At 43.0% G+C, this 551,414-nt stretch overlaps 26 protein-coding genes and 1 long non-coding RNA gene across 53 annotated transcripts in view; 11 read left to right on the top strand and 16 right to left on the bottom strand.

Moving 5' to 3' along the window:
* The window catches only part of zbtb16a (zinc finger and BTB domain containing 16a), a 134,171-nt gene extending 76,702 nt beyond the window's left edge, over positions 1-57,469 (top strand). For both annotated transcript variants that reach the window (XM_064351023.1, XM_064351024.1), the window contains exons 4-7: positions 6,645-6,731; positions 43,115-43,285; positions 49,210-49,377; positions 51,771-57,469. In XM_064351023.1, coding sequence (XP_064207093.1) covers positions 6,645-6,731; positions 43,115-43,285; positions 49,210-49,377; positions 51,771-52,000 — 656 coding nt within the window. In that variant the 3' untranslated portion in view covers positions 52,001-57,469. The remainder of the gene's footprint in view (positions 1-6,644; positions 6,732-43,114; positions 43,286-49,209; positions 49,378-51,770) is intronic.
* A 6,821-nt stretch (positions 57,470-64,290) lies between these two features.
* On the bottom strand, positions 64,291-69,941 carry htr3a (5-hydroxytryptamine (serotonin) receptor 3A). The gene is made up of 9 exons (XM_064351018.1): positions 69,510-69,941; positions 68,929-69,088; positions 68,698-68,742; positions 68,350-68,459; positions 67,863-68,032; positions 67,237-67,397; positions 66,488-66,698; positions 65,284-65,517; positions 64,291-64,686 (listed from the first exon to the last, which is right to left on the bottom strand). The coding sequence occupies exons 1-9, from the start codon at positions 69,593-69,595 to the stop codon at positions 64,403-64,405; spliced, it is 1,461 nt and encodes a 486-aa protein (XP_064207088.1). The 5' UTR covers positions 69,596-69,941; the 3' UTR covers positions 64,291-64,402.
* Positions 69,942-73,704: 3,763 nt separating this feature from the next.
* htr3b (5-hydroxytryptamine (serotonin) receptor 3B) lies at positions 73,705-80,419 on the bottom strand. The gene is made up of 9 exons (XM_064351022.1): positions 79,794-80,419; positions 79,058-79,221; positions 78,834-78,878; positions 78,615-78,724; positions 77,310-77,479; positions 76,703-76,860; positions 75,736-75,946; positions 75,185-75,394; positions 73,705-74,415 (listed from the first exon to the last, which is right to left on the bottom strand). Exons 1-9 carry the CDS (start codon positions 80,083-80,085, stop codon positions 74,150-74,152), a joined length of 1,626 nt encoding a protein of 541 aa, XP_064207092.1. The 5' UTR covers positions 80,086-80,419; the 3' UTR covers positions 73,705-74,149.
* A 168-nt stretch (positions 80,420-80,587) lies between these two features.
* usp28 (ubiquitin specific peptidase 28) lies at positions 80,588-106,961 on the top strand. Its single transcript, XM_064351021.1, has 26 exons — positions 80,588-80,771; positions 82,666-82,740; positions 83,456-83,576; positions 83,923-84,031; positions 84,537-84,699; positions 87,057-87,143; positions 87,830-87,967; positions 89,405-89,475; positions 90,147-90,223; positions 90,476-90,624; positions 90,851-90,978; positions 91,230-91,325; positions 93,122-93,307; positions 93,788-94,002; positions 94,466-94,536; positions 94,971-95,199; positions 96,929-97,135; positions 97,443-97,597; positions 100,522-100,893; positions 101,577-101,672; positions 102,231-102,409; positions 102,963-103,041; positions 103,634-103,713; positions 103,921-104,044; positions 105,636-105,831; positions 106,236-106,961. The coding sequence occupies exons 1-26, from the start codon at positions 80,724-80,726 to the stop codon at positions 106,409-106,411; spliced, it is 3,627 nt and encodes a 1,208-aa protein (XP_064207091.1). The 5' UTR covers positions 80,588-80,723; the 3' UTR covers positions 106,412-106,961.
* A 3,124-nt stretch (positions 106,962-110,085) lies between these two features.
* LOC135263254 (G protein-activated inward rectifier potassium channel 4-like) lies at positions 110,086-112,327 on the top strand. Its single transcript, XM_064351019.1, has 2 exons — positions 110,086-110,877; positions 111,417-112,327. The coding sequence occupies exons 1-2, from the start codon at positions 110,223-110,225 to the stop codon at positions 111,608-111,610; spliced, it is 849 nt and encodes a 282-aa protein (XP_064207089.1). The 5' UTR covers positions 110,086-110,222; the 3' UTR covers positions 111,611-112,327.
* A 1,853-nt stretch (positions 112,328-114,180) lies between these two features.
* On the top strand, positions 114,181-123,095 carry zw10 (zw10 kinetochore protein). Its single transcript, XM_064351007.1, has 16 exons — positions 114,181-114,420; positions 115,492-115,626; positions 115,879-115,980; positions 116,613-116,690; positions 117,153-117,312; positions 117,787-117,945; positions 118,147-118,341; positions 118,869-119,005; positions 119,190-119,372; positions 119,881-120,128; positions 120,841-120,912; positions 121,220-121,389; positions 121,801-121,931; positions 122,040-122,171; positions 122,284-122,486; positions 122,824-123,095. Exons 1-16 carry the CDS (start codon positions 114,316-114,318, stop codon positions 122,942-122,944), a joined length of 2,331 nt encoding a protein of 776 aa, XP_064207077.1. The 5' UTR covers positions 114,181-114,315; the 3' UTR covers positions 122,945-123,095.
* A 900-nt stretch (positions 123,096-123,995) lies between these two features.
* Positions 123,996-135,563, bottom strand: dlat (dihydrolipoamide S-acetyltransferase (E2 component of pyruvate dehydrogenase complex)). 2 transcript variants are annotated; one of them, XM_064351017.1, is made up of 14 exons: positions 134,837-135,563; positions 132,743-132,844; positions 132,363-132,487; positions 131,967-132,120; positions 131,565-131,691; positions 131,091-131,272; positions 129,268-129,409; positions 127,868-127,939; positions 127,340-127,467; positions 127,090-127,197; positions 126,699-126,817; positions 126,074-126,236; positions 125,725-125,861; positions 123,996-125,548 (listed from the first exon to the last, which is right to left on the bottom strand). In XM_064351017.1, exons 1-14 carry the CDS (start codon positions 135,098-135,100, stop codon positions 125,419-125,421), a joined length of 1,953 nt encoding a protein of 650 aa, XP_064207087.1. In that variant the 5' UTR covers positions 135,101-135,563; the 3' UTR covers positions 123,996-125,418. The 2 variants fall into 2 exon arrangements, with proteins under 2 accessions (XP_064207087.1, XP_064207086.1); XM_064351016.1 differs by having other exon boundaries at positions 127,340-127,489; positions 127,872-127,939; positions 134,837-135,546.
* A 709-nt stretch (positions 135,564-136,272) lies between these two features.
* On the bottom strand, positions 136,273-173,121 carry dixdc1b (DIX domain containing 1b). Of its 7 annotated transcripts, none has more exons than XM_064351012.1 (22): positions 172,966-173,121; positions 171,733-171,828; positions 165,124-165,253; positions 164,448-164,573; positions 163,757-164,015; positions 162,180-162,299; positions 147,390-147,502; positions 147,114-147,268; positions 146,303-146,392; positions 145,758-145,811; positions 144,870-144,920; positions 144,661-144,765; positions 144,457-144,510; positions 143,782-143,873; positions 142,929-143,016; positions 142,632-142,694; positions 141,972-142,133; positions 141,485-141,554; positions 140,112-140,220; positions 139,361-139,469; positions 139,016-139,095; positions 136,273-138,582 (listed from the first exon to the last, which is right to left on the bottom strand). In XM_064351012.1, exons 2-22 carry the CDS (start codon positions 171,775-171,777, stop codon positions 138,576-138,578), a joined length of 2,082 nt encoding a protein of 693 aa, XP_064207082.1. In that variant the 5' UTR covers positions 171,778-171,828; positions 172,966-173,121; the 3' UTR covers positions 136,273-138,575. The 7 variants fall into 7 exon arrangements, with proteins under 7 accessions (XP_064207082.1, XP_064207084.1, XP_064207081.1 ...); XM_064351014.1 differs by having other exon boundaries at positions 165,124-165,250; XM_064351011.1 differs by lacking the exons at positions 171,733-171,828; positions 172,966-173,121 and adding an exon at positions 169,273-169,497 and having other exon boundaries at positions 141,485-141,551.
* A 235-nt stretch (positions 173,122-173,356) lies between these two features.
* Positions 173,357-179,101, bottom strand: zgc:193711 (uncharacterized protein LOC569781 homolog). Its single transcript, XM_064351006.1, has 4 exons — positions 178,934-179,101; positions 177,726-177,775; positions 175,944-175,969; positions 173,357-175,113 (listed from the first exon to the last, which is right to left on the bottom strand). Exons 1-4 carry the CDS (start codon positions 178,963-178,965, stop codon positions 174,757-174,759), a joined length of 465 nt encoding a protein of 154 aa, XP_064207076.1. The 5' UTR covers positions 178,966-179,101; the 3' UTR covers positions 173,357-174,756.
* A 1,340-nt stretch (positions 179,102-180,441) lies between these two features.
* On the bottom strand, positions 180,442-182,926 carry hspb2 (heat shock protein, alpha-crystallin-related, b2). The gene is made up of 2 exons (XM_064351005.1): positions 182,561-182,926; positions 180,442-181,160 (listed from the first exon to the last, which is right to left on the bottom strand). Exons 1-2 carry the CDS (start codon positions 182,652-182,654, stop codon positions 180,745-180,747), a joined length of 510 nt encoding a protein of 169 aa, XP_064207075.1. The 5' UTR covers positions 182,655-182,926; the 3' UTR covers positions 180,442-180,744.
* Positions 182,927-184,613: 1,687 nt separating this feature from the next.
* Positions 184,614-189,989, top strand: cryabb (crystallin, alpha B, b). The gene is made up of 3 exons (XM_064350996.1): positions 184,614-184,951; positions 186,917-187,039; positions 187,552-189,989. The coding sequence occupies exons 1-3, from the start codon at positions 184,760-184,762 to the stop codon at positions 187,753-187,755; spliced, it is 519 nt and encodes a 172-aa protein (XP_064207066.1). The 5' UTR covers positions 184,614-184,759; the 3' UTR covers positions 187,756-189,989.
* Positions 189,990-190,646: 657 nt separating this feature from the next.
* Positions 190,647-193,330, bottom strand: cfap68 (cilia and flagella associated protein 68). The gene is made up of 4 exons (XM_064350993.1): positions 192,967-193,330; positions 192,176-192,398; positions 191,986-192,058; positions 190,647-191,858 (listed from the first exon to the last, which is right to left on the bottom strand). The coding sequence occupies exons 1-4, from the start codon at positions 193,095-193,097 to the stop codon at positions 191,701-191,703; spliced, it is 585 nt and encodes a 194-aa protein (XP_064207063.1). The 5' UTR covers positions 193,098-193,330; the 3' UTR covers positions 190,647-191,700.
* A 73-nt stretch (positions 193,331-193,403) lies between these two features.
* mia (MIA SH3 domain containing) lies at positions 193,404-196,953 on the bottom strand. Its single transcript, XM_064351003.1, has 5 exons — positions 196,920-196,953; positions 195,129-195,185; positions 194,459-194,592; positions 193,946-194,056; positions 193,404-193,809 (listed from the first exon to the last, which is right to left on the bottom strand). Exons 1-5 carry the CDS (start codon positions 196,951-196,953, stop codon positions 193,786-193,788), a joined length of 360 nt encoding a protein of 119 aa, XP_064207073.1. The 3' UTR covers positions 193,404-193,785.
* A 94-nt stretch (positions 196,954-197,047) lies between these two features.
* On the top strand, positions 197,048-206,587 carry bicdl2 (BICD family like cargo adaptor 2). Of its 3 annotated transcripts, XM_064350982.1 has the most exons (11): positions 197,052-197,253; positions 198,415-198,571; positions 198,749-198,928; positions 201,319-201,534; positions 202,956-203,072; positions 203,290-203,436; positions 203,956-204,102; positions 204,458-204,532; positions 204,619-204,701; positions 204,938-205,052; positions 205,851-206,587. In XM_064350982.1, the coding sequence occupies exons 3-11, from the start codon at positions 198,764-198,766 to the stop codon at positions 206,019-206,021; spliced, it is 1,236 nt and encodes a 411-aa protein (XP_064207052.1). In that variant the 5' UTR covers positions 197,052-197,253; positions 198,415-198,571; positions 198,749-198,763; the 3' UTR covers positions 206,022-206,587. The 3 variants fall into 3 exon arrangements, with proteins under 3 accessions (XP_064207054.1, XP_064207051.1, XP_064207052.1); XM_064350981.1 differs by having other exon boundaries at positions 197,051-197,253; positions 198,415-198,928; XM_064350984.1 differs by lacking the exon at positions 203,956-204,102 and having other exon boundaries at positions 197,048-197,253; positions 198,415-198,928.
* A 67-nt stretch (positions 206,588-206,654) lies between these two features.
* On the bottom strand, positions 206,655-213,867 carry crfb12 (cytokine receptor family member B12). Of its 4 annotated transcripts, XM_064350978.1 has the most exons (9): positions 213,501-213,867; positions 212,281-212,363; positions 211,981-212,119; positions 210,820-210,943; positions 210,294-210,472; positions 209,672-209,820; positions 209,205-209,367; positions 208,659-208,780; positions 206,655-208,107 (listed from the first exon to the last, which is right to left on the bottom strand). In XM_064350978.1, the coding sequence occupies exons 3-9, from the start codon at positions 212,039-212,041 to the stop codon at positions 207,439-207,441; spliced, it is 1,467 nt and encodes a 488-aa protein (XP_064207048.1). In that variant the 5' UTR covers positions 212,042-212,119; positions 212,281-212,363; positions 213,501-213,867; the 3' UTR covers positions 206,655-207,438. The 4 variants fall into 4 exon arrangements, with proteins under 4 accessions (XP_064207048.1, XP_064207047.1, XP_064207046.1 ...); XM_064350977.1 differs by having other exon boundaries at positions 212,281-213,867; XM_064350976.1 differs by lacking the exon at positions 212,281-212,363 and having other exon boundaries at positions 213,501-213,866.
* A 703-nt stretch (positions 213,868-214,570) lies between these two features.
* Positions 214,571-222,742, bottom strand: si:dkey-71l1.1 (uncharacterized protein LOC569883 homolog). Of its 2 annotated transcripts, none has more exons than XM_064350989.1 (10): positions 222,579-222,742; positions 221,774-221,990; positions 221,364-221,431; positions 220,858-220,950; positions 220,654-220,755; positions 220,177-220,282; positions 219,781-219,903; positions 219,498-219,574; positions 218,082-218,184; positions 214,571-217,819 (listed from the first exon to the last, which is right to left on the bottom strand). In XM_064350989.1, exons 2-10 carry the CDS (start codon positions 221,916-221,918, stop codon positions 217,680-217,682), a joined length of 957 nt encoding a protein of 318 aa, XP_064207059.1. In that variant the 5' UTR covers positions 221,919-221,990; positions 222,579-222,742; the 3' UTR covers positions 214,571-217,679. The 2 variants fall into 2 exon arrangements, with proteins under 2 accessions (XP_064207059.1, XP_064207058.1); XM_064350988.1 differs by having other exon boundaries at positions 221,774-221,974.
* Positions 222,743-222,873: 131 nt separating this feature from the next.
* Positions 222,874-225,804, top strand: ufc1 (ubiquitin-fold modifier conjugating enzyme 1). 2 transcript variants are annotated; one of them, XM_064350994.1, is made up of 6 exons: positions 222,874-223,109; positions 223,552-223,619; positions 223,798-223,861; positions 223,952-224,046; positions 224,708-224,798; positions 224,901-225,804. In XM_064350994.1, the coding sequence occupies exons 1-6, from the start codon at positions 222,987-222,989 to the stop codon at positions 224,982-224,984; spliced, it is 525 nt and encodes a 174-aa protein (XP_064207064.1). In that variant the 5' UTR covers positions 222,874-222,986; the 3' UTR covers positions 224,985-225,804. The 2 variants fall into 2 exon arrangements, with proteins under 2 accessions (XP_064207064.1, XP_064207065.1); XM_064350995.1 differs by having other exon boundaries at positions 222,936-223,109; positions 223,970-224,046.
* On the bottom strand, positions 225,718-229,664 carry gig2p (grass carp reovirus (GCRV)-induced gene 2p). Of its 2 annotated transcripts, XM_064350991.1 has the most exons (3): positions 229,580-229,664; positions 228,452-228,527; positions 225,718-227,597 (listed from the first exon to the last, which is right to left on the bottom strand). In XM_064350991.1, exon 3 carries the CDS (start codon positions 227,560-227,562, stop codon positions 226,912-226,914), a length of 651 nt encoding a protein of 216 aa, XP_064207061.1. In that variant the 5' UTR covers positions 227,563-227,597; positions 228,452-228,527; positions 229,580-229,664; the 3' UTR covers positions 225,718-226,911. The 2 variants fall into 2 exon arrangements, with proteins under 2 accessions (XP_064207061.1, XP_064207060.1); XM_064350990.1 differs by lacking the exon at positions 229,580-229,664 and having other exon boundaries at positions 228,452-229,152.
* Positions 229,541-239,194, top strand: fdxacb1 (ferredoxin-fold anticodon binding domain containing 1). 5 transcript variants are annotated; one of them, XM_064350975.1, is made up of 7 exons: positions 229,541-229,615; positions 230,207-230,270; positions 230,363-230,545; positions 230,805-230,961; positions 231,312-231,515; positions 233,261-233,419; positions 235,591-239,194. In XM_064350975.1, the coding sequence occupies exons 3-7, from the start codon at positions 230,371-230,373 to the stop codon at positions 236,660-236,662; spliced, it is 1,767 nt and encodes a 588-aa protein (XP_064207045.1). In that variant the 5' UTR covers positions 229,541-229,615; positions 230,207-230,270; positions 230,363-230,370; the 3' UTR covers positions 236,663-239,194. The 5 variants fall into 5 exon arrangements, with proteins under 5 accessions (XP_064207045.1, XP_064207042.1, XP_064207043.1 ...); XM_064350973.1 differs by lacking the exon at positions 229,541-229,615 and adding an exon at positions 229,759-230,000 and having other exon boundaries at positions 230,211-230,270; XM_064350974.1 differs by lacking the exon at positions 229,541-229,615 and adding an exon at positions 229,759-230,000.
* A 1,133-nt stretch (positions 239,195-240,327) lies between these two features.
* alg9 (ALG9 alpha-1,2-mannosyltransferase) lies at positions 240,328-254,879 on the top strand. Of its 2 annotated transcripts, none has more exons than XM_064350968.1 (15): positions 240,328-240,534; positions 241,444-241,633; positions 241,991-242,125; positions 242,453-242,523; positions 242,793-242,881; positions 243,016-243,151; positions 243,775-243,862; positions 244,079-244,184; positions 244,553-244,675; positions 246,465-246,619; positions 246,963-247,092; positions 247,906-248,053; positions 248,201-248,330; positions 248,511-248,641; positions 253,309-254,879. In XM_064350968.1, the coding sequence occupies exons 1-15, from the start codon at positions 240,389-240,391 to the stop codon at positions 253,430-253,432; spliced, it is 1,902 nt and encodes a 633-aa protein (XP_064207038.1). In that variant the 5' UTR covers positions 240,328-240,388; the 3' UTR covers positions 253,433-254,879. The 2 variants fall into 2 exon arrangements, with proteins under 2 accessions (XP_064207038.1, XP_064207040.1); XM_064350970.1 differs by having other exon boundaries at positions 240,333-240,534; positions 241,498-241,633.
* A 7,711-nt stretch (positions 254,880-262,590) lies between these two features.
* Positions 262,591-283,380, top strand: ppp2r1ba (protein phosphatase 2, regulatory subunit A, beta a). The gene is made up of 15 exons (XM_064350980.1): positions 262,591-262,772; positions 266,973-267,063; positions 267,335-267,435; positions 268,692-268,924; positions 269,620-269,767; positions 269,918-270,073; positions 271,575-271,689; positions 271,784-271,854; positions 273,753-273,887; positions 277,163-277,336; positions 278,251-278,311; positions 280,320-280,474; positions 280,592-280,734; positions 281,032-281,123; positions 281,609-283,380. The coding sequence occupies exons 1-15, from the start codon at positions 262,695-262,697 to the stop codon at positions 281,623-281,625; spliced, it is 1,770 nt and encodes a 589-aa protein (XP_064207050.1). The 5' UTR covers positions 262,591-262,694; the 3' UTR covers positions 281,626-283,380.
* A 6,693-nt stretch (positions 283,381-290,073) lies between these two features.
* LOC135263228 (serine/threonine-protein kinase SIK2-like) lies at positions 290,074-333,359 on the bottom strand. Its single transcript, XM_064350967.1, has 15 exons — positions 332,861-333,359; positions 323,137-323,253; positions 319,425-319,488; positions 312,123-312,284; positions 303,973-304,097; positions 303,345-303,468; positions 300,456-300,694; positions 299,948-300,109; positions 299,496-299,645; positions 296,696-296,933; positions 295,973-296,257; positions 294,953-295,113; positions 293,962-294,075; positions 293,123-293,214; positions 290,074-292,594 (listed from the first exon to the last, which is right to left on the bottom strand). The coding sequence occupies exons 1-15, from the start codon at positions 332,996-332,998 to the stop codon at positions 292,060-292,062; spliced, it is 2,706 nt and encodes a 901-aa protein (XP_064207037.1). The 5' UTR covers positions 332,999-333,359; the 3' UTR covers positions 290,074-292,059.
* A 1,295-nt stretch (positions 333,360-334,654) lies between these two features.
* Positions 334,655-342,172, bottom strand: layna (layilin a). 2 transcript variants are annotated; one of them, XM_064350986.1, is made up of 8 exons: positions 341,761-342,172; positions 341,028-341,048; positions 339,799-340,096; positions 339,024-339,181; positions 338,846-338,890; positions 338,057-338,143; positions 337,090-337,192; positions 334,655-337,004 (listed from the first exon to the last, which is right to left on the bottom strand). In XM_064350986.1, the coding sequence occupies exons 1-8, from the start codon at positions 341,834-341,836 to the stop codon at positions 336,656-336,658; spliced, it is 1,137 nt and encodes a 378-aa protein (XP_064207056.1). In that variant the 5' UTR covers positions 341,837-342,172; the 3' UTR covers positions 334,655-336,655. The 2 variants fall into 2 exon arrangements, with proteins under 2 accessions (XP_064207056.1, XP_064207057.1); XM_064350987.1 differs by lacking the exon at positions 341,028-341,048.
* A 137-nt stretch (positions 342,173-342,309) lies between these two features.
* On the bottom strand, positions 342,310-357,573 carry hoatz (HOATZ cilia and flagella associated protein). Of its 5 annotated transcripts, XM_064350999.1 has the most exons (9): positions 357,367-357,561; positions 356,440-356,570; positions 354,391-354,431; positions 354,131-354,253; positions 352,707-352,745; positions 352,530-352,600; positions 347,784-347,843; positions 345,824-345,876; positions 342,310-343,482 (listed from the first exon to the last, which is right to left on the bottom strand). In XM_064350999.1, exons 3-9 carry the CDS (start codon positions 354,410-354,412, stop codon positions 343,416-343,418), a joined length of 435 nt encoding a protein of 144 aa, XP_064207069.1. In that variant the 5' UTR covers positions 354,413-354,431; positions 356,440-356,570; positions 357,367-357,561; the 3' UTR covers positions 342,310-343,415. The 5 variants fall into 5 exon arrangements, with proteins under 5 accessions (XP_064207069.1, XP_064207067.1, XP_064207070.1 ...); XM_064350997.1 differs by having other exon boundaries at positions 354,131-354,431; positions 357,367-357,559; XM_064351000.1 differs by lacking the exons at positions 356,440-356,570; positions 357,367-357,561 and adding an exon at positions 355,766-355,893.
* A 6,736-nt stretch (positions 357,574-364,309) lies between these two features.
* Positions 364,310-372,264, top strand: LOC135263245 (zona pellucida-like domain-containing protein 1). Its single transcript, XM_064351004.1, has 10 exons — positions 364,310-364,406; positions 364,649-364,875; positions 366,150-366,337; positions 366,604-366,676; positions 367,349-367,446; positions 367,590-367,673; positions 368,014-368,185; positions 368,333-368,435; positions 369,158-369,190; positions 370,987-372,264. The coding sequence occupies exons 1-10, from the start codon at positions 364,313-364,315 to the stop codon at positions 371,142-371,144; spliced, it is 1,230 nt and encodes a 409-aa protein (XP_064207074.1). The 5' UTR covers positions 364,310-364,312; the 3' UTR covers positions 371,145-372,264.
* Positions 372,265-373,260: 996 nt separating this feature from the next.
* LOC135263246 (uncharacterized) lies at positions 373,261-374,044 on the bottom strand. Its single transcript, XR_010332418.1, has 2 exons — positions 373,887-374,044; positions 373,261-373,420 (listed from the first exon to the last, which is right to left on the bottom strand). It is a non-coding gene; the product is annotated as an uncharacterized LOC135263246 (long non-coding RNA).
* A 65,987-nt stretch (positions 374,045-440,031) lies between these two features.
* drd2b (dopamine receptor D2b) lies at positions 440,032-479,037 on the bottom strand. The gene is made up of 8 exons (XM_064350985.1): positions 478,504-479,037; positions 454,798-455,119; positions 449,345-449,454; positions 444,546-444,682; positions 442,837-443,030; positions 441,644-441,730; positions 440,678-441,029; positions 440,032-440,411 (listed from the first exon to the last, which is right to left on the bottom strand). Exons 2-8 carry the CDS (start codon positions 455,074-455,076, stop codon positions 440,215-440,217), a joined length of 1,356 nt encoding a protein of 451 aa, XP_064207055.1. The 5' UTR covers positions 455,077-455,119; positions 478,504-479,037; the 3' UTR covers positions 440,032-440,214.
* Between the last annotated feature and the right edge of the window lie 72,377 nt (positions 479,038-551,414).

Genomic DNA, 551,414 nt, shown 5'->3' with positions numbered 1-551,414 from the left:
GTGCAGTCCCGGGCGCTGCACACTCAGACTGGGTTAAACTGACGGAGGGCCCTCGCCGACAGCGTGTCACGAGCCCGAGCGTGGACTCACATGCCCCCCGATCTGCCCCAGGCGTGAGCCGGTAAACAGCTCCATTGTGCAGGGGGGAGGGGGGGGGGGGGAGAAAAAATAAACTTGGGTCTGTCTGACCTGCCAGAGAGACAAATTAGTTAGTAGGCAAAATGGATTAAGAGACAGTGAAACCAGAAAAAAAAACAGGAGCAAGTGATTGAGTTCTTGTGTGTTCATTTCAAGAATTTAACTGATAAAAATGTCTCCCATTTACCAGAAAGTGTTTTCGCTGAGGTAATGTTTGTGTGTGTGTGCGTGTGCGTGTGCTTGTGTACTTGTATGTGTGCGCGTGTTTGACCCTCTGAAATCCATTTCTGCTAAGTATCAGGCCCACAATCTTCAGAAAGGAAGTCCGAATATATCTTTTCCAGTCAGAAGGCAATTGTGTGCATTTTTTACGCCCTGATAACAGTCAGTGTGAATTTGTTTTTCCTAGTGTCTGTTGGCTGATTGTCTGGAACGAGTGGTGGAGTTGGGGGGAGGGGGGGGCAGAAATTTGACCTCATGATCTACTGTACTGCACATACTGTATTTGCATACGAAATCAATGCAGTTCAATGTTCAACAAGCGTGCCGGCCAGAGGAGAGTCTTGGCAGAGGCCCAGGATTTTTGTCTTGGTTACTAAAAAAAAAAAAAAAAAAAAAAAAAAAACGCTGCCAGCAGTGCACATCTATGAGAGAGAGAGAGAGAGCGAGAGAGCGAGACGGAGAGAGGGAGAACACAGAGTTCTGCGCTGTCTGCTTAGCGTTGTGTGACTGATAAGAAGGTACAGTAAATATAACTATGGGGCACAGCTCGTTACTGCCAGAGGAGGGAAGGGAGAGAGCGTGGTGTCTGTACTCATTGTTCTGATGACACTGGCGGTTCTTTATGGATTTATTTATTTTTTTGCTGTTTTTGGGTACTGTGTGTACCGTCTTATGCAAGCGCACGTTTGTGTTGTCTCAGCGAGTGATCAGACACATCTGTGTGTGCGGTTGTCTGCGCCCCCACCCCACCCCTGAGAACGGAACGCGACCACAGAGCCGCTCTTGGGGATTTATGCTGAGATGTAATATCATGTGAGCGCTGGAGGTTTTGTATTTTCGCTGCTCACTTTGATTCTTACAGGAGAAGGGTGCCCTCGCTCCAAACACGGCAGGAAGCAGGGCAACGAAAACCAGAATCTAGCCTTCTGCATTTCCCACTGGAGGGTAATGTGACCCTATATATCACCCTTCTGACCCCCCCCTCCACCCACCCCACTCCTCTGGAGCTCCATGTCTCTGCAGGCTCAAATTTCTCAGTATAAATTTTTTTTTGTTGAGGCAAAAGCCGTTCATCTCAAAGCAGGGCAGTGATAAACAAGGTGTTCTTTTTGAGAAGCAGCCCCCCCCCCCCCCAGCTGCAATTGTGCAACAGTTTCAGAGAGAAGGGAGGAAGTGAAAGGAGAACTCCTCTGGAAGGGCACGTGGCACGTCTTCTCCTGCTTATTCATTTGATGGTTGTGCAAGTCTTATGTCAGTGAGCACGACGGGTTGAAAGGTGTGTGTGTGCGTGTATGTGTGTGTTTCTAGGTTTGTGTGTGTGTGTGTGTAGGTTTGTGTGTGTGTGAGTGTGTGCCTGTGTGTTGGTTTGTGAATGTGAGTGTGTGTCGGTTTGTGTGTGTGTGTGTGGGTTTGTAGGTTTGTGTGTGTGTGCGTGTGTCTGTGGGTTTGTATGTGTGAGTGTGTTTGTAGGTTTGTGTGTGTGTGAGTGTGTGCCTGTGTGTTGGTTTGTGAATGTGAGTGTGTGTAGGTTTGTGTGTGTGTGTGGGTTTGTAGGTTTGTGTGTGTGTGTGGGTTTGTAGGTTTGTGTGTGTGTGCGTGTGTGTGTGGGTTTGTATGTGTGAGTGTGTTCGTAGGTTTGTGTGTGTGTGTGGGTTTGTAGGTTTGTGTGTGTGGGTTTGTATGTGTGAGTGTGTTTGTAGGTTTGTGTGTGTGTGTGTGTGTGTGCCTGTGTGTTGGTTTGTGAATGTGAGTGTGTGTAGGTTTGTGAGTGTGTGTAGGTTTGTGTGTGTGTGTGGGTTTGTAGGTTTGTGTGTGTGTGTGTGTGTGGGTTTGTATGTGTGAGTGGGTTTGTAGGTTTGTGTGTGTGTGTGTGTGGGTTTGTATGTGTGAGTGTGTTTGTAGGTTTGTGTGTGTGTGCCTGCATGGGTGTGCACTGCGTGTGTGTGTGAGAGATTTTAAGTTGTTATAGTTGCATCAATTAGGCTGTATTATTCCCAGCATGTTTTTTTCCCTTGTAAAAAATCTCCCCAGGAGCTGTGCTCAGTTTGTGGGTGGGGTGGGGGTGGGGGGGGGGGGGTGTGCTGTTAGTAGCAGAATCTAAAAGAGGTGTTTGTCCTTTACCTTTTTTTCCCTCCATTTTTCCCCCCTCGACTAACAAGACAGCAGCCGTTGATCAAAGCGCAGGAGCTGAAATTTATGGCTTTAATTTCATTACTTTTGCCGGGGCTGAAGCGCGCGGCCCGGCCGCTGTCACAGATGCGAGATAATGACCCGGGAACGAGGCGGAGTTTATGTTCCATGTGGTTAAAAATAAAAGAAGGACCAGGCGCTTAATTCGCAAATTTACTGCCTCGCGCCGTCCCACCGCGGGGTTGTTTAGTACCTGCTTCACACGCAGCTTTCCTGAGGCGGGGTCAGGGGCCGTACGTGTGGGCCCTTTGCGCCCAACACCGGGGTTCAGGCGCTCCCACATGTACACCCACACGTACGCACACATACACACACTCACACACACACACACACTCACACTCACACACTCACACACACTCACACTCACACACACTCACACATACACGCACACACGCGCACACACACACACACACACATACACACGCGCGCACACACACACTTGAACGTACACACACACACCTTCTCTGTCCCCAGAAAAACCCTTGGATTCTGGTCTCTCTTACCACTCACCCCAGACCTGGAAATGGTGAAATGATTGAACTCTTGTTACTTATTTGCATGTTTGCGTATCTTGAGTTGAGTTTCTTCACTTTGGTTTTGAGTTATTGATTGGATCTGTGAGATGCCTTTTTAGATAGTACAGCCTTTTCAGACTGCACAAGGCTGGATTTAATTAGTGATCATTTAGTTGTGTTTTATTGTAATTTGGTGGAATCTCTCAATATTAGAGGCCAGTTAGTAAAATTCAGAAAATGATTTCTGGTGTTGTGTTGTAATCGCGTGCTCCACAGCCATTTCCAAATGTGGCCCTCGCCCCCACAGGGAAGCGCCTCCTCGGTTGGAGGGTCGGCCAGGGTGGCTGGAGTTCGGTCTGTCTCTGTGGCATCTAGAGCGGCCCCTCAGGGTAGCTGGGTTTCAGTCTGTCTCTGTGGCATCTAGAGCGGCCCCTCAGTGGCAGGGTTTCAGTCTGTCTCTGTGGCATCTAGAGCAGCCCCTCGGTGGCAGGGTTTCAGTCAGCAGGGCTGTATCTGTGGCATCTAGAGCGGTGCTTCAGGTAGCAGTGCACAGACGGGAAGTCATTCTTAACCGCACCAACAAACTTTGGGGCGGGCGAAATTTGACAAGTGGATGGGGGAGGGTGCAGACTGTGCTGGGGAAGGGCATGTGTGCAAAAGGATCATTGACTGGGGGTTATAACTTTTCCACTCTCTCAGTAACCTCCTGCATCTATTTGTATTTTGCGGGGGTATTTCAGGTTGTTCAAGATTATCTTGCACCTGTCCTACACGTATCTCTGGAATTTTGGAGGGGGGGGGGCATTGTTCAAACCCCATAAGCTATTTCTCTGAGTGTACTCCCCAATGTAATGACTGTGGAGCTCAGGTGGTGTCTGAGGAAAGTGAGAATGAGAGATGAAAATAGATAGATAGTTTTATTACACTGCACTGTTACCGAATTGATAAATAAAAATGTCTTTGTGTTTTGGACATAATGCGTAATTCTTCTGAGCATTAATTTTATGGTAAAATTATGCAAGCCCCTCTGCTTGTTTTCCTCCGGCAAATAATCATTATGAAAATATGAACCGGTAAACTTCTATAATGAATGCATGAAGGAACTGTCATTGTGCTCTTCAGCTTTGTTTGAGTTTCGTAATCCGACAGTCGCTGTTCGCTGTTTGTGATGATCTCAGTGTTCTCTCAGAACAATGACTTCCTGTTTTGCTTGCCCAGTACTGTCGTAACCTTTGGAGACAATACTGAGAATCCAGCAGGTTTGCTCTTCATGGAACAAAAAGTCCATTTGCAGCGAGTGTCCCGGTTTAATATCCAGAGACTTTTATTTTCGAGCTTCTGCTGGTGATACGTTTCCAGGAGAAGATGATACTCGCGCTTGGCACAAAAGGAAACGTTCTTTACTAACGGTATATTTTTGGGAATTATAAAGGCCTGACAGTATTTGGCTAATTGGCTAATTGGATCCGTCAAGGCGAGCGGGAACAGAAAGCAAACGCGCACTGTAGCGCCGCCCTCCTGGAGCTGGGCCTTTTGACGCCCCGTCATTAAGCCGTCGCCCCGGCCCCGCAGGCCCGCGGGTCGCCCGGAGGCGCGGCTCTCTGTCACCTGGCGCGCGTCCCGCGTCCCGAATCTCCCCTCCGGGCGGACGCCTTACAGCTCTCGCCAAAACAGCGCGAGCCCATATCGGACCCCCGTCACGTCGATGCATCGGACGCAATTACCGCCGCGTTCCGCTCTCCCCCCCGCCCCGGCGCAAGAAGTCCTGGTTTTTCGGCTGGCGTACCCCCCGTCTCCGCCACCGCCACCGTCGCCATCGTCGTCTTTGGCTCTCGCCTCGTCTTTTTTTTGTTTTTTTTTTAATTGCGTCCTCCTGTTGCCGCAGATCATGGCGTTCGGGCCTGCCTGCGGTGACGGCTGGTAATTATATCTGCCTGCCAGTCACCCCCCCCCCCCCCCCCCGCTCGCTGGAAGCGGCTCTGTGGCAGTCTCATTGTGAAGAGACGGCACGCGCGGAGAAAAAAAAAATCTCATTTGACTGATAACTGTTTTCCTTGCTCAGGTGGTCCGGCGTCGCGATATTACGAGAATCCCTTCCCCGTGAATATCAGCCAGCGTGCGGAGTGCCGTCTCCTTTCTGCCGTTTTTTCTTTCTTCATTCGTTCACTATTTCTTTATATTTGGATGAGTGAAAGCTGCTATCTTTTTTTTTTAATACCTGTGTGTTGGCACAGATTTCACCGGTTGAGTGGTGTTAGACGGAGAGAACTCTCCGCTTAATAATAACCAGACAGAACAAGGATGGATTTATTGTGATAGGATTTATTTCTGCAGAAAAAGTCAGGCGCTTACACACAAGAAGGTGGACACGCCCGAACTGAAGGGCGGGGGCTGTCCCTGCTTCGTCTCATTGAAAAGTACAAGGACATGATTGGTTTCCTAATAGCATGCATAATTCTAAATCTGATTGGCAAACGGTTAATACATAAGCATATAGTGAAATTTGGCAAAGTAAATGATTGGCTATGCCTCGCATATATCATGAATACTGAATAAGCCCCCATCGACCTCTGACCTTCAACTGTAAATCAGAAATAATCATTTAGCCTTTATCTAATGTACGTTTTTACAGTCCTAGGCAACATGGTGTCAGACTCGGTTCCTCCCCCTGGTATAGGAGGGAGAAGGATAAAGGGAGGATAAGTTCATCCGTCTGGACTCCTGGAAATGTATAAGAATGAGAGAGAAAAGCGCACACACACGCACACACACGTACAGGAAGCTTCTCATTGTCCTTGGGAAGTTCGGTGCCTGGGGCTAGAGGCCCCCATGGAAGGCCTGAGAATTTAATACTGTGCATAATTTTATTTTTTCATAATAAAGATGCTCTCCACCCTACACCTTGAACTACACATTTCTTAGAGCACTGTTTGATCCTTCATTGCTGATTGTTTTTGGCCATAGGGGAAAAATGTATTTGTGCTGTTAACTTTTCACGTTATCTGCTCATACAGTGAATGAAGGCGGTCCTTGAAATCGCCACAACTGAGGATTTTACTTGTGAAAGATTTCTTTGAACATCTTTTGACATACAGATGCTTGGTATGATACACAAGACTCTTTTTGTGGATGATAAGATGACATTGACTTTATTCTTTCATTGTCATACAGCATGAAGGTATTCGCATGCTGTATGACAACAGCATGCGAATACCACACCACACTGAAAGACTTGCATGCATGGTATCAGTTCGTCTTGCATGCAAATGCGCACACAGATGCCAGAGCACGGCATTGGAATCTGAGTACAGTCATAGGTCATAGCAATAGCTATCTCTCATTCAGTGGTGAGACGCTGGATGACTCATCAATTTTGAGCCTTGTTTTGACTAGCGGTGCCCAACACCTCGTGACCTGATGACAGTACTGTAACTCATACAGTCGCAGGTGGCGTGTAGCACCGTTGGTTATGACGCTGGCTTTCTCAGTAGCGTGTGACTGGAAGGTTGGCGTGATGCTGAAAGCCCGTCAGTCTCGGCGAGCCGTGTGAATGACAGCCCGCCGCTCTCTGTGTTGCAGCTGACGCCAAGTCCATCGTCTGCGACCAGTGTGGCGCTCAGTTCCCCAAGGAGGACGCCCTGGAGGCCCACAGGCAGATACACACAGGTAAGGCACCCCCCCGCTCCCCCTGCCCCTCTGCCCGCATCCCGAGACCAGGGCACCAGCTGCTACCCACCGCAAACCGGGAAAGAGATGTACGGGCTACTGTGATACCAGCGCTTTTCGCTTTGAGTGTGTGCCTTGCTTAGTCTCGGAGGATGTCCCTTTCTCAGGCATTGACGTGGCACGTTCACCAGCGCCCATTTTCTTTGCCAAGCAGCTCCGAAGGCACAGACACGATTTACAGTCGTTCGGGTGTCAGCATTAATTGCGTCTCCGTGCCGACAGACGGACCCGTTCACCTGAAGAGTGCGATTGCTTCAATTCACGCGGGAAGGTTAAGCAAGACATTAATATCTGATCTTAATTAGCATCGTTTCTGCAGCGCTGCTCGTACCAGACAGCCTGCGCTCAATGACTGTACAGTTGTACGCTGTAGTAATACTATAACGTTTTATTAGCGTTCAGAATGGCGTAGGTGGTAAATTGTGACAGGATATAATTTTGTTTAATGCAGCACTGGAAAATGGGGTGGAATGGGGGAGGGGGGGGGTGCTAGCCTCACTGTTAATGGGAGAGAGGTTTCTTGAAGGGTGGATCTGTCAACCGCCATCAGCATTACGCACTTACAAATGGCTCTTATTCTGTGCCTGCGTAAGTGCGCATGATGGTGATGATTTTACTGACCTCGTGATCTAGGGATAGTCATAAAACAAGCACGGAACCATCCAGACCCGCGGCGCAACTCACTTCCGCAGACACATTTTAGCTGGCACCACCTGCGCACGCGTGCGTCCTACTAAACGAAGCACCACTTGCGCATGCATCCGACTAAACGTCCATGAGTGAGTGAGTGAGTGACCACAATTTTCCGCGCATAGCCCGCGGCGGCAGTCCTGTCTGTGCTCCGTGGGAAAAGTAGTGCAGTGGTGGATTTTGTACTTTGTATGCAATACATTCATTTATTGATTTAAAAAAATGATTTGCTATTCAAATCTTTCTGCTACTACTGCCATGACTTGCTAAATGTGTCTGAAATGTGTGATGGATCACACAGTTACACAGTTAGAATATAGCACTTGCTCTGGAGGGGGATATACAATATAGTACGTTTTGGAAGGACCAGCCCGCAATAAGAGGGACGTTTCAGCCAGATCACCCCAGTTAACTGCTACCAGATTACAGCAAATTGTATTTTATCCGTTGTTCCCATTTTTTTTTACAGACCGAGCGTATTACGGGCTAATTGGAATCATGTTCTCTCGTACACCCCGTGCCTTTGTTTGTTTGCCTGGTTTGCACACACTGCCCTGTCTCTGCACAGATCCTCTACCCTCGTTCCCCCCGCTCACCCATCTGCTGAACGTTATATTTGAATTTGCTGACAAAGTTCTCAGGAAAAGCTTGGATGCTAAACTGGAATTGCCTCTGTTCAGTGTGCATTTTTCACAGTGTGCTTGCCCCCCCTCCCCCTTCCCCCATCCCCCCTCCCGCCACATTGTTCATGTTGATTCGTCTGATGCAACTACAAAAATGCAAAAACCCAGCAAATATGTTTATAATGTAAAGGTGAGGTCAGACCGGGTGAAATCCCGGGTGGGGGGGGGGGAGAGATGGGCCCAATTGTTCCTTAAGAGCGGAAGCGGGAGACAGGAAGTGAGAGAGAGCGTGCGGGAGCGGCCCAGCGCCGTCTGTCATGGCGAACATAACAAGGTGGACCCTGAATGGCTGGAATGCGCTGATTGCGCCCAGCGGCTCGTCACCCCGCCGTAAAAAAAGCAGAAAGAAATGAATAAAAATAAGACGGTAATGAGTACCGTGGAATCCGCTTGGCCCAGCCGGCTTGTTTATCAGCGCTTCCAGGAAGATAATGATGACCAAATGAAACCTCTGGCAGATATTTAGACAGGGACGTGCGCAAAACCTCGCCTCTTAATTTAGGACGGGAACGAGAAGGGGCCCGCTCCGATTTCACGCGCTGACGTCTCCCGTTTCCCAGCTGGAGCGTTCTGGCGTCTCGCGCACGCATCTGTGTTTGCACATGTGTTTGTGTGCGTGCGCGTTTGCCCGTCCGTGACATACGATACTCTGTTGTTGTTGTTTTTTGTGTATGTGTATGCGCGCGTGTGTGTGTGTGTGTGTGTGTGTGTGTGTGTGTGTGTGTGTATGCGCGTGTGTGTGTGTGTGTGTGTGTGTGTGTGTGTGTGTGTGTGAGTGTGTGTGTTTGTGTGTGTGTGTGTATGTGTTTGCGCGTGTGTGTGTGTGTGTGTGTGTGTGTATGTGTTTGCGCGTGTGTGTGAGTGAGTGAGTGAGTGTGTGTGTTTATGTGTGTGTGTGTGTGTGTGTATGCGCGTGGGTGTGTGTGTGTGTGTGTGTGAGTGAGTGAGTGTGTGTGTTTATGTGTGTGTGTGTGTGTGTGTGTGTGATGCGCGTGGGTGTGTGTGTGTGTGTGTGTGTGAGTGAGTGAGTGTGTGTTTGTGTGTGTGTGTGTGTGTGTGTGTGTGTGTGTGTGTATGTGTTTGCGCGTGGGTGTGTGTGTGTGTGTGTGTGTGTGTGTGAGTGAGTGAGTGAGTGTGTTTATGTGTGTGTGTGTGTGTGTGTGTGTGTGTGTGTGTGATGTGTTTGCGCGTGGGTGTGTGTGTGTGTGTGTGTGTGTGTTTCTGTGTCTGTGTTCCATCCTGATTTGTGACTCAGCCCTTTTTAGTTAAATAAATGAGCTGCCCTCTGAAAACATAAGTGGACTAATTGACCAAATTTAAAATTTCTGGGGAAAAAAAAAAACATTTTATTTCTTAGTCAAACCATGCAGCATAACTCCAGTAATGTTTCCCCAAGTGATGTAAGAGCAAATCAGACTAATTTGTTCTACTTCATTACCTTTACGCCTAGACATGCTTGTCGGGGTTGGCTGTGATCATTGGAAGCCCTGAGGAAGTGCTCTTTCTCACTGTTTTAGTCACAAAAGTAAGACCCTCTGACCTCACACAAGATTTTTCAGCTGTGTTGCATTGTGGCGACGGAGGATCCCAGTGTAAATTGGATAATGCAAAGATAATATCATGTCTGCCAAGCTTTACACTGTATTCTTAGATTTCTGTCTCAACACTGTTGAGGTCGAAGTTACTTGGCAGGAACTCCTTCGGTGAAACAATTTGACTGGCAATCAAAAATCCTTCGGCAGAAGAGGAAGGAAAGCTGAGCGTGTCATCCCCCTGGGGAGGAACTGTCTCTGGCAGCAGTTTGATTATCATTATCGGTTTATATTATTGATTTTGGGGGGAAGGCTGGGCTTGCAATTTCTTCTGTGTTAGCATATCTACAGCACTTAGGTGAAACTCCTGTAACTTATAAATGGTTGGCTTTGAGAAGCCTGCATTCGTACGGAGGACCATGCGCACGCACAGCTACGGTAACAGCATCTCACAGCATCACATGAGTCTGGATGGAACGCGCGCCTGTTTGCGAAAGGTGATCCCCCAGCGGAGGGGGTGCGAGCGGGGAAGGTCCAGCTCGCCACAGGTCCGGGGGGGGGGGGGAATCGAGGCTCGCGGGGGCCGAGGGGTTAAGCGGGGCTAACGACCCGCGGCTCGCACCCGAGCGGTAGAGGGGCTCTAATTTTAGCGTCGGGTTCCGGAGCAGGAACGGGAAGCAGGACTTGTCCCGCCGCCAGGCGTTTGAGCGGCGGAGAGCTGGGGCTCCCCCCCCCCCCGCACGGGGCCGCCCCCCCGCACGGGGCCGCCGCTCTCGTGTTCTTAGAAACGCGCCCTTACGCGAGGCCACTTCCTCAGCGCGCTCGCCCGCACGGTTCACTTCTCCAGCCAGCATGTGCCGAAGCAGTTTCTAGCGTGCGTGCACACGCATGCGTTTGTGTGCAGTGTGCGTGCGCCCTGCTGTGTTAGCGTGTGTGACCGTAAGTACAGGCGCGGCGCGGCGCGTTCCCCGCCGCGCAGGAGCGTGTTTGCTGAGGTCCTTTCGGTAGCGCTGCTCTGGTGTGGAGAGCAGCTCTTGTTTGCCCGGCTTGCCTCCCTGACACGTTTCGCCATGGCTTCCTCCGGCCAGCTTTGTGTGCCTGCGTAAGGCTACCCACCTGTCTGTAACATGCCGAGTTAAAGCTGTAGCATGCTGATCGTGCTCCTGATCGCTCGGCACTCTTATAGGGGCAACATAGCTCAGGAGGTAAGACCGATTGTCTGGCAGTCGAAGGGTTGCCGGTTCAAACCCCGCCCTGGGTGCGTCGAAGTGTCCTTGAGCAAGACACCTAACCCCTAACCACTAAATACTCTGGGGAATGAGAGGCATCAATTGTAAAGCGCTTTGGATAAAAGCGCTATATAAATGCAGTCCATTTACCATTTATATAAATGCAGTCCATATCATATGTGCAAGCGTTATATCAGCACAGAGTACGGTTTTCATCAGGTGAGCTGCAAGGCCTGGCGCAAGGATTCTAAGTAAGGCTACTTACCGCCTGACATGGACGTCCTATAGACGTGTTCTATAAGCAGGAACCCACGTCCAGGTCAGCTGCCATAGCTCACGCTCTGAATATTATCCATTTATATACTGTAGCTAGCAGCTCCATGCCATAGCAGTTCAGGTTAAGTACACTTCCCACAGGCATCACTGAAATGACACCTCATCCAGGAGTTTCTCTCAGCCACTTGCTCCTGGGGAGGGGCCAGAGAATAATTTCCCTATAACCCCCCCCCCTTTCAAAAGAATACTAATAATTGGCTCAGGATTTTATTGTTTTTCGGTTCCCTCTGGCAAACTGTGCTCCGAATAGAGTTTTGTAACAACATAATTGTAAAATAATTGCACCTCAGGAGAACATGGTTTGATTGATAGCCTAATTGAGCCTTCCAGGTCTCCAATTATGTCCCCTCGCCTCCCCTAACGCTGCGCTGCCAACCTGCGCTGCGTCTACTACAGCGTGGAACTGTGCGGCCAGCCGGTCAACAGCCACTGATGTCCCCCGTTTCCTTTCCTCGTGCTGTCTGTAGGGGGACTGCAGTCTCTTCTGACTCACTTTGAGTACTTATTTCTTTTTTCTTTCCTGATTAAATTATTTACGTGGTTTAATGAAGAGGTGATGGTGCTGTTGGGAGTGGCTGTACTGCTTTGGGGGAAGGGAAAGGTGATAGGGCCTGGGGGGGGCGGGCGGTGCAGCCGGGTGGAACCTCGCAGTGCGTGTGCGACCCGCACGCTTCATGAATAGCTAATACGCGTGTCGACAGGGAGGACGGTGCCGTTTGGGATGGCAAGAAATTTTCGGCCTGGTCTCCCTAACGAGTAAACACCCAGCTCGGTTTCAAACTGGCAGCACGCTGCGCGGTGGGCTACTCGAGGGCGGACGGCGAGGTCACTTCCTCTCCGTTCCCGGCTAACGGGAGTCTTGCTCACTGCCGCGCTAGTGTTAAACAGCCCTCCGTGCCCCCTGCGAATTCACAGAGCCCGCGCTTTCTAACGCAGAAGAAAATGAAGCTTCTTAAATGAACATTTTCAGATCAGGTTCCCGTTGCTATTGTTGCTGTTTTTGTTGCTAGTGTATTGTACAGCAGTTGCTCTTTTTCAAATTGATTCACATTGATTTACAGTAGCTACAGTTTTCGTCTACAGGTGCTAGCTTGCCAAGCTATTCTTTCTGAGGCTTCTGGATGTTGAAGGAAAATCTTTCAAAGAAATAAGATGGACATTTCAAAATGATATGATAATATATAGGGGGGTAGGAGGTGGGGATATTTGGGGGAGTGGCGGTGTGTGCATTTTTGCCCAGTTGTGTGCTTTATGCTTTTTTTCTGGGTAATAGTGTTACCTGAATGGATTCTGCTGTAGCTGTGTTTTTGGTGTTCTGACATCTGAGAAATCAGGTGCTTGTCTGACTATTAAAGGCTGAGTTTAGGAGTGACACCTAATACAGCCCCCCAATGCGTGCTCACACACACACACACACACACACACACACACACACACACACACACACACACTTGTACTCTCTCTCTCACACACATGCACACATACACACACATGCACACACACTCTCCCCTCTATGCACTTGTTCTGTTGTAATTCTTAACACTGTCTCGGCCCTCTGCCAAAACCTAGACATTCAGATTATTATTGTTATTATTAATAATGTAATGATATCACAGTCATTATTGATATTATGATGATTATAATTATTATTATCACATTGTGTCGGTCACAGTATTTCTAACCGGGCTGTTTCTCTTCTCACACTACTAATAACAATATTTTTTTCCTCCTTGGGAGGGAGGCACTAGTGTTTTTTTTTTTGGAGGGGGGTGGGGCTCTGTAGAATGAGTTAAGGTGAGCTACGTGCGTGTAGACTCGCTGCTGGGGGTGGAGGGAAGATGTGGGAGGAAGATGCGGGGGAGGGAGGGTTAGGATCGTGTCATTTTTCGGGGGCGGGGGACGCGGGTAGTGTTGGGTGCCAGGACTCGGAGGAAAACAACATCATGCGCCTCTGTTTACACTGTGCCATGCCAGTGTCGCCGGCTCTGACCTACTTTCCCAGGGCGGCCCGAACAAAAACTGCACAAACCCACGCTGATAATGAAAGTGATCTATCGGCTGCTTCAGCCAGTCATGAGAACGCTGCTCACTCGATAAGCGCCGTGGCGGTTTTCACGCGTATCGCTTATGAGCCCACAAAGTATGACAAGGCTGTAAGATTGACAGCCTCCACCTCCTGTGCCTTAAAACCCCTGAATTTACATCACACTGCGTGCGCGCGCGATGTCTACTTTCTGTTATCAAGCCGGGTTTCAGAGAACAGGCAGCGCTTTGCTCGTTCTTTAGCGCTGGGGAGGGATTGGGCGGGTGAGTGTCAGAACGTTCGGAACGTTCCGGCCTTTCTGCGCGGTGGGGCTGCCCCTGTTTCGGGGCCGCTATGAATTGTGTGTGAAATCACTGTTGACAATGCTGTAATGACATGGGGGACACAGGGCTAACTGGCGAAGCCTGCAGGAAATAGACCTTCATCAAAGGTGTGAAGGCCTCCAGAGAAGCATTCTGAAATATCTAATATTAGTCATCTTGTCAGAACTATATTTGACTGGTAAAAAAAAAAAAGAAAGAAAGCGGAATAAAGTTGTGTGCGTCAAAGGATATGAAAGAACCGTAAGAGCTTAAAGGGTTGGCTGGAACAGAGAAATTGGGGAGAAAAAAGACGAAGAAAATGAAACCTGTATGAATCTGGGAATAATGGATGTGGCTGTGTCTCTTTCGCTCTCATTCTCTCTTGCTCTCTTTCACGCACTCCCCCACCCTTCCCCTTTCACCCTCTCCCTTGCTCCTCTCCCCCTCTTTTTTAAAGCTGGTGTGAGCAGGGGAAATATGCAGTCGGTTTTTGGAGACGGAACAGTGGCTTTGCTCGGCGGGAACACAGAGTGACTCTAGCGAAATGGGCCACAGAGTAAACAGCCTCTTTCTGGGGCCAGAAATAGTTCTGACAGAGAGAGAGAGAGAGAGAAAGAGAGAAAGAAGGGAGGACAACACCACACTGTTGTGCAGGAAAGCCAGCCCGGGGGGCTTCTCTCCCCACATCTGAAAATATTCACAACCCAAGAGGGCAGCATTCAACCACCCCCCCCCCCCCCATACTCCATGTTTCTCAAATTACGCCAGCGCCACTGGTAAACAGAGGTCATGTCAAATGTGTCGATTATCTCAATCACATTATCTAAAATGAGGCCGTCTGTTTTGCGTTTAGTTAATCGCAACGATATTAAGTTGTCAGAGAGCATTAGGGGCAGCTGTTGACAATGAGTACTGTGCACCAGTACAGAGCACTCATTTATTTATTTTTCTAGGACGGAATTTTTTATTTTATTGTATTGTTTTTTGTACTTCGCCGTTGCCTCTAGTCAGGAGATTGTGCAGCACAATGCGGTACATTTATCTCATCTCCGGGCCATAAAAAGAGAGACAAAGGTTGATGAAGGAGTGACAGTATCACTTCCTCCAGGACAAAACAAGGAAACCAGATCCGCCCACGTAGTGTTAAATAATGTAGGTTTCGCAAAAAAACAAAATGATCTTTTACTTCTTTGGAGGTGGAAAAATTAGCCAAGTTAGAATTTTTAAGAGATCCTTCATTTGTTCCATTCGTTTGGATGCGGGGAGGCAAACAGTTCAGCGGTTCCTCACCCTCTATCGGAGGTGACTGCTGGGTAACTGTCCTCAGAGCTCTGGAATGCAAAATGGCCGCTGCGGCCCCAGCCGAAGTGTTTAAGCGATGATTATTTAGCGCGGCTAAAGGCGAGCGGCCCGTCTCTGGCTGCATTAATAATTGAGCAGGCTGTCCTTCTCTGCGCCGGATTACCCAACCGCGCGCGCTCTTTTTCTATTTTTTTAAACCGCTGAAGGGCTGTGAATGGTTGCCCCTGAGCTCAGGTCACCTGAGGTGCTGCGTAGGTGTGTACCTCCCTGCGGTTCTGTGTGAGGCGGTGAAACGTGATCACGGAGGTGGGGGGGGTCGGCGCGGGTCACCCCAGGTGATGTACCGGCGCGGCCCCTCCTGCAGGTTAATGTAACACGGCGGGACATGCGATCGAGGTGCAGGGGGACGCGGGGCGGGGCGGGGCTGGGCTGGGCTGGGGGGGCGGGGTCGTGTGAGGTACCGCGCCGGTGCGTCCGCCTGCGAAGGCCTCCGTGACAGCAGAGCCGTCTCCCAGCGGATACCCCACCCAGCCGCCCGGCCGACGCCCGCTCTGAAGTGGAACGGCCTGTCGGCAGGGCAGACAGCAGCGCCGCGCACGCAAAGCGCACATCTCCCGCATGCTCAGCAACGGGGGGGAGGCAGTGGGGGGGGTCAAGACTCGGACCCCACAGGTCAGCGTCCAGCACTGGCCGGGCTCTCTCCGATGCCAGATGGTACAGACTTTACGCCGGTCAGCGTGGAGGGAAACTCGAACCCTGGGCGGGCCTAAAGGTCACATTCTGCAGCGCTGTTACAGCCCGTTTTATGACCTCTGAGAAATTTACAGTTTTCCCTGGCGAAAATGTGCTGTTAGAAATACTGCATTTACTCTGCCACTGTATAGAGCTGTAAATTGCCTACCGATGCTGTACTGTAGTAAATTGGATTTAATTAATGTCCTGAAGGAGGTTTTTATTTAAGAGCTGTAAATAGCGATGCTTCATTGTAACTGTTTAATCTAATTTTAGGCCTAGTTCTGCATTCTTAAAAAAACTGTGCTATTAATCTGGCGAACTGCAGTATCTTGGCACAAATTTATGAAATTTTGGTATATTAAAAAAAAGGTGTTATTCTGTGTGGCTATTTCAGTAGGGACTGTGTATTTTTCTTTTAAATGCCTGTTTATCTTGCTCCTCCTCTACCCTCCACTGTCCCATTTAAGAGCCCTGAGCCTAGCTCTGTTTGCCATTGCGTATCATGAAGTCAGTTTCAGGCAGCCGGCAATTCTCTGTCCACATTTAGATTGTTTCTCATGTTATTATTATTTTTTGCTTTGGTTTTCTGTAGGCCAGAGGTAGACCTCAAGTGGCCCGATGCTGACCGATATATTTCTCTCCGTCTCAGCTATTTTTCCCCCTCGTTTGATTTTTTTTCTCCCTTCTCCTTTTCAGTAATCAAAAAGACGAGTTTAAGTGACTGAAGTCAGCATCGGCGGGCAAATTAAATAAAAGGCAGGCTCGACTTCTCTTTTTTTTCTTTCCGGGGGATTATTTTTGTACAGATAGGATCTAAATGAGTTTCTCAGACGCGGAGCGGGCCGGGCGGCTGATAAATACCACGCGCCAGCGTGCGGCCGACGCCCGGGAGTAATCTCCCGCTCCCCGGGAGCGCTGGGCTATCCGGCCCAGCGTAAATTCCCACACAGGGAGCTGTCCTCCATTGACTCTGCGCGGCGGTGTTTGTGGGGCGCTCGGCGTGCGCTCTTCGATTGGAGCGGCTCTGTTTCGGAGCGCCCGCGGCCGCGCGGGTCAATAGGGAGACTAATTAGGCGGCCGGGCGTTCCGCGCGTTTTTCTTTTACGACGGCGGTGGCGGCGGCTTGGCGGGAGCCGGCAGGCGGCGCGGCTCTTTCGCATCGCCGCGGCTCAGACGCCATCGCCGCCGATTGTTCGCGGGGTCGGGGGGGTCCCTTCCCCTCCCCCTAAACCGCGAGCGCCGCAGGTTGCGGAGTCCCAAATCCGTCCGGCCGAAACGCCGGCGAGGGACCCTTCGGCGGGGTGCGGGGGCCTTTGAAGCGCCGCCGTGCGTGGGGGCGGCGGGGCGCGTCCCGGGAAGCGGAGGCGGGGCGGAGTTTTGTCAGGAGATTACAGCCTCCCGTAGGCCCCCGCGATTCACTCCCCTCTAAAGAAGCCAGCGGGAAATTCGGGAGCTCGGCGTGGGACGCCCCTCGCGAACGGGAGCCTCTGGGCCACCCAGCCCACGTTCAGCGAGCGCTAGCCCTCACATTCAGGGCGGAAACGGGTGCAGTCGTCAAGTCCCGGTGCACGAACGTGCTGGGGGCGGGCTCAGGGGTAGGAGAGGGGAGTGACTTTCAGGCCCCACGCCTTGCACCAGGTGGAAGGCAGATCACGCTCTTCCTCATTTCGGCCTCCCGCCTTAAAAAGCTCCTTTTTTATGCCTTTGGGGTGAGAGGGATGGATAAGAGAGGCCTCTTCCCCTTGGGGGGGGGGTTGCTGGAGAGCACTACAATGGGAGAGGCCCTTTTGTCCAGGAGAGGCTGGAGTAAATCACACGCAGTAATTAGATTTGAGCCTGTTTGCCTACATCTTGGGCAGGGATTTGTATAAACCGTAGATTGCGGGAAACCATTTGTTTAACTTACAGTGCAAACACTGTCTGTTTTGTAGTGAGAGAAATCTATCTTTCTTTTTGTAATAGAAAATAAAATTATATATATATGTATATATATCGTAGTGTTACTTAATTGTGAATGCTGAAGATTAGCTGTAACACCTAAAACCTTTCACCACCCCCCCCCCATCTCAAACAAAAGACTTGACCAGATCTAGTTGCCTAGCGATGTGACTCTCACACAGGCCAATTTAGCGGATTCGCTAACCCGGCTCTCGCTGAGTGTGGTCGATTAATGGACGTCTTGCATAATCTCACAGACCGCGAGGTTTTATTAATGCGGTAAGACAAATAAGCCGGCCAGCGTACTGTCCTCCCGCCATCGCTTATGAGGAGAGAAACATTGTGACGCTATTGGCCAGCCGTCTCCCGGGCCGCTTACCCGTTAGCCGTTTACAAAGCTGGATATTTACTGGAGCAGTTGAGGTTAAGTATCTGACTCCGGGGTACAGTGGCAATCTGTGGATCGAAGCTGCTGTAATGAATAATCACGGTGACCGATCGCGTCTTCTCTGGCGTCGGGTAGAAATACTCGCCTCGCGGCGTCGAGCGCTGTCCGTCGCCGGACCCTCAACGAGCGCGACAGCAGTAACAGAGTGAAGTGATGGTCATGTGGTCAAACGCTCCCCCCCCCCCCCCCACAAACAAAAAGAAAAAACGAGGAATGCGACAGTCAATCAGAAATCATTGATGAGAGACTTTTGGTGAGAAGTGCAGAAACATTATGATATGCTGCATATTTACATACTAAATAAAATAACTAAAACCCACGGACTAAATTGTTGGTTGTGGGATTATATATATGCATAAATGAATTGGGGAGGATTCATGTTAATACAATCTATTATCATTGTGTATTTAGGAATGGGATTTACATTTTATTTGAACTTTATGTTAAACAAGCTATAATAAGTAACAGGTAGGTAAAAAGTAAATGCTGAAACATTTGGATGTGCAAAGAAATTTTAAATTGGTATAGTCTTTGTTAGGCATCTGTATCTACATAATGTGTATGAGTTGCCTTTGCTAATGCCAGCTGTATTGTGTACATTTCTTGGGAAACAAATTTTTAGGGGAAATAGTTTCAAGTGTCTTCTAAGTAAATGTAAAATAGCACTAAAGAGATACAATGATAGTTACTCAAAGAAAGCATTACTGCATGCTGTTATAGTACTACTATCTTCCAAGGATGAATGGCTTCAGTGAAATTGGATGAAAGATGCTCTCCTCTTCTGAGCAGTTTTTTTTTTTTGGTTTTTTTTGGGGGGGGGGGGGGCAGGCTGGCAATTCTTGCTGAAACTCATCTCTTCTTTTCTATCTGCGGGGGTGCCCAGCAGTTTGTCAGTTGTCACTTAAATGGCTCAGTCTGTGTATCCATGCAAAAAATTCACGATTGTTTAACCCCTTTCTTATAACTCATTAATATATTGCCACTTATTTTACTGGACGAAGTCTAGATTTTTTTTCCGTAAGTATGGGTCATGAAAGAACCTGGTTTGCCATTTTGGACTAAAATAAAAGTTTGCTTTGTCTAGCCATTAACGTCCGCTGTGGCTACCAGGCAACTTTGGTGCAGTTTGTGCAATACTCCATTTTGAGCGGGGGCAGGGGGTAGCAGGAGGCACCCATCCACCCTCGAGGACGGGCCGGCCTCTCTCCCTGGCAGCTAATGACAGAAAGAGCCCCAAACTCAGGTGGGACCCATTACAGGGAAGAGTCCTTCCCTTATCAGTTAATAGCGGCCTTCCAAGGTCCCGCATTGTTTTGATAGATGGCACCTGCTGACTCGCGAGTCATAAAAAAGAGAAATAAGAGGGAGGCATCGCTGCTGATAAGCTATCACATGAACACACATCTACAGATACTGTATGCATTGAAACAAGGGGATTTGGGGAGGGAGCCAGAGTTAATTTTTCTCCTTTGAGTTGACCGTGGTCTCCATTGAAGCATGCCTGAACGTGGCCTGGTGTTTGGCCACCTGAAGCTCTCTGATAGCGCTCTGTGTATTTGTACAGGTGTTTCTGCCCCTCTCGCATACCAGGCAGACAACCGGAGAGACAAAGCTCTTTAACAAGCCCTTGTTGGAGGTTTATCTCTCTTAAATCATCAGCACAGTTACTTCTCTCGTAGTTTGTCGGTCAGTCTTTTGTGAAAGAATTTTTGATATTTGTTTGCTTTATGTTTTATTTTAGAGCCAAAACCAGTGTCTATGCGACCAATCCTCATGATGAATTGAAAATGAAATTCCTGCATAAGAGGGAGGTTTTATTTGATCTGTTTTGGTAGATTTGCTGTTGAAGTTCTCAGGGAGAGGTGCCAAAAAGAAAAATTTGGGTGTATGTCCAGTTTGCCCCAAAGTAAAAAAGGTTTCCCAACCCCCTCTGGAATGCTGCAGAGACCCCCCCCCCCCCCACTTTAAGAGGTGTCAGCTTACAGAGCCTCTCTCTAAGAGCCAGCCGTACGGCCTCACTGACCAGCCCCTCTGGAATGTGATTGATTATGTGGTATTTATGCCACCAATGACCTTTCACCGGCTGGGGGGTCACGGGGTCACCTGAGCCGCAAATCCGCTTCCTTTTGTACAGTGAGAGCCTGGAGTGGAGCAGGGGCACACAAAAACCAGCTTTTACTCTCTGCCCTGGGAAAACCGGGGGAGGGGGCCTTCTATTAAAACAGCTTCTTTCTTCTTATTATTTGTCAAAGTTGGTGGGGGGACTTTTTTAATGGGTGTTTTTACTGTAAAGTTAAAAGGGAATAAAAAAGTTTTCACAGAACTCCAAACATTTACATGGGAAAAGGGGGCAAGAGAGTAAGAAAATAAGAGATTTAGGGTTGGGGGGGGGGGGGGGGGGGCAGGGTAGGCTCGCACATGCTTTTGATAGCCATGACTAAAACTTGCGAATGGACGGGGTCAGCTGAGGTAAAGTAGGAAATCATACTACCAACACATAATCCCATCCCATATTTAACGGGTTCTCAGCACATAAAAATGGGACAAATGTGAAATAATGGGTAAATATCTACACGTATGGATTAGGTGTATAAAATCTTTACTGGTGTGGCACATAAAAGTGTCCATTAAAGCTTCATTTCCGGCATTTTTCACTGGAGAAGTGCCAAAGACACAAGGACCATGCACATTGACCACAGAGACACACTACAACAGACACTACTTCAGGTTTGTAGTTCTTCATTAAATATTTATTATATTACAGAGCAGGCCGTATTTTACAGGTGGGGGAAATATCAGCCCTCGTCTATCAAAGCCGGCGTGTTTAGCCTCTTGTTTACTTCATTCGGAGCAGAAGAGAAGAGAAGGTTAATGAATTGGGGCGATGCGTTCGCACCGCCCGTTCAGCCTCGCTGCACAGGCAAAGTGAATCCAGCTCTGGACATTCTGTCCTTTGATGTGTGACCAGTCAGGACTCAAGGTGACAGTGCAATTCAGAGTATGTGCCAGCTCTTGCCCCTTGGGGCAGACTGTTTGTAGTCATAGGGCTGGGATTAGACTTTAACCCCAGGGTGGTTCTTAGGACGGGGTGAATGGGCATTTGTCTTACTTCAAAAAAAAAAAAAAAATTTAAGTTGGGTTTTTTTTCCCCCCAACTTTCCTCAGGTTTTAATTCACAGCTTTGCATTGCTTGCTGCTTTTGTATGTGGAATATCTACCAGCACTAAGCTCTGAATTCAGTCAACATTTTTAATTCTGATTAAGGAGAATAAGCTGCATTTAATTAATTTAGCAGGCACCTTTATCGAGACTGTACTGTTAGTACTATATTTTTCATTTGTTTCAATAGAAACTGAATTTGCAAAAGCAGCGCTAGCATGTCATGGTCAAGAGCTGCGGAAACATTTTTGATTGTATCCAGGGTTTTAATCGATTGGAAGTTAACTGCAACACCTTTTATTTTATCTGTTTTCAAAATGTCTTAATTGAAAGGTTCATAGGACATTTTGTCATTCAATGAGTCGCAGCTTAACTTGCTGATGTTGTGTGTGGATGTCTGTGTGTGTGTCTTTGTGGGTGTCTGTATGTGTGTGTGTCTGTATGTGTGTGTGTGTGTGTGTGTGCGTGTGTGTGTGTGTATGTTTGTGTGTGTGTGTCTGTGTGTGTGTGTGTGTGTGTCTTTGTGGTGTGTTGTGTGTGTGTGTGTGTATGTTTGTGTGTGTGTGTGTGTGTGTGTGTGTGTGTGTGTGTGTGTGTGTGTGTGTATGTTTGTGTGTGTGTGTGTGTGTGTGTGTATATGTTTGTGTGTGTGTGTGTGTGTGTGTGTGTGTGCATTGACCGCAAGAAAAGGAAACAAGCAGACACCAGAGTGTAACAATTTATAGCGCACTTGGTCCTGTGATAGCAGGCTCCCTCTTGGCGCTGTAATTTCCTGGGCTCTGTCGGGGTTGATATATGGCGGAGGGAGAGGAAGAGTGAGAGCGAAAGAGAGGGGGAGCGGGAGAGGCGCAGGAAGCCGGGAGCGCAGATAACGGGGAGACCGCACGGGCTCTGAGCGCCAGCTCGGCCTGCGAGTCGGAGCGCTCTTCCTACGCGTCCCCGAGCGCGTCGCGGCCGGACAGAAACCCAGCGCACTTTTCCCTCGCTTATTCACTCATTTCATTTTTATAATTACTTCATTCAAGCGGCGCCATTTATCCACTTGACAATGTGCTCTTTATTCACAGCAGCGCGGAAGGCTAACTTGGCGTAAAGCATAAAAACACAAGTCACAGGAGCCACACTAACAGCAGTCACATAGGACTGGAATGAGCTAATTACTGTTGGCGTCAAGTTGGGAAAAATTAATTAAATAATGTCAAATGAAAGACCGTAATTAACAATCATCTGTATCATTGTGCGTAGTACTAAACTCAACATAAAACATAATGATGATTATATATGTGATTGTTTGTGCATGCATGTGCACAGTAGTACCTGAAAACATAGTGTTTACGTTCCAAACAATGACCCATAAGGCAAGGGATTTTTATACTCTTTTTACTGAGTATAGTGACTAACAATGAAAAAGCAGTATTGTGCAGGGGAGTTCATTTAAGTCTTTAATAAGTGAAATCTGACTGGCCTTAGTCCATAATTTACATGGTGCAAAACATCAATTTTAGAAATAAACCATTTGACTGAAAGACCACCTCCGGTAGAGCAGTGAAGAGTCTGCAGTCATCCGGCAGCACAATTACCTTCCTGTTTGCCAGCAGTTGGTCAAAGTTGACACTCCTCATTTGCATGGATTTGTAGGTCATTTTGACTGCCAGAACATTTTCCACGCTGACCTAAAAGGTATACTAATGGGACTTATTATAGCTGGAGGTCGTTTGAGGTCTGCGCCGTCCTCACTGATTTCAGGCTCGCAATATTCCTACTCCAGCACCTGACACAGACCGGTTCTCACACACCAGGAGAGCTCCCCCTGCTGTTGGTTGCAGAAGGCAGCGTGGTATCGAGAGCAAAGAGTGCAGTCTTATTCTTTGGAAATCCTCGTGTTGCTTTTATCACACATTCAAGCACAGAACAGATGCAATCAGTACAAGAAGCTAAGCCTCTGGCTATCGACTCAGCGCTCTGAGCTTTTCACCTTCTGAATGCATTGAAATGCAGAAATGGGAATGTTCAACATCTTATTTTCATGATGATTTCTCGATAATGATAATTGAATAATCCTTCTCAAGTCAGTATTACATGCACACAAATACAGACACACACACACACACAGACATATGGTTATGTAAATAGTTTAAATAATAAATGGCTGCTTTGTTCCTGAACTTTGTAGAGGGCTTGTGTTGGTGGTTACTTGCGTTCTGTCACCCCATAGCAGTGCTGGTGGTGAGGTGGCTGTTCGGCGCTACCTGTTTCCCTCTGCCGTCTAGTAAAGCGGTAATGCGCACCTCTTGTGGAACAGCATCTGTGTTTGCTTCTCACCCTGTGGTGTGAAGCCGCCTGGCTGAGGTTGGTGGCTTTGGGTTCACCTGCTTTGATTTCCCTTTGGTGCACATCTCTGTACTTCCCTGCGCCTCACTCACCCACTCAGTGTTACTAATGAAACTGCGTGCAGAACCGAAAGTAGCAGACTGCTACAGGTTGTTGAGAGAACACCTCCATGTTGTAGACTAAAAATTGTCACAAATACATTGCAGCTTCTAGCACACATTCTAGCTTATAAGGTCTAGGTTCCGCTTTGGGCTTCAGATGATCAGGCGCTTTAACGCTTGTACTGAACCGGCGAAGCTTACTGAACCCCGTAATGGGTGGCACTACTCCTGTCAATCACACTATGAACCAGTCAAAAAGACTCGTTCTCCGCGGAAGGAATTTCACGGTGGGCGCAGATCAGTTAATCGGCCATAACGCTCGATGGTTCCGCCCACATGTTGTGGCGTTTGATTCACATGCTTTAATCCGAATGGGATTTCCTGGAGTGACGGTCCCGGTGGAGGAACGGCAGCGCTTGTGCTTTCCTTTTGTGGCGTTAGCCGTTAGCGGCAGCTCTCACCCCCCTCCCTGTTTCTGTCGGGCCCCCTGTTGAAATGTGGCCTCACACGTCATCCGTCCGCACATAGGGGGGGATAAGCTTGAGCAAACTGTGGCTAATATCTATTGTTCCAAACTGTACGTGACGCGGCTCACATTGTAGAGAAGAATCCGGAAGGCCGAATAGAGCACAAAAAAAAGGACCCGCACACGCTCGCACATAGGCCCGGGGAAAGGGGGAGGCGGTGGTGGTGTGGCGTTTGTTTGGAAAATGTGAATTAAGACACTTCATCACGAAATCCGCTGATTTTGAAACTGTCTTCTTCTGACGGCTTAAACGCAATTGCAATCCGCCATGCGCCTGCCCGAGTGGCCAGCTAATGACATCCAGGCTCTTTAATGGATCTCATCTCCTTATCTGCGCGGAACATGACAAGTCGCTCGCGACATTGATTTAGGGTTTACATGAATTATAAATCACAGCTCACAGCAATCATAGCGAGCCTCTTTGATGAAATATTTTGTGATGCGTGCCCAAAGCGAAATAGACATAAGCAAAATAAGCTGACTTACAGAATAAATATACTAAACAAAAAGAGAACATCTTAGGAGGGAGGAAGGAAGTTTAGATATTTTTGCCCTCCAAAAAGAAATAATCATGAAGCAGTTTAGTGTTGTCGAAATTATGTTTTCTGTATGTTTACTACTCAGAAGACTCAGGTTTCTTGCAGTTCTACTTCATCAAGGAGTACGTTGATGATGTACGAATTATTTCAGAAAATTAATTCCCATGCGCTGTACCAGGTGGAAGGAAAGAGGCTGCTTCCCGGTGAATCGCTCCGGCAAACAAACATGAAAAGGGGGAGAGCTCTCTGGGTGGAACTCATTTTGACTGCGTGTGCACTTAACGCGAGCGAGAGCGAAGGCTCCTCTTCTCCCGTACAGGCACGGCTGAGCTGCTCACAAGAGACACGAAAGACAGAGGTAGACGTGAACCAAACGAATGCGTGTGCCAATACCCCTCTCTCCAAAGAGCACCTCTCTTTGAAAGTGTTCTAGTCAAAGCAGGCTCTCCTTTCTGTGTTGTTTATTCATTAAAGAAGTTGCTTTTGGTTTTTTTGGTTATTGATTGTAGACAGTAGGAGACGTACACTTCTTTTAAACTAATGCGAGAAGCAAATTCGCAAAATTGAGTAAACAGGAGTTCTGTGAAAAAGTGAAAATGAAAAATTGAGTTGTCTGAGAGGTAGTGTCAAGAAGGAATCGGTGCAACAGAAGTTCATTTCCAAATTTTAATAGGGTTGAAATTACTTTGCAGTGTCCACTTATTTTGCAGTGTACATTTTTTATAAAAATCCTCACAGTTTGTGCATCAGGATAGACTTTTTAAAGGGAAGGTGCTCGTTTTTCTTTACCCTTATCATTCAAAATAAATGAATTTCAGAATGTCTTGTGGAATAAGCACATCTTCATTCCCATTGCAGATGTTTTCATTTTTATGATTCCGTTACGTTCAGCCATTTTGGATATCTGCCCACGCCTCTTTATGTGCGTACCTGCGGCGCTGGTGCTAAATCAATCCCCTCTTTCTAATGAAATATAAAGGGGATGGAGAGAGTAACCGAGGAGGGTCAGAGCGTTAGCAGCTCCCGGTAGCGTACCCTTGGGCTCCTGTTCCTGGGTTCCGACTGATGTCGTGATTGACAGCTGCCTGATCTAAAAATAGTGGCCTTTTCTTTTCCTTTTCATCCCTAATAATGACTTTGAGTTTCTACTGTTTGCCTTCAAGGTCACAAGCTGACCCGTTTCTAAATATACATGCATTAAAGACCCTCAGCAAAACGACAGTTAAATTGAGACTGTTGACTTCTGTCAACTGTTTGGGCGGGGCGGGGCGGGGTGGGGCAAGGGGCGGGGGGGGGGGGGGCTGTTTATGCTCTCAGTGCTTCCCTCTGTCACTCTTTCTTCTTTCTGTCTCTCCATCGCTCTCTTTTGAAAAAAAAAGAAACTGTACTCTGTTGGAGTGCTCGTGCCTACAGGTTTAACTTCTGTTGCTGTTTGTAGGCTCTAATAAAACGTTACTGTAGATTGGCTTAAACGAAGGAGAAATTATGTTGAATGTTCAACCGCTATGTAAATCTAAACAAAATAAAACTGTACTGAGTTATGTTGCGTGTGGTTACAATTAAGCTATTTTGCGTTTGTGACACTGATACTAAGATGTATTTCTCAGGGTTCAATGCTCCTAATGACCAACGTTGCATTAAAAAACACTTGAGTTCAGTTTTACCCACAAATTCTTGAGACATGTAATGACAAAATTACTCTCCTCCTGCCTCTCTCAACCAATTATTTTTGACATTTTATCATTTTGTTTACTTTCGAAAACATGCGGAGAGGGAACAGACTATTCCACTGTAAACTTTCAGGCTCCCAACCAATTTGCTGGGGTATGTTGATTGCCATTAATTATGCCTTTAAAAAAAAAAAAAAAAAAAGAAAAAGATCATTTTCCTATCGCTGATGCAGCTCCTGCGCTGTTCCTTAGTTGTCCCGGAGAGCAACCTTTCCCGAATTCAGAATCCGAAGCATGCATCTCCCCAGCCTGCCGCAACAAAAGCGGAGTTATCCCGGTGTATAGAAAAGCGATTGTGCCGACTGCCGGCTGGTTCCCCCCCCCCCCACCCCCGTTTCCTCTAATAGCCCCACAAAAGCTTACATTAAGCTGGAAAAAAGCATGCCGTTCCTATTATACGTAATACCTTTATTTCTCCTTAATTTGGCCATGCTTTTTCTTAATGCATTCAGATATGATTAGCTTTACTTTTTTAATACTTTTTTTCCTCCACACTGGGGATCAAGCCCGTTTTTTGTGGCTGGGGGTAGCTTTAGAATCTCTTCTCTTTTCCCCCCCAGTCATAGAACACAAAACAAACCCCACTCCCCCAGCAGCTACCCCCCTCACCCCCATCCTCCTTTACACCCCATGTCCTGTCAGATGGGACTGGGGGGCGAGGGTGGGGGGGGGCGGGGGCAGCAGAGAGAGGCGAAGAAAGCCTTTTGTCCGACGGGAAAACCCGTGTCAGCACAGAGTGAGAAAGGGCCGCGGTCATTTGGACGCAGTAAAAGACCAGAAGTGTAAAGATTAGGGGACGTAAGGGATCCAGGGTGAGAGCCTATGACTAATGCGGCCGGTCATTCACAGCCTAGGCCCACATTGTCTGCTCACTGCCCAGATGGCCACACGAATAAATCACGGCAAAGGAGCACAATGAACTCCAGAGCAAGGGGCTATAGCCAGATTATCATGTCCCCCCCCCCCCCCCAAAAAAACTAAACCGCTAGTGAATTTGAATTCCATCAGAGGGTTTATACCCACTGGAACTTTGGGGATTGAGACCACCTCCCCCCCCCAATCCTCCATCAGACTAAGGGTCAGAGGTACAACACCATGCATGTTTTATCTCATGATCTTCTGCGGTGACTCTTGCTGCCATTCTAGAAATTTCCCCGACCACACGGCGCAGGTAGCTGTGAAATCCCCACGCGTTTCAGACTTCCGCTTCACCTACTAGAAAGGGAGATTTTACAAACTGGTGAAAAACATGAACTGCTGGAGGTTTTACTTTCACTTAAAAATGTAATCATTCAAATGAAATTTGTTTTTATTGGAGCCTGTAAAAAACATTGCAGCCATTACGGAGGGCCCATCCAAACCTCTGAGGCATACAGAAGGAATAAAGTATTCGCAGGGAAGTAGGTGTGTATATCAGAAGATATATCAGAAAAAAACTGCATGGTAATAAAAGGGATGGTTTCGAGGGAAGTCGGGAATAGACTGTTTGAGCTACACTGGACTGTAGAATGAGTCATGATGCACCTTGTGTCATTTTTCTTTAGTCCGCCCTAGAAAGTGTCAGGAGTGGACACCATTTCCCAGGGATTGTAGCATGGAACTGGGACATCCATGTAGAAAAAAATGAGGATGAAGAGGGTTGGGTTTGGGCATTATCTGCCTGTGAGCTAAAGGAGGTCAGTGCAGGTGGAGTGAAGGGACTGTCTTGGAGGGGGTGGGGGGGTGCACACACGCATACAAACACACACACACACACACGCACACACACACACACAGACACATACTGTACAGTGCGCACACACACACACCACACACACACACACACACACGCACACACACGCTTGCACACACACACACACACACACACAGACACATACTGTACAGTGCGCACACACACACACGCTTGCACACACACACACATACTGTACAGTGCGCACACACACTTGTGCACACACACTTTACAGTGCGCACACACACACACACACACCCCGGGTGAGCTCACTCCAGCGCTGGGAAGCGGAGTGGTAAATATGTCACCTGCCATTAGGAATGCGATTTCTCCCCCCCCCCCCCCCGCCCCCTCCAAGGGCACAATGGACAGGTCTGCGTGCAGCGGTCCCTCCGCGTGACCCTGCACCCCTTTCCCTGTCCGTCAGCCTGCCATTTCACGCACCCCAGAAACCCACAAGCCCTAAAACCACAGGGGTGCTGATCATGGAGCACAACAGCCATTCAAATCCTGCCTGCAAAAAAGACACTGCTATCGAATTGTGTGAGGAATTGCTTTTTTCAAGCTCCTTATATATCATTAATGACAGGCTCGTGTTCCTTCTCAGTCTCTCTCTATATCTTTTCATTCTGCCATATTTGTTTGGTGGCCGAATGTGTATTTATGTATATTTTTGTTTTGTTTTTAGAGAGATAGCTTTTGAATGCGCAAAAAATAAGCAAATGTGCTGTGCACCACAATTCTAGACATTTCTATGCGAGTAAGATCAACGCTGTAGCTATTCACATTCATTAAACAGGTCTGCCGAGAAAGACTGCGTAAGAAAAGATTAACTGTCTGCCGTAAATAATGATATATATAGAAAAGATCAAATTCAAAGCAGCGTTGTCTGTAAACAAACAATGCTGCCTCTCGAATGAGAATTTGCGGCTCAGCAAATGACTTTTCCCTCGCAGAGCTGTTTTACCGTGAGGATATGGGGGAATAATAATTTTCAATATTGTGAGTCATCCCATCCCCGCAGTTATTTCCAAACAAGAATAAAATATCATACGCAAAAGCAACTCCGGCACTCAGCTAACACCCATATACCACATTGAGCAAATGAATGTTTTCATCACCCTTTTGATTAGCAGAGACTGGATTGGCTTTAATTCCCCTTATGGAAATGTGGAGATAATATACGTTAGACAAGGATTTGGTTTTCTGGTCAGAATATGCACCAAATAGAGTTATGTGTTCAGTTTGTTCATGTGGGCTATGTGGTAGGAAGTGGCAGTTATTTATTAGATCGCTTATGTGTGTGGCGTGTATTACTTATTTTTTCCTAAATATAAATATTCCTGCATTTTATTTGATGTTTTTATGGCCAGTATATTCTTGCCCAGCAAGGATGCATGCTGAAATCATAAAATCCCACAAGATTGTAGCACAGTGCAATGTATGTAAAGCTGGGGGCTTTTGCATAGCAACACTGACCCTCTCACTGCTGCATATTGTATAATTAATTTTGCATCCTGACCCTATGTATGTACACACACACACGCACACACACACACATACACAAACATGCGCGCACACACACACACACACACACACACGCAGACGCCCACAAAGCCTGTGCTGAATTTGCCTTTGACGCTGCTTGGCGTTTTGGATCACAGCTCCCCCTACTGGACTGAATCCCGCATCCCTCGTGCTGGAGGCGTGGGATATGACCAATTAAGAGGTCCTTTTAAAAAAGAAGGGGAAAAAAAACATTCTTGGCAACCCTTGGCAACCGCTCATCCCAGGTTGTCATGGCCGAGCGGGCGACTCGGAAGCTGGCTGTACCGTGAGGGGGGGGGGAGATGTTCCCTCAAATTTGCGCTTCATTCGTCTTCCCTCTCCTGCACCCTCCATGTGCCATGTGTGCCGGTAACCCCCCCAGCCCCCCCACTCCATCTCCATCACGCACGATCAAGTATGGAAACCTGAACCAGCAGGTCCTCTGAGCTCGCGCCGCTCGTGCCAGCCTCTCAGAGCGGGCACTGTGGGATGTGCGGGGCTTGGCGAGGGTGGCTTTAGTGTGCCCGGCGCTCAGGTGCCCGTTGGCGACTGTCTGAGCGGCGCGTGGACAAGCTTTCTGGCGGGATCTCACCGCCACTGCGAGCGCACGCGTGTGTGGTCCCTTCTGTGAATGGCTCACAGTGTGTGGAAATATTTCTGCCTAGGGTGTGTGTTGATCTGAGAGAGAGAGGGAGGGAGGGAGAGAGAGCGGGAGAAGGAGGGAGATAGCAAGAGAGGGAGGGAGAGAGGGAGGGAGTGTGTGTGTGTGTGAGAGAGAGAATGAAAGAGGAGGAGAGAGAGAATGAGAGAGGGAAAGGGAATGTGAGAGGGAGAAAGGAAAGCCTTATAGATGTGTCATTCTATGACCTGTTGACATGTTGATATCATAAACAAGAAAGTAAAGTTATAAAACGCAGCAATATTAAAAAATATCTCAGATAATTTGACATTTGTTGCATGAAGTGATCAACGTTACAACAAAACACATGTGTGCATACAAAAGTACAACTACAACACATGCATCCATCTCACAGAGCACAAACGACACATAATGCTGCACTGATGACACTTGACGCATATGGTGCAAGGAAGCTAGAAAGTGCATGCATGTCACAAGGCACACACAACACACACACACATCAATTCACACACACACACACACACAAGCACTCACACACCCACACACACACTCACACACATCCACAAACCAACACATCCACACAACCACACACAACAAACACAGCACACACACACACACACACACACACACTGCACACACACACGCACACAAACCACATACACACACACACACACACACACAACACAACACACACACACACACACACACACACACACACAACACGCAAACACACACACACACACACACAACACATGCACACCACACACACACACAAACACATGCACCACACACACAACACAAACACACACACACCACACACACACACACACACACACACACACACACACACACACACCACACAAACACACACACACACACACACACACACACACACACACACACACACACACACACACACACACACACACACACACACACACACACACACACGCAAAGCGAGGCGAAGGAGAATTATATTCCAATCCGAGCCCTGGAAACTGTAAACTTGCCTGAGCACCAGACACGGCCCAGACAGTTGCCTCTTTGGTATGAATCCGCCGTACCTCATTCCCCGCACTAATTCCAATTTAATTGCCTGAGGGCCTGAAGCCTCTTCAATAGGAGTAACAAATGGTTTGATTTTGTAGACTTCATCAGACCGCATTTTAAATGCGACACAGTAACCCCCTCGCTCGAATGCCAATGAAGCCGAGGAGGAGCTCTCTGTTTACTAATTATCCTCTTTCTTACTTCCAGCCACACTGCGAGAGTTGTCTGATTAAATCGGATTTGTGGGACAGGGAGCAGAAAGCTGGGGTTCTCTCCCATTGTAAACGATCCTCAGCCGAGCAGCGGCGGGGCCGGCTGTGCACTGTAAACGATATTCCCTTAAAGCCACAGCGCCTCGCCTGCCATGTCCTTCCACTGATGATAACATATAGGTTTACAAACACACATATATGTATATGTATGTGTGTATGTGTGTGTATATATATATTATATATAAGTGTGTGTGTGTGTGTGTATAAATATATATATATATAATATGTATATGACATTTATATTTGTTTAATTGGTCCATCTGTCAGTGTACTGTAGTTGCGTCCAAAAGGCAGTGGGGTTTTAAATGTTCAAATGGCCTCCTCCTCCAAATCCCACAGAGAGCGATGTGCCCTTTTGTTTGGTGTCACTGTACTGAAGAAGGAAGATATTAGTCAGTGAAAAAGAAAGGAAGCCATCTATCAGTTTGATTATCTGTTTTTGACTCGTCTGATACGTACGTGTGCGATATATATATATATATTTTTTTCCCTTTTTAAAAAAAAATTAACACATGTAATTGACATCTGTAGCTGTATGCAATTAAGTTCTCCCTGGGCCTTAAGTGTGAACCCTACAGTGGGGAACCATATGGCAGCATTGCATCATCCAGGAGTCATTGATATTGTATCTACAGTAGCATCTGGCAGCATTAATCTGACAGGGACGACTACGTCTAGCTCGATTCGGATCACAATGAGGGAGCGAGGTTTAATTTTGCATTAGGACTTATCTGGAGCTATTATTTACTCTGGGACATTATTGCAAATAAAAGTGTTTATTTCGTCATCATTATATTTGTGCCTCGCCAGACAGGCTCAGTCTCTTGGTACACGATGTTTGGACGTGGGTGTATTATTGATTATTTCGCTTGTTCAAATGTTATTTGTGTATTTATTTGGTCAAGTGATTTACATAATCAATACCAGACGACACATCTTTGCAACCGCAGTCAGACGAGAGAAAAGAGAATTATGGTAATCGGCCTGTGTCCTTGTTTTGAAGGCAAGGAGAAAGCAGAGCATACTCGTTTTTTTATTATCTTTTATTTTCAGAATAAGTCAAGTCTGTTATATGTACTGTAGTGTGTTTATATTGGTTTATATTGATGCTATGATGTGTGGGGTAGCAGAGATGGGATTCTTTAATATGAAAGGGTGGAGCTTTTTAAACCCAGCCCTTAAAGTTGTGAATAGTTTTTTTTGGCTGTGAAAATGGGCAGTTATTTTCCTTTCCTCAGTTTTCTAGAATATTCATTTGTAATCGGTCCCCTTCTTCCTTTCTTCCTCTTATTTACTTTTTTCCTCCCTTTCCCCTCTCTACGTTTCTATCTGTCCCTCTCCTTCCCCCTCTATCCCTCTCTCCCTGTCTCTATCCCTTCTATCCTACTGCTCTCTCTCTCTCTTTCTCTCTCCGAGTGTGTCTCTTTCCTTCTCTTAGTTAGATCGATAAACAATGCATCAGGGCTGTTTTTTAAACTTCGATCTCGGCTTTTTAGCCCAGAGCCAGTGCTCAGTTTTGACTGAACAAACGGCAGGCACCAGGCTCTGCACCCCCGTGTTCAGTATTCTGGGGCAGAACCCAGAGGACAGAGACCTATCAGCCGGGAGGTGCCCGGCACGTGCACTGAGAACCACGGCCTCGCCGTCCTGGCCATCAAACGGGCCGAGAGCGAAGGTTTGCACGCGAGTGCTCCTAAAGTGTAACGACAGGCCCAGCGCCGGGCTTTGACCACTCCCCTGCTAGCCGCGTGAGGCTAACACCACACCCAATCGCAAAGCTGAGCCCCGGTGTTCGCTCATGCCCCCTGCTGTAAAGAGGAAGTGTAGAGCCGCGTGCAGTAGGGCTGCTGTAAAGAGGAAGTGTAGAGCCGCGTGCAGTAGGGCTGCTGAAGGATGTAGGCAGCTGCAGTGGCTGCTGTAAAGAGGAAGTGTAGAGCCGCGTGCAGTAGGGCTGCTGTAAAGAGGAAGTGTAGAGCCGCGTGCAGTAGGGCTGCTGTAAAGAGGAAGTGTAGAGCCGCGTGCAGTAGGGCTGCTGTAAAGAGGAAGTGTAGAGCAGCGTGCAGTAGGGCTGCTGTAAAGAGGAAGTGTAGAGCAGCGTGCAGTAGGGCTGCTGTAAAGAGGAAGTGTAGAGCAGCGTGCAGTAGGGCTGCTGTAAAGAGGAAGTGTAGAGCAGCGTGCAGTAGGGCTGCTGTAAGGAGGAAGTGCAGAGCAGCGTGCAGTAGGCTGCTGTAAGAGGAAGTGTAGAGCGCGTGCGTAGGGCTGTGTAAAGAGGAAGTGTAGAGAGCGTGCAGTAGGGCTGCTGTAAGGAGGAAGTGCAGAGCAGCGTGCAGTAGGGCTGCTGTAAAGAGGAAGTGTAGAGCAGCGTGCAGTAGGGCTGCTGTAAAGAGGAAGTGTAGAGCAGCGGCAGTAGCTCAAAGAAAGTAGAGGCTGCTCAGTAGCTGAAAGAGGAAGTGTAGAGCAGCTCAGTAGGGCTGCTGTAAAGAGGAAGTGTAGAGCAGCGTGCAGTAGGCTGCTGTAAAGAGGAAGTGTAGAGCAGCGTGCAGTAGGCTGCTGTAAAGAGGAAGTGTAGAGCAGCGTGCAGTAGGGCTGCTGTAAAGAGGAAGTGTAGAGCAGCGTGGAGGGCCAAGGGTAGAGAGCTGCAGTGGCTGCTGTAAAGAGGAAGTGTAGAGCAGCGTGCAGTAGGGCTGCTGTAAAGAGGAAGTGTAGAGCAGCTCAGTATGGCCGTAAGGAATAGACAGCGTGCAGTAGGGCTGCTTAAAGAGGAAGTGTAGAGCAGCGTGCAGTAGGGCTGCTGTAAAGAGGAAGTGTAGAGCAGCGTGCAGTAGGGCTGCTGTAAAGAGGAAGTGTAGAGCAGCGTGCAGTAGGGCTGCTGTAAAGAGGAAGTGTAGAGCAGCGTGCAGTAGGGCTGCTGTAAAGAGTAAGTGTAGAGCAGCGTGCAGTAGGGCAGTTCTGTGACCCCCTCCCTTTGCCCGTCTCCCCTCAGCCCTCGTGTCAGGTACAAATCCCCCCCCTCCCAGCTGCACCCCTCCCACCCTTAGTCTTGCCTTCCTCCTGCACAACCCCCACTCTCATGTCACAGTTAGCATTTTCCGCCGACTTCAAAAAGATTTTTTTTTTTTCGTGAGGTTACAATACGAGCGAGACGCTTCCTTTTAGCTTCTTCTGTGGGAGTGAATGAGCCGCGCGGCTTTGGCGCCTTTCCACTCCGAAACGTCCCTGAAGCCTCAGCAGAGAAGCGGGAGGGCGCGGCCCTGGGGAACCTTTCTGAAAACATCGGCGTTGTGTCATTCAGACGCTTTCACCGACAGCTCGTTTCAGGAAGGCCTCCTGGATACGTGCTTGTGAATTTTTACTAGGGGCATCTGTTCAAAAAATTTTTGTTGAATACGTTTGTTTTGGGGAAAAGCACAGATGAGTGTGTTTGCGCGTGCGTGCGTGCGTGCATGCGCGTGTGTGTTATATCAAATTACATTCATTTACCAGATTCTTATCTAGAGTGACTCGCGATGAAAGAGAACATAAGTGCATCTACCAAAGTTGCGTGAACTACAATGTTGCTTATCTTTCGTGAATGTTTTGTCTGTTAATCAGATTTTTATTTTGTGTGTGTGTGTGTGTGTGTGTGTGTGTGTGCACGCATGCATGCATGCATGCGTGTGTGTGTGCGCGTGCTTGTGTGCATGTGTGTCTGCATGTGCATGTGCGTCTGTGTGCGTATGTGTGTGTTAATTTTTTCTACATGCACTCGTACTTGTAGCACTGTAGGTTTCCAAGCCATTCAGCCAGAGGGGGGTATGAAGAGGCCCGTCCAGTTTTGGCACCAGAGAGGACTGCATTGTTTCACCTCTCTGAGCCCCTGCTTGCACCCATTGTCCTCCGGCTCAGCAGGGTTGCCAAGGCCCTGCCCCCCCTCACAAACCCCATCCCCCCTGAGACCCCCCCCTCCACCCCCCTACCCCCCCGACCTCTCACCCCCTCCTGTGGTCAGCCGCAGCCTCTCAAACAGCAGAGCTACAGAGCTCACCACAGCATCGGCCTCTCACACAGTCTCCATCTTGTATCTTATGTCTTACACATACACACGCGCGCACACACACATACTGTTATAACCGTGACTCAAAAGGACCATAACATAAGGGAGTCAAACACACCATGGGATTGATTAAAAATGGGTTTATTCATTTGGATGTATCACAATCCAAAGAATAAAGAAAAAAGGGAACAAGTGGTGGTTAGCAAGACCCTGCTCTTTCAGTGTTGAGAGAGACCAGAGTGGTGCAGGTCAGGCTCTTATAGAGCTCCCACCAGGTGTTTCTGAGCACCCATCACAGGTGATTGGCCACACCCACATAGGCACACCTGAAACCTGAAACTCAGCAGATGGAGCAAGACAAGCCTGTCAAGGACATATCACCACCCCCCTTAAGACAAATGCCCATCGAGGCAACCACAGCAATTGCAGGAATAAAATTCAAGAACTGTACAACAAAACACAACTTACGACCATGAGAGGGCATCTGCAAGTATGTTGCCTCTCCCACATATGTGACGGATGTCACACACACACACACACACGCATACACGTGTATACACATACACACGCATGCTCACACACATACATGCATGGTTGGCAGCCATCCAGTGGATAAAAAAATGTAACTTTTTTTTTAAAATCTTGCAAACGGGGATGTGCATGGTAGTGGTCTTTAATCGTGTCTGATTTTACCGCCTGTTTTCATCTCAGTGAGTTCTCCTGCCTCATTAACCCTTTGCTTGCTTAGCTTTGCATGTCAGAGAGGCAGTCCTGACTCAGGCTATCGACAGCAGTCTGATGAATATTTCTCATCCTACCCGAGAATGATTAACACTTTCCTGCTGATCTGACGTTGAAAGAGAGAGACCTTGTAGCAGTAGTGGGGTCTGTTGGCGGACGTTTTTCAAAAAGTGTCTTTTCATATCGTAAATGATTACCTTGCCGCTGTACTGTATGTTACAGTATGTTATTATTATACCCAATAGCAGGCACTTGGTAAACATGCTTTTTGTCATCAAACTGTTCAGAACACGCACCTTCAACCTGCTGACCTGAGCACATAATACAGAGGCTGCTACCTTTAAGCATTATTGTCAATCATGCTCTTTATGGCTGGGTTTTTCAGAAGCAGTCAGCGCCGACACTATGAGAGCTCTGCTGGATGCCATCAATTATATAATTTTTCCTCTTTTTTTCCCCCCAACGCGAAGGAGCCACAGGTCATGAAGCCAGCCGCCTCTATTGTCGCTACAGCCGGTGCAGTAATATGTATTTTCATTACGGCTGTCATTGTGTCGGCCGCGATGATATCGCGGCTGTTATTCTTAGCGACGGTGCGGTTGTTATAATTACAGCTCGCGCGGACGCGGGTCGGACGGCGCACAGCGGCGGGAGCGGCGGGCTCGGTGCCAGGGGCCGCCGCTCCGCACCGTATCGGGGCTGGCATCCTTTTGTCTTTGCGCGCGTTAAACGAGATGGAAAGATCCGCACGAACGCGACCTTATGCGCTCACTCGCACACACAGCGAGGAATACACACACATGCACGCACACACACACATACACATACACACACACACACACACACGCTCACACACACACACACACACACACACAGTGAGGAATACACCCACATGCACGCACGCGCACACACACACACACACATACACACACACACACACATACACACACACACAGCGAGGAATACACACACATGCACGCACACACACACACACACACACACACACACACACACACACACACGCACATGCGCACACACATGCACGCACACACACACACACACACGCTCACACACACACACGCTCGCGCGCGCACACACACAAGCACACACACACACACACACACGCACACGCTCACACACACTCACGCGTACCCACACACACGCCATATATACACACCACATGCACACGCCCACAGATATCCATTACTCGTTCACGCACACATTGCGGTGTTTCAAAAGTGCTGGAGAGTTTTATCAGTTGTAAAATTGAAAGGACCTACAGGTGAAGGCCCTGGTTTTCTGTTCTGTGAGTGAGAGACCGAGACAGCGAGAGAGAAAAGTGAAGGGTTTTCCCACCAGGAGGGACAGTATTGATAAATATACTGTGTGAGCCCGTCATTTATCATGCATCTGCTGCTGAAAGCAGTGCAGCTCTTGTCTGACCGTTAGCATCTTACGGTGCTCGGTGTCGGCATCCAGAGTAGCCCAAGGCCAACGTTAGCGGTGTTTCGGATTTTAACCGCTTTTCACTCCCCCGTTTCTCTCGTTCCCCAAATTCAGAAAGCTTAGTTGGGGCGGCAGGGCCGTCCCGTCGCACGAACGCGCTCCATCGATCCGCGAGCCCCACTCCCGAGGGCGCGCGTCCTCTGAGACGTGCGCAGCCAGCTGCGCTGCGCATGCATTTCAGCTCTGCAGACTTGATGCAGCCGGCAGGCAGACCGCAGCTGCTGCATCACCCGGAGGGAGTCACATGATCAGGCTGGAGATCCCCCTCCTACTTAATCCCTCCCCTTTTAGGGTTCAATGGAAAGTGTTAGCATTGCAAAAAACGCATGGCCGGTTCCTAGCAGGATGAAACAGCAGCGTACTAACGTACGTTTCCACAGCCGCGTAACCCGACCTTCTGGCTGCGCGGTGGCTTTCCTCCCCCCCCCCCCCCCCCCCCCCCACCCCCTGTTGTACTGCAGAGTTCATATCTGGTCGCTCACATGAAATCACACGGTGGAATGAGAGTGATGAATGGCTATTTGCTGAAATTGATGGGTTCTGTTCTAATAATATTTCGCCGGCTCCACTTCAGTCCCGCGCCGCGGCGGCGAGATTTTCGGTTCGCGGTCGCGGATGCCACCGACGCGCCACGGGGGCTGTGTTTTTGCGAGGGTTTTTTTTTCCGGAGGCTCGCGCCCGGCGGCATCGCCCGCCAACCCCGCCAGGGTGCCGGACGTACAGGCGAGGCCCCCCCCCCCCAGAACAGGCCCTACGTGTGGTGACACCTCCTATCTGGAAGCATCCCTCTCCATTAGCAGGCCCTATTCAGCATGGTTAAATACCGCTGACCACCTCTTCAGCTCCATTAAGTTAATGTTTTAGAAGGGAAAGTGGATGGGAGGGCCCCCCTCCTCCCTCAGTAGTGGCCGCCAGCATTATAAATAGATTGGGGGGGGGGGGGTGGGAGAGAGGTAAATTATGCCGAAACACAGGAGCGGGTGGCGGTGTTCTTGTGTCACCCTGCCTGACTCCATTTTATAACATAATGGCTTCCCAGGTCAGCTGCTTTATTTCTTCCCTCCGCTTCTCCCACCCCTTTCATTCTTAAAAGTCTCGCTATGCTCCGGCATTTCCAGGAAGTCATTCAGCCACAGTTCGCTTGATGCTGTGTTCTCCTGCTCCTAATTCCTCTGGCTGCGATCTGAAGGCGCGAAGCTGTAGAGTGCACATCCTGGTGTTAACCAGGGGTGTTAGGACACCCTGTTCTGAGACATTCCAACACGCTCGGCGCCAGACCTGAACTCCAGTTGGCTGCACGCAACTGCTCTTCTTCTGGCACCGGGGTCATTAGAATGGGGTTCAGCTAACCTGTGATGTACCCACTTACTGGCAGTGGCCCTATTATTATTGTACATGGCTTCTTCACTTTCTGGTTTGACATGAATGAGTGAACATACCGCCATCTGTTTGCGCCCTGTTTTAGTCACGCTGGACGTTGGCGGCGTGTTCGTTGACCCCGTCGCGCTGTCCCCGTTAGCCGGCCGTAGCAGCGTCCAGGGAGGGAGGGTTTGGAAGGGTTGGGGTGCCCCCCCGCCCCGGTCGCGCCGTATCGATCGGTCGGGCGCCCGTGATGTCGCCCCCGCCAGCTGCCTGAGCCACGCGGGCGTCCAGGTCAGCGACCGCGCGGCTCTGCCGGTCGGCCGCGGAGAGAGAAAGGACTTCAGAGGACCCCGGCGCCGGTGCGGCCCCGCCCCAAACCAACAAAGAAAGTTGCGCTCCGACTAATGCGAGCGTAAAAGAGAGAATCGGATTGAAACAACAAGCAAGAATAGATGGACGTTTTTCTGAGAGAAGACGAGCCTCGTTTTGTAACAGCTCGGTACAGCCGAACAGACGCTTTCGTCAGCACGGCCGCGAGGTACAGCAGGTGCTTTCCGCGCGTTAAGCTGTCGTCGGGGGGGGGGGGAACAATTTGCTCTACGGTGCCATTATTAGCAAACAATCGTACTTTCTGAAGCTTAATGGTTGTACGTGGCGACACCGTTCTTGTGCCTTTTCTTGATGCGTGCCGTCAGACGTACTGTTCCGGATCGTTCCATTCGAAGCTCAGGTACAGACAAAATTTGAAAGGTCTTTTGGCACCGTTTCTGCTCCGCGTGCAGGAAAGATGCCACTTGGCTGCTGCTGGCCTTTTCTGGAAAACGAGTCTCTAAAAAGTCAAGACGTCTAAAATCATAAAAGCTGAGCGGCCAGGTGGCTCATTCGGCTAAGGCCCTGGGTTTCAGCGCGGCGATGCGTGTCACGGCGTAGTGCGTAATCTGGCTGTGTTAGGGTGCAGTCAGCCACAGGGAGGGAGGGAGGGAGGGAGGGAGGGAGGGTGTAAATGCGTGTCTCTCACAAACAGACGGGGGGCTTTGCAGCGATGAATCAAGCTCATGACTGCTTAACCGCTCCAAAATTGTGAGGGGAAAATAAGGGATAAAACACTGCTCGTTGTCATGACGCCGCGTAGAAGATGTCAGGTCCGCCGGAGGTCTTTGTGGATGCGGGCGCCGATTCTCCTGAGGCGATCTGCGCTCCTCGGGCGCCTGCGTAATCCCGCGCGCGGAAAACAGGAACGAATCTGGATTATTGTATTTACTGAGGAATTACAGGACGCGCCAAGGTAGCGGAGGTGAAAGGGCAGGGCTGCCTCATCTGGGCGGGGAGACGCACCCGCCCGCGTCCCCGGCACGTGCCGCCGGCCACGAGGCCCTGCTTACGCGAGGTTATACCGGTCACCCCTGGCTCAGCGGCCGTGCCCAAGGCTGCTGCCTCATGGGTAGGAAACCCGGGAAAGGTGTTGAGCTGGATGCTCCGTGCATCACTGCGGGTGTCCAACTGAACATTTCCCCCAGGGCGTCTCTTTAATCATTTGTGACAGCAGTTGACGCATTAGGAGCCCATCATCCCATTTCCTGCTTACTGTATTGCATTGCTCTGGGGATTCAGGTTCGGCCATGCGGTCAAGCTGAAGCTAGTCCTTCAGTGAAGGGTTTTTTTTTTTTTTTTTTTTTGCTGCTGTGCATATGACTTGTGTTCTATTGAGGCGGTTGGTTCTCAAAATGCAGAAAGGACATTAGTGGAACGTTTGTGGGGGGACCTAAGGAGGTTTAGGTCATTTGAAGAACCGCAACGTGTCAATGTTTTTATCCTCAGTAATATTCTAGCATGTACAGATGTCCAATCGTACCTTACTATTTACAAATGAATTACAATTCAAGTGGGCTTCTGGTTTTCCTACCAGAGTACAGTATGTCCAGTCAGTCTCCCATTTCCTTTTTATCTCCTTTCTCTCCTCTTCCTTTCTCTCGATTCTTCTTTCTTCCTTCTTTGTGAGAAGCCATCGCGTAACCGTTACTTTGAAACCGTCACCCATGCATTAAAGACACACGCCTGTCACTCACACCCGCTTCAATGCCTCCCCCCCCAACCCTGTCAAACGCCCCTTCCCAATCAATGGCTGTCTTTCATTGGTGAAGTGGGGGGAAAAGAAAAAGAAGTGCTCATTGAAAGCTACATGCGCAGGCAGAACTCTGGAAATGTTTGACTGTTGCTAGCTTGTGTACTGTGCTGAACTGGACTTCCTGATACACGGCGTTACATTAAAGCAGAGGACCCACTGTTCCTGTATTCCTGCTTTTTTTAGTTGTTTTGTTTTCTCTGCTCTGTGCAGAGGCTGGTCCTGATTGATTTGGGAGGGATGGCTGGCTCTTTGCCTCTCTCTCTCGCTCCCTCTCTCCCCCGCTCGCGTTTATGAGCATGTGGCCCTGGGTTCTCATGGATTTTTAAATTAGCGGCAGCTTTGCTGGAAAGATGCGCTATTGACCGATGAAATAGAAGCTGAGCTCTAAACACTCGCTTTCCCCCCCTGAGTTTTCAGGAGCTGGGTAATTGAAAAAGTGCGAATTTGCATGCATGCGTGCGTGTGCGCGTGCGTGCGTGAGCTGGTGTGTTCATGGTGTGAAAATGGAACCAAAGAAAACGGCTGGCATAGCTCAGTTCACCGAGAGCTGTGCTTGATTGTAATTAAATTATTATGTGTTGGGGAGATGAATCTTGTTTCCCAGACTCTGTTATAAAAGGCCTGTTTGCCTGTGCACTCCGAGTAACCACCGTAATTGGTGTTGTATTGGTGCTGCCCTCTTGTGGACAGAGATCTAACTGATTAGTTTTGCTCACTTGATGTGTACTATCCACATTAGTTATAGGAGAGGACTTTGTGTTGTGTATAGTGTCAGGAGAACATGATACTTAACACATTTGTGTTTTATGATGTGTAAGGTAGTCAAATTGAACAAAATCTATTTTTATTCCAGGCCTGTCATAAGTGTAATTTCTTTTTTGATGATGAATTGCTCCTTTGGAATTTATTTTCTCATTGAGGCCTTTTTTGAAGGACCATTGAAGCAGTCTCCTGTTGGAGGCTCCCACATCAACGCTCGCGTTGGAGCTGTGAGTGAAGTGGAATGTGCCATTTTGCAGTGCAGACAAAACACTTGTGCTGTGTCAGCTGACACTGAGTGATTTCAGAAGCATGCATAACCTTCCCTCCAAATGTTGAAAAGGCGGTTGCCACTCAGGTTGTATTGTGTGCTCTCTCTCACCAGTTCAGATGTGACCATCTGCTTGTATATTAATGTTGGTTACTCTCTGATTCGGAAATTAGTGCGAGCGTATATGTGTGTGTTACATGTGTAATCGTACTGTACGTGCTCTCATAGGTTCAGTGTGTGTGTGTGTGTGTGTATGTATTCATACTGTATGTGTTCTCTCTCTCAGGTTCAGACATGGCTGTGAGTGTGTGAGTGTGTATGTATGTATGTGAGTATTCATATGGTACATGTTGTCTCTCTCAGGTTCAGACATGGCTGTGAGTGTGTGTGTGAGTGTGTATGTATGTATGTGTGTATTCATGCTGTACATGTTCTCTCTCACAGGTTCAGACATGGCTATCTTCTGTGTCGTGTGTGTATTCGCAGGCAGTCTCTCTCTGCGTCAGACATGGCTGTGACGCGGGTGCAGTGTCGTCATGTATGTATGTGAGTATTCATACGGTACATGTTCTCTCTCACAGGTTCAGACATGGCTGTGAGTGTGTGTGTGAGTGTGTGTGTACGTATGTGTGTATTCATGCTGTGCATGTTCTCTCTCTCAGGTTCAGACATGGCTATCTTCTGCCTGCTGTGTGGTAAGCGCTTCCAGACGCAGACGGCTCTGCAGCAGCACATGGAGGTCCACGCCGGCGTGCGCAGCTACATCTGCAGCGAGTGCAACCGCACCTTCCCCAGCCACACCGCCCTCAAGCGCCACCTCCGCTCCCACACGGGTGAGTAAAGACCCGCCTCTTTTCAACAGGCCCCGCCCTCTCCCATCTCAGCTCCCACACAGGTGAGTACAGACCCAGCCCCTTTTCAGCAACCTCAGCTCCCAAAAAACCTTTTGTTTACTACCCAGCGCAAAGCTGAGACTAACTAAACCGTTGGGGTGTACACCTTCAGAAAAAAGCTAAATGAATCAGAACTGGATTGACTTGAAAAAAATACTGTCTGAGATCCCAATATTTTAAGCTTTTACAAAGCTACCCACCCCCCATCAAATCTGCTGGTTCTGGAAAACATTGTCTTCTGGCTTTTATTTTGGATACACATTGGCTGGAATTCAAAGATAGGGGAGGGGTCAAGTCAGCAATTAATTGCAGTGATCCCTCCTCATCTCTCTCATTGATACTTTGAGGGGGGGGGAATTTGCGGTCTGGATGGTGGGACACAATCGGGCCTTTCTGGCTTTGGCAGAGGTCCAGGGTTGGAAACCGTTAGGGGACGGGGTCAGGCCCCGCTGTTTTCCTGAGGAAATAATCCCAGCGCACTCTCTCTCTCTCTCCCCCCTGGCACCGCGCCAGACCGCGTGGCTCCTCTCGCTGCCCGCTCAGCCTCTCTATGGTCCGCGCGTCCACAGGAAACCGGCAGGCGCGCCCTGGAAACGCGCCGGGTCGCTGTGCACCTGTGCCGAGTGCAGGGAGCTCCCCCTCCAGCAGGGGGCGCAGACTAGCCTGACTGATTGAAGGGCTGAAATATAGGGACTACATCGCGCATTAATCACTGCTGTCCTGGAGCTTTGGTGGTAGGGGCGCGCTAATGGAAGGTGTTGGCATCTGATATCTTGTTGGGAGAATGTTTAACCCAATCACTGAGGCCAGGAGCAGGAGATGACCACACAGCCGTCTCATTGGACAAATGTGCGAGATGTGGGCGGAGTTAGCGTAGTAGCATTGCAGAAGTCATCTTAGTCACATTTACTACGTGTATTGTACAGATGAGGGACAAGTTGTTGTCCAGGAAAGAACACAGCTGGGATGCGCATGGAAATGCTGAACACCGCCAGGGTGCATAATAGGACACCTGGGGAAGGAGAGTTTTCATTGATAGGATACTCCTGTAGCGAGTATCCTGTAGTGATTCCTCTGATTCCTCAGGTAGCTGAAGCGTCGCCGCGTTCGCTGCGGAGGCAGGCAGACCCCAGGCGTCGCGACTGAAAGCGGCATTAAAAGATGCTTTTTTTAAAAAAGAAGACAAAATGGTTGATAATTATCTGCTAACTGCTTACGCTGTGAATTCCACCTTGACAGCTCTGGCAGGCGGCCTGAGGCGCTCCCGCAATGTTACTGAGATGAAACGCGCTAGCTAATTTGTTTACGGGAAGCAAGCGGCAGGTACGGGGAGCGGGCGAGCCAGGAGGAGATTCCCTCGTCATTTTTGTTCTCAGATGCAATTTAAGTTTAAAACAAAAATGAGGAAAGTGCGAATCGCCTTTTGCGAATAGACATTTGCTCTTTTTGTTCTGTGCAGTGCTGAAATAGCTGTACCCCCCCCTCCCCATCGAGTGTTTGGTTCCCCCAGTATAACTGTAGTACCTCGATTTCACCTCTAGATGGCGCAAAAGGCGGGGCCCCTCCCGTTTTGTGCGGCACTTGTTCCCGCTCTCATATTCATCGTCTGTGACCTTAAATAACTGTCAGGCCCGCAGAGCCGGTTGAGATCCAGACTCCAAAATAAATATTTGAAAGGGAGGAGGGGGAGGGGGGGGGGGAGACGTGACGAGCGGTCTCTCTGCAGCCCAGACAGCCACCATTACCGCGCGTGTGGCGGGGAGGTGCAGCGGGGACGGGGCGAGCCTCGCGCCTCGTCACGCCTGTGAGCGGGACATCAGAGAGGACGCCCGGGCCGCCCGCGTAAAAAACGCCGGCGGGCGCTGACTGGTCAGATGGGGCGTCGCGCTTCTTCGAACCCCGGCCCTACGGCAGGCGTGCGTCACATCGCAATGAGCTGAGCGAGCGGCGGCGGGAGGGGGGGGGGCTTTTGTCAAGGGATTTTAAAAAACGGCGACTATCCGAAAATAAGCTCAGTTTGCGTCAGAGTCATTCGGCGCCGTTTTATTATTTTTTTCCTTTTTTCCGTTTAACACCACTTTCACTGTTTTTTTATTTATTTATTTTTTAAATATTTATTTACCAGTCTCAGGACAGATCGGCGTTTTTTCTCCCCTGATCCGTGCCACGCCAGCCCCCCTATTTCTCGTCCCGCCGTAAACGGATCTCTGATACCGGAACGCGTTCGCGCCGTCCGCGCTGTGCTCTGGGGTGGCGGCGGAGGTCTCCGCTTGTTGCTGCTGAAGGGAGATTAAGAACAAAAACGCTCCCTTCTCCCAGGCAAAATGACAGCGCCGAACTGGGCCACCAGATAATATTACTCGCCCATAATCTGATCTCTCTGCTCGCTTATGTGGCACAGCTCTTAGCCACAATCGCTCCGCAGTACCATTTCTTCAGCGCCTGAATATGACCCATTTAAATGGCATGGACTCCATATATTTTAAATCCCTAGATTTATGTGGAGACTTGATAGATATCTCCTTTTATAAAATGGGGGGGTGGGGGGGTGGCTTTGTGAGGAGAAGACGCCTAATGCCGGCGTGTTTACGAATGAGGCTCCCTCTCTTTGCTCTGGAAAGTCGTTTTACTGATATGTGCCAGCGCTGGTATCAGACAAAACTGCCTGAGCCCTGTGCACAGACGCAACGTGCCTGTTTAGACAAAACAAAATAAGAGAGAGCAGTGATTCATCTTCTGCAGCACTGTCTGGCACAATAACACACACACACACACATGCAGGCTTGCTCACACACACTTGCTCACTTGCGTATGCGCATGTACACACACTCGCACATACAGAGATACGCACAAGAACACACACACGTACGCACACACACATGCACATGTAGAACACACACACAAAGCACTACACGCACACACAGACACGCAACACACACACACAAGCACACACATGACACACAGAACACAACAACACACACACAACACGGACAACACACGCACACACACAACACCGACCCGCAGAACACGGCCCGCGCACGCACACGGACAGAGGAGCAGGGAAGAGAGCGCTGGCATACATTATGGGCTGATAATCAGCGCAGCCAGCCAGCCGCTCCCCTCCGCTCCCCTCCCCTCCCCGCTCCCCCCGCTCCCCGCTCCGCAGAGGCGGCCCGGCCTCCTTAATATTCCGCTGTTGTCCCCCGCCTGCGTTTCACTCGCAGCCCATTTTCCGTCTGCGAGGGCTGTTTTGTGTTCGCAGCTGTGTTTGATAGCGCAGGCCAGCCCTGGGCCCTGGCATTGATGGATCCCTGATTTGCGCTGCTTATCGCATAATGAACCCCCGCCCCCCCCCGCCCCCTTCCCCGCGTGCTGGAGGCGTCCCTCAACCCCACCCGCCGACGGGCACGTGGCCGAGCCGGGGGCCGGTGCAGCGGGCACGCCCTGCCTGCCGGCCCTGGGCATGGTGGTGGGGTGGGGGGGGGAGGGGGTGTTTGGGGTTTGGGGCTGGGGGAGAGGCGACGCAGGTGGAAGTCCCCTGACGCTCTTACAGCCCCCCACGCAAAATGTCACTGCATCTCGCTGCGCCCTGCCACCATTAACACCACCCAGCTGAGGCTGTTTTTCCTCTTAGGAGAGAGAGGGGGAGCGGGAGAGGTGCTCGCTGTCTGAATGGTGTCACTGCTCTGATTTATGATACTGTATCTTTATTGCATTAGGGTATAATGTATTCCCAGTAAGATTATGCTTCCCCTCTCCTTTGCATATCAGTGTGAAATTTAATTACAGGGTACTCTTTACATTTGTAAAAGTCAAACTTTGCATTTGAATAAAGAAAGGGAAGGTGTTGTGCGCAGTTAATGTTAATATGACTTTTTTTTTTTTTTTTTACGGTGCTCTAATAAATTCTCTCCTTCCGTGATGCTGTAAACTACAGAGAATGTCAGAATGTCAAATCTCACGGTCGGCTAAGCGATAGAAATTGTCTGACATGACAAACACCGCCGACCAGAATTTATGTGCGAATTCTCGCCGACATATCATACTCCTTACGCTCCGACATAAACGCGCTTGTTTGTTTTTTTGGCGCTTTAAAAGAGCTCGTTATTGCAGCGCTTGGCGAGCCCTAATTGAAGTCAGGTGAACGTGGCGGGATTGTTATTCCCGCCGCGTGCGGGCGGCTGGGCCCGCTCGGTGATGGATTGTGATCCCCGCGGTGGTTGAAATGGTGGAGGGAGCACAGTGTCTTACAGCAGGAGCCCCTGATAACTTCATGCAGACAAATATGGACTGTCACTTTCATTGATTCGCCCGCCCGAACCACACACACACACACACACACGCGCGCGCACACACACGTCTACTCTGGTTCCCCCCCCCGTTTTCCTCACTTTCCTTTCTGTCCTTTCCGCCAGTGCAGGTGTAATGGTGGTCACGGCTGGAACGCAGACAGACGCTCGCTCGCGCGCGCGGACGTGAATAGCATTTAGGCGCTCCCGAGCGCGCGCCTGAGGAAATTGACACTGTCTCCTTTTTTTTACGCGGCGAGCGGGGGAGCTTGAGCATGACAGTACATAACGAGAAACGCAATTTATTCCCCGGCACGGACGGCGCTTTGGACAGCCAGATAATGAAACGCGTAGGTCATTGCTGATGACTTAAACCTTCGGCGGCGGAGCGAAATGCATTAAATATCGAGAAACGTTTCACGCCTGGCAGCGTCCCGCGTCCGTACAGGGAGTAAATGATATACGGCCGTCTGCTACTCACACACAGGAAAGCAATTAGTGCCAGGCAGGAGAGAGAGAGAGAGAGAGAGAGAGAGCCTCAACGTATCATCCTATCGCTGATTATTGACATCTGAATATCCATTAGAGGTGTGCCCTGTCTGAGGGTACAGTGCTCTTGACCTCCGAGAGAGAAAGAAACCGATGCATAATTATGGTCTAAAGACGTATTGTTGCCCCCTTGTCAGTTATCTGTTAGCCGCGCTGTTGCTGTGGGGGTTGGCAGAGCGGCGTGAAAGCTATCCGTATCGGCTGTCGGGCGCGATCGCTGCACCACACCGTAAATCGCCGCTTTTTTGTCGCCTCGCAGAGAAAAGAGAGGAGAGGCATTTGTGGCATTTTTAGGTTAGAGTATTTATCTATCTCTCCCTCTCTCCTCCATTCTCTCTCTCACCCTCTCTCTCTCTCTGTTTACTTGCTTGTTTTTACGATCGTGCGAACTATCTGGACGGTTTTCTTTTCTGAGCGATTAAGCAGGGCTGCGGGCTGTTACCTGGGGTATGAAAGACCTGTGGAGGTTACCAGCTGCTTCCCCTGCACGTCGTCTTTGAAAAGAAAGCACTTGTCACAAACGTGTTTCCACACGAGTTTTTCTCATTAGATTATACATTATTGTGCAATTGTACCTATGCTTGTTACGCCTTTGATGTTTGTGTGACAATGTGCAATTGTAAACAAGACTTAAAGAAGGAACGCTTTTTTTGGAGGAAAAATCACGGAAGGAGTTTTTCACATAACAGCTAAATTATTTTTTACCAAACTTACAATGACCAGACAAATAAGAATGTCTTATTGTGTGTACATACTCCATATGATAAAACTATTTCATACAACACTGAAGTGATATGCAAATATTATGGAAATTGTCACTAGCTGATGGCATTAAATATCATATCCATATAGCCTATACACATTTGACAAGTCACTGAACAATGTTGGAGATGCCGTCATTCGGTGTAGTCTGCCATCATAACCCTTCCATATTATACCTAATGTCATTCACTTTTTTCAGACCCATGTCAGGGTTTTTGGTGTTCTGTCATTCAGTGATGTCACGACCGGGTCATGTGCTCGCAGGTGACCACCCGTTCGAGTGCGAGTTCTGCGGGAGCTGTTTCCGCGACGAGAGCACGCTGAAGGGCCACAAGCGCATCCACACCGGGGAGAAGCCCTACGAGTGCAACGGCTGCGGCAAGAAGTTCAGCCTCAAGCACCAGCTGGAGACGCACTACCGCGTGCACACAGGTCAGTGCAGCTTCCCCCCGACACCAGGCAGGGTACAGCATAGCACTGACATTACACCAGGCAGGGTACAGCATAGCACCGACATTACACTCGGTAGAGTTCAGTATAGCACTGACGTTACACTCGGTAGAGTTCAGTATAGCACTGACGTTACACTCGACAGAGTTCAGTATAACACTGACGTTACACTCGGTAGAGTTCAGTATGACACTGACGTTACACTCGGTAGAGTTCAGTATAACACTGACATTACACTCGGTAGAGTTCAGTATGACACTGACATTACACCAGGCAGCGTACAGTATAGCACTGACATTACACCAGGCAGCGTACAGTATAGCACTGACATTACACCAGGCAGCGTACAGTATAGCACTGACATTACACCAGGCAGCGTACAGTATAGCACTGACGTTACACTCGGTAGAGTTCAGTATAGCACTGACGTTACGCTCGACAGAGTTCAGTATAACACTGATGTTACACTCGACAGAGTTCAGTATGACACTGACGTTACACTCGGTAGAGTTCAGTATGACACTGATGTTACACTCGGTAGAGTTCAGTATGACACTGACGTTACACTCGGTAGAGTTCAGTATGACACTGACGTTACACTCGGTAGAGTTCAGTATGACACTGACGTTACACTCGGTAGAGTTCAGTATAGCACTGACGTTACACTCGACAGAGTTCAGTATAACACTGACGTTACACTGGCAAGAGTACAATATAACACTGACATTACGCTCGACAGAGTTCAGTATAACACTGACGTTACACTCGGTAGAGTTCAGTATAGCACTGACGTTACGCTCGACAGAGTTCAGTATAACACTGACGTTACACTCGGTAGAGTTCAGTATAGCACTGACGATACACTGGCAAGAGTACAATATTACACTGGCAAAGTGCTGGAGTAAGTGTGAGTGGAGTGAAATACTGCAATGAAAAATGCAATGGTACAGGAGGAAGAGGACAGTATTATGCTTGAGAGCACAGTGATACACTGGGTAGAATATTACACTGGGATTACACCAATGGCAGAGCATGACATTTTGTCATGAGGCAGAGAAGGGGGGCTAGATGGGTAAGGAGAAGGGTGATGTGGGGGTGGGAGGGGCGGTGAACTGCACTGTCCAGGCCATTCAGGGTGAAGTGTAGCGAGGGTAGATCCCCCCCCCCCTCGCCCCCCCCCGGTCCCTCCCCCATTCAGCAAGACAGCTGTTAAGTTGCGCTATCGAGGAAAGCCGTCGGATGATTGGCTCCTCATTGTCAGGATGGCGGGGGGAGGGGAGGGGGGCTTTTCCGGCGAGCCGAGCGCCAGCTCAGATAACGAGAGCGCTGAATAGCCCGCGGTCAAAGGCCGGCGCCCGCGGAAGGGAACCCGGGGCGGGTGACTCATCGGCATCGGCAGGCCGCTGTCCATGCCCGATCGATGATTGGGCCGCACGTGCAATTCATTCAGGGCCCCCCCCCCTTACGACCCCCCCCCCCCCTCCCGTTTACAGTGAGGTGACCGGAGCTGCCCCGCACGCGCTCAGTCGGGGCCCCTTTCGCGTAGAAAGTCGAACCGCTTTCCGCCGTGGTCACCCTGGAGACGGAAGCCCGGCTCGGTCTCAGATCAGTTCGCGGCACATTAATGCAGCGAGACGCACCCCGACGAGCGGCGAGCGTCCCCCGCTCATGGTCTGTTTTTCTTTTGGCCGGGGGGCCGGAGGGCCGGCTGTACACAGTGAACCCGGATACTCCTGTTATTTTCCTGTCCTTTTGAAAAGGTCAGCAGTTCAGTGTCTTGGTTTCCAGAAGTCTCATTTTAAGGTGCCAGGCGGCCCGTTTCTGGCTTGGTAATTAGATGAAAGCTGTGCTTTTTTACATTAGTGAGAGCTTCTGCTCATGTAACAGTACAAATGTTCAGAGAAGCTTGATTAGGCTTACATTACGCCAAGCTGCTTGGGATTTCCAAATCACATTTTTAACATTGATAAATTGCTATAAAACATTTCTTTTGTATTTTTATATCACAGGAATAGCTCTTATGTGTTCATTTTAAAAGGAGAGTGTACGGTCTGCCCTCCCGATGTGTTTTTCCTCTTTATTCAGGCGGGGGGAAGTGGAGAGGGGTACAGACAGAGATGTGATCACAGTACAGAGTGGCATGGCAGGGGACTGACACAGTCTGCCCTTAATATGTCCCCTTCTAATGATTTTCAAACAGTTCATTCCAAAACCTGTTACCTATGCGGCCTTCGCTAAAGTGGCGATTATTGTAAAAATACACACGGCCAAATCACATTCAGGATGAGGAAAGTCCTGCCTGATATACTTTTTTCGTAGTTTTCGAGGGCGGTTTGAGGGCAGGTTTGATGAGCGTGTGGCTGTGTGTCGCGCAGGAGAGAAGCCCTTCGAGTGCAAGCTGTGCCACCAGCGGTCGCGGGACTACTCGGCCATGATCAAGCACCTGCGCACCCACAACGGGGCCTCGCCCTACCAGTGCACCATCTGCCTGGAGTACTGCCCCAGCCTGTCGGCCATGCAGAAGCACATGAAGGGCCACAAGCCCGAGGACATCCCGCCCGACTGGAGGATAGAGAAGACCTACCTGTACCTGTGCTACGTCTGAGCGGGGGGCGGGGGGCGGGGCGGGGCGGGCGGGGCGCCGTGGGAAAGCGGGGACACGGAAGGGCACGAACCAGGAGGGAAAAAAAAAACGGGAATCCGCGAGAAAAGAGAAACAGAGAAACGGTACCAGGAAGAACAGCCCCTTCAGATACAGGAAAGGAGGAAGAGAGGAGGTGTGGTTGCTGAAGGGCTGGGCAAGGCAAAGAGAGGGAGGGAGGGAGGATGAGTAGAGAAGGCAGTGGGAGAGGAGGTGCTTTTGGGGGGGGGGGGGACCCTGTAATGTTTTATACTCTATGGGGTATGTCTGCATTAGACTGGAATCAGACCTGAATCCCTCCCTCACCACCACAGTCCTTTGAAGAGGTGTTGTTGTCGAATCCCTCGTTCTGTGCAGTGGTGAAACCGAGGGGCCGGGGGGCGCTATGGGGGCCGATTCTAATCTTCCAAGTGTTAGATTCTGGGAGACCAGAGACCGCCTCTTCCTGATTGGTGATTTCCTCCCCCTCTCCCCCTTTCTCCGTGGTACCTTCTAGAAACCCATCAAAGGCTCCATTTTCCCTGAACACACGCCCCCTCTCGCAGATTAAATGTTAAACGTACACTCCCCCCTCAGGTGCAGCCTGACGAGGGTGCACAGAGCACTTAGAGCCGTTGCAAATGGCCTGGGCCAAGATGTTCTCACAGAAACAAAAGAAAAAGAAAAAAAAGCATCCTTCATTTGGCTTGGCTCTACGTAGCCAGGCGCGCCACTGAGTACGTTTTGGAATAGGGGCAAGACCGGATATCTTCAGTGGCGATTTCTAGTGGCCAACCATGTGAGCGCATGGGGGTCGAAGGTCGGATGCCTGTTAATTGACAAAAAAGAAAACTGACTAAAGAAGATAAAGTTTAGTGTTCAGGAAGGAGACCCTAAGAACCCTGAGTGAAATAAAGGATAGCTCTGTTTTGATATTAATCATATTCCTGCCTAACAAGTGAACAGGGATATGGAGATATCGCTCTCTCTTTATATGTGCGTGTGTGTGTCTATACATATATATATATACACGCACACGCACACACGCATACATACGTACATGCTCACTTACAGAATGATCTATTAACTATATCTTCAAATCTCACAACTTCCACATACTGTACACCTTACCACGGAGGACATGTTTTTTTTGACACTTGACAAGGGCTTATCTGGAAAACGGAGTCGCCCCTAGGGGGGGGAATTGTGATTTCAGACAAGGAGTCCACACTGCAGTATGTCATTTCTTTCTTTCCATCTTTTCTGGTGTATCATAGTAAAGTATATTATCATGGATCATTGCACAGTATACACATATAACGTTGACAGTCTCTGTTTGGTGTTTCTGTCTGAAGCTGTCGGGTAGCTCACCGCTACCTTCTTTTTAAAGAGGACGTCTCGTACGTAGATTTTGAAGTTTCCGGTTTTTGCATTTTTCCCCATATTGCGCGTAGTCTGCTATTCATTTGAATTTCCGTCATTGCTTACTGGGGTTTAATCTATATCAGTGATAGTGATATACATGAATTATGCCAATAAGTCAGAGACCAAAATGGCTACAATTGCCATATCATGTTTGCTCTGAAACATTGTGACACTTGACAATGTGTAAGAAGTATTTGTAACCACATATCTACATGGTAAGTGTTTCAGACGTGTTTGATTGACAGCGCAAGGTATTTGTCTGCCCAGCCCCTCCCCCGCCTGGTGGTCAGAGACGCATGAAGAAGCAAACTCTTCATAATTTCGTTTTCTTCCGTTGCTTTGTGTGCATTTCTTATTTTAAGACACGTTGTACTTGAATTACCTCTTTTTTGTGACCTCATGGGCTTATTTTTATTTTCCTTTATTGTTAATCTTTTATTTCCTTTTTAATTTGCGCATTTGAAAGCTGTGTTTGCAAGAGGGTGAGGTGGAAAGTTGATATATACTGGGGAATTAAGGAGTTAAGTGCCACAGTGAGAATAGCATTCTTTTGTTTGTTTTTTTTTTTTTCATCATTGTATATTTTGTGCGTTATTCTTACCAAATTTGGTATTTTTTAATTAACCCTGCTTTTTAAAGAGCCAGGGTATTGGTCATTGTTGTAAAAGCTACCTCTAAGTTTTTTTTGTTTTTTTGGGTTTTTTTTTGTATGGAAAAGCACATTTTGTTTAATTTGTGTTTTGCATTGTGTCATTATGGCAACTTCATCTCATGCTTTATCTTTGTGTTGTTTTTTTCCTGCATTTTTTTTGTGTCTGTTAACGATGTTATAAAGGGTCAGGAAAGGTAGTGGTTGGTAAGGAAAAAAGGAAAATCGTTTTTTTTTCTTTCCGTGTATTGGCCCCTCCTTCCCTTTTAACTTAACGGTGGAAAAGATTTTGAAGCCTTAAAGCGCGGGACGGGGTTGACCTGGGAGGCATTTGGGACGGGGTTGACCTGGGAGGCATTTGTTGAAGTAAAAGTCTCGTACTTTGAAGAGAGTTGGGAAAAAAAAAATGTTAAACTTGAAAAATATGTGAATAGAGTTGTAGTTTTGTAATGTGAAAAAAAAGGTTTATTAATACTGAACCACCAAGAGCAGGTCATATATGCAGTGATGATGAGTGCGTTGGACAATTGGGACTGCAAGTGGTAATTAAAGAAAAACAAAAAGAATAAAAGAAAGATGCTGTTGGTCAATAGTGTTTTCTGGACATCAGCATATTCCCGGACAGGAGCCCACAGAGGCAGTTTGATATATAAAATTGTGATATTTTTGTATTAGGTGTCAGTCCCCTTCCATTTGTCGAGTTTTGAGCAGGGCAAAGTTTGTATCTTTTTTTTTTTTTTTTTTTTTTTTAAACTTGTTTGACTTTGTTTGCCCTGTGCCTCCTTTTGTAATGTTGGGACATAAATGTGTGTTAAGATGTAGTGCTAAGTGTTGCTTTTCTGGATGTCAATGCATTGTAGGCGAAGGACTAAATCTATCATGCCACAAAATCCATGTGTTAACGAAAATTCAGTTAGGAGAAGGGTGCCGCCAGCGATCAATTATATTTTTACAAACAACTTTTCAATCAAATGTATTGCAAACATCTTTTACTTGAAATGAATTATAAAAAAAAAGAAAACAAGGGATAATGAGAAACAGGCGCAGTGAGCGCTTGTCTCATCTCTTAACTTGGTATTCTGAACACTGAAAACACTGTGAATTGAGGGTTTCCCTCTGGAGATGTTAATCAAATGCAAATAACTAATTCTGGAAGACAGAAAAGTTTCTCTTTTTTTATTTACTAATATGAGTTGCAGATGAAAGCCAGAGGATTCTTTATTTTTTTAAATCAAATCACACTAAAGACAGACTATGAGAGGGATTCTGTCGGCAGGATTTATTTATTTTTTTTCCCGGAGTGTTCGTTCAGAAACGCTCGCTCGCTGCGCTTACTGCTTTTGTGTCATTGATTTTGCGTGCTTGTGCCGAGCAGTGTGTGTAAGTTGCGTGCGTACCCCTTTGTGCGTGTCGCTGTTTGTGCTTACGTGTGTGTGTGTGTGTGTGTGTGCGCGCGCGCGTGTTTGAGACAAATGCACTAATTAGATACAAAAGGAAATAGCGTTCTATGCCACTTTTCTCTGGACGCGCTACGGCTTACATTGGCATTGATATAGTTCTTCCCACAATGCTCCTCTGATGTATCTGTACTCTCTTTGTGCCTAAAATGAAAATGTTCTACAAAAAATGTCCATTTATATCTACTTAGTTTCTGTATTTTCAAAGAAAATAAATGGTTGTCACCAGACTGCCAGGGATGTCTTGATGGCCTGACGAGGTTTAGGCAACTTTTGTTTTTATTTTTTGTTTTGTTTTTTTTTTTGTTTTTTTAAATGAACTGATTTAAGGAAGCATTCCTACTGTATTTCGTTAAGAAAGGATGAGTATTTTATAATGATTGAGGGGAATGGAATAGTTTATTGGGTAAACCTTCCATTATGACTGTGATTTGCTTTCTCACGTAATGAGTTTCCCCAGGTCATCGCTGTGAAGGACAAAACCGGTTCTTTCAGGTGATCTCCCTGGTTAAATAAAACTTAAATTTGTAGTGACTAACAACCCAAAGAAAAGTCAAATGACATCTCTAAAATGTATGCTCTAGTATGCATAAATACCTTTTTTAAAAGTAGAGAGAAGAAAAAAGGTACATTAATTGTCCGACAATAGATACAGTTAACATTCCTGACCATGAAAGAGGTATGCATTTCTATCGATAAATGGGTTGTTTGAAACACTTTGTGCATTTGACAAAACACTGAGAAATTTTTGTTGATGTTACTGTCAGCATCAGGTTTGTTGACAAACAAAATGGAGAGGAAAAAAACCACTCATTTTCCGGAGAAATCCATATTTTTTCATATTTTTTTTGCAGGGTTTAGGGCGCGACATGCCGCTACTGGTTGGTACCCACACTTGTGTGTGCAAGTTGCTTGTGTCGTGACTGTGTGTTCAATGGAAAATGAAAAAAAATAAAAATAAGCGACAGCAGTGTGGTTTGTGTCGTCATGGCATCCCTGCAGCTGGACCACTGTGCTCCCATGTGGTGTTCTAGAACGAGTAGCCATTTCATGCAGTGTTGACATGCATGTGCCATCGAGGTCTATAACTAAACTGTTTTTTGAGTAACAAAGCACCAAGACATTCTGTCTTTTTTATATCAGCACTGAGGACCAATTGCCCTGTCGGACCAAGTATAACAAGCTTTTTATTGTAACAAAGCTTTTCTCATTTTTGTCGTTTGATTTTTATTTTTTATTTTTTTTGGCTTGTCCGTGATTTTTTTTTTTTTTTTTCCTTGTTGTGACAGCACAAGTGCCAGTCCAGTTGCTCTGTATTAAGAATATAGTGTTTTATTATTATTTGAATTGTTATAGTTACGTCTACCTCAGCACCTGTTCTTAGCCTAATCTTAGAAGGTGCCCAATTATAATTTTTTTCTTCTTTTTTGTCATTTGTATAAACTTAATTTGCATTAGAGCTTTTTTTTATTTTTATTTTATTATTATTTTTTTTTTGCAAGGTCCTTTGTCTTTTCCGGCACAGAAGCGATGTGTGGGGTTTTGCAGCGCTGCTCTTACTGTACCAGGGCTGCAAATTCCAGCATCAGATTCTCGGTTTTGATTTAGAATTTTTTTTTTTCCCTTTTTCAGTGTAGGATCAGACACATCTCTTTGTAACATTTCAGTGTTCTCTGATGGAGTGTGAAAAAAAATAAATAAAAGAGATTTAATGCTGCAGGTTTTCTTCTCCATGTTGTCACTAAGTGAAGTTTGTGCCTTCAATAGCGGAAAAAATATTTTTTACATCCTACTAACAGTAGATTGTTTTGTAGTGAACATTTTTTTTTTTGTATTTTTATTTATAAGTCTCATAAGAAAATAACAATGTTCAGTTGTATACCTGAAATCTGCAGTTAGAAAAAAAATAAAAAATGAACTCCAGTTTGTCTGACTGTTCTCTAATGTGTTTTCCATTTTTATTGATGTGTATATTTTATGGTGTAGCCTGGCGAGACATTGGGGTTTCAAGCAGAAAGCGAACCTTTTCAGCATCGTAATATTTTATCAGCATCTTTTTTTAATCACCTCTACATCTAGTCTCTTAATCCTCTTTAATACCATCTTGGCTGAAGCTATCACCTTCAATTAAGTGAAAAAAGAAAGAAAGAAAAAACGCCTAATTGATCCTTGTGTAAAAAAACTGCCAGTATTTTGTGTGTGAGTGTGTGCACGGGTTTGCGTGTGTGTGTGTGTGTGTGTGTGTGTGTGTTGCGTGCGCGTGTATGTGCGCGTGTGTGTGTGTGCGCATATGTGTGTGCACACAAGCATGACGGGGGTGGACTTTTGCCCTGATGCTTTGAAGTAGTTGGTTCCTGTGGCGATTTGGCTTTGGAAATACAATTAACAGTTATGAAGTTGTTTAGAGGTAACGTGGTGACATGGCTAAATACGATACATGGTGCACCTCATTGTGTCACCAGTGGTTTTTTTTTAAACTTACACTATAATTAAGAATTGTAAAGTAAAAGTATTGATTTTCAGGCTTTGAAATAATTTGCCACTGCCCATCCACCCCCCTCAGACTTGCAGTACATGTTGATATCTTTCACCATGTTACAAAAACATTTCACAATTAATAATGCTTGTGCCCACAGCTCACGCCCTTCACAGAAACCAAGTGAATTTAAATGTTATATTATTTGATGCCATGAATACAGATGTACACACACAAACACACAAAAATGTGCTCTTGTCAGAGTGCATTTGAGTCTGACCCGCTGCTCTGACCTGGCGTTGCATTCCTCTCTCATTTCCGCGGTGATAAAGAGCATCATTAGATATGCAGGGCTCAGATGCGCGCGACGCGATTACCATTCCCCGGGAAACAAAGGCAGCTCGGCTTGTGGTGATCAGAGGGAGGGGCTGGGCGATGAGGGAGGCATACAAAACGCTCCCAGTTTTGTTCATTTCTGTGTGCTCGGTTTTTTTTCTCTTTCTGTTGTCTTTTAACCTCCGTGTTCCAGAACTTCCTTAACTCAGGTAGTGCAGGCGCATGGAAAATGTTGATGAAATAAAAATGGTGGGGATGTTATGGCAGGGAATTGAACCTAAACTGGGCTCCAGGGACCCCCTTGTAAGGAAGCTCCAGCAGATCCTCAGAAAAATATTTTTCCACTTTAAATAGTATATATACGTTTCCAGAATTACAATTATGACCAATCACATACTTATATAATACTGTTTATATGATTTAAGTCTTAGATTTTTAAAAAGTCGTTTTTTGGCCATGGCCTACTTACAATTTAGTACATATGTTGTACAGAATAGCTGTACTGTATGTCTTACGATAGTTCTGTGATTTAACTGCATCTCGAATAAAACATGCTTTAATGTATTAGTACATTAAATCGTCACTGCATTGCAGCCTGTAGTGGATATTGGATAAATGTGTCTGGGTGAGAGTTGGGGGTGGTAACACTCAGTATACTGCAGTTATTTTAAAGGCCCTGCGATGCCTTAGCTTAAAGATGGCCTCTAGTTCTCCTTCAGCTTTGGGGCAGTGACCATAATCCTGAAATAAACTCGAACAATATACCTGAGGGTGGATTTATCGCGGTATGAGACATACATATGAGCAGTCCAGAAAGAAGCCAGACTCGTGATTAATACGACAGATTCAGTATGACATACTTTGTGTTTGAGCGCCCAGAAAGTAACCGCGAAGAATTCTAAGAGCAAGTTCAAAGATGGGCATCATCGACGCGATTGCTCCGAGCAGCTCTGACAGGGTTAATGAAGACATGAGGGGCTCTGCCTTCTGCTCAGTGTGTAAAGAGAGGAGCCAGGGGACCCGCCAATTCCCACAATGCTCAGAAGAATGGGCCCCAAAAGCACACGTCCTGACCCCAGAATTCGTCTTTGGCGTGAGAAAGCAACAAGTACACTTATTCTGTGGTGGACCCTATAGAGGTTTCGATTCTAGAATGGTTAACAAAGAAAGTCTATGTTCTTACCAGGGAGTTGTTGGAGCTGGTCCATAAAGTGGCGGTTTGCAATAAAATAAGTACACGTCCTCGGTTCCTGACAATGAGTGGGCCCTGTTTGATCAAAAAAAAAAACATTAAGACTCTTGATTTCACAGGTTGCATGTCTTTATAAGCTCCTAATCAGACCATTTCTGAAGTCCACCTCACTCTCTATTCCCTACTTAACTTTGCCGTGTGTCTGTGTGTGCGTGTGTGATGGGGGGTGGGTGTTGGTGTCCTCTTTTATATTCTTTAATTTTGATTCTGTTACAAAAGTTCATAAATAAATAAAAGCATCAGATGGCATCCCCAGCTGGTATGGACCACGTGACTGCGAGGCACCAGTTGTAAGGAGGTGAATGCCGTTCAATAGCTTTTTTTATGCCGTTCAATAGCTTTTGTGCGACAGTGACGGAGGTCACGTCATCGACGTGCTCTTTGACCCAGATATGATCTCGTGGATGGGAAAGGATTCAGCGGCACAGTGAATTGGGATAGGTCTTTTCCAAAACCCCGCAATTGTATTCGCTGTTCACCCAGGGCTGCGGGAGGTTATGCCGGCCGTAACTCTGCCCTGAACCAATATGGCTGTGTTTCCGCACGCTAAAGCTAACCTTCTTTCAAACGATTCTTTCATTTGCATGTTAACTTCTACGTCACTCAGGAAACACTTTCTGCTCGCACCGATAGTGCATAATGGATAATATCGTGTATCATAATTTCTCAAACATGCATGAACATTTTAGTGTGGAGTTGTTCACAGAAAAAATCTGACCCTAACAGTTTCTAAACAAACGGTTGCGTATAAATGAGAATAAATGTACAGTAAATCTCGAATATGTTGTTGAAAGGACCAAAAGAAGCTGTAAGAACTCTTTAACAAGCTCCAAACAAATATGTTGTCTGCCTCCAATTTGCTTTCCAAAACAGGTTTGGAGGAAAAAGCAATCTTGGTGACTGTAGCTTTTCCCTATCATGCTTTAAATGAAAGAAGGATTCAACTGTTCCAGATCCATTAACTTTAAACATCATTATAATTATTTTACCCGCTATAATTTTGTTGCACTACATGGACACCACCTCTCTCTTTTGTTCATGTAGTGTGACAAAATGTCGCTACTGTGTGAGTGAATGGTAACCTATAACCAAAAAGATTACTAGACATGATAGCTGATGAATTATGTTAATTTTTAAAAATATTTTTAATAGCATGGCATTTCATTTGCATGGTTAGGATTGATTCTATACCAAATGAAAGACATATTTGAATATCTATAGTATATGCCCTAATTAGACAGAGGGAAGGTGTGTTTAAGATTTTTTTAAAATCTGTTCTTCAGAAAGTGTCACAGAGCAATTGTTATTATTGTTGTTGTTGTTGTTGTTGTTGTAGCAGTATTTACTGAGAGGCATTAATAATGACGAATAATCCAACGGGCAAAGAAGAGTCTGTGAACTGTAGTAATGGGGCCCCCTTGTGGATATATTTGGAAAGTAATTCAGTAATATGTTCTTTCATTTTCACATTCAACAGCTGCGCTGTTAACTGGAACCGCCTCATCATTGCTAAATATAAATCAGTTCAGGTTGTCCGTAAACCGCTTCAAAGACTGCTTCTTATATTTAAAAAACGTTTTTTTCTTCCTGTGAGTTAGCCACGTGGGTTCTCTATAAATTTAAGTTTAATTAAGATCCCACGACCCTTTCTTATTTATTTCAAGCTGGCGTCAGTGAGGATAACGAGAGATCATAGCATACATTAAAGAATCGCCGTTCTCTTCCCAGTGAGTTCATAATAGAGGAGAGAGCAGTAGTGAGCCAAAGCGTTTCAAAGCGCAGCCTGATGTTGGCTCTTATCTCAGAGAGACGCTGTTGGCACGGACACAGAGCACTTTGCGTCTTTTATCTCAAGGATGAAGATTCATGTCTGAAATGAGAACACTCTTAATTAGATCTTCTCTGCAGCTTTATGAATTGATACATTTCAAAAACGTGTAGCTGGAAGCAGGATGTAGGATTAGAAGAGCGCACAGAATTTCAGGCTAGCAATCCGCAATGTGTTTGCATAAACACATTATATGGTCGACTGCATTAAAACTAATATACGGTTAATTTGCGCTTGTTATGAACACATTGACAACAAAAAAAACCCTTTCTTTTTTTGTTTTAAACCGCCCAAGTAAGTTGATTTTGTTTTACTTTTTTCTACTTTAGTAACATTTTATCTGACAGCTCTGTGTCTTCATTGTAAACATATTTATGGGTAATTTGGATTTTTTAAATACTTGCGTGAGTAGCTGTTACACACTATTGTAGCCTTATTGAGAGCTCTCAATAAGAAAAATTATCAGGTATTTTCTTGCAAAAGACAACCTCGTAGATCCTGGGTGTCTCATGGTGGTTAGCCTGGGTCCCTGGATCAGCAACGGTTGGTAACCCCTGCTTTAGGGGAAAGGTAGTATTAAAAAATACATTATTCAACGTGTTTTAAAAACTGCATATTTTTAACAGTAGTATATATTTAAAATAAATTCTGTGATGTGTTTGAAAATATGTACCCTAAAATTAAAGTAGCCTACATATTTTACTACATGTCAACATATAACACAAGCACTTCTTTGTTGGGAGCGTTAAAATTCCTTGAGAGACGTGAATCAAAGCCGGTTTTGAGTCTTGTCACAGCCTGCTAAGGAAAATCTGTCTGTGGTTATTAGCAGCCTTTCAGATGGGGACCGCGGTGCTGCATCGATTGCACTGGGATCAATGGTCCCATTTACTGTCTAACTGATTTTTGCTTTAATTATGTACGGTGTCAATGGCATTTATTCAATCACCGCGCACCTGCTGAGTGCTTTTTCAGCATGGAAAAATCTTTACAATTAGTACATTAGTGTCAGTGAGGAGGCAGGAATAATTATGGCCGTGATAAATGATAAATACAGTATATGCTGTATCCCCATCCCATGATTCCCTGGTGCATCTCCACCACTCCAAAGATGATTGCAAGACCTGGTAAGTCTGATCTTGGTCTGGATCTCGGTCTTGAGGGGTATGGTTTTGATTACAACTTTGCCATTATTTTTCCATTATGTATTTTGCTCTTGTATTTTGTTCCCTGTCTAATTTCAGTGTTCTGATGTACACTCAGGAGTGTGTTTAACTGAGGTTTTTCACAGTTATCACAGTGTTTTTTTAAAGGGGTGCTGGTAAAGACAGAACATACTATACACACAGGAGGACCAAGAGAACAACATTGTTTTATTTAGGTAAAAATGTAAAAACAGATACTGCTACATATCAGCAATAACATGAAATGTGAGGCGGTCAACAAAATAACATGGGTGCAGTGATTAAGGTCAAGGTTCCCCTGATACTAACACAAGGGCTGGCAAACCTTACAGCCCTTCTCGTGACCCACTTCCACTGAAATCTAGTTTAACGTGCTCAACTGCAGACTGCAGACACACATTGCTCATGCCCCACGCACTGGGTCTGGACATACATTTTGAAAACCCTGCTCCAAGTTTTCATTGACATCCTGTGTCATGAGACAGGTGAGAGGACAGCTATTTCTTCCCCAAGACTGTAAATGATTCAGGCCAGTGAATGATCATCTGAACATATGTTATACTGCTGATTTTTTGGATTGTGGTAGATGAGTGATTTAAGCATTATATGTGGATCTTAAATGAAAGAGGGACACTGTAGCATCGTGATTACAATGCTCAGCTTTCAACCTAAAGGTTACCAGTTCAATGTGCACACCCCCTCTATACACAAGACCAAGTGTAAAATAAACAAAATACAATAATAATAAATAACGATCTTGGATAAGGTACCCTGGGCAGAACTGTCTGCCAAGCAAAGACGTTTAAATAAATAGTCTTGTCGGTGATTGCTGAATGTTTTTTATTCTCTGACTTAATTAAAACTGCCATTAAAACCAGAGATATGTAATGATACTGTAAAGAGAATGTATACCTTATGAGTGCTTTTATACTGGAGGTTACGTGTACTTCAGATATATACAGTAAAAATGATAGGATTCTGATATATAGTTTTAGTTAAATAATTTATTAAATACAATAGTGAAAGAGTAGCTTTCACTGTAAAGAGACAGGGCATTGTGTGTGTTGAAAAATGTGTGTTGGTGTGGATACATGTTGTAAGGATATATTCATTTCATTTACAAAACTTCTGCAGAATAATATTTATTTACCATTTTCTTGAACTGTGGCACCATGTTTGGCTGTGGTTCAAATTTGGTTTTCCTTCTCATCAAGAATACTGCAGCCTTAATGGGGCCTTCTTTTTTGCAACTAGGGTTGGGCAGTATGGTAGCAAGCTTTTAGACTAATTGTTACTAACATGCACAAGCAATCTGATGTAAAGGTCCTGGCAATATACAGTCTTGCGGCCTGCTTCACTAGCTTATTTGTAAACAAATTTTGTATAGATTTCAGGTCGTTTTAAACCTTTCAGTTGTCCAAAGAATCAGTCTGCATAGTGACAGCAATCTGACAGTCATGTAGGTTTGCTCTGATAATACATAACAAGGAATACAAAAATGAGGTGTGTGTATGTGTGTGAGTGTTCTGTTAGTTATGCTCTACTGAAATGAATTAACTGCAGTTTATTTAAATCTACACCTTATTCATAACACCACTGGCTTGACTTTTTCTTCCAGTACAAGCATTAACGCATTTTATATAGTGGATTAATTGAATTGTCAAATTGTCAACCATCCATCTTGCACGAATGATCACCGCTTACCGTTCTTACAGCATAGAGTGCAAATGCGGTTATTGCAAGTTATTTTAGCGTTGGGGGGGGGGCAGGTGTCAGCCTATCAGGAGTTCTGCCACACGGACCACAGGGTCCCCAGGGTGATGCTGTACGCCAGCACGGCCACCAGGTAGACGCGGAACAGCAGCACGTCCAGGACGTAGCCCACCTGCAGCCACTCCCTGGCGATGGCCCGGCACTCGTCCCGCCTGTCCAGGAACTGGCGGATGGAGGAGATCTCCCGCAGGATGCTGTCCAGGACGGGGACGCCGTCCCGGCCGGAGAGGCCCATGCCCAGCCCCCTCTCCGTGTCCTTTGTGCTTTCACAGCTGCGGTGATTGCATCTGACTAGGAGGAGGGGGGTGGCATAGAAGGACACACAAGAAAGAAGAGAGGCTTTGGCCTTTGTGTTCAAAAATCATCATCATGGTAATTATGAATTTAATTTATATAGCGCCTTTCCAACCACCTATGAAATGTAGCACCCACTTGGCCAATGCATGGCAGTGATTTTGCATCAGAACCTCCTACAGTACAGTGTCCCTGTCATTGCACTGGGGGATTGGTTTTATTGCTTGGCCCAGAGGGAAAAATACCCAAGACCAAGGCCAAGTTAGATTCTGCTGCTGGCACACAGTCATATGCAATGTTTGGACCCCAGTCTCACTCAATGACATGGTTCCACATCAGTGTTTCCATTCAAAATCAATGTAAGTTAAGCACTTAGAGCTGATCGGTAGGAATGGAAGGAGCAAACTACAACAGATCATCTATCACATGACTGGAACCCAGTAGCAACCGGATTATATGTCACTGCACTGCCTTGGCAGGATGAGCCATTTAGCAGGCCCGATAGCATCGTGCTCTTAACAGTAAGGAAGTCCATAGCTGAACAGGAACTGAGCCACAATGTGCTGAAATGATTTATTTTAACCCCATACTCACCCATATTCATGTTGTTCTCCCTAAAGTGGGGCAGGTCAGATCCTCGGGACAGGACGGGACAGAACTGGCGCCGGCTCCGGATGCAGAGGAAGGCCGTGGCCCTCTCCAGAACCAGGTATTTGACCCACTCCGGGACCCGCGGCTGGAGGTCCTGCTTGTGAACCAGGCGGACGATCAGCACCGTCTCCGTCAAGCTGATCACCAGCAGGGCCATGCACACTACGAAGTAGACACCTGCAGCCAGAGCAGAGACAGCACAGATGGAGCGTTACAGCACCCTCTATGGGCAGGGACATGCAACTGACCCACGGTTCGTAAAATAACATTCAGTGAGCATATTCCAAACACACCACACTAAAGGGTTAGTTCTTGCCTGTGGCAGCTCAGGAGTTTGTTTGATAAAATATTGATAGGGTGGAAGAGACTGATTTATTTATTTATTTATTTATTTATTTATTTATTTATTTATTTATGCAGTACTGTAACCAGTTTTCAGCTGGGAATTCCCAATCAGTGCAACAGCTAAACATGTGACAGCTTACACAAGCTGAACGTCGGCAGGCAGATCAGCACAGACATGATCGATAATAGACCGCGGCGTACATCGCTACACTGGAGCCCAATAAGTTAGCAGGATGAGCTACCTGGCTGCCTATTTCTCCTCTTTTCTAATGGCCTGAGCTTGAGATGGATTTGACACAGTTAATGAGCCGTTCATGGCAGGCAGTACAATGGCATTCAATGAGCACATTAAGCACACACAAAACAGGATGATCTCGAGCCACAGTGAAGGCATGCCTATATGACCAATACCGTCTCACAATAAGAAGGTTGTTTTGGGAGCATCAACAGTGCTACTGCTGTCTGTGGGCCTTGAGAGGCCGATGAGACAGTCCAGAAGCCAGAAATATCTCTTTCTACCCAAAATGAGGTCAAATGTAAAATCTGATAATACCTTTGTGTCATTATTTCTAATGCGAGCGTGAGATGAGATCACAGACAATGTGATTCGAAAGGATAAGCCGCTGAAAGGAAATCTTTTGCTGCCACACAATTTTAATAGGAATCCGTTTTAAATGCCGCGATTGTGTCGCCGTGAATAAAGTCCCAATAACCCGGAACTTCAAAAGAGTGAGACCGAGCGAGATCAGAATTGGCTATTTTACAGTGTGAATGGTAAAGTAGCAAATTCTTCGGGCTTTACCGATGAGCGGGGTGCCGATGGCGGTGGCTGGCAGTGTGTCGGACACGATGATGAGGAAGACCGAGTAGCCCAGGAGCAGAGTGATCTTAAAGGAGACCCTCTCTCCACTGTCTGGGGGCAGGTAGAAACCCACTATGTCCATCACCATAAGGAATATGCTGGGCAGGAGGAGGTTGACTGTGTAGAACAAAGGTCTCCGTCGAATCACAACCTGGAAAACACATGTTAATGCTAATTATGTCCATTAATCGTTATATAGACATATACTCTGCTCTATGTTTGTCTGTGTGTATGAAAAAACTCTCATTAAGTGTGTGGCTACATTTGCTGACACACTCAAAAGGGACATAAGATATCAGCATCCAGACCAGCCTGTATTTAAATCCTTTTGTGTAATTATATATTTCAGAGTATTCTATTGAGTGAGTGCTTGTGTGTCTGTGAGTGAGTGTGTGTGTGTGTGTGTGTGTGTGTGTTCGATTTTAGCAGTCAACATAAAACATAAAATGAATATCAGTAATATCAAAGATGCAGCAAAAGTTATGAAAAGAACGTAGATTTGCTTTTTGAGCCTTGAAAAATGCAAAGGATACAGATTTTTGGGCATTTGAGGCAAAGTTGAACCTTCTTCTACAGCTCTCATTTTCATAGCGCTCATATCGGAGTTTTAACTGATGTGCGTTTGCTTATCTATTCCCCCGAAAGCGAGACGGAATCAGATGTTCGCCGAAGGGCTCGGAGGCGCTTACGTGGAACTTCATTTCCGCGTAGTGGTCGTTCCCGTCGACGCTGAAGGACTTGTACTTTGTCAGGACGTGCAACAGCTCCCACTCTCCCTGGTTCATGAAGACGCTCTTGTCCACCCGCACATCCTCTGGTGTTCTCATTAGGGAGATGTTAATGTCATTAACTACAGGGCAGGAGACAGAGGAGATCCATTACTGCACATTCATCACTGCGCACACAGGGGGTTTCAACTCCGCTTCGCCTCGGCCAGTTCCTACTCTTCACTAGCCTCTCAGAAACTCTGAGATTTTCACATCATAATATGATGCTTATTATTATTATTGTCGTTGTTCTGGTTATTATTACAGTATTGTTAAGTACCACTGTTAATAATAACATTATAATAATTATAATATCCACACAAAATGTAAAACCAGAAACATCTTCATAATCATCATTATATAATTATCCAAATGACAATACTAACATTAAATATCTAACTAAATGAAAATTTGTCAAGTGGAAAATATACTCCATAAACACAACCAACGTTCCCACAGAAAAGGTCGAAGTGCTCCCAGGAGTTAGGCTGAAGGACAGAAGGGGTTTGTGTGCCGGCGAGGGGGCAGTGCAATGGGACTGGCCTTACTGGTGTGCAGCCAGCTCTGGAAGGTGAGGCTGCAGTTCTGGACGTCGAAGGGGAAGTTGTAGATGTTCAGGCTGCAGGCCGTCACCACCTGGATGGGCTTGTAGTTCCGCACCAGCCCCCTGTTCCCCACGTACACATAGGGAATGTCCGGGGACTTCCCCACATCCACGCTGCAGAGAGCGCAGCAGTTAGAGATGCTAATGAAACGCATGGACTGTTCATATGTTCCATGGCTCAGTACTGCCATGTCAGTGTACTGTGTTAGCAGGTATAGTGTGAAACAGATAGTTGAGCTTTTGGAAGGCCAGGCTATGCCTCCCACATTTCCTATTGGTCCAGAGTTCTGGTGATGAAACTTCCTGTTAATCAATGGATATATCTTTCAGAGTATCTACACTAGCTTCCAGCATATTAGCTGCACACTAATGGAGTACATTACATTACTAATGTGGGTTGTTGTGATAAAAACATGGCACACGGTACTTACAATTCATTGATGAGTATATCTGGCACCCAGATGTTGGCGGTAGGGATGGACACTTGCTTGACATCATCAAAGTCTTCAGGGTTCCAGACAAGGAATTCATCAACCCATTGCTTTAATGGAAAATCCACATAAGTAACGAGTGTGCAGAAAAAATACAGAAAAAAATATATAATTTAAAAAATAATTTCCCTAGAAATACACAATTAAATGTATAATAATAATAATAATAATAATAATAATAATAAGATGTTTCGGAGCTGATAGAGGAAGCTTTTACTCCTGTTACATTGGATAAAATGAGGTCTGCTACTGATGCCTTGCAAAGCTGGAGTAGGTTTACTGACTTACCTGCCTGTACCACACATATGTAGTCAGAACCTGGTTCTTCTCATCCTGTATAAGAACAGAAGGAAAGGAGGAAAGTGCAACATGTACTTCCCAGTATCAGCGTAAATTCATGTTTAGCATTCATAGTCCTACAATACTGAATCTGAATTATGATCTGCCATGAAGGTAAATCAGATAATTAAATGACCAGCGTTCATTTGTTTTAGAATCAAATGTTTCTAGACTACGCACCACATTCAGAATGGAATACACCATAAGATCGATGGCCACCATGGTTGATTGTCGCCAGTCTCGTACGGGACGCACACCTTTCTTGTACCCAGCACTCAAATACTCAGCAAGGCGAACCAAAGTGGCATTGGCAAAACGTCCGGTGGGGTTTCCCATTTTCCTCACTAAAACACACACACACACACACACACAATGATATTTACTCAAGTAAGGTTGCTAATATTTTTCCAAAGACTGGAAATTATATAATGTAAGTACTACTGACTCAGCTAATAATTACATTTATTGTTATAATCATTGCTGTTGTTGCTGCTGCTGTTCGTCTCGTTATTAGTATAAGAAGTAATGATAAAGTTAAAAACTTGTGATATAATCAACGAAATACTCAATAGTCAGCCAAACAAAAAGTTAATCACATAAACACTAATGATACCCTTTTAACTGTTACCTGAATGTCTACAAGCACAGTGTTAGCTTGGTTACGTTCAAATAAATTTTCGCATCCAAAAACATCAGTTAGTGGAAACGTCGGTCTTACAGGCGAGTTTTTCTTCCCAGCACACATGATAGGACAGCGTTACTTGCCTGGATTGCAGCTACCCAAGCAGCCTCGCTCTGTGTCTACCAGAAGTAGACAGAGAACTGTCCAAAGTCCTGAAAACTTCATTTTGTGAAGAAAAAAAAACTCTTCTCAACGGCTCCCCGTAGTCAGTATTGGCGTGCTCTGTTGAGTATCTACATCGGACACCTCGTGCTTCATAAGAAAAGCAACAGATTCCAGTCTCTGGGCACAGCTGCATAAATTAATAAATTAAATAGCCCAGGCTTCTTGGCATGAAGCTTCTGTCTAAGAGCTGATGTCACCATGGTAGTGAAGGGTGTGTCCAAGGCGAGCGCGCTGAGTTAACGCACTTCAACGACATTGCCTCAAATCAAATCGTAATACCTGAATAGGTTACGAAACAAAGAAAAAAAAATTGCGATAGAAAAATGGTTTAAAAAAAAAATCTTTCGTTTCACGATAGTAAGACAATTCGCTCTAAAAATCCAAACCAATAAACAAGGGGGAAGCAAGGTTGGGGCGTATGAATGATGACGTATGAAATAAAGATGATGTATTGTAAAAGACACAGTTCTGGGAATCGCTTACGAAATAATGAGTTCTGAAGATCCGCTCACAATTTTCCTTGGATGCTGTTTGCTTTTTCCTTCACCGAAGTGCAGTGGGCCACTTGTCTGAGTATGATTAAACAATAGTAAAATATTTCTGTTACTGTATATAAAATGACCCTTACGATGGTATCAGATGAAGAGTTTCTATAAAATTAGTATTTTTTCCAAAACATTTGACATATTATTACTATATGTTTTATAGTATGTTATTTGCATTGAATGTTGACTTTTAATGAAAACTCTTTAAAATAATTACATTTTTAAGAGAATGACATTCTCAGAATTATGTAAGCATCGCACATCTGTGTGTGTAGGCTATTTGCTCAAAGCAGTAATATTTTATCTAGCTATGATACCTTAAAAGCAACAGTAAAGCGATACACACAACTCGTCATCAAACTGTTTAATTCGATATGCATTTAAAATACCACAGAAAATTAAGTCAATATTTTCCCCTTCTTTTTTGCAGCAATATAGACAAGTAATTAGGTTAAGAGTTTCCATCTGATAAGTGGGTGCATGAAAGACATATTTATCACATTTTACCATGACCCTTCAATACAATATCTGTCATGAATGTGTGCAGACGCATTTGAGATGGCAATAATATCTGAAGCCCAGCTCGCCCCACATTATCTCTAATTTCATTAAACTGAGATATAATACAGTGTGGTCAGAGGGTGGGAGTTGGTTAGGCTCTTGATTAACTCAGTCGATGCCTCTGACGTTTTTGTCAGGAAAATGTAACTGGAAATTGTTACGGAATTTAATTCCGTTTGTTTATTTCCTGACAGGGCATCTGCTTGTATGTAACAGAGACGCAGTCACCTGCTGAAAAGGTTCGAGTTATCTTACAGGATGTGATGTCTGTAATCTGATATTCTATTGCAAACCCCTGAAACGTCTGCATGAATGTGTTAATAGACATTAAAACATAGCATTCATTAGGCCTACTACACCTTTGCTGCCAAACTAAAACTAGTACTGTGCTTAAACTCGTGCTACAAACCAAGAACAACAGTATGTGGAGCATTAACATTGTTATGTAATTTTAATTACTTCGAATGAAAATAAATTATATGCATTTTCTGGTGCGCTTATTTCAGCTGCAATGTTTTTGTACATGAGTGAGTGACTGACGGTTTGTGGCATATCACTAGAGCTCCAAGTGTCAAATCACTATCCAAAATGTATTTATGCATTTAAATTCAGGCCAACTGTCCAATCCAATGATTAGTTATCAAGATGTGTGACAAAATGAAAAAAAAAAAAATCATACTCCATTTGAAATTAAATAAACACGAGCAAATTCTTGGAGTAATTTATGATGTAATATCACAAAGCAGTCATTCATAAAATAGACAGTGAGCTGCAGTACTGTCTCTATGTGCATCAGTGTAATGTGTTCCGGTATTATTATGAGCTAAAAATGAAAACAAAATTGTTACATGCAGTGCACAAAAGATGGAGGCAACTTGATGGGGCATTGGGACAGAGGGCCACCGTGCGTGACCAATATGAAAGAGGAATATAACACCAGGGGCAGCTAACTCGGTTCTTGGATATGCTGATGCCAGTACCTTGTACATCAGCATATCCAAGAGCTTCCCAGTGCAAATGCAGAACAGGTTATGTTTCTAGACAACAAACGGTTTCACAACTCAGTTCATGGTTGCTTCAGTCTTATTGGTGCAGGTTTTTTAAAAATTATTTTAGCATTTCAACCATTTAGATTGTTGCCACCATTTCATTTTAATTGTAATTTGGGGATTGTTCCATAATGTAATCAAAAACAGAAACCTAAGTAAAGATGAAATTACAGCACTTTTTGCACTTTAGCTTTGTCAAATATGCAGAAATATGTGCAGTCAAATAGACAGTGCTTGCCAAAAAAGTTTGAGTTCAGAATGAAATTGCATTATATTTCATCCTAGGGAACTGCACAGGAAATTTTTGAGATTCTGTAATACAGTCAGGTTCAGTTAAAGAGCACTGCTTGAATAAAAGATGCAATGCATTTAAACCAAAAATAAATAGTTTCTTGCAATGTAAAGATATAGTTACTCCTTGATGTTAAACTGGTAATGAATATTATAAAATGTGGGTTTTTCAATGTATAAAAACAAGGAGATTAATTCAGTTGGACAAGAAACTTTCCACAAGAACCAGGGCTAGCTAAATCTGGATAACAAAACTTTTAATTAGTTTATTGTGCCGGAACAGATAAGCTTGGAAATAAATGTTTATAATCCCTGAACCTTAATTCCATGAGAATGAGATAAGATTGTAAAGCCTTTGTCTGGCTTTTGTCAGTAGCCGAGGCATAAAGATCTACAATAATGGGAATTAAAGTAAGCTGTAAGAGAAAGTAATCGGTTTGATTAAGGTCTGAACCACGGCTCTTCAAAGAAAACTGGAGTGGCGATAAGGTCAAAAATCAAGCTTTCAAGATACAGTCAAAGGGATCCAGACTGAAGAAAGCGACCCGGTTTGCATGCAAAGCAGAGGAACTGCCTGCAGGTGTATATTTTCAACCGCTGGCCGGCAAAACCGAGCTTTTTCTTTCAAATGAAAACAATCCAGATGTGTTAGTGCCTGTTTTGTTCTTTTAACAGGTTGTTATCAGCAACTTTCTGAAGTCTGTGTGTGTGTATGTGTGTGTGTGTGTGTGTGTGTGAGTGCCTGTGTGTCTGTATGTGTGGGTGTGTGTGCGCCTATGTTTGTGTGTGTGTGCTTGTGTGTCTGTGTGTGTATATGTGTGCATAAGCTCAATGCATTGCTCATTTTGAGTGCCTTAACTCGTTCCTAGACTACTGTGCTCGCATTTAAAATCTGCTTTTTTGACACAGTTCCCTGATGGAGCTAAATGGCCAGCTGAAACAAGATCAGCAAACATCAGCCGCATTCAGGGAAAAAGCACATTTATATTGATTGTTTCCAGTGAGATGCATCTTTGACGGACCTGAATACTTTATTTTTTTTCAGCGGTACGGGAGAATCAATTTATCTGCACCAATTTGGCCTTCCAAGTGCTCGTTCGGCTACATCAAAGTGAAGAAAGGATCTTATTATACTATGGAATTGCAAACACAAAAACAATCTTGAATTTCACTGCCGAACCCATACAGTAAGTGCTGCACACATTTCCAAACGCCCTTGGAAATGCGGTGCATAAAGGAACAGAATGTTCCGTGTAGCGCTTTGACTTTGTAGCTGATGCAATTTCAGGCAATGTGTAATTTCTGAAGACAGAAACGCAGCTGGTGTGTTTGAGGGCTGGTCTAGCTCTGGTCCAAGAGGGATTAAGCACATGCATTTTCCAGCAAACTCAACCATGTTGAAACAAAAAGATTCCTCTATACAATAAAAAAAAACATATTCCATCCATCCATTATCTATACCCGCTAATCCTGGGCAGGGTCGCGGGCTACAAATTTTTTTTTTTATTTATTTGATGGTATGTACCCTGTGATTGATATGTTTACCATTACCTCTTTGAAGTGAAGTCCACACATGAAATAACTCTCACACTAAATAAGAGTCTAATATGCATTTGCTTAAAACATTTAAACATTTATTTCTACTGTAATAAATAGTGTACGAGTACCTTAAGCAAAGGCAGAGAAGTAATAAGGTGTAAGGCTTAATGAAACGGCAAACTGCTTTTTAGTTGGCACCCCTTAATCATTTCGCGTTATGAAAATCAATTCACAGTGTAAATTACAAAACCTTTTATCCTGCCTTTTTATTACAAAGATAAAAGCACTGCAAAGCAATAATTTCTCGCAAGCAATGGCACAAATGTTTAATTTCACTCTACATTATGTTTTCTATGCCAAGTTGTAGAACACATTATTCCTTACAGGAGTAAAGCATCTGCGACCCATAGTTATGTGGTTTCAATTTTCTCAGTAAAACCCATTGAATACTCAGACTTCTGTAATCTTATTTTTCCCCTTGCTACACACTGTGCTTGTGAGGACACTTCCCGCTGTGGTCTGTAGAATGTCATTGCAGACACTGTGAAATGTTGCCCGTGCCTGCAGTTTTAGGCTGAGCCCCAGTAGATCCACAGGGACAGCAGGGTGGTGGTGTAGACGAGCAGGATAAGCAGGTAGAGGCGGAAGAGGAGCTTGTCCACCTTGTAGCAGAGGGCCACCCAGTCCGACTGGGTGGAGCTGTCGCTCTCCTCCTGGAGCAGGTAGTACCTGAGGGACACCATTTCCTGGAGCACCTTCTCCAGCTGCAGGGTGCTTTCCTGGGGCTCGCAGAGAGAGAGGAAGTCCTCCTCTGGGGAGAAGTCCAGCTCAATGCCTGTAAACACAGGAAACAGGCAGGTCTGGAATGTTGGATCAACGAGTGAAATGTTTGTTCTACTTAAAATTCTTCAAAATTATTCTTCAACTGATCACATCTTCAAAAAAATCTTAATTTCACTCAACTAAGTTAAACTGAATTAAAGGAACCTATCGGTTTTTATTAAATTTGATTAAAATTAGTTGAGTCAAATAAAAATTTGTAGTGTAATGTGACCAGTTGAAGAAAAGTTATGAAGAATTTTAAGTTGATCCAACATTTCACTTTTTTCAGTATGAGAGAATGAAAGTCAGGGATCATGGGATGTTGCTTGGACAGAGCAAGCATTTATTTATTTGCTTAACAGATTCTTTTTCTCCTGACGTGGAGTGTCTTATCTACACCAATACAGGACAGAGAAGACAAGCAGACGCTCTCCACTGATGCACATCCCCTGGTGTGCAGGTGCTCCACAGTCCACCAGCTGTGCTGTCGTTGTGTTGGAACAGCTGGCAGGCTGCAGGTGTTCGACTGACAGACTGATGGGTGATGCTGTGCCCCGGTGGTATGTTCAGGATTCAACAGCACGCCACAGCGCACATCAGCACAACGGAACACTGTTTTATTGGGATGAGTTACCAAGCAGCCCACGCCAAGTTTATATTTCAGTCCTATACCGACAAAGCACTTACGGCAAAGCTGCTCTTAGCTTTCGGGGAGTCTACACACTCGACACATGAACAATTCGTTTTTTTTTTTTTTTTTTTCCATAAAGCATGTTTCTCACCGCCATACTGATCCATGTCTTCCAGAGTTTTGACAGAGGTGAAGGAGCTCTCGTTGAAGCTGTGGCTGGAGGAGCCGTATTTGTCCAGCAGACAGGCAGACACGGACATCTCCTTCACCGCCTCCTCGTTATGGTGCAGCAGCTTCACCACCAGGATCGACTTGGCCAGGCTGAGGATCAGGAGTGCCATGCAGACGGCAAAAAAAACGCCTAGGAGGACAATGACCAAAGGACAGTTCAGTCTGAATCGCAATGCTCAACGCTCTCTATCCTTTACACTGACGTATGGATTTCCCATTCACTCCGAATCACCATGTGTTTCCCATGAGCTATAAATCAAGCAAGAGTGACTTTCTTCTCTGTTTATGCCATATTTGTATGACATCTATATGACATGATATTTCTGTCTTAAGTGATGGGTGGAGGCTAAAATATTTTCAAACTACACACACACACATACACATGTAGGCACACACACACAGACTGTTTGCTTTTTGTCTAAAGGGTACCAGTGAAGCAGGTACTTCATTAAAATTCTGGAGCTGGCACACCAATAAGTGGAGTTTTTATGGCCGTTGCTGGGAGCTCGTCGGTCATGTTGACTCTGAAGACGGTGTAGCCCAGCAGGATGCTGGTCTTGAAGGTGATGCGGGTGCCGCTGTTCGGGGGCAGGTAGAAGCTAATCACGTCCACCACCATGAGGAAGATGCTGGGGATCAGCAGGCTCACCACGTACAGCAGGGGGCGGCGGCGAATCACCACCTAGGAGTCGAGAAAGAGACGCCTGAATAGACTTGTGGTTGCAAGTATGCTGTTATGTTTTTGCTATTGTTGTTTTTCTTGCTACTTATGTTAAATTGTTAATTGTTCTCCCTTTCTGGAATTGGGGCATTTGTTAATGTCAAGTCACTGTTGAACCACCCTCATTTGTTCAAGCCACACTGTAGATGAGGAGGTGTGTATACTTCCCTGAAAGACTTTCCGTGAACCAGGGATTACTCTAAACCATATGGACTTCACAGTAGTTCAGAGAAGTGAGGCCAATTAGAGGAAAGGTGTATGTCACTGACTGGTATAACTGGCAGACAGTGGGTACTGGGCACCTTGTGAATCAAAGGTAGACCCAAAGAATTCTGGCTGACTAAAACCTCACAATATCTCTGGTGGGACAAGTACATACATGAGGCACATCCTGTACTCATCCAAGAGATGAGTCAAGAACACCGCAGGGGTATCAAGGACAGCTGGCAAAATGTGTCAAGCATAACTGCAGCTTGATCCGGGTGTATAACATGGCATTACATGAGCTAATAGAGTTAGCTCTCAAATTACATGAAAAGCAAAAAAACCACCTTCTTTATCTTGTGAAATTAAAAATCTTAAATTGATACGCACAAAGAACAAATTCTTCAGTAGAGTGTGCCTCTTTGGAGCGCATTATACAATATGATATGCGTTTGTCCACGGCTGCGCCCCCCCACCCAATCTCCCTGTCATAAGGAGTGCTGTGTTACGCACGTTAAACTGGATCTGGGCGTAGTCCCCGCCCCCCAGGTGCAGCTGCTCGTATCGGGAGGGCACAGACAGAAGCTCCCACTCGCCGTCGTCCATGAACTCTCTCTTATCGCTGGAGATCTTTTCTGCGCTCCTCCACAAGGCCAAGTCCACCTCCTTAACTGGATGGGGTATTGGGATGGGGAGAGCAGAGGGGAGGGAGGAGGACAACGCAGTGTCAAAACACAGGTTTCTGTGGGTGTTTTTATCAGCACGTGTGTGTGCGCGTATGTGGATGCACGCGCATGATTCCATATGCGTGTGCATGAGTGTGTGTGCGTTTGCATATCTGTGGCCATTACGTAATGCACATGTGTCTCATTTCATGTGATGTGTGTGTGTGTGTGTGTCTGCATGTGCGTGCATGTCTGCCTAAATATGTGTGGAATTTTTGGCATGCAGATGTGCTTCAAAGTGTGTGTGTTTGTGTGTGTGTGTGTGCGTGTGTGTGTGCGTGCGTGTGTGTGTGTGTGCGGTGTGTGTGTGTGTGGTGTGTGTGTGTGTGTGTGTGTGTGTGGTGTGTTGTGTGTGTGTGTGCGTGTGTGCGTGCGTGTGTGTGTGCAGTATTCACCTGTGTGCAGCCAGCTGCGGAACGTGAGGGTGCAGTTTTGCCGGTCGAAGGGGAAGGCGTAGATCTCCAGGTCACAGGCTGACACCACCTGAATGGGCTTGTAGTTCTTCACTGTCCCAGAGGAGTTCACATAAATGTAAGGGATGTGTGGCGATCGGCCAACGTCCACGCTGAGGGGGGAGTCAGCAGAGAGCACCAGTCACACCCCTACTCCCACAGCCTTTCATTTTCTACTTTTCTTCTCTGCCGCAATTTCGAATGGCCAGTGGTAATGGTACGCCTGTCCCGTTACTGTACTGTCATATTAAATGTTACAACAAAAAACCCTAGCACAGGGGCTCTCCAACTTGATCCTTGGGACCCAATGTGTACGCTGCTTATTGTTCCTACCACAATTGCAACCTCTGTTAATTGTTCTCTTCCAGGCATGTTATTTTTCTGGCATAATGTGTCCCCTTTTAAAGTTGCATTATGTGAAGAAAAGAAATGCAACACGTGAATAATACGTTCCATATTAATACCCCAGGCACTTTTAATAAGTCTGATGCTTTCATTTCCTGGGTTGTGCTATATGACCAAGGATTACATTAGAAAGAAGATAAAATATTAAAGTGATTAAATAGGCTGATAGGTGACTAATCTGTGGGATTCTACTTGCTGAAAGTATGGACCTCTGGTCACTGAAACAAAACTATTTGTGAAAAATTAGTTACATGATAGCAAATTAGTCTTAAATTGTATTAGTACCTAGTACTAATCACATTTTCAACAGCCTTAATTAATCAAGAAATTGGCTGTAACAAAAACAAGCACCAGTGTGGGTCCCCAAGATCTCTGATCCTCTGAATTTCCAGCCAGGAGCCACTGCTTAACGCTGCATTAGTCCAGCCTAGCTGCACAGGTCTTGCACTAGAGACTTGTGCAACAGATCAGAAGTGCCTGAATAACCAATTATGTGATCAGGCTAGGAATACCCTGCCAATGAATACCCTTCTTATCTGGGCAATGCAATTAAAAAATAATGTGTTGTCCTGTGGAACTGCCATTCATAGTTAGTACTGGCATGGACAGAACTTACAACTGTGGGGCATATCACTGTATTAATGACAAGAGCCTCAGATGGAGTCCCATCAACCAGCCGTTTGACTGGCATGGGCACACCATCGGCACTCTCTCTTTAGTCACTAGGTTCGACAGCCGTGATTAAGGCACTGCTTGAAAAGGGCACTATGGTGCATGAGTGGTTTTATCATGTTTCACCCCAAGTGCATAATGTAAACATCAATTATAAAATGGAAGGCTCACAATTCGCTGATGACAATGTCGGGCACCCAGATGGCATCAGATGAGAGGGAGATCTCATTAATCCCATCGAACTCAGCCGGGTCCCAAACCAGAAACTCGTCTTTCCAGATCTGAAAATGAACCATACACGCGTGATGTGGCAGCCTGGTACTTAAATCTCACCATGAGACACACGGAGAGAGCAACCGAAACACAAAAATAAAATTAATATTCACCAACCTGGCGATACCACATACTTGTTGTCACTTTCTGTGTCTGCCCATCCTGTAAGAAAAGCCACAAGTTTTCAGGCAAAGTTTTCTTCAGCCATTAAGAATAACAATTCCCAAATATTTTAGCGTAGGGTATCCAAAGCAGTAAAGAAAAATATGCTATCTTGTAATGTGTTTTTGCAGCAATCAATTGTGTAATGTAGCCCAAAGACCCCCACAGATTATCTTTACCACTTCAAGCACGGACTGGAGGATCAAATCAATGTAGACCACTGTTGGGTCGGTCCAGTTCCAAACGGGCCGGACCCCGCAGTTGTAGTGACGGAGAAGAGTTCTAGTGAGCTGGTTCAGAGCAGATCTCCGGGGCTTTTCTGGAAAAAGCTCCACTTGAGGAACTAAAGTAGAGCACACGCAGAATTGTACAGGACTCACATTAAAGTCAACTTTTGGATTGTATACCATTCATAGATGACAAACAACCAACATTGGGATTAACAATTAGTACTGTCACAAATACAGATTTACATATTTCAAATGAATTATTATTATTATTATTTTGCAGCTGCAGTTGTAGTATGCCACTTAATAGACATCCTTATCCAGTGTTCCCCTGTATGTAAGAAGGCATGAGATAATGGGAGCACACCCAAAACAACGTTATATTCCATGCACAGTGGCCAATTTACACTTAAATGGATGTTACATCTGCACAGCTGAATACAACAATAACACAGTACCCACATTATGGCATTAGGAGAAAGAAAGAAAGCTTGCAAGATTAGCTTGTGTACATCTTGCTATATCAGCAAGAAACAGCCACCAATTGATAATTGATTTTTCTGTCTTTGAAATCAATTCCTCCCATTTGGTAGCGAAAACAACAAGTCAGTGAACAAGGCCACGAACCCGGTTAAGTTTTAAGTGGATGACTGTCCCAAGGGTGCACTACAGGTGGGCAGAGACTTACCTGAAAGGAGAAGAAGAAGAAGAGGGGAAAGAGAGGTCACTACTAACATGCTGAGGAAGACTGTTCCAGTTCTTGAATAAACTCTGGTATGTCCTGAACGCTGCTTTAACCAGAGAGGTGCTTCTGTTCGGTGTACTTTTTTAAAAACTGATATTATTTTATCTGCGTAAATGGTGATGTAGCAATCCTTTCCATCTTCTGCGAGGGTTAGGGGAAGTAGGCTTGTCTCTCTGGCGAGCGTAGAGTGATCTGCAGCGCTGAACTGTGGTGTCCTCCTGTATCGACTTTCCATTATGATGGTAAAATGATATTAGCCCGAAATGGGAAATGGATTGTGCCAATGGAGCATATTGTTGTTTGTTCTTTCCCTAATACGATAAACAAGCATTTGATGGTGGGGCGTTTATCTGTTCTCAAGAAACATAATGCTACAGGAAGGAGAACATAAATACAAATAATATATAATTTCCACCTTCACATATTAGCCTATATTTGATCCCCATTTGATTCCATATAAACACTGTTAGAGTTGAATTAACACTGAACATATGTTGGTATTAAATAAGAAGTGTAGGCCATTTTAGACCCTAACAGAGGTTCTCTGAGTAACTACTCAGAAAATACCGCTCAAGCGCACTGTTAGCCGACAGCTGTGTAAACGCAACGTTAGTCACAGTGCAGTTAGTGGCCTATTGCGTCCTTGGTTATTTCACACCACCTCACCGGTTTATACCGTTATGGAAGGGATCGCGCTCGCCACAAGCATCTGTGTAGGTAGGCGAACGCGCTTTCTGCGTGCGTGAGACCGTAGCGTGTGCGCGCTTGCCGCGTGTGTGTTTGTGGTGTGTGAGACGGATGAGCGGCGCAGGCGTGACTCCGAAGTAGGTGGAGGTTTTTGGGGAAAAAGACGAAAGAATCTGCTCCGGAGCTATGAGAGTTGAACAACATTGCGGGCATGGGGATACCTCGGCAAATCCGGTGAGCAAATGAACAGATGCGGGTTCCTTGACCACTGAAAAGTTTTAAACCGAGTGTTAAAGACAAACGGGGCTTTTCCATGTGTCAGCTGTAAATACATGCACCAGCTGTTTGATATGCGAAAACCATAAAATTGGAAGTTTAAACGGATACTCGAAGTGTCGAAATTGTTATCCATAGTTTCCATATGTAAATGTTAATTATATATTTAGTTACTGGACTGTGATATAATCTATAATAATCATTTGCTACCAACGTTGATAGCACTGTAAAACATTGAATTTTGGTTAAACCGTCAAGGCATCGTCGTGATTATTAAGGTCGTTGTTGCCGCTGAATTACTTGTTGCTTCGTACTGTAGCCTACTGTATCTTAGCGCGTTCACCCACAACTGCGCCCCAAATGCCAAACCGAGTTCACCTGTCACAGCAAAGCGGCCACATGCACGGCCCGATTATTTATGGTTACTGAATGGTTTACCATTACAAACTGTCAAGTGTTAGCCAGAGAAACTTTGTACTGGTGGACAGACGAGACTCTGGTGGAATATTTTCTGTTTTTTATTGTCATTTATTTTGCCATCCAATTACAGTTTTTGTGATTTACATGATGTAAATATTAAGCAGAGCTAAGTAAAGGGAATCTATATTATTTGATCAAATGGCATACCAAAGGATAGCAAAAGTGCACAATGAGTATTTTCCCCAAGTACAGGCAATGATTATTAATTTAATTATTAGTTGATAATTTGTTATATGCTTTATAGCATTTCAATAAATGTAACGTCTTCATGAATGCATTTTTATTCCTTATTTTTTATCATTTGGATTTGAGAGACCACAATTAGTTTCTATATCAAAGTAGCCCTTTGACTTTATAATTAGAGTCTGCAATTAAGCAACATTTCCATTCTCCTAACTTGTGCCAAAGAGAGACCGCAGATTTTGTTTTCTGAGTTCCCTTGTGCTTGTGTCAGTCAGAGCCCTGCTGCATGGTGAGTGGAATGATAAACACAGGAGTTATCTGTGTCAGGGGCCAAAAATAGGCCTTGACCAGAGTGCCATGGCCCTTTCAGCTCTCCATATATGTCTCATGCCTTCCAAGCTACTGTGTCGAACTGTCTTCAGGCCCAGTGGCTGTGACATTTCCACCTGCCTTGCCCTAGGCTTTATATAGCCTCATACGTGCCTACTTGCTTCTCTTAATCTTAATTGGTCCACATAGTTGTAGGGTTTTTATTTTTTTTAATTTTTGTTAATGTGAGTCGTCATGGATGCAAGTTCCCGTTTCAATACAGCTGCGACAGAGTGGCCGCAGTGGTCAGTCTGTTTACAAATATGCCATGCGTTTGATGTTTCAGCTGGGGCCTGTTTCAGCTGTTACTTGTAGTCAGGAGTTGCGTTCATATTACAGGTCTAGAGGTTTTTAGTTACATTCATGTGGTGTAGCCATTGAGGAGACGGCGAGAGAGGTTGCGAGTTTGATTCCCAGGCAAGATACTGTTATTGTACCCTTGCAAGGTAATGAATTGCTTCAGAAAATGTCTAGCTGTGTCATATGGATAAAATGTTAAAGAGATATTTATGCCACTATGGATAAGATTTTATGATTATAAATAATAAAATAATAAAGGTAATCAAAGAAACACAAAAAGTATTTTCCCTGTTCTAGGGCATCAGCAATACAAAAGATGTAAACGTTCTGAGGTCATTGTATTTGAACAAAGTCACAATTTGAACTGTGGAATTCAATTGTGAAATATAAAGCTATGATTTTAAATGTTTTCTTATTGTGTTTTATTCAGCTCCACACAAATCATGAACATTTTGTAGAGTCCAGCTAACTAGTGTTCAGTGAGACATTATTATGCTGATTTGGAATGTTTTGTCTTTAGAGCCAGTTGGTGATCAACCAGCTGAGAGAAATAACTGGCATCCAGGATGTGCAGGTTATATGGGCAGCTTTGAAGGTACATTTGATTTATTTCAGCCTACTTTAAAAAAAAACAAAAAACTTGTTTAATTTGTTATTCAGCTTTTAAATGTTATTTTGTCAATGGTAATGTTTGTTTAAGTAACAAGAAAAAAACTTAAAATCATAATATAATAATATAATTAGTAAACTGCAATGTAGGTAAAATGGAATCATGGACTGTGTTCAGTCTGCAGCTACAAGTGGCCCATATTTGATTTTTTCCTCATATGTGACACAGTTCTGATTTTTTTTAGAATAGTGTGAACAGCGAAAAAAACACATGGAAACGTTTCAGTTCTGATTTGTGCCACATCTGTATGTGGAAATAAATTGGAGCCACACAGTTTGCATGTGACTCGTTTGGATGCTCAAATTGGAATTGTTCAGTCCATACATGTTTAGGGCAATGGTGCGGGTCCATTTGGCACAGAATGGAATTCCCCACCTGACCACAGGTACCCAGGTGAAGTGATTTTTATGTCACGTTCCAGTAACAGGATAATAATGTTGCAATCCTGCACTGGCCATACTCTTGGGTTCCTTTACAAAGTGAATAAAAACAGTCAGTCTAAAAAATCCGATCTGAAGAAAAAATGGCAGTTGAGCTTTGAGGTCTGCAGCCTGAATGCAGCCCTGGATTTTAGCATCTGTCGGCCTGCCTGTGTCTTGTGTTGGTGTTCATGTGGTGAGGTCTTCTCTTGGTGAACCAGGCCAGCCAAGGTGACGTGAGCAGGACCATCAGCCTGCTGACTGCACAGTCCGAGGGAGGGCCCATGGCGGAGGAGCGCTCCGCTGCAGACGGCACGGGGGGCGTCTGGCTCACACAGAAACGTAGGTTGGAGAAATGCGGCCTTCCAGCAGGACCAATCAGAAGATGCCTTTGTCCACTTATATAATCGAGGAAGGAAGTGGCACTGGTGTTGGCACCATGCTGTTTATTTCTTTAGTTTTTTTTCCTGAACCATAGCTTACTGGGAAATGTAGTATATCAATTATTTTGCAGTACTACTGTGTACATATTATGCATATTGCTATGGTTGCGACAGCTTATACATGTGAGCTGATTCTCTGTAACTTCAAAGTCTCTCATTAGTGGAGTACTGAAATGGTATATGAAACTGCTTCATTAAAGAGGGAACTGGTTGTTTTCATTAATATTACGTTTGTAATGTTTCAGAGGTTGTTGACATGACCCCAGGTGGGGCTAAAGATGAACTTCAGACGGCAATAGAGCTCAGCTTGCAAGAGTCTCAAAACGCTCAGGCAGAAGAAATAGAGTTTATCAGGTATAAACGGTCTTTGTGTGTGTAGCTAGCCTCCAGAAAGTCGTGTGAGTGATGCCAGGAATGTTAAATATGCATTTTAATGCATACATCCAGAAGACAGCACTGCTGAAAAATATTCCACAGTTTAATGCACCAAAGTGAAATTTATGTGCAGTGTGACAAAGATAACATTTCCCACATTGTCATGTGACAACGACCTACCTAATGACCCATGGCGGTTAAAATATGCATGCAGCTAGGAAATTTCACTTTAAATGTATCATTAAACTCTTTGTAGGGTGTTTTTCCTTGCATGATTTGTGTTTGAATTCTACTATGTATGGTGCTGCTGTTTTCCAGATGAAAGAGTAGCCTGTGTCCCTAATTAGGAGTATGGGCCTCTTCAGGGTTAACTCATCTGCGTGGATGTTCCTCTCAGTGTATGAGCCCACACCCCCACGCCCTCACCTGTCGTTTCTCTCCTCTTCTCCCTGTGCATCGCGGCCCTTACCCCGGCTGGCCCCAGGGCGCTGGAGGTCAGCGCGGAGGAGAACGCCGCTCGGATGAAGAGGAGGAGGTGCGAGGCCTCGGGGGAGACCTCCAGCCCGGCCGACTGGATCCGGCAGGAAGACTGGCCCGTGGGAATGCGCAACGTGGGCAACACCTGCTGGTTCAGCGCCGTCATACAGGTGTGAGCGCGGCTCCCCTCGTTAACGTGTGATGACTCATGCCGCCAATTTGCCCCTTTTTCGCTAATTTTTTATTTTGGTTTCTTGTGAATTTTTCCACTTGCGTTTACAAAGGCACGGTTAGAGTTAAAAAAGCAAGATGAGCTTGACCCTGAGCAGAAATGACCAAACTTGTGTTTTCATCGCTCTCTTTTTTTTGTAAAGGGCCAGATGGCAGCTTGGTCTTTTCTTGGCTTTTTCCACAGTGAACAGGTGTTGAAGACACTGACTTTTATTTCCCCTGCAACGTAATGGTTTTGGCTGCTTTGGCAGACAGATCAAGTTCCGTTGAGATTTTGATATGAACCTGGCAATGCTGAAGATGGCGTTAGACATTGCCTTGGTATGAAGGGAGGTGGCATGCACATTTACAAAGATCTTAGCCCCATGACCTGCCATCTTGAGCTATAGAAACATGCTCAGTATGTATAACCTGCTATCCAAAATACTATTACACACTGGTCATGTGAATGCGATCTAAAACTGTAGTAACATACTGAGTATGTGTGCCCTGCTAAACAAAACTGTTGAAACATACTTAACGTGTTCATGACAGCTACACAATATATAGTAACACATTCAGCACATATATAATCTGTCATCCAGAACTGTAATAGCATACTCATCATGTACACAACCTGTAGCCATGTGAAATGTTCTCATCATGAGTTTGCCTGGGAGGGATTTTAATATTTTACACTTTTGAAGAGTTGTACAAATCAGCTTGGGTTTTAGCCATATGAAAAAGACTCTCGTGGTGTAGAATGTAAATCATCCTTGACCAGGGTGAGTTCATTGCATTGCTATGATGGTAGCGATGGGGAGTCTGCTGTGCTTTTTGTGACTTTTTTCCATGTCTGTCTCATTATCTGGCTGTCACGCTGGCTCTCAGTGAACCTGCCCTTTTTTGTTCACTCAGAGCAGTGCGTAGGTTATACTTTATGTTCACTTTGCTCCTTGAAACTGTTGGGAACTGAGAATGGCAAGACGTAACACTTACCTCACAAGGCCGTGTACTTCAGGGAGTCTGTGAAATGGTAACAAAGATGTAAGCACCAGAAAGCAAAAAAAAAATGTTTCTTTGTGTAGAAAAAACAAAAGACCATGTCTGTCTTTTACCAATTTTTCAACACAGACAGTGATTTTAAGTAATTTTGGTGAACAATGAGCTTGTCGATTTGCTTTTGTCAAGATAAAACTAATGCTTGCATTTTAATGTGAGACAAAGGATGACAGTTGATGGAATCCAGGCCTGTGTTATATCAAACATCAAATTAGCACTGTGCTAACAGGAGCACGTATTACCTTACCTGAAATGTAGAGCACTTAACCTTTCCTGTCTAGCTATTGTGATAAAAATGAAGCGTATATTGTATAAACAGTTATGACAGTGGGACGAGATAGATTATTTTTTTCCTAACTGGCTCTCAGCACACTAATTCTGTTAAGGCTGTTCCAGCTCGATTCTAGTGGAGAGTATCAGTTTGCTCTTGTCGTAATTCAAACTCTCATTGGTATTGATAGAGTGCAGGAGTAATTAAATACTGCGGTGTTTTGAGGATATGGAGAGTCGTGAACTTTGGTGGCTGAATTTGGATTATGGCGGAAAGTTAGAAAAACAGAGAACGCTTATCTTGCTGTATTTCATCCAGATTGGTGCCGTATTGACCTGCAGGGCCTTGTTAGCGGGTCCATTAATGGGAGCAGGCGATTTGGGGTGGGGGGGATGCTTACACATTTATGGAATTCATAAGAGTTTATTGGTCTGTCAAAACATTCAGTCATATATTCTGTAGCAAACTCCTCCTTCGACTTAACCATCTCTTTTCCTATGGCAACCAGTCGCTTTAACTACAGAAATGAATTACCTGATACAGCAATGAAACACGTATATTCCGTTCAATTTTTTTAACCCTTTGTCTGTTTCGTATTGTATGATTATTTGATAAGGATGTCGTTGATTTTGTTGCAGTGCTGAAATTTTTTGACGTTTCAGTTTCACTTTCAGTATTGATTGTGAGGTGCAGGTTCTATAAAACATAATTGAAATATTGAAATATTGTTTATTCACTTATGTGTAACTTTATTTTGCAGGCATAAAATCACTGCTTGTTAATCATGTGAAATTGGCAAAAGGCACATGGCTCTCCATGTTTTTCATCGGTTGTAGTGCCATTGACAATGACCTGAAATGACTGATCTATGACTGTGACCTCAAATGAACTGACTCCTGTAAAAGCTTCATGCTTTTACAGCAGCTGGTCTTCACGCCTTTGAAATGTAAAGCATGTCTCTTTTGTTCCCTGTGTGCATTGCAGTCTCTGTTCCACCTGCCAGTGTTCCGCAGACTGGTCCTCAACTACTGTCTCACAGAGAGCCTACTGCAGAAGTGCAGGAGCCACTCGGTTAGTGGGGGCCTAGCCTGCACGCGGTGTGTGTGTGTGTTTACATGTATCGCATTCATTTGGCAGACACTCCCATTCCGACTTACTTACAGCATCAAATAAGGTTAAATGAGCCCAAGACGAGGCCTGCTGAGGCCACACACACACACACACAGCCTTCGCCATTCACACACCTCACCAAGAGATAAGATTAGCTCACCAAGCCATGAAGTGCAAGGTCTCCATCCAAGGAACCTAATCTTCAGGCAACTGCGCTGACTTTATGGTGTGACGGACGACACTCTGTCTACCAGCGTGACGAACGACGCTGTGTCCAGCAGACACTCAGATGATCACTCACATTACTGGGGAAGAGGCAGAGTAGGCGTGTAAGGTATATCAAACATACCAAATCAGCGGTAAGAAGATATCAGCATTTCAATCATTCTGCCCGCTGTGAATGTGAGTGTAGGTGCTGGCAAATTTTCATTAGCGGTGAGCCCTTCACCTCTATACCTTAATTATAACTACCTACTGTATGACCTTACCTACATCTTTGTACCAGAAAACCATTTAAAGCCAAAACAAGTAAAAGCGCATCTCTTGATTCCCCTGGGAAAAGTCATGCTGCAAATAACTGGAAATAGCAGATTGGGGGAAACAATGCAGGTGGCAAGAACTGAGGGGCGTGCGTGTGTGTTTCGTAGGAGAAGAGGAACATCGCTTTCATGCAGGAGCTGCGGTGTCTGTTCGCCCTCATGGTGGGCTCCACCCGCAGGTTCGTGGACCCCTCTGCCGCTGTGGAGCTCCTGAAGGACGCCTTCCGCACCAGCGAGGCCCAGCAGGTACAGCATTCCCACGCCCACGTGCCTGAGCGCATGCTTGCGTTCTGCTCTCACCACATAAGGCCTACATGGTGGTTGTTCATGTTTCAGTGGCAGTTATTCCTGCTAGCTGTGGTTGTCTTATTGTTGTGGCTGCTGTTACGTTTGCCACTTTAGTTGTTTTTGTTTCCACTGGTGGTCCTGATGCTGAGATAGAAACTGACTTGTTTGACTCAAAAATATGAGACTCAAAATATTGGTACCCAGGAATACAGCAAAAACATGTTGAGCAAACAGGCAAAACAATCCTAAATCAATTCAGGTCAGTGTTCTCGATGGTAAGCTGGGAGTATTCATTTCATTCCTTGGTGTGGTCTTCTTTAGTTGACAGATGGTCGGCAAAGAGAGAAGACCTAACTGCGGGGACAGTTTATAGCAGTTTATGTTTTTTAGTTACGATCAGGATGAACTTTGCAGTTGTATGCAAGATGCAGGATTAGCCCCTGAAGATTTGTGATATCCCTTGTGTCTGGTGTGAGTCAAATTGACCCATTTTAAATGTTTAGTAAAATAATGCTGCTTTTGAGAGATGCATTGCATAACCAGTGACTAAACTGACTGACTAAATTTGGTTTTTGTTTTCTATTTCTATTTTTGTTCATCATCAGGATTTGCAGTGTCTTTTTGCCTGGTTTCTTTGAATATAATCAGATAAAGAGGAAGACGAATTGAGAATGTCAAACACTGAAACAATGAATACCAATAATCTAGTGCATGAAAACCATGTTTCATTTAAATTTGTCGCTGATAAACATGATTTATGGCCCCTTTGCCTTCATTATAGAAGATTTTTTGTGTAAATCACAACTTTATCACAAACAAATGACACTTTCATTGTTAAAGGTAGTCTAGCAGAGGTAAATGGAGACCATTAACAATTTATACATTATATTGTTCGTATTGTTTGGAATTAAGATAAAGATAATATATGGAGTATTTTTGCATACATTTTATTTCCGTATTACTTTAAAATCCCAATAACATCCTGGGTATATGTGACTCAGGCCCGCCATTTCACAGGTGCTAATAAGTAATCAGAACACGGGGGATATATGGTTCAAATCTACATGCCTCATTTACGCAAGCATGCATATGGCACAGAGCTTTCTCATTGTGCTGGGAGAGTGAGGGCTCATAAACCCACCATGGGTGGGGCTTCCACGTGCTGTGAATCGCTGACATAACCAAACCTGTCTAAGTAACGTTCTTCACGTGGCAATACGATATGATTTCTATTCAGTGTGATCCCTGATACATTCTCAGAGCTCAGCCTGTTTCTGTTCGTAATGTCTGACAAGAAAATGTCACAAGAAGACCAGGCTTCACATCTGACAGAGTCAAAAAACCACATTGTTTGTGATGCAGTTGTTTTATAAGTTTCTTTTTTCTTTCTGCCAGGATGTAAGCGAATTCACCCACAAGCTCCTTGACTGGCTGGAGGATGCATTTCAACTTGCAGCTAATGGAAAGTAAGTCGTCGCCTTTATTTAAATCCAGTTAGGGACTAATGTTAGCATCACGATGTCTTTGCTCTCAGTCGAGCTGAGCTGCCGGTGATGTCACTAACCATGCATTGTGAATTTGTGCATAGCCACAAGAAAAACCTATTGTTTAAATTAAATTTGCATGACAAATAACTCTTTTGGACATATCAGTAAATATTGTAGGAATTGTTTATGCCGTACATTTTAGTATGCTTCCAAAGATTAATGTTTTTTTTGCCTCCCGTGCCCTCAGGATGTCCATGCCTCAGAATGTCTAACTCTGATTCAGTTGTTCTCTAACTGTCTAAGGCCAGGGCCCATTTAAGAGTACATGTTTCTTTTATGACTCGGCCTATATTGGAATGCAGCCAAGCATATGGAATTCAAATATTTGTAAGATATGTCAAAGCAACTGCATAACTGTAACTAGCGCACTGCTAACTGTAACGCATGCAGGATTTTACTGGGCCCGATGAGAATGCATGTGTGGAATGCACTGTGTGCTGTTTTTTGCGATTGATCTCTGCTGTCATGACCATCTAGAGAGTCCCGACCCACAGTTTGAAAATGACTCTTCTACTACTACTCTGATGAGTCCAGTTTGTGCCTGATTTGAGACTAAGATGGTGTTCCTCTCTGCTGTATCCAATCCTTAGCAATCCTGATGATAAGCAAAAGAATCCAATGGTTCAACTGTTCTATGGCACATTTGTGGCAGAGAGAATGCATGAAGGTAAGAAGAAATTTTAGCCCCTATTCAGTCTAACTATAATGTACTTTGTCATTAACTGTAAGTTCCAAATGCAGAAACTATGTCCTGACATGATATTCTTAGATTGGCAGTTGTATGAAGGAAAGGAATATGACCCATAAAATGCAAAATAGTAACAAACATAAGTGCATTTATCAAAATTTATGCCAAAGCGCATTTTGTCCAATACGTAGCCAATACACATCTTTTTTTTTTTTTTTTCCTAATTTCAAGGAAAAACCCTCTCCAATATTGAACAGTTTGGTCAGTACCCTTTGCAAGTGAATGGATTCAACAATTTGGACGAGTGTCTGGAAGGCGCCATGGTGGAGGGGGAGATCGAAGCTCTGCACTCGGATCAAACCATTCCCTCAGGGCGAGAGGTGAGCCTTAGGATTTTTAAAGATATTGTATCTTAAGCAACATCTTTTACCAACTAACAGGGAATTCACACTTGCAAGAAAAAAATCCACTGGAAATTCTGTTTTGTGTTGCATATGGACACCCACTGACTCTAACAGAATGCAGAATAAAAATCTCACAAATTAAAATATGCTGTGCTACTTTTCATCTGATCTGAAAATTAACACAAATTCTATCTGCTTGCAGCGATGGTTTTCAAAGTTGCCACCAGTGCTGACCTTTGAACTGTCCCGGTTTGAGTTCAATCAGTCTTTGGGACGTCCAGAGAAAATACATAAAAAACTGGAGTTCCCACAAATTATATACATGGACAGGTGAGCTGTGTGCGCGTGATATTCACATTGTGTTGTTGTGTGTATACGTATGCATAAGGCATCATAGAAAGAAAAACATTAAATCACAATGCTATGTATAGAATTGGCATGTCATGCATGTATATATAGTATGTTCAGATGGAGCCTCGCGTTATGTAATGGGCAGTTGTTGAAATGGCTCCTCTGACACTGAAGTGGGCTACAGAGGTAAAAATGGAGAAACTCGGGAAGTTGCTGCTCTGTGTGCACAGGTACCTCCATAAGAACATTGGCCAGATGCAGAGCAGGAGGGAGGAGGTGAAGAGGCTGAAGGAGCAGCTGGTGGTACTGCAGCAGAAGCTGGAGAGGTGAGTGGAGTGGATGGGAGGAGGGGTGCGAGGGACAGCCTGCCATCATCCAAAACAACCGAACACATAACAGGGTCCCAAACTCCTTCCAGTTCTTTAAAAAAAGTAAAGTCCAGGCATTTGCCTCATTAGTGGGCCTCATTTGTTATATATTATCTTGGAATTCATCCTGAATGCGATTGGTGATTATTTTCTAAAATGTTCCTATGAAAAATTTATAAAGTCTCCATACCCACAAATAAATGCTTCCACGCACAATTTGTTTATAAATCAGAAATCATCGTAAAATTGTGTGCAAGTGAACAAGCTTATCAATTCCACCCTCAAATATCCTTATATGCTCCCTACAAAGCCATTGTCACATGATATAAAATTGATATATAGCCATTTTACGTCTTTCTTTTTCTTTACGTTTTGATAGCTTACAGCAATATTAATGTTATACATTTTAGTATTGCATAGCTCAATATTTGTTACAATTAATTTTTATTTATTTTTAATTGTCAGCTCTCAATACAAGCCTTCTTTTGCTCACTCTCAATTGTATAATGTTTTTGTATGTCAATCGTCATAATGCATATTTTTAAAAAGTAAAATATGCACACATCTTCTACATCAATTTTCACATGACATCAAATATTGAATTTAGATCAAATTTGTGTGTATGAACATTTTTTAAATAAGGTCCCTGGACTATAAATTTCTTGAAGGTAATGTTATGGCAGATGCACTTGAACTTAAATTTGATTAGATTTTTTGCAAGACTCTGGTGACCATCAAGAAAAGATTCATGTTTGTGTTTTATATATGCCTTAGAAATGGATCAGAAATCACTCGGTACTCAAAAAGTACCATTCTGAGATATTATACTTTCTCATACAATCTCATGTATTTAATGTTAGCATGGCCACAAAGACATTTCCTGCATTCCGCCTTTTGCATTGTAGAAGGCCAGAACAAATTGCATTCTTACTGTGTTGATAACACATTTTGACAAAAATACCGAGTGAGAACCCGGTAATTCTCCAGCTCTCAGGTTTTCCATTCAAATGTACACATTATGCAGAATCTGTTGTACTGCATGTGCATGATGATGAATGTACTGCACAAAGTGCCAATTTACACATTCTGAAATGTGCCTCACTGCATGCTGTGTATTCTGATGGATAGTGGTCGAAAATACACTAAAATGTATTGTGTTGCTAAGTACTTCCCCAAATAAATGTATCAACAGTTAAAATTAGGGGGGAGGGTATAAGCTGCAGAGAATAAGGGACACGTATGATGCTTAGTGGGTGGCAGAGAGGTATAAATCATGCAGAGAAAGAGAAACCACTTTTACATGCATTATAAAATACAGACATATGTGCCAATATCCTCCTAAAACTCAGCAATTAATTTTTTTTTTAAACCAGGGGACATGTCTCCCTGGTTTTAATCTCAGGAACCATATATTCTACTATTCTGTTGTTTTGTGTAGAGGGTATAAAAATGTACATGTTTGAATATATTTTCACCGCAACATGTTTTTGTCATTCAATATACTTGTATTATGTAAAAAAAAAAATACTGTCTGCTGTGTCTCAGGAGGATATATATTTAAAATGTATGTATTTGAAATACCAGCCATCCCTTAGATTCATACCATTACATTACCTTGCATATCAGTTTCAGTTTCTTTTCATTGGGGCTACTCAGGGTTTGGAGGTGCTTGTGTGACATATGACTGGTGTGAATACATATTTATAGTAAATATTTGCTGCCCAGGTAGAGTTGAGCATTTCCCTTCTCCACAGCTATAAGAATTATGGCTCGGGGCCCATCAAATACCCCCTGGCAGACATGTTGCAGTATGTGCTGGAGTTTGCCACCACCAAGCCTACGAGCATTTCGCCCATCGAGGACCTGAGGACCGCGCCCTCACCTGCCCCAGCCTCCTCCGACACCCCCCTGCACACAGACCCCGCCCATGAAGGCTCCAGGCAAGGAACCGCCCAGCTTTCACTGCTGCTGATTGGTAGCGATGGCTTTTGTGAACAAATGGAGTGGTTTTTTTTATTCATGTGCTACTGTCTGAACTCAATTAACTTGACACTATATGGCAAGTTAATTTTGGTTACTACTGTCTTTCATACGTGATGCACAGTTAAGGAAATGTTTATTAACTCCAGGCCTATTTTGGTGTTCTAAAAGCCTTGCTTTCGCTCACCGCAACCGTTTCGCATCCAAAATATTTCCACCAGGCTCATTCCATATAAAACATATGCTTTTTTATATGGCTTTCACAGATTCTCTCAAAGGTTGGCATGTACTTATTTTCATGTTAATTTTTCAGTTTTACTCTTGCCATATGCTGCATTGTACCTAAATTATTTAAGTAGTACCAAGCTGTAATTGCATGTTAAAGCACTTTGTGCTCCCCTTATTCCAGCGTGAGGTTAAGAGATTGTTTTGGTCCCTAGTCCGTCAGACCCAGGAGATGCAGGCCCATCTGATGGTTCCAGCTGCCCACAACTCACAACACAGAGAACCCCCATATACAAGCCTTTCACCCAATGCAGACCCCCCGCGGATACCCCCATGCACCCAGCCCCCCACGGTGTCACGGAGGAGGAGCTGCACTTTGTCAAGGGCTGTCTGCAGCGCTGGAGGACAGAGGTGGAGAACGACATTAACGGTACACCTGTTGCCATGGCCACCACCTCCCCATTAGCTCGCATTCAGCTCGCCCGTGTGAAGGGAAGTCAGAGTGTTTGGAATTAGCGGTAATGTTATAGTCACTCAGCAGCAAACTGCATTGGGGTGATACCTGCTGCAGGGGTCTGGGTTGAAATGTCAGTGATTTGCATGTTGTGCTCTGTGTGGGTTCTCTGAGGGTTTTCAGTTACGTGTGCCCTCCTTCGACTGGGCGTGGTCCCTCCGTGCGGTCCGTGCTCAGGCTCACCACCGCCCTCTACTGGATGGTGTGGTTACTGAATCTAAATTAATGGGTGTATTTTCTCACAATTTCTTTTTATCATGGAATGGGCGTTTTAGTTGGTGTACAGTGCATATGTTGTATGCAGTTTTGAATGTCTCTTTGCCAGCCCCCACTCACGATTTTCCTGTGACCGATGTATATTCCTCCTTCCTGTGTGTAGAGCTGAAGAGCAGCATCGAAAGGGCCAGCCAGACTCTGGAGGGAATGTACGCTGACCGTAGCTTATGCCAGGTAACCTGTCCGCCTCAGGTGTGTCGTCCTGTATCGACAAATGCCCAATGAGCAGGCTAGCAGCACGAATGCGGGTTTGCACATACTACTCCCTATAGCCAGAGGTTTCTTCTTGGGTCTGTTTGCGTGATTCTTCATCCTCCTGGCGGTTTTTTACCCTCGCTTTACATGCACTTTTTGGGGGTTCAGGCCCAGTCCTTCCTGTTTTTCCCATTTCCTCGTAAAGCATCTTTGTGACGGTAAAAAGCCCCACAGAAATAAAATTGAACCGAATTGGATATCGTTGATTTTATTTCTGGCGCACAGGGAGACATTTTTATCAACAAGTGGTTTTTGTCAGGGATGGCTTTTCTCACCACAGATGCACAGTAAACAGATCTGATTGCACACAGAACACTTAAATTGCCTGAAAGTGAAGGAACGGTTCGTTGCAGGTGCCCTACCGGCTTCATGCAGTGCTAGTCCACGAGGGCCAGGCCTCAGCGGGCCACTACTGGGCCTACATCTTCGACCACTCCCGCAAGCGCTGGCTCAAGTACAACGACATCTCGGTGACCGAGTCGTCCTGGGAGGAGCTGCAGAGGGACTCGTACGGCGGCATGACGAACGCCAGCGCCTACTGCCTCATGTACATCGACGACAAGATGCCCCACCTCATCGCCGGTAACGTCTGTCTACCGCTCCTCTGCACCCGCCTCTGTCTCCAAAAAGGCAGTCCTTCTCAAAGCCGTTTCATTTGGGGGCGATGCTGGGTGGCTTATCCAGCTAAGACGCTGTGTCCACTGTGTTTCCAGTGTCGTAAGTGACCCCCAGATTGGGTTTGAGTCTTGCGGCCTGATTTTTGGTTGCTCCCCTGGCCCAGCCTGGTTCACTGCTCATACCCTGCAGCTCAGCTGGTGGACTGCAGAGAGAGGAGGGCCATTATCATGCTCTTTGGAAGAGAGCACATGTTTTATCTCTCCTGAATTGACTATGGATCTGGCAGCGATGAAACTGCCCCAGAACTGGGGATTCTGTTGGTTGAAAAAAACTAGGTGCTGAAATTGATTGAAAAGGATAATATTCTTGCTGCCTTTCATATTATTATATTTATCATATATATTACATATATAGAGTTACATAAATGCAAAAGTATTGGGACAATTAAACATTTTCTGTTGTTTTGGCTCTGTACTACAGCATATTGGATTTGAAATAAAATAATGAATGTGAGGTTAATATGCTGGGTGCCAGCTTTAATTTGAGGGTATTTATATCCATATCCGGTGATTCATACATAATCCCCCCGTTTTCGGGGAGCGAAATTAAATGGGTAATTGGCTGCTCAGCTGTGTCTTGGTCAGCTGTGTGTCTATGCGTCAATAGTTCACACAGAAGTCCACACTTTAACCTCATATTCATTGTTGTATTTGAAATCCAGTGTGCTGGAGCACAGAGCCAAAACAACAAAAATGGTGTCGCTGTCCCACTACTTTTGCCTTTAACTGTATATAAAATATATCAAAAGGAACCTCAAATGTTCCCTGAAAAATACAATTGTGGTAGTTTATGATACTGTTTTCATGTAAACCACCAGACCTTGAAATTAATTTGAACCACAAGCCGTGGGAGAATTAACCCTAGGGAAGGGGGGAAAAAACAGTAAACCAGGCCTGACAAGGCACGTTAGTAAATGCTTGGTTTATCCATCCCAAGACTTTCCCTGGTGATTTATTTTCTCATATTACTCCCCAAGGTGCCTTTTAGAAATAGTGCTTTTGAATATTACTTTATATTAAGGTGCCATTATTTAACCATTACATAGACATTAGTTAGAACATTATAGCCATGTATTGCAATGGCATCACTCAGAAACTCCATGAATGTGACTCTAGGGCAGGCATAGTGCTTTCTGCTTTGACTGCTCTTTTTAGCTTAAACACTAAGCATTCAAGTCATTTATAGAGTGCACATTATAGAGTGCAATTAGTGGCTAGTTTAGGACAGCACTGAAACATCAATATTAACATATTAGTAGAATATTTTATATAGAATATTTTTAAAATATATAATTTTAATGTAACTAATATTTTATTTGTTGATGGTCAAATAACAGGTAAATTCTTGTGGTCATAATTTTATATATATTTATAAATATCTTAGTAAAGGAGAAAAAGGTAGTAAAGGAGATTCCTGTTACGATGATGATTATTACGCAAATGTTGATATGATTATAAGAATATTAATAATAATATTATTCATCACCATCACCATACTCATGTAATAATAATAATGATGTACCCAAGCTAAAAATGTTGCAGTGTTCCCCACTGTTGTGACCATGAGTAGATATGAATGATATGAGTGATTCAGATACACATAGCTGTAACTTAGTCCCCTCCGTGCCACCCAGAGGACACAGACGACGAGACAGGGCAAGTCCTGCAAGGCACGGACTCCCTGCCCCGGATCCTCCGACACTACGTGCGGGAGGACAACCGCTGGTTCCAGCAGGAGCTGCGCGAGTGGGAAGAACAGTTCTGCAAGGTCCCGCAAGAGGAACCGGCCGCTCCCCCAACAGAGAACACAGAGAATCCGGAGCCAGGACCAGCCGCAGAAGGTCAGAACCTGCTAGAGAACGGCAAATACAGACAACGTACTGTGGACTGAGGTTCTAGAGAATGGTTATGGATCCAACTGCATGATTTAAGGGGCTGTGTGTTCTTCAACACCTTGTGGTTGGGCTTATGGGAACTGTAGTCCAAAGCTGGAGGTACTGCAAGTCTCGATCTTGGACTTAACCTCACACCTCTTCAGTATGAAACAGTGGACACACTGAAATTCAGTGCCTCACTGAAATTATCAGGTGTTTTTGTTTGAGAAATCCTCAGAGCAGTCCTCCTTTCTAATTGGCTGTGTCCTCTCAGAGCCTGCCCCAAGACAGCCGACGCCCACTTCGCTGCCAGCAGAGGAAGCTGGTCTCACTGAAGTAGAATCGGCTCCAGTCATCAGTGATGCCCCAGACGAGGTGCAAGAGGCGCCCACTTACCCCGTTAACAAGGTGCAAGAGGCACCCACTCAGGTAAACGAAGGGAAGACAGCAATCACCTGAGAGCCCAGAGTAGTAAAGGTCCGGTTGCTACTTCATCAGTACAGGCAGTCACAGGGTATGCAAGACCTACCCAGTAACTGACGTATTTACTAATATGTTTCCTGGCTTCCCCTGGTGACATTGAACATGATGTTTGCAAATTGAATATTTAGTTGAAGTAGTTCAGGTTAACTGTTTAACTGGACCCAGGAGTGCAAGTGCTCCACCTGTGATTTAGTACTTCTGAAGCCCGTTGGTCTATTTTAATATGTTGAGTTCTTGTAAGTGAGAACTAGTAAAATTGACAAGAAAAATGGTTTTAAAAAAAAATATATACATTTTGTTTATGTGATATACAAATGCCCTTATTCAGATTGACTGACAATGTATTCAAATTGACCCATTTGCACAAGTACATATTTACCTGGGTATTTCAGATTGATAATATCTTGCTAAAGGAGACAACAGATGTACCCCAACCTGGGATTTCAGCCTGAAAGATTCAGCCATTTGCTAGCTATGCTGCTGTCAAGTATTATACCGTGTAGACACATTATAGACTGTATAGACGTCGTTTGGGCTACTGGGCAGAGTTGGCTTGCCCTGCTGGAATTATGAGCTACAGCGGAACAATGTGTCTATATCCCCCTACCCCAGCCTATCAGCAGTAAGACACTAGACACCTCTGCCCTCTGGAACATTCCAGGCATTCCCTGATTGACGGCGGTGGGTGTCAGGGATAGGAGCTGTTATGAGTGACGAGTCAGGTTTTATATAGAACCTGAGTCCCTTATTCCTCATGTTACAAGAAGAGAGAGGTCGCTCAGGAATGGGTCAGTGACTCATCTGACTAAGAAAACAGTGGATTTTCTGGCGTGTGTCCTACATGCCTAGTTTAGTCATGGGAATCTGAAAGCAATTATGACCAAAGATGTTCAAGTCAAGAGGAAAGGTGAGTGGTAAAAAAATACAGCAGAACAATGGCGAGCTGGAAGGCCAGTCCAGCTAAAGTTCTGGTTCAGTCCATTCAAACCTGAAACTACCGAAACCGATTAATTATCTGGTTTAATGAATTCAGATGACCGTGTGGTGGAGTTTCTCGAATACCAGTTGGCCCAGATAGTTCTTGTGTGTGATGAAGGATATTTAATGTATTTAGAGAATTTTCTGATGGCTTGCCAGCTTTGCAATTGCAGTTCTCGGGGATTCAGGGGTTTGTGGTCTAAAGTAACTGCAAGTAACTCCAAAGCAACTTGTACAGTTAATTTATGGTTCCAGAGGTTGTACATATGTTTATTGCCCTACTGTTCTTCAGATAAGCACATTTAATTTTATTTTTGACCGAAACTATTTTCTATGACACATGAACCTAAGAATGTTACGGTCAAAGAAACAAGTATTGCTGCAATATAAAAACTGATATTTATGTTTTTAATTGTGAATAAATGCTATGAAATTAATTAATATGGGCCTCCAACATGATGACACTTACAACTGCTTCAGCGTTACTTGAATTAAATAAAGAAAATCAAGGCCATCAAGTCACCAGAAATGCCTCTAGCCATCCTTCACTGCATACAAAATCTGTCTGTACCAAAAACATACACTAAAACTAAAATTCCATAAGAGAACTGTAGCTTTAATAATCAATTAAACTCCTGTGATCAAGCATTGGATGGAACAAAAAACCAGAAACATCGCTGGCGCCCCTGAACCAGGGTTGCCTTCGCCTGCCCCCTGTTTGTAATCCTTGGTGCGGTGATGTGATCCACGCTTTAGAATCCAATGCTGCCTGTGCCAGTGTCAGCTGTGGCTGGGGGTCCCATGTGTACACTTTTCTGAGATGGGGAGGGGGAGGGGGAGGGGGAGGGGGGGGGGTTCAGTTGGCAGGGTTTCATCTTCATTGTGAAAGGGTCTCTCCTCTGATCGATTTGGCGCCCGCAGTCTGCCTGCGCCAGCTGCGCATTAAGTGTAGTTGTCTGACACAATGAGTGCCGGGCTCTGCTGGTGGACTGCAGAGTGAGGGAAGCAGCGGCTGCCATCACATGCTTCAGAGAACGCGAGCGCTCCAGCCTGTGCTCTCCTGAATTGACGCAGGATGAGACAGGCATACAAATTGAAAAACCTTCATTGTGAGATGGGGAGGAAAGAAAACACGGAGGGATAAAAATGACTTTTTAAATCTAATTTTAAAAAAACCTAAAACATCTAATTTCATGTTTCTGTCTGGGAAAGTATGTGTTTTCTCATTGATGACATTCAAATAACATTTTTACAACGACGACAAAATATCTTTGTTTACCATTATACCGTAGCTGAAGAGAAGGTTCCCTCTGGTGGTGGAACGGTTTGTCGTGTTTTGCTGTTTCAGTTCTGTACAATGTTTTCCTTTTCCTTTAAGAAAGAGTCAGAATATTGGATTCTTTGTGGCGAGATGTTCCTGTGGAGTGTTTTTATCCACTTAAACATAACTGGTGCTGAAGTGGCTCCATTCACCCAGGATAAAAAAGAAAGGAAACACAGCGGGCGGCCTTGAAAGGCTGTTCGCTATCTGCAGCTATTTTAGTATGTGGTACATAATGGTAACATATTCAGCTCCTGTCACATCAACTTCTGTGACCCCTCCCCCCCCCCCCATACTCAAATATAGTCCTGAATTTCCCTCCTAAATAGCAGGCCAGTGAGGAGGGCTTGAATCCAAACTATGCTTGAACCAGAAGGCTTTAACTTCATATCTCAGGTGGGACACTGCAGTTGTGCCCTTGAGGAAGCTCATCCTGAATTGTTTCCATAAATTATCAGCTTTGTAAATGTATTGTGTGCAAACTTAAGCTTTTCTCCAAACACGGGTGGCCATGCAGAAAATAAATCCTGCTATTTTGTGGTTCCACCTATCTCTCTCTTTCACACTTTAGGTGTCCCAGGTAGCCCAGACAGAGCAGGAGCCAGAGCCGAAACCAGAGCCGAAATCTGAGCCAGGGTCTGAACCAGAGCCAGTGGCAAAGCCCGAGCCTGTGGCAAAGCCCGAGCCGGACATACAGGTGGAGGCAGAGGTGGAGGTGGAGAATGAGGTGGAAGCCAAGGGCAGTGGCATGGAGACTGAACCTAAGGAGGAGGAGGAGGCGGAGCCAGAACCTGAGCCAGAGGCCTCGGATTCGCCTGCAGAATCTACAGACACGCCCCCCGAGGAGAGTGAAAGGCAGCCTGAGAACCAGGTGTCTGAGGTGGAAATCCCCAACGTGGGTAGAATTCTGGTCCGCTCTGATGCAGATGGATACAACGAAGAGGTACGTACTGACTTTGTACTGGAGAGTACTTCCCCTAGAGAGAAATGGTCATATTGTGCATATACTGCATTGTTAATGAAATAATATATACACAATATAGGATGATTCTTGTCTGATTCTGAGTATTGGACTGCTGGTTTTGATACCTCAGAAAAACTTATATTAGAGGGTTATTACACCCAAATATTCAAAATTTATATGATATTCTACGTTCATATTCGCTTTTCATATACTCTGTATGTTCCAATGTCCAGTGAGAGCATTTGTCCAAATAGATGGGAGACAAAATAACAAATTAACTGCACACTCAGATTTCGCAGACTTCATCAACTTTTGTTACCTTATAATTTACAGGGTTAAACAATATGAAAGTTAATGTTAATGTTAATCTGTAGTTTTGACCTTTGGATTCCATTGTATTTGCTCTGATTTAAGGCTTATGTTGAAACTTAACTTGGGGACAAAAAAGGGGTGGATTACTAGCACTCAACCTAGTAAAATCCAGAAATTTAGATTTTGAGTGGAATATCCAACATATAGAACAGGACAGGGCAGCAACTGAATGTTCTCAGTCTGGAAACTGCATTTTACACATTGCGTTTGCTATGTAGTCTGACATGCCACCAACTCTGTTTCTGGCTTTTGCTTTTATGTCTGTGCTGCATTGCTCCCCCTTGTGGCAGATGATGCTCACACCAGCCATGCAGGGAATTATCATGGCCATTGCCAAAGCCAGGCAGGTTTTCGACAAAGATGGGCCCGAGGCTGGACTCATAAAGGTACTTCAACACCCATAACACACCTGCTACAACAGTCTGTCTATGGCAGCATCACATAAGCATGCAAACATTGCTGGACTTAGTTGTTTTGGGCGAAAATTCCAAGGAAAGTGTCTGAGTGGATGTGCCTTGGAAAAAAATCTTATAAAGAATGAGGGTCAGCAGGTCCAGTGAATAACTTTTCCTTGGGTTAATTTTCAATACTTTGTCATTTTCCTCCAGAAACTGAATAATAATTCCAGCAAAAAATGCATTTTAAACTACAGCAGTAAGGTATATAAATGATCATTATTCAAATAACTGCCATACTGTAATAATAGAAATGCGTAATTCAGTCATGATATTGGCAATGATTTAATAAACAAATGTTGTAAACTGATTAGTTAATGACACTGGACAAAAACTGGAGTGTATGTGCCTGCTTCTCCCTGTGGTTTCTATAGGTCTGTAGCTTCCCTTCCTCGCTCTCTCCTTCTTCCATGTCTTCTCTCTCTCACTCACTCACTCACTCTCTCTCTCTCTCTCTCTCTCTCTCTCTCTCTCTCTCTCTCTCACCAGGCTTTCCACGAGGAGTACTCCCGCCTGCACGAGCTGTCCCTGGAAGAGACCACGCCCCAGCAGGACCCCCGTCTACAGCATGTGCTGGTCTACTTCTTCCAGAATGACGCTCCTAACCGCGTGATAGAGAGGACTCTGCTGGAGCAGTTCACAGACCGCAACCTCAGCTTTGATGAAAGGCACGCGCCCTCTTCCGCACTAGCCCATTTCTCTGACTAGCATTCCTTAATTAGTATTGCAGTAGGAAATGATGATACAGTAATACAATTTACTTCATCTGTTGCTTGTAACATAAAAGTCCATTAAATCAGTCTGTTAAAAAGTTATTGGGGACTTGTGAAAGTATTTTATAGTAATTTGACTAAAACAGTGATAGAAAAAAATAATCTTTCTAAATCTCACATATGCCTATTATGCCCTGAGTAATACTGAGTGCTCTTCACTCAGTTTATACATCCCATTATACAAATCTGCACATGAATCAATAATATTATATTGGTTCCTTCTCAAAATGTAGTTGTGTTTTGGTCGGCAAAAAAAAAATCTCCTTTCCTCATATCCGCATCGCACAGTACAGTATTTGCGGAGTTTCAACAATGAAATAACCATAACCCTAACCGTAACCCTTATGAATGCTGCGGGTTTCCTGTAGTCTTAAAGACAATGTACGGCCGTGGTGTCCTGCTGGTGACACGATAAACATCGATCGTATTTTTCTCCGTGATATTCCAGGTCGATCAGCATCATGAGGGAGGCTCGGGCGAAACTGCGGCTGATCAGGCCAGAGGACATGGACATGGAGGAGTACACGGTGAGGCCTCAGAGAGCAGCTCCGCGCCATTATTAGTCCTAATTCATTTTGTAATAATGACTAAGTATGCTAATGTAATTGCTAATGTAGTGCAGTAAAATTAATTAGCAGTGCCATATAACAATTATTGTACTTATGATAATTGTTATACGATGCATTTTTCTCATTTATTATGTTGTGTAATGATGCATTATTGCTTTGTAATCTGTTGCTTTCTGAGGAGAATTGCTGAACTGCTACTATTAAGTCTGGGAGGTGTCAGCTGAGTAAAAAGCATCTTAAATCCGGTCAGTTAGTAGGAAAAATCAGGTGATCAGACGCTAGGTCAGAGTGAAAGGCCCCAGTGTGGCAGTGTGGCCTCTCTGGGACCTGGTGATACACAGGGTCCAGAATAAGACGTATGGCTGAAACGCACCCTTTGGTTCCCTCTGAACATGGTGTGGGGTTAAAGTCATACATTTCGGATAGTGCTTTCCGTTTGCTACATTTAATGCAGGAGAGGGCCCAGGCTGTGCAGGTGAACATGCTGAAATGTGCACTGCTGTTTGAGGTTGCCTTTGACTGAGTCTTGTGCTTCTTTTGGGGGCTGTAGAAATGGCACGAGGATTACAGCCTGTTTCGGACCGTGTTCTTGTACCTGCTGACGGGCCTGGAGCTCTACCAGAACGGAAAGTATGCAAGAACCTCTGGACATGTCAGCTATGACATCCCCCCCAATCCCCACCAACCGCCATTTCCCCCACCTCCCCCAACCATTTCCCTAAGTGAAACACCCTCCCACCCCCATGAAACACCACCCGTTACCCACCCACCCCCATAAACCCTCCAATCTCCTCAGACGTACGGCCTGTCCTTCAGCGTGCTCTCGTCTGTTTGCAGGATAAGAGAGGCGCTGAACTACCTGGCGTACACCTATCAGAATAACATGGAGCTGCTGAGGCGTGGGGAGAGGAGGGGCGTGGAGCAGTCACTTATTGCACTTTACAGGAGGAAATGTCTGGTGGTGAGTACGCCCGTGCCACAAACGCGCCTATTTAAAAGCTGTGTGACCCATCGCTTGCACAGAATTCCCACGAGCCATGACAATCCTAGAACATTCTTGAAAAGTAATCTTTCAAAACAATTTTTGTCCTGGAAAATACTGTGGAAAAAATCCCATATGGCAGTCAAATAGTTCCAAAATGCAAGAACAATTGTCCTGAATGAGTAAGTGCTCATAGGCCAAACAATTATTGCTATGAAGTAAAAATATTTTTGAGGCATATATCTTTCAAGTTTGGGCAGCTTGTATCCTATATGTACTATAATGGCAATAATTATTAGAATCATCCAGATAAAATTGGATGAAAAAATGTGTCAAATTCTGGTAGGTGTGATTTTCTCAGATTATTATTTTAATACACTGTCAGTATTTACAGACTTTTATTACTAATGTTGGTAGTGTGAGGGGGAAGTAAAATCTTGGTTGGTGCAATTTTGAAGTTGCCAATATTTGACTCCCTTCCTATATTAAAAAAAGGCAAAGCCTGACAATCACCAAATTCATAATGAAAAATCATGTACTGTTTGCAATTACAACTTTTTGTGACCAGTAATGACAGGGGAGGGTGTGGGGGGGGAGTCCAATTCTAATAGAGGCAGTTTTACACCTGCAAAAATCAGACTCCCCACCTATATTAAGAATGCAGTCTGACAATCATCAAAGTCGCCATGCATGATTATCTCTTTGTATGCTGTCAACTTTTACAACCATTTGTTCCCAGTAGTGTCAGGGGAAGGTTTAAGGGGATGAAGTCAAATATTGGTAGGTGCAATTCTTAAGCTGCCAAGATTGGACTCCCCTCTTATATTAAAAATGCAAAGCCTGGTTATCACCAAATTCACCAGTCATAATCATCTCTTAATAAGCTTTCAGTATTTACAACCTTTTATTACTGGTAGTGACAGGGGAGGGTATGGGGGGGTGGTGTGGGGGGTGGAGTCAAATTCTGGTACATGCAATTCTGAAGGTGACAAAATCTGACTCCCTCCTATATAAAAAAAAAAATCAAAAGTCGGGCCATTACCAAATTAATGTTTATTCCATTTCTGTTTTTAAAAAAGTTTAGTTCACAGCACAGTGGTTAGATTTCACTGTAGTTTGTGCATTTTATAGAAAAGCCTCAATTTCAATGTCTATGATGCGATTTTTAGTAGGGCCCTAATTATGATGGTATGAAGCAGAATTCTCCATTAATGCCTTGTACCCTAATATGGCTAACCGAAATGTTCCAGTCTGTGGGCAATCATGGGCCATCCTGCATGGCTGCCAACTGCAGTTGGCACACACAAAGTAAGGATTTAATAGCAGACAATGTGGCGCACCACTACCCCAGAACCCAGTGTATTAGCAGATCGAGCTACCAAACAACTGCTCAAACATGGCTGCTCTGTACATTTGCGGTTGGTGAGCGCTTCTCTTGATGGCCTTGATTGCACCCTGCACTCTGAAAGTTGTGTGCACACCCCTGAGTGCCTTTGCTAGCGATTGGGGTGGAGCTGTTTACCTGTGGTTTGTCATGTGCCCTACGAGTCATGTGCCGCCTTCGCTGCAGGAGCTGAACGAGAACGCGGCGACGCTGTTCCGGAGCGGAGAGGAGAGCGACGTGGAGGAGGGCGTGGGCATCATGAACGACGCGGTGATCCCCTGCATGCACCTCATGGTCCGCGACAACATCAGCCCGGACGACCTGGACGCCATCGAGGTGATGAGGAGCCGCTGGTGCTCCTACTTGGGCCAGGACATGGATGGTGAGCTGACCTCACACTTGTCCCTGTGGGATGTCCTTTGTGAGATGCTTAGGAATTCAGCATCATATGCAGAACACTAGTGCAAAATCTTGTACCTAAACAATCGGCAGTACCTAAATTTAGTTTAGCACCTATGTAATTAGCTGCATTCAGGTATTAGCAGAAAATGTTCAGTATAATTATGTTGTATATATAATATGTACACTCTGCTGCCCTGAATAAGGGAACGGACTAAACAATAAGAATTATGGAAAATGCATAATGCTTGCTGCTTATGATTTGGCATGTGAAAAACTAAGAATGAAAAATGTACCAAACACATGAACAAATCTACAAACATGCAAATGCGCATTTCTCTGTCTTTTCCTGTAACTGTTCACCACCTTGCGGTTTGGGCACTGAAGACATCCTGCAGGAGAAGCTGAGCGAGTTCCTGCCCAGAATCTTGGACTGTTCCGCAGAGATGGTCATCCTGAAAGAGCCTCCCAGGGTCCGGCCCAAGTCGCTGCATGAGCTGTGCAGCAGACTAGCCGCAGTCATGGAGTCCATTCACAACGCCTCCGTCGTCACGGTCAAGTAAGACAGATCCACTCATTTGACCTCTCACACCGCGTGGACGCCACCTGTCGGGCAACCTTCCTCTCAGGAAGGTTTCCCGAATCTCACTGGATTATTCCAGTGTTCAAGCACCTGTTTTAATCTTGTATTTTTTTGCTGGTTTATTTTCTTTTATAAGTCTGTGCATTGTGGAATTAAATCAGGTGTAAACTTCCTGAGGCTCACATTGCTAAATCATGCTCAAAGTAGTTAAAGAGCTGAGGTACTGTTTTTTACTGTTTCTTGTTGTTTTGGGTACTGAAGAGATTAAACTGGGAGTAGCCAAAGTGCCTCAGGATGAAAGTCAAACCACGAGTTTATTTTTATCTTTTATTTCACCTTCCATAGCCATTCACCAATGATATAAAATTAGGTCTGAATTTAAATGTGACTATAGAGATTCAAAGTCACAGCAATCTTCACGTTTGTTAATTCAAAATTTGTTCATTCAAATTTGTAAAATTGTTTCACTGTTCTACAGTGGAATCTGCCCATGACCTAAAACATCAATAAACGTTCACCCTTTTCTTTCAGTTCTTGTCTTTTCTTTCTTTCTGCTTCTGGTCCTTTCATTCTTTGTCTACATTCTTTTCTCTTTTAGTTTCTTTTCTCAGCATTTCAATTTTTACAGTGAATAAAATACCTGTAGCATTTCCTTTCTTTTGCCCAGCATGTAATTAAACATTTGTTGTTGGTTTGTAGTTAAGACTTTATTTTCTGGATTGCTGAGATTTAATCCTTCTTCAGGGCACACACATGCAAGAACATTGCATGTGTGTATTCTCCCTCTCTCTCTTTCTCCCTCTCTCTCATACACACACACATACACACACACACGCGTGCGCACACACACGCATGCACACACACTCCTACACAATCCTGATTCTAACACAAACATGAGGGAAGGCAGAATGTGTTCATCTGAGCCGGTCCCGTGTTATCTGTCTATCCATCACATCTGCTCAGCAATCCCTCCAGAAAGACCCCACTTTCTCGGTCCCATATTGACCGTTGGAGACACAGGGGCCGGATTAGTGGCAGACCCTTGCTTCCGTGGGATTGGAGCAGATGAAGACAGCCCTGTTGTCCACAGCAACGCTCCCAGGTCCACGCCTGTTCTCTCACCCTGGAGAGGTCGGAGTGCACGCCAAGCTCACGGCACACCCTCCACTCACCCATCACTCATCTGAGCGCAAAGGCAACTGACAGCCACAGGTACAGGAGGTTCTCTGTTCTGGTTGGTTAATTCTTAATATTTACTGCCCCTATATGTGCTTACTTCATAGGTGTGGGCTTGTCTTTTGCTTTTTATATTTCATCAGTAATGCTAGATAATAGTAATGGCAGCGTAGGTGTTTTAGTGAAGTGCTTCTTAATTTAATTAACGTAGTCTTTAATTATATTTATTTTGAGATTTTTGTTGTTGTTTTTTCTTTTGGTCAATTTTTCCTGGAATTGTTATACTGTAAATATCAAAGTGATCCTTACTGAACTTATTTGCGTGAGAATGTGAAATGTAAAAGGTACGCTCATATTTCAAATGACGCTGTCTCAGTTGCAGTATTATGAAGAAAATCAGTATGTTTCTGCCACATGAATTGCTTTATAGCTCTAGATTTACTACAGTTCCTTTTGGCAAAAAGCCGCAAAACCTTGTGGAATCCTTTTGCCTGGCACTCCTGGGAGTGAGAGATTGTTTTTTTTGCCAGCTGTGAAATTCAGAAACTGTAGATTTGTTTCTGTTCTGTGAATCAGTTTGATGAGGTGAGACACCATTCCTTTGCAAATGTGCATAAATATAAATTGCAACATGCAGAATTCTTCAGCAGCACTGGGACAGTAATGAGGAACTTGTACGTCTGCCAAACTGTTGTGTACGACAAACTGTACAGCAAAATGAGAGCGACAACGACCGTGCGTTGTGGATGAGAAACAGAAGATGATAGATTTATTTACTTACATCTGCGCAAAATAATTATCCCAAACCCTTGTAGAACCATAATCTCTGCAAATCCATCAGCATGCTGTGCAGGATCCAAACGTGTATGTTTGTGTGTGTGCGTGTGTGTGTGTGTGTGCGTGTGTATGTGTGTGTGTGTGTGTGTGTGTGTGTGTTTTTTTTTCAGATTAATTTTGGATGGCAGCCTAATCTCTTGAGTTTAATTAGACCCAGCATGCTTTAGGGAAATGCGATGATATCACAGGAAATGAGATGTCCTGGATGGTGATGATGTCACAAAGCACAGAGAGGCCTGATAAGGACTAGGGTGAAATAATAGCCATCTGCTGCAGCACCTTCCTGTCTGTCAGACAGCTGTTCGTTAGCCATCCATCCTCATCAGGATTCAGCCCCAAACTAAGCCATGCACTAGGAATACTGCATTCTTTGCGTTTCCCAGTTTACATTTGCCTGTATAACAGTCTATTTCCTATGGGATTGGAGGTGCCATTATTACCTTTTACTAGCCTTAGAATGACAATGGACTGTTTTCTTCTAGCCTATAAAAAATGACTTTGATATTTATTGTGGGAGTGAAACTGTGCCTTCTTACAGATGTATAAGCTGCTGTGTTTGACCCTGATGTTAAAAATTAAAAAGTTAAAAGTTCAAATTTAATACGTTTATTACTGCATTGTTATTGTGGGAGTGAGACTGTGCTATCCAGTAGATGATTGAGTAACTGTCTATGACTGTTTTCTGTGGTTCAGTCTGGTGGTCTACAGGGTCCTTAACTGGTGGTCCTGTTTGCCCATCGAACCCTCCTCCCCACGCTAAGAAGATTTGGTGATGAGCACCACTGCGATCTGCAGCAGAGTGGTGCTGCGTAAGACCTACGTGCAGCGCAGGAGTCCTGTCGGGCGAGACCCTCGGAGGAACTCCATCCCGCCAGTGCAGACACTCATCGCCAAGCACCTCCTGGCCTACCTCCCTAGGCCACCCCCAGACTCACCCCGGTACACCCCCAACCCAAGGAAGGTACTGTCTCTCTCTCCCTGTCCCAAGAATGTGCGTGCACTGATTTCAGTCAATTTGACATTTTTCTTGTCAGGAAAATATGTTTGTTTGATAACAAATAAAACCATGTACACATGAAAGAATTTGGGAGACATATTCTAGTACCAGCATTGCACACACTCACACAGATGTGCAAAAAACACTGAGGTACAGTGGCCCAAAATGAAGCTTAAAACCGAGTTTGACTCCCTTACTCCATTTTTGGTCATACATAGTCAACTGTTTTGGTTGCGATGTCTAGGCAGGAGCCAATGCCATCATGGCGGTGGCGGTGATGAACTCCAGAAGGGTTTCCACCATTTCCAGCAAGAGCGGCGAGTGCGACGGCGGGCCCCTCCCCCCTCCCCCACTCAGAGCGACCCCCATTCAGCGGCAGAGCGCGCAGGAGCGCCTGAGCGACCCGGAGCTGGGCCCCATTCCACGCGCCCAGGACCACAGCCCAGAGCCGCCGAAGCGCTGCCGCTCTAACTGAGGGCGTCACCTGAAACGCCTCAGCTCCAAGTGGTACCCCGGGAATTTCGGCACCGAACGTAAGAGGGCTGGTGCTCCGGGGTCTCCTCCCCCGACGTCCGAAAAGGGCAAGAGGCAGAGGTGCAAGCTGATAGGGGACGAAGCGCAGGCCTGCTTCGCTTCCGGCAAGCAGCGGCAGCGCTACGTCACCAAGGACGGCAAGTGCCGGGTCAACCTGGGCCACATCCAGGACAAGAGCCGCTTCCTCTCCGACATCTTCACCACCCTGGTGGACCTCAAGTACCGGTGGTTCCTGTTCGTTTTCACCATGTGCTACATCGTGACGTGGGTGGCCTTCGCCGAGATCTACTTCCTGGACGCCTGGCTGCGGGACGACGTGGCCCACGTCCACGATCCGGAGTGGCGGCCCTGCTTCGAGAACGTGGACGGCTTCCTGGCCGCCCTCCTCCTCTCCGTGGAGAGCCAGAGGACCATCGGCTACGGTTCCCGGATGGTGACGGCCAACTGCATGGAGGGGGTGGTCCTGATCATGGCGCAGTCCATCGTCGGCTCCATCATCGACGCGCTCATGGTCGGCTGCATGTTTGTGAAGATCTCCCGGCCCCAGAAGAGGGCGCAGACCCTAATTTTCAGCAAGCACTGCGTGATCTCAGAGCGGGACGAGCAGCTGTGCCTGCTCTTCCGTATCGGAGACCTGCGGGAGAGCCACATGGTGGACGCCAAGATCCGGGCCAAGCTCATAAAGTCCAGGCAGACCAAGGAAGGGGAGTTCATCCCGCTGGAGCAGTCGGAGATAAACTTGGGGTACGACACGGGTGGAGATAGGCTCTTCCTGGTGGAGCCCCAGACCATCACCCACATCATCAATGAGAGCAGCCCCTTCTGGGATATCGGGGCGATGGCCCTGAAGAGGGAGAGGTTCGAGATCATCGTCATCCTGGAGGGAATAGTTGAGGCATCAGGTTTGTGTGTCTTGAGTGTTCATTGTGTTTCACATTGGAATTCACCCCTTTTGAATTTCTCCTTGAGCCCACCCACAAAAATATAGAAAGTACATTAAAAAATCTGAATCAATTTCAGATTTTCATAATTTGCAGCTTAATTTCCCAGTTTTCCAGAAAAATTAAAAAAAGTTTCTATTGTAATATTGTTATTTTTATGATTGAGATATATGGAAATTGTGTGTATTTGTGTGTATTTGTTTGGACATGATCCCCATGTTAGCATTAATGAGTGAAATTCAGTGTTTTTGCAATGACTGCACTGCTCTGCTGGTGGGCTGCAGAAGGAGAAGCAGTGACTGACAGCATGTGTTTCAAAGCAGAGCCACTGCCTGCCTGCACTCTAACAAGTGGATTGGGAATGTTTTCATTATGAGTCCAGCCTACAAATACAATAAGATGTTCCACATGGAGATAAAAGTAAAAATTGTGGGATACAAATGTATTTTAAAGCGGTATAAACATGTGAAATGTTAAATGTTGCTTTACCTCTGAGACAGGAATGACATGCCAGGCCAGGACCTCGTACACGGAGGACGAGATCCTGTGGGGACACCGCTTCGAGTCCTGCATGTCCCTGGAAAAGGGAGCTTTTCGGGTGGACTACAGTGCGTTTGACAAGACCTTTGAAGTCCAGACCTCGGCCCTCAGTGCGAAAGAAAAGAGTGAAGGAAAGGTTCAAGAGCTTTTTTAGCTGGCACCTGTACCTATTGGATGTAACCCTTTCCTCCTGCCACCTGGTGCCAGTGATGTGAGAGAGCACCAAATTGTTGAGAGCAATGACATTAAGTGATTTTAGAGACTATATTCATTTCTAGGCTTGCTAGGTCTGCTTTCAAAAATGGATTAATTGATTGTGTTAACTGTGGCGGACAATTGTACAGGGCTACACACAATTTTGCTGTAGCAATGCCCAGAGATCATTTTTATCATTTTTACAGGATTCCCCTGTGGCATTGTCTGCCTGTGTGAACTTATCCAGTTATCCAGTCACAGAGGGTTGGGTTTAGGCAGGCATGGAGTCACATCTGGATATCTGGGAGAAAACAAGGAGGGAAGTTAAAGAAATTCATTAATTTCCCGGAAATACATTTTGAAGTGTAGATATTCAGGAGCTTCTCTCATGTACACCTCACCCATTTTTTTTATTCTGCATCCAGCCAGCAGTCAAAAGGAACTGTGTGATTAGAGAGGATCGGTGTTAATTCCATGACCTTGCCACCTGCTGTGATGACAACCAAAACAGTTTTGCTTTAGCTCCCCCTGCTGGAAGAATTTTGAGGATTTCTACATGGATTGTGGGAGACTTATTACAGAAACATTCAGTTATCTATGTTGGTGAAGTCAGTTCAATGTTTAAAAAGAGTGTAATAAAGTGTATGTATTCAAAATTAAATAAATAAAACAGTTACATGTGTTGCAATGATGTGTTTTACCTATCTGTAAGTGTCACAATAGTGTCATTTATGGTGTCTTAGGGTATTTATGTTACTTGAGTATAGCCCTGTAACCATGTGTGCCTTATAAAGCTGACAAGATTTGTGGAAAATATATTGAGATAGTTGCTCCTGGTCAGATAAATAAAAGTTGTGCAGATGTCACACTGAATCAGACATTTTTGATGTCTTAATCAATATTCTCCATACTTGGAATGCTGAATCCTCAATGGCCTGCAGTCATGCCTTTGTACAGTTAAATTTGAAGCACCACATTGCGTTCTATGGTTTTTGCCTGCATTAAACTGAATTTAAAGGTTGCAGTGTTTTTGAAAGTTATATGTAACTAATTCAAGTAAATGCTACATATTGTTCTAGTAAATTCTGAGTCAGTGTGGTGTAGTTTTAACCTTAGAAAGGCCTTTGATCTTTTGTGAACAACCATGGACTTTTATCTGATATTTCAGGAACATTGATCTTATTTACTGTATTACTTATTTATTTACTTACTTATTTACTGTATTACTTATTTACTGTATTACTGTAACTGTGTTTGCGACAGCAAATATTGCTTGAATTGTAGGCCATTATAACACAGTTTATTTTAAATAAAAAGCCCACTGAAGGATGAATATTTGATAAATAGTATAATTCAGTTCAGCATTATATCTTACATTACATTACATTACATTACATTACATTACATTACAGGCATTTGGCAGACGCTCTTATCCAGAGCGACGTACAACAAAGTGTATAGCCATAACCAGGAACAAGTATGACGAAACCCCTAGAGAGAAGTACCGGTCCAAGTACAGGGAACAACCGCATAGTTCAACTTGGACCCTGATGGTTAAACTGATTAACACTAACAACAAGAACGGCAACAACGCAATCTATGGAAAAATAAAAATAAATAAAAATACAAGTAGTCGTTAAGACAGGCGCATCAACTAAGTAACCTATGAAACAGCTGCCTAGTTACAATCCTAAGTTTAGTCATTTACAGGGGGGAAGGGAGGGATGGAGAGAGGTGCAGCCTGAAGAGGTGGGTCTTCAGTCGTCGTTTGAAATTGTTCACAGTCTCAGCTGTTCTGACCTCCACAGGGAGGTCATTCCACCATCGTGGGGCCAGAACAGACAGGAGACGTGTTCTGGAAGTGCAGGTGCGAAGAGGGGGAGGCGTCCTGAGGTAGCAGGCGTCCTGAGGTAGCAGAACGGAGGGATCTGGCTGGCATGTAGGGTTTGAATATCTTGTGAAGGTATGCTGGGGCTGATCCCTTGACTGCCTGGTATGCTAGGACCAATGTTTTGAATTTGATGCGAGCTATAACAGGCAGCCAGTGGAGGGTAGTGAGCAGGGGAGTTACGTGGGAGTGTCTGGGGAGGTTGAAGACCAGACGAGCCGCAGCATTCTGAATGAGCTGCAGGGGTCTGGTGGCAGATGCTGGTAGTCCAGCCAGAAGAGAGTTCTCGTTGGTCTCGTTTACACCAGAAAACTGCTGCAATGCTGTTTACTATCTAACAGTTTTGATTTCAGTTTCGTGTTCCTTGAAGGCAATTTCTACTTTTCTTGAAAGGTATGAAGTGAAGGTTTGAGAGCGAAATGGTCTGCAAAATTATGTACGGATTCACTAATATTTATATCCTTTCATGCAACGTGGCCACTATACTCGCATATCTCCTTCGATAAATATTTGATAGATCTGCTATTCTGCTTGGTCAGAAGTCTTCGTTTGACGCGCTTACAGTGAAGTTGTGATAAAGTGATACTGATTCCCCAGCAAACAACAAATCCCATGATCCAAGCAGGACACACCCCGTTTGTCACAGGAAGTAGTCGTTCGTGCTCTGTCAGATTTGAAAGCGGGCGAAAGGAGGGGGCTATATTATTTCATGTAGATATTGGCGGGGATTGCACAGAAGCACATATATTCTTGGGGAGGAAAATTAAAACCAGAATATGGCTTCCTTCGTAACAGAGGTGCTTGCAACCTCTGGAAAGTTGGAAAAAGAAGATCTCAGTGGTAAAATCAGCAAGTTGTCACGGAAAGTGGAAGAGACTAAGGTAGGTCGCTGGCCATATCGCAATATTGCAATCTAGCCACCAGTAGTCAGCTAGCCGTGACGAAGTTTGGTAGCAAGCTAGCTGAGTGTCCTAGGGGCAGTTGTCTGACTAGTTTACTGTTGTAGCTACTTGATACGTTAGTTAGTTGCCTTAAACTTGACGTCTGGCTTGATCGTAGACTTCGGACTAGTAAATTTTGTATCAAGCAGTTGTCTTGAGCGTGACTAGCTAGCTAGCGGTGGAAATGACGTGTCATAGAGTGGTTTTATGTTTGAGTTGTTTGTCTGCTGCAGCTAGCACCTAGCTAGATAAGTTTCTTAGAAATTTTAAAATAGCGGTGGAATGTGAAATATTTTACTTTTTAAACTTAGAGCCATTATGTTATGTTTCCTCACGGACTAAGCGAGCTTTTTTGCTAGCTAATGTAATTTTCTTAAAACTGATGTTACTCTAACCATAACCCTAGCTAATGTAATTTTCTTAAAACTGAGGTTATTCTGTTTCAGCTTGCTTGCACTAACTTTACAAGTGCCACATTAGGGGAATACGTTGTCAGCTAGATTGCAATTAGCAAACTGATTAACTGTGTACGTTAGATGTTATTTATTACTACTATTAGCTGATTCTAAAAATAACTAAATAAATAAGAGTGGTTTGACAGCTATAAAAGCCTTTGTAGCTTGCAGTGTAGGGCAGACGGCTAATGCTAGTTCATTACCACACTTTTTTCACGTGCTTGGACTGAACTGGGATCAGGTGCACAGTGTTAATTTACCAAATATGCTTGTGGCTATAAAAACAGGTACTATCCAATCTGTGGGCTTGGTTTTACTCTCGAATAGTTACCCTTTAAGTGGATCTATCTGAGTTTCATGCCCCTTCCCTCATGACTCTGCAATCCCATAAATATACCGTACAGAACTTCGTGATTATGATACCCATGAAAACATTCGCTATGTGTGATTCGTTGTCATCTCCAACAGCAAGGCTTTATTTAAGGATGGAATCCGTGACTGGAAAATGCTGCATTTTCTACATTTTTTATGACCAATCTGGCATTCCTTCCCACAGGAAGAGGTATGCAACATGATCAATAAGAGGTACAGCGAATTCCTGCCCAGCATGCAGGGGGCGGAGGAGCTCATGGGACAGGTTGAGGATGTGTCCAAAGATATCAACATCCTTACAAACTGCATCGAGAAGGAGGTGCGTATCGGTTACAGGGGGAGAAACCCTTTTCTTCTTTGGGCCCCCAACATGCCCTGGACTAGCAAACCGTAGTATCAGTTTTGACCTGTGTCAGTTTTTGCCATCACAACTATACACCTACGTACTGTACGTATTTATTAATTTACTGTGTGTTTAGGAGTGTTGGACTAGGTGGAAAGAATTACTGATCGACACCACAGCTGTGACCTTAACCCAGTGCTAATGTCAATGATCCTCTCTGCTCTCTAGGTTCAGCAGAACCTGCACGTGGCTGTGACTGAATATACTGAGCTGAAGCAGCAGCTAGAGAAGAACACTACTATAATTGGGGTGCTCCGGAGGTTGCAGGAGGTATAGAAACATTCACTTCTGCGGTTGCAAATGTTATATCTTGCAGTGGCCACTTACATCACACAAGTGCTGTATAAAAAATGGTTAAAATGCTTTTAACACTTGGGCTCTTTAACTTCTCTGGGTGGGAACACTTTTAGAATTTTGTGTTCTTGGAGTTACACACGATTGTGGAGGAAATTGGCGAACCCTTCAATGGAGGCAGCTTCTCTAACCAATCAAGGTGCTTTACCCCTGTATAGAGAAACACTGATTGGTTCAAATCAGCAAGATTTGGAGTATGTAAGAGCTCTACCCTTTTTGTATTGAAGAAATTTCCCATCCATTTCAATTTCTGCACTGTTGTCACATGTTGTCTTCGGAGAATTGAGTGAAGTTTCTGGTTATAGAATGAAATAGCTGGCTGGATTTCTGGTGTCTCAATAAAAGAGCACCTTTAAAAAATAATGTAATATTTGTGCAGGCTGTGCTATTTTATTGCCCATATTTACAGCACTCTACTCTGCTTTCTCAGAAAACACATGTACTTTTTCTCCTTGAACACTGTTATTGGATGTACTGTAAATGATAATTAATGTGTATGTGTATTTGTTAATCTCTGCTTTTCTCTCTGTATTTTGCTGTGGGTTTAGTTTGACACTGCCATGGAAGAATATCACAGAGCCCTACTGGAAAAGAAGTACACCGTTGCAGCCACTCAACTTGAAAAGGTGCAAGGAGCTTGAAAAATGGTCATCCCCCTCGGTTCACACAGTAGTGATCACAACAGCAAGAGGAAAACCTTCACAAAACTGAAACAGATGTCAGAATGTCAAGTACCCAAGAAAATAAATCACAAATAAAAGAACAAGTATTAATAGAACTGGTTCAAACATTACTTGTTAGCTCTTGAGACAACACCATAGGTACCACTGCAAAACTGAGATGATTAGATTATGAGACATTCCAGATTTTACAGTAAGTTAGTATACCACAAACAAGCAGTTTCCACTCAACAGTTAGCTCCTGTCACAACCTGGGATAAGTACTGTGCCTTAGGCTTGTTGGTTCCATCCCTGGCTTTTGTTGTTGCACACTAAAGAGGGGAAGGTGAGGATTCTGCAGCGGTTTGAGTGGCACATGGGGGTGGGAGGTGATTAAATAATTAAGCTGTTCTCTTGCTCCCCCTGCAGGCTCGGGGGAGCGTGGACGCGCTGAAGGCCTGGAAAGGTTGTGAACTCCAGCTCCTGCGGGCTCTGAGCGCGGAACTGACCATCCAGAGGGAGAACCTCATCTACCACCTCAGCGAGGAGTGGCAGAGGCTGGCCGTCTGGAAACTACCCCCCGCCAAAGGTGAGACCCCTCCCTCAGAATGGGAAATGTCAAAGTAATGGAATAAAACTAAAGGGGAAAAAGTGAAAAATGTTTGTTAGGTAAGGCATTCGGTGGCTTTATGGTGTGCTAGTCAGTGGTATTTACAGTAAGCGTGGTAATAGAAGTCATATGGTACTGTAGCTGGTGCAGCAGACCCCTGGCTTCACTGCCATAGGCTGTTGGTAATCTCTTCTTTTCACGGTACTATCTTTGTATTCGTTCCTTAGAGGAATGTACCGAGGCTATATGCCAGCACATTCCAGATAAACCCACTCAGCTGTCTGCATGCCTTGAGTTCAGGTCAACAGCTAAATACTGCCATTGTGGCAAATATTGATGACATAGCAGCAGATAATGTGTGTGTGCAGTGGTTATGTCTATCTCTCTGTTTGTCTGTCTGTGCAGTAAGGGTTTTGTGTGTGTGTGTGTGTGTGTGTGTGTGTGTATCCACAGAGCTGACCAGTGTAGAGGCCTTCCTGAAGACAGAGCTCCACCTGAACAGCAGGGGGCAGAAGGAGGAGGCTGAGGAGGGTGGAACCCTCCCGCTGTTGGCCAACGTCCTGCAGGCCCTCGCCATCCAGGGGCAACTCCAGAACAGAATTAAACTCTTCGGTGTGGAAGCCCCTCCCTACCGCCTCTCTCTCTCTGCCTTTTTGCCTGTCTTTCTGAGGGTAGATAAAAATTTAGGAGTTAATACAGGCTATGAGTTGAGTTTGTCTGATTCAGAAGCACAGAGCGCATGTGACTGTCATTTGAGCTGTGTGTGTTAGAGAACGACGCAGACTGAGCCTACCACTTCCTCCCTGGCTCCAGGTCAGGCCCTCCTGAAGTACATCCTGAAACCCCTGATAACCTACCCCTCCCTGCACGTGGATCTGACGGACGTCCCAGGACAGGGCACCGTGCTCTCCTTCCTGAGCGCGCAGACCTCAGCAGAGCACCCGTCCCCCTCCCAGGTCTACACCAAAGTTCTGACCGTCCTGAAGGCCCTGCACGCCCACCTGCTCGGTAGGCCCCGCCTCCAGTTATGACAGAACAGTCACATTGGTGCTAGTGCTGACCTGGTGGATGGTGGATGGTTGAGGGTTGAAGGTTGAAGTTGGAAGGGAGTTGCCTACAGATTGTGGTTCCAAAACTGAGATCCAGGGACCCCTGTGGGTAAATAGTTTTCTGGCAGCCCACAGGAAAATGGGGAATAAAATATTCAGCTTTTTCCATATTTCATAAATTACATAGTTTACACTTGCAGATAAAATAAATCTTTTTCTCATCCTTGGCAATATTGTAATCATTGTAATAGTTAACATTCATTAAATAGCCAGTTACATGTTTGCATCAAGGTCTAGACAAGATTACATGTGCCATTATGTTAATGATAAACTATTGTAGCCTGTAGTGCCTTTTGGATGAAGGTATCAAAAGTTTAAATGCTTTATTGGGGTTGAGAGTCAAACCATAGTTGTCATGTCATTTTAAGAGATTAAATAGGTTGGGAACCCCTGGCTCACAAGGTCTTCTTCAATCCTGTTCTACAGATGTTTCAGTGGGCGAGAAGAAGGTTTCCCTTATTCTGGGGGACATGATGTGGGAGGAAATGTCAGACTGCATTATTCGCGAGTGCTTGTTGCACTCAGTACCAGCCAACAGCAGCCAGCTTGAACAGTACAGTGTGGTAAGTGTGGGGCGTTTACTCTACAAATACCCAACACAAAACCATGATTCTTTCTGGGACTGCTCCGTGGTTAATTCTGTTAATTCAGAGTGTGGCCTGTTGCTCCACAAGGGAGAAAAGGGAGGAGGGAAGCAAAAATTAAAAATTGGGGTTTAAAAAAAAAAACTGGTTGTTTGTCCTGAAGGTGATTAAGGAGACAGAAGCATTTGAGAAGACTCTAAGAGACATGCAGTACCTCACAGGCGACTCCACGGACCTCCTGAAGTACGCCAGGAACGTCAACTGCCACTTCGCCAGCAAAAAATGCCAAGACGTGATCGTAGCGGCTCGGAACCTCATGACCTCAGAGATCCACAATACCGTGAAGGTGAGGCCTTCAGTCAGCGCACAGAGGGTGGACAACTTACGAAACTCATTGCATCCTTTTTATTTTTCAGACATCGTTATATGAGCTTTTCCTAGTTACTTTAACTAGGCCTCACCACAGACTTGTACATGGGAAGGCAACCTTGCTTATGAAATGTGGGGGCGACATAGCTCAGGAGGTAAGACCGATTGTCTGGCAGTCGGAGGGTTGCCGGTTCAAACCCCGCCCTGGGCGTGTCGAAGTGTCCTGAGCAAGCACCAACCTAATGCTTGGTGAATGAAGGCATCATGTAGGTTTGGATAAGGCTATACATCTGTCCATTTACCATTTACCATGTGGAAGAGGTTTCTCTAATAGTGTATACAAAGACAAATGGGTCGAGAAGGGCGTGGCCAGAACCAAAGCCTGCGGACAGCGCTGCCTCATGGGACCAGGGCGGAGTCGACTTCCTCTGGCTGCGTCCCCGGACTGGAGGTGCATTAACGCCACTCTCGCTTTACCCTCGCAGATTTCGCCCGACTCCAAACTGACCCTCCCCAAGCTCCCGAACCCGGCGGCGGACAGGACCGCCCAGCAGCAGGAGGCGGGCGTGCGCAAGGCGTCCCGCTCGGAGGCCCCGGCCACCCTGGAGAACGAGAAGAACCTGGGCCGCCGCACGCTCTGCCTGCCCGTCTGCCGCATCAGCCGCTCGGTGGAGCAGCTGATGGAGCTGGCCCTGCAGACGCTGTCCGAGGCTGTGGGAAGCTCCAACCAATGGTAGGCCCCCCTATGGCAACGCCCTGCTGCTAGGCGACAGGGAAACAGATTGTCCTGCGCTCAGGTCTCAGGGCAAGCACAGGCACTGAACCGCAAAAAATACTCTGCAGTTGAAGAAACGAAAAACAACATTAATCAAATAAATGGTGCCAGCTTAAGGGTAAATTTGGCCTGTTCAGTGCTGCATCAAGTAAAAGGCTTTCACCAGGCTGTTCTACAGACCAGCCAAACACATTCCCTAGGATTTATTTCATTTTTTATGGAGCCACCCTACGTTATGTTTTACAAGAGCCATGTAGGTAAATTTGGACCAATTGCCTATTAATTTGTGCTTTCTTGAACAATTCAGTTCTAAATGTATAGAAATAAGTTACATACCTCTGCCGTTAATCCCATTCTGTGAATTAGCTGTTCTTCGTCTAGTTGTTTTAATTTTGGGGATGGTTGGCTTATTGATACACAGCAGGAAGAATTGCTGGAGTAATGAAACCGGTTGACAATGATAGAAAAATGAAGCACCATCAGCCCCACTATGGGTGGAGCCACTGTGGCCTGTCAATCAAAGATTTGTTGAAACAAATTGGTCCTCATGAATGAATAGCTGATTACCCTTGATGGCTCCCCCCATTTTGGAACCCTCTCTCCTGACACTTATGAACTTTCAGTGGTTAAAGTTAAATATTGTAAATACATGGTCTGTTTTCCTTTTCAGTGCCACCCAACTTTTCTACACAGTGCGAAATATTTTCCAGCTGTTCTATGATGTCGTACCAACATATCACAAGTAAGTCCTTCCTTTTAAGTTTTACAGCAACATTATGCATTTTATTTTATCAAACACTTTTTAAGGCCAAGTGCTTTGTCTGCAGGCAAAAAAAATTTCAGGCAAAAATTTTTTGCCAACAATATTACACTATTTGGAAAAATTTCCAAGTATAACATGTACCAAATTCCCCCCGTCTATCTATGAAGTTGAATAATTTCCATGAAGAAGACCTGATGTATAAGTGAGGGGAAAAAACGGAAAACGATGGACTTTGCATCTCATAGCAATGATTAGCTCGGGCTGATATCAGTCTTTCTTCACCTAGAGAAAATCTGCTCAAGTTCCCTCACCTGGCGGCCATCCACCATAACAACTGCATGTTCATCGCCCACCACCTCCTCACTCTGGGCCACCAGTTCAGACACCACCTGCCGAAGCCGCTTAGCGACGGAACCGCTACCTTCGTCGACCTGGTGCCTGGCTTCCGGAGGCTAGGTACGGGCTGCTGGAGACAGAACAGATAAAAGTGAACGTGGCTCTGCTTTTTCTGGGATGGAAATGGCGTTCCTGGGGTGTAGCAGCGTGAACCGTTCTAGGTCTTAAGAGAATCAGGTTGGTGCAGTGAGTGTAATCCACCAGCAGGTGGCATCCACACAGAAGACTTCTGCATTCAAGTAAAACCTGGAATGGCTCATGTTGCTATTGGTTGGCAGTTCCATACTAGTAATTTATTTGTTGCAGTTATTCTTAAAACGACCAGCTGGCTGACATAATATCAAGAATAATATTTATAAAACCCAGAAAGTGAGCCACTTTTTGAGCCACTAACTCTATCTTGTGGTGAGGTGGATGCAAGCTGTGTTGGACACAGTCCCCGCTCACTGACTCTGTGGGTGTGTCTCCCAGGCACTGAGTGTTTTCTGGCCCAGATGAGGGCCCAGAAAGCAGAGATGCTGGAAAGGTTGTCCACCGCCAGGAACTTCGCCAACCTGGACGTGGAGGAGAACTACTCGGCGGCCAGCAAGGCCGTGAGACAGGCGAGTGGCGGAGGGGAGGCCTGGGGCTCTCTGGTCTTTGCATGCGTTTTGGTGAAATTGGACGAGCCTCGTAGGTTATTTACTGGGTCCGGTTTCTTTCTTTTTCAGGTCATACATCAGCTGAAGAGGTTGGGCACGGTTTGGCAAGATGTACTGCCAGTCAACATATACTGCAAAGCAATGGGGACCCTATTAAACACTGCCATTTCTGAGATCATCACCAAAATCATGATGTTGGAGGTAGGCTCAAATTTGTGTTACAATAAAAAAATGTTATAACTGTTCAAACGGTCTAATAGGTTTATGTAGTTGCTAGGGAGATTTCCCTAATGTCCATGGTCTCTTTCTTCAGGACATCTCAACAGAGGATGGTGACCACCTGCACACGCTCTGTCAGACCGTCATTGATGAAGGACCCCTGGTGTTCATTCCTCTGCCTGAGGAAAATAAGAATAGGAAGTACCAGGAAGAGGTGCCCGTCTACGTCAGGAAGTGGATGACCTTTAAGGAGCTGTCAGTTGTGCTGCAGGCTAATCTTCAGGATATAGTGGACAGGTAACCTGCACCGTTATAATATTATTTAAGGTTTTATCTGACTTATTTTTTTCAGTTATTATTTTATTATATGTTCACTGACAGAACACAGTGTTCCTCACACAAAGTGAAGTTGTGCTTTTAAAATCCTGAGTGGTTGTTTTATTTTAGAAAACTATAGTTTTATGGAAAAATATGAACTGTATCTGGAAAATTTTGAACAGGTTTTTGCACCATGATTGCAGAACGGTGTGCCTGTTGCAGATTTATGCAAATCTATAGTGCCTGGAAACAACCAGGAACAGGCTATTTGTGATCTGGTTCTTGGTTTTGATTGGTTGTTTTGGTTTCCATGCAGGTGGGCGGATGGTAAGGGGCCCCTGGCGCTAGAGTTCTCCACCAATGAAGTGAAGAGTCTAATCCGAGCCTTGTTTCAGAACACAGAGAGGAGGGCGATTGCCCTCACCAAAATAAAATGAAACCTCATGAAATACACTATTTATGTACAGAGCTCTTTCTCAGAAACGGAAGAGCAACATTCATATATACTTCGGTTCAGTTTGTTCAAGCCTATTTTTCTTATGCAGTATTCTAAAAAAAATAAATAAAATAAACCCTTTTCATTTCGCATCGATTTTGTATTGTTTTTTTTTTTGATTTCATGTTTTCCTCACAAATGAGCTTGCCTCCCACCACCAGAGGGAGCCTTCCTTGACATTACAGGACGCTGAATACAAAGGCAGATACAATTGAGCTGTGAATGGATGAATTAATTACTTGTACATTCAGTTTCATAGTAATTATGCAATATGACAGGTGGACTGCCATACAGTAAATGGTGTCGTGATTATCAAACCCATGCCATTGATGCTGTTAAAATAACCACAGGGCTGCATGTGTGGACCAAAATAAATATTGCTTCTTTATTAAGAACACACTGTGCGTTTTAAAGTGCACAAAACAGAACTTTGGCTGAATAACGGGTGATGAGAGGCTGTGTCTGAGACGGGGCGTTAACCGAAAAGAAAGGAAGGACGTCCACGTAAAAATGGGTCTGTTGCCTTTTTTCAGCTTTACGTTCAGGTTCACAGCTGGGTGACTGAGCAAGGTGACAAGCAGGCAGACTTAATATAAGCTGTGCTATTCCAGACCAAACCCAGAGCTACAATATCCTGTGTGCTGAACTGAGCCTAAACTATATTCTCAAACCAGTTTTGAGCACATGCTCTACGCATATATAATATAGAGCTCAGGGGTCCCTCTACCAAAAAAGGAGGGGAAAAAAACTGAATTTGCGTGCATACAAGCTGCAAAATAGTTGAATGTCCCTCCTGCTTTGAATCAATCCTGAACCCTTGAGGGATGGTAATGTAAGCACCAGACATTCTTCAGCTCTATGTCCGTGTAAAATTCCTTTTTCCACTACAGAGCTATTGATTACAAATTCAAACCACACTTTTGCTTGACATGTGTAGAGATCAGTCCAAAAAAAATCGAAAACATTAAAAGGATCAGACCATTTTCAAAAGGTACTGGAGAAAATATCAAATAATTTATTTAGTTTTCTGACATGTCTGCCTTTAAACTAATACATACAGTATACTATGGCTTGGAAGTGCTATGTCTTTTCTGTAGATCAAAGTACATCATTTTACAGATGAGCATTCCAATAAGACCTAAGTTTTGGGGTGTAAAGAGAGAACTTGGAGCCTGGACATGTTCACTTCATCAAACAGTCTAAAACTCTCATACGCCTCCTACCTCTCATTCAAAAACCAACATATGAGGTCAGCTGTGGGACAAATGCACTTAAGGCTAAGCAACATACATATATAGAACATTCCTTGCTTTTTTCAGTCCCACTTGTAACAAACTAGTACATATTTGCAAATGCTTGTGAAGTTTTCTGTCATGTACAGAATGTCATACATTTTGTTCATATCATAATTACACCTCCCTTAAGGTAAAATATATTTATTACCAGTCCTGCTACTTGTAATAGCCATCTTTTCAGAATTCCTACCAACAGGAAGTACTGACCAGGGACTTCCTGTTTGTCTGTAGTGGAACACCTCTCTGACAAACACGCAAAGTTTCCCTAGTTTTTAAAGCCCATTCCCTCAGTTCTGTGACAGTTCCTTAATGAAGGCTCCCCGCAGGCCTATTTGTTATGTATCTTTGACATTAAAGACATAAATCCTTTTTCTTTTTTGAAAACTCCCCACTTCCCATTAGAAAATAAAGAACAGTCATGCAAATAATTGTCAGGAGTGAAAGTTAACCAAGATAAATAAATAAACCGTGTTCTTGTATTCAAGTACAGTACATTTAATAGACACCATGTTTGAAGGCCCCGTAACACAACTCATCATGTGTCCATGGAAACAGCAACAGAGAGAGTCACACCTGTCTGACGGTTTTGGAGGAACGGTAACGACCAGAGGTAGAGAAGGTCCCCGAAATGTGCCAAGACGACTTTCACAGAGGACCCCTGATGGTTTGGCACACAAGTCCCTGTCCTGTGACCATTTAAATGCTAATGCCTCACAAAACTGAGGCGATGGAAATGATAGCTTTGCTTGTCAATGACCTACCTGGCCCTGTCCTCACTACAACAAACATCTGCTTCATATCTCAGAGCCAGGCAGACTACTGCAGAAGAAACTACGACAGACCTGGAACATAAAGCACAACACTGACTGTGGAGCCTCTGCTTGTCCCATCCTGGAGTTTTCAAAACCTCAACAGATGGGAGAACCCCTAAACATAGCCTCGGCATGGTTGAAATGAAACTTCATGTAGTCGCATGTGAGAGTGTGAGACAGAGAAAGACAGGGAGAAAAGAGAGAGGTGGGTATATTTTTGGGGGTTTTGGGGCTGGAGTGTGAATCTTGGGAGTAGGTTGCCCTGATCGGAGTATTTTGGGAATGGGGGGGGTGGTTGCCCGGAGCGATCACAGCAGCATGGTGACGGGCTTCTCCAGGAACTTGCGGAACTCTGCCAGCCACTGGGCCCCCACTGCCCCGTCAACCACCCGGTGGTCACAGCTCAGGGTGACGGACATGATGTTGGCCACATCGAACCTGCGCAAGAAAGGGGGCGGAGACAAAAGCTTCAGGAAGGGGACAAATAACCATCCTCATTCTGTCTTTGCTCACTCCTTTCTCTCACTCATCCTCATCCAGCCTTCCTCTTCTCCCTCATCTCTTTCATCCCCCTTTCCCCTCTCTCCCTCCACACTCCTCCCTCCCTCTCTCACCCTTTCTCGTTGTCTGCGGGCAGTAGTCTCCTCTCTGAGCCCCCCACAGCCAGAATGCAGGCCTGTGGAGGGTTGATGATGGCTGAGAAGTTCTTGATGCCGAACATGCCCAGGTTGGAGATGGTGAAGGTGCCGCCCTGAGAACACAGAACACAGCACTGAGCAACCGCCGCTGGGACCCTGAACACAGTGCCGACTACAGACGCAGCCGCGTTAACACAGCACGCGTCAACACAGCACGCGCCTGCGTTACGAACACACAAGCCTGGTATGAAACACATCGCACGCTAAAAGCATGGAGCATGCACACAAGAGTTGTAACTTGGGTTTTTCGGGTGCGGTCACTCACCTGGAATTCGTGCGGCTGCAGCTTGCCTTCGCGCGCCTTGGCGGCCAGCGAACTCACGTCTTTGCAGATGGCCGCCAGGCCCTTGACGTGGGCGTTGAACACGATGGGCGTGATCAGGCCGTTGTCGGTGCTGACTGCAACGCTGACGTCAACCACGTGGTTCCTGCAGGAAGGAGGGAAAAGAGTGCATATAAAATATCAAAGCACGGTCCCCTACATTAAAAAAACAAACAAATAATGACAGCCATGTATAACATACCCTTAACAAACATTTCAAAATCAAAGTACAAGTCTGGGATTTATGTCAAAGTTGCACGGAGCCTTTTAATTATGCTAAATTTAGCGGTTTAAATTTAAACAGCCGATTTCATAGCGATATAAGCACTAAAAGCACACATTTGATTTGACGTCAAATGAAAAATACTGGACATAACATAAATCTAAATATACATTACTGGACTTACAATGGATACCAGTGATAGCCAGCATGCAATACCTCTGACGTGTTGGCTATTACTGGACTTAACATAGCCCAAATGTACCTAGCTGGATTTACAATGCATACCAGTACACATAAAAGCTATTGCATGACTGACTGTTATTAAGCCCACTGAGTGTGACTTACTGGCGGATCACGGTGTCCATCCAGGAGGAGTTTGCCTCAGGGACCTTCAGACAGGCCAGGGCCGAGGCTTTGATGATAAAGTCATTCACCGAGAGCTTGATGTTGTCTACTTTTACCTCCTTAAAGAGGGGGAGAAAGAGAGAGAGCACATACAAATTGTAGGATGAGTGACACTGAAAAAAAGAATAAAGAAAAAAAAAAAATCACATCAAGTAATACTGTCAAATACATGTTCTAGTGCTGTGTGTGTGTGTGTGTGTGTGTGAGGCTGGAAAGTGAACGAGTGAGGTGTGCGTATGTCAATTCTGCAGGTAAGTGAGGTGTGTGTTGGCGTTAACCAAGCATCATACATACATTCATTCATTCATTCATTCATTCAGTGGATCCTCACCTGATTGAGTTCCTTCCTCAGTTCCAGAACTTGGTCCATATTAACATCCACAGAGAGGTAATAGTGAGGGATCGTCTGTTTGGACTGCATCAACCTCTGTGCTATTATCTGCAAGAGAAGGGGGGAAGAGGAAGGAGAGAGACAGACAGGGAGTTAGGGAGGGAGGAGAGAAGAGTGAAACTACACCAGACTGGACTCGGAACAGAGGTGACAAATGGGGTCTGTGAAACCACAGGACCACTGCACTCACCCTGCGAACGTTGCTGATGGGGATGTCTGTGAAGGTGCCCGTGGGCACGGCGGCCACTGCAGGGACGGGCGTGGGGGCAGGGGCAGAAGGGGCGGCGGCGGCAGGGGCAGCAGGGGCGGCAGGGGCAGCTGCGGGTGCCGCAGGTGGGACCTGGAGGAACAGAGGGAGGGCAGCACAGTCAAACCCAGTACAGGGTTTCCATTCACTTCTAACACCAACACAGCAGAATACCTCACAGACAGAACGTCTGTGGTGACATCCATACACCACATAAAAAAGCTAGTCAAAGGTTTCAGGTTCAATTTCCTGGTGGCTACACTGTTATCATCCTTTTAGCAAGGCATATACCCTAATGTATCTTGTTACAAAATAGTGAAAACGCAGATAAACGCATCTATAAAGTACAGTCAAAATGGCGGGGGTGTGGGTTGCTTCGCAGGTGACACAAATCATAAACTCATAAATCATAAGATTTCACACAATTTTTGTAACGAAACGACAGTTATTTGGCTTGAGGCAGATGGAGACCTACGGGTGCAGCCTTGGGTGGGACAAAGCTCTCGATGTCCTTCCGGGTGACCCTTCCGTCTGGGCCCGTCCCTGTGGGAAGCGGAAAGGAAGGATCATTCTCACCTACTGGCCAATCAGCTTCTGCCTTCTTGGAACATGCTGCTTGAAAGCAGTATCTCTAAAAGAACACCTCTACAGGGGCCTATTGGCCTTGAAAGAGGATGTTTTTCCACAGCAGGTACAATAAAACTGAAAAAATAGGGCAGTACAGGTTATGGCACAGAAGCAGAGGACAACCCAACAACAGAACAACAACCAACAATCGCGGTGACAACCCAAGCTCCCTAGCCATTCGTTTCTTTATACAGACTGTTTATGGCTACTGAGATAGCAGCGGAACCTACTGTCTGACCCCCGAGTCACTTCACACATTTTCTCTTTATCTGTTCAGACATTACAAGCTGTACTGCTTTAGACTGATAAGAACAAATTAAACCATGCCCTTAAACAGCACAGCGTGTCATTAATTACCTAATTACCCCAATAAAGAGCTAAAACGTCCTGCAATATAAAAAGTCAGAGTCACTGATGGGGAGGGTGTTTTTTTCCCCGCTACCACATATACAGAAATCCTCATCCTGTGTAAACATTGATATGTAGATTCAGGCTCAAGTAAACCGTTTCAGAACAAATTGAAAAATCAATAAGGAGGCAGGGAAACGTCACCACAAGGTGGCGCAGGATACTGCAAGATCAGTGGGATTGCTTGAAGTGACACCCAACACTTACGCACAGTATACTGTAATAATATGTAATAATATTAGTTCAAAATATGGGGAACAGTAAAGTATGTGCATAACTTAAATTTCCATATTGTTCTGTGAGTTCATCAAGCAATTATTATTATTTCAACAGTAAAATTATTTGTAGAATAGTGTTTTTTGTACCCTGAAAATATTGCGTTGCGAATGCTGTAATTTCTTCTAAACAAAAATGTCTTTAGTTATGCAATAATTTTCAAGTTACATGTAAAGTGACCTTTGCACAACTTGGGGACTTGCTCTAGAAGTATTTCATCATTCTAAGGTCTGTACTAAGTCAACTTTTATTGGAGGTTGACTTTTTTACCTATTTTTATGTCGTCATTTAGAGGAAATGTCTTAAATTAAAATGACAATTTTTCCAGAAATGTGTGCCACATAATTTTCTATTACTACAATAAGAAAGGACGCATGAAAATAAAATTTAAACACTTATTTAAAGTCTAATCCTGAGAAGTATGGGGTGGAGGTGGCCAAAACCAAAAAAATTAAAAATAACAAATTAATATCGACTTCTTTGAATAATAATGAAATTACGAGCTTTGTCCCCTTGAGCAATACATATTCCAATTCCAGAACGTATCTGCCTCTACCTACCCTTGACCTGAGCGAGGCTGATGCCCTTCTCAGCAGCCAGCTTCTTTGCCAGAGGGCTGGCGAACACCCTGTCCTTAGGGGCCGCCGCGGGGGGCGCACCAGGGGCCGCGGCGGGAGCAGGGGGGGGAGTGGGGGCTGCTACCTGAAACACGAAGCAAAGGGATTCAGGTGGCACAACCTCACAACCAGCATCGCATTCCTGGTGCTGCTCGACTCCAGCATGACCCTGCAACAGAGTCATGCTGATGTCAGAGCATCCTCGTATCACTTGTGTTTGCTCTGCTATACCAGCTAGCGACCATCTGCACTTTATTATGCCATGAATGTTTAATATATATTATGCGAAATGACTGAAAAATATTAGGATTTTTAGAAGACAAGGTATGTGTACACGACCCCTAGGTTAAGCATTCTAACTTAATCAAACAGCATTCTAGGCTGTTCTGAACATTCAACCTTAGATCTTGAAAAGCTTTTTTTTTTTTTTTAGACCAGTCAATCCCTTTTCCTTTTTTTCCCATGGCGTTTTTTTTTATACCCCAGAAGAGATTAAAGCTTGCTGAATTTGATGTTTCTGACTGCACTGTGCTGTACTGCAAAATCACAGGCACCACAGACAGAATAGATAGAGGCACCACAGACAGAAGCATATCACTTATCTGCCGCAAAGATATGGACTATCCACAAAACTGCTTGTTACAGACATTTTTTTTTTTTTTTTAAACATGCTGCCTGAAATGCTGTCCCTGTAGAGCAGTGGTGTCAAACTCGTGCCATGGAGGGCCGTGTGTATGCAGGTTTTCATTCCAACCAATTAATGCTGCCTTAATTGAGTCCAATTACTCATTCAGCCATATGCGTTTAACTGCATTGAAGCACAGAATATAAGAAAATTTTTATTTAGACAATGCGGGTCACCATAGACGTCGGGTCACCATTGTGCACAAACCTGCATCCCTAATTCAGCAAATAATTTAACTAATTATATAATCAAGATCTGAGGCTGGAATGAAAACCTGCATACACACGGCCCTCCATGGCACGAGTTTGACACCACTGCTGTAGAGCATCTTGTACCTGATTTTGTAATTAAATACAAATTAAATGTACAAATATAATAAGCAACAATTCAATTTCTACTAATTTGAGAATTTATGTGCACAAATTGTCATAATCATATCGGAAGGTAAAACGCACCTGCTGCTTCTACATGGTGCTCACACATGATGGTGGCTAGCCAATCAAATTATCACACATGAAAATCCACCTTAATCTTAGATCAACAAGACATCATAACCTATCCAGCCAAAGCGACCTGTTCATGTGCACCCCCAGGGTCGCAGTCAGTTACCTTTCAAATCAGTCAATTCAGGAAATTATTTGTTTAGTTCATGAATTGAAAATGGCCACAATATTCTATGGGGGAATGGAACATGAATGAATATGAATTGATTTGCAGTACATTTCCTGAACGGACTCAACCGGAATGGAACTGACCCCAGCCCTGGTTGCCCTCAGTCACCACTGGCAGAAGGAAAACTATTCCCTTTTACAGCTGGCTACAATTACACATGACAGTGACATCACACTGCCACTTAGAAAAAACACTTTTAAACAGCTGGAACATCTTCTCTATGTTGAAACACCCATGGATTGAATATACACTGCCTGTACTTCGCAAAACTTTTGTCCCTTTAAGCAAAAAATGCTCACAACACCCTGTTAAACTGTGGCCAGTCTCTGGTTTACAGTCAATTCCCTAGCGAGCAGGGGAAGCAGAATCCCGTTTTCAGAGATAAGAGACGGGGGGAGGGTAGGCCTACCGGGGCTGGTGGGGGAGGAGGAGTCATGATCTCTGCCACGCCCGTCTCCACGTAATCCGCGAAGGCCTTGATGTCGGCCTCCTTCTCCACGATGATGCAGAGCGGAGTTCCCAGGGGGACATCCCGGGTGCCCTCAGCGATCATGATCTTGGCCAGGTAGCCCTCCTCTTGCACCTCAAACCCTGGCGGCGCACACCAGCACACAATGGGGTCAGAGGTGCGAGGGGGAACCGCAAAGTCCCATTCCACACAGCTGCCACTCCATCATCACAACTTGCATTACATCAGCTGTTGATTTGATTAAAAACGGCCTTACCCAGAGCGATTTAGTCATTTTGCACTTCGTACACGGTCTGTTAAAATGGCTGGATGCTTACTGGAGCAATTGTGCTAAATTACATTCTCAAAGGGTTCAATCCTCTCGTGGGAATTTGAACCGGCGACCGTCTGGTTATCAGGGGGCCCAGGACTCACCGATTGTGGCCTTATCGGTCTCGATCTCGGCCAGCAGGTCTCCCTCGCTCAACTTCTCGCCCACCTTCTTCTCCCAGCGCTGCACAGTGCCCATGGTCATGGTGGGCGAGAGCGCGGGCAGCAAGATCTGATGAGGGCACACAGCATTTATTTATTCATAGTGTGGCTTGTCCTTGAATTTTCAACGTGTACTCTGAGAGCCAAAGACTATATCCATGTTAAAACCAAGTGAACAATAAAGTTCAATTGAACTGAATTGAACTGGATTTAATTCAACTGAATTGACAGGCTGCTGAGAATCAGAGAAGAATCCAGCCAACGGCTGGATCAAGTTTAAGATTGGGAATGAACTCTAATCCCTTTGATACAGCACAGTCCATCTTCACGCACTGCAACACCTACCTTCATGTGAGAGGGGTACGAGCTGCCTGGGGCCTGCGGGGGGGCTGCGGCAGGAGTGGGCGGGGGAGGGGGAGGGGTCGCAGCAGCGGCTGGGGCGGAGGAAGCGGTAGCCATTTCCAGAGAGTAATCCTTAAATGCAGGGATGAGGTCGGGGCTAAGAGAAAGCAGCAGTTACGACCAAGATCCACAAAAGCACATCTCCACAATCAACTTTAATTCCTCCATTAAATTACTGAATGCTTATCTGTGGTGCTGAGTGGTATTAGAACAAGGAATCAAGAAGACAACAAACTTCTACTGTAATGCTCTTTGTAGCTTCTTGTGAATCTGTCCTTCCAGTGAGATAACAATCGTTTTAGGCAATGGGAGCGCTCCAAACTGCACCAATAAGCTGACCTGTCCACCGTGATACAGATGACCGAACCGATGGGCACATCCCTCGTTCCCTCGGCAACCAGGATCTTGGCCAGGTAGCACTCATCCATCATCTCAAATCCCACGGTCGCTTTGTCCGTCTCCACCTGGATACAGTAACCACGGCAGTCTCAGTTCATGGCAACATGGCGGAATGCGGGATGTTATATGAACAAAAGTGAAAAAAGTAGGCAATCTCATTTATACTCATAGGTTTACATACAATATCTTTATTATCTCATTTATATTATCTAATTTATGCAAGTCTTTGTTGAGGAAAAGGGCTAACTTAACTTCAGCTGTCTAGGGGGGTGATGTGGGAACATGATTCATCAGAGGGGCAATGGCAGGTGGCTCCTCACCTCTGCAATCAGGTCTCCTTCTGCAATCTTCTCCCCTTCTTTCTTCTCCCAACGAGCAATGGTGCCCGTTTGCATTGTGGGGGACAGAGCGGGTAGCTGCACCTGTTAGAACACAGAATCAGCAAAATGCTCCTAATGATGCGAGTTTGTCTCCAGTTGATTTTTAGGAGATATAAGGGAAGGCTACTAAAGCAGCCATAAGGATCTTGGTATTCCCAGTCAACTTTTTCTAAACTTTCCCTCTTCAACATCCACCATCAAATGTGGCCATTAACTATGCACCAGTCACTTCATAAGACACAGCACAGCAAATGCATCAATTGCAATCACTGACAGTCAATGCACAAAGCAATCATGATGAAACACAATCACACACATAGCAGTAATCCAGTGGTCCTAGCGAAACAGTACAGCACAAACTACACAGCAGATGTACAGTGGCAAAGCACACAGCAGACATGTCCCTATACACTGTAGACTACAGCATGAACAGCGTGGAAATAAAACTTTTAAAAGCCTTTTTTAAACAGAGATTTTCGTCTGAAGTACAAACCCTCCATCATGGTCGACTACATATACACACACAGCTATACTATAATATACTACTATGGTAGCCTATAGCCGACATTATTGTAATTCTGAGATTGGCCATGTTACATTTCAAGGTGGCCTCAACAACCCCTACTGTTTCCTTATGTCCAGCTGAACTCAGAACCTCCACAGTAAACACTAAGGTAGGAAACACCCAGAGAAGAGATTATGGAAAAACAGCGACTGCACAGGCTAGCATATCTCCCTGCACAAGGTTAGCGTAATCTGCACAACAGCATGCACCAACTGGTTTATATATGAAAGTGGCCCCTGCTGCTATCTGTCAGATGACCAGGTAGGACTAAAGATTTCCCCAAACTCAAAGCTGGCAGCAACAGGGGCTACTGTTACCCATGAGCCTGGAATTTCTAATTTGTGCCAATGGTAATGTAATTTAAAAACCCCTAAATGCCATTTCTTTAATTTTATTTATTACTGTAATTTAGGTATTACTGAATTAGTTGTATGCCAGATACTTCACATGAAGTTCCCGCTGGGACAAATTATAAATTATTCTATTCTATTCCATTAGGGAACTGGGTGGGACCAAGGAAGCCCGTCCGCCAAATTGTTCAGCATTGTTGTAAACTACACAGTAATGTCATTAATTACTTGCCTACAACAAAACCACATGCTAGGGGAACCCAAAATAAGATACAAGTGTTACCAATCAATTTTGAAATATATTCTAAATTAATACATTAAAACTAGATTTGGACATACAGAGAAGGAAATACTTTGTGTAATGCATAGAAGTTCAACTATTTCTCGTTTTAGTATAAGCAGGTCAGCATATCACCAACAAATGGATTTCAGTGTCCCTACCAGCGCCAGATAAACAATTTAACTGGCTCTGAAACGTGCTCTACATTAGGGCTGTTATTTACATCGATACACCCATCTCCTCCATTTCCTTTTGAAAACACTGACATGAGTGCATTTAGAACTACAGCATAATAAGGGAATGTATAATATGATTTATGCTGCAACTAGCTTGTTAGGGACCTTCAAATACGACATATTTCATAATGCAAACATCCAGCAGCTCTACGATATCACTCCGTGCAAATCAATCACTCTGGGCAAGACAGTGAACAGGTCTCGTGCAGGCCGAAAACGCCTACTTGTGCTGGGGGTATGCAACGCGTGCAAGAAACAACTGAACCGACTGGAGAAGCCTGTCAGTGACAGTCGTGTGTACAAAAATATCTTTCTGTTGTACTCAATTCTGTGCCATATTGAAGGTGACATCTACCAAACCGAGACCAATAGACCAGCTCGAATACTAACAGCAGGTTCGAAAAAGCAGAACAGCAGAGATAGTCGTCGCTAATTTTATTCGGTTGGTCGGAACTAACAGTACTCACTGTTCTGCCAGTAGCAATGACCTGCTCACTACACAATGCTGTTAATTACTATTTTTGCATCAATGTTGCTGCTAGCATAATAAAGTCAAGTGCAACCAGCTTGTCAGACTCTGCGAATCATTCAAGCAATCATTACCTTTTGATGAGGCGGTATACTGTAGTACCGTTGGCTCTGGTGGATACTTGCAATCTGACCGCGTGGCACGAAACCATTTCTGTTGGTAAAGTTGCTGAATTTCGTGACATGAGACAAAGGTCTAATCCTACAGTAGCCACCAGTGTGGTACCGATTCAGGTGTCTGGTGCCCGGTTCGGCTCGCGAGCTCAGAGTAGGGCCCGAGTGCAGACCGGACCGTTTGAGACATGCAGACTGTCTCAACCGCACCACCAAACGTAGCATCCTGACTACCTGGCAATTTCTAAACAAAGCGTAGTTGCAATAGGATCTATACGGGAAGCGATCCTGTACTAAAAACGGGCGATTTCCAGTTTTCTTTTTATCAGTAGCTAACTATGTGAAGCTACCGCAAATCTATCCCCCCGTGTTGATCAAGGACCCTCACTTTCCAATGACCTCCCTGCCACTTTACGGCTCTCCTTCCACTCGCCCTCCAAGCCGTTTGCTAGGTTGCCAGATTTCCACAATCCGACTTCATCATTACGGTCGAGTCGAGCTACAGGCGCAGTTTGTTCTAAAGGCTCGGTGTGTTTAAGCGCTTATTGATGTTCGCTATATTGGTTAACGGATGCACACATTTTGGGATTGCAAAAGAAAAATTGGTTGCTCATTGTTCCATTGTTCCTAGGTCAAGGAGTGGAGTCTGACACCCCTGATTTAGGGGAAGTGGTTGTGGATGTGGCAGTTTAGTAACTGAACCTCGGACAGTTGACACGCAAGAAATATATTCTTGGCAGCCTAGTTACAATTAAACAACAAGAATTCCGATTAACATTTACCAACTTAATTAACTTAGCTGGCAACCTCAACAATAAGGCAACGCCCACTGTCGTAAAACATGATCGTAAAACAAGCTCGCGCTGCAGCTCTTGAATGGGCTGGCAGACTGAAGTCTCGTCTTTAACTGAAGTGGCAGACGTCAGCGTGTAAATATTAGCAGCTGTAAAATGTTCTCATAACGTTTAGTATTAGCTAAGTCTTGGCTAATAACATGCGACACTATGCCGACATTTCTTATGCTTGCTACCTATTTAGTAATTCCACGTTTGCGTTTTAAATGGCCACTGGCTGCATGGTTTAAGCAGCTTGTCTAGCTAACCTGCTGTAGCTAGCATGTATTTGAAGTCGTTCGATAGCTCCAGTGGATACTGAAGCAACCTGTCACGCTTCCTATTTGTTGTGAAGCCATTTCCGCCGGTCACTTGATAATTCTTCAGTGTGTCATTGTGGTCCAATCCGTTGATTTAGGAAAACGACAGCTAAAGTAAAAGTGTTATGTGTTCTGTGGATCCGAATGATTATCATTACTTCCTGTCTAAATTAAGATGAACATCTAAAATTAAACGCACAACTGAAAATCTTTTACATAATAATGCACACAAAAACATTAACAATAGCCAGTAACCATCGTTTAATGGGAAAGATAATTCAGGAATAAAACACGTTTTTAAACGTGAGACAATCTATTAAACGGCTCGAATACATACTGTAAAAAAACAACAGTTAAATGCATCAAATGTCCATAGGAAACAGTACATTTTAAAGTATGGCAGTCAGCCTATGAACACCGCACAGGTTCAAAATAAATTGGTCCCACTTCCCCCAGCTATCATGCAACTCTTGGTCTCTTCCTCTCTGAGGGACATAAAATACTGGGCCCTGGGTATTTGGCTATGTGAGCCTTTTGCCACCAGCAGGGTGGGAAGCTGTATTTCGTCATCACACTCCATTTGTTGCTGAACAAGAAACTCTCTCTGTCCTGTGTGTTTCTCCCAGCTGTGATTCCAGTCACAGTCTCGCTTTCAGACAGGGGTATGTGGAATCTAGCCACCATGTGTATTGGTCCCTTGGGTTTTTAATCAAGCACCTACATTGGAATACAACTGCAGTACGAAAAAGACTGTATAGCATGGCTGGGGTATTGATCCCTTGTAGTTAAATACCCAATAATGTAATTTCCTCATTAAAAGTATTGTGAGGATAACAATGTACCAGCTTAAACATTCAAAATAAAAAGGAAACACCATGCCTCTCTTTTTAACAATATACAGTATAAACCTTATTTACAGTAATAGACAAAAACGTCAGTCACAAATTTGATATGAAACACTGGTGACTTGTGGGGAGGAAATGCTCAGCAGAGTACATGCCTTTGAAAAGTAAACTCTCCCACTGCACCTCTCTTCCTCTACTGCAGTCACACTCCTGATAGAATTGCACACACAGAAACCACAGCAAACACTCTATGAACGTGGCAGGTTAACATGGCAATTTTCTGTCACTTGATTACTTCACAGTTGTGTGAAGACTCACAATTGAAGATGTGTGCAAATAAACCTTTAAAACATCCTTTAAAAATAAATAAAAACATTCAACAGTTCAGACATTCTTGAAGGTGACCTGTTCCACCGTAGTACTTCAGAGTACCCATTGGAATGTTGGAACTTAACCCATGTGACTTTTTGGGCTGGCTGTACAGCAGTGCATTATGGGAGTGTGTTCTTCTTAGAGGGCAGTACAGTATTATACCTGTTCTTCACTGTAAGTGCTGGGGTTCATTTCTCCATTTTATACAGAGTGATACAGCGGCTCTTCAGTTACCTTGCGTCAGGTGTTAATGCCATTTTGTGTTTTGGCTACAAAGTTGGGGTCAGTTCTGTGTTTCAACATAACCCTTTGTTCGGTTTTTCAAGTTCTTGGGCTTCGTATCTAGCTCCATTGGGATTGTAAAACCATCAGTTAAACAACAACAAAAAAGAATCAACCCTGAACTGAGTGCTTTAACTCACCATACTTCATTGCATTCGAGTACATTCATTTATACTGAAATTTTTTTTTTCAATTGTCGTTTAGAACTAACCCCAGCCCTGTTTGGCATATAAGCACTGTTCTTGGTTAGATAATGATCACTGTTCTTGGTTAGATAATGATCTTTGTGGATTTCTTCCCGTCTCACTAAGCCTCTCTACATGAACACTGTGGCAGAGCTGGGTTTATGTCTGTCAGACAGATCTTTGTTGCTTACCCAAAGCCTGTGCTTTACCACTTATGGAGTTATACTTATATGGCCATCTGCAATGATAGTTTGAAGTCAGTTCACATCTGTTTGGTCAAAAGTGCCCATAGGCTTCAGTGGAGGAGTGATGATACAGTTTAAAGACATTCTGAAAGTGGTCGTCGCTGATATGTGAGGTGAAGCTCATCACAAAAAATACGTTCACGTAATCAGGAGCTACGAAAATAAAAAACATTTCGTCACCACAACATACAGTAAGACCGATGGACCTTGCTGGAATAGAATGGGCTGTGAGTAGCTTTACAAGATTTGGCACAATCTCAGAAAATGAGAGCACGTTATTTTCTCTTGTTCTCCGTGTTTTTCCTTCATTGTAAAGCCAGGTCCTCCAGGAGGTGATGTAACTGCGCACGGGCGGACAGGAAGTCCTCCGGTATCCTGACCGCGAGCGCTCTCCCCTGGTTGGTGCGGACGGAGGGGCGGGGCCTGAGGTGCCCGGTGTGGGCAAAGCTGGGGGAAAGGCGCTGCCCCGGTGCGGGTCAAGCCGAAGGCAGGCAGCTCCGCGGCAGCACAGTGTACTGTCTGCGCACTGAGCACCGCCCTGTCCACGGCCTCTGCTCCTCCTCTCCCCTCTCGCTGCTGTCTCGTGTGACTGGAGGCAGGCCCTTCCAAAGCCTGGGCCTAGGTCCTGTGGAGAGGGGACAGAGCTGTGAGTCTGCGCGCGTGTGTGTGTGTGTGTGTGTGCGTCTGTATTTTTGTGTATGTGTGTTTGTGATTTGTGAGTGTGTGTTTTTGTTCAGTGTGTGATTGCTGAACAATATGAAAAGTCTTGCAGTTCTTTTCATTAATGAATTTAAAAACCTCAAACCACATCGCATATCCCCCATTAGTCTCCTTCTGCTGTGCCTAGATTGAAGGAATTATGTTCGGATCACCTCGTGTACAGGTTATAGGTCATTACATACTGTGAATCAACTTGGTGCTAAACAACATACTCTGGGCAAGATGTGTTAAGCTGGAACACTGCAGCACTCTACACAGCAATATGTAGCATTTTGCTAGTCTGTGGCATAATAAATGGTATCCATCATTGTGTGCGTGTGTGGTCTCTCTGTGTGTACCTGCCATCTCCATGGTCTTCCTCCACCCAGGCAACAATCTTTCCCTCCCAGCCTGGTACTACCGCATCATCCTGAAACACCTGGAAAACCCACCACAAACACACAGAGATCAGCTCATGACATCATACCACACAGGTCACCAGAGATCAGCTCATGACATCATACTGCACACATCATGGAAAGATGCTCTGCTCCCTTCATGATATCACACAAATACATAACATCACATTCTTATTAATCTTTCATGAACCTCCAGATGTGAGAAGAATAAGATGAGCTCTATGGTCACTGCCTCTGCGACTGATCTCAGGGTGTGTGCACTGAAGCCCAGCCCCTCACACCCACCTCCTCCTTCACTGTGCCGAACTCTGGGTCCAGGGCTTTGAAGTGGTACCTGAAGCTGCCCTCTCTGTCCACCGCCACTTTGAAGTCTCTCAGCGTCACCTCACCCAACCTGCCAAAGGAGCACAGTCCATCACACAGCCAGGCTCAATAACAAATGCACTTACACACGCACACACACACACACACACACACACACACAGAGTCCATCACACAGCCAGGCTCAATAACAAATGCACTTACACACACACGCACACACACACACACAGTCCATCACACAGCCAGGCTCAATAACAAATGCACTTACACACACACACACACACACACACACAGAGTCCATCACACAGCCAGGCTCAATAACAAATGCACTTACACACACACACACACACACACACACACACACAGAGTCCATCACACAGCCAGGCTCAATAACAAATGCACTTACGCACACACACACACACACACACAGAGTCCACGTCAACCGGCCAGGGGTGAAGGTTAACAAATGCCTTTACACACGCCACGAGCTCCATCATCACACACAGCCAAAGCACAGTCCATCACACAGCCAGGCTCAATAACAAATGCACTTACACACACACACATACACACACACACACAGTCCATTACACAGCCAGGGGCAATAACAAATACACTTACACACACACAGAGTCCACAAGCATATGCATACTGTACACCCATGCACACCCACGCCACATATGCATACACTCACACACACCGCGACAGGGCTGACCTCTTGGGGATGTTGACCATGAAGGGTGTGAGCGAGCGGTCAGTGAAGTAGAGCACTTTGGTGGAGGCTGAGGCATTCAGCAGCGGGCTGCTCTGGGAATGAGCCATTTCTGTAAGGGAGGGGCGAGGGGTTGGGGGGCGCAGATCATATTACTGACTGCAGCAAGAGTTAACATATACCACTTCACTATACACCATTTCGCTATATTACCATCTGTCTACATATCAGCCTGAAAATTATTCTATTAAAAGTCTTTACCCACAGTTTATACTGTATCATTGCATCTAGTTATGTCTGGGCCATCAGTATCCAAGCATAAAGAAAGTATGTATATATAAGATAGTATATGTGGCTCTTTCTGAATTTAACATCCACAAATTCTGCTGGGTACTCTCTATAGGTGGGCCTCCTACTCATACTACTCCTACTACCAGGTTTTTAAGAGAAGCATCAGGTTTTTCCCGCAATTATATCTGTCCTTCAATGAACACGTAAATCACGAACATTTTAGGCTAATTATAACTACTTTTGACCTGAGGCACAGTTTTAGTGTTATGATCATAATCGTAACATTCACTATTTTCAATTACAAAAAATAAACTTAATTTCAAAAAGCAGAGCAGCCAAAATTACGATTAATTATTTTTTAAAAGAGAGGGCTATATTTTCAATTTCGCTGAGAAACATTTGCTTGAAAGTCACTGTCAGGTGGGAATTAGACTTCTAAAGTATCCCTATTCATGGGGCATGTTATGGAATGATGCTGACAACTTGAAATAAATCTCCCACAATGCAGGCAATTGTCTGTCCTAGGAGAGAAATCACGCTGAACCTCGAGTCCTGCAGACTTAACATTAATAATAATAAAACTCACATAGGCAACAGAATCGAGCAGTTTGAAATAAAGAAGAAGATAAAACTCAATTGAACCAAACAACTTGTCACACGGGTGCAGCAGGATTATCGTTCATGTTTGCACAGTGCATTTTTTGAAACACAAATGTGACAATATTGCCACACTTTACAGCCCTGCTTAGGCTGAGTCTGAGGTTTTACTGATTTCTTTCCTTATGTTTGCGGAGTTGCTTGTGAATTCAGCAAAGGCGTCGTACCACCACCGTTACCAAACCGTATTGTCTTTTCCAGACATTAAAAAAGATGGACACGTCAAATAGTAATTGTACATCAGACTACTGATCTGATTACGTTATAACCCAACATAAAACACCTCCAATTACTGTGGAAGCTGAAAGCCCTTCCACAGCCTTAAATTAGCCACTGAAACGCCTGCACTTCTAATGCTCAGGCCCAGTGGGAGGTCCTCACTATGGAGTAAGTGGAGACAGAGAGACAGGGCTCAGTAAGGCACTCACTGGTGCTGGGGGGCCACGAGTCCCGGTCTGTGTGTGTGGCTTTGCGTCCTGGCGATTTCCCCCGACCCTGCTGAGGGACAGATGCATGTTAATGTTAATGTTAACTTGTGCTGCACCTGCGTGTATTCTGTGTGTTTTGTGTGCTGTGGTGTGCGTGTGTGTGTGTGTTGTGCCTGTGTGGTGTGTGTGGTGTGTGTGTTGTCTGTGTGTATTGTGTGTGTTGTGTTATGTATGTTGTGTGTCATGTATGTGTTTAGTGTATGTATGTATGTATGCGTGTGTATGGTGTATGTGTGGTGTGTGTATGTATGTGTGTGTGTGTGTTTGTATGTATGTGTGTGTGTGTGTGTGTGTTTGTATGTATGTATGTGTGTGTGTGTGTGTGTGTTGTGTGTGTGTGTGTGTGTGTTTGTTGTATGTGTGTGTGTGTGTGTGTGTGTTGTGTGTTTGTATGTATGTGTGGAACACAGAGTGACCAGTGCTGTACCCGTCTGTCTTGCCGCCGTCGTGCGTCCATGGCGTGGAGGCGGTCCATGAGGCTGGCCACGCCCTGCTCCAGCGTGTCCAGCGTGTGATGCTGGGGGTCGTGACCGCTGAAGCTGTTCCTCAGACTGCGCAGGGCGTCCCGCACCAGCTGCAGCTCCTCTGCCTGAGCACACGCAGCACAGCTAGCGCTCCACTTACCATAGGGGGGACATTACTACACCTGCCTTACATCTGACTTTAATTCTGTATTTCTTCCTATTCTCATGCTGTCTGACTCTTCTGTGTACTGAAACTATCAGCTTATATTTGTGAATGAACACTAATGGCTGTACATGCTCCAGGTTAATTCAAATTTGGGACTGTGCCCTGTGCAGTCTGTGTATGGTCTAATGCAGTGGTAACCAACCCTGTTCCTGGAGATCTACCGTCCTGTAGGTTTTCAGTCCGACCCTACCAAAGCACACCTCATTCAACAGCCAGAGATCTTGTTGAGCTGCTAATTAGCAGAGACAGGTGTGCCAAATTAGGGTTGAAATGACAACAGGATGGTAGATCTCCAGGAACAGGGTTGGTTGCTACTTGTGTAATGTATCTAATCGTATTGGTAAATTTGTAAAGCGGCACGCGTCTGTAGCATCCACTGGGGTCGTGACTGACTCACCCCTTTGTGTGGGGGGGCGGGAGCAGCCATGTGAGAATAGCCGTTATTCTGAGGACCGGATACCTGTGACAGAGAGTGACACGCTGTAACACTCGATATTCTCTCATTACCGCACACACACACACCTCGCTAGCTGACTGAATGGCTCAGATAAAATGACCTAAAACTGTAGCAAATGCTCTACAAAATGTAACATTCTCCTGACACGTCGCACAGAGAAACTACACATGAAACAAGGAGGAATAGTATAGTATAATGCCTCCAAGCAAAAATGAATCTTCAGTAACGTGAGCTTACCTCATCCAACTCATGGTTCATCAGGTCCTGAAGGAGGCTTTCTTTGTGATCTAGCTCCCTCTGCAGGCCAGCCTGACAATGCCATGACCAAAATAAACACAAGGTGCAATGAATACATAATACAAAATGTTTCAAGACAAGGGATTTGTAATGACTGTGCTAAAAACTGTGAATGCCCAAAAAATCTTCTTCAAAATGATGTAGCATGTATATAACCACATTACAAAATTTCAAAGTTTATTCCAAACTGCCAAAAAAGCAGACAGATTTTCCAAGACAGATCAGCAAGCAACCAAGCTTTTAAAAGGAAATAGGTCTTTAGATCTTTGGTCATGAATTTATGAGCTTATTTTCTGGTATTTGTCTGTTTTTTTTACACAAGCCTTTCATCACTCCTACTGACCCAGATTCTTGGGCATAATATTTGATCAAAGTATATGAAATGTATTTGAAATAGTTTTTAAAATATCAGCAGTGTTTTAAGGCAGTACTTGAAATATGTCAAAAACAATCAGGTCTCTTCAGATGACTGTGTATGTGCGTGTGTGTGTGAGTGTGCATGTGTCTATGTGTGTGTGTGCGCGTGTGTGTGTGTGTGTCTGTCTATGTGCGTGTGAGTGTATGTGTGTGTGCGTTTGTGTGGGTGTGTGTGTGTGTGTGTGTGTGTGTGTGTGTGTGTGTGTGTGTGTGTGTGTGTGTGTGTGTGCTTTGTGTGTGTGTGTGTGTGTGGTGTGTGTTTGCGTGTGTGTGTGTGTGTGTGTGTGTTTGCGCGCGTTTGTGTGTGGGTGTGTGTATGTGTGTGTGTGTGTGTGGGTGTGTGTGCGTTTGTGTGTGTGTGGGTGTGTATAATACCTTGTGATGGCTACTCTCTGCCAGTTTGCGCAGGGCTTCGTCCAGCTTGAGCTGCTGTTGCTGCAGCAGCCTGTCTTTCTGCCCCAGATCCTTCTGCAGAAAGCAAAACAGCCACATGCAGGCAGAGCTCAGGTCACACTGAGCGCAGGTCTATACAGCACAATGACACAGACTACACAACAGTACACAAACACAGCCCACCTGAGAGGGACACACCCCGCCTTAGGCTGAGAAGGACATAGCCTACTTCAGTATGAGAAAAACACAGCCCACCTCAGAGTGAGAGGGACACAGCCCACCGCAGTGTGAGAGGGACACAGCCCACCGCAGTGTGAGAGGGACACAGCCCACCGCAGTGTGAGAGGGACACAGCCCACCGCAGTGTGAGAGGGACACAGCCCACCTCAGTGTGAGAGGGACACAGCCCACCTGCGTGTGAGAGGGACACAGCCCACCTGCGTGTGAGTGGAACAGCCCACGCATGTGAGTGGCACACCCCACCGCAGTGTAGAGGGACACAGCCACGCAGTTCGTGAGAGGGACACAGCCACCTCAGAGCTGAGGGGACACACACCGTCATTAGAGACCACAGCCACACACCAGTGAGGGGACACAGCCCACATTATCCCTTCAGTGAAAATGCAGGGTTCATCTGTTCTAGATCAGCTGCTCTTACCTTATAGTCACTCAGCTGCCTGCTTCTGTCTTCCAACTTCCTCTGCAGCTCCACCTGGGTACACATACACTGTTCATATAATATCCCGACACACACACAGGCATGCACACACACACACATACACGCACACACACACACACACTCACACTCACACACACACACACACACACACACACAGGTGAGTACTGCGCGTGTGAAACGTACGTTCTGCCCTGTCAGCTCCTCCCGGGCCATGCTGGAGCGCAGCAGCTCCTGTTTCAGCTGCAGCACCGAGGCCTCCTGCGCCGCCAAGCGCTGCTGCAGCGCGTCCTGCAGGGGAGGGAGCACAGGGGCATCACAGAGAGGCGGGGTTAAGGGCACAGAGAGGCGGGGCGTAAGACAGAGAGAGGCGGGGCCTGGGGCTCTAGGCTCACCTTAACTCCCTGCAGGTTCCGGGACTCCTGCTTGTACCTGAGAAGCTCCTTCTGCAAGACAGACAGAAATACTTATGGATAAGCAGACAGAGGAGCAGCAAGCGGAGATCTCAGTGAACATTGCCTTATTTGGACCTACAGTTGCACAATTCCAGGAATTTTCAAAATGGGAAATGATTTCCATGGAAATAATGGGAATTTCCGGAAAATCATGGGAATTAACAGGAATATTATGGGTTACGAAGCTTTTCAGCCACTGGGTGCTTTCTCCCTCAGACCGTTTTTTATTTTTATTTTTTGCCATGAACTGATATATACATAAAAACAGGCTTTAACACTTGAGCTGAATAGCAGTTGCAGGTATATATTTGGAAGCTTCTGTTTTGGCAGTGTGCATGTGAAAAAAGCATGATTTGTGCACTGATGTTCTTCTCTGTTATAGGGAACCCAACTGCTTATCTGAGATGCCAGATCTCAGGGACTCACATGTATTAAATATCAAGAATCGTTGTATTAAGATATAATGATTGAGCGTTTAGGAAATTCTTTGAAGATTACACATCCAATGTTTTAGTATCAATTATTTAAATGTATTTAAACAGACACCTACCACACATTATGTTTCAATTAGAAAATTAGCAGCAGCAGCTGACCTATTCAACTGGTTTAACATTGTTAGATGCATTCTGACAACCTCAAAATAATGGCCTCAAAAATAAATAAAATCCCCTTAATATTCCTTTCCATCCCTTGCTGGCACAATGGTATAATGCATGGGCTTTCTCATTGCCATCCTCCTCTCTTTTCTTCATCTCCTGCCGCACCCCCCCCCCCTCTTCACCCCCCCAAATTCAGTCAACCAAGGGTAACCAAGTTTTGTCTGTTTACCTTCAGGTTCTGGGACTCCTCCATGCTCTGGTCCAGTCGACTGCGAATCACCACCTACACAGACAGACAGAAAGAAGTACCTAATGCACCACTATACACAGTATAACAGATCATTTTAACTTCAGAGTAAACAACCCTAAAAAAGCGCACAGAGAAAATACCCCTATACTCTGCAGCCGGACCATTACATGGCTGAACGCTGTCTCTTAGAAAAGCACGACAGAGAGGAGAAGGGAGAGGGGCAGAGAGTGAATGAGAGAGAGAGGAGGAGCAGGGCAGGCTCACAGAAAGCCAGAGAGAAATTGATACCCTCTTTCTCAACAACAGACAAAGCAGCAGGTCAGAGGAGGGAGAAAGAGAAACACAATCCTCCTTACTAAAACTGAACAGGGGGCGCTAAAAAGCCAAAGAGAAATAAAATAAAATTCCACAGTACAGGACTCTAAAGAACTCTGCAGTATATGCTCTACGTAGAAAAATATTAACTAGGAGAGAGAGAGAGAGAGAGAGAGAGAGAGAGACAGAGAGTACAGACTGTACAGTACCAGCTGCTGCTCTGGGTTTTCCGCACTCTCTCCCAGGCTGAGAGAGACCTCCTGTTCGTCTTCAGGTAAGGAGCCGTGCAGCAACAAGGCCTGGATAATGAACACAAGCACACAGGCACACACGCACACACACACACACGCACAGTCCTCAGTCTCCTGCCGCCAGTCTGTCCAGCCTGAACACTCCTACGTTAGCAAACATTATTGTAACAAGTGTGTAGCACACAAACACGCACTCGGAATCACATTCAGTCATGTGACAGTGTCTCCAGGGGCGATCAGATTAATCCCCACTGCCGTCTTAAAGCTATACCTCCCTGTTTTTACCTGCCAATTTCTTCTCTACCCTCGTCTATTTTCTCGAATTCTCCTTATTCCCTCCACTCTCAATAGTCCACTTCAAATAAAGTTAGCTTGTACTACACTGTATGTAAGTTAACCTCTGGTGTAAAATGCACATTTCAGTCCACGGTAGCTGTGTCACGGTTAATAGCAAAACAGTGTGACAGCATGGCAGACAATCAATTAGCCCATAATCTGGACAACAGCAGGTAAGAAATTAATTTATATGTCTGTGTGTGTGTGTGTGTGAGATTGTATGTTCAATTTAATTTTTGAGGGCCCCTATCAGTCAGACCCCTTGGAATCATCCTAACTTCCTCTTCATAAGTGTCGCTGTGGGTGTGTGCACGTGTGTGTGTGTGTGTGTGTGTGTGTGTGTGCGTGTGTGTGCACGCATGTGTGTGTGTGTGTGTGTGTGTGCGGGTTTATGCACGCGTGTGTGTACAAGTGGTCATGTGTGTGCAGTTACCTGCAGGCTGGACACCATCCTCCTGGCCTCCTGCATTTCTCTCTCCAGCTGCTCCTGTTGCTCGTACAACTGATCCTCCCAAGAGCGACGCCCCACTGGCCCAGAATGCACTGCAGCAGCCCCTGGACCACATGGAGCAGACTTTGCCACGTCATCTGGAGGCCAAGACAACAAGAGGGTTGTTGTGAAATCACACAGGGCAGAGACAACAGTGACAATGACTGGAGGTTGAAAAAAATGTGTAGCTCCCTGGCTGATCCACAACAAGCACCACACCTGATTTATTGGGTGATTCATCTAATTGGCCATCCACAAGCTCCCCTTTGTTCTCTGATTGGCTGCCAATGGTCTCTGCTTTGGGCGTGTGCGTAGGACTGGGGGAGCTGAGACTGGAGGGATAGGGGTGGAGAGGGAAAGAGACATTGCAGCTGTCAGTCATCCACGGTCCAATAGAGAAACACCAATAATACAAATACGTACAAACCACATTAAACCAATAATAAACCAATACTTCGCCATTATTACTTAGTAGGTTAGCATACAGCCCTCATACAGGTTTACTTCCACAGCTTAAACTGTATTTACATTAATCCATTGTTATAGTAATTTCATTTAAACAATTAAGGTTAAGTGCCTATTTCAAAGGTACAATGGCCCAAGCTGATTTGAACAGTTCTTCTTCTTCTGGTAACCGGTATGTCTAATAGTGGACCATACATTTTAACAGGATCATCACATCATCCCAATACACTGTTATGAGGTACTCTGATCTGCACTTACGGAGGTCAGGTCTGAAGTACATTTGGTGATGTCTCCTTCTGAGATGAAAGCTTGTCAAAATGTAAATATTTACACAAGAGTACAGAAACATGATGCACAGCAGCAGCTAAGTCTGCTGGCTAACCAGTGCCCAAGACACAACCATGGTCTCAAATAATAAAACACTTTGGAGTTCAATCTAAATGCATTGTGGTTCATCTGTTGATTCCCAATAACCAGGAAAGCACTAGTTAGGTCTACTTCTTTTCCCTCTAATCATGTGCTCTACAAATGCGGTGCACAATAATGATTTACAACAGTTATCCAAATTTAAGACCAAACCACAATGCGGCAGACTGAATTCCAGTTCAATTTGTGGCCACACTGCCCCCATTATGGGTGGATGACACAGAGGACTGAGGAATATTCCTTAAAGCTGAACTACACCCGGACAGAGAAATGCCCTCAGGATGTACAGGAGGCCCACCAGATACCGCTCACGCTGTTTCCTTGTAATAGGAATTCAGATATAATACCATCAGGAATTGTTGGGATTCATACTCAGGAGTTTGAGGGTCACAGAAGTTAAATAGATGTTCAAAGACTACTACAAAGGGAAGACTAAACCAGCATAACCACAGAGGGTTCACCACAAGATGCAAACCACTGGTAAGTCTCAAGAACAGAATGGCAAGGTCAGAGTTTGCTAAAAAGAAAAAGAAGTATATAAACTAAAGTTCTGGAACAAAGTCTTGTGGACAGATGAGATGAGTATTGGTCTGCACCAAAGTGATGAGAAGAGGAAAGTGTGGAGAAAGAAAGGAACTGCTCATGATCCAAAGCCTACCACCATGTGAAACAGAGTGAAGGTAGTGTTACGGGCATGTATGGCTGCCACTGGAACTGGCTCAATTGTCTTTATTGATGACGTGACTGCTGATGGCAGCAGGACAAATTCTTATACAGAAACAGAAAAGTATACAGAAACATCTGCTCAGATCCTGCCAAATGCCTCAGAACTCATTGGATGGCACTTCACATTGCAGCAGAACAATGACCCCAAACATACTGCTAAAGCAACCAAGGAGTTTTTCAGCAACAAAAAGTGGAATGTTCTTGGCTGGCCAAGTCAATTACCCAAACTGAATCCAACAGAACAAGTGTTTCACTCGACAAGAAGACAAAACTGAAAGCAAAAAGGCCCTGAAACAAGCAGGACCTGAAGATGGATGCAGTACAAGCCTGGTAGAGCATCACCGGGATCTGGTGATATCCACGGACTGCACACTTCAGTCAGCATTTGCAACCAAGTACTAAATATGACAAACCTATATAAATAAGATCATGTTTATTTGCCCATTTACTTTCAGTTGCCTAAAATGGGGGGCTATGTATAAAAAGGGCTGCAATTCCTACACAGATCACCTGATATGTATGCAAATACTCTCCAAAGCTGACAGTATCCATTTTACCCTCATATTGATTGTTTCATTCCAAGTCCAACACGCTGGAGTAGAGCAAAAACAGCAAGAATTGTATTCCTGTCCAAATACTTATGAACCGCACTGTATAAATATATATCTGCGTATTGCAAAATTAAGGAGAAAAGGAGTAAGCATAAAAAAGAAATGGAAAAAAGCAAGAGGCTTCAGATCCACTGAGCTGTGCCATTAGATCTGGGAGACGATCAATAATGCACAAATGACCCACTTCAAGGACCGCAGCCTCGTCGTGAACTGCTGCCGTCTTCTTTGATTACTGAATTATTGAAAGCCCTGTTATTCCAAAAGGGCTAAAGAAACACACAATCCTCCCTCCAGCACTCCACAGCCCCACCAGTATACACAAATATGGTGTCTCTAGCCTCTAATGACCTGGTCACACCAGCAAGCACACGGATCCTTTCTCTGACCACACGCCGAAGGCCAGAATGCATGAAGAGAGTAAGGTGAGTACGAGTCACGTTTTTTAATGGACCAATTTTCATCCCTACTTTTTTCCTTCCTGCCAATTCAGTGTCCAATCAAATTTGTAAGCCCATCTTATCTCTGCAGCAACAGGGACAGCGTAGGGAAGCAAAGCAGCTTATTTTCACCCCACGGTCTGCCAGCGGAACTGTGCAGTCGACGCACTGGAGGAGCAGGCTCAGGCAGTGCGGGCTGACTGCAGGTATCCCATCAGCCACAGCGGTCACCACCCTGACAACCGAAACCCTTCCTCCAAGAGTGACACTCCAGCCAGTTATGCCTTGCCCAAGCCAGCAAGGCGTTTTCACATGCAGATGGACTCGCACTGCGCTCAGTTACAGCAGCGCTGGACACTATCGCTGTGAGAGGCTCCAAACAGCATTAATTATTTACTGTGCACCCCCGAGATCAGAGAGTACACCAGGATCAGGAGGCAGGTGCTCCTAACAGCTCCAGGTGAGACACTCTTTAAACTATTTTCTCTTTTTTGTGATCTTTCCCTCACTGGCATCCTGGGCTGAAGGGCAGCTGCACCCGTCTTTGCGATCCAGGGAGGACGCCCAACGCGAGCACCCACAGCAGGGTGGCACATTCAGACCGCGGGTGGATGGGCCGCCCGTGAGCGCAAAGCTTCATCTGTATTACCCCAGTAAACACGCAATTACACGATAAAGGCACCAGCTATCACAATGCATTACAACAATGTGCAGACTGTAAGCCAAAGGTACCGTGAAAGATGGATTCTGTAGGTGAGAGGGAGGGTCTGCCCATGCCTACAGAACAGACTGGCTCTGTGTCTCACACCCTGTTAGGCTGCTAAAAGGCTCAGAGGCTGTGAGCTCTACAGTGTACTGCATCTATACACAATCCACACACCAATCAAGAGAGGTGTTCTACTCATACCTAATCAGAGAGAGATGCTCTACCCAACATCCAATCAGAAAGAGGCACTCCAGCCACACCTAATCTGAAAGAGGCATGACTCTCAAGCCCCCATTTTCACCTTCATTTCATCTCAACCCCCTTATGCGTGGCTGTGACTCGTGTCACGTGACTCACGCACCACTGGGGACCAGGTGTGTCTCTCTGAGCTGAGCTTCTCAAAACTGTTTCCATGGCAACCAGGAAGCTGTGGCCTTCGAGACCCGGCATGCGCTGAAAGGACGGGGGGGGCGCATGTGCGTCCCAGAATGTGCCTGCGTGTGTATATCTACATGCGCTTGTCTGAGAGTGTTATACATCTGCATGAATACATCTGCATGTATGTATAAATATATATGTGTGCGTGTGTGTGGGTCTGTCAATGCGTGTGTTTGTGTGTGTATGTCTGCAGCAGTGTCTGAATGTGTTTGTGTGTGCATATACATATGCTTACGTGTGTGTGTACACGTGCGTGTGTGTGTATGTGCATGTGTGTGCGTGTGTATGAGCATGTGCATATGTGCGTGTGTGTATGTGTGTGTATGTGCGTGTGTGTGTGCATGTGTGTTTGTGTGTGGGGGAGTGCATGTGTGTGTGTGAATGAGAGACACAGTAGGGGGAGGGTAAGTGGTGCAGATCAGAACTCCCTAATGAATTTTTTCCTTTGTTTTTTTTTTTCTTTCATGAAGCAACAATGCTGCCCATCAAAGAGACTATGGGGGATGCTGTCCTTGTTATTGTGTGTGAAAAAGAGGGGTGTATGCCACAGAGCTTGTCTGCTTGTGTGTATATGAGTGTGTGTATGAAAGCGAGCGAGAGAGAGAGATAAAATGAGAGAGAGAGAGAGAGAGAGGGGTAGGGAAAGATAGCCCTGGAGTGTTCTGGCTCCATTGTCTGCTCTGTGCTCTGAATAGGCCTGCAGCTCCCATACTCAGAGGACTGAATATGAGTGCCCCCCACTCTCTCTCTCTTTTTTGTTTTTCATTTTCTGATGTCTTTCGAGCACCGCCTGTTTGAAACACCAGCAAACCCTCAGCTCCTGCTCCCCCTCATGCTTTGATCTGATCACACTCCAAACTTTTCCTTTCCTCTTTTCTCGGTTTGTACGTTTCAAACCTAACTAAATCTGAGTCATCGCTGTCCGCCTTGGCAAAAGAAAGAGGGAGAGAGAGAAAACAGAGAGGAAGGGGGAGAGAGGGAGGGAGAGGGCCAGAGGAAGAGAGAGGGGAAAGGGGAGAGGGACAGAGAAGGGTGGTGGTGTGGGTGTGAGAAAGAGAAGAGGGGGGAAATGTATTATCAGCAGGAAAGAATGAAAGAGGGGGAGACAGAGAAAAAAAAAAAGAGAGTGAGTGTGAGAGGGAGAAGGAGAGCATGCTGGGCCCAGGCCAGTAGGCCGTCCTGCGGGACTGAATACAGCCCCATTCACGTCCACAGGGCTCATGTGCGCTGAACAGAGGTGAAGCATTAATCACCTACCGAACCAAAAATAACTTCTGCTGGGAAAACAACAGCACCACACAAAGGAGCGAGCATCGTCTGCGAGAGCACTTCTCACACAGCCCGCAGATAAAATTCCAAGCGTGCCCTTCGGTAAATTGCCGGTGGCCCACATGCGGCGTGGGGGGCGAGGAGGCGCGCGGTTTGAAGGGACGGCGCGGTTGCGCAACAGCGACATCCGAAACGGGGAGGCTGGGAGCCGGGGTGGAGGGGGGGGGGGGGATTGGGGGAACGCAGAGGGAATGTTTGGGAAAGCTTCTTTTTTTTACTGGGTTTTTTTTTTTAAAGAAGCAGTCGAAGGCAAAGAGAAAAGGAAATGATAATGCAAACTCCGTCTCTGAGGAGGCGCGCAGAGCGGAAAGCCTCATTCCCGCACGTCGGCCTGATGTAACAAACAGCTTCCACTGTGTTCTACATTCCACTACGCTGAATGTCATAGAAATGAGCTCTAAAAAGGACACAAGGCTGATGAAAATTCACAGTAGACACACCTAGCAACATTAATAACAAAAATAACAAATTCCCACCTGGATAAGTTCAAAAAAGACTAATCAGAAGAATGAGGTGAGCAGGAACATAGAGCTTCAGAGCTATTTTGCACATTTAATGTCCAGAACAGACTGCGGAAACACCGACATTTCGGCACAGACAGCTGGCAGAACTGTTGCTCCCTCGCGCTCCACAATCGCAAGCAGCTTCACCAGCAGCTTCTCTCACATTATATTCTGTACTGTATGGTGTTAAGTCATCCGGCTAAGGCGAGCACGGTACTCATGGTCCGATGTAGACCTCCATTTTGCTGCGATTGGATCCGGAGGACATAGTTACAAGATGCCTTCAGACTAAATGAGACATTAAGGCACTAATTAGGGATCAACAATGAAGGTCTGTGCAATCTCAGACAACGTGCTGTATTCGCTCGATGTAATAAACATCCCATTCTGGCCGCTCCGTCCACCCCGTTGCCTTTTCCTGTCGGACGGGTCCCCGCCTTCCCGACCGCCCTGCCAAAACCACACAGGAGGGGCAAACACCACAGGACAGGCCACAGAGCTGAAGGCATTCTGTCCCCAACGCAGGGAACCAGAGAGGGACGCTCAGGGTTTCATTTACAGTCACCTGCTGCGTCCACACAGGGCTCAGGGTGAGCGCTATGATCCTCAGCAAGTGTATGACACGCATCCCTGGGGTGACCAGTTGCACATTCTCTATCACTGCCCTCAGGGTGCATATAAACACACGTAGCTCCAGCAGTAGTATTCCAGAGCCACCATCTAGATCACGCAGCTGTGAAAATGCGCTGTTATGGTTGCTATAGCTACCGCATTGTATTGTACGCCTAGACCAAAATCGTGCAGCACAAAAAGCCATTGGGTGGGACTGCAAAAGGTACAGACAGACTTCCCACCCCAGCAGGGCACCGCCAGCAGACGACCAATCAAAGGGGTACAAATCGAACAAATCTGGGCACTCGAGCAGAAGGGGAGAAAGTCATGTGGTAGAGCGGGGGTGGGGGGGTGGGGGGGGGGGCGAAGACGCCGTGGGTAATATTGGAATGCAGCGTTTTTAAAAACCCAGCAGAAAAGCGGCCCGTTGGGAGCGGAGGGCATGCCCCTCTCACATGACCGCCATAGAAAAACAAAAGTGCGTTTCCTGTTCGGGACTGGGAGGGATCCTGTGCTCCGCAGCAGAGCGAGCCGCTAACCCAGAAGGCCCGGCGAGAGGAGACGCTGGCCGGCCGCACCACAGCGAGTTTGTTCCGCCATTAGATTTAAAATCTCCGCTCTGGCTCGGCTCCCAGGCATTTGCTGTTTTTGAACATAAAGCTGGAAACCATGCCAACTATTCCCAGAGTAGGACCATAATGCCTCTCTCAAGGGCTCAGAAGGGGGGTGGGGGGGTTTAAGGGAAGCGAGCCATATCGCTTATTAAAAGGATTTTTTTTTTCCTCTGTGAACGGCTGTCAAAGTATATCCCATATTACCCTTGTATTACTGTTTTATAGGGAGCGTTAAATCTCTGTTCCACAGAGCTCTTCTCCCACATACACCATGTTCTCCTAAATCTTACGCCCTAGCTTCCCATGGCCTGGTCTTTCTGGAATATTTGCGGCCTAAAAGTAAAAAAAAAAAACCTGGACCGGACTGCAAACCTCAGGCGGTAATGGCAGACCGTGAAAGGGAATTATTTCTGCAACCGACAGTTGCACGTCCGCCCAACACCACAGCATGTAGGCTACAGCACGGTCAAGCACGCAGGCTACATAACACTATTATTAAAGCTATAACGGCACACAACTTTATTATGTAAAGGAACACTTTCAATTTACTCCTATACAGACCTTTTAAAACAGGACGCGTGCACCAATGCCAGTGATTACACGCCATTATAGGTGACTAATGCAAACCTATTTCAATGCAAAACATTTATTGACAGATAACAGATCAACCAAAGTAATCTGTAAATCACAGCATTGAAGTCTGTTCAGAGCATTCAGTTCTGATCTGGGGGGCAGAGGTGGCAAGATCGAGAAGACCTGAGTGTCATTATGCTTATCATGATGTCACGCACGCCAAAGCACCTGTAAGGTGATAAGTACCGTATCAGGAGGAATGTACTGACACAAACAGCCCTGATGGTCACATAATAACACATGCTTGTTCAACCCAAGCCCATATGGATACTGCCCATTGCTGCCAAAGATAAAAGATATAAAATCTGCTATAGAAACAAACACATGTTCCAGTGTCCACACAGAAACATAATGTATGCACTACTCTGACACACTCAAACATACACAACAGTCATGCAACTAATACTGCACACTAGAACATATGGACCGCTATCCATACAGAATATATATGCAACTGTCACACAGTAGATAATATAGCTACCTTGAAAAACATATGACACTGCATTAAACCAGAAAATATTCAGTACTGCCACACAATGATATACTTAGGCCCACAAAGCTTTGGTTCACTGATGCCATACGCTGGAATATGTAAGCATACCACCACTGCACAGAATAAGTGTTAATTTCATCGACTACATTCTTGACAAAAATATTCTACAAAGAAGATGTACAATTTAATGCACATTGAGGAAGGCATGACAAAAACGCAAAACTACGACGAAATGGAAATAAACCGCACGTTCATGCCCTGATCTTCCAACCAGGTTTTCCTTTTGGTGACCGCTACAAACTGGCAGACAAAATACGCAAGCAACAGCTGGTCTGCTTAGCATTACAGCCTGAAGCATTTGGTCGGAAATTTTTTGCGCCTTTTCAATAACATGTTTACAGGGGACCGCTGAAGATAAACAGCTAAGAGGTCCTCAAGGTGGCGAGGTGGGATGTGTGCAACTGCTGAACATAACATATTGGTAAAGACAAAATTTATCTGGAACAGATACTGGAAGCTTAAGACTAAAAAAAAGTAAAATCTGACATTTATTCCTGAAAATCAAATATAGTGATAATTAAAACAGGGTTTTTTTTACAGTTTTTGCATAACTACATATGACAAGAGAAGGCATGGTCATATTTTGAGCAGGCACCATAGTGGCAGCATTCACATTTGCACATGGTCAATATAGAAACGTGTATCGAATCTAATGTAGGATTCTTCTATAACCTATTTTCTGGTATAATTTTGATGAATAAATATCCACCTATCCATCTTTTGTTTGGAGATGACAGACATATCATTTCTGTGACTAAAATAATAAAACTAACAAGACATTTAGTTGATTTATGATAGTCATTAGGTATATATGACAACAACGTCACTGAATGTCAAATTATTTTCATCAAGACTTAAGCCAAAAACAATCTGAATATAATTAACAGTGAATAGAACATGTACTCCCATGCAGTAAACTGGTGCACATAAACTATCTGCACACACTGACACATAAAGCACTTCTGTACAGTTTTATAGATAGTGCATTCACTCAAATATACACCCCTGTCACACCACCTCCTGTTGGGCTCAGCTGTAAAAGAATTACTGATCTGAGGAGATCAATATCTGCAGACTGAAAAACACATCCACAAATCACCCATCTGTGAGAACGCGCTGCCAGCACACTGACAATGGCCACTGAGTGAAAAACACGCTCCACGTTTCTGGACGTTACAGACAGACGGACAGACAGATGGAGCGATGGGGTGAAGCTTCGCCGTGCACGAGGTGCAGCGGAGAAGAGTTACCATGGCGACTGAGGGTAGCAGCGATGGGACGGTGAGACAGAGACGGTACCAGACCGCCGCGGTGTCGCGTGTATTTTCCGCGCTCTTACCATTTCATCTGCTTGGCTCCCATCCTGGCGTCCTACCTCCGGGCGCCCGCGTCCCGTCCCCCGACGCTGCCCCCCCCCGCCCCCACCCCCCTACCCTCCTGTGCAGCTCCTGTCGAGCCCCGGGAGAACGTCCCCGTCCCCGCTCCGGAACATCGCCCCAAAACGCACGGGGAGTGGAGTCAAAATGTCCGGACCGGGAGGAATAATAAACAAAAGGTGGAGAAGCCTTCTCTTGCGGAGCCCACCGCCACGACCGTTCTGCTCTCCCCCCCCACCCCGCCCCCCACCCCCGGCTCCTCCGGCAGGGGCGGACCGCGCCCCGTTAGCGGTCTCACGGGCGCTCGCCGTCCTCGGCCGCCGCCGCCTGTGGCGGGAGCCCGACCCGCCTCACGCGCGTTTCCGTAGAGACCGTCTGAGAAGCGTGCGGCGACTCTGCCCTGCGCTCTCCCTCATCACCGCCGCCGCCGCCTCCTCCAGCGCCCCGCTGCTCTTCTGCAGGAAAACAGCCAGGCTCTCGCTCCCTCGCTCGCTCGCTCTCTCCCCCCAGACCCTCCCTCACTGAACCATATGGAAATCCTGTCTGCCTCTGCCTCAGACAGATGAAAAGGGATTGGTATTCTATCACAGAGGCAGCTGCATCCTGCCCCTCTCTCTCTCTCTCTCTCTCTCTCTCTTATTCAGCTTCTGCCTGTGTCTTAAGGGCTAATTATTTCCCCATTCAAGCACGCATTGTTAGTCAGCAGATTCTTGCCTCAATAAATGTCTTTTTCCTTCCTTCTGAGGAAGATTGTCAGATTCCGATTCCCCCCTCCCTCCCTCGCTCTCCGCCTCGCTCTCTCTCTCTCTCTTTTTCTGTGTGGAGATGTCAGACATGGCCCAGCCCTCCAGTGTTTACCCTCCCCCCTCCTCCCTCCCTCCCTCCCTCCCTCCCTCCCTCTCGCTCTCTCACTTACACAGGGGATCATTGCATTGTTGGGGGGGGTGAGGTGGGGGTCTCTGCAGGAGACTGGCTCATTCAGGCACACAAAATGGGGAGGATTCTGACAGCCAGCTCCCGTACTGGAAGGGAACTTTAAAGCCGTGCGGTTAAACCACTTGATGTAAAATATCTCTGGGGTGCACTTGAAGGAGAAAGACAGACCCTCTCTCTCCCCTTCATACACAGGCACTGGATCACACACACACAAAGACACATATGTACACACACACAGACACACACACACTTCCAGACAAAGATATAGGGAAGAAAGAGGCAGATATCAGCAGACTTGGGGGCTTCATGCATTCACACACTGAGAAACACAACACAGAAAGAACACAGCAAAACACCCATGTATCCTACACAGTCACAGCACAAACTAAAACACAGCAGTGTGTTCAGGCACACCCTCCACACCATAACACCAAACCGTGGTATGGGTCTGCTTCACAGGCCCTGACATGTGTGATGTATGTATCGTATCCCAAAATGCACTGCACAGAAATGAGGACAGACAACAAGGGAAGCAGGGCCATGATGACCTGAGGATCAACAGCGAAACGCTCCGAAATCGGACTTTCAAATCCAGCCGATCCTTCAAACGGCGGTTTCAGGAGAAGACAAAGCGCCGTCAGATCGCGCTCGATGGTGTAACTGTGACAACAGGAACTGGAACCAGCGGATTTTTTTCTCGCTAATCTTTTATATAATTACCGCCCTCGGGAAGCGCGTTAACATTTGGCAGGTCTGAATCGCCCCACTCTTTCCTGGTTACGAAACAAACTTCTCCCACTCCAGCTCCCGGACACCGGCAGGGTTGCGTGCCATGTGACAAACAACAAGAGAAGCCAAATAAACTACTGGAATACAGTTTAGTTCCCCTCCACTGCACAAGGAAGTAAATACATGTATATGCGAAAGCTATGTACAGTTAATGGGATGGAGACTCGTGCTTGAGCCCGGCGACAGATTGGCGGTCTGTCCAGGGTGTATTCTTGCCTCTCGCCAGTCATGCTGGGTGCTCTAGCACCTCGACCCTGCAGATAAGCGGTAGATAGGACCTGCTCAATAGCGTATAGATACTGTATGACCCTGCTCAGGATAAGCAGGTATAGATAATGGATGGATGGATGGACTCGTGCTTGACTAAACTGGGGCTATAACAATGAAAGCATGCTTGCATACTGAAATTCTCTCACTTCAATTACTCCTCTACATTAGAAAACAAACCTCACAGGCAACAAACAAAGATGTTACGTTTCATTTACTTATTTATTAAACGTCCTTCCTCTTTCAGGGTGACTTGAAAAGCTAGTGTGCCGTCCATTTCGTTACGGCTGGATATTTTTTACTCAAGCAATTCAGGGTAAGTATTCAGAAAGGAATTGCTATTCGCGCCTGCAATCTCTCCTGCAAGCTTAGCTTCTAAAAAACGACACAACATGAACGCGCAGCAGCAGTTACCGTTTCCAGAAAAATGCCTCTATAGCTTTGAGGGAAATATTACACAGTGCCCGGCAAGGCAAACCCGCGGTATCTGCATAGGCACTCGGAACAGGGAAACCACAGAAAAAAAAGAAGAATGCGCATTCGTAAGATCAAATGTCCGGATGAAATATGTACACCTGCAGCAGATTCAATCCTTCTATGCCGTTTCAAAGCGAGCGAGAGAGCGCAAGACTTGAGCAAATAAAAGATAGAGGGGATGTGCTGATAAGAGGCGGCTGGGGGTTACATCACAGGCTGGATTACACACGGCAGGCAGGGAGGCAGGGAGGGAGGGGGGGGATTGTGTAACTGGTGTTTTACAGCAGGGCTGCTCTGCTCTGTTCTGCTCTGCGCGGCTGTGCTCTGTTCTGCTCTGCTCTGCTCTGCGCGGCTGTGCTCTGCTCTGCTCTGCTCTGCTCTGCGCGGCTGTGCTCTGCTCTGCGCGGCTGTGCTCTGCGCGGCTGTGCTGCTCTGCTCTGCTCTGCTCTGCTCTGCTCTGCGCGGCTGTGCTGTGCTGTGCTGTGCTGTGCTGTGCTCTGCTCTGCGCCTGTGCTTGCTGGCGTGCGTCTGTGCCTGCGCGCCTCGCCGTTACTCTGCTCTGCTCCTGCGCGGGTGCTCGCTCTCTCTGCCTGCCTGCTCTGCGCGACTGCCTCTCTCCTCTGCCTGCTCTGCTCTGCACTCTCCTGGGGCTGTGCATCACAGCCTGATCATGCACTACGCGTGCAGGCAGGCGGTGTGCTCATGGCAGGGAGGGCAGGCGGATTGTCTGCTGTTTCAGCGTCTGCTCTGCTCTGCTGTGCTCTGCTCTGCTCTGCTCTGCTCTGCTCTGCTCTGCGCGGCTGAGCGCTCTGCTGTCTCGGCCCTGGCCCGAGGGCTGACCGCAGTCCCCCAGCGCGGCGCTGACGAGCGACCGCTGTCGACCGTGACCTCACGAGAGCGACCCGTCCTGGGGCGACGGGGACTGTCTGACGGCCTGACACCTCCCCCCCTCCCCCCAACCGCCAATCCCGTATACCTACACTGTCTCACACACGCACAAGCACAGCCTCACATGCGCCCATATGCACAGACATGCACACTTCCACACACATACGCCCATAAGCAAGAACACTACACTATACACACATGCATGTGCACACAAACACAAATAAACATGCACATACATGCACACACATATCCACATAAACAACATCCTCTACATACACATCCACACACATAAACAGACATGTATCTAATCACACACGTGCGCACACAAACACACACACATAAACAGCATCTTCTACACACACATCCAGGCATATCTAATCACGCGCGCACACACACACCCACACAAACAATACCTACTACACACACATCCACACACATAAACCCTCATGAATCTAATCACACACACACGTACACACACACGCACACATATTTAAAACCCATTACATACACACACTCCAGCAGCTGCTCCACGCAGGTCAGGTCAGTCCCCATCCATCTCCCTAAATGTGCTCAGATTCCCCAGCTGCTGGGCTTCACCTGTCCTGTCCCTCTCCCTCTCCCTCTCCCTCTCCCGCTCACACCGTAAACAGCACAGGGCACTGCAGCCACCCCACACACCTTCTCCATTTCAGCCTATCAAGCGTTAATCGTGTTTTCCCCACCCAGAGAAGGAATAAAGCCATTGGCTCTCTCAGATACTTCAGGCAGACAACTGGACAGACCTTCTCAAAGCAGGACCCCATAACGAGCCCTGGAGTCCCCAATATCTGTAATATTTCCTCCTTTAGCTCATGAGCTTTGATATTAGAGCTGCTCCACTGAATGAAGACAGAAGAGAGTCAAGCATGACTGAAATGTCAACCATTCCTTTACAATAAATAAGTCCATTCTTCTACAATCTCTGCATTCCTGATCTTTTTGGAGGGCTTCCCTGTTGTGCCAAGCGGTATTTGTCCAAGTCCTTTTCCCTGTTTCAAATGAATAGGGCTACAACAAGCAGCAGCGCCGTTGCCATGGAGCCATCCGTCGTAGCCAAGCGATGCGTCATAACCTCGAGGTCGAGGTTTCAATCGAATCAATATAATCGCATTACGCCGGGCCCGTAAGATGCGTGGAGCGCTCCGTGGATCAACTGTACGGCTCTACAGGGAAAAGCCATCTTCTGCCGTGATGCGCCGTGAAGTGCCACAGGTTAGGCGCGTCAAACGCTCGCCCGTAATAAAGCTGCTGAGTGAGATGTATCGACCGGTTCATCTCTTCATGATATACAGTAAGACTACGTGTCCGCTCACAAAGGTGCACACCAGGGCGTCATACCCAACGGCCGCAGAGCACTCAATCAAAACCTCGTTTTACGCTCAATTCCACTCTGATAATGGCCGACGTCTTCCTTGCCGGAGCGAGTTTCGCAGAGTAAGGCTCGCAGAACCTATGAAAATGCTGCGCAAAAACCATAAATGCTATAACGAAATGTCCTAAAAATGCATAATCATTTTGAGAGTTAACTGTAGACAGATCCAAAAGTCAGTGGGTCATTAACACCCCATAATGCACGCACACGACCCTAAAGAAAAAAGGCTAGGAATATTAATGCGCCTTCTGCCTTTAGTTCACATAGTTTAGCACGGTTAACGCGGCGTGGGCCAAGGTGGTGTAATGGTTCAGTAAAAGGGTGCATCAGGGGGTTACAGGTTTTATTCCCAGTAAGGGGTACCACATAATGTCTTTTAGGAAGCTACTTCCATATATACCTAAAATCAACAGCCCACATTATACTGTAATGCTGCACGCTTTTGATTGCATTCCAGGAACAGGAAAGGACAGTGTGTAATAGAACTGAGTCTGACTGGCTCACAGAGAACAGCAGCAGCCATTAGACTTGATTTCAACAGAAGCTGCGCCTCAGTGCAGCTGTGATCACAGCCCAGCACAACCATCATCACACATCAAAGCCCCAAAAAACCATGATCACAGCTCAGCACAGACAGGATCACAGCTACGCATCTCCACAGCTCTGGAGAGGTCAGGTGCAAGACAGAGATGGTATAACTCAGCAGAACGTCCAGTCCCCTGCTCAGCTCTCTCAAAAAACTGGCACCAATATAAAACAACAGGAGCTGAATACACATAGCACTCCCGTGGATGTGTTGGCAGGGGTCTTACTCTGAGGCCACTGTCTCCACGCTGTCTTCTCGCCCGTCCCGCTGGCACTCGTACTGCTGCACCAGCGCCCGCACGCTCCAGCACGGGCTCTCCGTCTCATCATCCACGCTGGCACTGCGACTGCGGGCACAGAAAACACGCCAACCGTGAGAGGCCAAGCACAGGTGCAGCACACTCCTGCGGCCACCAGAGGGCGATACCCGAAGAGCCAGCAGCAGCTAATGGATCCTTTCAAAGCGAGAATGTGAGTGTGTTCCCTCCGTCAGCTAATCCTGTTAAACACAGAGCCGACAGCTTGATTCCGTTCGCCAGCTGAAGCCCCTGCTCGCTTTTTAGAACATTAAGGCCAAGGCGGGGGGCTCACAGACAGGAGGATAAAGATTCCCATGTGTTCCAAAGGACTAAGCAACAGAAGAGTTTGTTCTACAAAGCAAAAACTATGATTTGTTCAAATCAGTGTAGCTGAAAACACAAGGAACCTCCACTCATTTTGGGGCCCATTCAGACAGTACTATAAACCATAATTTTACCAGGGAGTCTGAAATAAAATAAAACAATTTCCTTTGAAAGTGAGATTTAGCACAGTCAGGAAAAGTTCAGCAGAACAGCAAAACACCAAGTAAAAATATCACAGCCAAACAAAACAATCATATTGACTGCATTAGTGTCATGATACCACAACACTCAGTTCAGCACCAATATCAGCCAAAAGTATCAGGAGTCAAAAACCAAAATGATACTGTGTCAAAAAGAAAAATATCATAATAGGCGGTAACATGCCTGGAACACATGGGGCATAACGCTCGCAGTGCTGTTGTTCACCATCAGACTGAACTGGAATGAGAAGATTATGGCACAACAGATAGAAGGACTCTCACTGGAAGTGCTTCACTTTGCCTCACAGGTGAACAGACAGCGATAACTCTTTACCACTATTTTTATTTCTTTATTTTGTATTTCGTTGTGAAGCACTTTTGTGATCTTCGCTCTAGAAAGGTGCTATATAAATAAACTTGACTTTATCACTCACATCAGACTGACCTGCTAACCTGACTGTTAAAACTACGTGCAGAGGGTGAGATGTCGATTACTTAAATCCTTGGATCGGATGTATTTGTGGTGTCTGTGAATTCGCACTTAATTCACACTTATTTCATAAGCAACGTTAGTGCCGAATTGAGCTTCTGACTCCCATTTTGTGCAGGAGCAGGTATTTCTAAAATGTGCGGCCGCCTTGCTGGTGTGAGTGTTCTTTCTCCCCTCACGTTCATGTCTCCTGTTACTTCTTTCCCCACCACACATGCACTGCATAGTACACGCACACACCGTTACAGTACCAGTGCTGCCTCTTGTGAAGACACGTGTAAGTGTCCATATTCCACTCAGAAAATACAGCATGAGATAAACCAGTACTACACAAATCTTATATCATACCGAATGGTATCACTATAGCTTCAAATAAAGGTATAGTGCTACCATTAAAAAACTGCTTCACCGTACAAAAATACAATGCATAAAATATCAGGCGAAAGTAACCGTATGCAGTTCAAGCCCATTTTTAGGGCGTGGCCTCTCACCTGTGCCACTCCTGCCTCAGGCTGAAGACACCGTGCCCCGAGCGGCAGGCGTCTTGCCGAGCCGCTGCCAGGGTTGCCACGGCGTTCTGTGCCATCGCCATGGTGGAGTTGGGCCGGTGACTGGCCGAGGAGGGCGGCGGCTGGCTCCGCCCTGCGGCGGCAGCTGCTGCTCTGTGACTGGCTGAGGCCGAGGGTTTGAAGTGGGCAGCCAAGGCCAGGATGAGCCTCATTGCAGACTTCAGGTTCCCCTCTACGATGTCTGGAGAAGACAGAAGGAGGCGGTACAATGACACAATGATACAACCTCCTGTAGACCAGGTGTTTCAAAGCTTTCCATGCCCACAAGCCACTTACTGAGGGAAATTCATGAGGACAGGAAATTAATCCCAATTAGTGATTACAGGAATAAATAATAAAAAAATAATATCATATTTACTAAATAAATATACCAAAAAATTTCAATCCTTACCTCATGCAAGTGAATAAAATTATACAAACCAGTGACCCCTTATTCAAATATAGCCACAAATACGTGAGTGCAAAGTAATTAGTGTGAAAGTTTGTGGAAGAGTTGTGATGCTTGTTTCGTGTGCTGAAACAGCTGAACTCTTCTCACAACCCTTCAGTGTGTCCTGTGCTACAGTTTGGGAAGCAGTGCTTCAGAGGGACAGCCTGTGGGAGTGGCTCTTACCGCGGGCAGAGGTCTGGGGCATGCGGATGCGTTTGGAGGAGACAAACTGCAGGACCTTCTCCACGTTCTCCCTGCTCTCCTGTCCATCGCGCGGTTCATAGTGAATACCCTCCAGGAGCTCACCAGCTGGGGGCCACACACACGCACACACACACACACACACACACACACACACAGACACACATGCTCACACACACACGCACACACACACACACACACAGACAGACACACATGCGTGCACACACACACACACACACACACACACACAGACAGACACACATGCGTGCACACACACACACAGCTGTAATGAATGCCTACCCCACTGATCTCCAGGGCACATCAGAGTCTTGAGGTCACAGGAATTGTTGCTACAAAGTCCCTCCTGTATCTGAGCACCTGTCTGAAGGACCACTTCATACAGCTTATATTCTGCATTGGAGGGCTTTTACTGGAGGGCTATTTTACTTCACATTTTATTATACAGGTTTGTCTCAAAGCAATGCGCACACCTTAACCTTTCCTCCCTGCATTTCCCATCCCATTATACAACAAGTAGGATTCAGGAGCGCCACTACTCAACATGCACCTGACCCTCACGTTATACAGAAGCCTGACGGGTGCGACACACGTAACCATCGCCTGTGACGTCACGTCGCCGCCGGCCGCGCGCGCTCACCTACGATCTCGATGAGGTGTGCGAGCACCACGCCGTCGCGCAGGTCCTGCCGCAGGTCCCTCACCAGCGGCACCCCGGGCTTCTTCCTCAGCTGCGCGTTCACCCACGACACGTACGCCGCCAGCTGCTGCTGAAACGCGCGGGCCACACGAGGTCAGCCAGACCGCCCCGCCCCTTTTCCGGCTCCGGAGGACGACCGGAGGACGCAAGCCCAGCGAGTCTCGTGCCTCTTTCACCGACACAGTTGCACAGGGATTCGTTTTCATTTGACTCGCTGACTCAGTCGCGTTAAGGATTCGGTTCCTTAATGGCTCACTCACTCTGTGACTCACCCTCATTCATTAACCAGTAACACGTTCACTTACCGACTCACTCAGAAGTTCACTTGCTCAGTGACTCACTGACTCACTGACGCACAATCAATTATTAAATCATACACACTCAGAAAGCAGCTCCCTCAACACCATTTTTTTTTACACTAGTGGGAAAAAAAGACCACCAAAAAAGGTCACTTGGACAAAAGGAAAGGCCTGCAATCGCAAATGGGAACTCAAAATTTGGAGAGACTAAGTGGTTTAAAGACAGCTTGTGGGATGAGCTGAGGGTCCAGAGGGGCAGACAGTGAGGACTCAGCACAATCCCATTAGCTGCACCCCCCCCCCTCCAAACCCCACCCTTTCCCACAGCTCAGGGTCAGCGGTCCGGATCTGACTGGGGGGTGGGTGTCCCCCCCGCTAGCCTGCGCAGTGCCATCCAAACGGCTGACAAAGAGGCTTTACTGATCACAGCTCCGGGCTCAGCCTCCCTGACAGCGCAAATCCCCGTCCATTCACCCGGCCCCGGGCGCGTCCCACCGGATCCGGCACTTTCCCCACATCAGCGCTGCCGCAGGGCTCTCACGCCCGCAAGGGCCAGGAGCCCCAGACACACGCACGTCTGCACACCTAATGCACCACACAGCCGTACCCCCAATACGTTAGACCACTGAGGTCTCTGACACCTTCAGCATATTAAACCGCTACACATTGGCCCCTAAGCCACCCCCTACACATTACACTGTTACACAGTGGGGCCTCAAACACCTCCTACACATTACACTGTTACACAGTGGGGCCTCAAACACCTCCTATACATTTAACTGCTACACAGTGGGGCCTCAAAAAGTGAGGACTCAAACCCCTATACCTGCACATACCACACATGAATAAAAAGCACAAAACACAACAAAGAAGGGCTCAGATGGGTCCGTAATGGTGTGACGTGCATTTTTCTGCCATGTTTCGGTGCACAAATATCAAATGTGATTATTATTATTATTATTATTATGAATAATAATAATAATAATGCTGTAGACAGATATTGCCCATTGCACAAACAAACTTAGTTTTACACAGCATCTTACGCCCCAAATCTACAGCATCAAACAGCCTGTATAACTAATGGTGCTGGAGCTGTATGTACAGAGCACTTTGTCCTCTTTGATGCTGGCTCTTTGTGGCTGTCTGGGGCCTCAGGTTGAGCAGCAGTGTGCTAGCCTGATACCATCAGCCAACACAGGGCCCATTGAGGCCGCAGCGTGTGCAGGCCCAGGGAAGAATACGCTTGCCGTCCTGTGGGAACACGGGGGCTGCTCCTGTGTGGTGGGCCCAATGAATCAGACTACTGTCTGCTCCCAGAGCCTGGAGACCTGCCAGACCACAAAAACCACACACACACGCACACATGCACACACACACACACACACACACACACAAACATACACGCACACATGCACACACACACACACACACACACACACACACACACACACACAAACATACACGCACACACGCACACACACACTCACATACACACACACACACACATGCACGCACATGCACACACGCACGCACACACACACACACACACACATACATACACACACACATGCATACACACACACACGCACGCACACACACACACATGCACACACACACACACAAACATACATACACACACGCACACACACACTCACATACACACGCACACACACATGCGCGCACACATGAACACACACACACACGCACAAACACGCACGCACTCACACAGGCACACACACATGAACATACACACACACAGGCACACACACACACACGCATGCACACAGGCACACACACAAACACACACACGCACAAACATATATACACACACACACACAGGCACACACACACACATGCAGGCATGCACGCAGACACAAACATATACATACACACACACACAAACAAACACACACCCAAGTGTGTATGTAATCCTAACTTTACTATTCATCAATGACTGATATCTCTATGTGCTTCAGGTTTAAAGGTCATTAAAGACTCTGACAGAGAACCAAAGCACCTGCAGGGCAATCAATGGACAGACAGAGCAGGTGATGCTGGGGGATGGGGATGAGGACTGTGGCTGATAGGCTCTACCACCTGTGCGGCAAGACACAGCTGCAGGCAGAAACAGAGCGGACAGATACACAATCACGGGGAATATAGAACCAACAACAGATTATTCCTCTAACTCCTCAAACCGCCACTCAAACGTATCGCTGAACATTTTCTTCTGGTCCCCTCAACAACGCATTACCTCTCAACAAATACCGGTTGCGTTTAACTATGCGTTTTTAGTTGCGCTTGTTCCCCTTCAGACCCCCCTGTTCCCGTGTAGCTCACCGTCCTGGAAGTCAGTAGACACCTCTAAATGGGCAACCGCGTTCATGTGATGTCTGACGCACGTCATTTAAAAAGTGTGTGAACTTAACACTTTCACCCCTCTACCTGGGACAGAATGGAACACTTAGCAGGAAATCTAGAAGGTATGACCGGGGATAGTGTGATGTCTGCTATCACAAACAACACAGCCACACACTGACAGACCTGAAACCCTAAAGAGTCATGTCTGTGCTGCTGAGCTCACAGCAACGGTGACATCATTCATCATGCCAGCAGCCCACCGTGTAGCCCATGGGTTTAGATCAGAGGGCAGACATAACCCTTGGGCAAATGCAATGAGGCATTGAAACTTCAGGGGTGTGCATTTGAAACGATTTAATTAGGGAGTGGGATAAACCGTTGAGGTCTGGAACTGTAAACCCCACATCTCAAATACTATTTGCTAAGGCAGCGTTGAGACCTATGAAACGGCATTATTGATGGCTGTTCGCCGCGCTCTTGATTGAAGCCCTTAATTGCGGCTGGGACCCGCAAATTACTCCCCCACCCCTCTCTGTGTGACGCTCCGTTTTTCTCAGCCACAACGAACTATGGTGATCTTTGTTCTCTGTGCCTCCCGTGGTTTTTATAAACTTGCTCCGGCTACCAATACTGTGTACCCTAGTTAGCTTGCGAACATCATCCGTCATATCGTTACCCTGAGAAATTCTGACCCATGTAAAATGATGCTTCTAGCTATATGCAGTATTCAGACTTCACTAGATAATAATTAAGTAATGTTACCATATTCCAATATATTCATTTGCAATTTACTAAGCGCTCGCTAGCAGCGGTGCAGTGACAGACGTTCTTACCAGCAAGCAAACCACCTATTTACAGACAGTTTATCTGAGTTTTTACCCTGCGTAGTAGCTATAGTCTGGGCTATATTTCAAAATCGAAGGAGCTGCAAGCTAATCGGGCTAGCGGCAATTACATCAACTATCAACTATAATAGCTGGCTAAAATAGAGAATTCATTATTACTAAACGACTGTTGAGTTTGCCAGCTTATAAACTTGGATAAGTTACCAAAGGCTGACATGCAAGACTTGAATTGTATGCTGTCCACCTAGCGAGTGATGTTTTTCAGCAATATGACAGCCAAATCCGCGCTGCGGCGTTCTGACAATATGACGTAACCTTAGTTGGCTAATCTAGTTTTGATAAACAAAATAAACCACGTGTGGTAGAAAATATAGACATCACAGACCACTGACTTGTTATCATTTCCAACCATGTAAAACCAGATAAGCTTTCCATTAAAGTCATCTTTGTGGACATTTGTGTTTAAATTAAACAGAATATACAGCATTCAGGCAAACAAAAAAGTGACATCCTGATAAAAGCCGATACCCAACCATACATTAATGCAAGCGAACTAGCCAACAGAGCTAACGTTAGCAAGATACCTCATTGAAACCCTCCTGGAGTACGTCTAGAAGGTTTCCTTTTGATAGAGATGCGATCATTCTTCCACCTTCTAATACGGCATGGACAGGAAGGCAGCGGAGGGGATGATGTACAGTATGAAATGACTGACTAGCGTTAAAATATATGTGAAGTCAGCACACAAAGGAGGGTACAGCCAGCATCCTAGTCACTTGGAATGGCCATATGCGCGAGCCCGTTAACTAGTTAAATGAAACAGGATACAAGACGAACTGGGCGAGGGGGGCAGCATTGCGCATGCCCTCCAATCGGCTTCGCTCCATTGTCGTCATGGCGACGCCTCAGCTTACAGTATCCGACAGGCGAGTGAAGCAGGGCGGATGGAGTTATGACTATCCCACAAAGACAACAATCTCTAAAACTGCAGGATATTTCTCCCAAAGATTTTGGTATATAATTAAGTCAAATCGACTGAACATTATGAACAAGCACATTAAAATGTTGAATGTTTAGAATACTGATGTTTCTTAAATTGCCAAAAAATGAGAAATCCCATCATCTCGCCCCACTTCAATAATTCACACTCTATAGTACTATATGTGTTTTATCTTCAATAATACCTTTACATATATGTGTAAAAAATGTATGTGTAAAAAACTCACAATTTCCATGCTAATAAAAGTTAAGGATATACTTAGATCTAACCCATCAGACAAATTAAGCTTCAATAATAAATACAGTGCGCACATACTGACATTTGCATACAGAGCAGTATAAGCATGTACCACATCAAAACAAAAAAAAAAACACATGCCCCCGCAGTATGTTTCGGGAACACATGGCAAGTGAGTGTTCAGACCAGGCCTAACCTGGCAGAGGGACTAGGGATGGCTGTTCTTGCCCTGTGTGTATAGGCCTAGTTACTTCAGCTATAATCAAATTTCCATTACATTGTTATTTATTTTTCATTGTTAGTATTCATTTTTATTTGTTACTACTTTTAATATCACATGTTTTAAGTAAAAATCTACCACACAACCCCCAGCAACCTGCCTAATGTAAAAAGACTAACTCAATCAGGCTCCTGATAACAAAAGCCTTTCCTCCCTCTGTAAATCATTTTAGTCTGCAACTTGTGCTGGGCTTTGGCACTGAGACATACAGTATGGGCAGTAGTTTTAAGAGATATCCCACATCAGAGTTTTGTAACAGACAAACAAACATGACAATAAAGTGCTCCTGTAAAGGCCTGCAAGAAAAATTCCCTGAAAATAATGTATACCCTAAAAACCCCCACAAAAAAACCAGGTCGCTGGAACAATACTGCAGTTACACTACATTACATTACAGGCATTCGGCAGACGCTCTTATCCAGAGCAACGTACAACAAAGTGTAAAACCATAACCAGGAACAAGTATGTCGAAAACCCTAGAGAGAAGTACCGGTCCAAGTGCAGGGAACAACCGCATAGTTCAACTTGGACCCTGAAGGTTAAACTGATTAACACTAACACAGTTGAATGAGGAGTTGCATTGCCATAGCTCTTTAATGTCACTATTTCAATTAACATAACAGCAAAATGCTGAGGGATGGATGCTATGTATTGGATTTGGTCAACAACACAACAGTTCAACAATGGTTTTTGCCATTTAAAATTGTATTTGTGCCATTTGCTGAAACCTAATATCTGTGGCCTGACAACTGTTACTTGCTGTGACCATCTTCTAATGGATTCAGGCAACGATCCTGAGGTAATTTTGTACTCATTTACGGCACTGATGAGCGTTCTCTAATTCTGGATTAGATGTAATCTCTGAGACAGAAAACAGCAATAAAGCTGTATAACAGGAAACATAAAAGCATAAGCAATGAAAATGAGGTAGTAGCTTAATGCTACTTGTGTATTAAGTGCATGCAGCCAAAATGAAAGGACATAGAAATATGTACTTCAATGCCAAGATTAGCAAGAGAGAGAGACCTATGTGCAAACAACACCAAACCACATCCTTCCTCTCCTTCTATAATTCAACTTCCTGCATCAACCTGCTATGTTGTGTTACGTTATGCTGCAATCCATCCCAGTTCATTGTTCATCTCAAAACCCGAAAAAACCTAGTAAATAGTGGTACAAAAATAGTACAAAAACTTCCAGATAGTACGGTATGAAAATAAAGTAAAACATCATTATATAATTCTGCCACAATCTTGAGATTGATAAACGTACCGTTAGACAGTTTGTAGATTGTATTTTCATTGTACAAGAAGATTCTCAAGTGGTTGATTTTGTGGTGTTTAGTGCCCCCTTGTGGCCATGCTTGTACATACTTGGCCAAATATATGCTAAATTAATAATATCAAAATATTACATTTAAATCAAATATATCATAAAACATCAGTCTATTAGTAACCAGTGCAGGAGTCAAGATGTCCAATAAAAATACCCAAGAAGATGTGGTGAAATATTTGTTAAAGCACTCACATGTCCTTCTGGCACTGGTGTCTTGCAATGTGTAGTGCAAGCCATGCTTGTTCCGATGGTGACGTGATGTCATACAAGACACATTTTCCAAAGAACCTGTAAAACACACTGGTCTGAATGTCATAACACAGAGGAACATCAACATGAGATGCACCATGTTACTGTGTAAGCTGGGGCCAGCAGAGGTACAGAGTTGAAACATGGGCCCTAATATTAAATTGCTTTCATCTAGAGGTTAGAGTGTTTAATGGTGTCGTTAGGGCATAGACTGCATTAATATGTGAGTGGGTCTCCCATGATTTATAAAGAATTATACATTATAATCAATGCATAGACCTTACAGATGTCTTGCACGGCATCAGTTGGATAGATGACTCTTATTCGAATGTAATGCATTTCGATTTGCAAGTCAATTATTTAAAAAACAGAAACAATTGCAAACTTAAGAATGCAAATTTCCTCTTAAGTTTTTGATTTCATGAACATCTGGTAAATTCCATTTAGTTGTCCCACTATGGTCGATAATGGACAATGCACGCTTATAACGGCATCCCCGTTTTGCGATGTGATCAGTTGTTCAATGGTTACGTTAAATTAAGCGTTTTGGCATTAACAGCTAACACTCGTTCATTTCTATCAAATTTGAAATATTCAAAAGAATATTTCGTCTCATGATATAGTTGGAATCCGTTTTAATAAAGCGGAAGATATGCGTAATATCTTGCTACGCATTAGCTACAATTCTAGCCAAACTAGTTCGAACAGGCTGTTTGCCAAACATATTTAGTCTATATAGGTATCAACATTCTTTAGTGTTTACCTAAATGACTCACTGGCAAAAATCGAATCCATCACGAAAATAATTAAAACCAATCTCTTTTTGTGTCGTTTGCTTAGACATTTATCAAACAAAATATTGCAGTGAAATACAATTCTGCAAGTTAGCAGAGTAGGCGATTACTATTCGCAAAAGCGATGACTAACAGCCCTCGTCAATGCTTATGCTTGCAATATAACTAGCTAGCTAGCTAGAATATTTTTTAGCGTCCGAATACAGTTCATCTGGATTTATTTTGCTAGGCAAAACAGCTGTACGAACATTTGATTGAATTCTCTGCTGTGAAAATACTTATTTTGCCAACAGATCCACAAGAAACAAAGCAGTGGAAGGATGCGTTATAACGTTAGATTAGATGGCTAACTTTATACGTTTTCAATACATATTTTACTCACCGAGTCAGAGGTTCCCTTTGCAACAATTCATTTCATGTTAGTAGCTCAATTTACAAATTAAAAACGGATCATTCGAACAGCGAAACTTCTTACTCGCCTCCTTGTAACATTTCAATCTCTAAATCACTTCAACAAAGTGCTGCAGGTTTCTATGGTTACAATGTAGCAACACCACGTGTGCCATTTCTGCGGCAAACTGCAGAGACCGCACGGTAGGGGCGTAGTGGTTTCTTCTCATTTGAAGAATGATTCCTGATTCATTGCCATATTTTCAGAGAACATTCAAACTATCATACGTTCTTTTTAAAAAACTTCAATAGTTTGAAAAATGTAGCCGTACACAAAATATCACTGCATAATGTTTTAAAACAGAATGACATACAACTTGAAATGCTTTAATGTTTCATGATTTATTTATTTTGTGCATATACAATTAAAACGCCGTTTATACAGTTGTCCTTAAATAAACTAGCAATCCAAATATCGAGAAACAATTATTCCAGAATTACACAATAACAGGTGTCTGCTTACAAAACTGGAAAATCTGACAATCACCAATTTAAGATGATAAAATAAATTGGGCACCTTAAGATGTACTGTATTTACTGTAAAAATATATTGTATTTGTTTGGGAACAGCAAAGAATGAAACAAGGTACTACTGACCTTACAGAAACGGAACATGCTGATGCATATTGTAAATATGTGGACCATTTGGAAAATATATTAAAAATTGTCGTAATATATTACAATGTCTCAAAGTTGCATTTCCATAAGGAAGAATGTTCTTTGTAAGTGATATTCTTTGCGAACCTTTGCAATAAATCACATACAAATCACGTACAAATATAACATAAATCTCTAAAGTACCATAACAAGTTCAACCATCCAAATCATAGAAATCATATTCACTTGCATGCACCCGCTCATGTGCACGTTCGCATACAGACTTTTTACATTTTGAAAAGATAACATTTACTTTATTCTAAAATCAACACAAACAGCATCCAGCACAATGTGCACCCAGCAAACATTATTATAACTCTGAAGGTGAAACATTACTAAAGAAATTTAAACAGCAATGCTTAGGAATGTAATGATTTGGGACAGTAGCACTTCCAGCTGGAATGGCTGTTTGAACTTGATTTGTCAACATAGGGTTCTTGGAAGAGAACAGGACGTAATACACCACAATTGCATATTCAATGTAGAATTATGAAATGTCATCAAGACTCCTTGAGCCTTCTGTTTGTGAATCCTTGATATATGCAAAGAATGTGAGTGTAACTATTTTTGGTTGTAAAAGTTAAATGATAAAAAATTCCAATAAAGAGAACCCCTAAGCCAATCATATATACAAGTACCGATGATGTGTATTAGGGTGGGGGTACCATTCAAACTTCTGCACTGGGAGGCAAACAGCAGGACACACAGTAATGGTGTAGATGTGCATTCACCTCATAAGGAAGCAGAACCGGACTTGACTGACAAAGTGCATTCGTTAAAGAACATAATGCAAAATTTATGTTATTCAAAGGATATTACAAAGTCTAGAACCTGGCAAGAACCACCTAATGTTGCATTAATCTGCTGATCAAAAAGGAAAGGGCAACATTGACACGATATTAAAAATTAACCCTTCATTTTTTATTCATGTAGACCAGAGGACCCACTGAGACTGTGTATGGTGAAAGAATATGTCAGTCCTGAATGACAGACCTGCTAAAATGAAAATTTGTCCTGACAAACAGACAGTCGAATCTCCTGTAGTTGTCTTGGAGTAAAACTAGCCTTAGACAACCACTGCCTTCTTGGATGACCCCTTCCTCACTGCATTGGGAATGGGTCTTTGTAGGTCGCCGGGGGGGATGAGGATATCCGCTGGTTTGGAGGAAATGGATGGTCTGAGGCTGCTGCCTTGGGTGGTGGCTGAGGGAGGAGGGGGCTGACCCTTGAAGTCTATTGTAGCGTACTCTGTGGTGCTGTCACTTTCAGGATATGGCCTCTGGCCCCCCCTGCTGGATCCCGAGTGCGACTGCAGGACCTGGACCTCCGCATAATGCACCTCCTCCTGTCGCTGCTTTTTCTTGTTCACCACCGAGTAGACTGGCATGTCCGGCACCGCATCGTACAAATGGGCCTCTGGTGGCTGGAAGAGGAAATACAGCGTGAAAACTGGAAAACTCACATATTAGTGGCTTCATGAGTCCCCAAATGGATGGACGCATCGGTTTGTTGTCAGTCACTTAGTTATCAATTTGAATGAATAACTCAACTACTCAGAGCAAATCCTCCTAATTGGTTCATTTATTGGAGTCTGTGATTGACGGCATATGGTACTCCCATTATGGGGTTCATGAAACCGACTCCCATTACTACATATTATCAATGCAGTAATAACAAATAAATACAGTTTAAATAGTAGCTTGTACTAGTAACAACACTTGATAAATTACAGTATTTATTTAAAAGTCATGTCTACAGAGCTGAAAAAACAATCTGATTAGCCTGTTCTCTGCATTAGGGAAGAAGTTATACACAGCGCTTAAGTGAATCAAAGGCAGTCAAGGAACTGAGCATTTAGCACATAAGTTGCCAGTTCAAATCCTAGGAGGGGCACCGCTGGTATATCACTGAATGTACCTAACCTGAGCACGTTCAGGAAAGCAGTGGAAGTGGAAATAAATTACCAAAGAAAATTCAAGTGGTGCAGTTCAATCAAAATAAGCATGACAGCTAAGCAAATTAATAAGGCAATGTTGTATTTTTTCTTAACCTTAAGGGTGGAGGTAGATTTAGCTTGTGAGACAAGCTGTGTTTTATCACGCTTTAACCAATTTATCCATGCCTGTCTCTGCCTGTGTAAATATCGGTTTCCGTGCAGATGTAAAGAGAGTTTGACACCCGTGCAGCATTTCTCTGTAATGAATGTGGAAGCAACAGGTGAGAGGCCAGTGAACATGCACTGTTGTGTCATACCTGATGGGGCGGGCGAGCTGGTGCATCTGAAAGAACAAACATACAGAACACACTGAATCCCTGTACTGGAACAACACCAAATCAGCCAGGCTGTTGTAACATGCTACTTTTAAAAAGACTGCTTTAAGTCCAGCTACAGTGAAATAGGACACAAAATCCGAAAGATTATTTTTAGAAATATTTTTTTCAGATTTCCACTGGTTTGTGTAGTAGTTCACCCTAAGGGTAGTGCATTGGAACTAAGTTTGACTAAGTACCTGTCAGTCTCTTTGTGAATACCGCATGTAAATGAATGCCCTGTCTCAGGTGAAATTTTCAGGAAGGCGAGAAAGTTCATGCAGTGTAGTGACAGATAAACACCTGTTCAACTTGCTTCTACATCTGATAAATTAACACCATGGGATGGCAAAGACTTTGATGGCTATGCACGTCAGTGTTACTGAATGACAAGGGGAATTTTGTGGAGAGTTTAATCAAAGTGGCTATAATTTACAATGTCCAGATGTCTCCTGAACTTGCAGCCATGTAAAAATCCACTTCCAGTCTTGCTGCCTTGTAAAGTGAAGTAAAGGGAATCAATTATTATTATTTTTTTAAATTTGCATTATGGTCCAAAATAGGAAGATTATCTGATTTTGTCAGTTAAAAAATCTGTAACAAGATGTCTAAGGAATGTTTTTTAATGCCCAAAAAGAACTCAAACAAATGAGGTAAATGTGGAATGCAAAATCTTTGTGCAATACCCAACTATGCCACAAAACTGAAATATTCAATGACAACCAGTCACACACACACACACATACACACACACAGAGACATATATGTTCTTAAATCATGTAGAGTATTCTATAGTCTTCCTCTCATAAGCTCTGATCAAATGCAGATGTCACCATTGTGCCATTTCTATGATAAGCTCCTGACCTCTCCCCCAGGCCCTTCTGCTTCCATAGCAACATTAGACATTCCATTCACAGATGTGTGCAAGAAAGGACAGGGAATGCTGGGAGTTGATCAAAACTACAAGGGCTGCAGCAGAGTACCCACTCAACAGGTGAGACAAACCATATACTGTAGCTCTCACAGGCAAATACAGAAGTCCCAGAATTCCTTGGCAAATCGAACCACATTTTCTATGGAAGCCCACTAAGGTTCAAGAGCACCAAGGACTGTTCTGTGAAATATGTTCTCCATAGCACATCTCAAATGACCCTTTGGCAAGGTGGACCTGTAAGAGGTTCTTATTCTCAGTGGGTTCAAAAAGACATTCCGTCTACCGTAATAATCAGGGAATGCTGATCATGAATTAAAAAATAATATCAAATTGTGTCTACCTTCTCTCAAAATGCAGTTTGTTACTTTCCTTTGGGGGTGAAGCAAATATCTCATCTGTTCATTTGGTTTGGATATCTTTGCCTTTCCTGGGGGCAACCATTTAACGACCAAATCTAATTGAAACCTCTTAAAACAATTTATAACTTAAAATTTCTAGAAGACGAACAGTTGGTATTTTAAAATGAAACTCCAAGAAAAGTTATATTGCCACATCAAGTACATGGTCAAAGTCCTTTTAAGACTGATTAGTAAGGCCGACATAAGACCAGGGTGTCCAACCAAAGCCTATCCCTGAATAAGGCTTTCACAACAGAACAATTCCAAGCGAATTGTAATGTAAACAAATTGTCTTCAGTTAATTCTGCATAAAACTATTTAGACGAATACTAATAATCAGAATGCAGAAAGTAGTTACAGTGTTTACAACAGTGACTGCATCTATACACTTACCCTTCGCCCTCCTGCTTTTGCTTGAAAATTTCCGAGGGTTGAGACCCCACCTGAAGGAGAAATTATTTTTCTGTTATTATTGTTGAAGACTTCTGTACACATTTATATAAACAAGGACATTCAGCTGTATTCATTTTTGTTTCCCAAACCAGTGTATGCTAGCTCTGAAATGGCAATATTACATATGCATGATGTGTGTTTACACTGGTCGCCATGAGACACCCAGAACTTTTCATGACTGTAGTATCTGTACACAACTTCACAGCTCCTTCTCCAGGTAAATGCCATGGTGTTGTTGCACACTCTTTTAAGCCTCAAGGTCTCTGTTACTCTCCATCAACATTCGACTTGTGTTTTAATAGACAATAAACTAACAGAGGAGGGCTGGAAAATGCAAATGTGTTGCTTCAGGAAATAACAATGAGATGTGAGCATTCTATATTCTACTGTCTGTACTCTCATGCATGGTTGAATCTTGGGTTTCCCCCACACCTGTTTCACTTAATTTCCCTTCCAAGCCAGACTATCACAATACTCTACTATACAACGGGACACAAGTGCTTTATATGCAAGCTTAAGGACAATTCCAAATTCTCTTTTCCTTTGAATTAATGTGTGATCTCATGCATGGTCAATCCTGTGTGGTTCAGTTTCATATCCCCACAATGTATGTTATTCATTTCCCGATCACTTCTGTGTTGCTTCTTGAAACTGCAAATTACTTTTTATTTTTATTTATTTATTTATTTTACATTTGCCTTTGAGGGATACAGCATTATACCACTAGCCTAACTACATATACAATATGAACTGTTGTCGTAGCAGCAGCAGAAATTGTAACGGGGAAAAACAAATGGGATATGTTCCGTCACGTGACAGACACTGGCTCTCACATCTTAGGCTACCGGTAACCACGCTATTGCGGTGTTATAAATGACACGTTATCGCATTTAAATTCCCACTTTAGCTTTAACGCGTACAACCAACAATATCACGCCAGTAACATTTCTTTCGACGAATAGCTTAACATCATTGTCGCAGCATTATTTTCTTAGCTTTAGCGTGTAATGCGAATAGCCTATACTGCTACTTCTAAGTTCAAGGTAAAACTTGAGTCTGGAAAAGGCACGTAAGCCTATCAGTGAGGCTCCTTTTTTCATTTAAATATAGGCTACAGCAAGCTAGTACTTAAAATAAATGTCACTTACTTATCGATAGCTTTAGTAAGGTTGTTTCCCATGGCGATGCATTTTTGTGAGGCGCGCACTCGCTTCGGACGGTATTTGCTTTCTGGTGTCTTATTTCCTTGTTCATGGACTAGGAACAGCCCTTCAGGTGCGGAGGGGGCACACCGTAGGCTATTTTCCGTGAGAGAAACGCTCCCCACGGTTGAAGTTAAACAATATTGCGTCTTTGTCCGACCTTGAATTCATAAATGTTTAACTGTCAGTGGACACTGAAAAAACCCCCTTTTATTTTTAGAGCTTGGGGCAAAGCCAAGTTTCACTTGATAGTAGATACAACAGAAGAGGGGGAAACAAAATAGGAAGTGTCTGAGAACATACATTGTCAATAGCTTTTTTAAATACTTATTTTCATTTTCGTCAGCGTAATAGGTTACTAACTAAAGAATATGTTACTTATATAGGTTTACTTATTTTTAATCAGTCTGAATTCAGAGCTTAAATTTTGTACTGTCATACTACTACTGTTTTGATTTGTTTTCCACCACCCTTCATTAATTCCTCTTAAGTTTAGATCTTTTGCACACGGCTGACCCCCAAATCTGTACATTTGGAATTAAACACAGGAGGGAGGTAGGCCTATTGACAATTGGAATCTTGCGCCGTTTTTATACGAACGTGTTTTATTTAAATCTGTTTTTAAAGACCAAAATAGCCAGTTCAGGCGACCTACTAGGCAGCATTAATACTGTGATACTTACACTGTAGCATATATGCACGCATATTGAAAAACAATAATACAGATTACTTGGAGCAAAATTTTTACATATAAATGTAGCGAATCAAGAATATATATGTAAACATTTTTGCATTAATTTTAATGTTAGTTATGATAGCAGTGCTTCAGCCTATGCAATGACAACATTTACATTGTTACATAATGTCAATTTATGAATGCGTATTGCTGTTTATCTTATACAGTGTATACTAATCTGTACATCACTGTGCATAAGAGCACATGTTGAATGAATAAATCTAAATGTAAATAAAAGTGGAAAACGTCCATTAAAAATCTATTTAGTGCAAATAGAAGGTGTGTTCTAATGAGAAAAGTACCAATGAAGCTAAACAAATAAATCTAAATGTCAATAAAAGAGAAAAAGGCATTTAAAAATAATTTAGTGCTAGGGAAAGACCATTCAAATGTGAAAATGACTAATGACTTCAAAAAATATTAATAAAATAATAATAATACAGATGCAGCAAATCATCTAGAGCAGTAAATTAGATCTGTGGCACAATTACAGCAACTGCAAGAGAGCAAAAGGTGAAAACTGGAGTGTAGTACTGCAACGCAACCTTCATGTATATGTTTGTGTTTTATGTATACCTACTGAGGCCCAGAAGCCTATGACTAAGAGTAAATAAATTAACAGTGAGCGTTCTCCATTCTGTGAATTGACTTGCAGAGTGTATTTTCTGTGGACAGAGTGCATACGGTATGTTACCTGTGCAAAAGTCAAGTAGTGTGGTTTCTTTACATGACAAAATATTTATTGGCACATTGTTCATACACAGTTCCCAGAGGGCGCAGTAATAATGACTGGTTTGCGGTTTGATTTCAATATAATAATTCCTTCTGTGGGGTTCAATACCAAAACCTTCTGTATTGAAGCCCAAGTACGCTCCAAATAACTATTATTTAGGAACTAGGGCCAATGTGTACTTTAAAAAACAAATTGACAAAAAACCCCCCAATTGCATCACTCCAGTCTCTAAATCTCAGCAATAATGCAAAGCCTGGTGTTTATGACTCGCTGTCCCCACCGTGCTCCTCAGGAGCTTTTGGCTCCTTTCTTGTCCACGTTGATCTTCAGCTGGTTGATGGCGGGCTCCAGGTCGTCGCTCTTGCGCGGGGCCTGTATGCGGAGGATGCTGTCGTGCGAGAGGGTGACCTGCACCAGGAGCGGGTCCACGCCCAGCGGGAGGATGTAGGTGCGCGTGAACTCCCGGCTGACGAAGCCGTGCTGGTCGATCCGCTGGGCGTGTCGCCCGCTCACCTCCAGCAGGTTGTCCACGGTGCGCACGCTCAGCTCGTCCGGCATGAACTGGCAGACGTCCAGCTGGACGCGGTACCAGTCGTCCTCGTTGTCCACCTGCGAGAAGCCCCTCTCCAGCTGCTTGTTGATGCGCGGGCGGATGTAGTAGCCGTGGAATAGCGTGGGCGCAAGGATGTCCTGGGGGGAGAGGGCTGGGAAGTGGAAGAAAGATGGAAAAGATTCAGATCAGTAGAAGTTTAATGACAACTTGCATTTTATAATATCCTCCCTAACCCAAGAAAAGCATCATATTAGTCATAGAATATTACATACAGAAATACAAACTTTTAATTAAGAATAAGTGCAAAGTAAACTACTAACCACTTTTCAAGCCTCAGGGAAACAAATGTTTAATTTTCTTAGCTATTTATCAATTTCTTACAAGATTAGCTAGGAAATGGATGAAATATACCTCAATGAGTTTACTTTTGTTTGTTATTATGCTGTAATAGAAGGGAACGTTTTCCACATACCCTGTGCTATTTCCTTTTATGATTTGTGTGTGATTACACTAGACTGGAGTAGATATGTATGTAACACGTGCCCAGTTACACAACACGCTACTTGGGATTACTCCCCCAATGTTGTTGGAATCATCACTCTAGATCAATTACAGGCGTCTTTGCTTTAGAGTTATGGCTGGTGATTTACCCATGCAACAGTGGGGCAGCCAAGGCTTTTAATGGACAGCTTGATTTCAATCCATCTCTGACAGGGTGTTTGGTTTATTTTTGAACAGGGACTTTCTTACAGTTATGGTATCCAAATGAATACCCCCTGCGGCTTCGTGTAGCACTGAAATTCGATTTTGTGCTGTGTCACTCATAGGACTATGAAAGCAAACCCGGCTGTTCAGCTGTTTGGCTTTTTTAAAACCTCTGCAGAGACATTCTTTCTAGTCTGATGTATTGTATTAAATGTTATATATATATAAATATCTATATATATGTATATATATAATATAAAATATTATTAGGTATGATCTGACTGTAATGGAAAAGTAATGCAATGCCAGCTAACTATATCAGGCGACAGTGGTTTTAAAATTCCAAAACCTGACAGTCATTGCAGAACTGGTCTCTGGAATGAAGCCCTCAGCCTTTGACTGTTCTTTGTCCTCTGTCCCGTTTTGAAACTTGAGAACACAAGGAGAAATGCGTAGCTTACTCAAATATATCATCGGTCGTTAGCGGTCAAATGATAACAGGCAGACGTATTAATGGCATTTTACAATGTTCAGCCATCTTTGGACGATGCATTTTGTTCTAAGTGCAAGTGCATGGCCTTGACAAGTCCTGTTCATCCTTATTCATTTTCTATTTTTCTGCTGAGCATCTTTGAGACAGTGCCTCTGTAAAAAGTTCTATAGGAAAAAAATGAAATTTAATTAAATCATCGTCACCAAATCAACAAAGAAACAAACAAAAAGTGTGTTTTGATGGGTTACACATCCAACACATCACAAACATGCCCTCAGTCCGGTCTTGTTTTTAGGCAGCAGCCGATGGTGTTGGTGCAGCTTTCCTCACCGGGACTGGAGAGTCTCCCTTACCTTCTGCAAAGTTCTGGTCGTAGATGCGGCAGGGGGTGCTCATCTCATAGTCCATGCTCATTGGGTAGGCGTGGGGAATGGTGCGCTCTGCCATGCTGACCCAGGGAGTCCCGAGAGATGAAGAGGGGAGACAGTGTCCAGGGGTGGGGGCCGGGAAGGAGCTGGACTGGAGAGACGGAGGTCTGCTGCTCTGCAGAGAGATCCAGAGAGCTGCTGGAGCAATGGCAGGGAGAGAAAGAAGGAGGGAGCGAAAGAGAGGGGAAAGAGAGAGTGCGTGCTCGTGTCTCTGTGCTGAGAGTGATAACCCCGGTCCAGAAATAGCTCACGGCGCACACTCCAGTGCGGAGCCTCCCCACCCCCACCCCCACATGTACACATGAAGAGATACCCCGCTGAGGGGGCTGAGGAACGTCGGGGCTAATGAGGGTAATGTGTCCCAGGGGCTCGGCGGTCACACGGCCTGCTCTCTCACACAGGAAGCCCGGCGCCCAGCAGCTGACGGTGTGCCATAGCGAAGGTGGGCACGTCAGAATCTACAGCAGAGCGAGACACACTAAAGAGGCTGCAGCATGTACAGTATGTGCATGTGTGTGCGCGTGTGTGAGCGTGTGCTGTGGTCTCTTCGGTACTGGAATAGCATTTAAAGAGTTCAGTTACAATTGCTTCTACCGTCTGAACCTACTGAATGCAGAAAGTAAACAGAGGGCAATTAGGGACATATTCCTGTTTCTTCCTATTTCCTGTTTATGTCACTGAGACACTGAGACTAGCCCCTCTGCCATGTTCCAGTGAGCCATACTGTATGACTCAGGACATTGTACACAAATTCCACCGCTGACCCCTCTACCCCTGCCTTTTACAGATCACATGATTTCAGTTTCAATTCCACTTAAAACCCACCTTTCCCTTGTGCTGGTGTGGACCAAACATCTCCTTTTTGCATTAAATCATTTCCCTACAAAACCCCCAAAATTGTAACCAGACATACAGAATTCTGTCTGCTCAGTTTGCATAATTTCAAAGCACACAGGATGATTCCATTTTCCAAAAAAATATCAGGGAAATCATTTATGAGCTATATATTAAATGATAGTCAACCATCAATTAGATTGACCATCAATGATAATAATAAAACAGTGATAAAACAAGACAAATGAGTGAAAGAGGTCATCTGCACCTTTCAGTGACACTGTTTGCCTGTTCAGGTGGGTCACATTTAAACTGGCCATAAGCCAGACTACAGCTAGGGCAACAGTGTAGTATAATGAGTAAGGAACTGGTCTTGTAGTCATAAGATCACTGCCATTTTACCCTTGAGCAAGTTACCTAACCAGTATATATCCAGCTGTATAAACGGATGCAATGTAAATGCTATGTAAAGGCTGTGTAAGTCGCTCTGGATAAGAGCGTCTGCTAAATGTCGGTAATGTAATGTACAGCTAAAGAAGTGACTCATAGACAAGGCATCCAGCAGAGGAACAGAGGAACCCCCCACCCGCCATGAATTGTGGGATGCTTGCACTGTGATGCAGGTGTCCCTGAAACAGGACTTTTTATGGGGATTGATTCTGCAAAGAGCTCAGTCCCTGGCAATGCCCAGTGGACAACCCCCACACCCCGCATTTCATCCCAGCATGGCTACAAGCCCACAGTCCCTGCAGACAAAGCTTGGGGGAGTGAGACGACCGGAGAGGGTGGGTGGCACATTGGAGAGGGAGTGACATAAATGCCTTGGCACAGGGGTCAGCCAGAGTTCTAGGCCAAGTTTCAGGAGTGGATGCCAAATTCAAGAACTGAGAGCCTGCAGCTTTGATACGGGCTTGTCCCGTTCCACAGACTCAAATAAAAAACAGGTTTCCAGTGGCGAGAAGAGTCTAATCAGCACTATTCAAACCCCTGAAAATAATTCAGAGGTCTCTGACTCGATGACATCATACCACCAGCTTACACACATACACAGGAGCAAAAAGAGAGCAGGGGGAAGGGGGAGTGGGGGGAGAGGGAGGGAGGGACAAAAGGATGGCGAGAGACTGAAAAAAACTGTTTACATCACTGTTCCAGAAAGATCAGTAGGAGCGTGTCTGGTTGGCGCAGACTGACAGAGAGGTGGGTATATAACAGAGAACTCGGTGGACAGGCGGTACTCTCCCCCCGCAGGGCAACAGTGCAGCCTCCGGTCCTCCATTTGGGTCAGCCGCCATGGACATCGCCATCCAGCACCCCTGGTTCCGCCGCTCCATGTTTCCCTCGTACTTCACCCCCCGGATCTTCGACCAGCACTTTGGGGAGCCCATATCGGACACCGAGCTGTACGCACCCTTTCCCTCCTTCTACTACCCCCGGCTGCCCCTCCCCCGCCTGCCCAGCTGGGTGGAGAGCGGGCACTCAGAGGTGAGGAACAGACACGCATGTGCACATGCACACGCACGCACAGGCACTAACTCCTTCCATGTTGCCATGTTCTAATAGAACAGGACAAGAAAAGGTTGTGTCTTTTGTGTGGCCATTGTTTTGGTGTGACAAATTTAGATTACCATGTGATTTAGGGGCTGCAAAGGCTTAGATTAGGCTCCCCCATACAGACTGCAATGCTGTCATTGGTCACTAATAGCATGGTATGGTACTGTAACCATGGTATCAGGGTAGGCAAAGCTGCACTCCCATAGTGAACCCATGATCATCATGGCTCAACATCAGTCATGCTAAACTGGAGAAAGTAATTAGCATTATCCTTACATTCACACCTATTGTCTTTCTTTTCCTGAAAAATGTAACACTTACAGATGTCCTATCAATGCTAGAAGGCCATTCTGTGTTTTAGAGCTAACAGGCTTCCAGGATTTTTAAAATTCTTTGTTCAAAGTCACACTGAGTGACTGACACAAAGCAAGGTGCAGCTGTTTCAATTATTTAAACTCTGGACACAGTAATCCCTGGTTATTTTTAACTTGTGCTGTTACTGATACTACTAATGTCACTAGCGACTCACCCTGCAACATGATGCAATGAGAAAAATATTCAAGAGAAGGCTCACCAGAACACCCGGTTTGGGCGTCCGGTTAAAGCACAAGCGCTCAGGATGGTGAGTCTGGATCGAATCCTGTGGTTGCCAGTTCTATGTTCTATGGTTGCCCCAGCTGTCTATGTGCCCCAGGGATGTAGAGTAAGAGTCTGCCAGACCTAGTCAGCAGCAAGTATGGTGCTTTTGCCAGCCGTGTAAGTCCTGCAGTTTTGCGGCTGGTGAAGGAGTGCAGAGAAGGGATGACTGGCTTTACTTGTTTTGCAGGACGGGGGGGGGGGTGCTCCAACCTTAAATTTGGCCTTCACAAATTATGGGATAAAATTCATTTAGATTAAAATGTATGAATCTCCTATTAGGGATAGCAGAAACTGTACAGAAATCCACACCAGAGTCATTTTACCATTTAGTATGCACATTTTGCTAAATGCTCATTAAAGTGACACTAGCTGTTTGCCATCTAATAAATCACATTTTTATGAATGTCACGGATGTTACACTGACTCTTATAAAGCCCATGCATTTGTTACAATCAGTTAATTAAAACAGCATTTATGAACCACAACCCTCTTTTCTAGCATTATCCTTACACTTAAGATACTAAATAGGTTGTCAGATTAGTTGAATATGTTTCTCAGGACAGTTGACAATGTTTACAGTACAGCTGACTATAGTGCTTCCTGCAACACTGGCTCTTTTACTTATCCTTTCCCGTAGTACTGCTGCCCTTACTTAACCTGTCTGAATTAGCTGCCTTGCTTCGTTTGTGAGTCAAACTGGATAAGGCTGCCCGCTGAAGGAACACAATGTGATGGTGTGAGGCAGAAGTGCAGTCAGCGAGACAGGCTGTTTATAGAAAAGGATGAATAACACCACTCCGCGTCAGGTCTGACAGCAGGCACAAACAAGCTGCCGTGCGATTGTGACTGCCCCGTAGCTCATCCTGCTAAAACACTGGCTTTCAGAGTTTTATGTGCCCCGTGGCCTCCTCCTCGCGTCTCATCACGCATGACTGACTTCTCCAGTGCCCTGCTGCTGGAAGCCTGCTGCCTCTCTCTGCCAGCAACGCATGAGCTGCAGTCCCTCCAGGGTAGGCCCTCCAGGGGCACGGAGAACAGGGCAGTCCATGTTGGTGTCGTTGAAACCATATATGGTCGCATACTGGATCCACTCACTGGGATAGGCTTCTGGATAATTCTGGAATGAGTCAATGCCCGCAATCAGGCGGATTTCTTAAAAATAACCTGCCTTTCGACCACTATGCTTGTTGTCACTTTTAGACAACGGGAAAAGCTTTGACCTCTCTGACCCGGTCCCTCTTGTTTGTGCTCTGTTAGATGCGGATGGATAAGGATCAGTACACCATCAACCTGGATGTCAAACATTTTTCCCCTGAGGAGCTGACGGTCAAGATCAACGGGGAGTTCATTGAGATTCATGGAAAGCACGAGGACCGCCAGGTAAGCACTCCCATTCCCACGTCAATCACTTAATCTGTGAATCATCATTCAACCAAATTCATTTTTCTCGTTCTTAATAAAACCATTTTCTTAGAGTGCTTCATGGATTATGTCAGCAAATAGCAATTCACAGTTCTATACAACATGAAGATGGCTAGGTAGAACAGAAAACAATCATGTATATCCTCAAATTGATTAATTAGAGGCAATCTCATATTTTTGTTTTACGGTACTGTATTATATTTAAATTTAATATGAAATACTGGATGATGATTAATGACATCACACCCCTGGCCATGACATTGTTTTGTATTGCATGTGTGTAAGGTTTATGTATGCAGCTCATTTTTGGCAAAAAAAAATGCTAGAGAGTACCCTACCCTAAGGTCTGAAGATCCTGCTCTCAATCACTGTGAAATGCTGATGCAAGGTGCCAGCGGAGTGCGGAGCAGGTCAGTGGCGATGCAAGGCTCAGTAGAGCACCCTGTTGTGATGTTCTCTGGTCTTCGCAGGATACCCACGGCTTTGTGTCTCGGGAGTTCCTCAGGAAGTACAAGCTGCCAGCAGGGGTGGATCCGGGCACGGTCACTTCCTCCCTGTCCTCTGACAGCATGCTGACCGTCATCGCGCCTCACAAGCTGGCGAACGTCCCAGAACGCATCATCCCTATCACCCGCGACAACAAGCCTGCTGTATCAGCAGCCCAGAAAGAGTAGCGCTACTGGCCCCGCCCCTAACCTAACCCCCAACAACATACATGCTGGCACCTGGCAACCCTGGCCCTTATACCGCTGTCCCTGTCCCCACAACCCGTCTTCACTCTCACATCGAACATAATTGTCAGTACCCGGAAACCAGTGATATTTTCAGCAGACATGGTGTCATTAAATGTTTCACAGAGATTGAGATAGGATAAGATGAAGTTCAGAGGTCAGGTCTGTTTGACTAACTTGGAACTTCAAGTCCTTTCATGTCCTTATCATACTGGCACAAATATCCCCTTTACAGCTTCCTGTGGAACGCAGCCCAGCACAGACTCATTGACACCATCTAATCAAATTTTCCAGTCTAACTCAACCTGGTGTGTCCTACGGCAATGTGAGGAATTTGACCACGTAAGGCAACCACAATCAGCTCTTTGTCCAGGAACTGACCCTGAGAGCCGAAGCTGAGCTGTTGCACATTGAAACCTATGAAAAGGTTCTCTGTGTGAACCCATCCCTGTCAAGCCAAGAAAGGTTTTTAGACAAGAGACACAAGACAAGAATACATGATCTTACAGAAATAAAATATACTGCAATACATTGTAAATACACTGCACAGTGAAAAAAAGTTTTGAATACTCAAACTTTCAAGGAAACGTGCTTCACTAATTATTTTTTTATTTATTTATTTTTTAGCTTAACTAAGATTCTAAAATTTTGAGTCCAAGTAATGCAACTAACATTCATCAGCTCAGAAAACTTGCATTTCATTGTTAGAAAAACTCAATTTTAAGTTTTTCTAACAATGAAATTAAAGTTTTCCGAACAAAACAACTATTGAATTTTAGTTAGCATAACAACTTTAAAATCTAAGCTAAGCAAGTTGACTTGAAATATTGAGTATTCTGAACTTTTTTTGCAGTGCATGCGGGCTTGTTGGGTAATATAATGCGGAGGTAACTGCAATATTTGCCCATGTATTATTAAATGTTGCATCTTTTCTGATCTTGATCCTATATTGTATTTCTGTATATTACAGTACATTCCATTTCTGTAAGAACTGACTTTCTCATGGTTCCACATCTAATAACGGAGCTATAAATACCAGCTCCCTTTCATCTTTGTCTGTAGTATGAACACTGTATTTGGAACAACACGTTTGCATTGCAAATGACTGTGGATAAGCGACTGAAGGGCAGTAATGCAAATTACAATAACGTAAACACAGCAGGAGACAGACGAGAGACTTGTTTTGCAGGTTTAAATCCTAATGTTGACTTGGAGGTGTCTATGAAACTATTTTTGTGCACATATGATTGCGTCAACAATTCAGATATTTTGAAATATATGCTGCATATTCGCACAGTTTATGCAAAAAAAAAATGTGTACAAAATGAATTACTAGCATTATGTATTTCGCATATAACCACATATATTCATGTAGAGTATCCTACTTTTTCATGCCCATTCACCTGCATCAAACACAATACCTCATACCATATTAATTGAATGTGTGCGTAAACTGGTGCAAAATAAGAGATAAAATGGAGGTTGCACAGTCAACAATATATGCCATCCAGGGCAAGGGAAAGAATTTGAAAAACCCATTCAAAGATTTTATCAACCAATTTTTGACAGAGACCTGTAATCACAAATCATTCATGTGGAGAAAAAAAATACAATATATATATCCCTGTCAGTCACACGTGAAAATGGTTCCATGTGTAGAAATAGCATTAATTGCACTCTAAGTGGACTCTAGAGAGGTTAATATTTCTGTGGAACAAGGGCAAGTCCTTAAACATCTATTCAACACACACACACTAGGCCAGGGGCAAAAGGATAAACAGTCTGCTGACTGTTTTGCCATGTAGTTCCAGCTCTAAGTAGCGCAAGTGTTGTTTATGACTACTTCCAAGAGCCAATGATTTGATTGCACTGCATATGAAGGCCACAATTCAACACCCTTCCAAACAAACCTTAACACTATGACTACCCCACCTCCACCCACCCCCTCCCCACCCCACCCATCCACAAACAAGAAAAACAGAGGAGAGATGTTTGCAGTGGCCAAAAACCATTTTTCCAGTTCCTAGCTTCTGTGTTTGTGCTGTTACTCATCACTTTATAATCATACATTCCTGACAAGCAGTAGCAGTAAGAGCTGTATTAACACAATGCTTTACTAAATTTGTAATGATGATGATATTAATGAATAAATAAAAAACAATGAGATGATCCACTAATAGGACAGCTGTGTCTTTTTCAGTGTGTTTTGTCTTTTTGGAAAAGTAATTCTCATTTAAAAAAAAGGATTGTGGTGAAAAGTTTCTTCCAGTGAAGAAATCGCATTTACAATCGCAATGCAGAGAAGAGTTAAAAAACTGTTTATGAACATGATTCATTGTGTACATCCAGAAAACACAAAAGCAAAAGCAATCAATGAGAAAACCTATTGAAAATACTGTTTTGTGCCAAACATCTAACAGCTAACAAGTAACATGTCAAGAGCATATGGGTTACATTACGTTTGTTGTGAGATAATGTGAACATTCCCACATATTCTCATATTTGTTGCACAAAAATGTCATTTCAAGGTCACATAAAACTGTTGCATGTTGCATAAAATCTAACTGGTAACATCCCCTGACGGCTATTATTTAGGTGTGAAAAAAGTGTGTGCATGCATATATGTGAGCGTATGTGCATGCATGCAAGTGTGGGTGTATTGGAACATTCCAAATGCGGACATTACCGAAAAGAGTTTGTTGGGGATGTTTCCTATTACCTACTGGAAGTTTCCAGGAAGTGCCTGCTGGGTTCTCCCCCTCCTAGTCCCCTCCTTGTTGTTATCAATAACAAATCTTGTAATTGATAACAATAAGAAAAAATAGCCGAAGAGGTTATGTTCATGTGGCAGTAGTTTTACTGTTTTATTTACAGATGGGACCCATAAATACAGCATTTAATTATTTACGCGTACTGACCGTGTTTATAACGGCAAGACTGGAGTCCTAGCTGTTCAAATCAGCTTTATTTTATTAGCATTGCGTGTGCATAGAGTACAGTATGCCGTGCTCACATAGATTACAGGCCAGTGTAGAAGTCCAGGTGTGCAGAGATAAGAGTATCATAAAATTAATTATCCAGGCCTCCTCTCTTGGCCAAGTGAACCAGTGTACTGGAACCAAGACTTCTGAAAAATGTATCCTCTTTGCTTTAAAATGTTAATTCAACTATAACACAATTTACATAGTCAAATAGGGATAAATTGTATTCAAATAGATTTTAACACAGTAGTATTTTTGCTGTGTTGATACAAATGGTGTGTCTGCAACTTAATTCTACCTTCCTTCAGGGTAATACAAGAACATGGAATGCAGTTGTAATTTTAAAATGGCTAATTTATTGGAAGTGTGGCAAGAGCTAGTAATGTTTAAAGAGATTTGATGTCTTTGGTGTCTGTAATTTTTACTATTTTTACCAGCAAATTTAAATAAAATAAATCAATGAGTTTGAGCTGAACTGTAATGTCCACTCCAAATGCATTCACCACATGCAGCCATTGTGTGTGCCATGGTAATTTCACTCTTCATTTGGACAGTCCAGCGTGGGTTTTGCGAGTGAAAAGTTTCGAATTTAAGGCACGGGAAATCAGCTTAACAATCCTGAGTTTACACAACGAGAGAGTGCAGTTCGAAATGTAGCCATGACACAGCTTGATCGCTTTGAAAGATGGAGTTAGGCCCAAAGCCAATCCGGCAACAACCAGGATAGAAAATTCATTCAAACTGAATAAAACAATATGAGAGGGTCATTCATCTAGTCTCGCTCTGCTCATACAGCCAGTGGCTCTCCGAGGCTGTGACGTGATAGCACGCCACCGCAGGCTGATTATTACCCAAAAGTAAAGAATGAACTCAGAGGGGTGTTTTTCGGACCCTTTGCATTCCCCACCTAGTGAGTCTGAGGGGCAGCCTGTGGCCCTTTGCGGCCCTTCGATGCCATGTGATCTCTGAAGTCCACTCTGTAGCTGGAGCTGGGAACACACCGGACGTGCGGGGGATCCAGTTCAGGCTGGTGCCCAGGGAAAGCATGAGCTTCTCTGTTAAAGCCTGCAGTGAAAAACAGAGGCCTAGACAAGTTACAAATTACACACATGCATATGCAGAAGAAATTCAGCTTAATAATTGCTAGAGAACAGTGAGGACAACTCATTCATAATTATTGGAGGCAACGTACCAGTGGTGTGCAAGGAGTGCTTCTCGTCTCTCTTGTAGGAAGAAGAATATGTTGTTTCAAAATAGTGGGAGAACTGAGAAAGGTGAAAATTTAAAGATCAGGAAAAAATACATTTAAACAAGCATGCCATTTACATTACACAAGATCACCCCGTCAGTGCAAAATTCAAGACCAGGTCAACAATACCCACCTGAGACGGTAGAGGGCGACGTTGAGATGCATGGCGGATATCGAAGCGCTCTTCTGACCAGTTGCCGATGAGGGTGCCCGTGGAGTAGGAGTCTTCGCCGGTGGAGCAGCGCCAGCCGTACTGGTCAAATTTGGAGTCTTCGCCTTGCCACACTTCACCCTGTCCAGAGGCTCGTACCATATAGTGGAAAGAGGGGCTTCTGTCCTCCAAAGGAAATTCCATGCTAAAAAGGTTGTTGTTGTTGTTGTCATTACTATCATCATTATTATTACTACATTTAGCGCAACTTCCATCGCAATTAGGCTACAATCTTTTTAAAAACAATCCTTTTCAAAAAATATTTGAAATTACTAGCAAAATATGAATTATCCACATTAAAGTAGTTTCAAACAATGCACAACTCACAAATTCAAATACAGTAAAATAATAATAAAATGCAAAACGCTATATGCATATGTATACATATAGTCCTACAATTGAATTACTATTAATATAGCCAGCAATTTATAAAATAATAACCAGGCGTGTTGGTGCAAGCAACTGTAAACCATAATCGCAAAACAGATCGATAGGTCAACAGTTCAAAATATCTATGCTTTAATATGTAAATTATACACATATTTGTATAAAATATGTATGCTTACAGCTTATCGCGTAGCCTACTCTCCGAGTAATTAATTCGACAGTTTAAGCCACATAGAAATTTTTAACTGCATTGTAACATTGCAAGTTTATTATAACCTTGCCATGTCTTATGGTATTATTTTCTTCTAACGTAGCAAGAAACTTACCTTGTAATGTTTAAACACGCGCTCGGATGCGGTTGCCAAATATCACATTCTAACATGACCACCTTGTTGTCGCGCGTTACCTTGGTTACGGTGCGCCTATGTTGAAGGCAGTCCATTCGTAGATACGACATTTGTAGGGCACATTACTGAATTTCCAAATGCTTATATGTAGTGTTTCTAAATTAAAAAGTAAATTAAAGTCCTCTTTAAAAATCATTGTGTAAACTGCGCAGAACAATGCTGATATTGTTAATGTAATAATTTACACCAGTAGCCTATTAAAACTGATACTCCAACGTTTCAGTCATGGCAATATCAGGTTCAGCAAAGCAGATAGTCTACGATGAACTTCAGGAGATAGTTTTCAGATCATCTGACAAATGGCTGCAGTCCTGTTAAATAAACATTTGATTATTATAAAAAGAGACGCTTACACATTTCAGAGCAGCTTTGTTTACGTTTATTCCATTCAAAATGCAATAATATTGATGTTGCTAAAGTGGTCCGCTTGCTATTAGCTACAGAGGAAAGATATTTCCTACTAGCCGTGCGTAGGGTACGGTATTTTCATATCCAAGGTTAAAGTTGTTTTGTCTGATGTGTTCACACTGGATATTTTATTTTTTACAAAATACACACTGCACACCCAGTCACTACCCAGTCTACGTTCCGTTTACATGTTGGCACGGTAAAAGCGCAAGCTTGGCTAGTCAGAAACCGCTTGCACTACTGCATAGGCTTCACTGGTCCATTTAAATGCGTAGGAATTCAGTCGTAGATCTGTGAACTTCGAAGCTTGTGGTGATTCCAAAATCGCATTCAGTTGCAGTAAAAGTCCCATTTCTGTTAAGAAATTGACAGTGTCAGCACATAACTTCAGGGAAATCTAGTTTCAATCTTTATTTAAAGTCGTGACGTCTTCATAAAGACTTTACATGATAGATAGGTAGATAGATAGATCTACTCCCAATATACATACATCAGTTTTGACCTCCTCTGTGGCTGGCATAAGCGCATGGGTTTCCTCTACTACGCTGCTCGGGAAATGCCCAAGACGCGCCTCCTGCTCGCCATAATAGGAACCTTGAACCTGCAGGCATAACAACAAGATTCTTTTAAGGGGCGGGGTAGCCAATAGTAAGCAAAACTGTACACATTTGCCATGTTTCACCATCTATGCCCATGGAAATATCTAGATCGCAACCATTCTCCTAGCCCAAGACAGTTACAACAGAAAACAAAAAGGTTACTACATTAATTCAACTAGAAAAGCTATTCAAATCTGTGAAATGACGATTACCTGTTCCAGTCGTAATAATAATAATAATAATAATAATATTATTATTATTATTATTATTATTATTATTATTATTATTATTATTATTATATCCTCGGTTTTACTTTGGACAGCACTAATTCTTTACTGGACAGTATGTAGTGTATTATTAGAGCACCCCACTCCCCCATTGGTGTCCCTTGGTGTGAGACTCACACTGCCTGCCCAGAAGAGATTACCACGGTCCTTGAGCATGGCATACACATAGATGACCTGACCCTTGCGCATGGGGATGAAGCGACAGTCTTGGGGGTAGAAATCCTCTAGGGCACGAGCAATGAGTATTGGATCTGAACACAGAGAGACATGGTCACCTGACACTACAGGCACCTGTAAGGTTTGTATGTTACAGTAATTATATAACAATGAATAAGTGGGTATTAGGGTTTAAGCAGAGAGAGACCCTGATTCATCAACTATCATTCATCATAATTTTATAAAATTTTAATCTCTGACTTGTTTAAATCACAGAGGTTTTAAAACATGCAAATCATGCCATAGGAAATTTATGTTTAAAAAAGAAAAAAAAACTTGGGACAAAATACTATAATCTTGCAAATTGCATAGCCTGTTGAAACAAATACTGCATGTTTTTGCAGATATGCCTTTATAAAATACATTTACTGTGTTGTGTTTCATTCATTTTGTACTGCACAGTATTCAAGTTAATTAAAGTGTTGAAATGAAACAGAAAAATGCTGCAAAAATCAAGAAAACACCAGATCTGGTTTACAAGAAATTCAGAAGTGCATGCATATAGATGAGGTGCATTATGTGTGCACAGTCTGCCTTAATGGTTGCATGAGTGCCAGGAGACGTTACTTACGGCTGCATTCTGAATCTGCACACAGCTTCTTGTCAGAGAGTTTGGGCATCTGTCTGCCTGCACGCACGGCGAGTGGTAACAGACAGCACAGTGTCAGACAAAACAACGAAAACACGCGGCACTCCATCTTCTGTCTTTCAGTCTGTGTCCTATGTGATGAATCTCTCTCTCTATTTCTCTCTCTCTCTTTCTCACTCACTCACTCTAAAATACACCGAAAAAAAAAAAAAGAAAAACACTCCCGCCCAACATCTGATTCCAAAGGAGGGACTTAAAACTGAGATCAGCCAGGAGAAGTCTGTGTGAGAAGCCTCTTTCACTTTTCTCTCTAATACACACACACACACACACACACACACACAGTTGCTGATTCTTGTCTTCTGCCAGGTTTTTGAGTCCACAATCTCTCAGATACACTCTAGATGGTGTGTGCTGTGAAGTGGCTGCCAGCTCATTTGGGCTGGCTGGATGGAATGGGAACGTAGGCGTTCACCCATAAAATCCTCTGTGAAAATCTGTGTACAAAGGGATTTTTTGTGCCCCATCTCATTTATTTCAGAAGGATCTCAAGCATGCCCTATCTAGTACATGTAACAGCAGCCTGCCCATCCACAAGACGGCACATTGAGGCCAGAGCCAAGCAGAGGGGTCGTTCCATAAGTTCCAAATAACCCCATTCAGGTACTGGAAAAGCATGCCGTGTAGAAAACAGGAAGCAGTGGCTTAGATGGGGGTCAGCTGCTGACAGGCTCTTGCTTGTGTGGAGTTGGGCTGCCCCCCGCCCCCAGCCTGCCCTAGGCTGACCTCACTGGCCCGATACACTCAAGGCTCTGTCAGGCACTGGGAGGACTGCCAGCCCACAGCTCCCCTGGGGCCTGAGCAGAGGGGCCAAGCACCTTGTCCCTGGAGCCAAACAAGGTATTCATTCAGAGGAACTCACCTGCCAAGGAAAATACACTTTATCACGCAAATTACTGCAGTCACTCCATCTCAAATCCAACCTCCCCTTCCTTTGGATTTTTAGTTAACATGTTTTTGAGCCTGATATTCTGACACACTGTGGTCTATATCTTGTTTTCTTCCGGTAGATTTTCTGTTGTTTCTGCCTTGTCTCACCCAAGCCTGCCCGTGTGATCCAGCAATCAGGGTCAGGGGTCAGCTATATGTGTCATATCCTGGTTCAGACCTGTCTCACTCATGTAACATCAAAGGGACACCACTGTGCCCTACTGCATGTATTGTTTGGATGCAAAAACATTAATAGATCGACATTGCATTGTCTATTTGCCAGGGAGTTTCACCAAATTCAAGATCAAGGTCTACATTTCTTTACTTTGGCATATCATTAATTTAAAAGGCTGGATATTTACTGAAAGAAATTCACGTTTACGTGTTTACAACAGCAGTGTGTCAACACTGAGCCGAACCAGAAACCTTCTTCAAACAAATCCTATTTCTTCTTTTCCGTGTCAAAGGTATTCACTTGATTTATGTGAGCTATAGCACAAGACCTGGCTAACACCAGATCAGCTAGCAATGCAACACCACTAAAGCACGAGAAAGTTAACCGAGCTAACCAAGAACCTACAAATCCTGAATACAAGTAAATACCATCCGTAAACCTAAAATACGCTTTGTTCCACTTGAATATTTTATTTTCAGATGACAGGGTTTCGCATGTTGTAGTTTCAACTTTTAAGCAGTAAGTGGCACTGTGGCTCACTGTGATGTAAATCGAGCAGGTAATCGCAAACTTTTTAGATGACGCAGTTATTCAGTTTCTTACTGTACCTCCATACCTCCTCTTCATTTGCAACTTGCACATACGTGCGCCCGTTCTCCCCCAATCCCTGCCTTCTGTGTACTGCGGCCCCACCCTCCTGAGTAGGCACGCAATGTGCCGGCGGGGCCTGACAGACCGGCAGGCGCACCTGTGAATCACCTGTTCTGTAGAAGTGCATCTATTCCCCAGACACTCCCTGACGCGAAACCGGGATTGAGAGAATTCCTCCCGGAGAGGGCGGGACCTGCGCAACGGGCTGACAACCAGCCGCTGGTAGAGCAGCTAGCAGAATATCGCCGTCAGTAGGCTACACACACAAGAGCTGCCCCCGGAACTGCTCAGGTAAGGAAAACTCCACAGGTGGAAAAATAGAGGAGCAGTGTGAAATATGTAATTCAGGCTTCTGCATCAGTTTAAATGTCTTGTCTTGCTTTTTCTTTTTTTTTTTTTTACTGTAACAACCCATATTATATGAAGCTAAAAACAACGCAGCATACAGCATGAGCTTTATAATTTAAGGTCTCTTAAATTATTCAACATATAGCTCTTTTAAGGGTACAGCTGGGAGAAATGGAGCAGCTTGCCTAAGTCGTAAATAAAATGTTTTCTTAAAAGTGAAAACTGTTCTAAATATAAGTCATATGGTTTATGTGAGGGTACATGAAACATATGTGGGTGTGATAATATGCAAAGCCAGTTTCGCTCATATCATTACTGTGTACATGTACTCAACAAAGACTTCCGATACAGGGAGAAAAAATACTGACAGTACAGAAAAAACAGATAAGGTTAAATAACCTAGGCAAAGTATAATCTCTTTTGTGAGTTTCAGTTAGGTTGAGATGCCGCATACGAAAAAAAACTGTAGAAATGTAAAGGTGGGAAAGTTCGCCACCTCACAGTCACCCCCACCCCCCCGCTCCCACCCCCCCGCCCACTTCTAAAAACCTGTCTAGCAGATCCTACGAGGTAAAGTGGCGCCCCATTAAGACAGTCTGAATGACTGCAGGAATGCGTGGAGTACACTGTCCTGTCTTCCGCACAGGGCAACACACAAAGAGCACAATAGGGCCCGTCTTCAGGCCTCAGATTACGTTACCTCTGTTTCTTAAGTTTTTTGTTGCACTGTACACTGGTATGGCAAGAAAGACACTTTATTTCAGACTGCAGATGCTTGTTTTAAAGGGGAATAACTTAAACCGGGTCATTGGATCGTTGGTTATACAGTTTTTTTCCCCAATCATTTTAATGTTAAAGGGAGGCAGGGGGTAGGGGGGTTTGGGGTTCAGTGGGCTAAATAAATTCTGTTTGTCTGTTTGAGGTATGAGGGATGTGTTTGCCATAAAAGTGTTGCCCCAAACTCTGTGTTGGATTAAATCGAAGGAGGAGAGAATTACAGGCACTGAAGCGTTTTGGAGAGTTTTGGGGGGTTCTTTTCTGAATTATGACCACTAAATGATTCATGTAGTGAATTGAATGGCTAACCTCATGCATTTCCTATAGGGTGGACCTCAGCAGTGAAATTCACATGTCACGCTCACCCAAGGTGCACCTAAGGAACCCCCTACTATTGCTTTTGCTTGGACACCTGGGCACCAAGGCTGCTGAATAAATCTTGGGCAGCAAACAGAAGAGCAGCTTGTCAATCACAGAAGGATTGGTGAGTGGGTGGGGCTTGGAGGAGTGGGGAGGGGCCGCAGGATGTGCCATGTCCTCAGATATGTGGAGAAGCTCAGACACAGGAAGTGACATTGGGGAGATGATTTCCCCCAGGAAGGACAGCCTCCCCTCCCCAAACCTGGAGGACTCCTTCTTCCCTTTTTCCACGTCCTCCCAGCAAAGGGGACCCCGGATGTCCCCCGTGGCCGAGACGGACCCCTCGGACGGGCCCCAGGATGACTCCAGCTCCCTGCTGCTGGAGCAGGACTTGATCCTGGCCGCCGAGCTGGGCCGAGCCCTCCTGGAGCGGAACGAGGAGCTGACAGCGCAGCTGGAGAAGAAGGACAAAGACAGTGAGGTGAGGCGGGAGCATGAAGAGAAATGGGAATTGGGGTGGGTGAGCTTAAAAGGAAACTCAAGCCAGAGAAGTTCCATTTGTTCTGCCTAGGCCCCGCCTTTTTGTAAAGTCGGCATCATTTTTATGATTTCCATTTTGTTGCTCAACAGAGATTGAATGGCCTGTTTTTTTACCTATCTCCACAAAAATCGCTTGCTGGCTGTACACCTTCTAGGGTTATGCACAGGTCACAGCAACATGATTCATGGTGTATTAGTTGCAGCCAATGGTCTGTGGAGCAGTGGGGTGTCTGGTACATAGGTGGGAGGATGCTTTTGAAACCCTTCCGCTTCAACGGAATCCTTTCAGCATAAATACAGCTCCATAAATGTATGGGTAATTACTCAATTCAAAAATATAAAAGGCTTCAAAGGGTCGCATGAGTAGTTTTGAACAATCCTTCTCTGAATAATCATTCCTAATATGCAGCTTCAAAATCATCCAGAAAACACTTTTAAATAATTACGGGTTAGGTTGAATTAAGGCTTTTAAGAAATTAGGAATTATGTCAAGGAATGTAATTATGTAAGATTTCCATTAGAAAAATGAAATTTTCACTCTTTTTTAAATGTCATTATCTAGCAATTAGAAACATTATACATTTACGGCTATCAAACACAATATAAGGCTCTCAACACTGACAGTTTGTAAGAATTCAGATTACAGAATTGTTTTGTTCTGTATATTGTAACTTACTTCACTAAAAATGTAAGTGATAATGATAAAGCCTGGCACCAATTCTAAACAACATATCCAAGCATTTAAAGACATACTATGAGTATGTTTATAAAATATCTATCTTTCACTATATTTGCATACTACATTTGAGGTTGCATACTGCTGTTTACAACCTTGATGTAAACAACTTGTTCATTTTCATCCACTGCGCTGCACCTTGTCCTTATGTTGTGCATTCTTTCTCTATTTGATTTGTGCTTTTAAAATGGCATACTTAATTAGTAGGCTGTAATTTACTTTCCAATGGCTCCTAAGCAGACTAAATAGACCAAGTGGACTTGATGAGAACTGGGTGAATTGGTGTGTTCAGTTTCTCACTGATATTTCTATCGCGCTCCATAGAAATAAGGAACAGAGACCAGTTGTGTAACACACAGTGGGTGAACATTTAGCGCAACGCTAGGTGGCAGGTGGAGAGTGATACAGGACTCTCTTGTTGCTCGGACCCAATAGACAGAGGTTTGGTTGTAAGTACTCTCACAGGCAAGCAATTAGACCATAGATCTGGGCTCACTGAGGAATACCTCTTCCAGAGGAATACCACTCTGGTGCGTGCATCTGGAGTGTAGATGTTGTGTTCTCTCTTTCAACATTGAGTATGCATTTTTTTATTGTTTCATTTCATGCTGTGCTTCCTTGTGATGATTACCCTGTGCAAGATTTCTGTTCCTTATTTTATGAAATAAGCTTTTCTTTAAAGAAAACAAAGTTAGCAGGTAATAAACAGGTAATCTACTTCCAATTTAAGAGGTATGCTGAAATCATTCTGAAGTGGTTGTATTAAACACATACCACTGTTATGTTCTGGTATCTACAATTTACATTTAAATCAAGTGTCTATTATACAGTATAATGTAGATTCCATCCCTGGGCAAAGGTTTGCAGCATACCAACTATCAAATCTCTTTTAGTGGTTTGCATTATAATAAAGCCCAATGACTGTGCATTAAGCTTTTTTGAAAAATGTCCAGTGTCTATACATTTTGAACTTATAATAAAGTGCAGTGTCTGTGTGTTGGTCCTTATAATACAGTGCAGTGCCTGTGTGTTGGTCCTTATAATACAGTGCAGTGTCTGTGTGTTGGTCCTTATAATACAGTCCAGTGTCTGTTTATTGGTCCTTATAATACAGTGCAGTGTCTGTGTGTTGGTCCTTATAATAGAGTGCAGTGTCTGTGTGTTGGTCCTTATAATAAAGTGCAGTGTCTGTGTGTTGGTCCTTACAATACAGTGCGGTGTCTGTGTGTTGGTATTTATAATACAGTGCGGTGTCTGTGTGTTGGTCCTTATAATAGAGTGCAGTGCCTGTGTGTTGGTCCTTATAATAAAGTGCAGTGCCTGTGTGTTGGTCCTTATAATAAAGTGCAGTGCCTGTGTGTTGGTCCTTATAATAAAGTGCAGTGCCTGTGTGTTGGTCCTTACAATACAGTGTGGTGTCTGTGTGTTGGTATTTATAATACAGTGCGGTGTCTGTGTGTTGGTCCTTATAATAGAGTGCAGTGCCTGTGTGTTGGTCCTTATAATACAGTGCAGTGTCTGTGTGTTGGTCCTTATAATAAAGTGCAGTGCCTGTGTGTTGGTCCTTATAATAAAGTGCAGTGCCTGTGTGTTAGGTCCTGGAGCAGGAGAAGCACGTTCTGCAGCGGAAGCTGGAGGTGAGGGAGCTGGAAAGCGGTCAGCGGGAGGCAGAACTACAGGCCGACATCACCGCGCTCCGAGAGCAGCTGGATAAACAGCGCAACCAGGGCCGGGATCGCAGGCGGGAGGAGAGCGAGCAGCTAACCCAGCTGTCCAATCACAACCAAAAGCTGGTGGAGCAGCTGGCTGAGGTGACCAATCAGATGCCATTTTTCTCTCTCCCTTCTTAACTTTCCTTTACTTGTCCATGTGTAACCTGCACATACACAGCACACAAGATCGGAGATTCTCCTAAATTCTCTGCTGTTTCTCCTGCAGTAGGACTGACTACATTTTCTACCCAATTTTAAGATAAGTGCAATGTAATGACAGTAATAAGATAAAAATAAAACAGTCATTCGTTTAAAGCATCACGCTGTGGTGCATGGATTAGCCAAAATTATTAGGTCAAATCCAGACCATGCCAGACCCGACTGGCTGGTGGCAATAGGGCGATGCACAATTGGCAAGGGTTCAGTCAGTTAGGGGCCGGTGTTTCATTGCTTTCTGGCAATACTTGCTGGTCAATCACGTGCCTGTGGGCTGCATGCTAAAGCTGCTCATGAAAGGTCCAGGTTCCTTCATCTCCACTCTGTGCGAAATTACTTGTAGCCTGTTGTGTGAAAAGAAGCAGCTCGCAGCACAACATGTTTTGGAGGAGAACCGTGGATGTCTACACTCCCCTGAATTGAGAGTGGGGTTCCAAATATCAGTAGGAATTGTTCAGCCCTATATTGGGCACAAAATATTTTTTGAAAAAATGAAACAATATGAGGGTGACAGGCCTGTGTGTGTATATATGGAGACATCTGTGTATCTGAGGAATTAAGCAGTGAATACTGAATTGTTTCGATGTTCAGTTTCCAAATTAGAAGACACTGATAGAACAGGAAGCAGTGGTCTAAGGGAACACAAGAGAACCGCTTATTGAGCTCAGGAACTTTCCTTACTGCAGCCCTAAATTTCTCTGTTGCTCTTTCCCTCTCTCTCTCTCACACATACGCACACATGCACACACATGTGCGCACACACACAATGTTATAGACACTTTACCCATTGTCCTCACCATCCCTGTCTGTCTCCGTCTTTGTCTTTGTCTCTGTCTTGCTGCTTCACCTGACCTGTGGAATGTGGCTAAGCAGCTTGGGGTCGTTCTCTGGCTTCATACATCAGACAGAAACCTCCTTCCTTCTCCTGAGGCAACTCCTTCCCTCACTCTTCAACCTCTCCTTTATTCCTGCTCTTTAACACCCTCTTTCCCTTCTCTCTCTCCATTCTCTCCCTTCTACTTCTAATACCTTCTCTCAATCTTTCTTTCCCCCCTCTCATCTGCTTTCCCTCCTGAATAAAAAAAGCCATTTAAACAAATAAAAATGATAGAAACAGGTGAAACAAATGGAAAACAACCCTCCCGTCTCACCTTCTAAAGCAGAACTGCCCCCATCTCCTCAGAATCAATGATTATATACAGTATAAGCGGTAAATATATATGTCAGTATATGTATATTAGCACACCTGTGTATGTATGCCCAGGTGTTTATGGATTTATCATAATATTTCCTCTCTGTCTCAGGCAGTGGCTCTGGAGCACACTCTCCGCTCAGAGTTGCGCACTCTCAGGGAAGATATGGACGACAGGAGCCTCAGCAACTCCATCAGCTCCGCCAGAATGGAGAGTCTAATGGCAGAGGTATGCACACATAGGCACACACACACTTATATATTCACACACAAACACACACACACGCATGCACGCACGCACGTACGCACACACACGCCCATACAAGCTTGTGTTGTTCTCAGGCCTAAAGATGTTTACAACCTCCCTTCAGGTGAACGCCCGCACGAATAGCCTCTCTCACAACTTGCACACTTCTCTCTTGCCTCCTCGCTCTCTCGCTCCACAGAACAGACTGCTTCAGGAACGATACGGACGTGCTGAGGAGCGGCTGAGGTCTGCGCAGGAGGACGGCTCCAGGCTGCGGGCAGAGAGGGATGGGCTGAGGCAGAGAGTGACAGAGCTGCAGACCAATCTGGAGGAGAGAGAAGGAGAGGTCAGTTTGGGAGGGTGGCGCTAACATCCATGAAGGCGGTGCTTACAGTGATTGACATTGCTGATCTGCTGAAGGTGGCAGAGGTTTGGGGAGGGTGGGAATTAGAACTGAGGTGGAAGGGGCTGAGGGAGAGAGACACAAGGCTATAGACAAGGGGCAGCCCTGGTGCTGGAGTGCCAGTGATGTTTCTGGTTTTTGTTCCGTCCAAGCTTAATCACAAGAGTTTCATCGATTATTAAGAGCCTGAGCCTGAAGGCTCGGTTGCCTAATTCAACTACACAGCTTTGGCGAAAAAAAACAGGAAAATCTCTGGCTCTCTATGCTGAGGGTTGCCTACACCTGCTATAGATCAATCTGCAAAAGAGGGAGGCAGAGGTGAGCAATCGAGCTTTGCTAGCGCAAACGAGCAGGGCAGTTAGCCTTCGCTTTTAGCCGAGAGAAGAAGAAGAAAAGAGCGCAGGCGTGAGAGGTGGAGTGGGGGAACGTCTAAGCGAGCGGCTGGGTCTGCGGCCTCCACAGCTGGACCAGGAGCGCAGCACGGTGTTCCAGCTGCGTACGCTCACCCACTCTCTGAAGCAGAGGGTCCAGGCCCTGGGGGAGGAGGCCAGCCTGAGTGAGACCACCTGCTTCCCGCTGTCCCTGCAGTGTGAGATTCAGCAGACCCAGGTACCCCCCCACCCTCCCTCCACCCCCGCCTCGGTGCCCACGGCTCACTTTGCACTCACCGCGCCCATGAATCCTGCTCGCCAGGCAAAAAAATGCCCCAGCCAGCGTCTGATGAACAGATGTGTGTGAATGGGTGTGGCTTAAAAAAACCCTTCATGAGTTTTGTGCGAAGTCCCATTTTCAAACATGACACTTTGCATATTTAAATACTAACTGCCCCCGTCTCCCTCCTTGCCTCAGTGCACCTCAGAGAAAGCCCAAGAATAGGTGTAGTCGAGCATTTTTGAATGCCTTGCTGCTTTATCTTGTTCTAAAGAGCCCCCCCAAAGTAATAAAAACTATGTACTTTTTTCAGGCAAAGGAGGCTATTCAAGTTCATTCCGAACTCCTACAAGAGAAGGAGAGTGAAATTCAGAAGCTCAAGGAAGAGGTCTGTTTCTAATGGGATATTCTAATTCCAATTTTAATTTACGGGTCTGATTTTAAGCCAGTGTTCTCAAATGTCGTCTTCTACAGCTTCAGTCCCGAGAAGGGGAGCTGCAGTCTTTAAAAGAAGATTTGCAGGCTTTCAGGCACTCTCCTGGACAGCCCAGCTACAGGTGAGGACCTCAAAATCCCTGGAATCAATCCATTTGTGTGCGATATGACGGCCAAATCAATGTATGCTGAGTAAGCTAAATTTGGTGTTGTTCCTTGTGCTTTCACCACGGTCACAGCTTCTGTGCCCATCAAGGAAGTAAATTGTTTTGGTGGCAAAAATAATAGGCTCTGTGTAAGAAAAGGTGTGTACTTCTGAACTGTTTGGGTCAAGGAGTTGTTGTTCTCCGCTACCTAGCTTCCTGGAGGCGGAGCTGGCGAAGGTGCGTCAGGAACGCGATTCACTCACCCAACAGCTCATGAACACTATCAAACACAAGGTGGCACTGTCTCAGGAGGTGGATGCCTGGCAGGTGAGTGCACTTTAGTTCTAGGTCTGTGCTAATAAAATCTGAACAATAGGTCGCTATGAGCATGAGAAGGATGTGATATAGCAGGCTTGCTGGCTGCCTACTTAACAATCATATGTGTTTCATTTTATTTGGCAGCTGATAAATCTAGCCAAAAAAAAGTTAAAAATAAAAAATAAAAAAAATAAATAAATAAATAAATAAATAAATAAATAAAAGAAGTTAATGTATAACCTTGACGTTAATGGTGGGCGTGAGCTACAAAGGCTGGAAGGTTTTGCTTATTAGCTATATTTAGAAAGAGCAAGTCGTTAGTGACATTGAAAAACAAGCTAAGTGATGCAGTTCCTGCATTAGTACAACTGTGGCCTGTTCGGAAATGATTGAGAGCGTTCTGGAGAATTCTGACATTCTGATTCTGCACCTGCAGCCTTGACATTATTTATTACCACTTTCGTGTCAGAAAATATTTGCCTGTGAACAGATCCCGACAGACGCTCCTAAGGCCAAATTGCTTTCATATTTTGCAGACAGATATCGCCCACTCCCTTCTCATCTTTGCCTCCAGGACTTTCTCCTTCCTTGCCTTACTCTCTCACCCTCCCCATCTCACTCTCTCTCTCTATCTCCATCTGTAAGAAAGTGCACTCTTCTTCTTCCTCTCATTTTCTGCCGCCGAGTACAGTGCGTTTCTCTTTCCATGCCTTTCTCTTGCAGTCTTTATTTCACACAGTCTCTCTCTCTCTCTCTCTCTCTCTCTCTCTCTCTCTCTCTCTCTCTCTCTCTCTCGCTCTCGCTCAGGAGGACATGAGGCTAGTGATCTGCCAGCAGGTGGAGGAGAGGGAGAAAGAGCGAGTGAGGAAGACCACTCTGCAGCGGGGCACTGTCACCAGCCGTTCGCTGCGCATGCGAGGAGAGGAAGAAAGGCCAAGGAAAGGGGGATTCTTCTCCTCCTTCTTCAGCAAGGAATGACGCGCTGCTGTAATGGGGCTAATGCAACTGCTAAGGCTAAAGTCTAAAACTAAGGATAAAGCCTGGATTCTAGCCATTAAACTATTGCACTTTGTCCATATCCCTCCAGCTAAGCCATTGTTACTGTATATATATATATATATATATAAATATATATATATTCTGTTACTTAAACAAACGTGGAACTTTGGCAGCTGCTGAAGTTCAGAAAGACATTGTTGCATAGCTGACTAATTAAAATGGCATATTTGCTTTAATGTGGTATTTGAAGCTAAGCATAACTGAAGTGCCAGAAGAACATGCACTTCCTGCCCAGGATGAGTTGGGGTTTTTTGGAGATCTACCCCCTCCACTCTCCTCCTTTCCCATGCCAACCTTGACCCACCCACCAACACCGGCAGCTTTTGTACAATGTCAAAACAACGTTTGCTTACCAAGAATTGTAAATAGTCAAATAAATTAAAGGTATAAGAGAGAGTTATGAAATTATATTACATTTTGTACATGTAAAAATCCTGGTGGTCTGGCAAACCTGGAAGTCAAACAATTAAATCATTTTTATGATATTTGTGCACTTATTTTTTTCTGTCTTGGTACAACCACTTTTATGTATAATATGTGGTACGCAATGTGAAAAATAGACAAGCTTCTGTCCCTTTAATGTGAACACATTTATTTTGCTTTATATTTAGCAATATGTTTATAATATTATATATTTTCAAGTATATTTAGGTGTAAACAGTATTATATATTCCATATCATAAAATATATCTTCATTTTTTGTACAGTCTAGAAAACAGCACCCTAATTCTGTCCATCTCAGCACTGCGTAATGAATTTTACCAGTTAGCCACAGGTCTCTCGGTAACAAATGCAATGCAAATAATAGCAGTCTCAATCGCAGGCCTTAGGCAAGGAGCCATGTGTAAACATAAATAATTTGTATGCACACACACACACACATTCGCACACATACACACGCACATATGCACACACATACATACACGCACGCACGCACTCACACACACACACACACACACACACGGAGGCAGATCATTAAAATCACATTTTCAATCAGGAACCACAATGCAACATCTTCTCATTCATTATATCTCCTCAGAAATAATTGGATGACATTGCATGTCTTTCAGAAGATTAGGTAAATAAAGGTACTGTAGACTGGCTTCATCAAATGGCTTCCAGGTAAACATTTCCAGTGCAATATGTCACAGCAGTTTTGATACTGATCTTCTGATGTACTAATCCAACAAGTAATTCCACTTTCCAAAGTTCCCCTCGCTTTATAATTTACTTCTGCTAAGAGCATCAATGCAATTTATGTAATGGCACTAAACCCAACTTAAATTGGCCTCCTTCCACAGTCCTCTAAATCCTTCCACTGGTGATGTTTCTCTGGTCACCTCTTTAAATACAACACTGACTGTCCAAACGTAGGTGAGGGGGAGCAGGCAGAGGAGTTGGGTTCACACGAGGTTGGACTGAAGTGGGGCTCATACCCAGTGGGGTAGATGGAGCTAGGGTCAGGCTCAGCAAGGGTCTCCAGTGAACTGGACAGGTCCCCAGCAGAATTCCTCTGGGACTGACCCAGAAGCTTCGCTCCTACGTCCGTCTCCTCTCCTTCTGTGCTGATACTGTCACTCTCTCCACAGCTTTCCCATGGTTCTCCAGAGTCCAGACACAAGCTCAGGCTAGTCATTGGCACATCCAGGCAAGAGGGACCCCGGTCTAGCTGCCAGTCCCTTTCTCCCGAAAGCAGCCTTGCGCTGTGAGTCTCCCCCTCCAAAATGTCATTCCCCTGTACTTCCTCATCCAACGTCCCAGCATACGGGCAGGGTGAGAGATGTTGCTCTTCCAGTTCCTCCTCATCTGCCGCAGGCAGGGGAAAATCAGCGGTTTGCACCGAGCAGGAAATGGGAACCCTGCATTCGTAACCGCAGTTGCAGGATGACGGGTACTCTTGCAATGTCATGCCACTCCTGAGGGAAGGGGTGATGACACGCACCAAGGGGGACGGAGCTTCAGCTGGAATGGCCATCAAGATCCTGCTAGCTCCGCCAACTACTTTCTGTTCAAGAGAGACACAGCAGTTCCATCAGTGTTGGCACTTCTGGCCGTTTCAGCTAAACTGGCAATTGTCACCGATTTCGCACTGACATGTTTGATTGAAAATATCACTATATCACTGCCATTTTTGCTTTTATGAACATAATAGGAACTCACAAGTAATTGTCTATTCGATAGGCAGATTATTTCACATTAGATAGGATTTTCTGGCAACCCCAATAGTATCTGTAACTCTGTGAGCTATTGGCCTAAGAATTAAAAAGTAGCAGAGGTCATGAGCATTGATATTTTTTTTTCATTTTTTCATAAAGTCATTGGATGCATCAAGAATATGCAATAAATAAATAAATAAATAAATAATTTTAAAAATATTCATGCAGTTCAAAGAAAAAACAATGAGATTGTGGACTGTTAGAAAGATATACGTGATGTAAGGGCTTTAACCACTTAATTGAGATCTATGTCTTCATGCAAGCCATGTGTGCTAACAGGCTAATCATGGCTGCTGGATGATGATGGTCAGTATGGTAATGTGCACGGTGTTATACCTACCAGTGAACTGGGTGTGAGATCTGATGCCTTCGGCTTCATGTAAATGTACATGGGTGTTATGATGACGCCAATTATGACCAGCAGCAATGCTAAGGTTGCCATACCTATATGCTTCAGTATATCTATGGAACAAGACGAGAGTAAACTTCAGACACGCTTCCCCTTCCATGCTCCAAGTCACTCTCCTTAATTAAAGTTTTAAATGAAAAGTTTCAATAATTAAACTTAATTCTGAAATTGCTGTTCACAAGTGACTGTTCAGACTGTAACAGGTGGCCTATAAATCTAGGTCCACTTGAATTATATGCCTGCTGTCTCAACAAGCTAAATTGTTGCTTATTGTTCAAAACAAAGGTTTTGGAGCTCCATTGTAGTTTTGTTTTAAAACTTTTCCTCCATTAAATGTCATTTTTGCACACTCTACTAATTCATACATTTGCTAAATCTCTTCAGGATTCTCAGTTGCTTTGACTAGGCTTCACTTTTCAGCATTTAATGGATATCCTGACACAACATTATGACAGTATGCGTTGAGGCAGCACAAACCTTTTCGCAAACCTGTGGTATTGTCAGGCACGTCCACACACTTCACTGAGGAGAGGTGTGGTTTAGTCTGCTGCTGTCTGTGGATGGCGGAGGCCCTGACACAGTACCGCTGGCCCAGGCTCAGGATTTTGCACACATAGGAGGACTCTCTGAGCATCTCACACTGCACATGTAAAGTCAAGTAAGGCCATTTTCTTACACACTCAAGCATCAACTTCAAAATCACTTAATAGCATCTGCATTTTTTTTAACGCATTTTTACGCACTTTGATAACGCAAAGCTGTTCAAACTTATTTAGGTCCACTGTGAATCATATCAGTGCACTGCTGACTTTAAGTTTCAGAAAAAACCGTGATTCTAGATATATTAGGTATATTATCTTAATCTGAAAGCAGCGCATCTGAGATGCCTTGCCAGGATGCCTTACAGATCTCATAAACTTGTCAATGGGCACGGCGAAGTTAACCTTTTCGTCATCTCCACTGGCTCCCTCAGAGACCCGGACCTTGTATCTCAGTTTGGGCAGCACAGAGAGAACAAGCTGGGGCATGCGGATGTGCACAAATATATCTGTCTCCTGGACAGACAAATTCAGGGTCGGGGCACTCAGCAGAGCTGTTAGGACAGAGTTAGGGCTGAAATCAGATTCAGATTCAGAGTCACACCATAATCAAAAGCATTCACTCCCTCTCAGAGGGCTCCCCATATAGACTTCTCTGAGGAAAAAAGAAACTAACTGGGACAGTTTGGCTGGAGGTGTATAGTATGCTTATTAATAAGCTTTCACATAAGCCATTACGTTATAGCTTTCTTAGTGTAATAGGCAAAAATATCCTCAAATTAAAGTTAACAGTCTGCACTTCAACCAATGCGCTGGAGTACAGAACCAAAACAAGAAAAACTGACTTACTGTCCAAAATCTTACAGTCTGCACTATACATGTAAAATAACATGTGGACATGTACATAGCAATTACAGATGCCCTATAGACATATACTGTATAGAGAGAACAGAAAACAGCAAGGCTGTGTGAAGAATTGTTTCACATTGACAATGGGTTTTCTAATGAAAACGGGCATGAAACTCACTGTTCCCATATGGCTGGACGGTGTCCAGGCCGAACCAGCTGGAGCTGTTCCCTCCCCATGAGGCTTTGACCCGGATGTAATAGGAGTCCAACAGGTCATTCATAGTCAGGTTAAAGATGAGATGGCATGTGGTGGATTCTATGTCAGTGCACGTCTCCAATCGACTCCAACTCTTGCTTCTGTGAAAAAACAGAGAAGGCAATAAAACACTTGTCACACATCTGTACTGTGCTATGGTGCCACTTTGACTATTTCAAAAGTGTAAGGCTGGGCCACAGTCACTGGATAATTGGTATCTGTCTCTGTTGCTCAAAGGGTTTGCGCATGTGTGTGTGTGTGTATGCAGAGAAGTGGGTGCCAAGGCATCCAATATCTGTCACTCACAGACTATACAATGTATATTTGCCTTTGTGCTTATGTGTGACATGACTGCAATTGATTACTAGTGGGGAGTGTGGCACAGTGGCTACTTACACACATACCTATAATCAGGTCATAACCAGTGTACTGAAGCTTTCAGACTAACCCAATAGGCAGCATTTCCACAGTGTATGTGGTTCCTGGTGGGTTTCCTATACCAGGGGACCAGTTCACCTCACCCCTGAAATCCAGAAATGTCACGCTCAGGTTCTGTGGGGGAGACACCCTGCCTGCAGACAATACAAACACAGATATGACAGTGGGAGGGTGAGAGGTTATTCCATTCAAATACTCTGCAGCACAAAATAGTCCACAAAACAGCATAGCGCTTGGAAAAATGAAAAGACTAATTGTATATTTTAGTTAATTGTTCCTCATTGAGAGGAACAAGAAACAAAGAGCAAAGAAATGGTTATTCTGAGATGAATGATATCATATATATATATATCCTTTATTTAACCAGGTTAAAGTCTCATTGAGATTAAAATCTCTTTTTCAAGAGTGACCTGGCCAAGAAGGCAGCATAAACATTGTTACAACAATAAACACAAGAATACAAACAGACAAGTACAAATCATGCAAATGGTTGCTGCTTTCTTGCTTTATATGTAGGTATCTTGTTAGAAATATATTCTCTTTGGTTTGAGTGAGTTGTTTTGGGGGAGAAAAAGCTTAGTTTGCAGATGCTGGTTTTTAATGTCACAGCACAATAGCTTTAAATTTAAGGAGTAGTGACATAGCCGCATCACCAAAGGTCCACGGGCCTGTGTTAGGAAGCAGGATTACTGAGTTAGCTGGATAACTGCACCGTGTAAAACCAAGAACACTTCCAAACCTGAAATATGGGTTGAAGATGGGTTGCACAGTGGGTAAGGAACTGGGCTTGTAACCGAAAGGTCGCAGGTTCGATTCCCGGGTAAGGACACTGTACCCTTGAGCAAGGTACTTAACCGGAATTGCTTCAGTATATATCCAGCTGCATAAATGGATACAATGTAAAATGCTATGTAAAAAGTTGTGTAAGTCGCTCTGGACAAGAGCGTCTGCTAAATGCCTGTAATGTAATGTAATGTAAGTAAAAAGAGCTGTTCCAGGTTTTACTCAGTTATCCTGCTTCCTGACCCAGGCCCCTGCTCTCTTGAAATGATAGAATGCCCTGCTACAAGGTTCATCAGCAACATTGACTAAACATCTCCAGGAAGAGTGCAAACGGGTCATTTGCTCAAATGCAGTTCATGGAAAACACCTCCCGGAGGGAGGGGCTTACCAGCTGACAACACAACGCAGCACAGCAGGCAGGTGAGACCAGTGATGGAGGACCAGCTCATTGGATCAGGGAGTCCAGCTGCCTGCTGTTCCCTGACATCAGCCCAGCCAATGGAGTGTCATGGCAAATGGCTCTCCAGCTTCATGAACAGACAAACAATAGGTATTTTCTTTCAAAAGATAAACACATTACAACATAGATTCAACAAACTTGCATGGTTTTTAATTAAAATGTTCTTTCCCAAATGTCCCGCATTTCTGCTTTTTCTGTTTCTCCATGACTTGGAATCAGCAATTGTACCTCTGGAATCAATGCGACCTGAGCAAGCAGCACTGCAGCTGACATCTGCATGCTCACCTGCGAACCAGTAAGGCAAAGACACCCTACGGTCAACACAGTCATGCAGAAAAGAGCGGAAAAGAAAAAGCATCAATCTAAGGTCAGGTGTATGTCTCACCGATGACAGCTTGTAGCCTACGGGTGTCTCTTATGGCTGTGGGAGAAACCTGTTCTGTGGAAACACAAGCAACGCTTGGACAACTGAACCCCACCCTGCCCCTGGTGGGACAAAAGTGACAAGGCTGTGCTTATGGTGAGCACTTCAGTTCGGGGAGTACTTTCTAGAACATTTTGCCCGACAATGTTTGGTGACATTCTTGTCCAAGTGTCATAGCTGACACCTCAGCCTGATACCTGTATAATTTAATTAGCTTGTGGAGAAATTTAAAGTCAAAGCAGAATACGTAGTCGTGGTATCCAAAGCACTTAGTTGACGCAATCATTTAGCAATAATGACCAGTGTCAATCTGACTGCTGTGATTACAGTGCATATTTTCACAGGTAATTAATGCAGTTTAATAACCGGTGATGGGGAATGTCATGGAAAAAAGCCAGCGAGCTGATTAACACAGGTAACTCAAATTAACACAGGTATTTGTATTCACTGTCATATCACCCACACGCCACATGGGTGGCAAGTCTAACACCAAAAATATTTGGAAATAATGCATGCACTGCCAAAGCACTGTTAGCTTTGCTTTGTTTTACTTTACTGGCATTTAACGAGTACTCTCATCCAGAGTGAGTTACAATACAGTTTTTACACTTTTTGAAATTTTTGATAAATTACGACCACTGATATCAAAAGTAACAAAAACCACTCTCCTGTATTGCTTTGTTTGGAGTGTACAGTTAGATGCAAAAGTATAGTTTGCCCAATACTGATGCAAATACCCTTAAATTAAAGCTGACAGTCCGCACGTGAGTCTCATATTCATTGTTTAATTTCAAATCCAATGTGCTGGAGTACAGAGCCAAAACAACAAATCCCAATACCAGTCCCAATACCTTTGCATTTAACTGTATGCAGAGACAATGTTCCTGAGCGTTAAAAGCTTTTTGACAGACAACATAAAAGATCAAAGGAGGCTGCCAGGAGAAGAGAAACGGAGGAAATCTCTCCGGAGTGGATGCAGAAGTGGAGCCCCTCGGGGGGAGGGGGGGGGGGGCGTTAAACTCACCTGGCTTCGCAGGCTGGGTTTCGCACCGCTCCGGCCGACGTGCTGCTGTGTTTGCCTTCCGATCGCGTCTGTCACGGGGGCCGGACCGCGCATTCCATAGAAACTGTTTGTAGAGTCAATGTGAAGGAGTGGGAGGGGCAACAGAAAATTTGCATGTGGGTTGGCCGTCTCGGGCACGACAGCTCAGAGTCATCCCTTGCCCTGGGGGGTGGAATGGTACCGGAGAGCGTCACCTGCCCGGTATCGGCAGTCATCAGCACGCGGCTTGCGCAGCGGGCTGGGCGCAGGGCCCACGGGCAAACGCAGGCGTGCAGCGTGCGCTGAGGCTCCTCGAGCAGGACACGTCAGGTTAGGGCGTGGGTGTTGTTGTGTGATTCACCGCAGATAGTTTTTGCGCTCCTTTCAGGCTTATTTTTACACCCGTGCGAGCAGGCTATGAGCGTGTGGTTCCTAAGGAACCAAAGCCCCGATGAGACACACGCAGACACACACAAACGCCTCCCCCACTTGCTCCCCATCCATGGGGCCGTACACACCGCTTCTTATATGCTACCTTTTTCCATGCACAAGGATGGAATCAAGAACTTCCTGTTTCCCAGGTTAGACAACCCCTCCGAGCAGCCAATGATGTGGGACTACTAAGGCAAATGTCACCTGTTGCGCCTCGCTTTGTCTGATGTACTATTTTTGAGCTTCAGCTGTTTCATGCCTTTTGAATCGCATGCCCAGCGGGCAAGGAACCAACAAAGCAAGAAAGGCAGCAAAAGAATAATCTGGTGAGCTCTCTGTCACAGATTACCTTTATTGTATGTACACATACAAAAGACACACTACTGAAAATGAATGCTCCAGATCCATACAGATCATTATGTCCCCTAAATACAGCGGGTGGAGGAAAGAGGGTGTATGAAGTTAACTCAACGTGTAAGCACACCAGACATAATATTTCCTGCATCTACAGTCGGCAAATTTGAGATAATTTTATTTACTGTTGCGCACATACAGTAGCGCATATTTATTTTCTATGTTCCATGGACTACTACTGCCAGAGCAAAAAGACACACACCATATCCAAATAAATAACTTTCATTTATTAGTTTAAAATATTTACACGTCCATCACAAATCATTAGTTAAACCTTAAGTGTGGCCACACATTCAAGTTGTGGTGCAAATGCTGAAAACTGGCCCACTAAACATCCATCCAGACAACCAACTGAAACTTAAGGTGTCTTAAAATTAATAATAAAATTTATTTGGATGGGGGGGGGGGGGGTGACTCAACCATTTAAAATGTGTTTACAGGGATTCAATCTTCGTGTACTGAATCGGTCCGCCTTTCTCAAGAAGGGTTCAGTCAGCAATGGAGCTCGCCACAAGCGCTGAGACATGCCAGGTTCGGTAGGGCTTCGGTTTGGTATGCTTCCTCACATTAGCACCGCAGCACTGTGTTCTGCTGCTCCCACCGATGCACCAGACCCTCACAGGGGACCGGCTGACATCAGCGAGAGGTATGTCTCTCTTCCCTACAGCGCAAGCTCTGTTGTAGTACTGCGTGGCTGGTAGAGCAAAATGGTCGTTGGTTGGGGGAATGTGGAACAATAACATTAGACCGAATGGCAGGTTTAAATATTAAAGCATCACACAGGCATGAATAAATAGAACACAACACCACTTTCCTAATTTTCCTGATAAATTTGCTTTGCTAATATATCATTATGTAATCTATTAAGTTTCATGATTCTGTTGACAACTATTGTTATGGGTATTTTTATTTGTTTTTTTTTTTTACAGTATTTACCTAAAAGCCTGTAGGAATAATTGATTAGGTTCTAGTCTTTTTAAGTAATTAAAACTCTACCAATGTGGTGTTCCTTTCGTATGAACGGTCATTATGCAATCGATTGATTTGATTAGTTGATGAATAGACCACTTCAAAGACCGGCCATATATATATATATATATATATATATATATATATACATACCACTTGTTTGTAAATCACACTAAAACCGCCTTTTTATTGCGGGAGAACCAAAACATGTTGACTTCAAACAATAAACATAGGCTATGTACCAATAAGTCTGATTTAAAATAAATTGAATATACTGTATACTGGTTAGTGGGATTATATTAGATATCTTGTATGTATGGAGTACCTCAAAATGTAGTTTTACACTGTAATATTTTTAAAGTAAAATACATAAATAAACCGATGGGCTAAACTGTACTTAACTTAATGTTTTTGTTTCCAGAATGAGCAACATAAGCCAAAATAAGTTGCAAATGCAGCAATGAGTCCGTTCTCAGAAACACAACTGGTGCTTATGCATTCAAATTTCCATGTTACCATAAGCAACTTTTTATTCCCATTTTTCTTTTCTCCCTAATCCCTTAAACTGGCACCGAGGACCTATCTTGTCACTGACATGAGTGCAGCAAGCGGCATCCAATCAAGCAGAAGCCGAGTAATAATGTGAGAAGTGCGGAGCCAAAGGGAACCCTCTCTGAGCAATGACACGGCAAATCACACGCTGCCCCATGACAGTCCTGGCACAGGTTCACTCAAATTCATACCCAGTCACTGAAACCGCCTCAGCTGGATTCGCTACTTGAAAACCTCATTATCATTTAAGATGTCGCTTTAACATGCAATCAACTTGAAATGTACGTATTCTGGAGGACAATACCATGACGTATTACATTGTCAGATACCAGTTGAGGGTTTTGCCAGTCATGCCAAATTGCACTCGGACACAGTGTACGCAGGTTTACAAACAATCAATGTGGATGATAAAGCTGGGATGCTGAACAGATCCAGGAGTCACCAACAACTGCCCCCCCTCGCTTTTCCACACTCAATAGCCCATTACAAACATGGTACTAATTAAATTGTCAAGTCTTATTGAGCTAAAACATATCCAGTGCTTATTTGATCCCTGTTGATCCTTTATATGCAAGGTCTGGCAACCTGACATCATAAATAATTATTGCACTAATTTATCCTATTCTACAGCCAGACATTTTCAAAAACATTTCCCCACATGGCCTGGAAAATAATAGAAGTTCTGGTAAATTACAAAAGCAAAAAAAAAAGCAGCAGGGTGTAAACCACAAATTTGCTGTAGGCCTTAGCAAATAGGTGGGTGGGACCATAACACAACAATCCATTTCAGATTGATAGAGAGGCTAGATGGTTGTTTACCCTCAGGAACACATAACCACACGAATAAACACTCTCGTGTTTCCTTGAAGCTAAAGTTACACCAAACCCTATAGGTTACCTGAAACCCCTTTCAATGCTCTTTCACACAATACGTATTGAAGTAAACACAAGAAGCTGGAACCATTTAAAATACCTACTTTGTTAGGCACATACATCCTTACAACAATTTGCATGGATTCTGCATGAACTGCGGGGAATTCGTCCTAGGGTCCACCTTTTAACTTTCAGAGGACCATGTGCACTTCACGGTCCAACTCAAACAACAATTTGCATGGGTTCTGCATGAATTGCGAGGAATTCGTCCTAGGGTCAGCCTCTTAACTTTTAGAGGACCATGTGCACTTCACGGTCCAACTCAAGGAACAATAGGGGCGGGGATCGGGAATTCACACTGGCTTACTATAAACATAGGAAAAAAAACGAATGAAATGGCTACAAAGCTCCGCTTCATGTACATAGAAGTGCGGGGATGTGGTGGGGCACAGGGTGGCGGAGTGACAGCTCAAAGGGGTTCTCCTGATTGGTCCCTGGCTGAAAGCCTGGATGCGCTGTGTCCTTTGGATGTGCATTACCCTGCAGTGTCCAACACAGAGGGCACCTTGCAAAGGTCTACTTAAGAAATTGGGCTGGATAGCAGGCACAGTCTATAGCTCGCCATTAGAGAAGGCCCATTATCGCCAGACAGAGCCATACCACATCTCCATCCCCCCCACCCTGCCCTGCCTGCAGACCATAGACAGCCTCCCTGGTAGTTATGGGGGTTAGGGACAGCAGGGAGCACACTGAGGGGCATCTAGGAAGAGCCCCAGGGAGAGGCTGTGGGGCTCCATTACACTGGCCCTCTAGGGAGGGAGGCACCGGGCGTTTTTTTCACCAGTCTTAGAGTACACATTGGCGCTGGCCTGAGTCTCACAGAGGCTTGGCCCCTCTCCTGCCCTCCCGTGCCGCGACGGCCTACCCGACGTTCACCCCCAGCCCGCACTGCAGCTTGTCTCCACGGTGATTAACGAAGGCTCCCATGATTAAGGTGGCGGGCAGTGGGGACAGCCGCTTCTCCAGGACGCCGCCGATGATGCACCGGCTGTCCAGCATCCCTACGGGAGGAGCATCAGTGCTGTTAGGGCAAGTGGATTCCAACGTGACCACAGTCCAATGTGTTGTCTGCAAGCCGCAGAACAGTACGCAAGTGTTCACGGTTAAAATAGTTCCTAAGTATGCAAGGGCTTGTGGTTAAAATAGCTTATCATTTTCAGACAATGAAAAACAAAATAAATCCCCTTGCATTCTAACTGCAATCCTAAAATGCAAAGGTGTGGCTGGGAGATTAAGTGCTTATGAAAGCGACGCCGCCCTTACCTCTGAAGACCATGTTGGCTTCAGGAAGATCCATCTGGTAGCCAAAGGAGAACGTGGTCTCCTGAGTTCTGGTGCTCGCCTCAAATTCCACCCCCACCTGAATCTGAGGGTAAACATAGCACTTTAGCCGAAGAAAATTTTTGAGTAGTTTTCAGCAAAATACACCAGTAATAAAAGTGAATTTAGACTGGGCAGTTGTTGTAGCCCACAAAGAAAAGGTGTTGTGGGTTCCTCGATGGTGTATCCAGCTTCAGCACTGGCTCAGAAGTACTGCGGGGCAACAGAAAACAAGGAAGGCATTCCTGCCTCGTTGTTCAACAGTCATTCTGCTGGTAGATCAGGTGTGCGCAGTCAGCCTGTATCTGCTGAAATACAGTCTGCTTTTAGCGCAATGGCTGCACAGCACAGCTGCAGAGTCAGAAGAGACAGCAGCTGGCAGCACATGCCTAGCTCACCTCCACCGCGCACACGCTAATCTACACGCTCCTGAATGGACGAAGGACATCACAGTGATATAAATGTAAATCCCTCAATGAAAATAATCTATACAAGTCTGGCAAAAAGACAAAATAGGCGATTAAAATGTTCAAAAAGGAAATACAATACATTGCTTTGGGCAAACTAGCCCCAGTGCTATTCAAGATAGCCATAAGTATGTAGACACTGACATCCAACATCTCATCCAAAATTATGGGCATTAATATGGAGTTGTTTCTCACTTTGCTGCTATAACAACTTCCACTGTTCTGGGAAGGCTTTATGCTAGATGTTGGAGCATTGCTGCAGGGATTTGCTTCCATTCAGCCAGAAGAGCATCAGTGAGGTCGGGCACTGATTAGGCAAATAGGTCTTACTCACAGTCGGCTTTCCAAATGATCCCAAAGGTGTTAGATGGGGTTGAGGTCTGGGCTATTTGCAGGCCAGTCAAGTTCTGCCACACAAATCTCGACAAAACCGTTCCTATATGCCCGGGGGCATTGCCATGCAGAAACAGGAAAGGGCCTTTCCCAAACTGCTGCCACAGAGTTGGAAGAACAAAATCGTCTAGAATGTCATTGCATTAAGATTTGCCTTCACTGGAACTAAGCCCAAACCATGAAAAACAGCCCCAGAGGGTACCAAGGGGTGTTCCAGACACGTTTGGCATATCGTGTAGGCCTGGCACAATGCTGCACCAGCCTGCTCTGAGAATCTCCCATATCAGTCCCTCATTAGATGACTGAACTGTTCCCAATTTTGTAATAAGTAAAACCTTAATCATACATCATCTGATTGCTCCTCAGTTTCACTATGAATAGTGATGCTGCCACATAGACAATGACTCACTGATTTAATGACAAATGCACAAGTAGCCATTTTAAACTCCTGCAGTTCCCAGCATGCCTGCCTGAGTCACTGGCTGTATGACAAACATACCTGTTTATTGGCTCGGTGGTAGTAGCTGGCATGTGCACCTCCTTTACCTGCATTCAGTGTTGCCACCCAGTTTGGCCCTGATGAAAATCAGTTCCCAGATTAAAAAAAACACAGAAGATAAAAAGTGACAATGGCTTGTTGTCACTCATTATTTTTCTTTTTTGACTAAAAAAATATTTAAGCGAAGACAGTAATTCAATGGAACCCGCTCCGAAAATGAAATTATTCTAAAAATGTTTCTATAAGCTAAAAAAAAAAAGCTTTTCCCAGTCAGTGTCTTTACCTGAATACTGGCCAGCCAGTGTGAGAATGCCACCTTCTTCAGAACGACCGCGGTGGTATACCAGCTCCCCTCCCAGGACCAGCTGTGAGGACACACTCTGCAGGAAGTGTGCCACCATGATCACTGTCCACAGGGAAACAGATACAATGCAAAAAACATATAAACACATGCACACATGCACATGCCCAGCAACAAAGGATAACTATTAAATCATTAAAATTTGATTAAATTGGACGCAAACACAAATGAGCATCTACAGAAAATATATAGGCCTGCTTGATTTGCATTAATTTGCATTGCTTGCTGGTCTAATGTGTGTGGTAATTGTGTGTATGTTTGAGGTTACTTCCTGATGTTCAGTCTTGCCACTACATTGTCCAGTGGCTTGGGTCTCACCAGATTCTCTGAGGATGTCCGGATTTGCCAGAGTGACGGCCGCAGTGAAGTCCCGCCCTCTGTACTCTGTCTCGAACTGCCAGGTCACAAACTGGGACTGCTGAGTCTGAAAGAGAGAGCGAGAGAGAGAGAAACACAGCCAGATCATAAGGGAGGGACCATGGAGTGAGTGATGATGAGAGAGGGAGAGAAAGGGAGAGAATCCATGAGAATGATGGGGAGGGTGTAAAAGACTGAGCAAGAGAAAAAGAATGTGATCTTGAGAGTGAGGCAGCGAGTGAGACACCGTGTGTGAGTGAGGGAGAAAAATGTAAATCGTATACAAGCAGGAAAGAGAGAAAGACTGAGTATGGGAGTGAACCTGAGAGTGTGCGAGAGAAAAGGACAGAAGGGGTGAAAGTGGCAGAAAGAAAACACAAGAGTGAGGCTGTTTGAAGCAGAGAAAGGGAGAGAGCAACAATCTCAGTTAAGCCTAACCTGGAAGACAGCCTTGGCTCTGATTCGTTCACTCAGGTGAAACAAGGAGTGTGCGTTCAAACTGCCCGAGGAATCCATTTCACCAATCAGCATGGGGGAGTCCTGGGAAAGATTTTAGGTAGTTATATAGATGAATAACAAATCCATTCACACAGCCAGATTACAATTCAATTTGTCTTTGTCATAGTACGCAGAGAACATTACCACTTCTTTACTGTCAGTGTCCGACTGCAGGTAAGAGACATGGAAGCGATAATTTGATGGTGCCACGGCACTTAGATGAAAAGTGTGGCTGACCTAGATGCAAGATAAATGAATTATGGGTATGTGCTTAATAATACAATAATAATTTACTGTACATGCTGAGGAAGACCAAAATATTGGCTTGACAAAAAGAATAAAAACCAGAAAATAGGTAGACTGCTAAAATTTTATTTTGAAATGTAGCCTATACCATTCCATCAATGGAGTAAACTTAAATGTGTCAGAGAATTTTGAAATCCATGCGCGATAGACAGATTTTTAGCTCAGTTTGGCATAAGAGCCTGATATACATTAAGGGAACAGCTGCACAGTTATCGCTTACAATATTCTGTGTATTCTATATAAGTCTAGAAGGTTTAATCCTTGATCAGTGATAAAATGTAGAAATTAAATAGATCCCTCACCATAAATTAATTGCTGAGATAATCTATAAGTTGACCCCTCACCTTAAAGAAACTACTGAGAGTCTTGTTCACAATTAGTTTGACTCCTTCTGTCTGCTGTGGAAAGACATCTAAAAGTAAAAAAGTAAAAATACAAAGATCATTTCATTGTCTGTCTCCCCCTCAACATTGGATATTCACTTCACGTCGACAAACAGTCTGATAGCAAACTATAGCGTTTTTTTTATTTGTCCATTGTCATCAATCTTACTGCAGTTAAGCATTCAAACAAAACAATTTTGTAAGGATCATAAAAATGTATCTCTAAAAACAGGAATGAAATTGAAATTGCATTTTCAGTCAATAGCCGGACATAAGCTCTATTATTAAATGTAATCAAATCAATAGATTTGGGTTAGAATAACCTTGCAATGTTTTTGGTTCCTGTTCTTCTGTTTGCATAGAACACGAACCTTTACATTTACGGTGCAGCTCGTCAAAGCTCCCGGGGTTTGGAAGGCGACCATCCCTCCTATCCCATCGGGAGTGGGGCCTGTCCTGGGGGAAAGGTGAGTTCTGACGCCCTGGGCGAGAAGACAAGGCCAGCACACTGCCCATGGAAACCAGCAGGGGGCGGAATAGACACTCGTGTTTTCTGCCTGACCTACCACCTCCTGCAAAACATATTTGCTAGCAATGCAAACTCAGAATTAAATGGCATGCGCACACTTACTAACGTACCAAATTTATACATCAGTATAAAAGCCTCTGCATCTCCACGACGATGCAGAAATAAAAATCAATACTTGTTCGAAAAGGTCTATACCCTAGCACACAGAGCATCCGAAAGGTAGTCCTATTTCCTTAAGAGAAAAGCCATATTTTGCTTTATAGCAAATAAATGTCTTAATAAATTGTAATATATAACGTTAAAATATAACATTGGTAAGAGTAGTTTTGAACATCTGAATTAAAATGAAGGGCACCGCTGAAAGTCAATCAATAGTTATTATTATTATTATTATTATTCACATTTGTATTGCAGCATCAGCAGTAGTGCCGGGAGTAGTCGTATCGAGCTACTATCTGGCCTTGTAACGTCAGTAATAACGTAAGAAACAATGTGGTGATGCTCGTACTTGCATCACCGGTATCTGCCGTTATTACTGCTACAATCGGTAGTTTAAATTTCACAATCAATGACAGATGCCGAAGAAATGCCAACCCAAATGCATGATGTAAATAAAATAAAATACAGTTTGTTGGCTTTCTACTTACGCTTAGGTCTGCTACAGCCCAAATATCAAGCACATAACAACAACGGAGATGATTCTTCACCAAAGACGGTATATGAATTAGATGCTTCTGTATAAAATTGTGTAACGGAACTGTGCAATTCGACTTCACTCCCCCGTCGATCGTCACAGAAATAATTCCCCCTAGAAAATGCCAACGAAAATATTGTTCCGCTTTTTTAGACACAACTAAAAAGAAACTTGCTTGTTTTTAAACATTCAGGTGCGTCGTTTCGAAGACATGTCTATGTGTAAACCTGCACTTGTAGTCTATATCATCCTGGTTACAAAACAAGTATATACCATCTTTATTTACGTTTTGTCACTTGGGCGGGGATAGTTATTTTATGGTTGGTAGACGCTGGACCGGATTTCCTTTTCACGTTGCAAGATGGCTGATGAAGCTACTAGGAAAGCGGTGTCAGAGATACCGCTTTTGAAAACCAACTCCGGTCCGAGAGACAAAGAGCTGTGGGTGCAGAGGTTGAGAGAGGAATACTTAGCTCTTATTAAAGTAAGTCAGAAACACACAATGCATTGCGATGCTTTCGTGTCAGTCGTAGTCACTTATACGTTTCATAGACACTGGCAGCTAGGAGGCTAATTTAAAGAGCGAACTTAAGCATGATTAGGTGTGTTTTAGCGGAGAAATTATGTTTTTGAATGGGAATTTCGTAGAGTCCGCGGACAGCAGGACATATACTTATTTTAAATGAAAGAGAATGTTGCTGGTTGCCATCTCTATGTCAATATCATAGCAAGTTGCAGCATATGTTGACTCAGCGCCACTATCAAGCCAGCCAAGCATTATTATCTAACTTTAGCTACGTGTTCATGATTGACTGAGTAGCTTCAGCTAATCTTAAAGTTAAAAAGATATTCCGACGTCGGTTAATGCATAACGTTAAGTGAACACGATGTTTTATTTTTGCATCACTGTCTTCTGTCATCTACAGTATGTCGAGAACAACAAGTCCGCTGATAATGACTGGTTCCGTCTAGAGTCCAACAAGGAGGGCACCAGGTGAGTTCGGCATTATGGGCGATTATATGCCTCCGATGATGTTTTTAGACATAAGTTATATTGAAATAGGCAATTGTCACAATCTTACTTGTATATATTACAACATTTACTTATAGTATGTTTAATGCACTGACGGTAGAGGGTTCCTGTAACAAGATCATTTGTGTACTTTCTCCAGGTGGTTTGGAAAATGTTGGTACATTCATGACCTGCTGAAGTATGAGTTTGACATGGAATTTGATGTAAGTGTTGGAGATGGTCATGACACGTGGTGACTAATTCTGTGTTTTATCTTAATGACTTCATGTTTTGTTCCACCTAATCTGATTTAGCTCCTGTCCCATATCCAGATCCCAGTCACATATCCGGCAACAGCCCCTGAAGTGGCCATCCCAGAATTGGATGGCAAGACAGCCAAGATGTATAGGTCAGTGTACTTCACTAATGTATAGTAATAATGTGTTTGTGTATGTGTACATTTTTTCCTTCATTCTTCTTTTTCTTTTCACTACAAGGGAAACCATAACCGTGCACATATTTGTTTTGTAATTATGCCATTTGGAGCCTCAAATTATGATCTGCCATTCTACTTATTTGGGGGAAACTGACACTCATTCGTCATTACTGTTCATCAATTTATTAAGGCAGTCATTTCCTTGCCCTGACATTTAAAAAAAATATTTGGCCATAGCTGTAGAGTGCATACATAGCCTTGCTGGAAACATTTTATTGTGGTCCAATATAGGAGTAAACTAGCGTTGGTGTATCTGACTTGTTAAGAAAACTAAGCCAATTGGGTGATTGGTTGGAATAAAAGAAGGTAGACACGCAGGCAAGAGATTCTTTTATAACTGATCGATTATAGTATAGCTTTGTCTGCAGTGAGATTGTATGCACTGTCACAACATGAATATAAACGAATTGTTTTAATATTGTTGAATGACAAGAGTTTTTGCCATGTCAAATGCATCAGTGTAGGTATTTTCTATTGACATTATTGCAATGTTGACATTCATTGTAAATAACTTCAGTAATAATTGTCATCACACTGTGTTAAAATTTGATCACTTTATTTTTTGTGGTGAAAGGGGAGGGAAGATTTGTCTTACTGACCACTTCAAGCCCCTGTGGGCCAGGAATGTGCCGAAGTTCGGGCTGGCTCATCTGATGGCTCTTGGGGTGTGTAGATTTAACTGCACTCATACTCACGCAATGCAATTTAAATTCAGACGCCTGTTGGCAGAAGCATTGAATTCTGTTGATCTTTCCCTCCACTCGCAGCTGGGGCCCTGGTTGGCTGTTGAGATACCTGACCTGATTGCGAAGGGACTTATTCAACACAAGGAGCAACAGAACAGCAGCTGAGGCTCATGGGAAATTGCCTTCACCGGTAGTGAGCAGGCGAGGGAGAGACTGATCATCATACCTTAGCTTCCCCCTGGCTGTAGACCTTCCCCTCTGATACGAAGCCCTCCTCACCCCAACCTTTTCATATTCAGTCAAAGGATTTAACACTGAGCATGAGGGAAGACAAGGAATCTCAATAACAAACTGATCTTAACATTTCTTTCCTGGGAAGCTACTACGTCATATATGTGTATATGTATATATATATATATATATATATATATATATATATATATCACTTCCATTACCATACAGTAAATTCTATATGGTTTGGGACCAGTATAACATGACACACGAGGAAAGTAAGTTATCGCTCCCTTAATGGTCACCATACTGCCCCACAGTTTAGAAATGGTAGAATGTGTCACCCAGTGTCTTGTATAGCTCATTCTTTTAACCCATTAACGGAGAACTTCATGGGAACATGGTTTGTTTGCTACATGGCGCGGATCATGAAAATCATCATGCAACTGTCTGCCCTGTTACAAGAAACTAAAGCTTCATTGGCCTTCCTTCGAAGTTATCACTGTATTGCAACGTAAGGGAATGAAACTATTTTTGATGTTGAGGAGAAATATAAAAAATGCTGAACTGTTGTGAGATGTGGATGTCTCATTAGTGCTCATTCACACAGTGTGAAGGGAGTTCATTCACACAGTCCAGTGGAAAGCTAGAGCTGTGGTTTAGTTAAGTTTAGTTTAGTTTGAGGAAAAAGTTAAAACAGAACTGTAAAATGCAGTGTCTTTCCTGAGGATAACACATTAAAGTATTAAAAATACTTATTTCCAATGTATTCCTCAATGTTATACACCACACAGAAGACATAAAGACAGTTCCACACTACATAAAAATGTACCATAGTACATTAACAATAAGCATATGCAATATCCCCAATAACAATTAAAACATTCAGGATAACCATCGTACACTATCTAAATAACACACAATTAATTAGGGACCTAACCAGACCACAAATTAAATACAATGCAAGCCAGTATTGGGACCATAGACCGATTGGGATGCACTCCCAGAGTTGTCGAGCAGTCCCTTTGAGAGAATCAAGGGCCCTCCGAAGGAACCAGTCACATTGCCATTAGTAATATCCCACAATCCAACAGGAGCAAATATGAGACCATCAATCTTAGAGTATGTAATCCATCCATATTTTCTCATGTAGAAACAAAGATAATATATAAAACAGATGTGCTGCTCAGTTATATGGAGAATCTGTCTGGTCTTGCAATTTTACGAATGTCTCACCCTCACTAAGACAAAGCATTTCATCTCTCTGGCTTTTTCCAATTTATCCAAAAACAGTTTTCCTTAAAGTTATGCTCTCACATTTATACAGTGTGCATTACATTCTTAATTTGATCTTAATTTGTAATCATAAACCTAACTACATTTATTTGTACATATTTATAGCCTTCACAAATGACAAACTCATTTTTTATAGCCTTTTTTATTTAACTATAATAAAGTTTTCAAGTTTTTAAAAACACAAAGTACATTAAGTCCAGCAGTGACCAGCTTGGCAGTTGAATTTCAGGCTGCTTTTATAAAATAGACAGTTTTTCCTGATGGCAGTGCCTATTACTGAGATCACCAGTTTATTTAACCAAATTTCTTGCAGTAAGACAAATTGGCAACTTACGTGATATATTCGTAAATCAAAAAAATCAGCCCTTCAGAGGTAAGCAGTAGATAAAGCCTAAAGCTAGGCTTCATTGTAAGGCCTTACATTTTCGTTTATATATCACAAATAGGAGAGAAGCTAATTGTTTCACCTGATAAAACTGTAATAACATAGGTTACTCTTCCTGATTCAGAATAGAAGCATTAAGGATAAGAAATGATTTGTATCTGCAACACTCTTCCCCAGCTCTCAGCTTCTGAACTTGCATAAATGTTTGTTCATGAAGATGCAGATGTTTTCTCCACAGCCCCAGCACCTCTCCGTGGCGTGAGCGGACGTCGCCTTCTTGCAGATCTGGCACGTTCCCCCCGAGCCCTGACCGTTGTTGGCGGGTTTGCTCTTTGCTTGGGCGATGAGACCTTTCAGTTCGGCAAGAATGGTGGTGTTTGGTGCCAGGGCGATGTCAATCACCTCAATGCGATTGGGGTCCCAGACGCAGTCCTCCTCCAAGCCGCTGGGTACAGCCCGCATGCCGCAGTTCGGGGGGACCCAGGCGGTGTCGTAGCCCTGGCTGTGCCAAGTTTTCTGCATTGGGTGGTTGTCTGTGTCGATGCGCTTAACTTTTCCCGTGTCCACACGCAGCTTCAGAACAACCCGGTCGTTCACGGAAGAATGAAGAGGATAGCGCTCAGCTTTCTTCTGGTTGCGACTGATATACACGCCCGGACCCAGCATGCCGTCGGGAGACTGGCGGAATCCCTGTTTTATGATGTCACGGGCAGTCTGTACTTTAGTGCCGTGATACATGGTGTAGAGCTTGCCCGATTTGGGCACTTGTTCTGCCTGTAGGTGCTGGTCGTCATCGTAAGTCACCTCCCAGCCGTAAAAGTCGAGGGACATTTCTGCTGCCGTTTAGGATGCCCGCTTTGCCTATTCTGTTTCAGTTTTTGGGGAGGAAAAAATAAGGTGAAAGGCGGTCAACACGTTTGGTCGTATGTAGTAAAATGTTAGAAACCAGTAGGCTATAGGAAGCACCGAACTGAGCCCAGTGATATTTACCAGTGTCGCGTTGAATTATTCGTACAGCCTATCCTACGTTTTAGGTAGATTTAGGTTCACGTTGTTTCAGATAAAAAATAAATAGGCTATAATAGGCTACATTAAACTGATCCTGGTTTAAACATATGTTTGGGTGCCACTTGCAGAATATATGTCCCTGCAATTCCTCTGCTGAACTGCTCTGGGCTACCTATATTCCTAGGGGATATGGGATGTCACCATTATCTTCATTTAACATGAACCTACCGAAAGAGGAACTATAGCTATAGCCCATGCCTGCCTATCAATTCAGAAATAACACAATCAATAGCTGGAGAGGATATAGCCTATAGCCAGCCCAACTGTATCTATTGGTTCTCTTTGATGACTGGTTTCCAAATGATCGAATTAAAAAAATAAAATAAAAAATAGTCTCAAATGAACTAAAATCAAAACGCAAACTCGGAGAGTGAACTAGGGAAATGAGCATAGATTTCAATCACGCTGTATTCAGTAACTTTATCGTTAAAGATGACTGTTGTACATGTTCAAGGTGTTCATTTTAAGCAGAATATGACCACACACACACACACAGAAATACAAAGAATAAAAAACACGCTTTTTTCAAGTTGCCTAACTTAGACTTCGGGCAAACTAAAATAAATAAATAAATACATAAATAAATAATATAATCCAGTAGTAAATAACCTATTTTGTCGCTTGTTTGTTCAGTTCTGTGAAGACCACATACCTTGTTTGCGACAGGCGCCCAGCGAGTCCGAGAAAAGCTTTCAGTTTCTTTTCTTCGGCAACCGCCTTGGTCTGAACTGAATTAGGCTAACCAAAGCAGAGGAGGCGGGATGCAGTGATAAAATGTAGGCTAGTTCACAAATCTTTACTGCATTAAAAATTTTACTGGATATACTGTTCTTATTAGCTGAACAACACAATGTGAATAAATACGACTTATTTATGGTTGCTGTGTCAATAAAAAAGCTTGTCACAGATCGTATCATTTGTAACCCACATGACTTAAATTGAGTTAAATTAACTCAAAATTGGTACTGCAATCAGTTACTTGAGAATTCCTGACTGGGAGAAACAGAATTTGAATTAATATTGATAGTGTTGGTATCTGTAGGCAACTGTAAGCCTATGTAAATGTGTGTTTTTATTTCATTTTATTTTTTCGACGATGGTGTACGACTTAAACTTTATGGGGAAATAACCGATTTAAGTTAAACGTTTATTCGCTACCAAAAGGCAGGCTGTCTAACAGCATAATGTACCAGAGACTGTAAAAAATAGATATGAACTGTAGCCTACATCACGTGCCTGTGTTTTTTCTGTTGGTGTTTCTGAAGCAAGAAATCTAACTTCCCTTGTGAGCGCAAAAGGAAACTAAGGAACGTGGGTGATCAGTGCAACCTAGGTGTCAAAGTCCAGTACCAGAGACTGTATAAAAATCTACCCACACTGTATAAGTATTTATGTAGTTCATTGCTAGTATCCAAAGTTCCGCCTCTGTCTGAAATCCATGGTTTTATTGGTCGCCTTTCAAATTGTGTGTCGTTAATAGTCTTCCGTTGTGGAAACTAACGTGGGGGTACACGTAGGCTATATTAAAATTAATTATTAAAAATACATTAATATATCCTCTAAATTGGTTGAACCGAATATTAGATTAAAAACAGCTCAATACAGAAGTACACAAACAATTGATAGGAATAAACTCTACAATTAAATATTGAACTGGTGCACTAGTGTTTCTTTCAGGTTCTTCGTGATCGACACACCCATTTTGGAAAAAGAGGTAAACGTTTGCAGTAGATAATGAATCAGGTGGACTCATTTACGTTGGATGTGAGAGCGGAGTTACCTCGATGGAAAATTACGATATGATTGTTTGAAACAAGTATTCAACATTTGAAATATTCTTCCATTCATCGCCGGTTGCAATGCACGTGTTCCTCCAGTGTTGGTTTAACAACAGCTAGTTAGTTGTTTAAATCTCATGGGAAGGAAAGTGAGTGGCGGCGTCACACTCATTGATGATCACGAGCAAATTAGATGGCTAACATTTGGTAGCCAAGTTAGCTGGCTTGCTGCTGGTTATCGAGCTAGCTATGCAAATCGCGTCTACAACGCGTAGCTGTCTCTACAGGATAGTTCCTAATGCAATTATACACTTAGCGCAGTGTGTGTGGTCAAGGGCATCTCGTCAACTATACAATCAGCTATTGCTGGCTTGCTACAAGACTGCAGTGCTACGTCGCGATCTATTTGCAAATAGCAGTGAGGTTAGCAGGCTAGCTATTTTTAAAGAATCTTTTCAATGCTATCGTTGTGTGCATTTTCACTCTCGTGGTTGTGGTCGTAATTGTGTTATTTACCTAGATAGTTAAATACGGGCTACGAGTAAACTAAAATGTTGCCTAGATTACTTGCTTTCAAGTGGTGTTTTTTGGAGAAACTAACGTTAACAAGTAGTATGTCCTTCCACAAGGTAGGCTGAAGTTATGAACCTCCGTTGATTTTATTTGTAGACTGAAGCAAGATCGCTGTAGGTAGGTGGCTGGTTTGAGCTAAGTGCTTTGCATAAACCGTAGGAAAAAAAAATCTCAATTTCATTCGTTCACATCCTGTGCTGCGTTGCCAAGTATTGTGACAATGACAACTCGACGGAAAGTTCTCCTGGTCGGCGAGGGTAACTTTTCGTTCTCAGCCGCCCTGTGCCAGACTGCCGAGGACCGTGTGAGAGTGACGGCCACCTGCCTGCAGTCTGAAGAGGTTGCAAGACGGCAGGACAGCGCGGAGGAGAATTTACAGCGTCTCAAAGAGTGCGGTATGTTCAGGATCGGTGGTCCTCACCATTAAACCTCATTACAATGACGCTGTAGGCAGGACTCAAAACGTTATCGGGATGTTTTTATAAGCGTGGGCCAGCAGTTTCTCGGTACATTTATGTTGCGAAGTTGAGATTTTCTACTTATTATATGGGCGCTGTGGATTAGTCTCCTTTAATTAACAAATGACTGAGCAAACGTAAGATGTAACTGTCAGGGGATTAGAAAAATGACTTAATTCACCACACCCCCTTACAGGAGCTGAGGTGTACTTCCATGTGGACTGCACACGTCTGACAGAGTGTGAGACGCTGTCCCAGCAGCTGTTTGACTGCATCATCTTTAATTTCCCTCACTGTGGTCGTAAGAGTGGGGTGAAGAAAAATCGCAGCCTGTTGGCAAAGTTCTTTCACAGGTGAGTGCTGGTGTTACTGTGCTGAATTAATATCTGTATTACACCCAGAGCTGGGCCATCCAATAGGCCATATAGGTGACTGTCTTGGGCCCTGGCATGGTTAAGGGGTCTGCATGTCTTTTGGAAATTATTTTTATTATTTTGGGGCCCATTTTCAAGATACTGCTAAGGGCCCCATAGACTCATGGGCCAGCTCTGATTGGACCAGTCAAATAACGCTGCGTCACAATAGAAATGCCAGTTAGATTTCAGACTACTACTGCTGTTGTTTTGACATTTTGTTGGACACTGTTAGTGCTAATTAATAGTCTGAAGATAAATTTAACCTTTGACTTTGCTACCATGTCCAGCTGTGTGCAAGTACTGACACAGAGCGGCGAGGTCCATGTGGCACTGTGTAATGGGCAAGGGGGCACACCAGTGGACAAGCCCATAAGGGAGTGGCACAATAGCTGGCAGGCTGTTGCCATGGCAGCTGAGGCGGGGCTTATCCTGAGTGACATCTGCCCTTTTGATCGGGACAAGTACCAGAGCTACAAGTGTTCAGGTTACAGGTAACGCTTGTCAAATTCTGTTGTTCTGTGGCTTGCTCTCATTACTGTGTGTAATATCAGACTGTCTTGCACTTCTCAGCTCAGACTAAGCTGTAATATGGTATTCAATGCATGGTAAAGACTGCACTCTGAAACGTTTACACTGCTATATTTAACACTATATTTGATAGCCCTTTACATTTTTTAAAAAGGTAAAGCGCATTGAGAGACACTCTTTACATTGAGAGACCAGTGCCACACAATATATCAAATAAGGCTTGGTTCTCCTTTCTGGTGAAGAATATAATACCCGCATTCACCCTTTCACATGGAGTATAACACCTTGCTAACAAATGAAATGTTTCATTGTAAAGTGTGATACCTAATCACTGTCTTCACAATGGGTTATGGTTCAAATTTGAGTGATGCAGTTGGTCTCAGTTCTGTTTCGTCAGATCTGGCACAGTGGTCAATCTCCGTTTAAAATTGTTGCAGTAGGTGGATGTTCATGCAGTCTTTTTGCAAAAACGCATGTCATGTCAAAGTGTTAGCAAATTCCAAGTGTGTTGTTTTCAATTTTATGAATCAAACTAAACTTTCAGTGATCATGGATCATCAGGACATTGCTCCGATTACTTTTGTTACCCACACAAGACTGAAACTTGAACAAACTTACTCTCAACAATGGCAATAAGTTGCCAGACCCCATACTCACTGCCATTCAGTTAGGGGTTTGATGACCTAACAAAGGGGCCCAGCCTTGCACAAGATTAACAACTGTATCTGGACAGCAAACAGCACAAAACAGTGCTTTTTATTTGTATGTCCACTTGTCTCCTGCAGTGTTAAAACATTCAGGGTTTTATGTTTTACCAACCGGTTGAGATTCCGTAATAAACATCTGCAATGATGGCTGGATGGAGAGCATCAGAGAAAATGTCCGCTTTTGTTGTGACCATTTCATATTGGGTAAGAAGAAAATGGCCGCATTAACCGTAGCTGGTCAAGGAGCAAAGGTTTGAATGTCAGTACTTTGATACAGGATTATTTTCATGATCTGAAAAGAAAACCAAGTTGTGTTTGATGCAATATTATGTGCCGCTTGTACGTCTTTCTGTATGTTTAGACTAGTGGGCATGTGGTGTGATCATTAACTGCTTGTGCATGAATTTGCATATAAGGCCACTGGACAAGTCGCAGAATCAAACTGTTGTCCTCAAGTTCAATGCGGAAGTGTGCTCTCAGTTGTCAGTCGCCATGTAGAAAGGAGACGAGACACTGTATTCGGTGAAACAAGGATTACCGTCAGTTTGTTTTACAGGGCTGTGTGTGACTGAATGAGTCGTGTGTAATGAATATTAAATGCATGAGTAATGCTCCAGATGGAAAACGATCACCGGCTACGGCAGCTTACAAACAGTGTGGTATGTAGCAGTGTGTTTTGGCCAGTCGCTGCCTGAGGTACACCAGACTGGCTGAAATGCATCACTGCATGTTCCACTTGAGCTCCGGCAGCTTTGAGTATTTGTTTATTGTTTATCTGTGTGGAGCGTGACTTGAGCACTTTGTCATATCTCGGACCCAATAACCGTAAAACAGACAGTTCTCATTGTTTCACCAAATGCAGGTTTCTCTTTTTTTCCCCCTCCGTGTTTTGTGCTCTTTGTCATGTAGCCTGCTCCATCTCTGAACCCAGGCCGAGGAGAGGTGGTTCCTCGCAAGGTCAGAGTTCAGCACTTTTACACTGTGATTTCATAATTTCTCAGGAGCCAGGACAAAGGCTTCCATGTGGAAGGCGCACTCACGCACACGTTCACGCGCAGTCTCCCTTACACCGCGCTGCAGCGAGTCAAAATGGAGGCGCTGCTGGGGCGGGAGACCGTCCTCTTCGAGATTCCAGAAGAGCTGAGCGAATATGTGAACAGGTACCCTTGACTCATACAGTCACAGCTGCAGCTGAAGTCTGTTGTTCAGGTTTCGAGTCCTACAACATTGCCTCTGATTTACGTACACAAAAAAATCCTGTACTATGCCGAGTAAATTAAAGTTACAATCGAAGATTTCTGTTTCGTTCTCTTTGGCGGTACCAATGGCGAAAAGCAGTAATTGCAGGTGTGTTTTTGGACCTCACTTCCCAGAGATCCAACCGGATCCAACCAGTGTCGCCTGTGTGACGTCAGTCAGTTGGCACCTGGGCCACGCCAACTATAACACTTACTATTTACTGAATAAAAAATGGTTGTTATAAAAGTAACGTTATGTACACACTTATTCATTGTCTAACATAAGGCTAACTTAAGCTGCCTTTACACTGCCGAGCTGGGTTAAAATGCTGTAGCAGACCTGGGGTAGAATTAATGATGATCAATTTCCACAGATGTTCTTTATCCACCTTTTGCCCGGTATGAACATATTTACACTGCAGAGAAGAATTTGCAGGATTTGCTGCGGCTCTTACAATTATGTATCTCGTGCACACTAAACAGTCTTTCTCGTGAATGATTGTTGTGTGATATTTTTGATGAAGCAACTGCCTTGCAAAATGTTACCGCTGGTGTTTCTGGTTTTGCTAGCAAACTGTTTGAGAATAAAGCGGAGCTGGGTGTTAAATTAGCAATCAGAACAAGAATAATAAAACAAAAACAACGGAGATTTCATCAAAAAAGGGCAAGGCTGAAGTACCATATGAGGAAGCGTAATAAAATAATAACTCTAATCCATACTGCTGTATTCTTTTATTTAGTTTTCTCCGGTTTGACATCTTTACACTGAAATCAGACCTGGCTCTGCTCCACCTATACCCCTAGTTAATGCTCTGTGTAAAGACGGCTTTATTCCGATCATTATAATATATTGATGAACTTGATGGCAATGTAAATAACGGTAACGTTAAGGCCAATTCAGATCAATGATTTGCAACGGTTTTAGAATGTTGCAGAGAAAATTGCAGCGGTGTGAACTGGTTAGTTGCAGAGCGTTGCCTGGGGTCTCAAAAGACCCACCTTGTCAAATCGCCAAATGCAGTTATAACGTTTGCAATCAGACGTCTTGGAATTTTGCAAGCTGCATCCAGTCTCGTTGCGAATCATTGATATGAACTGACCATAAGTTAGCTACATTGCATCGTTGCAACAAGGTAGCATTGCATTCGAGAAATGTTTTGCGAGGTCGGTACCAGTCGGTAGCATTAGCTAGCGTTTTTTCTAATTGTTAGCTGATATTAAATTGTGTTAATTACATTAGCTAGCTAGCTAACGCAACGTTACCTGATATGAGAGATGGATACTGTGCGCAACTTTGTCTAAACTAATGTTGCCTTTCTTGACATGATCCAGTAGCTAGCGTTAGCTGTGCAAATAGCTAGACTATGTAATTTAGTAACGTTACATTGTCATCAAATGTAATACGAAATCTACATAAACAAATAATATGATCTCATGTTACACAACTTTTTAGGGTTCCCCCCCCCCCGTTATTGTAACGCTAGCAGACACCGGAAAAAACAGTACACCGCTCACACGAGTTGAAGAGCGAGCCTGTTGCGTTAGCTCCGTCTACCCTCTCTGGCGGACCAACCACTGATGGGTGATGGAAAACGTGTCACTAACTATGCGCGGCTTGTGATTTTTTCCCGGGAATGTCGCCACAGACAACCAGTTCTTTAATCATAAATAATAATAATAATATAAATTAATAATAGGCTCAATCACCATTGTGTTACCTAATTTGGCGATGGATAGTGACTGAACAGACATTTATTTTAATGAAAATCTTCGAGATTATTACTTTAAGTAACCCGGAAAAATGAGGGTTAATATTTTGCTCAAGTGAGGGCTGCTGATTGACTAATGCTGCTAAGACACCATTCCAGTGTGTAGACATGCACCGTGGTCTGGTATTGAATCCAGGTTAATGCTAGTGGTGCCGACAGTGTTGAGCAGCCCTGCAGGGTTGCATATAATTGGCCTTAACATTGCCCAGTCTGAAAGTAGTTTTTCTGTCTGGACGACCTTCCAAAATTCACGCAGGTCTCCTGTTACATTGAACACCTGCAGTCTGTCGCTCGCGTTCACCTTGCGGCATCTTTCCCGGTCAGGGACTTCCTGCGTCCGCAGTCGCGCCACCCAGTGCGGATAGTTCAGGAGCAGCTGCTGAGGGAGCTGCAGTCCGATGGGCCGGTGCACGCGCTGGAGGTCAAGTGGCCCAAGCTCTTCCGAAACTCCCCGGAGAGGCTGGGGGCCTGCGGGCCCGAGGTGGCCCCCTCGGAGGTCTACTGGATCCGCCCCACGGGGACCCGCGCACTGGGCGAGGAGGACGCTGGCGCCGAAGAGGACCGCGGCTCCAACAGCGGCCAGGACGGGGCTGCCCGGGGCTACGGGCTCCGCCCGTCCCTGCTGACGCACGTCCAGGAGCTGGCGCGGCGCGAGGACTTCCGGCCCGGGGTGCTACACGCCATGAGCGGCCTGGTGTTCCGCAGGGCGCCCGTCTCCCGATGCGGGGGCAGCGGCGCTCCCGCCTTCCACCAGCTGCTCCTCGCGGGGGCCTTCCCCGACGAGCCCCGGCCCCTACTGCATCTCCAGGGCCGCCTGGAGGCCCTGCTGGCCCCGTACGGCTTCTCCTTTAAGGAGGAGGAGGAGGAGGGAGGCGCAGTGAGTCAGGTGTTGGTGCATTCGAAGGGCCCCACCAGAGCGGGACGCCTGGCCGCTCTGCCCCCCCTGGAGGGCGAGGGCCCAAAGGGTGCGGGGCTGTGCGTGGCCACGCTCAGCCTGGACCTGCTGGCTCTGCAGCTCTTCTCCGTGCCTGACTGGCGTCTGCTGTGGAGCCCCGACCCGCGCTTCCTGGCTCACTTCCTCCCCGAGTCGCCCGGGCCCTTCCGGAGCTTCTCCCTGTACCCGCCGGCCTACACACACGACATCAGCTTCTGGGTGGAGCCCGACAGCTTCGACGAGCTGGAATTTCACGCCCTGGTGCGGCGGGTGTCGGCGGGCGCCGTCAGGGAGGTGGCGCTAGTGGATCGCTTCCGGCACCCCCACATGGGCCACGCCAGCCTCTGCTACCGTCTGACCTACCAGTCCTCAGACCGCGCCCTCTCGCGCAGCCAAGCTCTGGGCATGCAGCTAAAGCTACGCCAGCTCCTCCCCCTGCAGCTTCAGGTCACACTGAGGTAGAGAGGGAGTTAGATGAATAGATATAGGTATAGATTAATGTTACATGCTCTTGTTCAGTTAAGGGTGTCTGTAGAAAGGAAAAAGGGATACAGTTGAGTATGCATCCTTGCCACTCGTGTGTGTTGGGATACAGTTAGTGGGTGGTATAAAAAGGGCGGGGCACAAGGTTTGTAAGTAGAGAAAGCCTGTTTACCTCAAGGTAGCAGTTTATGCGGCAGGTCATGTGGCAGTGAGACATAAATTGTGCTGCTTGCACCAGAGCAGTTCTGGACTCACTTCTGGTCGTCTCTGCCATATGCCTCTGGATTATGGCATTAACACCCAGTTCAATTCAGGAACTCTTTAGTTAACTTGTACAGTGGCCTAAAGGCACTTCCATCCATCCATTTTCTATACCCGCTTATTCCTGCTCAGGGTCGAGGGAGGCACTGGAGCCTATCCCAGCATGCATTGGACGAGCGGCAGGAATACACCCTGGACAGTTTGCAGTCCATCACACACCATTTACTCACACATTCATACTTGGGGGCAATTTAGCCTTTCCAGTTAGCCTAACCTGCATGTCTTTGGATTGTGGGAGGAAACCGGAGTACCTGGAGGAAACCCAGGTGAACACGGCGAGAACATGCAGACTCCACACAGAAAGACCCTGGCTGGGATTCAAACCAAACCGTCTTGTTGTGAGGCAACAGTACTACCTACTGCACCCCCGTGCTACCCCGTAAAGGGACTTGCACTGCAAAATGATTGGTGATGATAGAAAAAAACAATGTAGTTATTTATTTGTTTGACAGAAAAATGAGGTAAAAGTTGGAATGCTTGGATTTCACAGTGGGCTTGGAACATTGTGTGGACATCGATTTTGTTTAGAAGTAGAGATTATGCCCCATGATTTTGAAAACTGGTTTTTTTAAAAGCCAGTAGGGATACAGTGGATACTGCCTATTATTTGATGCTGTCTTGTCTGTTTATTAATATACATTATTAATTTCTTACTTTCCCCATGTCCTGTGTTTTTGCTTTGCTACATTTCACTGTTTTTCAACCCTGTTACTGGGGACTCACTATGCTGGTTTCATAGCAAATCTTTTAATCAATTAAGGTTACTGAAAATGTGTTCTACCATATTGGTGTCGTTGACCTTATTTTAACACAATGGAGGTTTGGCTTGCTGCCATTTTCTCAGTAAATTCATTCATTTTAAACAAATGGTTTCAGGTTTCCACACTGAACAAATGGGAGCCAACTATTTCACGAGTCAGTTTGTAACTGAATAAATAAAAAATGGAACCTCTTTCAAATGGAATCATTTGCCATATAGTACATATACCACAGTAAATGAAAAAACAGGTCTGACCGATTGAAATTCCGGGGATGTGAATTTGGGATATTTATTTTCAAGGGCATGTTGCTATGGTTGGAACAAATACCAACATATCACAGTGGGTCCCCAGGACTTTTCAAAACAACTAAGTTTTAAAAATGTTGTAACAGTTTTTCTTTGTATTGCTGTAAATTATGGTAATGAATTCTCTGCATCTTGTATTTTAAATGTAGCTGGCTTTCCTTAGAAAGTGTTAGAACACACTTGCAGCCCCCTTACTGATGAAAAGAAATTGTGCTGCTGAGTTCAGTTGTAAATGCATCCCCCCCCAGAAATGTGTATAATTGTTGTTGTGACTAGTCTGTCTGAAATATTGTGCATCTTTGTGCGTGAGTTTTGAGTTTACATGCATGTTTACCTTTTTACCCTAACAAATATGTACTATGATGAGTTAAAAACGGTGGAATGTAAATTGACGTGCTGCTAATTCACACAGGATGATAAGCCATAATACAGTATAGATGGTTGTCCACTTCACCTCACTCTTTGTAAGGGCTTACATGCAGAGCCTTTATTAACAGGTTGTTGACTGAAATGATATCATTGCCTATTAGTTGGGACACCTCAGTGCTTACCTATATTTATTTATATATATATATTCTCTATACTGAATAGAGCTGTGCTGTGTAGAGCAGCTGTGTCTTTATCCTAATTATCCTGGGGTAATCAGATTTATGGCTGTCCAAGAAGATATTCCCTATATAAGGTGTTTTGCTTTAGGCAATGCACAATCTGTCTGCAATTATATCGCTGTCTGATGATGTTGGTTAAAGTTTTCATTCTCCTATCGGTCAGATGAAGCCAATATGGCAACCGATAATTATTTCTATTGAAAGCATCCTTGTACAAGGCCAAGGATGGAAACAACACATGGCTACAACAACATGATTAAAATTTGTTAAAAGAAATGAGAAACAATATTAGTAGCCTATTTAAAATGGCTATCCTTAATTGTTCAGTTTTGGTGAATTTGGCAACATCTGTGGTGACTGGAATTGGTCACAGAATGAATATGTACTGATTTGTACAAATGCATACATTTTTGTAAATTCATATTCCTTTTTCAGAAATACCTCATAATTCATGTGTGAAAACCATATGTATGTTTTCTGCATGTATGTTTTGCAATAAGACACTCAAATGTAAAATTGGCTTGTGTGATGTGTGGAATATGGATTTGCTGATTAAGTTACACATGTACATTCAGTGAATTCAGTTTGTGAGTTTTCTTTTTTTATATTTTTCATTTTGAAACTTTCCTTGCACTGTTCCTGTGCCTCAATCCACACAAAAATATCTACCGTTCCACACTGTACTGTGGTGTTGGTGATTTACCAGCCTTTCTGGGAACCAGGACTCATTCTTTGCATCCCAGGATGTAAGAACAGGGAAACCTCTGCAGTGAGTAAAACAGATCGATAGTCCCTTTATGTAGAACGTGCATGATTTGAGACCGGGGTGGGGGGAGATTGCAATCGTAAGATGCACCTGTGGTTTTGGCCTATAACATTACACACAATATTTTCCAGGACAACTACTGGTTTTTTGGGACGTTTTGGCAATTCTCTCATTTTCCATGACTGGAACACTGCATCACAAAAGGAAATATCCATGTTTTCCAGGACGTGTGGGAACCCTATTAAAAGATAAGGTCTGCATAATTTTAAATTTGTCTTATGATCAACATAAGAAAAAAATATATATAATGGGTAAGGAACTGGTCTTGTAACCGAAAAGATCAAAGGTTCATTTCCAGTAGGGCACTGCTGTTGTACTCTTTAGCAAGGTACTTAACCTTTATTGCTTCAGTATAGCTGTATAAATGGATGCAATGCAAAAGTTGTGTAAGTCCCACTGGGTAAGAGCGTCTGCTAAATACCTGTAATGCACTGTAACATCCCACGAAAAGACTGAAATCTAGGCTACAATTAACTATCCTACCAAATATTGTCCATCTATCTAGGCCATATATAGATAGATAGTTTATTTGTCCTCAAGGAGGAAATTATTTTCCACAATAGGTGCATACATAACACAAACAGGTTAAAGACAGAATTCTACAAAATACAGGATTTACAGGAACACTTAATTACAGGGGGTTACACAACAGAGACAGAAGGCATGGATAGCCTAGCCAATATCCCGGTAGTCAGAATTTATTACGTTAGGCTTATTCATGTTTTTGATACAGTATTTGCAAAGTCATAAAATGTAGTGATTTTGATTATTATGGTCTGCCTGCTTTAGGCGATTCTGAGCTTGCCCACACTTGATATGGCCATCTTTCAATTGACTGAAAACGCGTTTGCGGCCGACGCGGCCATGGTGTGCCAGTAGTAGAGATGGCGACGAGGGGAACCCGGCAGCGGAACAGACGAGGAAGCAAACAAGACGCAAATAACGTGAATTCCAACATTGCAAGTGATACCCGTATAACCAAAGACGAAAAAGGGATCGAAGACAATAAAACTCCAGAAATACGGAATGAGTGAGTGCTGCAGATGAGTCGATTTTCATAATCATTAGCTAGCTAGCTAAGTAACGTTGGCTGTCTAAATCTTCTTTAATTTGCTAACGTTAGCTCGCTAAATTGACATAGCATGTGACAGGAGCTCCGTAAATAAATATGTCTCTGATTACTCATTATATGCTAGTGCGTTAAACAGAATTTCACATCTCGTTTAAAATATAGCAGCGATTTAACTGCATAGCTGGTGTGGTTCATAGGTTACGGACACGTAGCTACGAAGTAACAACCAATTGTCACGTTGTCTCATTCATCCCAGGGTGTTCGATGGCTAGCTAACGTTACCATCACCAATGTTCCAAAGGCTTTGGATTTGACGACTTAACCTGTGGAATTCCTCCACTTGCGGGAAATAGGCTGGCGAACACTTTTATTATTCCTAGTGCACGTTAATGTATATGAAGCTTTATTGGCTGCTAATCTTCTTAGCTTTTTGGTCTTGAAAACTAGCTAGTAGTTACGTGTGTACAAGCCGTAACCTGCTTAAGATATAGCTGCCAGTTGTTAATTAGGTAAAGGTTTATCTGGATGAAAGACAAGAAACAGCAACCAGTCACTGTGTTCTTGTCACGCATTTAACAGAGTTCAACGCGGGACCTTTCGTGACTGAAGTTAGCATATTAGACTTCGTTCTGTCAGCTCAGATGTCGCATAGAAATAGCAAATTGCACACTGCGCATGCCCTGTTAGATAAACGATTATCTTTTAACCATTGCGCCTCGAGATCACGATAGGTAGGCATTATCGTCAGCAATTAATCTTACACTTAGGGTAAATGTGATGCTTTATCACGAATCTACAAGGTATTTAAAATTCATATTCATTCTGCAATATTGCTGTGCTCCCTCTGCTTTGCCCCTGGCTGCTTAGTTTGTACCCAGATAAGCATGTGATCCCCTTCACCCAGCCTTTATCCTATCGTAGGACCTCCAGCAAGGCAGGCCAGGTATGGGCACCCGAGGGCTCCACTGCTTTCAAGTGCCTGGTGTCAGCCCGCTTCTGTGCTGCCTTGCTCAGTAACATCTCCGATTGTGACGAGACCTTCAACTACTGGGAGCCTGTGAGTGCTGTGCACTGCTGACAGCTCAGTCTAACAATCACCTAATCATGTCTCCTTTCAGTACTCTCCAGATGATGGGTTCTGATGCTCTCCCAATCACTCTCAACTCACTTTTTAGCATTAACTATATCACATTTTATAACACACTCAGTCACATTAATTATTCTCACTCTCAGATGTCATAGTGGAACACATAATAGACTCATAGTATCTTATTGTCCTGCTCTTGTCTGTCACAGTCTCTTCCTATCGCTGTCTCTCTCTGATGCACAGTTATCATGTCATTCTAAAATTATGGAAGGAGTAGACCGAATAAAAGAGACTTGTGTGTGAGATCTCCCCCTTCTGCCCTGTCAGACACATTACCTGCTGTATGGCAAAGGGATGCAGACGTGGGAGTACTCCCCGGCTTACGCCATCCGGTCTTACGCCTACCTGTGGCTGCACGCCCTGCCCGCCTGCTTTCACGCCAAGATACTGCAGACCAACAAGGTGGGTGCTCCCAGTACCACAGGAAAAGGGCTTATGGAAACATCAGTGTAGAGGCTCAATGCATTTCAGGATTTAATGCCGACTTCTGACTATACCCCCGATCATTTATTTGATTTTACATTTTATTTAAAAAAATGTTTTAGATTTTTGTACATTTTTGTTTTCTTGGTGAAAAGAGTTTACTGTGATATCTTATGTAGGAGAGGACCAGTACTGGTCTGTACTGCTGTTTGGAAAATTAAGCCAGAAAAATTGTTTGGAACAAATGCACCTCTGAATCAGTGTCAGTGCAGAATGATCCCGAATGTTGTTTCCTTGGGTTGATAGGTCCTGGTGTTCTACTTCCTGCGCTGTGTGCTGGCGTTCACCTGCTGCGTCTGTGAGCTCTACTTCTACAAGTGAGTGCTAGGGAAGTCCCTAACCACAAAGCGCCTGTATAAAGCTGTCCTACAGTTTTGTAGAGGGGCTGGTCAGAGCGGACAAAAAGGGGTGCCTCAAGGGGGGTGTACTGCATGCTCCACCTGAACAGAAAGGGATGGGTCTTAGGTAGGGTCTAAAACCTACTGGCTTGATGACTGTGAGTCACATGCCCCTCACCCGTGCCCCCATTCCCTTACCTTTTGTGTGTGCACGTGTGTACATGTCTGTCCTTTGTGTTTCTTTGCAGAGCCGCGTGTAAGAAGTTTGGTCTCCACGTAGGACGGCTGATGCTGGCCTTCCTTGTCCTGAGTGCCGGAATGTTCTGCTCCTCTGCAGGTTTCTGTAGAAGGATTATTTTATTTTTGCGTTATCATTAGTATTTTGCATAAGATGTTGGATATGTTCTGTAGGTTGTCCTGGATGAGCAGGTATACATTGTTGAATCTTAATGTGTGTCATGTGATCCCCAGCCTTCCTGCCCAGCACTTTCTGCATGTACAGCACGATCGTGGCTATGACAGGCTGGTTTCAGGACATGCCCAGTTTGGCCATCCTAGGCGTGGCAGCAGGGGCCATCGTGGGCTGGCCCTTCAGTGTCCTTTTGGGGTGAGAGTATAGGCTCAGTTTGAGGGGTTCTGAGTTTGGAAATGGGGGGAAGACCCTGTATGATATATTCCTGGATCCATGAGCCCCCTCTTGGCTGTCCGGTAGAACTGCACTATTTCTGTTGTCTGCACATCTGAATTTGGATGCCCAGGCCCAGGGGAGCAGTTATGAGCCATTAGTCAGGCCTGGGACACTCAGAGCTGCAGATTTAAAATGGTAAATAAGTTGATTAATATGACTGATTAGCTGCATATCCCACTTGCCTGATGTCCCAGGACTCAATCACTCCCTGATTAGAGGGAAAGAATGAACCAGTAGTGCTACTGGCTTCAATGCCAGGTTTGAGCATCCCTGGGTTAGGCTATTGGGATTCAGGTTCTTTTTCTGGAAGACAGCACTGTCTGTCGAATGATGGAACAGGGTATTCACCCTGACTTCTTTCAGTAAAACTTCAGCTATATGGATATGTGCTGTGTAACTGGTCCTGGAGAAGAGTAGCCTATCAGATAATGTAATTTTATGTATCACAATACTTACTGTCTTTGCATATTAAAGTTCTCTGGTCATGCAGATAGACTATTTGAATGTGCAAGAGCTGAACTGACTGCTCTGTTTTCTGATAGGTTGCCCATTGCCTTTGACCTGCTGCTGCTGAAACGCAGATGGAAGAGCTTCATTACCTGGACTCTGGTGTCCCTGCTTCTGTTCCTGGTAAGCTCACACGCAATTGTTTGAGTTCTCCAAAAGTAAACCGCCACAGTAGTAAACTGTCCCTCACAATGCCATGTCTCTCTCTCTCTTTCTCGCTTCACTCCATCTCTTTCCCTCACTTTTTCTTCTCTCTTTGTTCTGTTATCTCTCTTTGTACCACTCTATTTTTGTCCCACCACTCTCTCTCCCTCCCCCTCTCCCCTCTTCCTCTCGTAGGCCCCTGTGGTGGCAGTGGACAGCTATTACTATGGAAAGCTGGTGATCGCTCCCCTCAACATCATCCTGTACAACGTGTTCACTCCGCATGGCCCCGATCTCTACGGTACAGTTTATTTCATCTGCTTTGTCCCAGGGATGTTTTTGCATTGTAGTGAAACTGTCTCTCGGTTTTTTTTTCTATTTGTTATTTAGTTTTTACTGTATATAACAGATAATTCTTTCCTCATAAATTGTCCCTATATGAATCACATGCAAGACAGGAGAAGCTGAAGCTGCCGCAAGTAAAGATGTCTGCAGTTTCAGAGAGCTAGCAGGAAGGGGCAGTGTTGGCTTATTATTCGCTGAAAGTGGATTCGTGGATACACTTCTCTGGTTTTATGTTTTATTTGTTCTCTCTGAACCTAGATGGAGCACTAACTTAAAGTAAAGTTTGCGTGTGCTTTTGTGTGTGTGTTTTTGCGGTGCGTGTAGGCACAGAGCCCTGGCAGTACTACTTTGTGAACGGTTTCCTGAACTTTAACGTGGTGTTCGTGCTGGCCCTGCTCTCCCTGCCTCTCACTGCGCTGATGGAAGCCCTGCTTCAGAGGTTTAATGGTGAGCGAGCACTGTGACATCAGCTCCCTTCACTCAATACCGTGTGTGTCAGTGTGAGTCAGTGTGTGTGTGTGTGTGTGTGTGTCTGTGTGCTGAAAGTGGGAAAGGGCTGAGTGTGTGCGGAAGTGTGTGTGCGTGTGTCTGTGTGCTGAACGTGGGAAAGGGCTGAGTGTGTGCGGAAGTGTGTGTGTCGGCCGGGTGATTTTGTGAATGCTCGTTATCTCGAGAGGAACGGTTGCTGTAAACGGTCCAGAGAAGCGTGCGGAGAGAACATTGTGTCTCTTTATTAATGAATGCAGGCCTTTGCTAATGGGCTGCTGCCTGGGCGCTAGCCAGTGTTTGAAGGTTATTAAACACTCAGAGATGCCAGACATGTTTGATCAAATGAAATTAAATGCTGTCTACTTCCACAGGAGAATGTATTGTTCCTTTGCCCCTTTAAAACACATGCTCAGTATCAGCCTGCTGTGAGCTGCAAGGGTAGCATGCTCGTGGCCTCAGATTGAGCATGGAGCATTTCAGACTGGGGCTCAGGCTTCTGCTGGTTTGCTGGTCTATGTGCTAATTCACTCTGAGGTACTGTACAGCACACCCTGTACAATGGCAATTACACTACAGTGTCAATGGCAGCTCAAAAAGAAAAGGGTTCATTCACATAACCAGCTCAGGAGTGGCTGCTTGGACAGCGCATTCGGACTGTGAGGTCACAGCTTGCCGTTCTGCCCGCGCGCGATACAGCTATTCGCGCGTAAGCCGTGTCATTTGCTGGGGAGGGGTGTGAGAGTTCGGTCAGCAGGCTATAACGCTCAGTGTTGAGCCGCTTGCATTGTGCACCCAAATCCAATTAGCCTGCAAGGATAACAATGCATTCGTAATAAGGGCATGTGCTCTATAGAGATTAAGATCTCTGTGCTGCACGTCTTTGCTGACAACGCTCAGCAATAAGCATTTCTGTAACTGGGCACCAGGTGTTTGGCTGGCAGACATTGCATGACCTCGCATCGCGTTATTGATTTGTACTGAGTGAGAGGGAGAGAGTGTGATAGAAGAGAGGCGGTGATGGAGAGGGTCATAAATGGAGAGAATGTGATGGAGGGAGACTGAGAGAATAGAGGGAGAAAGGTGAAAGACTGATGGTTGGATTTAGCGGCAGCAGCAGGATTACAGTGCAAGCATGTGACCTCACCAGGAAAAGAAATAGGACTTCTCCTTTGGTCATGCGGCTCACATTTAACACAGCTGGGTGGTCAAGGTGACAGTGGCAGGAGCCATGACAGCTTCCTTCCCTCCCCTTATGCAGCAAAAATATATTTTTCCGACCGAGTTGAGCCAAGCTGGGTGTCTGTTAGCCCAGGGTGTGCTGTAACTGAGTTGAGCTGAGCTGTATTTGTCTGTAAACCCAGGGTGTGCTGTAACTGAGCTGAGCTGAGTTTTGTGTCTGTTAGCTCCGGGTGTGTTGAATCTGGGCTGAGCTGAGCTGTATTTGTCTGTAAACCCAGGGTGTGCTGTAACTGAGCTGAGCTGAGTTTTGTGTCTGTTAGCCCCGGGTGTGCTGAATCTGGGCTGAGCTGAATTTTGTGTCTGTTAGCCCAGGGTGTGCTGTAACTGAGTTGAGCTGAGCTGTATTTGTCTGTAAACCCAGGGTGTGCTGTAACTGAGCTGAGCTGAGTTTTGTGTCTGTTAGCTCCGGGTGTGCTGAATCTGGGCTGAGCTGAGCTTTGTGTGTCTGTTAGTCCAGGGTGTGCTGTAACTGAGTTGAGCTGAGCTCTGTGTGTCCGTGTGCCTGCAGTGCAGAACCTGGGCCGGCCCTACTGGCTCACTCTCTCTCCCATGTACCTGTGGATGCTGGTGTTCTTCACGAGGCCCCACAAAGAGGAGCGCTTCCTCTTCCCCATCTACCCCCTCATCTGCCTGTGCGGGGCTGTGGCCCTGTCATCACTGCAGGTGAGCCCTCTGTTCCCACACCAACCTGATCACTCTGTCCCAACACAGCTCTCCCCCCACAAACTCACACACACAGCCACTCTGTCCCAACACTACTCTCCACACACATACACACACAGTCACTCTGTCCTGACCAAACTCTCCACATGAAATTGGTCACTTCGTCCAGATATAACTTTCCACGCCAATGTCAACTGTGATTTATCATTTGCAGGCAGGTAGGTAGAAGTATAAATCAAACTCCGTGAATGATAGGACTAATTAAGTAAGTGAAAGTGAGCCCCCAGGATATGAATGTCTTTCCCTTAACACAAGTCTTCCTGCATGCATTTGTTTTCTGCAGAAATGCTACCACTTCCTGTTCCAGCGCTACCGTTTGGAGCACTACACAATCTCCTCCAACTGGCTGGCCCTGGGGTCTGTGCTGCTGTTTGCGGTTCTGTCGCTGTCTCGATCCGTGGCTCTTTTCAGAGGTGAGGGAAACCACAGGTATACACACACACGCACATTCGCACGTATACACACACACACACGCGCGCGCGCACACACACACAGACGTATACACACACAGGAGCACGCACACATGCACACACACCCACATGCATATACACGAGCGCACAGGTAGTGGGCAAAAAAATTATGTGAAAGCCATGTAATCAAGTGTTGGGCAACTAGCATTTTTTATTAAAGTGGCTATCCTTTCCCCAGGCTGAAATGTGAGCAAATAAGTAACCCACTGCACAAGCTGTGGTTTCTCGCCTACTTTGCCTTGCCTGCACACCTATGTGGTAGATGTGCTTTGCATGTGCTTGTTGTCTTTCATTTACCAAGGTGTTTCCATAGTTTCTGCATTGCCTGTATGTGTAAATACACGTAGCAACACACATTTACACAAACACACACACACACACTCAAACTTATAATAATGTTTGCATATACACACACCACACTCATACTATAGTGTTCACAAGTACTGTATACACTGAACAAAAACCAGACAGTCACATGCATGTATACACGTAGCGCACAAAAAAACCACACACAAAAGTATATACACTCACAGGCACATTCACACCTTCCCTCTAGTTTGCGAACAGATGCATGCATGTAAATTGATGCTCATGCTCGCTTACATACACATACACCCCCCACACACATGCACTACACGTATACATGTACTCCTACACATGTACCCATAGTCACATGCATGTGTGCACAGACACTCTCTTTGAGGGATTTGTGAATGGCTAACTGAATGGGCCTGGCCTTGCCTTTTGTTTGTGTAGGCTACCATGCCCCTCTGGACCTGTATCCTGAGTTTCACCGCATCGCCAAGGACCCTACCATTCACACCGTTCCAGAGGGGAGGCCGGTCACCGTGTGCGTGGGCAAGGAGTGGCACCGATTCCCCAGCAGCTTCCTGCTGCCCAACAAGTGAGTCGTGCAGGCCTGCTTCCTGCCACAGCCGCATGCACTTCCTGTGCTTTCTTACATGTGTGCTTTAGAGGCCCTTTGTCAGTTAATCTGGGGCCCTAATTGCACAGATAGTAATTCTCAACGCCTCCCCCCCCCCCCCCCCAGCTGGCAGCTCCAGTTTATTGCGTCTGAATTTCGGGGGCAGCTCCCCAAGCCCTACGGCCCGGGCCCCCTGGCCACGCGGGCCCTCCCCTCCCACATGAATGACCAGAACATGGAGGAGCCGTCCAGATACGTGAGTGAGCTTCACGCCTTCCGCTGAGCGGAAGTCTCCCAACACACATAAGCACACACACACAGACATAAGCATGCCAACAGACCCAAAGACATGTACGCACTCAAACGTGTCTGCAGACACAGATACCCGCGCGCCCGTGTGTACTGACTCTCTGGTCTCCTCTCCTGCGGCCCCCAGGTGGATATCAAGCACTGCCACTACCTGGTGGACCTGGACACTGAGACGGAGGCCCCTCGCGAGCCGCGCTATGCCGCCAACAAGGAGGAGTGGAGCATCGTGGCCTACAAGCCCTTCCTGGACGCTGCCAGGTCAGTCACCGCACTGGGCGGAGCCGTGCCAGTTATGCGAACCTCAGCCCATGATTAGGCTTTTTTGGTTTATTTTTTACCCCAGTTTGGAGTGCTCAGTTAATTGTGCTCTAGCTCATCGCTGAGGCTTCTTCTGACAGTGCTGACTGTAATGGTCTCCCCTCTGGGACACTTCAGTGTCAGTCGCCGCTGCTTTCGCTTAGAGGTCCATCTGCACCCGCACATCAGGAGTAGGACAGGTGGAGCACATGCACACTTCTGATGCACTTTCCAGTGAGCCGATGTGCACGACAACAGTCTTTTCTCCTTGCCGTTCCAGTGGGTATACCACAGTCTTCCAAGAAATAGCAACTGAAGAAACAAAATCTCTTATTGATTGAATCTCAAAAGGAAAGGCACAGCATGCTTGACATTGCACACTGCACCCTGAAGAGGGTGTTAATGACAGGACACAGGAACTCACCTCCTCCTGTTTCAGGAAACTGTCAGTTTCCTTTCTTGTGCATTATCTTTCATGGCCTCAGCTGCTCCTGCTGTCACACTGCCCTCTAGAGGCCATGTGAGGAACTTCAGGCAGTAGGGTGCCTTTGTCATTTGCTAGAAGTTTACTGGACTTTGGGAAACTTGTGAAAGATGTGAAACTCCTGAAGGTGCATTTGCCCTGCTCTAATTACTGTAATTACCACATCCAGCCCCTCTGTAATAATAATGTTTCTAAATACAGAGTACGCAGAAAGACTGACTCAATCACTCACTCACTCAGACCCACAAATACACACACAGAAGCACACATACATACAGGACAATGCATGTCCTCTCTCTCTGACACACACGCACACACACACACACACATGCAAGCACGCTTATACGTGCATGCAACATACACATGACACAAATGCACACACAAGCATGTGCACATACAATGAGCTCCATAATGTTTGGGACAAAGACAAAGATTTGTAATCAATTCACATATGGTTGAAGTGCAGATTCTCAGTGTATAATTTTAATAAATTTTGGTTTCACCATGTAGAAATTGCAGCACTTTTTATACATAGTCCCCCATTTCAGGGTACCATTATATTTGTGACAATTGGCTTACAGGTGTTTCTGATTAGTCAGGTTTGTTCAGTTGCTTCCTTGGTGCAGGTAGAAGAGAGCTTTTAGTATCTGGTCTTTATTTTAGTCTTTATTTTTGGAGTCTGTTATTGGATTTTTTCAACATGTGGATCAGTGTTGTTCATTAATTATGAAGCTAAGTAATAAGTGAAAAACAGTCAGAGACATGAGCCAAACCTTAGACTTGCCAAAATCAACTGTTTGGTGCATTATTAAGAAGAAAGAGGGCACTCACAAGCTCTAATTGCACAGGGCCAAGCGCATGAACACAAACACACACACACTCACACACAGACTCATTCCCTGCCACACGTGCAAGCGCGCGCACACACACACACACACTCACACAGGCGCTCTCACTCACAGACTCATTCCCTACCACACACGCAAGTGCACATACACAGGAGCTCCCGGCCACACGCGCAAGCGCACACACACACACACACACTCACACACAGACTCATTCCCTGCCACACGCGCAAGTGCACACACATACACACACACACAGGCATGCACACACACAGGAGCTCCCGGCCACACGCGCAAGCGCACACACACACACACACAAATGCGCCTGTCAGTCCTGGAGGAACGTGCGTCATTGGGGCCGTTTGATCCCAGCGATGTGTGTGCGGTGCAGCTGAGAGGAAAGCTCTAAATATGGGAGCATTTTGCATGCTCACGGAGACGCCTTCCCCAGCCCCCCCCCTCCCCCCTCCGGTCTCACAGAGCGCTCTGCCGCAGCCTCCGCTAGGCCACCCTCATCATCAGAAATCAATGGGGTCGCTCGGTCAGAACAGCCCTGCAATCCCAGCCCCGCTCAATCACGAAACCCGCGCTCCGGTCGTCTCCCGCAGCTGTTCCGCACACCCGTGAAGGGCGCGGCTGCTCCTCGCGGCCTCGGGCTGGGTCGGTCTCCGCACCTCCCTCTCTCCTCCCGCGCTCTCGTACGGGAGGGCGCGTGCTCACGTCCCCAGAGGAGTTGAAAGGTGCATCTGCTGAAGGGTAATGAGCTGACTGGCTCCAGCTTGGCGCTTTGGCTGGGTGATGGGAAGGGTGAGTAAGTGAGGGCATCTGGCAACCTGATCTGAAACAGCCGAGCTTACCGATGTGTTTCGTTTCCACAATCTAAAAATGAACGAAGTGTTAATAGTTATTGATGCCACGGTGTCATTAGAAGGCGTTTTAAACGAGGCAAATTGTCTTATTATTATTCATGTTTTTCTGTTGTTAATGCTCCTTGGTGTAGTGGCTGTTGGAAAATAAGAAACTATTATATATATATATATATATATATATATATATATATATATATATATATTTGCTATGTTTGAAATGAAAATACAAAAGAATGTTTTATTTGGGGTGTTTCCATTTTTAATATTTACTTCAGTGAGAGATTCAGCTACTGTCAGACAGGTACTTGCATTACATGAGCGGTGGGTGACACTATAGTAACTGAAGTGCGTTTGATTATATTATGCAGGGCTATAATGGCTCACGCAGTTAGGTTGGGTCAGCGGAAACATGTTTACGGATTTATGCTATTATGTTCAGACATGGCTAGCTTAATTTGAAGAGGCATGGATCATTTTGTTCTGGAGTATGTCATGCAACACCATTAGCGTACAGTGCTACTGTATTGAGTGTTTTGTACGAAACCTTATACAAGACACTCCAGGTTTACCCTTTAATATATTAAATTAAAGCCACTTACTCAGCTCAATTCCAAAGTTAACGTATATTTAGTTTAAAGCTCAGCCTGTGAAATCTTCTGGATGGTGTTTCAGTGCAGTAGCTGAGAGAGAATATATCTGTTAGTGATTTCAAGAGGATTTCACTGCATTTAACACTCTGTGATCCCTTCAACACCCCCATCCCCTCCCCTCAATTTCTCACATGCCTGCTTTCACACCTCCCACTGCACGGCCTTATGGGACGTGTACTGACGTCAGCGAGAGCCGGCGCAGCAGCCCTATCTCAACAGTGCTGGGGAAATGGAGCTCGCAGACGGAATTAGAATCGCCATGTGAGCCAGTGGCTAAATGGGCCGATACGACAGCTGCTTTGACGTCATACCCCCTGCCCCCCCCACCCCCAGTTTTCCTTCAAGTCCAATAGGGGTTGTTAAAACTCCAAACCCCAACCTCCTCTGCGGTCCTACTTCCCACTGTGTCACCTTAAGAAACCCCCCCCCCCCGCCACACCCTGTTGCTGAAAAGTTTTTTGCGCCCCGCCCCCTCATAGTTCATGCACACACCCGCACCCAATGGTGAGACCTCACACCTGCACAGTAACTATAACTCTTCACACCACCCCAACTTTTCTCCATGAGACTCTGCGGCCCCCCCATTGTAGCTGCCATGTTAGTTGGTGGGAGCTGGACCAGTTTTCCATGTCTGAATTGACCCTCTGGAAGGAGCCATGTCCTACTGCATCTCCCCGGGCCCCCTGTTCCGGAAACATCCTGAACCGTACATGCTCACGCCCACGTTCGGGTACGCTCTAGTGCTCTCTCGGGGTGCTGTAGCAGGAACAGGCTCGGCGAAGGGTTGGGCAGGATGCGGGGGTGCTGACCAAGTTCCGCGCGTCTGAGCGGTGTAGAAATGCGCCCCCCGCACTCCTATGGAATTCCCACCAGGAGTCGTCCTATTAGATTCCTTTGTCTTATTTTCCAAGAGATCCCGTACAATAGGCGAGTGGTCACTCTGCACACCACACGCTACTGCTGTGAAGCCAATGACCGGTTACAGGGAAGTATGTCAGACACACACACACAGCTGCATGCAGCCTGCTATGGCCCAGGCAAAATGCGCATAAAGCGCTTCTGCGTATTCTCATCTGTAAATGCGAAGGTTTTTTTGTTGTTGTGGGAGGGAGGGCAGCATTCCTGCCTGTTTATCAGTCTGTGTTTAGAGGTCAGACAGGAGCCTTGTGATGGCTGATGGGGAACCGAGACGCTCGAATGCGCAGACGACTGGAGGTGACTTTGTCCTCTGTCTCTCTGCATTGCACCCCTCCTCTCTGGCTGATCTAACCATCCCAGAGTGATGGGCTCTGCCTGCTGTGTGCCACTGCTGACATTAGGGGGCAGCCTTGCATTATTTCAGGGAGAGTATACGACAAACACGCTTTATTGAAAACCGAGGCAGGTTTTGTCAGATGAGAGAGCTTCTGATTTCTAGCATCACAGATGTCGTAAGGGTTTGGAAATTGTAGACTAGTAACCAGAAAGATGCATGGTCCCTTGCCGCAGATCTTATGGTATGTGCTTATGTATCATGTATTATGTATCATGTTGCATTATTCAAATTTCTATTGAATAAAATATATATATATATATGTATTGCACCCTTTGTTGTGCTTTTAAGGCTGTCTCTTTAAATTCCTTCTGAAGAAGTATAAATGGATCGTTATTACTGGATACATGTATGAATTGCAAGCTGCAGAGTAAATAAGTGATGTGATAAGGTGCTGTCGTTTTCCTGTCCTGCAGTAACATTATGACAGTAAGGTAATTAAGCTCGCTTTCTCTCCGCCTCTCTCAGGTCTTCTCGCTTGCTCCGGGCGTTCTTTGTCCCGTTCCTGTCGGAGCAGTACACCACTTACAACAGCTACGTCATCCTCAAACCCCGCCGGCCCAAGCAAGCCAGGAAACGGACACAGCCCTGACCCCCCCCCGACCCCCGATCCCAGCCGCACACATGCAAAAACACACACACACACACAATCACTCTGTCTATCCCTCAGGTCATCGTTTCCCATATTTCCTCTGTCATCAGCTTGGTCAGCGGCTCCACCTGCTAGCAGTGTGTTCGGCCAGCGGGTGTGTGAGCGTGCACACATGTGATTGTGTGTATCTGTGTGTATATGTAGTATGTGTCTATTTCTTTGTGTGTGTATGTCCACGTATGTGCATTTTAACAGTGTGTCTGTGTGTATGTGTGTATTTATGCATGGATGTTTGTGTGAATGTGTGTGCGTGTGTGTGTGTGTGTGTCACACTACTTGCTTGGACCAGGAGGGTCAGGGAAAGGATGAGCCTGCAAACACAAACAGCAGTGGAGCTACAGAGCAGCTGTATGACCAAGCCCCCTCTGACCTCTGACCTCTCCCCCACTATCACACATTCCTTTACCCTTCGCCTACATCCATCTGCAATTCTGCCTCTTGGGTTTGTGTATAAAAGAAGGAGGCTGAAGATTCCGGTCCCCTCCCCGTCGTGGTGTATCCATGTTTTCTTTGTTTCCCCGTGACCGGCCCAGGAAACCAAATGAACCGAACTCTGCCGGCCTCCACCCGGCCTGTTTACGCCCCGGCCGGAGCCTCGTCCCGCGTCTGTCGCCCGTCTCCCCGCGTCTGTCGCCCGTCTCCCCGCGTCTGTCGCCCGTCTCCCCGCGTCTGTCGCCCGTCTCCCCGCGTCTGTCGCCCGTCTCCCCGCGTCTGTCGCCCGTCTCCCCGTGTCTGTCGCCCGTCTCCCCGTGTCTGTCGCCCGTCTCCCCGTGTCTGTCCCCCGTCTCCCCGTGTTCTTTCTTTACAGAGTAAATATAAGAATCATGCTAAGCCATATCGTGCGATTTGTCCTGATCCTCCACAGCACCCCTGTTTGGCAGGAAGATGTAGAAATAACCGTGCAGTTCTAAAAGGCACCTACTGACTGACCGATGTTCTTTACATTTATGATTTAATTCATTTAATTCATACTTTCTGATCAGAAAATTGAACCAAATTATTGAAATGAAAATTTAAGAGGGAAAAAGTCAATAGGTAGGGCAATATGTCAATGAAAATATATTCTGAGGAAAATGTATGTCTGGGAGAAAAAAGTTTTTTGTTGGATGTACAAATGTCAAATTTACAAATTCTTGGTAGGTCCAACCTAAAAAAATGTTTTTTTTATTTTTTAATATAAGAATGGCCCCTGACGATATTAATTGGGTTGGTTTTGTGAAGGAGTCTCCTCTTTGGTTCAACGAGGCTATATGTCAGCTACCAAAATGGATCAGGATGTCTGCGTTGAATGTTTACATTTGGATTGTCTTGTGTATTGTAACAGGAATTCAAACCAGTGTTAACTGTGACAAGAACATTGTCAAATAAAAGACAAGATATCATTGTGTGCATGTGGATGTGCAATGGATGAGAATGGATGGATGGATGTCCAAGTGTGCACTCATAAGTGTGTTTGATGTGTGTGTGTGTGCGTGTGCACACGCATGCATGTGTGGGTCAGTGGAATGTTTGTGGATCACACAGTGCATGCTTGCCTGCGTTCTCCCAAATCTTCTAATGCTGTTGCAACAATGAGACAAATACAATGGTGCGTTCTAAACTGGTCAAAAAAAATTGGTTTAAAAAAAAAAAAAAGGACAGAAGAAGAGCAACATGGACAGGCACAGGTTAAAAAAAAAAACTGGCCCACTGAATTCAAGAACACAACACATCTCACATAGAGGATTCTGCTGCACAGCGGCCCACATCCCTGCGGATCTCCGCACCGCGGATACACAGAGCCTGTGTGGGACATCTGTGAAACAGATGGAACGTCGTGTTGGCCTTTGTCCCAGGTGCAAAGGATGTGCATGTTCTGTGCATGTTCTGCTTACAGTGGGGTCAGGTGGTAAATGCCATGTGTGTGCGTGTGTGTTTGTCAGCGAGGGGATTAGTGAGCTGTCTTCAATGATGGCACGCTAAGCCGCAGGATACCACTGGGAATATCCTTTCAAACCCCCCACCCTCCTCCACCCCCCATCGTTGCGATGACGCACATAACCCCTTTTCAATCGCGAAAGAAAGGAATATATTTGTTATATAAATACAGCTGCATAACACCAAAAATGGCAAATTCCTTCCCATAATGGACTTTAACCAATGCAAGCTTGCTAGTATTTTTGTGTATGGTTTGCACAGTGGGAGTGGTCATATTTATATGCAGTCCACATACTTTCTTTCGTAAAGAACTCTGCCAGATCCCTTCCTATAGCCTAGCACTTGCTGTCTCTACTGCATGTACTGGTACGTACCTCCAGACTTGATCTGACAACATTTTGTGCTCATAGTTCAGCAGAACAGGCCTTCGTTTAAACTACCCTATGCAGAGGTATTTTGTGTCTGACCTCTTGGATGTTCAAATGTGTTTGGACATCAGTGTTAGACTTCCAAACTGGTACCTGCAGTGCATTGGGCAAGGCAGGGAGACCCCAAAGCTAGGGATATATGACATCAGAAGCAGTTTCCTACTGTCGGACTTCAACGGTACAGTAAACTCATAGGAGTTACGAGGGCTCTCAACATCATAAACCTGTCTCAGTTCATTCATCACACGTTTACCTAGAATACCCTTGTATAGATCTTGCATCACTGTTTATCCAGGTCAAAATAGATACTTCAATAACATGATTATTCTGGGTGACTGAGTTTGTAAAGGTGCTAAAGCTGGACCCTATACCTATCACAGGTTCTATCCATGCAATTGGTTAACTGGCAGGGAGTACAGAATCAGTGGACCCAATTGGCCTCCTTTTGCCAGAGACGGCGTGGGTTTAAGCAAGAATTTCTTGGTTAGCGCTGCACTAAGGCCTCCAATATAATGTACCAGGCTGCCGTAGGCTACCAGTTATCATAAGTGAGAGATGTTGCATCCTGTGCTTGCTTTCCTGTGGTCTGCTTTGTGGGCTGCTGTGTAGAAAATGGACACTGGCTCAGGTAACACTGGCCCATAGGTAGATCACAGGAGGACTGTATGCTTCGGTCACAGTGCTTTTATGTGGGGGCTAGTGGCGCAGCAATGTCTTCAGACACACTTGTGGAAAAATATAATGGAAAAAAAAGGTAATTCATAGCATGACCACCATTGCAAAAGATTTTGGGCATTAAGAAACCAGCTCTCCGGTGTGACCAGACCCATCACTGAGGCATTCACCCATTTTCCCATGGCAGCCTTATCTCACAGGACTGTTTGCTTTCCATATTGAACTGCAGGACACAGCCTAACTGTCTCTATCACTGTCCAACCAGTGGTAAAGGACTGAGAGGATGGCTTTGAACAAGGAAGTATGTTTGCAGTTTTACTTTAAAGGGTAATTTAACTGAAGTATCTCAGATTGATTATGTTCCCTCTAGAAACGCGGTTCACAGAGAGAGAGATATCCATTTCCTTCTACAATAATGTCATGCCCTGACATCAATGTGTGAAGTTCTCACTCTACAGGCCCATCGCAGACCAAGCAGACTTGGCAAACGGGAAGCCGGCAAAGAAAGAACCGGTCACAGATAGATTCAGCCCACCTCCCTTGACTAATTTTAGAACCTTAGTTATCAGTACATTGCCTGTAACTCCTCACAGGGCAGAATCAGAGGGGAACCAGGAAGTGACAACACGGTCTTGTGTGCACTGGTGTATTGCACTGTAATGGAATGATAAGTAATATTTTCTATGTTGGTCTTGGCTCATCCGAGACAAATAGATTCATAACTCCCTTTAATATTCTATTATTCATTTATATATATTATCCTTAGAGCGTCGCTGTGATTTATTTTCATATTGGCCGTTAGTGCGGCACAAATGGTCTAGGCAGGGGAATGACTGCCAATGAGCAGTAGGCAACTTAAAAATACCAGATGTAAAACCCTCCATTTTATTAGCATTTATTGCAAGCATTTGAATTTATTCACACACTTAATCAGAGGGACTTATTAATTATTGCATATAAGGCTAGATAAACCGTAGTATAAATATAAGTCTACTGATTGAAACTGTCCATTTATAAAAGTGCTACAACAATCACCTTATCATGCACAAGTGCCACAGTAAAGGGTACTAACTGAAACAAGACCGATAGAACAAGTGCCATAACAGCACTTGCAAAGTAGAGCAGAGATCAGAACTGGCTGCAGTTCAATAAACCCCGTTAGAGCTCAGGAAGATTTTTTCTGCACAGGTTGGTTTTCAGTATGGGCTAAATTTAAGGCTGGGAGTCAATCAACATTTATATGTAACTGACTAACAATTCAAAAATTATTTTTTAAAGGATAAATGTTGAATAAATACATTTCAGATCCAAGCACAGCCTCCCTAAACTTGCCCCATCTATAATGGGACACAGTATCTCTTTATAAGTGTGCAGCATGGAGCACTGCTTATAGAACTGGGTTTGTTGTAAATGACAAGGTACATAACCCAAATGACTACATAATAACATCAAGTGAACGGACAGATACAAATTAATTAAATTTAAAGTGAATCTTAAATATTATTTTCAAATAATGTTACTGCTAAGTAAAAACTTGTGTACAAGGTACAAGTGTTTAGGTTGTTGCTGAAGCATTTGAACTATTTTCCCTTATTTTGTGGCTATCAGGTTATCACTATGCCACCCCCACCCATGCACCAGAAATACTGCAGCTCCTCCGATGCACTGGCCTGCAAGCCAATTCTACACCCTACAGGCCATGCAGTACTGGCCATCAGAGGACACGTGATTCTCAATGATGACAAGCAGCCTGGTAGTGTGTGGATACCTTGCACCTTGTTAGGAGGAACTAATCCTGCGCTAACCAGAGAAGCCCTGTCCAACTTAAATCCAGCTAACCCCTGGCAGAACAACACTGACTATAACCTGCAGTTGTGCTGACTGCGGTTAGCTAACAACCTATCTGAGTCCCAAACCTGTGGTGTTGATGCACAGCCTGTGTCCACAGAGTGCGCCTGCACTGACCGATCCACTCAGAAGTACCCTGATATGACTTTTTAAATGTGATTTTCTTTTATTGTAGAATATTAACGGTCAAGTACATAGACTTCTTTCTCAGCCATTCGTTCTACCAAACTCTTGTCCAATGATCATCTTCGGTGACTCGCCAATCCTGTGATTTGCGAGTCGATGTGTACTGGAGATTGTGGTCATTATTTTAGTACTTATGCGGTCTGTGTCATTTCAAACGGATTAGACTGGAATACGTTGTGTTCTTTTGCTCTTTTATAACACTTGAATACCAGTCATCAGGACAATATTGCCTGTAATGTTTTTTCAAAGAAATTGCAAAATATCAGCAATAAAAAAACAAAAACAATTGTGTAAAATTGCTTCCACGAAATGAACATTCAATCTCAAAACCAACATTTTACCCAATTAAACTGAGAGGAACAATAATTTCAAGGCAATTCATTGTTTGCTGCATTTATTTCTTAGATTGTTCATTGCTTCCAAGTGTTTTAGAATGAACTGCAATTATGTTTCAAATACTAAAACTGTTTGTTCAACAAGCAAATGTCAAAGTAACTTGAACAAAATATGCAGATGGTAAACCGTTTTAGTTTTTGTCCTTTTATTTCTCTGCAATAAATCTGTTTCAAAACAGCATCCTCTGCATTCCTGTTATGAAAAATTACCTTCGAAGTCATTAATACATCAGCAAGAAAGGAGACTTCAGTAAGTTCTATCCATTACCATAAACATTCTGAAAATAAAAATAACTTTCTCTTTAATGTGTATATTGTTTGTTAATCTTCTCGCATTGTTAATTTATAAGTTGTTATACAAGGACCATAAAGTACAACTGTGGATTGCGCCTTTAAGAAAATGGTCTCAAAGGTGCAAAATGTTCTAACACAAGCATGTCTACAACAGTGTAGTGTCGACAGAACCAGACATTAGCAAAGAGAGTACCATCATTGTGCTGATTGGGAGTCTATTTTCACTTTAACGCTCCCTGTGAACCCCCCCCCCCCCTCGCTTTTACATTCTCCTTTCATTTCTGCAATTATACAGCACTGCCTGATAATGACATGAATTATTGATGTAGTTTTGCACAAATGAATGAATGAGTGAAAGCTTTAATCACTGGGACAGACAGATGGTCTGAGTGTGTTCTGATCAAGGTATTAAGTGTCATGTGTTTTGGTCTTTGAGTTTGTGTTTTCTTCTGGGTGGAGTTCAGAGGGAAACAACACACTGCTTTTTGTCAGTTAGCTTTTAAGCTCACTGGTTTCTTCTAGTACATGCACTCAACTCCATCATCTTAGGAGACATTTCAGTGCAACAATGGACAGGATGACATCTGCCGCAGTCGCTGCAGAAGAGCCGATTTCTCTAGTAAGCACCTCAAACAGTGCAAGTAGAGTCAACATGTTTTACCTTTTAGGTGGATTACCTTCATAAAATAACGTTGAAAATCCAAACCCTGAACATGTTGCACTAGCTAATTATTTATCACACTATCACGAGGATGTTGTCGAGCCTCTTCACTTTGATGGCTGACTATTTTTATTTGAACCGGAATACACAGATGAAGAGCTAAATAAAATGTGTTTGCGCACAGAATAGTGTAGCTTACAATCAATTCTGTAAATTCAGACAATTATTTTTAAGCTTGACAAATGAATTTCAACAATCACATTAATTTCCACTTCCCAATAACAGGTTTATATAGACTTGCTTGAAGCTACATTGAACCTGTAGCCTATTTTGATATGCCCCATAGACGCTGTGGTGAAGCTACTGGCATAAAAGAGAAAGACAAAAAAATCTAAAAAGCCAAAACTTGACAATGAAGCAATTACATAAAATATCATCAAAACCGATAGGATTGATGAAAAATAATACAAAAAAAAACTGACTTTTAATGTCCACTTCACACATTTAGTATTGTTTCCAGATGACTGACATTTTGGGAAAGATATAGCAGCAGCATTCCAATGCAGCTTGTGCATGGACTGCTTACATTTCTTACATCATACAACCAGAATACAAGTCGGCCAAAATAAAAATAAACCAGCCAGTTACTGATCGTGTGTTATAGAGCAAAACCGGCCAGTCCTGGTCCACGGCCGATCAAGCAGTACACCCCTTGCATATATACACCATGTTCTAATACTAGCTAGCCTATATGCTGTATTCAACAGTGCGAGTTGTACTGGATAGAGATGTTCCATGTCTAAACCAGTGGTCATGCTAGCCCATTGAAACGCAGGACATTTCAAAATCTGCATTTTATTCCAATTCACTCGCAATTTTTTAAAAAAACAAACTATTTTTGCCATAATATGCCAACTCACTATAATAACACAACAATGTTGTTCATAATTTCACTTGTAACAGAAGCAGGATGAAATAGCGAGATTAGCTGGAAGAAATAAACTACGTTAAGGCATTCTGGTCAAAATACATTTTTGCCACACAGGCTTATATGACTCACAACAATAATTATTATTTAGCCCAGGGGTCCTCAATCTTATCCAGAAAGGGCCGGTGTGGGTGCAGGCTTTTGTTCCAGCCAATCAGTAACACACCTGATTCTACTAATCAACCCCTTGGAATCTTTGCTAAGCACCTTGATTAGTAGAATCAGGTGTGTAACTGCCCAGTTGGAACAAAAGCCTGCACCCACACTGGCCCTTTCTGGATCAGATTGAGGACCCCTGATTTAGCCTATAGAAGCAGCTGTCATTCATAATTCATTTTGACAAATTTAACAAGAATTGGAGCTGAAAAACAGCATAAGTGCAAGTATTTATGAAATACAAATGTTTGTTTTAACATTATGGCCCAGCAGTAACCTACAGTATGTTTAATAAAAAGAGCAATTATTTTCTCCATCTTGGCTTAATTCATTTGCAGGGGTTTACTAGGTCCTGCTATATTTAATTGGCAGGCGTTTTATATAAAAACCACAGGAGCATAATATAGGCTCCAAAAGACCACTATGCAGGACAATGCATTATAAATTAGGGCCCCCAGTTTGTCTCAACCATGTGACCTGCAGGGATTACAGCAGTATCTGAGCCATTGGTCCTGGTCCTGAAGAGCTGCAGGGTCTGCTGGCTTTCATTGTTACTCAGAACTTGAGTAGCACAGAAATTGATCAGTTAAAGCAGTTGATTACACAGTTAACTCACGTCACCTGGTTTCTTGGGTTTGAACTGGTCACTGATCTTAAAGTGTAATGGCACTCACAGTATCAGCCTGGCTCCACCTACTACACAATTTTGAAAGATGCATTCTGGGTGGAGTAGGTGTGTCCAGCTCATTTACATAAAGTATTAAATATGCAAATTAATTTGTATAGCACAGTTGCACCTGGCACATGAAACTCAGATTAAACTGTCAAACTAGGCATTGCAGATCAAATATGAATAAAGATTATGCAACTACATAGCCTATTTCTCACCTCAAATGTTTTCAGAAACATATTTTAGTGGACTGTTCAGGTTGAATATTAAAACATTTTAACAGGCTACCATGTCATTTTCCATGCTTAATTAGTGTCAATTACTGTATCAACTTCTTTATTATTATTGAGGTTGTACAAATGGGATATTTGTTTGACAAGGGGCTCGCTTGACAAATAAGCTATCGCGACCGCTGACGGAGGACGGAAGTACCATGGGAGAAACCAGGGGAGGCAAGCTGGTGGCCCTAATTATGATTACAAAAAAGCTCCGGACTAATATCGGAGCATCCAACAACTGATTGAAAATTGCACCATGCAGCTTTGCCATCCACTTTTCCAAAACCAAAATATTAAATAACTTTTTAAAATCTTTCATGTGAAGATGCTTTGATCAAACAGTGATTTGATGTCATCAGCACAAAGGACAGTAACAATAGAAACAACGCCACACTAATAGCTATGATTGCAGGAAAAAAATATTACTGAACAAAACAATGATAAACAATAGGGACAAAAATACTTACAAGCAACATATTCTTTTTGGTAATTTGAATTTGTGGTCGAATGTTACAGGTGCAGAGACAAAAACCAACCTTACTCAAGCCTGCACTGCTTTCAAGTAGCATCGCTTTTCCAACGCCTTTCGCTCATCCAATACAATACATTGCCATTGACCAATCATCGCAGCGCTGCTACCGTCCCTGTTCTCTCCGACAAGAAACCCCGTAGCGGGACCAGGCGGAAGCCGCAAATCTTATCCAAAATGGCGGGAGCTGATGGAGACGACTCTCTCTACCCTATCGCAGTGCTCATTGACGAGCTACGGAACGAAGATGTACAGGTAAACGACAAAAACGATTTACACAAGTTTTGCGTGGATACGGGTTTATTTGTCACATCAAATGGTCAAATTTCGTTGGGTTAAATACTATCGTTACAGCAAAGGCCTGTTACAGAAATCAAAGCCGGTTAACGTTAGCAATAAAGCTAGCTGGATGGCTTGCTGACTAATACCGGCTAGAAACCCTACTATGATTGTGAGATGGTGTCTTCTGTTACTTTGGTTGAAGTACGACACGCTGTGGGTTCTTTGTTTACATGTGTTTTGATCGTGGGTATATAAACGGCGCGTAATCGAATGAATGGTGCTCATCGAAGGGACGGCTTTAACGGGGCTAGCCAACGTTGGTTCGGTTGGCTAATCGATTCTGTGTGGGTTAGCTAGGAAGCACAGTGATTACGTTGGTGAAGCTCTGGAGGCCGTAGCTAGTTATCAATCTGCTATTGTTAACAAGGATGCTAACGAAAGACATTTGGACCAGGCCGTTAACAAACTAATTTTAATCAGATTTTAATTATAGTGATTATGATTGTAACATCGCCATTGCAAGTAATGTTACCTAACATTGATGTCACTGCTCTGCTCGACATCCATTCATGTCTTATCGATCGCTATATTTGGATAGGTATCGTCCTATATTAAATTTAATCAATTGTTGCCATCTACGGGACCAACGTCTATAACTTACGTCACTAGTTGGCAAGCTGCACCTGACCCTCTATTATGTTGATGTGCAAATTTTCAACATCACGTTTGACTGAAAACATACCCACTGCACCAGAGTCAATATAATCTAGCTAGCTTTACTTCGTGCGACTAGCTGACATGGCTACCTTTTATTGTTTGATATTAAAGAAAAGTTACGAAGTAGCCTAATTTGAGTACTGCGGTGGATTGTTTTGCCTGAAGTGCAAATTCCACATTAGTTGGTAATTAATGAACAACTTCACTTGACTCTACCATGTGCACTAGCCAGTATTTTTATGTATTGTCTTTTAAACTTGTTGAACTGAAGTAGTTATTGTATTGACTTTCATTGCAACATCAGATCTTCTATGCACGCAGCATATGTCACACTGAAGCAAAATGACAACATTTAAAGCCAAAAGGTCACCAATTGTCTTCCCTGAACTTTTCACCATTAGTCTGGAGTGTTCCTTTTCTAACACATTGTAAAATATTAATTATGTATGTGCACAGTATCGCTGTTTACCACCAATGGTTGAGTTAAGGTGCAATTTTGTGTTTTCTTCCACAACACTGCCCTCTTCCTTCATACAGCTAGCTCCTGGCTATATAATGGCCTAGCCTAGCTTCATTGATGTTTTGCTGCTCTGCCCTTTTCACTGTGGCTAGAATATTTCCATTTTTCTTTGGTTAAAAAACAAACGAATTCACCCTAGAGGGGAATGCTTTACCATGAGATGATACACTGCCCATCCTGATATAGGGTTTGTGATGCAATATTCCCATGGTGCTGTGCAAAACTAAATTATGTTGAATGAGTGGAAGAAAAGCAACCCAGGGCTCAACTTTTTTTGATTTATTAAATGTAACTAGAATATAAATTCAAATCAGTGCCATTTGTCACTGATTTTTATAAACAATAAAATAGTTTGTTTTAGTGGTAAAACAAAGATTTTGGCAGTTTTACATGCGGGCTTGTCCATGTTGTCAACAATTAACACCTGTGTTTAAAAACCAAGTGCTTAAATATGCATAGCCTAATAATGTAAGCTACAAAATCAAGTCGAATAGTTTTTACGAGACGATTTTAGTCTCAGCCGTGTGGTACGTGTGGTACCCCAGCGTTAGTGACCTCAGCGTGACCCCTCAGTAAGGGAACGTGGGAACACAAAAGGTTGGATAAACCGGTAAAATTAAAATAATATAAATATGGTGCCTGACGCAGTTTGACAATGTGAATATGCAGAATTGAATTCATAAATCTTTTTTTTTTTCTTGTTTCACAATGAGGTGAAAATGTAGACAATCGGGACACTTTCTGTGCCGCTGATATATTTCTCATGGTTTCCCCAGGTATCGTTAGCGGAGGTGTTCCACCTCCACTAACATCAGAGAAAAATCTATAACACCTCAGACTCAGATCTCCGTAATCCTATATTGAACCTTTCAATAAATGGTTCTGTGCTGTTGGCATTGTGTAGTTGTGTGTTCTATAGGTGAGGTGTTGGCTGTACCGTGTAGGTGAGGTGTTGGCTATACCGTGCGAATACCACTGCTCACTGCTTCATGCCATTGCTGCTTACCCTGTGAGGCACTTCCCCGTCCGCTATTGTCCTTTGGGAAACCCTGTTTTTCTTTGTGAGATTCAATATTACAATATTTTGCCTCATGCCTATTAATGCCTGATGTGGAGTGAAAACTTGGCTAGAGATTGTTGTAAAAATCAACCATGGAATGGTTAGTCCTGTATACAGATAGCTGGTAACCTGCTTTCACTTCAGGAATGAGCCAAGGAGTCTTATTCCAAAGTTGTTGGCTGATTGTCCTCCATACATTATGCTGACTATGTAGTGTACTTGTCAGTTGCACATTGGTGTAAGCTATGTGTGTGGAGAGTGAGTCATTACTTCAGGGGACTCTGTTGCAGGTGATTGATCAAGTCTTAGTTATACCATCTTCACTTACTGTACAGACTCTCAGTGATTTATGGATGTTGGTTTAATTTCCCCAGGCATATTTCAGGCGTAACGAATTCAGTCGCCATTTGTTGCAGACGATCTGTAATGTCTTGTCATTTTGAGACTTCTCTATGATGTTAAATGATTACAGTATTCATTATTACAATTGCTGTGCGGACAGTTTTATGCTCTCATTGCAGAGCGACCGGTTGTCTCTGGTAGACAGACAGATTCATGAGGAATCTCGGGTCTTGAGACGCCGGTATCCCCAAATTGACCAGTGCTGGCTTAAGGGGCGGGATTTCATTTACTGTAGCCCACTGGTCCTCACTGGATTCTGTTGTTACTCGACTTTTGAGTACCACAGTAACTGATCAGTTAAAGCAGTTGATTATACAGTTAACTCGGGTCACCTGGTTTGCTTGGGCCTGAATCAATTTCTGATCTTAAGGTGAAAGCAAAAGCCACTAGACTCACTGTTAAAGGGTCACTGCTGTTGCCCAGTATAACTCTGGTGTCTTCCATCACATTGGAAAGGGAAATTGTGCTGGTGTTCAGGGTGAACAGTCTCTGGGATGTTGGAACAGTGTGGCTGAGGCAAACTGGCACGCACCTGTAGTCTCTGACTAATAGGTTGTTATCTCTGAATCATCAATGTAAACAGTAAAAATAGGCTTTCCGGTAGAGCACATCATCATTGTTGCAACAGTGGGTTTAGGTGTCTAAATCTGCAAGTCATTGGGCCTTCAGCTCAGGTAGTTTCGTCAGTGGTGTAACATTATATATATATATATATATATTATATATGAATTAATTAAAATAAAATCTGCAATTATTTCTGTAGTGAGAAGCTGATGCTGCAGGGTGTACTGGGGAGACCAGTGTTTATTTTCAGCAACGGAAAGGATCTGCAGACGCACTGATGTGGGAACTGCTGGTGGGCGGGTATTATAGCTAATCGGTTGCCATGGCAGCCTCAATGAGAACTGCGTTTCCAGCTGTAAATGCATGTTCTCTCGGTACCCTGTAGAGCTTCTAATGCTTCACGCACCTTAATTTACTCCAAAAAAAAGCGCTGGGAAATGTTTCAATGACAGCATACCTACAAAATGAAATCCGCCATTACTGTTCCAGCATATTACCTAATGGAGAAGGGCGCGTCCGGGAGATTCGCGGCTGATGGCTGGATGCGTTTGCTACAGTAATTGTGGTTAATCGGCCATGGTTTTGACCTGTAGCCCACGAGTTAGGTTAAGGTTCGAAAGTTTTCTAACCACAGCCCCGTAGATCCCGCTCATACTGACAACTTGGGCTGTAGATCAAATGAGTCTGATATTGCTGTAGCATCATATGCGTTTCTTGCCTGAGCATATTTGTGGAGAGACACAGAGGCTCTTCAGCTCATAACAGTGGGTACAGTCACAGCTCTTCTGGGCCCAAATCTGGTCTTAACTGTAGAGGGAGTCCTGAGAGCCGGGCTGTGAACGTATTATTCTCTGTCTTAAATAGTCTCCCTGTCTCAGCATTAACACTGCCTGTTCTGTCCCCTCCACAGCTCCGGCTGAACAGCATAAAGAAGCTGTCCACCATCGCCCTGGCCCTGGGCGTAGAGAGGACCCGCACAGAACTCCTCCCCTTCCTGACTGGTACGTCCCTACGGAGACAGACCCTCCCCCCCCCCCCCTCCTTCTTCTGTTCCACCTGCAGTACCTCTCCGCCTCCTGCGCAGGCTATTTTAGGTTGAATGAATGGCAACCTGTGACGAATGACTCGTGTTCTGTGTCTCATAGCTGTGTAGGAGAGGAGGATGCGTTGTGTGGTATGTTATTCGTCATGTCGCTTGTCGGGTAAGTGCTACACTGCTTTATCGCAGCCGTTTTAATACCGCGTGCTCCTGTCATGTTTGTCCCTCCGCAGACACCATCTACGATGAGGACGAGGTGCTCCTCGCCCTGGCAGAGCAGCTGGGGAACTTCACCATGCTGGTGGGAGGTCCCGAGTATGTGCACTGCCTGCTGGTAAGCTTGCGTCCCGCCCCCCACACGTCACGTCTCCAGCCCAAAATTTCATCATCCCTTGTCTGGCCTACTTGTGCGAGCAGCGGCGAAATGCTGTTGATCCAATGGCGCACGTGTGCCACACAGATTCGCTCTTAAATGACATCCAATTAATTGGTCATACCCCATGCTCAGTGAGTCTACACTGGTGTTATTTCATACTGGAGGTCTGATTCTTTTTAAAACTGGAGTACATGGGCCAAATATTTTTCATGCAACAGTGCATGAGCAAGATCTTGTACATGTGTGTAAGTACATGGTGAACCAGGTAGATATCTTGTAATATTAACTATTATTAATTGTGTACAAAGCTATTCTGAGACTTGGCTGTGGAAGACCTTAACATTTCCCAAATATATTCCCAACTGAATTCCCAAATGTTTTATCAATTATTTCCAAGTTCACACATAGCATAAAAGGCAAATCTTCACCCTCTCTGTTATCGCACTACCCATGGTCAGTGTTATTTTAGATACAAAGGTGTAATAATCTGGAATAATTATCATAGCATTGCCTCTGAATCCTTATTTTTTACAATTCCAAAAATATTTTTTCTGATTAATCCAAGCAACAAACTAGCACTTGCACAGACACACACATGCACTCATTCACGCACATACTTACACGCTAACGCACCATTGTTTTTTTTTATCTTATTCATTTTACTGTATTGTCTTTGTTAGTTTTTTTTCTTCTTTCCTTTGTTTTGTCTTGTGTTTGTTTATTAGTTATTCTGTTTATACTGATGAGTAAGGCCCCATATCAACCCCTCTGGGTTTCTAGCCTCATCCTGCACGGTCTATGTTCATATTTACCTTTTGAACATGTCAAGTCCTCTGTTTTAAAACTGTGTGCGAATAAAAATAAAGTCAAATATAAAATAATCGTATTTATATATAATCGTTTCAGTCATAGAAAATGCATTTGTTTTTGTATTTTTAAAAGATCGTTATTTTCATTGATCAATGGCCCTGAGTGCATTCATCCCTGCTTTTTGACCCCCCACGCCAACACTTGAATGGCACTGGCTACGCAGTGTCCACAGAAGCAAACTGGAGTTGATTCATAGAACAGTGCTGCCAACAAGAAATCAATTGGTCACAGGGGATAACGGAATCATTAAATACAAGACAAAGTGCCTGATGCAGTAAAATTCAGGCTTTGCAGTGCTGACTGTGTCGTCCCCCCCCCCCCCCCCCCCCCCCTCCCTTTTTCAGCCCCCCCTGGAGAGCCTGGCCACCGTGGAGGAGACGGTGGTGCGGGACAAGGCCGTGGAGTCCCTGCGCAAGATCTCCCACGAGCACTCCCCCGTGGACCTGGAGGTGCACTTCGAGCCCCTGGTGAAGAGGCTGGCCAGCGGGGACTGGTTCACCTCCCGCACCTCCGCCTGCGGCCTGTTCAGCGTCTGCTACCCCCGCGTTTCCAGCACCGTCAAGGCCGAGATCCGCCAGTGCGTGCCCCTCCTCCTCTCCCTGCGCTCTGCGCGTGACTGTTTATAGTGCTGTCCTTCCCCCTGCCTCCACACCTCACTGCCATGCAGCGTTTCAACCAATAGAATGAGGGGAAGAATGCTCCGCTCACCTTTGGATTGTACTTAGGTCATGTCTAACTTTAGACTATGTCATTCATTGATAATGTGTTTTCAGGTGATTTTTTTGGAGAGCTTTTGATGTGCCTACCAAAAACACACTTGCGTATTGTGATAAGACTGTAATATACTGTATAGGGGTTAAAATTAGGCCCGGTAGTATATTCTGGGTGTAGACACCCCTAATATGACATTATTCATTTATCTGATGGTCTGACTATTGTGGCAAAGCTCAATAATTAAATGTCTGCCAAAAACAGCTTTCACTTGGTTGCTAGTTTGGTTGGGCAGCTGTCTTAGTCATAATGCATTTAGTTATCAAAGCGGATTTGATCATTCCTGAGGTCTGTTTTGATTGTGATATCCGGTACTGCTGGCAAGCTGAGCAGAGCTCATTTTTCTGGCATCCCCATCGCTCCAGAGGCTTCGATGTGCTGAATACCTAGTTCTAGCCGTCAGCTTTTTAGTTCCGTGTCCTGGACGAGGTCGCTGTGGGCGGGGCCCGAGTGGGCGTGGCCCTGAGGGTGTTTCTTAATTGGGTTTTCTCCGCCCCGTAGGCACTTCCGAACCCTGTGCTCGGACGACACCCCCATGGTGCGCCGCGCCGCCGCCTCCAAGCTGGGCGAGTTCGCCAAAGTCCTGGAGCTGGACTACGTCAAGAGCGACATCATTTCCCTCTTCACCGCCCTGGCCTCCGACGAGCAGGTAAACGCTTTGAGTGGGCGGGGCCGTTCCAGCTTGGCCCCACTGGAGCCTCAGGGAAATGGAGCATGCTTAATACATTTTTATTTCAGTATGTTTTATCGATAGCTGTACACTGACGCTGACTTGTTCCCCTGTCCCGTCCCCACGCAGGACTCTGTGCGCCTGCTGGCTGTGGAGGCGTGCGTCAGCATCGCCACCCTGCTGCCCCAGGAGGACCTGGAGACGCTGGTGATGCCCACCCTGCGCCAGGCCGCCGAGGACAAGTCCTGGAGGGTCCGCTACATGGTGGCCGACAAGTTCTCCGAGGTGAGGGGTAGGGAGGGGACCGGCGGTGACTGCACATAAACTGTCATTTGCATAATCCAAAGCGCAGGCATACAGACTCTTCACAAGGTTTCCTTTGTCTTCGTTTCCTTATTGGCGTCACTAGTACGCAAAGGGGACGGGGACTGGGGGGCACACAGTTTTTCCCCTTCCCCCGACTGAGCCCTGGGCCTGCCGGGGCCCGGGGTCCGGGGCCAGCACTGCTGCAGGAGCCCAGCGTGGGGAAGATGTTCTCTCACCCTCTGCATCAATCAGCTCCATGATCCTCCTTTGTGAACCATTAAACCCTGCAGTACCGTTTGTCCAAGCAGGCTCAAGACTTTGACCCTTCAGCCCACCTGACCTGGAATACTTAATGCATACAGTTTAAAGTACTCATTCAGCTATTTACTATACGTTTTGTTTCTTTCTGTATTGTGCATATTCATTAGAGAGTGTTGTTCAGGAAGGCTGGCATCGCAGCAGCTAATACAATGAGGCAGTTGGACACATGCGAAAGGAATCCAGGCTAATTACCTTGCTGACGAGCACAGCAGTAGTAACAGGGATGTTGACCTTTAACCTTCTGTTCACACGGCGAGCCTCAGGAACGCCGCACGAACGCAGCGTTTCCCGAGGGCGATCATGCAGCCGAGCGCCGTCGGTGACGATTACTCGCCCCCCCCGACACCCCGCCGCTGTCGCGCGCGGAAGGCGTTGGCTTGCGTCAGGGGCGCCGAACCTGTGCGTTCTGCGCCGCGGTGATGGGTAACCATGGAAACCCTGATCACTTTGTTTGTCCGCGTTATTATTGGCAATCTGTGCGGCTGGGTGAATGTTCCCCGGTGAGACGGGGAAGAAGCCGTCTGCTTCCTGTCTTGTTAAGCCTCTGGTCCACGTCACCGCTGCGTCGAGTGGGCATAGCATTTTAACGCCGCCTATGTGAAACGTAACAGAAAGCAAGAAGAAAGAAAGAAATCAGTAGTTTGTGAGTCACTGTAAACTTTTGACGGCATGATTTTCAGAGGAATGACGCGCGCACGCTAAGGATTATACCTTATTTGGACGTGTCTAATGTTTTTAACCTCTCCGGTTCTAAATTACCTCCAGTCCCCTCTCACCCTTCACAAACAGCCAGGCTGCCTTGATAACCGTGTTTTTCTTTGACTGATGTATTGACGCGCATTCAGGCTGGCAGTTCTTTCCTTCTGCTAAGTGCTGCATAGGCTGCAGTTAGCTGCCAGACAGGCGTGAAAAGCGAAGGGATTTCATTTGTGGGTGGTGTCGATGACTGCGTTCGCTTCCTGTCTGATGTTCTGTTTTCAATGCGCACATATTGCGCAGGGTATTGGAAATATGCTGACCGGTTCTCCATGTCTGTCGGTTCTGTGGAAGACATTGAGAATGGACATGATTCCCGTTAGGCCTGTATGCTAGGGGATGCAAGTGTAACCAGTGTCGGTGCCGGACCATTACTTACCATTCTGTATCTCTGCTTGTGCAGCTCCAGAAAGCTGTGGGGCCAGAGATCACCAAGAACGACTTGGTTCCGGCCTTCCAGAACCTTCTGAAGGACTGCGAGGCGGAGGTCCGGGCCGCCGCCGCCAACAAGGTGAAAGGTGAGTGACGAGCCGCAGCGTTTCGGGGCCCCTCGGCCGCGACCTGGTCCGGCAGCAGAGTCTTTCGCTGACGCGCGTGTTTGTGTCCCCTCAGAGTTCTGTGAGAATTTACCAGAGGACAGCAAAGAGACCATCATCATGAGCCACATTCTCCCCTGTGTGAAGGTGAGAGGCCCCGCCCCCTTCTTCCTGCCAGTCTCCTTCAGCTCCGCCCTCTTCGTCACTTATCACTTACGATCCATGTTGGATCATAGCCTGTCACACTTATTTTATTGTGATGCTGGATGTGTCATCTCAACACTTATTCATACTGAATAAAAACTAAATTGTTTTTGTTTTTGTAGAAAAGAATGCAGGAGTGAAATATTAATCTGATTTTGAGTAGGAATGCTGTATGTGCACCTGCAATGCATTCTGGGTGGGTCCAGCTATAACCAGGCCCTGTGGGGCCCCCTCTCTAATTGAAAAGCTGTAGAATTTAAGGAAGCAGCTGTCACGGTTGAAGCTGTGTGTGCAGAATGAACTGGCATGACTTTGAAGAGTGCTTTCTTGGCTGGTTTTTGAGTGATCTTTGACACTTGGCACAAAGCCACTCGGGCCATTTCCCCCAGCTAGTTTACCTGCGGCCAATCGTGCGCTGTCTCCCTTGACACGCGATTGCTGACTGCAGGTTGAGTAACCGTGGGAGAATGAAAGGGCACCTGGGACTGTCCTGCAGAAATGATCTCCGGCTTGCTGTTGTATCCGTGTTACACGTAACGTGCGTGACTGACGTGAGCTGGAAATATTTATTTTTCCCCCTATCACCACCGATCTGAATGTTCAGTGTATTGAACTTCTGCGCAGAACTGTCTTAAATTTCCTGAAAATCTTTTTAATGTTGCCCTTTGTTCTCCAGTTTTATTAAGACGGATGAAAATGAAATCCGTGAAGGATCTGTTGGTCTCATTTTGAGCCTCCGTTATATTCAAGGGGATATAAAAATGATGTATTTAGTCCTCTTAAATATGGAATGCATGACTGTGTTTGAAATGAAAATGTATATAAAGGAGATTTGGCATGTAAAAATGTGCACTTTCTGTTCATAAGAACTAACGGTGCCAAACTGATGCGTTTCTGGGGTGCTACATTGGCCGTGGTCCAATTGGTGGTGCAGAATTGCGGTAGGATTTGACTGTAGCTCATGAATGAGGGTTACGCCTGGGGCGGACCTGTCCGGCCTGTTCAGCTGAGAATGAGCTCACGGCACGCCGTTGCCACGCTTGTCCTCTTCATCCCGAGCAGTTTGAGCCAGACAGAAATCTGGGTGCCAAGGCAACCCGTACGAGTGTCATATTTACCTTGACAACATGTACTGCTGACATGCATGAACCAGAAACCGCCGGGCGGTTTTTCCTGGGAATGCCTTCCAGGCTCGGTCCAGGTTGTGTAAACCCGCTCCTCTGCTGCTCGCAGCCCACGGCTGGCTGGTGAGCGCACGCGGTACGCAGGGCTTAAGGGGAGGATCATGTCGTCTTTGGGACTCGTAATGAGGTTTTCCAGGCATTCGCGGAATGAGTCAGCTGTTCTCCAGTGAGGACGGTCACCTCAGGTTGCCAGCCCCTCTCTGCCTAGGCAAACTGCTGTCTGCCCCGTTTCACCCTGAGCTTCGCGCTCAACTTTGCCCCTGGGAGCGGACAGCAGAGGGCGCCGTTGAGTTGGGGATTTTTGAGTAGTTCCGTAGACCTGGAGCCAAGCAACTGCTTTTTGTTCTACCTTTTACAGTTGTCCTAATTTAATCGGTAAATCTTGGTGAGCCCTCTGGATATTTTAAGAAGCTGTCTTTGAACTTTTATCTCACTTCATGGTATTCCTTTATGCAACTTTTTAAAGAGAGATGTACGTTTTGATTTTGGTAGAATGACATCATCTTTTGTGTTTTGTGAGACGCATTTGTCAGTTAGCATTGGACCTCATCATTAAACTGATGCTGTGTGTGCGTACATGTGTTTGTGTGCGGGTGGGTGGCATTGCTGATGGGTGGGTGTGTTTGGGAGCGTTCTCATTCTCCCTTTCTCTGACAGGAGCTGGTATCGGACACAAACCAGCACGTGAAATCCGCCCTGGCCTCTGTCATCATGGGCCTCTCCACCATCCTGGGGAAGGACAACACCATAGAGCACCTGCTCCCGCTCTTCCTGGCCCAGCTGAAGGACGAGGTGAGCCGCTGCTCCTCCCTGAGCTCCTCACTGCTCCTGCCCTGCCCCACCCGCCATGCCCCGCCCACCCTACCTCGCCCGCCCTGCCCCGCCCACCCTACCTCGCCCACTTTCCCAGGTGCCTCGATGGCTCTGGACCCTCTCAGCGCTACTTATTCTGTCTTCCCGTGGGCGTGCTAATGCAAAGTATTCTCATAGCCTCGCCTGTTTGGATGTGCTTCTCTGTGGTTTGACATGGATCCAGTTTGTGTATAATTATGTGGTGTTTGAGGTCGCAGACTCTTCGAGAATACTTTTGAGTGGTATTCTGTTTAATGGTCATTGATCACAAAATGCTGCAGTGCATAATGTGATCATGCGATCCCCAAGTCTTCGCTGAAGAAAATGGACAATATCACCATGGACAATATAATGGCAGAAAACACCAGGAGCGCACATACATTTGTATTCATGTGCCTGCAATTTAGATTTGGCTGTTGAGGACATGAAATGAATGACTCACCAGTATGGTTGGATTGCTGCAATGCCTGTCTGAAAACTGATGCAGGAGTATGTTGGATGAGACTGGCGTCAATCATGTGACAGTGGTTCTCTTTCCTCTGTGTGCCCAGGGCCTCCTGTTCAGTCCCGACTGAACGCTCTGTTTTTACAGGGGGTTCAGCGGGTCTAGCTCCAAGGGCCGCTCCGCGCGATGTTCTTGTTGGGCAGTGAGGGGCTTGATTAAACCCCCCCCCCCTTCCCCCCTGTCATTCGGCGGTTTTTTAAGCAAAAAAATTTAAATTTGAAAGGCCGCGGCCCGCTTGATTTCCAAGGAGGCGGCAGCCTTCAAGTGTCCCAAAGGCAGCGGGGGAAAAATTAGCAGCTCTATAGAGAGCCCAGGTGCCGGGCCGCGGCTGGCTGACGCACAGGAAGGGGAGGCCGGCCCCTCGCGCCGCGTTGCGCCCCGCTCCGGACCCCGCCGAGGCCCCGTCGTTTTATCCTGCCGGCCCACCGCGCCGGGCATTAGCATATAAAACGCCCCGCCGCCCGACGCCAGCGCGGCTCGGACGGGCGCCCGTCTCTCCATTCAGACGCGCTTCTCTCATCCTCCGCAGGTGTTGCATTGCTCGCTTCGCGTAGTACACACAACAAACACTTGGCAACGTCAGATGTGCATAGAAGACAGAATGTTTTTATCCTTTCTGCATATCCTCAAGATGGTGCTTGACGGAGGAGCTCTATTGGACATGTTCCTTCTTCATTCATTTTTTTATGCACAGCCGTGGCCAGAGGCATTATGTTTTTGGGTTCTCCGTCCGTCCATCCCGATTCTTGTAAACCTGATATCTCAGGAACGCCTTGAGGGAATTTCTTCAAATTTGGCACAAACGTCCACTTGGACTCAAGGATGAACTGATTAGATTTTGTCGGTCAAAGGTCAAGGTCACTGTGACCTCACAAAACACGTTTTTGCCTTGGTTGGCGGAGGCATACAACCGCGAGGCGGTATTACTAGTTTAAGGAAGGAAGCCGGGGCTGTTGCTCTGTATGGCGCTAATGGACACGGTGCTGCTTAAAATTGTCTGGAGCATCAACTGGGGCAGGAGGGGTTTCGGTTGGGGAGGTGTCTTCTGCTCGCATGCCTGCCCTCCCAGCTCCCTGGGTCACCTGGGCAACAGCAGTTTGTCCGTGCGCACCGCACACGAGTCGTCTCGATTCGGCGCCTGCTGCACTGGCGCACTGCTTGAGATGACACATTTCAGAGGGGAGTGCACGCTTCCCTGTGCCCAGTGAGGAACCCGCAAGGGTCAGCACGAACGTGCAAACGGGCTGTCCAAAGTCTGTTGAAATTAAGGGTAAAAGAGAGAGAGAGAAGAAACCTTTCCTTCTGCCAAGGAACAGCTTCTGTTTTCTTGCACTTTTTAAGTGTTAATTGGAAGAGTTTGGCGGCGCCGCGGGAGGTGGCGGACTTGGCGATTTTAGCGACCGCGTTGAGCGCGCGTGGCCGTGTCTCTGGAGGCTGTATGCTTCTGAACCACAAAGCGCCCGCTCTTTGGAGACGGCTACGCTTGGGCCGTGCTGCGTTAGCTGCTCCCAGGGGAAACCACGCATATGTCGGGTTGCGTTTGTAGTTGACCCTTCATATGATGAGCTGATGCTTGGCTGTCCAATGCTTTGAAAATGAAGCCCTGGAAAGCGATTAGTTTGGCGTATTGGGCCTGACACAGAATCAGTGGCTTTCACAAGGATGATTTATGAATGCTACCGTAGTTCAGCCTGCAGAATAAAATCTACAGAATTGAGTGTTTAGGAAGCCATCTCATAAGGGCTGTAGGCTTGGCATTTGATTGGTGCTTACTGCTGAACATCTTCTTTTATTGTTCAAGAAAAGTGAATGGTAATTTAAAATTTGTTCAAATTTTCTGCTATTACATGTTAATAAAATGTATAATTATGTTCTAGTTTTAATTTTCCCATTAAACCTGTCACTAAATAGCTTAATTGCGCTATGCCATAACAGAAATAATGACGACAATATCTTGAAGTTTTGTTAAAATAAAACCAGGGAAGATCATAACAATACCAGTGATGCTGTTCACAGCAATATAATGACTCTGTAAATCAACTGTTGCAAGAAAGAATTATAACGCTTGAGTCCCTCATTAATTTGCAACAATGTCATGGCTTACTTAAACTAAACTGACCGAGCTGAAATAATTGTGTGCCGCTGGAGGGTTAGTAGGGTAGTTGCTGCTTGCGTATTCTCCAGGCGACTTTCTCCTTGGTTATTATTTTGTCTCCAGTGGCATAGAACCCATGATATTTCTAAATGACACTGCTGAGGTGCGGTGGAGTTTCAGTTGTTCTTGGCTCCTCCATTTGGAATGTACAGCCTACAGATAGCTTGACCGACACATGAACTTTCTTTTTAGGCTACAGTGTACTCTCCAGACAAAACAATAACATGGCTTGTTCTTTATCAGTCTCTTTGATATTGAGCGTTACTATGTGCGCGACACAGATGAGCGCGGTGTGCAATTAGGCTTCTTATTTCACCTAGACAACGGGATTACAAATTCGCAATTACATATACAAAATGTAAACGTTTTCTGAGATTCCAGCAAGTTTGATTATCGAACGAAAGTGACAGCCCTACTTCATATGTATGACTGAAAAGAACAAATCTTAATAAAAGAGTTAATTTCATACAAGCAGTTATAATGCTTAGTGAAGCATGACCACTACAGGGATTCCAGATGTTTATGCCCTCCCCCCACTTCTGTGACGTCCTGCAGTGCCCGGAGGTGCGCCTGAACATCATCTCCAACCTGGACTGCGTGAACGAGGTGATCGGGATCCGCCAGCTGTCTCAGTCCCTCCTGCCCGCCATCGTGGAGCTGGCCGAGGACGCCAAGTGGAGGGTCCGGCTGGCCATCATCGAGTACATGCCACTGCTGGCAGGGCAGCTGGTGAGTCTCCGCCCCCTTCGCCTCCCCAGACCCGCCCCAAAACCATTTAAATCTCGTGCTCCTTTCCACATCTCCCAGATTGGTGAAGCCTGGTCAAGGCTAGGCCATCCCCAGCACTGCAGTGTCCTCTGTCCCATGTAAAGGCTGCTGGCTGCCACAGCGGGCCTCCTAAAAGCATGCAGCCGGCCGCGGCGTCTGTTCACTCCGAGGTCCGTCGGCGAGCCGTGGTGGCTCTGCTCATGGCTACACATCCCCCAGAGGAGTGTGCAGCTCATACCCGATCGCCTGGCAAAGCTTTATCGCGATGTGGCGCAGATTAAAGGGTGTAGACCCAAGTGTGTCTGGCCGTGCTCTTGCATGGTATTATTACATAGATTCACTGTGCTCAACGTGCGCTCAAAACGCACGTACAGAAGGGTGTGCATCTGTGTGTTTCTCTCTGACACGGCTCATTTATTTTGGTTAAAGGACCTTGATCAGGGCATCAGGTCGTCTTATGAGCTCAGCCTTTCAGCCTTTGACTGAAGACTTGGCAAATAAGTCCACACCTGGCCCGCAGAAAGAGGGTGGAAGGTGTCTTCACATCTACCATCTCGGAGAAAGCATCGCAAATGCTTTTTAGTATGAGATCTGATGCATGGTCTCATACGCGTGTATTGGGTGCATCTGCTTGGCTGTGGTGGGCTTGGTTTGTCATTCCGTGTGTGAGAGTGCGCTGGCCAGCCGGCCGTCTTCAGTTCTGAGCAACGGCAGTCTGACCAGATGGAGTGTAACGCGATCACAGCGATGACAAGGTTGTAAAGCCCTGATGAAATGCTGTTTGCAGGGCAGCCTGATGCCACAAGGGTCAGTGGGTCAGTTAATCCCCCCCCCCTCCCCAAACACACGCGCTGCTAACTCTCCTCCTCTTACAGGGTGTGGAGTTCTTCGACGAGAAGCTGAACTCCCTCTGCATGGCGTGGCTGGTGGACCACGGTGAGTGTTTTTATCTGGGATGAATCGGTTACATTGTTGGGGAGTTGAGGAAGGCAGGTAGTAAAACAGCGAGTACATTTCTTAATGGAGGATGAGGGCTGACGTCCGCATAGCCTGCGTCTCACCATCCCCCCCCCCCCCCCACCACACTCCGGCAGTGTTTGGGTTGCCACCTCACGCCCTCGGTGGCTGGACCCCTGTTCTGTTGAAGGGGCCCATCTCTGCTGAGTGGGAGGGGCCAGGCTCTGGCAGAGACGTGCTGAGGTGGCGGAATGCTGGCAGAGAGGGCGGAGCTAGCAGACGTGCGGTGTGATATGTAGGTCGTCTCCGTGGCCGACGGGCTCCGGGGGGGGGTGGGGGGAGTGCGCTGAGCGCAGCTGTAATCGGAGACATACCCGTTCTCACACCATGGGGGGGGGGGAGGGGGGAACCAGGTGATCCTGCATGTGTTATGCTGCACGGCTGCATTGGGAGGGGGGCGGTGACAGGGCTGGTAGGAAGTGAATCTGTTCTGTTCATAATTTTGAAAAAATCTAGAATGATTTTTTTTTTTTTTTAAAATTTTATTTCCCTCGAATAGAAACTCAGTCAATGCCGTCAGTTGAAAATCTGCTCTTGGTTTCGTTGACGCGACAGCTTTAGGAGCTTGGTGACGGTCTGGTGGTGGCGATGGCATGAAAGGCACGTTTGCTCAGGAAGCGGTGCACAGGAACTGCTGAGCACCTCCCAGGCTTGTGGCTGCAGTGGCTTTCTCTGTTTCTCTGTGTGGATGAGTAGCTGTGGTTCTACCTGCGTACGGTACAGGCGTCTGGCCCTGTCATTTCTAACTGGCCTTCCCTTCTTCACTGCTGTCTTATAAATGTGCATTATAATCAGTTCAGTAACTGGGTGAAATACCTGTGTGGCCTGTAGGGATTTGGAAGGCGTGGCTCTCCTTTGTAGTTGTTCCCCAAGCATTCTTTATTGGGGCCCCTCATTAGAGCTTCCACGTGATTGGGGGAACAATGCATTGTGTGCTCACGTGGCCTTACAACTGATTGGCTGTCTTATCATCACCCATTAGATATAGGAGTTTTTTTCCCTCCTTACTGAAAACATTTCCTAGCTGAACCAGCAGAGTTCTGGTCAAAGCAGCTCTGATCAGCACTGACCCCAGATTTGCCCCCAGACTGTTTGTAAACAGTCTCTAAGAGGCTGTGTGCTGTGGCTCTAATGGGCCCCCGGACTCTGCCCTGAGCAGGTGTCCCCAGTGCCCCTGGCAGATGGATGGGCCCTAGTGGAACTTTGTTATTAAATGTTTGTGCCAGGCCACTGTCACACACCCCCCCCCCCCATCCCTAACCGCAGCACCCTGCCTATAAAATGTGACCTCCTAAAATGTGAGGACAGGAGGGATAGCAGCTTTTGGTTTTAATGAGAGAGTGTCCTGTCGAAGCCACGAGAGTGCAAGTATGTTTCTGTGTGTAGTTGTAATTGCGCGCGTGTGTGGGGGGTATGTTGTATATGCATGTGTGTGTGGTTGTATGTTGTGTATGTATGTGTGTGTATGTGTGGTTGTATGCGCGTGCATGCGGTTGTGAAGAGCAAGATGGGTAGATGTGCTGTTACTGGCTCACTCTCTTGGGTGCAGCAGGTGACTCCTGCCCTGTCAGAAAGGCTTCACCTGTGTAATTCTCTCCAGAGCGCCCAGGCGCTTAATCTGACGGAGCATGTGCTGCGAGCCGGGCCCTGATATGCAGGTGCTTGGCTTTCGCAGAAACATTGAGGGCTACAGGTTTTGGGCGGCGCGGCATGATTGGTTGTAGAAGGATACATCGATGTGAACAAACGTTTTCCCTCCAACCGCTTACTGTGAGCACAGGGCCATGAGCAGCAGTAGGATTACATCAGTAGGGCCCAGCTTACCACTACATTAGTTTACAACAACACCAAGAGAATAAGGGGATTTTAAGAAGGGCAAAGAGGAGAGAAGAATGATCATATCAAAACATCATGCTGTCTTTCACAGTGTATGCCATCCGGGAGGCGGCCACCTGTAACTTGATGAAGCTGGTGGAGAAGTTTGGAGCAGAGTGGGCCCAGAACACCATCGTTCCCAAGGTGCTGGGGATGTCCAATGACCCCAACTACCTGCACAGAATGACCACCCTCTTCTGCATCAACGTGAGTCCCGCGGCCGTCCCTTACGCATCGAGCGCACACAGCTTTCAGCAGGGCCCTTTTACAGTCTCCTGTGTAGGCGGCAGATCCTGGAGCCGTTTTTTTGGGTTTTGTTTACAGTCCCTGTCTGAAGCCTGCGGGCAGGAGATCACTACCAAGCAGATGCTCCCAGTCGTCCTGAAGATGTCCAACGACCAGGTGGCCAACGTGCGCTTCAACGTGGCCAAGTCCCTGCAGAAGATTGGCCCGGTCCTCGACAGCAAGTACGCATCCCGACCCCTAACCCCTGACCCCTGAGCTCTTGGCCACCACTGAGCTCTTATAGTAGCTTCTGTATGAAATCCACTTTGATTAAACTTCAGTTTTTTTATACCTAATATACCTGTACAGTGCTAATGGTAGTTTACTAGTTATGGGGAAAATCTGATGCTCTACTGGAAAAACTGCAAGGAGCTGCCTGTCCCATGGGGCAGGCAAGAGGGGAGGGGCTTCTCCTGCTAAGTTTTAGGGTGGTAAGGTAAGCGGGAAGGGTGGAGCCTGACGTGTCATGTGACCCACAGCGCTCTGCAGACAGAGGTGAAACCCGTGCTGGAGAAGCTGGCCAACGATCAGGACATGGACGTGAAATACTTCGCCCAGGAAGCCATAAGCGGTATGTCTCCGGCTGAGCCACGGATCATTCCATTATTCCAGCGAGAGGGGGGGATTGCTGATCGATTACACGGATCAGAGTTTGAATGCTGAAGGGAAGAAATGCCGTGCAAGTTGTTTCTCATTAGTGTGGGGGAGGACTGAAGAGCCTCATATAGCAGATTTATTACCATGTTGATCACAGTGAACAAAGTGGAGCATTAAAACCAGGGTGTGGTCAGTTATTGTTATATTTGATCATGGGAACTTCTGGATCCTCTCAAACTTTTGCAAATGTACATCTCCAGTATAATAGCAATCCCACCTGAGCCAGATGTAATCCTTGCACTTGTATTAAATTTCACACATCTCTCCCTTCCCTTCTCCCCCTTTTGGCTATCTCTATCTCTCACTCCTCCTCTCTCTCTCTCTCTCTCTCTCTCCCATCCTTCTCTGTCTGTATCCCTCCGTTTCTCCCTCCCTCCCTGTCTCTGTGTCTCTCCACAGTCCTCGCCCTGGCCTAATGGAGCACGTCTGCGAGTCTGAGCACACAGCACCCCCCCCCCGAGACTCACCACACCTGTATTTATTGATATCCAGGATCAACCGACTGCTTGTGAAACCACGGAGCTGTGAAAGGTTCCTTTCTGCTTGGGTGGCTGTAGATGTTTAGGGGACGCATCGGTGTACACGCTGTAAATTCTGCTGCTTTCATTCAGAAACATCCTAGATCCTTTGAACGTAAAATACCGTGGACAGTCTCTCTTTCTCACACACACACAGCTCACGCACGCACGCACACACACACACACACACGCACGCACACGTAATGGGAGAATGACGATTTGTGATCCATGTAATGGTTGGGTGCTTATAACAGGCCACCAGTCGCTGATTTGAGAGTGGTTCGCTCTGCAGTAACATAAAATGAATAAAATAATTTCTGTTTGGAATCAGTCAGTGATTGACAGCATGTTGTAGCTCCTCCCACTCGGGAGATTCAGGGAGCCTCATTCCCCCATTAGAGAGATGCCGCCACACACAAAGGCACACACACACACCCTGACCCATTCACTGGTCCTGGCTACAGAAGCATGTGATGGTTTCTGTGCCTTGTGTCTGTGGTCTTTTCTCCTGCTTGTTGGTTTTTGGCTGGTCTGCACCCCCCTCCCCCATCAGTATGTGTTTTTTTCAGTCCCAGTGCCTGTGACGGACACCTCTGCAGCTTTGGTTTTTCTCTTAGAGCTTTGCACTTGTCTCTGCAAGCAGAAAAACTTCTTTGACAGCTAGTAGCTGCCAGCACACAACAGATTGATCCCTTCCCTCCCCTAGCTCAGATCTGCTCTCACCCAAGGTGTGATAAGAAAGCTCCTGAGTATTTATGTGACTTTGTTCTGCAGATTCTTCCATCCCTCCCTAGGCACATGCACACACACACAGCCCACCACTTTTCTGCATCAGTCCTGTGATTATACGAGCCATTTGCAGCTAATAGCATCATGCCCCCCATGAAAGAACTTTCACGCCTGGGACCATTGCAGTGCGTTGCTGCATTTCAGGGAGGTGGGGGGGGGGGGCTTTAATTTTTCCCAGTTTCCAGTATTGTAAATCGTTTTCTCCAGACCCCTTTCAGACTGACCACTGGGGCCACCTCTATACTCTGTGTAAACTTTGGTGTTCTTAGGTGGCACTGGCACCCAAATGCCTTGTTGCCTTGGTCCTTGCCAGGTGTGGAAAGCATTTGGTGGGTCCATCACACACTTTTAAAATTTATTTCCCCTCTGTGTGCGGATTTCTTTCTTTTATGTTTGCATGACTGCAGACGATCTGAGTTTTTAAAATGGTCTCCCTTTTGGGATGTTCTGTCAGTTGGTCCTCTATACACATGAGGAGTGAGGACATGTGTAAGAGATGGACCCCCCCATCCCCCCCTTCCCCTTATCTGTGGCCAAGAGAACTAAAATGGATAGTACTGTCCTGGGGGTGGGGGGGGGGGGTTTATGGGTAATATCTCATTCAGGGTTCAGTGGGGTAGTAGTCATTGCCCTCTTTATGAATGAAACAAAACTAACCTGCTTGCTGCCCCTGTCCTGACACATTCCCCACCTCCATTTGATAGACTTTTCACCTTGAATGTTCTGTGTCATTAGAATGTGCTTCGGTTTTGTATTGAATAAAATAATGCCTCCTCCACCAACTTCCCAAAGATGGGACACTACTACTACTATTACTTCTATGTATGAAGAGGGAAATCTAATAAAGTAATACTTACATGGTGATACCGTTTGAAGGTTTTGCTTCTTCATTGTCGAGGGATCTCTCTCGTACACACACACGCGCGCGCGCACACACACACACGTGCACTCGTGCGTGCATACACGTAAAGAATAAAATGTCTGTAATAACAGCCACTGCAGAGTGTCCCTCATCTGAGGATGATATAACGAGGACAAGCTGCCAGGAACAGGGGCCTCTTGGAATGTTCAGCCCAACTGATCCTGGGTCAGCCAATCCAGCCTTGCCCTTGAGGTATAACCCAGTTCTGGGCTTGTTTCTGAGCGTATCCAGTTGACAGAGGTTGTCTGGGTTTCCAGCTCCCTGCTGTTTTGGAAGCAGCATGAGCTCTTAATTAGTGTTCAGAGGTTTGTTTGTAATAATATTCAGCCGCCAGCCAATGAAAACAAATCTCTTTGTGAGCTAACTGGAATGAGGCTGTGTGGGCCTCACTGGGTGGAGCTGTAGTGTGTTACTGACCAACTGATTTGTTTTTTGCCATGCCCCACAATATATTTTGATTGGCTCATGTGAGTTAGTGATTGAAAGCGCTTCACAGCAGCCTGAATAATGGGGTGAGCAAAGCATTACTTTGCCTGACTAAGGAACATCCAGGTGTAGTGGAGGCCATTCATTAGATACAAGGATCATGGCAACCAGATTCATCCCATCTGTGAGAGCTGTCCTGTCTCAGCAGAGGCAACAGGCAGACTGAAATCTCAAATTTTGGCCACTGATTGTGAAGAATATGCTAGCCCTCTCAGAATTACCTAAAGTACATTACGTGCTTCTGGTAGCATGGCTAGTTTTGAGAAAACAATTGTCAGATGTTTCACCTGAATATCAGTACTTAGTCATTTACTTGTAGTTCAAAAGTTGCTCCTTCACTTCCTTCCTTCCTGAGGCCTTCGCTGGAATCTGTTCCTGGATGCTTGGGAGAATGGGCTCCAATTGGTGTAAAATGACCACACAGGTGTGTCCACTCAGGGAGGGCACTAATAAAAGCAATAGAATATTTTTAAGTGATCATGGCTGCTATGGTTCATGCGGGTAGTGATTCACTGTAGTAGCCACAGCGTGCTGCTTAAGAGATTTATGGGTGGACAGAGGAATGAACGGATCAGGCGGAACTGATCCCACCCTGTGAGGTTGGTGCAACTTGTCCCATCAATATTACACTCTAAGGAGCTTGTCAGAAGGTCACCTCTAAATCATTTATTTTACTGCATCCTTCAGGAATCAATTGGTATTTCCATTCCAGTCTGAAGTTTTACCTCCCATATTGAGCAATTGTGAGAGGGGATAGATACTTCAGTATAAATAAAGGTCGTTCGGGGGAAACATTGACTTCCAGCTTGTGATTGTGGTAGTTTTGAAGTAATTTAAGGGTAACGCGATGTCAAGAAACATGACGTTATGTACTTGTTGTGAAGGCGAAAGATTTTCTCACTGCTTGAGGGCACGTTCACAGCTGGGCTGAAAGTCAAAATTGCTGTATAAAACACAAAACTGTTGCCTAAGTGATAAATACTCCATTTCAGCGGTAGAGGGGAGGGAAGGAGTCATTATTACATCAGAGGTTTTCTGTAGGACAGCAGAGAGACGCTCTGGAGAATAAATGCTGTGGAAAGCCCCACCTCCATTTTTGTGGCCTAACAGTGTGTTACTAGGGGAGTAACATGCCATTAATCAGAAAAAACGAACCAACAAATTTGCTAACATTGCTAAACCAGACTAGATCAAACTGGGCCTCCTACAAGTGCTTCCTGACCAGAATTTTAGAGTCACTTAAGGGCGCACTGGTAAAAATCTCAGCCTGAGGAAACTGCTGGACATGTTGAGCCCAATTCATCCAAATGAACACACTTAAGTTAATTCTTCTCAAGCTCCAGTTGTACACATATGCCTGTATGTTCGCTTGCATGCATAATTTGAACAATAATAGTCAGGTTAAATACTGATTACAATGGTCATTTTTTCTTAGGATTTTCTTCAGATTAATTTTCCACGTTGTTTTTGTGTATACATTTGATGATGAACTATCTCTGTATGCGCTGCGATACATGGTACCAAGAATTACCAAGAATCCTGTTCCTTTTGCAGGATGTGGTGTGGTGGCCTATTTCACAGTGAAACCCAGTGCTGTGGCATTTGTGTGTGTGTTTTGTTTATTTGTTTTGGCGGGTGGGGGGTGGGGGGGAGGGTGGCAGAGCTTTCATCCCTCCGCAGGCTTTGTGGATCGCCATACCTACCTCAGAAAACAAACTCTCCCGGCAGGAGTCCGGTGTCTTGCTCCCGGGTTGGAAAAGGACGGCGCTTTTAGCCTGAGCGCTCGCAGACGCTCGCTATTGTTCCGTTGTTTTCGGCCCCTCCCGGCCGGTCGCACCTCGGTGTCTGGATCAGGCCGTGTGCCGGAACATCGCGGCTCACCTTTGTGCGGAGCGAAACATTCTGTTCCCACTCGTGGGCCTGATTTTCGGGGGGTGATCACGTGATCGGCTCTGCGCACCCAAGCCCGTGTTACAGCACACCCGCGACTCTTCCCCTTCCTGGGTTTCGGCCAGATCATTTCACCGCTTTGGTCAGCGAATTGCAGCTATTTATATAGCTTAGCTTCCTGCAGGGTCCACTGGTAGCACTCAAGTTTGTGTTGTGCTGACATCTGGAAATGCACTGTTACACTTTGTGGAACATGCAAAGGGTGAACCTGTGCTGCCATTAAATAAATAATGAGGAAATTGCTTTATATACATACATATATGCTTATGCAATTTTTAGCAACCCAAAAGAAAGTTTAATTCTTTCATACTTTAGCACAAGTACATACAGATGTGCAGTTTTAGAGTAATTTAAAAGTAAATGTTAATATTGTCTCACAAGTGAGTTTGTCAGTGACTGTTCTGAGAAATGGATAACCACTCTCTTTACTCTTATGACACAATGTACAGCAGGAAACCAAAAATCCCCCCCCTCCCGCTCCCCCTCAGTTGGCCTATAATCCACTGACAGGATTGCTGGTCCATGCTGCAGAAAGACCAGAGAGTGACCTCGACAGGATTAAAGCTGGTGACAACCCTGTTATCATCTGGGCTGGAAACCAGCGTTGCAGTGTTCTACCAGACAGTCACCATGGTGACGGATGATGTCACTTGAATTACAGAATATAGCTGATGATTGAATAGTGTGTGCGTGTGTTTGTGTGCATTGATATACTCTATTCCCATCTTATTCGCAAATGGAAAACAGTGCAGGAACCTCCAAACATAAGTATGCCTGTGGGGCATATTCCCAGTTGGAACTAACTGGAATTCTCCTAGCTAGGGACAATTCCTATGCACTTGGCTGCCTTTTGTGGTGTAGTTATAACTTTTGTTTGTCCTACGCTAATTATACCAGGAATTTTTCTGGGAGATGTAGTCTAAAAGTACAGTCCTTGCACTGGTTATCATCTATGCCCACAGTATCCACATAATGCACTTCATAGGGTAGCTGTGTTCTTGAGAACCAAAGTGATAGTTGTAGTGTAGTGAAACCAGATTCTTGGGTCAACAATTAATTGCTTAATGAATGCGATTAATTGTGTGATTTTGTGCACAAATGATTCATCCACAAACCTCCAGAGAAAGGAGGTTTCTCAGTGAAGTTTCTGATGGAACTGTTATCCGTGAGAGATCAGTTATTCTCTGAGCTTGAGCCTTTTTGAATCTCAAATCATTGTTTTTTTCTTCACTCTTTTCTTTCTCAAGGCTGCAACCACAAAGTCTCAGGCCTTGAAAATGAGCCACCCGTCTTTGTCTCTCCTTCACCACTTCACCCACATCTCAGCGGTCTTTCTTCACAGTGGGCCAATGCTACAGGGACTCTCGAAAGGGAAGAAATGTCATTTGGATAGCTCACAAAGCACAAACAGTCTTTTTAGGAGATGACCAGCTCACCAATGTCTTTCTGTATCTAACTATCCCAATTTGGTACAGTTCCAACCACACACACCCCAGACGTATGTAACTTTATCTTTTTTTCTAACCCTAACCCAAACACACACCCCCTGCCTACATCTGCTGGACAATCTCAGTGTATATTTTCCCGACAAACTGTCTCCATCCAGACTCATTGATCTATCCACAACTGCATGCTTGCATGGGTGCCACCTCGTCTCCGCTTTTGGATCCGGTGCGAATAGACCGGTGCACAATAGATGCAGTTTAGTGATCTCCCAGCAGCTGCTGGGTTTCATCTGGGGGGTCTGGATTACTGGGCATTAGGCTCATTCTGTAGTTGTACAGAGATGCACTTGAGGTGGTCTAACTGGGGACGTGCGGTATTTTACGGTGCCAGAACATTGCCCGTATGTCTGCAGAATATGTAGCATCATTGCAACTGCCTCACCACCCCACCCCCCCACCCCCATTCAGGTGCAGCTCTTGAGTCACCTCTAGCATGTGCACGCTTGCAAGAAGCTCTGCAGCTGGAGTGCATGCACTCCTCTGATGCAGGTGCCTGCAAGCCAGCGGCTACATCACTGCAGGCCACACAGTACTACAGGAGAGCTTGTGGCAATTGGTGGAGCGTGGAAAGCTGTGCTTGATTTCACCATACCCATGGTGGGATAAGGTCAGTTGTGTCTGTTACGTATTTCTAGTTGTAGCTGGCTAATACTAGCTCAGGCTCAGGCTCAGTGTTTGGTTGTCTAGGCTATAGGGCTGTGCTTGTGCCTGTTCTGCCCGAGTCACTCGAGCGCTTCATATGGCCTTCACTGGGCATACGTAACACCTTTGTGAGCATTTACAAGCTCTGTATTGTTCATGGCAGTTAAAAGTGATGTTATGGATACACTATTTATGTGCATAGTTGATTTTTCTCGTAACATGCACCACATCACAAGATGTAAGAAATCAAGAACAACGGCAGTTATACATGCCTTATCAAACAGTAAAACCATGTGAAGGTGTTAGGAATGCTTATGAATGTACATTCCATTAAGTTAAAATGAGCCTGATTACTGACTTGTAGTTGCGCATTATACTAAAATATATCAATATCAATGGAACATAACACTACTGTGTGAATGGTTTTAAATGGTTTACCATTCTAAAGATGTGGTGTTTTGTCAGAACACAATGCACTTTCCCGTGACTGGTCCATGTGACACATCTAGACCAATTACAGATGTGTGTGTTTTGTATCAGCAAAAATCTATGAGCACTGACTCAAGTTCGTGTGCTCTGGCCCGCATATTTGGCTGTTTTTAGGGTTAAATTTGTATGAAATATAAAACACTTGTTTTCTCACAGTATGATGTATTTGCCCTCACCCCATGAATCTGCCACTTTTTTTATTTTATGAATCACCGTATGAATCACTGCTGTAGTATACTTAATTACAGTCTTTCTACTGCTTAGGAAAATATCACAAATGGCCTATCAAGGCACAATGTTATAAACATGGCTATTATTCAATGAAAAGCCTTTGCAATTCTGTAACTATAAAATATCAGAGAAGGTCTGAACAGATCCGAGGCAGAATGTAAAGTTATGAGAGCTCTGGAGGGTAAAATGAGCTGTTGGACTGGCACAGTGGTACAAGGACACGCTCAAGTAACTCAGTGATGGGTAAGGACTCCTGAAGAACAGGGCTGACCAGACCATCTCACAGTTCCACGCAAACATTTTACAACGTCACAATACGCACTCGCAATCCCTGCCGTTTTTGTACAACTCTGTCACACTGCTTGTACTAATATTCATTCCAGCCAATTTTTATCAAACATTTGTCAAGTCTGAGTGACTAATGCAGTTACTGTTAAAAGATCCAAAGGAAACCATTCCTTCCAGCAAGTGCTCGTTTCATGAGGAAAGCAAAATTTTCAATTTCAATTTTTTGCAATTTGCAACTCAAAAGTGTAGGGTAAAGTAAGATACAATTGCACATATATAATATACAGTCCACCATCCTTATGAATTTTTGTACTTTATTCAGGCTGGAAGAGAAAGTTACAGGTAGAGATGGGATTGCAGTGCATGACAAGGAATCGAATCAGGGAGTTGTACAGGAGATTCATACGAGTTGAGAGTTGGCTGTCCTATCAACCGTGTTCAACAGAGCCCCGCCAGTCCTTCTTAGGCTATAGCTAAACAGTTGAGGCCTGAATCATTTGTGAAAACTACTAATGAATGCATGAGTGTGTAAACAGGGATCCAACAGTATTACATATGTGAAATTTAAGCCCTCACTTCCAAGGATACTTTTCAAAATGGTCAAGGAAATAAATAGCTAATTAATTATTTTAGAAAAGGTTGTACGAAATGGAACAATGCACATTATATTAAAAGAGCTGTCCTCACTGTGAGCAGTTTATCAGGGAGGTTGTATGGTATGGAAGATGGCCTTAATAGCATTGAATTACTATCAGTTTGTGTTTTCGTTGTACGGGATAGGCATGGCTAAGAAAAAAGTTCTGAGAAACAACCCATCAGAAATCCCATCGGAGCTCTGTGTAAATGTGGCTCAGGGGAGGCACATCTATTGTTGAGGTAAAAACGTAATTTGTTAAATGAAACTTGTTGTGCAGTCCATTGAGGCATCTCATAATTATAGGAGAATACAATCTAGTCTAGTCTAGTAAACTGCCTCAAACACAAGGCAGAGGCAATTAAAACACCACAACGTGGCAGTTCACATGCAGGAAGAAAGACACAATATTAACTTAGGTAAACATTATTTTATTTTTTAACTTTATTTAAATCCTCAACAGCAAGTTAGCTTATCTGTGGTCAACAGCCATGAATGTAAATGTCAGAGTCTGGATTTCTGAACAGACTGTGAAATGATACAAATGAAAGGACACATTTTTACTACCCTTACTTCATTGTAATAATTTATCAATATTGCTATAATACTTCTGTACTGAATATACTGATGGACCAACACGCCACTGTCAAGAAGCTAACTAAGGACCCCTTCTAAACTCCACATAGTGGGCTCCACGAGGGTTCATCTGAAGGGAGACTTTGGTTTTGTACCTTGGTAAAAACTGGGTCTACTCTTTTCCGGGAAGGAAACCAAAAACAACAATGGCAACAAAAAGAATAAAATAACCAAACAAAAAAAACTATTTCATTTAAACTTAAAAAGGACATCATGAAATAAAAGGCACAGCACTACCACACCAAACACATCAGTTTGCTGTTTCTGGTGAAAGGTTTGTGTCTTCACAATATCTCTAATTCCTACTTTTATACAACAGCGCAATGAACAACCACTGATGTGTAAGTCTCTCACACTTTTAAGGGATTGCTAGTTCATTCTTTTAAAAAACACTGAGGATAGAATACAGGTGTGTGTATTCCTCGGTATTGTTCCCTCTTGAGAACCAGATGACCGGGATCGGTAGCTGTAGGGAAGGTATTTCACTGAGGAGCTGATGGGAAATGAAGTTCACAGTTAGAGGCTACAGAATTGGGGTTACACAAGCTCTGGACTTGATCTCCCATTCATCACTCTGTAAAACATCCTTCCTCTTCCTTTGTCTACATTAAAAAGTGCTTCAGAAAAATGTCCAGCCCAGGTATTCCTCCAGTCTCAGTGTTGCAAGTCAATTTTTTTTTTTTGTTACTCTATTTTTGGCTGGACCGCAACAGCGGGGCCAGCCCTACAAACGCGAATGTCTGTGACTGACTGACTGACTGAGTGAGTGATGAAGTTACACCATTGGTCGGCCGAGTTATGAAGTTACACCATTGGTCGGCCGAATCACGCGTGTTAGGCCAGCCACATACTAGGTTTTAATCTGGTCTTGTTTCCAGAGAAGCTGTGCTTTTTCAGCAGTCGGCTGTCATTCATTTTTATTTTTAAAAGTAAGTTCATTTAACACTGCAAGAAAAAACAAACTTTCAATTACAATTGTTGCAAGAAAGCCAGAAACAAGCTTATATTCTGCTACAGCAAGCTTTCTGACTCGTACGTATCCAGTGTTAAGTGACTTAGTGTAGTGTGCTTGGAAAAGGTTCCACTCGGCAGTTTGTGAACAATGTAGGTTACATCAAAGGCAGCAGACATTTCTTCAGAAACCAAAAACTGTTTAAGGCTCCTGCCAGGTCCACAAGATAATATTGCTTCAGTATGCTCCAGTAATCCACTGTGACTGCACTGCAAGCGTGCATCACATGCTTATTACTTGTATCATTATAAACGTCACATCCATAGAGGAGTTTGAGAGCCAAGTCTTACCTTCTTCCATTAAATACAAAACTTGTGCTCTTGCTAACGAGCTGGGTTGAGGCAGGCCTGCGCACACTCACCAACCCGACTCTTACACTGCTTTGGCAGCAGACAGTTCTGATCCGCGAGGCTTTGAGCTGTCGGACTCTCCTCTTCTCTGGCGTGTAGAATGCCATCTCTCTCACATGTACACAGACACGTATGCACACATGAAGACAGACGTACGATGACATCACTACAGCGAAGAGGGAGGTGTCCTTGGTTTAGGGCAGAGGGGGCTGTGGGGTTTAGGGAGGGAGGTAGGGAAGATCTGGTTTTAAAAAAACGACGTTTCTGAGGTTCACAATGTGAATGATACAAAAACTCTGCTCTTCATTTCCTCCACCCCACTGGCTCCACTCTTCTACCCAACCACTGCTGTTCCAAGTTTTCAAGTCCATCTTGGGTCATATCCCAGAATTCCCTGCTCAGTTGACCAGCACAAAGCCGTGTTGTGTGTCCACTGTATCCATCATCTCACACTCCAGGAAGGGATTGTGGAGCTCGGGGAGAGCCAGGCTCACATACCCAGCGCCAGGCACCTCAGCCTGGCCTTGGGTGGGTGGCTGGACTGGGTTCAGGGGGTACTGGTATTGATCCTGGGAGACGGGCTCCGTGGAGGGGGACAGGTCGCAGGCAGGGTAGGTGTACTGGTGCTCGGAGGGCAGGGCATGTGGGCTGGGGGGCAGTGCTGTGGGGTAAAGGCCCACGTAGGGGTCGTAGGACAGGGGCAGGGCTTCGGCACCGGGCTCCAGGAGGGGGCTGAGGGTCTGGGCCCGGGTGAAGGTGGGGGGAGGCTGCTGCTGTACTGGAGGCACCATGCCCTGCACAGGGGGCGGGCCTACAGAGTCTGGGTGACCAATTGCTGGGTGAGGTGGGTAGGCACCCTCTGCGATCTGCATCTGGTTGAAGTAGGCCTGCAGCTGGGACTGCTTCTGCAGGTACAGCCTCTTCTGGTGAAGCCTGTGGGAGGACCCAGAAAGCAAAGAGAGAGATGTCAAGGGTAAAAAATGAAGGGTGAAAGGTGAGATGTTAGAGGTAAGAAATTAAGTTTGAAAGGTAAAGATTTGTTTATGAGGGGTGAAGTCCTAGTTTGACTTAGCATAGGTTAGGTCAGAGTAATGCTTACTGTGTGAACTGTGTGAACTGTGTGAAGGTTAGGTCAGAGTAATGTTCACTGTGTGAACTGCACTTACTGTGTTCATGGCTATGAATAACTACAAAATGAGTATTTAACCTTATTGGACCTGTATTTGTAGTTGTTCCACTGACCTTTGTTATGCACTTATTGTACATTGCTTTGGATAAAGGTGTCTGCCAAATAAATGTAATGTAATGAGGTGAAAGGTGAAATGTCAGAGGTAGGAAATTAAGGGTGAAAAATGAAAATTTGTCTATGAGGGGTGAGAGGCGAAGGGCAAGATCTCAAAGGTAAGAAACGAGGGGTAAAGGGGTAGAGGAAGTGAGAGATGCGGGGGCGGGGTCACCCACCTGTGCTCTTGCAGCTGCTGCTCCAGACTCCGAGGCAGCTCGCTGCAGAACATGTGGCAGCTGCCCGGTCCGGCGGCCATCAGACCGGCTGTCTGTGAGGACAGAGGAGCGGTCAGCCGTCTCTCACACAAGGCTCAAGCCAAACAGAGGCACGGCCGCTTTCACTGCTGACCGCGGTCATGGCTGCCATTGCTACAGCGCATGGAAAGAGCATATTACCCAGAAACCCCCTTGAATGCCCCTACCTGTGGTCAGGTGCATACGCTGGAATTCATTTAGCAATCAGTTAGTTGAGAAAGCTGCCTCACTGCCTCTGCCTCAGTGCGTAAAGGCTTTTTCTAAACCAGCTATCACTGCCCATTTATTCTTTTTGCCAATTCTGGAATGCCTATTTGTAGACCGTCTATGTGGGGCCGCCCATCGATTAAGGATATCGCAGAAAAAAAAATGCACTCTACCAACAAGCCCTCCTTTTCATTCAGTCCGCTAGCTGTCTCAAATTAGACTAAGGCAGCCTTGCCAGCTGAAGCCTTGCTTCTCAGGGTGACGCTATGGCTAATTACGAGCCTCTGGGTGGGGCTGCCAACCCCAGCCTGCAGTGGCACTGTCAGGTACCAGGCCTCAGCGCCAGAACCTATTAAACCAGCACTTCAGCAGACTGACGGCCCACTGCTTTACTGCCTTCCTTTCTTCTGCATTCGAGTCTGGAGTCGGCTGCAGTGCCCAGACCGGCGTAATGCTACGGGCAGACCGGTCAGCGTTTAAACAACCCTTTCACGCTACGGAGCAATGGCGTTATCCCCTGCAGTGTTGTGCAGAAGCGGATCCCGCAGCTCTACCTGCAGCTTGTGCGTGAGGTATTGCGTCTCCAGGCTCTGTCTCCTCGACAGCAGCGGCTGCTGGCCTCCGCTGGAGAACGCGGCTACATTGTCTTGCAGCTGGGAGCCGTCACCCTGGAAACACACACAGAGACACAGGTGGGCATGAATACAGGCAAATTAACTCAGGGACACACAATACACAGACAGACAGGTGGAAGCGCAGGGAGACGCACACACACACACTCAGAAAGAGACACGCAATAGTGGGAAAGAATCTCTTGCTGGCTGACATCTATAAGCCCATAAGCACACAGACTCACTGTGCCACATCCGTGCCACAAACAACCCACTCAGCCAAGATCTTAATGACACGCAGTCTATTGCCTCTTTCTGATCACACCGACACAGGCAGGTACACACTGGGCCATGGTTTGACCCTCATTAGTCTCCCGCGGTTCGGGACGTGCAGTGCTCTGTCTGTACTGCCGTCCCGCGGCACGGTCACTCAGAGCGCACCCTCTCCCGTGCCCCGCCGTGACCTCAGAGAATCCCAGAGTCCTTTATCGCCGCGGTGGAGGGCCGGCACGTTATCGCACAGAGGCCCTTTTGTGTTCAAACGCCGAGGCCTTGCACGCTCGTGTCCCCGCCCCCTTTTAGGGAAATCTCCCCCTCCCAGGTGCAGCGTCATGATCCGGCCCCACGCGCAAGGCCAGGCTCCTGCAGAGAGATGCCCGTCCCCTCCACTGCCCAGAACAGGGGCTCAGTGAGGGCCCAGTCACCAGAGAGAGCCTTGTTACCATGCCTGCAGTCACCATGCCCCGCCGTACTGTCGACACTCCCCAGACAATCGCCCACTTCTTCCGCCCGTTATGTAACCAGCCCTGGCGGTGAGTCACCCGGGCTCTGCTGGGGTTTGGGGTGACCCTCCCTGCATCCTGCGTACAGGGAGAGGGGGTGTGGGCTGTAGTTAGGCGAAGGGGGGGGGGGGGCGAGGCGGGGGGTGACTGACCTGTAGCTGGGGGTCCAGCAGATACGGGTGGGGGCTGGCGGGGAGCAGGGAGGGGTCTTCCTGGGTGCCCATCTGCTCGTAGAGCAGCTGCACCTTGTTGAGCTCCAGGATGCCTTTGGTCCGGGCCAGGTTCTGTAGGTGCTGCCTGAACGCCACCAGCCCTGGAACCAGAACACGCACACAGGTGGCATGAGCGAGGCGCTGCAGCTCAACACGCACACACAACACCGAGAACTGAGTCACCCCTCCCACTGGACCCCCCGGTATAGGCCAGTCCCCCCTGCCCACCCATGGCCATCATCCCCTCGTATAGAGAGAGAGAGAGAAACAGAGAGAGAGAGTGAGAGGTGCTCTCTGCTCTTCAGCAAAGTAAGCACAACACACACACACACACACACACAGCCGCCAGCCACAAGCGAAACCTCCTCCTGCGCCAAGCAGTCTAACCATAGAAAGCGATTATAAAGTGTGCACAAATTAAGAATTGCAGGGAAGTGTGTAGGTGTGGTCTTTAAAGCCCAATTTGCTCCACACCATTAGTCCTCTGAGGGTAATAATAATTTCACAGGCTGGTAATCTGTGCCCGTTCAGGTGTGAAAGGGCCAGAGCTGGAGACGCTCAGCTTCTCTTTTATTAGACAAAATACACAGAGCCGCTCAGACCCCCTCCGGGGAGCAGGCCATTCCAACTGAGAGGGGCGTTATACCCCAGCATGCACAACGCGAATGACTAGTTTGGTTGTGACCTACGCGCAAGCAGGAGATTAACATTGTTTAACAGATATGACAGAGATGATTCCACAACACCCAGGCACACACACAGAGAAGGAGGTCCAAAGATACAGAGAGATAGAGATAGAAGAGAGAGAGAGAGAGATTGATTGAGGGAGACAGAAAGAGACCCAGATTCTGAGAAAAGCAAGAGGGAAAAAGCAGACCAGAGAAAGACCGAGGGAGAAAGAGATATGGAAAGAGAGAGATGCGCACACAGACGGAAGAGAGAGCAAGGGGGTGGAGCTACCTTGCGTGAGGGAGGTGTCGGAAGCGCGGCGGCCCTCGCGGAAGCCGACTGGCGAGCGATTGTGGGCCTCCCTCCTGTGGGAGCTCAGTGCCTGCATGGCGGGGTTGGTGGGCTTCACGCCAGTGAAGGGAGGGGTCATGTGGGTGATAGAGGCGTCGGCCAGGACCATTTCGTTGAACAAGGGGGCGTCCTCCAGGAGGCTAGCGTCGCTGTGGACCGATCCCATGTCGTACTCCGAGTCCATGCTTCCCAGGGACGGGTTATGGCCGACACTGTACAGCTTCCCTGTGGCCAATGCACACACACGCACATCTCTTCATATTTCCCACTCATATATTCCCTATAATGCCTGACCACCGCTGCTGACATCACCCTTCCCTGATTGATCAATACAAAAGAACAGTAAAGACTCACACTTACTATATGCTCCATTATAAGTCTGATATGTTAGCCCACTGGGCTGGTTAAAGTTTTGACCCCACATGACTCTTCTTCAGAACATTATGATCTCATGCTTTTGATTTGCACTCTTTACTGAACTGCTGAGACATTCTGGAGAGTTCATGCTTTCCTCTCGCTGGTACCACACCAATACTCAAAATATCAATATGTTAACTGTACATCATCTACTCAATTCATATATACGATTGGTACAGATGGACTTCTCAGTAGGAGCAGTGTGCTGGACTGACTGTCCCCTGCTGATGATGTCATAGAGCTAACCTGAGCTGGGCACAGCCCCGCCCCGGTTGGTGACCTCCGACAGGGTGTGCCGGCGCTGGCCGAATCGGGCCGTCTGGAAGGCGGTGAAGACCTGGGCGGGGTCGTCCTCCCCGTCCGGCTCCAGCTCCTCGGTCTCGATGCCCTCGTCTATGGAGGTCTCCATCATGTTGCTCGGCAGCGAGGCGCTGACCTTTCGGCCACAGGCGGGGGGCAAGGGCTCCAGGAGGCACCCGTTCACCTGCGGAGCACACGCGAGGACACTCAGAGGACGGACCGTGAGTGCTTCTCTGGTCCGGTTTCAGATGTGGGGCTGGTTTGTCATGGAGGACATTCAAACTCTCTCCAGTGCTGTTTGCTTGCCTCATCATTAGCTGTTTGCAGACATGGAACTGGCATTTAAAAAAAAGATTCTGATCTAACAAAACATCAGCTAGGGTTGCCATGAGAAGGATTAACAGGGATTTTTTTCCTTGTTTTTTGGGGGTAGTGGTGGATTCTCTGTAGATACAGTCTTAACCTTGATTAAAAAATGACTTCTGTTAACTGAATGTTCTGGTTGTGTTCTTTTTATATAGTCTGCGAAATATAGATTCCTTCTTAGTGCCCACAACCAGGGCATACGGGCACCATAAAGAGAAGTGCAGATTCTGCGATGTTTGAAATGCCGCTTTTCAGGAGCTGACGTGCTAACCTTTGTCACACTCTCATGAGAGTTTGCGCTTCATATCATCTTCCTATTTAGAGAGCAGCTTGGATAAAACAGTTTATCCCTTTGTTGTTCATAATGCCATCACTCTGGGCTTTTTCCTTTCCACGCCCCAGCTGTTAAAAGCTGTGTGTCCTGGCTTTTCGCAGTACACTCTGGAGCAATGTCTTTTGTTCCGGTCACGGTCTTGTGTAACATTTGACCGATGGATTGATTGGCGGATTTATTTGCAGGCACGCTACGTCCTGCTCTGCTGAGGACTCTCTGTGCTGAGAGAGTGGGGACGGGGGGGGCGGGGGGGTGGGGTGTTTCTCGCAAGAGGACAGATGACACACCGATCTGACATTGCTCACAAAGGCGATTATAAAATGTGCAGCGGCTGCAGCCTAATGTGTGGTAAACTAGCATGTCCTCAGTCCCTCCCTCATCTTTCTCCCGTCACATCGCAAGAGATGTGTGTGTGTGGGGGGGGGGGGGAGAGCGGTCCCACCAGCACAGGGTAAGAGCAAACACACACACACACACACACACACACACACGACAGGAGTGTACACATAAAAATGTCACCTCCCCCTCCCACCACACCACTCTCCAACTGTCAGGAATCATCTGGATGCGTTGCCGGGGAAACGGGAGGCCTGCCTTGCGCTATACGATCTGTGATTCCAGTTTTCGCTCTGAAGTGAGCGGTGCCAGGAGCGCCTGTTACTCAGCACGCACGCGAAAGACCGCAACCCCGTACGCACTCCCTCCCACCCACCGACTCCCCCCCCGACACTCCCCCCTCCCCACGGTCTCGCTGTGAGGGATGGGGCTTTTGTACACGGTGTCCAGGTCATGTTGAAGGTTGAGGTTGTTCACTGCCGTGGGGCACATTACATAATGTCTCCTGTTCTCTCGATTGGAAAAAGGGTGACCCACCGCCTGTCTTATTCACAGGCGCGCAGCCAGCTACAGGAGTCTAGGGCATCCAGCTACAGGAGTCTAGGGCATCCTGCTACAGGAGTCTAGAGCAGCCAGCTACAGGAGTCTAGAGCATCCAGCTACAGGAGTCTAGAGCAGCCAGCTACAGGAGTCTAGAGCATCCAGCTACAGGAGTCTAGAGCATCCAGCTACAGGAGTCTAGGGCATCCAGCTACAAGAGTCTAGAGCATCCAGCTACAGCAGTCTAGAGCAGCCAGCTACAGGAGTCTAGGGAATCCAGCTACAGGAGTCTGAGCACAGCTACAGGAGTCTAGAGCATCCAGCTACAGAGTCTAAGCAGCCAGCTACAGGAGTCTAGAGCATCCAGCTACAGGAGTCTAGAGCATCCAGCTACAGGAGTCTAGGGCATCCAGCTACAAGAGTCTAGAGCATCCAGCTACAGCAGTCTAGAGCAGCCAGCTACAGGAGTCTAGGGAATCCAGCTACAGGAGTCTAGAGCATCCAGCTACAGGAGTCTAGAGCATCCAGCTACAGGAGTCTAGGGCATCCAGCTACAGGAGTCTAGAGTATCCAGCTACAGGAGTCTAGAGCATCCAGCTACAGGAGTCTAGGGCATCCAGCTACAGGAGTCTAAAGCTAGTCTAGAGCAGCCAGCTACAGGAGTCTAGAGCATCCAGCTACAGGAGTCTAGAGAAGCCAGCTACAGGGCTCTAGAGCATCCAGCTACAGCAGGCTAGAGCAGCCAGCTACAAAAGCTTTCGAGCATCCAGCTACAGGGGTCACAAGCAGCTACAGGGAGCTAAACAACTTGCCAAACGATCTGATCAGCTAACCACAGTGCAAGCCATAGCAATCTGAACAGCTGCTCACAGGGTTTTATACTATTACATTCACAGGTCTGACTAGCCAACAAAGCAGAGTTAAAACAAGCATATCCCTCTGTTTTGCAAGAGTAAATGTCAGAAAAGAGCAGTGCAAGAAGGACTTGCACTGAATATACAAACAGTTGTATTAGTATAAAATTTATTTGAGTATGCCATGTTGCTCATATCCACATTGTTTATTGTACTTTGCTCACCTTCATCAAGAGTATGAATACATGACATTATTTAGATTTTACAGTATGCACCCCTCCCATGCCCCCTCTCAAGTCACATGACCTATACAGACCTTAGGCGTGGCAACGTCCTCCTCCATGAGGCTGTGCTCGGGAGCAGAGGGGGATTGTGGGAAGGTGAAGGTTTCTGTAGAGGCCTGGGGGAGCAGGGGGGAGCGCAGGAGCCGGACATTCTGTGGAAGCAGCCCCACCTGGGGGGCGGTGTTGCTGCCTGTCGGGGGGGGAAGAGAGTAACTACTAGCACTAACATCTATTTAACACTACATTAGACTACATTTTGTCTACAACCTTTCTATTATGCAAATACAATTACTGTTCTTATAATTCTAATTATGTTTTTATGCATATGATCTTTGGGAGAGATATAAGGACAGTGATCTGAAAGAGCATCGAACAAGCCTCCCTGCTTCTCTAGGTCATTTAAGGAAATATTACTTGGATCACCTACAGATGCCAATGCTCCTGCCTCACTCTCTCATCTTGGAGGCAGTGCCAGGGCTAAAAGCAAGGTTACCTTGACGACAGTCTGCTCGGCGATGGTGCTGGGCCGTCGTTGTCGGGCATCGAGCCGCTGCTCCACAGGGAAACTGCAGCGGTGAGCCTTCAGTCTCTCCACCAGCAGGTAGTAGATGGCAGCAAAGTGGTTATAGCTCTTGTTCTGCAGAGACTGTGAGACACAGCGTTTGAGTATGGGTATGTGTGACTGTGTGTGTGTGTGTATGAGTATGTACATGCATGCGTGCACGTAGTGTTTGTGTGACTATACGTGCGTGCGAACACAATGCTTGTGTATGTGTGAATAAGTTAGTACATGAATATATGAATGTGTGTGTGTGTGTGTATGTGTGTGTGTATATGCATGCGTGCACATAGCGTTTGTGTGACTATAAGTGCGTGCGAACACAATGCTTGTGTATGTGTGAATATGTTAGTACATGAATATATGAATGTGTGTGTGTGTGTGTGTGTGTGTGTGTGTGTGTGTGTGTTTGAGACAGAGGGGTGGTTCTCACCTCAATGGTCTTCTGCTGGTCGATGCCCAGGCTGTGCATGAGTCGGAGCACCTGCTCGCTGTGCTCACCCACGGCCACGCCCCCGGCCTCGCCCCCTTCCTCAGGGGCGCTCTGCTTGTACAGCACAGGCCTCTGGACGGGGACATCTAGCGCCATCCAGCGGTGCTCCTTAATCTGGGCCACGGACAGCCGCTTGGAGGGGTCCAGAACCAGCATGCGACGAATCAGGTGCTCACAGTCTGGGGGGATGGGGGAGGAAAGAACACATGAGACTCTCATCCCCCTCATCACATGCCTCCTCTCTCCACTCCCACAGCCAATTCAACAGGCAAAACGTGGCCCCACACAAGAGCAGTTCATGGGATCAGAAGCAAACTGCTGGAATGCAGTGACATCAGACCTGGACTTCACCTCCCACCCACATCCCTGTGAAAGGATGTGTGAGGAACCGCCCCTGATCAGCACAGAACCATGAGTCTTCTCTTATAATGCTTGATGAGGTGGGAGAACACATAGCAAGGGATCTGAAACCACTTTTCCATGTGCAATCTCTCCAGAGCATCCTCGGTCTTTGTTTGTGAACTCTCCTCTTCAGCTCACCCCACAGGTTGTCAATGGTTGTTTAGGTCTGGGACCTGAGACAGCCACTGTAAAAGCTTGATTCTACAGTCAATTAAGCATTTTTTGTAGATTTAAGAGAATGCCTTTGATCCTCCTGCTGGAAAGGGCTGTACAGTAAATGAAACAGAGGAGTTGAGCAACACTGTGCTGCAAGGTCAGGGCTCCAAGTGGGCCTCAGGAGCAATCTTCAAAGTTCCAGTCCTGGCTGGGGAGGTGGTGGGGGGGGGGTGGTCTGCCATACAACCGTCGCTGTACCCTTGATCGAGGTACTTATCCTGAACTGCTTCAGAAAATATCTATACAGATTGTAAGCTAAAGTCACCTTGGATAAGTGTGTCTGCTAATCTAACGACCAATGGAATGTGCTGGAGTTCCCAGACTAGGGGGAGCCACAGGGACTGGAGTGATGACTTCATGCCGGAAAGTACCCACAATGCCAAGGCGCACTGGACAGGCCTAATGACACCATTCTTTTCTCCACTCACTCCCTCTCTTGTGTCTTGGCAGTTACTGGCCCCATTCATCAACCCTGATTGTATAAACATACTGTTGCACCAATAAGGTTCCAGAGAGAGAGAAAGACGGAGGGTAGGAGAGGGAGAGAGAGAATGCTCTCTCAGGCAGTGACCCAAAGCTAGGGTTACTCATCACCCTACAACGCCCTGGCTATGTCTCTGAACATCTGGGGGTATTCTATGCCAGACTGTACTTATTTATTTAGGCAGGAGCAGCCTTTGAGTCATGAAAAGTGATCATTTATTGATATTTATATTATTTATAAAGCACTCTAAATGCACCTACTTCTTGACTGTGATTTGCCTTTTGAGCATTTTTTCACTGCCTGACATTTTCTGATTTTCTCACAATGCTCTTCAGAAAATGACAATCTTTCTTAACTGGGAAAAAGATCTATTCTATTACATTTCTATACCATTAAATGTATTTGCAATGTATAAGTGCAATAAGCTACAGTGGTTATGGTATTACCAAAACATTTATCAAAATATTTAAAAACAAAATTTACTTAAAGAAACACAATGTATTCTTAAAAATGGGAAATATTTTTTTACTGAAGGTCTACTTGAGGTGCGAGGGTGGGGGGTGGGGGGTGGGGGGGTGGGGGGGGTTATGAGAGCCCTGTACCCTACTTTCAGAACCCCTGCCCCGAGTAACCAGAGCTGGTGAGGAAACTGTGTTCTGATAGGATGGAACAGCATCAGACACCGTCTCTACGGGCTCCTGCATTCTGGAGCAAGAGTCTGAGAAAATGTGGGGCAGGGGCCCTAAAAGACTCTGGGCACATTCTGTTCTTTTTACCTCTGTGTGTGTGCCCGTATGTGTGTGGGTGTGTGTGGGTGTGTGGGTGTGTGTGCCCGTATGTGTGTGGGTGTGTGTGGGTGTGTGGGTGCGTGTGTGCGTGAGCGTGTGTGTTGAGTGGGGGTTATGTGCATCTGTGGATGGGCTGGAGGATTAAGTTACAGTTTCACACATTGCTAAATAGTTTCAAGGTCTCAGACAAAGCGGGCGCGCCTTGTTGCAGCCCCAAACTCTCCCCACCACCCCCACGGCTCTTTCCCGAGTTACGTAACGCACCGGGTTCCTCTCTGAAGTTAATCTCTACAGGCAGCGCTCAAGCAGAATGAGCTAATCTGACATCCTGACTGTTTTGACGAGTGCACCCCTGTCTCCTCGAAGGATCCTGCCCAATCTTGGCCCTGGGCCATCTGCACAGCATGCCTCGTCTCTTGCTCTTTGTTTCTTACTCCCTCTCTCTCTCCCTCTCCCCCATCCACTCCCCCTCTCCCGCATTCCTGGGTGCCTGTGGACCCATGCCCAGGGCTGGGGCGACACAATGAATTAACCCCCCCCCCCCCACCCTTTGGTTTGGTGAACAGGTGTGCAAAGATGTTTGGGTCTGTTCCTGGTGTGTGGTGTGTGTGGCGTACAGTGTTAGGTATGTAGAATGTGGGGTATGGTGTGTGGTATACAGAGTATGGCGTTCGGTGTGAGGTACACAGAATGTGGGGTATGTTACGTGGTATACAGAGAGTGGGGTATGGTGTGTGTGGTATAAAAATTGTGGGGTATGGTGTGTGCGGCTTACATGGTGTGGGGTATGGTGTGTGTGGTATAAAAATTGTGGGGTATGGTGTGTGTGGCATACAGGGTGTGGGGTATGGTGTGTGTGGTATACAGTGTTTGCTGTGTGGCGTATGGTGTGTAGTGTATGTATGGTGCACAGAGTATGGCTTGTATGAGCTGTCCTACCTTCAGTCATGAAGTAGGGGATGCGGAATCGTCCCTCCAGGACCCGCTGTCGAAGTACTGGAAGTGTGGGGCCGTCGAAGGGCAGGGCCCCACATACCAGCACATACAGTACAACCCCCATACTCTGCAAGACACGAGCGCAGAGCCAAACACCTTTAATACAGCCTAATCTCCCAGCTGATAACACGCAGTGTCTCATCATGCCATTAAATGGATATTTTAAGACACGATGGTGTGTTACAGCAAGCCAGAGATGAGTACGTAATCGGGTGACACAGCAGAAGCTATAAGGAAGTAAAAGTTTTAAACATATCAGACATGATGATTCATACTTTAAGTTTGCAGATGAGCAGCACAGAAAGGGCTCTCTCTCCTAGACCGCTGTGCCTTGCTGACTGAACTGTTTGCTGCCGTTGCTAACTGCACTTCTGCGCACGGAGACGCTCTGAAATCGATTAACCGGGTTCGGTTCAGTTGACCCTGCACATTTTAAAGAACAGGGCTCGAGTCCTCATTATTATTGCACCCGCTTCGCTCAGGATATGGGCTGCACCCGCTCCGCTCGCCACGGAAGGAACCGGAACAGCAGGAAAGCAGTAGGGCAGCTGGGACAGAGAACAGGCCTTACCCAAATGTCCAGGTGGGGACCCTCGTACTGCTGGCCCTCAAAGACCTCTGGGGCGGCGTACGGGGGGCTGCCGCACCACGTCGCCAGCCGCTCCCCAGGCTGGAAGAAGTTACCGAACCCAAAATCTGGGGGAGAGGAGAAACACAGGGAGGAATGAGGGGCGGGTGATCCGCCGTTAGGTTTCATAATGTGGTGTCAGCCGGCAGCTAAACACCCAAGAAATAACTGTGACAGCTGGTTTTACTCATGGCCGAAAAGGAAAAGCTTGAGAGGAAAAGAGGACAGAAGAACAGAACCACTCAGAATTGTGAAATGGACAGAGAGAGGGTTTAACTCACAGGCATGCTCTAGCTGCTTAAGGAACAGAGAAAGAGAGGAATGAAGGTTTCTATCCTTGTGAAAGAAAGGGAAGGTACAGCAGCAGGGAAGAAAGGGATAGAGAGACAGAGAGAGACAGGGAGATAGGGGGAGAGAAAATGATGGAGAGGGTAGGAGGAAAAGAGCTGAGAGAGAGAGAGAAATACAGAACAAGCGTTCTTAGCCACATAACCAACTGAGGTTCCAATTTGGACAATTGAAACACTATGATCATAGCGCTTCGGACTGTATTAGCATCAAAATTCTGTTTTGCTATTGGCCATTTTCATGAAATAGCAAATTGGTAATTGGTAATGATTTCTTAAAAGGATGTATCACCTGTAGATTTGAAATAATGGGCAATCAGATCGTCCATCTGTTCTGCTCTAAAAAACCCAAAACTCCATTTGGCCAATTCCGCCAATTTTTCGGCTGTCTAGTAAAATTTTATCAGCACGTGACCAATGTACTTCTGTGCATTTGTGCCACACACCTGTCTGAAAATGTAGAATTTAAACATTCTACAACTGTGTTATTTTTTTTATTTTTATCAGTGAGATAAGATGAACTTGATTTCCTCCTTTAATTTGCTTTCTCTGTGGCTGAATATCGGAAGGTAAAGATATGCCGATTCACATTTATGGTGGGCTGCCATGACCATGTGACCTGCTTTTTTTTTTGTCCCTCTGCTATTTTGCTCAGTGTGCCCATGATGCTCTTCAAACTCAACACACCACGCTCTCTCTCTCTCTCTCTCTCTCTCTCTCGCTCTCTCTCTCTCTCTCTCTGCCTCCTGCACTCTCTCCTTCTCCCTGTCCTCAACACAGACTCCTTACCCCTGCATTGTTAGCACTCAGTCCTTTATGTTGCCAAAGGCTGGACTGAGTGTCTCGGAGGACCCCCCCCCCCCCCACTCTTCCTTATTATCCCCCCTCCTCCATCTCTATGCCCCACCATCCTTATCTCTGGCTCATTCTCTACCACTCCTCCTCCTGCATGCTGGGCACTGAGCAGGCTGTATCAGGGCCGTGGTCCCGCCCACTATACGCACACCCAGATAGCAAAAACATGCACACTGACCATCTCAAACCCCGTCATGCTGTCCAATATATTTTCAGCACATTACAGCACTTCACAATATTCTGGCAAATATATAAATTATGGCTGCTTTAAGACACTGAAATATATTACACTGCTGTAAAATATATTTTTCAATAGAATACATTTCAGTGCATTCCATTTCCCTAAAGGTTGCTGTCCGTCTCAGAGCAGTGGGAGGGAATTCTTAAAGGTCTTAAAGCAGCTCTCTGAGACAGCGCTGATCTGAGGGCTTTGGTTGCACACTGCCAAAAGTGCAGGGTAGGAGGTAGACCCCCCCCCCTCCACGCCCATCTTCTTAGGGATGGAAAATCTGACTGACAGAGTGTTCCTGAAGCGAACACTCCATTCTTCTCCTAAGTCCTCCTCAAAATGATAACGGACAGCCCTGACAGACCCTACTGTCACTGGCCTGTCTGCTATTTTACCCCCATTTATTGAGAAGAACTTGCTTAAAAGGAGAGAAAAATGTGTTCAGATGGGAAGGAGAGGCAGAATACGTGAGAGTTTGTACGGGGGGGGGGGGTGGGTCAAATTGACAATAGCAAGGTGAGAGACAAGCGTATGGAGGACATATCAGAGAAGCTGACCCAATTCATGGGCTGAATACTGATCAGGCCAGTTGACGTCAATGCTCCAGCGCTGCCCAGAGCTGGGTGTGTGCGTGTGTGTGTGGGGAGGAGGGGGGGGGTTCCGCACATTTCCAGACTAGTCTCCCGCTCTGAGAGTCGCAGATGTGTGCGTCCCGGCGCTGTGCCCCCACTGTCGATATTGTGCACTTAAGCTTCTGCTGACAAGAAAAACGTCTGCACAGCAAGCTCTTACCTGCAGACGCCGCTTCTCCCCGGCGCTTTGACCCCTGGAGGCACGCCGTTGTAGCTCAATTATAAAAGCGTTCATATCGGGGCAAAGGTGATCGATCTAGCGCTGCTATTGTCCTTTTCGCCACTAGGGGGCCCGTTGGAGCGCAGGAATGTGCACGCGTGAGGACCCTCGCAGGAAAGCCATCTCCGTGCGCACGTGATAATTACATCAAAGGTTAGGCGTGGAACGGTGATAAGACCGAGCTCGTGAAGGGAGCAGCACGAGCGGGCGCGACGCGTAGAGCGCAGGTACAAACGAGGTACTGTATTATTTAGGCTAATACGGTACATCCAGCTGCAGCGTCGCCACAAACCGTGTCTGTGCTCGGACTGAAAGGCACATTAACAAATTCACATCTCTGAAAAAAAGTTTCCTGTAATTTCAATTAGTAGCGCACTTGAGTAAATAAGTAGGCTTAGAGCTCACTTGAGATAAGGCTATTGGCAGTTTGTGTTGCGAACGGCTCTCTGGTTTTGAGAGGTTCGGGAGAGGCGATGGACGGAGCGCGGACGCCGATCACAGACTTTCCGGCAGGAGGTTCCCTCGCGCGTAAACTCTACCCGGCGAACACGCAGCGATACCCGCCGGCGACAAAGAAGAAAGGCGACCGCAGAGATAAGTGCCGACACCTGGCTCTTCTGATTTGAAAAAGCTTTTCTGCGGAGGAATGCAGGAGCTTCCCGATAAAAGCTCTCGAAATACATGAGCCGTGACAGACGAGTAGGCCAAAGAAATGATGTTAAACACACACACACACACACACAAAACACGGCGCTGGTGTGGATCATTCCTTGCTGCTCCTTGAAACATTTCCATTAACTGAAACATGAAGAGGCAATCTGAGTGTATCTGAAGAGCTGTGTCACTCACTCAGTTAACCCATTTATTAATTTGCATGTTAAATGTACAGGAACAAGGAGAGACCCATTTGGACTAACAAGGTTCATATGCATTGGAACGAGAAGAGATACAACACATTTTATTCATCTACTATGAACAATATGGGCTAGCAAAGGCTGATTTCCACTGATACTGAAACTATGTTAAAAAGGCAATTATTTTGTCTCTACCACGAGCACTCAGGATTCCTGCTTGCTAGGATGCTTCAGAATGCAGGACTGCAATGGATTGAGCCATTTTGACAAAAACATCCAGGTTATTTGTAAGGAGGCACTTGCATAATTTCTGGTGTTTGGGTGTTCTGGGTAATGAAGTCTCACAGGCATTGTGGTGAACCAGATTCTTCATGAGAGAACAGACAGTAAGCACAGCCTGGTTGACACTGAAGGAGGAAGTGGTACACTTTGACTGACAGTAAGCAAGAGGGGTGTATTGACCAGGGTTAGGTGGGGGTGAGGGCAGGGGCCGTTGATACGTGGAATGTGATATTGGTGCTAATGACATCTTAGCTCCGCAAGGAGGCTCGCAAACTTGGCTTTGATTTGTTAGTATTTGATCTGAGGGGCTGAAACCTAACATGCACACACGCACACACACACACACACACGTGCACACACACACACGCACACACACACACACGTGCACACACACACACGTGCACACACACACACAGATGTGATAGTGCTGGTTAATATTAAACTGGGGCGTTTATGACTTTTACAGAGGCACTAACAAATAAACAGGCCCAAGGTGAATGTAACATGCTCCTTGTTGACTGTTTTAAGCTGGAGTCACTTATGAACTGTGCGTAAATAAGGTTGGTAGGTTCCTGCTCTCAAAGGGATCCTTTTCTTGGACGCGCAACACATGCAAATGAACTCACTATGCAAATGAACATTCTCTGACATTAAAGAAATGATTTGTTTTCGATGTGACATATAATACCAGGTACTACTATAATTCAGCCACTGCTGGTATCAGTGTTCACACTGAGTTCCATTCAAACGCCTCCAAACAGACCAAAACAAATAGAACTTTTGAATAGTAGTGTTCCAGCTCAAGGGTGACTGCTCTCAGACAGCCCTCATTTCATAGGCTGAGGGGAGGTGTTTGAATCGAACCCCCCACAACCCCGCAGCACATGCAGGATTGTGCTGAACCCTCCCAACAGCCAGTGCACTGCCAGGGTGCGCCAGCCTCCTGCGCCCACACACCGTACCCACACAGCCCCACTTTAAATGCTGAGCGCCCAGCCGAGCTTTGGGGAGGGGGTGGGGGGGTCGGGACGGGGCAGGGCGATGATGCCGCATGCCATGACGGGACATCAGGGTGAGCCCAGGGATCAAATCACAGACTGGTGAAATGTCAGCCCTACAGCTGCACAGGGGGCATTGTGGGGCTGAGGGGGAGCAGGAGCCAGCTGGCACACTAGGGGGGGCTGCAGGGGGAGGGTAGGCGGTTTGGGAGAAAGGGGGTGGGGCTTTACAGTTTGAGGTAGTGAGGTGCAGAGGTGGCTCAGTGGTTCAGTGTCACATGACTGGACCTAGGGTTAGGTACCGAAACCCACTATGGCACCGGTTCCCATACGACTGGTACCTACCAGACTGAATCGAAAAGCAGATTCTGATGCCTCATTTCGGTGCCACACACCTTCACTAGCTAAAAGTTTTCAATTTCTTTGCCTTTGCAAAAAAAAATAAGTTCTTTACTGTTGCTGTTTGCTCTTTTAAAGAAGGTATCGGTTCAGGCACCACATAGGCAAAGACACCTTTTTAAAAGTATTGTTTTGGCATCAGTATTGGAAAAATCTGAACAATGCCCATCCTTAACTGAACGTGGACTGGTATTACTGCAAAAACACTGGCATGGACGCGGCATCCCGGTGTCCAAGGCTGACCTTTCGACCTTCACAACCCACTGCCGCAGCCTGCGATCATACGCGGCGGTAACCGAGCCGCGATCGGATGTCCAGGCCAGGATCAGGGCTCGGAGGGTTCCTGGGAAGGTCTGCTGCCAGCTGAGCCCGTCCCACGTGGGCTCGCTGCTGTGAGCCCCCGCTGCCTTCAATGTGACCGCCTGGGAACAAGAACGCTGAAACGCCTTGGCATGCGCACGTCCCCTGCCACGTCTGGTCACCCACACCTCGCCCCGCCCTCATCCCTCTCCTGGCATTTACTGCCCTGTGAGGGGGGGAATTTTCGCCGGGCTGCTCGAATCGTCATCTCCCCGACAGCTGAGAGACGGCCCTGTGCCCGGAGCTGTGGGCACCGTCGTGACCTGGCCTCGCTTCAGGACTTTCAGCTGTTCACCTCCGCCAAGCTCTCTCACACGCGCCAGACAGCTACCGCACCACCAGCGCTACACAGCGTTTATTTATTTTCAGATTTAGAAAAGAAAAGACCAGATTTCTCCTTTCTTTCTCAATCAAAAATGCCGACTTGTGTTCACAGGGTGTTTTTATTACTGCACTGTTCTCATTTTAGAGGACTACAAACTTCCTTCCTTTCCAACAGCTGAGCTGTGCAGGTCATGTATCGGAGCAGAGGAGTGCACCTCAGGGACAGAGCACAGGTGCCTAATCACTGGTGGGCTACGAGAAAGCGAGCGTTACTGAAACCCAACCTCCCTCCCTCCCCCCCTCCCTGAGCAACACCTAGACCAATTACGTGCTGCCCTGCAGGGCTGCCACCAACAGGTGGCACTGGCTCTGCCAGCGTTTGATATAAGACTGTGGGACACGCACACACACAGGAACCAAAAACAGCAGAAGGACTGTCATCAATGACCCCAATGACCATCTATCAATCACCATGACACAATGAAATTTCACCTCATGAACAAATATTCCAATGATGGTAGAATTGGCACTAAGATACTGCTCCACACAAGATGCTGTCATACTGTGCTCCAAAAGTGACTTCCTATGACCTGAACACAATTGAATACATGCTTCCTATAGACCTGAACATATGCAAGAATACATGCTTCCTATAGACCTGAACATATGCAAGACTACATGCTTGTTTGTGCTCTCCGATCGATAGTGGCGGTTGTGGCACTGGGGGTGATGATAATGATGATGATGATTTATTTTAGTGTTTTACATCAGAAAGATGCCCAGAACACACAGGCATTCTAGACACCATAACTCATACAGTACACATCCAATAGAGCACAAATGAGAAAAACTAAAGGATTGTCATAATTCCTCATATTCATATATAACACAATAGGTATAATGTTTTAATTCTATACATAAAATAAACTTTCTTTTCCAAGCACTAGTTATACATTTTGATCAAAGGAAAATTTCCTCCTCAAAAAGTAATTATAACAGATTAATCACCAGCCAAATATCACCACCAAAAATAGATTCTCTCAAATCATCATGACTAGTACAATGAAACAGAAAGTGGATTTAATTTTGTTACAATGTTACAAAGTGTACAAAATTGCTGTTCTTGAAAAAGGTGCCTATTTTCAGCACAAACTGACCTTCGACCCCTCTCCAGATTACAACTAATTCAACTAATACAAGATTCAAATTTAGAGTCTCAATTTTGGTTTGTTCAATACATCCTTCTTCCATTGTTCTGTATAATTTGCTAACATTTTTCTTTGATTAAATTCATGCTAAGTATAAATTTCAAATATGTACTGTAGATCTAAATCAGTATATATTGAATTACCTCCTTTGACCAAGGCTGATGCACCTTGTACTGAAAATCTTGTTGTTCAAATGCTCATGCATTTGAAGTAGGTGATTCCATTACATTTCCATTTCACATTTTTGTTTAACTAGGCATGGCACCCACCCTATATCACCTTGAATGGCTAGTTTAGGGGCAAACTTATGTACTCCAATAAAACATCCAATAGCTCGATTTAATTTCAGTTCATTTCAGCTCAAGTTAATTTTGGAGTTAATAATCATTACTGCCCCACACATCTGCAACCTAAAGTAAATCGAGCACATACCAGCAGTATAAAGTAGAGTGCAAGTTAAAAATCCAAGGTCCCTACATAGTTTCATTTAATTTACCACAGAAAGCAGTGCTCTCCCAGCAAAATCACCTAATACTTCTATGCCCCCCCCTTAAAGCTCAGATTATCATGGAGGACTAAACCAAGGCATTTATATCAACAAGGGTACTTCAGACTTGAGTTTTCTCAATGTTAATGGCTAATCTCCACTTAGAGCATCATAGATTCTAAATATTTAACATATACTGTAAATTAATCCAATTTGCTGCAACAGTAATATTAAAAAGGCGAAAAGGGGAATGCTAATATTAACTTCATCAATCGACACTCCTAATTTCCCTCCTTAAGCTTCAGTTTAAATGATTAACACAAAGTACAAATAAGGTGGGAGATGGAACATCTCTTAATTTTCTGAGTGTGAAACCAGTCAGCATTAAGATTATTTAGCTGCACACATGTGACAGGTGTTTTATATAAGGCTTTAAAAGCCTTGTAAAATTTTCCTTGCACACAAGAACAAATCAGTTCATAAGCTGATAAGAGATCTCTATTGACCCAATTAAATTATTTCTGGAAATCCACAAAGCATGCAAATGTGGGCTACTCTCTTTTAGTCTAGCTCTTGCTTACTTACTAAGCCAAGTAGAGCTTAAATAAAAGACTGCAGTTAAAAATATGATTGGGCATTTGGGCATTCTCTAGGGAGAAAAAGGAGGGGGGAGCACAAAAAATGAATAGTGACAGCTTATATCCTGGATATTTTTGCTTAAGTGTTTGGTAGAGAAAACAAACAGTTTCTGAAACATGACAAGGCCAGAGTGGGGTGAGTGTGGTTGGGGTTGGGAGCTGAAATGGAGCGGCAGTGGTGTACATGTGCGTGCGTGCATGCTTGTGTGTGTGTGGTGTGTGCGCATGTGTGTGTGTGTGGGGAGGGGGGTGCTTCATACCTGCGATCTTGATGTTCATGTGCCCGTCGAGCAGCAGGTTCTCGGCCTTCAGGTCGCGGTGGACGATGTTGCGGTTGTGGCAGTACTCCACGGCTGACAGGATCTGCCAGAACTTCCGCCGCGCCTCCGGCTCACTCAGCCGCCCGTGACTGGCCAGGTAGTCTGTGGGGGGGGGGGGGGGTTTAAACAGTCACACAAAAACATCAAGGCTGAGGACTTTCTAACTCGCCACTAATTCACACCCTTAATCTTTCAATTTGATTAATGTAAACCCTTCATCAGCCCAAGCATTCACACACGTTCCTTCCGTTCATTGCGTGCTCTAACCTTTGCCTTTGGACACTTCTGCTGGGCTGCCATGCAGTCTGGCATCTCTCCGACATGATTTCTCAACCGACCAACGCTAATATTGCCACGCTCCCTCATAGCTACACGTAGCTGAAAGTCACGGGTGTCCAAAGAGGTGGGAGGACACCGAACAAACCCCACCCCCAGGGTGGGGAGGTGATGTTATTGGCTACGTTCAGGGGGCGCAGGGCCCAGCCTCCCAAAGCTGACCTGGCGCATGAATCCCAACCTCCCCCCCCCACCCCCTCGGACATTCCTGCCTCTCTCACTGCCTTTCCAGGAAGAGGACACCGTTGGGTCTTTGTGCTGGCCTTTATGTCTGGCGTAATCCCTCCCCTGTCCAGCCAGCCTGCTCTACTGTCGCCATCTTTAGGAATACGAAAAGCTGGGAACGCGTTTGGTGGAGGATTCATCTGCGCATCCAAGGTGGGTGAGGTCGACCATGGCTGCCGCGATTAATTCATTAAAACAGGATTCTCGTTTACGTACTCACGCATTTAGAACCTTTCCAAAACTTGGGCCCCGGCACAAGTGTACAGGTGTAATTAATGCACACGCCCCAGACAGCGCGTAGCGTGTAAGCCGCTAATCGCTCAAAGCTCTGCTCGAGAGCCCCTGTCTGAGAGGGCTGTTACACTGCGGCTTAATGTGCAGGTGAAGACTGCATAAAGCAGTCATTACAGCCTACCAGGAACACTCAGAGGAATTAAGATGGCTGAAGGAACATGGTTCTATTCAGGAAACAGCTGTGCTGTTGGAGATACGAGCTACGAGCTGCCAACACGAAGCCATTTTTCTGTTCGCAAACACACATGCACGCACGCACTCACACACACACGAGCACTCATGTGTGAGTAACTGCTCATGGGCACATACATAATGTGCATTGATGTGTGTGCGTGGCTGCATTCCCCTGCTAATTTGCAGGCACTTCTCGCTGTCAGCCAGTCTTTCAGTAGGGTGGGGTTGCCAGGCAGCGGGCTGATTGCGTGCGTGAGACCGGCAGGCGGTTGGCATGACATCATTGTCCTGACCACAGCCTGTTGCGTAAAGGACGGCTGTGCTCAGTGACTGTGAGACTGCGAGACGCTTGCATTCGGGTCTGCTGCAAGCTGCTCTCCCCCTGCCACTGCACTCCAACAGTGTCCCCTGTAACTGGGTCAGTTTCTCAAACACACACACACACACACACACACACACACGTGTACACACACATGAACACTCACACACACACACACACGTGAAAATGCACCCGCTGAAGCAGTTTCTCAACTCATCTAGCTTGAGTTCATTTATGTAGCCGTATCTGCAGGTGATGGGTGGGATGGGGGGCTATCAAACATAAGCTAATGGATAGAAAATCAGGTGAGAGAGAATACTAAAGGGTTATTAAAAATGCACTGCATATATTTCTTTTATTTAACCAGTATTTAAGCAAAATCAAAATCAGCTCTTTTTTGGGGGCGATTTATTGGGGAATAAAGGTTGGAGAAACAAGCGGGCGCTAGCTGGAAACCCCGCGAGAGCGAGCGAGGGGAAGGTAGCGTGTGAGCAGGAGAGCAGCAGCAATCGCACCTCCTCACTCCGGGCACAGAAATCACAGCTCTGCCAGACTCGCTTTTCCACACAAACGCACCTTTTCTAAAATTTGCCGCAGATTAAAGACTGGCTGTTGGAAACAGCAGCTGCTGGGCCACACAGAAGCGGCACCAAGCCTGTAGCACAATGTAGCCGGCCTGTTAGCCCCTTACTAAATCCAGCTTCCATACTTAGCCTTTCTGCCCCCTGACACTAATAATAATAAAACATAATCCCCAATTATTCCACACCAGCAGCTCTCGTTAATGCCCACACCTCACATCCTTACCAAACACAAGAGCCGCCCCTGTCAATGCCAGCCCCTCACATTTCTACAGATCACACACACATAACAGTTACTGTACAGCAAGCCTATACCAAACATTTTTATCCATTGCGCAACGCTACGTACAAACACGCTTCACACTTCATCAGTGTGGAATTTCTTTATTCACTACGGCCATACGGACACAAAGAATTGGGCGAGGGGGGCACCAGACAGGCCCACAGTGTGTGCCCGACAGGTGCAATCACTCTTTCAGCAAGTTCATTAGAACTGGCTTCACTTTACAGTTGGGCAGCTCTAGAGACTGTGGTGGTGCTGGCTGGCGTTGGCCGACAGCCTGGCGGGGGTGGGGGGGTGGTGGGTGAGGGGGTTTGGGAGTGCGGCGATGAGAGTTAAGAGGAAGTAGGCGATGCTGTCAGTTCAAGGGAACGGGAAAGGGTCCAGAGTCAGGCTTGTGGAGAAAGAGTGTGAGACAGCGACTGAGAGAAGAGAACACCTGCTTTACATTAACACTCCAATCTGGCTCCCTGTGAGAAGGCAAGGAGCCCAGCAAACAGAGCGTGCGTGTGCATGTGTGTGTTTGTGTGTGTGTCCGTGTGTGAGCATGTGTGTGTGTATGCGTGTGTGTGTACACACATATGCACGTCTATACATGCATATGCGTGTGTGCATGTGTGTCCGTACGTACGGTACATGGGCACACGCATGCATGCGCGTGTTTAGGCAGGAGGTAGAGCTCTCTGCCAGATGGGAAAATGTAGAGGTGTTGCAGGGGTAGAATGTGATCGCTGGTTAGACAGAAGGCGCAACATTCCAGAACGCAGCGGCTGCGGCGCATTCTCTCGGTGACAGAAGCTTCTTGGAGCCACGCTGCTAATCAAAAAAGACATCTGGTGTGGGAATGTAGCGGGGTGCCCCGAGTTAGACCCCCCCCTTAGTGTTTGTCACACTGTTCGCCTCTGCGATAAACACAGTGGCCTTTCAAATAACCCTACCCTTCTCTCCAGGTTAGACAAATGCCTGGACTTTGAGCTGGACGACATCAGCTGCTCTGTTAGACATTGCGCTTTGCTTTCTTTTTAAGTTGCAGGTCAGGCCAGTTGGCAAAGCGATATTTATTTATCTTTATGATTAGAGCCTCGAACTGTACCGTAGTCCCCCCATTCGACTGTGACTGGTTCACCGGTTTATGGTGCAACCAATACAGGCCTGAAGCCAAAGCAACCGGTAAGCTCCGGATGGTTGATTCACTGGCAGCAGGGAGGGGAGGAGGGATGGATGGACCGCAAAGGAGATGAAGGGGTGAGGGGTTGGGCGGGGGGGGGGGGTGTTAAATACAACAGAAAAACGCCGGCAATCAATGCAGCTGTAATCTCGTAACAGCTGCTGAGGTTTTAGGGGGGATCCGAGCGGGACAGCTGGCCGTAAATTCCCCGGCCGGATGCGGGCCGTTCCGGGGCAGCAGGGAGACAGAGAGCGCCACGCTCTGAAGACAGGCGGGCCTCCGTACGGCTCCACAGAAGGCCCCCTCCTTTCTCTACATGGAATTTATGCCCTTCAAGCCTGTCCTCAAGTTTACAATAGCTTGTACTGGGTCATCTGGGGGAATTGTGGCATAAAGCAAGAATACAAAAATACACTACAAGTAACTTCAAAGAACAGCAATGCTAAGCCTAGAAAGTGAACTGTCTCTTTAAAGCTGCAAACAATAAATTATGTTGTGGACTCTCTCCTCTGCCGTACTGTCCTCTTTCTGACAGACATTTAATAGAGTCAAGAATTGTTTTGGTCCCTGGCCATTGTTGTTTTCATTGTGCATTGTGTTTCATTGGGCATTGTGTTTCAAAACATAACAATTTACTCCAATTACGATCCATCTTGTCATCAAGGCACTTGTTCTGCCCCAAGAACCGCAACATTGCTCCCTGAACTGACTGCCTTTGGCTATCTTGGCCAGCTTATCAGTGCATTATTTATTAGTTAGTTTGCACCTTTTAACCAGCAGGTTTGAGGCTTGCCCTTAAACTATAGCCTGAATACCTTCAGTGAATAATCAGCTGTACAAACGGTTAATATGGAAGAAGTTAACTATGCAATGCATACTGGGATGAAAGCATCAGTAAGTAGGCCTAACAGTTCACAGTGGTGAACACTAAAAAAACGGGTTATTGTGCATACACAATGCATAAATAAATGTGTATCTGCAAATGCAAGTGCAAACCTGAATTTATTGCAAAATCTTTTTACCAAGTGTTGAATACCCACAACCTATTTAAAGAATGTCAGTTTGCCATGTAGGACATCTAAACCAGACTATGCATATAAATACGTGTGTGTGTGTGTGTGTGTGTGTGGAAATGGGAAGAGACCACCAGTGACCGCGTGTGTGTGTGCGTGTGTGTGTGTGTGTGTGTGCGGTACACTGCAGGTACAGAATCGGGCTGCGTCTGCATTACGGTACAGCGGATGTCACAGGCATCCCGGCCCAGGGCGGATCTCTGATCCATCGATCGCCATTAACACATGTCCCATTACCCAAGACTTCCTGCAGAAACAGTCCAGCCCCATTGATTCTGGAGTCCTGTTTCGCATGCAGTATATCCCTTTCTCACTCTCTCCCTCTCTCTCTCGAACGCAACACCTTCCCTCGCCTTGTGAAAATATCATTCTTGTGTCAAAAAAGTCCTTGTGATTTATCTTGTACCCCTTAGAATAATGTTATTTAGTGAAACACTGGATTAAAATATTATATTGTGACAGCAGCAAATCAACTTCTCAGACAAAAGTTTACACATCTTCTGCATCTTTGCCCATTCAAACTTATTTTTAATAGACTACAAAAATTGTGACATTACTCATTAAGTACCTGAGATATCGAATTTTAAAATATTTTCTCGTTCTACCTTTAAATCATTTTAAAATGAGAGAAAAGTTCACAGTGCTCTTTTGAAAACTGCATGGAGTACAAATGTAAAAGTATTTTTTCCATAATGTAATGCACTGCATTATAACTCAGAATGTCTGTAATAACAGTACTGAATGCAGTCATTGTAATATATATCATATAAACATGTATCGACCAGGTGCTAGCAGATAAATGACCATAGGCATAGGCCTTACACAGGCTTCTTGTGTCATGTCTACATAGCCATCCATTATCATTAAGTAATGTCTACTGATCCGGACGCCGTCGGTCTTTTCCGCTCGTATCGATTCGGGACTGACAAACGGCTGCTCCGATCAAATGACCTGCACATTAGTCACCAGTGCCCTCTCCAATCACAGAGCAGAACCTGCCTTTAAAGTGTGACCTACTTCCTCACGCGCGCCTAAACGCACGCTCACGCACGCACACTGACTGAAGGGCTAGAGACGCATTTTGCGCCTATTTCTTCACCTGGTCCCAGCATCCTCCATTTCACACCCCCCGTTGAGGCGCACTGAGAAAGCAGTGGCTGGGAACGCCTCCACCACCCATCAGTCAGGTAGATGAAAATGTGAACCCTGTGTGCTCTGTGCTTCTCTTCACAAGGGCTTGTACAGCACAACAGCACTTCAGTGTGTATATGTACATCAAATTATTATTATATTATTATTAAAAATCCCCTTTTTTTCTCCTATAAGCATAGTTACTTTTAGTGCAGTGCTGAAAAGGCTGTTCACATAAGTATTTATATACAAACTATTTATGTAATGGTACATCACAAACAGTATGGCAAATTAAGGAACAAACTAAATAAAGTCCAGTCATTTCTATGCAGACGGTTTTTCACACAAGGAGTATGACAGGGTACAAGCCCTGTGAGGACATAAACATTCAATTTTATTGTCTTATCCTCAATAATTTAAATTGATACACAACTTTAAAATTAGTTTCTGGTTGTCCTGACTTTCATAATTATAAAATAAGGTATTTAAAGGAGCCGATAGAAGAGGTGCTCAACCATGAACGCTGGACACAATACACAGCTCAAACTCTGAACCCTAGGGTTACTGTTAGTGACATTTTACAACCTGCGCTGCTGCCTGAAAAAGGCCGGGTTTCAGGGTTCAGGGCACTGCAGACCTGTGAAATTTGCCATGGAGAGTGAACTTCAAACCAAGGTGTTGCTAACCAGAGGGTAACAGAGATGTCAGACCCACATTTAGCAACAGAGATCAAAATGGTCACAATGAAACAATGCCCAAGAGTAAGAGTTAGAGTTTAAGACTCACATGGGGGATCAACCAACACTACATCTGCAGTATATGGTTATATAGCCCTGCATAGGTTGGAGCCTGAAATGAAATCCTTCAGACCAAGATGGACATGAGAGAGAGGAAGAAGAAAGATACAGAGGAAGAGGAAAAGAAAAGAACAAAAAGACTGCTTGTCTGATAAGACAGAAGCCATGAAGCACCATTCTGATGGCGGAGAGGACCCTGGGTCCGGAGCACAGTGCTTTCAGATCTCGTCACTGTATTTTCTGGACTGGAACTAAACAGTTGAATTGGCATGTTTTCCACTTCAATGGTGGCTGTAGCAGTACTTATATGGTCATAACATCAGCAGACACATCTGAGGAACTGGAGCAGGGCACGCCCTATCGGCCCACAACGGTCGCTTCACAACATCTGATGCGTTACCAACGAACAAGCATGCAACGCTGCCCCGGGACAGTACATTTATGTAAGTCGGCCACGCTGCGAAAGAGCGGCCTCGTTCACCAACCAGCCACGTCAGCGCCTCAGATCATTTACCACGGCAGGAGAAGCGTCACAGACGCCTCCCAGGCCTTCAGCGCGAAAGGCAAAACAGCACGTAGCGAAGAGCGTTTGGAAACAGCCGCTGTGCCCCTCTGACTGGCTGCAGACCCGCACACTACACACGTTAATGGCGCTCTGAGACCTGTTCCTGGGCAGCTGACCAGCGTTCCACACTCTCAGGTACGATGAGGAAGGGCGCATGTGGAAATTATCGCAAAACACGAAGCGGGGTTTTCCCTGTCCCCTGTGCGGCCATGGTGCCGATCAAGCTTCTGATAGTTTAAATCCGTTTTTGTACGGTAAATCTTCATGTGATTTCAGGCTGATTTCTGAGAGGCACTCACCGAAAATCTCGCCGTTCTTTGCATACTCCGTCACCAGGTACAGCATATTCTTGGTCTCCATAACCTGCGGGGACGAGACGGGAGAGGGGGTAGGGACAGACAGTTCACTCTCAGCAACACATCCCCATCTGCAGACACTTTGTTCCTACCGTGCCAAGCACACTTGCCAATTTAAGTGAATTCGTATGAGTATTCATTTTTTATGAGGAAATTACTAAATGACTGTAATTGGGTTTTATTAGGCATAGTATAACTGTTTTAGACAATTTGTACTGATCATTCTTAGATTGTTTCGGTGGCTTCATTTAATGTTCTCCATGGTTCCATCCTATTTGCTTATTAATAACCTCGTAATCGGAGCTGTATTTAAGCGATTGCAATCACTTCTTTGTGTTGCGCTTAGCAAATCTTTATGTGACAGCACCAATAATGGACTGCTGCTGTAGTTACTCTACATCAGATCTCAGTGTTTGATTGCTAAATTGATTTGGGAAGGTATTCCTTGACTTCATCTTTTGCAACAGTGGAACATGCTCGGTACTGATATAAATGGCACAGAACAACGATGGCATTGTGGGCAGAGGTTGAGTTAGATTTCAGCACACTGATGGTCAAATCCGGGCTGAACTGGTGTTAACTGGAAGTGCCTCCATGCATATCCAGCAATATGTGGGGAAATCATATTTACTGTGTTCTCATGGATAAGGGCTTCTATTAACTAACAGCTGAATATTTAAAAAAAACATAATGAAAAGGAATTATGTGCATTTACAAATGACAAATGTATAGTAATTGCAGTAGGCCCAATGATTACTGTAATAATAGTGTTGTCATATAGCTGAACAGTACTGGTGATGCCAGGAAATGCAGGCCCATTTTTCAGTGTGAAAAGATGGAGACAGGCAACTGTGTGTAAAATGAAATTAGCCACTGGAAAGACAAACAGGCACAGAAAGACAAAATAAATATCGCAGCAATTTTATTAATTATTGATGTATTGATTTATTGATGTATGGTGCATTCCAGAACTGTAAATAAAGTATTTGGTTTGCTTTACGAGACCATGAAACACATTCTACAGGCTTGGAGCTACTGGAAATGCATTTTCTTGCTTTAGAATAAACCCACCAATGGCCCTACAGTAGCCATAGTTTCCTGACAAGCCAGCAGGTTGTCAGGAAACTGTAAGCATCTAACATATCTTTTATCGCACGCAAATCTCGGCCAATAAAAAACATCGCTAAAACTAAGAAAATATTTTAAAGAAAAGTGATATATCCTTTTAATCGTGCCCCAGTAAATGTATTTTTAAAATATTTTTTTCACTCATCCTGAAAGCAAAGAGTCATTTTTGTTGAGCTCACACCAATATTGCTCTCTGGATTCCTGTGGGAGAGCACAGAGGAACATACCTGACATCTCAGGATACATTTGCATTTGCTTTATTCTGGCTGTTCGAAGGAAGAAAGCCGTGTATTTTCACTGCTTCTATGGCTAATACACTAGAGAATTAAAAAAAAAAAAAATCTAAAAAAGTTTTATTTTCAGCAAGATGAGTGACAGCATAATTCCAGAATAGAGTTTGTACATCAGTTTATTAAAAAAAATAGAATTACACTAACAGCTAAACTTTCAGTACTGAAATTTGTATGCACGTAGCCACTGGTTTTCACTACAAAGGCATTAACAGCACAAAGGATGTTAGAATATAATACGCAGTGAGCATAAGTCATCCCATCAGGACAGTTTTTACAAGCTCTGCTTTACCCCAGAGAACACACAAGGAGGGTCATGGATTCTTCCCCAAACATGATAACACATGGAACGCCTTTTTTTGGATGGAGAATATCAAGCATATACAAATCTTGCTCGTAAAAGCCAACTATTTTGTGAAAACATCCCAACTCATCACATTTTTCTAGGGAACTTTTAAAAATCCAGTGATGATCCTGCTTTCATACACAGGAAAAGCAATTTAAGCAGCTGGTTAACTAGCTGATAATTTCCTTGGAATAACACAGGACGCATTGTTTAAAAAAGAGCAAATTGTGGAAAGAGTGTGGGAAGCACACCAGTAACCACCACACTGCCCCACCCCCACCCTTTCATCCTGGCCATTCACACTGGTAGTGTCCACTTAATGTCTAGGACTGGGTTCTTTCTATGACCGGCTCAAGGTGTTTCTTCAAAAGCTCAGTAAGAACTTGGCCCCCCTCCAAGCATTCAGTTCTGAACACCTCACGACCCCTCTCCCCACGGAGCGCCTTTCAAACAAGTTGCCCAGGAAAGACACGATCAAATATGCAAAAAGGAATGCCTGGGAACCCTGCCTCATTCAAATTTCTGTTTCAAATGCTATCAAAATGCCAAACCCGCTCATTGGACAAAAAACACCAAGGTTACTTCACCTTGCGTTGAGAGGCAATACAGAGCATTTTTATCACCCCCTTGAGATAATAACCAAAGCAGCAGAATGCAAAATTCTACTGCGCTTAGCACACGTCAGAAATGCTGCACATACAGTAGCGCACACTTAACGTCGCAGTACGATGCGGTTGTCTATTCTAATTATTACACCTCTGCTCTTACCCAGAGGCAACAAACTTTGTAAGAGCAATTTGTTAGCAAACAGGCTGTTCTGTAGTTATGCTAAAAGGCTCACAGTAACACTGTCATCAAGAAGAGCCAAAGAACAAAGTGTAGGGGGTCCGTTTAGATTATGAAACACTAGTAATAGTGTCTAGATATTGAATTAATCTCCCTTTTCATGAACTTGAAAAGGAAACGCTGCTATCCTTCCAGATCAGGGGTTCCAATTCATCCTGAGTATATGAATTCTAAAATGTAGCCTGGCGTACATTATGTTCCAATATGGAATTGTAATTTTTACAATGTGTGAAAATCTGCAATGTACAGTGTAACCAGGGAAATGCATGTTAGCTTTTGCAGAGTTTGACAGATGTGAATGATAGTGGAAAGTGCACTGTATACGCAGAGTTACTGTTTTTATGTGTCATCATGTGTCAAGTGTTGCAGCTGTGCTCAGATGTACACTAAAGGCCTGGCACAGGGACTTGGGACTTTGACTGATGGGATATTGGGTGGGTTGGGGGGTGGGGCAGCAGCCATGTGCTCAAATGGCCCGGGGGGGTGGGGGTGGGAATGTCTGGCAGACCCTGGTCTTAGCGCGAGAAGGCCCCGGGGAAACGCGCGGAGAGGCGCAGCGCGGACTGCGTGGCCTAGCCCCGGACCGGCGGGTTGTGTAATACCGAGAACGCCGCTCGCGTTCCCCACATCCGAAGTGACCTAAAAAGCCTTACGTAACGGAGCGCAGGCAGCCAGATGCAGGCGTGGGCAGCTCGGCGGGAACTCTGGGCCCATCTGCGGCACGCAGCCTCTGCCACCTGCCCGCGTACCGCTGGGTGGGGACTTCTACAGGACGGGGGATGCACCGTAAACCCCTTAACTTAAAGGAAGCGTGAAGCTTTGATTAGGCGAACGCGAGATCGCTATCAAAAGATAGCTCTGAGGAGAAATACCGCTAACTGTTTAGGTTTGCGCAGGTGGAGACGAGGAGAAGTAGAGGGCTGATTACTAATCGCGCAAAAATCTGACAGCTGAGGAGGGACTGAGAAAAGTGAGCGAGAGAAGAGAGATTCTCAGGTGGGAAAGCCGAGAGGTTTTGAGAGAGGGGGATTAGGGGAGTGGTCACCTGATACAGCTTGATGATGTGCGGGTGGTCCAGCATCTTCATGATCTGCACCTCCCTGTAGATCTTCTCCAGGTTCACCGCATCCAACTGCGTCTTGTCGATGATCTTGATGGCCACCTGTGGGAAAGAGGACAATTTGTGGAAGCGGCCAATATGAACTATTTCATACTGCAATTTTCGAACAGTTAATAGTCACCGTATGTGTTTCCTGCCATCTGAATTCTCCTGCTGTTGACCTTAAATTAGACCTCAGCCTTGTGTTGTGTAAGCATAGTGCCCCACACACACACACACACACACACACACACACACAGACCACTGCCTCGCTTCAGGGGCTTGTAGTCAAAAGACAATCACACAAAAACCAGCTGACACACAGAAACACACACAGCACATGCATGGACACCAACACATACACACAGGTACACTTAAAGACATACACACACACTCGCACACACACACATACATGCACACACACACACACACACACACACACACAAACACACACCCTGCACTAAGCGTCAGCCCCTTGTATGACAGCGTACAGAGATTATGCAAACAGGCCCTCTCAGCTGAGAGTGGGGCTGGCACCTGACGGCCCCTCGGGTCAGCTGCATGCCATGACACGCCATACCTCCATTCCTCTCACTGCACTTCTGTCATCGCACTGACCTGGAGACATTTCCAAGCCTCTGCAAGCCCAGCGTGTCGCACACCGCAGCATACCAGAGATACTGTATCAGGCATGACGACACGGCCAGCTCTGTGCTTACGCTGTGATCAGTGCTCATGAGCGTCTCAAGGCACTGAGCTAACTCTTATGTGCTTTACGCTGAATGATACACCTCTACACGCCGTATGCGGAATATTCTCTCACTCATAGTTGGACCTACACTCAGGACAGACAGATCCTCAAAAAAGTTAGATGACAAGAGCATTTGCTGAGAGCAGCCAGAGGACTTCTGAAGAAGGGTCCTCAAATAAACCCTTAAGTCAGGAAAGAGTCAGGAAAGAATGGAGAGTGGGGAGAGGGGGTCTTGCTTTGTGAAAAGGGATCTTTGGTCTAAATGTCATGTGCAACTGTCCCCTGCAGGAACCTCAAACGGCCCCCAAGCTCCCGAAAGACTCGGTGGTGGGGTGAGCGATCTCGAAGGCCCCCACTTATCTGTTAGAAGGTTTACTAAATGCTTGGTTGCTTGCATTGTCTAATGTGTCCCAATTAAGCTGGCAAAACATGAAATCTGTAAAACATGACATTTTGCCACATTTGCTCCCAGAAGAAAAAAAAAAAAAAACTCACTGGACAAAACAAGCCTGTTAGATTTGGCTCCAGATCTGACAGGTTCTGTATTTCAATCAGAGCAGCCAACCTTTGATCAGCTATTTGCATAAACACTCCCCCGCACATCTTTACCATGATCGTGGCGTCATCGCACCATTAGCAAGCCACCTACAAGCAGAGAATGAGCGAAATGTTGTGTGTCCTCGGAAGTCACATCAGGTGTGCTAATTGCTGGTTTCCATTCAGCTAACCACACATGACCTTGCAAAGGAAGAGAGGGCAAGAATTGGTTGGCTGCCATTTATATATTTGAGGGACACATCGCAGCAAAAGTGAGCCTCCACTTGCTACTGCACTTCACTCATTTTGCCCCTGAGTGCTTCCTAAACAAGCCCAGTGCCATGCTGGCTTTGCAGCAAGGCTGGTGTCGAAAAGAGGAGATCCGACTCTGGCTCAAACGCGTATGGTTTAATCCCTGCTGGATAATTTACGGACGCCATATTCACTTTTTGAGCTGGAGTTCAGTGGGCAGGAAATGGGAGGGACACTCTCGTCATTCCCAGTCAAATAACCAATCAAGGCAGATCACGTGAAAAAAAAAGACGCCACGCCCACCCAAAATAACCTGTTCAGCTCAAAGGGATATGTTCTCTTAAAAATAGTCTTTAATCTTTTTCCTTTAAAAAACCTTATCAACATGTTTAATATTGCTTGTGGAGTAAATTTAAAAAAAGAAGAAGGGGTTTGGTGGTTTGGTGGGACACACAGCTCCCGGATGCGCCCGCAGGCCCCCCCCACCCTTCACACGAGTTGTCTCAACAGAAGCTCAGGGACCACCCACCACCTCAGGGCTTAGTCACAGGCCTATTCCTGACACCTGCATGAGACACCAGGCAGATCTGCAGCACAGCACACGGTACGCCCCAGCAGTGCCTTATGGAAGAAGATCCATCTCCATACAAACACACAAGAACAGCACAGGCATCACAACTCCCTGGGCTAGGCTGTGACCACTGTCCCGCCCCCACCCCCCCCACCCTTCCCTCCTCACCAACATTTATGATACAGAGCATGAACGGAACAAAGTCTTCATAGTGCTACATTTACGCACGTAAACGTGCTAACCCTGATAGCACGCAATGTTCACCTGGACCGAGGAATCGTGTTGTTCGCACGGGCGGAGTGCAGTGATGTTATTTGAAAGGGCTCCCGTGCTTTGGAAAATGACGCCATTTCGGCATGCTGTTTTATACAGAGCCATGCAAACAGGGAACTCCACAGCTCGATAATAACAAGGTGAAGTGGTTTTCACTGTGACAATGAGCGTGCGAATGTCAGTCTAGACGCACCAGCATGTGAAAGTTTTGAGTGCGACCACAGGCAGTTATGCTGCACCACGTGTGGGAGCACACTAGATGGACGACTAATGCATGTCCTGTAAACACTAAACCAAAAACACGTCTCTAAATACAGCTCTGCTAGTGGAGGGGAACCTAAATCAGTCACGCAGTTACAGACAGCTTCTATGTTGAAAGAACATTTTGGGAGGTATTATTTCTCACATACACATGCATGTGTGTTATATGTGCTCACACACACACACACACACATACACACACACGCACGCACATACACATGCACACACACATACACACCTACATTTTATATTCTATACTTGCATACAAACACACACAGCCAAGGGGAAGCCTGCAAACTGCACTGTGCAGTATACAATACCTCTCAGCTCTCATACAACTTGAATGTGAAATCACTGACACTGTGTCCAGGGGCCCGGAGGGAAGCGTCCAGCCGCGGAGGAGGAGGAGGAAGAGGAGGGGAGGAGAGGTGAGGGAGAACAACCTTCGTCTCTCACAACCAAACAAGTACTGGGGCCCTGCCAGCGCCTCCCCCAGCCGGGCTACGCCTGCCTTCTCTTTCCTCCGTCTGTCAGGTCAGTTTTTATTTTCATTTCATTTATCCTTTATTTATACAGGTTGTCTCTTTGAGATTAAAAGCTCTTTTATGAGAGGGACCTGTTCAAGAGACAGCAGTCACGCGCTCATTTCCATTACAAATATATGTGAAAAAAAGTGAAGCATTACAGCATAAAAGCAACAGAACAAGTAAACAGAGGGACTAAAAACAATGCCACTCAGCCTCCTCCAACTCCAGAGTTCACTTGTGACAACTTCTTTACTGTATGATAACCAGGATTGGTGCATCATTAGTCCTATAAAGGAACACCATAGCCCATAATGTTCTTAACCTTCTCCTGTGCCTGGAAGTGCTTACTATTTTGCATCTTAATATATATCTACAGGCTTCTTTATTCAGGGTAACTGATATTTCACATATCTCCTTGTACAGACATAGGATATTTACATGTGTATAGGATATTTTATTGAAGAAGCTATGGGATGCACCATTTGCAAAGGAAGAAGTAATCAGGGAATAAACCCTGAAATGAATTTGGTTTACATGGCTGGGTGTCTAACCACACTGCTTTGTTTACTTAATTTACCAAATTCTTTTTATACCAAAGTATTGGTTTCAAACCCAGTCTGATGAAATGAAAGAGAATGAACATGTCCGATTCCATTTCAGCTGGGTCTAACAAAATTATGAAATCAAAAAAATGGGAAGTGTAGCTCCCAGGAACCAAAGGAAGTCAATACAACATAAGCTATACATTATTCCACTAACAGGTTTTGAGCATGTTACTTGTACTGATGGTGGCATATTCAATAGACACATTTTGCTCATTTAATCAACTGTCACTTATCTAGTGGCAGTTACATAAAGACCGCATATTGGATTTCCTGTGCTAACCTCTGTTGTAGATTTAACTTTTTTTCAAACCTGACCGATGCTTAGATCGCACTTAAGGGGAGATGCCAGAAGGATCATTTCCATGGCACTTGAACCTGAATAAACTTTGCTAAGAAATACCAAGGATTACTGCTCATAGCATAGGAAAAGTAGTGAATATCAATCCCTCAGTCATACACTGGACATTAAGCACACAGCCCCACTTCCCATTGCAATGGCCAGTGTTCTGCTCTAAAAGGCAGTCATGCTTTACCCAGATTGGTGTGCCAGTGGTGGCTAAGGGGAGCATCCCCTATCAATTTAACAGACAAAATATGAGGCCCAGAAAAGTTCAATATATTCAATACAGAATAATAATAATAATAATAATTATTATTATTATTATTATTATATATTCTTAAGGATGATAATGATTATCATGATGATGATTATTACCATTATTACTATGAACACTACTATATAGGTATCTATCTATTTGGGAAATGATGATGAAATCAAATGGCAAAATATTTAGTATTAATGTACCAAACAATCAATCTGTGGATTCAGTACTGTGAATAAACCCTGGACTTTAAAGCCTACCAGCCTATCTTACAGGCCTGCGTGGCAGCAGTAAAATAGATTTAAATGCATATAACAAAATTAATCAAAACATAAAACCTCATACAATATAGCTACATCAAGTGCTTTAAACATATGCTAGATATAAGATGCGTGTAGCCATGGCATTGACGTGTTAATGATGGCATTCATGTAGGGGGAGAAACATGAAAAGACTACAGAACTCGAAAAGACTACAGAACCTAAAATGACACAGTCTCCGTACGTCAACAAGCCTCGAATGTGGTGGAGCTCTATGATATTACGATGCTGCCACTGTCCTCTAAAAAGCAGGGGGGATAATGGCTAACAATCCTTCTGCTAACCCGGTGGCCTCTGTTTGATTCTGTAGAGAAATTAAAACAAAACCGCAACAACGATCACAAAGAAACAAAGGACAGCAAAAATGTAAAAACAGCCAATGGTTGGTATTCAGGAACCAATGGGTTTAATAGAATATTCAGATCGGATGAGCTATTGTTTGAAATAAGTGCATTCTTAATAGGTGGCGAGCGTTAAAATTGTTTCTCGGTGGTAGGCAGGTCATTCCATCATTGGGAAGCTGAAGAAGGAAAGATTTTAAAAAGAAATTGAGAACAGTAAGAATGGAGCAATTGAAGTGTCTTATGGATAAGGAATATCTAAGACACAATCTGCCTGCGCAAGAATAAGTGCAAGAGTCAATGTCCAGTGTAGCTCACCCGTATGGTCAAAAGGTCAAAATGATTATTATTTTGTAATGATTTTTTTGTATGATCAGTTATTTTCTGGTGAGGAAATATCAGCCCCTGTGTGATTTTTGAATGCGTGTGCAGTGCTTGTGTGTTCAACAACGGCCACGGATTACTGCACTAAGCATCCGTGAAAAATAAGATCTGTTAACAGTCCTCTCAAACTGCTGTCTGACAAAAAAATGTCAGGCAATGAGCCTTCACACAGGTCTGGCTTGTAAAATTTAAGCAGCACGTCCTTTCCAATAGGGGAAGCCTAATCAGAGCTGAATCTCTCCTTTAGAAACAAAGCGGCCTTCCGCATTTCAGTCCCCATTGAGCTACGGGCCGTGTCTGAAACAGCCTCCTAACCGTTGTGTCCTCAAAATATGTACCCTTTACTAAACATGCTGCCTGCTGTTTAGCAGGTATTTTTGAGTATGCAATGGGCAGTATGCAAAAAATATCCCCCATGCTATTTCCAACTGTACTAAGTGTTGTAAGACGTCCTGCCCTTGTAGTAAAAAGGCCCCACCTCTTCCTCTCTGAATTATGAGACCCAAAGATGGCTTTCAGCTCTTCCTCTCTGTGGGACCTCCTGAAAAGTACTTCCTGAAAAGTGTCCTTCTGAATACACTCCGTGAAACCCCAGACATAAGTATATCAACCGGGGATTTTAATTACACTACATGTAGAGAACATTTTGCCTACTTAACAACTTTCTCATCCTGTGTACTCAATGTATACTCAATAGTAGGCAAGTAAGCCATTTCGGACGTGACCACAGTTCGGTGACTACATCGCTGCCATTCATTATAGTTGAGCATACATGAAGGTGCAAATGTGAACACTCCTGAATGTATCAACCAGGACAGTAGTAAGCAGTGGGAAATCAAATTGAATGATGACAAGTGCATGCAGAATTTTGTTTAGAAGAAGAATGAAGTCTTAGTGTTCATTATGAAAAACCAGAGAGGAAATTGATTTTTTTTTAATTGAATGGAGTTGAATGTGCTAATGGAGGTCTTTTCATGTGATAGCCACCATCTCCCCAATGCAATATAACAGAATACTATGATAGGTTCAAGTAACAGAGAGGTCAAGAGCTGTTGAGTCTGTTTGAGAGTAAACCTGTAGCTGGCTATGAAAAGCGTTTGTTAAATTGAATTACTACCTGGAATACCTGCCTGTTGCCCTTCTGTTGCAGTGTGTTTGGAATTTGCAGAATACTCTGAAGGTTATTATTGAACTGGTGCACACACACACACACACACACACACACACAAGATTATTGTTGGTGGGGTTATGTAACCCATCCACAGGCAACAAAAACGCAAGCCAGCCCCATAAGCCTGTTGTTTACAATGCATTTCCGTACAACAACCACAAATCAGAGCCTGTTTCTACTGCCTTTTTAGATTGTGCTTGGAAAAAAATATCCTAGTATCACAATATGTCCGTTCTGAATAATCTACTCCTTAAAGTACTACAAAACAAAAAAAATCACTGAGAGTACTGTCCTCCATATATTGATCTTTAGTGTATGTGCTCTGTTAGTACCTACAATTGGTAGATTTTCAGTTGTAATCCTTTAAAGTTCCATTGCTAAAATACTCTGGGGACTCTCAGGTGAAACACATAAACAAGACTTTTTCGAAACTACTGCAGTGACACAGAAAAAACAGGAAATGCAAGTAACAGGCTACAAATTAACTTTACATGTTTGTGTCACTGAAGTAAAAACTAATATCCCAACATGCCTTGCATCCAATATCCAATCATGATCAACCCACCCCAGAATACATTCAATTTTCAAACACTTCATTTAACAGTTAACAGCCCTAATATTTACTTCAAGATATAAAAACATATCATTTAATAAATCTAAAATACATTCTAACAGGTAATTGTTATTTCAACAGTTTAATTTGAGAAGTGAGACTGAACAGTTTATTTTAGCCATTCAACGACAAGAATAGTAAATCGTGATTGTTAAAATTCACACTAAAATAGTGGTAACATTAAAGCCATTAAAGCCATTTTAGCCAAGTTAACATTTGTTATGAATACTGAAATGCTTAAAAAGACTTTTAAAATCCTATTGGCTAATCTGGTCTGTGTCTCGAAAATAAAGACATAAGTCTAAAACACTGTGCATAAAATAATTAGGCACTGAGGTCGATTTAACACGTAGTGTAATACATGCAACTGAATAATCAATCAAACAACTTTTAAAGGCTGCGGGCTGTACAAACATTGAAAGAAGGGCTGTCGTGCACGTCCTGATTAGTACTTTACGTAATACATAAAGGCCATAATGACAAGCTAGCTAACCGAAACCATAATATAGGCATGGATAAAAGTGCAGTGACACACTGTACAGAACACTGAACTGAACACTGTACAGAACACGGAGGCCCACAAGCACACACCTCAAGTTGCAGATTTCAGCACATAGCCTTAAGCCTGCTATATGCACAGTCTTTAATACTATTCCCCGCACACCGAAATTATGTAAAATAAAGTGGCGCTACAAGAATTTAGGGAAGATTATGTTTTCCTTAGTATGCTTTCAACTGAGTAAAAATGTGTTTAGATTGCCATAGTAGAAAAAAAAAACCTCATTCACATTTTCCCCAACCAATAAAGCACCACAAAATGGATTCTCCTCTTAATGAGGCTGTCTCAACTGGAATGTGCAGACAATCCAGGCAGTAGTGGTTTAACAGGTGGTCAAAACTAGCGTTTCAGTAGGGGAAAATATATATGATACACAGGCCCACAAATGTAATATACTGAATAATCTGGATGGCTGTTTTGTGACAGAACCTGTTTTAGCAAAGTAGAGTTTTAAAAAAAGAACAAAGAAATACAACGGCAATAAAAAAGGAGCAAATAAATACAATGGTAATATGTATAATATGTATGCATTGCAACATACCGACCTGGGCAATAGTTAGCCAGGGCAAGGTACAGATGCTGTAATGTAATATTGTATATAATGTCATAAAATGCCACCCTTCATGCCTTCCCCTGCTGCCATGATTTCCTCTAGCCTATATTTGGTATCGATTTTGAAAATCTTTAATTGACACGCACCACCAATTATTAGCTCTTTCACATTATGACTGGCCTTTCTGTGTTCCTTTGATCCCCTTACAAATAATGCATTCATCTGAATTCTAACCAGCTACTGAACAATGACACCCTATTTTTGTTTACCAAATGAATCCCTACCACTGCACAGAAGTGGCAGGCTGACAGCTGCAAAAAAAACCTATGTATTTGAGTTTTCGTTCTAAATGAAATTGCCCATTGTCATTTGGACTGCATTAGCTAACATGATTACATGTGTACTGAACACCATGGAGGAGCGCGACCTCCTCTTTTCCTTTATTTATTCTACATGAAATAAACTCGATAGAAAATACATTATCCGAAGCTGCCCAATATTTAAGGGTAAAACAGATGAGTACATACAGTGTAGAACACTTTTAAAAATTGTACTGTGTTCTCCTTACACTCCTGAACTGAGGAATAGTACTGCACTGTCATTACAAAAAAATCTTGACCAACCAATACCCGATAACCTTTATTTTTTAAAAGTAAAGGAGAGAATTACAATCACAGTTAAATGCAAATCCAACTCACAAGCATACCAACAGTAAGTGCCTGCCAACCATTCCTGCACACTATGCTATTATACCCTCACTACAACAATACCTTGTCTGTCAACCACACTGCACTACATAATCTTTAATATCAACAAACTATAGGCTACCTTTCTGTTCTTGTTCAGGCATAATTATAGAATTATTGCTTATCTGGTTTTACACTGCCTTAAACAGTATATTCTGATGACTTTGAAATTAATACTGACAATGTCAACGCACTGCAACTGCTGTCTGGACCATAAACTCAGATCCATGTGTCGAATGCAAGGTTGTAACAAAGAAACTTTTGCAAGGCGCAACATTTCCCATTAGTGAACATGCAAGATACAGTTGGATAGCTAGTTGCCGTGACATGTGCGTCACTGGCGACTTAGAAATGCAAATACAATAATAAATACTAACGTAAAATTATATACGGCACGGTCAGGTTTGTGGACAACGCTGAAGAGTGCACTGGGGCTATTAGCGCATTTTACGAAAGGTGACACCGGTTAGATAGTTGCTGACTTGTATCCAGTCCGGTCAGTAACATTTGTATGACAAGTGAAAGAAGTGGTACACTGCTGCTGTGGAAATGTACATTAGATAGCAAGTCGTAGTTCACCGACTATCCAGGTAACTATACTCACCTCTGTCTTAGTGATGCGATGTCTCGCCAGCTTCACAACAGCGAAATTTCCTTTTCCTAAAGTGCGCTCGATATCGTAAAAGCCCACTCGAACTGGACCCCGAAGCATCGGTTTTTGGTGACAGTCCGCCATGACCATGCTGTATTGGGGGTGGAGGGGAGGGTTTCAGAAAGGAAAGGGTGACCCACTACTGAAGACTGTAGTCTTGCAAGCAACAGAAGTGGGGAAGAGACCGTCCGCTAAACTCTGCCTCTTAAAAACAGACAATGCAAAATGCTCAATTCGCGAGCCAGCTTGAACATTGCGGAGGGCGCATTCAGTGCAACAGAGGTACAGCCGGCATTATCGAGTGTCGCGGTCAGTCACATAGCTCCTTCCAGTACAAAGGCGCTATAGGCTGACAGTATGGTCTGCAGTTCTACTAGCGTCGGGGCACGGGATGACTTCTTGCAGACGGCATCGTGTTCTCTCCACTCGGCGTGCATTGACGTCAGAGCTGCTGGGGGTATTTGTACAGGGGGCGGACCTTTGAAGCCGTTCCACAGTCCAGTGCCAATTCGTCTCCAAGACAACCAGATTCACCGCTTACGTCAAACGCCAGCTATTGCAATCAGCTGTCAGTCTGTTTGCTCGACCAGCGCTGATATGATGACTATTACCGACTCGAGCTTTTGATAAAAAGCTTTTGTTGTAGGGTTTGAAGTGAAAGATAGGAGGAAGATAAAATACGCACGTGTTGACTAGCTGCATGAACTCATGGTTTATGTGGACTGTTCAGCTAAGAATGTCGAGATCCGACAACATATGCAGTCGAGTTCGGTAGCCTATAACTAACGTTATATTGTCCTTTCGAATGAGACACAAGTTATCATCTCAGACTTCCACAAAGCAAATAGCTTGCTAAATCGCTGGACAGCCAATAGGCTACCGAGCCTACGTTGGCTGGTGTTTAACCATGTAGCCACATTTACGCATTGAAGCCTAAATAATCTATACGTGTCAGCTAATATGTGAAATATTTTATTCAGTTTGAAATTTAAAAACGGAATAAAACAAAATAAAAAATCGCAAGCGACAAATAAAGAATGCATGCATGTTTTGTCACATCAGTAAATGTTTTCTGATTAGCGTGACGGTTGGGTCGACGCAACTGTCTGTACAATAGTCGACTGCTTTTACCACACTACAGCAGTAGAGCAGCGTCATCTACTGTCCTTTCTGATAGCTGTACAGAGCACAAAAGAAAAGAAGGCATTTTCAATCAAACACAGTGGCTCTTTATAAACACAACATTTATTAGATATAAAATTATTCAGAGAGTTATATAGCCTATACAATAATGAATGTAATAATTAATGTGATAAATTAATGTAATAAGACCTAAAGCGATTCCTCAGCTATAGATCATATCGTTCACACAGTTTTGCTTTTGCCATCATTAAGTATTCATATAGACCTGGCGCTAAGCTACAGCATGGCTGGGTGCGCGGCGAGTCCCTTATCATTGACCCGTTTCCTGCATGCGTGTTCCAGATGTGCTTCCTTCCATTTCCCCTAGCATCCTCCCCTGACATTAATTGTTTCTTCTGTCGCCCCCGCTATCTCTGATTGGTCTCAGCCAAATACAACACTTCTTTCAGGCTTCAGACTCCTTTCCAAAGCCGCGTGCAAAGGACACTAACGGTTAAAATTCTGCGATCCACGTTTAGGTACCATAAAACTAAAGATCAACCTGATCAGAATGTCCGCGTTGCGCATTTACATGCACGGTAATATACAGTCGACCTTTCTTTCTATTTTTTTGAAAACTGACAATTTCTTTCACCGTCGAGAACGCAGATGTTGGGCTGGTCAGCTCTATCATGAGGTCATAAAACAAAGCTCGTGCGCACAAAAGTTCGAAACGAAAGACAATAAAGGATATATCCTACTTGGGCTCCCCATAGCGAGTGGGTTTAACCCCGCGCGCTCGGGCTCATTTTGTACAGGCTTTTAATGTTTCATTAGTTGGCGTCAGGATTCGGCGACCCTACGGTTGGAGGCTCGTATTGTCTTGAAACTGTATTTATGGTTTCCTGATTGCTAAAGAAATTGTTTCTTCAGGATAATTTGAAACATTCTTCTCCAAAACTTGGTCTCTACATCGATATCTAAATTATAGTCGATGTTTAATGGCCTTTCCTTCATGAATTTAAATTTGCTATTCACAGGAGGAATCTTCCTATGAATAGAACGTTCATAGGAATCCTTTTAAATATTGGTCAGCGCAGTACATTGTGTAGTATTGAATACTCTCTGCTGCTAGTCTCTCCTATATTTGGTCAACGGTATACAGTACTTGGATGATATACCTTGGCTCCACATGCTGACAATATGTAAATTCATTTTCAAAGCAGAATGCAGTGTCTCATATTATTGGTTGCATGGAATTAAGTGCAAGCCTCTTTGTTCCAGACCAAAAGAATAGACTGGCCAGCACTCACACACAGCACAAGTTAGGAAGATCCTCGATTTTGCTATGACCAAATCTCTGAGACATGCACCTTGAGTAGTAACATCAATACCACCTGTACACAAAAAAATAGACTTGACGTTAAATATGCCATATGGTGTTCAATGCCTGACTCAGAAGAAAGATAAATATGTCACTTTACACGTCCGTGGCACATTTAAATTGGACAGGCCTTTATGGGGGACACCAGTCCACTTTGAGTTATGCCAATTTTCAAGCTTGCTAGAAAATTAGTTCTAAATCCAATTGCACCACTTTTTTTTGTTTCATTCTCCTCCATAAAATCAACTGTAACTCAATGCAGTACTGGAACAAACCTGCATGCCTCAATTAGCAATTCTTGGTTTTCTATGACTCTTAATTTCAGCAGCTTTTTAACATCAGTTTTCAAAAATTGATAAAAATCACAATCATTTTTTTTGTCTGGTTTATTGATGTTTCATACACATGACTTGCATCATACCAAATGCATTCCAGTTTAGCTTAGTGCATAAGGGATTCTGGGAAATAACTGGTCAGGCACAAGTTATCTACGGGGGTGGGGGGATCGGGGTTGAGTAAAGGTGGACACAATCTTACCCTTAGCCCCACCTGTCCAAACACAGGCAAAAGCAGTATAACTGAGCCATGCAAACCCATTATAAGTCGTGCTACCACCTTTTCTGTCCAAATGATGTTAAGTGTTCAAAACTGCACATGATTCACTGGCAGCCTGCTTGCTACTGTACATTTTACACGCCTCTTTTTTTCTTTTTTTAGAAAGAAAAGTACTGCCCGTGCTACCTGCGCAAAACTGCATGTTGATTGGCAGGTCTCTGCTGGCAGTTCTGCTCAAAGTAGGAAATCATGTCCAGCCATCCAGCTATACAAGAAAGTTTATGAATGTGCATTTATGTGCGTGCATGCATGTGTGTGTGTGTGTGTGTGTGTGTGTGTGTCCTTGTGTGCATTTTTGAAGAAAGGCTCACAGAGGGAGACGAAAGAAGAAGTATTGTTCAGAGGACTATCAAAGTTGGTATCATGCTTTTTGTGTTGCCCTTCCTGCTAACGTGTCCAAGTTCCAGCCCCCAGCCTCCACACAGGATGCCTGCCAGGGAAGATGGTCTCTGCCGTGAGCCTGGGCGAGCTGGACTGGAGGCACTGGGCCCAGCCAATGGGCGGGCAAGCCTGCAAGTCCGGTTATCTTCGGCCATGTCTGTGAACCTGTCCACAGGGCAAAGTGGGGCGGAAGTCTGGGGAGAAGCAGACACATTTGGGGCACAGTGGAGGTCCCTGGAAGTGCCTCAGTAGCCGTAGATGTCATTGTCCACCCATCCCGTCTCACGGTAGTATCGGCCGCGGCTCTGATAGGTCTCGTAGAGGTCGTTGGTTACGAAGCCGCTCTCCGTGCTGGCCAGCGTCACGAAGCCGCTCTCCGTGTCCCTGCCCGCCAGGTTGTCGTAATCGCCGGGCGGAGTGTCGGGCGACGAGCCCAGGAAGGATGTGTTCTTGATGTCTGGGCGAGTGCCTGCCAGGTCCGCCTCGTGTTGCTTGCTGATGACGTTGTAGACGTCCGGGCTGGGGCTGTTGCAGCGGTCAGCTGGCACCCAGTACCCTGGCTCCTTGGGGCACGTTTCGGTCTGCTCCTTCCTCCTGCTCACACAGGGAACACAGTGAACATGACGTGCCCCACGGAAGGCAGCTGGAGCCCCGACAGTGGAAAACAGGTGACTCATACCTCCTGGCCAGGAGCTTGAAACAGAACACCCCCGATGCCACCAGCAACAGCAACAGCAGAGGGATGGTGGGGAGGACAATGTAGGCAATATTCAGGGCACTGCCTGAGAGGTGGGAGTGAGACGCACAATCAGACTCAGGTGAATTGTATCTGTACCTGTGTGGCCAAATGAGCTGTTATATATATCACAAAAATGATTACAAGAATTAACCAAAGAGGTGTGCCCTCTAGTGGTAAAACAGTGATAATACAAGAGCCTGTCATTGAGCGCGTACGTGAGCGAATGATTAGGTGAGTGTGTCACTGAGTAAATAAGTCAGTGACTAAATTAGTCAGTAAGTGGGCACATACACAAGCGTGAGTGAGTGAGAGAGAAGCTAAATTATTTAATGAGTGAATTAGTGAATGTGTGACTTAGTAAATGAATGAATGCGGTTTTTGAATGCAATAATTAAAAAAATTAAATAAATATGAACACAATCATATTTTCAAGTAAAAGAAGGGTGACCAAGATGAATTATATATATATGATAAAATACAATATCAGAGCTAAAACGGAATATATTGATATTAAATATATTTAAATATATTTAATTTCTAATAAAATGTCAGAAAAGACATTAATATTTTGAATTTCATATTTGACCATTTATTAACATTGCTTTGACTTTTAATCTGACATTGTCACAAAACAGTTTTTAAAAAGGAAATTGTCACAAGTAAAACATATGAATGTTATTGAAAGAAATATAAATTAATATTATGTACATAATAGTCAAACATAGATGTTAGAAAACACATTCTTAATATTTCATAGTTGACCTTTTTTTGATGTCTCAAATGGACAATTATTGATGTTTTCAAAAGGCTTTATGGCTTACCTATGTATGTTGTTTTTGTATTCCAGGAACAAATCAAAATGTTTCTGTCATTCAATTTATTTAAAAAGTAAAAAGTATTTTAGTACCTTTGGACTGAGACACTTCTACTTTGATTTTGGGATCGTCAACAGTAACTGCTGGGTATTTTGGCCTCAGAGATACGGTTGGAGAATCTAAAAAGTATTAATAAGCATAAACCACTTTGCAACTACAAGAAACAAAACATATAAATGCTTTACAATAATATAATCCACTGTTGAGAGAGAGAGGGAGAGAGAGAGAGGGAGAGAGAGAGAGAGAGAACCAATTCATTTTGTCTCTCTATAACCACTAGGTGTCATTGCTTAACAACCGATTCTTCAATGAGAATAATGGTCTGACCAAAGAGTTTTAAATCTACATATGGACAAGGAAACATTAATATCTATCCTGTAGCAATTCTGGGAGTCCCTCAGTCAGCATTCCTGGTGCCGTTACAAAGGCAAGAAACAGATACAAAAAATGTTTCCAAATGTCTTTCTATCTCAGGTTCCCTGAAAATGACAACCCTGTGGCAGAAGACTGGCACCTGGCACCTGGCTAACCCTATATGTTTATCCGCACTGCATGGAAGCACCTCTAAATCATCATTATACCACAACTATACGATACACAAGACATGCAGCCATACAGAACAACATGGAAATATAATAACTACAATCATATCACAATATCACCAAGAATGTGTAATCCAGACAAGGTTTATTTTACCTGATAGTCTAACATCAGAACTCTATGAAATATGGAATTATTAACAAAATATCCCTGAAAAGAAAAATACTCTTCACATTTCGCTGAAGGCCCAGTAGGACTTCTCAGATTTTGCAGGTGTTTACCTGTTTGTGTGAGGTTCCCTGCTGCTGTGGAGTCTGGCTGTTTTTCTGAAAGCAAGATTAAGAGCTTACGCAGGGAAGTTAAACTATCACAAATATGAATAAACCTTTAAACAGATCATTTTAATCATCTAAACAATTTAGAAGCAGGAGCAGACTTGACGAGGAGACGGCTGCTCACCGCGGGTGTACTTGCAGATGAAGTTGTTCTTCGTGTCGCAGTTGTCGTCATTCCACTGGAACATGTACAGGCCCCCCAGGCCTGGCGGGGCAGAGGGCTGGTGGTACATCACCACACACACCTCGTACCCACACGAAGGCTCGTCCCAGTGCCAGTTCCTAAAACACACACACACACACATATATAAACACACACTCTGTATAAACCATGAAAAGCCTGGAGAAGAAGCAAAAAAAAAAAAAAAACCCCATCATAGGGAGGTTTGCTGCTGAATGAAGCCTTCTCTACTTGGGTGACATTATGACCAATTATGCACCACCCAGCAGTAGCACTGGGTTCATTTTGTACTGGGATGGTCAGGTACTCTATTCTGGATCACATGGTGCTTCACTGCACCGAATACAAATGCTTTATCAAGATCCACCATGAGGCATTTACTGCACTCCATATAGAGTCCTCTATTAAGTCATAGTTGGATTATCTTGACCACTCAAATTAGCAGCTTTTAGACCAGGGACTTGGTCTGACCTCTGAGGATAATAGCAGGGGTGTGTTATGACACAGAAAACACAGCAATACAGCACTGACTCTTAATCCAATCTTTGTCAGTGTTGTCGGCCCTAGTTGCTGCAGGTAGGGCATTTAAAATTCTGTTGCAGAAGAGTGTGGAAGAGCCATGCACATATCGATGACATGCTTCTGCTCCCCTGCTGCTGGACGGAGTGCCTCGGCCCCGCTGGCGCTATGCGCTACTCGCTAGCTCTCCGTTGCACACCTGAAGGTGGCCTGACTGCCGTCCAGCCAGTGGTACTGCGCGGGGCAGTCGCTGCTGGTCTCCTGGTAGCCCTGGCTCCTGCGGAGCCCGATCCAGAAGTCTCCGTCGGAGGCCCGCAGCTCCTGGATGAAGTTCTCGATGAACCGCTGCTCGCTCTCAGTCTCGATGCTGAGGAGCTCTCCGCCATCGCTGCGGCAGGCCCGGCTGGCCTCCTCAAAGTTCACCTTGCGCTGAATGTCCTGGAAGTACGCTATCTTGTAGCAGGGCCTCTCTGTGCCCCGCCGGCAGATGCGCTGGCCTGTGGGAGTGGGGGGGAGGGAAGGAGAGACTGACTGGCAAGGTGCTGAAAGAAGAATGATACCTAGTAGGTGCAGGTTGGCCATCGGGAAGGGCGGGAATACTCCTGGTGGGCCGGTCTGTTCTGCGGGAGCCGATCTGTTTATATTATTATTATTATTATTATTATTTATTATTGTTCTTCAACATTTAATTGTGTGACTATTTCTCTCTCTCTCTTTCACACACACACACACACACACACACACACACACACACACACACCGCAAACAATGACACTGACCACAACCGAGTTAAAAGAAAATGGGAGATTATGTGCAAATTGGTATTCCATTAATGTTATAGGCAGAACATATGGCAACACCAAACCTGTGCAGTAGACTGCTCTATGAAGCACAGACAGTACGGGACTAGCTATCATGCTGGGGCCTTTTAATTTGTATTATCTTTAATTGATTGGGAGATCAGCTGGTTGACGTGCTGCGGCTGCATGCTCTGACTGCTTTATTATTTTGGCGCGTGAATTTGGACAAATGTTGGGGCCGAACTATTTTTTCTATTTCAAAATCATAGCATCGTTTTTGTGTTAGTTTTATATTTATATAAACTTAAATCTAAAACGATGTAATGATTTTGAAATATGAAATTCCAAACGTTCATATCCCACTACTAAAAAAACAACAATTCTTAGCCTACACTAATGAATTGTTGAGGGAACTGATATTTCAGTGACCAAGAATAGGCTACTGCGCACATGCATTTTTGCTCCAAACGAATAAGCATTTCACTGATGGTTTTCCACTATCCGCAGCTGGAATGCCCCATCCCACGTGCTAAGAATGCGGTCCCCGTGCTTCATTCAGAGACAGTGATTCGACTTCATGTAGCACTTTCAAACCGCAAGAGCGTCTATGTAAGTAGCCTATACGTACCTTTGGGCTCATAAAAGTCCGCTTCACAGGGAGAACAGGAGGTGACAAGTGACACATTAGCAAACTAGTACGGACATAAAAACGAGAGACACAATTTGCTCGGCGTTCAAAATACAAATTTCGTGCTTTCTTTCGGAGTTTACGAAACAACAAAATAAGAGATCTGACAAGAACCCTGCTAAAAAAAATTCAGCTAAGACCAGCTGGGATTCTAAGCGGGTTTAAGAATTGTTTAAAATGTGATTTCGACACGTCTATTTGGTCATAACTGGTCTGTGGCTGGTCAAAGCTGGTCTCTAGCTGTACAAAGCTGGGCAAAGCTTGGGAGAGTAAGCTGGTGGCGGAACTGTAAAAAACACATTAATCAATTTTAGCCTGTTTTAACTTGAATTTCAGTGGCGAAGTTTCTAAATTAATTTTAACCCCAGAGGTTATCCCGAATAAAAGATTCCACTGTTGCCGAGAAAATTATATTTCTGTAGGCTACACAAACACACAAAACACTGCCACAAGGAGCCCTGTTAAATGAACGTTAAAGCTGAAGATTTTGAGAAAATTGAAAACACAAATGTTTCATAGACCCAAAATCAAAAACCTCTGCTGGGTTAGCTGCTGTACAGAAAATACAGAATAATAATAAGAGAAGTTTTCAAATTTAGCCAACAGCGGTAGACAGTGTACACAATATTATACAACGAATTCTGTAGCGACTCCTGAAAGCGCTGCTTCTTACCACTGAAGAGTTTGAATGCGGTGCCTGGGTAGCAACATACAGAGAGCACAGTCCCGAGTAGTTTCATAAAATCCATTTCTTCATATTTTCATAATTCTAGGATGCCAGCAAAGCGCATATAAATTATATGCGATGAAAAGTGACAACTGTCGTTTTAGCCATGGTCATTAAAAGTATACAATACACAAAAAAGAAATCTGAAAGACAGAGAAGCAGCTGTGGTTCCCGTTAGAAGTTGCGGACCTGTTTGCGGACATCCGATCAGACTGGAATGAAGAAAAAGAGGCGAGAGAGGGGAGCCAGACAGCCGCGTGGGATCAAGTCACAGCGTCATCCATTACAGCAGCGAGTCTTTCTGTTGACCGAGAGAGAGAGCGAACACTTCATCCGCAATCGATAGTGCACAATCAAACAAGTGATCGTTTATAATCTGTATTGCTGACAATCTCGCAGAACACGGTCATCGGTCTCTTCATATGAATTCTGAAACAATGAAGAAAAGCACCCCACACCCATTCAATAAAAAAAAAAAAAAACGTCGGCCATTGTGTACATACAATTTATTGATCTCTAAGTTACTTTTTAATATATATGAAATTATGTAATTATGAATACCCAGAAAACGGATGCATTTACAAAACGTTCAGATTTTTTATATGCTACTGCTACTACTACTACTACTACTACTTCTACTACTACTGATAATAATGAGAACAACAAACGTATCATATGTTTATTGAAAAATGTATTTATTGAAAAATACAGTTTAAAAGAAAACATGAAAAATTTTCCAGTCACAAACAACAGCAAGTTTCAGGGAGTGGATTAGAGTTCTGATAATAATAATAATAATAATAATAATAATAATAATAATAATAATGACATCTAAGCAATGGACTTAAGTAACTCAATGTCTTGTGTTCAAATGCCAATGAGCACAATGTTGTGAGAAACTGATCTGTTTTTAAATATAAAAATAAATCAGCTATTTAGAAAATAACAAAAGTCCCCTCATTTACCAGAAGGCCCCTTATTTACTTGAATAAACAACTGAGAAATGGCTGCAATCATGACCTAATAACTTTGTGCATCTGTATGGCTTTTTCTTCTTCGCACTGTCTCTTTCCCGCTCACAAGGGGGTGCCAGCCAAATGAAACCTTCAGCAATGTAACCGAATAAGGCCGCAGTCATAACATACATCACTCAGGATCTAACCTGACCAATAAAACACATCGGATTGATTCAGCCATTTGAGAGCCAGAATGAGATCACTTTTCTGTACAGTTAGAAAGGCCATTGTGCAATGTTGGGATCGTTTCTTTGGCAGAACGATACTGTTGTTTGTGCTTTTGGTCCGATGAATGTGGCTATAGCTGCCTGCCTCCTTTTAAAATGTATATATTTTTTCATACACGACTTCATTATCTCCATTTCATTGATGTGTCTACGCAGCGGTATCTTAAATGTGAATAAGATTTGTGTTTTGGTGGGAACCAGTGAAAACCTTTGTTGTTTTTGTCTGGACTATTAGCTCTAGCGCAGCATGCTACTTTGGAATGCTTTCTCTTTCTTCGGTTATGTTGCAGTGTAAGTGTTTCTCCCGGTGTTGCTGAGCAGTGGGCTGGCAACGTGTCCCTCGGTCACAGCAGACTCACTAGACCAGCCCTCGAACGTCCTCGATGTCCTGCTGGATGTCTTCTGGGTGCTTGAGCGGAGGTGGCCTGGTGCAACACAATGGGCAATCAAGTGGGAACACATTCAAGGCACCATGCAAGCTGGAAAGGTAGCCTACGCCTGTAGCACAAATTGTCATAAAAAACCCAAAGCATTGGTGTACATTCCCATAAAGAAGCCCATTTAGCTGTGATCTTTATTTCACTTGTTTCAGGCTTTATTTCACTTGTATCAGAAAGCCAGTGTTAGGTTGGCGTGTTGGCAACTCAAAGAATAAACAAGAATGCTTAGCGTTTGTTAGACAGCCGTAATGGACCAACCAGGTTATGCATACGTGGTTTGGGCAACTCAGAAGACAAACAGGTGGTGTAAATGGTATTGTCCGAGGGCACATCATAGGGAGCATGGCGCATGCTGCTCTCATTGTTACATTAGTAATAATCGCTGCAGGAGTCCCCTGGCCTGTCGCTGAACAACGATTTACTCCGACTCTCTCTGCCAGCTCCCCAAACAGCAAGCTGTGTCACTGGCCAACACACATTAATATTGTGTCAGATCAGCAGTTAAGCTGCAGCCTGTGATTTGTATTTCATTTTTTACCCGCTATGCGTAAACAAACACAAAGAGGCCATTAAGTATGAATGAATGACGGACGAGAAGGGAAAGCTACCCAGCAATGAAGCTAAATTAGCCGGGCCTACACCGTAATCGACGCGGGCTCTATTTAATGTGGCGTGGCAGCAAATCGATGCGCTTTAACCAGCCCTGCCTCGACTCCGCCAACAGGCCATTTACTGCAGTCTCCAGAGAGGGAGAGCCGCGAGGACGGCTAGCCACTCTCTGTTTGGAGGGTCTCTCCCGGTGGTCGGCCAGGCAACGCTCGGGAGGCTCCGGTGTAGCCGCAGCCCAATCTATCCAAAGTTCATTAGCTGCGTTACACCGCTCGCTCGCAGACAAACACGGGCAAGCGGACAACACCGTTCCACAAGAACGCCCCGCATCTCTCCATTTTCTCTGGCCCGGACAAACGGCTGCTCTCGCTCCTGTCTGCCTTAAACGGATCAACAAACTGTTTGCAGTAAGACTTAATAAAGATAAGTGGGAGGCTAAAAGGAAGCCACATTGATCGTTTAAGGACTAAAGCAAGCAATCAAACAAACCAACAAAAACTATTCAGTTTTACCGCAGTGATGTCAGTGCTTTGGAGAATCACAAAAAAAAGAAAAAAAAAACACTAGACTGGTACAATATTTCCTTCTCTTTCACATGTGTGTGCTCGAAGTTACACACATAAACTCTCTGTAACTCATGGGCAGTTGAACAAACACCCTCCCCCTCCCGCCCCCCCCCACACACACACACACACACACACACACAGTCTTTCTCACTCACACAAATATACTTACACGCATACACATTCTCTTGCTCTTCCTCTGAAATGCATGCTAGTACACACACACACACACACACACACACACACTCACACACATGATTATATCATCCCCTGCCAGGAATTTGTAAGAAGACCTATTTGTGTCTTTTTCCTTAATTTCTGTTGATTCATGCCAGCAGTATCAGCAAAATGGCGATGCCCACACTTTGCGTGGTGGTAAATTATTGGTTGGTGAGGGTTACTGCCTCACTGATGAACAGATCAATACGTGCCCTACTGTGCACCACAGACCCCTCCATCTTTCTGTAAAGATGCTCTATGCTTTTATGACCACCACAGACCCCTCCATCTTTCTGTAAAGATGCTCTATACTTTTATGACCACCACAGACCCCTCCATCTTTCTGTAAAGATGCTCTATACTTTTATGACCACCACAGGCCCCTCCATCTTTCTGTAAAGATGCTCTATGCTTTTATGACCACCACAGGCCCCTCCATCTTTCTGTAAAGATGCTCTATGCTTTTATGACCACCACAGGCCCCTCCATCTTTCTTTAAAGATGCTCTATACTTTTATGACCACCACAGGCCCCTCCATCTTTCTGTAAAGATGCTCTATGCTTTTATGACCACCACAGGCCCCTCCATCTTTCTTTAAAGATGCTCTATACTTTTATGACCGCATTCTTCCTCCCCCTATGATACCTTGCCTGGAGTTCAAATAAAGTAAATCTGAAGAGAGCAAAGCATCAACAGAAACAGAATCCCTGTGATGGCACCCAACTGAGAGGTGAATTACGAAAATCCAATAACACATTTTTCATTTCTTGCTCACGTTACACGCAGACACACACACACACACACACACAAACACATAAACTTTGAAAGGACAAACCAAGAATTAAATAATATCATCGCCTATGTTTAGAAAGAAGAATCATAATTAAAAAAAAAAAAAACTATTTGCTAAAATTACATATTTAAAATGAATTACCTCCTGTGGACACTGCAATGGTTTGGTTTATACGGCAAGGATATCATCTCTTTCTGAAAAAACAAGAACATATTTTGGCTGTCAAAAAAAAGAAGTAATTATCATCATTAATGACAATTTAAAAAAATTGGTTAAAGGATAAAGCTGGTGCAATTTTATATTTTTCTTATGATCAACTTGAAAAAACTATGAAAAGACTAAAACATACAATTAATTTATCCTACCAACAAGTAATGTCTATCTAGCAAATGCCAGGTATAGCCAATATCCCAGTAATCATGGAACTCAAATGTTGTGCATGAAACTATTAAAACAAGTCAGAGACATACTGTTGCTTTGGTCAGCATAATTCCTCATTACAATGGACCTGGCCTTTGTACTTTTTACTGAAACAACTTTGTGACAGTGATTACTTTCTCAATATGTGAAAATATCAAATTTATCCAAATGCGTGGCATCGACATTGAAAATAGTCCCCATCGAAATGAACAATTTGCTCCATTTTGAAATAAATTTGGTAAAAACTACACTGACCATGTTTTTCGCGATAAGTTTCTTTTCTGAAAATGAAAATACATCTGTCGGAGCAGTATTTAATGATATAAATATAAATTTGAATGAATTACTTTCTGGTTGAGCCCTAAATGAGAAAATTATTGAAAATGAAAGAATTAAGTTAATTACAACTAAATTAACTCATTATTTTATAATGACGGTAGAATATCACTGGCTGCATTCACACTTGCTGTCTTGTTCACCTTCAGTAATACAGCATGTCTTAAATAAACACGATGACAGTGTCTATAGGCAGACCGTAGAACATCCGCTACTTTCAGATATTGTTGCAGATGCACTGATGTCTGTGTTATTTGAATCACTTATTGCAGTGGATTGTAAATGTCACCTAAGGGTGTTCTCTGGGAAGAAGCAAATTAGTGTATCTATAATATCAGGTAGTATTACTTGATGTGTATAACAGATAATGCAAAGCATCAACAGAAACAGAATCCCTGTAATGGCACCCAACTGAGAGGTGAATTGGATTACAAAAATCCAATAACACATTTTTCATTTCACGCTCATGTTACACACACACACACACACACACACACATTGAATGGGCAAACAAAGAATTAAATAATATCACTGCCTACGCTTATATAAGTATAACAGTATAAAAAATGATATCAAACATTTTTCTCAAAATAATCTAATGTGACAGATTGGACATAGCCAGTTGGACTTAGCGGGCTGAGAATGCAGCATGGATGTCTGTTACAGCAAAACACCACCATGATACAGGCGTTGCTCCGGCCTTGTCATTCATCTTTACACATCTGCTTAGCTAGCTTGCCCACTCAGCACCCTGTCCACTCAGTCACATTCGCTCACCAGTTATGGCAGATGCAGGAACAAGAAACACGTGCAGGCCAGTGGTCTGGCTCACCCTGATCTCCCTGCTAGCCCCTTTTGACACTGCCTCCCACACACACACACACACACACAACAACAAACAATCCCTAAGGGAAGGAGCCAGGGCCCCAGGGGAAATGAAGATTTAATTTGGCTCCCTCATGACAACATTCACTGACCCCCCTCCCCCCTCCACACTCACACACACACACACGCGCGCGCGTACACGCACACACACACACAGTCTTCTCAAAGTGCTGAGCCCTCAGGGAAAAGTGCTGAGGGCTAGGGATGGACGCTCTAATGGATGAACGTTAAATGAAACACTTGGCTGCCGCAGAGGAAATGGGGTTTTCTGCCTCCGCCATTATCATCTGAAATGACTGTATTAGCAGAAGACCGGGCGGTGATTTAACCTCCCTGCTTTATCTTTCAAAACCAGAATTCATTATCTAAGTAGATTACGCTAAAGAGTTGCGTTGATCCTCATTTAAAACTTTTTATTTATTCTTTCTTGCAATGGCTGACTAGGCACAAAATGTTCTACCTTGATCCGCTCCTCCCTCTGTCTTCGGAGAAGGGCGATGACCTCGTCTCGGTGTTTGGCCTGTAACAGATTAGGAACCAGACCTGTGTCAAATACGTATTTGTTTTGGATTCAAATACTTTTCTAAGCTTTACTGATCTTGTCTGATGTATTGGAACCAATTAAATACTGTCTGGTCATATTGGCAGGCTCAATTTTACCAGGAAAGATCAATAGAGCACAGAGAAGTATTTGAATCCAAAACAAATATGTAGTTGACCCAGGTCTGTTAGAGACATGTGACAGAGGAGCTCACAGAAGCCTGGAGATTGATCATATGACAATTCCTACTTACAACCTGCAGCCAGTTTCAGAGGGAGTGGCCTGATGATAAATCAAAAAGAACAGGAGGAAGAAGAAGATGAAGAAGCAGAAGGAGATAAAGAATTCCCTAAGAGACAGGGAGATACCCCTTCATAAAAGAAATGTGTGGCTTGTTTTTCAGTGAAGCTCAAAGGCACACAGAGGCTGATTTGACCCCCTGTTGAGAAGTGAGCAGCTGTCAGTCTGGGCCAATCAAATCTCTCAAGTCACCAAACGAGCCTCATAAATCTGATTTAGCGCTTGGCTGGGGGTTGCAGACAGAATGGACACTCATGTTCAATGGTACCTGATTAATCTGTTATAAAGACACAAATTTTACAAGCAAATGGCATTTGTACATGTATTGTAATGCTGTTTTGTATTTTTAAAATATTATCTTCAGTCATTCACATTCTTTTTTCATGAGTTGTTAGCAAACTAAAATGTACTTCATGACCATAATGAATTAGAATTATATCAGGTTGTGCAGTCTTACACAAACCTTGTGCCTCATTAATTGTTATTTGTCTGAAGCCATTTTGCAGAAACACTGGACTGGACTGACATTCTGAAAACAAATAAAAGCATCTTAAAATTAAAATAAGCACAACTTTGTTTTGAAATCTGCATTTAAACTTTTTTTTTTCTTTTTCTTTTTTAGCATATGGCAATAAATGAACATTTGGGAGAGTTCTGTGTCCTTGGTTCTATGAGCAGACAGACTTTCCAAAGAAAGGTCTGCTTGTATAAAATGAGAAGGCTCTGTGGAATGGTGTGATTCACAGAGCCCTAGGAGAAGGTTAATTACTTAAGAGGACTCTGGCTGAATTGATCCCTTCTCCGGAGGACTACCCTTTACCGGCTTGCAGGATGATTGCTCTCAATGGGAGAACAGAGAAACAGTCATCAATCTGCCCTGACCCACAACTCTGACCTGAAGGAAAACCTGGCCCACTCATGGCACAATATAAAACCCCAAATAGAAGGGCCATATCATTACGTGAATTACATGAAAACAGCAAATATTTTGTGGATTATCAAATTGGAAAATCCATTTCCAATTTCTTTAATTATATATAATTTATAATATATATAATACAATACAAAATACTGTATATTTGCTTATAAGATGTCACACTGAGTTGCAGAACCTAGATTGGACAACTACACTTTCTCACAATATTTGCGTAATTAGTAGGCTATATAATAATGTGAAGTGCAGCCAATGATATATAAAAGCAACAACAATAGCTTGTATGTTTTCTAAAACACCTAATATAATAAGTATATTGTGTATGTGGAAAATAGGGCACACAGTTATTCCATGAACTGGAGGGAGGCCCCTTTGAGACTAATCCAGAAGTAGGAGGAATGAGGATGGTATACCATGGCATACCATTTATTACATAATAAAATTAAATGACTAAAAGTTCACACAGTTTTGCAGACAGTGTGCAAAAGCACTTTTCATGTAAAAAACCTGAATTTCTGGGGGCTCTTGATTGATCACAGGTTTTGGACGCAGCGACGCCCTGTGGGCTGGCCCCACGGGGCAGATGCTTCATTGGACCAGGGGGCTGATGGTCTCTGACTCAGGAAAATTTTTACAAGAGCACCACTAAAAAACTACAATGGGGTTTGTTTAGTCTTGAGGTAATGTGGACGATGGTGGGGTCAGTAAGGTCAACGATTACCTAAATTCCTGCCTTGCAATTAGTATATTGGTTTAGCGGCAATAAGGCAGGGCTGGCCATGGCTGCGAGGAAGCATTTAGTCTATTGCAGGAACTGTCACATCTCCTCAGGAGAAAGATGAGCCGCTTCCCTGGGCCGGCGGTAACGGGCGCACTGGGGGGATAAATCAATGCCTCCCTAATCATCATAACCCCTTTCAGATGAATTGATCTGTGAGTACACAGCCTCGCCCAGCTAATCAGATTAGTTAAGTTGGCTAGCGGGAGGGTGGGACTCAGGAGAGGCTCCTCAGACGCATTAATCACGGGTGGAAAAGGGGCAGGGTTGAGTCCAGGGACACTATCTGCAAAAAACACTTCTCATGAGGTCACGCAGGTTCGGTGTGAGGGGCCGGTTAGAGCAGCCATTCTGCCGGAAGGCTCCTTCGGTGTAACCACAGAAAACCTACTCTCTTTAATCATGCTCACAATGAACGTAATGTATTTGTCAGGGACAATACATTATAGGACTTGAAAACCAACATTCCAGGAAAGCGCTTTTGGACATACACCAAAAATACTGGCTATTAACATTGTCAAATGTGCAATTTTATATAGATGTTGTATAATATATGAGAGATCTTAATGGCTTCTTGTTGGGGTGTCTCTGTGAAAATGGCTATTACAGGGTGAGGCCGTATGTCATTTGCTGAGAATAGCGATTGATTGAGGAGGGAAAGGGAGGGTAAGGTTGTGGCTCTTCTTTAAATTGCTGTTTCCAGAGTAAAGGAAACCAGGCTGGAGCGAAGGGGAGCACAAAAGCACGTCTCCTGCCCATTAAATTCCTGGAAGACAAAACACAAATATTGGCCGCAAAATATTTTCACAATAAGTGAAAATCACAAGACCAGGTTATCACAAAGCTTCTATTATTTAGCAATGGATTGTTCAGCCAGTTAGGTTGCAAATGTAACACATGCAGTAAATGGTATAGTCCAATAGCTTTTAATCATAATTGATTTTAGCTTTAAAAAAGCTTTTCATTTTTTAAAATAAGAGAGGGCACTCCCATTTACAGTATAAATGTGCACACAAGCTCAGCAGATTTGCTGAGGAACCCCCCACCCCCAGCTCATCTAAGATGCAGAGCACTGCAGTGGAGCTTTATCCCTCTCTCTCTCTCTCTCTCTCTCTCTCTAACTCTGCCACTCTCTCTCTCTAACTCTTTTTCTCTCTCTCTCTAACTCTGCCACTCTCTCTCTCTAACTCTCTTTCTCTCTCTCTCTCTCTCTCTCTCTCTCTCTCTAACTCTGCCACTCTCTCTCTCCCTCTCTCTCTCTCTTTATCAAGCTTACTACTGGGATCTTAAAGTGGTGGGTGATGCCGCCAGACTCATTTCCTTAATGCGCGATACGGAGCTTACGCTGAACCCTTCCCGCCCCCAGCCTGCCAGGCCCTCACGCTCAAAACTGATGATCTGGTGTCATCCTTCGCCAGCTACGTACTGCATCTACAACCACAGCACACTCTGGTCCAGCTCACATAGCCCCTGCCAGCCGTTAAAAGTAACTATTGAAATGGGACACAGTACATTATGTATAATGCAACTGCCTATGTAAATGTTATTATCTATGTAAAATGTGGGGGATTCCCCCATCAACATTTTTTGTGACAAACATTTTCATGAGCAAACCCGCCAGGACTTGAACTAGGAACCTCCATCTTGTGAGGCAACAGTGCTAACTACTGCACCACAACGCCACCCTATACTAACGACCAAATCCCAGGCCAGCATATTTTAAGCATATTGCTTCTAATACTGTTATTCTGGGTGATTTCCTCTCTATTACCTTTAAGAATAGCTGTTAAACTCCAATGTAATTTCTGCTAACCTCACGCTGTTTCAATGCAATGCTTTCTCTGACTGATTTTTTGTTGTAAGTCCAATATAATATACATTCCATTTACATGGCTACAACTTGATATTAACTAAAGGAAAACCTTGCCCACTGATCCTAATGGCTAGACTTTCATGTAAAGGCTCATCAGGTAAAAGCTGATCTTAAACACTGTGGGCCCAATTTACGTACATAAAACTCACAGGGCAAAAAGCAGCCTGGTGAGGGTATGTTGCTGTGGTCGTAGTCTGTGTGAAATTAACATCTTATTTACTAAGGCTACAGCTAATTACGCAACAAGGGAATGGGACTGCCTACTAATCACATGAACCAGAGCTTAAAAGGCACAGTTAAAAAAGACTCCTGTTTCGTGCAGTGATTATCTTCAGTAGATGGGACGGCAGTGTAGCATAATGGGTAACTGGTTTTTAACCTAAAGGTCACATGTTTGATTTCTGGGTAGGACTCTGCCATTGTAGCCTGGAGCAAGGTACTTAACCTGCATTGCTTCAGTATATATCCGGCAGTATAAATGGATGCTATGTAAAAAAAAAACAGTTGTTTGAGTCGTTCTGGGTGAGAGCATCTGCTAAATGCCTGCAATGTAAAGGATATGGGGAAATAACAACATAATGCCGACAGACAGTGATATTCCAGCTGTGGCGGCAATGGTCAACTAAATTAATCCAGACACGAGATACGAGGGCAATGTTGCAAGGAGCTTGACTGTTGCTGGGATGGAATGGGAACTGCTGCTGTTACACTGTGTGCTGGTGTCAGGTAAACACTGCTCTTACACAGTATGTGCTGGTGTCATGTAAGAACTAATCTCACCATCTCCAGGTATCTCTTCTTCTCCTCTGCCCGTTCCTTCAGATACGCTGCCTGGAGGTTCTCCTCACTTCCTGTATGAGGTACAATGCCTCTGACATCAAACGTGGGGCAGCAAACATCACTGACTCCACGTACAAGTATGAATGAGTATGAATCCAGATCTGGTTTCATACTCACTTAGGTCCAGGACAGGGGGTTCATTGCCAGTACTCACATCTGAAGAAAGAACATTACATTTAATGGCTTACTACATATCCTCATACAGAGTAATGTGCACAACTACTTTTTTTATTACAAATATTAGCGCCCAAAATGGGGCTGAACATATCCAATTCCCACCCTAATTTGGAATGTCCAACTATTTGCAACCACAGCTCTGATCCCCACTACCAGTTTTGGAGATTGTAGACATCCGTGGTTCTCCTCTGAAAAACATGGTGTTACCACCCTGCTTATTTTCACACTGCAATCCACAGTAAATTTTGCAAAGAACTGAGTTGGAGGAAGGTATTTCATATGTGGCTTTGGCATGCGGTCCGTGGGCACCCGATTGACCAGTTTATTTGTTCTGTACAAGAAGAGCTAGACTGGGACCAAAGGCAATGTTATCATTAACATTTTTGCTAATTGGCAAAAGCATTCCCTGCCAGTGTTTCCATAAATTTGGAAAACAGAATGACATAAATTGTAGATCTTCCTTCTTTCTTGCATCGCCAGCACACACCCCACTTCCCAAATACATTATATTTATTAACTGTATTTAATGTAAAATTAGAATGCAGCATCCTATCATAGCTACTTTGTTTTGGGCCATCTTAAACGTGGTCCTATTGACTGTCCTGGTAGTTCTCATTCTGACCAATTTTTTGATAAATGAAAGATAGGCCTACTAAAAACATGATTAACTGCTCCCATAATTTTACCCTCAAACTGATTTTGACATACCGCAGGTTTGGCTGAATGGTATTTTCTAAGCCTTGAACAGCACTGGTTAATGTTTCTGTAGCCTGATTTACACTCCTTTTCAAAATGTAGAAATCCACCGTGGTTTCATATGGCATTCTAATAATTAAAGGAATCATTTCTGTGACCCAGTCAGTGTAATTAACCTTAAGTCCTTAACCTTAAACTAATATGGGACGTAATGTGTTTGTGGCATTCATAACCGTTTGTGACACAGTGTTATCTAAAGGCTTGTAGAGGGAAACTCATCATACATGTCCAGTTATATGAAAAATAGCATTACTTAACAGTTCCTTACTTCACTTTACCATTGGCTATATTTACGTACGTGAGGGATGTAGACCATGTATCGTAAGCTACTGAATGTATCAGTGATTCAAAAACATTTTGTACAAATAGAGAAATATATGCATGCAAATGAGCTACATATCAACTCATTCTTTCACCCCCACCCCCCACGCAAAAAAGGTTACAGCGAATTCTCCCGTTTACAAATCGGATTTTAAACGAGGCGTAGCCCTCAACTGGTAGTCATACATATAAAGAAAACTTTCAAATGCAGATCTTTTTTTAAAATTTGTTTTTATAAATATACGAAGTCGTCTAGAAAATTATTAGCTACTAGTAGTAACACTTACAATGTTGAGGGTTCCCGGCTACTTTCAACCTCTGACTGATGTCGGCCGAAACCAGGCGCGACTCCAGAGGTGGCTGTAGAGTGACAGAACTCCAGAAGACCTTGGCGTATGACACATCTTCTTCTGAGGATCCAGCAAAAACAGTAAAATAATTGTCTAAATCAGCATGTTCCAAACCGTGCCTATCTTGGGTCTCGGACATTTTTGTTGCAGCTCCAGGAAGTGAAGTTAAATCAACAGAGACGCGCGTGGTTTGTTACCATGGAGACGCTCGGGACACATTGGCGTTCAGTCACTGCCACTGAAATTCAGAAAACCAATTTACTGTTAACATCAAAGTTATAAGCCCCCTAATCTGCTTGACGAATGCGCTCATTGCGACTCAGAATGAATTGTATTATTAATAAAGTATTACTATTATTATTATTTATACATTTATTTATAATTATTATTGTTGTTGCTGTTTTTGTTGCTCTTCTTGCGGTTGTTCTTCTTTTTCTTCTTCTTCTTATTAAGCTACTATTATTGTGCATAATAATGGTTATTTACTAATGCACTAGGCCAGTGTTACAAAAGGCTATGGTCATATCGCTGATCAAACAACCAATAACTCAAACAACAAATATGGCCTACCTGGACTCATTTTGAATAAAATGGTAGGCTACAAATATTGTGAGCAACATTGAATAAACCCAACATAGACTTTGCTCTAACTCATGACAACTGCATATTTAGCCTATGTATGCCTTCATATTCCACATTAACCATTTCTTCTGCACAAAATACATGCATGGAAACATAACAACAGAAAGATCACAATCACATTTTGTTTAATTAATCAAGCATTTTATTTTTGAAAGCATATGTTATTCCAGACATTCTACAAAAATTGCCTCAGTGCCTGCTTTGCCTGAAAGCCTCACAGTGGACAGTCTTTTCTGTTGTTCACCTGGCTGTGTGGTTAGTGATTACTGAATATTGCAATCAGCTAACTACACTGCCTAGTGACCACACAGACACATTGAACCCCATCCAGACTCACAAAGCAATGCCCAATTCAATGTAGCAAACAGAATATTCAATTTGATAGACACATAGAATGACTAACAATTATTCCTGAATTAAAATCCCAGGTTTCCTTTCCACTGGATCAGTGCAGGAAGATGATGAAAGGCAAGTGGCTGCTTGTAGCCTGTTGTGTTGGCAGTATGGTTAGTGATTGCAACTAGCACAAAAACAATCAGCTAACTACACTGCCTACAAACCAAGCCCCAACAGTGGTGGCCAGCCACCATGCCCCAAAGGACACCTGACAAATATGAATATTGGGAAAACATTATAATTAGAATATGAAACAAGTCATAACACCACATTGGTGTAAAAATAATCATTTTAAAAACCTGCTCATTAATTACTTAGCTAGCCTACATATTTTTCTTAGTATTGATTCAAAGTAGTAGCTAGCTATGCTAAGAAAATGCACATTAGCATGTGGAAGGCTCAGTTAAATGTCATGCATTACAAACATAATATGGCAAATATGCTATGTACCAGGAATGTATTAGTTAAATTGAATGAGAAAATCAGCAAGTTGCTTTTGCAATTAGCAAAATAGTTTTTTTCATAACTTCTTACCTTCGCAGGAAGAAATATTAATTCAGTCAGTGTGATAAATTAAATTAAGATATAAAAATTAGTGCACTCCACGACCAAGCAAATCCCATCACATTTGTATTCAGCACTGCAGTTTTCCAATTGAAACTTTTTGTGTACATTAGCTTGTAGTCATGGACCTACTGACGTCACAACGCCAGGTGGAGTTCCAGTGGTGTCTTTTTAAAAAACACTACGAATTAACGCAACATGGAAATAAATGGGCGTGTTTAACTTTGTTGCGGTCAAGTTTACTGGCCTCCGATCTGACATGTAGGTAGGCTACAGTTCATTCATCTTGTGGCATGTGATGTTAGGCCGCAAATATTCAGACTTGAATAGCCTATATAGGTGAGCCTATTAATGGGAAATAAGTAGGCTAACTCGTCTTATTCACCACAAATAAAAAAGAAAAACGATAGGCTACATTTAATCATATCCAGGCAAACAAACGTCGCACAATGGTGGGCAACGTTTCACTTTCAATTTTAAACACAGATTAGTCTCAAAAATAAAAAAGTATTAACAGCCTACAATTAAAATATACTCAGACTATTTGAATAGGCTATATGATCAGCATACTAATTGGGCATGTGTAGTTTTGCAAGAACACTTTCGGCAGAACATGAAAATGCGCAAGTTTATGGCACACATACCTCTCGGTAGCATAGTCTCTGAACTGTCGTTGAAATCCCGTGCTTCGACTCCATCCATTCCATTGCAGGGAGGCAGATTTTATAGGGAGAGCAGTGGCTTCGCCTCTCAACTGAACTTCAAATTTCAGCGCCTGCGGAAGCGGGAGCCATTAGACAGCGGGAAAATCGGCGGCGGTGGGAACAAGGGATGTTACATGGGGTTACCAAGGGGACAGAGAAGGAAGTAATCTAATGTTTTTTCTTATTCAGGCCACAATTGGGCAACCGTCACGTTCCAACTTAACAAATGCGTTTCCAAACGTAATTTTCACCCTGATAAAAAAGAAAACTTACTACAAAAAATAACCCTTGCGTTGCCTTTATATTAGGCTATGCATCGTGCTCACGGGGTCAAAAATGACCCACCCTCGCCGGACCTCCTGTGATAAAGCCTCTTCTTTTTAAACCCTAAATCAGTATTTTTAATTTAGAAACAACCCGTCACTCATCTATATATATATATATATATATATATATATATAATATATATATATATATATATATATATATATATATATATATATAACTACGAAACAAACATCATAATTGTAGGCTAATGTGTGCGTCGCTCTACTTCAAAGTTACGGACAACTGTTGACTGAACAGTCACAGGCTACTGTCTTACTGTAAATACCGTTTTTATTCTGCCATTAACGTAAGCATCTTTGTCTTTGGAAAATGACGTGTGGATTTTAACTGGGCATTGGGCAAACTCTAAAGAAGAAAAAGAAAAGAAAAGAAAATGTATTGGCTCTGCTCTGTTTAAATGTATGGCTGCTACGAATCGGTCGGTAAGGTCGTTATAGCTAATAAGACAAAAGGACCGTGAGTCAAGTTACCTGACGAGTTTGTTAAGACCTGGCGTCCGCCGGCGAGCATCATTCTTACCTGTCACATCAATCAAGAAGCCCAAAGCCAGATGGCCAACCCAGCATTCCTGTGGAATATATTGCCAGGTCTAGTCACTCATTAAAAAAAGATGAACAAACAATACTAATTAGGCTTCTGCAGAAGATAAAACAATAAATCTACACTGCGCTATCTTCCGCGCTATTTGTCGTCATTTTTGTTTGTCTTTGGGCGGATTTTGCTAAGGCTAGCGAGTGGACAAATGTGTTGGCCTTGGGGGTTACCAGAGAAACGCGTGTTTGTGGAACGGACGCTTTGCCTCCGCGGAGTCGTGTCTGGACTTGCCCGGAGAGCGCAATACTGGCAGGCCATAATTTAATCAGGCACTGTGTTTGTTTGTTCGAACAATTATGTGAGCAAACACGCAAGACGTTACTTAATCTACCGCCTTCCATAATGCCTATAATTCAATGTGCTGAAATTCAACGACTTGTCATCCAAAAGTCAAGTTTTGATGATACGGCGGGAGGAATCAGTTTGTTTAAATTTTGGAATGGTGAAATTTCAGTAATGGGTCATTGGATCAAACACAATAAATAAATTGCTACCGGTCATAATAAACTATTTCAAACCTATTTGTTCGCAGGGGAAAAATAATTTATAGATCTATTAGCTTGTAGATTGTAATCAGAGACTATTGGAAGGTCTTCCAACACATACTGAATTACCATAATACATATTAGGCCTACTATGTATTAAGTTTCTTTTGACACTTCCTCTTTGTGTTTCCAAGCACTCCTTACTGTTCCCCGAGTCCCTGGTTGAGCAAGGGATGTTTGAATTCATAGTAACAGTAGTGGTTTGCAAACTTTGCTCGAATAGAACAGCATTTTCAAATAATTCCCACCAGAGGGCAGCCAAGACTAATGAAAATCAAGCAGGTCAGTTGACATAAAAAAAAAAACAAACAAAAAAAGATATTAGCCTATTTTTCCGTGTGGCTTCTTGAATATCCAACTACATTTTTAAACTGTTTTTGTTTGTTGTACAATTTTCTGTCTTGTGCTCAAATTCCAGTAGCAAAAGTACCTCTTTAATGTGTCAATGCCACTGGGACACCAAGTGGTGTTAGAACTTACAACCTGGTGGGGTTGTCTCATGCACCCCTGCTCTCTAGCATTATAACTAGTGAATCTGCACTAATCCAGTGCATCCTTTCCTATCATACTACAATCTTTTCTCAAAGAAAAGAACTCTCCCCCTATTTGATTTCTAAATAAGTGGCTCACGGTACAGTATGCTGAAGCTCAGCAGTACATAGGCGGTCCACATAGGCTCTCTCAAAATACCTTGATTTAGCTGGCTGATTATAAAACTCCAACAGAACATTATAAACACCATACAAATGAAAATGTGGCCATTGAACCAGAACATTAAAAATTCAAATTTTATTGTAAAATGTACATCTATATTACCTTGAGAAGGTATTTACAAGCCTCATGGAAGACCTTTCCAATCTTTTTACTGGCTGTAAACATACAGTATATCTCCTATGGATATCCCCAGGTATCTTCTGGTGAAATACATATGACCAGATGAGGAAAGAGAGATGCGATGAGATCAAATTGGACATCCTACAGTCTCCTGTTTCACCTGGGGCGACATAGCTCAGGAAGTAAGACCGATTGTCTGGCAGTCGGAGGGTTGCTGGTTCAAACCCCGCCATGGGCATGTCGAAGTGTCCTTGAGCAAGACACCTAACCCCTAACCCCTAACTGCTCTGGGGAATGAGAGGCATCAATTGTAAAGCGCTTTGGATAAAAGCGCTATATAAATGCAGTCCATTTACCATTACCATTACCTGGCACACTGTTGATGAGTGATAAGATCAATCCAGGTCTTATCAAAGGCCCTGCAGTCCACACAATGCTGAAAAATGCTAAATCCTGCAAAAGACAATCAAATGATAGACACATTATGAACCACAGTGTCTCACCATCAGAAATCTATGTATGATAAGTATGAAATTGGACAATACAACTTTGATGTTATGGAATTGTTTTGCATCCTGGGGAACTTGTTAAGATCAACTGAATCATGAACTCCAGCAAGTACTACGACATTCTGTCCAGAAACAATGATTCCAAGCATGTCTCAAAATTAACCAGGAAATGGTTAGTTGATTAGAAAATAACAGTTTATAATTGCCCATCTAAGGTCCTCAGACTTGAACCCAATTGAAAATATGTGGTTTGAATTGAAGAGGGCAGTCCATAAGCACAGTCCAAAGGATCTGAAGCATCTTGACAAGAGAAGACAGTTGTGTCAAAGACAGGGTTCCTAGCCCTCTTTGAAAATGCTTGTTCTCAAAAATATGGTAAGTATTTTAAAATGCTTGGAAAAGTTTTTTGAGATTTACTGGAGATTACCTTCAAAAAAAGCTTTATTTCCACATTTTACATAAATTATGGCATTTGAAACTGATCCAGGTTCAGAACGCACATCCTAATCACGATGGCTGGGGGGTTGATTTGGATTTAATGCATTCATTTTCAGGGATATTTAGCCGATGATGGCATGCTCTGCAGCATGCAAATTTTTATGTCTTGATTTGATGGAATGCAATCTTGAAAGGGCTTGAAAAATCCTAGACTTGACAGCGTAAGGTAAGAGTGAGAACCCTTCAAAGAGGAGAGAGGGAGTGAGCATGTGGGATTTAGAGGAAATCCTTCTGTGCCTGTGGGTGAAGAAACAATCGCCACCCTTCAGTACTTTACAGAACGGTATCATATAATTCCTCTCCTCTCCTGAGTGACAATTCCCAGCGTATCTCCTTTCCGAATTAAATCCACATCTTAAGCTGCCATGACTGCTGGCCGTGACCGTGAGGGGTACGTGCTCACCTTTCAACCATTGTCACTTCCAGAAAGAGCAGTGTTGACATATAATGGCATAGAGTATAGCATTATAATTTACTGTCGCCAATACAGAACACTGCAGACTTTTTTTTTTGACTCTATTAAGTTTTGAGCAAATGGGCATGAAAGTGATACCAATGTTATTTTTCTCTGGGACAACAGCCCAGCACACCCACCTCGTCTATATCATTGTACATTTGACAGAGTCTTTCAAACACAAAACGCTTATATTTTATTTCTATAATGGCAGCGGTGTTAATTGAAATGGAAACCAAAGGGTGGGTCACAGACAAAGTAAATCTGACAATTACATTTAATACAGTGCAGGCCTTATATTTTCAAATCCATTGAAGCTTGAATTAAGAAGAATGAGTTGCAAAGGGCAGCTAGTTTCTGCATCCTGTACTTTCAGACTTGCCCACAGACAGGCCACATGAGTTGAATGCATCTTCATTTACGCCATTTATTTATTGAGCCATTCCAACATGGAAAATGATTAATGTAAAACTCAAGCAGGCACAGATATGACTAAATAACCTCACTAACATTTACTTCAGGGAAAATAATGCAATGATGGAATCTCCTACAGTATCTCTGGGAAAAATATCTCACGGAAGACAGATTTCAGTCACTGGACAAGTATAATGTCACAAAACGTGTTATTTTGCCAAAGGGGCTGTTTCAGCGATTTACAGTACATTTACAGTACAAAAAAAGCAGTAGTCTGGACTCCCATGATGGACAGACATGCACCAGCAGTCTAACAATGGACCAGTAGGATTACATACAACTGATGTTAACAAAGACTGTTTTTGGTTGCCGATGATCTGAGTGACATGCATTGTGGTCCGTGTCATCAAATTTCCATTATTCCTAATGGGTCATTCCCAAGAGAAGGTTCTACCCTTTACACAACAATTTACACTCTCTCTCCCTTTCTTCTGAGGGATGACACAAAGCATTCTGGGACCAGCAGACACAGCAATACTGATTTACCCACTGGAGTATGTGTTCAAGTACATGCTTATGTAACCAGAATGCACCAGTGGCAATCCCTTTACTCACCCCGATGAAGTTTATGAATGAAGATCCATACCCCACCACAAGTTTGTATACAGTAGTTGCATACTGTAGTTTGAAAGTTTTCTATAATTTTCTTAATATACAAGGTTTGTGCTCTTTCTACTTTTTTGAGATTTCCAATTTTCCTAACCAATGTTTCTGACATCTGCTCCTGGGATCTCACACTGCTTTCCCCTTACTCACTGGGACTTAGTAAAACTATTTGAACAAGTAATTAAGCTTAAAGGCATACTATGCATGGTTTTTTAGCCTTGCTGTGGTTCTGTGTTTATAATCAAAGAAGTCTCCTCCTCCATTGTCAATCCCGCCAACTCACCCCGAGCAACCAACATAACATAGCTAAATAACCAGAGATAACATTAACATGAGTGACAATAAGATGGCAGATTTGACTAGATTAGCTTAATTAATTCCATCATGTTGAACATAATAGAGGTTTCATCATTGGGACTTTTGTTTTTAAAATTTCAGATCCACCCAAATGTCACTAGCTAGCTGGACTGCACTAATGTTACTTACAGATCCAACAAAAATCAAGCCAACTCCGCATTGCTTTACATCCCCTTGGTGAACTTCAGCTGACGCCACCAAGGAAAAGCAATATCAAGGTTAATTCTAGTTCTTCAATGAGCCCTGCCACCTTGTCTTTTTGCTGTATCTGGGATTTTTTGGATTCCAAACCACAGGCTTTGTAGCCACACCCACACAGAAAAAAGTGCCACGCCCAGAAACGTCCCGAAAAGATTTTAGAATAGGAAATACAGGTAAAGGTGCACAAATTCCGCATGAAGACAGAGATTGCCAGTGCATCATAAATTATTTTATAATATTTTCAAGGTGAAAACCCTTGAGTAAACATCCTTATATTATCATGCCACTAGCGTAAGGATTTCTCCAGAAGTAAATCTGCTTCATGGGGAATTTACCACAGGTTAAATATGCAGATCTAAAAAGTTCAATATTCATGGACAGCTCAGTTAATCCTTATTAAAGGCAAACGAACACATTGCATATTGTTGAGAAACACTGTGCTGGTGAATTACAGACAGTAGAGATCTGAAGATTCCTGATTGATTGCAAGGACACATACTGAGATTGATTTGACAGAGAATCCAGCGACACCTCCCACGACCCTGACCAAGATGAGCGAGTATATGTAATGAATGAATGGATAGATAATAATAATAATAATAATAATAATAATAATAATAATAATAATAATAATAATAATAAAAGCATTTGTATTTTACGTTCTGAATGTATATTTTCCATTTAGGCCTGTTTTGCGATCTTTTTTCTCATTACATAACTCATCCTTTTCAAATGCATAGAAAAGTGACATGTGACACTGGCTATAGAATGGCAGTAAAAACCCAAGGAGGACGTCTGACAGCATATGAACTGTGGGTGTCTGACGTCAGTGGGGGGCCTGCGCTTCATTTGAATTCGAGAGTGGGACGGTGTTGTGCTTGTGTTCAGCCAAAGGAGAGGTGGGCTAAGGGACACACACCCCCATGTCACCAATGTAAGGGAGATGTACCCAGGGGACACTATATAATCCTAAACCCCTCCACCCCACCATCACTGACACTGCTTCAGACTCCACAAGGTAGGATGCCCGTCTTTCCATCGTCTCTTTTCTTTAGAACTACATAAAGTAAATGCATAAATTTCATAAAAACGAGAGCCCAGGGAAGGTCTTTGGTTGGACACACAGATCGCTTTTTTGGTGTATCCACAAACTTTGTGGTTCATTTTCAAAATGTATTGATTATTTTGAAGTTTCCCTTCCCCAGAAAAGTTAAAAACTTAATTCCTTAAAGAAAGGAAGAACTGAGTTTAAAGGAACTGGTTTAAAGGTATTGCGCTGATCACTTTCCATTGAAAGACCTGAAGGTGCCCTTTAAAAAGACCATTTTCTTGCATTAGTGACTGTGTGACTGTGCTCTCTGTCTCTGTGGTAGTATGTCACTGTGCTCTCTCTGTCTCTGTGGCAATGTGTGATTGTGCTCTCGCTGTCTCTGTGGCAGTATGTGACTGTACTCTCTCTGTCTCTATGGCAGTGTGTGACTGTGCTCTCTCTGTCTCTATGGCAGTGTGTGACTGTGCCCTCTCTGTCTCTATGGCAGTGCGTGACTGTGCTCTCTCTGTCTCTGTGGCAATGTGTAACTGTGCTCTCTGTCTCTGTGGTAGTATGTCACTGTGCTCTCTCCGTCTCTGTGGCAATGTGTAACTGTGCTCTCTGTCTCTGTGGTAGTATGTCACTGTGCTCTCTCTGTCTCTGTGGCAGTGTGTGACTGTGCTCTCTCTGTCTCAGTGGCAGTGTGTAACTGTGCTCTCTGTCTCTGTGGCAGTGTGTGACTGTGCTCTCCCTGTCTCTGTGGCAGTGTGTGACTGTGCTCTCCCTGTCTCTGTGGCAGTATGTAACTGTGCTCTCTGTCTCTGTGGCAGTGTGTGACTGTGCTCTCTCTGTCTCTATGCCAGTATGTGACTGTGCTCTCTCTGTCTTTGTGTTAGTATGTCACCGTGCTCTCTCTGTCTCTATGGCAGTGTGTAACTGTGCTCTCTGTCTTTGAGTTAGTATGTCACTGTGCTCTCTGTCTCTATGGCAGTATGTGACTGTGCTCTCTCTGTCTCTATGGCAGTGTGTGACTGTGCTCTCTCTGTCTCTAAGGCAGTGTGTGACTGTGCTCTCTCTGTCTCTATGGCAGTGTGTGACTGTGCTCTCTCTGTCTCTATGGCAGTACGTGACTGTGCTCTCTCTGTCTCTATGGCAGTGTGTGACTGTGCTCTCTCTGTCTCTATGGCAGTGTGTGACTGTGCTCTCTCTGTCTCTATGGCAGTGCGTGACTGTGCTCTCTCTGTCTCTATGGCAGTGTGTGACTGTGCTCTCTCTGTCTCTATGGCAGTGCGTGACTGTGCTCTCTCTGTCTCTATGGCAGTGCGTGACTGTGCTCTCTCTGTCTCTGTGGCAGTGTGAAAGAATGCTGTCCCTGTGTCTCGCCGTTGTGGCTATGGTCCTGCAGGAGGGGAGTGCAGTGGTGTACAATTGTTCCTCTACATATGAAAGGATTCCAGGTAAGTCTCTGTAATAATAATAATAATAACAACAACAATAACAATAACAATAATAACGATAATAATAATAATAATAATAATAATAATAATAATAATAATAATAATAATAATAGTATATAACATTAAAGTAGATTGTTTTTTGGAAATGACTAAATAAAGGAGATAAAAATGGGTAAAAGGAGAGGGCTTCTCTTATGCTGAAAGACAGCTGTACCTGACCTTCCTCTTGTCTCTGTGCGTAGATAATAATGACTTGACTGTGGACTGCGGGACCAGCCTGATAAGTCTAGAGGTGAACTTGTGCACAGCGCAGTGGGCGGGCTTTGATCCCGCTGACCTATCCTTGAACGGCCAGCACAATGAAAGTCAGTGCCAGGGCACGGTGGACACCAGCGGAGACCTGCCCGTCATCCGCTACCAGCTGCCTGTCAATCACAGCCAAGAAAACCCCTGCCGACAGTCCCTCCAGGTGGGTGACACTTCCTGCAGCTCCCACCGGATGGTGCTGAAGGTGCTCTTCAGAAACAAAGGAAAGAAGAAAAAAATGTTCACAATTTCCCCTCCTTTCATATGCGTTATCTTGGCAGCAATCAATAAACTGTAAGCTTTTTATGACAAAATAACAATTTAGTGACATTGTAATTTATGTAAGTCATACATTTATGGAAGGATTTGGCAATATGATGGCAGACTTGATTTGACTTGAAAGTTCCGGTATATCATTAGCTCAAATAAACATAATATCTTTGAATTGGTAAAGTTAAGATACAAGCCAGAAATTGAACATCTAATTATGGTGCAAAACATTTGCAATTATTTTCTTTTCAGACCTATTTTATGATAATTGTGACCGTGCTGTATTCGTGTAAATGTATTGCAAGGTGAATGTAGAGCGCAGTATAATCAGTATGGGAGCATTCGGTTTAACACTACTAAAAACAGCTAAGCAGCTTAAAAAGCACTGGCAGCAGAAGCTGTTTGTCTTGGTGCAGACTGTGTTAAATACAGCACTCCAGGCTCTCAGAGCTCTCAGTCCGAATGCCCTGGCCTTCCAATTTAGGGCCGGTCCGCGTGAACTCAGTGCTCTGATTGCTCAGTTTAGGGACAGACGGTGTTAAACACAATGTTCTGATTGCTCAGTTTAGGGACAGACGGTGTTAAACACAATGTTCTGATTGCTCAGTTTAGGGACAGACGGTGTTAAACACAATGTTCTGATTGCTCAGTTTAGGGACAGACGGTGTTAAACACAATGTTCTGATTGCTCAGTTTAGGGACAGACGGTGTTAAACACAATGTTCTGATTGCTCAGTTTAGGGACAGACGGTGTTAAACACAATGTTCTGATTGCTCAGTTTAGGGACAGACGGTGTTAAACACAATGTTCTGATTGCTCAGTTTAGGGACAGACGGTGTTAAACACAATGTTCTGGTTTCTCTGTTTAGGGACAGACTGTGCGCTGCACTCTCTCCTCTCCGTTTATGAACAGACTATCAAACTGAATGTTCTGGTTTCTCAGTTTAGGGATAGACTGTGTTAAACACAGTGCTCTGGTCTCTCAGTTTAGGGACAAGCTGTGTTAAACACAGTGCTCTGGTCTCTCAGTTTAGGGACAAACTGTGTTAAACACAGTGCGGTGGTCTCTCAGTTTAGACAGGGACTGTGTTAAACACAACACTTTGGTCCCTCGGTTTAGGAACTGATGGATTAAACACAGTGCTGTGGTCTCTGTTTGGGGACAGATTGTGGATGAGACTCCTGGTCCTGGGGTCTTCAGCTCGTTCTCCAGCATCCAGTCTGTCATCATCACAGGCTTCATCGACACACCACGCTCCTCCTCTGGGCTGATCAGCTACACCACTGACCTGTACTACCACTTCTCCTGCCGCTACCCTCTGGAGTACCTGCTCAACAACACTCAAATAGTAGCGTGAGTAAAAAGCCACCTTTGTAGGGCACCTTTGATGCATGAATCTTAAATAACCTTAAATAATATCAAAGAAAAATAGAACATAACCATAAATAAAAATTAAAAGGCAGTTGAACATTTATACATAAACAATTATGTAAGCCATTAATGAAAGAATAGAAGAATAATGGCATAATGTCAGTAAAATATGAACAGTGAACAGTTGTTCTTTGAGTAACAGCAGTATGATGCAATTTAAACGCTGTGTGTTGCTTCCTCTTTCACAGGTCCTCAGTCTCTGTGGCAACCAACGGCAACAATGGCAGCTTCCTCAGCACCCTCAGCATGAACGTGTACAACGTGAGTGGGTAATATAATACCATTCAAACGGAGGAAATAAACTCTGGCCGAAAAGACAATCTCTTTCATTTCTTTCTTTTTCCTTGCTCTTAACCTCTCAAATATCTCTGTACCAATTTCAATTTGCTTTACTTGCACGATGCATTTATTCATGTTCCAGAATGCATTTGCAATGGTAAGCAATAATGAAATATAATGAAGTAGAAATGAGAAATACGAGATAATGTACACTGAATTAACAAAAGAACAGTATCATGACAGTCAGCAGGAAGTAGGGGGTTGTATTTCAGGACTGTGGTTAAAGGTGCTTTGTGTGTTTGTCACTTACTGTTCCGCAGGCTATGGCAGAGTCCCCTGTTATGTGCATGTATTTGAATGGAGTGGTCATATTGTGTGTGTAGAGTGTGTTCCTCATCTTTTGCATTTACTCCTCTTATTTTGGAGGTTCAAGTGTGTCTCTGTCAATTTTCTATGGAAAATTTCTATATTTGAGACAAATGTTATGTAATGAGAAAAAAGTAAGTAATGAGAAGAAAGATCTGAAATCATCCCAAAATGGTAAATACATTCAGAACCAAAAATACAAATTTGATATTATTATTATTATTATTATTGTTCATAGTATTTTGTTATTTTGTAGATTAAACTCTCTCTCTCTCTCTATTTTTTCAGGACACTGATTATGGCCATCCGCTGGTGGTGCCTGAGGTAGGCCTCTCCCTGCGTACAAAGATCTACGTGGAGGTCAAAGCCACAAACCTGACTGGAAGGTAAGCATTTCAGAGTTTCACCTTTCATCTTACACTTACACAGCCTGTTTACTACGATCAAATCAAGCAGCAGGATAATGCAGACCTAGAGCCATAGACTTTTATATGATTCCTCAGATGTTTCACGCCCTCTTGCTTTCCAGTTTTCACCTGTTGCTAGACCACTGCTTTGCCACCCCTTCGGCCTTCAACGCCTCCAGCACTGAAAAGCATGACTTCTTCATTGGGTATGGAGACTAGCTTTCGACAACCAACAGGAATATAGTCTGCGTTTATTTGAAGTAAAAGAAAAATATGAATTTCAAGCACATGTCAAAAAAAATTGTATGAACAATTTAAGTATAAAGTCAATGGCATGAAATACTTTATTGCCTATTTAACACATTAATCTAATGCATATTTTTCTGAATATATATGATAAAGGATACCTACTATATACTCACGTTTACAGATTTCCTTCTAATTGCGTAATCTGTATATTGACAATTATTCACATAAACACTTTAGGTCTAAGATTTCTGCCTGTGTTGCTTTTTCGAATGGGCGGCTCTATTTTTGCCCCTGCAGGTGTAATGTGGACCAGAGGACGACGGTGGCACAGAATGGGGTCGGCACAAATGCCAGGTTCCTGTTTGAAGCGTTCCGCTTTGTGGAGCATCGTGAACTGAACAAGTCCAGCCTCTACCTGCACTGCATCGTCCGGCTCTGTGAGCCCAGCAAATGCCAGGAGCTGGTGAACGTGAGTGGAACATGCACGCAGATGGATTCATTAACTCGGGCTGAGCAAAGGTGATGCTGTTAGATTTCACATTTGACCGTACGCTGACGCACCGTATGTTACATTGGTTATGATCCAGATTCCCCTTTTTAAAAAAAAAAATCACAGGCCTGCAGCAATAGGAGGAGGAGGAGGGACGTGGATCCATTTGGGTCCGAGGCCAGCGATTCCACCTTGATCTCGGTGGGCCCCATCTACACCAGAGACTTGGGTACGATCTGCAGCAGCACGCAGCCAGCGCCACCAGTGCCATGTGACACAGCGCTGTGCGTTTTCCCTGCTGAGAACGTTGAGGGACCTGCAGAGAGAATTGGGAACTTTTACAAATGAAATGTGTGATATTGTGCCACATATCAGATAATTAACGCAGGAATAATAGCGGGTGGAAGAAACAATGAGAAATGTTCAAGGGCAAATGAATGAAAGGGAATGAAGAAAGAGGAACCCTAGCCAGGAAAACCAGTGGGTTTATTGATTTCCTAGGAAGCACAAAAGTTAGGATAATGTCCACGCCCAAGTCATTTTGTTTTCTTTGACTTTCAAGTGCATTTTAATGAAATGTAGCTTTTGGGCCTCTGTATATAGACTTTTTAAATGAGCGGAGTAGTTTTTAGTATTGTGTTGTATTGTTGCTTCTATTTTTGCAAAAAAAATAAAAAAAAATAATAATACAATGAAATTTAATACAAAGCAACATATTATAATTATTAATATTACTATTAAACACAAATTATGGGATTTATTGGCTTGTTTATATTAACAAAACAGCAAATGCATCTCCCATGCAGTAAATTAATGTAGTATAGAAGCAGTCTACCTGCATACTCAAGGAGGAAGCAAATAGTCAAAATAAGTTAGAATCCTACTGTACAACCATGTCCACTGTACCTTACTAAACCCCATTCCTCTCTTACCTTCCTACTTTCCCAACAGACGCTGTTGACCAGCTCTCCTCTGCTTCAGAAGGTACGTTGATTTATTTGAATGAATCTGGTTTGAAAAGCTCTCATTGCACAGTTTATGTGTGCGTATGTGTGCGTATGTGTGCGTGCATGCTTGCGCACGTGCGTGCGTTTGTGTGGTCATCTGCGAGTTTGTATGTAGTTATATGTGATTTTTTTTGTATGTGGCTATGAGGATGTGCATTTGTGTGCATGTGAGTACAGTACAGGCCACAAATATTAGGCCACCTATAGTTTCGTAAAAAAAAAAAGACTTTAGGTAGAGAAGTATTCAGTTAATATATGCACATTTATTGAATAACAACCAAAGTATAGACATTTCAGTTTATACTGACAATAATACAAAAGATGGCTTTTACCTAAAAGTAATCTTAGACATGACTTTCCATGAAATAGCCTCTTATGGCTTTAATTACAATTTTATTAAAAATTGGAAGTCTATCCAATCATTTTCCAAATGTGAGGCGGAGGGGTGGGAGGGAGTTGGAGGGGTAATTAAACAGAGAGAAATCTTATCTACCTCATGTTTTTTTAAATTCCCCAGGTAGTCTAATTTCTTTATCTTGCAGTGCAAGTAAAATACGCACTAAAATTGGCAGAAGTATGGCAAAAAAAGGCTGAGGTATGTATCTGCAAAAGAACCCTTGCCATGTGCTGCTAACAAGAGGAAAAGACTCCAGTGGTCCATGCACCATCAACACTGGACCGAAAAGATTGGGAAAAGGCAGATGCACATTCTTTTAGACCAGCAGATCATAGTTGCTGTTTCACTATAGACAGGGGAACTGGTTTTTCTCTTGCTGCATTGAGTTCTTCCTGTAATTGTGGTGCAATTTTACAATGGTTTCTTTGGTAGACACCACAAGATATTTGTCTACTGCCTCTTGATCTTCCTGGTCTTTTCTTGCCCGTCAGCTGGACCCTGCACTGAACACAACACCAGGAAATCTTAAGCATCTTTGAAATTTCTCACAGGGAATAACCTTGCCACAATGTTTACTTGGCCCTGTACATCTAAGCTTAGTGCCTTCTTCTTTGCCATATTTCTTAGCTCTAGTGCCTATTTTATTTGCCCTACAGGCCAATGGTATTAGACGACCTGCGGTAAAAAAAAAAATAGATAAGATTTCTGTCAATTGAACTACCCTTCTACCTCCCTCCCATACCCCATTTTCAAAATTATTGGATAGACTTCCATTAATTTGTTTAATTGTAATTAAAGCAAAATGAGGTTACTTTGAGGAAAGTAGTGTCTAAGATTATTTTTAAGTAAAACTAATCTTTGTATTATTATAAGTAGAAATTGAAAAAAAAGCATAATTAGGATTGTTATTCAATAAATGTGCATATATTAACTGAATTCTTCTCTACCTAAGGTTTAAAAAAAAAAAATCACAGTTGGCTAATACTTTTGGCTTTTATTGTATGTGGTTTCTGAAGAGTGCATGCTTGTGCTTGTGTGCTTGTGTACCATGCTCGGATGTAGAGTGCTGTGATTGGGGGGGGGGGAACTGGGGGGGGAAACTTTTTATTCAAGGCATAGTGTGTATGGCCATACAATGTATAGGCCTGCATTACTTTGTGTATTTTTTAATTCAAGATCATTGACCCAGTCTTTTCATTTATTTTTATGCACATGCCCAATTATGTGCTTGTGGTCAAGAGGTTAATATCAGACTCAGAGGTCACGTTAACGTAGGATTCTTAATTTTTTATCATTATTTTTATTTTTTTGAGAAAGACATGCTTGGCACAAGTAGGAATTGTACTGTACATGTTGTTCTCCCGTCTGTCCTGTAGGTGGTGCTAAGCAGCTAACAGAAGACCAGTCCAGTGACACTGCGCTGGCAGTAGGGCTGACCCTGGCCTCGGCAGGCACGGCTGTGGTGGGTGCAGGAGGGTGGTTGGTGTTCAAGAAGCTCCACTGGGGGGGCACTCTCCTGCGTTCCTTCAACTGAGTCCTCCCCACACAACACAAATTGGGAGGCTTTGGATAACTATTGGTGAAAAAATTCAAAATACCCTTTGAAGACTTGTATTCACTACACCTGTGCCTATCATAATGTAATTGGTAGTTTCTTTTACAAGCTGTCTCAATGGTCACTTCACATATTGTTACCTCCTTTGCATGTCTGGTGCAAAAACTGACAATAATTTGTGACAACGTTGGATACAGCTTGGGGTACCTTCCTTAGCTAACATTATTTTAGCATGTTTTGGCTGTGCTCTATTTATCCATATGTATGTATGAATATGTAATGGAACAGGGGGCAGGTTGGGGGTCGATTTCCTATTGATTTCCACTTATGAGACAGGCTACACCCAGATAGCCTTAAAGATATGCAATATTGGATGACTCCGAAATCTCCTGATGCTTCCCTATAACAAGCCTGAGATCATTTTGTTTGGTCCCAGACAAGAACAATGCTCAATAATACTCTACACCCAGGTTAAAAAAGTTTTCAGTTCCTCATTTTTATTGTATTTTAAGGCTTGTACCCCCCCTTTTTCACTTCTTGGTTTGAGTACAGAAACGTCCTCAGTGGCAGTGCACTTTTTTAGATTCTAGATTTTGCAAGATTCTGTATGTAGAGAGCCCTGCAACCTGTTTGTAAACAAACATTGAGAACCACCAAAACATTACCCTTGTTCTTGTAATATGGACTGGCTGGCAATCTAATTTTGAATTTATTCTAGCCTGCTCAGACAGTCATCTTTTTAAAAATGCCATTGAATCTCCACATATATTTTTTATTAAACACAATTTCCTTCTTTTGTTGCTGTGTTTCTTTGCATTTTTATTTGCTTTTATTTCTAAGTTATTGTTATTATGGGTTTACTATTTACTGACATATATCCTCCAGTGCTATAATATTGAGCACTTTGAGTTTGATGATATAATGCCATGTAATAAGGATTAGCTGTTCCAGTTGAAATAGAGTTGTGTTGTGTCAAAGTATAAACCTGAGGTTTAAACTCCAGCTAAGCACATTGCAATTGATGTACTGTATGAATAAAATATTTTATTGTGATTATTATTATTACAATATTGTGGTCTCAATAAAATGGCAACCAGTTTCTGGCATGCAACTTTGATTTGTGAACAGCAATTGTAGCAAAATGTATCAATTTCAGTTTACTCAGCATAAAGCATCTGATTAATGGTGGAAGTGTGGTAAAATAGTGGTGTTTTGAAGGGATGGGCAACACACACTGCCTGTAAAGTATATTACCAATAAATGTGGATTATTTGAACGTGATGTTCATTTTTAAACAATGTACTTTCCTCAAAAATGTCTTGAATGTAGATGTTAAGGTTCTGACGGTGAAGTTCAAGTTCAAGCTGAGACAATTATAACTCACCCTCAAGTTCCAATCAACATGTAATTTGAATGTACCGTTGTCTATTATCTGTTTACAGTGTATACTTACACCTTTTATGATTGCATTGGGTATCTTGGCTGTTTTCGTAACTATGATTTATTGCAAACAGTAAAAGTAGCATTAAAAGTCTAATCCCAACAGGGGTATTTTATTTTTCAGGAACACTCACTCTGAATGTTCTAATTGAAATAATCAGTCCAACACAGAACAAAAAGCTGTTGGGTGACTCATCTAGTTAAGAATATGCCCCATGGTCAGGCACCATGGGTGCCAGTGAGGCCAAAAGACCAGTGCAGTGCTTAATCGGCAGTAGCAGCCCCAGCTAATGGCTGCATTAGTTTTATTGACTTGTTGTAATCTTGAATAGTCTGCTGAGTGTGGTTAACACACAACCTAGTGTAAGTTCAATGTTTTATAGTATATTTTATGGGTATGCAAGAAAAAACAAGCAGAGACAGGATGGATCTCAAACAGTGCTCAGACAGCATCAATTTAATACACAAGGAGTGAAACGCATCTGATGGACAAGCAAAACCTCATGGTTCTGGTGTTGTTCGCACAAATGCACTTTTCTGGCAAGCAAGGGGTGAGCAAGCGTGCATTCACGCGCGGAAATGTGCCATTGGGAATGTCATGGAAATTCTCCAGGACTGTGAAAACAAAAAAAAAAAAAACACCCCGGCATTCCCATTCTGCGCCTGCTTCAGTGCTTTTGATTCTTTACGTTGATCGAGACGACTGTGATGATGAAAATAAGCCCTATCACCAGGGCGACGATGTTCACAATTTTGGCGGTCCGTGAGGCGGATTCTGCTGTCGTGAGGTCCCCGCTGGCGACTGCGCTATTCACCTGCAACACGCATGTTTCCAGTCAGAGGTCTCCCATTTATCAGATGTGACTTGTCCAGTAAATAGAAAGGGCAACAAACAGCTTATAACCAGACCTGAGCCGAATACATAGTTGAAGTGCTTGAATCTCTAGAAACCTATCAAATGTCAAAATGTTCAGTGGCAAGTTTTCAAAGCAAAACGCAAAATTGGGTGAAAAAATGAATTTAAAAAATACTGTTGAAAACAGTTTCTGCTTTTAAAATAGTCAAAAATTGAATTTCCCTGGAGTGTAAAGGGATGAACTATTTCAAGCACACATTTAAATCCTGGTCTGCATTTAAATAAATAAAAAATAATAAAATGTACATGCATTTGACCATACACACAAATACAGCAATTAAATCACAACTGTCAGTTTCAAATTCCAGCATACTTTCTAACATATCAATATTAATTAAATATTAATTAGTTGATGATTTACTCACTCTGGTGGAAAATATAATTGCAACCACACCAAGTGGAAGACAGCAGCACAGGGTGTTGAAAATTGACCAGGCCAGATAAGACGAAGGTACTGAGCGTGTTTGGTCCATCGTTGTGTTCTCAAAACCAAAGACTAAGCAAAGAAGAACCCAGAGAAGCTGTAAGCAGGTGAGGGATGAGGGACTGTTTTTATAATGCATGCGTACGTGTGTGTGTGTGTGTGTGTGTGTGTGTGTTGGGGGGGGGTGGGGGAGAACGAGCTCTGTATGCAATTGATGAGAAGAGAAGGATGGTGCAGAGAGTTGCAGAACTTCCAGGCGGGAGGTTGTCTACAAGGGCAATCTGCTGTAATTTAAGGTCTTCTGACACCTGTTCTGTGGTTTCACAATAAAAACGGCACACTTTGGAGGCATAAACTGATTCTGAAATTAATGTGCTAGCTAACTTTCTTTTGCAATTTTTTTTTTTTTTTTTTTTACTCATACAAAGCCAAAAGCACATTCCTTCTAATTTGTTACCTTTTACTTCTAACGCTTGTCTTGGTGTTACACGGTGCAATTGGGTGATACATTGTGTAATTCCGATGGCAAAATCACTGCTGTTCTTGCAATCTTCACATCCTTTATGAGGAAATACAGAACTTAAACAGTCACTCAGGGCCATTTTCCTTTATCAATGTCAGTTATGCCTCACATTGCCCAAAAGCTGTAATTTGTCACAGAGCCCACTGAAAAAGAACTGACCTCTCAGAACTGACCTGTTCGCAGGTCCTTAAATGAACAGGGACATTGAGTCAGAACATGCATGCCGATTTCTGATATGGGGCTGGATTCAATCCACTTCTGATTCGATCAATCAAGCTGTTCTGGCAGCTTGTGGTGGCGCAACGCCTTATTAAGATTATGTTGGTTTTTCATTTAATTTGTCACTGTCTGTATCACCCTACGTGATTCAGAGAGAACAAATAAAGATATATTTTATCATATAAAATTTTTCACCCCATTTGGGGTGAAAAATAGTTTTAAAATAGTATTGGAACTATTATTATTATTATTATTAGTCATAGTAGTAGTAGTAATAATAATATTCATAGATATCTATGATTGAGTAAGGTCCTGCTCCTAATCCTGGGGAAGGAGCTGCTTTAATCCCTTTGAAATACCAAAAATGTTTTTAAAAATGACATCATCAGTGAGTAATTTGGAGGCTGTAATTGAATTACCATATCCACATATGACATGACCTTTTAATGAATCTGTAAGCCCACATAATACATTTGAATCACCTCAATAAGATGTGTTAATTGTGGGAAAACACAACAAAAGTCTTGTAATGGCCAGAAAAGAGAACCATGTGGTTGCAGAAATGTAGTTTTCCCAACCATCAGAACTGTATAACCTGCTTACTTGCAACAACTGCGGTTTATGAAAGGTTTATGTAAACGTGACCATTTACAGTTCATATTTTTTCCAATCTTTTGCAATTCTGTTGTGAAACTGTGAGGGTGAGGAAGTGTTAATGACCACATGCAACTACAGTGAATTCAAAAGGGGGGTTTCTGTAAGTTAACCACCGAAGTGGAAACCACTAGGTCTCGGTAAGAGTGAGGGGGTAACGAAAAGAAATGACTCAACTCCTAGGGGAGAATATCCGAACAAAGTAAATGTCTCAGCAGGAGAATGAAACTAAGGCATAAGGAGAGACTAGAATTTTAGGAGAGACTGCAGTGCAGCCTGGAGAAAAGCAAAAGAAAAGGTGCCTCGTAATGAGGAAGGCAAAAAAGGTGTATTAAGGAAAATAAAGAATAAAGCTAAGTGGCTAGTAGGACCAAACTCTTACTACTAGTCAAAACAAAAAGCTATATTCAAAATCCTATATTTTTTTCCTTACCACACTTTTCGCTAAGAGAGCTTTTCACTGTTACCGGCTTTCGTGTAACGTGAGTTGACACTAAAGCAAAGAACAGATCTCACGTGAGCGTATATAAGCGCTCTCAATCAGGTGCAAACAATTGGTCATAATCAAAAGCAATTACGGATCGCCCTCAGGCGGTCCTGAAGATTACCACTCTGAGTTACCTGAATAAGTACTCAGTTTCCTCTACAGGGATACTGAGTAGCCGATTAGCACGAAAAGGCGTCGATTAGCACAAACCACGATGGCAAGTAGCAAAGGGAATATGGAACCATGACGGAAACATTTGAAGAAATTGCAATGTCTTTTGAATATATAACAAAACATGTTACTATCTGATGAGCCAGTGATGTTCCTCTGTTTTATGTTGTCTTTCTCATTGGCCAAAATCAAATTCCTCTACAGAGTAGAAAGTTTTATTTATTTATTTATTTATTTATTTATTTATTTATATTAATTTGGGACCCAAACTAGGACTTGAGCATTCTGGAATGCCTTACTATCGGCAGCTGCAGCTCATCTGCGGTTCTCCAAAATAAGTGGCTTAGTCACCCTGCAACTGACTACAGCTAAACTTTCACAGAGTGAAGTCGGAAGAAGACCTTTCATTGTGGCTTTAATGTGCAATCCACGGGGACCTAATTGACCAGTGGGGGTGGCTAGATAGCAATGAAACGTGGGGCCATAATGGATTGAGCCATCTCACATCCTGGGCGATGAAATTGACAACAGTCCATCTCCTAATGGAGCTACTGGCCACAGTCAGCACTGGCACGGCCCGGATTCAATCCAAGACCATGGAGCTCATCAGTGCACCACAGCGTTTTGCCTTAAACTACTTATGTTTTTCAAAGCCAACTGCTTCTCCCTCTGAAATGCTACTGCCGGTTCTGTCCTTTTAATACAAAATTCCATTTGTGATCATGAAGTACATTTATAAGGTTCTGTCCTTTTAAAATTATTTTAAAATTTCATTTGTGATTATAAAGTACATGTGAGAACTTCTATCCATGAAGATGAGCAAGATCTGGTTACTTCTCTCTACTACAGAAATCTTCTCTGCAGCTGGGACTGAAGCACGGAGCTGCTTCACAGTGTGAGAAAAGCCATAGCACCTATTTTCACCCCCTTCGTTCTACATAAGTTGAAAGAATGGGATTTGGTCCAATGGGACAGTGAAAAATAAATGCCTGTCATCCTCCCTTTGGGTATGGTTCAGCAATATATCATTTGACACATGACTCAATAGACAATGGACTCTGTCATCTTACTAACACAATCAGGTGGGCTGTCACCCAGAAAATCGAGGTGCAACCTTTTCCAGCCCACTTTATTTATAACGGCTTATGTGAATGTTCTGTGTGGGTGTTTGAGCATTGTGTTCATGTGCAAATGTGTGTACAGTATACCTGCATACATATGTGCGTATGTGTGCGAGCATGTGCCTATATGAAAATGTTCATAGATATGTGGGCTGTATATCTGTGTGCATATTGTACTTCTTTTTCACAGCCTCCACAGTTGATTTGCGCCATAATCTGCTGTCAGTTTATAGACTCAGCATATCCACCAATTGCCAGAGAAATTGTCCATTAGATGCTTTGTAAGAGAGAGAGAGATGGTCTGTACCTATGTACCTAAGCAACAATTGGAGCTTGCATCTGCAAGTGTGTTGTTCACATTCCGAACGCGTTAATCAATGGAATATTATCCGATGTGAAATCCTAAACATATAAAGAAAATATCTGCGCTATTAGCACAAAAAGCACAAGCAACTAGTTGTCCTACTAGCCAAACTTGCTCGGTCTTTCTGAAAAGCTGTTGGATGAGTGGCGTACAGAATGTTGATGTGGAATAAGAAGAAATAATAAAGAGCACACTACACTTGCTTTTTCAGTGGACTTAAATGCCCTCCAGCAAAATCCCAAATCAGCCCTCTTGAGCTTAAGAAGAGATCTCAGCACACTCTGCAATAATTCTGTTTATCTCAACTCATACATCTCATACTGATCTCAGGCTGAGCAATCACAGAGCTCTCCAAATGAACTCAATCAATTCTCATCCCATCCTTTATCGATAAACCTGGTGTATCTCAGATTTCACCCCATTATGAGTTTCAAAAGAGATCTCAATACATTCCGATATAATTGTCAGTTTAACCCAATTTATGCAACTCATAATGATCTCAGTCTAAGCAAATAGAGCTATTGTTTTTTTTGTTGTTTGTTTGGATCTTTCCCCTTTCATAGGCTCACAGGTGAGGTGCTGGCTGGGGTGAGACTGAACGGGCGTGGCTTGTAATTGCAAGCACCTGGCTGGGCTCTAGGAAAGGGCTTAGGTTGGACAAGGACCAAAGCCTCCTCTAAGATTGGACATTGTCCAGCCGACCCTTGGCTTTAGCATTATTCTGTTGGCTTGTTGCTATCCCAGTACTGTAAAATTACCATTTTAATTTATGAAACTTGTGTGTCTATGTTGTGGCTGAATTCTGGCCGGAACATAATTCGTAGCAACGGAGGGATCCAAATACATTTTTTGCTGGCTGGGGACACTTTTGGGTTACAAAAAATAAAAAAAATAAAAGTGAGTGTGGTGAGCTTATTCGTTAATGTGTGCAGACTATATGAATTATAAGGAACTTGACCAGCTGGCAGATTTAAGGAGTTAAAAAGTGAATGAAATTGTGAGAGCGCTCGTCGTAGCTAGTGTTTTTTTCTAAAACGGAGAGGTCTTCCGAAAGTGAGACTGGTTCAGAGGAACCTGTAAAACCGCAGCAAGCTGAATTGGTTTTGAAATGAGAAAAAAAAATAAAAATAGAGATGGAACCGAAAAGACATTGCTCAGCAAATTAAGTGTGACCACGACTGGAGGAAGATAGAACAAAAAGTCGCAGCTTAGGTGTCCATATCAGTCACTGCCTGCTGTCCTGTTCTTTTTTCCTCCGGGCACTTAAAAAATTTTCTTTACCTTGTTTAAATGACTGGCTCCCTCTGAACAGTGGCCTGAAGTGGACCACATATTAATGTTGCAATGCGTATTCACGGAGAAAGCCCAGTTAACAGGAAAACCAAACAATATAAAAAAAACACCACTGTATCATATTTCCGCTGTTGAAAAACGTTTTGAGCATCCAATAATCGCCGTGTTGGACCATAGCCACTTTCAGCAGCAGGTAATGGCTACTTGTTAACTGTAATGTGCAAAAGCACTTATCCCGCAGCTTTCCCTTTGCGCTCACTTAAAGCCAAGTCTGTTCTGAAGGCTTTAACAACGTTAATTCCTGACCTTTTGGTATATGCATGTAGTATGTACAAATGTGCACCTTTCACTGCATATGGACATACTACATGCATATACCAAATATGAGATGTTCTGATACATAATGTAGGAATATTTGCCTGTATATTCATACTTCTTTGTACTTTTGCTGCTTCCTCAGGTCAATCCCCCTGCAGTCAATCATGTATCTATTCATCCACCCTTAAATGACTTGCATTTAGGCACACTTTACATTGTGCTTACTTTTCATTCTTTTGTAATGAGCCTACAGCATATTTTTTTATAGATTGATGCAAGTGTGCATTTTGCCTCACATGTTGTGTGGGATAGCCACTGATGTACAAATAACACAAGCTGCAAGTAGAACTTGTCATGAGACAGTTTGCGAGCAGACATACCACCGTGCACTTGTTCCAGCGGTACTGCTACAATGGGCTTGGTTAATGCTTTGGATGGGAGACCTCCTGGGAGAACAAAGTTGCTGCTGGAAATGGTGTAGGGTGAGATCTTCCCTCTGGTCAAAAATGCTGCAGTGCAGTGATGGGGAGACTACAAACTGTCGAGACTGCCATATTACTCTACCGTAGCAGTAGTATTGCTCCATTTCATTCCCAAAGGAGAAAAAAATGAGATTTAACTAAGATAAGAAATCTCTTATTTCTCCATTTTACAAGATCTTAGAGCTCAAATATGACTCCTTTTGCTCATTGTCTTATGTCTTTTCTTTGTCTGTGTATGTTTCTCCTAAAATTCACAAGAAGAAATGTCAGACGAACTTGACACCTAAATGAGAATCACAATTTTGTTTCCTGAGCCATAGAAGAGTAAACTTTGAGCAGTAAAATTTCCCTCTGGGTGGAGTCAGTATTTGTGTCAACTAACCTGAGTGGCTAATTTTAATTTGTTTCTGAATATTCTGACTCATTCAATTCACCCTCTTTTATTTTAATTGATAGTGCCTTGAATTGAAATCGGTGTCCATAGTGACAACTGAATTGACTGTTCAGGTCTCCATGTATTTTTCTCCAAAAAAAAAAAAAAAGGTTAATTAACAAATCAGTAGGCTGAGCTCTGTAGCCTAGACTAGACAGTGCTGGTGCTGGAGAGCCCCCTAAACAGCAAAATGTTGGGTATTTAGTCAATTATAACTGAGTTCAATAGGGACCATATAAATGTTGACTTAAGAAGCTACATAGGTAAGTTAATTGTGTAATAAACTACTATCAGTTATGTCCAAAGTGGCAATTAAAGCCAGAAGACCCTGTGGCTCTTCAGGAGCAGAACCCTGGCCTATATATTGGTTTCAGCCATGGAATACTGTATGTTTTTTTCTTTTAAAATACAGTTTGCCCCAGGGATATTGAGTGCAGGAACGGAGAAATGTTCTCATAATTTGAACAACACTTTGAAAGGTTCTTGACTTAATGTGAAATTCCAAGGCTATTAAAAAATAAAACTGCTGCCAGTTTCAATTTATTTATGCTCTAGCCACAGTAAAGTTGACAGGTTGGTTAAGATTTTACAAGAAATCTGGATGGATTCTTACAACAACAAAAAAAAGAAAAGATAAAAAAAAACATTTTATGTAGTATCCTTATGTGAATGCCTGTAAAATATTTGCTGAATATTTATTTTTCTTACAAGTGCATAAGGTGCAATGATATTACTTCTGAATTTTAAATCTTTTAATAAAGACACCCTTTCCATTGCTGCCATTACGCCCACCCAGCATGAACAGTAAAGAAACTGGAGCTGAAGATGGCAACCTTGGCTCTGGCATTTGTGTTGAGTACCAAAACTGGGATAAGCAGTTGAGCTTCAGCCCTGCATGGCTACATGAAAGTACAGCACATGGCTGCTAGTCCATTGCCATTTAACTGCTCACTTGCTCCCAAAACATTGCTTAAATGTTTTTATTCTTTAAGGAAAAAATCCTTCAGCCCACTTAATTGCTTCACCTTGCCAGTTTTTAAAATGAGGGAGAGTAAGGAAAGCACACACTGCAGAGGAGAGATAAAGAGAATTGTAAAGGTAAAGCTTAGCTGACTTGAATGGTGATGAAGGATCCATTTCAATTCAGAACTCTGGGGTGGCAAAAGCATTCCAACGTGAGATAATGTGAGAGCTGCTGATTTGTTAGTGAGAAGTGGAGATTTACCTTCCATCCAATGGCATCATTTTCCCCAGGGAATGGAAGGCATGATTAGCAAAAGTTGGTGGTGGTACTGCTTTACCTTTGCTAATTACCTACCATGTTTTTTGTTGCAAACACACACATTGGAGTATTCTTTTTTTCTTTTTTTTTTTACTTAAAATGAGAATGTTAACAAATGTACATTTACTTGTGAATTACATCTATGCGTATGAGTGTCAAGTTCCAGTATGCAGACCTAATATGACTTTCAAGCAATTTTTGTCTAATTGAGGAATATAATTGCTAAATGCAAGCAATTTGTATATTTTGAGGGACAAGTGCTTGTTTATGGTAACTGGGATTCAGATTCTGTTCATTCTGTTGAGAAGTCACTGGTTTTGAATTACATTTGAATGTATGTTATGTGGCTTAAAAAAAAGCAAAAACAAAAAACAAAGTTGAGGTTTCTTTCACTATGATAGATAAAAACAATTTTATTTTTTTAAACCTTGTACTCATAATTAAACAGAATATTCTCTGAAATTTTCTGATAAAAAAGTTTAAAATGTTAACTTCTGATAACTCACCAAGAGGGGGCACTGTTGTATCTGCAAGAGCCAGTAGTGAATGCAGTGTCTCTCCTTTGGGCTCCTTATGAGAACCAGTCCTCCTAGACAAATGCCAAGTCTTGCATGCTAAAATCTAAAATCCTGAATTAACAGTCTCTCTCTTCTGAAGGGTTATTAAAACATATCGAATGAATAAGGCTCAAAACATGATTAACTGCATTTAATGTCTTTTCATAGTATTCAGAATTGGTTGAGAATATGCAGCGGCACAGATAACTGAATTATTTCATCTACAAGCATATGATGGGAGGCATATACAACACCTTCCTCCTCATTTAGTGATGCATATATAATTTGCCATTGAGATTTGTTAGAAATTCTCCACTCTTGCAGAGCACAAATATAAATTGAACTGCCCAGGCAGACATTTTTATTTGCAGTGGGAGGTGAAAACACAAGGACTGTAGTCGTGAAAACACAACCTCAAGAATTCAAAAATAGTTTGAGAATCATGTCATTGTGAACCTCTCAAGACCTAAGAATAGCTTTCTTCATTTGATTATTTTTCATTATTTTGCTTTACAAGATTGTGTTTATTTTTTAAAATCAATTTTAAACCCATAATTTTTTTCTTAATTCGATATGCCCAATTGTATCTGTCTAATCGCTACCAAATCCTCTGTCTGTTCAAGAGGGCTCAGAAAAGCATGTGCTCCATGAAGAATTGCAACTGCCAATCACCACTTCTTATCACTCCACAGGCCACCAGTTCAGCTGCGGAATAATGGGCACTTTTCAGAACAGTAGTTGTGCTGGCCACACTGTCCTGTTCAAATTGGCTCTGAACATTTTATCCTGGCTCTGAACATTTTACCACCTAATCACGCTCTACACCATTCTCTGAATTATCTACCTATGTTGATTCCTTGGGTCACAACTGCAAAAATGAGTCCTATTGTTTTGATAAATGTGAAAATGTATCAGCAAAATGCACAGCTGGAGCTGCTATGCAGCAGCTAGCACGTCGAGCTCAGAGTTTTTGGTCTTGGAGTGGGTAACACAGGCCCCTGGGAAGACTAAACCACAGATGGATAGAGGAGACCAGACAGAGAAAACCAGTAGAAAAAGAACCACTTAAAAAAACTGAAAAAAATGCTTAAAAGATAAATGCCAGATAAAGTTGAGTCCTTCATTTTTTCAAATCCTTTATGAGTTTCAAACACGTCCTCACATTTTAAAAACAAGAAATGTAAAAGGAAACCAAAAAGCAATGTGTGCCATTTTGAGATAACAATATCCAATACCTGCACCGAAGATTAGCAGGACCAAGCTTCCTCTGCCATGTAAAACCTGAACTGATAAACTGATATAATACATGCATGGTTTAGGTTTTGAAATATGGTATGTATGACTGTATTATTTATTTTATCCTGATGAGGAATATTATTTCACCAGCGAGGCAGCTCAAATCCTTTGTGAGGCTCACAGGACTTTCTCAAGACGCAGCCATAGCCCACCCTCAGGGCAAGGCAAGAATTTTCAAGGTACTTTGACATGAGGTTCTCAGAATAGCATAACACCGTGCTTTTTCATGTTACAGAAAGAAAATATATTTGTGAACAAATGAAAAAGATCTAAACCATTACACACAAGCTGATCAAAAAAAGACAATATTTAAAAATAAATTTGATGGTAACACTTTGATGATTCAAAATGTCATTCTAACCTTTTCTGTCTAAAGCAACTGCACAAAACACTTATGGGTAAAATGTGTCAAACTACTTTAAAATACTTCAGCAAAACATAAGAAAAATCAATACAAATTTTTCACGATAGTTTTTTTTTAAGATTTAAGATTTTGGTTAGCTTTTACTGAAAAACAGATGGGGCTTTGACCCGTTTGCTCTGTCCCATCTGAACAGAATGGTTAATAGTGGCTTTTGGTTTTGCCTTGTCCTATAACCAAAACCCTTTCTGTTCATTCCTGCCTGGACTGATTATTCTAAAGTGTCTTGATATGCAATGTGAAACTCCCCTTTTCTCTCAAATTCTCCAGTAACAGATTTTTACCTGACCCTACCCCAGATTGTGTCATCATACTCACCCAGTGGCAGGGGACACAACTGGCATCTACTGGATTTAGCGCAACATAGTCTAGTCTTCTGGATGACGTCTTCTCAGGGGTTGCAGAGACCAAACACGGAGTGGCATTTCTTTTGACCCCTTGTCACCAGTCGAAATGTACCACAGACTGTAAGACTCTTGTGCCTTTAGACCAGATCTGACAGGGCTTTCTGCTGCTTGCCCCCTTGTACAGAGTAGGTTTTCCTGGCCACTGTGGCACCTCAGCTCCGGTGGAAGTCAACAAATCATCCAGTGCTTTTATTACACTTGTTGGGGTGACCTTTGTGACCTTTACCTTACTGTTTCTCTCAGCTCCGAGCTTGGCGGCTGGGGGGGGAGGGGAGGGGGGGGGGGTCACTCAGGGCTCAGCTGGCTTTTCAGAAGGAAAGGGCCTGGATGGGGTGGGGGGGGGGGGAGGGTGGGGGGTGCTGCTAGAGCGCCTGCTTGTCTCACAAAGCCCTGAAAGCTCTATCAGTTATCACCACAATTTTATGTGCCCACGTTTATATCATCGCCCTGCTGCATCATGTGATTCTGTCATGCCTCACAGACATCTGTGACCATTGTGCACCAAATGGGAGAGGCTCTTGGTTCAGATAATTATATGATATTTAATTGTGGGATAATTATAGGAGGTGTGACAAGGGATATAACTGGCCAAATGTGGCAGTGGGTAGCTTGGTGTGACGTAGTGCTGTGCTGGTTAGACGTTGTGCATTGAAGCCTGGACAAGTCAGGATTTTCAGTTTTAAAGAAGAATTATTTTCTGCCAGGGGTATGACAATGTAATTCCTGGCCTACTTTTTTCAGTAAATACCGTGTACTATCTTTAATGATACCAGAGATTTAACATCTCACCTGAAACTGAGTTTACTCCCACTCTTGAGGAAAATCTTCCCTTTATTGGCTGGGTGTAAGATTTTTCACCGGTTTTATGAATACATGCCCGGGTATTGCAATATTTGCTGCTTGCACAGTTATGTGAAACCTGCTGTGAAAATATTAATGTGTTAAGGTGTTAGATCAAATTTTGTTAGTCTACTTAAATTATACAGACAGGCCAATGAAAGTGCCCACTCATCCCTGCCACTAGCTCATGAATCAGAGCAGATGTGCACAATAAGAGCAATTTATTTTCATGTTCTCTTCATATGAAGGCAGTCGCTCACTTGATTGAGCAGCATAGTGTTTTAGTTCAGTGCACATCATTATTTCTGTAAATGAAACAATGGCATTACATTCTGTTTCCTTAAATTCCATTTCCATGCATTGGTGCGTTTCTTTGCAGTGCTCTGCTGCCCTATGTGCATTAATGCGTGGGTGCTCATGGGAAAAAACGCCTGCGCCACTCAAACCAGTTCAGCTCAGACTGTCTGGTGCAGGTCACTGAATTTCTGCCAATTTCACTCATTTTTGCCAGTCACCTTGTTAAATGAAATAATTAAAGCCATGTATGTTTCGACTACCTCAGTGAAGTTACAGGTTTTTTTTAATTCAAAGAAGTATAGAAATGCAATAGTTGTCACAATTCTTGGCATCGCACACTGCTTCTACACCATAAAAGTAATGGAGTTTATTTGTAAAGCCTTACAAATGTGTGTGGTATTCTTTTCTAAGTAATTGCTTTAGTTAGATCCACTCTGAGGTGGTTGCAGTGCTTCTATGAAGTTATCATTTTAGAGTTATCCTCACAATATGCCATCACTTTTTACCACAGCATAACACTTATCATTGTAGCAAAGTTTCTGCAGTGGGAGATTTTCTTTTAATGAATTTGCTTCATGATTCCCGTCCCCAGGAAGGTCACAGAATCACTAGTTATCAGAATTCAGTTTGTGAGTCAGACCTGAAGCTTAAAGTCACCCCTCCCTCTCTGGATTCTAGGAACCCTTTAGTTCCCATAACAATTAAGATTACACACCTAACACATTATTACTAATCCTCAAAACTGAGGTCAAAATGAATTCCCTGGCTTCTGAATGCACCAGATAGATAATGAGTTCCATGCTCCAAGTGAGAGGAAGCCAAGAGAGGAAATGCATAATCCGAAAAATTGATGCCATTTTGACAAAACACCTTTTACGCCTCTGTGTGTGTGTGTGTGTATGTGTGTGGGTGTGTGTGTGGGTGTGTGTACATGCGTGTGTCTATGTGTGTCCATGCCATGCATGTGCATACATGCTTTATTTTTTTAATGAATGACCCCTTATCTCTTATTTAAAACATTTTGATTTTGTATACATTTTTATGATCTTGTATACATATACAGAGCAAAGGATATAATAAAATGTTTGTTCAGGTAAAACTTCATGTTAATGGCTTATTGTTTGAAAATTAGCACAAAACATATTCCCCAAGGGGGAGTGTGGGGGTGTATTTCAAAAACTGGTGAAAAACAACAACATTTAAACCATTTCTTTGTTTGCAGTGTATTGTTGTATTAGATGATGCCATTGGTGATTAGTGATGCCATAAACACTAATCATGTTACACATATAAATAGAAAGACATCCATCCTGCACCACAGAGATACTGAAACACACAGACACACACAGAAACACACTCACACACATACACACACACACACACATACACACATACACACACACTCACAGTTATATTCTAACATTAAATTCTGATAGAATGTCAGCGAAATGACAAGCTCACCATTGATATTTATTCATACAGAAGAGAGTTGAAGAACTATTCACAGAATCCATAAGGAAATGATTCAGAGAGACATACAAAAACCTATTGTAAAACAAAGCTTGTGGCTTAATACAAGAAACAAGGCCAGGGGGAAAGATAACAACGACAGTCTTTGGGAAAGCAACTTATACAGAATCAAAACACAAAAACAAAACAAAACTGACAACAAACATCAACAACAAATCAATAAATCCTAAATGGAGAATAACAGTGGCTGAAGAAAGCCGCTCTTAAATGGCAGTTACCTTTGCTTCCTGAGAGACCAATGAGCAGCTCCTGCATTACATAGTTCACCACTTGAGGCAGTAAAGTCACTTAACTGTGCCTATTTGGATTTTATTTCCTGCTTTTCCTTTGTTAAAAAGTGAAAGGAAATGTTTTTCCCTTAATGAGCATTAATGGTGTGTCTGTGGGCACATGTCTCCAGCTGTGGTCAGTCTGAGCAGGAGCGCATAGCAAGAGCATGCTCTTCTATCCTGCAGAACAGACTCTGCCCTTGGCTGAAATGGGCAGATGAAGCTTGTGATCATTCTGCTGGATGTCAGTCTTTGAAATGTTCTTTCTTTATTTCCTGAAAGTATCTTAAAAGAACCCAAAAGCCACAATGTCTGGCATTATTTTCCATTTACAGAGATGTTGTTCTCTAGGGCTGCCGAACCGTGTTGCTGGAGACCTATCATCCTGTAGGCTTTCACTCCAACTAAGAAAGCACACCTCATTCAACAGCTAGTGGTCTTGTCCAGCTGATATTAAGTGGAATCAGGTGTGCCAAATTAGGGTTAAAATTACATATATAAATATATATTCATACTGGGTACATGGCACATGGGTACAAAGCCGATTACAAAAAACAAAACACAAAAAAACCCTCAATATTCCGGTGGCAATCAAAAAAGGGAGTAAATCTATACTATATATTCAGAGTGGATATGAGTGAAACTAGAGGACAAGCTGTCCTTCTGTGAGAGTGAAGTGTAAAGAAGAGGGACAAAAGCAGGCAAAACTATGGAAAAAATGTAAAATGTGTAAAATCAAGAGTGGGTGGTAGGAATGTAGGCATTGTCAGAGGTCATGACAGACAGTGAGCACCTTTCATTCTGCTGTGGACCCTGCCGCTTCGTTTGGTGCTTCAGTGCTTATCCCTTATCGCTTCATACAGACTCTCATCATTTCCCCACACTCATGACACACACATGCTGCTCCTCTGCTTGCCCCTGTGGGCAGGACTGGTATTGCGTCTGATGGTTATTTTGGTTCAAACAATGCCACGGGGCACTGACTTCAATGACTTCGATGCCTGAGGGCTCTCCTGGATACAGGAGATGTCAAGGCATGGTACTGTGCACCGGGAGTCATTTCAATGTGACACCAGATACACATCATTACGTGTGACGTCCTTGGTCTCTGGTGCAGGCTATGGAGCATGTGGTGGGTAGTGGCAATTGACATTGTAGGAGACAGTTTCATGTAACCTTGTGTCACATAAGCTCATAAGCTGTGATAAAGTTACAAAAGAGTGACAGAGCTTCATCTTTTGACAAGAATTGCAGTTATTTCTAAAGACTATTTTCCCATAAACTATTTCTAAAACTATAACTTAAATCTATTGTTTTTCTTTTTTTAGAAAACTCACTCTTGAACGTCTGAGGCGAACAATAACCAACACTCAAAAACAAAATGGCAAAATTTCAGTTTCAGAGAAAAAGATTTAGAGAGTGGGAGAGAGAGAAAGAGAGAGCAAGCAGGAGGCAAAGCAGAGGGTAATAGAGACAGAAAGATGGAAAGAGAGAGTGTTGCAGTTATTCAAATATGCTTGCATTGCCCTCCTTAAGACCAAAAAAGGGCCCTCAGGTCAGTGCCAAATTGCACTTTCTTCCCCATGTCAATGTTCTGTAGTGCGGAGCTCAAAAGAGTGAGTGCTTCAGGGCAGCAAGGTATAAATTAAACAGAGAAATCAACCTCCCCGAGTGTTGTCTGTCCCCTGTTAAGAACAAGCAGTCTCTCATTTGAGTCCCTCTGTCTGCAGTGTCAGATCAGCTGCCGTTTTTCAACAAGCGTCTGAGTTCTCTGCATCTTTACACTAAAGAGAAAAAACCCAACAAAGCAGACGCTAGTCAAATCCTGGGTTGATATTGTGTTTTCTCTGCTCTCTCTTGACCTTGAATGGTGTCTTCAAAAAGCTGGTTGAACTATTTCCACACAGATATGTGAGCTACTGTACAGAAATTGACAAAAAATGCCCTGCTTTTATATCCACCCTTTCAGGTAGCATTTCCCTGTAAATAACTGCTGAGATATATCAATGGAAGATCCATTTGAATGATGTATGGAAATGGTTCAAAGCCCAGGGCCCACCTCACTTTTAAGAGCAGTGCTCAACATACCCCTAATATTTTAGCCCACAACAAATGAAATATACAGAATTGTACATCAAAAAATAGTGCTGCCCTAATTTAAGACCCCCCTTTCCTTCAGATTGGAGGCTGATGTTCAGAATAAACTAAAAGAAGACTTTGATTTTGACTTCACAAATATTCTGAAAACAATATATTTGTCACAGTATCCTCCTATTCAAAAGAAACCTCCGTTATTCTAAACAATAAAAAAAAGGATTTATATCCCACTGACAGAATAACTCCAAATGGCCACACCAATTATTCTGAGAGCAAAACATTGATGGACTTTCCCTTTCAATGATCTGCACAGCAGATCTGCAATAGGCAATATTAAACATGTTTGTGAGGGAAAGTACAGGTGCAATTGGTGCTCTTTTTCTGTCATGGGAGCTTTCAAATGTTCCAAATGAGCTTTATATATGCCGCGTATCCTAAAGAATAATGAAGATCTAATTTGGCCATTACGCAAATCTTGCTTTTGGGACCCTGGTGTGCCTGCTGTTACTTGTCCCTGTTAAGCTTTTTATTGCCTGGGATGATCAAGGTGTTAATTGGGCGCTTACTGTAAATAGATATCTCTTGATGATTGCCTACCTGTTGTGGTGTCATGAAATATGCCATCAGAGATGAGTCTGGCTCGAGAAAGTTCAAATGAAGTTAATTTGGGAACCTGCAGTCTTGCTCACAAAAATAAATGTGATTAATTTTCAAGAATAATGGTAGACTGGTGAGAATTGCTTTGTACTGCCTGCTCCCAGGCACTATGGCTTCCTACTTGATTAATGTGATGACTGTCTGGTTGCTGAAGTTCACATTGAGAAGGAGGGCACTTTGAACACAACAAAAAGAGCAGACACAATGGAAGTTTCTTTTGAGCCTGAGGGAAATATGGTTAATAACATAAATTTCATTTTCATATCTTCCAGACCAGGCAGAAAAAAATGTAAGTAGTTTATTCTTTGACAAAATACAAGTGTCTTGGATGACAAAAACATGTTGCAGTGAAAATATTTCTGATGTGCTGCAGTTGGGGCTCGCTGTCAATCTGAGGGGATGGTTTAGGCACTCCAGTAGAAGTGGGAGACTTAAGCCGCGTTTCCACCAAAATTACCAAAAAAACTTTCAGTCCCAGGAACTACTTTACCAGGAACTAAAAGGTTCCTTCAGCCAATGGTTGTCTGCGTTTCCACCGGGGTCTAAAGTCCCGCGAAGATTAGGCAAATTAGCCCACTGACGTATGAAAAAGCGACGTTGTCGTCGGTCCATCTGTCATATGATTTCTTCTGTAACCCCATACTACCACCGAAGTAGCCTACATTATTTTCTAATAACCGGGACAGCCCGGAGGGGTTTATTCCACTTATATACAACGGGTTACCAACAATGACTATATATGGTTACTTTTGTATTTATTGATTTTTATCGATTTAATAAACATGGCGTCTGAAAATAGACACAAAAAAATCCCGTGAGTACTCGATCAATCAGAAATGTTCAGCGCTGCAAGCTCCACCCAAAAGGTTCCTGTACTTTCGGAAAGTACTACCCCCCGAGCAGGAACCTTTTGGGGGGTAAAACAAAGCCCCCAGAACTAAATTTAGACCCTAGTTCCTGCGGTGGAAACGCACTGAGTTCCTCAAAAGGTTCCTAGTTCCGGGGTATAGTTCCTGCGGTGGAAACGCGGCTTAAGAGAATGTTTTTTAGAGGTTTGGAGTGGTAAACAGATACACAAATGTCATATGTATTAGTCTTTGCTATCATTCTTTTCTCTCTATCCTATGACCAATTGTGCAGAGAGGCGGAGCCACTTCAAGGCCAGATGAGGTAATCAGTAGAGAGCTGTGTTTGAAGATCGAGGTGATGAGAAGTAATTGGTGGGTACATTCTATGGGCGTGTCCAACGTGTGGGATTCTGATTGTTGCCAATAAAAGATGGATGTATCATACAATTCTCCAGAGTTCTCTTGGACCCCAGGACTGTCCATGAGAAACTCTCCCTATGTGCACATTAGTCAGTATCACTTATTGAACCTGCTGTTGCCATCTCCTCCTCAGGGGAACTGGCACACTGAGACAGACAGTTTGATTAACCAATTGGGAAGCCGCCGCCGGCTCCCAGCGGCAGGCAACTCCTCCCTTTTGCCCCGGAAGGTACATGCGTTCGTCCAGACTAGGGAAAGGCTAGGTGCAGAGGCACTGCTGTGCGACCAGCTGGCATTGTCAGTGGTCAGAGATCCCCGGTAGAGACAACCTTGCTTAGGACCGTGGGTAGGACTACTACAGGTTTGGGTGCAGGGAGCACCTGTGTTAAGCTGACGTAGGTCAGCACTTATTGCGGTGTGAATGGCAGGAACTGGACACATACGGTGTGAAGAGTGTGTGAGCCTTGGTGATTGACATTGCTGAGAGGAATGTGTCTGTGTAGTGCAGGCTGCATGAGTGTGCACCTGCATTTGTCACAAACTGCTATAGTCCTGCTGGATTCACCTCTGATTACACAACTAGGACTACCTTTGTGTGTGTAAGATAGGGATGGGAAGTTGGTCTGAGCAGTAATTAACCATCTGCAGTTTACTCATGTTACTTAATTTGTGGGTAGGGGTCACCATTATCTGACAGTGCTGTGGTTATTCAAATGCATATACAGAATTGACTGAGTAGCTTAGACTCACAACAATAATTTGTGGTCTGTAGTGAACTGATATAATTTGTTGAAGCTGAAAATTGACTAAGTGATTTTTGCTTTGTGGGAAAACTGAATAAACAGCGGTATTTGGCTTGGGTTGAGGCTGAGAGCGCTTGGAGCGGGGTGCGGGGCGCGGGGTGCGGGGTGGGCCCCTCCCACGCATTCTTTTAGGAGCTTGGGTATTTAGTATGAGGCAGTGTCTCTCTGAGCAGAGAGTGTGAATCATTCAAGGACTGAGTATTTCCTTGGTAAATAAAGAAATAACCAGATTAATGTAGATGAGCTTCCTGTGCTCCTTCCTCGCCCTCCTGTGTCATACATAAGTCACAGAGCTCTGAATAAACCGGCAGCAGCTGATAATAACGGGGAAATAAATAAACAACCTTTTGGCACAACAAATGAAGGCCCAAGTGCAAGCACATTTCCCTATCTCTATTTCCACTGACAATAAGGGTGGTCCCATGAGGATGGAAGCAGGGGAACTGGAGTGAAGGTGTGGAGGCTAATAAAAAACTTAATTCAACAAAGCTTATGGTTGTGTGTACACATCTTTGTTGTGCAGTTCTGTGTTGAGTCTTTATTAAGTTTGGACATGGCCAAGGGCATGTCAAGCTCAGCAACCTCTGATACAGAGGATCAGGCAGATTCAGATGTAGAAGTATAGCGTTTTAAATTGGCACAATATATAAGCGCAAAATACAGTAAGGTCCAAGAAAACATGCTGAAGGATGGATGGGATCTTAGGAATTCTACAGAAGAAAAAGAATGTGTTGATTTTGTGTTCTGTGTTTGAGAGGGCTATGTGGTGTTATGTGTTATGTGTGTCAGAAGCCAGCCCCCAAGGCCAATGAGTGCTGGTCAAAAGGATAAGAAGGCAGCAGGGAGCAGACAGGGAGATAAGACGGGCAGGGAATGCTTCTGGTGTGGGGAGGCTAGGCCTAGGGATGAGATCTAGGCTATTTCATACAGAGAACAGCTGGAGTTGGTTCAGCAGCTCTGCAAGACCAAGGGAACAGAGGCCCCTGTGATTGGACATGCATCAGATCCAAGAATGTTTATTGCAGAAAGGGTCAGGGGCACCCTTGTGAAATGTTAATAGACATTAGTGCTGGTACTGACGAACAATATCTCGGGAATTAGTGGCGAAACTATAATTGCAGCACTTAGTAATCCGCAGCTGATTGAAATTAATGATGTCCGGATTAAAGCAGGAATTTGAATCTGTGATGTGAAAGAGGGTCACATTTTGGGCTGTGATTTACTATTGGAGCTGGGAGCAGTAATTGACATGGGAAATTGCGGGTGTGCAGTGGCACAATCTTTGTCAATCTAAAATATTTTCTATTTTAGGCCTGAACAGCCAGTCAGGGCTTTAAAGTTATTTGACAGCAGGGCGATATAGGATTATTTGTTGCTCAGTTTGAGGACGTATGGACAAAACATAAGCATGATTGTGGCTGATGCAGGATGAGCTAATTGTTGTTCCAAAGCCTTGGCGTACACTGTCTCTCACTTATTTGACCCCATAGGGACCACACAGGTGGTCGAGTGGGGCAGGAGCAAGCAGGAGTTTTCACTCAGCTGAAGATGATGCTGAGAAGTGCACAAGCCCTGGCAATCCCAAATGGTGAAAAGCCCTTTCTCATATATCGTAATATCTATGGGGGGTCACTATGCAGCTGTGATTACTCAGGAACATGGGGGGAGAACGAGGCCTGAGGCCAACCTGTCAACACGACAGGACTTTGTGGCTGTTGGACTGCTTCGCTGCCTGCAGGCTCTCGATTGCGCAAGCTGGGCAGGGGAGGCTGCAGCGCCCATTGTGTTGGGAGGTGAGGTTGTGTATCACCCCGAACACACTCTTGTCAAAGGACTAAACGCTGGAAGGTTGTCTTCTGTTACAGGCCAGAGGGGAGCAAAGTGGGAGGGTAATCTTCTACCTCCGGGTGTGAGGGCGGTGCGTGACATCAGGATCAACCCAGCGTAGGCCCTAACATCACTAACCTCCAAGAGTTGCAGCGTAGAGAGGATAAACAGGGAATAGAACCCTGGGCAAAGGGTGGGGCAACTCAGAAGAGAGGGAGGTGGGTGGGACCTGGGGGGGAAGTGGTGGCTCCTTAGGGAATCTGGGCTGGCCTGCTGGAAGCTTGCCATGGACAAGCACATGTGGGGACAGTACTAAGGACAGTACAGGACGGATACAAGCACAAGAGATCATCCCACGGTGGGGGGTGCCTGAGCACATAATCTCTTACTAAGGCTCATTTCACAGGCAAAGTAAAGAAAGAAATGTGCACTGGTAATCACCGATCACTTTTCAAGGTCACAGCAGCCCAAAAAGGGGAGCCTGAAGACTTAATCCCTGGACCACAGCCAAGAGTCTACATCAAGAGGCACATGAAGGTTGAGGGATGTGACAAGTGGATTTACCATTCCCAGTTAAAGCCTGCTTCTTACCCAGAGAATTATAGACCAGTACTATAACTCTATTTGTTACTGTTGAAATGGATGATGAGGCATGCATTTTTAGCATGAAATCCCTTCTAATATTAACATTTTTTGGATGCGTTAACATCTTTTTTGTGAATCTCGACAGTTTATTTGGACAAGCCCTTGGCCAAACCAATTTGCAGGGGCCCGATAGACTTGTGCCCCTTAACAACAAAAGGTGAGTGATGTGCTAGTATCCTCTCCTAACCGTGAAGATGAGGTCTTCTCTTATTCAGATGATGTGTACTGTTCTCCACATCCTTGGCGGAGAAATGGGTTTCTGGATCCTCTTGAAGGCTAAGACACAAGTGCCTGTTGATCATCAGGGGCGGAAACTTCTGGAAAACACCTACAACCAATACCTATAGATTGGTGTTGTGCTAAAGTCTTTGTGATAAATTGGCTATGGTGAAACTCAGATAAAAGGTGAATGCTGGGGAAACGATTAAACGTACGGGCTTATATGTGGGAAATTAGGGGTGACTATAAGGGGGATGGGATTCCTCAATACACAAAATACAGGCCACTACTCAAGCTAATATTCAAGAAGACAACGCTGCAGGTGTTGCAAAAATGCTACAGTATGTCGCAGAGGAGGTGGCATTTGAGGGAACGCTATATGTCTGGTTTCTTTGGGGAACAATGAGAGGATTGGGGTTCTTAGAATATTTAAGTAACCTTCAAAGTCAAAACTATCCATCTCTTAACTATACCTAAATAGCTTTCTTATCTCTGACCGACGTTTACCACATTGGACACTGTATCCAAATGAAGGTTAGTTTAACAGAGAATGGGTCAGTTGAACTAAAGGGGGGACTGATGTGGTGCAGTTACTGAAATCAAACTGAGGGGATGGTTTAGGCCTCCCAGTAGAAGTAGGAGACTCATAGCTGCAGTGGGCCGGGTATTCTCCGGGAGAGGGAGGAAGACCCAATGTAAACTAAGAGAATGCTTTCGAGAGGTCTGGAGTAGTAAAGAGGTACATGAATGTCATATGTATTAGCCTTTGCGATCATTCTTTCCTCTCTATCCTATGACCAATTGTGCAGAGAGGCGGAGCCACTTCAAGGCTAGATGAGATAATCAGCGGAGAGCTGTGTTTGAAGACCACAGTGATGAGAAGTAATTGGTGGATACATTCTAAGGGCGTGTCCAATGTGTGGGGATTCTGATTGTTGCCAATAAAAGATGGATGTCTCAGACAGTTCTCCAGAGTTCTCTAGGACCGCCTATGAGATGCTCTCCCTGTGTGCACATTGGTCAATAAATGTCACTTATTGAACCTGTCATTGGCATCTCTATTCCTGGGGTGCTGATCACCGCATCAATTTTCAAAGATATTATTTTCTTTTTATTTAATGTCCTTTGTAATGAAGCTTTCAGTATAGTAGAATATATTGTTCCTGAGATTAAGACCAGATTAAGGATCCCTACAGGGGACAAAAAAGAATTTCTGGGTCCAGGGCCACCTGGGAGATATGCGAGGCCCTGTGTGAACACCCAATTCGACCCCCCCCCCCCCAACCCCCCAGCAGTGGGGCTGACTGGGTCTTAGGAGAATATAACACCCTTCATGCAACTCAAAGTGCTTTGGAGTGAATTTTGTCAGGACACCAGGGAACCCCTTACTTGCTGCCATAAATGTTATGTTATTCTTTAATGACTGTGGGGACCTCCGCTTCACGTAAGAAGGCATCTCAAAAAGTACTTTCTCAATCTGGGGTGTTTTCTGACTGTTTCAGAGGAAAGGTAGCCCCTAACTGGCTGACAAACATCCCTTGCCAAAAATAGTGCAGTACTGTCTGAGGCCATGTTCACATAAACATGACTGGCTATGTAAGGTCACAGTATATGATACACATGGCATAGAGAAAAGCCTCCACCTCTGTTTCAAAGGAAGTTCTGTTGGCCTTCTCTTCTAATGCATAAACTAATTATCCCTCTGCTACTCTCTCTTTGTCCAACTCCCTCTCCTTCAATTAATTTCTTACTCTATCTCTTCTCTCCTGCTCTCTCTGTCTCTTTATCCTTCTCTCATGTAGTAGTACCAGGGTGCGTACTCAGATAGGAATGAAGAATTTATTGTGGGAGTCTGTCTTATCTTCACCCACATTCATTTGTTTGTGGACACAGACTGAGTACGTTGACACTTTTTCAACGTATATTTGTAATTAAAGAATATGTTTTTTTACACCCTTAAAGTACATAGCAGAAGCTAATTTGTGGGCAAAAAAACACAAAAACTAGAACTTTGGACGTTTTATGGCCAGTGGCACATTTGTGGGCTAAATTGAAGAATCCAAAAGGAATTACAAGATACCTCCAAATACTTGTGTGCATGCCAAAATATGTAATAAGCAAATGCACGATCCTGGGTAGAAAATGCAGGCAGAGATAAGTTTTCCCCTTTTTCTTCATCTGAGATGATGAACGCTGCCATTGCTCCAGTGCTTTCCTGAGTGCACCTTATCCTGCATGATCCCCCCCATACATTCCCTTAAATATTAAACAGGTTACATTTGTATTCTCTTTGCGCTGGAGAAGCCAGGGCTCATCACAAACAAATGCCAGATAAGGCTTTCTGCCCTCAAGGCCTCACCTCCCTCCCATCTTCCTGCGAGCCAGCAGCCATTCCGATTCTCCACATGAACCATGATGCAGAACAGGGGTTGCTCAGTTTATAAATCAGCAGCTATGTGCACTAAATTTATACAGGTGCTTAAAAAAGATAACGGCAATTTGCCGTTTGTTTGCTCTAATAAGGAAGACGGTGAAAATGTTGCAGAAAATATTTGGTAAACAATGTCAATACGCATTCAGTGTTTGCAGACTGTGGAGACGAGCCAAGTAGCAATTCTAGAGAATTCCTTATCAACAAATGTATTTCATACAGATATTACAGGTAGAGATAATATAAATGACTTCCTATTGGGCTGAAATCGATCTGAAACAGTTTAGTGACTGGACAGTATTTAAATTAAATTTTTTTATTTTTTCAAATATTTGCATCATAACCATTAACAAACAACAAAAATTGATCCTTGGTAGCCTATTACAGAACACACATTAAACTGCTCTTAATGGGAAATTATATCTATATACAGTACAGACCAAAAGTATTAGGCCACCTATAGTTGTTTAAAAAAACTTTAGGTAGAGAATAATTCAGTTAATTTCTGCATATGTATTGAATAACAAACCAAAGTACAAATATTTTTTCTTAAATTTCTATCTATAATAACACAAAAATCCCAAGCTTCTTTGCAATTTCTTGCTGGGAATAACCTTCTTGCCACAATATGTTTACTTGGCACCGCACATCCGAGCCTACCTCCTTCTTCTTTTACCATATTCCTTTTTTTTCTGAGGAAAGTCACATCTAAGATTAATTTTTTTTGCTAAACCTCATCTTTTTGTGTTATTGTAGGTATAAATTAAAAAAAAGTTTATAATTAAATTTGTCATTCAATAAATGCATATACATGTATATTAACTGAATTCTTCTCTACCTAAAATAAAAAGATAAAAAATAAAAATCATAGGGAGCCTATTACTTTTGGCCTGTACTGTATATCTACTTTTTTGTCACCAAATCTAATTTACACATTTTGGACAGATTATGCAGTGTGTGTGCAGACAGATGCATAAAAGAGGCTATCTTTAAATATGTTGTTACTTGCTTGTCCCAGAACACATTTTTTTAAACCTATTTATATCGTATAACAGAAGACAAAAATGACACATATGACAGAATGATTCTCTACAGCATCCTGCAACAAATGAGTCAGGCACTGATTAATCACTCAGCCAAACTGTTATCATACAGTACCTATTTGCAAGATCAAATTTGCCTGGGAAAAATGTTTAAGAGCAGCATTACAAAATTTCCTGCCTGAAAAAAGAGCTGAATATTGTCATCTGTGTTCCAGGTTTCATTTCACCTGCAAAAGACAAAAACAAAATGAACAAATATAATTACATTACAGTAAGTTTTCTTTGCTTTACACACCTGCTGACCAGGTACCTGAGAATGTAATTATACCTTCAAATCACGAAACCATTAATTATAAAAAAACATTTTTTTGTTTTATTTCAGAAACAGTGTTTCTTCTGTCTTTTTAAAATTTGCAGGCACCAGAATAAAAACCGTTCCAACCGCGGTTGCACTCAGGCACTCATCACAATTGCAGGTTGATTGCTAAAGCTAAGGTTGAAGCCTTGGTTATGTCATTTTGTTGAATACTGTATACAGAGATCTGCAACAAGAAACATGCAGGGGTGGGATGCAGGTATCCTTGTCCCACCCGTAGTAGGATGGGTTTAAGTGACCCCTAGTTCATTGGACACATGCAAGTCTGCCTGTTAAGCCACATGTGAAGTGTCCTCCCCCCAACTCATGTCTGTGCAAGCTTGACTTGTAAGCTGCAGTGTGCCAGGAAGAGACACTTGCCATTGCATACTTCTGGGGAGAACATATGCTTGTCTGCAGTCTCCCGATTTGATAGCTGAAGATCCAGTAATGAGTTTTGCTGTGTGACTAGGCATTCCAAATATTGGAGATGAAGGGGAAAAAAGTAAAACAATTCACTGCAGAGAAATACATCTACAGTATCATTATATTTTTTATAATAAGTATAAGTTCACTATTAATAATATATTGGTTACAACAAACCATTTATTGAATTATAATAATAACAAGAAGAAGAACACAGAACATAGGAGTCAGGTGGGAGCCATGATAGCCAGATTGATAGACAGGTTGACACTGGTCACTGCTAAAATGAGTGTATAAATATATGCAATATAGCAACTCTGAGTATTCTAACCTTGAAACTTTTTAAAGATTAATGTAAATAAAACAACATGGTTGCAGTATTTTCTGGTCCAAGTCCCTTTGTCTCTGTGCTCATTTCTGTCAATCTCTCTGCCAAAACGAAGTTGAAGGAAAGTTCATAGACAAGTCTGCCCTAAGTCCTCTTGTGCATTGTGAAACAGGCAGGCTTGTTTGTTCTGAAGGAGCCTGCGATGCTATTGATGGACTTCTGAGCTACAATGACAAACATGCTGAGGAGGTTTCCTTTATCACTGCACCTTTGGCTTGTCTCAAAGAGAAATGGACATTTTGACTTACACTCCAAATAGAGAGCCGTTTGCTGAGGCAACCCGGGTTAAATACCTTGTTGATGGGTACTAATGGCAGTGCCCTGGGAATCAAACCGGTAACCTATTATACTGCACTGCTGGTGCCAAAAATATTCATATTACCATTATCATTGGGCCAAAACAAAACAAAACAAAACCAGAACAGACACATGTATATACACAGTCAAGTCCCTGCACCTGAAAATCTGTGTCACGAGAGGAGCAGGATTCTGTTCCTCATCCTGGACCTGCTCTGTCCCAGGAGGCTGCATGTGGAGAGATACAATGGGAATACTGGGGCTCATGACACAGCGCCCCACAGGGCCCCACAGGGCCCCACAGGGCTGACAATGTCAGATGAAAAATTGATAACCTCAAATATTTGAACAGGGACTTTTTTCAATTTCTGATTTATTCCTATCTCCACGTGGACACATGAACTATGTGATATAAATCTTGTACTGGAAACAAAATTGAATGCATGAAGTCTAAAATATTGAGAGAAGTTCAGTATATGATGTACCAAAGGCTCAGTGAGCATTGCACTTTGCTGAAACCCACAACAAGTACGTGGCCCTGAAGGAACATACACATGCTTTGTGTACTCCCCTATCCAGTAAATGATGGAGGCTATCAACAATGAATTCAATTCAAACAGAAAATGGGTCATATTCAGAAAGATACATTCCCACAAATCTAGGTAGAGTGAAATAAAAAGATTTTTTCACATACTGTATTACATGTATTTAAATATTACATTTATTTGCATAGAATATTGCATTGCTGCTGTAATTTCTGGATTTTACATTGACATTGGGGGTTTTAAAACACTGTGTTAACAACCTTACTGTGGATTGTGCTACACAAATTAATCAAAATAAGGACTGATTAATTGATTGTGTCATGACAAATGAGCAACATGCATGAAACGCGCACAGCAAACTCGATCAGGAAACTCTTTCTGCAGCTGACCATTGGTCGGCCTCAGCAACCACATGTTCTTGTACTCAGCCAATCACATACACACTTCATAAATGGTGCACCCTTTTTAAATCAAGATTCAGACCTCTCCTATGCTGCTCATTGCCTGTGCTTCTCTGTATTTTCTGCTGCACAAACAATTGCTGTGTAAATTAACCTTTCAGAATTAAGTCTAAATTCTGTAGTGGTGGCTTAGCTATAGTTAGCTAGATGCCACAGTTTGTTCAGTTGCCACGTATAGTGTTTATTTCCAGGTTATGGTCTAGTTATCTTATGGGACTGTCTTTGTAGGCAGTAAATGTTCAGTAAGTTGTATAAGGGCCACAGGTTGTGTATAAATAGTGCTCACAGCCCCTGCTCGTGGGCAGTCTTGTCTGTCTGGTGAGTCTTTGCTCTTCAGCTGTTAATAAATGTGCTGGTGGCTTCGTGCAAAGATCCGTCTGGTCTGTTAGTCATTGAAATCGCTACAATTCTATATCTCGGTTCATTTAACTTTGGTTGTCACAGTATTACCCTCATTTTGATACAATGTCTGAGGCACTGTGCTGGATTTTACTGAACACCTGCAAATTGCCTTTTATGTTGCATCTGTTGATGATTTCTGTAATTTGCCACCTGCCAGGTCCGTTGTCGTACTCAAAAGAATGTTTGACGTGGTAAATGTCCCTTTATCTGAGGAAGATGTATAGGGCCTGATACCTTCATGCAGTTCCTGAATATGTTCAATAGTAGTCTCACACAAGCTCCCTTGCCCAAGTCGAAACTCTTGCATCAGAGACATTACGGCATCCAAGAGTATTACTCTGCAAACGCAATTTGCTTTCTCTGCTAGGCTATCGAATTTTGCAATGAGAGTAATTCCCCAATGACGTACCTTTATCTCTAGACTCCACGATCTGTCAGATTGTGGTGAATCTCATTTAAAATGAAGGATGCTCTTTGGACCTGAGTTTCTCAGCCTTGCTGCTTAATCACCAAAATGGCGTTTTGTTCTTATGATCTAGTCGAAACTTCCAAACCTCCACCGATGTGGCTTCCTCTTGCGGTTTTGGGGGTTCATGCAAAGATTTGCGGGTGAGCGGCCTGATGAAAAAATCCTTGCTATCTGAGGTTAAATCAACAGTGCAGTTTGGAACTTGCCATTGTGTGTGTTTTCTGAGGCAATCACTGGCGTAGGAAACCGATCAGTTTTCTGTTTTTCTTTCAATGAAGCCGCAGTCAATATCATTAACAAAAGTCATTCTTCTGCGTCAGTTATTAATTGATGAATTTGATGTTTGACGTTTTTTCACTACCCTCCATTTTTTACAGAATAAACAGGTGTGTCCAAAAGATAACTCCTCATTTTGTTCACAAGACGTGTCCCTATCAGGAAATGTCAAGCTTAGGCCTGGGTATGATATGGATTAGTAGGTAGGCCCTATTATAGGAGGAAAAAATCATTTTTGCTCACTGTGAATGTGTTCGCTTGTGTATATCTCCAAAACCAGAAGTGTTAATTCAGGTATATCATCTTAAAAGAATAGGTTGTATGGAGTAACCACATCATAGAGCTATGTCAATAGGGCATACCATTACTTTATAATATATAAAAATATCAGAACATGGCAAAAATATGCTCAGAGAACTGAAACGGTTAAATAAAACAGTTTTTTTATAAACTGCAACCAATTCAAACGATAAAAAACTATTTTGAACAATAACAATTTAAATAATAATAAATCAACATTATATATAACTATGTGGATAGCACTGTCGCCACAGTTATTACTGGTGCATGCACAAGAAATATCTACTGTAAAGCAGATCCATTCAGCACCAAACTGAAATAATTGTTTTGTGTGTTCATTAAAATATTTAAATAAGTGAGTTGTCCTGACTGAACTGAGAGATTCTCAAATGGATTCGTTTTCAAGGTTTTCTGAGGCAAGCAGCTGTTCCAGGTCCTATGCAGCCTCCCCCCCCACCCCATCCTTTTGTACAACTCAGCAGAGTCCTTCCACTCACCCAGGATGAAAAGGAGGAAAACTCCCAAGAATATATTACCCAGTAGATGGCAGACAGGAATCCTTGGCATTGGGCATTGAGTTTTCAGACTTGTATTGTATGTGTGTTCATGTACAGCATGCCCTGCGATAGACTGGCGACTTGTCCAGAGTGTATTCCTGCCTCTCGCCCAATGCACGCTGTGATAGGCTTCAACACCCCCTGCAACCTTGACCAGTATGAGCAGGTACAGATCATGGATGGATAGATGGATGGATGTACAGTATGTTAGTAGTGTGAGGTGGGGTCAGGTTGGAGTCAGCTATGGAGGACTTTGAGAAAATGGGGCCTAGAGTTCATATAAGGACACCTTGAGATCATCGGTTTGGGTGGGGCTGAGTAACAGAGATTGTTTATAACACAACAGAACCAGAAATCACTTTAGGCCTTTTTATTTGAACAGGGACAGAGAAGAAGAGTTACTGTTGGACATTCTGTTCTTCTGTTAGGCAAACCTTTATGACTGTAGACACACTGAATATTTAAATTTGTGTTCTTATATACTCAATGATTTTATGCCTTATGCCTTTAATTTATGTCTTGGGGAAATACATATTTCTGTACTTCTGGAAAAAGGGTGATTAACATACACCTTCTTTTGTTTCAGTCTGCTCATACATATGTATGGAAAGATGAACGTTGGGGTTTTATACATTTATAGGCATATTAATTATAACCTGTATTAGATAGCAATGCAGTCATTGGTAACTTGTAAACATTCAAAGTGACATTTTTATCTGATGGATTCTGTAAATAAATACTTGGTTAGATTATCAAGATTTGGAGACTTTAGGGGGAATGATGGGGAAGACAGAGAGACAAACTCTTTTTTTACCAAGAGGGAGCAATTACTATTTGCAAATAATTACAGCAGCAATGTCTAAGGTCCCTCAGTATATATATCTGTTTTGGTTTGTAAAGGGTATTGGGTATCTGGTTTGTGCATGGTATTGGGTATGTTGTGCTATTCTAGGGCCCAAAGTACCTTAAAAGTTCCTGCCCTACCCCGGGGTTGGTTTAGTGCTGCATGTTGAGGGTTCATAAGAGTCTCTCCAGAGGTTTGAGCCACCTTTGATCACCAATGAAATAATATTCCTCAACATGACATGACAGCTGGATTGAATTACCAGAGATAATACACACAAACTTGGCTTTGGTGACAGTGCATAGAAAGTATGGGGGTCTAAAGTTGCAAAGTGAAAGATTTAGTTTAATCACAGTGACTATCACCACATCCCTTCTGAAAGTGCGGATATGCAGCTGCACAGCAAAAAGTTTAACTAACTCTTAAGAGTCCCTAATGGACTCATAAACTCTGTTAGAGCCTACTTAGCACTAAATATTTATCATGTGTAAAGCAAACTCTTCCCACATTTGCCAATGGACCTTGATCGCTCCCTCTGGGGACGACTGGATTGCTGTCAGTGAGTTGTTATGGGAGACTGCTCCTGTGCGATGGAGATGGGCTTCTGGGTGCCTTCCAGGGCCCTATCTAGTCTGCCAAAATGCCAAAGGGAAGCAGATGTAAATCCAACATTACCCCTCTATGGCTGCTATAATACATTTTTAATCTCTTAAAAGAGACATAAAACAACACTAGAGCATAAGGAAAATGAATTACTGAGAACACACCTATCTAGAAGTGAGTGATTGCAATGTAAAGTAACTGCAGGGGAAAGGGAAAAATCATTAGTACTAAAAAGCTCCAATTAGTTTCAGCTTAGATTTGTCCTAAAATCTTGGACTAAATCCCCATTTGACACCATGGAGTGTAAGAAATCAAATCTCCTCAAACTACTCTGTCTCCGTTGATCCCACTACCCTAAGTTTTTTTTTTTTTTTTACAGTGCAGGTTGTTTTAATGCACAAGCTCGAGTACCTGGCAGTAAAAGATGGCCAAACAGGGAATTTCTTTATATAATTTCCTTCCGCAAATAGGAGAGGCATTCGCATTTTTAACATTTACACGACAGTAAATGACCGACTGTTAGCTAGCTGGCTCAGTGTAAAGATTGCGGTCTTATTCGTATGTCTCGACCTTGGCCTGTGTTGATCATAACAATGACAGCACGCTGCCTTGATCCACACTGCCAAAATGCATCGTCCTCAGACGCGACCTGAAGTTTGCTCATTCACCCGGTCAGCGTTCCTGGCAAAATTTCAAAGTTTTGGAGGTCATGCTGTGTACTTAGATGAGCCAGGAGAGAACAGAGAGGGATTGATGGGTACCATTAAGCTCCTGCAGGTTGGCATATGGAGAGCAGAACCAACCCTGGCTGCAATTTTCACAGCCCACTGTAATAAAGGGGCTGACCTCCTGTCTAATGGAACATTTCCCCTCGAGCTCCTTCGGAAAGGCACAGACACATGCACCACGCAATTTTACATGAGAATGAGATTCCACTCGGAGAAACGACGGCCACTCACGCACTGAACTCACTCAGTTTTATTTTCCCATGGACAGGCCTGGGTGGGAACGACCATGAATGCAACACATGGACTTTTATTTTAAAGAAAATGACGAAAGATGCCTTTTCCTACACACATTGTGACGTGCCGAAGAAATACAATTTTGTGAAGAGGTGTGTCTATGACAACATTCCAGCTGCGCTATACCATCTCAGCTTGCAAAAACACTTCTTTTGGATTAATATCGCATTTAAAGTTTTTCATTTTTATTGTTATGATGCTTCTTCAAACTGATGATTTAATCATTGTGTTTGCTCATTTATTAATTGATCTGTTTTTATTTCTGATTACGCTGAAAAGTAGACTTTTTATTTCCGCAACGAAAATGACCTTCTGCATAGTTCCTTTTACAATACTATGATATATTATAATATTATTTTCCTTAATGGGCCTGACCATAGAACTCAGTGCCAATTGCACATCAGATCCAACTATTTGGAGGCTGCTGGGTGGCTCATCTTGTTGCGATACAGTCCAGTAGCAAATTCATATGCATAGCCCACAGTCCAGTATCATATTCATATGTGTAGAACCCACAGCACAGTGTCACATTAATATGTGTAGACCCTACAGTACCGCATCATATTCATGTGTAGACCTCACAGTACAGTCTCATAATCCCATGCAGACCCCCTGGGCCAGCATCATATCAATATGTGTAGACCTCACAGTACAGTATAATATTCATACATGCAGACCCCACACTAGGAAGCCAATTTTGTCCCACCGCTGTAGACATTTGTTGGAGGCTAATGACACAAGCAGGACTGGAGTTTACATTGTGTCAGAAAGGGCCTGTTCTTCACGTTGGTCTGGGAGGAAAAAGACGCATGGCAGGACACCGGAAGTACATGATGAAAGGGCTAGGCTTCTGATCTCAGAATAGCAGCGGTAAATGCATCCGCTGGGAGAATGTCACTCAGCATGCGAGATGAAACACATCGCTAAGGCAGAACAGGATGTGAATGCAACTGGTCACAATTACCTCAAAAGAAGGATGACTTGTTTCCAAGGAGCAGACAAGGCTGTCCTGCTTGCAGAAAAGGATGATGCACAAACCATTAATTAATTAATTAATTAATTTATTTATTTAATCAGGCATTGATCAGTAATTAAGGGATGGCTGATTCAGTCAGGTACTGAAGCTGGATTTGGGTCTGTGATAAAGGACAGACTGGTGGTGAGAGAGGAAGGGCGACCGGTTTGCTTCAGTTTCTATTTAATTATGCTCGATCTGCTATGTCTTGGAAACACACATGATATACTGCTCACTTCTCCCGCTTTGGCTGTAGATACAAGAATGGAAAGATCCCTTTGAAATTGCTAACCTAAATGAATCAGCGCAATGGAAAAATAGGGAGAAGAATCTGTGTGAAAATGACACGTGGGAATTTTTTGAAGCAGTACCTGTAAGCCAATGGAAGCAGAGCTTGTGGGGGGAATAATCTGTAAATACATAGTGTGGGTCTCATTGATGAGTCTCTGTATTGAGCATGCTTTCAGTCCAAGACCATCCTATGACAGTAGATATCCTCGCATGTTATAACATCCTTTTACTTCCTTTTAAGACACAGAAAGCTGAGATGCAAAGCAGATTAACTGAAAGGTGTAGATTGTGTTTTGGTTAAAGCCCCATATTTTTCAAGCACTCTTAGGAGATAACTCTGTCTTCATTACAGTCCTCATTTCAGTGTAATAAATTCAGCTGTTGATTATTGAATGGCGGGTTAGCACACCAGATCCAGTCCTGGGCTACATGTGTCTCAGGACAGAACAAACTGTTGATGAAAATGGATGCACTCAAGAGCTGTCATGTGGCACGCTGCTCAGGGTGGTATTCCACTTCCTTTGAAGAACAGAAGAGACATAATTAATGATGATCTTTTCTCTGCTGCAGCTCTGTCACTACAGCCTAGAATGGAGAAGAATCAGAAACAGACTATGATATGTCTCACGATCTATCATTTGTTTCATAAACTGATTAGATTTGCCTGTTAGCATGGCGAAAGAGTTATATATTTTCTGTAATTACAAGAAACAGCCGGACTTTAGTCTACTGTCGTCTTATCAAAAGGACATAGCATTACAGAAATGGATGACCAGTCCCTAAAAATTCTAACTTAAAAAAGCTAGAAATATTTTTAGTCAGCAAGCAGCAGCTGTAGAAAAAGTTAATCCTGCATCGTAAGGGAAAAGTCTTTTGTACTACGTTGTGTGGCGACAGCAAATATTGACTGCTTGAATGTGTATGTATTCGTGTAGGGGATATTAGTCAAAGAGAGAGAGGAGATAATCTGTGTGTTTGTATTAGAAGGTGATGAGGATTTACAAATCTGTCACTTTCAAACATAAATCAATGTTGGTCTGCATTCTATAGACTGCTGCACTCATTGGTAGTCCTGCTGTGCTGTTATTCAGCTATACTTCAGCTGTCAAATTCACTGACGGGCAGCAGTGTAGTGTGATGGGTAAGAAACTGGTATCCTAAAGGTCACCGGTTCGATTCCCAGGTAGGACACTGCCGTTGTACCCTTAGTACTTATCCTGTATTGCTTCAGTATATATCCAGCTATATAAGTGAATGCAATGTAAAGTGTTATCTAAAATGTTGTATAAGTCACTCTGGATAAGAGCGTCTGCTAACTGTCTGTAATGTAATGTCACATTAGCATATTTAAAAATTACACCTTGATTGAGTCTGACTAAAAAAATCCCTGAAACTCATGTTATTTAATTATTTAGGGTATTCATAATTGGTAGCATGGCCTTGTGTGGGAGGGATTCAGTTGATTTCCCAAAGTCAACTTGTGGCCTGCAGTCTGAAAAGAAGTGTGGCATGATATGTTTGCAGGAAAGCATGCGCTTGCAGCAACGAGTGAGTATGATGTCCGTTTCAATTTGGAAGAAGAATAGAGGGGAATGCCGAAACGACATCAAAGTACCTCCGCAGTGTCATAGGCACGCTTTTTAAACCAAATTTAATCTCCATTTTTCTCTCGGTACAGAATGACTTATATTCGTTGGCCTATCTCAACACTACAACATCCCCTGTAAATTAGGAAGAGCTCAGGCAAGCAGACTTTATCTTCTGGAGAGATTGCTGCTAGCCACTGCTCTTTTCCTCTGCTGGCTGTCAGCCAATGTGCTTGAGGAGAATTTTGGCCTGGGCCGACTGGAAGTGATCAACCCAGAGTTCCTATGGCCAATTACATGCCACCCTGCAGGGCTGCCAGCGACAGGATTCGATTCCAGGCTGTGGGATACTCATTATGCTGAAAAAACCAATGCTTTAACAGGACAGGATACCTTGCAGCCCCGCTACTGTGCACTTTTTAATACAGAAAACTATTTTCTAGGCTCAGGAGATGTTCCAATGATCTGGACAATTCTTCATTAAATTCTGTGAAAACTAACAAACATCCTTGCAGTGCATAACGCAGATAGTTTGGCTTTAATAATAAGTGCACTACTCATGTTTACTAGTAAGAATAAACAGGCCAAACTTCAAGTGGTTCGAGCTGGGTTTGAAAGCCTACAAAACTTTTACGAAGATATCATAATCCTGTTGAATGGAGTGCATGTCTTGTTTGTTTGCTCTGCCACATTATGTGAGACTGTAATTGTAAATCTGAGGTGTAGCACTGTGTGTGATCTTTTTAATGTTTCAGTGGCAGTTTATATCATTTGTGAGACCGCTTTACTATATTCACTGCATTCGCACACAGTTTTATATGTTACTGAAATTTAAGTTCGTACAATCCCTTAAATTAGGGATTTTCCCTAAGAGAAGTTCCCTAATCGTTTTTTTTTTGTTGTTTTATAATATGATTGCTATCTTTTTAGCACTTTGGCAGTTAGCATCTGTTCATTCACCATGTGAATAATATCTGAAATTTAGCCTCTATAACAATAAATGCTTTATCTTTTTGCAATGTTGTAGTGGCTTGTTTCCTGAGTATGCCATTGTGAGAAAGCCTGTCACTATCATATGACCAATACTATTTGAACTTCACATGGTACTGTTTTCACATACAAGGATGGATAAACACTGTGATAATTTGAAGGTATCGATAGAACAATGCAAAAAATGAGGATAAAAAGTTTAATCGTTACTATTGCGATTGATTCATGGATAAAAGCATTGCATATCTCTTTTAGCACTTTGGCAGTTCAACAATACTGTTCACTTCCCTACCATGTGAAAAAAATTTCTAAACAATCTAACTAATTTACCCTTTCTTTTCTTCTTCTGGCACAATTTTCCCACTATGTCATCATTTTACTCTCTTTATTGAGCCAGGAATTTAATGTAATTCTGAAAGGCTTTTTTGTTCGATGGTCTCTATTCCTGAAACAAGCGCTCTTTCGCCACTCAGGGGGCCTTAACCAGGGAATGGAATGTCATTCTGCCATCTTGGCCATGATGACAGAATACTGTTTTTAACTCTCCTTATCTGAGTTCATACTGATTTCCTCCCATTTTCTCCTGATACAAGGGAAGTGGATCGCAGTCTCAAATCCTGACCCTGTCAGGACATAGCCTACTGTTGCCAAGGGTATGCACAATTCAACTGGAATTAAAATTTTGTAAAGAAAAAAAAAATAGAGGATAAAACTAGTTTGAAACATCTATGACTTAAAAAAATGCTTGAAATTAGGAACAATCTCCTCTGCAGTGTTGCTTAATGAAAAACAAAAGCAAAACTGTGTATGAAAATTTCATTTTATTTTCGCAAAACCAGATGTAAAAGTGAAATGAGGTAAAGCACTAAGCACTAAGAGCTGGTGATACTGTCATGCTTAAAAGAAATAGAAACACAAGAGATGACAATTAGGCAACGCAATTAATATGCTTAGTCTCTACACTAACACCCTAGATAATTTTTATACATTCACACATTGGACTCCCACACCTGTTTTCTGTTACAATGTCCCTTGATGAGGGTATTATTTTTGACGCTATAGTTCATTTCATGTGATGTTAAAACCCTCTCGTCATCCGATATAATCACTTGTAATCATTTTTCTCTTGTCTGGACTTTGAACGATAGACCTCTTGACTTCTGTGAAAGGCTATAACAACCCTGCTGGAGGATTTGTACAGAATATTGGTATTTTTCTGAGGTTGTTATTGTTGTAACAAGCAAATGACAGCCAAACTTCAGTATTTAAACAATTCACAGAATGAATGCTTCAGATAACGAGAAGATGAGTAAGGATTTATATAAGACTGGTGATGAAGTATAGACACCATACATTTTCCAATAGAGTGGTTTATGTTAATTTTTTTGGACATGAATATTTTTTTCCAGAAAATTAAAAAAAAAATGAAATTAACTAGACTGTTTTTAGATACCTTTAATTATTTTTTGTTATTTTAAATATGTATTTATTTCTCCTGCCGAATTTGTGCATCATAGTACAGATAATACACATTTTGCAACAAATTTATATGATTTGAAATAAGTACACAGGGGCCAAACACAAGAAAAGCAGTGGAATAAAAATGTAAACCCAAAAAATGGAAATCATATTTAAAGTGTATTTTCAAAAAGGATACTAAAGTACACTTACAATTAATTAAATTAAAGTTTAATTTAAAGTATACTACACTACATTTTTAGATAAGTGAAGTTAAAGTATACTTTCAGAAAGTATAGTAGTAGCATGAATCCAAAGTATATTTTTGTAAGTATACTAAAATACCACTATAAATATGTGATTTAATATATGTATTGTAAGTACACTGAAGCACAACTCAATGACACATATTTGGAAGTATGCTTCAAACATACTTTAAATTGAATACAAAAACTATAAGTACACTTTAAATATTTAAATATTTTGTATGCTTACGTACTTACATATTTTGTGTACATTTAAGTATACAAAAATATTTTTACACAAATTTTACATTGATATAAATAAAATGAAGGCAATTAAATTTAAAAGAACATGACAGAAACTCCAGTAAGATTGAAAGGGAGCTCAAGCTTAAACTGACTTTTGTCAGTTATGGTGAGAGTTCAGAAAGAGCTCCAGGTTTACAAGCTCTGATAAGACATTCTTTGTGGTATACATCATTTCCAGTAATAGCAGAGAAGGTCATATCTAGAGTTGAAACAGAATCTCTACAATGGAGTAAACAAGTTCTGTTAATAAACTCAAATGAGCATTTATGTTCTGTTGTGCTTTGAAGTTGATGGTAGACACCCTCACTCAGACAGATAATGGTAAACATTTTCTGACTACAGAGAGTCAGACAGCAATTTTAACTTGACCAGTCATGCTACTAAACGGATGGATGATTAAGGCATGCTTTCTCTCCACTCAAGTGTGGAGTCTGGGGTGTATTGATTTCTTGGTTTCATTCGTTGAGGTGCGTGTGTGTGCCTAAAATCCGTGGCGTGCGCGTGCCTAGGCAAGTGTTGATACCTCAACGCAGGCAAGTAGATTTATTTAACTGGCCTCAACCCGCATATAAACTTAGAAATTTAAACACAAATAAGAGTTGGCCTTTTCAGCTTCGAAGCTAACATATGTCTCCTGTGCGTGGAGCGCTAATCGATGTCCTGATAGGCTTGACATAACTCTGAAATTTCTTGCCACCCAAAACCAGCAAGCTTGAGAGTGTGAACCCCTTCAAAGAGAAACTGCTTCTCACCCCTGGCTCTTTGGCTGTTGGTACTGGAAATAAAAGTGCTGGACAAATGTAATTAAGATCTACACTCTGGAGAAAAGGCTGTTCAATCCTTTCCCAAAGAGCAACGAGTAAATCTGCTTCTGCTGTAGGGACATGCAACAGTTTGTTAGCTGTGATGGAAATACATTTCTTCTGCATCACCCCGTAGCAGAAATGCATATAAATAACTGCAAGGACAAGTTCACATATCATGGTAAATGTCCCACAACGCAAAGGGTGATGTAGCACACTCTACGAGAGTCTAAGTCAGGTGACTTTAGTCAGGTGAAATTTACTGCTTATGAGTTATTTAGTAATGACCCCTTTAGTTACGCTCCGCACACAAATGGAAACAATGTGGAGGATGCTTTAATATTTAAGAGATAGATGTAAGTGTTTTTTTGCCTGTAATTTCAAGCTCAAGGGAATAGCCAGATTCCCAGTGGAGTGGATCAATGTTGGCATAAACCAATAAAAGGAATGTGTTTTCTTGTGGCCCCATAATGGCCAATGTGTTAACTATTGGACTGTCATTGTAACAACCTTTTGAGGATTCAGTGTGCTATTATTTGTTAACCCATCTACATGTAGTGTATATACAGTATGTGTTAACCTGTGAAACACAATGTGAGGTAATTTACCATGAAAATGAAACAAAATGAAAATGAGCTATACTTTGAACTGAGCTCCGTTGCCATGGTGATGCATTATAGGTATAATGGTGCATAGAATACCCTCGTAGTCTTTAAGAAAAGCATTACGAAGGCCATGCTTCCTGCTGCAATTGGTCAATTACAATGCTCATAAGATTAAAAATCCATTCCAAACCAAAAGTTAATCTTTGTAGCGAAATTCAGAAGCGTAAGTGAACACATAAACATCTTCAGAAGAGTATGTGAACCCCTCTGGACCTTGAACAATAGTGCATTTAGTTCCCTTCTTTGGGAACTTTGTTTGGTAAGGATGTTGGTCACATTGTTACAGATATCTTTTTCCACTTTTTTTCTTTAACTGCCTGTCCATTAATGCCAGACCTATCTCAAGTGGATCAGTGGTGAAAAGACTTCAAAGTTCTAATCTCATTTCAGGAAACAGGAGAGTTTGGGCGATCCACTGGCAATGCATTAAAATCCTGGGGCCTCATTTATAAAATGATCTTATGATCAAATTGTATCTTCTACAGTGGCTAATGCAGAAAATTATGGCTCAGTAGTTAGGTATGAAACATCACTTTGACATTTATTTACATAAAGTTTGCAATAGACAAGCTGATTATGTGGAGAAACTCATGTTTGACAGCGGTATGTTAATCCCTGAAATGGGCTGTGTGTACACTTTAAGAATAAAATTGGATTGATAAACAATTTTAGTCACAAAGAGTAATAAGCCCTATTCTGACAGGATTAGTTTTACCCATGGATGTCCTGTGATCAGAATTATTACGTCTTACTTCTGTGGTTTCAATATTGTCAGAATCTACCATGTTGGTAATTTCTCCCTGGCTGCAAAATACATTTCCTGGACTGAGTTACCTACTTTTTTTGTGGGGGTTAGTAGGTAACCAAGGTTCTCTAGTAATACTAGTCCCATGTGAATAGGCATCTCAGTAATTTAAGAACATAATTTATTTTTGTTTGCTTTTTGGAAGCCATGTCTTGTTTTCTATTGCCACAAAATGTATTTTTAGGTACCGGAACTTTTGCAATCTAACATCTGGGACACAGTCAGTAATAGGGGTGGGGTTCCTGTGGATTTTTTTATCCTGTCAGAATACTGGAATACTGGAATTGTGCCCTGAATCAGCCCCGGATTTGAAGAAGCAGACATGCTGCAACTACACCATACCTCTTCTTCCCCAAGTACTCTCCACTCTGGGACTTGCCATGGGGACATTCCAAAGGGAGCTCAGTGACTGGTCAGGTATATCTAAACCATCATTCGACTGCGTCCCGCTTGGGGGCATTCTTCCTACACATCTTGTCCCCGAGATAAATTTGCTTTCCATTTACAGCTGCCATAGTGGTGCACGTAAAAGTGGAGCTTTCTTTCACCTTTGGATTTGCTAGTGTTATAGGGGCTGTAGACTGCACACACGTTGCCATACAGGCACTGTATGTAGATGAACATGCATTAGAAAGTCACAAGAAGTTTAATTCATGGAACATTCATTGCTCAGATTGAAGTGCAGAAATGTCACCCTCTGTGAAGCTCGCCTTCCTTTTGTGGTTCATGTTCAGTGATCTATGATCCAAATTTTGAAATGCAAACTTATTTTAACTTTATAGGCTGCATTCCCAATGCAGGTAATTATAAAGTATATTCACATGGTTTCCTGTGGTTGGAAAAATTATGTAATCTTTCAACGACCAAAGGAAAAATGCCAATTATGTCTGAACGAGTGCTTGTATATTACAGTTGACCATGCATTGCTATGATGAAGAAACCATTCTTGCTGTTTGTGCGAGGGTACCAGTTGTTGTCATTAACTTCAAGTGAAACAAGCCATACGCTGTTTGAAAGCTTATACTGCCTTCAGCTAGATAAAAGAGCACGGCAGTATCAATCAATCCAGAACAAACTAAACTTTATGCTACATCATAAAAGAGATATTGTGTTTTGCATGTGGCCAGTGCAAATGCCTACCCCCGCTTTCTATTTGGGTATTTATTTCTCAAACAGATTGTTCAAGACAATAAATGACCACTGAATCTTAAAACTGACATATTTATGTATGAAACCAATGGTATGATTGTATATTTAGTCACAAACATTGATAATAGGCTGACATGGTGTAATTTCACAAGAATTCCTTGTTTATTTTTCTATTCAGTGAGCAGCATTTTTCACTGCTGTATTGGCTATTGTTGGCTTTACCTTGTTGCTATGATGCAATACACATTTTTTGTGATGAAATAATATTTTTATGAACTCCCAGGTAGATGCTATTGTGCAGTGTGTCATGCTTAGATGAGGTATAGCTGCAAATGAGACTATAGGGAAGGGGTGCTTGTTTAATGGACAAACTACACGACAACAGTGGCACTTAGAAGATTTGTATTTGGTGTAGTTGTTGTGTATCGTCTGCCAATAAAGCTAGAATACAGAGTTTGTTGTTTCCATTCGTAATATGGTTGGAGGAGCACAGAATGCCTGAGTTGAGCAATCTCAGGATGCCGGCGACCTGGCCACTTGAAGAAATTACATGCCAGCAAAAGAAGACTAACATCAATAAGAAAAAAGAGAAAAGTAATAAAGGGGTGATACATTTAAAAAGTAGATAGAGGAGGAAGGAAACTGGTTGAAGTAGGAAGTTGATAGATTATTGCGACAGGAAATGGATTTTGGCCAATTTTTTTAAGGTGGCAAGACTATTGCAGTTTTTCAGGTACTGGGGGAAAACAGTTCCAAATAGAATGTCCTCTATGTGAAATTGTTGTTTAAGTGAAAAAATGAATTGACATATTTGTAAGCGGGTAATTTCAAGAACATTGAGGATCTGTAGATTCTGGAACAGCGCTTCAGAGCTGGCAAGATACTGGGATGAGGTGATCATTCTGACAAAGCATTTCTGGAGAACATGTAAACAGATGAGACTATTTTTGAAAGTACAAGCCCAGATGATATTACAGTATGAGAGGTATTAATGAGGCCCCAGGAGTTATGAAGATCACACCACAAAGGGACTACAAGAGCAGCATTGATCATTCTCCGGGCTTCGTCGTGTGAGTCTCCTCCTGCAGGAGAACAAGAAAAGGTGTGTTTGACAGGCTTCCGTTTTCTTCCGCCCCGTGATCTCCACCTTTGGGACAGACCCCTGCAGCGTTACCTTGTGTTCTCTCCCACTTAATTCTGCGGCTGTAGAAAAGACAAAGAACACAGGGGCTTTGTTTGTTGGCATCACGCGTGGAATCATGTCTCTGTCTCCTGGGAAACATCACAGAAACAATGGACCAGTAACACGGCATTCTTATTCACACCTGCAAGCGCGACTCTTCCTTTTGGAGGGATAGCAAAGCAGGAAAAGAACATTCAGTCATTTCAGAGTGAGTACACACCCCTACTAGAATCGCAAAAAAAGACATTTCAAGAAAATAGTGCTTCAATATTTATTTTAAGTTAACATTTATATAATCAGGGTGGGTATGGCTTGTGATTTTTCAAAACAATTCAGTAAGACCACTCACCTGGTTTTTATTCTCGGTGACCCGAACACATGTGCATTGCTGCCAATCTGCAGAAATATTCATCAGGTTATGATGTAATGCACGAGCTCTGTGGTGATTAACATGCAGCCTGAAGGCTTGCCCCCCTCCATCCAGCAGGAACATGGAACCAAACTCCAATGGCACCTTGAAAAGAACTGTGAACGTCATGTGAGTGTATGTTTGACAACCACAGGGGACCACAGGAGGGAAAAGCTCATTTGTGTTCCTGAGTTAATTAAGTCAGCAGCACTGAAATATTATGTGCATCCCTTTGGTTTTTGGAGTAAGGCTCTAAGAAATGGAAAAACAAAGATGACAATAGAAAAAGAGGATGAAGCCACTCAAATACGTAAACATAGACTCGAAAGGAACAGATGCTGTATTTTCCAATTAGCAGGGATGCAATCACAGCCAGAGATAGGACAGGAGGTAAAGCAGACTCATGGCTGTGCACATGCTTTTATGAGGCAAGCGTAGCTGACAGTCTATGCAACAAGGGGAAACATAAGTGCTTTACATTTTAGGCACTTGGAAGATGCTGTTATCCAGATCAACTTATACAGCTTGCATTCCTTTACATACAATCCACTTATACAGTTCGATATTTATTCAAGTAATTGAGGATAAGAGTCGCAACAGTGGTGGTCATTTATGGGAGTTACAAGTCCAGTTTCCTAACCATTATTCTACACTGCAGCCCACATGGAATGCAAGGGTTGAGTTTTGTACTCGACTACTCAGTTATTGAGAATTTCTTGTTCTTTATCATCTGCAGTCTGCTGCCAGCTTTTAGCCGTCCTCCAGCCGAAACGCTGCCACTGTTTTCTCGGCGGACCCAGTGTGCCTGTGTAGCGAGGCTCAGTCTTTAAATTAGGTGCAGCAAACTGTTTTCCTGTCTTTCTTTTTTGATGCTGCCGCTCAATCAAAACAAAGCCCCGTAATTGGCTCCGCATCACTCCCAGTCCAAATCCGGCTCTCCCCGTCTCGGATCCCCTCCCTCCCTATTAAAGAAAATTGAATGCATGATGGATGAACCTGCCACTGTCAAAGGTGTTTTCCTTACACTACCTGTCCATCTGGTCATGCCAGTCCTCATGAATGATGGCCACTGAACTATATATATATACACACACACACACACACTAAATATACATTTCAAAAATGATACTTAACATCTGTCCAAATTAGTTTTTTTAAATGCACGTGCAAGTACATTGCAATTGCACAAATAAATAAATAAACTAAATTTTGATGTGAAAAGAAACTCAATCGCTCATTTGAGCTGCCAGTTTAAGGTAAAGACTTCACATGAATGCTTTATTTTTTTATGAATGACTTCAAGCTTGCTAACTGGTATGTACAATGCTGTCACCAGTGTTTGATTGTGGAATTGATCTAATACTGTTGTATTGTGTTACGATACTTATGCTGGGCAGTAATGCAAGTTATCTGCCACTGTTATAGTGCAGATGTGCTTGAAAAACAGAGGTGGATTAACTCAAACTCTCTTACGAGCACACACAGCACAAACAAAAAAGCCCATTTATGTTGTTAAATGAAGCCTTAACAAAGGAAAAGAGTTGGGAGGGTCCATAGGCTATGAGAAATAATTGAAGATTTCTGTCAGGACCACTGTCATCAAGTAGAACTTTATTAACAATAAAGGCAATACAGTTATGTTTGGCGGTATGGCTCTGTTCTGGAGCTCTCCCGCCAACCACGCAGCCCGCGTGGATAAGGCCGGGAGGCCAGCAGCCAAACCCCCCCTAGAGGGGTACACAGAGAACAGATCCAGCAGCAAAGCAGTTTTTAACACATATGAATGGAGCAAATGCAATTTCTTAACACATAAGGATGGAGCAATACAACTTCTTAACACATAGGAATGGAGAATGCAAATTCTTGACGCATGGGGATGGAGCTGGGGTGGTGGAGGGGATTTACTAAGCAACGTGCAGCGTTTGCATGCAGGAGGAGCAGCCGAATGAGTAGAGGGAGGCTGTTTAAGTAGACCGCCCTGTTAGTGAATGTACTGTGATAGGCGAACATCACTCAGCTGAGCCATCAGCTGATTTGGCCGGAGCGCTTGACTCTCGTGACCTGCCAGAACTACGCGATGCTCTATTTTGTTGAATGGTTCAAGACCTTTCTTGTTTAGCGTTTTATGAGGGCACATGCCATTGCAGTCTGTTCTAGGATCACATCTGCGGTTTTCCAATTTATGAAACCATTATCGCTGTAGCCCAAAAGACTTCTTTGCTCTGGTATTGATGACTCATGACTCCTTTTAAAGCGCAGGTATTTTTGCTGAGGACGGCTTTGCTTGCAGCCTGTGAAGGTGAGGACTCCTAGTGCCTTGAGTCAACTTTGTGATGGATTTTCTGTCTCCAGGATCACTGTTGTCAGAACGCAACTGATATTACTCTACTGTCATTAAGAAAGCAAAAAAAAAAAAAAACAGTCTATCTATAAAAAAAGTTTATTAACAATATCCCACTCCAATTCCCACTCCAATTCAGTCCAGTTGATTTGATGGTGTCTGTGGATTATGTTTGTGGATAATTGATTTTTTTCCCCCATAAACAAGCTATAGTCAATGTTATGCAATGCAGTACATGCTTAAAATGTTAAATGTCATCAGAAATGAACAGGTAAACCTTCCATGTATATTTCTATGTGGACATAAATCCAGTCACATTTTCTTCAGGTGATATGTAATTTCACACAGCGCAAACAAAATTTTTACGAGCAGGGTATTTTTACGGAGGACGGAGTGTAGCACAGTGGGTAAGGAACTGGGCTTGTAACCGAAAGGTCGCAGGTTCGATTCCCGGGTAGGACACTGCCGTGGTACCCTTGAGCAAGGTACTTAACCGAAATTGCTTCAGTATATATCCAGCTGTATAAATGGATACAATGTAAAATGCTATGTAAAAGTTGTGTAAGTCGCTCTGGATAAGAGCGTCTGCTAAATGCCTGTAATGTAATGGGTATTGTCTCATTATGAAACAGTTATACTGGAAGTAAATATGACCACTGATGTAGTTATATGTAGTAGTAGTAGATATGTACAGTATTCACATGTTTTTATTTTGTTTTTTAAATGCCCTTAGAAAACACCCACCCTGATTGAAAACATACACACTAAGGGAGAATAAATACTGAGAAATAAAGCACGCTGTACCATTGCCAGGGTGATCATGACCCCAAGGAAGGTCTTGTGAGCAGAAAGCAGAGAATGCAACTCAGTTTCTTATGTACTGTACGCCTGTAATATGCAGGCACCACAGTATATCGCTTTGCATTTAGAGGTGTATCCAAACCAAATACCGTTCAGAAACGCACAGATAATGCAATGTATACTAATGTTTTATTCCTTCCAGAAGTTGATATTCTGATGATTTTACTCCAATGTCCATGCTGGAAATCACATGTTACTGCTGAAAATAACTTGTGGCACAAAAAAAAAATTTAAAAAGTCAGCAGAAAAGAGCCCATCTTTGCTCCATAACTTCATATTGGGGCCATCTAAAATCAGCTAGCCCTGAAGGACCAGCAAAATGCACACCAGAGAATAAATATACTGAGAGAAGGAGACAGATGTGAAAGCTAGAATATTTTTTTAGAATATAATTGTCTCACTTTGACAGGATTTGCCAACGGAGTTACAAACTTTTGTATTTAATTAATTATACTGGAGGCCAGAAGGTCACAAGTTTTAATACTGAGTCCAACAGTGCTGTTATACTCTGGTGGGCAGCATTGAACTTGAACTCCTGTGCAAAATATCCATTTACTTAATGTGCAGATGAGAAAAATATGACCACAACTGCCTGTGTTACACTGTCGCTTCATTTTTCACTGAAGAGTAAACTGCCGTAAACTGACATCATAGTGCAAGAACAAACATATAAGAAAATAAGAAAGTTGATGATGAGAATAAGCCACTTGGCCCCTCCTAGCTTGTTATTTTAGAGAGCATTTGGCACTGCGCCAATTCTGCTCTGAAACAATCCCAGGGGTCTCTGCTTCTACTTCCTCAACAGGCGGGTCATGTAAATATGTACAGCAGCACCAGCTGGAGAGGACAGCTCTCACATTGTGGCTCTTAGGCGTTCGGCACCTGGCCCTGCTGTTGAGCTTCCCTGCTGCTAAACCGACTGTGCAGATTAACAAATGGCAGAGAATCCCTGGGCCTCAGATGGGCCACTTACTAACTCAATTTTCACAGCTAGCATCTGCCTCTGTTTCCTTCTTTGGTGAGGTGTTGTACTCAGACAGGACCAGTGTCCATATTTTACCAACAGGTCCCATCTTCGCCCTTACCATAGAAAGAGAGTCTGGACCTCCAAGTGAAGAATGGTCCATATGTTAGGGGGATACCACTCTGCCAGAGAGCATCTGGCCATTTTTTTCTTCTCCAAGCTGTTTGATTTAATGCCCATTCCTAAAATAGAGGGGTAGTTTATCTTTTAATGTTCATAATGATTAGAACAGCTGAGCCAGCTAGCTTGTTATTCCTTCTGATAATGTGATATGTATCTGTACTGCCACACTATTAAGCTCAAGTCAAGAAGGTAGCCTATTGCAAAGCCCACAAAATCTGTAGATTCTAATGTTCATGGTTTAGCTGAAGAATGATTGTCTCCTAAGGTCGCCTAAGGTAAAATATTTCATTACAATCAATTGCAGTTTTGGAGAAAAATCTTCAGATTAAGTCCAGAACCTAATCTGCAAACTTGCCTCATAGAACAACACTGAGGGGAAGAAAGATGACAAAAGTGTCTGAACTTTGAACCCTTCTCAACTTCTCATGCTTGAACTGAGAAGTTGTTGTTGTTGTTAAACTGCTGTTCATTGCTTTTGCATTGTGTTTCTGCGCTCTCCTGCTCTGCACCATTTGCCCTGTACAATGCCAGGATGCTCTAATGCAGTCACCATCCACCGAATGCTGGACATGCGAAACATAAAGGGTGTTTTGATTCCAAGCTTAAATTGTCATGGTGTCCCCAATATCAACACACTGAATATGTAAATTAATGCTGATATTATTATCAGCATTATTACTGCATTGTTATTGTAATAGACTGTGTGGGGATTTTAGACAGATTTTATTTTTTATTAAAACTTTTTGCTGTCAAAAAAATTATAATAACAAGTCGGCATTATACTTCTGTGGCCTCTGGCTGCTGAAGCCATTTTTAAGAAAATAAAAGGAGACAGACCTGCTGACTGCTGCAGGGTTATAATACTGCCGCAAGGAAGTGAAGCTGAATTTCAAAGTATTTTTCATTTTGGTTTAGTTAATTTCTTGAAATAAGGTGAGAAACATAAATGCGGGCAGCAGTGCAATACAATGGCATACAAAAATACGAAATATTATAACAGTCTGTACAGCTGTGTTGATATAAAGCAAAAATGATTGTGTTATTACATATTATTTAAATTAATATTTTTTTAAACTGATCAGGTAAAAAAAAAAAACTGATACAAAACTTTACTTGATTTATCCACCAAATTAATATTTTAATCATGTAATCACCCCCAGATATTGGTATCAATAATATAGCCAGTATGGTGGTGCAATAACATAAGCACTTACCCTTCTTGCCTTTCAGTCGTACTCTAAATCAGTGGTTTTTCAGAAATGAATAGTCATTAATTTAAAGAATTTTTCAGTGCTCATGGATAAAATATTTATGATTATAGTAATAATAATAATAATATAGAAAATAACTCCTCTACAAATTGTAGGATAGTGAGGATAAATAATTAAACTGTGTCTGTTCTAACAATCCTCACAAGTAGACACCAAGGAATGCTGGAGATATAAATACATGACCTCATACGGTGATCAAACAGTGCGGAAGTATAATCAGCTTCATAAGTAATCAGTCTGAATAATCAGAGTATGAATTTCAATATTAAATATTAAAATAATAACCAATGACATCCGTGAGTTCCTTGAGGTGGTAGTCTCAAGCATTTATCCACATGAATCAGATACATGACGAGTTTTAATAAAATACAATTTATTAAACAGACATCTGAACTAAAATCATTAAAGGCTAAATAAGAGAGTATGTGGGAAGGGGGCTAGTGTAGCATGTATGTCTAGCCGAGTGTTCATCAGCACACGTAGTGCAGGGAACAAAAGCTCCTCTATTGGAGCGAAATTATGAATCAGCTTTTAACATGTGCTGCTAAATATGGCCTAGAAATCTGGGGAACGGTGTATGCAGAAGACGCCCACGCCTAGCTAATCTCAATGTGCCTTTGCATTCTAAATATCTGAGACCGTGTATCAACTGAGTATATTTAGTGCAGGCGAGAATGCATTCGCAAATGTCTGTTAAAAGGAAGGAGAATTGTAAGATAATGTTAGTAATGGAGTAAATACAAACAGGTGAAAAATTAAATGAAAAACCTAAATAAATGAATGGAGAAGCTCAACAATTGCAGCTGCTTCCATACAGGTGTACTGCATGATAAAATTAAACAATTAATATCCTATCATGCTCTGTGGCATGTATAAAAATGCTGATCAGTCCCAGTTGACTTTGATCTAAGTGACTTTGAAAGAGGGTTCATTATTGGGGCATGGATGGCAGGAACTTCAGTCACAAAGACTGTTCAACTGGCTTGTGTTTCAGTCGGAACAGTGACTAAAGTGACATCTGCATTTAGATCTATGGGAAAGACATCAGTAAATAGGGTCAGAAATTGTGGTCGAAAGCATGCAGTCGATGACTGTGATGCTCATACATTAGTGCGATATGCAAGGAAAAACAGAAGAGCAACTGTTCTTCAGTGGAATGTCAATGCAGGATGTGAATCAGCAAGAACAGTCCGTCGACAATTACATAGAGAGGGATATTATAGTAGGGTTGCAGTGCATAAACCCCTCATTACAAAGACAAATGCACATTTGAGAGTTCAGAGGTGCAAAGCAGCATAGGCACTGTTCTATACAGATGTGGAAAATAGTGATACGGTCAGATGAGTCATCTTTCACTAAAATTATGAGAAGTGGAAATATTCATCCAGAGCGACGTACAGTATATGAATGCATACATATTTCTGTATATGTAGTCCCCCGTTTGAACCCACAAGCACCTTTGCATTGTTAACAAATGCTCTGCCAACTGAGCCACAGAACTAGTATTATGATGATTAGAATGTAATGATGTAGTAACAATGTGACCTGTTAAAAGATAAAAGTTGAACCTTTTAGCCTATTGCCTCTGGCTTTAATATCCAAATTGACAATACACGGTATAGAGCATTACTCTAAGATTATGAATTAGGCTCTTTCAGAGAAGGTTTGAATCTGAAGCAATCTGACCAGTGGTGAGTACATGTTGTTTGAAGTATAGCTGATCTGTGCTGTTACACCTTGATGGGGAGCAGCCTGATGAGGATTTCCTTTGAGGCTTTCTGCAAATGCAAACATTTCACTTCAAACTGTTTTTTTGTGATTAATACAGTCAAGAATGTGAATTTGCCTGACATGCAGATTCTAAGGTTGTCATTGTGTGCCACCCTTTGTCAATGAGGGCTTACAGCTTACAACATACAGCTGCAGAAGCGGACCGTGTGATTATCCTGCTTTTTCTTTTTCTTTTTTCAGCTTTTCAGCACAAATTTGGATATAGATTCTGCGTCGTGTTCCCAGTTTGCATAGAGGGGAAAGGGGGTGCAAATGAGCTAATTAAACTTTGTGTCACAGCTTGTCAGGGACTCAGCTGTCAGAGCTACAGTGAACGTGGGAAAGTATCCACTCCTCTGTAGAGATAGTCTTTAAATAGACAGATAAAAAATGGGAAGGCTGTGGAAATGCAATCAAGATAAGAATGACTGGAGAGACACGCTAACTCACTAAATTGACACAATTAAGGAAGGAAATGATGCAATCAAAGCTTTCAAGCGATTGGAAGGTTAAGTATTTCAAAAGTACTCCCCCCAGAAGGAAAGGGGCGCTATCAGGTGGTGCGTCCAGGCGAGGCACTTGTTCTAAGCATGGCAATTTGCCCCACTGCTCATCGCCAGTGCATTTGAAACGCAGGAAGAGTTCATTCCAAATGGATGAATTCCTTCTGCTTGGATTTCCTGCTCTGAAAGCTGGTTGATGGTGTCAGTACAATGATGCATTTGGGGTTATTGTGACCCTGTAATGGACATCTATTTCCAGGAGGAGAGAACATGTTTTACCCCTCCTTATAAGCGACTAAAGGAGGCTTTTAAAAAAAGCCACCATGCCAAACATATTTGGCTTTAACTTCCTGAAGTCCTGAAGAAGTTAATACATATTTGAACACTTTATGCAAGTTTACACTTGACATGACTGAATCTCACCAAAGTGTGTGAGTAACTTAGCCAAGTGTGGCGAAATGGGACAGCCCACATAACAATATGTCCACCATGTTTCAAATTCGACAGCCCACATAACAATATGTCCACCACGTGTACTGGAGTGCAAAATCAACCAAAATTGTGTCACTGTCCAAATACTTACGGACGGCATTATATATATATATATAGATAGATTTATTCATTCACTCACTTCTAAACATAACTATTTTTAAAGATACATTCCCCAGTTCTCTTTACATATGTATTGTGCTTCTTAAACTAAATTCCATGTTAATGAACAAAAAAAAATAAAAAATGTTTTTTGAAACAACAGTCACACTCCAAAAAGACATAGATCATGGATTCCTGTTCTCCCTTCACTATATAGTAGGCTACAACATGAACATTTTATTACCTTTTTTTTCTCACCCGGAAATAATTTCTGTTAAATCAACTGCTTTCCAAAGGTCATGGGACTTTAATCACCACTCATTACTTACATAACAGAAAGGGATCTGATGTCTGCAGGCAAATCTTTGCCATACTACTCAATTTCAATTGTTGCCTGGGGACAAGTTTGCACTTTAATCACTCAATATCTAATTAAAAAGGCATCTGTTATCACAGCTTTTAAAGAGCAGGGTCTGTAGATTGAATCTTAATGGTAAAGCCTTTATTGTGTTTTACCCACTAAAACCTAGATGAGGGGATAATGTCTGTGGTGACTGTCATTATAAAAATAAATAAATCGTTTTAATGAACAACAACAGCAAAGTATTTAATCAGTCTGTAAAATACCAGGTGTGAGAGAGTAACATTTAGGTACTTCTTTCAACAGCCAGGCTAAGAAAGAGCAGTGTTAGTTTACAAGCTGAAAAGTAAACCAAGGTTGACATTTAAAGCTGAGCTTTGAAGAAATACAACTGTCAGCATTATTTATTGCTCCGTTTTATTCCTTTATTTATGTAGGAGGTTACATGTCTTTTTCAAGGGGCCCTGGTCAAATGTGGGGTACTAGCCACACACAGGGACAGGTATTCGACAGGGTTTTGATCCATAATTTGATATGCACATTTTATTCACAACATGAAACTTCTTATGTCTATTACTAATGCATTAGTTGTATATATAAGTGATTAGCTCAGTGTAGATTTGTGTCCAGTGTGTAAGATGAGCATATTTGTTTTAAGTGTAAAAATAAAATTACTATGGGTTATTTTTTTCATCATTTCTAACTTAAAAAGTTAAAATAAATGATAAAAAAAATAAAATAAAATAATGTTTGGAATCAGTATGTAAAAACCGGAGCAAACATCTTTGTTAAAATATTCATGACCACTTCAGTATTTTTCACTTGCAGATTTTTCTGTATGCAATTAAATTCATAAACTGCAGCTGGTAACGCATTCATCGTTGCCGAGGAAAAGGCCAGTTTTGTAAAAAGATTGGGTCCAGCTTTTTCTGATTCCTCGGTTTTGGAGCAATACAATCCCCGGCCATTACACAGAGACTTATTATGTACCTTGGAACCAACAACAGGCCAGGTCCAGAAATACACAGTAGCTTTCGCGAGTGTTGACTTCCCGCTGGGTAATTGCAGCAGCGGGAGAGAGGAGCGTTTCACGCGAGGCCCACACGCCGCCTCAGAGTTTTCCTCCTGGCTGCGCCAGGGAGCTCGCTGTGGGTGGCTGCAGGAAAAGAGGAGAGACGGTGAAGGAAAGCAGCGGCCTTTGACAGGTGACATTTATCCACTGAGGGCTAATGGCGGGCTGTTGGCTGTCTGAAGCCACTCGCTTTGACAGCGTGAATCTGTTGGCCGCGGCTTACATCACGAGGAGCGATGGCAAACGACTGTAAGGCACATGCATCTCAATGGGGGGGCGGCGGGGGCCTGTGGCCCCGATTGGGGGCGGGCCATTACTACAGACCAAAACAATCTTATTAACACATTAGTAAGGAACAGGCACAAGAGTCGACACAAGCCCTGTTGTTACAAAGCGCTTTATTTGTATTGGCTGACTAGACATTTCTACCAGCTGGTTTACTCACAGAGCTTGTCATGATCTACTGTATTGCAAACTGGAACACACTTCATCTGTATGCTCTGCAACAAACAACCTTACATTATTTTTTAAAATTAATTCTATTAATTAAATTCTAATTTAATTCTAACACTTGTCATGTTCCAATTTCTTCAACCATCTTTTTAAGTACAAATATTCAGCCCTGCTGGTCAACAACTCTCTGCAAGGGGAAACCCTCAAAGACCTGTGGAATTTGAACACATGTCACTTACGTGCAGGGGGCATAAATAACAAAGGACAGTAGCTCAACTTGTCTAAGTCTTTCCCCTTCTCAAACAAAGCGACTAATTTAAAATGCAGAGTGTTGAGATGGGTCCTTTAATATGTATGCAATTATTGTGTAATGCATGCAATTTATTGAAAGAAAGAATCATTCTGCTATGCTTGTATGCTAATGAAGTACTGGTACACGGAAAGTGGCCACTGCATTACTGTATAAATTTACTGAATGCCTGCCCCCATTATTACTCCATTAATCATTTCCTGTTCATACTTAAAGTACCCCCCCCCCCCCACCCACCGTAACACACTTATTCTCAATGTACAATAATTTATAGAAAACCAAATCATGCACTGGAGGTCCAAGGTAATCGCACAGATTATGCAACACTAACCAAGACCAATTTCTCCTGCGTGTTCATTTTCTGGAATTCACCAGAGTGATTAAGCTTATATTTACTGTTTTTATATGTGGCAAATATCAGGGAGCATTAGTGTGTTCTCAGTTCACGAAAGGAACTACTAAATTATTTTCCAAGCAAGGTCAAGCTGTCATCATCCATGAAGCCAAGACTTGCTCTGCTTTTGGCCCAAGTATAATAACACAATACAAAAAACACAATACATTTTCTTTTCATTATCTGACAACATTTGACTGGATGGTAGTTTGGATTTCTGCAATTTTTGTAATATGAGTAGCATAATCTCAATAGAAAGCTGGATACAAACCAGTTTTAAAATAATTTTAATTTATTATGGTCATTAGAGCTTGTGTTTGAAATCTGGCAGGTGTTTTGAAGAAACAAGTCAAGAAAAGAAAACATAATCTTTAAAATGAAACAAACATAAGTGAGGCTGACAAAGCCCTCTGATTTATGTTTGCTGTGTACAGCAACAAGTTGCTTCCAGAAACATTACCCCAGACCAAATACCGAAACGCATCTTAGGAAGTGGTTTAAGACTATTTCTTTAAAGATGAAATAAAATTATAATTTTAATTCTTAATATTAAATGTATAAATATAAATGATGCAACAATATAAAATCTTTTAAAATCTGATGAAATCTTTTCTTTTTTTTTAAATATTGAGATCTTTTTGGAAAGGTTCATCTATGATTTAGAATTTTTTTGTTCGATTGTTGATTGCCATTTTATTTCGCTCTGCTGCAGTGCATCGTTCCATTCCTGTAATAATTTATGTGTGACACAGAGAAGTTATATGGCTGTGTTCCACTCCATTGTATCTGTTGTCATGATGATAAAAGCAGTGGGCGGTTTGGCCTACAGGCAATGAGTGATGTGCTGCCCTGGTACGTCTGCTGAGATTGTGCTCTGCGAGGGCGAGAGCACGGATTGTAGCTAAATCATTCAAGTCATCGCCAGGAGAAAGGGGTCAAACAACCGTGCAGTAGGCCACGTATTCTCATCTCACAGAGAGGCAGCGTGTCTGGACGATGTCTGCATCATCTATTTCCAGACCCAGATCTGAACTTGATATTTCCGGAGGGTGAAAGGGCAGGGACAGTGGCTGATAGGTTATCGATGGGTGGGATTTTTTAAGTGGTGGGCCTTTCTAAATTAACCCCATGCCGCTCTGAACACTTCTCATGTAGATGAAGCAAGGTTCATGGCACTCTCGGGGGCGTTTCTGACGGCTGTCTGAGATCGCAAATCACACTCTCCCTCCCGTTGCCAACGTTGGAGGAGAATTTCATAGAGCGTCTATCACAAAGAGAGATGAAAGACAACCCAGATTGCCTCTTTTCTTGGTGAGGGGTGGCGGGGGCAAGCTGACAACTAAATGAAGGCTGAAACACTAAGGGCCCTATTTTCAATGTCAAGGCGCAATTGTCAAACACAAGTGGCAACTCAAGGTGCTGGGGAATTGCGGCGTGTCCAACTCAATTTTGGTCATTTTGTGACTTCGGGCAATGTAAAGAGCCACTGTTGTAAAACAGGCTGGTTCAATAAGAATAAATTAACCATGGGTGTGGTGGGGGTTTGTTTTCATTTACGCCAATCATTTCTTTGCCTTTAAAAGTAGTGTGTTTGTGCTGCAGACAACTGCTGATTTCATTATGGCCAGAACAAGCATTTTATGAGAGGCTCCACCATGAGTGTCTCTATGATCCATTACTCATGATATCAAAAGACAGGTGAAACTAAACTAAAACTCATTTTAATATTTTTCACCCACTCAAATAAAATATATTTTCCATTTATATGCCAGTGCTAAAAACTAAAATAAATGGTTCCCCGGAACATTCTGCAGGGTGAATATTCTCAGACTGGCCCAGAGCAGGATGCAGTTGGCAGAGACGCCCTCAACTCAGCCTCTCCACAGTGCTGCTGCCGCTGCTGTTTAGACTTAGCATAACACTTGCAAAACAGAGGATGGGGAAGAAGACAGTTTGTTTAGTTTGAATTTACTATAGCTTTTTTGATTTCTTTGCTGACAGTTTTTGTTGAATACCGCTATTTTAAACAAAACAAGATTCACCACTTCAACTATACTTCATTTATTTCAGACTTGACTTGAACGAACAAAATAAGATGAATGAACACTCACTAGGGAAACAGCTCCACAGTCAACCAGTCCCTGCTCTCTTGTGCACTCTGTGCTTCTGTAATCTCCTTCACAATCATCACATGTGACTCTCCATATGAAAGCAGCATAGTGTAAGGATAATGTCACACCCACGATGTAGCTATGGTTATTTAGTGAATACCACAAAGAATGTACAGACTTTCCGAGGGCTGTATTGTAAAGTACCACCGGACCCAATAGCTGGCATTGGGCTATATAACTGAAGAAAGCTTGCATTTTAAATAGTGACCTTGAATTAAGCAAAATATTTCTTGCATCTGTGTTGTGTTCATGCATTCATATGTGAAGCACATTCATAATGCCATAATAGCACAATGCACCAGCGTTTGAGTTCAAACTTGGTCTGGGCTGATTTATTGAACTATAAAAATATGTAATGAAATGTGAATGGTGAATGTTCTTATTATCTTTATTGTTTATGTTTAGGTTAAAATGGATAGGAAATACACATTAATACACATACAATGTATATACAAACAATAAGGCACCATCTAATACATTGACAATATAGAAACCTGTATATTTATTTAAATAAAATGTATAGATATTTAATTTCTACATATTGCATACTGTACCATTACATACTTGTCACCAGGCATATGAACAGTAGACCAGAAAAACCAGAAAGGCCACATATTACGCTCTTGTTTGTTTAATTTGTGCAATTGATGTAACTGAAAAATACAACATCGGGGAGAGTCGCCATAAATGTAACAGTTTTTTTATTTTTCTCATTTACTCAGAAAGTATTTAGCCTAGTACTGCTTAAAATTTTGTTTAAAACAGCATTGAAATGTCAGTTGTCAGTAGCTGTTTTAATTACATTCATAACTTAATTGAGTCGAATATTGAAACCAAAGTACACACAGTCTGAGGTTACATTCATACCACTCAGTCAATATGATCAGAGGCGTCCCTAAACTTTTGGAGGGCCCGAGGCAAAAAATTATTTGGGGGACCCTCCCAAACATTTGCTCCTTCTGATTCTTCATCGGTCAAAGGAAAGTGAGATGGTGGGGCCCAGGGCGAGAAGGTGGGGCCATAGGGGCAGTGCCTGATCAGCCAAATGGGAGGGACTCCTTAGGTGTGATTGTAACAGATGTGCGGAATAATTTAAACGGTAAATGAAAACATCCTATAATGTGTGTACGCAGGTTTTTTCTGCACATGATAATGTTGATCAAGGAAACATATTTCCAATGGTAACGTCACATATGAGGCTTCATTCATGAAAAAAGGCTATGCATAAACATTGATGCTCAAGCAACTTTGTAACCTACCATGAGTTGTAACATCTAAATTGATGAGGAAAGTTGTTTTTGTTTGTTTCTTAACACCCAGGTAAGCTTTTTCAAAGTAAATAGCCTACCTTTTTGACCAATCTTGTGTGTGCTTGGAGCATCCAGAAGATGAGGGTATATAAATGCAGCCAGCAAATTAGCTGAACACATTAAACACTGAACTAAACTAAAGTCAAATATGTTAATAAGTAAAATTAATTTCTTTAATAAATATTAAACACCATTTAAAATGCCGGAGGTCACACTCTCTTTACATGTAGATGGTTTACAACACTCTACAGTCCCTAATCTCCAAATCTGAAGCCCTCCCCATGAGTTCCCTGGGTAGCAACCCTCTCATTTTCTCTTTAGATGGTATTTTGTAACAGCAAAAAGGCACATTGTGAAAGCAACACAGAGGTGGCACAATTGTAACAGCTGTTATATTTGTACATATGAGGACATCATATCAATTCCTGCTGAAATGGCTACTGTAGCCACACTGTACACAAAGTTTTTGACCGTGTTACATTTATCAAATGTTCCATTTATGGTGACTCTCCCCTACTACCTAAAGCAGAGTATCAGCACATGTTGTTTCTTGATGCGAGTGCCGCTGTCAGGTGATGGCTTCATACATGCATATAATGTTTAAATGTATCTGTATATTTATACACAAAAACAGATTTGTTTCAGTTGCAGGAAGATATACAGGCAATTGGAATAAAATTGTACACTTCAGGGACTAAATTCTGAATTTCTCTGAACACAAAAGGTATACATCTTGTACACTGAGCATAGCATTTGGTTTACGGTCTTTTAAAAAAAAGAAAACTGAACTCCAGCTATTGTAACTATTGTTGGAGTTTGAGTTCATAAGAAAATCTTGTTCATTTTACCAGCTCCAGAATTGCAGCGTGTAGCTACAACTCGCTGAACAGGAAATCAGATCATCCTCAAAGAGGAAAATGGAATGGTTTCCTCAGGAGAAAAGGAGAAATATTTTCATGTTAAATTACCACATAGTAGTCTTCCAATCATGCATATGAGATACTACTACTGCTGCTACTGCTGCTGCTGCTGCTGCTGCTGCTGCTACTGCTACTGCTGCTGCCGCCGCTGCCGTCACCAGCACCACCAGAGCTGTCCCTTCCACTAGGCACTGCCCTTCTCACCTCACTCAGGGCTCCACCTTTTTGCATTGGTTTTGAAACAGAACAATCAGAAAGAGGCAATGTTTTGGAGGGGCCCCCAAATTAGTTTTTGCCTAGGGCCCCCAAAAGTCTAGGGATGGCTCAGACTACTACTATTACTACTACTACTAATAACAATAATAATGATAATGATAATGATAATGATGATGATGATGATAATAATGATTCTCCATGTACACCAGATCCCTTGGCCCTGTAATATCTGCCCATGGCTTGTCCTATCATTCCTATGCCGACGACACGCAACTCTTTCTCTCCTTCTCCCCATCGGACACACAGGTCCCTGCCCGCATCTCCGCTTGCCTGAGGGACATACAGAGCTGGATGGACAATCACCACCTGAAGCTCAACTCAGAAAGACCAGTAGCTAATTTTTTTCGCTCTGAAATTCATTCTCAGACTTTTCTAATTTTCTTTTAAAGGGAACCGTAGTCTGAACATTCATACCCTGCGTCCAATGATCAACGTCCTACTTTGGAGGAGAGGACAACAATTTTGTCCCTCCAAACATTGCACAGCAGGTAACCCAGGGCGATGCAGATGGGGCCATACAGCCATCAGCCAAGGAATCCGGCCCTTTGTAACACAATACTTAAACCTAGCTCCTTTGGTCCAGCCACATGATTGTTATCGCTTCCTGGACTCACTTGAGGCTTCATTCTGGGCTTGCATAAACAGATCTAGCACTGACCTACCATGAGTTTCATCAAATTGCTGGGATTGTTTTTGTGTTTCTTAACACCCAGTAACTTTCAAAGTAACTCCACCTTTTACCATCCTGGGCTGGCCAGGGGGTTATAATGCGCCACAAATTCTGAAACATTAACACTGAACTAAAGCTAAGTCAAATATGTTACCAGTATTAATCTTTAAAAATATTCAAACCCTTTTAAATGCCAGCCACATCCTCTGTAATGGCTTACCTCCAGCCCTAATCTCCTCTCCTCCCCTGAGTTCCAGAACACTCTCATTTCTGTTAGATGGTATGTAACAGCAGGCAATGGAGCAACACAGGAGGTCAAGAACAGCTGAGACTGTGAACATCATTTCCCCAAACGACTGACCACTGAAGACCGACTTTATCTTTCTTAGGTGCACCTCTCCCACTCCCTCCACTTTTCCCCCTGTCAGATGATGCTCAAACTATATGGTTCTGTATATTAGCAGTTGTTTCATAGGGTTAAAGGTTGGATATTGATGCGCTCTGCATCTCTTAACGAGCATACTTTGGGTACTTTTAATTGTATTGTTTATTATTTGTTTTCCATCAAAATTGCAGTGTAGTTGTGCCGATTCCTCAGGTGTGTTTAGTGTAATCATGTTAAAACCATCAGAGTCCCAAATGTTGAAACTATCGCGCTTGTTCCCTGTACTTGGCCGGTCCCCCCAAATTCCTTCCCTAGGCGTTTCACTCAGCTACTTTTCATGGTTTTAGAGAATAAAGACTGTTGGTTGTTTGCCTAGGCCCTCTGGATGCAGATACACTTTTCTGCACAAATACATGATAATGTAATGTAATGTAATGTAATAATAATAGATTGGGACCAAACAATTTAGATTTTTGTAGACCTCATGTCTTTTCTGTGCTCTCAGATATTCATGAAAATGTGCATGCATTATAAAATGCGTAAGTGCTTACAAATGGTTGTGGTTGGGAGGTGGAACGGTGTTTATGGACTCCGAAGTTTCCAGAAAAATATATCTTCATTTCAGGTTCTTAATTGCAGGTATTTACAACAGATCAAAACTGCTTTAATCCTCTCCAATCTACATATACTTCCTATTAAAGAGTATACTGAGGATTTTAGACAAGTAGCTGTAATTACAGGGTGTCTCGATGATGTCTTCCCATTTTAGCACTGCATTGCAACTCCCTGGCACTTATACTAATGATAAGAGAGAACAAAACCTGCAAACCTCTTTCACAATGAAGCTGAGAATCTCATTGAAGCTGTCTTATCTGTAAAATTCTATGATTCATCAGTTACATAGAATAACAACAGTTACACTCATTACTGTTTTTCTTTTTCAATTACTGGAACCCAAGTTTTCAAATTTTTTAAAATTCTTCATGGACTGTAATCTATATAAATAGGCCTATTTAAATGTAAAGACAGGGGTTACAGTCCATGAATGTATTGAGCGCATTTGCTGTAATTTTGATTTACAAATTATAAAAGCCAGCAAAAAGAATGTTCAGAATACTAATTATTACTTCCCAAGTTCAAGTTGCTGATAGGAAAACTGAGATACCATTTGTTGTCAATTACTGACTCAAATTAACCAATCAACTATTCAAAATATTTTCTCCTTCAGGGAGGCATTTCCCCAGCCTTACTGAATATGAAGACATGTAGATGAAAACTTGTGATCAAACATTAAAGACTTGGAGATATAGTTCATAATTCAATCTGTGCATTTACAGTTTTGTCTGCACAGAATATGCCTATGCTCATCATACAACTCCTGCAACATACAGTATTCAGCTTGGTGAATAGATTTATAGAATTCATCCTTTTAGTTTATCTACCATTCCTTCCAGTGCAAGTGTGTCACCCCACAGGAATTAGCTGTATCGCTCTTCAAAAAAGAGATCTCCTCTACGGGCTCTGCCTGGTGTGTCTGAAATTCTGATGTTTTGCTTTTGTCCAGGTTTAAATCAACACAATTATTTACAATTGCTTTTAACAATGAAACCCCTCTTGGATTTAATATGGAAAATGGAACAAAATCTGGACTAACCTGAGGTGCTTAGTATTTTTATTTGTGTGTGTGAGAGTCTGAAAGAGAGAGTGTGTGTGTGCATGTGTGTGTGTGTGTGTGTGAGAGAGAGGGAGAGAGTGTGTGTGTGTGTGTGTGTGTGTGTGTGTGCGTGTGCACCCACGACAGCTTATATTCATAAATGAGTGAGTGTGGATATCTACAATCTACATTCAATACATGAATGTCTGTGTGTGTTCCCGTATGTCAGAAAGAGAGAAAGACCTTTTTCATTCATCAGTTTTCCCATAAAAATAATCAGGAGTGAATATCGGATAAAGATGAAAATCCTTCTTCTGTGAAGGATTTAGCGAATGTGATAAGACAGGCTGATGTCTTTAGAATACATCACATTTTTGCAGTTGCAGGGAAATTGGCCAAATTACAGCAATGTTATTTTTTTCTGGCTATTCATCATTTTTAAAGAAAGGCAGGCTGCAAAGTACACAGTATTCTGTTTACCAATAGCAAAGCACAGATATTAATGAAAGCCCAATTCTTTTGTGAATGTGAAAACTGTCTTGTGTTCATTTTTTTTATGAGATTTGAAGATTCAAACACTTTTGGTCTCTGCCTTAATCAGTGTATCTATGTTCTTCTGAAACCCAAAATTGTCATGGCTTTGGGTGGCTTGAGCATTCTGCTCTATTCCTCTCCACTCCTGCTTCTCTAATTAGAGTTTGTCACCTCGTTTGGGTTAATGCTCTGTAGGCATGCAGAATTCACTCTGCCTACAGACCCCTTCCATGCTGATTGGTTCAGACCTCGGCAGGCATATTGATTGCGTTCGCTGTGGCACCTGTCTAACGTTACTTAAGGTGTGGGTTCACAGAAAGATGGTGCTTTAGTGTCATCTACACACGAGAGCCGGTACTGGTAACCCAACAGTGCTTTTCAGCGCTTTGTACCTTATATAAAGTTCACGTCCAAGAATTATGCCCATAGGCGTTAATAATCTCTTGCGTGAAAATTATATAAGCGAGGTATCTGGTTTATGTCCATGACTCCTTTAATCAGGATTGTCATGAGGTAGAGAGTTAGGAGATCAGTTCTGCAAGTCTCTCTGAGCTATGGAGGTTTTTGTGTAGTGCCCAGAGGTTGGGTCTGCATCAGCTCGCTCCATTGGGCTATTTATTTTATTTTCGTTCTAGGTTCTCAAACCATCTACTCCTCCCCCTTGGTTCGGAGTCCTCCTTTTGAGGTTCCCTCATTTAGTTGGGATATTCTTGTGGAGTAGTAGTCGTTTCTGTTTGGTTCTTTACCCTTCCTCAATCTCAGAAGATATTTTGTGGCGTGCTCAGTTTAGTGAGATCCCTGTTCGGTTGCGTTGGTCTCCGTCTCCCAACCCTTACAAAAATGTCACAAACATTCATTTCCAATCACAATTCAGGAAACCGAATAGGAAACCAGGTGTACCATGAAATATTGGGTGCCCAGGCTGGAGGCAGGAGATTTTGGGCAGGCTAAGTGGGCTTCTGTCAGAAGAATCTGTTCTGATAGAACGCCTGCCACAGTATTTATCTAAGGCAAAATGGCCATGCTTGCTTTAGGATGCAGGACACATCTGGGACGGTGTTTTCGCTTGATGGTGCAGTTTGTATATAAACATAACATGTCCTTTTTAACAAGTGAATAGCACCCATAGCATTGCTATTGAATGAATGAGTTGCTAAGAATTGAGTTAACATGCTTAAGTTTATTCATATGCATAGCTGCACCATTTGAAATCCACAAATCCCCTAACAATCAAACACACAGCAAAGGAAATTTAAGACACCTGAAATATTCATGAGAACCAGAGACATGCTCCTCAAATATACAGAAGTTGCTGGGAAATCCCCCCTCCCAATATACAAATGCACCAGGAAGATAACTGATGATAATGACCATAACCCACCTGTTGCTCTGGTGTTTTCTGCCCATGACAAATGATCTGGGATATTCTTTCCCCTCTAAACTCACCCAAATGTTCAGTGAAAAATGTAGTTTCTTATCTCTGATTTCTTAAAATTGGGATTCCAAATAGTTTTTGTAGGTCTGCTTCACTCCTGCAACCGCCTCCATGGATCACATGCGCTCCTCTCCAGTCCTCCAGCTGAATGGCTGGTGCAGGCAGGCGATGTGTGCATGAATGACCAACTAAGTCAATGGGGTGCAATGACACAGGCACCCACCCTCTCTGGGCAGCTATACGCCCCACTACGTGTCGTGCTGCAGGGCAGCCAGTCACAGTCAGTGGCAGCTTGGGCAGCATTCGACACCAGACCATAAGGTGCATGATTACACTGAAAGGTTCACCATTTTAGAATGAAATGCCAATCGACAAACCCTTCCAGAAATATAAAATTTTCTGATTCATTTTCTGCTCACCCCCAGCCATCCCCCACCCTCCCACTGGTGAAATGTGACTCAGTTACACCACACAGGATAGTAGCATTTAGAAACTGCTTTACAAGCCAACCTTTATGCAAAACACAAGACACAGCCACCCTGGATACTCAACCCAAAATATTTATTAACAACGTGAAGCAAATTTAAGGTAGAAGTCAGTGTGTTCATTGTAGAAATGTTTCAACACACAAACTACATTATACAGTATGACATTTATTCATATTCATTAGTTTGGTATTTACAAGAAGTATTACAAAATATATATTATATATATGTTGTGTATCATAGTATGAACACATATTTTGTTACAATACAAAGCTTCATTATTGGAAGCATCAGTTTTGTGTGGTGAAGATAGCACAAGGTGAACAGAACCACCATCTATAGATTAGTGCACTGTGGCAGAGACAAGACATCAGTACAAAACACACATTTAAGTGATACACGTAGTAAGTCGATTTAAATTCAAAATCATGTTTTACCTCACTTATTACATTTACTATAATAAATAATATAATAATAATATATTGACGGATCAATATATATTTATTCCACCAAATTAATTTTAGCAATATAAACGTCTTTAGTAGTTTCTCTCAGGCCAAGATCTTGAATGTAGCTTCATATAAAAAAAAAAATATATATAAATAAATAAATAAGACGTTGAATCAGTATTTGGTGTCAGGGATGGCTCAAGCCTTTATTTTGTCCTAGGCAAGAGATCGAATGGGGAGGGTGGGTGAAGGTCGCGATCTCGGCTTTGAGGGGGAGGTGGCAATCATGGACTGGGGGGACTTCACTGACTATCATGAACACAACACAAGAATTTTTCGACTTTATTTGCTACCTCTTGCAGACTCTTGCCGCCCCCCTTCCCCCCAGATGGATGATGCCACCGCCTATGTCGCCAATGCCTAGAACCAGCTATAGACCAATACAGCAACCATTTGCAACCAGCATTAATAACCAAATTGTGAAATACTTTGACAAATAACATTTTACATTTCATAAATAAATGGAATTGCACTTGTGTCTTATTCTTGATGGTTTTTTTTTTTTTCAAATAAATCCTTATTTTTAAAATACTTACACTGTAATAGGCACACTCAGTTTTTTCATACAAGAACATTTTTTTTCTTCTCTTCTGCTCTTTCTGAAAAAGAAATAATTCTCTATATCACAGGTGTCAAATTCCAGTCCTGGAGGGCCACAGTTTCCTGGAGGGCCACTGGTTTGTGGAGTGTTCTTGGCACCAATTGTCCATTCAAGTCATTGATTGGCTAAATAATCCACATGCCTTCTTCTCAAGGCCTTAATTGGCAGCTGATTGACAGGAAACCACAAAAACCAGCTGGGACACACTGCCACCATCCTGACCACCACCCCTGTCTCACCACCCCACAAAATATGCTTTACTGTTTTGAATATGCTTTACTGAGCTTCATTATACAGAATCAACATTTTTCTACCTTAAATACAGAATGATACAGGGTGACACTGTTTTCTCCAGTAAAAAAACACTCATATAAACTGTACAATACAAGCTCCTTGGTCCACCATTTCTAAAGTGTTTCCATTTTTGTCATAAATGATCTTGTTTATTTGAACGATTGCCTACACATGCAGTGCATTTTATTTAAAGTGAAGTGCAACTTTTAAAACAAAGTGGATGATTTCATAACTTCAGTATTATATACACATATGATTAAAGAACCACTTTCTAAAATGTATATGGTGTGCAGGAAAATTGATATTCCATTACTGTGCAAGAGAGTTCAAATACGAAGAAGTAAGTCCTTGTTACCTTTTATAATAATAACACCAAACAAAGAATATACACACTATGAAAATTAATTTGAACAATAAATGTAACATGCATTCAAATTTTTGTCACGGGCTTAAATTACTTAGCAATATTTACATTTTATGTATTTCTAAATATTACATGTGTACAGATACTCATACTCCTGCCTAGTGGATTTGTAGCATTTCTGAGGAGGTAAGATTGCTTCATACATATATTTCAATAAAGCATTACATGAATTCCAAGCTTACAATCTGTTGCATTTTTGCACATGGTATTTCTTGGATGTATTTGGTAAAATATATGGTTTGACATATTAATCCATATAATGTTGGTAATGTCTTGTTCTCAAACAAATTTACATAGAACCAACCAGAATTCTCCAATCCCCTGCCCCCCACACACCTACTCACCAACCCAGACTATTCCAGTATAAACCTCTCACGTTGTGCTTTTTGTTAATTTAGTCAGAAACATTGATGTCTTAAACTGACCAAATGAACATATGTACCCCTTTCACATGGTAGAACTAGGACCATTTATATCCCTTTCCCACTGTAGAGCTGGAAATAGCCTAGCTCATTTATACCCCTTTTCATTATACAGCTGGGACCAGGCTGGGTCATTTATACTCCTTTCCCACTGTAGAGAGGGAAATAGCCTAGCTCATTTATACCCCTTTTCACTGTAGAGCTGGGACCAGGTTAGCTCATTTATACTCCTTTCCCAATGCAGAGCTGGAAATAGCCTTGCTCATTTATACCCCTTTTCACTATAGAGCTGGAACCAGGCTGGCTCATTTATACTCTTTTCCCACTACAGAGCTGTAAATATCCTGGCTCTTTACACCTCTTTTTGATGATAGAGCTGGAACCAGGGCAGCTTGTTATATTCCATTCTCACTGCAGTGCAGAAACCATTCTGACTCATTTTACCCTTTTTTCCACTGTACAGAAAGAACAATACTGACTTGCTTAGTAGCACTTTCAGGAGGGTTTTTCATGTTGTCTTTTGCACTCAATGCATGACAGCCTGGTAGCCTTCATTGTGTCTGCCATAAGAAGGCTGTGGGCAGAGCCACAGGTTCCATTAGCTTCTGCATTCAACAATGAGGAGAGCTCAACAAGGGCACACTGTAAAGGTCATCAACAAAACCAAAACAAAACAAATGAACAGGAACACTAGGCTGGCAGACAAATGGGTTAATACGGGACTTGGTTCCTACATAAAGACCCAGAACTACGATTGTAAGCAAAGTCCAGACATTCGTCTTGATCCGAGCAGACAACAGCGTTCAATACCGGTAATGCAATGTAAAAAGCAATCAATCATAATGTTGACGACGAGCCAGCATTGGCCCCAGCTGGTGTTGGGCTGGTTCCAGCACTAGGGTGGATAGTGAGTATTACTGGTCCCCTTTTCCTTAAATCCAGCACACTCAGGTCTTTACCAGAGTAGCACGCCAAACAAATTTGTTTAATTGACTGGTCCTGGGCTATTATACATTCCAATGAGATCACAGAGACCGCTGAATTTACATTCTGTTTAAAGCAGGACAAAAGACTATTGTCTTTGTAAAAAAAAAAAAAAAAAAAAAAAGGTCCCGTGTATCTCCTGTTTCAAGGATTTGCTTGAACTCCCTCTTCGAACTGAAGGTAACAAAGCATTGGAGACGTGCTAACAAACCCAAACTCCAAAAACGGAGCAGGCGCTGTCAGGAAAGGCATGGCTGTTTATCTCTCTCTGTCTCTCTCACTCTTTCCATGTTCCCTTCAGGAATATTTTTTTTTCTTCAGCAGTGCAGTATCTTAATGAAAGCCTTTCTGAACTCGACGTTGAAAGTGGTGTATATGATGGGGTTGACTGCGCTGTTTACGTATCCCAGCCAAGTGAAAGCGTTGTACATCTCCACGGAGACCTTGCAGGTTGTGCAGTGAGTGTTTAAAATGTGCGTGATGAAAAACGGCAACCAGCAAATGATAAATACACCTGGAAAACAAAGAGGGAGAGAGAGAGAAAAAAGTGATCTTCTACTTTAAAATGTCTTAATTTTCATAGTTGCAGTTTTAGAATTTTCCGTATTGTACATGAAGAACAACATCAAAACACAATCTATTGACAGATGTTCATATTACTAACGTCATATTTGACATTTATGTTGCATTCATAGACTATTATGGTTTGCATAGATATCCCAGAATAGAGTCTCCAGTGCTTGAAGGTGGGAGGAAAAGGAAAAAAACTGGCTATCTTACCCAGAACAATAGCCAACATCTGTGTGGCTTTCTTCTCTTTCTGCTGAGAGATCTTCCGTTTGTTCAGGGTCTTGACGGAGGTGCGGGTTTTCCCGTTGGGCAGTGCCTGGGTCTCGAAGGCCTTGCCGGTCTTGGGAGCGTCCGCGTCTCTCGCGTGGCCGTTCTCGCTGTTGGCCCGGCTGACCGCCGGGGTCGGGGGCGCCGAGCTCGGGCACGGGTTCGAGGAGCCGGGTGTGCAGAGATGTTGCCCGCTCGCCTCGGGTGCCAGCTTTTTCTTCTCAAGGGGACTGTTGCTGCTCATCATGTCCAGCTCCATGTGGTTACTGTGCTGCACAGCCTCCTGAATCAGAATCTGGCCCAAAACACCGCAGAGTGGCTCAGTGTGGGCGTGCCCTGGTACATTTCATCTACAAGCAGTCATCTTTTTATTGCACAAGCATTTAATTAAATCGAGTTTAAGAGATCACACATAATCCCTTTATGACATGTAACATCTGTTAAAATGTAATTAACGCCGAACATTTTATTGTGTGCGAAGTGTCCTACCGTAGATAAGGGGCACTTAAAAGCTTCGTGATCATGGCATTTCATTTCTGTACAATTAATCTCTGTACACAGTAAAACACATGTTTGAACTGAACTGTGGTTGTCTTGAACGACAAAAAATGGAAAGATCAGTGTAACAGGGTGCTGTACCACCACATGTGACCAGGACTGCCTGTTCGCGCCAGGGCATAGACTCCACCAGGTTGTTATAAGGCGGTCATAAAGTTTGTGTGCTTATGACAAGAGTAATATATGGGCATTATTTACAGCTAATGAAGGAAGACATGCTTGATAAATTCTTTATGTAGCATCCAAAACATATTCTAATTAACATAGAGTCAGGGGGTGTGGTATTTTACATTAAGATGACAAACAAAATTAATCCTTTCTTTGTTTAATAGAAAAGGCCAATTGCCTTACCACTTGCTTGTTTTTTAGAGTGAAGCCGCCATTCGACTTGACAATCACAGTGCAGAGTTTCACGTCCTCCACGTTAGTACACTTCTCCTGCACAGAAAGAAGGGAAAGATCAGGCCGGTAGGTGACTCCTGTTGGGCCCCTGTTCAACATGGGCGTCATCGTGGGCAGTGGACTGCCACTGGATAACCGAATGCCTGAACACTGCCTGCACAAGTGTACTTGTCCAACAGTAGTAAGAGCTTTTGGAGGAGACAGCATTCCTGTCTTCACTTTCCATATGCCGCAATGAGGCCACTATATATATATAATATATATATATTAGTGAGCTCCATAAGGCTTTGGACAAAGACAAATTTTTTTCCTACATTTGACTCTATACTCCACAATTTTAGACTTGTAATAAAACATTTTTATACATTTTGGTTTCACCATGTTTATAAAAAATGCTGTAATTTCTACATTACCCCACAATAATATTAAGGACATCTTAATACATTTGGGACATAATATATATTATATATATTAATACACAGTATATATAATAACTGGAGATTTCAGACAAATATTTGTTGTAGACCAAAGGCAATTGGGTACAAAAATTAATTTCGTCTTACAGATTTCCTTATAAATGAAGAAGGTATGTATTCCTTTTTAATACCTAACGTGATCATTTGAAAATGACAATATTGTAATTCATGATCTAAATAAATACACATTAAAGGAACACATTAGAAGCAAATTATTTTGTTTCAAGTCAGGAAAATAGGTCTCTCTCTTTCTAAATGATGACGGTGCTGTTATTTACATAAGCACTTTCATCACCATGCAAAGAAAAATAGATGCTGGATAAATTCAGAAGGGTAAAAGCAAAGGAATCTCATTTCCCTCTTCCTCCTTTTCCACTCTCAACATCTTTCTTTCTCTCTTGCTTTCTCTCTGCTTCGTCCTCTGTCTCATGATGAATAATATCTTTGGCAGAGTTCATTGATCTGGAACAGGCCATTATAACGAAACAGCTACAGAAATCAATCGCAAGACGGGTCAAAAGCCAAATGTGGGAAATCGTAATTACCGTTGTATTGCAAAGCGCACGAAAACAGAAGCACAGCCCAAAACGGTAACACCCCCCCCTCCCCCCAGCCTCTCCTCGGCTACACGTTGTTTGTGCATCCTCAAAGAGGCGGAGAACGCACCTTCGTGGCAGCGTCAGCATCCGTCCTCCGGGTGCTGCGCTTGGTGTTCACGCGTTTCCGCCGTTTCCGGAGCACCACGTAGATCTGTACGTAAACCAGCAAGGTGATGATGAAGGGGACATAGAAGGACACGATAGAGGAGTACACCACGAAGGCGGGGTTGGCGATTACACAGAGGGCGTCTTCACGGGTGGCTGGAATGCACAGCACACACACACATTCACATACACGTGCATATATAAATATATTCATATATACACAGCAGTGGTGGCTGGTGAGATATAAACAATACACACAGTTAATTCATTTGGTAATTATCATGACCCTGTTTTAGGAATCAATTTAAAGGAGATGGGAAGCACTCAGTAATAAGACTCTGGTACATTTGCTTTTTTACCTTAAATACGATATGGCCCTGCATTCAAATCTGAAATTGACCCATATTCTCCAGGAAAATGAACTACAGTTTGCTTTTTTGCAGCTAGTTGCACAAGGGTGCAGCCATCTGGAAACAAGAGGTTGGTTGGTTTGTCTCAGCGGCTCAAGCTATTCCTATTACTAGACTGCTGACTTTCAATGAGTTCGACAATGAATTGTGAGGGGAAAAAACAAAACTGAGACCCCATGGAGGGTGCTTTTGTAATACCCTGGGATGCTCAAATAAGTATTACCGACCAAAACTCAGGAATTTTCACGAACTGCCTCCTACAAGACTACAACTACTATGTTGCTGGTTGCTCTGAAATGGCAGAGTCCACCTGTGGTATGGGGGGGTTGGGTGGGTCTGCAATGACCACGGTTCCCCTGTTCCACAGGTGGGCTCAGCGCAGCCAGGCAGTGGTGCAGTAGTTGCGGTCTCATCAGAGGCAGTTTGTGGAAAAAAATGGGTCAATTTCAATTTAAAAATTGAATGCAGGGCCATACCTTACCTGAGGGGAAAAAATGAACCATTTTACTGATTGCTTCACATCACATTTAAATGCCTTCAGCTTGATTGCACTGGTCACTGTCTTTCAGCAGTTCACATGAAACCGATTTAAATAGGGCTTTAAATCAAAAAGTACATTTCAGATCTCTTTGTTATGCTCGGTGGTCTCCAAAGTAAATTGATGTTTTTTTTTTTTTTTCTTTTTCACAGTCAAAATAATTAGTGAAGTGCACTGTTAATTCTGCTCCATTAGATATCAGCTAATTGGCAAAATAGTAGATTCTGTATTCTTCTTCTTTCTGTTATGATTATTAAGAATAAGGTGGAGCCCAATTTGGGCTTCAGCACCATTCAGGCTAAACTGGAACTGCTCAGCAAAACATATGGGTAATAGTAAGGTATGAGAAATTAAGTTAATCATCTTTGCTCAGGCTGGCTTGTACATTCTTGACCTTTCAATCATAGACTCACATGATCCAATCAAGACAGTGGCCTGTATTCAATCAACCCGTGTCCTTAACTTTGACTTAAACACAAACATTACATTTTCTTCACAAGGAAAAATAAAAATAATTCTGACTATTAATTATTGGTCATAGTTAAGGGGTTAACTGGAGTCCCAGCAAATTCATGCTCCATGGTAAAGCGCTATGATTGACACAGCACTCCGTGGTATAGCAATACCCTAGGGTAAGGTTGTTCATTACAAATTTCACAATTCCTCACACCATTAATAAACTGTCGCTTTGCTCAACATGCGCAAGCAAAAAGTCTTGTTTACCTGTATTATTTAATCCAAACAAGAGGGGGCAGGATATGGCAAATGACAGGACCCAGACCACAGAAATCATTACAGTAACCCTTCTTTTGGAGCTGTAGCGTGTGTTATACAGCATTGGCATGGCAACAGCTGTGTATCTGAGGGAGATATCGGAGGGAGATTAGAACATGGGAAGGAAAGGATGCAAGAGAGTGGGGGTAGAAGAGGGGAAAGAACAGGAAGATGAGGGAAACAGACAGGCTGAAAAAATCACCATGCCATTTCCTCATTTGCATTAAACAATTCTTTAATTCTGTTTCTCTGACATCCAGCCACACCCATAACTAAGGACATCTGCCTGTTTACAGTAAAAGTCAACAGTACAGTTTTGGCCACACCCAGGCAGGAAATAATATTAAAAATCAACGAAACTTAAAGTAAAAAAATATCATATAGAAGATAAATAAAAAAGAGGCCGAGGCAACTGCAAAAAAGTCCACTATTGGGTTCTTTTCTCATCCAAAATGTATTTTTTCCTTCATGCAATGTCTAACTTGTACATAACTCTGATTGGTTTTTCAACTTAATTTGTTCTGAATAAACTAGACCAAACCTCACTCCCACATGAAGTAATGATCTTCAAATACATTAACAAAGCTGTATAGATACATTTTCAGTCGTTAGTAGTTATCAACTACTAACAACTAGTTATCAATTAGTCAATTCCAATTCATGTAACCTTATTGTAAAGTGTTACCCACTAAATCCTAAATACTGTTTTATATTTGCACTTCCTGCTAAATTACCTTGGAATGTGACAGAATGAGATTACCCTCATTATCACATGACCCATCTATTGCCATCTGCGTAAGAGCCTCAACTGGTTTAAAAAGAGATGTGAAGTCACATTCTACTAATACCCAGTCAGGGTCTATTTCATCTCAGCAAGTTTAGCCATTTCAAAAGATATACAAAATCATTTCATATTTGGTAGTGCAAGATCCACCTTTATATTTTGAAAGACTCTCTCTAAAAGTATGGGAATGGTAGAGTGAAATCTTATTTTTGCCATATATTTAAGCCATTTGGATTTGAGATCAAAAGATGAATATGAGACAAAAGTACAGGCAACCAGCTGTAAAAAAAAAAAGCAGTTTCTGTAAAATGTATGCATGTAAACACCATGAAATCAAAGCTGTTTTTTTGTAATGTTTTTTTTTTCTCGTAATGTCACCTTTTGATCTCAAATAAATCCAAATGCCTTAAGTATAGAGCAAAAATAATTAATTTCAACTGTTACCATACTCTTGGTGGGCACTGTAAGTACTTCAGTCCTTTAGGAAACCATGTGAAATTGACAGATAACATAATGTTAGAATAGCATGTCTGAGAAACAGGCATTGCCTCTCATTCATGCTAGATCACTTTATAACCAGTAAAATACAGACACAATTTTAAGCAGTTTCGCTTTTGGCATTTTGACCTACATAGCCAAACGTACGTGGACACCTGAGATACAACATCTCATTCAAAATTTTGGACATTAAAATGGATTTGGTCCAGTCTTCTGGGAAGGCTGTATACTACCTGAGTATTGCTGTTGGGATTTGTTTCCTTTCAGTCAGAAGACCTCATCAGTGAGGTCAGGCACTGATTGAATGATTAAGCCTGGCCCACAGTTGGCTTTCCAATTGATCCCAAGTGTTGGATGGGGTTGAGGTCAGGGCAAAACCATTTCTATATGGACCTTGCTGTGTGCATTTGTCACACTCTGAACTGAAGACAGTGTACGGAGTCATATTCAGTTGGTTAATGGAGAGGGCATATCCACCTCCGAGCAGTAAGGTGGCGCTACTAACTGCAGGGGTCTGCACTGTGATAGTTAAATCAGAGATTATCTTCTGTTAATGCTATCTGTAAATGGTGTGGTAGTCCGGTGCAGCGAACTCATATGTCCATTCTCCTTCTGTTTTCAGGTAAGGTAATATTCACTCCTGCAATCGGTTAGTGTGTAGCGGTAATAGAAAGTAGAAAGTGATATGTTTTAGTATGAGGTTTAATGGCAACATGATCGTCAGTGAGATTGTGGCGCGAATACACTGTGTTTCTGAACGGGGTCGCCGTCCATTTTGGAAAATATTTGGTGATGATGGTTAAATATTCAATTTCGGAATGTAAACTAAAATAATCGGGTATGGATTGTGAAATATTTAGATCATTAAGCGCCGTTTTGCGAAAGGAACCGGGAGACGGGAAACAGAATGGCCGCGAAAGTGTACCAAGCGTGTGTAGCTTGATAGCCACAGTAGCCGACCGAAGTTATTTTACGATATGCTCAGCTACCTGCTGTGAGTAAATTCAGACATGAATAAATGATACCGGGTATCGTGACGTTCCGAAGCCGATGCATCCTGTGTTTATTGAAGGAAGATTCGCGACTTTATTAGTAGCCTACATCCTGCCTGAGCGAAAGCGAATCTGAAACAATAATTCCCAGCACTAACTCGGAAAGGGAACGTGGGAATATCAGTAGCTGAGCTAATACTCGGCAACTTAATGCATTAAAGTGCACGGATCTGGTATTAAAAGGGACATGTGAAACAGTTAGCTTAAACACAGGGAAAATGCACGGAACTGTATTACCCAGTTTCGTGGGGAAATGAGGTTCGTTCAATATTGCTAGTGGAGTGCAAATAATTGTTTGTCCAGTAGGTGGGAGTATTCAGTTAAATGTAGAGCTATAGAGATTAATAAGCCTAAAAATCTTTGTTAATTAGTTTTAGTGACTGTGTGAGATTGCTGGTCTTTTTGGAATTGTGAAATGTGATACTGATATATGGAATTGATACTCTGTAAAGAAATATGTTTATTTTGGTAATTGAAACAGGCACAAGGTAACTGAACCGTAAAGGGTAAAGTGTTTTCTTTATTTTTGCGACACTGTGAAAGTAAAATCAGAGATTATCTTCTGTTAATGCTATCTGTAAATGGTGTGGTAATCCGGTGCAGCGAACTCATATATGTCCATTCTCCTTCTGTTTTCAGAATTAATAAAAAATTTAAATGTGATACAGTGGCGGGTTTATTCCACGTCAGACCTGTAACACATTGCCGTGCTTAAACAGGAAAGAGCTTTCCCAAAACTGTTGGGGAAACACAGAATCGTCTAAAATGTGATTGTATGCTGTAGCATTAAGATTTGCCTTCACTAGATTAAGGGGCCAAGCCTAAACCATGAAAAACAGCCGGAGAACAAGGGGTATCCAGATACTTTTGGTCATATTGTGTATATGTCTAGGAAAATTCTTGAAAGGGGAGCCACATGAATTTCCTTATGGCAAGTTTATTACTTTTCTTAATCTGACAATGGTCAAATGAACGGTTGTGGTGTTTCTAGTTAAAAAAACTACTTTTTAACTAGGCTACTGTGGCTATCTTGGCTACTGTGGTCATCTACCCACATACAAACAATTAGTAGGTCTATCATGTATACAATAACCCATCACAATCCATTTAAAAATATGACACACTTTCTTTTATTTTTAATTCATGGTAATTGAGGAATATCTGAATCCACACCTACCTAGATACTTGTGTTTAATAATAAATTATCACAGTTTCCCTTTGTATAAATATTACATATTGTCTAAAGACCTGACACCATTCGGCGTGATAAATACACAAAGGCAATGGGCAAAACATCTCAATAGCTCAGAAGGCTTTCAGGATTTCAATAATCAATACACCAATCCAGCAAAAGGTGACATTCAAAGGAAGTGGGCCAGAAACACCAACCTCCTGCAAGAGTGATCGAACCAAGACCTACTGACGTCAGAGATGACAGACTGGACCACTTCTCAACTCTGATCAATACAGGAAGGTGCAGGCTATGCACTGACGACCAGAGCACTATCACAGAGCTACACAGTTAAGTAGCTCTGTACTGTCACAGACAAATTACCCTCATAATTCCTGAAACTTCCATTTTAAATAAACTGCAGACTGCAATAAATTATATTTTCCAAGGAAGGCTGACTGTACAGCATTTTGAAAGACCATACAAATTCACTGGTCTAAGAAATTATTTTTCAAAAATGTGTTTCATAAGTTCAAACATTTATAAAATGGCAAATATACTGCAATAGTATAATACATGTATTGTTCTCAATTTCAGTTTAATTTCCAAATTTCTTTCTGATTTGGTCTGGCTGTAGCCATTTGTCTTCACAAGAGGGGTTTAACAATTATTTCTAATGAGTACACCGTCTAAGCTGGGATGGAATCCTTCAGGAATAGTAAGCCTCTCTTACTGATTACGTGCCATTGATTTGATTGATGTTGATTGCAAATGATACACCGCCTAATACATGCCTCCAGATCCTTTAAAAACCCAAATATGTCAGAAGAACTATAATTTACTAAATTTAAATTGAGCATTGTATATTTCGTATACTTTCATCTATGCAAACATAAAGAGAATAACTTCAATCATTACAGTGATCACTAAACGCATAACTATGCATGAGCAGAAACAGAAACAACATCATCAGCAGCATTCTAACAAACCACTAGTCTTTAACACTGCTTAGAAGCTTTAATGCATTTAATTTTTAATACCGATTTAGCATGCTGTTTTTTTATTCAGCTGTGGTTTTTACAGCCCAATCGACATGCTTTCAGTAGAATTTAATCTGCAAATATGTGTATTTGGGAGTTTTATTGCAACATTAGAGGTCATCTAAGCACCACCTGATAATTGGACACGATGCCAGCTGTCTTGTTCTGCACAGGGTTTAATGTGCATTTGAGGGAGAACCTACCTGTCAATGCTAATGGCACAGAGATTCAGGATGCTAGCAGTACACATCATGACATCTAGCGTAACAAAGATGTCACAGTGGATTCTGCTGAACCGCCACTCTCCCACCACCTGAAAAGAAGAGATTGGAGGCAATTTATGTAATTTGACATTCAGGCCCAGATTCAATCTGCTTTGGTCCTTAACTTTGACTCGCAATTAAATGCAAGTGTTTTCTCTTTTTGTTTTTCTCTTGACAATCACAGTTTTCAGACTTGACTGGAGCCTCTACTGGAGCATTAACTACCTGGAGGACATCTACAAAGAAATATTGAATTATCTGCAATATGCAATAAACAAAAAGCAGACAATATTCAGTATTCTGAATCAATGTGAGGAAACAGTACACAATTAGACACTGCATAACAGCCGTGACTGCTCAGTGATGCCACTGAGAATATTATCAAGACTAAAGCTACCACCATCCAATTCCACTTTTTCTTTGCATTAATGGTCATGCATGAGGTTGCATGCTTCTACATTCTTTTCGACAAATACAGATATTCATGATTACATGTCTGTATACTAGGAGATGTGCTGGTAATCTGGGACAGGAAGTTACAGAGTACGTTTTCATACTTCTTTGCCATTTTCTCTGAAATTTGGAATTCCAAGTGGCAACTGCAAGTTCATGCCAACACCCTCTGTCAGTTCAGTAGGTGGTGTACTGTCATGGGACGTGCAACTGTGAGGCGCTACTGCATTTCAGTCGGCAGTCCACAAGCCAAGCCGCTACAACACACACTGCGCAGGAGCACTGCATGGCTAAATACACCTGGGACGAACAGATTTGTACATGCAACCAGATCAGCCAGTTCTCCCAATTGCCCATTTCCCCATGGGACTGCTATCCATAGCTTGCATTGGCACCGATCAATGCCATCTGGGTGTAGCATGTATCACTGCTCTAACAAAACGCCTCAGACAAAATCAAGATCAATGGTCTATGCAATCTTTGCATAATGTTTTACTAGCCTGCCTAATTTCAAGTCATTTTGAATGTTTAACAATGTTTGAGGATTTCAAAATCAATTGCAGAATGAGTATGTTTGTTTTTTATAAAAAGGGCAAAAAAATATATATATACATCACATTATATAGATTATACACTTAGTATAAGCTTATAACTTTTTACATTGCAAAGTAAAGTTCTGTGGCAGCTATAATGTGTTCTTCAGAATATCTGCCAGGTGAGAGCAGTTATCTTCCGCATCTCATAGTAATTAAGTCAGCAGATTTAAACACAAGAGCAGCCCTGCCAATATTGTTATCTGACAAGTAGAAGCCATGTTGCGGTCAGTCAACATTTTAATTCTTGGAATTTAAAACCACAAAAGATACAAAGAAACTCAGGGCAATGGGCCAATTAAAAAAGAAAGAAATTGTTTAAGGGCTGGCAGTTAAAGAACAAACAGTTCTATTTGAGAACAGACAATTGAGGATGCTCAAAAAACCTAAAAATATACCCCACATCCATATTCTATTTATTACTACTACTTTCCCTAGCAGAAGACCTAATCCAGGGCAATCTAATCACTAAGAAATACTAAATGTGTATTCAACACTGTGTTTGAATTAAAGCTATTCTTAAAGCTATAAGGAAACATTCATTAGACTTGCTTCAATCTGTATGCTTTTACTTATGTTCATTGTAGCAATCTTACAAAATTAGCTTTATATATTTTTGGAAATTACATTTTTCTAAAACCTTTATACATTTTGTCATGCTTAGCAGAACTGGTCTTCCAAATTAGCACTGTAATACAATTCCCCAAGCATTTCACCAACACCTTGTAAACATCATGGACAACAAATTTGCAATGGATTATGGGAGCCTGAGGCAAGGGGAACACAAAAATAGCTGTGTGCTCTCTCTCTCTCTGAAACTAAACATTAAAGTGTACCTTTTGGGGTATTTGATGGTATTTCAGTTTTAGTGTTGGCTTTCGATTGGCTCAGATTTGTTGTCCATGTGGAAGGATAAATATTAAATATTAAAAATATATATTTAGAGAAAAAATTTTCTGATGACTTGTCAGCTTTACAGTGGCAAGTACAGTGTGCCTTATTTTACAAAAGACATGCATTTACTATCATCTAAAAAATTATCTCTATATTTAGAATTGTGAATTAACGGTTTAAAATTAATCTGTTCTAGATGTGCAGCCTCTGGAAACAAGGAAGGTATTTTATTCTAAATGCATTTATATTATCACCTGCAGATAGTAAACATTACTTTTTAATGTTTTTTTAAATTTTTTTAAGTATCTTACTCAATGACACAGCACAAGTGCTCCACCTGGGATTTGAACTGGTAGCCATCTGATCATAAGCACCACAGTTGTGTACCACAACAGTACCAGTATCATGCAACAACAGAACCCTTACTACACAGACAGGTAAAGACAATATGTCTGTCAATATTGGAACTACAAGCCGCAGATTTCAACTTCATTTAACAAAATTTTCATGGTCAAAACTTGGACATTATTTGTTTCTCTGCAAAATATAATCGATAATCTCTAAGCAAAATTACATACAAATGCACTGCTGTTTCAACCATGACTAAAACAAACATAAATTTTAGGAATGAAGGGAATCTATAGAATTGGATGAATGGATAAAGCTAACAAACTGTACACTGAAGTGACTGTTGTGAGCTGTGGGTACCACAGTGGTATCATCTTTGCGCTAAAAAGACAGCAAGGCAATGTTGTCTTGTCAGTAACTGATCATGAGGAAGGCTTTGTGAGTCCCAGATATTTCTATTCCCTGGAGCAGGCAGACTCAGATTCCCACTGAAATGAACAGACACTTAATAGGCCTGTGCCAAAAACAAAACGGTAATAAAAAACTGAAGACCTCAGACAATAAAAGCAATGACGCATTACTTTCTGACACACAAACACACTTCTCTATTTTCAAATGCACTAAAGGTTTCACTGAACAACAAAGCACCTGTTTATCTGAAGACTTTTTATTTTTTCCTAATTTTAAAATGGCTAGTCAATCATAGTTCTGCCCATATTCAACTGTAACATCTTCCAGCTAGGACCTTTTCCATTACGTAGGGCACTGGGGAAGTGGCATTTTCGTCATGGATTTTGACACTTTGTCTAAGTCATTTGGTAATTTTGTGACTCATCGTGCATGGGAGGAGAGCTGCTTTTGGTGATGTGTCAGTCAAGATCGAGTAGCTCATTGCAATTTTGGGGTTGACTTAGTCTGCGATTTACACCCCTTCTGTTTTCGTAGATAATATGCTGTCCACTTTGACTATAAATCTTGCAGGAAAAATGCATGCTTTTCATTTATTGTTCATTGTATTTTTTCATTTTAAAAGTTCCAATTCCTGTGTTTAGTTATATTTTTAATTACTTATGGTAGTTCTTATACTGCATTGTGATCCCTGGGGTACTGTATTCCGTTCCTTTTCTTACACCTGTCTATAATGAGAAGAATAACAGTAAATGCTTGAATGTGAACGCTCTTTTAATTTTAATTATGTGACTGTAGTTAAAATGAATATCCTGTGCAATGCTGCGGGAGGTCTGCGGCTGACATCGAGCTGTGCGCAGCTCGCCTCTGGTCTTGAAAATACCAACATTCAGGAGCCACATCCATGCCATGCGCAGCCTATGCGCCATCCCACGCGTGACTGCCCATGCCACGCGTGACTCGCCAGCGCCCGCGTTGACTGCGCCATGCGCCCCCTGACTGCGCCATGCGGTGACATTGATTGCAGGCCTTAAGGTCACATAGCAGGGAGGGATTGGCTAAAAACATAGACCAGGCTCAAACTTGTCTAAGCTTGCAGAGTTCATGGCTGTAGATTCATTTCATTTACACAAGTTTTACATTGCAACTAAAGCGTTGAGGAGCAGGAACTAACTTGAGTTCTGTTTTATAAGCAGAAAAAATAATTTATTTACAATCGCTTAGTAAGAAGAAGCATATTACGTAAGCAAGTATAAGAAAGTGAATAATGCATGTGACTTTTTTTATCTGGCTTGGGCCACCATTAGGCATGCAGAGCTCTTTCAAAGTCTAAACTGTTTTAAATATTTCAAGATACAGTTCAGTTTTTATCCAAAACAACTTGTGTTGGGTAATATGCAGTACATTTCCAAAGAAAGCAGCCATCCAAATGTGTACAGAATCTAAGTCATGCTGGAATACAGATGTGTGAACCTCTCACAGCACCACCATCTGCTTACATATTCCTGTAGATAACAGGAAGAATAACACAACAGCACGCTTTAGAGACCGTAACATTCTGCCAGTTTGCCTGGAAATGTTCCTATTTGTTACATTTCTGCAACTCTATAGAGAACACAACGGCAGTTTATAACAATAGAAATTGCTTTATTTTTACATCATGGTACATAGCCTATAGGTTGTTAATTTAGCTGCGAAAATAGCATTTTCAGACATGGATAAAGACATTTTATTATAGCTGAACAACACTTATTTTGAAATAAAACCAGCATGAATCACTATCGTATTTTTTCAGATCAGTTACTTTGCAAACTTATATTTTCCCTATGCTGTATACACTATGTACTGTTGTTTATATACTGTAGGATTATATATTTGCATCATGACATCTTGATCCTTTGATTCTATGTAAAGAATTAGTGTTGATTATCCCTTCTCTCTGCGGTAAAGAAAAATCTAAATATTTGTAATAGGACAGTATATTTAATATTCTTTAGTATATTATAGTATATTTTAATATTTAACCAGCAGCCATACCACCACGCACTCTGCTCCTGCCGACTGGCTGAAGCTAAGCAAGTGTGGGCTTGGTTAGTACTTGGATGGGAGACCACCAGGGAATACTCAATTGCTGCTGGAAGTGGTGTTCATGGGCCAGCAGGGGGAACTTTTCCCTCTGGTCAAAACATCACCAGTTCCCCAGTGCAGTGATGGGGACACTGTGCAGGAAGAGATGCCATCTTTCAGATGCAATGTTAAACTGAGGTCCTGACTCACTGTGGTCATTAAAGATCCCATGACACTATTCGCAATGAGGATCCCCGCTGTCCTGACTAAAATCACAGATCTGGCTCTCGCAAAAACTTGCCACCTAATCATCCCCTGATTTAATTGGCCAAATAAAAAGTGCTCTTCCTCCAGTGGAGCTGCTCAGTGGCCAACAATAGAGGATTGTGGTTGTACTGGGCAGCTCCCAGGTGTGAATGTGTATGAGTGTGAAGCAGGGGGTTCCTGCAAAAGAACATCCGTGCTCAGCGAACCTACCCTGGGTAAATAAAGGTTAAATAAATAAATAAAAATATTTGAAAAAATGACATTCATGCATTTTTTCCCTTCATCATTCAGTTTGGAAAGTACAATGATATTATAGGTTGTTTGTGCACAAAGACAACTATGAGATGGAAAGAAGGGTCTGACCTCAAGGTACACCACCCAGGGCATGACCAGCGTGGCCACCAGTAGATCTGCCACCGCCAGGCTCACTATCAGGTAGTTGGTGGTGGTCTGCAGAGCCTTCTCCCGGGAGACCGCCATGCACACCAGCACGTTGCCGAAGACGATGACGAAGATGAGCAGGGTGAGGAGCATGGCATAGTAGTTGTACCGGTGCTTCCCCTCGCACTCCGTGGAGTTGGCTGACTCTGTCCCGTTGCCATAGTATGACTCGTTGTAGGCATACTCTGCGAGGAAATCCATGGGCTGTGTGTGATTGGCTGAGGCCAGGGACTGGATCTGAAACCTGAAACCAAAAGAGAGGACCTTAAGAAACGACTGGATTGTTTTGTATATGAACATAATGCAATCATAATCAGGGGTATTGCAAAACTTGTCTGATGAAGGAAAGAAATTAACCTCCCCCTCTCCAGTGATGTATCTTTTTTTTATTTCAACAAAACACGTACTGTACATGGTACAAAAAGTTTGAATGACCACGTTCTCTTCAGATGGTAAGATGAAAAAACACAGGGCCAAGGTTCATGAAATAATTTAGGAAACAGTGGGTAGCATTGATTCAAAACCAGAAAAGTTCTTATTTTTCTCTGTTCGTAAGAACAGGGCACAATTATACTTAAGGATGCACTGGTTCCGTTGCCACGGGTCAGATATGAAGGCGCTGCTTCATATCCCGCTTAAAACTGGCCTGAAACGGACAAGTAACATTCTTGTTAGCCCCGTTTGTGAACGGAGAGTATGCTGTCATCAGAGATATATCTGACTTGTCGCCGGACTGTCAATATTCCAATGGGAGCATCAGAATATTCACAAATGCAAATCACAAACAACACATCAAATATATCCATGACCACAGCAAGTAAGCGTAAAAGTTACTAGGTTTTACTCTCGTAATAATCTGACTCCAAATGAAATTAGAATTTAAAATTTGGTTTTAACTATACGTGGATCTTGGAGTGGTTACACTCGACTCTATCTTGTGCCATCATTCCTCAACATATGCTCCCGGGTTTAGCACTATTGTTAAATCTCAGTTCGGTGAAGGCCCCAGAGGTTAGGAGGCTGACCACCATAATACATGCCTTCCTTTGTGCATAGATAGTTATGAGCCCAGGACAGTGTGTATCTATTCCTTAAGGCGAATTTGACAAGAACCGGCGTATAACGCCCATGGGTCCTCTTAAGCCAAAACACCAGAACCAATACAACACCAATCCCGTTAGCGGGCAGATCGTGGTCGCCTATCTAACTTGAAGACCTCACTAAAGACTTTCACTGTACTAGACCGCTGATCAGTAGGTCCTAGTCATAATTGTCCCCCTGAGTATTTAATTGGAATTTTGGCTGAAAAGAAGATAAAATGGATTAGAGTCATGAAGACCACGCAAGTTAAAAATAAGAATTTATTTAACAGGCAGGTAGGTCATTAGCTTCAAATTCACAATCAATTATAAAATACGGAAGGTTTAAAAACATAAATACAGAGTAAAAAGTTCTTACCCAGCCTGTTCAGCTACACACGAAACCAGAGTGTGGGAAGTCGATTACGATCTTCCCTGTTCAGCTACGCAAAGAACACAGTGCAGTGTGGGAAGTCGGTTACGATCTTCCTTGTCTAGCTACATACAGAGCATGTGCAATGTGGGAAGTCGATTACGATCTTCCTTGTCTAGCTACACACAGAGCACAGAGTATGTGCAATGTGGGAAGTCGATTACGATCTTCCTAGATTGCTTTGTCTCCCTTCCTTTTAAGCCAAATCCTGCATTTGGTCTAGGCGGCATTGCCATAAATTAACCTGGCCGAATAATAAAATCTGGAATTTCGGCCCCCACCATTTGGAGGCTGTTAAAACAATTAGTGGGGAAATTGGGAAAAGGAGATGATTACCAGACAGGACATTCCATTGTGATAGTTTTTCCCTGAGTTTCTGAAACTATGTTTTATTAAATGTTATTTGGTATGAAACATATTTCATTCAATTTCTTGAATTTCCCTGAATACGCCCATACCAAACATGTCAAGTGGATGTAATATTATGGTGCAGTTGTCATGAAAATACCCTTTTGTTGAACCATTTTACATGCAATCCATGTTATTATTACATAAGGCATAATACAGTAATATAATGAAAACATGTGCATGGTTTGTAAGGTTTTCCGGGGTTTGTAAATATGATAAACAGATGGTTTAGAGTCCAGATCCAGAAAAGAAATAAAAAGTGTGATGACGAGGGCCCACATAAGGGCACTGTGGTACTGTCAAGTGCAGTTGCCCCACCATTTTGCCAGAGGCCTGATGATCTTTTTACCCTTAATGGCCCCAACACACACACCCCCACAACCATAAACAAAGAGACTAGTTCCCCTTATCTTAGTTGAGTCCAGATGGCAACATTCCAGAGAGCCAAGTGGCCTGCTCATCCATAGGAAGTCCGAGTAACTTATTGTTTTATCACACGGCTCTTGGGTTCTTTGAAGTACAGGATGAGTCCCAGCCTGCAGGCTCGTTCAAATGCCAGCCTTTTCTGGGTCCCAGTTTGGCTCCCCTCTACAAACGGCTATTCAAACACAATGGCCTCAAGAAAAACAACCACATGCCTTAGTCACTACATTCTTTATGATGCATTTAAATTCATCAAAGGATATAAATGTGTCTAATTCTAGATCTTTTTGCAGATTATTCCATGCCCAAGGTGCATAGTAGGAAAATTCAATTTTCCCCAGATCTGTCAAAGCCCGGGGAACATTAAAAAGCAACAATTTGGAGGAGCGTAGCTGGTAACTACCAGAGCTGAGACAGAGAAGGGTACAGAGGTAAGCTGTAAGTTTACCCAGTATCACTTAGAGATAAGAAAAGATACCAGTGCTGTTGTCTGCAAGTGGTCAATGATGTCCAACCCACCAAATCATAAAGAATGCAATGGTGAGCAAGGGACTTCGCATTTGTAATGAGACGTAGAGATGTACGGTACACTGAATCAAGGCTCCGTAAAATGGAGGAGGCTGCATGCATATACAATATGTCACCGTAATCAATCACAAACAGAAAAGTAGCTTCCACAAGCTAGCAGTAGCTAGCTTGCCATTACTATAGTGGTGTACAACTCACCATGTATTTTGGGGTCAAAACTGATTTTGGTACAGCAAGTTACATATTTTCCATATAACCTACCCTGTAATTTTTATAGCTGCTCCATTGAAATGAGTGGGCGGAACAATTGTTCAGGAAATGGTATCTCATCAGTTGGAAAAAAAAATGCAAGATGCAAAGAAACTGCAGACAACTTTTCTCTGGCAACTCTTGTTGCCCAGTTGCTCAGGTTACTGGTCATTGCTCAGGTTCATAAAAAATGAGTGGACTTCTGGCAACTGGTCAACCAAATCGCTCACTGTGTGAGAGGGGAGATAGTTCCCTGTAGTCTAAATGCTGCCGCCAACTGTTCTTTCTTTCCCCGTTCTTCTCCCCCTCTCTCTTTACCTTCCGAGCTCCTCAGTTATGCATTGTTGCTGTTGGTAACTTGTGCATAGTGCATTGATTCACAGCAAGAGAGGCATGCAGCAACTGTCCTATTGATTTAAATAAAGAATAGGTGAGATCTGTATCTTGTGAATCTGTCAATTATATCACCTCTACTCTTTGATAAAGTTCTTTTCGTGAAATTGATTTGTTTCATGGTAATTATTTAAATATTTGCAAATGACACTAGCTTTCTCAAAATGGATTCTGGCATCCAGAAAAAACCCTAATCCCCTTAATGACATCTCCAAGCTACAGTGAGTTGTCTCACTAACTAATTGACAGAAGATCAATAGCTGTGCAATGATCAGGCTGAACAGTGGTCATGGCTCAAAATTTCAAATGCTTGTTCATCCCATGGAGAGAGAATTCTTACCCTGTTTTTGATTTTCTAAAAACCTGACAAAACCAAAACTATTGACGGAATGCAAAGAAGCATAAATGGCATGACTGTACTGCTGCCTGAGCAATGAGAATGTCAGAGAATATTGCAAGTAATCCTTCACTTTCAGAGTAATACAGAAACCCAATTCAAGGTGGCTCCATGACTGGGAAGAGAAAAAAACAACATCAATTTCTATATTATATTGCGACTTGTACTTCGTAATGGGGTGGATTTATGTGCAGATCATAAAAAAAAACATTCAGAGTTTCATTCTGAAGATGACTAACTTTCTTTGCATGATAAAGTGGTCACAGTAAAGTGTGCTCAGGGAGCTTATCAGGGGAAAACCTGACAGCAAGATCAATGGGACTATTTTGTGATTATGAGACTTGTAAGCTTCGTATGATACCGTAAGCGCATAACTTCTTATTTCTTTTAATCTATGTACGTTGTTTTCTTTTGGATGATCATAACAGTTGATGAAATGGTTAAAACGATTCTCTCCGAGCACTTTAATTCAGGTGCACACAATCAAGCTCTGCCGTTACAGTATGCAATTTGCTGTGCTTTGTTTAGAACTGTCAGCCAGGGAGGGCAGGCCATATTCGTTGCAAAGAAAGAAACTGCTTTACAAAGATACTGCCTGCTCCTGATTTACTAATTTGTGGTGATTTGTCACCAGCTGCAACACTGATATGGTGGCAACAAATTTATTGGATATTAACCCAAATTCATTTAAAACCTGGCATGCGTTACAACAGATCCTTCTGGGATTGTTTAACTGCGCATATTTAGATGAAAATACAGAGCAGACACACACCCCTTTCTCCACCACAATTAAAGCAGACACCAGCTACCCACAATCTTTTTCTGGAAGGCGCACCATAGCCCTCTGCCTGGCTGTTGTGCACGGACTTCCTGGTACAGCCACATCTTTGCAAACTACGGAAACACATTTTGCAAATCTGCAAATCCATCCATCCTCCTCCTCCTCCTCCTCCTCCTCCTCTCTTCTTTCAGAGATAGATTTTCCAGTAGAAGAGGAACCTCTGTGCAGACCAGATTGGCCTCATTTCCTTTCGATTTCAGCCCCCCACCACCCTCCACAACAGTGATGTATTTAGACCTACATTTAATGTTTCCAATGAGCAAGGGAAATTAAAGCAATCCATATTAATGTGATGTAAATAGCCAAACTCCGGATTCATGCCCATGAAAAAGGATGAGCCAGTCCTAAATGGAAATCTCCTTTGCCAATGCACAGACTGTGCAAAGGTGCTATGAAGGAAAAATATTACAGCACAAGCTGCGCTGTTTGTTTCTCATTACCGAGTTGTAATCAGTTGCAAGATTCAATGCTGCTACCCCTTTCCCACATCTGCATATATTATACAGTGCCATGCAAGTTACAGACAAACAGAGGTGATTATTTTTGAGTGTGGATTTTCATTAAAACTACCCAAGTGCTAGCCCCTAGCAGATGTTATACACAAGATTAAGCATTACAAAGTTACCAATAAAGGTATTTTCATGAAGCCATGGTAATACAGATATACCAATATGAATCAGTACATCAGGGTGTAATTATACCAGTAGAGCAAATATTTTAGATCTTGTTTCAGGAGTTATCACATGACCTGGTACTCTGCAATTTGTGACCTCTTGGCCCCCTCCTCACTTCTCTCTCTCCCTCTCTCTCTACCACTCTGTTTTTATGGCACATTTAATTGGCACTGGGCTGTCTCTGTCTTTATCTAATCTGCTTTACCACTGACTGATTTTATTAGCTAAGATCAGACCTGTTGGTGATCAATACTGCCCATTTATAAAGACAAAAAATGAGAAGGTAATTATGTTTAATAACACTGCCTGAAATAATTACAGCTGATTTAAGTTTTGTATTTCAAATGGCTTTTCAGTTACAATGAAGTATCCCATTGGAAGAAACAGCCTTTTGCTACTCATGGATTAGCACTACAAGAAAAATTGTTCATATTTTCAATTGTTATGACTATGGAGTCTCTAGGCTAATACTTTGAGGTAATGTAATTTAGAATTCAATTTAAGATATTGTAAATAGTCTTTATTTTCAATGCCATGGAGTGGAAACTAAATTGTATGTTTTGGTTAGGTAATACTAATGATAGTTCCGGTGGCTTGGGATTTGTCTTGTCGTTCACTTTTGTCTAGTGTTATTCCAGGATGAGGCTTATCCTCATCAAAGGTATACCAATGCAGCACAGTGTGTTTGAATTGAAATGAAGTGCCTGCGAGAGACATCTTTGCCCGTTGTTCATCAAACCTACGTGCAGAAAAGAGCATTCGGGAGACAGCCAGCCGGCGACAGAAGTCATCTAAATAGACTGCTGCGCTAAATAATGTCTTTGTCGAAATCAGCGGGAAGGCAGCATTTGTCTTTCCCTTCCCACATGTCCTCTTTCTCAGATCAATATTTTTTATGCAGTAGGATTAGTCTGAACACACCCTTTGAATTACTGCTGTTTTCTTTCAGCGCTTGGCCCACAAATTTATTTGCAGGCAGGGGCAGTGACAGCCAGCCGGGTGTGAGGAAGTTGCAGCAAGTTGCATAATGGCAGCCCAGTTGAAGCTTTGCGAGAGGAAAAGCCAAAAGTTACATTTTCCTCGTTTTTCACATTTTCTCACATATTTTTGCTGCTACTTACTTTACGTTGAAATGTCTCACCCAGCATTCTGAAATGTACATCAAAATATCTCAAAATACAAGGATTTATAAAGGTTCCATTTTTCAAAACTATATGGCAATGAACTACTAAATTTTGTGGGTATATGGAAAAAAAACAATGAATTGTTGGTGGGAATTCTCTTTGTGTCCAAAGCACAATTCCAACTCCAACACCATAATCAGCAAAACACCTAAAACCATAAGTGAGTCATGCTTAATGAGGAAATGTTTTGATGCTGGAACGATCAATTAATACAGAAATTGACTATAGTTGTTTAAAGCTCTTCCTAAGATTGTCCAGTTGCATGCCAGTTGTTTTTAAAGCATCTATAGTTATCCAAAAAATATTCACATATGGAAAAAGAGTGGTAGAGACTTTGGCAACTTTAGTTACCCGCGGGCTTAAATGGGTTAGAATATTGGAGAGCGCTCATCAAGCTACCAATCGTACATTGCAGTGTCATGTGGAGAGTTGCAGAACACACACTTGGGCCCTCACATTGAAGGTGCATAGACACCTTCTTGGCCAACCCTAACCCTCATTACCCTCAACCATCCTGTTATTCAGAAATACTGTATTAAGGTCTCCTTACATTGTTATGAAATGGGCCTATGCAATTAACATAAGGTAATGCCAAGTGTTAACCCCTGTCACCAGCTGGTCAAAGTTTTGGTTCATACCTTTTATTTTACACCACATACCTAATTTGAATACAAGAGACTATTAATACATTAATTAATAGTAGCTATTAACCCCATATATTGAGAGGGAGTCTACATTTTTTTGATGATTATTCATATATGACTATTGTTTGCTCAGGAAGAAACTCTATTAGTTCCTGATGTGTTAAGCATTAGTCTTCATTCATCATGATGCATGCATTAGCTTGGCTTGGCAGAGGTTAGGTCAGAATAGTGTTCACTGTGTGAACTAAACCGTGTTCTTGGCTAGAAATAGCTGTACGAAAAAGTATTGTATCTTACTGAACCTGTGTTTTGAAGTTGTCCATGACCATGAAATGCACCTTGGTATGTCGCTTTGGATAAAAGCGTCTGCCAAATAAATGTAATGTAATTAGATTAAGTATTAGTGAATGCCTACTTGTGTACCATTATTATAAAGTGTGACATAAAAAAAACGTGGTAGATACTCATAAGCAGAACGACATACAGTAGCAAAGAACATTGTATTATTCTCAGGAGAGTCCCATGTATAATCAATAAGTGTAATTTTAACCCAACAAACAACAATGTGTATTGAAACAAAAGAAGGTACCAGCTATACCTATAACATTATCTGAAAGGAAATCCACACACACACACATGCACACACAATTTGAAATGTCACAATCTGCAAACAGATTTTGCTCATTAAAGTGAGACTTTTAGAGTGATAAAATCCTACTACAAAGCCCGAAAGCCTTGAGCTTTTGCCAGATGAGCAGAAGGCAGAATAAATGAATCATATTGCTCATGTAGAATCATTTGCTTTGATGCGAACTGGCAATGGCTTGGATGTGAATATATGCAATATATACAAACAATCTGTTGACTCTAATGTCATGATAATGGTGATATGTGATGCTTTGCTGCATTCCCCTGTATCTGCTTGGCCTGGGTGATTCCCTTCGGGAAATCAGGGATATCAGCTATCAATCAGGAGAGGGTTTAAAAGTGATGGCCTGATGACATTCGCTGTCAGTGTCACTATCTAATCAATGTGGGTGGATAACTAAATTGATCCGATGAGGTAATGCTTTCTTGGATGCAGTGACAATCAGTGTCAGGAAAAAATCTTTGATGTTTTTTTAACCCTTGTAGGAGTTTCAAATAGTAATGAATCCATTCTGGAAAGGACTCAAGAGACCAGAGTGATGAGCTCCAATTTGAGAGCCACAAAAATAAAAGCAAAAAACTGTGAAACTTGGAAAAGAGATAAGAAATCTGTGAGGGTGTTGGTTACTAAAGACAAAAATGCCTCACAAAGCAATCTTTTTAAATATTTAAGCAAAAAGAGATCTTCATTGAACTTTAAATATCAGCCACATTACAGGAAAGCACTCCAGTAAAGGTTCACCTTAACATTTACATCTGTTCTGCCTTCGTTGACCTTTTCCCACAAGTGACGTTTATTTTCATTTATGCGTTTATTTATTAATATCTAACTTTGCCAGTTTGGTATTATTTTTGAAAGTTGACATTTAAAATGCACTCCTTATTTCAGTGTCAAAATCAAAAATATGAGGGTAGGACTGTGGATTGTACGTCATCTGTAATGACTATATATTTAGCATGATTATATAAATTTACATTATCCAAAGTAAATTACTAAGATGACATTTTTACATGTACTCCAAATCTATACAGCTGGATGTTTTCACTGAAGCAACTGAGGTTGAGAGTATCATGCTCAAGCATAAACCAGCAGCACCCCAGGCAAGAATTAAACCTACTATCTTGGCACCACAAGCCCAGTTCCCTACGCAATTTACATGGCAAGACTATGTATTACTACTACTACTGCAGCTATTACTGATACTGCTGATACTACTTGTACTACTACTGGTACAGCTGATGCTCTTACTACTACTATGATTACTACAGAGTGCCCCTGTGTGGCTGGGGGATTGATTCCTGGTCATGGCTCTTTCTGTGCTCTGGTCCTCTCTGCCTTCCTCCTGCCTGGTTTATAATTCTAATCAAGGCTGGTGTTTAGCTGGCCAAACCTCATAATATATTTATAATGTTTACACAAGCCTAAACAAGAGATTATAGTGCTTGAAGTACACTTGGGAAACAATCACACGCTCATGCCCACGCACACAGATGCGTGTACACACACACACACACACACATGCACACACATTTATAAAACTGTTGACATGTGAGGCATTTCTGTCTGTTAACCCACACTCTCACATTAATTCACAACAATGGTGTGATTGTTTCCCAGTGGCTTAGTTAAAATAAACTGAATTGACCAATCTCCTTTGGAGGGAAAAAAGTGTCAGCCTTTGGAGGGTTAGTATGGCAGTTGCTGTTTGCGTATGTTCTAGGTGACTTTCTCCTTGGTTATTATTTTCTCTTCAATGGGAAAAGAACCCATAATATTTCAAAATGGCACTCCTGAGGTGCAATTTTTCTTCATTTTGACTGTATAGCGTATAGACTATGAGGATAGCATGACCCACACATGAACTTTATTTTTAGGCTACCTAATGGTATTCAGACATAGCTAATGCAGTTAATACATGTAGCTATACTTTTAACTACAGTCTCATAATTAAAATGAAAAGATTGTTCAAGTTCAAGTTGTGTTTATTGTCATTCTTCTCATTGCATATGGGTGCAAAAAAAACAGACTACAGTACACTGGGACCACAGTGCAGTATAAGAAAACAATTAAAAATGATTAAAAACTGACATAAATACTGGACTTAACATATAAAAGAAAAAATACAATGAACAATACAAAGTATACACTTTTCCTGCTTGGGGTATTTATATAAAAATCAAATTGGATGGCATATGATCTGGTCTGAGCAGGTGGCTGGCACAGGTAAAAATCGCTGACTAAGCTGACACCAAAATTGCAATCTCCTGCACAAAAATTGTAATGCACTGCTTGATCCTCACTGACACAGCCCCAACAGTGCCTTTCCTCCCACTCCAAAATTACCAAATGGGCTCAGGCATGTCAAAATCCACAATGAAAATACCACTTCGTCAGTGTGCCAGCTCGCCACGCACCATTTGCCAGCCGGAAAATAGAACCCTTACTGTCAAACTCTAAAATGTACAACTGAGAGCACTTATGCATTATACATTTGGTATTTGTAAAGTGAATAGCCAGGGCAGCAATGTCTTATCACTCTTTGACAACATATGTATATTTAAGGCATGGATTCACTCAGCATTAATCCTTGACTCTTTCTTCGCAAACCCAGTTATACAAGCTTACTAAACCAAACTGTTGACAGAAAACTCCCATTCAAAAATGAGAGTTTCTGAGTTAAGGGGATGCAGGCAAAGGACTATGACACTTGGATCCAGGATGAAGCTGTTGAGTCTGCCTTAGAGAACGTGACTCGAATAACCAACGGGGGGCAACACTTCTAGCCGAGACACACATACAGAATGTATATTCCAAAGGATCCTGAAAAATATGGCACATCTTCATGTTCAGGAATGAGTCCTATTGGACAGGCATGCAGGGACAGTTAAACAGAGACAGGATGTTGGTATTGTCATCATTCTCATGGAAACCAGAGATATCACTGATTACCATGGTAACAACCAATGGAAGAATGCCAAAGTTGGATACCTTCTGGCTTTACCGCCTGGATACTCCCAGGTTTGATGGAAGTACAATCAGGACAACCACCAATCATCTTCAGTATTGACCTGTTTCTTATTACCAACTCCTTGATTGCCAACGCCTAGATCTTCTCCTTGATTCTGTGATTTCTGTGTGAAGGGTGACAACACTGATGTCTGGTGCTTGGGCACAGGTGGTACCATCCACAATATAATGCATGAGTGGACCAGTTAGAAGGTGGAGGTGCTATGATGTGGGGCAACATTTGCCAATACTTTTCCAGCCCAGATTAAAATGTCTGTGATGGACTAAGTGCCTTATTCACCTGATGAATTCTGAACAGAGCACCACTTGGAGATTTAATTGAGAGTAATAAAAGCTCTTGTGATGTTTATGCTGTATTGCAGGGTAGGAGATATTGACCTCATTCACTGAATAAACAGATCCCCTGGCTACTTAACATCCCTTTAAATTTGAAAATGGTTTAGAACGTTAACGTGTGACAGGTGTCCGTGTTTGTGTCATATTACATACAGACTGTTTTTGGCATTGTATCTGACATTTTTGCTTTGTTGCTTCTGTAGTAACTGTAAACATAATCTTTTTTTACGGCCCTTTTAATAAACCTCATTACAGTATAATTAAAAACAAACCGTTCGCTCAGTTATAAAACCTTGGCATAGATGCCTGCTGCCTGCTGTTGAATCGCTGTTCGGCTCGGTGAGGCTGTGTGAACCTGGAGCTGCATTCGTGTGCATAAAGCGTAACCTCAGAAAACCCTGCCGCTCGGCAGGGCAGTGGATCTGCGCGCTGCATTGCCTGAGGGGCCTGGAATACAGCCGCTGCCCTGCAGACGCCCTGCAGACGCCCCGTGGTGGCCCCGCTCTGCCTCCACCTGTTTGCGCGTCCAGATGCATGTCAGTGTGCCCGCTGCTCAGACGCCGCCTGGGCACCGCCGCCCTGACAGGCACGTGGCGCCGCAGCCAGGCGCCCAGCTGCCACGTCCACCCTCACGGCCAGGGCCCTTCAGGAGGTAAGTGGTGTAGGTCGGTTTTGGAAATAAATCCTGTTGGAAATGCATTATGTTTGGGCAAGCAGTGCCAGTCAGCACCGCCCATGTAAAGGGCCTTCTGCTCTGCCTGAGCTCTGTACGATAAAGATTTGGCCTTAACACTCTCCGCAAAGTTTTTTTAATAAGAAAACCTAAGATCAGTTTCAAGCTCTAATTACATTTTATGATCTATACATAATTGAGTCCTATAAAATAAACTGATGAGCGTTTGCTTAGGAGGGCAACTCTGTTCCCTTTATGTTTCGTAAGCGATTCACAGCTATTATCCAGACATTTTCCTTCTCTCATCCCTGCCAATAGTGAAAACAGCATAACGGTGATTAGAATTGTATTATTTTTTTTTCTTCTTTCGGCTGTTCCCTTTCGGGGTCGCCAAAGTGGATCATCCTGATCCAAATGTTTTGATTTGGCATATGTTTTATACCGGATGCCCTTCCTGACGCAACCCTCCCATTTATCCGGCACTACGAATGCACTGACTTGCGCATCCCCAGTGGCTGGGTTTTTTGGGGCATTGGCCGGGATACGAACCCGGGTCGGCGTGGCAGGCGGGAACTCTACCACTGGGCCACCAATGCGTGAGTCTAAGTCTAAATCAAAAGGAAATCAGAATGTTGAGTTTATTCTCACATCTCATCCCTTTAGCTTAATATTCTTAAAAGATGGCAAATCAGCTGTGTACTACAGGGGAAAAATTCAATTCAATTCAATTTCCCAAGCTCCCATCATATTTTGGGCTTTTGTATGCAACATCTGTTCTTTGTTACACAATCACCCTAATCTCTCAAACCATAAATGACACCACATCTGATCTACTGCTGTGCACAGGTACAAGTGCAGATAGATAATTAATACTAATTAATAACAAAACCAATTACAAAATACAGCTGGAATAAAAAAGAAAACAACCAGAAGACCAGGGAAACTGGCAGTTTGCATGTAAGCATTAGCAAATGAAAAGTAAAATAAGTCAGAGTATGTATGGAGATTTTCATTATTATTCATTTTGATAGATACATTAAATGAGGAGCATCAGTTATTGGTTCAGGAAAACTCAATGAAACGGCAGGATGTATTCAAATACACACACAGAAGATTAATGAGAACACAAAGAATGAGTTTCAACCTTTCCTGTGATCCTCTATACGCCTAACTGCACTCAAGGTGAGTGCATGTTCAACAAAGATTTTGCTGGTGAGAGAAAAATTAGAAGAAAATTAATGACCCATAGCTTTGAGTAGGACCAGAAGGAAGCATCCTGGATATATTTTTCACACCCACTGGCCTTGCATTATTGAGCAGAGCTCAACTCCAAAAAAATGTCTTAATTACCAGGATTTTCTTTTACACATCATCTGGGAAATTGATCACGGCGAGAACACACACAAACATTGATCAGAATCAGAATCAGAATCAGAATCGAATTTATTGCCAAGTACATTTACACATACGAGGAATTTGCTTTGGTCAACACACCGAGGCAGCCATCTGCGGCGCCAACTTATTAGATGAGAAATGAGAGAACAGGAGGAAGGAGGAGGAAGAAAAACAGTCCTTTCAATGAAACGAGAGGGCACTCGTTTCATTGAAACGAAGAAAAACCTCAGCACATAGCAACATCATAAAAACATTACAAACATTACAAACATTACAACAAAAACTCGAAGACTTGCACATGTGGTAGGGGGTAGGTGTGTCGGGGAGGGAAGTGTCGCAGCACAGACACTGGGGGAGCGCGCAGCCGCTCAGGCGCAGCGCATCAACCCTCAGCAGACTGCACTGTAACGGGGAGGGAGGGGGGTGGGAGCTAAGAAGGCGTTGAGTAGAGGTGGTGTGTGTGTTATCTTCATGTGCGTGTGTGTGTAAGTCCATGGACTTCATCTCCACCACAGTCTCAACATTGTCTCTGCCGTCTGATACTGATGACGAGGACACGGCCGTTGCCGTGGAGATGACCTCGAAGAGTCCTGATCCAGAGACAAAGTTCCATAGGAGCAGGGAGGTGGGGGTAGGGCCGAGCATCTGGCTGCATAACAATCCAGGAGAGTGGAGAGATATCAGCCTTCCAAGGCCGATGTGGGGAGCCAATGAGGATAAGGATTGTTTTGGGTTCAGGCAGACTTCTGCATTTTTCGTCTACCTTTAGTCCTGTGGTTCTCTCAGCGTTGTTCCAATCATCCGAATTAGTGGCCCATTTCAGTGAGCCGAACCGACAACTTCTCCAAGTTGGTATCCGTCATGCGAATTTGCGATCCAATCGCATCCAGTTTGCGATTGAGCTCACAAATCGCTTGAGTCTGAGTGTTGACAGCCCTGCCCGTTCCCTCAATGGCGGGCAGCTTCCCAATTAGTGCTGCCAACGCCTTCGGCATTTTGCGATAAATCAGGATGCTGCCAGCTCCAAACAGCAGAAAGCCTGTTATCATAATTCCAATCAAGTAAACGTCTTCAACATCCTCAACGGAAAGGATCGACAGGCACACGACCCTCCACTCGTTCCAGGAGTCCATCGTGTATCCGGCTGCAAACGTTCCGTCAGGGCAAGAGGGCTCTCCCTGACCCGTTGATGAAAGCTTCCATAATTCCACAATACGTTTCCATGACCTATAATGTTTTTTTTTTCATACTATATCCATGGTATATATTTGCTATACATTGAGCTGCAGTACAGAAGGATATAATGGTCTCCACTGGTGTGGGTGTCGAAAGATTACTGTGACACAAATGTAACATGTTGGCAACAAGCTGTCAACTGAATACACTTTTTCATTGTACCAAGATTACAAACCTGTGGCTTCACGGGTTTAAAACATCCTGTTCCCATGTCTAGAGCCTCTCAGTTCTCAAGTCCCAATTGTTCCCGGTCTACTTATTAGTGTTGAGCTTCCCAAAGGAATCAAACACCTAATTTCCAGATGGGGCAGTGTTCTAAAGATCACCTTCAGGGTACCTGAGATGCTATCTCCTCAAATATTTTTTCCCCTTCAGATTTTTTCATGGTTTTATTTGTCCTTCAGGAGGAACAACCTACACTGTACTTAATGTTGTCCCTCTTCCATTATTAATTGTTTAATTTGCAACAATATATATTTGCACACAGTATATATAATATGCCACTTTGGTATTAATGCACTGGGATTTACGGTACACCTATGGAACCAGTGCTGCCTTAATGCTATCCATGTGGAATTACGTTGTTTGAAGACATTGGCATTTAATCCATTGAATTCATTCTCATTGATTAATAGATCCTTAGAACCTACCCCGTAATGAGTTGCCAGGACAAAAACAAATGGAGCATTAATAGCAATGTGTGTGTGTGTGTGTGTGTGTCTGTGTGCATTTGAGTGTGTGCGTGTGTGAGTGCATGCGTGTTTGATGGCACCATCTTTAGCTTCTTAAAAAAATGGAAAGCATTCAGTCAGCTTCTGACAAAGCGCCGTTTTCATTGTGTAAGTTTGGGCCTGTTTTTCCCTCTGCTCCCTTCCAACAGCATTAGGCTTCGCGGCTCATTCTGTTTCTTCTTTTTGATGTTAAAGCCTGCCTGCGCCTGTAGAACACTGTAGCAAATTGCATTGATGGGCACAAGGGGGCTGCCGTGCTGTCAGCCATCACTGCTCTGCGCAGAGCAGGGCTAATTTCACAGTGTCAAAACTGCGAGGGAAAAAAGGGTAATTTTGCGGTTGTTAAGCCTGCCTAATATGCGCAGGAGGTGGGGGGAGGACTTCCTGTTCAAACCTGATACGATGCACCTGCACCTGCCTGGATACAACGTCAAATCACATCTGAAAATACAGCACCAGGCCCCTCCAGGAGGTGAGACTGAGAGACATGAATACACGGTACATCTGTGGGAGCCACTTCAGTCTGACCACCCTTCTGTACCCTGATTCCCATTCCCCTCTTCCAAATGTTCCCACTCTTACATATCTTACATATTCAAGATTCAAGATATTGTATTGCCATATCAATAAAAACTGAGAGGGATTTGTTGCAGTGCAGCTCGAAAGGCAAGACAAACACAGCCACACAGTTTACATACATACACACCATCACATCATAAATAATTGACATAGTACCAGGAATATCCCAAAATAAAATAAAAATAAATAAATGAAACAATAACAACAATAATAAAATAATAAATAATAATAAAAATGCCCAATAACATCAAATAAAGTGCACAGTGCATCTGCCTATTTATTTGATGCTAAAAAAAAAAACTTTGTTGAGTTAAAAAAAAAAATGTGGTTAAAGGATAAGTGTTATTAGATAAATGAGAGGTACAGCAGTGAATGCTGCTCAGTCTCTTAGTAGAAGGAAGTGGCTTAAAGAGAGAGTTTGCAGGGTGAGAGGTGTCAGTAAGAATTTTAAGAGCCTTTTGAAGCAACTTGCTGTGATGGATAGATGCAGGGGAGATCTAGTCTGATGATTTTAGAAGCCGTGCGCCCCACTCTTTCAAGCTGTTTCCTTTCATGTGCTATTGTTCAACCATATCAGACAGAGACAGAAAAAGTCACCACACTTGCAATGGCAGCATTACCTCCTTGGATACCCCAAGCTTCCTCAGCTGTCTCAAAAAAAAAAAGTCTTCGATGGAATTTTAATATAATGGAGTTGCTGTTGCTCCCCCCCCCCCTTCAATGAGTTGCAATGAGTACTATTAACAGGGCTCCACCTCACAAGTGCTTCGACTTCCCTTCTGTAAGGTAATTTGTCCCCATTAGTTTTTATTATGATATGTTCAACCGTATATTGCCCTATCTCAAAGTGGAAAAAAAAGAATTTCTGTTCCTTCTCTTCCATGTATTAATTCTAGTGACAAATGATTACCTATTGCCAGGGTGTTACTTGGGATGTTGGTGATGTATGAAACTTTCTTCATTTGCACTCAAGTCACTCTGGATGTGAGCATCAACTAAATACCTAAAATGTAATGTGAATATAAATGAATGAAATGTAATGTGAATTTAAATGAATGAAATACAATGAAATTCACATTACATTTGAAAATGCTAACTGTACGGTGGGGGGGTTTTCCCCTTTTTCTTCTCATTTGGAATTTCACTGTCACACCCGCATCCACACAAAAGCTACAGCTGAAGCAGTTTCTCTCATTTACTATTTTCCACACTTCACACCACAGTGTACTGCAGGGCAGCCATATTCAGTCAGAGGAGGGACACAGGTGACCAATGACACCCAGTAACTTATGTATGACTGGTGAGTAACAAGGATGAGCCCACCTGAGAATCACACCTGGGACCTTGGAGTTCAAGTGCTGTTCCCAAACTAGAATCCCCAATCTCTTTTTAAAGACATAATTCACAGTCTCTCCTCTTCTTTCCACTCTCGTTAGCATTAAACATGAAAGAATCAGGAGGTGAGGCTTTAACCATCAATTCCAAAGTTTTTAATCAGAAAAGATATTTCATCTAACAGCGAAGATGAAGGAAAATGTAAATATCAAATAAAAAAATAAAAAAGAGTCAGTCCCTGTGCTTCTCAAGAGATGCTGCTTCCTGGGAAAGCATCTTGAAGCATTTGCGATGCATTGAAAACACGAAGTTACATCTGCGCTGAGATGGGGAGCTGCAGTTTCTATGGTGATGGCAATTTAAGCTATCACGGAGATCGACCCACGAAGGCATTGACATCGCTGGGTAAAGATTTTTATTCTATTTTATAGTTTTTCATGAGTTGCAGGGGCATACGGTGGCTCTCATCTCATCTTCCCGAAGGAGATGCTGTTCTTTTTCCAACACTGGCAGGTGGAGAGATGCATCTTCGAGTCTCCCATTAAGACTGCGCCTTAAGCAGCTCTCTGTTTTTGCGGGGTGAGTGACTCGCAGGTGATCATGATCAGAATCTCGGATTTCTGTGCTCCCGTTGCTTGAGCCCACCAGCTCACCCGGCCATGCTGTCTAACGTGTCCAGGACCCCATCTTTTATGAACTTTGACTGACACATTCGGTCTCTTTGAGGTTTCTTGAGTAACTGTGATTCTGCCGTGTGAATTCCAGGCCTTCCCAGAGCTAGGTGTTTTGTTTCTCGTATAAAAATGAAAGAAATAAATAATGAATAAACTTGGTTGCCATCTTCTGTTCTGGCGTCCATTCCATTTTTACTCCTGGCTAGGCAATGCTGTCCATCATTGTCAATCTGGCAGCTAAGTGTGGAATCAAAACAATGCTGCTGCCGCAGCTGAAGCAATTCTGAATATTAGCGCCACGGTAATCAAATCAAAGCCGACAGCAGCAGGAACCAGGGAATGATCAAGTTGATAAAAGATGCAAGGCTGGTGTTTGAAGTTTTTGTATTGTTCTTCTCCATTTTCTATCAACCAAGTGTCAAATAAAACACTTGCACTGTGAAGTTATGACTAACGAGCAATGGCACAGTTCCAGTGATAGCACCCCAGAGCAGATCTTGGCCCTGTGAAGGCCTGGCCCTTTCTAATGAAGGACCAAGAAGGGGAAGTTTACAATCTGAGTTATATCACATTAACACAAAGCCTAGCTCTATCTATCTCAGCTTTGTGTCCCCTTCCCTCTCTCTATCTTTCCTACACACATGCTAGCACACCCACACGCATGCCCACGCATGCACACACACACACACACACACACACACAGCCATTAGGGAAACTGTGGAGCGTTCTGTATGCATTTTAGAGTGCACACTGAAACAGGCCAATAAACAAGCCTCCAATGAGCTCATTAACACTTGGCACCAGCGCTGTATAGTGGCAATCTTCGATGCATCCCGTGGCCTTTGCCCACTTCCAATTGAAGGGTGGCTTTTAAAACTCAGGATTATAAAAAAGCAGGACTTGGCCCCTGACCACTGCGATACAGATTACAGATGATATTTTATAAATTAATCAAGAAATGTGCAGGCCAGCTGAGTCCACTTGATGTGTTCTTTGGACTAGGTTTTTGACATCTTTCTATTTTTACTTATTCATTTTTCACCTTTTCTAATGTAAAGTTGATCTGCTAGTGTCACTCAAGGAAGGATGAATTACAATCAGCTGGGAAGACAGTGTCTCATCGTGGAAAAGTGACCCCTGCTGGTCGAGTGGGTGCTCACAAGTCCACCTGTTAAGTTGCACATGAAATGTCTTCCTTTGACTTGTGTCTGTATGAGCCTGATTTGTGGACTCCAATGTGACAGGAAGTGGTGCTCGGCATCAGCTCGGCATGCTTCTCTGCACTCCCCCATATCAAAGCAAACTAGCTGTATAGTGAGGAGTCACACTGGAGGTGTCAAAATGCAACTTGCTTCTCTGGAGGCCTTTGCATTTTTGTGCATAAATAGCCAGGTTTTCTGGATTTAATTCATTATTTTCTCTTTGATAATGCGACAAATATTTTCTCTTTGGCACAGTTTAATCATGGGATGCTCGCAAGTTTGGGGAAAGTTAAACAAAAGAAGGACTGACTTGCGTCAAAGCTCCACTCAACCTAATTTTCTTTATTAACAAAACCATAAAACATATTTTCGGGACAATAAGTGGCCACTTAAGAACAAACTAATTATAAATCCAAAATGTGTTGTTATTCCTGCTCTATAATTTCACAAGCAATCAATAAATAGTTATTAAACAGAATATATAGATCTTGCACAGCAGGGGTTCTGGAAGCCCACCCGCCTCTCTACTTTTCATCCCCTCAGTTTTGTTTTCATTCCTCAAGTCTTGGTTTAGGGCTGCTTCAATGTTAATGTTATACTGCAGAACATGTATGGTTTTGACAAGTTCAACATCACGTGTCTAATTCTGCATGTACTGCATGTCTCAAAGGCCACCCAGTCCATTGCATAAAACCTCATCCTTGGATGCACTGTTTATTAATACAAAGTCAAATCCGGCGTGGGTGTATGATTCAAAAATCAAAAATTCAGAAAATGATTTTGACCTTTTTAAACCTCCGGCAGAACAGTAAATGTAAGGCACTACCATGGATGCTGGCTGTTCTCTCTGAGACTGACTCTGCAATCAATGAAGCATGAGCCAGACCACAGATGGTAATTTGTTTAGGCGTGGCCATGATAATAGTCAGAATTAGTAACCAGAATAAGATTCTGTCATGCTCCAAAGGCCCTGTCCACACTATGTGTGGCGGTGAGATCATAAGAGGGCCAGTGGGGTGGAAGAGAAATGGAAAACTCCGTAGCTTTAAGGCAATCGCCTTTCATGCTCAGCATGCCTGAGGAGACTGCATTACACTTCTTTATTTAAGCAGTTTCCTCTCTGGACAGCCTAGTCATAAACAGCTTATAATGTGGTATCACGAGACTTATTTTATGTAAAACTGCTAAAATACCTTATCACATAGGAGACTCCACAGGAGTTACTACTTTTAGCGTCCTCAAAATGTATTTTATATAATAGTCTGCTGTAGGAGAAGTAGCTCTACGTGTTATAGCTCACTCATCTAATTGATATTATCTTATATTTTTCCCCACATTCAGATTCCCTTCTCTCCTTCTTTGAACAGTAGAAGAAGTGGTGTAACAGTGATTGGATTTCTCCCAAAGAAACTCCCCCAAAGCTTGACATACAGTATGTGGTCATATTTTGTCTCCTCCTTCGAACCAAGGAGTATCAATATACTAGTATCAAGTGTGGAGCGGTGGGTAACTTTATTAATTACAACTCCATCACCTTGAGTAAAGAGGTAGGTCAAGGGTTTACTCGCAAGTATTCAATTAATGAATTAGCACAAAATATTCCTGCTCCTCCTTCTACACAACGGTGCTTATGATGCAAATCTCATCATAAAGCTGAGGCCTGGCTTTGGCCAGCGACCTGGAAACTGTTCTGATCAAGGACAGATGAGAGGTAAGATCTGCTCAAAGAAAACATGAACTTGGACAACAGAAATAAAGATTCATGTGTGCTAAGACTCTGTATTAACCATCTTATTAATTGGTACTCTTTGGCTTAACAGGAAGTGCAATTACAGTCAAGCTGATGGTCAGATTTGATGGTGCACAGGGTCTCCTCAGTTATATGGAGGATGGTTTCCCTTCCGCTTGGTTTTTTTTGGAAGAGTTTTTATCTGGTGTATTTCAGAAGGAGTAAAAAACTAAACCCAGCCTCCCTCTGTAGATGACAGACGAAGGGATGGTGAAAACTATTTTTCTCAAAGAGACAGAAGTGAAAAAAATATCTATAAATAAAATAAAAATCTATCAATGTGTCAAGTATGCACTACACCTGTATATTTGCTTACAACTCAAGACACAGGAAAACACAAAATTCAGAATTCTGAGATCTGCCAAAAAAGTCCCAGAATAATTACAGTCAAGGTCTGTAGAAATTATTGATACGGCCAGTTCACAAGGGAATGAAATAACAATGTTTTCTAGCAATAACTGTATTACCAGACATTGTCTAGACATGTCAGCTTAATGAAAAAGTACTTTTGAGGTGGTTTATTGCAATACAGAGAAATATGATTCCCACAAGATTCACCAAATTATTATACATACAGTATACATCATTTTCATCTGAGATTCTCAAGCAGAATAAATGTAATACAAAGTATATGCATTTATAGTTTTTTTCCTTTCATAAATATCCTATTGGACTCATAAAAGGTACAACAAACATGTCCTTTCCATAAATGTATCAAACTATGGTTTCAGGTGGTATTCCGGACCCAATTGATCCAATGGAATTCTGGACCCTCGGAAGCTAGACTAATGGTGTTCTGGTTTACAATTACTAAAATGTCCAACAGCATGGACTTGTGTGATGCAATGTATGAAAAGTGGAAGGCTGCCTTACATAGGTTTGGGCTGTCATATGAATTTGTTCCTTTATGACAAGTGGCAATGTGACGTTTGTGGTCTGCATCAAGCCAATAACATTTTTGTAGAAAATCCAATAACAAATCTCCTTAAAGCATTATTCTACTATTTCTTTAAATACACCTAACTGTAATGAAAGGTCTGATAATGAATGTACTGAATCCTTCTAAAAACATGAACATACCCGGCCACAGAGAATTATTGTTTATTTATGCATGATTGCTCACTCAAGCCTTTCAGTGTCTCTCACTGGGTTCTGTTACTGTCATATATTTATAAATTATTTTAAAATCTCAAAATAAAAAAAGAAAAGCTGAATGAGCCATTAATAAGCAACTAAGGTGAGGAATTGGCTTCTGTGAAAATGTGGTGTGGTGTTGGGATTCACATGCATTTATATTCGAAATACTGGCGTTTATTTGGAAAACTAAAAAAAAATATGTACTACAAAAATCTGATTACTACAGAGGACAAATATTAAGTGATCAGTAGCAAAGATGATTACTTTACTCGAGATCAATATCAATCATTAATAATGTAAATAAAGGAAGATGAATAAAGGAAGTTACTGTGGGGCTGTAAATCACAAAGGAAGCAATTCAGCAAGAACCTATTATGCACAACTGTGACATAATTTTATCCACTGAAAATTTTCCCTGAGCAGTAAGGCTTTATTTGCACATACAGGCTGGTTCAGACGCAAAAACCGATACATTCTGTGTGTACTGTATTTTCACATTTTTACATTGTTTCGTAATTTTAGCTCACACAAGCCCGAAGGAAGTGTGTCTACTGGAGTTATAGACAGTCCAAAACATAGCCGCTTTCTAAAGCACAGCATTTACCTATGCACGCACAAAAAACGGCCGTGGGATCAGCATCGATGTATGACTAGCACATCGCGTACTGAGCATTTCACGTGTCCATGCTTTAACAAGGAAAAGTAAAATCCGCCTGTATTTTCTCCTGTTAGTAAATATAGTGACTTTTGATATATAATTACTTCACAGTGAATGCACAGTTAGCTAAAATAAGTCGAGCCTAACAGTCTATTACTTAATGTCGGATACATAGGCTGTACAGAAGTGACGCACAGATGTGAACTTCCAGGAGTGAACTGATATTAAGTTAGAAGACATAACATTTGTCAACAAATAACGTTGACAAATAAAAAATGAAAAAGTGGCCGACTGCAAGGCATTTAACATGTTTGATCACATTAAAGTGGTTATTACTCTCCATGCCTCGTCTAACGCGGGGGAAATCGTGCACAGTATATGCCCAGTGTTAATTCAACACTTAACAGGAAGAATTGGTCCCACGTTCCAGAGTGGGACCAAAATTTATCTGTTAAGAGTTTAATTAACACTTTTAGAGTTGAATCAACACTGGACATTTCACTGTGTGCTATACACTGGCGACTTAATTAGATATAAACAGATTCCCAGTTGGTTCTTTCCCGGACGGACGATACAGCCATTCAATACCTTTGTTACATCACTATGTCCAGTCTATGCTCGGATATGTGTCAACAACTGTGCAATTTATATCACCTCGCCCACTTAGATGCTGCGCGATTTGTGGAACCCTGTTGCTGTTAATCTCTCAAAAATATTTCATTTTATACAAAGTGAACGATCCGGTCTGTAGGCTACCTGCAACATCGACACGAAAAATTCAGCCTTTGAACTGAATAATTATACAATAATCGTATTAGAGTATTGCAAATCATTAGAGTAAAACCACAGATTTTCAAACGGTAAAGACGTATGAAGAACCACCTAGGGGTACAGTCTTGTCTCTCCGGAGTCATTCTAATAAAAGTACAACAGAACAGTAATTTCACAACTTACCTTCAAGCCATACGATTTAAGATAAATTAACGATGTGTCCAAGTTGTTTTCTTCTTTTATATCCACAACTATCCGGAATTAAGCGCCTTCATTTACCGCGCAGTCTGCGATGTCCAGCAAGGCGGTCTAATTCACAAATAATCACAACTTAAGAGCGGGCGTCACTAGGTTAACTGTAGGTCTCGAGAGACAAGATGCTTAAAGCAAACGCGACAGAAATAAAGTGGTTAATCGAGATGCGTGTTATTCATAGAAATGCTGTTTCCGAGAAATCACTACTTTTGGCACCATATTAAGACATTATCCATGCGGGGAAAAAATGATTAATTTTCAGCCTTTCTGTCTGGTTTCAGTGGACATCAGTGCGCGGTCAGTCGCGCGCTCTCCTCTTTCAACGAATATGTTGGGGAGAAGCACTCATTATCAATAGAATTGTCCCCAGGTTCTTTGTACCCGCGCGCATTTACGCAAGAAGCAACCACGAGCACTTTCAGCACCGACTGACGGACAGCCACACTTAATCCAGCATGAATAAAGGCGGGGCTAGGCACAGAGACGAGGTTCTATTGAGTAAGCACAGCTGTCTTTTCATAACATACATTCATGGGTGGTAAAACTGATTCTTGCAGGAGTTAGTTCAGTTCATCTTTTCAAAAACTGTTTCTGTGGAGCTGGATATTAGCCCACTTAAGTAGCCTAAGAATGGCGTTGTCGCGCTATCTTCCATATAGGCTACTCAAGTCATATACAAATTGTATATCATATTTCATACAAGCATACGTTAATTCATTACAAGCGTAAGTGTATCCCGTGTTAAATTATTTTATTTCGCATCCTCACCATTATTGTCATTAACGAAAGCATCTGCGCTGTTATACGGTATAATGTTCAGAGTTAAACCAACTCTTACAGAGTTAATTTTACTCCAATTGGTATGAGGTATTTGACTCATTTAAACTCTGTTTCTGTTTGAATTGAATAAACACAGGACATTTACTGTGTATTTACAAATTTTAATATAGAGTCCGGGCCAATCCTACCTCAAGTTAGAGTAACCAACTAACGGGAGCTACCAATGAATCCCTTAAGAATATACGTGTTTGTACACGGAGGCAGTGATCGCTGAAATGAAGCGGAATCTGATCAACTTGTACTGGTACTCGATTTTTGATTGTTACATGCATGTGTGTATAGGTAACTTTTGACGCACTCTAACTCTCCTAGCCTCTTTTAATAGAAAGAAAGGAAATGACTTTTCTGATGTGTATAAAGGAAAATACTTTATACACATCAAGACTGTCCACGCTAATTGTAAGGTCCAGTGATGTTTAACAAATAGCATACACCTGGCTGGAATACCAATGGGCTATCATCTGTCTTGGCATTAGATTCCCAAATAAATCATACAGAACAGATCAACTGGGAAACATTTCAACACAACCTTTATTCACTGTGATTCCATGCAAATAAGAATGGTGTTCTCAAGTGAGATTACTGTCTTTAAAATCAAAATGAAATTAATGTTAATACAAATATATAACCATCACAATGCCAGGTAAATGCAAACTGTATTTTGACTGAATGATGTCATCATTTGATAACAATATTCTTTCATTAGTAAAACTTTTTCAGTAATGTTTTATTGAAACATGCACTGCATTGTGCCCAGTCTTCACAATTTCCCAAACACAAGATACTGCAAAGTTCATATTTCAAAAATCAGTTTTTGCATGCACAGAGCCTTTCCTGTGTTGACATTGACTTGAACATTTCATAAAAAAACTCCAATGAGCCAGCAAATCACTTTGAGCTCAAAGCTTATGAACGCTGGTTCAAGGTTAATGAACCAAGTGAAAGAAATTGACAACAAGGGATGCAAAATTGTATAGAAAAAGGCACATTCCCCCTTGCATATGAGGATTTCAATACATTTACCCACTGAATCACACAGTGCACCTGTTCGAGAAGGACACTGTTCAGAATGGTAACCATAGCAAGACTTCTCTCCGAGTATTATATGTTCTATGAGACAGATCCTGACTTGAGGAACATAAGGGCTTTTTACACACTCCAAGCTACGTGGGACTTTTGTGCATCTGAGATAAGTACATCCTCACTTGACCTATGCAATTGCTCAACACCGAAATGGGTGGCCCAGAGTTAGCCTACACTAAATAGAATTAAATTGAGTTCATCCCAACCCACACTCACAGATGGAAAATGTGAATTTGCCTGGACTTTCATTCCCATTGTTCCATTGAGGTTTTCTCTTTAAAAATCCATTATTCAGTGCTACAAGATGTGGATGACTTGATAAAATAGTCAGCAATGTGTATATTTAAAGCGATCTCAATTTTGCCGGAATCCCCCAATGAAAATGAGGCTTCTTACCCCCAGGATAAGAAGTAACCCCACCCCATCCACCTCCCCCACACCCCATTTCCTCTGCTCATTTGAATTTTACATTTCATCTGCCACACCATATTTGTGAGATCTAATTTTTGATCTGATATTTTTGTCACAGGCAAAAGTGCTGCTGAAAAATTGCACATTTATATTTTAAAATATTTGATTCTTTTTGTAAAATTGATTGCATTTTCTGCTTAGGTACTGTACAAAACACTTATTATGAAATTACTTTTTAAATGTTGCATCTATCAACATATTAGATATATTGCTATTAATGCAAATTAATTCACATAACATTGATATTTAGTGAATAAGCACATTTCTAATTAAAATGTTTCTTTTCCTGTGAATTATCATGCCATTACAACAGTTATAAACGTTATACAAATTCTAACAGCTTATGAGTTAAAAATGGCCTAACCACTCAAATGTAATTTAAAAAAGGTATTTCATATTGTAATTAAAGTAAATAATACCAGCATTGACAGATGCAGTTGATAAAAAATGTAATATTTACACTATACTATGAAATATGAAAAAATATAATGTAAATTGGAGTAAGTGGCCCCTCAGTGGACTTATATTGATGATATAACAATAAAGCTGGTCACTAGTACAATTTAGTTTCCCTATGAGCATATTGATATGAGCATAAGCATTATTCAAATACGAAACTGATGTCCCAATATGTTTTAATATCCATGTAAATGATATTGTGCTTAAGAGGGGAATCTTGCCCCATTTTACCATTTGAGTAGAGTACTAGTTGAGACAAAAATTAATAACCATCCAATGCTCACCAATAATTCAGAAAATTGTATGTTTGTTAATCTAGCAAATGTAATAGTTAGAGAATTTTGAGTCTACTATTACGTTCCTGGGTATAATAGATACTTTAAAAGGTTTGGGTTCAAGAGCATGCTCGTTCGATGTTGGCAGAATTAAGCTATAACTCTATCCCTTACTCAGTTGCTATAGATCCATACAAAAAAAATGTCATTCTAACCAAAATGTGGGTGCCAAGGAGGTTAATAAGACCAATGCCAGTGAAGAGCCATACGTGCTGTTGCTCTTAGTAACTGCACTCGTTTTGGGTTAGAGAGTCACAAAACGGTGAAGGTATGCAATATTTACGGTTCAGGAGTAATGGGCTACCAAATGGGCTATTATTCACTTGAACATAATAAAACTCAAAATTGCCATAAAATGAAATTGGTTGGGTGAATTTTGTGAGTATTTCATGTAAAACCATTGTTGTCCACTTGGAAAAAAATCGATTGAGTTGTAATTCCATATGCTGGTCTACACGCTCCCTACTTAATCCTTTTTGTGTTGGCAAAGCCTGCACTGATAAAAAAACTACATGCACACTAAAATGTTTAGTGCTAAATCAATCCTTACAGAGTGCTACATATGGTACATATGGTCCCTGTGGAAAAGGTCCAAGTTTGGATTCATGTAACGCAGAATTTAGCACGGTACAACTTTTTGCATGGAAATTCAAGTGCCAGGATCATGCTTTATGTCATTATATTCAGTGATAAAATGAGTTCTGGGCCCAGAATATTCCATTCTAGGAAAAAGGAAAAAAAAAAAATATGGAGTTGAAAATATATATTAAAAATAACTATAAAACTTGTTTTCAGTGATACAGTATATTTGCCAAAAAAAAAAAAAAAAGACGCATTAAAGCATTATCTTACAGTCTGCTCACCGACAAAATAGCTTTTGAAACACCAATTGGTTTCTCTAGCTCTAGAGCACTTCCTTGTAGAATGGAAGTCTCTTGTCTCAACTTCAAGAGGCTAGATATGTAATTACTGGGGACTTGAGTAAAACTATCAAGGTTAAGAAGTGTTCCTTATTATCATCATTATTAAGGTGTACTGCTGTAGTATTCAGCTTGTGTTTTATTGGCTCTATATTTGATAAGAATGCCACTTCATGGTAACACACTGTTGTAATTCTGAACTCTTTCAGAATTTAATAGTAAGGGTATATACATATTATGGCACAAACAATATAAATGCCTAAGTAAATTTCCTGGGACAATGTATGACAAAAGATGTAACTCATAAGGCAATGAATCAAAATCTTCTGCTTTAACAGAACATCATGCCAGGGGACCCCATTCAGTCCTTCTCACAAATGCCCCCCATAATTTTACTTCCCTCCTTCTGCATATTTTATATGACATCATAAAATATTGAAAGGGTAACTTCAGCAAGCTCAGTAATCCTTCTCTAGGGATGGGAATTTTAAAATAATGAAATGCTCAATATTACATTTCAATGAATCATTTCCTTCCTTTTCCAAAGCTGTTCCTTATTCTCTGTCTGTCACCTTTTGCGTAATATCTAGCAATACTACAATATTGTAATACTACAATACAACAAAAGGTATGATAAGCAGGAAATGGAACAAGTTTGACCCCCATGAGTAGGTCAAGCTTGTTCATCTGGAGAGCCTCTTGGTAGAATTCAGTCAGTAAGAACAGATTGATTCATTCAGACTAAAAAGTCACAACATTGCAAAATTAATCAAGACCACTCACTCATTGAACAATTATCCACAGTGCTACTTTCAAATAGGAGTTTTCCAGATGGTGAACATTGCACAGACCTATCGCTCACCCGCGTGGCAAGAACAGTAAGTGAAAAAACATACCTGCTGTGTCCATACTGCCAGGGAGAAGGCTGCACTCAGGTGCATGATGAATGCAAAACACTCCCAGAATGCAACACAAATACACCAAATGCAGCAATATAATACAGGCCGGTGGAGTTATACCTTTTCTAGGGCTGGTCTCTAAGGAGTAAACCTTTCTGCCGATCTGATACTTTAGGTTCATCGCTAGTGATCAGTTTACTCTGGGGGGATAGATTTAACAGCCTGAAATAATAATAATAATAATAATAATAATAATAATAGTGGTTAGGCTGATAGCACCACCACTGGGTATGGATGTGCTACTGGATGAAGTGTGGCAGACTGAGGGGGAAAAAATGTGAAGTACTCTAGCAGTCGTATGAATAAACAAGGGTGCATATTATTTACAGAACTGTTCACCAAAAGCATGGGGGGGACCATTTAACACAAGGTGCACTAAATACTAAAAACTGGCAACACCTGGCGCCAGCCTCAGGGCAGACTGTCTTCTCAGTAAGACAAAGCCTCATATACCTGCAACTCTGCCCTTACCTGGTCTAACCCATTCAGACAAGTATGAAAATGGTTGAATAAATGTTTGTGTATCAAATGTTTCCAAGTTAATATAAAAACATACTGGAATAAACAAAACGTAAATACTTATGTCTGTTAATCCAACCATTACAAAAACAAAAGATGCTGACATGCACATTATAACAATGCATTTCTGCATTTATAACGCTATTCATTTCCAGCTCTGTGGGATGAATAGTTGAGGCTACCGGACGCTGCTGACCAGAATACGAAAACCAGGAAGTGAGCCATCTTTTAACGTGCCGCAAGTAACTTCATGTGTTTAACAGAAACCAGAAACAAAACGGAAATATTGTGCAAAGCACACTCGTAAAACAATGGGTAGCTCATTGTTAACGCTGAGACAATACTGTAAGTGTTGGAGTCTGTTGCATATTAACAATGAAATGAAACCACAGAAACGAAACCAAGAAAACGAAACAATGCATGCAGTCGAATATCGCTTGCGGTGTGCGACACCTTTTTTTCTTCATGTCAGGAGACCGGGGGGACTCTCTTTTTTATAATATTATATTTTGTATAGTAAGAACATTAGTAATACCAATAATAACTATCAATGTATGGTTGCACATTTGTTGCACAAAATAGAAGCAGTGAACCATAAAAGCAGTGTAGGGCATTATTCCAGACATGGATTGCATGCACTTGTACTGTTTGAGGGCAAGAGTTTATTGAATGACCACCTTTATCCCGAGTTAAAACATTTATTTCCTGCTGTGAGGAGAGTATTTGAACCTTGCAATGATCCATCCACAGAGAACAGGAATTTGCTTTGAGGAGAGTGGTTTGAGGAGCATGACAAAGTATGCATTTATCATGACTTTCTCAGTTTGTAGCAAATTCTCATGAATAAAAAATAAATAAATTTGGCATTCAGCATGGGGCTGAGGGCATCCAATTCCTATTAGTTGTTATTCCTGCTATTTGTTGCCATGTTCATGCATGATCATTCACTGTCGATTCAGAAGAAAACATCCACAGTTCTCCTCCAAAACAAATGGTGTAACCAACCTACTTCTATTCACACTGTGCGCAGACCACAGCCAAGCTTGCACAGTTGAGTCGGAGGGAGACATCTCATATGCGGCTTTGTCGAGGCAAAGACAATCGAGAGAACTATGAAATGCAGATTCCTAGCCAACTAATGCGCTCAGGGCAACGCAATCACAAGTAGTGCATTGCCTACAGGACTACCTGCCACGAATGACACTGCCACGGTCAAAATTCAATCCGAGACCATGGAGTTCATTCATGTAGCACAGTGTGGTGCCTTAACCAAATGAGCCATCCAGAAACCTATCACTGAATATGTTTAACTATGCCAAGCATATCTACTGAATCAGCAATAAGTGCCTTCACTGTGTATGTTTAAAAGCCATGTTGCAGGCAGAAAATGACTGTGGTTGCTCCTATAAGGAATCATAGATTCCACCTACGAGGCTGTAACACTAGAGAACAGCTGAGCCTGGGGAAGAAGTGGAGATGATAGGAGGGAGGCTGTGGGGGGAATCAAAATCTCTAAGCTGCTCACTGCTTGGCACCTATCACTACAAAATGGTGGAGTAGGTCCCCTTTGCCCCAGCTGTCATGGGGATTTTGTGCCAGAGCAAGTTGGAAAGCCTCCTCCCAATTATCCGAGACAGCCGAGTGAGTGCTGTGCAGCTCTTCTAACGCTGCCCTCGGCCCCATTATGAAAACCCCTCCAAACACCTCTGCCTCCAATTATGGTGCTTGCCATGACAGAGATTTGCAATTGCTGTAAGAACTTAGCTTCATTTTGCAGACTGGCGATTAGACTGGAGGGGAAGGAAACGCAGCCCGTGTAAGGAAGCTCGGTGAAACATAGGTCTGATTCATATAGGGTAAAAGGCAGATTTCTCCCCCATCATCCTGAAATTGTAGACAGAACCAAATTTGCCAAATTTGGAGCAGAATATCAGTTTTCAAATGGGACCAACCATTTTATAAAGGAATGAAGCAATGCACTTAAACTGATGTGAATTTTTCATACACTTCTTCCTTCAACAGAACAAGATAAATAATCAACTTTTTGTATTTATAACCTGTGTAATAAAGTGTTTAGTCAAGAAATGGTGTATGCTTGGATGTGGGCAACAAGGTGTGTGTCTGTGATTTGTAGTTGGTAAGGTTTTGACCTTGTGACCTCTTCCTAGTAATCAGTTGGTCTTCTTAAAATATAACTGATTACAGGGTTTCAGAGGATTCTTCAGTAATTGGCACCAGGGCCAAAAGTTAATGCAATTTACTGCTATAAATGCCCTCTAATACATTTTGCCTAAAAAAAAGACGTGTGGAATACTGAAATACATTACTCTAATTCTGATACAGGCCGAAGGAATATGCTTAATTTTCTCTTCAAATGAAATAAAACTTATTAATAATATCAAGAATATTTCCTCAGAACAAAATACAGGTTCTTGTGTGATTGTTAACCCACAAAATTGAAATGTTAATCAGGCTGAAAACAGAACCCACCATCATGGACGTCTGAGGGATCCAAATTTGTTGTATAGCGAAGGTTATTATGATAAGCTTATTTTTTATGTTCACTTGCAGTACTGTAGAGGAATATGCTTATCTTCCATAATTTACATTGTGTTGTCAATTCTTTGGTGAATTGAAGCTATTGTAATTTTTTTATTTCATAAATTGATTTAATGTATTACAAGTATTAGCAATCTCCAATGCTATAATCAACAAAACACCTAAAACCATAAGTGAGGCCTGTGCAACAAAGAAATGTTTTGAAGCAGGAACTACCACTTAATACAAAAAATGCGTTATTGACAGCTATGAAGACCAAATGTGACTAACTAAAATGGTAAATATTTTGTGACTGCTAAAAAAAGCCCTTAAGGTATAGTATACACACACGCACATGCACACACATTACCTTACATTGAAATCACTTGGTAGATACTCTTGAGCAGAGCGATATATAGTAGCAAAGAACATTGTGTTACTCTCAATCAATAACTGCAGTTTTAACCCAACAAACAACGTGTATTGAAACACACAATGGTACCAGCTATACCTATAACATTATCCAAAATGAAATCTAGGTACACACACATACAAGCACATACACACACACACACACACACACAACTAAATTAATTACAGGCGCACACACACATAGGCGCACGCACACACAAACAACTAAATTAATTATAGGCATTTATTGGTTTTGCTTATTAAATATGAATCTTCCCTTCTGAGTTATCTACTTCAAAGATGGGATGAAGAGTCCCCTCCTATTACGGGGCCCCAGTTAATTAATTAACTAACAATAATTAAGCATTCTGGAGGAAAGCACCAACGCCCCTCTAGTGAATTTTAATCTGTGTAGTCCAAAAGATGAAGACTGATGAATAAAGTAATTATCTAAGGAATTATCCTTAGAAAATGATATGTTTTTGTTGAAAAATACTATCCCAGGCACTGAAATCTATGGTGTGAGGTCTCTACACTCAATTTGCCTCAACGGGGAAATAATAGCAGAGGATTTGTATTTGTGCGTGTGTGTGTGTAGGGTGCTGGGGGGGGGGGCGTGAGGATGAGACTGGAAATGTTAAGCAGTACCAGCTCTGGGTTTATGGTTAACGGGCCGTATGCACACTTAGCACGGAAGAGAAAGAGAAGAAATGGAAAGAGCAAACGGAAACCCAGAGGACTCCAAGGATTTGGATGAGGTCCTGAGACACTCTTTCAGAGGCATCTGCGTGGAGTGTACAGCATATGTTGCCTGGCGAGGAAAGATGAGGAGGATTAGCTTTTGCCTTTACACACACACACACACACGCACGTACACACACATGCACACGCCCCCCCCCCCCCCCCCACACACACCACACACACACACTCACACACACATGTGCACAGGCCACACACTTGGGCACACACAAAACATCAACAACAGGACCAAAGTGGAAAATGGAAATGTTTGTACTGAGTGTGCATTCAAAATGAAGTCAGTTTTGGAGAGGCAGCATTTAAGGCACCATTCAGCATTAAGCGAAGTAGCAGACATTCTTATTGTGCTGCCTGGTGTATTCTTAAAATATTCATAGCCTATTTCTCTTTTTTGTGAAACTTATTTTGTCCCTCGGTATTATTTCCTTCATAAAGACATATGACTGTCTGCTTATTCCGTTTCATCTTATTATGCGGTACAAAAGCCCAAGAAAAATGGACTTGTGGATAATCACAGCTCAGAAGAGAACAAATCATCTTTCATTAAAGTAAACTAAAAGGAAAGCTCTGAATCAGCGGAAACCCGCCTGCAGCAGCACAGCAGGTGCAGCTGTCACCTATGAAGGGTCAAGGTCCTGTCAGAAAATTAGCCTCCGCCTTACCCAAATGATCCAAGCTAAATATCATGACGTGGTTATTTTTTTTAAGGTCATGCCCTGGGACGGAGAGGCATGCCATCCAGGAGATGGCCCCTTTTTGCGCCACATGACTGCTATGTCTGTTTCTAGCATACAGAATTTCCAACCCTGAGGGTATCCTATGTCTGTTTCCTTTTCCCCAGCAGAAGGCCCATTTAATTAGGTTTGATTGTGCTCACAATAGAAAACTGGTCTTGATTCCACGTTTATGCATATGCAGAACTTCCAAAAAAGGAAATAAGACGTGTAAGGAAGGGGATTAAGACGTGTTTATTCTTATATGTATTGTAAAGGCCTCATGATAATGTATACCAATGCAAAGTAATTAACAATGATTAAGCAGATGTTTTGGTCGCATTTGGCTTTCAGTGCTTTCTGGACTCCATGCAATTTTAAAACAAAGATGAAATGTTCAGTATTTTTTATTTGAATAGGTGACCCTTGAACAGCAAAGAGAAAGGTAGGCTCCACTGAATAACTCAATCTGGTTGATGTGTTTCTGCATTACCGATTTGTTTAAAATTCTCAAATGAATAAAAAATATCTTAACGGACTGAGTTCTCTTTGAATGGTTCCCACTCTGATGCACTTTATGATGAACGAGTATATTTTAAAATTTAGGTTCACTTCATTTCTGACATGGAAAATTCAAAGAAAGTGAATTCATTTGCAAACAATTTGATGGTTTCCTTGCTACCGCATGCAGAATAAAATTGATTTCACATTGCAAGATTTCAATTACACTTGGCATGACTTGTGCTGACCTGCAGCAGATGTTTTGTGGAAAACATACAGATACAATAAGATGCATGTAAGCACACTACGTGCCTGTGTTTCTTGTGTTAACGGTATTCCTGTACAAATTGGGCATTCTGTGTCTATCTGTTGAAAAAAGTTCCTTCTGAAAACAATTCACAGGCATGTAGTGGAGGCAAATGGACAGAGAGGTGTCATCACCACTGACTTCTGGTTTTTCTAGCCATCTGAAATTGAATGTGCTTGCATTCCTATTAAGTAAATGTTTTGTGGACCAGCAGAGCAAACCTACCAAGTCCATGTTCTTGTGGTCTGAGTTGATTCCTTTGCAGTGGTCCGGGTTTTGATTGCTTTAAATTTCACTTAAAAGTTGATTGCATCACTTTCAGAGATTACACATGACGTATCATCAAACAAACCCAATTAGACTTGTAATTGCATTAAACAATCATATGAACAAACTGTGAAAGTGCCATTCGAAAAACAAAAATGATCACGAAGCAGCTTTGCGCAGATCCTAAGCCCCCGTCAGAGAGCCTAGGGCAACTGTAGCAGTGAAAAACTCCCTGGAGAAGGAGCAGGAAGAATCCTTGAGCACTACCCTGGACTTGGACCAGGACACCTAATACACAGGAAAGTCTTTAGTGTCAGTTTAATTCTACCATAGTTGATATGAGTCCATGAGGGATCGAGTGTACCTTATCGAAGACAATGTAACACTCAACATTTTACCATGAACCTTCTGTTCCAAAAGTTGTTGTTACAACAAACTGACAGAAAGATAACAGATTTTGTCTGGTTAATAATCTGGCTAGGAAAAAATACATTAGTAGTTTCACCTTCTGTGAGACAACAACTCTACTGCCTGCTTTCCAGATTACCTTTAAATAATTTTAAATAATGTTTGTATTTATGGAGAGACTGCAACAGATGTTTTTCATTAGCTGAGTTAATATTGTGGTTTGTGCATAGTCTATCCTTATGTACAGTGTCTGTGCATGTGAAATCAAATTCCCCTTGTCTAGTGACTTATTCTGATCAGATTAATCAGCATTTAACTAAGTATGCACAGTATTACTGTCTCATGCTCTGGTGCTCCTGATTTTTGCACTTGGTTCGTTTTTCATAATGGGCTTGAAAATGGACAAAAATGTTGGCCAAATTTACACAAATGAAATCGTGTCTGAAAGAAAGCAACAAGCCTATTGTGAAACTAATACTTTTATGTTAGGCTGAAAAGGGGTTTATGTCTCATTTGGGCATGATAATAGGTAGTCCAATCATAGTCACACAATTTCTATTCTTTTTCATTTCCAAAGAGTGGGCCTCAAGCCAAATAAGTATCTCAGTAGGTTCAAGGTGTTTAATTCCATCCCAAAATCCTCATAAATCCTTATAAAGCCATACTCATCCTTATTACGTCGCACTCATCTGACAAGCTGACAGGGCAATGTGAGGAGAGAAAGAGGCTTTCAATACAAATTCAAAAGTAAATGGGTGGGCCTGAAGTCTCTACTGTGAAATATACTGCAGGAGAAAAATTATACCTAACACTTTTTAAAAAAGGAAATTAAAAGAACACGGTGCTATGTTGGCTCATTTCCAAAAGAAGAATTTGATATGGTATCATAGCCATATTTAGCCTAATTATAATAAAAGGATACACTGTGCTTGTAATTTATCTCGTTAATTACACTGATCTGAAGTATACCCTGTAAATGCTGTGCAAGTACAGTGTTACAAAAGTAATATTAAAGGAGCAGGCTGGGTTTGGGATGAGGTACTAGCTTTGATTAGAAGCAATCTTTATATTTGGGGAGATAGATCTTCATCTACGTGATTATACATCTTTCATTACTTTTCACACACTTTAGCAATGATCCTCCTCAGCAATTCATAATTGATTCATTTTAACATCTTAATTGATGATTCTCTTGGCTTTCTGTGTTTTATCGGTTAATGTCTTTTCAAAGTAAATGAATTTGGAAAACAGGAAATATATAGGATAGTATGAATTTCTGTTGTTACATCACTGCTAAAATGTTCAAATGAATAGTCTATGACTGACTATGAAATACTGATGATTATTACTTATTATCTTCTCACATAAAATCAACTCCAATGGCATAGTCTACTTGTAAGGGCAAGAGTGTTTTTGGTTGTGCTTTTGAATGAAAAATAAAAGTTGGACTCATGTGAACACAGTAAGTTCCAATTGATGAGCTGTGAGGGTTTTTCAAACTCATCTATTGTGTTTCTTAGGAAACAGCAGTACAAATCAATATTATACAGAGGCATACTTGTATTTTCTTTAGTACTGATGGTGCATCATTTCTGAACTGCCAAAATACAATATGTTTTTTTTAGCATTCGTTATTGTCCACAGCACCACGCAAGTACTTGTTTCAGATATGAGCCAGTGCTAACCAACAATGGTCACAAGCGTTCTGTGCTACCTAGTTAGCTGACTAGCTGCAGTCAATGCAACAGTTTTATGTTTTATTAGTATGCTTTTGTCTTGTGCATGAATCCACAAAACTGCCCAAACTTACTATTATTATATAGATTAAAGGCACAGAGACAGCTGCAAAAAAACTCATAGTGGTATTATTTTCATAATTAACGCTCAGTTTAATGCTTGTGGTTTTCACAGCCTAATTTCTCCACATACAGATATTTTCTGTGAACCAAAATCAAAGGGTACAAAACTGCATTTTGATGTCATTATTGCTGAACCAAATTGCTGTGAAACTTTTCCAAGGACAAACAGTTCTCAGAAGAGGAATAGGCAGACAAGAAAACACTGGTGTTGATCATTTTATTATTTTTTTATATGTTTGCTTTGGGGACTGCGGCAGCTTATTCGCATCACCCAGAATGATTTATATGGCATGCACACTACCCTTCTAAGTAATCAGTTTACTTAGTTAAGTCCCCATAAAGTTCCTTTCTATGGGTATAACAGCAGTGCCTCTACCAACAACAGAGCAGATAAGCCTGCACAGCTCCTAAAAAGTTCTCCGTTGTCCTCTCCCAGATTCACAGCGCTGGGTAGGTAATGTCTTAATTTTTCTACTACTGTGATATCAATCAAAGGGTTTAACATGACTATTGTTTCACAATTTTTTTTTTCTCCATAAATCTGTGAAAATTTGAAATGATATGAGTCACTGACTGAGAGATGGGGGAGATCATGCTTCCTTTATTAAAGCGGAGATTGAACCATTAAGGGGAATCGGACAGAGGCTGTTGATAAGCTGAACTCTGATAACCAGACACAAAACGAAAGCCACAGGACAGCGCTTTACTTTTAAATGTATTTTTGCCGAATAATAATTTTCCTCACTCCTTTTATCCCGTAAGCTGCTCAAAAGCAAGTTCTGGGGTTTAATGATATATCACATTGCTTTATCATCTGGTTATTACAAATCCCCCTTTATGGGGTGCAAAGGCAAATTGGAGCTTTGCATCTGGCCTGAAAATCCCTATTCCAATTTAAAGACCAATCATTCTCTGTGACTCAGATACATGAACCTATGGATCCCACAGCCTTAGCTCATTTTCTGCTGATAATACAAACTCGTTCCAAATTCTTTGTCACACTTGTCCCAGGTAAAATGTATTATCAGTATGAATAGAATTTGTAACAGGTAAAACTGGTTAACGTTGGTCTTTGTTTTGAAAAGCCTGTGATCATTCATTGGCAACTGAATAATACATATTTTTTTAGCTTGGTCAGGGACCACTAGTTTGTAAAAATGTCATTTTCAAGTTACACAAATACTGCAAAGAAATTGAATGCCCTGTAATAAATGTAAAAGTTCCTGGAAGGAATGACCCCAGAAATATGTCACCTGTACCCAGCTTAAATCGTATTTTAGTGTGGCAAGCAGTTATGCATTTTACACTGCATAACACATTTAGCCGCATATCAGGCATAATTTTATTTTATCATTGTCACTGCGCAAGCCCTTGACACCATTAGCAGTGAGAATCTGATTTGCTGCATCTATGCAGTGTGAAATTTTGACAAACATACTGACTGCATAAAGCTTTATAGAACATGGCAATGATGTCAAGCTCATGGAGGAAATGGTTTGTCATCCCAAAAGTGTGTGAGCTGTTCATCAATCAGTGGAATCATCAACGAGACTGAAGCTGTTAAGAAATGGCAATTTGGCTAATTTGTAAGCTAATTATTGTTTCATTTAATAGTATACATTAAACGTAAATAATCCTCTGTAAGGACATTTTATGTACTGTAACAGCACTGCATCTAACCTGCAGACAACTGCTTGGATAAATAAATAACATACAATCATGTTCATTATAAATATGGAAATACATGTATTCATTGCTGGGTGACTCATCCTGTTAAGGCACTATTCTGGTGAATTTGGACTGTGTTATTTTTGAATCTGGACTGCGTAAATTCCAACTGTGGCCTGTAGCCCCACAGGGGCTGCAGAATTGGCTCTAGCATCACTGAGACATGGGAGGTTTTCAGCTGGATGGGATAACAGTGCCTCATTGATGGCCGGATTTGAGGCAACTTACACCACGTGCTTCAGAGGAGACCACATAGCTACCTGTGCTCTCCTGAATTGACAACATAAGTTGGCCTGAGCTACAGTGTGAGCATGATTGCACATTGCAAATTGGATTAACAAAATACCCTCTGTAATGTTTGGGATTTTTTCTTCATTTGGCTCTGAACTCAATTTTACATTTATCATAAAAAATCACATGTTGTTAAAGACCTGGAAAAGGTACAAAATGTAGTGAACCTAAAATTCTAATTCTGTAACACTGTTTAAACTTTCTTAAAATCTGGTCAGCACCAGGTTTATGTAATATGAAATTACAGTATCCTACTGATGACCTTAAAAAACACTGCAACAGCAATCAAAGGGCACAAGACCAGCAAGCTAATGAGCACATATCACTTGGGACTGAGGCTGAATTTGGCCTAAATCTTTTTGTGCAATTGGAAAATACAGAGTTTTGATCAAAGCTTTCTCTATACTCCGACTAATGATATGTGGCCATCTTAAGATTGAAACATAGGAGTAGGGGCAACAAGCTATCATAGGTTGTACAATGGTGAAGCCAATGTCTGTGAAACTGTACAAGAATCTGACAGATTTAAGATTAGATGTGGTTCCAGACCCACAATAAACATGGTGAATTAATTTCCTTTACCGAAGAAAGAAATATCGTACTGCCTGGAAGAAGTTCAACCTTCTCGATAAGGCAATGTATATTATCAGCGTAGTGTTCCCATGTGAGATTTCAAATGTCCCTTTTGAGAGGAGAGAATGTTCAGTTGGTCTTACCTTGGAAAAAATGGTCTGCACCCTGAAGATATGGACAGAAAGCTGAATCTGTATGCATTTATTCAATGGTCTGCCATCTCTAGCACTCACTATGGGATTATTCAGTTCATACCTACAGTATATATAAAGAAAGCTATTGAAGCTGCTATAAGCAATAATAAAAGAAGTGTTGAAGATATTTGTTTGATACTTGCAGGGTATATTGCGTGCCATATGTTAAGTGCTTCCTTTTTACTCTGACAGATAAGGGCAAGGAATAGGACTAGGGAATGAAAGCGAAGCAGGATGTTTGTGGCATGGGGGAATGGTTTTGAGGAGTGAGAGTTATCTGCTTTATGACTGAAAAGGAAAACTGCTTGTGGATATCAAAAGCATTGGCCATTCTTATCTCAACTGACTCTCCTGGTCCACCGATATACCGGTTGATTGCCTTCCACAATTTTCGAAGAAACTCATGTTAAACTAAGGATGTAACTTACGGGTGGGATGGGGGTAAGTGCACCAGCCTATTCATGTTTTTAATTTATAGGCTGTTCCTAGTAGCCGGCAAGTGCCCGTACATTTTTTTTTTTTAAACTTTGCGCATTTGTTACTTTTGCTATAGCTGCACATTTTATTTCAATTGTTTCCCACTGCTGCACATGAGATCTATTAATTCATTTAATAAATGACCATTACAAATCTCCGATTTCTTCCGCTTTTTTTAGTGACTGACTTAGTGACTGCCGTGCAACTTCATCCAATTTTCCGTGACAAACACCCAGCCATGCTGATCAGTAATCTGAAGTATTTTCCCCCTAGAATTCACCAAAACCAATCATTTCACCGCTGTTCTTTTAAAAACTTTCTTCCCCCGGCCCCCCTAGAGGGTTGCAGTTCTCTGTGTTTATGCATTTCAGTCCCCCCCCACCCCACTAAAGTTACGCCCCCATGTTAAACCCATCATATACAATGCAAAAATGAAATAGTAGTAGTAGTAGTAATAGCTTAAAAAACTGGAATGAGGGTGAGGGTAAGGGGTAGGGGATATATGGGGAGTTATCTTTCTGCATGTAAAATGGAACATTCCCAGGATTAAGTGGCTTTCATGCTGAATTAATCTCAAACCTGCCCTCATAAATGGGGCTGAGGACATTATAACCTCCATTGAAATTGCATAATATAGAAACACTGCTCTCATATTTAAATACGATTCACTTTTATTTTTTATTAGGCCATTTATCTTTTTACACATTGAAGCAACATTATAACCCTATTTTCCCTACTCAATCAAATATGTTTGTATGCACCTTAGAAAGCAGTCATATACGGCACAAAATCTCAGAACACATCCATCATAGCATTCTGATCAACCCTATGGGAGTGTGATTTACATTAAGAACCGCTCTGTATGCATCAGCCACTTCATTCATTTCCTGTTCTGGTATATGTTACCACTCAGCATACGTCCGTGTGTACCTGTCTCAGAGCACATGAGATGGGGAATGAGAGGTGCTGATTAATACAGAGGGCCCCAAAGGGAAGGAGCTGTATGGAAATGAAGGGATGAATGGGGAAGGGGAATGGGCAAATTAAATGCTTGTCTTGGTTCATGGAAGGCATTTGAACTATTAAGTTGTTTATTTCAGCTTGATAATAACAATGTTCTCCAAAGAGCAGGGTTGTTGTGGGTCAAAAAAGATATTAAAATGCAACACAAATTGGCTGCGATAAAAGTTTAAAAAAAGAACAAGCTGTTCCCTTTTTCCAGTCATTGTACCCTTTGGCCTCAGTGAGAGGCATCACATACACCTTCCCAAAATATCACAGCCATTTACATTTTTTATATAATTTTCGCATTGTTCTGTGTCCTTATACAACCCAAAGTTTTTGTCGTGCACCACCAGATGTGGAAAGTCTAGTGACCAGAAAAGCTTGCTGATTTCACTGATTAGTTCTACCGCCTGGCTGAAGAAGTGTGCTAATTAACAAATCCAAGTGATTGGTACAAAAAAATGGTTAGGACTTTTACTCTCTGAACCCGGATTTTCCACCTCTCCAGGGGGCTCCTGTAAACAGTGGTCACACCTACACCACACAAGCAATCCAGGAATGACAGGCCACAGTGTCAGCACATATGTACATAAAATTTTGCTTTACAGACACCCAACAGAAAAACCTTCACAGAACACAGTCCTCCTTTTTCATTTCTAGAAACAAAAAAACCCACTCAAGTGAGGGGAAAAAACACTACTAAGCAAAAAAACACATCTCCAAGCACTAAACTGAAAACACTTAAAATGTAAAGGAAAGCAACTGTGCCAAGCACCTTTCTGCACTACAGCGCTGCCAAACAGCCTCAGTGTACACTGAAATGGATAAATGATGAGCAAAATGTGACCACACGCTGTGGATAGGTCTTTTATTTGAGAGCAGTGGATACTGTAGTTAAGTTCCTACTTGTAGTGTGCTGGTATTTCACGAATTGAACGATTGCACATTCTGTTGCTTTGACGTTTTTCAATTCCTGCCCAAAGTGCCATGTTATTTAACTGACAGGCTGACTTAAAATATCTGCTACTCATTTTGTGCACATGCAGTAATGCTCACCTTGGTCGGGGTGGTGATCCTATTAAGATTGGTAGCAATATGGCTGACTCTGCCTGTTGGAACCTGTCCTAGGAATCTGTCCCATGCCTGCCCAAGCTCCAGGACCAAACCAAGGGTCACAGCCATGGTGCTCCATCTGCCATTTTATAGGTATTTTCCCGTAGCAACCTTTTATGAAGCCAGTTCTTCAACCATTTCTCCATGTTGTAGCCTCCATAAGGTCTGATATTGGCATGCTACACTGCTGCAAAATTAGTACCCTCCAAGTCAATCCTGCAGTTTCTCATCCACTCCAATCACAGATTGCAATGCAGCTAATGCAGCTCCCATAATTCATCACTCATCAGAGACATCTATACAAATCTGTTCTGAAGAATTGTCACAATTCTTTCAAAAAATACATTGAGTAAAATAAAGCCATCAAAGGGGCAGGTATTCACACATATTTCCATCCATACAACTCTATGTGAAAAGAGAAATGGGTGCTATTGTGTGCTAGTCTCAAAGGATCCTATGCAAAACACTCATATGCATATATGCACAATAATACTGGAATTAACCAATGTACTCATATGCATATATGCACAATAATGTGGAATTAACCAATGACTGCACTCATTTTTCTGAATGGTGCTCAATGACATTGTGTTCATATGATAAAAGATACTGGATAGAATGTATCTTAACCAAATAAAGCAATTTCACACAGGACGCTTCAAGTCAGGCATACTTTCCAGTGATGCTTTGTATGACTTCATACAATGCAGCCGATAATTTTACACCTGCGCACCTTCAGATATAGCATCCAATACACCAGGAAAGCAGTCATTATCACATCTCCCCAAATCATGAACCCCACCTACGCTCTGTGCCCTGCTGTCTGCCGCTGAACTCCGTCCTGCACAACGTATATAAATGTAAATCACTGCTATCACTATTGGTAATAAGATCCTTCTGGAAAGCACTTTATGCTCTTAAAAGGTGCTATATACATAAAATGTATTATAATAATAATAATAGCAGTAACAATAATAATAATAATAATCATAATAATAATAATAATTAGGGGGGGTTAGTGATGATAGAAGTATTATGGCCATTGTAAAGGGGCAGCTTTTCTGGTGTGTGTGAGGTGTGAGCTGGATCTGAACACTGCAATTAGTGATGCATGGGAAATGTGCATGATGGATACATCACATGTGATATGATAATCTGCCATGCGATTGACATGTCCACTGTGACAGGTTTTAAGTTCAGGGACCTTTTACTCCGACCATTAGAGTGATTCTTCTACGTGGACACAACCTGTTTCCTCTTGCCAACAATGGTAGCATCGCTCTTAAATCTCACTTGCACGCACTGTCAAGTCTTGTTGATAAACTTATTATAATTGATATTTTGTTTCTTGATACACACCAATGATGACAGTATAATGATGAAATTATGTATTTTTGAAAAAGCCATTTTACTTGATATGATGAACAACACAAGCTTACCAAACAAACAAACAAACATAATGAACTGTCAGCATCTATCAAGTGCTCTTTGGAAATATATCAGCATTCAGTTTGAGTTGCTCATGTGTTATGGGCAGAAATAAAAGGAGAGAATCAAGTTTTTGCAGGGGGGGGGGGGGGGTGCAATTTATAGCCCTTGCATTCGGCCCTATTTATTTCAAAGCCTTTTTATTTTCGACCTGAAGCTTCTCATCTCTCCCTGGGCACTTGACAGGACTAACAACGCTGTTATTTCTCAGCCTGTCTCAGCCAGATGCAGTTTTGTGCTGAACGCAACCTGCAGCACTCCCCCCCTGGGTCACACGGCCATGTGATTCATACGCCACAAAGCGCCCGGGACACTGCAAACCGCTGAATGCTGATCAGTTTATTATCTGCAACGCTTTCTGGTGCGGACCAGATGTGAATATAATCCTCAGGGGACCCCTGAAATTGACATACTATTCTGCTCACAGCGTTAATAAATACCAATTTTATCACCCTCCCTAGCCCCTCCAACCAGCTACCCCCCTAGACCTCTGTGAGTGTCAATTGCTTTTATCATGTGTACACACAGGTAAGAGCAATTGGGAATCCCGAATGCACAGATTAGAATTAGCATTTTGATTTCCATGCCACCTAATTATGTTACATGCGAATTCACAAAGGGATTAACATTCCATTCATAATCACAACCTACAGGAAAAGCAGCATTTGAAATTAACTGTGAAATCAAAGCAGATGTTGACATCTTGCATCGTTCAAGAGCGACAGCTGTTGCAACAAACAGTTCCCTACATATTTGCTAATTACTCAACTTCTGAGATAAATCAGGCAGTTTCAAAACATGCTGATCTTGCTCCACAATGAGAGCTAAGGATAATAAGACCATATAATAATAATAATAATAATAATAATAGGACAGCATGGTGGTGCAGTGGGTAACACTGTCGCCTCCTGGTATTCGAAACGCGGCCAGGGCCTTTCTGTGTGCAGTTTGCTTATTCTCCCCATGTGCGTACGCGTTTCCGCATCACTTTCCTCTCACCGTACAAAGACACGCAGGATAGGTTAATTGTAGAGCCTAACCCAAACTGGCCCTAGTTATGAATGTGTGAGTGAATGGTATGGATTGGATGGATTGGTGACCTGTCCAGGGTTTATTCCTGACCTCTCACCCAATGCATGCTGGGATAGGCTTCTGCATTCCCCCATGACCTTGACCAGGCATAAGTGGGCTAGATAATGAATGGGAGGATGAATAATAATAACAATAATAATAATAATAATAATAATAATAATAATAATAATAATACACTCCATTTGTATATTGTGTTCCACAAGCACGTATGTGTACTTCAGACCAGTCATTCCAAATATGACATTTGCATGACTAGGTCATTTTCATGCTTTATGCTAGCTCTCTTATTCGGGGTTATGAAATTCTCTATACATGATCAAGATGATTACTGAGTACTCGCATAAACTGTCCATGACGTCATAAACTCATGTAAGCGATTTTAACACAATCAATCTGCTTGATGTCATAAGGCAAAGTGACAATCAAGATGTTAAATCCCAAATATGGAATATGTAATGAAAATCTGAACAATGAGAAGGACGCTGTTTATTTCAATTTCCTCTGACACTGAAAGTGCTTTTGCGTCTGCCCATGGTGAGAGCAAATATTTTATTCCAAATTGGGGCCATGCAAGGCCAAGGGCAATGGTATTCAAATTGTTATTTCTTTTTTTTGTTGTTGTCTGGCATTTACAGTTGCGAAGGCCTAGAAGGTAAACATTCAGATACATTTGAAAGTCTGATGTTATATGTATCCGTAATTAAATGCCAATGCCTTCAACTAGAATGCACGTTTACCTGGATCGTTATGTGTGATCAAAGAGCCATCCTAGAGGTGCCCTCAACTTAGTTGTCTCCATAAACTCTGGGTACAAAGTTTGGAAGTCGGCCTTCAGATTGTTAGATATTATGTCCTTTCAAGTCTGTATTCTGAAAACTCTGAAACCGGAGAGGTAGAATTATTGTGGCAATGAGATTACCTTACAGGAGGTCTGCACATGAGGAATTGTTGTGCTAGTCAATGATGGCAATATGAAGGGGGAGGGGGGGGTGGTGGCTAAATATATCATAATAGTTTTCTTTGGTACTGGAAGATCTTATCAGACTGTACTCAGTATCAGAACTGGTCAAGGAAAAATTGAATTGCTGTATCTCTACTTCTGTAAGCTTGTATAGTGGTAGAATTACAAAATCATTTTATATTTCTGTAACTATGTAAACAAAATAGAGAAGACCAGAACACAGCAGAAAGTTACAACAGCAAGAAGGCTTGCACTTCTTACATGCAAAGAGATATTGAACAGTTCTGTTTAATGGCAGCTTGCAAATAAATAAATAGAATCCATGGCACTGAAAAGGACTCCTGCTCCTTTACTGTGGAAGTACACAATTTACTTGAACGTCGTTAAAAATGATGGATGCTCCCTCAATGACAGGTCAGTACAAAGTCTCAAGCGAGCAGACCCAAGGATTTGCAGTGACGGTCTCCCGCTGCCTTGTCGCGTGGAGGCAATCTTATTATCTTCTTTCTGTGATGAGAAACTGCATCAATCATCATTATTCCTCTTGCTAGAATGCTAATTTCTGTGGCTCTTTGCTTTAACCCTTCTTCAGCCTATGACACATAATATACATTCTAAGGAAGAGACTGCACTGGCCCATAAGGATATGGCTACTGACCCTTATGGGCATGTCATAGATAAAAGAAAAAGAATGGGGTGGGGATGGGGGAGGGGGGAGGGGGAACAATGCCAGAAATAGCTGACATGCGAGGGGGATGGTGTTTGCCTTTTTCATACCCATAGAGGCAAATTTGTTTACCAGGCTTGGGTTCACAAATCCTCCCCTCACCCCACCACCTGAAAATATTTGTTTAAATCTTTGTTTAAAACGAAGGGATTATGAAGGACAAATCTTTTCCTTTTTTTGCCAAGCAATGTCCAAAGGGGTGAGGTGCCTGGCATAGCGTGCATTGAGGCTACGATTCAAATGGAATCTGCTGCTATATCAATAATACTGACTGCGGGGGGCATTTTGTGTGGGGGATTTCATTCCGTGAACATTGATAGGCATTGAAAGAGTAAGGCTGCCGGGAACGAAACAGGCCCCAGAACAGAATCTGTCAGTCAGACTGGTTCCGCCAAATTACATAAATACACGTGGGGCACACAAAGGGCCAGGGTGGGGAAAAAAGGCTAACCGAAAACTATCCGTCACTGAGTTTGAAATGGTCCTTCCCTACAGCTCTTGTTAGGCTCAATCTGTTCCTCCTTACCTATAGTGAGTCATCAGCCCCTACACACCTGCTCAGCTCCATGCTCAGAAACCTCTAGCTACTAAAATGGTTTGAGGAGGTTCAACTAAGTCCTTGTTTCACATGTAGATGAGATGTCATTGCTTAGTTTTTATTTATTTATTTTATTTTATTTTATTTTATTTTTACAGTTTTTAATGAGTAGCTCAAACAACTATGTCAAACAATATCAAACAACAAGACTGCCTGTCCCATTGTCCAGGTAATATAACACCACAACTCTGAATTGTGTCAGTTGTTGGCACAATTAATCTATGATCCCAGGCACATGGGACAAGATAATATCATCATCAATCTATTCTGTTTTTGGTAGAGACAGCCCTGATGCAGGGGCTAGGGTCTGGCTGATGTACAGACGAGACCAGAACACTTTAGACTTTGTTTTGGATTATGTTGTGCTACTTTGTCACTACATTCAAATGCACAAAAAACTGCAGCAGGATTGAAAACCTGTGTCATCCTGAATCCCTGACATCTCTCATTAACTGAAAGCTTTTGAGCTTGTCCCCTTTCTCAAATGTATCACATTGACATAGATGTTAAGTAAACAAATCTGTGTGAATGCCAATGTAAGTGATGTCACTAATGGTTTCTATGCTAGGTTCCTAGATATCTGGTTAAGGGTGTTCTGCTGTGATAATTTACATTTGAAGCTTATGATTGGGTAAAATTTACCTACTGCTTCAATTTACTCTGTCCATCTTGGCTCTTTATTACACATGTCTTCATGTTCACCAATGATCCAGTGCAGTTCTGGCAGCTTTTATAATATGTACTTCATGTGTAATGCGGTCAGAACAACAACAACTGTTGCCACCTCTTAAATAACACTAATGCTTCGAAACATAGAATATTAACAAGGCTCTGCCTGACCTTAGGTCACCTACCTAGAAAAAAACTGCATGTGAAATTGTAGAACTATGGCAACCCAAAGCACTGCAGTTATTTACACACACACACACACACACATAGTCCCATACTGCTATCCTTATGAGGACTTCCCATTGACTACATTCATTCCGTAACCTCTAACCCTAACCCCAACCACTACATGCCTGACCCCTAACCTGAACTTCATTGTAACCCTAACCCTAGGTCCTAACCCTAAAACAGTCTCTTGACCCTGTGGAGAGCAGCAAAAGATAAAGATAAATTTTCCTTGTCTTCCTTTCCTTGTGAGGACATTTGGTTCCCACACAAACACACACACACACACACACACAGTTGAAAGACCCACTAACATGGGCACCAAAGTCTTGACTGAAATTACCTTTTATTTTACAGGAGGGCAATTAACACTAGAGCAGCAGTTCTCAACCTTGGTCCTGGGGCCCACTGTACTGTATATGCTGGATAAGAAAAATTAACAGCTCGTTAAAATTCTGGCATTGCAACTGGTTGGAACAAAAACTAGCATACACAGGATTGAGGTGAAGAACCACAGCAACAGAGTTCCGAATAGTGCAGTGAAGATGGCAATCAGAGTGAAAAGCATTATCACAGTTTAACTACAGGAGTGATAGCTTTGAGAATTGCTTCAGAGTGTGTGGGGAGTGGCACAGATTAAGGCAGAGTGCTGATTAAAGTAGCGAGCGAGGCGCATTAACGGAAGAACAGGGGCACTGGGAGTACATGATTGCACACATTGATGTCAGAACTAGGCTGAATTTGGAGGAATGAGTTGAAGACATCTAGGTGCTCCATATCAGGCATGCAGAATCATTTCAGACGTTCATTTATCTATACACACACAATATATATATATATATATATATCTAGGAGCAAGACATAGCAATGGCAACATAGGTATGTGGTCAACGGCCCTTTGGTCTCTCCTTTTCTGCTGCCAGGGCTCCATACCCAGCTTTGCTCTCATAATAATTTTATTTGGATTATCTGTGCAGGGCTTTAAGAAGAACCTGTAAACACACAGGTCCTTTTTGGACACGACATGTAAGGTTTCGAAACATCCATGCAACAAAAAGTTCTTCAGTTGGGCCTTAACTGTAGTACAAGTTACAAGTACAAGCCTCAGTACAATGCACAATCTGATACAGGGGGTGACAATACAATGCACATCCCCCCCATGCGCACATGGGGATGTGATTTTTGAAAGCGTTTTTAAAAGCAAAGCATGTATCATCAAAGAAAACAACACTGGGTATGGCAGTTGTTTATTGTGAAAAACAATCTGAAAAAAGTCAGTCCTTGCCCCTTCATAAAGGATGTCATTCTCGCATTTCTGTTTTCTGCAGAAATTGTGAATTCTTACAATGAAAGCATGCAGCTAATGAGAACCCTGTGTGCTCGCAAGATTCACACCACCAAACTTTTCTGCCCTGGAGAATGTGGGGGATACATGATCACACAAAACTGGAAGCAAGGCTTGGTTATCCTGAACTTTTCATGTAACCCTCTGTTCTCACAGTAATTAAGTCACTCTGTTAGGCCGGCCTCGTCCAGAAACCTTTATAACTCAGTTGAAGTCATTTCCTGCTCCGCTGCCTTGACTGTGTTACATTCTGTTGAGCATAAGCCCCAGTGCTAAGTGGGATCCACTGGGAACCACTGCGGCACCACCATTGTCGTCATTGGGGCCGTGGCTTTTGCCTCTGTTGGGTCTGAATTGTTATTGGTTGGCTCACACTGTTATCAAGGTCTTGGTCTGCATCCTTATATCTGCACAGACATATCTTCTAGTTTTTTTGGGGGGAGGGCACATTCATTCTTTTCCGTGTGACTCCAAAAGTGTTGGAGCGAGAACACTAGAGCACTGACTGAAAAGTACTACATGGTTGCCTGCATCTTATAGCCTCCAAAAGCGCATTCATTTTCTTTCATTTATTCTTTTGAGATTGCAAATAAAAGCACCACACAGGAATCACATTGCTTTGAGAAAGAAATCGATTGTGTGACATATTATATGTATTGATGTATGTTTTCATTTTTTTGTCTGCTAGCTAAAACAATAGCTCTTTCCCAGCACTGCATTATGGGCCGCTGGGGCACAAATACGAATCAGACAATTCCAGGCTGTGATTCTTCTTTCCATGACAAATATTGACCCTTGTTTCTTGGTCACCCTCTTGGCCTCCTGTGTCCTGACAAGACAGCGGCTGTCACAACACAGGCTCTTGATTAGGCTTCATGACAGGGCTCTATCATTCAAAAATGACCCCCCATACATGGCTGGTTTGCTTGATGTTTTTTGGAAAATGAAAAGTCTGGTTAACTGTGAGACATGTCTTAGCACTACAGCTAAAGCATACTACTCAATATAAAATAGGATGAGAACAAAATCAAACATTTAGCTGGGACACGATAGATAGCTGGTCCCTGAAGGAAGTGTATAATTTGAAAAGCTGATAAAAAAGAAAAGAATGTTGTAATGAGATTACCGCTTGTATTAATGATTAATCTTGGTGACTATACTATCTATCTACAGTTCCCTCCAAAAGTATTGGAATGAGAGAGTGAAATTTGTTATTTTTGTTATATACTTAAGGCATTAGAATTTAAAATCAAAAGATGAATATAAGACAAAAAAGTACAGACAATCAGCTTTAATTTCAAGGCATTTACTTACACAAAACAGCTGTTTCTGTAAACTGGTAAAACATATACGCATGTAAATACCATAAAGGCCTACATTCTCTGCAGCAAAACACATTCAAAAAGGGGTTAATCCAGAATGAAGCTGAAAGATGAATCCATTCAGGTTTAATAGAAACCTTGCAAGTATTAATGCCAGTAAATCAGGCCATCATTAGGCTGAAAAATCTGAGGAAATTGATCAGAGACATAAGTTTGGTCCCCTACCAATGGGGGAACTATGTAATTAAAAGGGCTGTAATTCCTACATGGTTCGCTCCATATGGATGTGCATACAAAATCTGACAGTCTGGATTGAACCTTGTATTCACTGTTTCATTTTGAGTATAATGTGCTGGAATCCAGAGCCCAAACAAAAAAAATGGACACTACCCAAATCAGTGAACCTTCAGTCAGTAAATCCAATATTTGAAGATGAACTACAGCATCAGAGGTGGAGGTATATGTCATGTGAACTAAGGACCCATTAAAAGCATTTGAAGTGATAAACGGTGATAAATGAAGTGATAAATGTCTCGGTAACATAAATGCAATATTTTCTCACATTTGTAGGAGAAGTAGACTGCTGCCAAAAGTGTTTCCGGATAAACTCCAGGCAACGTGAAACAAGGTGCTCTTGAAGGGAGTTTGCTTATAGAGTTGCAAGAGGAGCAGCCGAAAAAAATACAAAAATTCAACTTACTTGAAACACCCTGATGAAGACTGTACGAGGTTGAGGTCTTTTTAACCTCACTCACCAGTAGATATGCCACCACAATAAAGGCTTTTCAAACACATTCCTTCACGCATGTTCCTGAAGTTTTAAGAAAGTCAAACTTTATTTTTTTTCAGCTGCTCCTCTTGCATTTTTTCACATTTATTTTTCTTTTCTACTTTTTGGTCTGCCACTTACAGCATAATTATGCAAATTTCAGTTGCCACAGATCTCATACAAAAACTAGAAAAATAAATAAGGCTTGACATTTTTGCCTGCAATTTTAAGCTTTTCTCCGGGGCTACTGGGAATTACTGTGTAAGGCATACACATGTAGTCTACATAAATAGACACCCGTGGAAACAATAGTTTAATTTTCCTGTTCCTTTGTTCAGATAATTGCAAATATAATGACCAAATAATAGCTTTCTTGTTGATTCCATTTGCAATTACCTCAGAGGATGTGATTCTATTAAAATGTCAATTATATATCCTTTTCATTGACTCTTGTGTTAAGCAATCTGTTCTGGCTTTTCAAACATTACTTATAGTTATACAGTACAGTATATTTAGCGATCAAATTCTGTTCTGTAGTTTCCGCATGTGCAGCAGACAGCAGAGAAAGGTAGAAAAATGGTAGTGTGGTTAAAGCTTTGACCTTTTAGATAGGTAAGAATCCATAAAACAGCATTACGTTATTACTCTTGAGAAAGGCACTTAATCATAACTGGTCCCATAGATACTCTTGCCCAATGAATGAATGGATAATATGTGAAAAGGTGAGCTGTGTTAGTAATTCTGGGGAACAGTGTCCACCAAGAAAATGAATAGTGAAAGAGAGCATGGTCTTGTGTCAGGACTGAGGAGCTGGGCTTTATAACTCAGAGGTTGCAGGTTCCAGGCTGGGGAATTATTGCTTTACCCTTGAGCAAAGTGCATAATCTAAAGTACTTAGCTTGTCTTTATGAACAGCACTGCTTTTGTGCATAATATATAAAAATGTGAGGTGTCCCTGGGTAATGGTGCTTTTTAAACAAATAAATAAATGGCCATTGCAGTTTTATGACACAATTTCCAGACATGGAATAATCCATTTTCAGTGGAGGACATTACCAAATGATACCTAATACCCATGCAATCCATAAGACGGTGCGCCTCCAGCTTCCTTGCAGTTTCATTCCTGTCTCCTTGGGTCTCTTTGCAACTTGGCCAGCTGGGAAATGACGTATTGTAATTTAATGGTGAAAAGTTGATGAACTTGACGGCCTGAAGAATGTGTTGTTACATAGAGGGGCTGCATGTTTGTGAGAATTGTTTTCCATTCCTGAAATACAGTACAGCAGGCTAATGAATTGGGGTCCGTGTGTATTGGTTAGGATTTTTATGGCTATGAGCAGATTTATATGTAGTGGCTTGCAAGATATGTATTTTATTTTTGTGTGACATATAAAAACACAATAAGGACTGAAATATAAATGACATTTAATACTCAGTAGAGTGCAGATCTCCGCCATGCGTGTTAGCTTTGCTGATGCAACCAGACAAAGACAATATTACAAGTTTTTACCATGTGCCACTGAAAATCCCAAAAACGCAGATTCAGTGAAGTAACGCTAAAGGTGGTGACATGTTAGCTAATTTCATTCATATCAGCCACGATGTGTTAGACAGAGCTGAGGTTGATGTTATAGTCTGGCACTTTCGTTTCAAATCTGGACAGGAACAATCTGGACAGGGACAATTCCAAAAGACCAGCGATGTAAAATATCAATTTCATCGTGAAAATGCCAACAAAGTAATTGGCACAGATTCAAACATTAACGTACCCTGTTAGTTGGCAGATTATTTTGTTGGTTGTTTAACGTTGAAATTGACATTTTATATTGATGGTCTTTCATTCCAAATGGAAGCAGTTGTTGATCACTTGCGGCCCCTACCGGCCGGTTAGGAGGAGTGAAGAGTTAGCACTCAATGTATTTAAATGGACAATGATGGAAATAAATTCAAATAAAATACCTGTCGTTGACCGATGTGCAAAATATTTGAGAATTCAGGTCCTTGGCCGGCTGTCACCATGCACAACAAGTATTAGGCTGATCGGCCCAGTAGTATGCGAGATTAGCTGTGGACAGTTACACAAACACACGCACACACACGTGACCAAACACATAATCCCCTCCAGGCTCTCGCCTGGTGGAAATAATGACACAGAATTCAAATACAACTTCAAATGTCCACAGAATAAAGTCCCAAACTAGGATTATTTTTTGTTTTCGCCTTTGTCTTTTTCTTGCCGATTTAGTCATCACAAATGCTCCTGTCCCACAATCAATAATTCTCCTCATTAGAAAGTCAGCTACATCTGCCAATAACAACATCTGATCAAAGTATTCGGATGCAATGTCAGCTAATAGAACAATCGTTTTCCATTTCAGGAACAAAAAACAAAAAAAACAAAAAAAAAATGTTGTTGAGCCATTGGAAGATTTTGTTTGGTTTTTTGTACTTTCTTCAGCATCTTTTGTAACGATAATAAAAAAAAAATAAAAAAAATAAAAAACGCCAGCCTTTCACACAGTGTTTTTTGGACTGTGTGCCACTGTCATCCCCCATTGGCTGTTGGGTCCTGTTATCCCTTTACAGTCATCATTGTACAATGCATTATGAATGGCTCATTAGCTAATTACCAGTGAATAGCTAAGAACTCTGGTTCTGTATGATTCTGACTGCCGGAGGTTAACACTGCTTAACACTGGCCTCATGTACATGCAGGTTCAGTATTTGTACAAAGTCATGTGTGACCTAAGATAACATAGGGCAGTGGCAACACTGTATATAAGCCCCCGTCATCCTGAAAATTGTTCCTTCTATCTTCTTGCAGATAGGATTTTTGCAATAGGTTGAATACCAACATTTAAGCCATGTAGCTAGTGGCTTTCTGCGGTAGCCTCGTAACCTATACAGTATGTTGGAGCTGCGCTCAGTTGTCCCCCAGAGACTGCGTAACCACTCAGCTACCTTTCCTTCGTCGATCCTGTCAGAATGGTGCTTTTGCTGGTTCTTCCAGTGACATTACCGAGACTCCAGGTTGTTTCTCAAGGTGATTAGTTCATGCCAGTTGATTTAAAGGACGCATATTTACATGTTGCGACTCATCACAGGCAGTTCCTACTTGATTGGTTAGCTTACCAATTCAAGGTGCCGCCATTCGGGTTTTCCCTAGCACCTCAAGTATTCACCATGTGCATAGGAGACGCCCTGTCCCCAATACAGGGAAGGTGTGCGAATCCTGCCATATCTGGATGACTGGCTGATCTGCGCTCTAACCAGTTCAAGTGACGGTAGTTGTTCTTTCTCACGTGACCCGTCATGTTACAGTCTCCTCCTCAGATTGGTAGGCATTTGAGGAAGAGGCTGTATTGTAGCCTCAGTGTTGCTACTACAGGGATGCTGTCTTTAGGCCCCTTCCATGTCTGGATGAATAGCTTCCACTTGGATCCCAAGTGGCACAGTAACAGGAAGGTGAAGGCCTCAGTACAATGCCTCCAGACCCTGCAGCCATGGAGAAGAAGAGTAATCCATGTGTGTTTATCTGGGCATAGTCGTTTCACCCTGAGAGGTGGTTACCACAGACACCTCCCTCTTGTGATGGGGGTCTGTCTGGCAGTGAAGAGCAATCAGGGGGTGGTGGAGTGCACAGATTATCAATACCTAAATGTGCTGGACTTACAGGCTGTGCATCTAGCACTCAAACATTTCCTTCCTTACATGAAGGACAGGCATGTCCTTGTATGGTCAGTTAGCACTTCTGGATGTCAGAGGAACAGTTGAACCTTGTAGTGCAGTTTTCAGCTTTGTTTGTGTTGCCACTGCTGTGATGCACTTGACGAGTTTGAAGGCAGAGAGGAATTACTTCGCGTGAACTGACATTTTCCAACAGTGTGTGATCCAGCGTGAAACCCTTCGGGATTTGTCATGCTTTCATAAGAGTTTAGAGCCCAATTCCCTCTGTGTCACACTGTCAACCAGGCTTCTCTCAGACCACAGCACGCCTACAGTGCAGAACACGACTTCTCTCAGGGAAATAAGGTAGGACAGAGAATGACACAGTTCATAATTAAGAGCCCACAGGAGAGCCACCCACCTTGCCTCATACATTACTGCTGCTCCCCTCTCTCAGTGAGAAACACCCGCAGAGGCGGACAGCGATGTTCAAGATGCATCTGCTCCATTAAGAAAGGTGCACTGGGACCCCACGCAAATGGCTTCCAGAGGAGACCTTGTACAGTAACGTCATTGCAATTGAAACTGGGCGGCCTTAACTCAGTCAGATTAAATTTAGAAGCTGTGCCCTCACGTATAGTAACATGGAACACGGTGTCCTGTAACATTTAACTGAACTTTTGTCACCAACATTACCCAAACTAAGAAAAGTGACTCAGAAATATGGCTTGTGGACAGCTAAGAGGCACAGAAGTGTAGTATAACACAAATTATATATATATATACATATACATATATAATAATTTTTATTTTTCAAATGACAGAATTCCTACAACAGGTACAGTAGAATTATCATCACATTCTCCCACAAAGGCAACCATTATGATTATATAAAATTTTTTTATTAAACTGAGGAACAGAATTACGATATGTCTGTATCGTTTTGAAATAACGTGTTACCCAATCATGAACCTGAATTAAATCAATATTTGATTTAAATTGGGGTAAACTGGGATAAATTAATATTTGCTATCATAATTGTTTTACAAACAACATGTTAATGTACTGTATAAAGTCACAATTAGACCAGCTTTCTACTATATGAACACACCGTGCTGTGTCTGTGAAGGGAACAATTAGAAGTTTTTGATTTGTAAATCAACTTTGAAGACAAATGCTCTTCAAATCCATGCCAAAGTCCCTTTCCTCCGTCTGTGTAATTGCTTAAAATGACTGAAATACTGTTGCAGCATCAGCCCACACACTGTAAATTTGTAATGGCTCAATGAACACAAAGGTGGTTTTCATTTTATTATTTCCTCTTTGTTATTTCTGTTTCCTATTTAATTATTATTTTGGGTAACCCCCTGCTCATCCAGTCAGCCATATGATTTCTGAACTCCAAAGTTCACTCCAAAATTAATGAACTATTACGTAAGCTAACCATTTGAAAGTGAATTGTGCAATATTTGATGTAATTTATTGAGATGTTGATCTAATTTCAAACTAACTGTTTTCTGTGTTTGGTTTGTCAATGAACTGTATTGTGGTTTCACTGTAAAATTTTACATTAAAATATTGTGGAATATGCTTGATACATGAATTCATTTGTTGTTTGGTTCCTCAATTCATAATCTGGAACTACCAATTCTACAAAATTCTATATGATCTGCCTGTTTCTTTGAGGCGTAATTTAACTGTCATTGATGGTCAGAATTCCCACGCCTGCAAAAGGCCTTTTTTTACAACAGCCAGAACTGACTGATGGAGGTTTATATGCAGGGACAGTTCAGTCTAAAGCCCTAGCCTATCTGGCTTTTCAAGCAGTGCTGAAGATGTAATCGAGTGCCAGTAAGGTCGGAACAGAGAGCTAGCTGGTCAAATTTATTTTCCTTGACCCTGGAGTGCAAAAGAAAACTAGTAGTGCTACCCAGAGTCAAGAACTAAGCAGGGTCATCACTCCTGGAAACTGCCATTGAGGGCAGAGGGAGAGGAGGAGAATGCAATAAGATACTCACTGTAGACGTGCTTAAGCTTCAAACCCTGACCCCACGTATATCCCTTACCATTAGTGCAGGACCTTCCGAACCAAAAAAACAAACCGGGCATGGGTACTGTATATTTATTTATGCACTCTCCTGGGAAATGAGAAAGAAACTTGGATCATGTCAGGTGATCTGTAACCTGGAAACTAAAGTGAGTCTGACATGGGAAATGTGACTAAGGCCCAGTTCAGACCAAAGATGCCAGACGAGACTGAGTCCAAAGAATCCCAGTCTACATTAAAGACAGCCTTAACCTAGTCTGTCCATATAGTGCCATTAATCTTTTCACCTTAGTTTACTGTGGGTTAGCCAGGTTTGTATTTAATATTGTCTTTACCATCTATTGTACTATGGAGGACTAAACATGCCAAAATTAAATAATGAATTAAATAAATATGAAATTATATAAATAAAAATATAAATGAATAAATCAATTGGTCAAATACAGTAAATGCTTCATTTTATTTGGAAATAATTAAATAACTTCCACTCCATGATTTTTCTTTTGATTCTTTCAAGGTTGTTCACAAGTGGGGAGGGGGGAGTTGCCTTGGATGGGATTACCCAGTTTATTACATAGCTTTACCATATACAATGGTTCCAACAACGATATATTAGTTGCTATGACCTTTAGTTACTTTATCAAGTTAATCGGTCGAAACTGAAATTGAAATATTCTTCCATGGCCTTTTGGCCATATTTTTTTAGCGTTGTCAAGAAAACAAAAAAGTCATATTTGGACCGTTGTTAAGCAAAAACCTTGGGTTGTTAATTCTGTGATTTCATGAAAACAATGATTCTATCATGAAAAAAAGTTTCTCCTTATTTTTGTCATTACATTATTTAAGAAATGTAATTTATCTCCCTCTGTCTTGCTGTTTAAAATGGTTTGGTCACGCAGTGTAGACATAGCGTCTTTCTTGACCCCGAAAACCAGGTTAGAATGCAAGCTATCGGTTTATGCTAGGCTTGTCGTTACTCCTAGTTGATATAAAAATTCAGTTGGGTTTTAGGTTAAAATGGTCTCACAACATGCTTGCTGATATGGGAGTATTGGCAAACGGGCTGTTGGAATAAGATAACACTAGTAACACTAGGCAAGTAACACTAGTAAGTTAACAGAATCTACGTAATACATATTTGTATAAAATGTTTTAGCTAACAGACTCTCTCCTGACATTGATGGCACAACACTAACTGGAACAGCAGTACACAAATCCACTGTATCGCTAGCCACAAGATGACTCTTTTTTTCCCCAAGGCACGCAGGAACTGCTGCCATGGGCTATGCATGGCAAATTGTGGTCACTCACTCACTCACAGACAACCTGAGAGGGACATTTGTGGGATGCATGCGCAGGTGGTGCTTTGTTTAGTAGGACGCATGCGTAGGTGCATCTCCCAAAATCACCACTTCGAACACAGCACAGCTAAGCACAGCTTTATCGCCTAACGTTACTTTAGCTAACCCTAACATGTTAGCGTTTCACCTACTTTAGTTAACCTACTTAGCGCGTACGACCAATACAGATGTATGGACACACGGAGGACAACAAATAACGTTACAGAGATATGACATGCCATAGCTAGCTAGCTATATAGTTAGCCAAGTTTTACTCATGACACTTTGTACAGTTGTGCCGTGGGTCAACACGGTTTTGTGCTTTGTGTTTTATTTTCTGGCTCACTGTCAGTCTCCTGACCCTGTCAACATTAATTTCCTTCCCTGGCATCTGATTCAGCCTCACACCTCTCGTAACATCGCTAAAACTAGGTCAGTTTTCACTTCACCATTGTAAGTCTGATTGAATACACTGTATAGTTAGCACAAGTCATCCAGTAATAACAATTCGATTTATTAGACAACACGTGCGTATGATTTGTAGATTTGTAGATTTTCTTAACGTGCCAATGGTCAAATTGATAGCTGCAGCACTTCTTTCTGCAAAGTTCTTGGTTAAGGCGGTCCGTTCCCCATAGCAGCGGTCATTATATAAAAATATCTGATCACTGAATAGCTGAAGTGAGCAATCAGAACCGTGTAATAATATGAATTAAAATATAATCATGTTATTGTATAAAGAACAGTCATAAGGTGGCAATTATTAAATTATTTTTAAATACAATTAAGTATTTATTAATTATTGACCAATTTATTTATATATTTATTTAATTCCATATGTATTTATTTAATTATTTAATCATTTTGACACTCTAAAACTGGGCAGTTCGTACTAGTAAGATCTTCTAAAAGTCTGAACTGGCCTTAAGTGACTTCTTACATCCACTTACCACATACATAAATACTTTCTTCCCAGTGTTTGCAGACCTCACTAGCAATTTTACAAATAATTTTTAGAATCAATATAGACAATTCTCAACTTGAAACTTCAATCAGTATACCTGCATTTTCATTTTTTTCAGCATGAAAAATGCAGAACGCTGTGTTAATGTGACCTCCATAAATATGAACTAACTTTAATGGACCAGCCAGGCCTTGTTCTGGGGCTGTTTTTCATAGTTTGGGCTAGGCCCCTTAGTTCCAGTGAAGGCAAATGTTAATGCAATTACATTCTAGAATATTCTGTGCTTCCAACTTTGTGGCCCTTTTTTGTTTCAGCATGACAATGCCCTCGAACACACAGTGAGGTCCATATGGACGTGGTTTACTCATGATTGGCATGGAAGAACTTGACTGGCCTGCATAGAGCCTTGACCTCAACCCCATCCAACACCTTTGGGATCAGTTGGAAAGCCAACTGCGAGCCAGGCCTAATCGCCCAATCAGTGCCCGACCTCAGGAATGCTCTTCTGGCTTAATGGAATTAAATCCCTGCAGAAATGCTTCAATACCCAGTATGAAGCCTTCCTAGAAAAGCGGAGGTTGTTATAGCAGCAAAGAGTGGATAAACTCCATATTAATGTCCATATGCTTTTGGCCATGCAGTGTAGATTTTACAGCATTTTCACACTGTAAGTAGTGTAAATGAACACAGGTACCATTAAGAGAACTTGGCATAATGTTTGGCTAGGAGCGACTTTAAAGGAAAGCTGAACAACATTATCATTTCAAAAAAATAATTTGACACCAAACTGATTGGATATCCACACCATTAGCATGGCATCACTCCGAACAGTAATGTTGAGGTTATTTGAAAAAGATGATCTAAAAAAGGAATTTTACCTAGTTTTAAGTTTACAATTAATTTTAATTATGGGAATTAATGTTTGCATAATTATTGCTTGATTAATGCCCTGCAGTATGTAGTACTAGGGTATGCATAAAACATCTTATATTTAAGATGCATTTTAATACATTTTGAATTTGTCACAGGCGAAAGCACACAGTATTGCACTGTTGCATGTTTCTTCCCCTTCAGTCATCACTTACCATGCCACATTTCCGAGCAGCTCAGAAATGTGCGCGCAGGAGTTCAACTCTTTACAGGAGCCAATGAAGCACTGAGAATGGAAATCAGCACGTTAGCTCCTAGTGCAATTTCCCACAAGTTATTTATTTTTGCTTTCGTCCTCCACACTTCCAGCAAATGCAATTCAATCTTATACAGAGCAGCCTCACTTGATAACTGACGGGCAGTGTATTGCTGCTGTGAAATTAATTTTTTTTTTTCTCTGAAGAGCCAGATACAAATCAGAGAATAAGTACTAACGGCTGCTACAGATGTGGGATAATTCCTCAGGGAAGGAGATGTTCACTTGAAGCAGCTCAGGCTGCTCCAAGTCAGGCTCTCCTTCAGTTCAATTGCGCTGGTCTATAGACCACCTGAGCCACAACTCAAAAGGGAAGCCACTCTAGTAAATACCATCTCAACAAAAAGTCATTTTCACCATACAAAAATACCAGGTTAATCACACATACAAAGCACTGTCTATAATCTTCTATATATTAATTAAAATGAGCAAAATCTAGGCCTTCTGTTAAAGGTAATAATATCAAAATGAGGCCAAATTACAACAAACAATATTGGCTATCTTAGCTCACACAAGTTAAACAAGTTTATTCCAAAGCAATGCTACCCAATGTGTCTTTGATTATTTACAGTAATCTAAATGGGCTATTATCAATATTGCATAAGACAGGGGATCTCAACCTTTTTCAGACCAACGCCTGAGTATTTGTACTCATTCAATTAACTGGAAATTTTCAACAAGTCTGTGCTCTCACCATCTGAAGAGAGTGCATTATTATCAGATTTCAGTGATTAGTATGGCTGGAAATTATATTTTTAAATTGTGATAATTAAAATCAGACGTCAAAGGCTATTTGAGAGCCTGGCCTCCACAGCTTGAGAATGAAAACTGCACTGATGCCCCCGTAATAGCTCCAACAGCCCTCTTTTTGCCATCATGCTTCCAGTGCCCCCTCACAGACTCCCAACGCCACCTGGGGGCAGTATTGCCCCGATTGAGAAACCTTAGCATAGCAAAACCTTAGCAAAATGACTCTAGCAGTACCCAGCTGCAGCCCTGCAGAACAAGCCCCTGGCTGGGCAAAGCCTGCAATAGCAGTCCAAGGTTTTATGGCCTACCCTATAGTCATGTAGCTATATGAGTCAAAAATAGAGTTGAGTACTGAAACCCAGTAGCTGTATAGCGCCCAGGTTCCCCAAGTTCCCATATGACTGGTATCTATCTACCAGACCGAATTTCAATCTAGATTTTGGTGCTTAATTTTGGTTCCATCATCACTATCGTTACACTCACTCGGGTGACAGCAGGTACCATTAGCAAACCAGCTAATGTTAAACTTGGTAAAAATGGCAAAAGGGAAAATGTCTAAAGTGTGGTTGTATTTTACCCAAAATGATTCTAACAATGGTATGTGCCTTTGCAATAAAAAAATACATTTTTATAAAATTTAAGCAATTTTTAAAGGCAGATTATGCAAGATTTTTTACTGGAAAATATTATAAATATCTGTGATGCACTGGCAATCTACTTAGCTTCACCAAATTCCTGCAAGTTTTATCTGTCTTTGTTATTCTTAAATGTTTTTGGGATGTTTCTGTGCATGGTATTCTTTTCTGTGTGGAGAGGGGATGGGCATAGCTAAATAGCCTGCGTTTTGGGAACGGATTCCAGAAGTGCTTTCTAAGAGGCCTAGATACAGCAAAGCAAACAGACAAGCTGACAGGGCTCGTTCAATAACTAGAATCAACCTTGGAATTTATTTTCCTCGTTATCTAGCTACGTGTAGCCAACTTCACTCACAAAGCTAACAGAGTTTCAAACAAAGACTCCCCGTCCTCATTCACTATATCTATACATATCATCAGCTAAAAGACCAAAAAATCTTTTTAAAAGCCAGTCAGAATTGGATCAAGGGAGCACAAAGACATTTCAGTTTTGCCACAAGGCTATGAAGTTCACTATCATTTATTCTTCAGAAGGAGATTAGATTATTGTGCAATATTAAAGATGATAGATCAGGCTGTGGTCCAAGAGTTTGGGAGATACAGGATCAAATATTACGGATTTTCTCATTGATGAATTCGGCATTTTAATGCAGGCTGCATTAAAGTCTGTCCACCGACCATGTTGGATTTAACAGGTGGTTGATGGATGAAAACAGGGCTCTAGAACAAGGTCTTCATTTGAATTCTAATGTAGTATGATTGCACTTATGCTTACACCCAAGTTAACATGACTTTAGCTACAACACTATGAAACTTGACATTGTCTAATGCTTTTATCTTCATTAGAGGAATGTCAGGTTAATTATACAGCTAGCAATCCTATTTATTAGCATAATTAAGTGAATACTCACTGTTGCTCCCAAAAATGAATGCTTTAGATTGACATGATTACAGACATAATTACCCTATAATATTGGAGGCAATATCTGGTGCTGAAGAATGATACAATGCTACTGTACTATTCTTGCACAGAGGTTATGCTTTTTTATCTTTTTGACAAATTTTGAACCCCTCGAGTAAAGATTTTAGAAGAACAGGAAGAATTTTTGACAGATACTCATATTCGGAGTGACATACTGTCTAAGGATATGATGATATGCCACTGTAATTTGACAGCACGTCACGGGAGCAGTCAGACCAGCAAGAACCTACTGTAAGTACAGAACAGCTAGTCACAGTAAGGACACATCAATGACACATCAAGGAAAAAAACACTGCTGAGTACACACAGCAGCATAGCTACAAAATGTGAAAAGTGTAAGTGCCTCATAATTATCATTAATCACAATGCTTGTAGTGTTCTCTATAGAGCACTTATCATGTTCACAAAGGTTCAGGCAGTGATCCATAATTGTTCATTGTTTGAATCCGGTTGACCAGTTACAGGTTGTGCCTTGCAATTTATACTTTGCAAATTCAGGACGAGGTGGTGTTATTCTCCTCTAACCAGGAATGGGAGGATACAATTGGCTTCATTCCTGCATTCTGTAAAGTATTCACTGGGTTTCAGGTGAGTGCACTTCACTTCCAGGGCTCGTTGTGTGGGTGCAGGTGGCACACTGGGGACTCAAGCAGCTGAGTTGCCAATTTAAAATTGAGGCCAATAAAATGAGGGGAAAGGCCATAAATGATCTATGATCCACGATTTCCAATTTTAGTAGTAGGTCCCAGGAAAAGTGTAAATTCTTCCTTTCTTATTAAGCATCCATAAACCAGGTCAGGTGCACTGAACTCATGTTCATAATAGCCATGAACTCTTTCCCTTCTGCACCAGCTGTAATTACATTATTAACATTTTCCTCACTTTTTTATTTCATCACATCCTACTGCCACTTTCCTTGGTTGTCACTGCACATTGCCAGGATTTCATACCAATGTTTTTTTTAATTATTATTATTATTATTATTATTATTATTTTTTTAAGTAATTGAATGCCTCCCAGCAACAAAATATTCATTTTTTCCTCAATGAAAAATGTCAGTTAAGGGGAGGTACCATAGTGGAAAAATTATTTTGTTCTATCATAATGAAAGTTTGCCAGTTGAATATATACTAAAATACATGATATTTTTGTATAATGACTTATGGTTTTTTGGTTATTAAGATTAGGTACTATCATCAAATAAGCACTAATTTACACAGTATGTCAATCACTTTCTGGAATCTAAACTCTTCTAGAGTTTTAACATAAACAATCAACATAGACATGCCAAATATGCATTTTTCTCTTGTTTTTTCAGATATACCACAGAAAATTAAAATGACATGAAAAAATTATGTATATTGCCTATTTCATTTAAGAAGCTGTATGTGACATTTTGTGTCTGTGTCTTCATGTAAAGTTGAGATAAATTCGTCTGGCATATGGAGGCTATGTTACTTAGAGAAAATGTCCTTTGATGATGATTTCTGTGCTGTGTATATAGTAGATGGGGAAGGCAGTAAACAATAAACTAAAATAAGTATTTATTTTCAATGATAATTTGCACATAAAAAAATCTAGGGTTGTAACATAAGCAAAATACCAGAATATCGCAAAATTGATATAAGAAACCCAAAATCCCTGTGGTACAGTGCCTGGCCTTAATTAAATATACATTGTGCGCACACAGGCAAAGTCACACACGGGAGCAGTGCTATGTTTCATTTCATTGTTTACTGAAATAGAAAATTGCTAATCTGGATTGCCATTTTCACGCATTGTTCGGTACAGTGTCAATCCTGGCCTTTAACACCCATATAGTCTGTTTTTAAGGTATGATCTGCCATTTTAATAAAATCCTTCCTGCTATCAGTATAAACTTGACAAGTCCTTGCTGATATCAGTACAAATTTACCAAAATTCTTCCTGATATCAGCACAAATGTAACAAACCTTCCTTGTATCAGTAGAAACTTCACCTGTGAACTGTGCCCTGTTCTGTGCATTTGCAGATTTTACTGTGACCCTGTGGAAGCCAGATAGAAGCTGTTGTAGTCAGAGCCCAGCCACTGTCACGCCTGTCATGCAATAGCATTGTGCTTCATTTGTGATTGAAGCTGAGGTTGACGCTGTAGCTGGTTTCTCACAGGGTCAGCAGCTGCACATTATCTCCATGTCATGCGGCATGATTGAGTCCTGAGTGTGCCAGTGCCAAAACTGGCCAGCTGCCCTACAGTGCAATGTGTAATTAGCCATCTTTGCTCAGGAAGAGGGGGTATTTCAGTCAACAGGAGTGGCCTTGTCTAATCATGCACCACAAACACCTCGAGTAGATTCAGTGGTTGTTTGCAGTCACAATGGCTGCACAGCTCAGCTAATGAACTGTGGAATTTGAACAGCAGACTGCAGCAGGTGCTTCAGAAAAAAAATACATACATGTCTGCTCTGAACGGAGGACAGTCTATGAATACGAGCAAGTATTCAAGAATAGGGGGCAAAAACCTTTGTATTCTGCAAAGAAATTTTGGTTAGAAGCAGATTTATGTACAACCACATGGACAGGAGATCTGCTCATCAGAGTCGCTATCATGGTTACTTATATGTGTGTACATACAGATTACAGGACTTTTAAACAAGCATTTACAATTCTGCTGCCTCATGTTAACTATTTTGCCTCACAGCACATTAAAGCTGCATCTTGACATTTTCTGTTTGTGCTTGTCTGTCTTTGTCCATGGCAAATTACAGTGTGCATTGGTTACCTGACTTCTTCTGCATTTAAACAGTGTGTATCTAATACTCGGTCAAGTCTTACGCTCCAAGGGTCAGCTCTACATCATGGCAAGCTACTCCATGCATTAATAACCTAGTGGAAGCTTTTGATGATATCAAATGTTTGACCTTCGCTGAGGTTATTCTGAGAGAATTTAGAACCTGGGCAATGCTATGTAGGGACAGTGAGTATTCAGTATAATATGTTTATGCTCTGAATCCAGCAGTTTTTACAGCTAACACTCTCTTTTAACATTTGCCACTGACTTCCAAACACAAGTGCATCAACAGTTATAACTTCTCACTTGTCCAACGTATACAATATATTTATTTATTTAATTATCAATAAATTGCCAAATTTGTTGATAGGCAGAGCAACCTGTAGGATCAAAATTTGCTGCCCACAACCTCATTAAAATTATGAAAATTTCACAACAATTATAAAAGTTGTTGTGAAAAAATTCACAAAAGTTACTAAATTTGTTATGAAAAGACATCACAACAAATTATTCAATGTCTAGTCTAAGTACAACTACCTTAAACAATGAATGTTACAGACAGACAGGTTGCAGCAACAAAAGAAATGGATGAAAGAAAATACCGAACCACAGCTTGTTTCTCTTAAATAGTCCCAAGTAAACCAAGATGAAAGTTAAAAAACCAAAACACTGCCGAATATTCTAAAAGGCAAGGGGTGAAAATTCAAAAATGCCAGATGAACTGTAAGGCAAAAATGACAGATACCGAACCAAGAAACACCAGGCCCAGATACAAGATTCAGATTCCCCAGATGGCAACAGCAGATACCGACCCCAAATGTCTACCGCAACAGATGTTAACTGGCTGATGTGAAGCACCAAAAAACTGTGTACTCAAATTAAAGAAAGGCACACATTTTAAATAGTTGCAAGAGAGGGAGGGACACCCCCTCTTCACCTGGCCTATGCATACTTAATGATCAGGGAAGCATGGCACGGTTGTACTGGTTTGGGTGAGGTGTGGAAGGGTGGATGTGTGGGAGAGAGGTCAGACAAATTTATGTATTAAAGTAGCATTGTGTTGTTGGAAGCAGGGCTAATCACTATGATATTATAATCAAATGATTCATGGCTTTAGCCTTTTTATAATGACGCCAACCATAAATATGTTAGGAGGTTATCTATCTCTGAATCTATCTATTGAATACCTCTAAAAATGGAAGTTTACTTCCACTTCCAACAACAGAGGTGATACCTTTTTATGCCTGTTGAGGGGAGGGCGAGAAAAACAGACCCTCAGTATGACTCTAATTGCCTCAAGATATTTCATTTGATGTTTGTGGTGAGAAGATCAGGGATAGAGAGAGAGCATATCTGTGGTCAAAACAGCTAGCTATTCATTCACAAACGACACTGCGTGGACTATGAGCAGATCTAATTAAATTGCCTGTCTCTCAAAAATAATAATGTGAAAACTAGACATGATAGCTGTGGATTGTGAATGACCTGTGGGACTCACAGACAAAAAAAATGTTGTGTTTCAAATCCGCTCACAACAGTCTTGGTAAAATTTACCAGTTGAAACATCCTTGCAACTTCTTTTCTGTTATTATACAGACTTGTGAAACAATTCAACCAGGTGGAAAAATCCCCCACTGTACACAAACCAGTATGCCCCTCACCTAGCTTTATCAAACTGTGAAAATCTAAATCATAGCTACATATTTATTGCAAATATGATTTGGCCCTAAAATATAATTTACAGAAAATGTTTTGCACAGTTCTGTTGGCTCTAGCATCATCCAGGCATGGGAGGGTTTCAGTCGAGTGGGATTACACTGTACATCAGAACCCCCAACCGGTCAATCAAGCACCCGCAAATCTTCCGGTTTTGAGCTGCACATGTAGTGTCTTCCTCCGAATCAGGTCTGTGCATGCGCACCTTGCAAACTACAGTATGATATTACTGAATGCAATACTGCTTCCACCCTAAGGCCAAATTATTCCTACTTGTGTCATACTGTAGCTGCTGATTGACATTATGCCATCTTAAAAATATAGCATATGATCCATTTGTTGCGTAAGCATTTTAGGGGAAAGTTGTGTAAGCATTGTAGGGAGAAGTATTTTTGGGGAAATAACAGAGGCATTTAAAAAACATTCAACAAAAAACAGTATAATTATGATGCTGGTGCTGGAAGTCTCCTTAAGGGAATACAAGGTTTTCTTCCTATTAATATATGTACTTGTATGCATTGGAAAAAAAAGAAAAAAGATCTAAGGAAACAGTTCAAGAGAACATCATCAATCAGATGGAGAATGGCTGGGAGATTGCTGAGTGAGTTCACTTGCGGATGAGAGGCCAGTACAAGAAGATTTTTATACAAAAACACAACATATTCTGCTTTATAAAAGACCAACCAGAGCCTTGAGGAACATTTTTTTTTGTTACAGCAGGTCTTCACCATTTTTATACTTTTTTTGCCATGCAGTGTGGTATCATGTGTCTGCTATGTAGATGATGCGTTTATTATTAAGAAAAATATGTCCGTTCAAGGTGAAGAACGGCTTTCTATCACAGCCTGTTAGAGTTAGGAGTCTGAGTAATGTCGCCAAAATTAGGAGCATACAAGCCATTAATGGCTGTTAGCAAGGTCAGAGCACTGTATGCCTGTTTTTTGTTGTTGGCTAACTGGAGGGATACCATGGAGATGGAGCACACATGTTTGAAGTTGTAAGCAGAACACATGCCCCCAGCTCCCTTCATCTGTGACCCAGCTCTCTGGCATCAAACACTTGCTGTGTGCAACATACACTGCACCTCATCCCCTGTTGCCTGAAGTCATCAAATGGGAAGCTCCTCCTGCCTGGTAACTAAGTAACCCTGCATGCCATATAAATTCCATTTATTTATCTGTGAAAAGGACTCTGCTTCAGAATAGTAATGGTTCGGAATCTGTTGGAAGCAACACATAATGAGACATCCGTATGTGTGTGTGTGTGTGTGTGTGCGTATGTGTTCATGTGTGTTCATGTGTTTGTGTGTGCACAAGCCTCAGTGGTTAGCAGACACTCTTACAAATGGCAACATTGCATCCATTAGCATGACATGCACTGAAGTCATTTGGGCTACAAGAAAGTGCTGTGCCCAGTGGTGCTTCACCAAACCCCTAGCTTGGGTTGCGAGACGTCCGGTTGTTGACTGGTATATCCAGTTTTCAAAATATACTGCAACTCAGCCTGATATTGGTTCTGAGCCAGACTCCCCCTCTATGTTATGATATCAGTTCCAAATGGGACCTCTCCCACCCCATCGCCCCGGTCTGAAAGCTCCCGACTTCATTCACAATCACGCTTCCAGCTGTGAATGTTGTCCGGTTGAGAGAAATTTTTAATCCGCCAATCCTTCAATCCTTTCCCAAACAAGGAATAAAACCCGAAACCTTTGTGTTCAAAGCCTAGCTTCTTAACTACTGTGCCATTATTCTGCCCATTGCCTTCATTCTTTTTTGTATTTGTAAAGTATGAACACACAAAACATCTGAAAACTGTCCCTAGGTGTTCATATGGGAACATTGTAGTACAGTACATGGTAAGCAGTACTAGGACTATCAGCTAAATTCATTATGCCACACTTAAGGTATAATGAGTGAAACATTGGCAAACTGTGACTATGACTGGGAAACAATCAACATTTGTCCTTAATTTTTACAAAACGTGAAAAGCAAAGATAATTTTTTTTTCTTTCACAGAGGTTGGAGAGTTCAGCAATCACTGAAACTAGCTTGCCAAATTGAGTTTGTGAAGAAAAAGTGCATGTAACACTTTCTTTTTAGTCAAGATTAAGGACAAATGTTGACTGAATACAAGCCCAACTTTCCCACTTAGGGTCATTCAAAGAGCTGTGTTTGGTTTACTCTAAATGCTTAAATGCTTCAGTTCAATGTTCTCTGTAGCACAGGAAGATATCAACCTGTGGGAAAACAGACTGTTGCTACATCAAGTTAATTTATACCATCCTGGTAATTTCATTTAAAAAATTAAGGAGTTAATCAATTCATTTTGTTTCATTTGATTACATTAAAAATTGGCAGGATGGTCCGCTCTGCTTGGGTTTGCTACAGATATAGCCTAATTATTTAATCTCAGGCCACACCTTTTCCTGTTTCTTGTTTTTTTTTCAGTCTTAAAGAGTTTTATGGCCTGTTTGATTGAATATGGAAAACTTAAGTCTGGCTTGAATTAAATATTAATTCACTGGCATAGGGCATTTTATTTAATCCAAGGGTTAAGATGTCATTTAAATTACACTTTTCATGTATGTTTATGCATCTCAGCCTTGCCTGAATGATGTGTTAGATTATTGCAGCTGACCATTACCTAAAGCTCAAATTTGCTACATTTAATTCCCTACAAATCCTGAATACTGAGGCCCCTCTCTCACTCAGAGCATGTCTCTGAACCATAGACATTCAGCCCTTCTTCTGCTCCCAGCAGCAGTGAGTCAGGTGTGCAAATTCTATATAACATCCTGGAGTGTACCCCTTCCTCACCACATACTGTATACAGCACTTAAATCCAGGAGCTGGTTCTCACATGCCTGGACTATTAGAATGCTATGCTTGCAGGTCTCTCTACCCGTGCATCTAAGCTCGTACAGAAATTTAGTTTGTCGACAGTCTTCCCAAGGGTGATCAGGTCACACCCCTCCTCATCGTACTTCATTAGCTGTGTGCTACTGTTCGCATCAAGTGTAAGACCTTGGTATTAGCTTGCTGGGATCCCCCACATTGCCAGTCACACTTCAAATGATGCATCCTATCGTGTAGCAGATCTTTCAAATTGTTGGCCTGTTACTATTATTTATGTCAGCCAGGTTAATGGACTTATGTTCTCCATTGTGTCTTTGGATAAGCTGAATGCAATTGTTTTGTAGCCCACGCACCTTCCAAAAAATATGTTGAATAAAACACATATCTGAAGAAGAATTACTAAAAACCCTGAAATTTAATTATGAGTCACTGGGTAAGGGAAATTATAATTGAATCTGGGACTTTGTTCCTTGTGGCAGGTTATTTTTGTAATGTTGCATGGCTCAGCCGAGTTGGTGACAGCAATGGTAGTTGGAAGCACCAGTTGGTTGATTATTACTGTCTGAACACATAAACACTTACTGCACCATCTGCAACTTTGTGTCTAATTAGGAAAGCCAATGTCACAGTCAGGTGCTATATTAGAATTAACATGCCCCATCCCATCTGTGGAGCACACAGTTGTGGAAGCCTCAGTCAACTTCCATTAACTCCTTTTCTCCCTGCTTGCTAATTGCCAGTGAACATTAACCCCCTCACCCAGAACAGAGGGGATCATTCAGGTGTATTAATAAATAATAATTGTAATGGCTTGCATTTATATAGTACTTTTTTCATGTATGCTTTACAACGATAAGGGGGAAACTCTCCTCAACCACCACCAATGTGTGGCTCCCTCCTGGGTGATTCACGGGAGCCATTATGCGGCAGAATGCTCTCCACACATCAGGTGAGGTGGAGAGGGGGCAAACTATTTTAGCCAATTAAACTGGGGGGTGATAGGTGGCAGGTTGAGAGAGCCCGGTTGGGAATTTCGCCAGAACACCGGGGAACCCCTGCTCTTTGCAATAATTGTCATGGGATCTTTAATGGCCGTTGTGAATCAGGACCTCTGTTTTAATGTCTCTTCCAAAAGGTGTCTTCTACAGCACAGTCCCCCCCCCCCCCCCCCATCACTGTACTGGGGTATTGGGGATTTATTTTATTTGAGGGAAGATTGCCCCCTACTGGCTGTCCAACACTACTTCCAGAAGCAACTTAGAGGGCCCTATTTTGGTGACAACACAAGTACAAACATGCCTGGGTGCAAGTTGAATTGCTAGTTTTGCTTCATTTTCGCCTATGCCGAGTTTGATAATTTTGTGGTCTGTCAGCATGGGTTGGGTAGTGCAATAGGATGTGTGTTAATAGGAACATTATGTGTTGAATGATGTATTTGCATTTAAACCAACCCACATCAGGTTTTAACTCATATTCTGGTGCATTGTGCTATTTTGGTGGTGTTGTGAATGCGCCGCCGTTGTGAATGCTTGAACACATAACACAAACGAGAGAAACCTTTTGTTTATTTCAACTTGACAATTTGAAATGCAAGCTGTGTTTCAGTTATCCAGTCCAATGCCAGCTTTGGCAATGCATCGGTACAGAGCATCCTGGGGCTCCTTTCACAAAAACATACTGTGAGGATTTTCATTCACAGATTGCAGTATCTTGTCAAAACGAATTTCAAGAAAATGCGTCGGTTGTGATTTGCGAATAACACTAGGCTTATCGCACAACCAATTTTTTTCCCACACAAGTATGCCATTTGCCTAGCCATTTGAGATGTATGTGCATGAATGTGTGGATGTGTGTGCCTGGGTGTGGGTCTGTATGTGCATATGTGAGTGTCAACTGGCCCGGGAAACCTCACACTGGTATACCTCATACTATTAGGATTCCTTACCTTAATAATAATACCCCTACGGGCTCTATGTTGGAGATTTTGGGTCAAGCCATACCAGAATAATGTGGAAGCTAGTGTGTCACTGCTGGCTTGTAGCTTCAGTTTAATTATGGCCTGATAGTCTCTTTGTCTTATTGCTTTATTCTTTCCACATAGTAGCTCACATCCATAATCACCAAAGCTGTCCATCCCAAAACAATAATAATACTCATAATCCTTAATATTTATTGTCACCATAATACTCATCAGGAGAAATCACCTTAAAGGTAAATCACCTTAAAAAGATATGTTGTGCTATAGAGTGACCAATAATAATATATAAAAGAGAAGAGACCAGTATTCCTCTGATCCTCCCCTGATCATTCAGTAAGAATGCCTGGGCCAGAAGAAGAGGAGGTACCCTCCCCCTATTTCAAACGTGTGAAAACACGCTGGTATAATAAAACAATGACGGTAAATATCTATATATATATAGTCCACTTTGTTCCGTTGCTACCATAATATAACAAACTTTCATGTGTCTACAGCTGCAGTTTCTCGCTGCAATTACTAATATTGAATATAAACAAAAGACGCAGTTTATGCTGTAGTTTGCCAATGTCTAAATAAATAATATGGTACTCTGTGCGCAGCACGCAAGTAGCAGGGATGGCGAATTGATATTTCGTTTTTTGCTCAGTTTTTTTCAATGTTGTATTTGAAATATGTATTATTATCTGTCTCTGAGGCGGTCTGAAATGTGTATCCTCTGCTAAGCTGAGCAATGGATTGGAATATGTGTCTGACGCCTTTTTCAGTTGCGGCGCGGAAGCGCTGCAGCTCTACATACGTACTGGGCCATCTAAGTGTTACGACATAGTAAAGGCCTTTACGGAATGCTGCCAGGAGACATCCATGGCGACGCAACTAAGTAATCTAGTTTGAAAAACAGGTTTTTCTACAGGGCTTTTTTAATTTTGGCCCAATCAGCACCAAATCGGATACAGAGCCTCAGGGGAACAACCTACATAAACGCAATATAAATGGGCCCATTCAGACAAACGGTATGGTCGCTGTCAACTGACGAACTTCTTGAACTTCAACGAAGCGCGTCTCTTAGCACAAAATTTGCCATAAGTCATCAATATTTTATACAATTATCATTATATTCAGTAGATATGTTGGGTGAAGGTATATGATCATGAGGACAAAACCATTTTAAAATTTCTCTATAGGGGGCGCAATAGTGCCAATGCTTGGACCCCTCCCAATGCCGCTTGCGGCTTTAATTTACTTGATTCTCTCTTCTCCAACATCTTGACAAAGAATTTCAAAGAATTTCTTAGGTCCATCACAGGAGAATGGCCCTACTAGTCTCGCTTCAAGTATTCCCTTACATAAAATGAGTATGTAAACATTTATGCACAGATTATAGGGTACACTTTTAAAATTAGAAGAGCCGCAAAGAACTCTTGGGATATTCAAGGAACCTTCCTTGCCTGGAGGAACTCTTCACATCACAATTTAGACGAAATGTTCCTGGAGTACACTTCCTAGCAAGGAAGGTTCCATGAATATCCCCAAAGTTCCTTAAGGCTCCTCTAAGTTCTGATTGATATCATCTGGAACCTGCCAATGTAGGTTGCATATGCCTTATGCATATTTCTTTTCACTCTGGATAATTAAATTATTAAATGTGAAATTACTCAAACCCCAGAACAACTAAAACAACCCTAGACAAAGAAAGCATGGACAGTCACCTACAGGCTTCCAAAGCTCCCCCAACACTTTCCAGCAAAAACTTGATGAAAAAAGCAAGTTTTCATAAAAAAAATGTAGATCAGTTTTCCCAATTGCTTTTTGATGACATGCTGCTACGCATGGTAATTGTAAATCCAAATCTTGATTATGCTGACTTTGCAGATAATGCATTTCAGTTTAGAATGTTATAATGCCATGCAGTATAAAATTAAAAGCCATGCTCAGTAGCTTAAAATGTACCTTTTATGACAAAATTATTTTCAGTCATGTTCTGGATATACTGCTTGTGTAACATCAGTGGGACGAGTAAACACCAGACAAGAGAAGGGGGTACCATACCCCACAGTCCTTTTTCTCACGCACAACCATATATCACTCACAGAAGAAACTACAAGCACACTGTTGTGAATAGAATACATCAGTTAAATAAAATAAAGCCAGCAATACATTTATTTGCACTGCACAAAGTTGTTCACAGCACTAAAACCGGCAGGTGTAGTGTTCCATTATAAACAATTAGGGACGCAAGCCAAACCTAATGAAGTAGAACATTAAAATGGGAGTGCGATGCAATAAGAGAAGACGGTAATACAGAAGTGCATAGACTGCACAGGTGTGCAGACACTGTAACAAACTCAGGGCGACAGCTTGTCTAAATCCTCTTACAACAGGCAAAACATGTCTAGCATAAACGAGTGTGAGCTGGGAAAAGATGTGCTAGATACATAATTATAATCTTCTGAGAATCTGATCTGACACAACTTTCACCAGAACAATATTATGATGATACTAAAGAAATAACCCATGTTACCATTCCAACTATAAGGAAATAGCATGGCGTGTCCCAACTTGCGAATTTTTCCACAAAAGTACACCCCAAACATTCGCTACTACTCTTTTTCTCCACCCTGGATCTCCGCCGCTTGTTCTGGGATATCAGCCAGCGATTTCTAAGGCGTCATACAAGGTGGGGGGAGTTAGCGTTACCAATGCAATTAGAATTTCACTAAACCGCAATTACCCAATAATTGATTTACGCCCACATGATCAAGACAAGCATTTCTTGACCCTACAATTCCGATCCAGAATATCAACTGCATGCACACCTACACACATACCCTATCAGTATATTACACCTGTAATGATCTTTTATGCAGGCATTCCACAAGTAAACAATACTGTGATGCTTGTTCTGCACCTGTGTCAAAGTACAGCTTTCTCTGCAACTGCACAGGGAAAGAATGTTTAGGTTTCACATTACATGTTCTGTCTTCATATTATAATGAGCTATTGTACATGGATAAACATTGTTGCGGTTCTTTTTACTATGAAATCATGGCATAAAATATTACAAAAATACATTTAAAAAAGAAAGAGGACTGCTTGCATTCATCCCAGTAACCTGAGAGTGAAAACTTTTGTTCTACCATTCAGATATTGTTTCCATCAATGCTCTTCATAAACCTTTTATAAAGATCTTGCCATTGACTGAGTGGACAAATTTTGCTTTTTTAAATTCAATCAACTGACTTTTGAATTGTATTTGTTGAATTGTATGTTGTATGATGAATTGTCAAATTAATATACTTATTTTATAATACATATAAAATGTTTTCTCTGTTCTGGTTGAAGTATATTTCAAGTACTTTATAAAACTAAATTTGCCCAGTATACCTAAAGTATTTCTGGGAATACGCACACCATTTATTCCAAACTTTGCATCCTACAGTGGTATACGTTTAAGTATTTAAAACGGTAGGGCGGTTTGCAGAAGTGTGCCTCTTATCAGACCCCCAAAGGAAAACAGACTGTTTACTGTGCTGACAAGGAGTCAGCAGGGTGTTATAAAGAGACATTTTAATTTAATTTGATTGATTACAGTTAATTCTCTATGGAGTTTTTTTTTCTATTTTTTTGTTTTTTTTTTTTTTTTTTTTGAGGAGGCAGTGCCTCCTTTGCCTACCTGGAGGAGCCTCCACTGGTGTGCATTCATCAAGAGCACGTCTGAAATTAATGAAACTTCATTGATGTGGTGAAATCTTTCTCTTTTCAAATGGCGGCATCTAAATAGAATGGTGCTATTAACAAAATTGACAGCAAAGAAACAAAAAGGGCACAGTAAATTCAAGCTAAAGGTGCCATCTTCTTTCCTGTTGCAAGACAAGCCATGCAAAGAAATATGTGGGAAAATTATGGAATCAGAGCCAAGTGACACCAGCAGTGAAAGGATAAGACTGGCAATATTACATATTTTCCTATGATCAACATATCCTACAAAAAGACCAAAACCTACAATGCTTCTGTTCGGCTCTCAATACTGTCTTGACATTCTCCTACCCCACTTAGAGCTCAGCCGAGAAGCCATTCATTCAAATTGCACAACAAAAATCATTAAATACAGCTCAGAAAGACATGTTTTCATTTACAAAAAATGCAACCTTTTATCATAAAAAACATGGCCAGAGGCTTTACCAAATTTACATCCAAATGGAACAAACTGTTCATTTCAATGGGGATTATTTTCAGTATGTCGGTGATGAAACGGAGCTACTTTCGACATATTTAAAAACCAATCGCTATCACTTCATAAAGTTATTCCAGTAAAAAGTGCAAAGCCCTGGTTCAACATAATAATGAGTAATATTGGCCAAAGCAACAGCACGTCAATTTGACTTGTTAATTTTGCCACATTTGATCATCCATAGCCTACATACACAGCGACAAATGTACTACATAAAAGTAAGTAATCTCTGCACTTTCTGAAGACAGTCTGTTCCTCTCCTGTCCACAGTATGCGCTGCTGTACTGAACGTTCTCTGTCGACACTGGTGCAAGGTCCGCACAGGTAGGCTCGTGCTGCTTCTGCCAAAGTGGGGAAGTGAGCACCACTCTGTGCTGCAGACCACGTTTCTCCTTTAGACCACCCTTCCCCCGCTCCCCCTGCCTCCCAAGGTTCTCCGTCCATGCCCCGCCGCTGTCCCCAGGTTGGAGACCAGGTAAGCTTCATCACGCACTGATACACGCTCACACCATTCAGCCCAAGTTAAAAAGAACATTAGTACACACCATGGTGCCCTTGTGGGGGATTTCGAGAATGATGGAATGTCCAACCGGGCACATTCCGTGGGTTTATGGTTACTCATGGGAGCGCAGTGGATACCCCTAAAAGATGTACTCTCAGCTGGCACAGAGTAAAAAGCTTCTTTTAAAACTAACTACCTGCAAAGTTGGTGCATTAGTCGAAGAACCAGGGAGGGCTCTAAGTAAATAACAAGCCATAAAGCCCTACTTTGCTGAAGCAAACAAACTTCCGTGCAACTCTTCCAGGCCCTGGCTGGACCGCAGCCAAACCGCTCCGGGTTTGAGGGCGACGTCCGTGGCAGAATGATATATTAGCCTTTGGCGTGAGGCTGATAAGGCAGAAGCAGTGTGGCGCTGGCTGTTCAGAGGGTGTGTGTGTGCGAAGCCACGGCGCGCGAGTGGGATGCACTGAACGTCACACATAAATCACAGAGGCATGCACCTTTATAGCTGCCGAGGTAATATTTTACTCAACAAGCACATTTTCAGCATTAAATAAAAGGCCCAATTTGCTTTCCGGTACAAAGTGTATGTTACACAGTGCCTTGAAAATATATTTGCCCCGTTCCTGATTTCCTCTGTTATTGCATATTTGTCGCACAGAATGGTTTCAGATCTTTAGACAAAACGTAATATTGGACTAAGGGAAACTGAGTAAATACAAAACACATTTTTTAAATTATTATTTAACTTTCATTTAAAAAGCTATCAAACCCCCATATCATATCCAAAGCTATAGGTAATGTCATGTTGCCTACATTCTTTACTGGTTTAGTTGCTTAGTTGTATAGTTCAGTTGTATTGTTTTTTCATCTTATCTTATCTAAGTGCTGTAAGTTGGCAGATGGCATACCTGCCATCCGAGTCCACCTGATAAATATGAGGTGAACTAAATTTTATAAAACAGGCAATATTCTATCTTATCAATGCAAATATTATATGATATTTATTTTTATTCACTATTCAGTTTTTTTTCACCTTGTGTCCTTGTGCATTTTCTGTCAGCATTTCATTGGTAGGACCACCTTGGGAGATTCAATTTTGTAAATAAAATGATTAATTTATTAGTTTGCTTGTTTTGTGTTCTGTGTCCTTCTGTTCTTGTCATTTTGCCACAGTCCCTGCAATCCCAGCCCCATTAAAGACACTGACACTTCACTGCTGAGAGCTATTGAACCTGAGCTATTCTTAACCATCGAGCCAGCCATAGTAGCTGCAGCTATGGGTCCCTCACTGTGCCCACACCCTGTGATTGATAGCTTGGCGTATCTCCTGGAATGTCACCTCACCTAAATTCTTCCCTTTATGCTCCTTTATTCTTTTTAAACTCCATCAAGCCAGACAGGCAGTTTTTCCAAGCTGTACAAGAAGTCAAATCATTAAGATGAATTTAAGCAAATGTCAGACTCTGTGCCGTAAATAATGTTGACAAGCTTCATCTGTGAATTGATTTTAATCACACAGGCAGGAAGTGATTAAAAAAAGTGCCAGTATTTCAGAGACTGATGACCTGTCTAAAAACAAAGCCTTGCATTATAGGCAATGTCATTTGTATCTTACAAGATGGACCTGACATGCAGATTGATTCCATCTATGCCGGACAACTTGAGTGAGGAGGGTTGATCACTTCAAGTGGTGAAATGTCACGTCTTAAGTTTTCATGTCTGAATCAATGTGATAATGTAATATAAATACAATAGCAATACCAGAATCTCTTGATGAGAATAAGTAAGTCATCTCTTCGTCATTCCGTATACTCCAAAAATCAAAACATTTGTATTTGTACCTGTTCACTGTATCGTAGATATGATACGCGTATGATAGATCACAGTCGATACAAAAGTGACATTTTCACTTTGAAGAAGTAACAAACTTTTCAGGCAGAATTCTAAGAACACAATGCAATGGTTATTCCTTACCATATCTGTGGGTTGGTACTGAAGCATCCATTGTTTGAAATTCGAGGATGAATTTGACCAAAAAAGGACCGTTTCTCACCTGTGGAGATCACTGTTCTGTGAAAATTTTGATTAATTTTTTACATTTGAAAGAATCATGTTGACAACAGGAGTTATTCATTAAGGAGATGGGAGAATAGGCAGCTATGATTATATATAGTGGACACATTTTACTACAAGACCGATATTTCCAGTCGTCACAGCCAGATGTCTGCAGAGGTCAGAGGTTATGAACCCTGTGTTTAGGTGCAACAGAAGTTCCCCCCAGGGATTTAAATGTAAGACCCACTAGTCAGAAGGGCAGTTCAATGGTCAGTATTGCTTCTGATTGCAGTTTACATCATTTGCACCTGTTGACCTCTTTCCACTTGCATGCTCTGTAGCACACTAGCCGATATAATATATTCCAAAATAACTGCCTGGATTCAGTCAACATGCAGCAAAATTTTGACACAAAATTTTGGCACGCTTCATTGTCAAGAAATCAGTTATGTGATTTTCGAGGTTCTATCGAGAAATGCAACGGTTATATTACATGTGACTGAAGTCCTGTGCCACTGCATCCTATCCCTTTCTTCATCATTTCTAAACAACCCCTGTCTCTCAGCCAATGAAATAAACTCTTACTTATCTGCTTGGTTCTTGCTAAAAAATATTATTATTTTATATATCTATAAATCGTTGGTACCACCTTCTTTTGGACTACACACCTACTAGAGGGATAACCCTGTCCACAACCCAACTTCACAACATAACAATAAGGGAACCATTTTTTAAACCACACGCTGTATATATTGATCATTACACCTAGCCCAAACAAGACATTCGCATCCATACAGCAATGCACATTACTAAAATAGACATATCTGTCCTTCTGTCAGAACAGCATAGATGGCCTATACAGTGCCTGGCAAAATGATTGGAATCTTTGATGAAAATGGCCGTATAAAATAATTAACTGGTAATGAGCTATATTTTATGCTAGAAAATGGGGAAATTATATTCTTTCATTCTAATAAAATAGCTCAGATGTTCCCGTGCTGAGCTTTGATTGCAACCTTTTTAACTGCACAACATTTTAGATGTAGCTTCTATGCTAATCCAAATTATCGCTCAAAGCCTTTGTTCTGTGATTATCTGCCTTTTCCCTCCGTCGTTATTAATATACCCAGTCTTAGCAGATTTCTCTCATCATGCTCAGGCTTTGTGCCTTTCTGCAAGCCGTTTCTCACACACACGTTATTAAATGGCGTCGTCTGTGTCTGCATGGTATATCCAACCGCCCCAGGGGGCCACTTTCATATCATTTCAATGCTAATGCAGACCTCGAAATAAGAATTTGCTGTGTCTCACTGCTACATGTAGCTCCTGTTCCTCATCCTTCCTAAGAGTCACCGGCCTCCTCTGGTTAATGCGAGGTGAGGAGGAGCGAAGTGGGTGGAATGGGGACCAGTGTTCCCATGAGTGATGGGCACTGAGCCTGGTGGAGTAATGACACAACCCCAGCCTCCTTGCAGGGCCCCCATTGTGCTCCCGTGTCCCATGTTTTTTTTCCCCCTGCATTACAGCTTTTCCAGTCAGCCACCGCCTCCTAATTGTGAAACCTAATTTTTGCAGGTCTAACATTTGTCATTGTTACTGCTAATTTAATTGTGATTCTTGTCCTGCTTTGATTATCTCTCAAAGACCTGCTCTGAACAAGAGCAATAAAGAATTCACAATCAACAAAGAATTCAGTTCATTCATGCTGGCTTGAGTTTCATTGTCTTCAGTCATAGCAATACTGTAATCTTTATTCAAAGTTTATTGCTTAAAGTTAAGAACTTTAAGTATACATTTTTATTGAGCTTTTTGTGATCTCAAAGCATCTTCTACAGCTCAGTGTCCCAATCATTGAAATGGAGCACCTGGGTTATTTTGTTTAAAATATTTATATTGTGTGTTTGTGTGTGCGTGTGTGGAATGAGGTCATGGATAAGGGGGGAGTTTATATTTAATAAGCCAAAGATTAAGTGTAAAATACACATACAATTATGGCTTTTAAACATTTAGAAATATATGTTCAAAGGTCGTACTGGTTATTGTCAGAATGAAATGGCTTCTTGTCATGTTACATTTGAAAAATTAAGGTTGACTATTTAATTTCCAGCCCACTGGTAAACCTAATTTAATTTGTGTTTGAAGTAAATTAATTGGGTATATACACACAGTGCCTCCATAAAAGACAAATATATTTTTTCTTGAATTCATTAATTATTTAATTAATTAACAATTTTTGTAACAAAATTCACATGTGGTTTAATATACATTTACATATGCACCGATCATTAATTTTTATGGACAATTCCAGTTGCCCATTTTTAAAAGCCAAATAAGCTCATTCTGATTGTGATAGCCATAGTTTAAATATATATATATATATATATATATATATATATATATATTTCTTGTGTGGATTATTATTAAGTGGATTATTTGATGGGCAAAATTCTTGGAAGATGAGAACATGCTAGCCTGCATAGTATCCCAGTCCAAATGATTTGGTGCAAGATTATACTAAGAATTCTGGGTTGCTTTTATCCGAAGCTATGTAAAATGTGTGGAACATGTCTGAATTGAAAAGGAAAGTGGTAGGGTTAAGGGTATGATGGGCATCAATGGGCATTATTATGGATTTAGACCAGTTCATTTTATAACCAGAAAATTAGCCAAATTGATTGAATAAAGAACACCGAAAACACAGAATTGGAAATATCTGACAAGTAAAGCAGAATGTCATCTGCATACATTGATATATCATGGAATGATCCAGTAATGCACATTGGTTTAATTAATAAGCTATTTTTAAGTGATTGGGCTAAGGGTTCCAAGGAGAGGGTGGATAATATTGGGGAAAGTGGGCAATCTTGTCTGGTGCCTCTTTCCAAAATGAACTGGGAGGATTGTGATTGGCCTGCTAAAACAACAGCAGAAGGGCTGCTGTAGAGAACTCTAATCATATGGATAAAAGACTCTCCAAAATCAAACCACTCTAACACTTTTCAGAGATTGCCCCACTCAAGATGAAAAAAAGCTTTCTCTGTGTCCAGAGAAAGGACTGCACAGGAAGATTTCTGAGTAGAGGTGGCATCCATAACAATCGCAAATTGTCTGCCGCTTATCAAACTTTCGTGAACCCCGTTTGATCATAATGTATCAATCTAGGAACAACTTCCTGAAGTTTCATAGTCAGAGCCTGAAGTTCCATAGTCAGAGCATTTGCATAGATCTTCAGATTGGAATTTAGCAATTAAGGGGTCTGTAACTAGAACATTGCAGAGGGTCTTTTCCACTCTGAAGTAATAGAGAAATGAGTGCTGACTTCTGGCCCTGGTGAAACAGTGGTTTGACTCTGTCGAATAAAGCCAGTAACAGCACTGGAGGGATACACCATCTGAACTCGGAGACTTGCTTTCAGTTCCTTCAGGGGTACTGTTGTCTCCAACCATGCAGCTTAGGAGGGATGGTAAATTTAGGGGATATAAAAATGCATTTATTTCTTTAGGTATACCTGCAGATTCAGATTTATGAGTCTTGAAATGTTTTATTGATTTGATTTGGGACGGTTATTGATGTTTTATTGATTTTGATTAGGTATGGTTGAATGAGTAAGTCCCCAGACATGTTCCTAGTAAATTCCATAGAGGCTAACCTTTTCATATTGCTCCAGGCTTGCAGCTGGAAGCAGACTGGGTCTTTCTTTGTGCATAATAAAATAGTGTTGTCCTGATAAGTAAAAATTGTACTCTTGTACTTATCGGGACATTCGCCCCAAAGTGAACTAAGAACTTTGGCCCTATGTTTTAGCATAGATTCCAATTTCCAAATACTATCTTCTAGTGAAACTATTTTATTATTGCGGACTTTGGAAAGATTAGAGGAAAAATAAATAGTTACCCCTTATGAAACATTTTTTCCCATAGAGTATGGGGAGTGACATCAGATGAATTGTTAATCGCAATGAAATCTTTAAAAACCTTCTGAATATATTCAGAAAGTCCTTAACCCTAACCCCAGGATTTCTAAGGCACCAGGCATCCAGATTAGTTAAGAAGCTGCCCAATTTATTAGAAGAGGAGGCAACATTGAAGAGCAGCTTTACTATCTGACTTATCAATGTAAACTGGAATATTAAAATCACCAGGCACAATTTGCTGAGCGTCATGGTATCCAATTAGTTTAGTTTAAGCTTAATGATTTCAAAGAACATATGATCTAAATTATTTGGAGCATGTAGAAACAAGGCAAAATTTCTAATCGCAGAAGATAATAATCACAAAACCAAATCTACTTTTTAAAAAGCCTCCTGAAGAATCTCCAGTTCCATTCAGTTGCCTATTAACTAATGTCAAGGCCTCCTTAGTTTTATTCACAGCACATGAGCTGGAGATTATCTTGAAATATTTATTCTGAAACCCATGAACATCTGCTGCCTTCAGATAAGTTTCATGAATAAGTTCTACACCAATGTAAGAAATCGAGACATTTAACTCTCTTCAGTGGACAATTAACACCATGGATGCTCCACAAAAATATATCAGAATCACTATTATGAAATAACATTTATGTCAATCTAATAAACTGGTTAAACTGCAAGACACAATACCCCAACGGTAAAATAAAATATCAACTTTTTACCCTTGAGGTCTTGTGTCTTGCGGTTAATTATATAGTATTGGTATTAATGTCAATAATACGAATACTAACTTCCCACTGATGAGGAATATATGACCACCCAAATTGTTCATAATGGAATTATATCAACAATGTTCCAATACTGGAAGAAATCTAAAGCAAGAACTTACTTTCATTTGTTTACCAATAGTTATTGCTGACTGTATCCTTATGATTCTGGAAAGCAGTAGCCTATATTTTAACTACACTGTTACTCCACTATAATAACTAATCTGCACTGTCTTTCCGATTGAATAAAATAGAAAGAAATATTAATAAAGTCAGCTTGAAAAACACACAGAGCGACAGAGCAACATCTAATTGAATATGAGTAAAGCTGACAGTATACAAAACAATGTATAATGACTTAAGCAAAGCTATAAAGGTTAAGCTGATAACTGGTTGGTATGGCACAGTTGCTGTTAATCGCCGAGCCATGAACTCGGGCACATTAGCCTGTCTGATACTGACATACCATTAATAAAATGTTGAGCTCCATCGGGAGAAGAGAAAACATGTAGTTTTGAGTTATAAAGCACCTTGAGCTTCACTGGGTATAGGAGAAAAGTTTGAGCACCTCTCTGTCTGAGGAGGGTCAGCGACTGTGAGAGAGCTTTACGTCTCAGGGCTGTGAAGTTGGAAACAGCAGCAGATGAGTACGGCCATGGGTGAATGGTTGGGTTGATGGTAGGCTTTCACAATATCCTGCTTGCCAGTATAGAGAAGCAATCTGACAATCAGAGTCTGTGATTTTTTGGATCTATTGTCAGATGCTCCACTAGACTGTAGATGTGGTGAGCCCTTTTGAATTCAACAGGGCATGCCAGCAAATGATGGGAACCAGATTGGTAGATCTGAAAAGTGATTTCATCCCCTCCCTCTTCACCTTCAGGCAGGTTAACACTGGAGGTTAGAATGGCGATTGCCGTCCTCAAGTTCAGCTGTGAGATTTCGCCATTCAGTTCTTCGATGCTGTCCCTGTTTTGTCTTTGCGCAACTCTCATTATATCGATGCATTTGATTAATGAAAGAACAGAGATTCTCATAGCAGAAACATCCCTTCCTATTTTGACAAGTTTAGTCTAAAACGAATCAATGTCTTGACAAATGGCTTTCACGTCAATGCACAGTTCAGAAAATGTTTGTTTCAGGCCATTAATTGAGGAAGTAAGCCCAGCAAAATACCGGCCCTCTTGTGCCCTGTACAGTGTCTGTGTTAGTGTCAGCCATTTTGTCCAGTCAAGCTTTGTCCAAAGTTTTGTGCTAGTTGCTTCTTTGCTTTTTAACGTTTAACATTAATGTTTTAAACACAAGAGAATGGGTGTTGATTACCATTTCTTCTGTTGATCTCTATTGAGTCCACTGGATGTATAAAGAAATTTAAAAAGTGGGAATTTGTAACAAAGTTATGTAAATCACAGGTGGTGCAGCTAGTCAAGACTAGGCTAACATCTTTACTGAAATTCAACTGGAAGTCCTCAGCATGATTGTTCTGTGTCTTGCCCTTAATTATGCTCATTAATTTAATTATTGTATATCGATTCCTCTGTACTCCCTATACTTACTTCCAGAACATTTGGACATTTCCAGATTGCTTCCCTTGCGCATGTTTGGGCAGTCTGTAATTTGACTGGTGAACAGTGATTACTTTGACTGTGGACACTTCTTCTAAAGAAGTCTTTAAGGAAATCTGGGGAAGTGGACAAGACTGAGTACTCTGGTTAGAAAGCAAAGCAAAGACCCTTGCAGAGCCTGGATGTGGTGTTTGCATGTGTTTAATTTATTGGATAATGTTAGACAAAGAAAGATGGGCAAACAGGTCATGGCAACATATAAAAACTTTTTTTCGCCTGAGGAAAGTGGTTCCAGTGGTCACATATTACATTTGTTTATCTGAAGCCAGGCCTCTGATGAATAAATCTGTTCTGCGCAATTTGCTGTCCTGTTGTGCAAAAGTATGGTCTAGGGCAGAGGTGTCCAATCTCACCTGAAAATGAAAAACATGAGAAAGCCATATGGAGGAAGCTTGAAAAAACAAACAAACAAAAAACCACACACATACTAGTAGCATAATGGCCTCAAAAAAAAAGTAAATAAATCCCAGTACCCTGCATTTTGCATGCATGTAGATGGAAGAAAGGCTGGTTGAACTCTTTTTGGGAAGACAACAGACTCAGAACAGTGTGACAGAGCAGCAGAACACTTGTTTTGTTTTGTTTGGTTTTGAATGTATGACACTGCTTTAACAATGTAGCGTGTATTCTGATTTATATCTGACGAAAATTGCAGAGGAAATCATCAGAGTTTCATGTTTTTTCTTGAGAATATCAACACTCCTCACAACAAAAATCCAATGTAGAGTTCTGTAGTTAGTAATTCCCTGTCTGTGTCGTGACACTAAGTGCGTACATCAGTGAGACAAAAATGTACAGGAAGGAATGTTGGATTGTGTGCGGTGTACATTGATCTTTTTTGTTGATTGTGTAGTCTGAGCCCAGCATAACTCAGTGTACCCACGCAGCCTTTTTCGACAATCCCCATTTTAATCCCACTGAGGACTACCCTAAACAAAGCACTAGAAAACAATCATTCTGATTGGAGACAATTAAATCTAACTGGGACAATATGAAAAGGCCTTGATTTGATTTAGCTTTCTGTAATGCTAGCTCTGAAATACAATTTACATGCAAATGACAGAAAATTTAAATTTGGCCTCCAAGCATAGACTAAAAAATATGGACAAAGTGACTGTGATATCACCCATTGACTTTCCATGGTATTGCGAAAACTGTTGTGAAGCCACAGAAGTGCAGTTTTATACCATGTTGTACAAATTGGAGCCAGAGGCTGCATTCTAGGGAAAAGGGTGGACCCTTACTAGCAAGTGTCCCAATATAAAATCAGCTGCCTGCTACCTACATCCTCAGAGAGCTCCCTCCAAAGGTAGCATCCTATCAGAAAAGGAACCTCAAAAGGCAACAAATTTGTGATGCACGTTGAAGGCAGGATGACCTCACAGAGCAACGACTTGTTTGATTGTAAAGTAACATGATTACTTGCAAGTTAGCTGGTAGTTAGTTAGCTGGTTAGTTCATGGAAACTCACCAAGCCATGAGAACATTACGTACATTATTCCAGTGTATTGATTATTTAAAATGTATTATTAGGTACGACTACAGCAATTGAATTCACTGTATCCTCACGCTTGTAAACCAGCTCCTCCACTGCCACCACTTCATTGTTTTCCACCATTAACATGTTAATGGTAAGAGGCCTGTGGTAATTGCAGAGACCTATGTGATATCCTACCTGGTGAAGGATACATCGAATGCTGCATTCAAATTTAAACAAAATAAGGCAGCTTTGAAGGATGCATTTTTGATTACTTTGATTTGGGACATGCTTACGAAGGACAAGTGTGCAAAATTATGAAAACAGTGAATAGAGACATGTGAATGTCAAATGTTGCCTTGTATGGCAGCTGACTTCGTATTGAGACACAGCCAATAACTTATTATAGAGACATTAAATAGAGACATTAGATGAAGAAAAACACCCATTGTGATGACTACATATTTCTGTGGGAAAAAATGATTGACTTTGTATTTTGACCACACCATTGACTTACATAGAAACGGGTGGCTAAGCCTGGTCCTGGCCCCTTCCCCCCAAGCTCTGGTGGCATAGCTGAACTGTACTGAACTGTACTGAACTGTGCATTAGCTTACATGTAACTGGCATACGTTGGATTTGTTGAATGTAACCTTGGATCTGCCAAGCCTTTTTAAAAATCTAATAAAATCTCTTTTTTCGTTGATCTCTGAATGCCAGGCTATGTTTCAACACTTGATTGCAAGGCTACTATTAGACAACCAAGAGCACTCCCCATTCAGTTTTGAAATATGAACATGTGCAAGATGTATGCTTTAATGAAGATGTGAAATATTGTGTGTGACAGGTGTCTGAAGAGGCTGAAGTCATTCAAACCTTTCATTTCAAGGTTAAGTGGAATATCGTCAGCAATCTCCATTTCCTTTGAAGGCAAGTCCTATATATCGCAGCTGCTGTATTGAAGGCTTAATGTTTTCTTGAGGTAATAGCAGGAACATAATGTCAGCAGAGGCCCTTCTCAGCTCAGAACACGCATGGCTCCTTCGCCTGATGGGAACAAGGGCTTAGATGAAAAGAAGTCAGGAAGAGGAGAGGAAACCTGACACAAACCAAATCTGTCTCCAATCATCTGGGGAGACAGGAGAAGTTACACCCCCCCCCCCCATGTTCCTACGCTCCTGTCACCATACCGGATTCTTCAGAGTCTTTCAGCATTAATTTCAGTGTTTCCACAGCAGTTTTCCCACACATGCAATAGTCATAAAACTTATTTACCCTAGGCTGAATATTAATTTTCTATTCTTAGTTTTGAGCAGCCTTCTATTCCAACACCTACCCTATCAGGATTATTTAAATAAGGTGATTGATCTGCATCCTGGCCTGAAGAGTAATTTCATTTGCTTACATGAGTACTTGCAGTTTTGCACTGACAAGTGGATGCGTCACCATCAGCACACACGCACAAACAAACACACACAAACAGAGGAAAGGGTGACATGGGAAATGCTCTGTAATATGATGGGGCACCTGACGGCTCATTACTCAGGGTCAGATGAGTTATCATGCCTGAGGGACTGGAGTCAGCAGTGGTGTAGGCATCTGGCCTGTCCAGCCCCCTACTGCAGAAAAAAACATAAAGAATTAGATCAGCGAAAGATGGATCATCACTATCCACGGGGGGGTGGGGGGGGGCGGGCGGGCCCACTCGCTTGCCTTGAGGTTAGGGTGTCCGCTCTGACTGCGGCAGGTTGTTGGTTTTGACCTCCCACAGGGTCGTCCCAAACACATTAAGACCACAGCCCATCTGCATAGCACTCAACTTTCACAACAGATGGATGTTCCCTGCAATACACTAGGGTCCAACTCAGGATTTGTGCTCAAAATTTCAAACCACAGTAAAAAAAAAAAGTTATGAGTCACCTAGGCTCGAACAAGATATGCATATTTACAGGAAGGAAAAGAGGGCATGTATGTCAGAAATTTTGTCAAGTAGAATCCTCTGCGAATGGAGGTTGTTCAAACCTTTGTAATGTTTATCAGAACAATTACTTGCATTAATATGTAGCCTATTTATTTTTCTACAGGCTCTCATTTTGTTCAATATAGTTTTATTTTCCATTCTATTTTATTTGTTTTATAAGTTCATAAATAATAATCAGGAAATGCTAATAATCTCCTGTTCTCTTTCTCAAGGTCATATAGGGACATTAGCGCAGGAGGTTGGCGGTCATCTGGCCACTGAAAGGTTGTCAGTTTGATCTCAGGTCTTCTGAGCATGTCAAAGTGTCCTTGAACAAGACACCTACGCCCCCCCCCCTCCCCATTTCTCCCAATGAGCTGGTTTGCGCCATGCATGGCTGCTCACCGTAGGTTTGTGTGTCTGTCTGTGACTGAATTAATTGTAAAGCACTCTTTCTTCAGTTCTTGCTGGAAAATGTGCAATATAAATGCAGTCCATTTACCAGTATTTAGGGTCCCGCATGGCTGCAAATGTGCAATCTGGACAAAAAAGGTCATGGTCTGGAGGTAATGTTATCATTTCTCACACCTGTTACATCCACTGACCAATATGGGCTACACCATGTCCAAGCATGCTTAAGCAAATTTAAAAAGAAAAAAAAAATGTTTTGTTTGCAAAACATCAGTCTTCAGTAACTATCTTGCTGACTGCATCCCGTTTTTTAGTAAGCTGAATAGAAATGTATTATTAACCAGCAGTGTGAAGGGGAAGTAAATATCAAGGTAACTGGGTCTACCAAGCCTGTAGCATTCTTTCTGTGGATAGTCCATAGCCCATGAGCACTCTCGCAGGTGAACATCAAAATAACAGAATCCTTTATTTTATCTACTTATTTTATAACTTTTAGATTGAAGTGCTCTACAGGGTAGAGGAAGACACAAGTATAGAATGTTACAAAACACAGAGCTGCCATGGGGGCTGAGATCAGGACTTGCTGATGTCACAAAGCCATTGCAAGTTGCAGGGAGAGCTTGTCCACAACTTCTCTCACAACCCAACATATGTGCACTGTGCCAAATAAACAAACCTAAAAGCTCACATTGTATTTATTTTCTGATTTTCAAATTTACAAGACTGCAGTCTTACGGTTACAGCTAATGCAAATTCACAACATGTGACTTAAGACATACTAATCAGTATTCATTAACTCAAATCTATTGTGGTATCATTTTGGTTGTAGACCTGTGTTCCTTCTGACAGAACTGAAACACAACTTCCTCTTAATTTTTATGTCCTCTTGGAGGATTGTAATATCTGGCCCACTCCTCTGCAGCAGAACCACCACTGCCAAGCCAGTTTCTCCATTGAAACAGCAAAGCTTGTATTTTCACTCAACAATTTTCCCCATGCCAAATGGATTTAACAGCACCATGTCAATGTCTGGGATCTATTAACCGGAAATAGAAGCATTTTAAATGGCAAAGAATCCCTAAATGTGCAATAATTGTAGCAGATTTGTCCATCCTATCCAAAATGAGGGAAGCTGTATGTATCTGGTGATGACAAAGAATCTGACCATTTCAAAGTAAAATCAGTCAGGACAGCCAGGTCCCCACAGTAACCCAGTGACGGGGTCTCAGACTTATCATTATTGACTTTATAAACAAATATTGCAATATTCAATTTTTGAATATCATAAAAAAGCTACTGATAGTCATACTATCATACTGACAGTATAGCTGGAACCAAAAACCTTGCACAGTAAAATGTTCAGTGTAAAATCATCTTTTACGGAGTACAATTGAAACTTCTATATTCCATTCCAGTAAGTCAACAGTCCAGGCTTGACCATGTTTGGATTTTATGGGTTCATAGTTTTTGCTTTTTGTTCAGGCTACTTTTCTTTCACTGACATTTGCCTAAGCAATTACGCATATCATTGGGTGGGAAAAGTAAAGATCATGAACAAATATTATTTAAGAACAGCATGAATTTTGGGGTTCTGCCGATGGTAGAAGAGGCATTGGCAGATTTAGTGTGTTTGGTGTGGTCTGTTGGGTGGATGGTCCGCACTCCTCTGACACGAGGCACCAAATATGAAGGAAAAAATAGCGGGAAATGGAGAAATTATAACACACAGCAAAGAGACACCAGTGATTTCACCATATTATTGCATTGTGCAAGTGTGTGGAACTTATGTTGTTAAACTTAACTGAAACAAGCTGAAAGCTTAAACAAATTCATGTTCAGAAATTTCACATTAAGCTAAATTGATCAGAAAATTATATTCTGTCTCATGTAATAACCGATTCATATGCAGGTGGCGTTTTTAGAAAAAAAAACTGAAAAAAGCCATGGTTGTTGCTGAGCTAAGGACAAGTTGCATTTTTTTATGAATAGCCAATAATGTGCTAAAAACCATTTGAATCCAATTAATCTGCAGGGGTCTGTTAGACTTCTCAGGAAGTCTGCTGCAACACAACAGGAAGCCTACAAAAATGGGGGAAAGAAACAGAGTAATAGGACTATTCAGGAAAGAGAATGTTGTTTGAAAATGGATAATTTAATGTGTGCAAGCGTACAGATCACAGATGCATTTATTATGAATATAGATTACAGAGATATGCTTTGAAGTGTGAGAACTGTTTACTCTATTTTAATGCTGTGAGCTTAAATGGAAAAAATATAAAGCAAAAGAAAAAGAAAACAACATGTTTTGTTAAAAAAAAATGTACTTCAACATCAAAGCATCTTCAACATCTTCTTCAAAAAATATATAGTCTTTTGGTTAGCCAAAAACATGATGATAATCAACAATGTATAGTTGCATATTGATTCCAAATACCATTTTTTTCTTATTCTTTGAAACAATTTTCTGAAATTATTTATCTTGGAAATTCAAAAATGAATTGTCTGAATTTAGATGATTTAGATTGAGCTTTGATGCAAATATTTGTGGATGAGTTGGTGTGAGTTTGGGCATTCTGTCTGCAAAACATGATCAAGGACAATGATTTTTCATTTTCAACTTTTCAGCTTTAATATTATGTTCTCTCGGCAGCAATAATCACATCTGAGCCACCCATAGTTTAGTGTCAGACCAGGAAAATTATACACTCACTGAATCAGCAAGATGTGCAGAGGAGATTATTACTATGGGCATCATTTTCTTTTTTATTATCATGGCTATTGGTTTGTTCTTTCTTTGTTATTGGAAGTCTCAGAATGTTTTAAACAGCTTTTGTTCTATTTTATATTGTAGAAGCACTACTGAACATCATTACGTATTAATATATTAACTCTTTCAGTATTATTCCCGCTGGAAGGTAAGGCAACGGTCTTTCAGCAGTCATTTGCGACAGACAGTTACCCTCTCCCCCCTGCCGCCTAGTGGTATGGACACCGCTGTCCACAGAACGGGGATAAAGCAAAGATTCACCAATTTTTTTTTTTTTTTAATTGGATAAGAAACATGCCGCAAATTCAAGGTCAGCGCTTGCAGCAGACTCCTTTCTGGCTGACGACTCGTTCTCTCATTAGCGCTCAGGGCAACAAAGGAGCATCCCCATCCCCCAATCACTTATTACGCACAAACCCGCACCATAAAACTTATTTTTTACACATTCTAGGGCTACTTGGTCTCATTAATATTTGCATGACATTTTTTTTTTTAATACCCTTTCAGCTTTCAGAAAAATACCTCAGATCACCAAATAAATCATTCAGAAAAAAGTTTCAAATGTCCATATGTAATGTATTTTCATCGCATTCATTCTTGGTATGTCCATTACTTGCGTCTGTATGGCTCTTTTGTCAACGTAAATGTTTTTGTATCCCATAACGCCTCCACTCGTATTCAAGCTAAAGCTGTTAGGTTGGTCAGGCGCTATTTTCATCTCAATGCGACAAGCATCCATTTAGAACATGGCTGGTTTATTTGTCCCTTTAGTACAGCAGTATACAGTGGGCTTTTGAACAGCTATATGTTTACTTTTAAGCAATTCATTTATGGAACAAATTAAACATCACTGCAATCTTTCGAATGAGCCCTCATTGGTGTCAGTGGGCCGAGCCATTTGCACGAGATCTAACTCCATATCTAACTCGCGCGGGGGAGGGGGGCCTGCGTAACGTAGATTGAGCTGACAAGCAGAGAGTGCACGCAGCCTGGAGCAAGCTAGCTCTCAGTACAACTTACCACTGCGCTATAAAATGGATTCATAATTATGCCGGATCAGAGAAAAAGGTTTTGCGCTGTGACAGTATAAATAAGCGGATCTCAATTAGAGGCTTTATTTTCATACTTATACAGTGGAGATTCATTTAAAGATGGAGTGCTAGACAAAGCGAGTGCTAGCCCCACTGATGAGCATGTAAGTTCACTGAAAAAGCTAATTTAGTGTTCTCCTTATTATTTCATCTTATTCCACACCAACATTCTGTATGCTACTCCTACCGCTCTTCAGTTAGACCTACCAAGTTTGGCAAGTAGCTTCACCTAGTTGCATGTGCTTTTTGTGTCAATAGCAAATATATTTTTTGTAAATTTGGGATTTCACATTGTAAAATTTTCCATTGACACTGATGGAATGTTCGGAAGGTGAACAACACACTCGCAGCTGCTAGCTACAGTCGGCTACTGCAGCTGCCACAGATACATGTCTCTCTTTTGCTAAGCTTCTAACAGACGCTGGCAATGCGAGTAATGTTCGCAGCAGTAATGTTAGCAGCAGCAATCTGAGTTCTACCCAAACTAATATTTGTTTTCTGTTATAATTCCTGCCAGCTAACATACATATTTCAGAATTTAAAATAATGCTTCAACAGAATCATTCTTGTACGATATTGCTCCTATCTCTTTGAAGCTTTGTATACATGCTTGTATGCAGTCCCAGTAAGTTTGTCAGCTATATACAGTATAGTATAATCTCTGTGTGTGTATTCCTGTTGACAAACATTGCAAATTGATGATGATTAATTTTTCCCTGTAAATAATACATTGTGTGCTTGTGGTTAGGACATGTGTCCTAGCTACATTGCTTTGTGTGTAACAGTTAATGGAGTAAAGGAGTAAAATCTGATGTGTACAGCCTATTACAGTGAAGCCTATTTTTTAAGAGCTAATGGCTGCACTACTAAACCCACCTTCAACACAGATGGTTTTTCCTCAGACTACAGAATGAGTCAATGATTTTTTTTTTTTAAATTCTGACTTCATTTATTTGAAAAAGTTTGAGGAATCCATTTTATAGTTCATTTGACAATAGAAATGGAATGGAACTCAAACAAACCAAAAAATAAACCAATAATAATAACATTTATTTGTGAGTCAGTTTTAAGGACAAATTTTGCTTGAATCCAGGGCTATATATTTCATTCATTAGGCCGTATTAAGCTAAAATCAGATGAAAAGCTAGCAGTTAGTCAACATGCTGTGGGAAGTAGCCATTCAAACCCACAGGCAGGATTATGTGAACTTGTTTGCTCGTAACTGGATGAGGTCATAAGTGCACCATCTCTAGACGAAGTGACAAAGTGAGCCCAATTCCTCATATAAGCTGGTTGACCCAGTTGCATGTGTAATAAGACAGCAAGCAGTGCAGCAGAATGTGAAAGAGAACCAGTCTTGCATCCAGGAGCATGCAAATTGGCACAAGGCAGCTGACATGACTTGCTTATGTAAGTACTTAAAGAGCATGTTGCAGGGCTGTTCTTAATTAATATAGTATTTAATCCTTCTACATGACAATCTAAAAACTGAATTGAATGTATACATTTTTCAGGATACTAGGGAATACAGTGCAGGCATTGTGCAACCATATTAGCTGAGTAAAAGTAAAGTTTTTCACTTTTTCGCAAATTCTCCCTCTCACAAATTCGTAGTCTGTGGTGTGTAAAGAAGTAGCTGGCAGCACCTTGTGTTTCGTAGGAGAACCGTTGATATCTAAACTCTCCCGAATCAACAATTGGGTTGCAGCATGTGCGTGGCTGCAGTTGCAGATGACTGGAAATTCCAAATTGGGGTGGGAATTGGATATACTCAGCCCCGTGTTGGGCGCCAATTTTTTTCTCTCTTATAAAGTTTGTTTATCAGTTTCTGGAATACCTCCTTGCTGACCATAGGAATCATATCTTTTATAATAAGTGACAGCCTCAGTTATATGTCCCCCTTGAAGATTTCTCACACAATGTGATACTTGCAAAAGCACTGAAAATTGTTTGTTTGGCTGACTCAGGCTCACCCGTGGCTATGTATTTTCTAATTGCTTCATGGGACTTTTATTTCCATAAATTCATTGTGTAACTCTTTATTCTACTGTTAAAATGCTGGTATAAATTAGCTGTGTTTGCCCCATGATGTTGCAACTCTTGCAAGCTTTGCACAGTACCTGCATCTATTCGATAATGGTTCAGCTAAAACCAAAAAATACTGACAAAAAACTGAAGTGAAGTTTTTTTTTTGCAGTGACAGCCTCCTCCTCCTCAGCTGTACTAATTTTCAGTATTGAATGAAATTTCAAATGGCAAGCCAGCTCTTCTCTTCGTCTCTGTCAGACCATACACTCCCACGGCCAGTTCTAAACGATACTGCCACTGACTTTTAAAATGAGGCTTCTGATTGGTCAAATACTAAACATCAGCCTCACACACAGGGTATGCACGCAGAGAGCATACTGCAGAGTGCAACATTTCCACTGACATTTTCAACTTTAAACTGTTTCTTTGAATCACAGCGCGAGGATGTGTATATTTTTATTTAAATTGCAGCCTATTGCGGTTCAAAAATTAAATGTGGTCAAAACACGATTTTGATTTAAATTGGTTAATCAATCAGGTCTATATCTAATACAGCAGATCACATTTCAAGACAGAACTGGAACAGTCACAACATATTTAAGGTAGGACAGATGGTTATTTTGAGGAGAGCTTTGAAACAAATGAAGCAGAGCAGGAATACCAATTTCCACGATGATTTAATAAACTGGAAGAATTGCTGTTGTTTCATGCCACATTTTAGACTAACTGATGGTTTCACTATAAGCTGTGGTGAAATTAACTTCCAAAGGGTGTTTGGTTACAGCAACAGGATCAGAATACACCCAGATAACCCAACCCTAGACAATCCAGAATTCCATTTTCTCTCTCAATATAAGATATAAATTAGTGAGGTTTGTTTCAGCAGGGCCCGGGAGATATTCATTGATTGGACTGTAGGTGTGTGGAATTCAGTTATTGGCCTTTTGTTCCACCAAAAGCCCCAGAAAGAAATGAAGCTGTGCCCTGTCCTGATGATAATGGATTCATCCACGTATGTGTGTGTGTGTGTGTGCGTGCACAGGTGCGTTTGTGTGTGCGTGTGTGTCTGTGAATGTAAAACGTGGGGCGTTTCATTGTTTGTTGCATCTTTGTGTGATTGCTTGAGTGTCCAGCTGTACATTGAACATATACATGCGTTCATAAATTTATTTTTAACTATATGTGAACATGTATATA

Source organism: Anguilla rostrata, chromosome 9 (genome assembly GCF_018555375.3).
Source record: "Anguilla rostrata isolate EN2019 chromosome 9, ASM1855537v3, whole genome shotgun sequence".
NCBI classification, from domain to species: Eukaryota; Metazoa; Chordata; class Actinopteri; order Anguilliformes; family Anguillidae; genus Anguilla; species Anguilla rostrata.
Note: the sequence above shows the minus strand (reverse complement) of the source record. Positions and strands in the feature narration are given on the sequence as shown.

What these genes read in the sequence shown, in the direction of transcription:
- htr3a (XM_064351018.1), bottom strand. Translation starts at nt 69,595, where the DNA reads ATGAAGTTTTCAGGACTTTGGACAGTTCTCTGTCTACTTCTGGTAGAC. An exon ending in GGTAGCTGCAATCCAGGCAA is followed by an intron (nt 69,089 to 69,509) that starts GTAACGCTGTCC and finishes TGTTTTAGTGAG; the next exon opens with GAAAATGGGAAACCCCACCG. An exon ending in GATATACTCATCAATGAATT is followed by an intron (nt 68,033 to 68,349) that starts GTAAGTACCGTG and finishes CGCTCTCTGCAG; the next exon opens with CGTGGATGTGGGGAAGTCCC.
- htr3b (XM_064351022.1), bottom strand. Translation starts at nt 80,085, where the DNA reads ATGGAAAGTCGATACAGGAGGACACCACAGTTCAGCGCTGCAGATCAC. An exon ending in TCTTCTTCTTCTCCTTTCAG is followed by an intron (nt 79,222 to 79,793) that starts GTAAGTCTCTGC and finishes GCTCTACTTTAG; the next exon opens with TTCCTCAAGTGGAGCTTTTT. An exon ending in TCCAGTCCGTGCTTGAAGTG is followed by an intron (nt 78,879 to 79,057) that starts GTAAAGATAATC and finishes CTTTTCTTACAG; the next exon opens with GATGGGCAGACACAGAAAGT.
- usp28 (XM_064351021.1), top strand. Translation starts at nt 80,724, where the DNA reads ATGAGAGTTGAACAACATTGCGGGCATGGGGATACCTCGGCAAATCCG. An exon ending in CGTCTGGCTCACACAGAAAC is followed by an intron (nt 83,577 to 83,922) that starts GTAGGTTGGAGA and finishes GTAATGTTTCAG; the next exon opens with AGGTTGTTGACATGACCCCA. An exon ending in ACAGGAGGAAATGTCTGGTG is followed by an intron (nt 104,045 to 105,635) that starts GTGAGTACGCCC and finishes CCTTCGCTGCAG; the next exon opens with GAGCTGAACGAGAACGCGGC.
- LOC135263254 (XM_064351019.1), top strand. Translation starts at nt 110,223, where the DNA reads ATGTGCTACATCGTGACGTGGGTGGCCTTCGCCGAGATCTACTTCCTG. An exon ending in GGGAATAGTTGAGGCATCAG is followed by an intron (nt 110,878 to 111,416) that starts GTTTGTGTGTCT and finishes CCTCTGAGACAG; the next exon opens with GAATGACATGCCAGGCCAGG.
- zw10 (XM_064351007.1), top strand. Translation starts at nt 114,316, where the DNA reads ATGGCTTCCTTCGTAACAGAGGTGCTTGCAACCTCTGGAAAGTTGGAA. An exon ending in CAAACTGCATCGAGAAGGAG is followed by an intron (nt 115,627 to 115,878) that starts GTGCGTATCGGT and finishes TCTGCTCTCTAG; the next exon opens with GTTCAGCAGAACCTGCACGT. An exon ending in GAACAGAATTAAACTCTTCG is followed by an intron (nt 117,946 to 118,146) that starts GTGTGGAAGCCC and finishes CCCTGGCTCCAG; the next exon opens with GTCAGGCCCTCCTGAAGTAC.
- dlat (XM_064351016.1), bottom strand. Translation starts at nt 135,100, where the DNA reads ATGCTACGTTTGGTGGTGCGGTTGAGACAGTCTGCATGTCTCAAACGG. An exon ending in ATCTGTATCACGGTGGACAG is followed by an intron (nt 132,121 to 132,362) that starts GTCAGCTTATTG and finishes GCTTTCTCTTAG; the next exon opens with CCCCGACCTCATCCCTGCAT. An exon ending in CGTACCCCTCTCACATGAAG is followed by an intron (nt 131,692 to 131,966) that starts GTAGGTGTTGCA and finishes TGCCCTCATCAG; the next exon opens with ATCTTGCTGCCCGCGCTCTC.
- dixdc1b (XM_064351009.1), bottom strand. Translation starts at nt 169,332, where the DNA reads ATGATCGCATCTCTATCAAAAGGAAACCTTCTAGACGTACTCCAGGAG. An exon ending in TGAACCATGAGTTGGATGAG is followed by an intron (nt 142,695 to 142,928) that starts GTAAGCTCACGT and finishes TCTCTGTCACAG; the next exon opens with GTATCCGGTCCTCAGAATAA. An exon ending in CTCGTGGCCCCCCAGCACCA is followed by an intron (nt 140,221 to 141,484) that starts GTGAGTGCCTTA and finishes CCTCCCTTACAG; the next exon opens with AAATGGCTCATTCCCAGAGC.
- zgc:193711 (XM_064351006.1), bottom strand. Translation starts at nt 178,965, where the DNA reads ATGGGAAACAACCTTACTAAAGCTATCGATAA. An exon ending in CTTACTAAAGCTATCGATAA is followed by an intron (nt 177,776 to 178,933) that starts GTAAGTGACATT and finishes TTTCTCCTTCAG; the next exon opens with GTGGGGTCTCAACCCTCGGA. An exon ending in CAAAAGCAGGAGGGCGAAGG is followed by an intron (nt 175,970 to 177,725) that starts GTAAGTGTATAG and finishes TTGTTCTTTCAG; the next exon opens with ATGCACCAGCTCGCCCGCCC.
- hspb2 (XM_064351005.1), bottom strand. Translation starts at nt 182,654, where the DNA reads ATGGCAGAGCGCACCATTCCCCACGCCTACCCAATGAGCATGGACTAT. An exon ending in CGACCAGAACTTTGCAGAAG is followed by an intron (nt 181,161 to 182,560) that starts GTAAGGGAGACT and finishes TCCACTTCCCAG; the next exon opens with CCCTCTCCCCCCAGGACATC.
- cryabb (XM_064350996.1), top strand. Translation starts at nt 184,760, where the DNA reads ATGGACATCGCCATCCAGCACCCCTGGTTCCGCCGCTCCATGTTTCCC. An exon ending in TGGAGAGCGGGCACTCAGAG is followed by an intron (nt 184,952 to 186,916) that starts GTGAGGAACAGA and finishes GTGCTCTGTTAG; the next exon opens with ATGCGGATGGATAAGGATCA. An exon ending in GAAAGCACGAGGACCGCCAG is followed by an intron (nt 187,040 to 187,551) that starts GTAAGCACTCCC and finishes TGGTCTTCGCAG; the next exon opens with GATACCCACGGCTTTGTGTC.
- cfap68 (XM_064350993.1), bottom strand. Translation starts at nt 193,097, where the DNA reads ATGTCGTATCTACGAATGGACTGCCTTCAACATAGGCGCACCGTAACC. An exon ending in GCGTGTTTAAACATTACAAG is followed by an intron (nt 192,399 to 192,966) that starts GTAAGTTTCTTG and finishes CAACCTTTTTAG; the next exon opens with CATGGAATTTCCTTTGGAGG. An exon ending in GTCGCCCTCTACCGTCTCAG is followed by an intron (nt 192,059 to 192,175) that starts GTGGGTATTGTT and finishes CACCTTTCTCAG; the next exon opens with TTCTCCCACTATTTTGAAAC.
- mia (XM_064351003.1), bottom strand. Translation starts at nt 196,953, where the DNA reads ATGTGCAAGTTGCAAATGAAGAGGAGGTATGGAG. An exon ending in ATCTCTTCTGGGCAGGCAGT is followed by an intron (nt 194,057 to 194,458) that starts GTGAGTCTCACA and finishes TTATGCCTGCAG; the next exon opens with GTTCAAGGTTCCTATTATGG. An exon ending in CAGAGGAGGTCAAAACTGAT is followed by an intron (nt 193,810 to 193,945) that starts GTATGTATATTG and finishes ATTTCTTAACAG; the next exon opens with AAATGGGACTTTTACTGCAA.
- bicdl2 (XM_064350981.1), top strand. Translation starts at nt 198,620, where the DNA reads ATGTCCTCAGATATGTGGAGAAGCTCAGACACAGGAAGTGACATTGGG. An exon ending in AGAAGGACAAAGACAGTGAG is followed by an intron (nt 198,929 to 201,318) that starts GTGAGGCGGGAG and finishes CCTGTGTGTTAG; the next exon opens with GTCCTGGAGCAGGAGAAGCA. An exon ending in AGGAGGTGGATGCCTGGCAG is followed by an intron (nt 205,053 to 205,850) that starts GTGAGTGCACTT and finishes GCTCTCGCTCAG; the next exon opens with GAGGACATGAGGCTAGTGAT.
- crfb12 (XM_064350977.1), bottom strand. Translation starts at nt 212,041, where the DNA reads ATGAGCTGGTCCTCCATCACTGGTCTCACCTGCCTGCTGTGCTGCGTT. An exon ending in GTGGAAATGCTGCCTATTGG is followed by an intron (nt 210,473 to 210,819) that starts GTTAGTCTGAAA and finishes GTTTTTTCACAG; the next exon opens with AAGCAAGAGTTGGAGTCGAT. An exon ending in TACCACAGGTTTGCGAAAAG is followed by an intron (nt 208,781 to 209,204) that starts GTTTGTGCTGCC and finishes CTTGTTCCATAG; the next exon opens with ATATACTGAAGCATATAGGT.
- si:dkey-71l1.1 (XM_064350989.1), bottom strand. Translation starts at nt 221,918, where the DNA reads ATGGGCAGTGTGCTGGCCTTGTCTTCTCGCCCAGGGCGTCAGAACTCA. An exon ending in ACACTGACAGTAAAGAAGTG is followed by an intron (nt 220,756 to 220,857) that starts GTAATGTTCTCT and finishes AATCTTTCCCAG; the next exon opens with GACTCCCCCATGCTGATTGG. An exon ending in ACCACCGAGCCAATAAACAG is followed by an intron (nt 218,185 to 219,497) that starts GTATGTTTGTCA and finishes GTTTACCCTCAG; the next exon opens with ATTCAGGTGGGGGTGGAATT.
- ufc1 (XM_064350994.1), top strand. Translation starts at nt 222,987, where the DNA reads ATGGCTGATGAAGCTACTAGGAAAGCGGTGTCAGAGATACCGCTTTTG. An exon ending in AGTTTGACATGGAATTTGAT is followed by an intron (nt 223,862 to 223,951) that starts GTAAGTGTTGGA and finishes AATCTGATTTAG; the next exon opens with CTCCTGTCCCATATCCAGAT. An exon ending in CTCATCTGATGGCTCTTGGG is followed by an intron (nt 224,799 to 224,900) that starts GTGTGTAGATTT and finishes CTCCACTCGCAG; the next exon opens with CTGGGGCCCTGGTTGGCTGT.
- gig2p (XM_064350991.1), bottom strand. Translation starts at nt 227,562, where the DNA reads ATGTCCCTCGACTTTTACGGCTGGGAGGTGACTTACGATGACGACCAG.
- fdxacb1 (XM_064350975.1), top strand. Translation starts at nt 230,371, where the DNA reads ATGACAACTCGACGGAAAGTTCTCCTGGTCGGCGAGGGTAACTTTTCG. An exon ending in ACAGCGTCTCAAAGAGTGCG is followed by an intron (nt 230,546 to 230,804) that starts GTATGTTCAGGA and finishes ACCCCCTTACAG; the next exon opens with GAGCTGAGGTGTACTTCCAT. An exon ending in TACAAGTGTTCAGGTTACAG is followed by an intron (nt 231,516 to 233,260) that starts GTAACGCTTGTC and finishes ATAATTTCTCAG; the next exon opens with GAGCCAGGACAAAGGCTTCC.
- alg9 (XM_064350968.1), top strand. Translation starts at nt 240,389, where the DNA reads ATGGCGACGAGGGGAACCCGGCAGCGGAACAGACGAGGAAGCAAACAA. An exon ending in CCTTCAACTACTGGGAGCCT is followed by an intron (nt 241,634 to 241,990) that starts GTGAGTGCTGTG and finishes CTGCCCTGTCAG; the next exon opens with ACACATTACCTGCTGTATGG. An exon ending in AGCTTCCTGCTGCCCAACAA is followed by an intron (nt 248,054 to 248,200) that starts GTGAGTCGTGCA and finishes CCCCCCCCCCAG; the next exon opens with CTGGCAGCTCCAGTTTATTG.
- ppp2r1ba (XM_064350980.1), top strand. Translation starts at nt 262,695, where the DNA reads ATGGCGGGAGCTGATGGAGACGACTCTCTCTACCCTATCGCAGTGCTC. An exon ending in TACGGAACGAAGATGTACAG is followed by an intron (nt 262,773 to 266,972) that starts GTAAACGACAAA and finishes TCCCCTCCACAG; the next exon opens with CTCCGGCTGAACAGCATAAA. An exon ending in GGCCCGGTCCTCGACAGCAA is followed by an intron (nt 280,735 to 281,031) that starts GTACGCATCCCG and finishes TGTGACCCACAG; the next exon opens with CGCTCTGCAGACAGAGGTGA.
- LOC135263228 (XM_064350967.1), bottom strand. Translation starts at nt 332,998, where the DNA reads ATGGTCATGGCGGACTGTCACCAAAAACCGATGCTTCGGGGTCCAGTT. An exon ending in CGGGGCTGTGCCCAGCTCAG is followed by an intron (nt 296,258 to 296,695) that starts GTTAGCTCTATG and finishes CATTGGCCACAG; the next exon opens with GGAAGCTGTACAGTGTCGGC. An exon ending in CAGCAGCTGCAAGAGCACAG is followed by an intron (nt 292,595 to 293,122) that starts GTGGGTGACCCC and finishes GTCCTCCCACAG; the next exon opens with GCTTCACCAGAAGAGGCTGT.
- layna (XM_064350986.1), bottom strand. Translation starts at nt 341,836, where the DNA reads ATGGATTTTATGAAACTACTCGGGACTGTGCTCTCTGTATGTTGCTAC. An exon ending in CGCATTCAAACTCTTCAGTG is followed by an intron (nt 341,049 to 341,760) that starts GTAAGAAGCAGC and finishes CTCCCTGTGAAG; the next exon opens with CGGACTTTTATGAGCCCAAA. An exon ending in AGAAGTGTCTCAGTCCAAAG is followed by an intron (nt 337,193 to 338,056) that starts GTACTAAAATAC and finishes CCCACCTCTCAG; the next exon opens with GCAGTGCCCTGAATATTGCC.
- hoatz (XM_064350997.1), bottom strand. Translation starts at nt 354,332, where the DNA reads ATGTCCGAGACCCAAGATAGGCACGGTTTGGAACATGCTGATTTAGAC. An exon ending in ACCCCCTGTCCTGGACCTAA is followed by an intron (nt 352,601 to 352,706) that starts GTGAGTATGAAA and finishes TACCTCATACAG; the next exon opens with GAAGTGAGGAGAACCTCCAG. An exon ending in AGAGGGAGGAGCGGATCAAG is followed by an intron (nt 345,877 to 347,783) that starts GTAGAACATTTT and finishes TTGTTTTTTCAG; the next exon opens with AAAGAGATGATATCCTTGCC.
- LOC135263245 (XM_064351004.1), top strand. Translation starts at nt 364,313, where the DNA reads ATGCTGTCCCTGTGTCTCGCCGTTGTGGCTATGGTCCTGCAGGAGGGG. An exon ending in AATGCCAGGAGCTGGTGAAC is followed by an intron (nt 368,186 to 368,332) that starts GTGAGTGGAACA and finishes AAAAAATCACAG; the next exon opens with GCCTGCAGCAATAGGAGGAG. An exon ending in CATCTACACCAGAGACTTGG is followed by an intron (nt 368,436 to 369,157) that starts GTACGATCTGCA and finishes CTTTCCCAACAG; the next exon opens with ACGCTGTTGACCAGCTCTCC.
- drd2b (XM_064350985.1), bottom strand. Translation starts at nt 455,076, where the DNA reads ATGGATTTCCTCGCAGAGTATGCCTACAACGAGTCATACTATGGCAAC. An exon ending in CCTGGGTGGTGTACCTTGAG is followed by an intron (nt 449,455 to 454,797) that starts GTCAGACCCTTC and finishes TCTTCTTTTCAG; the next exon opens with GTGGTGGGAGAGTGGCGGTT. An exon ending in CTCTAAAAAACAAGCAAGTG is followed by an intron (nt 441,030 to 441,643) that starts GTAAGGCAATTG and finishes GTTTTGGGCCAG; the next exon opens with ATTCTGATTCAGGAGGCTGT.